The sequence below is a fragment of the Chiloscyllium punctatum genome, chromosome 8 (assembly GCF_047496795.1).
Source record: "Chiloscyllium punctatum isolate Juve2018m chromosome 8, sChiPun1.3, whole genome shotgun sequence".
In the NCBI taxonomy this organism is placed as follows: Eukaryota; Metazoa; Chordata; class Chondrichthyes; order Orectolobiformes; family Hemiscylliidae; genus Chiloscyllium; species Chiloscyllium punctatum.
Window position 1 is genome coordinate 81,154,222 of NC_092746.1, and position 576,716 is coordinate 81,730,937.

Below are 576,716 nucleotides of genomic sequence, written 5' to 3' on the forward strand. Positions count from 1 at the left end.
ATGTAGGAACAGTCCCACTGTAACCACACGACTCCTAAATCAGTGTCATATGGTGGCAAAGACCTTTGAAGTATCAGGCAATCAGACATCCTGCCAGTTAGTAAACGCAGTCAGTGAAACCATCAGGAATGACTCCGAAGTAGCTCTATTGTCACATGTATTCGCACGAGCACAGTGAACAGCTTCCAATTCAACACTTATGGCACCATCTTAGGTACAAAGGTACCTAAGCACAGATACATAAGTACAAATCCTCAGGGAAAGAATTGGAAAATTAGAGAAATAAAAGGTCCAGTAATAAATCAGCAAAACAGAGAAATACGTGTTCAGAATACCAGTTCTTCCAATCCAAACTGCACTGGACTTCGCTTCACGAACAGGAGTGCCAACAGTGCGAGACCGCACTGAGGTTGGGAGTGCGAGACCGCACTGAGGTTGGGAGTGCGAGACCGCACTGAGGTTGGGAGTGCGAGACCGCACTGAGGTTGGAAGTGCGAGACCGCACTGAGGTTGGGAGTGCGAGACCGCACTGAGGTTGGGTGTGCGAGACCGCACTGAGGTTGGAAGTGCGAGACCGCACTGAGGCTGGGAGTGCGAGACCGCACTGAGGCTGGGAGTGCGAGACCGCACTGAGGTTGGGAGTGCGAGACCGCACTGAGGCTGGGAGTGCGAGACCGCACTGAGGTTGGGAGTGCGAGACCGCACTGAGGTTGGGAGTGCGAGACCGCACTGAGGTTGGGAGTGCGAGACCGCAATGAGGTTGGGAGTGCGAGACCGCAATGAGGTTGGCAGTGCGAGACCGCACTTGAGGTTGGGAGTGCGAGACCGCACTGAGGTTGGGAGTGCGAGACCGGACTGAGGCTGGGAGTGCGAGACCGGACTGAAGTTGGGAGTGCGAGACCGCACTGGGGTTGGGAGTGCGAGACCGTACTGGGGTTGGGAGTGCGAGACCGCACTGAGGCTGGGAGTGCGAGACCGTACTGAGGCTGGGAGTGCGAGACCGTACTGAGGTTGGGAGTGCAAGACCGCACTGAGGTTGGGAGTGCGAGACCGCACTGAGGTTGGGAGTGCGAGACCGCACTGAGGCTGGGAGTGCGAGACCGTACTGAAGTTGGGAGTGCGAGACCGCACTGGGGTTGGGAGTGCGAGACCGCACTGGGGTTGGGAGTGCGAGACCGCACTGAGGCTGGGAGTGCGAGACCGTACTGAGGTTGGGAGTGCGAGACCACACTGAGGTTGGGAGTGCGAGACCGCACTGAGGTTGGCAGTGTGAGACCGCACTGAGGTTGGGAGTGCGAGAACCGACTGAGGCCGAGAAAGCGAGATCAGACTGAGGCTGGGTCCATGAGACCACACAGAGGCCGGGGTGTGAGACTGCACTGAGTCCAGAACGGTGTGACGATACTGAGTTCACACTGAGGCTGGGAGTGTGAGATCACACTGAGGTTGGGAGTGTGAGATCACAATGAGGCTGGGAGTGCGAGACCGCACTGAGGCTGGGAGTGCGAGACTGCACTGAGGTTGGGAGTGCGAGACCGCACTGGGGTTGGGAGTGCAAGACCGCACTGAGGTTGGGAGTGCAAGACCGCACTGAGGTTGGGAGTGCGAGACCGTACTGAAGTTGGGAGAGCGAGACCGCACTGAGGTTGGGAGTTCGAGACGGCACTGAGGTTGGGAGTGCGAGACCGCACTGAGGTTGGGAGTGCGAGACCGCACTGAGGTTGGGAGTGCGAGACCGCACTAAGGCTGGGAGTGCGGGACCGCACTGAGGTTGGGAGTGCGAGACCGCACTGAGGTTGGGAGTGCGAGACCGCACTGAGGTTGGGAGTGCGAGACCGCACTGAGGCTGGGAGTGCGAGACCGTACTGAGTTTGGGAGTGCAAGACCGCAATGAGGTTGGGAGTGCGAGATCAGACTGAGGCCGAGAAAGTGAGATCCGACTGAGGCTGGGTATATGAGACCACACAGAGGCCAAGGTATGAGACTGCACTGAGTCCAGAACGGTGAGACGATACTGAGTTCACACTGAGGCTGGGAGTGTGAGATCACACTGAGGCTGGGAGTGTGAGATCACAATGAGGCTGGGAGTGCGAGTCCGCACTGAAGTTGGGAGTGCGAGACCGCACTGAGGTTGGGCGTGCGAGACCGCACTGAGGTTGGGAGTGCGAGACCGCACTGAAGTTGGGAGTGCGAGACTGCACTGAGGCTGGGAGTGCGAGACCGCACTGAGGCTGGGAGTGCTAGACCGCCCTGAGGCTGGGAGTGCGAGACCGCACTGAGGTTGGGAGTGCGAGACCGCACTGAAGTTGGGAGTGCGAGACTGCACTGAGGCTGGGAGTGCGAGACCGCACTGAGGTTGGGAGTGCGAGACTGCACTGAGGTTGGGAGTGCGAGACCGCACTGAGGTTGGGAGTGCGAGACCGCACTGAGGCTGGGAGTGCGAGACCGCACTGAGGCTGGGAGTGCGAGACCGCACTGAGGCTGGGAGTGCGAGACCGCACTGAGGCTGGGAGTGCGAGACCGCACTGAGGCTGGGAGTGCGAGACCGCACTGAGGTTGGGAGAGCGAGACCGCACTGAGGTTGGGAGTTCGAGACCGCACTGAGGCTGGGAGTGCGAGACCGCACTGAGGTTGGGAGTGCGAGACCGCACTGAGGTTGGGAGTGCGAGACCGCACTGAGGTTGGGAGTGCGAGACCGCACTGAGGTTGGGAGTGCGAGACCGCACTGAGGTTGGGAGTGCGAGACCGCACTGAGGCTGGGAGTGCGAGACCGTACTGAGTTTGGGAGTGGAAGACCGCACTGAGGTTGGGAGTGCGAGACCGCCCTGAGGCTGGGAGTGCGAGATCAGACTGAGGCCGAGAAAGTGAGATCCGACTGAGGCTGGGTATATGAGACCACACAGAGGCCAAGGTATGAGACTGCACTGAGTCCAGAACGGTGAGACGATACTGAGTTCACACTGAGGCTGGGAGTGTGAGATCACACTGAGGCTGGGAGTGTGAGATCACACTGAGGCTGGGTGTTCGAGATCACACTGAGGCTGGCACTGCGAGATCACACTGATGCTGGGAGTGTGAGATCACACTGAGGCTGGGAGTTCGAGATCACACTGAGGCTGGCACTGTGAGATCACACTGAGGCTGGGAGTGGGAGATCAGACTGCTGCTGGGAATGCGAGATAACACTGAGGCTGGGAGTGTGAAATTAGACTGAGGCCAGGAGTGTGAGATCACGCTGAGGCCAGCACTGCGAGATAACAGGACGATGAGAGTAGGGAGGACAGGGACAGGATGTAAGGGTCTCAGGAATGTGCTGGCAGACAGCAGGCTGGTTTGAAGTGTGTCTACTTCAACTCTAGAAGTATCCGAAATAAGGTAGGTGAGCTAGCAGCATGGATAGGTACCTGGAACTTCAATGTTGTGGCCATTTCGGAGACATGGATAGAGCAGGGTGAGGAAATGGATGTTGCAGGTTCCAGCGTTTCGAACTTTCATTAAGAACAGGCAAGGCAGTAAAAGAGGGGGAGGGGTGGCTTTGTTATTCAAGGATAGTAGAACAGTGGCTGAAAGAACTTTGGACGCGGACTCATCTACTGAGGTAGTGTGGGCTGTGGTTAGAAACAGTAGAGGAGAGGTCACTCTGCATGGAGTTTTTTATAGGCCTCTGCAGAGTTCCAGGGAGGTGGAACAGAGGATTAGCAAAATTATTCTCGGTCGGAGTGAAAGGAACATGGTGGTCATTATGGGGGACTTTAACTTCCCCAACATTGACTGGAAATGCTATAACTCTAGTATGTCGGATGGATCAGTTGTTGTCCAATGTGTACAGGAAGGTTTCCTGACACAGTATGTCGAAGGGCCAACAAGTGGAGAGGCCACACTGGAACTGGTGCTTGCAGGCCAGGTGTTTGATTTAGTTGTAGGTGAGCACTTTGGATAGAGCGACCATAATTCAGTTACATTTAGTTTAGCGATGGAAAGGGATAGGCACATGCCACAGGTCAAGTGTTAGCGATGGGGCAAGGGCAATTATAATGCGATTAGGCAAAAATTAGGATGCATAGAATGGGATAGCAAAATGTAGAGGATGCAGACAATGGAAATGTGGAGCTGATTTGAGGATTAGATATTGCGCGTCCTTGATAGGTATGTCCCTGCCAGGCAGGGAGGATGTGATAAGGTAAGGGAACCGTGGTTTACTACAGAAATTATATCTCTTGTTAAGCGGAAGAAGGAGGCTTATGTGTCAATGAGACAAGATGGTTCAGATGAGGCGATGGAGAGTTACAGATCAGCTAGGAAGGATTTAAAGAGAGAGTTAAGAAGAGCAAAGAGAGGACACGAGCAGTCTTTAGCAAATAGAATAAAGGAGAACCCTAAAGCTGTCTATCGGTATGTGAGGAATAAAAGGGTGACTAGGGCAGGAATAGGGCCAGTCAAAGACAGAAGTGGAAAATTGAGTGTGGACCCCATGGAGATCGGAGAGGTACTAAATGAACATTTCTCAACAGTTTTTACTCAGGAAAAGGAGAATATTGTAGAGGAAACGAATGAGGTACAAGATATTAGACAAGAAAGGATCACGGTTAGTTATGAACAGGTGTTACCAATTCTAGAAGGAGTGAAAGTAGACAAGTCCCCTGGGTCAGATGGAATTTATCCGAGGATTCTCTGGGAAGCTAGGGAGGAGATAGCAGAGCCTTTGGCTTTGATATTTGAGTCATTGTCTACAGGTTTAGTACCAGAGGACTAGAGAATTGCAAATGTTGTGCCTTTGTTCAAGAAGGGCAGCAGAGATGACCCAGGTAATTATAGACCAGTGAGCCTTACTTCTGTTGTTGGAAAGGTTTTGGAAAGGATTATAAGAGATAAGATTTATAATCATCTAGCAAGCAACAATTTGATTTCAGATAGTCAACATGATTTCGTCAAGGGCAGGCCGTGTCTCACAAAGCTCATTGAATTTTTAGAGAAGGTGACCAAGCATGTAGATGAGGGTAGGGCAGTTGATGTGGTATACATGGACTTCAGTAAAGCCTTTGATAAGGTTCCACATGGTAGGCTGTTGGAGAAAATGCAGAGGCATGGGATTGAGGGTGATTTAGCAGTTTGGATTGGAAACTGGCTTTCTGAAAGAAGGCAGCGAGTAGTGGTTGATGGACAATATTCAGTCCGGTTACTAGTGGTGTGCCATAAGGATCTGTTTTGGGACCACTGCTGTTTGTCATTTTTATAAATGACTTAGATGCAGGCATAGCTGGATGGATTAATAAATTTGCAGATACACTAAAGTCGGTGGAGTAGTTGACAGTTTGGATGAATGTTACAGGTTACAGGGGGACTTGGATAAACTGCAGAATTGGGCTGAGAGGTGGCAAATGGAGTTCAATGCAGCTAAATGTGAGGTGATGCACTTTGGGAAGAATAAAAGGAAGGCAGATACTGGTCAGTGGAAAGATTCTTGGTATTGTGGATGTGCAGAGGGATCTTGGAGTCCATGTACATAGATCCCTGAAAGTTGCCACCCAGGTTGATGTGCTGATAAGAAGGCATACGGTGTGTTAGCTTGCATTCATAGAGGGACTGAGTTCTGGAGCCACAATATCATGCTGCAACTTTCCAAGACGCTCGTGCAGCCACACTTGGAATATTGTGTACAGTTCTGGTCGCCATATTTCGGAAAAGATCTGGAAGCATTGGAAAAGGTGCAGAGGAGATTTACCATGGTGTTGCCTGGTCAGGAGGGAAGGTCTTATTAGGAAAGGCTGAGAGACTTGGGTCTATTCTCATTGGAAAGAAGGAGACTAAGAGGGGAGTTGATAGAGACATACAAGATGATCAGAGGATTAGAGAGGGTAGACAGTGAAAGCCTTTTTCCTAGGATGATGACGTTAGCTTGTATGAGGGGGCATAACTACAAATTGATGGATGATAGATTTAAGACAGATGTCAGAGGCAGGTTCTTTACGCAGAGAGTGGTAAGGGAGCCGAATGCCCAACCTGCCAATGTAGTTAACTCAGCCACATTAGGGAGATTTAGACAATCCTTAGATAAGCACATGATACGATAGTGTAGGGGGACGAGCTGAGAATAGTTCAAAGGTCGGTGCAACATCGAGGCTCGTAGGGCCTGTTGTGTAATGTATTGTTCTATGTTCTATGTTCTATAAACTGAGGAGAGGAGGGCGAGATCACACTGAGGCTGGGAGAGTGAGATCACACTGAGGCTGGCAGTGTGAGATCAGACTGAGGCCAGGGGTGTGAGATCACACTGACGTTGGGATTGGGAGATCACACTGAGGCTGGGAGTGGGAGCTCACTGAGGCTGGGAGTGTGAGATCACTGAGGCTGGGAGTGTGAGATCACACTGAGGCTGGGAGTGGGAGCTCACTGAGGCTGGGAGTGTGAGATCACACTGAGGCTGGGAGTGTGAGATCACACTGAGGCTGGGAGTATGAGATCACACTAAGGCTGGGAGTGTGAGATCACACTGAGGCTGGGAGTGTGAGTTCACACTGAGGCCGGGAGTGTGAGATCACACTGAGGCCGGGACTGTGACATAACACTGAGGCTTGGAGTGCAAGATCACACTGAGGCCGGAAGTGTGAATCACACTGAGGCCGGGACTGTGACATAACACTGAGGCTGGTGTGCAAGATCACACTGAGGCTGGCAGTGCGAGATCACACTGAGGCCAGAAGTGCGAGATCACACTGAGGCTGGATGTGCAAAATCACACTGAGGGCGTGTGTGTGAGATCAGACTGAGGCCGGGAGGGCGAGATCACACTGAGGCTGGATGTGCAAAAGCACACTGAGGGCTGAGGGCGCGTGTGCGAGATAACACTGAGGCTGGGAGTGCGAGATCACACTGAGGCTGGGTATGCGAGATCACACTGAGTCTGGGTGTGCGAGATCACACTGAGGCCGGGGGTGCGAGATCACACTGAGGCTGGATGTGCAAAATCACACTGAGGGCGTGTGTGTGAGATCAGACTGAGGCTGCGAGTGCGAGATCACACTGAGGCTGGGTGTGCGAGATCACACTGAGGCTGGCAGTGCAGGTTCACACTGAGGCTGGGAGTGTGAGATCACACTGAGGTCAGGAGTGTGAGATAACACTGAGGGTGGGTGCGCGAGATCATACTGAGGGCGCGTGTGCAAGATCAGACTGAGGCTGGGAGTGCGAGATCAGACTGAGGCTGGGAGTGTGAGTTCACACTGAGGCCGGGAGTGCGAGATCACACTGAGGCCGCGAGTACGAGATCACACTGAGGCCGGCAGTGCGAGATCACACTGAGGCTGGGAGTGTAAGATCACACTGAGGCCGGGTGTGCGAGATCAGACTGAGGCCGGGACTGTGAGATCACACTGAGGTCGGGAGTGTGAGCTCACACTGAGGCTGGCAGTGTGAGCTCACACTGAGGCTGGCAGTGTGAGCTCACACTGAGGCAGGGAGTGTGAGATCACACTGAGGGTGGGTGTGCCAGGTCAGATTGAGCCCGGGAGTGAGAGATCACACTGAGACTGGGAGAGTGAGATCACCCTGAGGCTGGGTGTGCAAGATCACACTGTGGGCGCGTGATCGAGATCAGATTAAGGCTGGGAGTGTAAGATCACACTGAGGCTGGGAGTGCGAGTTCACAATAAGGCCGGGAGTGTGAGATCACACTGAGGCTGGGAGTGGGAGATCACACTGAGGCTGGGAGTGCGAGATCACACTAAGGCCGGGAGTGTGAGATCACACTGAGGCTGGGAGTGGGAGATCACACTGAGGTTGGGAGTGTGAGATCACACTGAGGCTGGGAGTGCGAGATCACACTGAGGCCGGGAGTGTGAGATCACACTGAGACTGGGTGTGCGAGATCAGACTGAGGCCGGGACTGTGAGATCACACTGAGGTCGGGAGTGTGAGATAACACTGAGGCTGGCAGTGTGAGCTCACACTGAGGCTGAGAGTGTGAGATCACACTGAGGCCGGGAGTGTGAGCTCACACTGAGGCTGAGAGTGTGAGATCACACTGAGGCCGGGAGTGCGAGATCACACTGAGGCCGGGTGTGCGAGATCACACTGAGGCCAGAAGTGCGTGTTCACACTGAGGGTGGATGTGTGAGATCAGACTGAAGCCGGGTGTGCGAGATCAGACTGAGGCAGTGAGTGTGAGATCACACTGAGGCTGGGAATGTGAGATCACACTGAGGTCAGGAGTGTGAGATAACACTGAGGCTGGCAGTGTGAGCTCACACTGAGGCTGAGAGTGTGAGATCACACTGAGGCCGGGTGTGCAAGATCACACTGAGGCCAGAAGTGCGCGTTCACACTGAGTGTGGATGTGTGAGATCAGACTGATGCCGGGTGTGCGAGACCAGACTAAGGCCGGGACTATGGGATCACACTGAGGTCGGGAGTGTGAGATAACACTGAGGCCGGGAGTGTGACATAACACTGAGGCTGGCAGTGTGAGATCAAACTGAGGCTGGGAGTGTGTGTTCACACTGAGGCCGGGACTGTGAGATCACATTGAGGCCAGAAGTGTGAGATCACACTGAGGCTGGCAGTGTGAGATCACACTGAGGGTGGGTGTGCGAGATCAGACTGAGGCAGAGAGTGTGCGATCACGCTGAGGCTGGGAGTGCGAGATCAGACTGAGGCCGGGTGTGCGCGATCACACTGAGGCAGAGAGTGTGAGATCACACTGAGGCTGGGAGTGTGATATCACACTGAGGCCGGAAGTGTGAGATCACACTGAGGCTGGCAGTGTGAGATCACACTGAGGCTGGCAGTGTGAGATCACACTGAGGCCGAGAGTGCGAGATCACACTGTGGCTGGGATTGTGATATCACACTGAGGCTGGGAGTGTGAGATCACACTGATGCTGGGAATGTGAGATCACACTGAGGCTGGGTATGTGAGATCACACTGATGCTGGGAGTGTGAGATCACACTGAGGCCGGGTGTGCGAGATCACACTGAGGCTGGGAGTGCGTGTTCACACTGAGGCCGGGACTGTGAGATCACACTGAGGCTGGCAGTGTGAGCTCAGACTGAGGCAGAGAGTGTGACATCACACTGAGGGCGCGTGTGCGAGATCACACTGATGCTGAGAGTGCAAGATCACATTGAGTCTGGGAGTGTGAGATCACACTGAGGCCGCGAGTGCGAGATCACTCTGAGGCCGGGAGTGTGAGATCACACTGAGGCTGGGAGTGTGAGATCACACTGAGGCCGGGACTGTGAGATCACACTGAGGCCAGGAGTGTGAGATCACACTGAGGCCAGGAGTGTGAGAGCACACTGAGGCGTTTAGTGTGAGATCACACTGAGGCCAGGAGTGTGAGATCACACTGAGGCCAGGAGTGTGAGAGCACACTGAGGCGTTTAGTGTGAGATCACATTGAGGCTGAGATCACACAATGGAAGCTGAAAAGTCTGAAGGAGGATAAATCACCTGGACCAGATTGACTACACCCAGATTTCTGATGGAGATTGTAGAGGTTTGGTGGTGACCTTTCAGGAATTACTAGAGTCAAAGAGGGTCCCACTGGACTGGAAAATGTCTAATTTAAAACCCCTGTTTAAGAAGAGAGGGAGGTGGAAGATAGGAAATTATAGGCTGGTAGATTTTAGAACCCATTATTGAGGGTGAAATTGCAGAGTACTTGGATGTACATGGTAAAACAGATCTGAGTCATCATGACATCATCAAAGGTGGGTCAGGCCTGATAAATCTGTTAGAATTCTTTGAGAAGGTAATGAGCAAGTTTAATCCAGGAGAACCAGTGGACCTGATCTATTTTCTGAAGGCCTTTGACAAGGTGTTGCACTGGTGACTGCTAAATAAGACAAGAGCTCACAATGTTAGGGGCAAGGTACTGGTATGGATAGAGGATCAAAGAGGTATTTTACGGGATGGCAGCTGGTGACCAGTAGAGTTCCAATGGGGTCAGTATGAGGACATAACCATTCACATTATACATTAATGATCTGGTCATAGGAACTGAGGGCATATTTGCTATTTTGCAGATAACACAAAGATAGGTGGAAGGCCATTTAATTTTGAGGAAGTAGGTGGCCTACAGAAGGACTTGAAGAGGAGAGGAGAGTGGGCAAAGAATTGACAAATGGAATACAATCTGGGAAAGTGTGAGATCTGTACTTTGGTAGGAAGAGTAGAGGCAGAGGTGGCAGGTGATGGTATTGTCGCTGGCTTACTAATACCTAGGTTCAAATCCCACCACAGCAGATGATGGACTTTGAATTCAATTTAAAAAATCTCTGGAGTTTAATGATGGCCATGATTCTGGCTCACTAATATCCTTTAGGACAGGAAGGTGGATGGTGTCATCCTTTACCTGTTCTGGCCTATGAACTCCAGACCCACAGCAATGTGGTTTACTCCTAACTGACCACTGGGTCAAAATGACCAATAAATGCTGGTCTAGCCAGCAATGCCCTCATCCTGTGAATTAAAAAAAAATGACTTTTCTAAACAGGGAGAAAGGTTTCAGAAATCTGAAGCAAAAAGGGATCCTCTATCAGGATTCTTTTCAGGTTGATTTGCAACTAGAGTTGGCAGTTGGGAAGGCAAATGCATTGTTAGCATTTATTTCAAGAGGGATAGAACACAAGAGCAGGGATATGCTGCTGAGACTGTGTAAGGCTGTGAAGGCCAAGTCATTGAGCATATTTAACACAAAGACAGATAGTAAAGGCATCAAGGGTTACAGAGCAAAGGCAGGGGAATGGAGTTGAGAAATGTATCAGCCATAACCAAATAGTGGAACAGGGTCAATGGACTGAATGGCCTGATTCGTGTTTTAGGGTCTGGTATCACAAGGAGAACAGCAGAGAATTATAGCTCAAAGGACAGCCCTTCTGTGACCCAGGGTCTACTCTAAGTAGATCAGCTTTCTCAGCATCTCAGAACAGCAGTATCTCATGAGGCACAGTTTGTCACATTAGGTAGTGGCAAACATCTTGCAATCTACTGGAAGAAAACCTGCTGCCAAGTGAACCTGGTGGCGAATGCCTTACCGGTGACTAACTAAATCAGCAGCTCTGCTCCTTCCAGAGGTCACCTGGAGAAGTTTGCAGGATCTTGCTATCAGTGGCACATGACTGGATTTTTTTTTCTTAAAGTAGATTCCCTACAGTATGGAATCAGGCTCTTCGGCCCAATAAGTCCACATTGACTCTCCGAAGAGTAACCCACCCAGACACATTCCCCTACCCTATATTTACCCCTGATTAACGCACGTAACATTATGGGCAATTTAGCATGGCCAATTCACTTGACCTGCACATCTTTGAATTGTGGGAGGAACCTGGAGCACCTGGAGAAACCCACGCAGATACAGGGAGAACGTGCAAACTCCACACAGACAGTCACCTGAGATGGGACTCAAACCTGCGTCTCTGGTGCTGTGAGGCAGCTGTGCTAACCACTGAGCCACCGGGCCGCCCCTGGATAAGGTAGACGATAGATTGTTGGGCACTTGGACTGTCTCAGAACTTTATTTCAGATCAAACCAATCAGAATATGCAATTTCTCAGGAATGAGTTTTGTGCTGATTTCCCAAGGATGCAGATCCACATTGGTTTGAAATGTCATAACATTCAAGGATATGGGCCAAGTGCAGGAAATTGGGATTAGCGTGCCTTTCATGATAATTATGTCGGTACAGACTTGATGGGCCTAATGGTCTTTTCTGCAATGTATGACTCTATGATGGCACAAACATGGCAAAGAGAACAGCTCCAATCACTCAGAAATATTCACCAACCACAACGGCCTGTATCCCATCACAATGTGATTGGTGCAGAACCACATAAAGATCTTTATGCACAAGTGCATAAGATTCCTGGGGAAGCTAACATGGTGCTTTCACCCTGTGGTGGTCCAACATTGCTGATGTCTTCGAATCTAGATATAAATGCATCACAGCAACTGCTCTGTCCATGATCATGAGAAATTACAGAGTTGCGAATGCAGCCCAGTCCACCACAAAAACCAACCCCCCATCTATTGACTCTGCCTATACTTCCCACTGCCTCAGGAAAGTAGCCAACATTATCAAAGACCTCCACCACCCGGTTATACTCTTCCACCCTCTTCTATTGGGCAGAAGATAAAAAACATTGATAACACAAACCAACAGATTTAAGAACAGCTTCTTCCCTGCTGTTATCAGACTTGTGAACAGACTTCTCATAGATTTGAGTTAATCTTTCTCTGCCCTTTCGCTGTAGCTGTAATATTATATCCTGCATTCTGTTCTATTTCCCTGATGTACTTATATTAGATGTCATTTGTCTGGGCAGCCCACAAAACAACACTGTATCTCAGCACATGTGACAATTATAAATCAAATCATATCTTTTCTAGTACACATTGCAGCCTAGGATGCTACAATTATTTCAAGGTTCATTTAGGTTTCATTTCTTGGTCCTTCTAGCACACACACTCAGCAACCATATCGTCTTGCAAGCAACCAATCATTCTTCTCATATTCCCACATTGTTCACTATCAGTTAATATTTTCCTATTCAAGCAATGACTTGGAGGTGCTGGTGTTGGACTGGAGTGTACAAAGTTAAAAATCACACAACACTGTGTTATAGTCCAACAGGTTTACTTGGAAGCATTAGCTTTTGGAGCACCGTTTCTTCATCAGATGGTTGTCCTGACAACCACCTGATGAAAGAATGATTCTCCAAAAGCAAGTGTTTGCAAGTAAACTTGTTGGACTATAACACAGTGCTATGTGATTTTTAAATTTATTCAAACAATGAATGATTTGGATGCGAAAACAAGAGGTATAGTTCGTAAATTAGCTGATGACAACATTGTAGTGGACAGTGAAGAAGGTTACCTCAGAGTACCAACAGGGCCTTGGTCAGGGAGTGGCAGATTAAGTTTAATCTGGATAAATGTGAGGTGCTACATTTTGACAGGGCAAATCAGGGCAGAACTTATGTACTTAATGGTGGGATTCTGGGGAGTGTTGCCAAACAAAGGGACCTTGAAGTGCAGGTTTGTAGTTTCTTGAAATTGGGGTTACAGGTTGAGAGGTTTGTGAAGGAGGCGTTTGATACGCTTGCTATTATTGGTCAGTGCATTGAGTATCGGTGTTGAGAGCTCATGTAGCAGCTGTAGAGGACATTGGTTAGGCCACTTTCAGAATACAGCATTCACTTTTAGTCTCTCTGCTGTAGGAAGGATGTTGCTAAATTTGGAAGGGTTCAGAAAAGACTTATAAGGATGTTGCCAGGATTGGAGGTGCTGAATAGGCTGGGGCTATTTTCCCTAGAGTTTTGGAGGCTGAGGAGTGACGTTATAGAAGTTTACAAAATAATGAGGGGCATGGATAGGGTAAATAGTTAAGGCTCTTACCCCAGGGTGGGTGAGTCCAAAACCAAAAGATAAGAGGGGAAAGAGTTAAAAGGGACCTTAGGGGCAACTTTCTCATGCAGAGGGTAGTGTGTGTATGGAATGAGCTGCTAAGGAAGTGGTGGAGGCTGGTATAATTACAACATTTAAAAGACATCTGGATGGGTAGATGAATAGGAAAGGTTTAGAGAGATATGGGCCAAATGCTGGCAAATGGTATAGATTAACTTAGGATATCTGGTCAGCATGGACAGGTTGGAACAAAGGGTTTGTTTCCATGCTGTACAATTTAATGACTTTATGACCCTATCATATATGAGATCACTTGCAAGTAACATCCAAGAATGGGTAACCAGTACAAACAAATCATTTTTAATGTGCTTTAAGTAAGGAACAGAAGGTTAACAATATAAAACTGTCTAAGCCACTCACACACATGTTTTTGAGCAGTCACTAATCTTTCATCATCCTGTTCCAGTGCTCTATGTAGTGCACCCCCTGCTGCTTTAGTTGAGCGTCTGTTCAGATACCTGTTCTCAATATTGCTCCTGGCCAACGTCTGACAGGTTTTGGATCCTTTTTTTATAATTGTTTGAGAGAATGCAAGTCTTGCTGCTTAGGCCAGCAGTTGTTTCTCATTCCAAATTGCCTTCTGAAACCACTGTAGACCTTGAGGTGTAAGTTTGGGTCGGATGGTGGCACAGTGGTTAGCACTGCTGCCTCACAGTGCCAGAGACCCGGTTTCAATTCCCGATTCAGCTGACTGACTGTGTGGAGTTTGCACATTCCCCCTGTGTCTGCGTGGGTTTCCTCCCACGTTCCAAAGATGTGCAGGCCAGGTGAATTGGCCATGCTAAATTGCCTGTAGTGTTAGGTAATTAGGGGTATGGGTGGGTCGGTGTGGACTTGTTGGGCTGAAGGGCCTGTTTCCACACTGTAAGTAATCTAATCTTTACCCACAGAGCTGTCAGGGAGGCAGTTCAAGGATTTTACCCCAGCAAAGTGAAGGAACAACAACTTTTTCCCAACTCAGAATGGTATGCAGCTTGGAGCGGAACTTGTTAGCTGGGTTCCCATGCATCTGCTGCCTGTGTCGTTTTTTGGTGGAAAAGTTTTGGACAGTCCTATGGAAGAAGACTTTTTATCTTGCAGACAGTGTACATTTCTGTGTGAATGATGAAGAGAGTGCCTTTTGGAGCAAATATCAAGTCAGCTGCTTTGTCCTGGTTGGTGTTGCGCATCTTAAGTGGTGCTGGAGCTGCACCCAGCCAGGCAAGTGAGGAGTATTCCATCACAGTCCTGACTTGTACCTTGTGGATGGTAGAACGACATTAGGGATTAAAGAGGTGAGATATTTGCTGCAGATTTTCCACAGTTATAACCACAGAGTTCATCTTCTGTTCAAACACCAGGATATTAATGGTGGGTGATACAGTGATGGCAATGCCACTGAATGCAAAGGGGGAATGATTCATTTCTCTCTTGTCGGAGATGATCATGCCTGTCATTTCCATGCCACAGATATTACTTTCCACTTATCACCACTGGATGTTGCACAGAACCAGCTGCATATGGATATGGGCAGCTTTAGTATCTGGTAGTCACGGATGGAGTGAACTTACCCTCTCCCTCCAAATTCTCACCTACATCATGAATACATATCCCGAACAATAAGGGACACATCACTGTTTCCTGTCATATGCCATTGACTCCAGCCTCTAGTCACACAGACTGTCATCTATCACCACCCTCTGTCTCCTATCACTAAGCCAATTTTGGATCCATCTTGCTTTCTTTGAGAAGGTGACCAAACAGGTGGATGAGGGTACAGCGGTTGATGTGGCGTATATGGATTTCAGTAAGGCTTTTGATAATGTTCCTCATGGTAGGTTATTGCACAAAATAGTGAGGCATGGGATTGAGGGTGGTTTAGTGGTTTGGATCAGCAGTTGGCTAGCTAAAAGAAGACAGAGGGTGTTGGTTGATGAGAAATGTTCATCCCGGAGTTCAGTTACTAGTAGTGTACCACAAGGATCTGTTTTGGGGCCACGGCAGTTTGTCAGTGGAGTTGAGGATAGTGCCAAAGGATGTTGTAGGTTACAGAGGAACATAGATAAGCTGCAGAGCTGGGCTAAGAGGTGATTCACTTTGGAAGGAGTAACAGGAATGCAGAGTACTGGGTTAATGGTAAGATTCTTGGTAGTGTAGATGAGCAGAGAGATCTCAGTGTCCAGGTACATAGATCCTTGAAAGTTGCCACCCAGGTGATTAAGGTTGTGAAGAAGGCAAACGGTGTGTTTGAGTTTCGGAACCATGAGATCATGCTGCAGCTGTTCAAAACTCTGGTGCAGCCGCATTTGAAGTATTGCATACATTTCTGGTCACCACATTATAAAAAGGATGTGGAAGCTTTGGAAAGGGTTCAGAGGAGATTTATTAGGACGTGCCTGGTATGCAGGGAAGGTCTTATGAGGAAAGGCTGAGGGATTTGAGTCTGTTTTCATTAGAGAGAAGAAGATTGAGAGGTGACTTAATTGAGACATACAAGCTCATCTGAGGGTTAGATAAGTTGGACAGTGAGAGAGTATTTCCTCGGATGGTGATGGCTAGCACAAGGGGACATAGCTTTAAATTGAGAGGCGATAGATATAGGATAGATGTCAGAAGTAGTTTCTTTACTCAGAGAGTTATATGGGCTTAGAATGCACTGCCTGCAACAGTAGTAGACTCGCCAACTTTAAGAGCATTTAAATGGTCATTGGATAGGCATATGAACAAGAATGGAATAGTGAAGGTTAGATGAGCTTCAGATTGGTTCCACAGGTCAACGGAACATCAAAGGCCGAAGGGCCTGTACTACGCTGTAATGTTCTATGTTCTATGTAAGTTACCTTAGATCCCCTCTGCTTTTACCTTCTTTATCAGTCTCCATATGGAAACTGAAATCCAGACAAACTACATCTACATCTACACCTTCATCTACACACCTGATCTCATCCTCAAAAAATTTCAATCAATTTTGTCAGACATGACATCCCTTTGACCAAGCCATACTGACTATTCCTAATCAAATCTTGCCTCTCCAAGTGGAAATTAATTCTCTCCTTCAGAATTTTCTCCAGTAGTTTCCCTACCACTAATGTGAGACTCACTGCTCTGTAACCCTGGTTTATCCCTATAATACTTCTTGAAAGGTTCAGGCTTCGTAGGGCCTGTTGCTCCTCTATCTGACCCTAAAGGAAATATGTCCAACCTGTTATCTGCCCATTTCCTTTCTGCAAGCCTCCCACTGTTCAGCTGTAGATTTTCCCACAAACAGCTGGTCCAAGTCTATTTTGGCCACATCCTGCCTTACTTCAACAGAATCTGCTTTCCCCAAATCCAAAATGCTTTTTTTGCAGACCATCTTTTCCTTGTCAAACTTAAAATGTGCAATATTCTGGTCACCATCACTAAAATGCTCTCTCACTGCCATATCAATCACCCGTCTGGCATTGCACCCCAGAATGAGGTCCAGTGTTGTATTGTCCCTGTTTTGACATTCTATATGTTGATAGAAAATGCTGTCCTGAGTAGATTTCAGAAGTCTACCTATCTACATAATTTACGTAGACTATCCCAGTTAATGCTGGGGAAGTTTAGATCCGAATATAATTACCCTCTTATTAACACACCTCAGAGAACTATCTACATATCTGCTTCTCTATTGCCTGCTGACTGGTTTGAACATTTACGCTTCCAGCAATATTACGTCATAATATTCTGTCATTAAAAAAATCTGCTTCAGTAATATCGTTTCAAGAAGCAAATCCGTCATCCTCACCTGGTCTGGTCTTACTTACATGTAACTCCAGATGTGGAGTAATGGTTGACTTTTAGTTACTCTCTGATTCAGTTGAAATGCAATTAAGAAAGGGCAACAGATACTGCCTTCCTTGTGATGGCCACATCTCTTGAGAGAATGAAATCACATTGGAGTATATTCAATTCCCACATAATTGTCAATCTCACCATGCAACAAACAAAATGCATAATGTAATTTTATACTTTTAATGTATATCATTAATAAAAGAATTATTAATTTATATCCAATATTCACGAACAAACATTTGTATGTGTAAGTAAACCCGTTATAGTGGCACCATCAATGAAGCAATTTCACATATTAATTCTTTGTATAGGTGTGCACAATCTGTGAAATGTGCAGGTTAAATCTCAGTAAACAGTCATTCAGTAATTTTAACATGAGACCAGAATGTCAAGAGATTCTGTTTATCTGGTTCAGGCTTTGTGTAACAAAATGGATTGTCTGTTTTTCAAAATAACTAAATGCCATTAAATGCCACAATCAAAATATTTTCCTCTTCAAGCATGAAATGGTAGGGTATGTTTACTGTCAATTGATAATTTAGTAATTATGCCAAATACAGAAAAAAAAATGAAGTTGAAAAATGGCTAAAATGCAACAGCCTGTTTATCAGAATCAATTATTGGTTTTACTGCCTTTTAAAGTTAAATTAGCACTCTAATTGTAAAACAGGAAAGGTAGAAGATTCTGCAAATTCGTTGTTCAGTGCTGGAATATTCTTCAATATTGTTGTAGCTGACTGATTGCCATTCATAGACTGCTGAATTATTGCTCAAATAGAATAAAACAAGTCTGCCATTTTACTTCTGTTGTGGATAGTTATCTTGTAAACTACTGCACTATAAATGGTGGACAGCACGGTGGCACAGCAGTTAGCACTGCTGCCTCACAGCGCCAGAGACCCGGGTTCAATTCCCGACTGTGTGGATTTTGCACGTTCTCCCCGTGTCTGCGTGGGTTTTTTCTGGGTGCTCTGGTTTCCTCCCACAGTCACAAAGATGTGCAGGTAGGTAAATTGGCCATGCTAAATTGTCCGTAGTGTTAGGTTAGGGGTATGGGTGGGTTGTGCTTTGGCGGGTAGGTGTGGACTTGTTGGGCCGAAGGGCCTGTTTTCCACACTGTAATCTAATCTAATCTAAAATAATTATGTTCCTGACTTCTTTCATTTCAACCGGCACATTGGCGAATTTAGTAAACTCAAATTGTAAGTTTAAATAGAATTCCAGCTTTCCCAGGACATTATTCATTAGGTTTGACCATATTTTCAATATTCCAACAAATATTTCCATTTGTAAAATGCACATTCAACAGTGATGAGTTCATGTCAGCAGAACCACTGCAGTTATAAAATTCATTTTCACTCCAGTGCAATGACTACTTACTTTTACTTCTGCACCATTGCCTGCTTCTGTCACAGTCATAATGAAACGTATTCTGTCTGCACCTCCAGATATGTCTAATTCAACACTCTTCCTGTTCCTCACTTTTCTTCTACCTTCCATAAGGGTCACCTTGTTAATAGCATACTCTCACTGTTTTATATTAACTTCCCATTAGCCTAAGTTACAAAATTTAAAATTTCCTTGAATTTACTCTTTATAATTTCCTCTGATGTTATATTACCTCAGCAGTCCAGTCCTCTGCCTGTGGCTTTTTGCATGACCCCTTTCCCTCATTCCTCCAATGGCAACCTGATCACTTCCTTCATGGCATTTCTTATTGCTCTCTGTGAAGTAATTTGAGGCATCCTTTCAAGTAAAGGCACTATAAATACATGCTGCTGTTAACATTAAAAAGTGCATAAATCACCAATCTTTAATTCCCCAACAGAGGCAACAGCAATTTGGCAGTAGGTTTTATGATCATTATTTATTGCCAATGTCCGAATGCACTCCTGTCTTTGTATTATATTTCATATGGGTTGGAACAGAGACAGAATTGTTCTAGTTTGTATAGGCAACACTATCATAGACTATTTTTTGCACATTTACAACCACACTGCATGCAGTGACTAAAAGAATCCCTTCCAAAAGTCACTGCAACTCCAATAATCCCACTTGAATGTGGACACTTGTTAAACTGAAGATTCAAACATTTTGTGAGTACATTGCTATGTAAGATTGTAATGAGGTCCATCAGGTGGACCTCATAGAATATGAGTTCCCTGATTTGGGCTGTTAATCTGGTCTGATCAGGGAGCTCTGGTTGGCAGAAAAGAAGTGTCAGACTTTCTGCTTACTCTGAGAGCTGGCTCTGAGGGAGCTGGATCTGTCAAGGATTCTCCCTGTGCAAATAATGAGTGACTTAGTGACGGGATACCAGACTCTGTGCAGCTAATTCAGTAAGTGACATGGTGATTTAGAAAATAGCATGTTGGTCTTCTTGAAGCAGATAAGGATTCCAGCTTGTAGGAGGGAGAGGTTGAAGATGTCAGTGAATACCTCCACCAGCTGGACCACACAGGATCTAAGTGCATAGCCGTGGACTCCTTCCAGGCCGTCACTTTTCTCGGGTTGACTTTTTCAGGCTGTTTCTTGAGTAGTCTCTAGGGTAGCTCTCCCAATTTAGGTACAAATCTCCAGAGGATAGGACTTAGCTACGTTAGTGCTAGTTGATACTGGGTGGTGTGTCCTGTTTACTGTCTGTTACCAGACTTTTTATCAATTAGATACAACTGAATGGCTTGCGAGGCATTTTTGGAGGGCATTTAAAGCTCATTGCTGTGCATCTAAAATCACAGGTAGGCCAGACCAGCTGAGAATGGCAGACTTTCCATCCCTAAATGACACTTTTTTAAAACCAAGTTTTCACCACCATTAGACAAGTTTTGTTTTCGATTCTAAATTTATAGTTGAATTCAGTTTTGTGCAATGGCATTCGAACAATGCCCCAGAGCATTAGACTGGATCTCTGGATTAGTCATTGTGTGGCAAAACCAATACCACTTCCCCTTAAGCACTTCTGCACTGTTAATACTTTCTTTACTATATTTATATTGCCTTCAGTTATTTTTTTCCCATTCATTTCTGTTATGCTTTTCAGCCCTATCCTTTATTTTCTGGTCTTCCCGTTCACGTTATCTCTAGTTTACGTTTCTCGCCACTCTAAAGCATTCTGAGATGCTTTGCAGGTGTGGAAGGCTGAGTTCATACAATCATCAACCTGATGTAAACCTATTATGAGCGGATGTGAGGAATTTGGTAACAGCTTCACAAGCTTCTCATTATTCATTTTAATCGATTGGTAACTATAAAAATGAGTGTCCAAACTGCTAATACATGTTTAGGATGGATGGTGCTCGAAACCAGAGGCATGCTATTGTAATAGTCACGCTTATATGTGCAAAAAGTGTTGTGGTTATATTACCAACTTTTCTTGTAGTGACCAAACCTGCAAAAGATTCCATTATATTTTATAATATTTTCAGTCAGCAACTGAAAAAATATTGCATTCACTGAAATTAGAGAAATGACCTATCGCTATTACGAGTGGATTTATTCTATTAACATAATCCTTAAATTTCCATGCACAAATATGTTCAGTTTCTTTAACAGAAAACAACATGAAGGATGTTTATTTTCCAAAGTTCTATTATAGAGTCATAGAATCAGAAAGATGGACAGCCGGAAACAAACCTTTCAGTCGAACTCGTCCATGATGAGCAGATATCCTAAACTAATCTCGTTCCATTTGCCAGCACTTGGCTCATATCCCTCTAAGGAGAAAGTGAGGACTGCAGATGCTGGAGATCAGAGCTTAAAAATATGTTGCTGGAAAAGTGCAGCAGGTCAGGCAGCATCAAAGGAGCAGGAGAATCGACGTTTCGGGCATAAGCCCTTCTTCAGGAATCTTCAGAGTTCCTGAAGAAGGGCTTATGCCCGAAACGTCGATTCTCCTTTTCCTTTGATGCAACTGAAGACAGTTTGATTCCTGATGAAGGGCTTATGTCTGAAATGTCAACTCTCCTGCTCCTTGGATGCTGCCTGACTCGCTGTGCTTTTCCAGCACCAGAGTTTTTGACTCTGATCTTCAGCATCTGCAGTCCTCACTTTCCACAAATACTTAACTGTCAGACGCAAACTCTGGATTAATACTATTATGATCCCAGCTGGTGTTGTTATTGGACAAGTCAGGTCCCAGGTTAAAATCTAGCTTGATATATCTTGGTTCAAACATGGACAAAAGAGCTGAATTCCAGAGGTGAGGTGAGAGTGAAAGCCCTCAGGCTGCATTTGACCAAGTAAAGAGCCCTGGTAAAACTGGAATCAATGGGTAACAGGGGGAAAATACTCTGCTGGTTAGAGTTATACCTGGCACAAAGGAAGATGATTGCGGTTGTGGAGGGTCAGTCATCTCAGCTCAAGGATATCTCTGCAGAAGTCCCTCAGGGTAGTGTCCTAGGCCCAGCAATCTTTAGCTGCTTCATCAATGACCTTGCCTCTGTCATAAGGTCAGAAGTGGGGATGTTTGCCGATCATTGCACAGTGTTCAGCACCATTAGTGACTCCTCAGATACTGAAGCAGTCCGTGCTCAAATGCAACAAGATCTAGACAATACCCAGATCTAGACAATTATTTGCTGACAAGTGGCAAGTAATATTCGTGCCACACAAATGCCAGACAATGACCATCACCAATAAAAGACACTCTAACCATTGCCTCTTGACATTCAACAGTATTACCATTATTGAATCCCCCACTGTCAACATCCTTAGGGTTACCATTGACCAGAAACTCAGCTGGACTCACCACATAAACACAGTGGCTATAAGAGCAGGTCATGCAGCGAGTAACTCACATCCTGACACCCCAAAGTCTATCTACCATCTACAAGGCCCAAGAATGTGATGGAATGCTCCCCACTTGCCTGAACGGGTGCAGCTCCAACAACATTCAAGAAGCTTAACACCATCCAGGACAATGCAACCCGCTTGATTGGCACCATGTTAACAAACATTCAATCCCTCCACCACCAGTGCTCAGTAGCAGCAGTGTGTACTATCTACAAGATGCACTGCAGAAATTCACCAAAGATCATTAGACAGCACTGTCCAAACCCATGACCACTTCCATCTAGAAGGAAAAGGGCAGCAGGTACTTGGAAACATGACCACCTGCACATTTACCTCCACTCTGGCTTGGAAATATACCGCTGTTCCTTCACAGTCATTGAGTCAAAATCCTGGAATTTCCTCACTACTGGTATTGTGGGTCAACCCATATCAAGTGGAATGTAGCTCACCACCAACTCCTAAAGGGCAAATAGGGATGGAGTTTTTTTTAGATTAGATTACTTACAGTGTGGAAACAAGCCCTTCGGCCCAACAAGGTAAAAACAATGACTGCAGACGCTGGAAACCAGATTCTGGATTAGTGGTGCTGGAAGATCACAGCAGTTGAGGCAGCATCCAAGGAGCTTCAAAATTAACATTTCGGGCGAAAGCCCTTCGTCAGGAATAAAGGCAGTGAGAGATAAGCTAGAGGAGGGTGGGGGTATGGAGAAAGTGGTGTAGAGTACAATGGGTGAGTGGGGGAGGGGATGAAGGTGATAGGTCAGGGAGGAGAGGGTGGAGTGGATAGGTGGAAAAGGAGATAGGCAGGTAAGACAAGTCATGGGGACAGTGCTGAACTGGAAGTTTGGAACTAGGGTGTGGTGGGGGAGGGGAAATGAGGCCCAACAAGTCCACACCAACCCACTGAAGCGCACCCACCCAGACCCATTCCCCTACATTTACTCCTTCACCTAACACTACGGGCAATTTAGCATGGCCAATTCACCTAACCTGCACATCTTTGGACTGTGGGAGGAAACCAGAGCACCCGGAGGAAACTCATGCAGACACAGGGAGAATGTGCAAACTCCACACAGTCAGTCGTCTGAGACAGGAATTGAACCCAGGTCTCTGGCACTGTGAGGCAGCAGTGCTAACCGCTGTGCCATCGTGCTGCCCACTATCAATGCTGGCCAGCCAGTGATGCCCAAGTCCCATAAATGAATTTAAAAAAAGCTTTATCTTTCCTTCAATGAGATAGTCTTTCATTGAAACCCAAACATACATTGCTGCATGTTCGGTTTTAACAATAAAACCAAAGCTTATTTATATAAACAAATGATGATAAACTAGATTAAGCCAAACTATTTATATATAATGCAGATTCAAAGATCTTAAAACACATGGTAAAATTGCAATCCTATTAATCCCAATGGCACTACTTAAACAGTATGTAATGTACTAGAACACCAGAGAAAATTCATTCTCTATTCCACATGCAGTGTGACTTAACTGTGGCTTCAATACCTAGTCAGGATAATCTGATCATTCTTCCTTGATTTCTCAGTTAACTGAACGTCAACGTCCTCAGCTTCACGTAACCCCTTTTGAATTTCAACCAAACACTTCTGATCTGGAACTTTTAAACAAAACTCTTTGCACTGAGGTAACAATGCTAAACAATCATTCTTTCTCATGAACAATTTTTTACACATCCATCTTCATTCAAGACTTGAAAAACTGTCCAAACTAAACCTAAAAAAGCTTCCTTTCAAGCTATGGGTATTTTGTCTAAGTTCCCTAAAATCACACAAGAATCTTCCCTATGAAAGTCTCCTGCAGTACACATTTTAAATTTGTTCACTTGTAAGGACTTCCAATGTAAGCAAAACCCCGCTATTCTCCAAGAAATCTCTCTAATACTGTTACAAAAGAAAACATGCCAGCTACAGAAATACTTATAAGCTAATCAAGACACACTTTCAAGCACACAGAAAACTCATGTATGACTGGTTCAAAATTCAAAAATCCAAAATAAATTATATTAAAATATATATGTCACACAGGTCACAACATGGAACAGCTTAAATAAACTACACATAGGCCTTGGTAACTTGAAGCAAATCTAATGGGTCTATCAGTTGCTCTGTCAATCTTTATTTTATGCTTAGTCAGCGTTATGGGCCGGGCCGACCCCTCAAAACATTTTAAGAAGGTAGCCTCAGAACCTAGCTTTTCTCGTTGTTTAAGCAGATGTAAGCTGAGTATTCCAGAAGTGACGCAGCTGGTCAAACCACTCGGTTTTAAACAAAACCAAATTCATTCACACATGAACAAAAAAACGAATTTAGAATAGCATTAACTATTCATCAGGAATGGTGATGACTTTTGCCCAAAAAGTCGATTTTTTCTGCTCCTCGGATGCTGCCTGACCTGCTGTGCTTTTCCAGCACCACTCTAATCTTGACTCTAATCTCCAGCATCTGCAGTATCCACTTCTGCCTCACCAACGTTAAGGGCATTTAAATGGGCATTGGACATACATATGGATAATATTGGAACAGTGTAGGTTAGATGGAAAGCAGATTAATTTCACAGGTCAGCACAACATTGAGGGCCGAAGCGCCTGTGCTGAGCTGTAATGTTTTATTTTCTATGTTCTATGAGTGATCAATATGTCCATTTGAGAAGAATCCACCCATAATTGTCAACTCAAGATACATACAGTTATCCTATTTTGTGAAGTAGTACACATAAAAGGCATTTGTTACAGATGTTACATTTATTACCTATATCCTACTTCCTTGTTTCTGATAGTGGGTGGCACATTGGCACAGTGGTCAGCACTGCTGTCTCACAGCGCCAGAGACCTGGGTTCAATTCCCGCCTCAGCCAATTGTCTGTGTGGAGTTTGCACGTTCTCCCAGTGTCTGCGTGGGTTTCCTCCGGGTGCTCTGGTTTCCTCCCACAGTCCAAAAACGTGCAGGTTAGGTGAATTGGCCACGCTAAATTGCCTGCAGTGTTAGGTGAAGGGGTAACTGTAGGGGAATGGGTCTGGGTGGGTTGCTCTTCAGAGGGTCAGTGTGGACTTGCTGGGTTGAAGGGCCTGTTTCCACACTGTAAGTAATCTAATCTAATATAAGTGATGTAGAAAGCAATTGTATTAAAATATATGTAAGTCACATAGGTTATAGAACAGCGTAAATATACTGCAGGGCTAGGTAAGTTCATTTTTTTTGATTTTATCTGCAAGTTCTTAAATGGGTTATTTATTCTATTCTGAAGTTCATTTTTTTCTGTTGTCAGTTCCTTATCATTATTGCTGTGAATAAAAGTGTTATTTTATCATCATTGTTGGGGCAATTGCTATCAATGTATGTTTACATTTTTGTAATAATTCAATAATTAACTAAACATTTTGTTAAGTTATTAAATTTTAAGAAAAGGATGAAGAAACATTCATTAACCTTCCACCTACCTTTTGGCCAATGGCAAAAACTTTCTAACATGTTAATAGATGACAAAATATTAATAATCCCTGCAACATGTTTAGTCATTGGGTCAACTAGCGTCCTCTTTGTGCAGATGAAATCATATAAATGGATGAATGCTAGGATTTATTACAACATGTGGAAATTACTTGCATTATAAAACGAAAACAAAGGAATGTGATTTTAAACAGTATTCTCAAAATACTGATCTCGACACAGTTTACACTAACTGACTAATCAACAAACATTGGACACTTCTTTTCAATCCACAGCTCCTACTATTTATCATCTAATTACAGTTCTTACCTTGCTGTAGTCATTCAATAACAACCACCCAGAAAAAAGTTGTTCTTTTTTCCCTGAACTATTTTAGTTCATATTTGTTGGACTATACAAAATCAAAGGGCACAGAAGCATGTTTTCGTGTTAATGTCTTACTGCTTTTCCAATTTAGGTGACTTTGTATTGACATTTCTAAATTGGTGTTCTTCAATTATAGCTTGAAATGCCACTGCAAAAGGACAATATTCTATGTTCAATGAGTCCCAATGGCATAATCAAAGCTCAGTACACAAATCTGAATAAACACATAAAATGACTGTGTTCTGTTTATATAGTATTATCTTCTGCCAGTTGTGTCATTACAGACAGTTAAAATTTTGATTTTGAATAGTAAATATTGTATGTGCGTGCTCAATTAAAATAAAAATCTTTTGCATTAAAAGCAGATCAATGTATGGCAAAAAGGTAGATATGATAGTTGTGCTTCAAAATAAAATAATAATGTATTTTGATTTCCATTGGTCACACCATTTTAGTACACAAAAGACAAATATTGAAACCAGGACATGATTATTTACCAAAGTTTGCCCAAGGTCCTTCCCAACATAGCCATTCACAAAGCTAACACACCCATCTGCAAGCTGTGATAAATCAGCTATAATGATATTAAAACTTATATTTATCAGAGTTACTTGATTAGTTGCACCATAGACTGCAAAAGCAATTGGAGAAATAAATCTATCTTATGTTGTTATTGGTCCAGTTTGGACAATTTTGAGTAAATACAGTTAAAAGCACCCTATTCTAACTAAACCTGCCCCAAGCAGGGGAATGTGTATGTTATTTCTCTATGTGGACCATCAGCAAGGTGAGACATGTAATACAAGAGTAATTAACCTGGCCTGCCTGTAAAATCTGACAATGAATGTTATAACAATTGTAACCATCTTATTATCTTATATCATGCAATATAGAAGGAATTCAACGAATAAAGATGTAAGACAACTTTCGTAGCAAATTAATGAGAATGAGAATTAATGTCCTTTATCTTCACATGCATTCAAATGAGTGTAGTGAAAAGTTTGTAATGTCACCTCTTGGCACCATCTTAGGTGCAGGGTGCCTAGGTACAGATATTTTAAGTGTTGTCACAGAATTGAAATAATTTTTTAAAAGTAGATTACAATGGGAATATAAAGTTAAAAGTCCAGAATGAGAATTAAAAAGTGTCTTTAAAGTTTTCAAGATACCGTCCTTTTCCAACATGAGTTCGTGCCTGCTGGGCTTCAAAACACAAGGTCAGTGCAGGTCTCTGTCCAGGACCCACTCCGGGCTCCATCCAGGACCCACTCCGGGCTCCATCCAGGACTGACTCCAGGTTCCATCCAGGACCCGCTCCGGGCTCCATCCAGGACCCACTCCGGGCTCCATCCAGGACCTGCTCCAGGTTCCATCCAGGACCCACTCCAGGTTCTATCCAGGACCCGCTCCGGGCTCCACCCAGGATCCATTACAGGCTCCACCCAGGATCCGCTCCGGGCTGCATCCAGGACCCGCTCCAGGTTCCATCCAGGACCCACTCCAGGTTCCATCCAGGACCCACTCTGGGCTGCATCCAGGACCCGCTCCAGGTTCCATCCAGGACCCACTCCAGGTTCTATCCAGGACCCGCTCCGGGCTGCATCCAGGATCCGCTCCGGGCTGCATCCAGGACCCGCTCCAGGTTCCATCCAGGACCCGCTCCGGGCTGCATCCAGGATCCGCTCCGGGCTGCATCCAGGACCCGCTCCAGGTTCCATCCAGGACCCACTCCGGGCTGCATCCAGGACCTGCTCCAGGTTCCATCCAGGACCCGCTCAAGGTTCCATCCAGGACCCACTCCGGGCTGCATCCCGGACCCGCTCCAGGTTCCATCCAGGAACCACTCCGGGCTGCATCCAGGACCCGCTCCAGGTTCCGTCCAGGACCCGCTCCAGGTTCCAACCAGGACCCACTCCGGGCTGCATCCAGGACCTGCTCCAGGTTCCATCCAGGACCCGCTCCAGGTTCCATCCAGGACCCGCTCCAGGTTCCGTCCAGGACCCGCTCCAGGATCCAACCAGGACCCACTCCAGGCTGCATCCAGGACCTGCTCCAGGTTCCATCCAGGACCTGCTCCAGGTTCCATCCAGGACCCGCTCCAGGTTCCTACCAGGACCCGCTACAGGCTCCATCCAGGACCAGCTCCGGGTTCCGTCCAGGACCTGCACTGGCCTCTCTCCAGGACCTGCTTTGCTCACCACTCTGGGATTCAGCCCATATTCATTCTGTTCTGGGATTCAGCCCACAATCACTCTGTTCCCAACTCCAGGATTCAGCCCACAGTCACTCTGTTCCCAACTCCAGGATTCAGCCCACATTCACTCTGCTCCCAACTCTGGGATTCAGCCCACACTCACTCAGCTCCCAACTCCAGGATTCAGCCCACACTCACTCTGCTCCCAACTCCAGGATTCAGCTCACATTCCCTCTGCTCCCAACTCCGGGATTCAGCTCACACACATTCAGCTCCTTGCTCCAGGATTCAGCCCACATTCACTCTGCTCCCAACTCTGGGATTCAGCCCACACTCACTCAGCTCCCAACTCTAGGATTCAGCTCACACTCACTCTGCTCCCAACTCCGGGATTCAGCCCACACTCACTCAGCTCCCAACCCCAGGATTCAGCCCACACTCACTCTGCTCCCAACTCCAGGATTCAGCCCACACTCACTCTGCTCCCAACTCCAGGATTCAGCTCACATTCATTCTGTTCCCAACTCCGGGATTCAGCCCACATTCATTTTGTTCCCAACTCCGGGATTCAGCCCACATTCACTCTGCTCCCAACTCCAGGATTCAGCCCACACTCACTCAGCTCCCAACTCCAGGATTCAGCCCACACTCACTCTGCTCCCAACTCCAGGATTCAGCCCACACTCACTCTGCTCCCAACTCCAGGATTCAGCCCACACTCACTCTGCTCCCAACTCCAGGATTCAGCCCACAGTCACTCTGCTCCCAACTCCAGGATTCAGCCCACACTCACTCTGCTCCCAACTCCAGGATTCAGCCCACAGTCACTCTGCTCACAACTCCAGGATTCAGCCCACATTTACTCTGCTCCCAACTCCAGGATTCAGCCCACACTCACTCTGCTCCCAACTCCAGGATTCAGCCCACACTCACTCTGTTCCCAACTCCAGGATTCAGCCCACATTCACTCTGCTCCCAACTCTGGGATTCAGCCCACACTCACTCAGCTCCCAACTCCAGGATTCAGCCCACACTCACTCTGCTCCCAACTCCAGGATTCAGCTCACATTCCCTCTGCTCCCAACTCCAGGATTCAGCTCACACACATTCAGCTCCTTGCTCCAGGATTCAGCCCACATTCACTCTGCTCCCAACTCTGGGATTCAGCCCACACTCACTCAGCTCCCAACTCTAGGATTCAGCCCACACTCACTCTGCTCCCAACTCCGGGATTCAGCCCACACTCACTCAGCTCCCAACTCCAGGATTCAGCCCACACTCACTCTGCTCCCAACTCCTGGATTCAGCTCACATTCATTCTGTTCCCAACTCCGGGATTCAGCCCACATTCATTTTGTTCCCAACTCCGGGATTCAGCCCACTTTCACTTTGCTCCCCGTTCCGGGATTCAGCCCACATTCACTCTGCCCCCAACTCCAGGATTCAGCCCACATTCACTCTGCTCCCCACTCCAGACCAAAGGGGTAGCCATGGGCACACGTATGGGCCCCAGCTATGCCTGTCTCTTTGTTGGCTACGTAGAACAGTCGATCTTCCTAATTACACCGGCACCACTCCCCACCTCTCCCTCCGCTACACTGATGACTTCATTGGCGCCACCTCGTGCTCCCGCGAGGAGGTTGAGCAATTCATCAACTTCACCAACACATTTCACCCTGACCTTAAATTTACCTGGACCATCTCTGACACCTCCCTCCCCTTCCTGGACCTCTCCATCTCCATTAATGATGACCGACTTGACACTGACATTTTTTACAAACCCACCGACTCCCACAGCTACCTGGATTACACCTCTTCCCACCCTACCTCTTGCAAAAATGCCATCCCGTATTCCCAATTCCTCCGCCTCCGCCTTATTTGCTCCCAGGAGGACCAGTTCCACCACAGAACACACCAGATGGCCTCCTTCTTTAGAGACCACTATTTCCCTTCCCACGTGGTTAAAGATGCCCTCCAACGCATCTCGTCTACATCCCGCACCTCTGCCCTCAGACCCCACCCCTCCAACCGTAACAAGGACAGAACGCCCCTGGTGTTCACCTTCCACCCTACCAACCTTTGCATAAACCAAATCATCCGACGACATTTCCGCCACCTCCAAACAGACCCCACCACCAGGGATATATTTTCCTCCCCACCCCTTTCTGCCTTCCGCAAAGACCGTTCCCTCCGTGACTACCTGGTCAGGTCCACGCCCCCCTACAACCCACCCTCCCATCCTGGCACTCTCCCCTGCCACCGCAGGAACTATAAAACCTGCGCCCACACCTCCTCCCTCACCTCTATCCAAGGCCCTAAAGGAGTCTTCCACATCCATCAAAGTTTTACTTGCACATCCACTAATATCATTTATTGTATCCGTTGCTCCCGATGCGGTCTCCTCTACATTGGGGAGACTTGGCGCCTCCTAGCAGAGCGCTTTAGGGAACATCTCTGGGACACCCGCACCAATCAACCACACTGCCCCGTGGCCCAACATTTCAACTCCCCCTCCCACTCTGCTGAGGACATGGAGGTCCTGGGCCTCCTTCACCACTGCTCCCTCACCACCAGACACCTGGAGGAAGAACGCCTCATCTTCCGCCTCGGAACACTTCAACCCCAGGGCATCAATGTGGACTTCAACAGTTTCCTCATTTCCCCTTCCCCCACCTCACCCTAGTTCCAAACTTCCAGCTCAGCACTGTCCCCATGACTTGTCCGGACTTGTCCTACCTGCCTATCTCCTTTTCTACCTATCCACTCCACCCTCTCCTCCCTGACCTATCACCTTCATCCCCTCCCCCACTCACCCATTGTACTCTATGCTCCTTTCTCCCCACCCCACCCTCTTGTAGCTTATCTCTCCACGCTTCAGGCACTGCCTTTATTCCTGATGAAGGGCTTTTGCCCGAAACGTCGATTCCAAAGCTCCTTGGATGCTGCCTGAACTGCTGTGCTCTTCCAGCACCACTAATCCCCACTCCGGGATTCAGCCCACACTCACTCTGCTCCCAACTCCAGGATTCAGCCCACATTCACTCTGCTCCCAACTCCAGGATTCAGCCCACACTCACTCTGCTCCCAACTCCAGGATTCAGCCCACACTTACTCTGTTCTGAACTCCCGGATTCAGCCCACATTCACTCTGTTCTGAACTCCAGGATTCAGTCCACATTTACTCTGCTCTCCACTCCGGGACTCAGCCCACATTTACTCTGCTCCCAACTCCAGGATTCAGCCCACACTCACTCTGCTCCCAACTCCAGGATTCAGCCAACACACATTCTGCTTTCCTGAGACTTGGCCTGTGCCTGCTCTGGGACTTGGTTTGCGCTCACTCTGTGCCATACTGCCACTCAGCCCTGACATTCTTCTCGGGCTTTGCCCACACTCACTCTGCTTCTGCTCTGGGACTTGGTCCATACTCACTCTGCTCCCGCACTGGGACTGGCCAATGCACTGGGACTTGGCCCACACTCACTCTGCTCATATTCTGGAACTTGGCCCACACTCGCTCTGCTCACACGCTGGGACTTGACCCACACTCGCTCTGGGACTTAGCCCACACTCGCTCTGCTCACACTCTAGGACTCGGCCCTCATTCGCTCTACTCACACTCTGGAACTTGGCAAACACTTGTTCTGCTCACACTCTGGGACTTGGCCCACACTCACTCTGCTCACACTCTGGGACTCGGCCCACACTTGCTCTGCTCACACTCTGGGACTTTGCCCACACTCGCTCTGCTCACACTCTGGGACTCGGCCCACACTCGCTCTGCTCACACTCTAGGACTTGGCCCTCACTCGCTCTGGGACTTGGCCCACACTCGCTCTGGGACTTGGCCCATACTCGCTCTGCTCACACACTGGGTCTCGGCCCACACTTGCTCTGCTCACACTCTGGGACTTTGCCCACACTCACTCTGCTCACACTCTAGGACTCGGCCCTCACTCGCTCTGTTCACACTCTGGGACTTGGCCCACACTCGTTCTGGGACTTGGCCCACACTCGCTCTGCTGACACTCTGGCACTGGACCCACACTCGCTCTGCTCACGCTCTGGAACTTGGCCCACACTCGTTCTGCTCATACTCTGGGACTTGGCCCACACTCGCTCTGCTCACAATCTGGCACTTGGCCCACACTCACTCTGCTCATGCTCTGGCACTTGGCCCACACTCGCTCTGCTCACGCTCTGGGCCTCGGCCCACACTCGCTCTGTGCTGTTTCCGACTCCGGCCCTGACTTGCTTCTGAAATTTAGCCCATGCTCAATTTGCTCCTGCCCAGGCTCTGGCTGCCACTCGTCTCCCTTCATCTCACTGCTATTCTCCAGGCAGGGTAGGGTAGTTTCAGAAGTTAAAAGTTGGGTTGGGAGGAAGGAAACTGCTGCCTCAACCCACACTCGCTCTGTTCACATTGTGGGCCTCGGCCCACACTCGCTCTGTTCACCCTGTGGGCCTCGGCCCACACTCGCTCTGCTCATTCTCTGAGACTTGGCCCACACTCGCTCTGTTCACATTGTGGGCCGAGGCCCACACTCGCTCTGTTCACCCTGCGGGCCGAGGCCCACACTCGCTCTGCTCATTCTCTGAGACTTGGACCACACTCGCTCTGTTCACACTGTGGGCCTCGGCCCACACTCGCTCTGTTCACACTCTGGGACTTGGCCCACACTCGCTCTGCTCACGCTCTGGGACATGGCCCACACTCGCTCTGTTCACACTCTGGGACTTGGCCCACACTCGCTCTGTTCACACTCTGGGACATGGCCCACACTCGCTCTGCTCACGCTCTGGGACATGGCCCACACTCGCTCTGCTCACGCTCTGGGACATGGCCCACATTCACTCTGTTCATTCTCTGGGTCTTGGCCCACACTCGCTCTGCTCACGCTCTGGGACTGAGCCCACACTCGCTCTGTTCACTCTCTGGGACTTGGCCCACACGCGCTCTGTTCACACTCTGGGTCTTGGCCCACACTCACTCTGCTCACATTCTGGGAGTTGGCCCCCACTCGCTCTGTTCACACTCTGGGACTTGGCCCACACTCGCTCTGTTCACACTGTGGGTCTCAGCCCACACTCGCTCTGTTCACACTCTGGGACTTGGCCCACACTCGCTCTGCTCACACTCTGGGACATGGCCCACACTCGCTCTGTTCACACTCTGGGACTTGGCCCACACTTGCTCTGTTCACACTCTGGGACTTGGCCCACACTCGCTCTGCTCACACTCTGGGACATGGCCCACACTCGCTCTGTTCACACTCTGGGACATGGCCCAAACTCGCTCTGCTCACGCTCTGGGACATGGCCCACACTCGCTCTGTTCACACTGTGGGTCTCAGTCCACACTCGCTCTGTTCACACTCTGGGACTTGGCCCACACTCGCTCTGCTCACGCTCTGGGACTTGGCCCACACTCGCTCTGCTCACGCTCTGGGACATGGCCCACACTCGCTCTGTTCACACTGTGGGTCTCAGTCCACACTCGCTCTGTTCACACTCTGGGACTTGGCCCACACTCGCTCTGCTCACGCTCTGGGACTTGGCCCACACTCGCTCTGTTCACACTCTGGGACTTGGCCCAAACTCGGTCTGCTCACGCTCTGGGACATGGCCCACACTCGCTCTGTTCACACTGTGGGTCTCAGTCCACACTCGCTCTGTTCACACTCTGGGTCTTGGCCTAAACTCGCTCTGCTCACGCTCTGGGACATGGCCCACACTCACTCTGTTCATTCTCTGGATCTTGGCCCACACTCGCTCTGCTCACTTTCTGGGTCTTGGCCCACACTCGCTCTGTTCACACTGTGGGTCTCAGTCCACACTCGCTCTGTTCACACTCTGGGACTTGGCCCACACGCGCTCTGTTCACACTCTGGGTCTTGGCCCAAACTCGGTCTGCTCACGCTCTGGGACATGGCCCACACTCGCTCTGTTCATTCTCTGGGCCATGGCCCACACTCGCTCTGCTCACGCTCTGGGACTGAGCCCACACTCGCTCTGTTCACTCTCTGGGACTTGGCCCACACGCGCTCTGTTCATTCTCTGGGCCATGGCCCACACTCGCTCTGCTCACGCTCTGGGACTGAGCCCACACTCGCTCTGTTCACTCTCTGGGACTTGGCCCACACGCGCTCTGTTCACACTCTGGGTCTTGGCCCACACTCGCTCTGCTCACACTCTGGGACTTGGCCCACACGCGCTCTGTTCACACTCTGGGTCTTGGCCCACACTCGCTCTGCTCACACTCTGGGAGTTGGCCCACACTCGCTCTGTTCACACTCTGGGACTTGGCCCACACTCGCTCTGCTCACACTCTGGGACATGGCCCACACTCGCTCTGTTCACACTCTGGGACTTGGCCCACACTCGCTCTGCTCACACTCTGGGACTTGGCCCACACTCGCTCTGTTCACACTCTGGGACTTGGCCCACACTCGCTCTGCTCACACTCTGGGACTTGGCCCACACTCGCTCTATTCACACTCTGGGACTTGGCCCACACTCGCTCTGCTCATGCTCTGGGCCTCGGCCCACACTCACTCTGCTCACGCTCTGGGCCTCGGCCCACACTCGCTCTGTGCTGTTCCCGACTCCGGCCCTGACTTGCTTCTGGAATTTAGCCCATGCTCAATTTGCTCCTGCCCAGGCTCTGGCTGCCACTCGTCTCCCGTCATCTCACTGCTATTCTCCAGGCAGGATAGGGTAGTTTAAGAAGTTAAAAGTTGGGTTGGGAGGACAGAAACTGCTGCCAAGAGGAAAGAAAGAAAGGAAAGGGAACTGTGTAAGAGCATAGGAGCTCTGACTGGAGCAACTTACTCTGCTGCCAAACCAAGTACCTGGGAAACATAAACGAAAGGCACAGCAGGAGACAATTTGATTAATTGTGTTGGTATCAGGTAAAGAGGAATGGTCTGACTAACCTTATTTCCCATTGATGAACCATAGCCTGTAGCTTACAGCACTCCAAATGTATTTTGCTACATCCAGACCCCAAGCAAGTTTCCCTACTTCATTACAGCTCACCATATTGTTAAGGTCCCAGATAAGGAAGGATGACATGACTCTCTTTCTTCATACATCCACATCTCAGCTTGTTGCCATAAGGGCTGGTTTTAAAAAGGGTCCCTTCCTTTGTGGACACCTTTCTCCTCGACTCAAGTGAAATGTTTTAAAAGGAACCAATTTTACCAGGCTTTCTTGACTTAACAAATAGAGTTTATTAATTACATGTAAGAAGTACTAATGCACACATACTCACAGGGTCAAAATAATGTAGAGTTCAAACAGATAAAAATTAATAAACAGTATATGGATCAGTCTCTGAATTGTTCACAGAGAGTAGATAGTTGAGTGTTATGGCTGTTGCAGTGGAGGTAGTTAGGCATTGATGTTAGTAATCAGTTTCACAATCCCTAGTTTTATTGCTCGGTTGAGATTTTGTAGTTCTGGTTTTCCTTTTCGCTGTGATTGAATTACAGTATTCAGGCTGAGGGACAGTCCATTTGTTGTGCTGTTTACCTTCTGTTAACTTCTGGCCAGCTACCTTCCAGTGCTGAATGTGAGAGAAGTTCTTTACCTACAACACAAAGGTGAACTTTGCAGCTGAAATCACTCAACTTAGGCACACTAGCTTTCGGAGCGCTGCTCCTTCATCAGGTGGTTGTAGAGGCCACAATTGTAAGGCACAGAAGAAGGAGCAGCGCTCCGAAAGCTAGTGTGCTTCCAATTAAACCTGTTGGATTATAACCTCGTGTTGTGTGATTTTTAACTTTGTACAACCCAGTCCAACACCAGCATCTTCAACTCATCAACTTAGGCAGGTATTCATGAGAATGTTCACTCTCACTGGGACACTCAAAGTTGATTTTAAATTGCCTTTTTAACTGTTATGCGTGCATTTTCTTCAAAGGGAAGGACATAAAATTTGTCTGCAGCTTGGGAGATATGGCGGGTGGGGCTGGTGGTGACTTGCTGTGAGGAGAGGGAGGATTGTCAGTTGCTTGTTATCTTTGTAGTCTTAAGAGATCCCAGTCCAGTTCACTTAAAGTTTCTTTGACACTCTTAGGTGTTACATCACATATAATTTTTGCCAGCTCATCACTGAATTTTCACCACCAGTTATTTTGTCTCTGAAGCAGTTTTCTTTCAAAAACAATTGTGGAATTAAGGGTTCTTAAAACCCATTGTAATCCTGTGTTCTGACACAATGTCAGAGCAACAGCCAAGTGTTTCTTTTTACATAAGTGTTTCTGGAACTCTTCCAGTTACTCCCAAACATTCACCAAACTCTATATGTAAAAAAAAAATCATTTCCCTTTTGTCCTTCCATGAATTACTTTAAATATATAACCTTGGGTATAGAATTCTCTATTGAGCAAAGTAGGATTTGCTATCAAGGTAAGGTTTCTAAGCAATTACTATAAGTTAAATGCTTCTCCCTTTTTTATTCATGTATTTAATTGGGAGAAACATTAAAGTTTCTTGGACAAAGTCATGTCCATTATGTTTATCTAACACTATTAAAAATCTAGATTTTGTCCTGTATATTCTCTGTTTTGAATATTTGTTTACGATTCTCAACTTGATCTTCTGTTCAATGTTAAAATTTTCCTTTGGCTCTTTAATGATTATTTTAAATTGAGTATTCTTTATTGTCAGCTTCCCAACTAAAGAAAATATTATTTAGTCTACGAAAATCTTTCACAGCTTTAAATTTATCCACTACATTTCCTCTTAACATTCTCTAATACAAATATGCTGAATAAAATACATCTTTCCTCTTAATGATATCTTCTGATCTTTGGAATCATATTGGTGAATTTATGTATGCCTCATTAAAAATAGTTTTTTTTAATGGCTTTATCTACTTTCGCTTTCAGAAACAATGTTAATCATAAAAATTGAGTGAATGCATGAACAAAAATTTCAACTTAAAAATGAGACACTTCAATAAAATTCAATTTGTATCCATACAAGATGTTTCATTCTTAGTACCTGAATGCAATTGTAATACTCTTAATATTTACAGTTTATATTCTACATCAGGCATACAGATCAAGGCAAATAATTGCAAATTGTAAATTACTGAAATTGCAATAGAATTCAACTTCTTTCTATTCAGCATGCTTCACTCTGAGGTGCTTCAGTACAATTTCAAAATGCTTGATATATGTAATCTATATTTCTTGTTCCTCTCTTTAATTATTTTATTCAAACTATTCCGTCATGCAATGGTACAAAGATGTTGCAGGTGGAAAACAACCCAGACTGTCTGATACCGAGGGAGTAGGGACACTACCACTGTGCTGCAAGAGTCCACAGGTCTTATTGTTTATCTCTATTGGACAGGAGCTTTGCTAGAATGCTAAAGCCTAATGCTCAATTGTCCCTCTATTCGTCCACAGTTATCCACGTTAAATTACATCTGTTATCTCTTAGCCTAGTTGCTTATTATTCTTAATCATTATCTCACTCAAACTCAACACTACAAATCCTGGAGAATTTTGTCTAAGTACAAAGGAAGCTGAAGAATCCAGAGGAACAGCTCTTTTTAAATGACATATTTGCAATTTTGCTGACAATGATTTTACCAAAGCATCAAGAAAATAGCAAGATTTTTCCATATATATTTTGTAGGTTGGCTTTACTGATTTGAAAAGTCAGATTACAAGTTTTGAAGTGGATGCAGTAATTGCATTGCTCCTGAATGATATTAAGACTACAGGATTTCATTTAACAGCATTGCTTCGGCATCGGCACTATCAGAGGAAGTTATGATTGTGACTTTCTTACAGCAATTAAAACTGGAGATGACGGGGAAGCACAGCCTGGGGGAGGAAACCTTATATCTGGAACTTCAATAAATCCTATCTTATTAGATGAAGTCTTCCTTCTAAATATCTTTTGGAGCTCTACTGAAAATTAATTAATTTTCAGCCTAGATCCAATTCAAACTGGAGCAAATCAGAAAACTAACCACGTATCTGAAACATATTGCTCCAACAGGTCACACAGTGTATACTGCCACATGGCTACAGTAGAGGGTGCTCGTCTTGAACGTACAGCTGAAGTGCCTCATTGTGTCGAAGTTGTTCAGAAACGAATATGAAAACATTTTAACTTCTCATTGTTATCAGTTCTCAATCTATTAAGAGCAAGTTGTATTAATACAACATAGTTTAAATATGTAAGGTAGGAAACCAAACTCCCAAATACGTTCGTCATGACCAAAACCCGTTATGATTCGAGGCACATTACACAACTGGAAAGCAGACTGGGAGAATGCAAATTACTGAAATGTCTTAAATTGTTATTAGCGATTTCGCGGTAGACAATCAACACAGTTCACCTGTCAGCAATGGCGTTCATGTTATTATAGACAGTCTGTGTTTAACACTAGCTTGAGATCGTCAAGGGACCGAAAGTAAAAGAGGCAGATGCTGCAGTGAAGGGTGCTCTCTGCAAGTTCTGTTCTGACCCAAATACCGCTTAAGGTGGAAATAGCAGCAATGTCGTGCGCACCTTCCCGAGCTGGGAGGTTGGGCACACAAAGTGCCAGAGACGGCAAGTCGAAAATGAAGCTCTGGGACAATTGGGAGTTTTTTTTATTGCAAAGACATGACGAGCGAGCAACCCAAACAGTAGCAGGAGACCGCCAGTGGCTCTCCATACAGAGGTATGAAAGGGAGTGTAACTGCTTAGGGACACACACACAAACCCAGTAACTGCTCCTTCCAGAGAGGTTAAAGCCTGCAAGTGGAGATAGGGGGACAAACCGCTTGCTGTCTGCGGATGATGGAGCCTGAGCTGCACTCTCTCAGTGTGGAGATTTGGGAGGAAGAACACTTCCGGCGAGAGAGGGAGGCACACAGACGGAGAGGCAGCCTCTGCCTGCCGCGGGTCTCCGGGGGAAGCTGTACCGCAGCTCGGGCTCCCGGCTGCTGACATTTCACACCAGCCCGCCCTGGATTGACTGGCTTGTTCACTCCCTTCCGCAGCTGGGGAGCGGGCGCTTTGTTAAAGGTGTTTCTGTGTGTGTGTGTGTCTCTCTCTCTCTCGAAGTGACTGTGGAAGTGTTGTTGAAAGAGGGAGGGGGGGCCGGGGGGGGGTGAGGGGGTGGGACACTCGGGCTTGGACTCGGCAAATGTAAACTTGTGGCGATCATCATGGCGGGTGTGAGGAAAGCCGGCTGCCTGAATGCTGCCCTGTGCTTCTTTGTAACCCTGGGAAACCTGGTGCACCTCAGCCTCGGGCGAAGCGGCCAGACTCTGGATGCTACTGGTAAGGAGCGCTCACACTCTTTCAAACAAGAAACCATTTAAAACCAGAGAGAGGGGGGAAAGAAACCTCGCGGCTGCACGAACTGTCAAGTTCGAAAGTTTGCTCCTTCGTTTTTCTTGCCATTAAGTTCCTGACAATCTGCAGCCGGGGGTGGGTGGGGGTGAACGAATGGAGCTTTAGGTGGAAGTTTTCCTCCCGTTTGCACTTTTTATATTCAAGGCACTAACAGTTTATATAGCGGGAGGAGGCTTGAATTGCTCTCTTTTCAAATGCAGTCTCTGCTTGCCTTCTTTAAAATAATCTGCGCATCACTTTTTGAGGTGTTGGAGCCGGGCGGGAAGAATTTGCGAGCGAGATTCAGGAAAGTTAAATGTTAAAGCCGTCAGAGTGAGTTCAGCTCAGCGGCTGCACAGTGTGTGTGTGTGTGTGTGTGTGTGTGTCTCTCTCTCTCCCATTTTCCCCTTCACACTGGTGGTGGGGTGAGGGGGAGGTGGTTTAGCACAGAAAGGCTGGCACAACTGCGAAGCTCTGAAGCCTGTTGTTCGAATGCGTGTTTCCAGCGCACACGTTTGCCGGGGTTTTGTCAGGGACCGGGTGAGGAGAAGTCACCGCGAGGAGGCTCCAACCCACATCCCCGCTGCCTAAACCCGTCTACCTCCAGCCAGTGTCAGGCAGAGCTGGGCTCGACAATCTCACTTCCATTACTTTCCAATTCAAAGCTGTCCGATTCTTACTCCTGGCATTTATTATGCTGACGCCCTCTTTCCCCCCCACCCCCTTTTTTTAAATAAAAAAAAGATTTAAGACGCGCTTTGCAGAGAATATGGAAATCTGGTGGTCTACCTGCAGTTTGCTCAGGAAGGAACCGCAGGTCTAACTTGCTTGAGATTCCGAGCAGAGTTTGCAAGTGTTTCAGACAAAGTCAATGGGCCGAGTCCACTGGGAGTTTGAGGATTCGTGTGGAGTTTGACTGTGCAGAAAGGCAGTGGGTCCTGGTAGCTGGGTTGAGGTTAGGGAGGGAGCGAGGTGCGCTCTTGGATTGATATTGAATGTTGATCTGCACTGAGTGCGGCAGCGGGCACTCTCTCTGGCAGACGGACTGGATGGTGTTGCTGCTCAGGATTTGTGTTGCATTACAGTGCTTTCTCTTTACCTGATTTGGAGATGCCGGTGTTGGACTGGGGTGTACAAAGTTAAAAATCACACAACACCAGGTTATAGTCCAACAGGTTTAATTGGAAGCACTAGCTTTCGGAGCGACGCTCCTTCATCAGGTGATCGTGGAAACTATCACTGTATTCTAACAGATGAGAAGGTTTAACAGACAATCAATTTTTCAATGTATAATTTCAGTTACACCACACTGTAAATTTTTGCTATAAATTTTGTTAGGATTGAGCCCTCCACTACCACCTGATGAAGGAGCGTCGCTGGTGTGATTTTTATTTAACTTTTTTACCTGTTATTTTTCACAGCATTTGAACTGTGGGAAAGGCAGACGTCTGTCCATGTGACAGCATCTTAAAGCTAGGCAGTCTCTCAGGGTACCCTGCGGTGATATCATGTATATTTTTCAGACGCTGTCTCGCAAAACTTTCAATGTAAAAGAAAGGAAGGCTTTTCGGCCCTTCGAATATCTAAACAATCAAAAAAAAACCCCAAAGAATCGTGGATGCTGCAAATCAGAAACAAAATCTGAGATTGCTGGAAAAAACTCAGCAGCCTGGCAGCACCTGTGGCGAGAAAGCAGTGTTAACATTTCGGTGCCAGAGACCCTTGCTAAGAACCTAAACTATAGTGTTTTTTTTTGTAAATTTGCCCCTTTTTAATAAACAAAAAAAAGGGTTAAAATGCTTGCCATTGTGCTGCACTTTCACGCTGCCAATACTGACAAGTTTTTGGCTTTAAGTGAAGGGTACACCTTTACATTGAGCTAATCAAACTCTGCAGCGTTTGCCTCTGAGAACAGCAGAAAGCTGGTAATATTGGACCATATCTGTAGGTTGAATATTTTACAAGATGTCTAGGGTGGCTGCTATTGTTCTGGTGTAGACAAGGTCAGAAGTCACATCATACCAGGTTATAGTCCAATAGGTTTATTTGAGATCACAAGCTTTCTGAGGGTTGCTCACATCACCTGGTGAAGGAGCAGTGCTCCGAAAGCTTGTAATTTCAAATAAACCTGTTGGACTATAACCTGGTGTCATATGACTTCTGACTTAATATTTTATAACATTAACAAATCAAATGCCCAAAAATAAACTCTTTAAAATAGTTTAGCATCTGGAAGATCTACCAGAGAAATAAATACTTTGTACCGTCCCAATTGTCTCATTGAGTTGAAAATTAATTGGAGTAGAGCATTCATAATGCAGTTCTTTATTTTTTATTCTTACATAGGATCTGGGCGTTGTTGGCAAGGCCAGGATTTGTTGCCCATCCCTAACTGCTGTTGAGTTGACTGGCTTGCTAACTCATTTCAGAGGGCAGTTAAGAGTCCGCCACATTACTGTGGTCCATTTTTGTTATTCATTCACAAGACATGAACTTCACTGGCTAGGCCTACGTTTATTGCACATGAGGTGGTGGTGGTTGTTAGATGCAACCTTGAATTATTGCAAGTCGACCCATGTTCATAAGGGAATTCTAGAAGTTTGACCCAGCAACACTGGAGAAATGGTGATATATTTCCAAATGAGGATGGTGAATGGCTTGGAGAGAAACTTGCCTGGATGGGTGCAGATTGAACAACACTCCAGAATCTTGACATCATCCAGCATAAAGCAGCCTCCTGGATAGACACCACATCTACAAGCACCCATTCCCTCCACAGTAGCAGTAATGTTGGCTATCGCCAAGACTAACTGCAGAAATTCACCAAAGATCCTTATCAGTACCTTTCAAACCCACAACCACTTCCATTGAGAAGAACAAGGGCAGCAGATACATAGGAGCACAGCAAACTGCAATTTGCAGTCACAACCTTGGATATTGTGGCTCTATCTGCAGCACATGGATTGCAGCAGATCAAGAAGGCAGCTCACCACCACCTTCTCGAGGGAACTAGGGACGGGCAATAATCGCTGGCCAAGCCAGCAGTGCCCACATCCCATGAATGAAAAAAGAACTTGCAGGTGGTGTTCCCACTGTTTGGAGTCACATATAGGCCAGAATACCTAAGGATGGCAGACTTTGCTTTTCTAAAAGAAAATTAGTCAACAACAATCAATAATTATTTTGTTAACTATTTTTGTTCCAAATGTTATTTAAGTTAGATTCCACAGGATGTCATGATAATCCTGAAGAAGGACTCATGCCTGAAACATTGATTCTCCTGCTCCTTGGATGCTGCCTGACCTGCTGTGCTTTTCCAGCAACACATTTTCAGCATAGTAATGATATTTAGAAACATGTCTCTGGAGCATTGCCTGAGTCTCTTGATTACTTGTCTTGCCTTTGCTAATGTCTCTCCATCTTGTACAGAGTTAAAGATCGCATAACACCAGATTATAATCCATCAGGTTTATTTGTGTCCACATAAACCTGTTTGACTATAATCTGCTGCTATGAGATTTTAACTTTGTCCACCCTAGTCTAACACCGGCACCTCCACATCGTGTTGTATAGAGTTAATTGCAATAGAAGGAAGATAACGGATGTTGTACACTTCAAAATTACCAGCAGTTGTTATATTGTCTAAACTGTCTATGTTTGGGTTATGCTTCAGTACTTGTGCTACTAGCTAATCTATTTGATAATAGAGTTTATAATCATAAATGCTTAAGTTAATGGCCAGAAAATAAGAACTTCCACAAATATTGTCTGGAACTGAATTGCTCCATGATGGTATTTTTAATTACAATTACAGACAGACCTTTTGATATGTAAATCACCTGAGCAGGCGATCTTGCTTGGTTGAGTGCTGAGGGGATTGAAATTGTATTTCCCTAATTGTTATAAAGCAATGTGAATAGATATTTGAACCTATCTGTATTATTGGACACAAGTTCAAAGTGTGGTTTTAATAGTGGGTTTGGTAGTCTGGGTTGGTTGTAGCTCAGACTGAGTAATCACTGGCTTTGTAAAATTCTGACATGCATTAAGGTCTTGAAATGGATGTATGCTTTAGAAATAGCAGTGTGTATTGTTGGAGTTTTTAGTTCTTTGAAATGCTGTTACTGAATATTTTCCAGGTATTTGTAAACTGGATAATCATTTGGAAATATTCGGAAAGCTTTTTTAACAAATTAAAATGACCAAGACAGATATCTGACAGCATTTGGGCTCCAGATCCTGCTGCACCCACTTGCTCAGCAGCTAATCTGAAATGTTTGCAACCTCCCTTGAGCTTGTCAGATCTGGAAGGAGGACAATCATTTAGGTTAGAATGTCAACGGTTTGATTGCTGATTTTGAGGCACAAAAATTGCATGCACTGTGAATTGAAAAATATTTATTTCAAATATTAAAGCATTTAATTACAGGATAGCAACATAGCTCGTCATCTTAGTTGCATTTTGGATTAATCTTATTGTAGTCCACAACAACTAGTTGAAGAATTACCATTATTGCTTTAAAAAAATATGAAATCGGGTAGTAACCATGATTCCTCACTTGCTGAGTTGTTTCATTCAACAGTACTAGCTGTATGTAGATGTGAGAAAGTTCATTTAGAAAGAGAAAAGGAAAGTTTAAGTGCTTGATCCAAGTCATCCTTTTATATCTTATAGTATTAACAATGGACCAGGATGTTGAAGTTTGCCTAAACTTCTTTTTAAATTCCCTGTACTTTAAAATTGAAATTAACTATGAAATGACAATCGCAAGTGTAAATAAACAACTAGGCAATATAAGAGAAATGGCAAAATTGTCTCATTGCTTTCTGCATAACCATAATAGTATGAGATGCAAAGATGTTGGATTATAACAATTTTCATGACCGAGGTAGCATAATTATTCAATCAACTTACTTCAAAAGACTCAAAGCGTGCTTCATGAGTTTGATATCTTAATTAGAACAATTTACATTCTTATTCCTGCATTCTGTTGTTTTAATGTAGAAAAATCCCAAGATGTTTGAAGTATCATCAAATTAGATTACTCCTTTAAAATGAGTGCTGCTATTTTGTAACATTGCTTTCTATTTTGTTTAATGTGGTGAAACAGAATTGTAGGTATCTTGTCGCAGTAAAACAAGCCGTCACATTTTGATTTCCTTGGTTGTGATGTATAGTTGGTTAGACATGTGAAATAGTGAATTTTAGTAGCTTAAAGAGGCAAGAGAGACATCAATTCAGTTGGGATAAGCGATATGTGAAAACATAATTAATTTGATTACTGCAAGCTTGGGAGGAGATTGGGAAATATGTATTTTTTAAAAATTGGGTTTATGGGTCATAACAGCTGTAATGTTTTGTCTTGAGCAGAATAGTGGATCAGTGCTCACTTTTAAAACAAAAGCAAATTATTGAAGATGCTGGAGATCTGAAATAAAATCAGAAAGTGCTGGAGAACTCAGCAAGTTTGGAGAAAGAAGCAAATTTAATATTTGAGTCTAATATGATTTCCATCTTTATACTGAACTTAACATTTAAATTTATTTCCCTCTCCACAGATACTTCATACTTACTGAGTTTCTCCAGCACTTTGATTTTTGTTTCAGATCTCCAGCATCTGCAATAATATGCCTTTATATTAATAGTGGGCAAAACTTCGACTGATCCAGCTTGATTAACATAATCTGTCCCTATTAGCAGCAAAGAATTGTTGACCCTATTGGCACCAGGTACTCAACAGCTTCCCAGAATTATTCTGGTGAATCCACTGTGTAACATGACAAAGACTATAAAATGTACTCTTTTACTTTAAATGGTTGTATTCATCTGATTGCTACATAACCCATTTGCATATTCAGTTGTCTTTTCTTGCCACGTTTGATGCTTTGTAGTTGCCCAGGATAGGGAGACTGGGATAAAGACATTTGTGTGGTTTCTTCCTGTATGAATGGAGACTGTGGGCTTAGGTCAGTGCTCTCCATGACGTCACTGGAACAACACTGCATGATATGACTGCAGGTGGTGGGGAAGCTCTTCACAAGATGTTTCTTCCCAGGCTTCATCTACCCAGAATGCTTAAAGAATAATACACAGTAGCCACTGGACATTGACAAGAGACACGTATTTGCTCACAATGGAGGAACATTAGGATTATGTAGAAATTCAGCTGAAGACCCTTTCCTTTAATGAGGGAATTGGAAGCTTCAGCCAATTGGTTTAAATACCTGTGGGAAACTTGGGGAACACTGCAACAGTTGAACTGTGGCATTTGTCAGAGCAATAGACTATTACCCATTTTATCTAGAAGTTAAAGAGTGCATGTAAAGCTTAGTGCAGAAGTGTAATGTGTAGTGTTAATGAATATATCACAACTCACGTTTGTATGTGTTAGAATGTTTGCATAAGCTCCAACTGTGGCAATGATCCTCTGTGATTTTCAATTCAAAAGGGTGTTAGGAATTGTTTATTAGGCATGGTAGTCAGCCTGTCAAATCATTTTCCCTTTCTTTCATCCCCTGCAAAATGTCAAAAGCATTTTTGATCACATAATTTTGGTATCTTGATTTCACACGGATTAAATATTTTTGGATGATTGACAGTTAAATGAATCTGTACTTGGAATTGGAAGAAGTAGTTTTTCAAATAGTGAATTAGGCAAGGAGCCAGAATGCAATAGGTAATATAGGTGTAATATGGGTGTGCAAAATCCTTTTGGAAAGCTTCTCTCCTCATTGGCTTGTTTAAAAGCAGGCAGTATTTGTTATTCTGATAACTGACGTGTTCAAACACTAGCCATGCCAGGGACTGGGCCAGATTTTAGTTCATTCCAAACCTACACATTTTACAGTGTTGAAATTAAGTCCAGCTAACCAATATGCAAATGAATGATTGTATGGCTTTTCCAAAAAGTTGGTTTTTCAATGGTGAATAACAATAGTCTAATAATCTCCTGAATTTTTGGGACAGTTGAATATTGGTTAAAATGATATGAAGGATTTATAAGTGTGCTACTATTTCCGTTGTGGAGACCACATTAGCAGAGATTGATAATCAAGCTTATTCCTCTAATGACTAATGAAATGAGTATGGCCAATTACAGTAGTTAAATTCTACAGCAGATGGGTCTGCAGGAAAATTAATCCATGGTGTGGTAGATAGTATATTGAGTGGAATCGTCTCACTGCTGCTTGCAGAGGTGTTTTGTATTTAGTGACTGCTGCAGCTGACCTGCAATTTATGGGCTGGATTTTATAGTGGGGAGCATTATTTCTGACCAAAAGAGGCCTGGCTTTAAGTCCGACCCCCCCCAGAGATGTGCAATAACATCTCTGAACAGGTTGATTCAGGAGTGTTAGGGCTCTCGTGGTAAAGATTCAGGATTCACCTGCTCCAGAGGTGAATTTTAAAAAGCTTGTCTCATTGAATTAACATGTTGGCAAGTGGGGGTGTGGCATCTTGAAGTGGACAGGAAGTCCCACCTTTGAGATCTGCCAGCCAATCTGTTTGGCTTTCACCCCTAACTGTCCAGAAATGCCAGGACTGTGTGGTGGGCACTGCCTGGACTGTGTAGGCCCACAGCAATCACCAGTGGCAACCAAGCCAATGGAAACTATAAAACCATTAGACTGAGAAGGTGGTGTTGCGTTACTACATACCTTAGGAAGCAGGATTGGGGGCTAGGAAAACATGGATTTTGCTCGGGCAGAAGCAGCGCTGGGGGAGGAGTGACGACATTTTGAGGGGTTGCTTGCATTATGTAAAGGGCACCCTGATGTTACCTCCCCTTCCTCCCATTTGTTTATTAAAAGATAAAATCAGCTTCTGCACTGCAGCCAGCCTACCATTGGCCAGTGTTTTAGATACTGTGGAGCAGGTGGAACATGAATCTGGGTCTACTGGCTCAGAGGTATGTGCACTGTTACTGCACTATCTGAGCCCCCACTGTACTGCATTTTATGGTCGTGGAGGTGGATTTAGGCCTTTAATTGCCTCCTAATTAATTCGCTAAGGGCCTCCAAAAGGCCTCAGGCTAGGCTTGGCAATCTGACATAGTTTACATCAATAGCCAAACAGAAGGCTGGAGGAACACAGCAAACCAGGCAGCATCAGGAGGTGGCAAAGTCGACGTTTCAGTTTGACACTTGTGGATGAAGGGTCATGACCCAAAATGTCGACTTCTCCACCTCCTGATGCTGCCTGGTTTGCTGTGTTCCTCCAGCGTCCTGTTTGTCTACTCTGGATTCCAGCATCTGCGGCATATTTATCTCTGACATAGTTTACAGGATCATCTGCCCAATCTCTCAGGCTGTGGTGGTGGGAGGGCATAAAAAGATTGTAAACAGTCCATGTTATTCTGTACAAAGAGGAAAATCGCTTTTGTTTTTAAACATAAATATGCTTGATGTGTTAGTTATGTGTTGCTTCCATGTGTCTTGGGTGTGGGTCATGTTCTGCAAATTTAAATTTGACCACAAATCTGCTGGAATTGTGATCCCATACAATGTATCCTTGGGTGAAGACCTGTAGTCACTCATCGTAGTTCCCACATCTTGAAGGGCTCCCAAAATATTCACCAATATTACAGATAAAACGGGAAGTCGGGATAAAGCCTGAATCAGCAGGTGCTGGCTGTTTGCTGGTATGTTATGCTGGAGACCACTATTTATGTCCAAACAACGAGTGTCAGCAGGTTTTTTTTTGATTCTGAAGACAGCCTCATATTTCACTGTTCTTCCTCATGCATGCACTTTCTACTCGAAACAAGGAACAAAGTAATAACTGGTGATTGAAACAGTTTTTTTGTTCTAATTATTTCCCCTTTTCAGTCTGAAGTAATACTGACGACAATATCACCACATTGACGGATGCACCAGTTAAAATCTATCAGCTCAGCAAAAACATTACACAATAAAACTGTGACCATAATTGATTGATTCATCTATCAATCATTGGAACAATACCATTTAATGTCATGTGTTTAGAGATTAATCCATTGAGTTTTGAGTTGCAATACTTTGTGATGCATGGTAGCAACATTTAAGGTGCGAGTGTCTGCCAATATCTAAGTTATGAGACTGAATCTTACCAGATTTTGGCAAAGTGTCATTTTCATCAAGTTCTGTGGAGGGTTTTGCTCCCTGAGGCCTAGTGAATTTTCTCACTCCTTCCAGCCATTAACTACTTACGGCACTCCTGTGGCATTCCTTTCAGCTGATGCTAGCTCAATTCAACCACCAGCTGTAGCCAGAGAAACTGGCCGATGCGGTGTTATCCTGGAGTAGACTATTATCCATGACGTGGGCCCCGTCTTTGAATCCTGGACAAATGTTGGCAGTGAAGAGCTGCCCTTCATCAAAGGAGTGGCACAGCAGCCATAAACCAACATGTCTCACAGCACATCGATGACATGGCTGAAACCTCCTTGCACATTCAACTGCAATTTTTCAACATCCATTGTTTCAGTACTAGGCCACACAACTCACCGACCTATCACATCCATTCTTACTACCCTCTCTAAGCCTATACGACTCCTACTACAACTCCTTCCCCAGTGCCCACTATAGCCCAGCATCTTATCTTTGTTAAAAGTGGGACCTTCATACACAGCAAAATCTTCAAATGATGCAAAACATTAACTTTTTAGTTTCAAATGTCCAGAGTGAACAGGAATCTAACAGAATCTGCATTTTTCTCCGAGAATACAAATGAACTGTGTTGTTGAGCAACAAGTATTTTACAGTCAGTGATCACAGCACTGAGCTGTCATCTGCTGGAATTGGGTCTCAATTAAATCCTGTTTAATTTGTAGCACCCGACATATATAGACTCTGTCACGCGTGATATTATGCTGCGACCACTGAACGTGTTCGTCCTCCTCCTTGGAAGACTGCTGCTGAACTCCCAGTTTGGTAGCGTCCATTTCATCCTCTTGTTGCCTGCTCCAGGTTGTGCCGAGCAAAGCGTGCCAGGATTAGGTGGCAATCCCTGTCCAGTCTGGGCTAAAGTATCCTCACCCTTAAACAACAAAAGACTAAGCAGAACCCTCCTCTCCAACTGCCCTATTGTCCTGGGTGAAGAATGGATTGCATTATAACTCCACTTTCCCTCATTCAGGGATTTGTATAGTGGAGTCCTCAGCCATGGTCACAACAGGTGACCCTTGTCTGTGAGGAACCATCTTTGCAAGGCCTCTGGCCCCTCACATGCAGCAAGGATATGAGAATGTCGGAATCATGGCTGCAGCCAGGGTATAAAGCACAAACCTCGAAGAAACTGTAAGCTGTGGATCTCTCAGCCTGATGTGTGTATAGTTGATGTGTCCTGTAGCTGAGGGAAGCCAGCTAAGATACAGATCTTACTGCCTTGGCTGCAGCACTGACCTTGTCACAGGGAAACAAAGTCAATGAGTGTGATCTGGTACAAATGGTCACCGTTGTTAATGAATTTAATTGTGTGATTCCACGGTGGTCCCCGTGACTCCCTGGAAGGAGCCAGTCACATAAAGGTGCAGCTGTCACCTTTGATGCCCACCAGGATAAGATGGCCCAGCCATTCCTTCGGGTCACAGTCCCACTCCAGCAGCACCTCTGTTCTTTGACAGTGTCCAGGGATACCCTCGGTCTATCCTGACACTGTATCTCACTGATCTGGAGGAAATGACATTGAGGACGAAAGACCCTCAGCCGTTTGTGCCTCCATAGCATCCTGAGGGGCTCTGCAGCTGTGAATTTTCATAGTGGGGAGACTGTGTTTACTTTCTGCAGCAGGTTGCTGCTGGCCCTGGGCTTTGTGGTGTATTAGTTCCACCTCTGTCTCCCTGTTACTTTGACCCTCTGAGTCTGCGATTAACATAGTGCTGTGCTATGCAGCAGCTATTCCACCCTCTCTGATGGCTGCCAACGAGCATTGCAAACTGTCTGTCTGGGTTTGAGCTTACACTGCACAGCAAGGTAAGCCTTTAGCCTCTGGCTGAGAGGCCAAGCTGCAAGAAGGAAAGGCAGTGATGCTGTGTGCATCTGGGTATGTATTAAGTGATTGTGCACTGAGACAAAGCAGGCAAGTAGACCTGAGATGCTGCCGTGTCCAATTTGTGAGCTGACTGTCTCTCCCTGCACACAGAGTGTCCTTGCAACAGCTTTTCAATGGTAATTGTTGGTGTGTTTTAAAGGCAAGCAGAAGCATGCTGTAAATGGATTGAAAATACTGTGATGATGTATTGAGATTAGCAGTGTCAAGTGTCTGTGGATGTGGTATGTGTGCGACCACTGCCCACTGAAGCTCCCTTGAGCCCATTGGTGCAGAATTCCAACATGGAGGTCCAGAGGAGCAAAATGTGAGCTGGAGTGGCCAGGTTCTGACTTGCACATTAAAAAGCTTCAGTGTGTCATTTCTATCTGGTGCATGATAGAATAACAGCCTCCATATTAATGAGGTGAGACTAAGTAATAACGAAGGTAATAGCAAGCGATAATCCCTGTTAATAGGCCTCTTGTTGCTCACTAGCAACAATCTCGTCTTGATGTCTAGACTTCTGCTGGAAAGTGTCGGATGCTTGTTGCATCCGATGGTGACTAAGCCAGTGTGAGTTCCACCCGTGATATTTATTAAGAAGTCCTGCTTTCATTCCTTCACTTATAAAGAGAAATAAATAGGAAGTATATTCTCACACTTTGTGCAATGATGTGCATGTGTTTGATTTCATTTTCATAGTTATCCATCAAAGGCCTAGTTAGCCACCTTTTATTAAACTACCACAGCTCACAAACACCTTTTGATTTTAGACTAGGATGTAAATACTGTTTGTTCTGCTTTGACATGCTACGTTTGCAGTTTAAAAATATCTATCACAGAACACTTACATAAGGGTTGCCTACTGATGTTTATCATTATTTCACTTTCGCAACCATACCTTGTAATATCCTGCTTATAATATGAATGCAGCAAAATGCCAATGTAATATCACCCCATCAAACACAAGTACTTTGACAATACACAACAAGTAATGTTTACAATAATGTATTTAATGCAAATATAAAGATTTTTGTCATTAAGCATAGGAGTACAGCACACAAAGGCAGCAAGGTTTTCTGCTTCTGATTTTTGGCAGGAGGTAAATAGCTATTCATCCCATCTTTGTGGGTTGTTATTGTATAGCACCATACAGCTAGAATGGAGGTGGTGTGTTTTCCTTCAGAGGTGCTTGTCTGTTTGTAAGAACATTCACTGGCAAATTCATTTAGTAGCCCATGTGTCTTTCATTCCATCATAAAATTGATCCTGTGCATGAAACAGTGAGGAGGAACAATATCTTGGATACCCCAGCAACCTTTTTCAAACCTTCTGGAAATTGCAGTGCTGGATTGGCAAGACAGTAATGTGATGCTATCCATCGTGTTGCAGTTTATCTTGACATGTGCTGAATGATTTCACATGTAACTGGTATCATTTTGTTTGTCTCTTAATTTTTGCTTTGCTTAAGGTTTAAAAGCTCAATTGTTGGTGAATAGGTTGACTTTCAAGATAACTGGAAATAACAAATGTACACTTTAAGGGGTTTTCTGCAGTTCATTCCCAATTATTTTGTGAGTCGCGTTCCATAATACTTCTCATATTCAGGCCAAATTGAGTGGATAAGTTGTACGCCCTTCTGACCACATTTTCCTGGATTTTCTGTGACCCTTGCCAGTGTTCAAAGGTTGGTGATCTGTGTGACTTCATCCACTTTCCCATGAAAACGTTTAATAACTGTTCTTGTTGATGGGCAATAGAAATAAAATGGCTAATAGCTTCAAGGATTTACTGTAACGATATGGGTTTCAAATTTGTAAGGCTTAAGGGTCTGAACACCTGTGCAATAATCACTGGCTTATTCCGAACAGGTGGGACTTCATAGGTTGATCCAGTACTATTGTTGAGCAGCCTTTTAGATGTCTGGGGATGGTTCATGCTTAAGATTTGACTGCTTCTTTGAGTGTGTCGTCTTAGTTCCTGACATCGAAGATAAAACTGGGAATTTGTTCAGTGGGAGTTGCATTTTTGAACCCAAGGCCTCACGCTTTATATTTGGTAAAAGGGGTGAATCTCGGTTCCCCTTTCTTGTACCAAAAGATTTTCTTTAAGAAATCTATAAAATATGTCATCGGTTGGACCAAAAGCTGCAGATTCAAACTTGTGATTTTGGCATTCCTGACACAAAACATCACCCAAGATCGGAATGGAAACCTAGGTAAGGAGGTCAGCCTGCTGCTGTCTCCTCCACTCTTTGAAGTAGCCTAATTCAGATAAATTCTTGGCCTTTGCCATTTGGCTATTCCCTGCTTCGGCCAGTCACACACATCATTAGGTGATCCTTTCACCCACATTATGCAGTTCGCTTGCGATTTTGTATCTTCCTCTGATTGAAACATCACAAAAAAATTATCATGTGACAATTTCCTGGTGAGAGCAAAAGATAGTGAGTTGAGTTGGTGCTGAAAATGGCTCAGTTTGTTGTTGAAGTTGAGAAGTCTCTTGAACTCAACTAAAACCTGCATCCCCAAATCCAGTTCACTTACTATGGATTGTAGATGTGAAAGATGAAAGTAGAAACAATGAGATATTGGGATGGTAAATGCAATTTTGATACCTTTCTACAAGTTTAAAAATAAATTATAGTACTCCATCTTCTGCTGACCTTGTTGACACAGCGCACATTTATTGCTTAAGGCCCAGTGATAAACGTTGCAGCAGTAGCAGTAATCAATATCTGCATACATTTACCCTTCCCCTTCTAAATCTGAGAGATCCATGCACTAGTTGATGAAAATTAGAAAAATGCATTGAAAGTTTGTTTTTAATGTAGGTCGGTCCCTATATATTATTGCTTCAGTTGTTTACTGTATTGCAATGTTGAAATGTACTACAACATCAGAGAAAACTCTCTTTCGTGCCTGTCCTTTGAAGTTTACCAAGAACATAGTAACTGCAGTGCATTCCATATTTAGCTTCTGTTGAGAAATGTATTCCTTGTTCTCTGCAGTGCAGGAACATAGTGGGATATTAAAATGATGACCTTGCAACATCCTCACCAGCAGTTCCACATTTTCTGTTTTATGCCATTGCCACTTTATTCCCCCCTCGACATCTCAGATATTATTACTCAACCCATTCAAATGTGTTACGAAGCTTTGGAGTAGGGAAGACTTGAATCTGGACCATCTGGCTCAGAGGTAGGGACACCACCACTGTACCACAAGATCTAAAACACCCTCTTTCTTTCTCTTTCAACCCCCCCCCCCCCCCACCCCCAACAAGCCATCAGTCGTTTTATATTTTTATTTCTAGTGTCCTTTCAACTGTACGAAAGTTGATCTTCAAACACAACAGAGACCGTGTTTGAGTGGCTGAATAGCCTCTTTCTGTTGCAATGTTTTGTTTTACAGATACAGATTTTTATAAGCAATGATGTATTTGACATATTGTTGGGGAAGCACAAGGCTGGGCATGGGTGACATAAAACCAATGACCAATAAGGTCTGTAACAGATGAGAGGTTTTTTTTGTGCTTTGTGTCAAAATTCACTGTCAACATCAAAGGCAGTCCTGGAAAATTGATTAATGTATCTTCCATGGAGAAAACATTCAGGTAAATGGAACAGGATGAGTGCAAAAGATGAGGAATATTGCTCATTTTAAGATTAAAGAACAATGTGAGTTGAACTGACTGACTGCTATCTGGCTGCTGCTCTCTGTGCTGAGCTGGGAGCAGATAACAGCACATTTGATATTGTATAGAAAGGAACCATTACCGAACTAAACCGTTACCAAACCATCAGTTGTATCTATTTAGAATGTCACTCTGATGACAACATCTTTGGGAAACCATTTTGTACAGGGGAAATGGGACAACATTTTTTGTCAAGAAGGCATTGTACATAATTAATGCAGAAATATGTGAAGGCGATGGACAGGAAATGACCAGATGACCATAGAACTGTGAGAGGGAGAAAGAGACAGCAGGTCCATTTCATATCTGATGTTGACATTTTCCTAAGAACTGAAAAATAAGAGCTGGATGAGCATGTTAAAAGAGCAAAAAAAAGGTTGAAAGGCAAAAACCCAGACGTCTGATGGGTCAAATATTCCGCCAGGCTTGGGACAGCCCAACCTATGCACTTTTGTGACTCTCAAACCACACAACCGACCCATGATTTCTATTCCCACCAGAATGGGCTTCACTCTACTGTTCACAGGACCTACTGACTCATGCGGGTGGGAGTGGGTGTGTAAAGGGCTGCTGCAGCCCCCAAGCAATGCAGCCTAGCACCCAACAGTCTTTAAAGACTACCTAAACCTCACCAAGCCCCCCACCCTGTCACCACATGAATTCTTTATCGCCACTTATTCAATATGCATGACATACAATCCTCCGATTCTGTGCAATATCAAATGAAAACAAAGTTTTCATTGTCTAATGTGAAAAACACCAACCAGATGAAAAAAGTTATCTGTTCCTCTTTCAGTCAAGTGTACAGTATTTTCTGCTTATAATGTAGTCTCCTATACACTGGGGAGACCAAATGCAGATTGGGTCACACTTTGTGGAACATTTCCATTCAGCCCACAAGCATTATCATCAGTTTCTAGTTGATTTAATACTTCACCTTGTTTTAATGCTAACATTTCTCTCCTATCCTAATACATTGATCCAGTTATGTTCAATGTAAGCTTCAGGAACAGCGCCCAACATTCAGATAGCAATTGTGCAATCTTGTGGAATCAAAATTGACCTTCCCAATTTCAGACCATAAACATTGTCCCCCACTATGTTTCATTTTCTGCCATTTTAGCCTTCCACTCATCGGAACAATTCATAAGGAATAGCAAAGTAAAGGAAAAACCAGTATTTATACTGGAGGAGAGGAGAGTGCAAACTGATTAGCAAGTAGACTCTGATTAATGGAGGTACTTCTGAGGGGAGGCAATGACTGAGTGGCATCATCATGTTTTGGGGACATGAGTCAGAATCCTGTCATGGTAGATTGTGGAATTTTGGATTCAATTTTTAAAAATTCTGGAATTAATGATGACCGTGAAACCATTCTCGATTTGTAGAACAATCCCATCTTGTTTAGGGAAGGAAATCTGTTGTCCTTACCCAGTCTGTCCTACATGTGATTCCAGACCCTTGGCAATGTGGTTAATTCTTAACTGCCCAGGCAGTTAAGGATGGGCAATAAATGCTGGCCTAGCCAGTGATGCCCTCATCCCATGAGTTAATAAAAGGAAAAATGATGTTCCAATGGAGAATTCAACTGTTAATGATGACTGACAGTTGACTACCAGACTTTTTATTCAAATGTTAAACTGGACAATTTGACTCTAATCGGTCAGGGCCTGTGAAATGAACTAGAGGATGGCTGTCACCTATGTTTTGATGTGAAACAAGTGCACTGTGTATATGTATTTTTTCTGTTTGTAAAGAGTGAGGTTGTGTGCATTAATCTATGTAGCTTACAGTACACACATGTACCACTGTGAGCCCAACTGACAATCTTAAATTGGTTGTCAGTGTAATTCTTATGCTCAGGGTTATCCAGAAAATGTTGTCAAATCATGCAATCATATCTAATGTTGGCTGGTGTAAGACTGAGTAAGCGTGGGCTGCCTTGATTCAGTCAGTACCATGGGGAGATGCTGCTTGACAAGGTCCACCATCCTTTTGGATGTACTTACTAACCGAGCCTACTTACTTAGTCTACTTCCCTAGCACTACATTAACACTGAAATCTATATAGCACATTACTCACGGTCTGATAGGCAGAAGTCCTTTTGGCTTGATGGTAGCATCCTGTTATTAGTGAAGCCCACTCTTGTTTCTACTGCACAGCTTCATTATGAAACAGCGAGCTTCACTTGTTGCTTAAACATGTGAAATACCTTCCCCTTCATTTTTGCCTTGTTCCATTCGCACCTTGCTCAAAAACTATTCCAATTCTAATGGAAGGTCACAGTCCCGAAATTGTGTCGACACACACACATCCCATATTTTCCAGCATTTTTGTTTTAGTTTCCAATAGCCAACACCAAAGTTATCTGGTTCTCAATGTGCGCAAGGGTCAATCATTCTTAGATGAATGGACTATGTACTGTGCTGAAATCCATCAGCACTTGAAACTCAGCCAAGTGTACGGAACCTTCAAAGCAGTCCGAGCAAGACTGTTCACACAGAAGGAAAGAGTAGAAGGTGTTCATTTTAGATTTGAACAAAGTGCTTGTCAATCAATTTAAAGCAGGAGGTGGTAAGATGCTTTCCCTATCAGCCAGAGGCATTTGAATCACAGTAGGTAGTAGAGCAGAACATACTGACAGGAAACTTTACAGCATTTCCACTGCACTGTGGTACCATTTCAGTTGGAAAAGCACTGCAGTGCATGAGAATAAAAACACAAGGCTGATCAATGTAGTGGAAATGCTAGTTTTAAAGGACAAATGTTGGTAGGTAAATCATAGGAATGACATTCATGGAACTTTTCATATTAGTTTAAAAATGCTTTAGATTCCCATTCTAGTTGCACAATTGAAAACTGATTAACAGCTAATGATTTCTCTCCAGTATTTCTAGATCATATTAACTATGATTGACCTACATTGGAAAGTGTTTAAATAACTTGAGCCTGCAAATAGCTTTTGATATATTAGCATACAAGTATTTCACATGCTGCAATTTTTTTTAAACAAGCTCTCTTAGTCTGTTTAGTTTAAGCTAAGAGGCATTTTTAAACAAAGCAAGCTGAGGAATGGCAGATTAAATTGTTATGCTAACATTCTTGCTTCCTCCCACCACAGTCTTTGCAGCTGTGGCTCTTTCAAAGCCTTCCACCACTTTTAACAGCTTGCAGTTTCCTGGTCCTAATCTTCTCCTTTTCACTCTGTGTATGTCCAATCCTTCTTTGGCTCCATCACCCACCAGGACAGCCTAAAGATCCCTAGCCTCTTCACTGAATGGAAGCCTAAGTGTCCCCATAAGACTGGATGAACATCTTCTCTTTGACTCCTTTAACTTCCTTGAAATAAAATGTATTGCCGTGGGAGTTTCTCTTAGATCTAGCGAGACCTGCCTAATGTGTGATATGTGGAATAGACTTTGTTCCATTTCACCCATACACCAATTTCTAGTATATGAATAATCCATATGTTATAAATTGAAAAGTCTTCAGACAAGATTGGAAGTCAATTAGATTTTGGTCTTGGAATAGAAGTAACAGATCAGCTCTCGTAGTTTTAGGCAGTCAGAGATGCTAACATTTAAGAACTTTCTTAGTTTCCTGAAAATACTTCATTGAAAGAGAGCTATGCAACTTGTTCAGCAATAAGCTTTCTTCTCGTTTTCTTAGGGGAGACAGAAAGAGATACTTGTTCACGACACATTGTGGAGGTCTTACTGCTACACAGAGATGTCCACTGGAAGTAGAACAACAACTTCAGAAGTGTTATTAAACAACTTTAAGTGCACAGACCCATCCATTATAAACCAAGTTTGTCCAGCAATTAAAATAATAAGCCTAATTGCTAATCTCTCCTAAAAAGCTTTGCTTGTCTCCTTTCCAAAGTTAGTCGATTTTTCAGTAATTAGAATGTGAGTCACATTCTTCCACTTCCAAGAAACATATTTCTGCCTTTAAAACCTTACTCCTTTCATCCAGATTATCCACACGGTTCCATATTCCAGTTTGTCATCCTTATATTGCCAACACTATATTGATTTGTTGTGTATTGTGAGGTTCATGGTGGGTGACCTGCCATGGCCCGTGTTGACAATACTTTCATAATTATCCCCTCTTCAGCTCATCAATGATGCACCTGGCTTCTACCATCCTTGGCTCACGATCATGTTGCTGGTGCCATATTTAAACACCATCACCGCAGCACTTGCCAGGACCCACCCATCAAAATGTACTGTTCAGCTGAGGCTATGGTGCAGAAAGGTGAGGTAGCCTCTCATTTGCTCACAAGGACCACAAGGTACTTATGGTCTGGGTGGTAAAAGGTGGTTCCTCAAGATTGGTCCCCTCCTGGTGCCTATCATGATAAACTTGATGCTCAACACCTGGCTCTCAGGTGCTTACTGAAGCCTGAAAAGTGATCTAGTGCCATGCAATTTTACTGGTCTGTCTCACGGATTGCTGCTGACTTCCTAATGGTGAGAAACACCTGTAATGTAAAGGTTCGAGAACGTGGGATCAGATACTGTGCATGCAATCATATGAAGAAGAATGTATTTATTCAGCAACAGAAAAGTTCAAGGAGTGCAGAGGTAATCAGGTCCACATGTATCTTAAGTATCCAGAGCTGCTTGCCCTATAAGAAGCAAAGTTGTAATGAAAGGAAATCCACACCCAGCTCATTGATGTTGGTGTTGGGCTGCAATTATGTTAAGTCTAGCCCGTTATGCCTGACAATGACAAGCTTTGCTGTGGTCTCTTGGGTGTCCCTCCTGGTCACTGTCCTGATCCTTAACTTTATCCTCATCCTCCGAGCATTGCTGTTGATCCCCTACTGCCTCAAGAGCATGCCCACTTTCTAGAATCCTGCGTGAGCACAGCATGTCTCAATGATACAACACATTGTTTTCTGCGTTAGACCGCAAGGACCTGCCAGAGCATCCCAGGCATCAGCATTCTCCTTCAGGTGCCTTTTATAATCGCTTCCAATCTAGCCCTGATCAAATTGTGGACAGTATTATATCTTAATCTTGTGTCAATCAGCCATGCTTAGAAAGGGTGGCCCTTGTATCTCAGCAGGAGACCGTGACATCTACAGATGCTGGAGATCAGAGTTGAGTGTGTGGTTCTGGAAAAGCACAGCAGGTCAGGCAGCATCTGAGGAGCAGGAAAATCGACATTTCAGGCCGGAGCCCTTCATCAGCCCTCCTTGTTGAAGGGCTCCAACCCGAAACGTCGATTTTCCTGTTCCTCGGATGCTGCCTGACCTGCTGTGCTTTTCCAACACCACGCTCTCTCAACATTTTTTTCTCACAGCAGTCATCCCTGAATGACCCAAGGATTTTGAAAGAAACCAGGAACTGATGTGTAAGAGTCTAAGGATATCTGGCATAGACCTCCATAATTTGGCATTGCTGATCAGAGATAAGTTGAACAGTGACTGAGTGGATGCCTTTTCTATTGATAAACTATGCAGGATGGTAACAGGGCACTGTCAAAGTGTTCTACAGCACCATGCAACTGGGGAGAAGCCAATAGTTGTGGAGAATCCCATGACCTGGGCTGTTGGACTCCCCTCATTGCAGGGGAAGGAAATGATGAGCTGTGCACCGGAAAAAATGTCATCAGTTGCATTTGTGAGGTAAAGAAGCCACACAGGTCCCCAGCTGCTGCTTGGTGTATAGCCTCCAGCTCCAACATGTGAGGCAATGATCTGTGTAGAAAATTGGAAATCGAACAGTAATGGGGTACTCCTGAGCCCTCCAAACAATCCCAATAAGCATTTGCTGTTGTGACACAGCGGCTTTGTTGCCATACCATCATGATACAATCTCATGCCTCCTTAAGGAGCTATGCAAGCTTAACCTGAATTAATGTTGCAGAAGCTTATTCTACACTGTAAAGCCCCCATTTTCTTATTTTTGTATTCTTTTGATTGTAGTTTGAAATGGGAGAAGGACTGTTTTGGAAGGAAATACTGGACGGCATTGCTGCGCTAATTAAAAGCAAGTTACTGTAACTCATTATGAGCGGTGTTGACAGTGCTAATTTATTCAAGCAACAGGGGAAGCTGCTTAATGATGGGCTAGCACCAGGATGTATATCGGAAATTAAATATAGTTGGCAACTGCTTGGTTGGCTTGTTGGTGAAGTTGTGATCAGTTGTGAATGCCAAAGGCAGTCAGCCCAACAAAAATTGAGGTTGGCTCTTGGATAACTGAGCAGCATGTGAGTGTGAATTATACTGGCAGAAGCCTTTGGACTGCTGGAAGAGCAAATTGTGTGTTTCTTTCCCCAGTAAGGTACTGAAAGTCTGAAGAGAGCTAGTTTATTTTACCCACCAGTTGCTGTAGGGGTTTTCAGGAGGTTTTCGGATAGTACGAGTCTACCTAATGAGTCAGAGTTTCTGCAGCAATTTTTGTTTTTGTTTCACATATGTAGTACCCACAGTTCTTTGTTATATTTTGGGAAAGTAGGGACTTCGATACTTTGATAAAATTTTAAACATTTGTGATGACTGGTAAAGGTGGGGTGAGATTTCCAACATCAGGCACTCCTCCATTATGATGTCAACCCCTCCGAAAAAAGCCATCTTGAAAATCACAGACTGTGTCCTTGCATACTTACCTGAAAAGTCCCTAACCGACAATGCATAAGCCTACAGGATTAATCATGGAGCAGTCCGCAAACTAACTTGGCAGGACAGTTCTGACTGACTGGCCGGGTGCCTCCATAGTAGCTTGAATGATGTCCCTCTTATTCCTGGGCTGGTTGCATTTGAACTGCAGTACTGAACGTGGCCCAATCCCAGGACTGCAAAACACACACACACACACACACACACACACACACACACACACACACACACACACACACACACACACACACACAATGCCTGCCTGACCATGGCTAACACCCTCTACCCTTGACTTGACTGAATTGGCAGCAGTCACTGATTTGCCACAGTCCCTGTTGACTCTGGTGTCCTTTGATTTTCAGAGATGGTCATTTGGTTGAAACATGTGCAGTGTGTTTGCCAATAAGTTGGTGGCCACATGCTATAGATGGGACATTGCTATTGCATCTGCTGCCTCACATCCTTCTCTTTTAACTGTTCAATTCCCCCTACAATGACAAACTGCTTGCCTCTTTCTGTGCGTAAAAAGTCATTTAAACAGGCTGGCAGTGCCTGAAGAACTTACATGCAAAAAAGCATTGCAAACCAGAGAGCCTGGCAGCTTCCAAATCACCTCAATTGAGTGAACACTAGGAAAGTTTAAGAGCCATATGAAGCAGTCTCTGTAGATGCATGAGGGGTGTGTGTATCCTGTGCCTAAATTGATCAGGTAGAAGTGAACTGTCACTTTGTTTAATATGCTAGAATTTTGGAAAGTTAAATACTTTTGTAATAGCTTTTAAATGATATTTCATGCTTACAAAAAAGCAATTAGAAAGTACAGTTTTTAAGGGACCTCCATTTTCAAATCCAGGCTTGAATGTTCATGACCTCCTAAGTCCTGGAGGGCTGAAGTTTGTCTGAAAACCATTATGAAAATGTGGTAAGGCTGATAGTTTGGCAAAGCCCATTTGTGTGGGTGCAGGGTGGAAGAGGGGATTGTCCATGGAGTATACAGGGATTGGATGTGGGCCTGAAGAAGCAAGCAGGGAGCTTTTGCTGCTGGGTAACTGCTTAGCTTCGACTTTTATGTCAGGAATTAGTACCTTTGTGCTTCTCAGAAGGAGGGGCAAATTGCCATTGAAATGAGGAGAGATTGGCAAATAGCAGGATACAATTAAGTGAAAATATGGTATTTGCTGCTCATTAGTTTGATTCAGAACATACTGTTTAAACCCAAAAGGGAAAGTTGAACGTTCTTTTCTCGACGAGGATAATCTGATTTTTTTTTCTTCATCCTTTCTGTATTTTCCCACTTCAGTCACCATTGACAATGTCCCTCAAAGCAGTGGATAATGTCTCCCTGAGGTGTTTACTTTTATTGGCTTGTGAGAGTATATTTACATGTGGATGCACGCCTATTTTCTTAACCTCACCGTGATTGAGTCAATTTTTAAAAAGGCAGCAACAAGCTTTTAAAAATTAAGAAGGTAATTTTAATTTGCATACTTGCCCTAGAGCTAAATGAAAACATGACAGCTCTTTCAATCCACTTACCCACAGCATTGTGCAAATACAAAATTGGATGGAGATAAAACATGAATTGTAAGAATGAAATTTAACTCAGTTTTTATAGTGGTGTAGGTCTGATGCTTTGGATGGAGTGAAGGTCTTGAAAGAAGTCTGCCATTGTTGGTGACCTGCCAGGAGGTTGATCTCTTAAGTGAACGAGAATGTGGAATGGAATAGAGAAGAAAATCCCTCTCTCCTTATTTCATTACGTTTTCTTGAAATGTATGCACTGAACTATATACAATCTTCTAACTGCATTCTTACTACTGTTTGTGGTCTAACCCTCCTACGTTTATATACTAGACCTTGACTATTGAAGTATCCCATATGCCGCCTTGATTGAGTTATCTCCTGGTGATGCATAAACATATCCTCCTATTATTTTCCATGTTTTCCAATTCTAATTTGAAATTTACTCCTGAACTTTCTTCCAGTACCATTTTCAGGCAGTGCATTTCAGATCATAACATTCTCAAATATTGTTAAATCTTTGTTAACTTGTTACCAATCAACCTACCACTGGTTTCTTTATAGTTTACTCTATCAATCCCCTCATAACCTTGAGGAATCCTACTTTGTCCCAGCCCGTTTAGTCTCTTTATACAACTGAAGTCCATCATCCCTATTTTCAGTCTAGTCTCATCTGCACCCTCACCCAAAACTTTGATATCCATCCTGAAATATGATGCCCAGAATTTAACACACTCTGGCTAAACCCCAACTGATAACTTGTGAAGGTTTGGCATATTAGATTTGCTTTCTATTCTTTTGTCTGCTTTTGTTTCAATTTATACATAAATCGTTGAAGATGATCGAATTTAAAGCTGTGGTCTCTCTTCTGCACCGTTTTAAAAATTGTATCATTTGGTTCACATTGCCTTATCCCATTCTTTTTACCTCTTCCTCCTATAAAAACAATTGTCAATTTACAGGAATAACAGAAATTGCTGGAGAAACTCAGCAGGTCTGGCAGCATCTTTTGAGAGAACTCTGTACAACCTTCTGTCTAATGTTTATGACCATTCTAATCTACCCTTTTCTGCTCTTAGACAGAAAACCTTGTCCAAAGAAGTACGGTATCTTGTATGTCTTTTTGATGGAGATGATGCTGTAGAGTGAGATGCCATAATTTTAGTATAAGGGGTAGCAGATTTAAAACAGAAATGAGGAGAAATAGTTTCTCTCAAAAGGTCAGTGAATGAGTGGAATTCGCTATCCCAGAGTGTGGCGGATGCTGCGACTTTGAGTAAATCTAAAGAGGAGGCGAACAGATTTTTAATTCGCAATGGGTTGGAAGGTAATAGGGAGCGGGCTGGAAAATGGAGTTGAGACTGAGTTGAGATCAGCTCTGATTATATTAAATGGAGGAGCAGGCTCAAGGGTTTGATTTGCTTACTCCTGCTCCAGTTCAATTGTTCTTAAATCTCCAGCATCTGTTAAGAAAATATTAACAACTTGGTAAAGTTTATTGCGGTGACCAATTTCTCCAGTGGCCTTGTAAGCACATTAAAGAGAAGGTACTATTGAGTTTTTCTGCACCAAGCAAAGAGTTCTTCTGTGTGCATGTGTTAACATCAACTCATGTTTCTCGACCTGGCTTTTGCAATACATTCGAAGGATTTCCACATATTATCAGGGAACAGATCCAAACAGTCTGTTCTCGTTGTTCTAAAAGCTAATGTTAGAGTGCCTCCGCAATAAATCATGTTGCGAATAACTTTAGTAATATCATGGAAGGAAAATGAGTGCTGTTGTCTTGACGATGGTTGTTGTTGTTCATCCAAGAGATGCAGGGTCAGGTGATACCAAGAGCAGGTGGGTTGATTTGGCCTGTATTCGTTGCTGAAGAGAGTTGTGCATTGGAAGCTGCAGCCATATCAGAGTTCATGTCATAACTCTGTGAAGCAATTGTGCTTTGTTTGTTGGAATCAGCACTGATTGCAGCTACTGTACAACTACTTATGAAAGTAAATTCAAAAATCAGTTGCACCAAGGACTATATATATTTGTATTCAACGAGCGACGGACATACCCTTCTGGAAGGTTCATTTAAGTAGAAATAGTGAGAGACAGCTGTCCGGGCAATAAATGTTTTATGATGCTGCTGGTGTTCCCAAGGTTTGACTATGATTGATTGAATCCATGTGGAGGTAGAGGCCCTGTCAGTCAATCTGATACTCACCTCAATCTAAGCAGCTTTTATTCTCTAGATATGCAGATAGTTTGTGATGTCAAGTCAATTCTTCTCCTAGGCAGTGAATAATAAATTCCTGCAGTGGGTATATTATTCTTTCATTGTGAAGTACCTGTGTAAACCCTGCTTATTTGAACACGATGCAGCATTGTCCTTTGGGAACCATGGGCATCAGTTGAAACATTGATTGATAGCACCACCAACCAAACCACAAAGTTTGCTCAATCATAAAAGCAACCAGATCATAGGTATTGGAATAATGTCCCTCCACTCCAAAGGCTGGTGAAGACATGCCATGCAATCCCAAGTTCATTAGCTTCTTATTTTGTGTGTTTCTAATATCATTCTGACACCTAATTCTTGCTATATATTAATAAACATACTGCTTACATGGGCAGTGTTTTGGTAGCTGACATTATGTATTGTTTTGGGCCAGGCTATCGGATGAGTATGGATGAATTTCTGGAAATGGTACACACTGCTGTCACTGTGCCTCATTGGTGAAGGGGGTGGGTACTGAAGGTGGTAGATGTGATGCAATTCAATCAGGGTGTTTTGTCCTGGATGATGTCAGAGCTGAGGTCATCCTAACAAGTGGGGAGTGTTTCACCACGATCCTCACTTGTGTCTGTGGACAGGCTTTTGGGCATCAGAACTGGGTTATTCACTGCAGCCTCTGACCTGCGCTTGTTGTCACAGTATTTACACGGCTTGTCCAGTTCAGTTTCTGATACATGGTTGCCCACAGAATGTAGATAATCAGGAATTCAGTAAAAAGAATGCATGGGTGATTATCTTTTGTTGTGATTTGGAGGTGCCAGTGTTGGACTGGAGTGGACAAAGTTAAAAATCACACTACACCAGATTATAGACCAACAGGTTTATTTGGAAGCACTAGCTTTCAGAGCGCTGCTCCTTCATCAGGTGGTTGTCTTTTGTTGGATATAGTACATATTAATATGAATAGTACTCCCCACTTATCCACCCAGGCCTGAATTCTGTCCAGATCTTGCTGCATTATGGACATGGATGTTTTTCTGTCCCTGAGGAGTTGTGAACAGTGCTTGTGCAAACATCAGGAAGCATTCCCATTTCTGACTTTACGATGGAGGAAGGACTGGATGCTTTCAGTGATAAGGAGAGGATGGATAGGCTGGGACTTTTTACCCTGGATTGTAGTAGGTTTAGGAGTGATTTTATAGAGGTTTATAAAATCATGAGGGGCATAGATAAGGTGAATAACAAAGTTTAAAAATCTCTCAACACCAGGTTATAGTCCAACAGGTTTAATTGGAAGCACTAGCTTTCAAAGCGCTGCTCCTTCATCAGGTGCTCCGAAAGCTAGTGCTTCCAATTAAACCTGTTGGACTATAACCTGGTGTTGTGATTTTTAACTTTGTACATCCCTGTCCAACATCTGCATCTCCAAATTGTGAATAACAAAAGTATTTTTCCTAGGGTTATGGAATCCAAAACAAGACGGCATAGTTTTAAGGTGAGGATGGAAAGATTTAAAAGGGACCTGAGGGGCAGTTTTTCCACATAGAGGGTGGTACTGCTCGAGACAAGTACAAGTGCAACACTTAAAGGACATTTGGTACATGAATAGGAAAGGTTTAGAAGGATATGGGCCAAATGCAGGCAAATGGGAATAGTCTAGTTCTGGAAAACCTGGTTGGCATGGACAATTTGGACACGGTGAAGGTGGTACGCTCTGAAAGCTTGTGATTTTAAAGATACTTGGATTATAACCTGGTGTCATACAATTTCTGTCTTTGGACATTGATATGCAAGAGGACCATCTAAAACCAGTTCCCTTGTATCAGAATGCACCTGGAATGCTGAGAAAGTGGTTGCATCTCAGGCAGTTAGATGCAGACTGGCCAGCTGGATAATTGTTCTTCACAAAGTTGCTTGAGGAATAGGGCAAAATATCAGGAGATAGAAATGCAACGGCCCAGAGTTTGTGTGAAGTCAGGTGGAACATTTGTGCTTTGTTTTATTGTTAGTTTTTTTTTCACAGATTACTGGTTCAACTGCTTTAAGTTTAAGAAAATTGACCGTTAAATGCATCTTTCATGCTGATTTGGTTCAGATGGTGTAATGATATCACTTTTTTTTTGTTTATCTGATATCACTGTGTATTATGTATTGACAGTCAGAAGTGTGATAACAACCCAATAGTGTTAAGCAGATTTACATTGAATGCTGGTTTGTAAAAACAAGGGATGTGTTAAAAGTGTGATTTGACTCTAGTTTTCCAGTTACTGCCTCTGAAACTACCACGTTTGTGTGTGTGTGGGGGCTGGTTGCCACCAGCACTTTAATGATGTTTATTATTATAACCCCATATAACATATGGTGTTCTGTTCAAGTATAATTTAGAAATGCTAACTGAAACTCCAACCAAACCATATTTCAGTTTTGTGCATTCATCAGAGACATAATTTATTTGCTGATGATATTCTTGCTCCAGCTGGATTCAGGATGCAAACTGAATAATGAGCTTTAAAAGTCTGGAACAGAAAGCCTGATCCATACATACTTCACCTCACACAATCCTCTCTCTAGGTTTTTAATGCTGAGTAAGCAGTGCTCAGAGAACAGCGTTAATGTCAACATATTGAGCGGTCAAAACAAGAAAAAAACTTTTTGTTTTAAAAGAAGTCTTTGATCATGTGATAGTTCAATCAATATGACCCAAAGCCAAATGATCACCTGCTTAATTGGGGAATGGCATGATTTCAGAGGAATGGACATGCTTGGCACAATGAAGTTGCAGTTTCCAACTCACTTTGGAATAAGTGCATTGCAACGTACTTCTAACTTTGTTTTCAAATGGGTTTTATCACTCACGTTTGCTACAACTGAGGTAACGTTGACTATCATCAGCCACCAGTAACTCAGCTGGTTGGGTCATCTACGTATTTTCCATTATGTACCTCTTTAATGGTTGAATATCAGAATTTTGATAATATATAAAAGCAATAATGTTTGTATTCACAGAATGAACTGGTTTGCCACCTGAATTAAATATATTGTCTTATTCAAAGCTGGTCCTATTTAATTCAGGTACAAGTATAGTAAAGGAACTCAGTAACCAAATTAGAATTTTTATTATTTATTTGAACATTTGATTTAAGCAAATTAGAAAAAAAAAGAAGCCGTTTGATACTGAGTAGCTGTTTATCTCCATTAGAAATGTCACATCAGTTCAGCCAGCTTTGTATTTGACCAATGCACCTCAGGCGTGTACCCTCATGACTGCATCCAGTATTCACTGCATATAGCAGGGCTTGTTGCATTGCCACTGTTGGCTGCCTGAATACGCCTCTTTAAAGGATTGTTCCAGAATAATTTAATGCTGCTGGATCTTGGATTAAAATAATCACGTTAATTGTAACAGTTTCGATACTGAAAATAATATTCAGCCTTTCAGACTTGTGCAGTTGTTGCAATTTGAGACTTTTAAAAACGTGTTTATTTTCAGAACCTCACTCAAAAACGGGAAACCCAAAGCCCAACGACCTTTTTATCCTCATTTTAATACAGAATGTCAAGATTTTGGCATAGATTTTGCTGTACTTGTAATGACAAGGCTGTCAACACACAGTTATTACAGGGTAAAAACTGACAGTATATTTTGGCATGCATGCATACACAGTTCAGTGAAGCAGCCTAGAGTCTGCAGTTAGAGAGATACGAGTTTTCCACGGATTCTACATTTCAATCTTTGCCAATGGCAACTGAATAGAAATCAGGAATGGTGTGAACTTGCCTAATTACTGTCTTGTTTTAATGTAAAACAATGACAAAGCTAGGTTTTGTATAATCATTTTATACAAAATTATTAGCATAAGCTTTTAATGGTGTAATAAGTGGTGATGACCTTGGGTCAACTCCAGCTGCTCTGGTTTCCTCCCACAGTCCACAAATGTGCAGGCCAGGTGGATTAGTCATGGGAAATGTCACTTTGTGGGGATACAGTAGAGGAGTGGGTCTTAGTGGGATACTTTTTGAAAGGTCAGTATGGACTCGATGGGTCAAATGGCCTACTTCCACTCTGTAGGGATTCTAAAGATTCGGTGATTCTATCTATGACTATAGGGCAACCTTGCTGATTCTTGGGGGTACACAGGGGCAAAGCTTTCCAAAATGGATGTACATTCCTTCAGAAAATAATAAATGTTGACAATTTATTTCATTAATGTTTCACCCTTAATATCATTTGTATTCCACATCTTATTTTTGCTTTGTTTTGTGTTGGTCTAAGTTTTTATACAGGAAATACATGTTATTTCCTGCCTTGCTGTCCACAGTGCACATTCTTCTATCTGCCGTACTCTCAGATGTCATAATTAGAAGGGACCAAAGTGAGTCAGATACCCAAACACTAGAAATCTCTGCTGACCGGCTATAAAATCTACACGCAAACTGAATAGTAAAAACAGTTTATTTGCACTTGCAGTAAAATGCAGGTTTTCTAATTTAAGGTGAGAATCCAAAAGAATAAGTCTTCATGTTTTATTAAAGGGTGCTCTGCTCAAATTGCTAGTTTGGAATTCTGCACTTTCAATGCATTTTATATTCCTAGTTTAAGAATTAAATGAAAAATTATTCTATTTGGATGTGATTGACACGATATTATTACAGATCATTTAAATTATACATCTTTCTCAAGGATAATGAAACATATTACAAAGGACTGCCACAATACTGCAGCCCCTTGAAACTGTGGTTAAATTGTTACCTGGATATTGGAGTGATATTATCTGCTCACCAAAATCAAACAGAATAGGTTTATTCAGGGTTAGAGCTCATTGGTGGATCAAATTCATGTCTCTGGTCTATTTGTTTTGAATGAGTATCTCCTATTAACATTACTCTTTCTTTCCTCCTTTCTCTCATTTTATAATTTGAAATTTTCTCATTTGAAACAATGGGGGATCCCTTTGCGCAATCAATTCATCTACCATGTTATAAAACCTTATTGTGCTAACCATGGGAATGTGAAGAAATTTATTTAACTGTTGGAGGAAAACATTTCTGCTTTGTCCAAGATAATTGTTCCATCACAGGACCCTTTGGGAGAAATGGAACATGCCTCCTATTCGTTTTAAATAGGTGTCCACCAATTTTTAAGTGCCTGCTGTTGACCTCCAATTCTAGATTCTTGCATAAAGAGCATCATGTTTTCCGCATCTACCATGTCAAGAATGCTCAGGATGTTAAATATTTCAATCAAATTGCCTTTTACTCTCGGTAGCTCCAGTGGATATAATCCTAACCTGTCCAATTCTTCCTCATAAGACTATCCACTCATTCGAGGTAAACTTCATCTGAACAGCTTCCAATCCATTTACAGTCTTCCATTAAGTAAGGAAACCAGTACTGTACACCGTACTCCAGAGGTGAAAAGTGAGGACTGCAGTTGCTGGAGATCAGAGTCAAGATTAGAGTGGTGCTGGAAAAGCACAGCAGGTCAGGCAGCATCCAAGGAGCAGGAAAAATCAACATTTCGGGCAAAAGCCTGATGAAGGGCTTTTGCCCGAAACGTCGATTTTTCCTGCTCCTCGGATGCTGCCTGATCTGCTGTGCTTTTCCAGCACCACTCTAATCTTGACTCTGACCCCTAGATGCAGTCTCACCTGTGCTCTGTACAAATGAACCATGTTCAATTGGAAGTGTTGTGTGGGTGACCTATTTCTGCCTCTTGCCAAGGTCCCCTTCCTCTCAAATTCCAAATTTTAGCTGATTCTATTCACGTGACGTATTAAGAAATGGCTGAAGGCGCTGGATACTGCAAAACTGAAGGCACTGGATACTACTGGTCAGGACAGCAATGAGACAATATCGCTGAAGAGTTAGGCCGCAGAACCAGCCATGCCCCGAGCCAAGCCATTCTTCTCCAGCTACAACACAGGCATTTACCTGAAAACGTGGAATTTTCTTTTTAAGATTTTCCTGTCCAATAAGTGAAGGTCAAATTCATTCCAGCCAATTATTGCCCCATTACTACAGTCTTGAACTGAGTCCAAAGGTGTTGTCAGTAGAGCTATCAAGCCAGACTTTAGCACAAATCTAAGGTGCAGAATTTCTGCAGGTATTCTGTAATCAGTATTCTGTAACTTTACAGGAAGATTGTGTAAATGCTGAAGAAACTCTGGAAGTTGTAGTTTATTGTGGTTCTGTTCGCCTAGCTGGGAATTTGTGTTGCAGATGTTTCGTCCCCTGTCTAGGTGACATCCTTAGTGCTTGGGAGCCTCTTGTGAAGTGCTTCTGTGATGTTTCCTCCGGCATTTATAGTGGTTTGTCTCTGCCGCTTCCGGTTGTCAGTTCCAGTTGCAGTTTATGCCTGTTCCCGAGGTATTCTGTGAATCTTTCACTGATGTTGATCAGGAGAAACTGTTGCCTTGTGCTCCCACGAGGAGGTTGAACAGTTCATCCACTTTATCAACACCTTCCACCCCACCCTCAAATTTACCTGGACCGTCTCAGACTCCTCCCTCCCCTTTCTAGACCCCTCCATTTCTATCTCGGGCGACCGAATCAACATGGACATTTTACTATAAACTGACCGACTCCCACAGCTACCTAGACTACACCACCTCCCACCCTGCCCCCTGTAAAAACACCATCCCATATTCCCAATTCCTTAGTCTCCGCCGCATCTGCTCCCAGGAGGACCAGTTCCAATACCGTACAACCCAGATGGCTTCCTTCAAAGACCGCAATTTCCCCCCAGACGTGATCAACGATGCTCTCCACTGCATCTCCTCCACTTCCCGCTCCTCCACCCTTGAGACCCGCCCCTCCAATCACCACCAGGACAGAACCCCACTGGTCCTCACCTACCACCCCACCAACCTCCGTATACATCGTATCATCCGTCGTCATTTCCGCCACCTCCAAACGGACCCCACCATGAGGAATATATTTCCCTCCCCTCCCCTCCCCTCTCCTCCCCTATCAGCGTTCTGAAAAGACCACTCCCTCCGTGACTCCATGTTGATGATCTAATACTATCAGAAGCATTGACAAATGTTAGTAACATATGGCCTGAAAAAGCAGGTCGACATGTTCTGAAATGATAAAAATGGTACAGGAGCTAGTGCCAATATACTATGCATCCTGACCAACATCTACCTCTGCAGGTGGAGCTCCACTGTACAACCTTGAAGAAATCATTTCACAGTTTACAATGAATGGATTAACAATTCTGTCAGTTGGCAGAATCATACTGCAGTGCCAATATTCAAGCTTTTCTTGGCTTCCCAAAATCCTCTACCTGGCAGGTACCAAAGGTTTAAGAGTGGCAGGACTACCAGGATGCATAGACCTCAGTGTCATCACTTTGGCAGAATAGACTAATATAATGCAATTGAATCAGCCAGCAACCTGCAAGATATAACTTTATGATGAGATGTAAATGTGGTATGTGGATGTTTATATCCAACATGCAGTGCAGATTACCAAGCCTACACGAGACACGTACTCCTGTTAAGCTACATGTTGCTGCTCATGACCACAAATTTGAAAATGTTTTTGTAGAATCCCTACAGTATGGAAGCAGGCCATTTAGCCCATTGACTCCACACTGAGCCTCTGAAAAGCATCCCACCCAGAACCACTCTATCACTGTGTTTCCCACAGCTAACCCACCTAGCCTGCACATGCCTGGACACACCAGGGCAATTTACCATGGCCAGTCATCTAACCTGCAGATCTTTGGGCTATGGGAGGAAACCCGCACAAACACAATAAGAACATGCAAATTCCACACACACCGTTGAACCTGGGTCCCTGGCGTTGTGAGGTAGCAGTGCTAACCACTGATCTATCATGACAATCCCAACTTGATCTATTGAACTTTGGCCAGGGCCAATGTGAACAGTTGCCATTAGCAACTACTGAAGATGAACGACTACAAGAGTTACAAAAGAATGACCTGACAGTGTTAAAGCGATACCTGAGAAAATTTGTTTATTTTAGCCATAGAGGTGATAATTCAACAGAAAACTACAACTTCCTCTGATTACCAGAGTTGTTAAATTTACTAACATTATATTGAAGTTTGAAATGTTAGTCTCTTAAACTTTCCTCTACCCTGTTTATATAATAATCAAATTGGTAATACATGCCTGTGTGTGTCTGTTTGCAATTCATTTTTATCTTTTTGGAGTAAGGAGGATGCTCAGGGTCATATTGAGGAGATAAGGCCATAGTATTATTGCTGTAGGATAACATGTGACCTGAGGATGTGACATTCCAATATTTCATCTTACCTCGGTTCACTTGAAACATGACACTCCACTGGAAGCAAGCTCCTCTTTTATAAACTAATAGCTTATTATTAGCCCAGAGGAATATAATGTTTGTACACTAGTTACTTGTAATAAATATCTCCTGTATTTTTAAACATGATAATGTCCATAACCAGTTTCATATGTCAGACAGTCATAGAGCTGTACAGCACAAACAGGTGTCCAACTTTTCTGCGCTGACCAGATATCTAACTTAATCTAGTCCAATTTGCCAGCATTTAGCCCTATCCCTCTGAATCCTTCCTATTCATATACCCATCCAGACACCCTTTTAAATTGCACTAGCATTCACCACTTCTTCTGGCAGCCTATTCCATACATGCGCCACCCTCTGTGAAAACATTGCCCCTTATGTTCCTTCTAAATCTATCGGCTCTCACCTTCAACCTATGCTCTCTAGTTTTGGACTCCCCCAGCCCAGGGAAACGACCTTGGCTCTTCATCCTATATGTCTTGAACTCCACTTTCAAGGAACTGTGACCCTGCACTCCAAGGTCTCTTTGTTCAGCAACACTCCCTAGGACCTTACCATTAAGTGTAAGTCTTGAGAGATATCTGAAGCAACAATGCACATGTTAACAGACCATGTTGGAGGGAAATTTACATCAACCTTAGCGCTCCACTTCCTGTTTTATGACTGTCATGATGCCTTGGGTAAAATTTGTAGCAAGTTTGGATCAATGTACTGGCATTTCCTCCCTCATAGACTTTTGGGGCAATGCACAGCAAGTGGACTGCAGCGGTTCATGTAGGCAGTTCACCACCACCTTCTCAAGGGCAACTGGGGATACACAATAAATTCTGGCCAGCCAGCAATGCCCACATCCCAAAAAATGAATAAAGAAAGAAAAATGAGCAGATTGAAGAAGCCGCATCAGTCCTAAAGTTGTGTAAAGAAGGCTTTGTTTCTGTGATAGGCCCGTGGTATTTTGAATGCCTACACAGTGTCTGCCTCCACTGTCCTACTAGGAAGACAATTCCAGATAGTGATCACTGTAAGAGGATGAATTTCCTAAAATCAGTCTCAAATGTGGCAAATTATCCTGCAGCCACCAGGTAAACTTGGAATATTGCTCATTAAGCCTTTCTGTTTGCTGATATGCTTTGAAAGGTGCTGTAATAGGGTGCATTGAAGCCTTATTTACTGAATACCAGATACAAGGTTTAGCCTGCTTTGCAGATTAAGTTAGAAACTGGAAACACTCATTAGCATATGTAGAGACCTTAATGTTTATTTAAGGTGGCATTCCTGAAAGTGGACTAAATCCAGTCAGTATTAATACGTCAGTCTCCCACAACTGCATCTCCTCCCACTCAGTATCCTGCAAGAGCTCCATCCCCATTCTCCAATTTCCTCTGCTTCTGCCACATCTGCTCAGATGAGGAGACATTCCACTCGTGAGGTTCCCAGATGTCCACCTATTTCGAACAATGTTCTTTTCCTTCCCCCATCATCCAGTCATCCACCACACCCCTTCATTTCCCATTCCACTGCTCTAAACCCGCCTCCGTCAATGTAATAAAGCCAGAATTCCCCCTTGTCCTTACCTACCTCCCCTTCCGTCTCCGCATTCAACCCTAACCACTTCTGCCAACTCCAACTAAACCCCATCACCAAGAACATCTTCCCCTCCCCACCCCTCTCTGCCTTCTGCAAGGATCATTCTCTTCGACAGTCCTTGAATTGCACCACTCTCCCACCAACCCCCCCCCCCCCCCCCCGAAATCCCAGGTACCTTCCCCAGCAACCAGAAAACATGCAAAACCTGCCGGAACACCACCCTCTTCACCTCCATCCAGGGCCCCAAACAGTCCTTCCAGGTGAGACAGAGGTTCACTGCCTCACTTCCAACCTCGTTTACTGCATATGGTGTACTCTACGTCGGGGAGACAAAACGTAAACTTAGGGCACGGTTGGCCGAGCATCTCAGCCGGGCCTGCAGGGGCTGACCAGACCTCCCAGTCGCCACCCATTTTTAATTCCCCTTCCCATTCCCTTTCTGACATGACCATCCCTGGCCTTCTCCATTGCCACAATGATCCAAATCGCAAATTGGAGGAACAACACCTCATTTTCTGCCTGGGCATCCTACAGCCCAGAGGACTTGACGTTGAGTTCTCCGATTTCAAATAACCCCCCTCCCTTCCACTGCTCCCTGCCGCCAGCTGAATTCATTCCTCCCATTGATCAATCAGATCATTCCCTCCACGTGTCATCACCTATCCCACTTCACCATCCTGCCACCGCTACCCCTTTATCTGCAGTTTCCCCTACACCCACCCACGTCCTAAAGAAGGGTTACAACCGAAACATCGAACTCTCCAACGCTGCCTGGCCTGCTGTGTTCTTCCAGCCTCCTGCTAGGCATCGTAAGTCAGGCAGTGTGAATCCTGTGAATTTTTTTTAGATTAGATTCCCTACAGTATGGAAACGGGCCATTCGGCCCACACTGACCCTCTGAAGAGTAACCCACCCAGACCCATTTCCCTCTGACTAACACACCGAACTCTGCAGGCAATTTAGCATAGCCAATTCACCCGACCTGCACATTTTTGGATTGTGGGAGGAAACTGGAGCACCCGGAGGAAACCCACGCAGACACTGGGCAAATGTGCAAACTTCACACAGGCAGTCACCCAAGGCTGGAATTGAACCTGGGTCCCTGGCAGCAGTGCTAACCATTGTGCCACCATGCTGTGACCAGTTCTACTATTGCTTTCCACAAGAAAGCATCACATCTGCCATGATGTTATTAAGTGTCAGAGCAGGATCCAGGGGCTAATTGGCCAGTTCCTCTTTTTTTTATGTTAATGTGCAGATGAGTGCAAACAAGGGCCTTTAAGCTCAGTTGTGCGGGGGAAGCATGAGATTCAGGTAGTCAATACTTGTTCTCCCATTAAAAATAACCATCTTGGACATAATAAAACAGCTAGAATATTGTTGCAATCTATAACGTTTGCTTTTCCGAAGAGCTGTGCCAGGATCTTGTCACTCTGTTACCTCTGTTTTCAGATCTCCTTAGCCTGTAGAGTGAAGTGAGACTTACTGCTAGAATCTTGATGTGCTTCCAAGATATACCACATGAGCAGTCTACAATATTAATGTTGTGACAAAATTGTAATAGTTACTGCTGCATGTAAAATAGAGAACCGTAACATCACTCAAATGAAACAAAGATACTGTAAATGCTTGTAATCAAAAATAAAAGCATATGCTGGAAACACTGTCAGCAGGTGAGGCAAAACCTTGGAAAGAGAAGCAGTTTCAAGAGTAGGGACATCTCATCAGAGCACAGCATTTGTTGTTCCTTCCTATTCTGAACTCTTGAATTCGAGAGCCATGATGATGTAGGTTTGTTCACTCAATTTGCACCAATTGTATGATCCTTTGATCTCTCTACCTATAAACTCTTGTGTCAGTGTGCCCTCTCTCCCTGTACCTGATGAAGGAGCCTCACTCAGAAAGCTTGTGATTTCAAATAAACCTGTCGGACTATAGCCTGGTGTTGTGATTTTTGACTTTGAATTTGGGGGGCATAGCAGAAAGTTATCCCAAGCAAGATCAAGGGGCGAATGAAGCAACTATGGCTGACATGGGAGGTCAGGAACAGAATTAAAACAAAAGAAAAAGCATACGATGTGGTGAAGATTAGTGGGACGACAGAGGATTGGGAAACCTTTAAAATCCAGCAGAGGATAACTAAAATCAATAAAGAAGATTGCAAGAGAATTTTGAGGTATCTAAAATATAATAGAGACACAAGTGTTGACCAGTGGAAATTGAGGCTGAAGAAGTACTAATGGGAAGTAAAGAAATGATGGGCAAACTGAATAAATCCTGTGTATCAGTTTTCACAGCGGAGGTCACCAGTAGCATACCAGAACCTCACGGGTGGGGGCAGACATGATTGTAGTGATTATTACTCGGAAGAAGGTGCTGAATGTGGATATATCACGTAGACTGGATGGATTACATCCCAGAGTTTTGAAAAAGTTAGCAAAGGAGATTTTGGAGGCATGATATTACAGGAATCAGTGGAGTCACAGTGGACTGGAAAATGGCTAAATGACACTTTTGTTTAAGAAGGGAGGGAAGCAGAAGACAGGAAACTATAGGCCAGCTAGCCTGATCTTGGTCGTTTGTAAGATTTTAGAATCCATTATTAAGGATGAAATTATGGAGTACTTCAAATTGCATGTAAAATAGGGATTTAGTCAGCATGGCTACATCAAGGGGAAGTTATGCCTGACAAAACAGTTAGAATTGTTTGAGGAGATAATGAGCAAGTTAGACAAAGGAGAGCTAGTGAATGTGATCTGTTTGGATTTCCAGAAAGCCCTTGATAAGATGCCACATAGGCGGATGCTAAATAAGAGCCCATGGTGTTAGGGGCAAAATATTGGCATGGAGAGATGATTGGTTGACTGGCAGAAGGTAGAGTGTGGGACCACAACTATTTATATATAAATGATCTGGACAAAGGAACTGAGGGCTTTGTTGCTAAGTTTGCAGATGGCACAAAGATAGGTGGAGGGTTAGGCAGTGTTGAGAAAGTGGGGAGATTGAAAAGGACTTGGACAGGCAAGGATAGTGGTCAATGAAGTGGCAGATAGAATGCAACATGGAAAGTGTGAGGTTATGCACTTTGGTTGAAAGAATAGAGGTGTTGACTATTTTCTAAATGGGGAAAGACTTTGGACATCTCAACACAAAATCCTAGTTTAGGTTTCTCTTCAGATTAATGTGTATGTTCAAAGCCAAATACAATGTTAGCATTCATTTTGAGAGGGCTAGAATATAAGAACAAAGATGTACTTCAGTGGCTATATAAAGCTCTGGTCAGACTGCATTTGGAATATTGTGAGCAGTTTTGGGTTGCATCTAAATGATAGAGTTAGGGTTAGTACTGACATTGGAGGGGGTCCAGAGGATGATTCACAAGAGTGATCCCAAGGGCTTGTCCTATGAGGCACAGTTGAGGACTCTGGGTCTCCACTTGACAGAGTTTAGAAGGATGAGAGGGAATCTGATTGAAACTTCTAGAATACTGAGGGGCCTGGATCGAGTGAACATGGAGATGATGTTTTCACTGGTAAGAGAGACTAGGACATGAGGGCACAACCTCAGAGTGAAGGGACGATCCTTTACAACTGAGATGAAAAGGAATTTCTTCAGCCAGAGGGTGTTGAATCTGCAGAACCATTGCTGTGGAGGCTAAGTCAGTATTTGTATTGAAGACTAACATGACTAGGTTATTGATTGGTAAGGGGATCAGGATTACAGGGAGGGGGCAGGAGGATGAGGTTGAGAAACATATCAGCCATGACCAATTGGTGTTGCAGGTTCGATGCGCTGAATGACCTATTATCTTATGGTCTTGATGCAGGCATAAAGCTTAAATGATGATTCCAGTATTAGCTGTTTCATTTTTCATACATTGCTTTCTGTGAAATATGTACATCTATACAGCAATGTCATGACTACTAGGCTGTGTGCATGCCAAAAATAGGCAGGGCTAAGCGATCCGACAATCAATAGGTCAGAATCATTCCCTACAGTCCTGCCAGTTCGAGTCATTAAAGGTGATGGTCAATTAAACAATTAATAAGGAGTTGATTCTCCACAAATAATCCTGTCTTCTGATGAGGGAGCTAAGCACACCAGTGCAAAAGACAAGACCAAGTATCTGTGTCCATCTTCAGTCTGAAGTACCGAGTTGATGTTCCTTCTTAGCATTCACCTGAGGTGCCAACATCACAGGTGTCAGTGATTGCTGGCAAGAAATTGATGGAGGAACTCAGCATTTGTGCAGAGAAAGCTGAGTTAATGTTCTGAACTGAATGTTTTTTAAAACTGAAGAAGGATCAATGGATCGAAAATGTTAACTCTGCTCTCTCTCCACAGATGCTGCTGGACCTGCTGAGTTTCTCCAGCAATTTCTGTTATTGCTTCAGATCTCCAGCATTCACAGTTATTTAACCAATTTGATTCACTACATTTAGCACTGACACTGCAAAGACAGTGGGCCCTGACAATGTTGTGACAATGGAACTGAAGACTTATACTTCAGAATTTTCTGCACCCCCTAACCAAACTGTGCCAGTGCAGCTACAACACTGGCATCTAGCCAATAATGTGGAAAGTTGCCCAGATATGTCCTTTACACAAAAGGTAGGACATAACAAAGTTAAATACTAGGGATGAAGTGAGAGTGACAGCCCTCGACATCAAGGCAGCATTTGACTGAATCTGACCTGAAGGAACACTGATGATATGGAGTCAATGGAAGTTGGGCAAGTCTCTCTGGCAGTTGGAGTCTGATCAAGTGCAAAGGATAGTTGTGATTGTTGAAGGTCAATCATCTTAATTCCAGACATCACTGCAGGACTGTCCTCAGCCCAACCATCTTCAGCTTGTTCATCAATGACCTTCACTCCATTGTAAGGTCAGAATGGGGATGTTCACTGATGATAGCGCAGTGTTCAGCACCATTCATGACTCCTTAAATTCTGAAGCAGTCCATGTCCAAATGCAACACATCATGGGCAATATTCAGGTGTGGGCTTTAAGTGGCAAGTAACATTTGCTTCCTTAAAACGACTTGTTCCTCCACCTATCTTTGTGTCATCTGCAAACATAACAACAATAACTTCATTTCCTTTGTCCTGATCGTTAATGTATAATGTAAATAGTTATGTCCCTAACACTGACCCCAGCAGAATTCCACTAGTCACTGGCCACCATCGCGAAAAAACTGCCTTCTGCCAGTCAACCAATCCCGTAACACCATGGGCTCTTATTTTTAGCAGCCTCCTGTCTGGATCCTTGTCAAAGGCCTTCTGGAAGTCTACGTAGATCACTTCAACTTTCCTTTGTCTAATTTGCTCATTTCCTCCTCAAAGAATTCTAACACATTTGTCAGACATGACCTCCCCTTGACAAAGCCATGCTGACTCAATCCTATTTTATTGTGCACTTCCAAGTAGTCTGCAGTCTCATCCTTAATAATGGACTCTGAAATCTTTCCAGTGGCAGAGGACATGATAACTGGTTTAAAATTTCCCATCCCTCTGCCTTCCTCCTTTCTTAAACGGGTGGTACATTAGCCATTTTCCATTTTAGGGCGGCACGGTGGCATAGTGGTTAGCACTGCTGCCTCACAGCGCCAGAGACCCGGGTTCAATTCCCGCCTCAGGCGACTGACTGTGTGGAGTTTGCACATTCTCCCCGTGTCTGCGTGGGTTTCCTCCGGGTGCTCCGGTTTCCTCCCACAGTCCAAAGATGTGCAGGTCAGGTGAATTGGCCATGCTAAATTGCCCATAGTGTTAGCTAAGGGGTAAATGTAGGGTATGGGTGGGTTGCGCTTCGGCGGGTCGGTGTGGACTTGTTGGACCGAAGAGCCTGTTTCCACACTGTAAGTAATCTAATCTAATCAGTCCTGTGGGACTGTGCCTGACTCCAACGATTCCTAAAAGATCACCGCCAATGTCTCTACAATCTTCTCATCTATCTACTTCAGAACTCTGGGTGTAGTCCATCTGGGTGATTTATTCACCTTCAGACCTTTCAGCTTCTGCAGCACCTTCTCCTTAGTGATGGCCACTGTACTCACCTCTGCCCCTTAACTGTCTTGAAGTTCTGGTATGCTGCTGGTATTTTCCACTGTGAAAACTGATACAAAGTCAAGTCACAGAGTGTGACTTGAGCCTCCAACCTTCAGAGGTGGAGAGTGCTACCAAGTGAGCCAGAGCTGATGTTAACATATAGTCCATTCATTGCCAAATTTTGGACTTTGATTCACGTCTGCGTGCTTTGTTTTTATGGTATATTTCCTATTGTTTTCTTTAGTTTCAGTTGATGATTAGATGTCTGCAGTGCAAAGATTTGTAGTAGGCTGCTGTTGGTCCAAGCATTGGATTTCTTGCATGAATGCAATATACTTGTGATGGGAGACAAAATTGAAATATTTTAATAAAGCTGTCAATCCATTTGAGATAGATTTAGTCTTCAGAACCAGCAATTTTGTAGATGTGTGCTGCCTGTCATTTTGCTGCTAGTGGTTAGTGGAAGAATGAAATGTCTGATAATGCTTTGTAACCTTCTTGCTACTACATCAATGGGCAGAAAACTAACTTGATTCAGGAAATATCTCCAAAACTGGATTGGAAGGAGCCTAAAAACATGGTCACCTTTGCTTTGGTCACCTCATACCTATTGTCAGCTTCTTGCTTGTACTTCTACGCTAAATCCAGTCACCCATGGATCATAGTGACTAAAAATCTGAAAAAATCAGGAGGCAAGGGGAGTTACTTTTAATGGAATGCGCTGACAGTCTCTCTTTAAGTTCTCCATTTATATTTTATCACAGGACAAACTAATGTATTGGATCAGTCACGTGTTGCACCATCAATGTAAGAGTAATTTCCTCATAAGTATCCAAGCTAGTCAAATTTAATGCATAATATGAGTGTATTTGTCCATCCATTTGGGATTGTCCCCGCAGTGACTCTGTCATACCCTGGCCCTACATCGCACTTCTAACGTTTGTTGTGAAATATGCGGTTCATGGATTCATGAGACTTTAGCTTTATGAATTAAAGTATAACTGTAGAAAATGGAATAACTGCAGCTGAAACATGTGCAAGTTTGTTACACTTAAAAAGTTGGAGCCATGATGTATTGAGGTTAACAGCTAGACATGTAGGATCAGAAACAGCAGGTAGTTTTGCTGAACTGGAGACATTACCTGTACTAACGATAGAATTGTTTGTTTTGGCTAGAATAGTTAAAAGCATTCATTGACCTGTGAAAGGATGTGAAACCCATTTTCTTAATTAGATCAAATTAAAAATTGTAAATTTGTGATATTTAATTATGAAGTAAAATTAAGGATAAATTAGAGGAAGCTACATCGTCATAGGTATGGATGGGGTTGAAGAAGCTTCTCTGGTTTCAGTTTATCTGCATGTTTGCTGGGAGAGATGTTAATTGCAGTTCAGAGCTGGGAGAGTGCTAAAGCAGAAGAAGTAGCTCCAGATGTTTGCAAGCTCAAGGCAGGTGGGAGTCAGGATAAGTCCCAAGTGCTGGTGTCTCTCTGTGCTGTGGAAAAATGTTTCGGCAAAAGAAGAAGCCTGTGGATTTATTATTAATTCATTGTAGCTGAAGTAGAGTTGAAGCAAGCTCACAAGCAATATTTGATTGATGCAGCTTAAGGAATGATGAATTTTGGTAAAAGATGAACACGCGCTGGTGATTAGACATTTTGGAGCAGTACTGGGGACGTTGGTCTCAAGAGAAAAGCTTGATCTACCAGGACTTTTGTGCATCATTAAGGCAGACTCAGTTTGAAAGGTTTAAGGTTATTTTAAGAATAAAGAATGGAATCTATTGTGAAGGTTCGGTCACCTATTAATTGCTCAGTGGGATCAGTCTTAACTGCATTGCCATGTAAAATGTCATTGGTGGGGTGGTTAACCACAGTTTGTGAACTTGTATTTAACTCATGTTAATCCTACATATTGGACTATATGGTGCTTTTATTGCACATATGGTATTAAATCATTATTTTACCTTCACTACAATTACTTAACCACTATTGCTTGTGTTTATATGATAAAGATTTTTTGGTGTTTTGTTTTTCTCCTGGAATCCCTTGATTACCTTTACCTTAATTTTTCCCTTGGTTTTTTCATACATTCCGTGGTCTATCAAGCCAGATCATAATAAAAATTTGCCTTGTCCATTATTTTCATGACTAGCTTCATAACATATTACTTTCCCTCTTATCTAATTGCAATGTGCTGGAATTTTTAGACTTGACATTTAATTTTCATCCTTCCACTAATTCAAATGTTTGATCATTTACTAAATTGGCTGCTCTCGAGCACTGGCTATAAACTAATCTCAAAGCTCTCTCATTTTGACACTGAAACAAACTTTAATATATACTGACATGGAGGTCTTCCGAGTACCATTTTATGAAAATGGTTGTAAAAGTTCTAGCCAGGTCTCTCCCCACAATCTCTCCCATTTTTGTATTTTTCTTTTGCTTCCTGTCGAATTTATGTCAACAAAAAAAAACAATTTTCATAATCACTTTCTTAATAAATAGCTTTTTCAAAATTGTAGAACAAAAGGAAATTGAGCAAATACTGTCCTTTATGGATTTAGAACTGTAGAACCTGCATAAAAATGTCTTGTTTTCAAATTGATGACCCAATGTCATTGATGCACCCAGATTGATAGTTAAATGTTAAGTGTCAACAAACCGAGCCAACAAAAAGCAGCAGTAATTCTCCATGAAGTAGTTTGTCATTAATCACAACAGCCTGATTCTCCCACATTGATGGTGTTCTGAGGATTAACGTTTGAAATGAAACAATCTTATTTGAAAGGCTTTGTTGCAGCATTCAGGCTCTTGGAGCAGTCAACTGCAAAACAATCCATTCTCTGCATCATTGCATTTTCTGCTCTGGAAGTTGACGTCACACTGTAGATGTTTGCTATGTGGTCTCACGGTGTCATGTTTGTTTCAGTCCAACTCTGAAAAGAACAAAATTGAAGTGGTTGACACAATTGGACAAAATGGAAGCAAAACTCTTGCATGATCTGCTTTACACATTCCTCTGCATATAAGCAGCATGGCAATGTCCCTGTCATTCAATGGCAATGAAACTCTTAAACCTGCAGAGTTTGGCTTGTCCAAAGCTATGGCTGTAGCAGAGGCTGCTTGTGTGGCTGTTCTTTGTGTAAGCGTCTCTTGAGTGCAGTGTCTGGAGATTATCCAAACATCGATTCAGGAATGATAGATCTGGCTTCCTAATTAGAATGAAGTAGCATTGCCTGGTACAATGCCAATTTATTTTAATGCATTGTGGTGAGAGGTAGAAGTCAGTTTTTTAACAAATTTCTTGAAGAGAGACTGGGGCCACTCTTCACACATAGTGTTGTTCTCCTTCATCTCACTGCCATCTTTATGTCTCCTTGTACCGAATGGTAGATGCAGGTACATTTACAATGTTTAAAAGACATTAGGATGAATATATAAATAAGAAAGGTTTGGAAGAATATGGACCATGCACTGGCAGTTTTGGGATTACTGTCGGCATGGATTAGTTGGACCAGCGGGTCTGATTCTGTGCTGTATGACTCCATGACTCTGTGGATTGTATTGGTTCAGGAAGGCAGCTCACCACCAACTTCTTGAGGACAGTTAGGCATTGATAATAAATTCTGGCTTACCAGTGCCACCCATGAACAATGAACAAGTCAATTTTTAAAACAAAAAGTTGATTTATTAAGTTTCTTCTCTGAGGTTGTCGACTTAGGTCCCTTTGCATGTCTTTCAATTTTATGTGCTAAGTATCCTCCTTTATTCCTCTACCAAATAATGCCACCTCCTATTCCTGGATTTAAATTAATTTGCCAATTACACACCTAATCTGCATAACATGCTCATCAAAAGTCTTTTGAAAGTTCATGTATATTGTATCCATGGCCCTACTATGGCCTAACCTTTGTATTGTTACCTGAAATAATTCAGAGAGTTGATCAAGCATGACCTTCTCATTTTAAATTCTGTGATAACTGTGCTTTCTTATATTTTCACTTTCCAGTTGTTTCTCCATTATATCTTTGAGTGAAGACTCAGTAATGTTTTTAGATTTCCAGCGTTAATCTTAATAATCTATAGTTTCATGGATCGGCTCCATTACTCTTAAGTTCAGCTCGTCATAATTGATTTTTCTTTCAAATAACATGGGTGAATGCAATCTCACCTTTGGCCTGAATGTGAGAACAGCTGAGGAGAAGATGTACTTGACTATGGAAGGTCACCAAGTTAAATGTCTTGGCTTAATTTGATAATGCTGAATTTTAATGCAGCCTAACTACCCTTTGTATGTATACTTTGCCTTTCATTGTGTTGTTCATATACAATGATGTGACTCTGTTTGGCAGTTAGCTTGCTTTGGGTCTGAAGGCTAAACGTGCACACATCAGTCGACTTGCTGTAATATCTGCTTCATAACTCATAATATGCTTTACTGTTTAAAATAAGCTAATCCATGGAGTCAAGATTTTTTTTCTCTCTGCGTTTGCAATGAATGTTCTTTGAGCAAAGGCTCCCAAATCTTTCTGAACAGCAAAATTCAATGGTTTCACATCATCTTAAAAACTGTTGAGTGCAAAGTTCAGTTGCCTTGACCTTCAAATGTGGGGCCATGTTTATGGCATGTCTGTGCTCAGTGGATAAGAAATTTAGTCTGCTTTCCATCCAGGCATTACTGTGGTGTGGAACAGACCAGCCTCACACAACCTTCATTTTTGTGCAGTTTAAGACCTGCAGACTCCAGGAGGAAAGTTATTCTGTAGACTGTGTGTATTCCAAGCAGCTCTCCCCTGACTGCAGCATTTTAAATTGTAACGATGCACCACAATTTCTGGATAATTGATTTTGGTCAGTGACAGAAAGGGAAACACTAGTATGTCTGGAAGGATGGGCTGGCAGGCCCTCAGTGTGATCCTGGGAAGAGAAGAGGGCATATTGCAAGATTAGTGAAATCTATTTGATCAAAGCACCATGGTCCTGGCGTATCACATAAATCTCTGTGTTGAATGTACAATGTTGATCATCTACACCTTGGCACTCAAGGCTCTCTCACAAAATCCTTAACCTTCAAATCACACAAACGCGCACACGCCCACACAAACACCCCCACACACACCTTTCCAAGAATCCTTGCTGCTTGCTCACCTTCACAAACTTCCTCTTGCTTCCAGCTATTAAACTATGACAGCCATCGCCAAACATTACTGACATATGATTATCGATTTACCTGCTCTTTCTTGTATGTGCAAGCCCCCTACAACATGAGGGAAATCTGATCATGATGATCACATCATCTTAGTGACTTGGAGGACATGGAGCTCAGGATCACAGCCAGTTGTACCATAGGACTACAGGCATCCAAAGCAGCAGGGTCCGTACTGGACGAAGTTAAGTTGTGACCTTGTGCACCTTCTCCACTAATTCCTCACCCCTTATCCTTAAAAGTGCCATAAAAGGGACAATGAGAATGGAGTGCTCATAGATGCTGTAATTTTCTGTGCCTTCCCTTACAGCTCCATATATTCAAATGCATTCAGATAGCCACAAACTGTTGGTTTCTCAGCCCTTGAAGGCAGAAATGGAAGGGTGAGAAGGAGGAATATAATCTTTAGGAAGAGGTATCATTACTCAAACTAGCAATTGCAGCTCAGGTTATGGCAAAGCATGTACCTTTTCAGGCGAGTTTCAGGTGGAGATTTGCACACAGTGAATCTCCAGGCATAACTTGAATGCAGCAAGGTTAATAGATGATCAGTTAGCTCCTGTGGAAACCCCCTGGTGGGTGAGGGCAGACTTAGTTTTGCTGTAGAGAAGGTAGACAAAGCCACCAATGGTGCAAACCACAGGAGAACACTATTGATTATGTATAGTCAAGTGTTTAGTCTTCTGTCAGTTCTGAAAGTGTCTAGTCACTGGCTAGGGACACCACACATGGCATTGTACAAGAACGTAGAACCCATCTCTCCACTGTGGAACCAGCAGGCAGCTCCCTGGCAGCACTGTCTGACCTACAATGCAAGAGTCCACCAGTATGTCAATGTCCACTCAGCACAAGCTGCATCTTATCTATGTATCAGTGTTGCAGGGGGAGCTCAGATAGAGTTCATTAATCCCTAATTGCTATCATCTGCAAGTTTACCTCCAAGCCACATGCCAACCTGACTGAGAAATATACGGCTGTCACTGGGTCAAAATCCCAGAACTTCCTCCCTGACTGCACCGCAGATGTATCTATACCATATGAGCTGTCGGGTTCACCATCAACCAGTCAAGGGCAGTGAGTAATAAATGCTTAAATGCTGGCCTGACCCGTGATGTCCATTTTTTTAAAAACAAGTGCCTGTGAAGGGATGGCCAGAGTCAACGCGGGGGTGACCCGTCCTCCAAAAGTGTCTAGAGACCTCCGCACAGGCCTCTGACTGACTCTTAGAACAGATGGTAAGAGTTGGGTAAGTCTGTCAAAGGTCCCGCGCCGCCAATTTGTTCTAATTCCATGAGTGAGTTTTTTTTTAAAAAGCGGCAAATTCTCCAGTAGGGTTCAACTTCAAACTTACCAGTAGATATTGGAAGGAGCAGTAATTTACAAGAGAGAGATGTTTGGAAAATGTTATTGTTTGGAGATGGAGAAAATCCAGGAAGGTGATGTAGACTTCTGGTATTATGATGTCAGATTCAATGACTGTGTATTTTTATTCCATCTTCTTACCAAGGCCTTCAAACCCTTTTTGATAAGTACTTAGAATTTTATGCCTCCTTGCTGGCAGCAGATGGGGAATTGTAAAATGCAGTGCAGAGCCTGCATGCAGCCTATCTGCCTGACCTGAACTAGGGCTGTGAACTGTCAGGTGATCCAGTTAATGGCCACCTCATAGTGCCTCATCCTGGCCCGTTGATCTTTTACTCATGGCAGGCGGAGGCCCACTCCTGGTGGGTATCCAAAGAATTTTTATTGAGCAAGCTGGTGTCAGATAAGAGGGAGTCTCAGTTGTGATACTACAAGCATTTTTTTTAATGTTCACCCATGATATGTGAAATTCTTGGCCTATTCCTGGTTGCCCTTCAGAAGGTGACAGTGAGATACCTTCTTGAACCTGGAGTACAGTCTCCATTGCTCCCCTTCTTCAGGAGCATGCTATAGTAACAACAGTGGTCCCAGTTTGAACTTGGTAGTGTCGGGACTGCAGAGCCTAAGGTGGGTCTTCCTTCTGAGCGGTGGGGAGGAGATCCTATCTCCAGTTCATTAAACACTCCATTTGTGACTATGGACTAACTGGTATTGACCAGCTCACAGTTCCTGCAGGATGGCAATGCCTGGCATCTGAAAAGTCCTGTTATAATGTACAGTTTGACGTCTAAATTTATGAGCTATACCTTTCTTCACATTGAGTTTAGCATGTGAATACAGTAGCATGACTTTCATAACTATAAGTTACAGGAGTTATGGAAAACAGTCATAACTCTAAGTTACAGAAAAGGGAGATTGATGCTGACACATGTCTATCTTTCACACAGGCACTATGTATGTTGCATTAAACCTTTCATTTACTCGCTCCTGTTGTTATTCCCTGAGCAACCATTCCTTAAACAGTTCACTGCATCCTGCTTTTGCTGTTGATGCTTATACTGCATCAGACCGACAGGATCAGAGGGATTTATTCATTTCTTAAATTAACGAAGCAGTATAAATATGCAAATGTTTGAAATTTCAAAACATCAAGCTGTTTAATTCACCCTTCCCCCAACTACTCCTTTCCTTCCTTTTGAGAGTTTTTAACAAATTGAGTTACAATGTAGATGATGTCTGATTAAGTTGCAAAGAAATTATCCAGCTGAAATGTAAATCCACTGCTTGGTGCATTGGGTATAACAGAGGATTTTTTTTCCCACTGTGGTAAACCAATAGGAAGATTAATTCCACATGAAAGGACAGATTAGGTGAGTGTTAATATAAATTGGGCCTCTAACCTCTGAACTTGCAGTCCCTGTAATTGGTCTATGCACGGAAAGGAATGAGATAATGTGCTGGTAATAAATAATCCAGAATATAATTAAGAAGGCAATTTACGTTTTGCAAAATGGTGTTGAGCATGTCTTGCTGACAATAGAATTTTTGCCAATAATGTTTTGGCACATTGGTTGACCAGTTGGGATGGTAATAAATTGAGATAATGTTCAAATCAAGGTAAATATAACATAGCGTAATATTTGCGTCAGTTATCATTTTAGAAGTGAACTGGAGGAAATATTAATTGTGCAGTGCTGCTGCAATACCATGATTCACTGTTTAGTCCAGAGCTCAAGGGGATTCTGCAAGGCACACACTTGCTCGAACTTCCAAGTCTTTGCTGTTTGATTTTCACTGCCTAACTTTGCCTTTGCAATTTCAGAAAGCACTCCTAAAGGAGCCCTATTGCACACATGAGGACCCAGTGAGATGGCTTGCCCAGCTGCAGTTTCCTTAAATTCTATTAGCATATGATTGTTAAGAGTCTAGAACCTATCAGTCAGAATTTTTTCCTGATGCTTGCCCTTTGTGCCTTCTCTTTATAATTGCTTGTGTAAAGTCCCTCAACTTGTTAATGAGCTGCTGAAAGAGAAAGAACATAGAGATTTGAGGGTATAGGCACATGTAAGAGAGCCCCTTAGTTGATAAAGCTGCTGAAACCCAGCATTCCATAGTTTCTTTGGTTAATCACATGAGACATGGAAAATAAAATATGAGAAAATGATAAGCCTAAATAAAACTTTAAAAGGATCTTAAGGTAAAAGAAATTTAGCTCCACAGTAATGCCTTAAGACTTTTCCTTTAGACTTGAAATTATAGATGCATTAGTTTTGCCTGAACTAAGTAGACAGTAGATATGATTCGATTCAGTATTAATTGATCATATATGGGGCCAAGTGTGTCAATGTGATTAGAAATATATACTTGTGTGAAGCAGTCCTGACTGGTTGAGTCAAACAGTATGCTTCATTTTGAGGTATAAATGATTAACTGCATTTGTAATCCAGTAGAAATGAGCGTTAAGCTAAAAGGGAGCAGCGAGCAATAGGATATTTCTTATTTGCCTTGGGGTTTATTAGTTACAAGGTTTCCAGCTTCCGTTCTGTGCCAGCTTGATCGTTTGTAGTTCACAGTTTGTCAGCAAATAAATGGAATGGTTTGCGTGCTATGCAATTGGGTCATTGCGATAAACAGATTATTATTGCATAAAAACTGCCCAGTTGCCCAAACAGTTTTGGAATCAGTCATTAGCTTGCAACTGTTTTGGCCCTGAATGTCTCATTTACCAACAAGTGCTTGGGTCAGCAAGTTACTGTAGGATGTTCTTAATGAAACTTCCTGTAACAAAAACACATCTCTTTATCTACTTATTGCTCATAACCCTGTGAAAATCAGAACAAATACCTCCTTTAAACAGACATTCCTAGTCCACAGACAGTGTCACAAAACATTTCTGACTGACAAGCTCCATATCCTTCACAATCTCATGCTAAAATATTTAAACAAACTTTGCAGGTAGGCAAGACATCTTGCTGGGTTTCCTTGTGTTTAATAAGATTCCATTCGGAATGTTTTCCCAGGCTTTCTGGACAGAAGATATGCTTTTCATGCCATGGATTAAAAACCCCAGCATCAGTTTTTGTGATGCATATGTGATGGTTCAAAAATGAACTTTTTCCTATCGTCAATTAATACTCATTTGGGTAACACTTACTGATGACCATTCCAACTTCAGTGCTGGGGGTGTAAAGTGGATTGGATATAGAAAGTTAGTGCTCAAGTTTGGAGATAATGAAACCTGATAGGTAGTGGTTACAGCACGTAAAGTGATAAAGTTGAAAGTAGTCAGTTTTTGTGATAGAACGCATATTGAGGCAGATGCAAAGCTCATGGCCAGGAGGACACAATGCCTATGAATGGCCTGATACTGCCTGAGATAGGGTGGGCTAGGAGATAAAACCAATGGCAGGGATACAGAATTTCTGATGAGGGTTCATTGACCTGAAACAATAACTCTGCTTCTCTCCACAGGTGCTGACTGACCTGCTGAATATGTCCAGAATATGGTTGTCTGTTATCGTTTAGGTTTTGAACAGCCACAGTATTTTACTTTTGCACAAAATTTCTAGTGAGCAATGAAGAATGATGGCTTTGATGTCTTAGCTCCTACTGATTTTAACAGGGAAATCTGATGTAAAAAATAAATATTATTTTTGTTTTCCAATCCCTGGAAGTGAAACCATAGAGAGGACAGCTGGCAGCAATGAGGGAGTTTGGTCAGAAAGCTGAGAGCAAAAGGAGCTTGAGCAAAGGGGTAATAGTGGGCTAACTGGCCTGCAGCTATTCACTATGGAGGATGCAGTGAAGTGGAGGAGCGAAGACTCTTTAGGGACTGACCAGTCTGGTCCTCTGACCCTGAAGTGCTTCTGCCAAAGTTGAATGGAACAAGTGGAAGTTGGGTTGCTCACAGATTTGTTATATGGCCCCCATCTCGGGTGGTTGCAATTATGTTACATGTTTCCTTGGAGACCCATGATGTTGACAGAGTTCCTAGGATTGGAATTGCTCAAAGCCATGTCAGCCAGTCTCCATGATTGACCCTGTCCCCTTCTCCAACTCCGTTACTGCTTCCTCATGCTGCAGCCAAGTGTTATCTCAACATGTTGGAGCCACAAAGTTTGACTTGCTCAAAACGGGAAATGGGCCAAACAGCACAGGGAAGCAATTTGATGGTGTCAGTGTGTGTGACCAAGAAGTCAACTAAGAGTTAATTGTTGATTGCACAAGTTGTTACAGCCACTGGGAGAAAATATACTGTCCAAAAAAGGAACGTTAATTATAGACATCAGTTATGGGTGAGCTAAATTTTGAGATTGTGTTAGCATCTGTAATTCAGATACGTAACCATTATTATTTATTTGCAATATGTTAAGGATAGTTTTTTCTGCTGCGTGTTGGCTAACACTTATTGCCATAGGTGTCAACTGAAAGCAGCAGATAGAGTCTGGTCAGACGAACAGAGCTTAAGCCCAACATCTCTACTTGTAATACAATGGTGTTATATTTAAAAACTAGGATTAATAACGTACAGGATCGGTTTGGCTCGATGTCAGTTGTGTCTTCTTTCAAGAAGGAATCTGTAAGCAAATGACAAAATAACATATCTATGCTTTGTGGGTGGAGGGATCCTTTTTCCCCCAAGTACTGTGTTCTTGTGCATATAATTTACATTTTCTTTTGAGATACAGAAGTTATTTTCAGAAATATCCATTTGGGTTTCTAGTCTGCTTTTTGACAGAAGGGAGTGTAAAATGGTAAGGCTGTTGCAATATGTTGCTGCTGCTTTGACACTAGTAGTTCATCAATAGCATCATTTCTGGTTTTTCGCTTTCTTAATCCTTTACCACTTATATAGTGATGTTCGACAATATTACTAAAGTTTCTCAATGTCATGCTATACTGACAAACCAGATGAGCTGTGTCACAGTAGTTGAAGCCAATGTAAATATTCCTAACTGTTTTCTCTTCAATGGTCATTCAACGCAGCATGAAATTAAGGAAACTGCCAATAAATTTTAAAAAGTATCAGTCAAACAAAACGTTTAGTGGTGGCAGAATTCTTTGCACTTCATTAACTTAACACATTTTAAAGTGTGGCCCTTTAGCAACAAGTTGTCTGATTTGTGTTTTCACTCATCATTGCTTTTTCAGTTAAATTCCCTATCTAAGAATGCTAACATTATACTTCCAATTAGCTGATCATCAATTAAGCAAAATGAAATGATAAATTGGAAAAGTTTGGGGTCTGTCTTGGATTAGGTGTTCAACTTGATGTAAGAGAACATGACAGAGAATTATGTGAAATGAGATGGCCCCAAGATTGCAAACAAAAAATGGACGTGTCTGAACAGGATTAGAACCAAAGAAACTTGCAGCAATTAACCAAACCCAAGTTGTCACTTTGAAACAGAGTTACATTCATTGATACATTCTCTCTTTTTGTTCTCTTTTAGTAGGCTTCACATTGGCCACTCCCTTATTGGAACTCCCAGTTTCTGCTGTTTCACCGTTTGGAACACAATGACTTTGGTTTTGGTCCAAAATGGATGAGCTCACACTTGCCTACGTTAATGTCCATTTGGCGCAATTCTGCAAATTCATTTAATCTATTGATATTCAAACTGATATGATTCCATCTACGCTGCTTACAATGATTTTTACCTTTATGTTGCCAGCAACCTGTCCCTTTTCTCATATGAATTAAATCATGAATAAATAATCCAGTAGTTGCGCCAAAAATACAGATCCTTCTGGGATGCAACTATTGCTATGATCAAGTCTGGACGGGTGAATGCATTCCTTTCTTTCTGCTCCTGGAGTTGATTACAACAGAGTTTGAACATTTTTTCAAAATTGTATTTTTTCAATTCGATATGTACTTGATTGTAGGTAAAGTTCTATGAAGAGATGAGCCAAACAAATCTCATGAGTTAACAAAATTAGGGAATTAGTTTTATAATAATCTCTTTGAAACTTATTAAAAAGGTAAAAATATGTCCAAAATCTCTCAAATACACGCGTATCCTACCATGCAAAAAAGTAATTTGGAAAGTTGGGGTAATTGGAGTTGAAAAAGAATTAAAGTCCAGAAATGGAAAAAAAATGGTTTCTGAGGTTCCTTTGATGGCCGTTGACATTCTGGTAGGATAGTAGCCAATGTAAACTGGTCATTCATCTGGAGCTGGTCTCTTTTTCTCTTCTTCAGTGTCAGTGCTACAGCACTTGATGTTCCTTTTATTTTTAAATTTTCTGTCTCTATGATGTATTCCACCTGATATAACAAAGACAGAAACTGGGCTGGGAAAATCTCTTGAGAGATGGAACTATTCCATCCTGCAGGCCACATTGTTGTCATTCTCAGCAGTAAGCTGTTGTTCATTTTTCTTGGGCTTTTTTTTTCTGTGTTTCAAACAATGGCAAGTGTGAAATTCTGCAGATGAACTGCCCAGACATGTCTCCTGTTAATTCATGTCAGTGGTCTTATTGGGAGGAATCTTCTGGGGGCCTGAATGTTGTGAACTATGGTGAGAAAACTGGCAGAATCATGTGAGAATTCCAGCCAGACCTATCTCAATGTCAGGCACGACCCGCTGCATCTTTTAAATAAATGCTGAGCATCGTGGTAAAATTCTTGCTACGCAGCGGACAGCTGAGGAAAATTATTGCCCATTTGCAATCTTACTGACTGCATACTTCACCTCACTGACATGCAGATTTCACCACCATGAACAAACTAGGTACCGAAAATTGTCAACATGAAAATTGGAGAAGTTATCGGTGATTTCAGCTCACTGTTGCCTCCAAAGAACCTCCATGTGGTATACAGGGCAGCAAGGTTTCAGAGAATGTTTCATGGGCATTGACCACACACCCTACCGACATTGGTATTCAACATTTACCTGCCTCCAAAAACCTTCATGGCTCATCTCTGATCTTCTTACAAAGTGCTCCTGCACTTGAATGCTGCACTAGAAACTATCATTGTAATACTGCTGCAAGGATACTATGTACCCAGCTCAAGCACTGGTCCAGACCACATTGCCATGCTGTTGGCTCGTTGTCTTTGTAGTCACTCACTTTGAGCCTACCTGGATTCTGACAGGATACCTGTGTGGGATTGGCATTTTGCACTTTGTTCCTCAATCAGAGGTACAAGGTGCAAGTTGCTATTTTGCTACACTATTTAGCATATTTACAAAGTCAGGAAACTTGTCATAGTTATCAACAATCCCCTGTCATGCCAGACTGATAGTCTTGGTCAGAGGTCCTGCCATAGTGAGTCAGGGGCAGTCTGTAGTGCCAGTCCACAGGGTTGAACACAGTTAGTGACTGAGATAGCACTGATCCCAAGTGACAATGTTGGACCAGGCTGGCATGGGCTGGTGTCATGACTTCCCAGCTAGTCTTGTGGGAAAGGATGTCCCACAGCTGCACTACCCCATCCAGTAGACCTCCAGATCCCTGCTAGCAAAACAATGCACCAGTTTTACCTTCTCTGCCATGTCCAGGTCAAATGTCAGGATCTGTGCAACGCAGTTCTGCACAGCCTTTTAACAATGGCATGGATACCAGAGATGCCGGTCCATTGTGGGATAACCTTGTGGTGATGGCAAGATGCTCTGGGTACAGCAAGTGGTAGAGTGGAGCTGGAGTTGAATGAGAGGTGCACCATAGGGGCAGGGAAGGTCACTAATGTAATGAGTTTAGTAAACTGTGATGAGAAAACTCACTGTGCTACACAGAGAGGAATTCCCTCTGATGCCTGATCAAACTGACACTTAGCCAAAAAAGAAGTAAAATTCAATGCATAGAAAGCTGGTGTGTCTTGTAGATCAGGTGACCTTTGCAGCCATTTTGAAGTTGTGTCTTGGCTCTTCAAATACTTTCTCGGATGAATGTATCAGCCATTAAATTTGTCAATGGATGAAAGCTTTATAGTCAACATGTTACACCTTTATGATGCTATCAACATCCAGGGGTTATCAGTGATCATAACCTCGACTTGCCACATAAATACTGCAACACCAAAAATAGTTCAGAGGCTGACAATTTAGTTGTGAATAACACAGTTCCTCACTCCTCAAATCCTAACAAGGCATTATCTGGAGTGCCATCAAATAATCTTTGCCAAACTTATTAAATATGCTAAAAGTATTTGTGTCTTAAAAACATCTGTTGCCACAATATTGTTTCTTCTGTCTCCCATCCGTTCAAGTGATCTCATTTTGCACTCAACATGCTGGAGCTTCATCTAATATTTTCTAGCAGGATCGGCACTCCAATATCCGTGTCCTCTCTCAGGCTGACATCCCTAGTACCTAGGCACTGGTTACAGTCAGTTGGTTGCATTGGACAGGCTATATTGTCCACATGCCTATCACAAGACTTCCACAACAAGATTTCCATACCATGCTTCATCATGGTAGGGTGCACACATCAAGGATATCCTCAAAATCTCCCTATAAAGAGTGGTCAAGAAGGCCTATGGTATGGTTGCCTTCATTGGACGGGTATTGAGTGTAAGAACTGGCAGGTCATGTTAAATTTGGACAAGACATTGGTTCAGCCGCATTTCGAATACTGTGTACATTTCTGGTTGTCACATTACCAAAAGGATGTGGACGCTTTGGAGAGGGTGCAGAGAAGGTTTACGAGGATGTTGCCTGGTATGCAAGATGCTAGCTATGAAGATGAGATTGAGTAGGTTAGGTTTGTTTTCATTAGAAAAAAGGAGATTGAGGGGGGACCTGATGGAGTTTCACAAAATCATGAAGGGTATAGACAGGGTAGATAGAAATAAGCTTTTTCCCAGGTGAAGGATTTAATAACGAGAGGTTAGGCTATCAAGATGAGAGGTGAAAAGTTTAACATAGAACATAGAACATTACAGTGCAGTACAGGCCCTTTGGCCCTCGATGTTGCGCTGACCTGTCATACCAATCTGAAGCCCATCTAACCTACTCTATTCCATGTACAACCATATGCTTGTCCAATGACGACGTAAGTGTACTTAAAGTTGGCGAATCTACTACCGTTGCAGGCAAAGCATTCCATACCCTTAGTACCAATTGAGTAAAGAATCTACCTCTGACATCTGTCCTATATCTATCATCCCACAATTTAAATCTATGCCTCCTCGTGCTCACCGTCACCATACTTGGAAAAAGGCTCTCCCTGTCCGCCCTATCTAACTCTCCGATTATCTTATATGTCTCTATTAAGTCACCTCTCAACCTTCTTCTCTCCAACGAAAACAGCCTCAAGTCCCTCAGCCTTTCTTCGTAAGACCTTCACTCCATACCAGGCAATATCCTAGTAAATCTCCTCTGCACGCTTTCCAAAGCTTCCACATCCTCCTTACAATGCGGTGACCAGAACTGTCCACAATACTCCAAGTGCGGCCGCACCAGAGTTTAAGGGGAACACACGCAACAAGTACTTTATATAGAGGGTGGTGGGTGTCTGGAACGGGTTGCCACCAGAGGTAATAAAGGCATTCATGGTAGATTAATTTAAGATGTGTCTGGACAGAGGTGGTGATCAAAGGGATACAGTTGCTTAGGAATTGGGTGACAGGTTTAGACAGTAGGTTTGGATCAGCTCCTGCTTGGAGGGCCAAAGGGCATGTTCCTGGGCTGTAAATTTTTTTTGTTCTTTGTATCTTTATTAAAAAATGCAACATCCCCACTGACTGGAGGGAATTTGTAGCTCAAAGCCACTCGAACTGGAGAAGAGACGTCTACAAATTTGACAACTGTTTTGAGCATCGCTGATAGGTCCAGATAGAGGACAGATGCAGACAGAGCAAAACGTATTTGGAAACACAAGCGTATCGCCTACCTGTCTCTGCAGACACCACCAGCTCTACCTCTGGCAGGTTTGCTGATCCAGTATCAGATTACTTCGTGGCCCCAGGACCCACGACACCAGAATTGAGGATAAGAAAGAAGGAGGCGGTGACCTGCTATGTATTCTTGTTTGGAATCTGACTACAATGCACTGACTACAATGCACTGACTACAATTATATTACTTTGGATCTACATAATCACAATAAGTAGTTCTTACTCTGTTTTATTGTTCTATTATTTGTAAGTTAGGATGTTTTAAGCATAAGTGTCACAAAGACATTGGGCTGAATCTTCCTGTGTTTTAGCAGTGTGCCAGTTTCGGAAAGTTTTATGGAGGATTTTCTCCTGCAATTCTTTGGGGCTCACCTCATTCATTGTTCATCACACCTCCACAGCACCACTGTGGCACAATCTTGTGCTACCAGCAGCAGTTCTTTACAGCATTCACGTTGGGGCTGCCATATGTAAATCCCAGTTGCACAGCACTTCAAACATGGCCAGCCTGTTCTGAAGTAGCCAACTAAGTCAGCACCATACCTCCAATCAAGAGTAATATGTAGTGATGCCGCAATTAGGTTAATTAACTTCAGTGCTTCACATGAATAAGTGTCACCAGCTTGTCTCTGCTGCCTTGCACTCACTGTAGCTCTTACATCTCACTCACACCCAAGACACATGATCTAGAGGGATGCAATAGCCTACTGGTATTATTGTTGGACTGATGATCCACGCATCCAGGTGATGTTCTGGGGACCCAGTTCGAATCCTGCCATGGCACATGGTGGACTTTGAATTCAATGAATATCTGGAATCTGGAAAGAAACCCATTTTGTGTCTCTCGGAAAGAAACTGCCATCCTTACCTGGTCTGGCCCACATGTGACTCCAGACCCACAGCAATGTGGTGAACTCTTATCTGCCCTCTAAGCAATTGTGGGTGGACAATAAATGCTGCCTAGCCAGCGACGCCCTCATCCCATGCATGAATAAAGACAAAAATGCAGAATCTTTTCTCGATCCCTCATTTCCCCCCAAGTATTAACCAATCATTCCTGTTCCCTCTACTTCCTACTCAGTCACTTGGGGTACCTCACCAACTTCCCTGACTGATGATGGATCACCTCCCTAACTGGTGTAAGGACTACTCTTAGACATTTGCTCATTTGATTGAGCACATACAATGTGTTTGTTGCATTAACTGCTGCCATCTGCTGTGGCTATGACATTGATGCACCATTTTGTCATACAGCAACATGTCCATCCTTTGATTGCTGCTGGGAAGCACGATAAGCTGCTTTTGTGTCTGCATTAAAGGCAAGACAAGAAAGAATTACTGAGAGTCTGTAAGTTCTGATTGAAGCAGCAGTGCGCTAAAGACAAGCCATAGCAGCATTGCTTTGAGTACCCGTTTCGATCCATATGTGTGTTTCTGCATATATATGTCTGAATGCAATGTATCGGTGAACAATTCAGCTCCAACTGTAATGGGCTGAACTGCATTATGACTTAGTCAGATGTGCCATGATGATATTGTTGTTGCTTTGTTGATACCAATCTGTATGGAAGGAGGGGTCAGGTGGTCCCTGACCCTGAACTAAACAGTAGGACCCAGGACCTGCTTTCCAAGGAATGGAGACCTAAAGAAGACTTGGGAGTGGAAGCTGCAAGATAACTGGTGTGACTTTCAAATTGCAAATTGGAACTGTCTAGTTTCTCTGAGAATTTCTTAGGTCAGCACATTGTCGAGCGCACATCCACTAATATCATTTATTGTATCTGTTGCTCCTGATGTGGTCTCCTCTACATTGGGGAGACTGGGCGCCTCCTAGTAGAGCGCTTTAGGGAACATCTCAGAGACACCCGCACCAATCAACCAAACCGCCCCGTGGCCCAACATTTCAACTCCCCCTCCCACTCTGACGAGGACATGGAGGTCCTGGGCCTCCTTCACCGCCGCTCCCTGACCACCAGACGCCTGGAGGAAGAACGCCTCATCTGCCGCCTCGGAATACTTCCACCCCAGGACTTCAATGTGGTCTTCAACAGCTTCCTCATTTCCCCTTCCCCCACCTCATCCTAGTTTCAAACTTCCAGCTCAGCACTGTCTCCTTGACTTGTCCGGACTTGTCCGACCTGCCTATCTCCTTTTCCCCCTATCCACTCCACCCTCTCCTCTTTGACCTATCACCTTCATCTCCTCCCCCACTCACCCATTGTACTCTATGCTACTCTCTCCCCACCCCCACCCTCCTGCAGCTTATCTCTCCACGCTTCAGGCTCACTGCCTTTATTCCTGATGAAGGGCTTTTGCCCGAAACGTCGATTTTGCTGCTCGTTGGATGCTGCCTGAACTGCTGTGCTCTTCCAGCACCACTATCAGTTTTTGCCACATTGTCGAGCTAACCAGAGGTGGTATTATGAAACATAACAACTTTAATTAATTATGTCCTAAGTAACAGTAATGATCATAATTTGACTGGATTTTGCACTCACTTTGATGTTTAGCAGGAAGAATAAAAAAGTAGTCTATTGTTGAAATGGAGACAGGTTGCAGAATTCTGAGGTGCAGAGAAATATATGTGTCCCAGTAGATGAATTATAAACAGAATGCAGGTAAAGCAAGCAATTAGGAAGAAACAGGAAAACAGGGATATTTTGATGCAGATGAATGGGGTAATGATTGTTGAAAGTCAATCATCTCACCTCCAGGGCATCTCTACAGACGTTCCCCAGGGGACTGTCCTAGGCCCAACCATCTTCAACTACTTCATTAATGTCCTTCCCTCCATCATACGGAATATTTGCCGAAGATTGCACAAGGTTCAGCTGTATTCACAACCTCCCCGATACTGAAGCAGTCAGTGTTCAAATGCAACAAGATCTGGACAATATCCAGGCTGGAGCTGACAAATGGCAATAGCAATCCTGCCATGCAAATACCAGGCAATGACCAGCTCTGATAAGAAATAACCTAATCACCACCCTTTGACATTCAATGGTGTTTCTTTCACTGAATTCCCTGCGATCAAAATCCTGGGAGTTACCATTAATCAGTTTGACTTACCACATAAACACAGTGCTTACAAGAGCAGGTCAGAGGCTAGGAATACTGTAGTGAGTAACTCACCTCCTGACTCCCCAAAGCCTATTCACTATCTACAAGGCACGAGTCAGGATGTGATAGAATGCTCCTCACTTTCCTGATTGGAGGTGCCGGTGTTGGACTGGGGTGTACAAAGTTAAAAATCACACAACACCAGGTTATAATCCAACAGGTTTATTTGGAAGCACACTAGCTTTCGGAGCGATGCTCCTTCATCATGTGGTTGTGGAGTATAAGATCATAGGATACAGAATTTATAGTGAACATTTACAGTGTGATTGTAACTGAAATTATATAGTTTCAATTAAGATTAGTTTGTTAAATCTCTCAGCTTTAAGAATGGGCATGTTGGCTTCAGTTCTTTCATATGTACATTCCAGAATTTTCTTAAAGTTCTCAAGTGCTTCCAAATAAACCTGTTGGACTATAACCTGGTGTTGTGTGATTTTTAACTTTGTACCCCACTTTCCTGGATGAGTGCAGTTCCAACAGCAGTCAAGAAGCTTGACACCATCCAAGACAAAGCAGCCGCATCAACAAACATCCACTCCCTTCATCGCTGATGCTCAGCAGCAGGAATATGGACTATCTACAAGATGCGTTGCATAAATTCACCGAAGATCCTTAGTCAGCATCTTCCAAACCCAGAGCTGCTTCCATCTGGAAGGCCAAGAGCAGCAGATATATGGAAACACTACTACCTGCACCAAGTCCTCGTCATCCTGATTTAGAAATATATCGCTGTTCCTTTAATATCACTAGGTCAAAATCCTGGAATTCCTTCCCTGAAGGCATTGTGGGTCAACCTATAGCTGTGGACTGCGTCAATTCAAGAAGACATCTCAGTATCACCCTCACAAGGACAACTATGGACTGGCAATAAGTGCTGGCCAACTAGTGACACCCATGCCTCACAAATGAATAAACAAAAAAGATTTTTAGGTAAGGTAGCGAATAAATCTTGTCATTCAAACCCCTCCACTTCACTATTAGGTTGCTTAAACAAGGCACCTCCATGGAAGAACCCTGCTGCGACTGATCATTTTGGGAAAACTTATCTTAAAAACTGATCTGGCACCTAAATGGACTAAACTACTTAGAAGTCATAGGACCTCACTGACATGAATATCTTCCTCTTAGTGCTACTTTAAATCTTCTAGCTGATTAGGGAAAGAAAATCAATTTAAATATCCTTCCTGCTGCAAATAAACCTTGGAAGCACATCAAACAATTTAATGGGATCTTTCAGCACTTATTGTAAGAATTCCTTCATCATTACTAATTTGCTTAATCAAACAAAATTATTATTTTTGTGCATGCAGATACTTTCCTCGTCTTTTATCTACATTGAAAACATAATCACTCATGTCGAAACATTAAATGCCGCAGGTTCTTTATGTAACACCTCCACAATGTCATTTGTACAGTTTAATATGTTCACCCTCTCTGATGGTCTAATATTTAAGCAACTGGCTTTTTTATGTAGGTAAGTGGTACTGTGCATTCATTCTCCTGAAGTAGCTACTCGTTCTCCCTAGTGAACCTCTTTTGAAAGAATTGAGCTACACTGGGTCAAAGGGGATTGTAAATAATTTGGTTTTGTGGCTTGTACAAACAATTGAGGTAGACAATGTCAGTTTAGCTCCCACTGGACAAGTGATCACAACAAAAGTTTTGTTTTCGAATAAGAGCTGACATAATCTATGGCCACTGGATTAGTGGTGCTGGAAGAGCACAGCAGTTCAGGCAGCATCCAATCTATGGCCATACTAGTCTGAAAACGCCCGATCCCGTCTGATCTCGGAAGCTAAGCAGACTCAGGCCTGGTTAGTACTTGGATGGGAGACCGCCTGGGAATACCAGGTGCAGTAGGCTTTAGTGGGCGGCACGGTGGCACAGTGGTTAGCACTGCTGCCTCACAGCGCCGGAGACCCGGGTTCAATTCCCGCCTCAGGCGACTCTCTGTGTGGAGTTTGCACATTCTCCCCGTGTCTGCGTGGGTTTCCTCCGGGTGCTCCGGTTTCCTCCCACACTCCAAAGATGTGCAGGTCAGGTGAATTGGCCAGGCTAAATTGCCCGTAGTGTTGGGTAAGGGGTAGATGTAGATATTGAGATATCTTGAATAGGGAAGATGTGGAGGAGCTGGTGTTGGACTGGGGTGAGCAAAGTTAAAAATCACACAACACCAGGTTATACTCCAGCAGGTTTCCGAAAGCTAGTGCTTCCAAATAAACCTGTTTGACCATAATCTGGTGTTGTGAGATTTTTAATTTTATCCAAATAGGGAAGCAATGTCATAACACAACCAGTTGAAATTATAGGTCATTGTTGGAGTAACAGAAAACTGTATTTTGTATTTGACCTGGGGCATACTCATTGATTACAAAAAAGAAGGCATTCCTGCCCCTCCCTACCTTTTTACCTCAGCTTCATGGTAATCCCTGCAATGATATTTTACCAAGTCAATGCCTTGTCTCAAGAATTCCATCAAGAGTAGTTTGCTTTTACCAATAGTCAGTGGTGCATCTTTGATTGTTACCACTCATGCAACTTAAACCATTGCACAACACATTTTGCTTATTTTCTTGATTCTTGTTATGGAAGAAAGAGAAGTGACATTTCTGTGACACTTACAATTTCCAATAATTTGTTTATTGCAAGTAAGGTTGTGTTAATTATTTTTATTTTGAGCTCCCTTCAACTGAACATCCAGCAGTATCGTTCCAGGTTTTCCCTTTGCAATCCAGGTGACAGTCTTGTATAATCATTGGACTGTTAATACAGAGAGGTAAAAACAATGACTGCAGATGCTGGAAAGCAAATACTGGATTAGTGGTGCTGGAAGAGCACAGCAGTTCAGGCGCTGCTCATTGGATGCTGCCTGAACTGCTGTGCTCTTCCAGCACCACTAATCCAGTGTTAATACAGAGACCCAAGTAATGTTCTGGCAACCCAGGTTCAAATCCAGCCATGGCAGATGGTGGAATTTGAATACACCTAAAAATCTGGAATTCAGAGTATAATGCTGACCATGAATCCATTGCCAATCGTCAGAAAAACCCATCTGGATCACTAATGCCCTTTAGGGGAGGGAATTGCTTTCTTTATAGTTTAGTCATCATCTTCCAAAACTATGACCACTACCATCTAAAAGGGCAACATTGGTTGAATGAGAACACTATCATCTGCAGGTTCCTCTCCAAATCACTCACCATCCTGACTTGCAAATATATCGCCGTTCCTTCACTGTCGCTGGGTCAAAATCTTAGAACTCCCTCTCTCAAGACATTAAGTCTACCTACCTCCCAAATGAACTGCAGTGATTCATGGCTGTGAATGCAGCCAATAAATGCTGACCCAGACATTGACATCAACATTCCATCAATGACTAAATAAAATCAGGATCAGGCTATATAAAACATTGCATTAATTGCTGTCATATCTTCATATATGGGAAACTACACATCTACACTCAGTAAAATAACTCTTATTGATACAACCTGTTGCTAATAGAGAATACTGTATAGATGATAGGAATATGATAGGAAAATGATAGGAATAATCCTCACTGAGATATTTGGATGCTGCTGAAAACTGCTACAAGGATATGGAAACGTGTTGTAACTATCATCCAAACCCTGAGAATAGCAAATTATTGCCGTGTGTCTTCTTACAAAGAGGATACATTGAAAGTTTTATAAGTCACTATACCATGGCACCTAAATAAATGACAGAAGTCATAAATAATAAGAAAAAGAGTAAAAATTCATTACAGTTCAATTAATGGCTCGTGGATTTGGGGTACACTGGAAAAGCAGGGCTGAGTCAAGATTGCCCTGCCACACCGAGGCAAGACCTCCACACTGGGCAGCTAGAAGACCCGGAGGCCACCTACAAAGTAAGGATTAAACCGTGACACCAAGACGAGACCTCCGTGCTCAGGACTAGACTTTGGGGGCAGATTTTCCTGGTTGTAACAAGTTGGCAAAAAGCTAAGCTCCTTCCTTCCTTCCTTCTGTCAGTGATTGCAGATGATGCAGCCTTCCCAATGGTCTACTGCTGGGTGGCTGGACCACCTCTTGGATTGGCAGTAAACCCCTTTAAGTACACATGATATAATGCTGGTAGGAGCACAGATATTGTTGGTTTAATTTATTCTGAGGTTACCTGGTCCACCTGGTTTCACAAGAACAGCCGGGGTCACTGCTATGCTAGTACCCCTCCTCCTGGGAATTGATTACTTCCAGCATGGAGCCAAAGGACCCCTACGCAAACTGTATTTTTATCTGTAGTTGTCAGCTGCATGTTTTGGAGGCCCAGCCTCCATAATGGTTCAGCTTTCTTACTGGCAAACCCAATCTGGCCTGTATGTTGACAAATGCAGTGTTCCCAATGAACCATTTTGGGTGTGTTTCATGTTAAAATTTCTATATAATTATATAATGTATTGTTATGAGACTGCTCAGTAAATAAGCCAACTGTACTTTACAGTTGAAATGGCAATTTTATTTGTTTTATCTTTGTTATATGTTCTTCTTTGCTTCCACACTTTTTAAGTGGTATGTACCAAAGACAGGTATATGGACTTAGGCCATCGAACAGCTACCAACTCATTGAATGGTGGAACAGGCTCGAGAGGCTGAATGGCTTACTCCTGTTCCCATGTTCCATTCAAAAAGTCATTGTGCCCTGGCCTCAGGAGATAAGACAGGTTTGGAGGCCATGTTCCCAGTTGCATTTTAGCAGGTCTTCAGTACATGTACAAATAGGTTAATTTCCTTTGTTCACTGCTTTCCAGTGATGGATTTGGGTTTGCACAAATGAGTGGGTAAAAGGCCACATGGCACTCTGGGCTGTACTGCCTTGGAAATTCAGGTCATGTGCAGCAACAATGACCCCTAGTGGAGGTAAGTTTATTTTGTTCCCATGGAATATTTAGGTCATGAGAATCCTGTTTCTATGGAGTAGTACACAATCACTGATTGGATACAGCACAGTTTGCAGAAAACAAAAATTACAGTAATAGCTCCAGAGTTATGTAGATACATTTGAGAATTACACTTTTCTTGGAGAAGATTGGAATGAAGGTTTAGTGTGGCGTTTCACCCCTTTTATCTCTGCTGCCTCTCTGTGAAGCAGTTTACCAACTACCAGTCATTGGTTTTCTCCTGATAGCTCTGTGCATTCTTCCTCTTCATATAATGATTCAATTTCCACCGATATGCAAAAATTAAATCTGCCTCACCCACACTCTCACTCTCAGGCACTGCTTTCCAGATCTCAGCTACTCATAGTGTGAAAAAAAACCTCTCCTCATGTCACCTTTGTTCTTTTGTCAATTACCTTAATGCCCTATTTTCTTTCTATCTTACCACCAGTGAGAACAGTTCTTCACTGTCCATTCTATATCGTTTCCTCACAACTTTCTGTACCTCCATTCAACCTTAGTCATCCAGGGGCACCATGAAGGATTATCCTTCTCATTTTCTCCCCTCCCCTCCCTGATCTGTGGTAATCCTCAGGTTAATCCACCACCAATCTAATGAGAGTGGGGTCTATGACAACCTTTTAGAAGTCCACAACACAAAAAATACATTTCAGCCATCATCTGTGCTGTTCAAAAACAAGCGACTATCTATTCCAATTCCATTTTCTCATCCTTGTATACCTTGACATCCCAAATGCCCATCAAATACTTCTTAAATATTATGAGGTTTTCTGTCTCGACCACAGTTACAGGCAGTGACTTCGAGATTCCAACTGCATTTTCCTGATATTCCCTTCATATACTCAAAAATATTTTCCTCACGTCTCCTCTAAACCTCCTGCTTCTTACCTCAAATCTATGACTTTGGTTTCTGATCTCTCCACTAAGGGAAAAGGTTCCTTCCTTTCTACCCCGTCTATGTCTCTCATAATTTGATGCATCTCAATCATGGCTCCTGTTCAGTCTCTTCAGCTCCAAGGAAAACAATCCCAGTTTATCCAGTCTGTCTTCATAACTAAAACTCTCCATCTCAGGCAACATCTGGGTAACTCTGTTCTGCAATCACATCCATCCTACAATATGGATTCCAGAACTACACACAGTACTCTAGTTGTGGCTACAGCATAACCTCCTGCTATTAAATGCTTTGCTAATAAATTCAGGTATTCTGTATGCCTTCTTAGCCACTTTATCTACCTGTCCTGATACCTTAAGAGACTGGTGGACATGTACACCAATATTCCTCTGATCCTTGGTGCTTCCCAGGGTCATCCTGTTCATTACGTATTCCCTTGTCTTGTTTGCATCAACTCACATTTATCCAGATTGAATTCCATTTGCCTGTGATCAGCCCATCTGACCAGATGTCTATATTATCCTATAATGTAAGGCTATCCTCCTCACCTTCTCCAAAAAAAAGTCTTGCTCTCCCTAAAATGTCTATATAACTGAAGTTCCTCAACTCTGTAATTTTGTAATATTTGCACTCTAACACCTTCACATCTCTCCAGTGATGTATCACACAGAACAGGATGCAATATTCAACTTGTGGTTGAAACAGTATTCCTTTCATGGTGAACATAGAGGCAAAGAATGCAAAAGCTATTAACAAAGATAATGATACTGTTTGCTTTATTAACTGATCAAAAGGCATTAGGAGACCTCCTACTGAAGGCCAGCATTGGCCCACTCATCCCCTTTAGCTGATGAATCAATCCTCTTCAATGCTGAACACCAAATGGAAGACATTTGAAGAATGCAAGAGCAAAGAAAGCAATCATGAAAGAGCCCAAAGTCCATCACTTAAAAGGGGTTGAGCAAGATCACTACTGATTGAACTGCCTAAGTCCTGAAGGACAGAGATTTTAGTTTGTGTTTGCATCAGATGGTGAAGGAACCATCTGGTGAAGGATAAAACCTTCTTGATGTTGTCCTCGTCCTCATCTATCCAACTGCAACTGATTCATCTGCCTTTGATGTAATGGCGAGAGTGACTGTTGTACAGTGCAGATTCAGATTCAGTATATCAACATGAGGCACTTTGACCATCGCCAGCAACAGAATTGTGTTCAAGTATAATGTGTAATCTGACAGTCTGACATATCCCCCACTCTACCATTACCATTAAGCCAGGTGATCAATCCTGGTTCAGTGGAGAGTGCATAAGGACATGCCAGGATTAACTAAAAAATGAGATGACAAAGTGGCGAAGGTAAAACACAGGACCTGTGTGCCAAATGAAGGACTGGCAAGTGATGGACAGAGCTAATTGATCCCACAACTAACAGATCAGATCTACGCTCTGCAGTCCTGCCACCTTCAGTCATGAATGGTGGTGGTCACCTAACAAGAGGAGAATGAAGCTGCACAAACAGCAACCCAGTGCATTGGTATGAAAGACAAGGCTGAAGCACTTCCATCTATCTTAAGCCAGAAATGATTGATCATCCATTTCAGCCTTGTTCTGAGGTCCCCAATGTCACAGATTACAGACTTTAACAATTTAGTTCTTTCTACAAGAAATCGCTGAATGAGCTGGTTGCTGCTAGGGGCTGACAACATTTAAGCAATAAATGTGTAATGAAGATGTGTACTTCTGAAGCACCTGCATGCCAACCAAGCTGTTTCAGTATTAGCATCCACTTGGTAAAGTGGAAGGTTGCCTAAGTATATCCTGCTTATAGAAAACAAGAGAAATCCAACTTGCCCAATTAGTCTATGCTCAGCCATCAGAAAAAGATGGAAGGAAAAGTTGGCAGTGCGTTCAAGTGGCAGTTGTTCAGTAATAACCTGCACAGGGATGTTCAGTTTGGATTCCCCCAGGGGCACTCATCTCCTGACTTGCTTGGTCCAAAAGAGCAGAACTCCAAAGGTAAGGTGACAGTGACTGCCCTTGACATCAAGGCCTTATTTGACTAAGTGTGGTTGGAGTCATACCTAACACAAAAGAAGATGGCTGTGGATTTTGGAGGTCAGTCATCTCAACTCCTGGACACCTTTGCAGGGGCTCCTCAGGGTAGTGTCCCAAATCCAGCCATCTTCATCAAAACTTCCCCCCCACCCCCCCTTATTGTGTGGTTAGAAGTGGAGACATTAGCAGATGATTGCCCAAAGTTCAGCACCATTTGCAACAACTCAGATAATGAAACAATTTGTGTCCACATATAGCAAGTCCTGGACTATATCTGGCTTATAACATTTATACTTGCGCAAGTGCCAGGCAATGAGAGAGAATCTAACCACCTCCCTGTAGACTCTGATCAGTGGCATTATTATTGCTGAGTTCCCCCACGATCAGCAGCCCAGTTACCATTGATCTGAAACTGAACTGGGCAACTCATTTAAACAGTCTAGCTTCAGTGACAGGTAAAAGGCTGAGAATTTGGCAATGACTCACTTGCCTCCAATGGGGCAATCTTTTCAGATGAGTGCAAGACAAAAACTTCAACAAAACCGAAACATAGAAGATAGGCCCTATGAGCCTGCTCTGCCATTCAATCTGATCATGGCTGGTTACTCAGTCCCCTGTTCCTGCCTTCATCCCATTCTCTTTGAATCTTTTGTACTAAAAATTATGTCTGTCTCATTCTTGAAAACATTCAATGTTTTGACCTCAACTATAATCTGTGGTAGAGAATTCAACTGGCACACCACTGTTTGGGTGAATAAGTCTCTCCTCATCTCCATCCAGAATGGCCTACCCCGACTGTTAGATTGTGACCCATGGTTCTGGACTCCCCAGTAATCGGGAACCTTCTTCATGCATTTACCGACCAATTAAAATGTGTCTTTTTGTTCGACAGTACTTCAGTTCTGCCTACAACAATTATTGGTTATGTGAGTGTTACAAGTCTTTGATTATAAGTCGGGAATTCTTTATCTGAAAACCTTGGGACCAGCTGTTTTCTAGATACAATAACAATTATACAGGGTAGTTCTATTCAGGTCCTAGGCCTGAACAGACTTAATAGCGAAGTTGTTTTCCAAAAGGCCCAAATTCAAAATGTCCACAGGTCCATTTGGCTCTGCTGTTACGAAAATGTTCAGTTTTTAGGCCTTTTCTGTTTTCAGGCATGAGGATGAAGGATATCTGATCTTTATATCATTAGTTTGTTCAATGCATCTGCCTCTCATTTTCAGATTTGGTTACCATTAAATATAGAACCTCAATCAGCCAGGATCATGCTCCATTTACACTTTCCAAAAAGGTGGAGTTCAGAAGCAAATGCTTCTAAATTTTCTTTGTCAGTATCATAGTGCAGCTGTTGAAGGGTTTGTCATGCTGGGATTTTGACCCTTTGCCTCTCATTTTGTTTGCACTGAAGTGATGGATAGAATGCCCTGTTTCACTCCCTCAAATGCAGTGACACGACAGGGTTTCTCCCCCACTGCATTTGTGCTCCGCCTCTCTGTTCCAATTTAGGTAAGCGCATGTATAATGCATTTATAAATCTACAATTATTGAACTTTTCTCTTCAGTCTTTTGAAATTGCTTGTCTGCAGACAATAGCTGAAGATCAATGAGAAGTGAATATATTGACCTTTATGTTGTATCAACACAAGTGAAGATTATATGTGAGATGATTTAAAAAGAATCTGTTGTGCTGCCAGCTCAGTTATTTGAGCCTAATTGCTTTCTATAATGTAGTCTTGTCAAGATTTCTGTGAATGAACAAAAAACTTACTTTACATCATGTTTCTGCAACTTCAAGATGCCCAAAGTGAAGTATTTTTGAAGTGGTAAAGTTCTAATGCAGGGGATGTGGCTTAGAATGGTACCATGCATGAAAATGTGTTTAATAACCAGACAATCTGTTTCAGTTAAATTAGTTTGTGATAAATACTGGCTAAGAGACCTTAGAGCGCCCCTGCTCTTCGAAATAGTGCCATGGGACTTTTTACATCCAAAGACACTGTGGTGCTCCCTTGGTATTGACTGGAGTGTCAGCCTAGATCTTTTGCTCAAATCTCTGGCCTTTTAAATAGAACTTGAACTTGAGCACATGCTTTTGTCTATTGATTCCATAGACCCACAAAGGATACCTTTGCTTCCTGTTGAGGTAAGATAAGTGTGTATTGAGATGGACCAAATAAGTTTGCATTATGATATAAAAGCATAATGTTGGATGTTGCAAATCTGAAATGAAAAACAGAAAATTCTGGAAATGCTCTGCAGAATGGGCAGGTCTTGTGATGAGAAAGATTGATGGCTTCCTCAGAGAGATAACAAGTTCTGAGTAAGTACAGAGACAAAGGCAGGGAAGACATGAACAAAAGGGAAGTCTGTGTGAGAGTGGAAGGCAGAAGAGGTTGAATGGGGAAAAGAAGAACGTTCATAAAAAAATGAGTGTTAATGAACCAAACGAAGAAATGTTGATCTGGAGGTGATGTAAATGGTTGAAATAATATTGTTGCCAGTGTCTCCTGCCAGAGGAAGACAAAGAATGATTGTGATTTGAAATTGTTGAACTAGTTTTGTCAAAAAACCTCTAAAATTCTAGACCAAAAGATGGGGTGTTGTTCATGGACCTTCCATTCAGTTGAATTAGAGCAGTGTAGACATTTGAAGATAGAATTATCAGTGAGGGAATGGGGCTGGACAATTCAAACAACAAACAACCAGAAGTCAAGGGTCATGTTGAAGAGACATTCCTAAAAGTAATCAAGTCTGCATTTGATCCCTCCAGTGTGAAAAACATTGTGAGCAACAGATACAGCAAAGTCAATTGAAAGAGTAAATCATTGTTTTATCTCAGAGGTATGTTGGGAGACCTGGATGGTCGGAATGCAGGAGATTCAGACTTACATTTTTTTGAATCATTCACAGCATGTGGCATTGCTGGTAAGTGTTATCATTCCCTAGTTGTCCTTCAGCTGAATATGTTGTGAGACTATTTCAGAGAACATTTGGAATCGGCCACATTGTTGTTAATCCGGACTCACATGTAGATCAGACCAGAAAAAGTTGGCAGATTTCCTTCCTTAAAATGCATTAGTGAATCAGATGAGTTTTCAAGATGGTTGATGGTGGTGTTGCAGTCACCAACTTTCATTTCCAGATTTATTCATTAAATTTAACTTGTATCAACTGCTGTGGTGGGATATGAACCCAGGTACCCATTGCATTAGCCTGGGTCCTGTAGATTATTAGTCTGGTACAACTGTACTGGCATCACTTCCCCTCTAACAACATGCTATCCTTATAAATTGCAATTGAAGCCAATTACAAAAAAAGTAGGAACATAAGGAGAGCACATTTAACTTCTCAACCATACTGCACAATTCAATGAGATGATGGCATATGTGTGTCCCAATTATCCATGTCGATCTTGCTCTATGCTCCTTTGTATTTTTTAGTTGAGAAGAATATAAGTGTCTGGGTTAAATTGATAATTGAAGAAATTTCAACATTTTTATCACACTTTTGGAGTGTTCTATATCCTAGAGTATAATCTGCACAGGCAAAACCTGAAAGGAATAATGAAGGATTTATTCAAGCGATCATTGCCCACTCATTATAGGGAAACGTTTCAAATAGATGTTGTATATTGTTACCTTTTTAGTTCTCAGCTGAATCAATAGGTTTCTTTATTTTCCTAATGACTCCTTGCTGGCCTTCACTGTGGTATTATTCAGAGCGTTCTTTGGTCTATGTTAAAATCTTTCCTCTGAGTCAGTACACTAAGCTCCACCACATGAACTATAGTAAAACCGGCACAGCCAGTAGATTTCACAAGAGTGGTAAGATATCTATTTGCAAATTAGTCCCTAGTGACTTGAGCTATAACAGCTACATTAGTGTTGGCATAAATTAGAGGCCAGCTGCTTTCTCACAAGCAGCAAAATACAATCGTGGAGAGTTAACCCAGGTCACTCATACAAGAGTTTGCAATCAATTTGTGTACAGTATCTGTGTAGAGAAACACCTACCTGCCATGCCCATCATTGATGGTGCACAGCCCAAAGAAGTATAGAAGGGGTGAAAATACTAAAAACAAAACATCAAAACAAATCATGTTTTGTCAAATATGAATGAAATTTGTATTTGTGGAGATAATGCCAATGTTACCATAGTTAATATATATGTCTGGCTCACCCAGAGAGTGCAGTACAGAGTCAAACTTCTCATAAATCCCAAGAGTTGGTACAAATTGCTTGAATACATTCCCACTCTCTTATTTTAACTGAAGCATGAAAATTCAGGCAGCCCAGGTTGTGAACGGGTTCTGTTTTGGAGTCTGTTCACAAGTCGATTTGAACACAACCTAGAAGATAATGCAGGACGATGTAAAAGAACTGTTCGTAAGTACAAGAAACATCGTATGTCGGTTCTAAATTACACCCCTGTATGTTCATAAGTTCAAGGGTTTGTAAGTCAGACATTTGTAAATTAGGGACTCCCTGTGAATGAAAAGAGGTGGTTGACTGTAGACATCTATGGATGAAAACATAGTTAATAGTAAGTTTTAGTTTATTATCTTATAACCACAACCTGAGAGAGCATTTCTGTGGTATTTATAATAAACATTTCCAGCTTGCGTGCCACCATTTGATAACAGCATAATCAGCAACTTGCATTCATGAGCATTTTGAGGGTTGCAAAATGTGCAAGGGCACTTCACAGATGTGTACATTGTCATTAAAACAATGGCAGAAATATTAATCAAACGTTGATCAAAGAGGAAGTTAGTTATTTTAATTGGCCTGCTTCCATTTGTTATTTCACAACTCTGGAACAGGAGAGACTTGAACCTGAGCCTCCTGAGTCAGAGGTAGGGGTATCATCACTGTGCCACAAGAGAAAAATTTTAATTAAATTTTTCATAAGCCAGAGGCTTGAACACTGAGCTCCAGAGCTGTGGCCTTGATGGTAAAGGTATTTACACCAATGATTGGTGAAGGAAGTGACAGATGAATATAATCTTCTGGCATACTGGCTGAGATTATCAATTTTGTGCCCGTTGGTGCTAAATAAGGAGCAGTTTGAGCTAGCTTCAAACCTAATTGAAATGTTCCAACCTTACTTCATGAGTGATGACAATGCCCAATACTCTTAGCAGCCTCAAGCTAAATTGGTAGCAAATAAAATATAACATTTTAATTAAGTTAAAATATGTATTTTTTTCAAGTATCTGACATGCAGTTGGTAAGTTATTGCCAAAGCTAGAAAAAATAAGGGACGATGGATCGGAAGAAATCCCACAAATCAGCAAACAGATTCATCCACGTAGTCACTTTTTTTCGATCAGAAAGGCCAATCTATTTTCACTAGAAATCAGAAAATGATATGCTTTTTCTGCCCTTTTCCAAAGCAATCTGACGCCTCTCTCATTTCACTGTATATAATTTATTTCAGTTGTTCTGTAGCTAGTATTTTTGTTCATGTTAACAGAGATAATTTGTCACAGTAGGTCAGATGCAAAGATTGTTATGAAACAATTTGATTATCATGGTAAATATCATTTCTACTGACCTAGATGACTGAGTGTGAAAATAGATAAATAGAGAATACAATGCTTTGGAGAATTCAAAACTTCTCTCTGATCATACAAGATTTTTCTTCAAACTTAATCACACAAGAATGACATCTCTTATGTTTATTGTATGCCAGGCTGGGAGGTCCTTCTGTGACTGAGTGTGATAACGTAAGATTTTCATATCACTGATATCTACAGTTCTGAAGAAGAGTCATATCAAGCTGTCAACATTAACTTGTTTCTCTCTACACAGATGCTGCTGGACCTGCTGAGTTTCTCCAGCATTATTCAGAACTGGGTTCTCTCTCAATCACTTAATAGTATTTGTAGTAGACCTGCCCCCATCATTTCAAAAGTGGTATCATTTCTGTATTCTGTCCTCATGAAATAATGTACTCTGGACTTTCACAATCACCTATGCGGAATAACTTTGTTACAGGATTACGCTGCGCAAAAGGATTAACCAAACAAATACTGTATATAAAAGATTGAGAGAGATCCATTACAGTTCTTCAAAATATTGATATACAATTGAAGTAAACATTTCACATGAACACAGAAAAAAATTAATATTATTAAAAGAGAAAGAAGATAACTGCAAGAAATCAAACTCCTTGAACAAAACTCAATAAAATTACAGCTGATCATGTTATGGTCTTAGTTTTATATTCTGTCTGCCCACACCATTCTTGATACCCTTCTGTACCAAAAAGCAATCCACCAACTCATCTTTGAATAAGCAATCCACCGACTCTGCTTTCTGTGGAAGAGGAAAACAATCCCGAGAGAAAACATACCTTCTCATCTCCATCTTAAAAGGGAGGTCTCTTGTTCTTAAACTTTGTCCCCTGATTCTAGTCAACTCAAGAAAGGGAAACCTTTTCAGGTCCCACACAATCTTCTGTGTTTCAATAGGATCACTTCTCATTCTCCTCAACTCCAATGAGTCCAGCCTGTTAGGCCTTTCTTCGTGAGTCCAGTGGACTTCCTTTGAACTGATTCTGAAGTAAATATATTTTAAATATACCTTGTATTCCTATATTATAAATTATTTTAAAATAAAAGGACCAAAGTTTTACCTAGTTTTCCATTTGTAGTCTTTGCAAGCCCTTCTACAGCTGGTGTACTTTAAATTCTATTTCCTTTGCAATAAGCACCAATATTCCGACTGATTCTTCATCATTGGCTCAATCTGAATACTAACTTTTTGTGATTCATGTGCCAGGGCACTGAGATTCCTCTGCACCTCAGAAATCACTCCAGTGAAATTGTGTATTGCTTTTTACCTCTTGCTACCTAAGTGGACATGTTTGCATTCTCCCACATTGTACTCGATCTGCCAGATTTTCGCTCATTTGCCAATATGCCTTTTCAGACTGGCATATAAATCCAAACATGAAAAAGTCTGGTTTTGAAGCAGCAACAAGCGCGAGGCAAGGAGGCGTCCTGTCGGAGGAGAGTTATTTACGGCACATGAGGAAGGATTGTTTGCGCTAGCATCAGTGTGGTGTTGCCGAGCTGCATTAAAAGTTCAAGAAATGTGAAGCTGAGCCTAGGTTTGGCAATCCTGATTAAATATTTATGACACTGCAGACAGGACGTTGGCTTGCTCGGTCACCCCCCACTCCATGCTCAGTGACATCTTTGGCATCAACTCTGGCTCTGACTTGTTCAATAAGCAGCTTCATGATTGTGTTAAGAAATCAGAGTGTTACTGTTACAATACAGATTCTGGATCAGATTCCCAATCTCATTATGGGCACCGACAGGATACCCCAAACTGGTCAGCTCCCCAGTGAGGAGGATTGAACCACCTCACCTTCTTTATTCATCCACCTCTTTGGTTGTTTTCAATCTGCAAAGTATCTTGTGGGTATCAATCTCTCAGTCCCAAATGTGTTTATGTTTTAAAAGGAGCCAATTTAACAAGGCTTCATTGAGTTATCAAAGAATGAGGTTCTTAATGACTAAATGTGAAAATTAGTATCGCACATTCACACAGATTAAAAATATGGGGTGGTCTAAATCTGTAATAGTGGATAGTGTAAATAGACAAGGTCTTCTTCCTGAGGTGGGGGAATCCAGAACTAGAGAGCATGGTTTTAGGGTGACCGGGGAAAGATTTAAAAGGGACCCAAAGGGCAACCTTTTCACACAGAGGGTGGTGTGTGTATGGAATGAACTGCCAGAAAAAGTTGTGGAGTCTGGTACAACTGCAACATTTAAAAGGCATCTGGGTAGGTATATGAATATGAAGGGTTTAGAGGGAAATGGGCCAGATTAATTTAGGATATCTGGTTGGCGTGGATGAGCTGGACTGAAGGGTCTGTTTTCATGCTGTACATCTCTACAACTCTATGACTCTACAACGTTCTAACTATTCCCACAAAAATCAGCTTTAGTTTTCCCTCCTATCCCTATGATTCTATAAGGTCTTAAGAGAAGAATCAAAAAGTAGCAGAAAATGGATATACCAAAATCTTGCCTGACTTTACAAATGTACGATAAGAACAAGGTTAACATATATATGTATCAGTCTGAATTGATGGTGAAGAATGGCTGGTTAACCATTGTGGATGTTGCAATGAAGTTACCAGTAGCATTGATGTTAATTGTTGAACAGTCTGACAATCCTTAGTTGTGCCGAATGTTTGACATTCTGTAATTCTGATTCCTTTCAATTGTAAACAAATTCCAACATTCAGGGTAGAGAAAGTCTTTTTGTTGTTTGATTTCCCCTTTGTTGAGCTGCTAGCTAGCTGACTTCAAACACTCAGAGTAAGAGGAGGTCTCTACCTGCAACACAGAAAAGACAAGATCATTCTTAGAATGTGTCCTTCACAACATATCAATGCTCAAACCTAAGCTGGTGTACATAAGAATGTTCAGTATCACAAGCGTTTTGTCGTAGAGTTAAAACTGTTTTTTTTAAAACTCTGTCCTTGTGTACTCTTCAAAGGGAAGAGTGCAATATGTATCTGTAGTCTGGGCCGATAATCCATATTGGTAGCTTACTGTTAAGCAGGGGAGTGTCAGCTCTTTCTTATCTCTATGGTCCAATTTGTTCTGATTTACCTCTAGCACCCCCACCCCTTCCACCAACCCTAAACCCCCATCACCCTAGTCAAGGTGAGCAATAAAAATAATGGAAATGATGGCTCCATTGTGTTGTGAGGATAAAGCTGTGGTGGGAAGTTAAAATTGGGCTTATGGCTTGCGTAGATGACCATTCAAAACTCTTGTTCTTCTCAAGGTGTAACCTTAAGCAGTTATCTGGCTGGTCTCTCTGAGCTACCTCAAGACAAAGTCACTTTATAATTGTAATTTCTATTATTAGACGGTATTTCTGTTTGTCTTCTGTTTGCCACTTCAGTACAGGCCAAGACTGGCATTCAGTCCATATATGGGGCCTAAAGCTACTGGTTTTGTTTGAATTTGACTGTTGCTAGTTAGAGTCTAATTGGGTTATAATATGCAGTTGATGGGAAAATTCAATTTGATGCAAAGTATGTAATAAATTACATTTTCATTATCAGTGTAAACAGCATGTTTTACAATCAGTAGGGAGAGTGCTGCTTGCAGAACATGATTCCTCCAACGTCCTGAAGAACTGCTGCACTTTTTCATGTGAGTGTTTTCTGTCACATAATTCACTTCCCATGTGGTTTAAATGAATCAACGCTGCAAAGCTGTAATAAAGAAAACAAGAGTCTTCAATCTCCAAATATTGCACCAAAAGAATAATTGTCTTCTCTATTCTCTCAGTCTTTTCTTTAGTTTATCTTATTGTCTGGTGAAGCTATGTTTTCAAACATATGCTAAACCAATTTTAAACAATGGTTTTATTCTTCATTATCTTGAAAGATTTTGAAAATACTTACACCTGATCTGGTAGATGAAGAAATTGTTCCTCAGAATTTTCTGCTAAAGATGTCTTGATGTAGATTCTTGGTGTTCATTTGTAAAATCAGGCCTTGGAAAGTATCTCAATTTTCTGCCAATTTTTGGTCCTTCTCTTAAAGCCTTATAGGGACAGGAGGGGCGAACTAAAGCCGATTGTGTGGGAACAATTAGAACGTACTAGAAGATTTATCCACTTTCTCATCACAATATGGTCAATTGCAATTTTAAACTAAAGCTGATAAATTTGGAAGAGTTCTTGAGCTCCAAGTAATTTGGGAGACAAATGTTATTTTTCCCTGGTGACTGAGTGGGGTGGCAGTGGTGACTTTCCTTCTATGAAAAAAGCCGTTAGAATCTGGATCCAGGCAGACTCAGATTTTTTTAAAGAATTCTTGAGTTTGGAGGAACAAGAGCTTTTCTCAGGGCCCTATAAGATAACCTTATGCTTCTTGTGCACTGTGCTTGCAGCAATCCCAATTTTCCTCCTTTGAATTCTGACAGGTTCCCACTTGCTGTCTGTGAGTTTCCCAATTCTATCAGCTATCCAGGATGTTTTAACTGGCAAATGACATGCAGATAGATCCCAGCAGTTAAAATGAGCTGATTTTCCTGGCTATACGTTCAAATGGGTGGACTGCTGTTAACGCTGCTTGAAAATCGATTATATTTACACCTTTGAAGAAGCTAAGCAGCCTGTAAAAGTAAATGATAGTAAAAGTTTATTTCAATACATAAGAAACAAACGAGAGGCAAAAGTAGATATTGAGCCACTTCAAATTGATGCAGGAAAGCTAGTGATGGGAAATGAGGAAACAGCTGAAGAATTTAATGAATACTTTGTCTTCATTAAATTCTTCAGTCTTCACAGTGGAAGACATGAGTATTATCCGAACAATTAAGAAAAGTCAAGGGGCAGAGTTGAGTATGGTGGCCATTACAAAGGAGAAAGTACTTGAAAAGCTAAAAGGTCTAAAAACTGATAAATCTCTTTGCCCAGATGAGCTACATCCTAGAATTCTGAGGGAGATCGCTGAAGAAATAACGGAGGCATTGGTTGTAGTCTTTCAAAAGTCACTGGAGTCAGGGAAAGTCCCAGATGATTGGAAAATCGCTGTTGTAACCTCCTTGTTCAAGAAAGGATTAAGACAAAAGATGGAAAATTATAGGCTTATTAGCCTAATCTCAGTTATAGGTAAAATTCCAGAATCCATCGTTAAGGATGAGATTTCTAAATTCTTGGAAGTGCAGGGTCGAATTAGAACAAGTCAGCATGGATTTAGTAAGGGGAGGTCGTGCCTGACAAACCTGTTAGAATTCTTTGAGGAGGTAACAAATAGGTTAGACCAGGGAAACCCAGTGGATGTGGTCTATCTTTGAAAAGGTGCCTCATGGGAGGATGCTGAATAAGGTGAGGACCCACGGTGTTCGAGGTGAGCTACTGGCATGGATTGAGGATTGGCTGTCTGACAGAAGGCAGAGAGTCGGGATAAAAAGTTATTTTTCGAAATGGCAGCTGATGACAAGTGGTGTCCCGCAGGGTTCAATGTTGGGGCCCAGCTGTTCACTTTATATATTAATGATCTGGGTGAAGGGACTGGGGGCATTCTGGCGAAGTTCACTGATGATACAAAGTTAAGTGGACAGGCAGGTAGTTCTGAGGAGGTGGGTAAGCTACAGAAAGATTTAGACAGTTTAGGAGAGTGGTCCAAGAAATGGCTGATGAAATTCAATGTGAGCAAATGCGAGGTCTTGCACTTTGGAAAAAGAACATTGGTATGGACTATTTATTAACGGTTAGAAAATTCATAAAGCCAAAGTACAAAGGGATCTGGGAGCGCTAGTACAGGATTCTCTAAAAGTTGACTTGCAGGTTGAGTCCATGATTAAGAAAGCAAATGTAATGTTGTCATTTACTTCAAGAGGGTTGGAATGTAAAAGCAGTGGATGTGCTACTAAGACTTCATAATGCTCTGGTTAGGCCCCATTTAGAATACTATGACCAGTTTTGAACCCCACACCTCAGGAAGGACATACTGGCACTGGAGCGTGTCCAGCAGAGATTCACACGGATGATCCCTGGAATGATAGGCATAACATACGATGAACGGCTGAGGATCCTGGGATTGTATTTGTTAGAGTTCAGAAGGTTGAGGGGAGATCTAATAGAAACTTACAAGGTAATGCAAGGCTTAGAAAGAGTGGACGCTGGGAAATTGTTTCCATCAGGCGGGGATACTAGGAGTTGTGGGCACAGCCTTAGAATTAGTGGGGGTCAATTTAGAACGGAAATGAGGAGACATTTCTTCAGCCAGAGAGTGGTGGGCCTGTGGAATTCATTGCCACAGAGTACAGTAGAGGCCGCGATATTAAATGTCTTCAAGGCAGAGAATGATAAATTCTTGATCTCACAAGGAATTAAGGACTATGGGGAGAGTGTGGGTAAGTGGAGTTGAAATGCCAATCAGCCATTATTAAATGGCAGGGTGGGCTTGATGGGCCGAATGGCCTTACTTCCACTCCTATTTCTTATGGTCTTCTTACGGTCTTATGGTCTTGTCTGTGCTAGCTTTCTGAAAGAATTATCTCCCTTACCCTTTGCCTTTTGCAGTGATTGCTTTTCAATAATTTTCTACTTTTGTTTGTTTGCTGTCGATGGATTCTGTTTCCATGATTGTTTCCAGAAGGGACTCCATTCCATGTGCTGACAAGCCCCAAGTTCAAAGATTTAACTTAATATCTTAATGCGTATCTTTTAGTGATGATGCTAAGCTTGGATCCTCTGCTTAATGCCTTGTCGAACAATGGAAATAATTTTAACCTATCCAGCCTATCAAGACCTCTCATAATTCCAGTCTATTCTGCTTGATTTCCTTTTCATTCCTTTACAGTCAGCCTTTTTAAAATGGTTTGTATGGGTTTGGTCCTTGGGAATTTGAAGCATTTATGAAAAAAAAACAAGTCATTGAGATAGCTAAATGCCAGCATAACTTTACTACGTGGGAAGGTAGCTGTATACTGTTCCTCACAAAAGACGTTATGAAAATGTCAGTGAAATGAATACCAGGATCTGAACATTTGCTTTTGATACTGGGTAAAAATCCTTTTGAACTATTAGTCAATTATTGATAACAGTTTTATTTTATGAACAAAGGCAAACAATAATGGGATGTTTATGAGGGGACAGGCTTTGCTGTTCTTTTCTTCCCCTTTTAAGCCTTTGAGATAGTTGTGTTAAGTACAAAAGGTCATGCTTTCAGAGTTGGCAGATTTTAAGTCACCACCTACAATTTTCCTGGCAAGTATCATTTGCAGAAAGAGATTGCTGTATTTGATTGTTGATTTTCACAGGAGTCTGAGAGTGCCCATTCTAGCTAAGATTGAATGATAGATTTGAACATTTGCTCTCAAGCGTTTGTTTTGAATTTCAATAGAATCCTTAAAATGTGGAAGAGGCCATTCGGCTGACAAACCCTCCAAAGAGCATCCCACCCAGATCCACCCCCTATCCCTGTAACCCTGCATTTCACAAGGCTGCACATTCTTGGACACTATGGGCAATTTAGCATGGCTAACCCACCTAACCTGCACATTGTTGGACTGTGAGAGGAAACCAGATCACCCAGATGGAAACCATGCAGACGCAGGGAGGATTTTCCACACAGATAGTCACCCGAAGATGGAATCAAACCAGGGGCCCCTGACATTGGCAAGGCCAGTGTTAACCACTGATCCACCATGCCACTTGTGACAACTGCTGACTAATGGGGAATACCATCTCTATCGGTATATCAGTAGTAAAAAAATGACTTGAGTAAGATTAAGACCAATCAAGGATAGTAGTGGGAAGTTGTGCATGGAGTCAGAGGAGATAGGGGAAGCGCTAAGTGAATAGTTTTCGTCAGTATTCACACTGGAAGAAGACAATGTAGTCAAGAAGAATACTGAAATGCAGGCTACTAGACTAGATGGGATTGAGGTTCACAATGCGGAAGTGTTAGCAATACTTGAAAGCGTGAAAAAAGATAAGTCCCCTGGGCTGGATGGGATTTATCCTAGGATTCTCTGAGAAGCCAGGGAGGAGGTTGCAGAATCTTTGGCTTTGATCTTTATGTCGTCATTGTCAGCAGGAATAGTGCCGGAAGACTGGAGGATAGCAAATGTTGTCCCCTTGTTCAAGAAGGGGAGTAGAGACAACCCTGGTAATTATAGACCTGTGAGCCTTACTTCAGTTGTGGGTAAAGTGTTGGAAAAGGTTATAAGAGGTAGGATTTTTAATTATCTAGAAAGGAATAAGTTGATTAGGGATAGTCAACATGGTTTTGTGATGGGTAGATTGTGCCTCAGAAACCTTACTGAGTTCTTTGGGAAGGTGGCCAGATAGGTGGATGAGGGTACAGCGGTTGATGTGGTGTATATGGATTTCAGTAAGGCATTTGATAAGGTTCCCCAAGGTAGGCTATTGCACAACATAGTGATGCATGGGATTGAGGGTGATTTTGCGATTTGGATCAAACATTGGCTCGCTGAAAGAGGACAGAGGGTGGTGGTTGATGGGAAATGTTCATCCTGGAGTTCAGTTACTAGTGGTGTACTGCAAGGATCTGTTTTGGGGCCATGGCTGTTCGTCATTTTTTAAATGACCTGGATGAGGACATAGAGCATGCGTTAGTAAATTTGTGGATGACACTAAGGTCGGTAGAGTTTTGGAAAGTGCCGAAGGATGTTGAGGGTTACAGAGGAACATAGATATGCTGCAGAGCTGTGTTGAGAGGTGGCAAATGGCGTTTAATGCAGCAAAGTGTGAGGTGATTCACTTTGGAAGGAGTAACGGGAATGCAGAGTAGTGGGTTAATGGTAAGATTCTTAGTAGTGAAGATGAGCAGAGAGATCTTGGTGTCCATGTACATGGATCAGTGAAACTTGCCACCTAGGTTGATAGGGTTGTTAAGAAGGCATCCAGTATGATAGCTTTTCTTAGTAGAAGGACTGAGTTTCGGAGGTCATGCAGCAGCCGTACAAAGCTCAGGTGCAACTGCACTTAGAGTATTACATACAGTTCTGGTCACCGCATTATAGGAAGGATGTGGAAGCTTTGGAAAGGATTCAGAGGAGAACATTACTAGAATGTTGACTGGTATGGAGGGAAGGTCTTATGAGAAAAGGCTGAGGGACGTGAGGCTGTTTTTTTTAAAAGAAGGTTGAGAAGTGATTTAATTGAAACATCGAAGATAATCAGAGGGTTAGATCACGTGGACAATGAGAGCCTTTTTCATCAGATGGTGATGGCTAGCATGAGGGGACATCGCTTTAAATTTAGGAGTTATCGATATAGGATAAATGTCAGAGGTAGTTTCTTTATTCAGAGAGTAGTAGGGGCATGGAACAGCCTGCCAGCAACTGTGGTAGACTCGTCAACTTCAAGGGGACTTAAATGGTCATTGGATAGACATATGGATGAAAATGGAATAGTGTCAGTTAGATGGGCTTCAGATTGGTTTCACAGGTTGGCGCAACATCGAGGGGCGAAGGGCCTGTACTGTGCCGTAATGTTCTATGTTCTATGTATTACAAGTATTTTACTTTCATTATATTGGAATGAAGTCATACTCGAATGTCTGATATTGTCAAATTCAATACAGATACTAATTCTCCCTACAAGACCTGAGAGGGGAAGCAAATGTTTTCACTGACTTTAGAATGTTTGGTATGCAGGGTGATAAATCATTAGAAATTATTGCCTATTGCAGCTTTTAAACAGGAGTAAGTGAGGACTGCAGATGCTGGAGATCGGAGTCAAGAGTGTGGCACTGGAAAAGCACAGCAGGTCAGGCAGTATCCAAGGAGCAGGAGAATCGACGTTTCAGGCATAAGTTCTTCGCCATTTAATTCCTGATTAAGGTCTTCTGCCCAAAATGTTGATTCTCCTGCTCCTCGAATGCTGCCTGGCCTGCTGTGCTTTTCCAGCGCCACATTCTTGCATCTTTTAAACACTTTGCCTGTGCTCCCTTCACATTTGAGGGTGGATTTTCTCTCTGTGTAGTTATGTAAAATGAATGATTGCAAATTGACACCCATTGTACATCTCTCAAAGATATTCAAACACATGTTTCCATTGATAACGGATATGTCAGAGGGAGGAAGCAGCTGCAAGTTTCCTGGGTTGGATGGTTGTTGCACCCTGGCTTGATGAGACTGAGGTGCAGACATCAACCAAGGGTATCTGATCAAGGTGAAAGTGAGCACTATTTGTCTTTCAAGAGTCTTGAAGGTTTAAACATTAAGGGGGGAATGTTTAATTTAGTGTAATGCCTGAAACTGTTGATACCCCTTGCTTAGACAGCAGGTCTATTAATGTGGATCATTTGCTATTGCAATTAATGAGTAAAACTCCAAAGTGCCTACATGACTAGGGAATCCATGCAGGTCTGTGTAGCTCAGCTCTTTGCAAATTTTTCCACTGACATCTGTAGCTTGCCAATGCCTTTTTATTGAAGTTACTTGTCCAAATCATCTGCTTCTTCCTTTTTTCCCATTATTATTTATCCATTGTCACTGTCTATAAGACCAACCACTCATTTTGCTGACTCTTTTCTGGTTTAAGTATCTGTAAAATTAAAAGCTATGCCTTCGTTTCATTGACTCATGCAGCACAGAACCGGACCATTTCACTCAATTTGTCCATGTTAACCAGATTTCCTAAACTGAGCTAGTCCCATTTACCTGCATTTGGCCCATACCCCTCTAAACCTTTACTATCTATGTTCCTGTCGAACTGTCTTTCAAATGTCGTAATTGTACTTACCTCCACCACTTCCTCTGGCAGCTTGTTCCATTTATGCACCACCCTGTGGAAAAAGTTGTTCCTCAGGTCCCTTTAAATCTTTCCTCTCTCACCTTAAACCTATGCCCTCTAGCTTTGGACTCTCCTACTCTTGGGGAAAAAAACCTTGGCTATTCACCTTATCAATGGCCCTCATGATTTTAAATTCTCTAATCTGGATCTTCCAACATGATGCAAGCAAACAATTGATGACTAGACTCGTCTAAACTGTTCATTTCACGTAGTGTAGTGAATTTATTGACTCCATCAAGCAAAGTTGAAATCGCTTATCCGTGCTTTAGTTGTTGGTAACATGGGCCTTTTTCAAAAAGCATCGTATCACATGCTTCCTTTTATCTGTCTATGGAGGGTCAGGCTATAGCTTAATCAAAGGCCCTCTTGTAGCACAGTGGTAGTGCTTCTACCCTCTTGACTGGGAGGCCCTGGTTCAAGTCCACCTGTTCTCGAGGTGTGTTAATATCTCTGACCGGGTTGATTAGAAAAATAGGTTCAAAACTCTTACTGTCTGTTGTTATATTTCTAAAAGTTTTCTCTCATACTTATCTTTTGTCTCTTCGTGAATTATTTGGTCATTGTGTGCTGTTTTTGTAGTCTTCTGACCAGTCACATGTCTTAGCACAATCAGTTGTTTCTTTCTCTAGGTTTGATACTCTCTTTAATATTTCTAGTTCACCACAGACAATTGGTACATTCCTTGGAATTTTTCTTACTTGTTAGAATGTATCTGTACTGAAAAATACCCCTTAAATATCTGTCACTGTGTCTCTATTGATCTATCCCTCAACTCAATTTGCCAATTCACTTTAGCCAGCTCAATTTTTATGCCCTCATAATTTCTCTTACTCAAATCTCTTAAAATGTCTTGGACCCACTCCTCTCTTTCCCTGAAACTGAAAGTAAATTTCACTCATATTATGTTTGCTGCTGCTAGAGGTACATTCACAATAACATTTTTTTCCTTATTGCATAGTAACAGGACTAGTATAGTTTGCACTCAGGTTGACTCCAGAATGTGCTGTACTAAGAAACTTTCCCAATATCATTCAGTAATCTCCATATCCAGGCTACCTTTACACATTTACTGGGTATGTAAGTTATCTCCCATGGTTTTCACCATGCCTTTCTGACAACCTCTCATTATTTGTTTCCTTATGTCCCACTCTACCATGTGGTTACTGTTAGGAGTATGTCCCACAAGGGACATACCCTTAACCATTTCTCATTTCTACATCTTATTTTCTAAACCTCGTAATTCCTGTCTATTGTGCTAATACCATCATTAACTAACATAACAACCCTCCATCTGTTTTCTTGGTACAGATTCCATTCACCCTAGTACAGGTGTCAGTGTCACATGGACCAGAATGCAGTTCTCCTATACATCACCTCTCCCTCACTGTCCTTTGAGCCATGCATTCATTCCTCTCTGAGTTTTGCTCTGCTTATTTGGTCTTCTTTCCTTTTCACCAAGTTTTCCCACATTTGTTTTGAATTGTAGAAAAATTCTGCCCTTACAGTCAATCAACTATCATTCCTCCACATGACATTGTATTCTCTGGTTTGACATAACAATCCAGTAATCATTAGCATCAATTGAATGTATGTTCTTCTACAGCAGAGATGATAGTTTAGTGGTAATATTTCTGGATTAATAATCAATTCTCATGATCTTGATATAGGAATTCAAATGCCCACCTGTTAGACTGAAAGACCACTCCCTTTTTCTTTATATTTCTGTGCCAAGGAATGAAATCTGCAGTGTTTATCTGGCCTGGCCTAACTCTTAAATGCTTTCTGAAATAGCCCATCAAGACTCTCAGTTTAAGGTTAATTAAGATTGGCAACAAATGTTGGCCTCATCAGCCATGCTTACATTCCACAAAAACATGACAATAATCTTCATGAGTAATAAAGCATCACACCAATGAACAATCTTTGTTAATGCAAGGTTTGTGAAGGTTTGTAGCTCAGGTTGAGGTTTAGGGTGTAAGTTTGCTCGCTGAGCTGTAGGTTTGATATCCAGATGTTTCATTACCTGGCTAGGTAACATCATCAGTGGCGACCTCCAAGTGAAGCGAAGCTGTTGTCTCCTGCTTTCTATTTATATGTTTGTCCTGGATGGGCTTCCTGAGGTTTGTGGTGATGTCATTTCCTTTCGTTTTCTGAGGGGTTGATAGATGGCATCGAGATCTATGTGTTTGTTTATGGAGTTGTGGTTGGAGTGCCAGGCCTCTAGGGATTCTCTGGCATGTCTTTGCTTAGCCTGTCCCAGGATAGACTGGGACAACACATCTGTCCTATTTCTGGACCAGGGCATTCAGCCTCACTTTGCTATGAGGAAGAAAGCCTGGAATATGTGGCTATCTCTGGAGGTGGAAGAATCAGACACATCCTGTTGACCATACTTTGTGAGCATATTCACACACATGCGCCGAAGACATTTGACTGTAATTAGTTTTTAATTACAATCCCTGTAATGCTGGAATGAGCATGTAAAGAGTTAATAACATTGACATAAAGAGGGATCTGGGTGTACTGATCCTCAGATCCCTGAAAGTGGCAACACCGATGAATAAGGTGGGCAAGATGGCATGCAGCACACTTGCCTTCATCAGCCAGGGCATTAAATATAAAAGTTGGCAAGTTATATTATAGCTGCACCAAACTTTTGTAAGGCCACATTTGCAATATTGCATGCAATTCTGGTTGGTACTCTACCAGAAGGATGTGGATACTTTGGAGAGTGTGCAGAGAAGATTGCCAGGATGTTGCCTGATCTGGAAGGTTTTTGTAATGAGGAGAGGGTCAGATAAACTCAGATTATTTTCACTGGAAAGATGGAGGCTGACTGGGTGACCTGATAGAGGTTATACAAAATTATGAGAGACAAAGATAGGATGGATAACCAGAGGCTTTTTTTCAACTGCAAAACGGTAAGGGTTCAAGGTGAGAGAGGGAACATTTAGGAGAAACATCTGGGGAAATTTTTTTCACAGAGTGGTGGGTGTCTGGAATATGTGGCTACCTCTGGAGATGGAAGCATCAGGCACATCCTGTTGACCACAATTTGCAAGTGTGTTCAAATATTTGTGCAAAAGAGTTTTTGCCTATGGTAAGTTTTTAAGTGGAGGTGGTTGAGGCAGACACATTAGCAATATGTACGGAGTATCTTGATAGACACACGAAAGGGAGGCGAACAGCAGATAGAAGGAGCAGGCAGGAATCAGTGCAGGCTCAGTGGGCCGAAGGGCCTTTTTCCTGTGCTGTATTGTTTTGTATTTTATTATACAATAGCTTTGCAACAGCTGTTTGGGTCTATGTTTGAAATATTAGTCTTTGAAAATAAGTCTTCGTTTACAGCCTCAAATGTCATATGCTATTATTAATGTTAGACTCATTGTTTGTTATAAATTGTATGACCTTGTTGTTTACAAAGTTCTACATAGAGTCGCCCTCTCAGCTGCAAATCAACAGTTTGGCCATTCCGCAGTTGGCAGTGTTTCTGATTGACAGCCGATTCTGAGACTGGGGAAGTAAAGGAGCGTGTCATTAATTGGTTACAATCACCTATTGTTAACAGTTAAATGGGTAGGATCTTCAATTCAGGCCAAATATAGCAGATTTTAAGTTTGTAAAATTGTAAAACAGTTTGCTAGGTTTCATAACTCATCAAAGTTTTAGTTTCATCAAGTCAAGGAAAGAAAAATCAGGAGGATTTTAAAACGAGCTGCTGATTTGTTCTTGTCCAATTCCTACCATCATACACAGTCAAGATGTGTCCCAGAATGATGTTATAAAGCTGCTAGGAAGCAGCCCATGCATGAAACTTACTCTTCACAACCAAGTGGTTGTTTGTACTTTAAAAGTCTAATTTAGTTCAGCCAGGGTAATATTATAAAAAAAAAGAGTTCACAAGCAAGTGGCCTTCTAATGAAGAGTTCATAAAAATTTTAGAAGTAACATGCAGGGATAATGATGCATCACACTATTTGCTGTTCTTTCATCTGTTACACAACAAATCTCTTTAGGTTTAAAGCCTATATCTTCATTCTGCAATCTGTATTGGTAGAGGCTAGAGAATTTAGCTTTGTAGAGTTCATCGTTTCAATGTTACTGACTCACAAAGGTACAATTAAGGAGTAGGTCATTTGGCCCCTCAAGCTTGCTGCACTATTTAACAAGATTGTGGCTGATCTGATTGTTACTTCACCTCCACACTGCATCATTCAACTACAAAATGGTGTCACACGTGTCTGATCGGAGCTGCACTGTCATTTAGGTGAAGCCATTAGCATGACTTTAGGAGGATGTGTTTGAAGAATGTGAAATAGCAAGTTAGCAATATCACTGATGTGATTGTGGCAATGCTATTTTTGATCTCAAGATTCCAGGTAGTGCAATCTCTTCATCTTACACAGCTTAACATTCAATTCAGCAGCAGGAAGGAACTCCCTCAAATGCTATTTAGAGGGATCATCAACTATTTTTGGGACTGTTGGAGATTGGTCATTATTGGCTGCTGGTGAGTTAATAGAATAGTTTGGCAGTTATGGTTATGCTTAAAGCTGATGAACCTGATGGATGTGAGTCATAGTGAAGGTATCTGTTCACAGCACTTGCTCCCATTCACAAGTGCTGCAGTTACCATCCTCCTTGTCTTGTAACATAGCAGAAAGTTCACCAGAGTGTGAAGAACAGCCTACTCAGAGGCAGCAGGAGGGAGGCTAATCTCTCAGTCGGATAACAGATTCCCCTCAGGTCATCAGGATACAATTTTCTTACCTCCGTCTCCACAAGAAATTCACATAGAATCGAATCCCACAGTGTTGAAGCAGGACATGCAACCTATCGAGTCTACACCAACCCTCTGAAGAGTATCCCACCCAGCCCCACCCCCCTACCACTGTAATTCTGCAATTCCCACGACTAATCCAACTAGCCTGCACACCCCTGGACACTATGGGGCAATTCAGCATGGACAATACACCTAATCCTGCACATCTTTGGACTGTGGGAGGAAACCGAAGCATCCAGAGGTAACCCACACAAACACGGGGAGAATGTGCATACTCCATACAGACAGTTGCCACAGCTGGAACCAAATGTGGGGCCCTAACACCGTGATGCAGCAATGCTAACCGCTGAGTCACTATTCTACCCTAGACATAGACAGGCTAATGAAGGGGACAGACACAAAAGGGCATTGTATTGAATTCTGGGTACAACATTGTCAAAAAAAAAGTGAAGCTTTGAGGAAGCGTGTAGAAACCAATTATAAGAATTGTTCCAAGATTGACGGAATTCATTTATTTGGTAGATTAGAGAAGATGGGGCTATTTTTCTTGAAGAAGAGAGGATTGAATGAATTGATAGTGATGCTCAAAATCGTGAAAGGTCTAAACAAAGTAGATGAAGAGAAATTGTTCCCATTAGCAATAGGGTCAAGAAACAGAAGACACAGATTTAACATGATTGATGAGTAAATCAAAGGCAACGTGAGGAACAAGTGGTTATAATATGGAATGCACTGCCTAGAAATAGTGGATTCAAAATGGAATTGGATAAGTACCTGAAGGTAAACAACATACAGAGATATGAGAAAAGGGCAGGGGAATGCAACTGATTAAATTCTGTTGCAGAGATCTGACACTATGTACTGAGGTGCCTCCTGCACTAAATCACTTTGGGATTTTATATAAAGGTTGCAGCAGTGAGGCTGTAAATGTTAGATGTAAATTGTAATTGAAGGAGATTGTTGGTAGCTGAGAGTTGGTACTGTGATACATTGAACAGTGTATCAGACTAATGACAATCCCAGAATAGTTACAGTGAAGAAGGAGGCCATTTGTCCCATCCTGTCAATTTTGGATTTTCAAATGAGCATTTTGCCTTAGTACTATTCTTCTGCCTTTTTTCTGTAACTCTACACATTGTCTCTTTGAATAATTGCCTAACGCCTTCTTGAATTTCTTGACTCAACCTGCTTCCACCACACTTCCAGGCAATGCATTTCAGACCTGAATTACTCATGGTGTGTAAACGTTTTCTATCATATCACATTTGCTTCTTTTACAAATCACTTCAAAAGTGTGTGCCATCTCATTTTTTAATGAGCAGGAACAGTTTCTCCCTATCTGCTATATCTCTGAACAGGTTGATCAAAAATTCCTTTAACTATGTAATTTGCAGTAATTTCAAAGTGTTTAGTTTGAACCTGTCAAACATAAGGCCAGTTACAATTGGAAATATTGAAATTTACAGTTACAGAAATTTAGTTACAGTTTTCTCCCATTGTTGTTGAAATTCTTTAACACTGAATGAGACATACTGGATTAGTGGTGCTGGAAGAGCACAGCAGTTCAGGCAGCATCCAACGAGCAGCGAAATTGACGTTTTGGGCAAAAGCCCTGAATGAGACAGCCTATTTTGAAAATAGAATATATCTAACATAATAATATCACATATAACTAACCTGAAAGCATCAGGTATTAACTCCTGTTGAAGTTAGTTAACTTTTAGTACCATATCCAATGCCAGGCTGCATCCAGTCAAGTCCCATTGTTTGCATCTTCACCAAATGCTGATCCATATATGATATTCTGTGCTGCGTATCACCTGTGGTGGCATTAATGTTCACTTATCCTCTGATGCCATGAAATAGAGCACTACACAAATAGAGGGTTCATTTAACAATATCAGAAGAAAACATGTCTGAGCCTCCAGTTTTTTTGATAGCGGACATAATAGTAAGTGATCTTTGCCCCAGACCAGAACACACCATGTAATCACATCTTACTTAGTGTCATTCGTAAGTCTACTGTACCATCACCTTACAAATGATGAGTGTTTGAATCTTTGGGATTTAATTAATATCAGTCATACTATTCCAGTCCATCTCCTCTATTCCATGATTGCTCTTCCACTGAAATTAACTTTTTCTGCCAAGATTCATTACATTTTCACCAGACTGAACAATTTTGCTTTCCTGCAGAATGGGAGAATCGGATTCCTTATATCTAGCCAGATCTGCAGAGGTAGGTTTTCCTGTCCAGGTAGGATGAACAATATAAAAATTGTTGTTAGTTTCTACTAAATTTTGATAAACATCAAATCTCCTAAAACATCTCTGTTCAAGGAGAGTCTATCAAATCAGTCTGGTGCTCATGAGCAGCACTAAATCTACCGCAGAGTTTGAGTTTTTGGAGTTGTAATTATTAATGTAATTAGGGGAGGTGATGGCGTAGTGGTATTTTAATCATTGGATTACTAATCTGGATACCCTGTAACATTCTGCAAACCCAGGTTTGAATCCCGCCATAGTAGATGGTGGAATTTGAACTCAATGAAAATCTGAAATTAAGTGTCTAGTGATGACCATGTCTATTGTCAGGAAAACCCATCTGGCTCAATAATGTCCTTTGGGGAAAGAAATTGCCATCCTTACCCAGTCTAGCCTACATATGACTTCAGACTCACAGCAATATGATTGACTCTTAGCTGTCCTCTGGGCACTTAGGGATGAGCAATAAATGTTGGCCTAGCCAGCAATTCCCATGTCCTGTCAACCAATAAGAAAAAGGTCCATTAAGATTGTTTTAGGAAACAAAAACAATGTTTGTGAATATCAAAATTTAGGATGGTTGGAACCCACCAAATTGACTGCAGTTATAAACATGTTTGCCATTCATAGTTTCACAATTTGCATGATTTACTGAAAATATTTCCCACGTGAACAGCGGGACTTCAATATATGTGTGAACATTGGTGGTGAATGCCAGCAGGCTTCATAACTGCTGAGATTGTTGGAACAGAGTTGAATCAAAGTCCACTCACACATTTGTAAAGGCCGGCAGAAAGCAATGATGAGAATCTTGGCCGAAGATCCACAACCACAATCCAGAAACACCATGGCAAATAGAAAAACAATTACTGCTGCTTCTGCTTGATATCATCTGCCAATACTGAGTTAGTTGATGGGACCTGGAACATTTCTGTTCAGTGTGTTCAGCTGCTTCCAGGAGAAACTGACTAGGCTATTAGAGAAAGCTTTCAAATATCATGAATTTTCTAATAGGTAATCTCACAGTTTTCCTCAGAGTTTCAGGAGTGTTAGTTTTTTTTTCATAGGATTGATAAATACCACCGCTGAAGGCAGCAGTGAGATAAAAATTGGTGTCGCATCAGTAGCTTAATGTGAAGGGACTAGGTAATTCTGTGCTAATTCGGCCCATTTGGCATAATTTAAAGAGCATTTTTCTCTCTTCAGATATACCTGGCCTTAACACGGACTTAACTTCAGTGTGAAGTGGCATTGTATATCTCTCTCTTTTTGCTTCTCTCTATTTCAATTGTCTTCAGTGCTTGCTTGCCTTTTTAGTCTTTTGGCACTGTGTGACTTCTATGAACAGTTGATGCAAATAAGCATTTGTTGATTAGTCTTCGAACTTTCACATATCTTGACAGCACCTTTCTTCATTCAGACGTGAACTATCTACCAAGTATAAACTTCAGTGCAAGGCAACAGGAAATTGTTTTGCTTTCTATTAGAATAGCGGGAGCTATCAGACAGTAAACATGCAAAGTGAAATAATTACTAATTCTGTGCACGGATGTCCATCAGGATAGTGGAAAGAATCATATTGTTTGCTCTGAAGATAGTCCTCCAGTGCTGGATCTGATTGGCAAGTGTGGAGCAATATCACAGAGCTACCTGTCTGGCTGGTTAATACCCTTTGTCTGTCTAGCTCATTTGGAGTGGAAATCCATCCCAATCTGATCAAGTGCACTGTTGTGACTTGGCTGACTGCCAGTTGTCTGAGAAATTGCTCAAATTGGATTGCTGTCTTGTATTTGTCTTATGTGCATGTATTTGTGTGTCTTTCACTTAGAACAGTGGTTTGACTGACCAGTGGAATCCTGGGGAAACTTTCATTAACATGACAGAGCAGAAATACAGTGATGCGCCTGAAAAATCCGAGGGGAGATGCTACCTCAACTTTTCCTCAGCCCAAACACACCTCAGTCTCCTTTCATGATTCTCCTGCTGTGTTTGATGTTAAAATAAGTATAATTAAAACACATTACTGTTATTCACAGAACAAATGAAATACTGGGAATTAATGTCTGTTGTTAAGTCAATGTAAGTGTCAAGGGAGGTTGAATTTCAACAGTCTCTTGGACTATGTCACTGAGTTTGGGAAGAGATGTGTAAACACCAGACAGTTGGTTTAAATGTTTTATATTTTTCTGATGTTTCTGCAACATTCCCACTGAAAGTACAGTAAATGAGCAGGGGAGGCACATAGAAGATCATATTCAAGATCTTTAGCACAGTTTGGAATTCTGAAGTTTAAATTCCTATTAGCTGTCCCATATGTCAAAAACTGCCTGGTAAATCACATTTATATGTATTGCAAGAAAGGTCGACTGAAGTGTTCCATCAAATTGGCGATTTCAGTGAACACCTATTTATGATAATTATCTGCAGGTAGTAATGAACGAATGTGCATTTTCAAAACACATCACCTAGTGTGATCAATGTTCTATGAACAAAGTGCTTAGACGAGGTCAAAGTTGAATTTCATGATTAGGACAAGTTGGTTTTAACACTCAACAAATTTCGTAAATGTCTACTATTGATTAACATCCTAGCAGATGCCAAATTTAAAGAGCCAATAAGCTATTAATAAAAAAAAGTATCTGAAGGTCAAAATAAAGAGTCATATCATAATACCAGGCCTACTCATGAGTTGTAAACATCTCTTATTAATGAATCCTATTTTATGGATGGACAGACAGTGCCATAAACCATATCTGACTGTGACCCTCATCTCAAAATAGTCTACTTTAAATTCTACTGTGATACACCAATAATGGAAACAGGCCTTGTTCAGGATTTCATGTCCCATGTTTGCATGTATCCGCTCGGATTTCATTTCACCAGGGTCTGAGGAGGACCATAATCTTGACAGTTACATGCCATAAATCTGATTAATGTATCCATTATGGAGGGATGCCATAGAAACTAGGAGTTGGAGTAGACCATTTGGCTCTTTGAGTGCTGTACTGTCACTCAATATGATCATGGTGGATTCTCTGTCTAAATAGCATATTCCTGCTTCTCACAATATCCTTGATGCCTTTAAAACTTCTTTTTTTTTCTATCTCATTCTTGAATATATTCAGTGATTCCATTGTCTTCTGTGGTAGAGATTTCAACAAGTTCACCACCGTTGGAGTGAATAGTGTTTTCCTCACCTAAATCCTAAATGGTCTACTTCATATCCTGTGTCCTTTGGTCCTAGACTCCCAAACCAGGGAAGTCTCTGCATCTAGCCTGTCCAGCCCTGTTAGAATTTTATATGGTTCAATCAGGTCCTCTCTTATCCTTCTAAATTCTAGTGAATAGAGTCAAAACTATCTCTCTACATAGGACAGTATCAACCTAGTGAACCTCCACTGCACACTCTCTGTGGCAAGTATCCTTTCTTCGGTTGAGAGACCAAAACTGCACTCAATACGCCAAGCATGGCTCACCAACGCTCTGTAAGTAAGACTTCTTCTGAACTCAAATTTTGCAATGAAGGTCAATATACCATTTGCTCTCCTAATTGCTTATTGTACCTGCCTTTCATTGCCTGTAGTACAATACACCTTGTTCTACAGGGTGTTCTTAGTAGATGCACATTTGCTAATATATACAATTTAAATAATATTCTTCCTTTCTGTTTTTCACACTAAAGTGTACAACTTCACATTTACCACTTGAATTTATCATCCAAGTATTTTCCCAGTCACTAAACCTGTGTAAATCACCTTGAAGTCTCTTTGTATCCTCCAAACATGTCCGCCCAGTTTTCTGTCATCAGCAACCTTGGAGATGTTGTATTTGGTTCCTTCCCCAGGCCATTGATATGTATCATGAGTAGCTGGGGCTGAAGCTCTGATTCTTTGGAACCTCACCAATCACTGCCTGTCACTCGCAAAAATGTACTCCAATTGATTTGGTGGTTGTGCTGTGACATTGTTACCAGACTAATAATCCAGAGGTTCAGGCTAATGCTGTGGGGCAAGATGGTGAAATTAGAATTTAATTAAGCAATGTAGCCTAATAGCACCTCGGTAACCATTGTTGTAAAAACCTACCCGGTTCCCAGTTGTCCTTCAGAGACAGAAATCTATTGTTATTGTTACCTGGTCTGCATATGACCTTCAGCATTTTGACTTATGCTTAATTCCCTGCTGAAATCATGCAAGCAGTTCAAAGGTCACTTGGGAATGGGCAATAAATGCTTCCCAGCTAATGACGCTCACATCCAAATAATTTTAAAATAAAAATAACTTTCTTATGAATTCCTACTCACTCCCATCATTAAGCTCATTTCGCAAGGAAGTTAACTGTTCTAATTGTAGTCATTAAATTCTTAAAATTCTGATCTGCATATTTCAAGAAGGACCTCATAAGTTTCAGGCAGATATCTCAGAGGGCGCTGGTAGCAGGGTGGTAATGTTATTGGTCTGGTAATCCAGAGGTTCAGGTTAAATCCCAGTATAATAACTGGTGAAAATTAAAATCAACTAATGTAACTGTGCTTAGTCTCAGAGATGGTGGTCATGAAACAATTGTTGTCAAAGCTCACCTCATTCCCTAAGTTTTTTTTTAGATTAGATTCCTTACAGTATGGAAACAGGCCTTTCTGCCCAACATGTCCACACTGACCCTTTGAAGAGTAACCCACCCAGACCCATTCCCCTACCCTATATTTAATCCTGACTAATGCACCTAAGCTATGTGCAATTTAGCCTGACCAACTCACCTGACCTGCACATCTTTGGAATGTGGGAGGAAACCCACACACAACATGAAAACTCCACACAGACAGTCACCCGAGGCAGAGATTGAACCTGGGTCCCTGACACTGTGAAGTAGCAGTGCTAACCACTAAGCCACCGTGCTAATATTCTTTTGGGAAGGAAATCTGCCAACTCCAGATCCACAGCAATGTGACAGACAGATAACTATTTTTTGAAATGATCTCACAAAGCGATTAGTTAAGGGGCACTTGGTAATGGGCCACAAATTGCTGATTTTAGCAACCATGCTCACATCCGATAAAACAATAAAGAAGAAAAATCTGCTTGCCACCTGCTGTGCACATCTGGTTTGGGATGGGAAGGTGCGGGTGAGGTTTAGGGTAGGGAGCAGTTAGCTCAATTGGCTGGATTAGCATGAGTTCAATTCCTGTACCACTGATATCGCCATGAAAGTCCTGCCTTCTCAACCTCAGCCCTCACCTGAGGCATGGTGACCCTCAGGTGAAACTCACCATGTGTTACTGCTTTCAAATGAAAGTGTAGTCTTATGGTCCTCTGGAATTGCTTTGAATTTACCTCAGACCAGAATCAAAGGCAGAGGAATGTGAGTGGAATATCAAGAGGACTAAATCTTTATGCAACTTTTAACTGTGCCTCAGTTTTATTGATGTTCCTCTTTCATGGAGCATCATCCAATTTCAGGGTGTAAAACTGGAGGGTGCTGTTTGTCTTATGGGGTCTTTGAAGATGGCTTTTTTCACTGAATTCACTTGGGCCTGATTGAGTTGTAAGGGCCCAACAGCACCTCTGAGAAAGAAAGATATATAGTCCAGACTGTCAGCTGTGACTAACTCTTCTCTTACCACAGCTCATGGTAGAACAACAAATACCCAACTGCAAATAAAATCAAAGTCAGAAGTCACACGACACCAGGTTATAATTCAACATGTTTATTTAAAATCACAAGCTTTTGTAGTGTAGCACCTTCAAGTGAAGTAAGAAAAAACACACAGAGCCACAGAATTTATGGGCAGAAAGATCAAGGGCAGAGAGATTGGAAGATCATACAAATGGTGTGAGTGAAATTTTGAACAATAAGTCTCTGCAGGTGACCAAGAGTGTTAGATCGTGTGAGTAAAATGTCAACAGCTGAGTAACAAGCGAAGGGATGAACTATAATCCAATTAAATGAGGCAGTGGGATAATTACAAACAATTAAAAATAAGGTTGTGCTGGAGATAAACCAAATGGCTGGAATAGCATGATAGATATGAGAGTCACATGCCAAGGGTCTAACCAAATTAATAAGTAATCCAAAACTATACAAACTAATTAAGGTAGAGAGATCATAACAATTTATCAAGGTGATGGTGTCAAAACAGGGCAGGAAGGAAGAATTTACAGATACAGAGCAGTGTGGTGGGAGCACATGTAGTGTGACATCTTTACAGGTGCGGAATTTGGCTTTCAGTTTCTGCTTGACAGTTCTGCATTGTTGTGTATCTCGAAGGAAGCCTTGAAGGGCACTTACCCGAAGGTTGGAGTCTGAATGCCCTTGACCACTGAAGTGTTTCCTGACTGGGAGGGAGCATGCCTGTCTAGTGATTGTTGATCATCCACTCATCCATTACCATAGCATCTGCATGGTCTCGCCAATGCCTTAGGACATCCTTGCCTGCAGCGTATGAAGTAGACAACATTGGCCAAGTCATATGTATATGTGCCATGTACGTTGAGTGTGGTGTTCCCATGTGTGATGGTAGTATCCATGTTGATGATCTGACATGTTGTGCAGTGGTTGCCATGGCAGGGTTGTGTGGTGTTGTGCTCGACGTCCTGAAGGCTGAGTAGTTTGCTGTGAACAATGGTCTGTTTAAGGTTTGATGATTGTTTGAAGGTGAAAAATGGAGGTGTAGGCATGGCCTTGGTGAGATGCTTATCGTCATCGATGACATGTTGAAGGTTGCGAAGAACGTGGTGTAGTTTCTCCGCTCTAGGGAGGTACTGGATGACCAAGGGTACTCTATCAATTATATTCTGTGTCTGTCTCCTGAGGAGGTCATTGCAGTTTTTTACTGTGACATGTCAGAACTGGGAATCAATGAGCTTATCACCTGCAGAGACCTATTAGTCGACACTCCACTCACACCATTTGTATGATCTTTTGATCTCTCTGCCTGTGTCTGGGTGCTTCCATCTCACTTCACCTGACACAGGGGCTACACTCCGAAAGCTTGTGATTTCAAATAAACCTGATGGACTATAATCTTGTGTCGTGTGACTTCTGAGTTTGTCCATCCCAGTCCAACACCGGGACCTCCTCATCAGAAATAAAATCAAAATACTGCAGATTCTGCAATTCTGAAATAAACTGAAAATGTCAAAGAAACTTGGCAGGTCCAGACGCACGTGTGGAGTGAGAAGTGGAGTTAGCATTTTGAGTCCCCTGTCACTGTTCCTGGGAACCTGTTTGTATAGATACAGTTTTTATTCAAAATTTCAATGTCGAAAGAAAAAATGAGCAGACTGCAGAAATTCCAGGAACTCACCTTGATGTCACCTAGGTGATCAGTGGAAATACAAATGGTGTGGTTTTTAAGTTGGGCAGATAATCAACAAAAGGGAAAGTGAGCACTGCAGATGCTGGAGATCAGAGTTGAGACTGTGGTGCTGGAAAAGCACAGCCGGTCAGGCAGCAGATCTTTCATGGTGAAGGGCTTGTGCTCGAAATGTCAATTCTCTGGCCCCTCAGATGCTGCCTGACCAGCTGTGCTTTTCCAGAGACACACTCTTGACACAGATGATCAATAAGGCCCTCCAACGTATCTCATCCATGCCCTGCACCCCCACCCTCGAACCCCACCTGTCCAACCACAACGAGGAGAGAACCCCCCCCCCCCCCCCCCGCCCGCCCGGTCCTCACCTTCCACCCTACCAACCTCCACATAAATCGTATCATCTGCCGATATTTCCGCTACCTCGAAACGGACCCCACCACCAGAGATATATCTCCCTCCCCATCCCTATCTGCTTTCTGCAAAGACCGTTCCCTCTGCGACTACCTGGTCAGGTTCACGCCCCCTAACAGCCCACCGTCCCGTCCTGGCACCTTCCCCTGCCACTGCAGGAATTGCCAAACCTGCGCCCACACCTCCTCCCTCACCTCCATCCAAGGCACCAAAGGAGCCTTCCACATCCATCAAAGCTTCACCTGCACTTCCACGAATGTCATTTATTGCATCTGTTGCTCTCCATACAATCTCCACTACATTGGGGAGACTGGGCACCTTCTCACAGAGCACTTCAGAGTACATCTCCGGGACATTTGCACCAATCAACCGCACCACCCCATAGCCGAACATTTCAACTCCCCCTCCCACTCTGCTGAACAAATGCAGGTCCTAGGCCTCCTCTACTGCCAATCCCTTGCCACCCAATGCCTGGAGGAAAAACACCTCATCTTTCACCTTCAACCCCATGGCATCAGTGTAGACTTCACCAGTTTCTTCATTTCCCCTCCATCTTACCCCAATTCCAACTTTCCAGTTCAGCACTGCCCTCATGACCTGTCCCACCTGCCACTCTTCCTTCCCACCTATCTGCTCAACCCTCCTCTCTGACCTATCAACTTTACCCCACCTCCATCCAGCTATTGCACTGTCAGCTACCTTCCCCCCCCCCCCCCCCCCCACCCCAGCCCAAATCCCCTCCCATTTATCTCTCCACCCCCGAGGCCCCCGGGGGTTGATGAAGGGCTTTTGCCCGAAACTTAGATTTTCCTGTTCCTCAGATGCTGCCTGACCTGCTGTGCTTTTCCAGCACTATTCTAATCTTGACAGCTAATCAACAAAACCAGTTTTACACCCAGGTTGCTAGTTCATAATCAACCCCTTTGAGTGTAGAAAGATTTGCCTTATAGTATGTACAAGGAAGAGGGGAAAGTGTGACCGTTGTCAGATCAGGTGCAATTTTTTCGATTTTGAGTATCAGTACAAGAGCGCTATTGCAAGTTCTGTTTCTTGGTTCATTTGGTTTAGTATCTATGTTTTAGTTTTCAGAAATAAATTTGAATATTAGAAAATGGGATAAATAGAACTGAAGTACATTGGAGTGATTTTGCTTAAACAAGATCATATTTCTTGAAGAGATTCAGACACCAGAAAGGCACCATGAGAATAGAAGAGATTTCGTTTCAGAATTTAGTGCTGAAGTCTAGAAAATTTATTTGCTTCAAGAAATCAAAGAAGAAATTGTAAAATCAGATGCTAAACTCTAAAGGCCAGATTAAGGGTAGTGCAAATGAGGCTGTGTCACCATAGGGATGGGCACAGTTTAAGGTTCTTTATTTCATTTTCTTTGTATGTCCATAGGAGAAATTAGATGGAATTGCAGCTTGAAACTGGGGGAATACTGAAGCAAAGAAGTGGCTTTACTAAGTCCTGCTATTGGCAAACTCTAGGCAGCTAGGGTGAAGGAAGCCCTTAAGCAATATTTACTTTGTGCAGCTGAAAACATATTGAAGCTAAGATAAACTCCTGGGATTGTGTCAGCTTATTTTAGTTAGTTGTTTGTGAAGGAGCTGGAATTATGCCTGGGAGTAGGTGCTAGAGTGCAAACAGGGGAATCTCATTGAACTTGTGTCTTGGGGAAGAGATTAAACTACCTGGATGTAAGCCATCATTGATGCAGTCCATGATGGAGCAGCAGTTGAGCAAATTTCAAAGTTAGGTCTTTGAAAATGAAGAGTTGAAATCCTTTTAAGGGAGACAATATTTAAGCATGATTTGGTGACCCACAATGTCATTCTGATTTGGCTGTCTACTGAAAAGCTCCAGGGATCTGTTATAATGATATTTGCTTTTTGATTTGCTCTGTGAAGTCTTTGATTGTAAGTTTGTCTGGTAACTCAGATTTAAACCACATTAATTCCAACTATTAGAATACAATAAACTACAATAATAATACAATATGCTCAGACGTTTGAGTATAAGAGTTGGAAAGTCGTGTTAAAGTTGTATAGGACGTTGGTGAGGCCTCTTCTGGAACACTGCATCCAGTTCCAGAACTGGAGAGGGTTCAGAAAAGATTTACTAGGATATAGCTAGGAATGGAGGGTTTGAGTTATAAGGAGAGGCTAGATAGGTTGGGACATTTTTCACTGGAACATAGGAGGTTGAGGGGTGACCTCATGAAGGGTATAGATAAGGCAAATGGCAGGTGTCTTTTCCCTACGTTGGGGGATTTCAAGATTAGGATACATATTTTTAAGGTGAGAAGAGAAAGATTTAAAAATAGTGGTTTGTGTGTGGATTGAATTTCCAGAGGAAATGGTGGATGAGGATAGAGTTCCATGTTTAAAATTTATTTGGAGGGATCAAAGGGACGTGGGCCAAGCCCAGGCAGATGAAACTAGTTTGGTTTGGGATTATGGTGACCTGGACTGGTTAGACCGAAGGGTCTGTTTCCAAGCTCTATGACTCTATAAGTTATATATCAGTTATATATACTTATCTAAGTTTGTATAATAAGACTTGTTTGTTTAATACCATCTTGTGTCTTTACATTCATTCTCATCCAAGATCATAACAGTGGTAAGAATAAGCCTTGGGGAATCCAAAACCTGCAAACAAATCATTTAAAACTAGTAACATATTTGTCTTGAAAATTGTCTTGAAAGTTATAAAACAGAAAATAGGTACACAGATCCTTATGGGGATATTCTAGATTGCATGTTAACTTAAAAAATTAAAATAATTTAATCTATATGGACTTCAGTAAGGTGTTCGACAAGGTTCCTCATGGGAGACTGGTTAGCAAGGTTAGATATCATGGAATACAGGGAGAAGTAGCCAGTTGGATACAGAACTGGCTCAAAGGTAGAAGACAGAGGGTGGTGGTGGTGGAGGGTTGCTTTTCAGATTGGAGGCCTGCAACCAGTGGTGTGCCACAAGGATCAGTGCTGAGTCCCCTACTTTTTGTCATTTATATAAATGATTTGGATGTGAACATAGGGGGTATGGTTAGTAAGATTGCAGAAGATGCCAAAGTTAGAGGTGTAGTGGACAATGAAGAAGGTCACCTCAGAGTACAATGGGATCTTGATCAGATGGGCCAGTGGGCTGAGGAGTGGCAGATGGAGTTTGATTTAGATAAATGTGAGGTGCTGCATTTTGTAAAAGCAAATCAGACCAGGGCATATACGCTTAATGGTACGCTGGGTAGTATTGCTGAGCAAAGAGACTTTGGAGTGCAGGTTCATAGCTCCTTGAAAGTAGAGTCACAGGTAGATAGGATGGTGAAGAATGCATTTGGTATGCTTGCCTTTATTGGTTAGTGCATTAAATATAGGGGTTGGGAGGTCATGTTGCAGCTGTACCTGACTTTGGTTAGGACTTTTGGAATACTGCGTGCAATTCTGGTCTACCTGCTAGACGAAAGATGTTGTGAAACTTGAAAGCATGCAGAAAAGATTTACAAGGATGTTGCCAGGGTTGGAGGATTTGAGCTATAGGGAGAGGCTGAATAGGGGCTATTTCCCTGGACTGTCAGAGGCTGAGCGGAGATCTTATAGACGTTTATAAAATCATGGGCATGGATAGGATGAATAGACAAGGTATTTTCCCTGGAGTTGGGGAGTCCAAAGGTAGAGGGCATATGTTTAAGGCGAAAGGGGAAAGATTTAAAAGGGACCCAAGGGGCAACTTTTTCACACACAGGGTGGTGCATGTATGGAATGAGCTGCCAGAGGAAATGGTAGAAACAATTACAACAGGTAAAAGGCGTGTTTGTTTAATACCATCTTGTGTCTTTACACTCATACTCATCCAAGATCATAACAGTGGTAAGAATAAGCCTTGGAGAATCCAGAATCTGCAAGCAAATCATTTAAAACTAGTAAAATATTTGTCTTGAAAATTAAAAGCAGCAGTTATAAAACAGAAAGTAAGTACACCGATCCTTATGGGGATATTCTAGATTGCATGTTAACTAAACAAAAAATTGAAAGAATTGAATCTATCTGGACTTCAGTAAGGTGTTCGACAAGGTTCCTCATGGGAGACTGGTTGGCAAGGTTAGATCTGATGATGAGAATGTGAATAGGAAAGGTTTAGAGGGATATGGGCCAAATGCTGGCAAACGGAACTGAATTTATTTATGAAATCTAGTCACCATGGATGAGTTGGACTGAAGGGTCTATTTTGGGGCTATACATCTGTACGACTCTATAACTCTATATCTGCGGAAGTTGAAAATCAGAAACAAGACCAAAAAGAACAACTGCTAGAAAAACTTAGCAGGTCCAGCAACATTTGTGGAGAAAAATCAGAGTTAACGTTTTGGGGTTCAGTAACCCTACTCCAGAATAGTCAACTAACTTGTCTGCAATTCATCATGTTTGAGAGATGTGTTTTCTTGAACCTGTCAACTCCTTCTGATTTCAATTATTTGTCTTTACTATTTGTGGACATAAGCAGTTAATCTATAAAATAGATAATTGCTGAGCTCATAAAGATGTTTCTTCTTTCAGTGCACTTTCCTTTCACGACAGCTGGCGATAGACATTTTAGCACAGTTAACACGGTTCTGAATTTACTGTTGACGCTGGGAGAAACAGATTCTCATTGGACAAAAGCTAGAGGGAACATTTGATGGGATGAGGGCATGTTCCTTTGAGAAGATGGTAGTATTTTTCCCTGTCTACTTTGTCCAAAACCCACATGATTTTGAAAACTTATACCAAATCTCCTTTTAATCTGTTATTCTTAAGGAAAACAGTCTGGCCTTCTCCAATCTTCCTTCAAAATTGATGGATCTCATCCCTGGAACCATTCCTGAAAGCTTCTTCTGCATTTTCTTCAATGCATTCATATCCATCCGAAAGTGTGGTACCAATAACTGTATGCAATGCTCCCGCTGAGGTCTAACCAGTGTCTTACTAAGGCTAATCAAAACCTCCCTTCATTTGTAATCTTTTCCCATATTAATGAAACCCAGAATGCTGTACGCTTGATGAGCTGCTCTCTTGAGCTGTCTTCTCACCTTTAATGACTTATGAACACTTACACCTAGGATCCTCTGCATCTGCACACCCTTTGTTACAGTAACCTTTATTTTCTGGTGTTTCTCCATATTCTTTGCACCAAATACATCACCTAATATTTCTCTTTATTAAACTTCAACTGCCACTTATCTGGTCATGCACCCCAACTTGTCCGTGTCCTTTTGAAGTTCTCCCATTAGTGATTCATTAAACAGAGCCATGTGCAGAACTGCACTAATCTTTTACTGGACAACCTTTGGGTTTTCTTTCCATTTGTTTTGCCTATCACTTAATTCTCACTCTTCTTCTCTTGTAGTTTTATCAGTGTCTCCCAATCAGCTAGAATTAGTTTTGAGCCTTTCTAAAGATTTTCAGATCTGTCAAACCTATGTCTCTATGCTGTTTCTTGTCCCTTGTACCAACTTGTTTCTTGCCACCATTAGTAAGCTTCCTGTACAGCAGGTGAAGCAAGCTGTACCAATGAGCTGACCTCAGAATCACTTTGATTTGAGTAAGTTTAGAATCTTCCTCTAACCATTCAAATCTAAAATGTACTTGTAATGGAAAATTCAGCCACAGTCAAACTTTTTCTTAGCCGGCACCTCTGGGACCAGGATTGAGCTGGTTAATCAAAGATTCTGGATAATCGAAGGTAAGTATAACCATAGTAAATCCTGAGCAGCAGTGGGTACTGCAGATGCTGGAAATCAGAGACTAAATTAGAATGGTGCTGGAAAATCACAGCAGGTCAGGTAGCATGCAAAGAGCAGGAAAATTGACGTTTCAGGCAAAAGTCCTTCCTGATGATTTTCCTGCTTCTTGGATGCTGCCTGACCTGCTGTGCTTTTCCAGCACTACACTAACCTAAACATAGTAAATCCTGACCAAGCAAAGCTTCAAGACATCAACATTCCTCAAAAAAATCTGTGTAAAAATATCAACAGAGCTCCTAAAATTAATGTAAAAACATGCAGTGAATAATAGAAGCATAATGCAGGGAGTAGACGCATCACTATTGTACTTTAGTTACAGCATAATTATTTGGGCATCATCGTAGATTGTTATTTTGAGGTATATAATTTTTGTCAGTCTATCAAGAGTGCCGATCGATAAAGTGCCAATTAAAACAAAGTTTGTGATATTTTTATTGTTTGGAGTCCGTCTGAAATTTACGATTCTGATATTTTGTTACCATCAATCTGCCCAATTGACGAGGTGTCCCATTCAGGATTGAACATGTAGTTAAAGGGTGGAGGGGAATCCCCACTTAATATGATCCTCACTTACTGAACAGCCATGTGCCCACAGGTTCATGCATGTCCAGATGGTCACAGCTTCATCATGGTCAGCTCTTATAATTCTGATTGTCCTGGACTTTCACTACTGAGGTTGGTAGATAGTGTTGGGAAATTTTCCAGCTTGCAGCATCCTCTGGGGAAACAATACCCCAAGGAACAGGATAGTTGTTAGGGGAGTGTGTGCATGCTGAAGTTGGGCCTATCACCAGCAGAAACAATTTAGAGGCCACCGCAGGGAGCCAAGGCAGCCCAGCTCACTGTTCTCATGCCTCAGAACCCCAAGCCCCACTCATTTCCATGCCTCATCCATGCCATTTATTGCCTGCAGATGCTCCCACTCATGACCTGTGGCCCTTAAATCTTCCATTCCAAACCATTTAACTATACCCAACCCAATGACCCCCTCAAACCCTCCATGCAAACCCAAACCTTTCTATCCACAACTCATAGCACCTCATACACCAAGGCCAGTCTTTGTATTGGCGCTAATAATCCCCTTGGTCCTTGTGTGGCTGTTCAAGGTTAGTGCCAACTCAAAACAATCCATGCCCCCATCCATCAACTTGCACCCCCCCATGTCACTTACCCATTATCCACTATGGGCAGACCTGAGATGAGGCAAATTCCTGAATTCAGAGAGTTCAGATGGACAAACCTATTCAATATATTTAAAACACATTATGTACTTAATCTCTTATTAAAACAAACAATTCTAACCATAACCTGAATCAAAGAAAACTTATTACTTAATAATGAGAGTCTTATGGTGAGGTGGAAGTGTCCCTACCTCTCAGCATGTAGGTGTGGGGTGAAGTCCTACCTGCCTGAAATCTGTGTCATAACAGTTCTGAACAAGTTGATTAAAAATAATTATAATATTCCTTATCTTTGGGCCAAAAGGCCTCTGTTCAGATCCTACCTGTTCCAGAGTTGTGTCAAAACATACCTAAACAGGTTGTTTAAAAATACCTTATGGTGCTTACCTTGGACATGAAAAGATTGTCTGAACAGATTGATTAGAATACCTATCTCTTAATACCCTCTTAGAAGTGTGAATCAAACTGTGAACTTAAATCCTTTTGCTGTGATAATCAAAAGTTGTGCAGTCTATCATCACTAATAATATAGAACGATAATGATATATCAGCATATCACAAAATCAAACTACAGTCAGTGTTTTATTCTTTAACAAGGCAAGGGATTTAAATAAATTAACAGCTTCACAGATATTATCTATCAATTTTAAGCATTTAGGTTCTATTCTTAAAAGTTGCAGTCACGTAGTAAGGACCTTACCCCAGTGAAAATAGAGTTTGAACTCAGCATGGATTTCAGAGGTCCTACTGAGTTCAGTTTTCCTCCATAATTGAGTCATTTTCCACTCCCCTCACTGTCGAAATGGGACAGAATAGTGACAGGCAATATGCAGAGTCTCCATGAATCCACCATATCTGTACCAAGATCTTGGTCTTTACATCTCAGTATCAACCCTCTTAACTGTTTCATCCCCGGGCAACCACTGGAGTCTCAAAAGCTATTCTAATAGTTGCTCATGCCAATACAGCAAGGCTTTAGAAAAGACTGTCAGATAGGAGCCAGCAACATAAAAGTCTTGTTTTTTTTGGTTCTAATTATATTCTGCTTCTTTTTGAAGCTTTAGAGATAACGTACAAAATCAGCTTGGATATATGGAAATCTGAATAAATTTTGCAAATAGGTGAATGATTAACTGCAGAAGATTTTCAAATAGAGAAAATGTATTTGAATCATTTGGGATTTAATGTTAAGAAATTGCACACTGCCACAATCATCTTACTGTTTATTTAGTGCAGAATCCAGTAAATGGAACAAGAAATGAAACACCAGCAATTATGCAATTTTGATGCTGAATTGTTGTGGCAGGCATCCAAAATCAGTTGTATCCAAGCACTACTTAAAAAAGAAACCTGCTAGATCTCCCAGTAGCAAAGTGGAAAATCAGACTCCTCATTTTGAAACCAAATAGATTAGGGAGATCAAATGTTCAGCCCTCTGTCTTTGAAATTTTATACTGGGAAGGGGATAATCCCAACTCCCTCTCCTGTTCATATACCACTCACACCTGCAGCATTTACAAATTAATTTGATTTATTATTATTGGCACATGTACCTAGGTACAGTGAAAAGTTTTGTTTTGCGTGTGGTTCAGTCAGTTCATACCAAATAAAGTGCATTTGTAACTGATAAGAGTGAAGAATACAATGGTACAGCTGCAGAGAAGGTTCACAGAGAGCGAGATCAACATTAAGTTTAAAATTTGAGAGGTAATGAACCCAGTGGGTGAGAATATAATCATGCCGGGTTTCTGTGGTAGAATTATCTGCTGATAATCACTATTTTCATGCTGACACGTCAAGAATGGTCTCTTCAGCAAAGCAAAGCTAATCCATGAGTCAGTCCCTTCAATTGAGGGAAGGAGGTATCTGACTGCAGATGCTACTTGGCTTCTCTTTGTTCGAAGCATTGAAAAAAGTACATGACGTTCAGCTGAATGCCATTAACGTCCTTGTGGTTCAATGAGTAATTTCCAGTTCTCCTTTTGTTCACACTACAACTAACAGCAACTTTGATTCTATCACTATCAGTTTCTTTTCATATATTCTCATGCAGATATATTTGTGAGGGAAATTGATTCTCTTCTTCGGAAACTGTGTACAGCTACCTAATCACCTTTCTATGCAAGAAAATAATAAACATGTAAACAATAGTTTGGCAAACAAATAAACTTTCAAACACAGTGGTAGCTCTTAAAATTTTCTCCTGCGGGTTTGCTTTGATCCTCTTGAATGTGAGCCAGCTGCAATTCATGTCCTGCAGCAGTTTTCTACTCCAATGTGTCCTCTTGGTAAATTAGAAACTTCATTGGATCCTCCCCAGATCTGATAAATGACTCTGGAATTAGCTCTGAATGCTTGTGGGGAATGCTTAGACTGGGGCTTATCAAGATGGTGCATCCACAAATGTTCACTGTATGACAGATTCTCATCAAGTTTATTTCATTTACTGCATCAACATAAAGCTGACTGTGAACTGTCAGTGAATTTTCCAAAATGGTTTCTGTGTTTACAATCCATCTGATAGCTTAGAAGTGAGGATGAGGAAGCAAAGCGGTTATGATTATAAGCTAATAGCCTTGAAGTTGTGTGTTCATTCTCACCACATTATTAAATTGAACTCAATAACTTTAGTACTTTTGTAGGTTTGTGCCAGAAAAATCCAACAATGAAACTAAGTAAGATTTGTAACAAAAACAAGCTGCTTCATTATTTTCCTGTCTTTCTCAAAAGGTTCCTGCACTACTACCCACATACTTTGAAGAGCACACTATTTGATTAATACTTAGTCCCTTTGCGAATTGCAACTTCCTTAATTGTAAGGGATTGGAAACTAGGGTGGACAATAAATGTGGTCTTTTTAGTTTGTCTACCTCTAAGAGCAAATCTCAGAATATTGCAATTATAAATCACTTCATTACCATCCTGAAGGACAAGGGCAGTGCATATATGGGAGCACACATTCCCCACAGGCCACTCACCTTTCTGACTTGAAAATATATTGCCAGTCCTTCAGGGTTGCTTGGTCCAAATTCTGCAATTCCATCCCTAATAGCTTTTTGGATGTATCTACATCATTGGGACTGCTGCGGTTCAAGAAGGCAATTCATCTCTACTTTCTCAAGCGCAACTAGAGAAGGGCAAAAAATGCTGACCAGCCAGCAACACCCACATACAATGATTTTTTTTTAAATTTAGTTTTGTTGAGTTACAGTGGTTAACGTTTTGGAGTCAAATCCAGCAGCCTTGTGCACAATAAGATGCCATAAACAGATATTAGTTTTATATTAAGGGACAAATATTGGCTTCAGCACTGTCCATTGCATTGTGCCATGGAATGAGTAAGTTTGATTTTTTTTATCAATCTAATTAAATAACTTGTTGCTTTTGGAGTGGAAACAGCAGTTCCTACTTAAATTGCAGTCGTGCTGACTTACTGCACCATGGTATGATGCTACTAACTGTCTTGTCCTTTACTGCTGGCTGCTTTGGTACTTAGGGATCGAATTTAAATCAAGCTGTTGCCTGAACACTGCAGCTGATTGTGATACTGCAGGTGAAGCATGGGGTTTAGCTCATTTGCATGGTGTTGTTTTCAGAGGCGTGCAAAACTCTGAAACGTTCCAAATGGGGGACAGATCAGGTCTGAAGTGCCTGCAACAGCATTATTAATTCCTGTTGATTTTAGTGGTTTCTGATAATTGGACAACTGTTCTGCTTCCTGACAAACACAGCAGCCAGATAGCATGCTTACTAGTTCTTCTTGTGGCCCATTGTAGTTCCCAAATTTGGTGTTTTGGAGGTATTTTCAAAGCCCTGTTTCGAAACCTCAAACAAGAAGGAGCTGTCACTTGTCAGTGGACAGGTGTTTTGGTTCCCTGTAGGTGGAAACCCAAGAACATTGTTTGGGAGATATTTTGACACTACTTCTGCAGAATTACCATTTAATTTAGCAGCTTGCCCCTATTTCAGTCACATGCTTCTCAATTGCTCTGGAGGATACTATCAGAAATGTATGTCAGACACAAAGGGAATGAAAATCTGGGGCACAGGTTTATGTTCCATTTTCTTCGGCCTGACATCTGAGAAGAAGCAGCTTATGAAGGTGGTTAACGGGGACATTTTGTCCCCAAGTCTGTTTTCCATTTCCTACAATGCTGTGGGGTGAACAGGCATATTCAGTTGATCTGAAGGTATTAAGGTACATTTTGTTTCTGAACTACAGCACTGCTGCTTTAGATTCCAAAATTGTTTGGTTCAGAGTTTGCAACACTGAGGCAGATACAGAAGCAGCAATATAAATGGACTCATCTCATTGTGAGAGCATACTATGGGAAATGCAGGTATTCTCAGATTGCCGTAGACAAAACTGTTAGTATTTCAGTTTTCTTATTTCCACCTTTCCGCGAGTCCAGATTACCTTCTGTTGGAAACTTCAGCCAGGATGTAAAATAGTCTGTACATCCCAGATACTAGGAGAACTAGCCATGTTACGTGACTATGAAGAATTCCCCAACAATTTGTTACCTCCTTTATTCTTGGAAATGAAAAATAAGCTTTCCTTTCATATTTGTTGAATAATAAACTGCTGTGAACTCAGCAGAGGAGCATATTTTGGTTCATGTTATTCTTCCCCACTGAAGAAGCCAAATTAGATTGAAAGCTTCTGTGTGCTTTGCTGGCCCTATACATTGTTTATGGAGGACTGCCTATGTTATATATAATGTGTTAGAGAGGTACCAATTTAAAGCTGAGATGAGGAGAAATTTCTTCTCAGTGGGTTGAGAGTCTTTGGAACTCCTTGCCACAGAGAGCTGTCAAGAGAGTCCTTATCTATACTTAAGGCTGAGATAGATAGACTCTTGACCAGCAGTGGAATCAAGGATCACGGGGAAAGGACAAGAAAGTGAATATGAGGAACGTCAGATCAACCATGATGCTATTGAATGATGGAGCAGGCTGGGGGGCGCTGGACAGCCTACTCCAGTTCTTGTTAGTCAATGCATTATATAGTGTGCTTCCTGCAAAAATACACAACTTCTGTAAATAGATGGAAGAAAAGAATACATAGCTTAGCTTTGCCTTTAATTCAAGTGGTGCTCTAAATCTTTAAGTGATTTGTGATAAGTATTTGACTTGACAGTTTGCATACATTTCAGGTTGGATTACACAGGTAGAGCACATCCTGTGTTCTTCAATAGGTATAGCTCTAAGTGTGTATGTGCTTTTATCACAGTGCATGGACATTCTGGCTTAGAAATTACTTCAACAGTTTCATCCAAATGATAAACATCATAAGAAATTCATTTCAACTGCAATTTGTTTCCTGTCGCAGGTTATTACTCATCTCCATTCTGTTTCTGAAACATTCCTTCTGGGTTAGCTGTTTAAAATTGTACTTCAGAAGCTCTTTTAATTAGTTTGCTAAAATAAATCAGAGGAGTGGCAGACGGAGTTGAATTCAGATAAATGTAAGGTGATGCATTTGGAAAGGCAAATTAGGGCAGGACTTCTACACTTAATGGTAAGGTCCTGGGGAGTGTTGCTGAACAAAGAGACCTTGGAATGCAGGTTCATAGCTCCTTGAAAGTGGAGTCGCAGGTGTATAGGATAGTGAAGGCAGCATTTGGTGTGCTTTCCTTCATTGGTCAGAGCATTGAGTATAGAAGCTGGGAGGTCATGTTGCGGCTGTACAGGACATTGGTTATGCCACTTTTGGAATATTATGTGCAATTTTGCTCTCCTTCCTATCAAAACGATGTGAAACTTGAAAGGGTTCAGAAAAAGATTTTCAAGAATGTTATCAGGGTTGAAGGGTTTGAGCTATGGGAAGAGGCTGAATAGGCTGGGGCTGTTTTCGCTGGAGCATCGAAGGCTGAGGGGTGACCTTATAGAGGTTTATAAAATCCATGAGGGTCATGGAGAGGGTAACTAGGCAAAGTCTTTTCCCCAGGGTGGGGGAGCCCAGAACTAGAGGGTATAGGTTTAAGGTAAAAGGGGAAAAAAATTAAAAGCGACCTAAGGGGCAACTTTTTCACGCAGAGGGTGGTGTGTGTATGGAATGTGCTGCCAGCAGAAGTGGTGGAAGCTGACATAATTACGTCACTTAAAAGACATCTGGTTAGGTATATGAATAAGAAGAGTTTGGAGGGATATGGGCCAAATACTGGCAAGTGGAACAAGATTAGTTTAAGGTATCTGGTCGGCATGGATGAGTTGGACCGAAGGGTCTGTTTCAGTGCTGTACATCTCTCTGACTCTATGACGTATAACTGTGGATGCTGGAGATCTGAAACAAACAAAATCAGAAATTGCTGGAGAAACTCTAGATTCTGTCAGCATTTGTGAAGCAAAAATGTTACATTGAACTCTATGACCCTTTTACTTTGCTTAATTGTTTAATAAGTAAATATTGTACATTTAACATGTATTCTTATGAATCTGGAGTGAAAATTTCTGTTTTCATTATTACCAAATTAATTGAGACTAAACTACTTAGTTTAGATCAGATTGATTCCAAGCCATATTTAACCTCAGTTAGAACATATGTGAATGTAGGCACAATTGTAATTGTGAGCAGGCAAGTTCCAAATGTGTACTGAGAACAAAATGCCTATGTAGTCATGATGCTATTTTCTAAATCCAACTAAAAGTTTTTTTTTGAAGATGCTGGATCAGGGGCTAGAAATAAATTGGCTTTTTTCTTAATAGTAATTCATTAATACATGGTGTAAACTTCTATGACTCTGTCAGAAACATTTGGACAGATACATGGATCGGATAGGTATGGAGGGATATGAACCAAAGGCAAGCAAATGGGATGAGACTAATTGTGAAAGCTGGGTGGCATGAGCAAGTTGGGCTGAAGGGCCTCTTTTCATGGTGTAATTTCTTTTCATATTAACCAAGACATTAATTTTTCTCATGAACCAAAATGACGTATTTGTTACACGTATAACCAGGTGAGGAAGGGTGGATGGCTGCTCTCCTTTTAACCACCTCTTCATCGATCCCAAGAGATGGATTTCTTTGTGTTTTTCACACATGGCTACCACAGTGAATATGTAGTCAACTGGATCAAAACAAACGAGTCAATTCCAAGATGTCATTGATTCTATTAACTTTAACCCTGAAAAAAAAATGTGAATACAAATACTGGTAATAAGCTGAAAAAGAGCCGGAAATTGTCTATATATTGCAGTTACAAGTCTTTGAGGTGTTCGATTTTAATCCTGAATCCTAACTGTTTAGCAGTTATCGTGTTTCTTTGGCACTGTTAAAATACAGAGCTCTTGAGGCCTCAGTGAACTCATAGAATCATAGAATCCCTACAGTGTGGAAACAGTCCCTTTGGCCCAACAAGTTCACACCAACCCTCTGAAGAGTAACCCACGCAGACCCATTCCCCTACCCTATTATCCTATATTTACCCCTGACCAATGCACCTAATCTACACATCTCTGAACAATTTACTTTTTCACTAGCTATTAATGTTTGAGGTTGTGAGAAGGATAGGCAGAAAGGATATCGTCTGCAGTTTTAGCTAATAAATCTATTTTTCCATGGTTCTATTTTGTTGCCCCAAGCAGTTGTTCATATCGGTCCATTTTTATATTCCCGAATCTACTCATCGTTTTCCAAACTGGATAATTGACAGGTGAGCCTTTTATTTCTCAGTATGTGAACTTATCACACACATGTCAATTAAACAAGAGGCAACTCCACTTTTCAGCCTTTTCCCCAGAATCCTTGATTCCTTCCTGATTAAAAATTTGTCTGCATCAGCCTTGAATATACTTATTGACCCAGCCTCGACACACCTCTGTGGTAAAGAATTCCACAGATTCGCTAACCTCAGAGAAAAAAAATCTCTCTGTCTTAACTAAGTGACCCCTTATTTTGAGATGACACCCACTGGCCCTAGACTGTCCCGTGTGGGGAAACAACTTCTTCACTGAGGAGTCTTGTATGCTTCAATACGGTTGCCTTTCCTTCCAAATTTCAATGGGCGGCCGCCCAATCTACTCAACCTATCCTTTTCAGCCATGATGTGGAGGGTTCAGTGATGGACTGGAGTGGACAACGTTAAAAATCACACAACACCAGGTTATAGTCCAACAGGTTAACTTAAAAGTGTGAGCTTTCAGAGGGCAGCTCCTTCATCAGCTACCTATGAACTATAACCTGGTGTTGTGTGATTTTTAGCTTTATCCTTATAGGACAACCCCTTCATACCTGATATCAAATTCATGAACCTTCTCTGGACTACCTTCAATGCCAGGGACCCAAAATTGTTCACAGCATTCTCACTGTGGATATGACTAGCACCATAAATAGTTTTGAGTAAGACATCCCTACTTTTATACTCCATTCCCTTTCAAGTAAAGGACAAATTCCATTTGCCTTCCCTATTACCCACTGAATTTGTACGCTAGCTTTTCATGATTCATGGACGATGACTCCTAAATCCTTCTGTTGTGAGATTCTTTGCTGTCTTTCTCCATTTAAATAATAATCAATTCCTCTATTCTTCCTGCAAAGCTGCATAACCTCACATTTCCTCACATTATATACATCTGCTAAGTTTTTGCCCACTCATGTCAGCTGTCTGTTTCCTTCTGTAGGCTCTGTGTCATTCTCATCACTTGCCTTCCCATCTATTTTTACATCATTTGCAAACTTAGCTGTGGTACATTCGCTTTCCTTATCTCAGTCATTAATATGCTTTGTAAACAACTGTGCTTCCAGCAGTGAACCCTGTGGTATTCCATTTGTTAAAAGTTGTCATTCTAAAAATCCCCCTCCCCGTTTATTGCAACCTCTGTTAGCAAAACTTCTATCCATACTAATATACTACATTTAACACTATGCTCTGACATTGGTGTCTCAAAACATACCCTGAAATTCTGGTCAGGTCGTCACAGCAACCAGTTTAGATCAGTATTTGCCCTTTATAGAGGTCACTTTAGTTCATGAAGGTCTCCGGTATTAAAATCAGGTGATGTAAATTGAATATTGCTAGTCCATTTTTACTGCAATCATAACAACCACAATGCTACCAACTGCTTTTCTGTAATGCCTTTCAGCAACATTTTCAGAGGTACTTCCCCCCCCCCCCCCCCCCCCCCCCGCCAAGCAGTATCAAGCATAATTTGACTCCAAGCCATGTAAAACAAAATTCAGGGAGATAGCCCAAAGCTTCATCAAAGAGTAGGTTTCATGGAGCATCATAAAAAAGAAGAGCAATGTAGAGATGCAGAGTTTCAAAGAGAGAGTTGTAGAGACTTGGGTATGACAGCCATTGTGGAGCAGTTCAAAACCAGGGACGTACAAAAGGCTAGCATTGGAAGAGTGCAGACATCTTGGAGGTTGAAGGGGATTCAGAAGATTGCATAGAGACATACAGATAGGAGATCCATATTGGGATTGAAAATGAAGATGATGATTATAAAAAGAAAGGCTGAAATAAGAAACAAGGGTGAACTTTGACTCAATATGGCATGAAGCTGGATTGACCATCAATTCCTTTTAAAACCTAAGTTGTAAAATTAAAGTAATCTCTAATTGGTCTAGAAACCTGAATCATTACACAATATGTTTGATAGATGGCGTTTTTTCCATTAAAGTTATTTTTTACAATTCAACTGTCAATACTCAGCATCTTAACAAAAATAGAGTGAAGAAACATTTTATTATTTGATCAAAATTATCCTTATAAATATTGTCATTAGAACAGGAATACTATTTCCGTGAATTGTCTTAATGATTGAAGATGGCAATTTTGGAGAAATCAGTGATGCTATTGCTGATTTTTATGCTTAGTTCTTTCAAACAGAAGTGAGTATTTCATTGTGGGATTAGAGAGTGATCTATTATTGAAGGCAATGAGCATTCTGCATCAATCAAATGCCCAAAGTCTGGTTAAAGAGCAAGGGCCAGTTCTTAACAGGAAATGATCATTACACCATACAGAGAGGACATGTCACACCAAGTAGTGAGATGTAACAAATACTTCACTGGTCAATCTGCAATGTCACTTGTAAGCAGTAGTCAACCTCATGAGGAATTATGCACATACGATGATTTGTGACGTTCTATTGATGTAACATTGTTAGATGGTTTGCTTAAAAGACAAATACTTTCACTGTTTCCACATGATCCAGGAGATAATTAGTGAGTAAAAGGACTTTAGGATATACTCAGATCAACCATTTGTAACTGGGATCTACTGCACTGCAATATAAACCATACATTCTAATGAAGCTTGGACCATGACAGGTGTCACTCAGGGGAGGGGGTTTAATCATAATAAAATGTAAAATAATCCAACACAGAGGACTCTATGGAGGAAAAGCAAACAGAAAAAGAAAATGCAAGGCCATCTTACTTCCTCCAAATTGTGACCTTTGCTGATTTTCACATTGCACCCCATCTGTAATGCGTGCTTAGCTTGAAATCAAATCTCCAGTGAATTGAAAGGCAGCGATCACTGTTTATAGATCATCTGCCAGTGGCAGCGCAGCAGCCATTAGGGGTCGAGTGGCACGAGCCTGCACCTGCAACAACAATCTTACAGCAAAAGCGGAAGCGAAAAGGACTATTATCCTGTAATAGTCTTCGACAGTCATTTGAAGAGAAAAAGAAGCTAGGGTGCAAAGAGCTACTGCAAGTGTGGAGAACAGCGACAGCTGGCTGGGAGCAGTGTTGTGTTCTTTTACTGGAGAAGCACACAACTACTAAACTTGAAGCAAATGAGAAACAGGTGTTAAAACTTCATTCAGAAAAATGGCATCTGTAAATGATTGCTTGCAATAAAGATGCTGATCGACTATAATTTACCCACATTGCTAATAATTGTCACATCTGAAAGTGACTTCAGCCACAGCTATTAGCCTTTTGCAGGGTGGACTGTCAAAATATCTTTTAATCTCTCACCAGTGTGTTTTTTTTGAGTGCACTAACCCATAGTGACATGCCTTCAGTCAATACACTTCTGATGAGGTATTATTGTTTGATTATTTTTTCACTGTTTGTTCAATTTTGTGTTGGGCAAGAGGAAGGAAAATCAAAATGGAATTAGACTAAGATCTATAATGCTCCTTCCTTTGAATCCTAAAATGAAGTAACCGTCTTAAAATTGTTCAACGGGTGTGTATTCTGAGAAGATAAAGAGAGTGTCTTCATTGCAGTATTGTAGCTGACATTAATATTTGTAACACTGAATCTGCAACAGCGACTTGAGTGGAGAACTAAATAGGTGAGATGTGTTTACTACTGTTTATTGAATGAAGAGCAGCACTTGATCCTGTATAATAATATTCTGAATGTATAAATCTGGAAAAGTTCAGCTTTATTGGTAAAGCAGTTACCACACTGTGTATGTCTTGTTGGCCGAATGAAAGTTGAAGCAAGATCTCACTGAGGTTTTGGGTTAATGTACAACATCCCATGGCACTATATGAAGAAGCAGACAGGCAGGAGGCTGGAAGAACACAGCAAGCCAGGCAGCATCAGGAGCTGAGATGTCGACATTTCGGGTGTAACCCTTCTTCTGGACTGGGAGTGGGTGTGGGGGGAGCTGCGGATAAAGGGGATGGCGGGAGCAGGGTGGTGAGGTGGGATAGGTGAAGACAGGTAGGGGGTATGACCTGGTTGGTCAATGGGAGGAATGAATCTGGTTGGTGGCAGGGATCAGTGGAAGAACATTGACCAACCAGGTCGTACCCTGTACCAGTCTCCACCTATCCCCACTTCACCATCCTGCCCCCGCCACCCCCTTTTTCTGCAGGTCCCCCCACACCCAGTTCCAGTCCTGGTGAAGGGCAACAGCTGAAATATTGACTTTTCCACCATTTGATGCTGCCTGGCTTGCTGTATTCTTCCAGCCTCCTGCCTGTTGTCTTTGGAGTCCAGCATCTGCAGTCTTTTTGTCACTATATGAAGAAGAGCAGGGGAATGATCCTGATGTCAAGAGTGTGGTGCTGAAAAAGCACAGCAGGTCAGGCAGCATCCGAGGAGCAGGAAAATTGATATTTTGGGCAAAAAGCCCTTCATCAGGAATGGTCCTGATGCCCTGTCCAATATTTATCTCTCAACTATAACCTAAAACAAGTGATCTGGCCATTTAAACCTGCTCATCGTGTTCAGACTGATTGCAAATCTCATTGATTTAATATTACTGACTTCACTTCAAAATTAAGTTATTGACTGTGAAGCATTTTGGATCTCTTTAGAGATGTAAACTACTAAACAATTCCATGTACTATCTATGATACTGGTGTGCTGAAGTTAGGAGACATTATAATTGACCTAAATGTCAAGAATCCACGCTGCTTGCACCTGCAAATCTGTGCTGGATGAGTCAGGTCATCACGGCTGGTTCAGGAATTTGGTGCAGGTTCAGCCATGATGTTCCACCATTAACTAACCAGCTGACACCCACTTTTCTGGCTCACAAATGCACAAGGAGCTGCCAACAAATTCTCATTGTGCATGAAACCGGAGCCAAGAGAAAGCTGAAGGAAAGGAAGAAAACAGATGACAAAGAATGGGAAATAAAGCAAGTTGGAGCAGATAAAACATTTTGGAATTCTAAGCATTTACCACACAATTAATGTCTCCTCTAAAATGCTGCACGTTGCCCAGATCATTCTATACTCATGTGTAAAAGTAACAGCCTCACGTGCAAATATTGTTCCTGAGATAAAGTGTGAAAGAAACAGAAAAGAGATCCAACCAATGATGGTAAATAAGAAATTGTAGATGAACAATATAGTCTGCACCCAACAGCTTAGCCTGCTGGCATGAGGCAATGGTTAAGGTATGTGTAAACACGAGAATGAAATGTGTGTATCAGATATGTAGATCACATCTTCATACATGCATCAGAATTTAGAACGAAGCTTTGTTGTCATGTGTACTCAAGTACAGGGATAAGGAGTACAGGGGAAAGTGTACAATGAGACCATTCGCAGTGCCAGTTGAGATACAAAGTAGAAAAGTAGTATAAGATAGAAAAATAAAGTTAAAAATGCAGCACTGCAGTCCTTCTTAAGTGCTTAGCCATGCTGCATTTACACACTGCATAAGTATTCAAACTTCTCCCTGCTGGACTCCATCTCCTCTGCATTGGGCTCACTCTCCACCACGTTCAACACCATCACAGATGCGGGAAGACCTTGGGCTCCTTGCTCTACTGCCACTGTAGATGCTGGAGCACCTCTATTGCTACTGCATTGGGCTTGAACTCCTCTGCGCTGTCTTGCTTTCCCCTGAGCTGGGCCTGATCTCCCTTGTGCTGGGCTCGATCTCCATTGCACTGCACCAAAGTTGAGTTCCTCTACCACTCTCAGTGGAAGGAACCTTGCCTTAAACACAATAGATATATTGAAGCCGCCAATCTCTCCACAGAAGGTAAGTAGATTAAAATAAGAGAAATAAAAATTAAAGAACAGTAATACATTATATTCACACCAAATGTCAACATGAGGAATGTTGAGCCGTGAAATGACCTTACAAAGGATCTAATGTAATTTCAGTTATAGTTGTTCGGGGATGTGGTGATGAGCCTATCTGTAAAACATGTGTAAATGGGATACGTGTGATGGAATGCTGGTTAGCTGGCACCACCAGAAACATGGATTAATAGATTAATGATCACATTTGTTGCTTGTGAGAGCTGCTATATCCACTGGCTGCAAGACTGTCTTATTTGCCTATATCCAACAACTGTTCTTTGAGGGTCTTGTGGTATGGTGATCATCTTCCTGCCTTTATACCAGAAAGTGCAGGTTCAAATCTTACCTGGGTTATGAGAACAGTCAAAATAGGTTGCTGTAAGAAAAATGAAAATGATTGACTTCTACTAGCACTTGGCAAATATGAAGTACTGATGTCATGATAAGGTACTTCATAAATGTCCTGCTATTGGAATGTGATCCTTTGAAATATCTAATCTAGCAAGATGGACACTATTTGGTAAGCGGCATTAAAGCAATACATGGGAAATTTGGCTAGTCAAAGGTTCAGTGGTAATATTTAAGCATCCCTCTTTAATTTAGAAAGTGCTTCATTGAAGCTAAAGCACTTCCTGTTAGCTAATTTTAGTAAAATGTTAGGCAACTAAGTTCAGAGGGTGGGAGCAGATGCAGTGTCTGCATGTGGGGGCTTTCACATTTGAGGAGACAGTGAGGTCTGCAGATGTCGGAGATCTGTGTTGAGAGTGTGTTGCTGGAAAAGCACAGCAGGTCAGGCAGCATCTGAGGAGCAGGAAAATCGACATTTCGGGCCGGAGCCCTTCTTCAGGAATGAAGCTGGGAGCCTCGGGGGTGGGGAGATAAATGGGAGGGGTGGTGGGATTGGGGAGAGGTAGCTGAGAGTGCAATAGGTGGATGGAGGTGGGGGTAAAGGTGATCAGTCGGAAAAGAGGGTGGAGCAGATAGATGGGAAGGAAGATTGGGACGGGTCATGAGGGCAGTGCTGAGTTGGAAGGTTGGAACGGGGGTAAGGTGGGAGGAGAGGAAATGAGAAAACTTGTGAAGTCCCCACCGACTCCTATGGTTACATGGATTATGCCACCTCCCACCCTACCTCCTGAAAGAATGCTTTCCCATATTCCCAATTCCTACGCCTCCGCCGTATCTGCTCCCAGGAGGACCAGTTCCACCACAGAACACACCAGATGGCCTCCTTCTTTAAAGACTGAACTTTCCCCTCCCATGTGGTTGAAGGTGCCCTCCAAGGCATCTCGTCCACATCCTGCACCTCCGCCCTCAAACCCTACCCCTCCTACTGTAACAAGGACAGAAGCCCTAGTTCTCACCTTCCACCCCACCAACCTTCGCATTAACCACATCATCCGTCGACATTTCCACCACCTCCAAACGGACCCCACCACCAGGGATATATTTCCCTCCCCACCGCTATCCGCTTTCCGTAAAGACCATTCCCTCTGTGACTACCGGGTCAGGTCCACAGCCCCCAGCAAGCCACCCACCCCTCCTGGCACCTTCCCCTGCCACCGCAGGAATTGCAAAACCTGCGCCCACATCTCCTTCCTCACTTCTGTCCAAGGCCCCAAAGGAGCCTTCCACATCCATGAAAGTTTCACCTGCACTTCCACACATGTCAGTTATTGTATCCGTTGCTCTCAATGTGGTCTCCTCTACACTGGGGAGACCGGATGCCTTCGCGCAGAGCGCTTTAGAGAACATCTCCAGGACACCCGCACCAACAAACCCCACCGCCCCATGGTTGAAAATTTCAACTCTCCCTCTGACTCTGCCGAGGACATGCAGGTGCTGGGCTGCCTCCATCGCCACTTCCTCACTACCCGACACCTGGAAGAAGAATGCCTTATGTTTCGCCTCAGGACCCTTCAACCCCAGGGCATCAATGTGGACTTCACAAGTTTCCTCATTTTCCCTCCCCCCAGCTTACCCCAGTTCTAACCTTCCAGCTCAGCACTGCCCTCATGAACTGTCCCACCTGTCAATCTTCCTTCCCACCTATCTGCTCCACCCTCCTCTCCGACCTATCACCTTTACCCCCACCTCCATCCACCTATTTCTCTCTCAGCTACCTTCTCCCAGCCCCAGCCCTCTCCCATTTATCTCTTCACCCCTGAGGCTCCCAGCCTCATTCCTGATGAAGGGCTCTGGCCAGAAACATTGGTTTCACATTTGAGGCAACTTCTGCATTTTGCCCTTGAGTAGAAATTAACTTTTTTCTATGTCTTTTCATTAAATCCTCAACTTGCCCTGTAATATCCCACTTCTAATTCTCCTCTCCAAACTGAAAAGCTAGACAGTGCATATTTCAGCATCAAGTTTACACAGTGAACAAATGACTGGTGCTCTATTTACAAGAATGCACCATGAATGCCTGGCAGTGTTGCAAGGCTTCCGGGCAAACCTGAATAAATATATACAAATATATAAATCAGTAAATCCAACAAAGCAACTGGAATGGGCATGCATAATAAGCACGGCTCTGTGAACAAAATACATGCCATTCTAAATGACAAATCTAAATTTTTAGCATTGGACCTGCCACTCAGCACAGCATGACTAAACAGTCTTACTGGAAAGCAAGTTAAAAACAATTTGTCAGCCTTGTGTAAGAGCAATGGGTGCCAGATGACATATCTAATAGGGTTCATCCTCACGAGTCATTGCCTTTGTGTATATAATGGCTGCTCAAAATGCACAAAAGTGATGTTCCTTTGCATCCAAAGTTATCTATGACTGGTTCTGCACAACATGAATAGGAGGACTCCTAAAGATTTTGGAAGACTGTACATGACATGCATATTGGTAGCAATATAGTGCCCATGTGCTCATTTAATATTGCTGGCCTGGTCAACAATGCATCACTGAAGAAGGTCATAGACCTTGAAATAACTCCTGGGAGGCTGGTATCCCATCACCAAGTCACGCTTTATTTACGCATGGAAAGTCCTTGACACTGATCCAGTTTCCTCGGAGCTAGCTCTCTGAGTGAATGGAACCTCTGTCACTCCTGTTGATATCGGCCAATCAGGGCTCCTTGGTTGGACCAGATTAACAGTCTCAATCAGTGACCTCATATTCTACGAGGTGAACCTGGCTGAACTCGTTACAATCACTACAGATCTATTCACTGCACCCTAGATCATAGAGATCTAGACCTGCCTCCATTATGTAAATCAGTATTTATTGAAATGTTAAGTTTTAACAGCAGTGTGAATACACTAGCGAGGGTACACAGGAGATTTACCAGGGTGTTGCCTCAGCTGGAGAATTTCAAATATGAAGAGAGATTGGACAATCTGTGGTTAGCTTCTGTAGATCAGAGGAGACTGGGAGGGGACATGATTGAGATGCATAAAATTATGAGCGACATAGACAGGAAGAAACGTTTCCCCTTGATCGAGGGATCAGTGACTGGGGACATAGATTTAAGGTAAGGGGCAGAATGTGTAGAGGAGATGTGAGGAAAAACATCTTCGCCTGGAGAGTGGTGGGAATCTGGAACTCACTGTCAGAGTGGGAAGGGCAAAAGCCATCATAACATTTGAGAGGTTTTTAGATAGGCACTTGATATGCCAAGCGTACAAAGCTGTGGGGCTAAGTGCTGGAAAATGAGATTAGGATAGTTAGATGGTTGCTTTTGAGCAGCATGCAGTGGGCCTTTTCTGTGCTGTAGGTCTCTAAAATTCTCTATGATTCCATGACTCTGAATAAAATGCATCAAAGCCATTCTGTCTGATAATAGCTAGATTGTTTCACACAGTATAATGCTCAAACTTGTGACAGGCCCTAAGGTGGAGAGTCTTGGTCCAGATAAGGGCAGGCTACTTCAGACTGTCCTGGAAGGGTAAAATATATCAAAAGTGAGAGCAACAGCTGAAGTTAGCTGTTCCACACTGTCACTATCAGTAGCAACACAGTGATGTTTACCATTATCAGGATACTGCCCTCAGGACAAAAATACATTCTGCCTTTGAGACAGAATGAGGCAAACCATCCTGGTAGTATTCTGGGTTGGTTGCCTGACAGACAGCAGTGATGGTACCAGCAGAGGTCACCCAGGGAGAGGTCATACTCCATGCAACCACTGTCACTACTTCAGGCTGACATCCGAGGAATCCTAGTAATCTCTCAGAGAGCAAATTGATGTGACATTCTGCCGTCCCCTTTTTAACATTATTTTTTGCAACCATCATAACTGTATGAGCTTTCATAACTTTAACATGACTTCAGTCTGCACCTTCACAACAGCCTTAAGTGGCTTTTGCTTGTGCTACATTGGAAGTTGAGACATCGGCCATCAGAGGCTTTGTTGGGGCTAGTTCTGCAATTATAGCAGTGAAGCTAACAATCATCAAGATGCAATTATATATCTAAGCTTTATAAAATAAACTTCTTGTCTTTGGTCACAGTCCATAATAGTGCATAATTGATAACAGTGAGAAAGAGTTGATAGTTCAGAGTGAATATATTGTAACAAAGCTCAGTGCAGGTAGAAGAAATCCTCCAAGGCTTGAAACAAATGGACTCCAAGCTCTGTGCAAAGCATTAGACCACATTGGTGCCAGACTCCTGAGTGCTTCTTGGCAGCAGGCATTCTGGCAGACATGCAGAGCCCAAAGCTTTTCATTGGGCCTACCATCAGGCATCGTTTGTGGGATGCCCTATTAAAGGGCTCATCGATATCCTCTGCAGCGGAGGTCATGTACAACCCCATGAGATGGTAACTCATGCTATCCTTGTCTTCTGCACCAGCTACAGGTTGCTTATGCTTGGTGTTCAACACGTGCATATCCTGCCTCTGAAGCTATCTACTAAATTATGCACCGCATCAGTATCTGAACTTGTGGTTACAAGTATGAGAATGAGTGACAGTGCTTTGTCAGCATTGTCACCTTGTTCTTCAGTCTCCTACTTTTCCTTACTTAGCTTCTGTGGCCAGGTTGCAGTACTTTTGTTCTTGAAGGAAGGAAGGCGCAAGGGAAAGGTTATACACCATCTGCAGTTTGTAACTCAGAAGGGTTTGTGTGTTCGGGGGAAATGGGTATGGGAAGGAAGTTTTTTTTAAGATTAGATTCCCTACGGTGTGGAAACAGGCCCTTTGGCCCAACAAGTCCACACTGACCCTCTGAAGAGCAACCCACCCAGACCCATTCCCTTACATTTACCCCTGCACCTAACACTATGGGCAATTTAGCATGGGCAGTTCACCTGACCTTCACATCTTTGGACTGTGGGAGAAAACCGGAGCACCCGGAGGAAACCCACACAGACGTGGGGAGAATGTGCAAACTCCACACAGACAGTTGCCCGAGGTGGGAATTGAACCCAGGTGCTGTGAGGCAGCAGTGCTAACCACTGAGCCACCGTGCCACCCATTTGGGATGAGAATTAAATCATCTTCTGTGGTTTCCGTATTGCCACTGGACAGGGCATCAGAAATGGCCACTCCAGTGATCACCATGCCTTCCATCAGGGTTTAGGCATAACGGCATTCTTGCCCCCAACTGGTATAACATCTGCTGTCTCTGGTTGTGTACCTTGTCCTGCAAGAGAGTGTGTAGCATGTCATTGAGTGTGGTTCAATCTGTTTGGGTGAGACAGCAGACATGTTGGATAGTTGGCAATGTGTGCTACCTGTGAGATGCAGTTTTGGAACTTGCGGAGTAGTTAAGTGCATGAGAATGTACTGAGATATGAAGGATAGGCGTCAGTGGTGTGATGTTTACACATTGTTTATTGGCTATAAATAAGAACTTGTGTAGTTTAACCCTGAAATTAATTCTTCCCTATAAAACAAAACAGAGTTGAGAGGTCAGATGACTTCTGATTTCCTGCCAATACACATGGAACTACAAGATCCCTGAGTTAATCTTTATGTCTCACCGAGTCTTGATAAAGTAATTAAAATGCAAACAACCTTCTGTTCATTTCTTTGAGATGTCATTAAAAATTCAAATGGCCTCGCCTATGATTAATGGCTGCACTTCTTCAACTAATTAAAACGATGGGTTTCACAATACAGTTGCAGACTGTTTGGCTTCAGACTTAACAAATCTAAAATTGTGTGTGAAAATCTTGATTTACCAAGATGTCAAATGATAGGTTCATCAACTTGATTGCCGGTCAGTATTGACCAACTATCAAAAACTACTTTTGAGGACAACAGAAAGAGATGCTGATTCTGATAGGTGGATTTAAAAAGGTACATTTGAAATGGGGAAGACAGATATGCCTATGCTAATGAAGTGAAAAGATCATGACTAAGAAAACACCAGCAGGCAGAGACTTCATACCTGAGCAGACATTTCCAGGAACTCACTACAGGGCTTTGTTCTCCACTGTGAGTGGAGTCAAATAGGAGGCATCTGCTTCTGAAAACAAATCAATGGCGAAATTACGAGAGATTTCATAGAACCGTAGAATCCCTACAGTCTAGAAACTGTAGGCCATTTGGATCATCAAGGCAACACCAATCCTTCAGAGAGCATTCCACCTAGACCCACGCAACTTCCCAATCCCTGTAACCCTGCATTTACCAAGGCTAATCCACTCAACCTACACATCCCTGGGCACAATGGGCAATTTAGCATGGTTAATCAACCTAACCTGCACACTTTGGACTGTGGGAGGAAACCCACGCAGACAGAAGGAGAATGTGCAAACTGTACGGACAGTCACCCAAGGGTGGAACTTCAGTGGACAAGGAGGGGTTACAGGCCTACATCATTTCAAGTCTTCAAGTCTAATGTGAGGTGATTTCATTGCAGCATGAAGAATCCTCGGAGAGTTCAACAGGATAGATACAGGAAGGATGTTGCCCTTGGCTGGGGATTCTAGAATCAGATGACACAAAAAACACCAGCAACTGAGATGCTGAAGATCTGAAAGCAAAACAACTGAAGAAACTCAGCAGGTCTGGCAACATCTATGGAGAGAAAGTAGAGTTAACATTTCAGGTCCAGTGATCCTTCTTCAGAATTGATTATAGCTCAGAAAATGTTAGCATATATATACTAGAGGAGGGGTTGGTGGGGAGAGAAAGTGTACATGATAGATGGAGGATGTGGCCCAGATAGACAGAAAACAGACTTGACTTTTTCTCCCCTGGTCAAGTCCCTTCCCACTTGCATCTGCGATTCTTCTGACAATGAAGAACTTACTTCAGTTTCAGAATTTCCAGTTTGCAGGCTCCAGGCACCTTCTCTTTACCATGGATGTATAATCCCTTTCCACGCCCACCCCCATTCAGGATGGTCTCAGGGCTGTCCACTTCTTCTTGGAGAAAGGGCCTGAACCATCCACTTCCACCACCAGCCTCCTCCCCATGGCTGAGCTTGTCCTAACCTTGAACAACTTCTCCCTTAACTCTTCTCACCTTCTTCAGGTCAAATGGGTAGTTGTGGGTCTCTGCATGGGCCCCAGTTATGCCTGTCCCTTTGTGGGGTCCATAGAACATTCCTTGATCCAGTCCTATTCTGGCCCCCACCTGCAACTCTTTCTCCAATATAGCGATGATATCATTGGTGCTGCTTCTCCTTCTTATCTGGAATTGGAAACATTCACCAATTTCCATGCCGTCTCACCTTCTCCTACCCCATCTCTTATTCCTCCCTTCCCTTCGTAGACAATCCGTTTCCATTTCTGGGGATAGCCTGGCTACCAATATTCACTACAAACCACTGACTCCACAGTAACACTGACGGTACATCCTCACACCCTGCTTCCTTTCAAGATTTTATTCTGTTCTCCCAGTTGCTATGTCTTTGTTGCATCTGTTTGAATGATGACATCTTCAACAAGGAGTCTTCAAAATGTCCACCTTCTCCCTAAACCAAGGATTCCCCAGCACCATGGCTGACTGGGTCCTTAACTATGTCCAACCCATCTCCTGTGCTTCGGCCCTTGCTGTCTCTCTTCCCTCCCACAGCAGATCTCTCTTGTCCTCACCTAGCATCCCACTAGCATCCACAACCAAAGAATCATTAGACGCCATTTCCGCCACCTCCTTCGGGATACCATCACCAGACACGTATTCCCCTCCCCTCACTCGTCAGCCTTCCACAGGGACCTTTCCCATTGGGACACCCTGATCCACTCATCCTTCACTCCCAACAAGCCCCCACAGTCTCACAGCAACTTCCCCTGCAACCGCAGATGGTGTAACATCAATCTGTTTACTTCCTCCCTCCTCACTATCCAAGGTCCCAGACACATTTTCTAGTTAAAACAGTGCTTTACCTGCACTTATAGAGTCATAGAGATGTACAGCATGGAAACAGACCCTTCGGTCCAACCTGTCCACACCGACCAGATATCCCAACCCAATCTAGTCCCACCTGCCAGCACCCAGCCCATATCCCTCCAAGCCCTTCCTATTCATATACCCATCCACCAATCTAGTCTACTGCATTCACTGCTCACAATCTGGACTGTTCTACATGGAGGACATGATTAGATTAGATTAGATTAGATTAGATTGGATTACAGCGTGGAAACAGGCCCTTCAGCCCAACAAGTACACACCGACCCGCCGAAGCGCAACCCACCCATACCCCTAACCTAACACTACGGGCAATTTAGCATGGCCAATGAAGAGCAGACTGATGACCACTTCACAGAACACCTACCTTTAGTATGCAAAAATGAACCTGAGTTTCCAGTTGCCTGCCATTTCAACACACCACCCTGGTCCCTGGTCAAAATCTCCATGCTAAATTGCCCGTAGTGTTAGGTGAAGGGGTAAATGTAAGAGAATGGGTCAGGGTGGGTTGCTCTTCAGAGGGTTGGTGTGGACTTGTTGGGCCGAAGGGCCTGTTTCCACACTGTAAGTAATTGAACATAAATCTAACCTCTGTCTCAGGTTTGCTGCAGTGTTCTAATGCCACTCAGCGTAAGCTGGAAGAACACCACCTCATCTTCCACTTGGGATCCTACAACCTCTGCACTCAATATCGGGTTTAATAATTTTAGGAACTGAGCACCTTTTCCAATCTTCTTATCTCAACCCCCAAACACCAAGACCTATCATCACATGGACAGTAACCACACACAGCCACATGCCAGTCACTAACAGTCCCCATTATCAGCAATTCAATCTCCCAGGTTGACCTTTACCCATTCTTTTGTCTGCTCAACTGGGCTCCATCTCCACCCATCATTCACTCTTTTCCCCCCCCTACTTCCACCCCTCCTTGAGCAAAGATACCAATCTTTTCCAAGCTACTATTTGTTCTGAAGAAGGGTCACTGGATCCAAAAGGTTAACACTTTTGGACGTAGGTTTGCTCGCTGAGCTGAAAGATTCATTTCCAGATGTTACGTTACCTTACTAGGTAACATCTTCAGTGGACCTCATGTGAAGCAATGCTGAAAATTCCTGCTTTCTATTTAAATGTTTGGGTTTCTTTGGGTTGGTGATGTCATTTCCTGTGGTGATGTTATTTCCTATGATGAAGTCACTTCCGGTTCCTTTTCTCAGGGGGTGGTAAATGGGGTCTAACTCGATATGTTTGTTGATAGAGTTCTGGTTGGAATGCCACGCTTTTAGGAATTCCCATGCATGTCTTTGTTTGGCTTGTCCTAGGATGGATGTGCTGCCCCAGTTGAAGTGGTGTCCTTCCTCATCTGTATGTGAGGATACTAGTGAGAGAGGATCATGTCTTTTTGTGGCTAGTTGGTGTTTGTGTATCCTGGACACTGCTTTCTTTCCACAGATGCTGCCAGACCTGCTGAGGTTTTCCAGTAACTTCAGATTTTGTTTCTGATTTCCAGCATCCATGTTATCTGCTTTTTTAATGCATCAAGACAGAGACCAGGTGTGGGATTCTGGTCCTTTTGGGTGGTAGGGTTCAAAGGTGGTTTTGAAGTTGACTGGCTCCGGTTTGTTGCAGGGTATCTTATTGATGATACACGAGTGCAAGTGGCGGGGGACTGAATGCTTCATGTCATGATGAAGTGCCTAAATTCACTGATCTGAATTTTCCTTTGGATGGCAGCAAGGTTCTTGAATATTGCTGAAGCATTTGGTTCTGAAGAAGGTCACTAGATCTGAAATGTTAACTTTGCCTTCTCTCCATGGATGCTGCCAGGCCTGCTGAGATTTTCCAGCAATTTCTGTTTTTGGATTTGAAGCTTCACTCAATCTCGGATTCACCAATGTCACCCGTGTCTAGTAAACAAGCAAAAAGAAACAATGATTTAGAGGTGCCGATGTTGGACTGGGGTGTACAAAGTTAAGGATCACACAACATCAAGTTATTGTTCAACTGGTTTATTTGGAAGCACTAGCTTTCAGAGCGCTGCACCCTCAGGTGTTGTGTTTCAAAAAGAGTAACAAGCTCTCTATCAGCTGCAATTTCAAGATTGCCAATTGACACTAAATAAGGAGTAATCGCTTTCTAGGAATGGATTCCATAACCTGACTCCCTACTATAATCAGAACTCATCAGTCTGTAAAACCAAAAATGTGATTACATGTAACAAGAGATACACTGTTGGTAATGTTATTGTTTTCTCATCACAGTTTCTTGAGGAGCTGTAAAATCGCATTTCATGACATACCTAAATTAGATTGAACAGTGAAACACGTTTTATGCAAGAATACCATGACAGTTCCAGAAGCATCTCAAATGTTTTAAGACAGCTTTACATGAACTGTCGTATCATATCACAGACATTTATTTCAGGTGTATAAAAGTGAATTGTATGGAGAAGTATTAAAGCTGATGCTAAAGTAGAATGATCCTTTGCAGTTCACATTTCCAGGCTGAAAGGGAGAATGCTAATATTGAGCAAAGTTATGTGCCAAGTGGAGCTCCTTGATCAAGAAGACCAATAGAGGACTTAATAGAAATGAAATTTCATTGCCATGCCGTCATGTATTCTGTCTGCAAGATTGTTATCTTTAGAATATTATACTGAGTGCTTAATGCAGTTCATTAGGGAAATGCACATTGAACACAGTTACTATCCAAGTTTCATGAAGCGTTTGAAAAAAATGTCACTAAAATAATATTCACAGGGCACTTCAGAATCAATTACTTTGGAAAGTAATTGGCTCTGTTATATAATTAAATGCATTTTGCATACATGATCACAAACACCGGAGATGAACGAACCATCTGTGCATTCTTATAGCTTGTTAGTGGAAAATGATTACCCAAGACACCAGGAAGAGTTCTCTGCTTTTTTCTCAAATAACATGGTGGGTGTTTTTTGCACGCCTGAATAAGCATGTGGTGCTTCATTTTAATGTTTCATTTGAAAAATTGCACCAAAGAACAATAACTGGGAAACTGAAAAGTATAATTGTAAAATTTAGAAAGAATTGCAAAATTAGAAAAAGTGACCAGAAAATAAAAAGTTGAATTGAATTAGCTTTATTGTCACATGTACTCAATTAATACAGTGTAAAGTTTATAATTCACCACTTATAGCACCATCTTAGATCCAAAAATACCTAGGTACAGCTTCTTTACTACAAGGTCTTAGAAAATAGAGAAATAAATTGTCCAAAATTGCAGAAATTAAAGTCCAGAACAGCGATCTTCCAACCGTACCATGCTGGCACCTTGTGTCCAGTCTGCCCTGGCTTCAGACTGTGCTGGACTTCACCTATAAACCCCAAAACAAAGCTAAATTGATATTCCATTCCCAGGGTATACTGGGGACAAGCACTTTGCAAAGAAGTGAATTCTGTTCTTTATAAAGAGCTTTTATAAGGACAGCTGGATTTATATAAAATCAGGAATTGGATTAAAGATTATTGTTATTTGGTCACAACAAAAACTTGTACAATTGTAGAAATATCCCCTTGTTCCTGTACTCAAATCCCATTGCAAGAAATGCCAATTTGCCATTTGCCTTCTGAATGGATTTCTGTACCTGCATTCTAACCAAATTCCACATCTTTTAAAAAATAGTCTGCTCTTACTCTTATAACCAAACTGAATAATCTCATACTTCCTTTCATTACACTTCAACTGCTATCTTGTTGGCCACTTAGTCAACCTGTTCATATCACACTCAGATTCACAACTTCACAATTTATACATGCTACTTTCATCTAAGTCAGTAATATAGGTTGTAAATAGCTGAGTCCTCTCTACCAATCCATGTAGCACTTCACTAGTCACAGGTTGCCATCCTAACAATTCCTCTTTTATACCTGCCTCTTGTTTCCTGCTAGTTGACCAATCGTTGATATGAGCTATTATCCATTTGTGTAGCACCTCATTGAATGTGTTTTTTGGAAATCCAAATAATCCTTCAACTGGTTCCCCTTTGATTTAATTCTTCAAAAACCATGAAGACATTTGTCCTAACAGGAGTTACCCTTTTGTAAAACTGTGTTGACTTTACTTATAGTGCTATAATTTTGTGAATGTGTTGTTAAAATTTCCTTAAAAATAAATTCCAGCACTTTCTTAACAACTGAAGTCAGGCTAACTGGTCAATGCTTCACTTTTTTCTCTTCCTTTCTTGAATAATCATATTTACTAACTCCTAATCTCCTTGAACAATTCAAGAGTCTGAGGATTTTTGGAAAATAATAGCCAACCCATCCAACAGTGAAGCTTTCTCTTTTAGAATCCTGGGATGTAGGCCAGTTGGGATTAACAAATTTTAGTCCCTTAAATTTCCCTAGTACTTTTTCTTTGTTCATATTAATTTACACAACTTTGCCACTTTTTAAAAATCATTTGTCTGCCCTGTATTTCTTGTGTGAAACCTGGGTCTTTTGCTTTGAAGGTAATAATTGTTTGATGTCTGTACTATTTCCTTGTACCCCATAATATTTTTTCCTGTCTCTGCTTCTAAGCCACTAACATTTACGTGTACTGCTATCCTCCTTTCTCATATATTTGTAAAACGTTTTACAATTTATTTTTATATTTCAATCAACTTTGTGTTCAGTCAATTTTTTTCTCTTATCAACTTTTTGTTGATTTTTTGCTAGTTTCTGAAATGCTTTCAATTCTCAGATTATTTCATGATTTAGAGATGCTGGTGTTGGACTGGGGTGTACAAAGTTAAAAGTTCACACTGTAACCTTTTGCTATAAATTCTGTGTCTTACAATTGTGTACTCCACTACCACCTGATGAAGGAGCGTTGCTCCGAAAGCTAGTGCTTCCAATTGAACCTGTTGGACTATAACCTGGTATTGTGTGATTTTTAACAGATTATTTCATATTCTTTGAAACCTTTTGAAACCTCTCCTTTTGATCTGATATTATCCTTAAGCTTCTGTATAAGTCATGGATAGATCTTTCTGGCCGAGGTTTTGTTTTCAAATGAACCTATTTATGTTGAATATTTGGAATTATTTTGTTAAATCTTTTCCACTGTTTATACATGCCATGCTTTTTAGTTTATTTGCGCAATCATTCTTAACCAGCATCCCCCTACGTAATTGCCTTTGTTTAAGTTAAATTATCACAGTATGTTGCTTTCAAATCAAATATAAACTTCAATTACATAAAACCATGAACTCCCAGTGGATGTTTTACTGCGTCATTATTAATTAACACAGCCTCTTTGTGCAACGTTAAATCTAAAGTAGCTTTATCCATTGTTTTTCTACACTGAATTGTTCCAGGAAGCTGTCACAAAACTTTCAAAAATTCATTTTCTAGCTCACCCTTGTCACTTTGATTTGTCTAGTCTATATGAAAATTACACTCTCCCACAATTATGGTGCTGCCTTTGTTAAATGCTCCAATAATTTCTTGATTCATATTTGTCCAACAGCTTAACAATCAGGATGTGTAGAATCTATTCTCACCAACATTTTCTGTTCTTGCTATTCCTAATCTCAAACCAAACCGAGTTTACTTCATAATCTTCAAAGAGAGTATATTTCCTCACAAATGTCCTTATGTCATCCTTTATTAACAGGACTACCCTATGTCCGTTGCAATTCTGTCTGTCTGTTCAAAATATTTTATGCTATGGAATATTTAGATCCCAACTTTGCTGAGTTGGTAGCCATGTCAGTGTAGTTGTGATGAGATCAAAAACAATCACTATTTTTATTTTCAATATTTTTGTACCATATTTTAATTTGCACTTAAAGTCTTCAAACATTCTCACCAAACAATGTTCCCTGTTGCACCTTGTTGGTTCCTTATCGAATCACAACAACTGGATCCTCCCCCTCCCATTCCAGGATCACCCCAGGCATAAAGATATTTCTTTACTCCTGACCCTGGGCTGGCAGAGAAAATCTTCAGATCTCCTAGCCATGACAACAGGAAACAGAATTCATCCCTGACTATCCTGTTGCCTGTCAGCATCATAAACCTGTGAACAAGGAACAAGAGTACGCCATTTGGTCCTTCCAGCCTGTTCTGCCATTCAATAAGCTCATGACTGCTGTGTTTTTAACTGTAGCTCTCCATTCTGGCATACCCTAGAGAAGCTTTTATCCTCTTAGTTATCAAGAATCTATCTACCTTTGCCTTATAAATGTTTAACGATTCTGCCTTTTGGAGGAAGAGAATTACAAAGACACTTGACCCTCTGAAAGAAAAAAAACTGAACTTTATCTTCTGGTGCGACACCCTGATCTTGAAATTATAACCCCTAATTCAAAATTCTTCGAAAAGATGAATCCTCCTTTCCACATCAACCTGCCCAAGTCCCCTAGGATCTTATATCTTTCAATAATTCACTTTAAACTCTTGTAGGGGATATAGGACGATCCCTGTCTAACCTTTCCTCATAAGGTGATCCACTTATTCCAGGTATTTGTCCAATAAACCTCCAAACTGCTTCCAATGCATTAACATCCAAAGGGAATCTAGAAGTTGTGGTCTGAGTTATCCTATTGGTCCACATGCTGCATCTGATCAGTGCCTTGCTGATGGATTAAACAATGGAATGGTGCTAATCCACTAACTGCAGCAGAACACAATGTGGTTGATGCATTCAGAACATCAGTGAATTTGTAACAGTATAGTAAATGATGATTATTCATGAGAAACCTCTCTGGCTCTGAAAACTTAATTTGACAAATATTTAGAAGGTAATGTTGGTAGTTTAAAACATGGCTTTTTCTTTTACTTTTTTCTATATTTCTCTCTGTCTCTTTCTCTCTGTCTATTTCTGAGTTCTAATTTTCTTCTATACATAATTTACTGCTAGTAACATTCACCCCAGTAACATTTAAGTGTCAGGTCTTGAGCAGTTCTATAAAAATAACATTTAATCTAGTTTTTAAATCCTGGTTATTACACCCTTGTTTGGCATCTGTATATCATGATAAGAATTCCTTAATCTAAAGAGCTTCCCTGTTACAGTAAACTTTTTTATTAACTGGCACCTGTGGGACGTCTGGTTGATCAAATATTCCGGTTGCTCATGAGGAGCGCAAAATCAATATAAAAACGCACACTAAGTAATGGGAATGCAATGTGGGGGCATACTTTATTTACGGCAGGAATTACTGAAATACTAACTCAAATAAAACTTATTGGCAGAGAATGTTTTTGCTCGCACCCTTAACTGACGACTTGGATGTTACAGAGATTGCAATAATACAGTAAACTTCCAGTATTTCAGGTAAATAATATTTGCCGGTTTATCGAGAGTGCCAATTCATAAGGTGCTAGTTAAAATAAAGTTTGACGTACTTGTCCTGATTGTACACACATGCAGATACTGGACTTCAATTGGGGGACCTCAATTTAATGTCCGAACTGAAACACGACACTTCCGACCTTGCAGCACCTGGTACTGCACAGGATTGTCAGCTTTCATGTTTAAATATGCCATGTAGAATTGATGGCGTTTAGTATTTCACTGAACTGTGTGATCACTGGCAACACCATTTGGCTTCAAACAAGTACCAAAAAGAATGAATTACTTTGAAGCATATTGATCCCTGTTTTGTTGGCTAAGGCCTCAGTTTTATGTCACATGTAAAGATATTTTTCACCATAAATAGGTTATTCCAGACCAGCTGTCCATGATGCCGATCTAACAATTTTAAAGTACAAATTTATCCACAGGGTTACTTGGCAACCAGCTCCAGTTTTCAATGTTCCAATTCAGGTTGTAGAACAGTTATCAACTGAGTGATGTTGATACATGCATACTGATAGATAAGAGGAGCTACTTAAGGTCATAATCTAAACTGATCTCCATGAACATTCCTATTAACTGTATCTTCCTGTCTTTACTAAAATTTAGTAGCAGAATGGTTAGAAGTAAATAGTTATTTGATGATGGCGGAAAACACTAATGGACTGGCATCTGGGTTTGTGCTGATCTGAAGATCCTGTTCCTCTAGAAATAGATTAGTGAACATTATTGAGAATTGATGATAATAGCAAATTTTCATTTGAAGTCAGCAACGAGGAATTGATGCAGTATTCAGCACCTTGGAAGTGAGTCATTTATTCCAGTCAGACTTTGCGTCCGTTAATCAAAGGAAGATTTCAATGGATCATTAAACAGTGCAACACATCTATAGAAGGTTTCTGCTTGACAGCATGGGTGTAGCAAGTATTACTGTGTAGACTACAGTAGAGCACAGGTAGCTCTTCTATAATTTGATGGTTGCATTTTTGTGCAACCTGCGTTATAGAAAAAATGCGCTTTAGAAACAGTGCTTAAAGTGTTGGCGATGTAAACATGTTACAGCCAACACATTTGTAAAAGTTTGTGCTTTGGAAACAGTGTCCCTAATTCGTCAATTACATTACAGCCAATTCGCATTAAATGAGCACGTGTTATAATAGAATGACCTGCAGTGGAAAGCTGGAAAGACAGCCTAAGAGTGCTGAAGGACTAAATGGACTTAGTATTCATATGAGGTATTGTCCCAAACCTGGCAGTACCTCAACAGAATACAGGATACAGGAAGAAGTCACAAATGTCCAGAGAACAATGTGGAGATGGGCATGTATCCCAGGTAAGTTCAAAAATAGCGTTAGACTGACATGCAGAAGAGGTTAAAACAGCTGGAAAATAATAATGGAAGGATTGACAGTGAACCTAATGGAGCAAAAACAAAAATTCAAAAAACTCTTGAGGGGACACGGACACAAAATATTGACTCTGTTTTCTCACTACAGATGCTGCCAGATCTGCTGAGTTTCTCAAACATTTCTGTTTTAGTTTCAGAGTTCCACCATCCACAGATATCTTTGGTTTGTTATTTTATAATTAAATGGAGGTTGCCATATATATGATATTAAGTACTAACTAAGCAAATAATTTACAAATGTCAGAACGCCATGATATTTTTAACCCAAACTGACCTAGTCCACTGCAATTAAAACATGAAAAGAATTAATGATCTTGGTTTACAACTGGCATGTCAGGCTCACTGAAAAAAAACAGAAGATTATTGTTGTTCATACATTATAATAGGCAAATCTTAAACAATGCCACACACATTCTGTCAGTCAGTGTATTTCATATTCAAACAAATTCTCTATTAAGAATGGATTATCAACCAATTGGCCATGCAGAGATCCTTTCTCTCCCTCAGTAATTTGCTTTGACTTGACAGACCTTCTGAATGATTCTGTCTTTCTAATAGTGCTGGTTTCTTTCTCTGCCTCCCTGAGCCATAGGTTACTTCATGTTATGACACAGTGTAAACCCATCTGTTAATTTAAACCCAACACACAGAGAAGGTCACCTCATTCTGTAATCTGTTAAATTTTGAGTGGCAAAGAACTATCCTAGAGGTCACTACTTAAAGTAAAAATTGACAATTTTATTCTTTAAGTCCAACAGAGAATATTAAAACCAACAACTACTTACAACTCCTTTCTCTTAAATCTATCTTTTACCTCCCAGTGTACAATACTGGTCTAATAAATACCCTGATTAAGATTTCCAAAAAAAAAGTTCACATTTTAAAACCACTCCGCTTTGTCGCTTCTCCTTTGTAGATTTTCCTCTATAGATTTTTCTCCAGGTCGGCGTTGATGTTCTGCTGCACAAACTTCTTATGGACAGGTACCTTTCCGAGAACTCTTCAGCTAGCAGTCTATACGTGTGGATCTCCTTGGTAGTTCTTCCCCTAACTATTCAAAATATCTGGCTTTATACCCCAAAACATCAGATCACTTCATTGGTTTGATATCATCCCAAACAGTAAAATTCAAATTTGATTGGATTTTAGTATCTGGAGCATAATTTAAATTGATTGGTTGAATTTGAATTTGATTTTGCAACACATCTCCAACTATTTCTTTCATTCCCCTGTTAGATTTTAAAATCTTTCAGAACACTCTTTGCCAGCAGGAAATTTCAGCTCCCTTAAGGGTAGAGTACACGTCTACAACTTCATAGCACCTCGTTATGAGGTTTTGTTCCCCTCTTTTATCCTTGTTGACCTAAAGCACTGAACCATTCCCCTCAGAGGCTTCTTGGAGGCCTCATTTAGATACATGTAAACACATTTCCAGATGCTGTGATGCTACCCACAGAATTCAAAAATGAAACAAGGTCCTTCTTTCATAATCCACACAACAGAGAAGTAAAAATCGGAGCTATACCTGCTTCTATCCACTTTAGAACCCATGTTTTCAAATAGTGACAATAATATATCATAAACCCTCATCACAGCAACTTGCTTCTCTGTGCTTGGAGGCAGATTTTAAAGTAAAGGATTCAGATACCAATGTAGCTCGTTTAAACAAAACAGTATGTGATGTGAGGACTCAGTTTTGACAAGAATCAAAAGTTTGAAGATGGTCACTTGCTTGCAGCTGATTCTGCTGAACTGGCAGAAAATCTCCTGAACACAAGCAGATGTATGCAGCCAGATCTCAGAAGCTAGCCTGGTTCACTGATATAATTATGAGGATGTCAAATTCTGAGGTAAGTAGCTAGTTGAACCATAAGCAAGTCTGAAAGCTTCTACCTTTAGAGTGACCACGCGCCATTCTGATGATCATGAAATAGCTTATCCTTGTGTTAATGAAAATGAAGAGATATAGACCAGTTTCCTTAAATGACCAGATAGTTATAATCGCCACAGCTTTATCAGCACAGTCCTACTTAGGCCATGCCAGTGCTACTGTTTATTCCTGAATCAGTGTGTTGAAGTAGGACATCAGTGACGTTTGTAATTCTGTGATACATTCTAATTGTACTCGATCAGACTGGTGGCAATCGGCTATGACAAAAATAGTTGAGTATCATAATAACTTCTATCAGTTCTTTCTGTTTGATGTTCCTTGGTTGTATTTTAGATCATAGGAATTATCCAATTTAACTATGCGTTCCATTAGTGAAACATGGGGGTCTTAAACGGGAGAGGGTGATCAATATAATGGAGCAGGATGATTCAGGATAGGTAAACTGTTGCTTTTGCAACTATTTCCAATTAAGTAGGAAGAACTGATGACAACCTTCCTGCTGAGAAAACACACTGAGACCAGTAAGTGGCTATTTAATATATTTAATGAATGTTTTACAACTTACTAGGCTTTATATGGTTACTGCTGATATTCAATCAGCTTCAGGTGAATGTAACAGGTGTGCCTCCAGCCTTGTGGGTGGAAGTTAGCCACATTGCCTGAGTACCCTGTGCCCAAAGAAGAGACCCACCAGGGAATCCAGTGAAGATCCTCCTCCTGACGCCTGATGCTGTGCCTGTGCTGGCAACGCTGCTAAGGCTGGAGAGTATTGGATACTGCCAGAATCTGAATGGTCAGAGGCAGAGAGTCTCCTTGCAAGACCCAGAAGGCCAGTTGCTGACTACCCGATTGGAACTTAATACCAACAGAGCTGCCAGCTATTGGCACTGTGGAGTTGGCACTGACTCAGGAGTGGGTGGAAAGCCCATTGTGGTGATCACTAAATTCTACTCATGGTTATCTCACAGTGTGGTTGAAATAGGTATAATTCATTTTCAACTTTTGTCACTTCTTAACAGTGGATATTGTACTGTTTTATTAAGCATACAAGTATTCCTGCAATTTTTTCTATAATTAACTGTACAAGAATATCCACATCATTGCAACAACTATGGGAAAGTCAAACAGCATTTAAAACTTAGAATTCTTCCCTGCCTGATAACTGAACATTCTTATTCTCAAATAAAAGTAACACAGAATAATGTGCACAGAGAGACATGATGCTGGTTTGTTTCCACGAACATTTATTTATTCTGAACACTGAAGGAAAGTTATTGAAAGAGACTTTGGAGGGGGAAGGGTTTGAACTGGATAATCAATACTACAACTTGAAATGTGCTACATTACAGAGAATGTTATTTGTGTCATTTGTTTCTTTTCTGGTGAATTTGACATATTATTTGCATTGATCAGTTAGCTTTATTCTTCTTGTTAAACCACATGCTAATGTGTTCATAACTGCCATGGCACCCAAGCTTTATGTTCAGTTTTGCCCGTGACTAATGCACATTATGTTCCACGATGCCAATATGGAAGTAAAGTTGAAAAAAGTCAAAGCAGGTCATCTTACTAAAATAATCATCTCTTTGAGGAAGAAAAACCATTTTGTAAGACCCCCCAATAGACATAAGCTTTAGAAACAACTCAGAAGAACATGGCAACGACATGAGCTTGTGGAAGAACCTGCAAGTTCTGCCAGTAACCCTGCGGAGCACTTTTAATCAGCAGGTCAGAACAGTGACTCTCAGTGGTAACATTTCATGGTGTTTATACTGTAATAGAAGAGGTCAAGGTGCAAGAACAGAAGTGCAGCAACAGTTGCGTTTGTTTAAAAAAAGGTGAAGAGACATTTTAATCTGTTGTAAAGAAATATGATTTTAAACATCTGATTTAAAAGAACAAATAACAATTCATCCACCATTAAATTTGCACTTGGTCTGCTGACAGTATTGAATTTTAAACTTTTCAGAGATTGATACATTCCTGACCTGCTGGACTATCATAATAACTTAAACTGAACGTTGCATAGTAGTGATGTTTTGAAATGTGTTATCTTATCTCAGACAGCAGGAAATTTGATTCTGAGATTTTTAACATTGTCCAAGAGAGCCAATGCAGACCATAATTATTGCTGACAATTTCTAATTTCCTTAAAAAAGCTGTTTTTTGATGAGACACTAGCCTTCAGAATTCTTTTGCAGCACTTTTAGTGTCCGGTTGATTGCATATTGATATCTGATGCAGCAGGTGGTATAATTTCCTGCATGTTTAATGAAAGTGTCTTGTGGAAATGATGAATGTGTAGAAACTGTCAGTGGAAATCTACATTGTCTGTATTTGTGAGAAGGGCAATGCCCTCTGGCAGCATCATTTCAGGAGGAGTAATGTATATTGGATCACATGGAACCTTGTATGATTTGTACCAAGTCACACCACCTCTCCTATTATTGACAGTCTTCAGTCATTGGATCGGCTTTATCATTATTGTATCTATATTTAATATTATGTTTCTTGTTATATTGATTGTTGTCACATGTACTGAGATAGAGTGAAAAGTTGTTTTGCGTGCTATACAAGCAGATCATACCATACAAAATGCATCAGGGTAGCAGAACAGAGAGCAGAATACAATGGTATAGCCACAGAGAAGTTGAAGAGAGAGGTCTCAACGTTAATGTTTGAGAGTTCTGTTCAAAAGTCTGATCAAGTGGGGAAGAAGCTGTTCTTGAATCTATTCAAATGTGTATTCAAACTTTTATATCTTCTACCTGACGGAAGAGGATGGAAGAGAGTATAACCGGGGTGGGAGCAGTCTTTGATTATGTTAGACTACAAGACGGAGGAGCAGAAATTAGTCCATTCAGCCCATCGAGTCTGCTCCTGGCTGTTAAGTTTCTCAACTCCATTCTTCTGCCTTCTCCAAGTAACCTTTGATCCCCTTAACAATCAAGATCTTATCTATCTCTATCTTAAATACACTGAATGACCTGATTTCCACAGCCTTCAGTGGTAATGAATTCCCTAGATTCACCAGCCTCTGACTGAAGAAGTATCTCCTCATCTCCGTTCTAAAGAGTCTTCCCTTTACTCTAAGACTGTCCCCTCAGGTCCTAGTCTCTCCTGCTAATGGAAACATCTTTCTAACTTACACTCTATCCAGGCCTTTCAGTATTCTGTAATTTTCAATTAGATCCCCCCCCCCCCCCCAATCCTTCTAAACTCTATCCAGTGTCAACCCAGAGTCCTCAAACGTTCCTCATATGTTAAACCTTTTATTCCTGAGGTCATTTTCATGAACCTTCTCTGGACCTACTCCTGGGCCATTACATCCTTCCTGAGATAGGGGACCCATATCTGTTGGTTGCTTTCATCAGGCAGGGGGAAGTATAGATGGATGTCAACTCTTTTTTTTAAGCTTTTATTTAAATTTATTGTCTTTAGGCATATAGCATATGATGTTTGCTCGCTTATATGGGCATTTATTACAGGAAGATTCCAATGGACGGCTATCTTGTATGTTTGCCCAAATCTATGCAAAATGAGGGTTCTGTTTCATTAATGCAGAAGCAATATAGTATGGATGCTGGACAGTTGAAATAAAAAAGAAACTGACTGGTACACTAAGCAGGTTTGGAAGCATCTGTAAAAAAGAGAAACACTGTTAACTTTTTCACAGAATCTCAGAATTGTTAAATTGCAGAAACAAGATGTCCGTGAGTTTTCAGAACTGAGAAGAATAGAAATCGTGCTAATTTGCTCAACAAGTGATGGGGGAAAATTGGGAAGGAAAGGCAAGGTGTATAATAAGGTGGAAGGTAGGAGAGATTAGATAACAGAATGCTTCATGGTGCATGTTGAAGGGAGTGGAAATGGAACAATTAAGTGAAAGGATATGTCAAAGGAGGTGTGAATGGCAAGTTGCTGAATAGCTGCTACCTGAAGGCAAAGCAAAGGAAATAAGAGAAAAGCAAGAGAAGAAATCAAATCAGCAAATAAACAGGAAACTAAGTGGGGTCAGGAGTCTCACTTTTTTCCCCCAAGTTCCCTCGTTTTACGTAATTCCTCGAAAATTATTATATTTCTAAATTTGTCTCGTTCTGATGTAAGGTCATAGTTCTGAAATGTTGCCTAGACATTTAGAAGTTTGTAACAATGGACTGAGGCAGGGATTTGGAGGTTTGGGGGATGAATATTGGTGGAAGGCAAGTAAAGGAGTGCAGAAAGGTAGTGGTGATAGAGTAGGTCAAGTTTTGCACCTTCTCTAGTAAGTACGTCCACATACTGAATCAGAAAATCTTCTTATACACACTTAACAAATTCCTCTCCATTTGAACCCTTCACACTATAGCAGTCCCAGTCAATATTTGGAAAGTTAAAATTCCTGACCATCTCCACACTATTATTCTTACAGATAACTGAGATCTCCTTGCAAATTTGTTTCTGACTATTGGGGGGTCAATTGTAATTCTAATAAGGTGGTCATCCCATTCTTATTTCTCAGTTCCACCCAAATAACTTCCCTGGATGTATTCCCGGGAATATTTTCCCTAAGTATAGCCATAATGCTATTCCTTTTCAAAAATGTCACTCCCCCTCCTCTCTTGCCCTCCTTTCTATCCTTCCTATAGTATTTGTATCCTGGAACATTAAACTGCCAGTCCTGTCCATCCCTGAGCCATGTTTCTGTAATTGCTATGATATCCCAGTTCCATGTTCCGAGCCATGCCCTAAGTTCATCTCCTTCCCTGTTAGGCCTCTTGCATTGAAGTTGGCCAACAAGAATCCAGCAAACATATCTGAATTATGCTGAGATATATCACAGTGCAGACAGAAAATTGTGGGTGGCACGGTGGCTCAGTGGTTAGCACTGCTGCCTCACAGCACCAGGGTCCCAGGTTCAATTCCAGCCTTGGGTGACTGTCTGTGTGGAATTTGCACATTCTCCCTGTGTCTGCATGGGTTTCCTCTGGGTGCTCTGTTTTTTTCCCACAGTCCAAAGATGAATTGATCATACTAAATTGCCCATAGTGTTAGGTGCATTAGTCAGAGGAAAATGGGTCTGGGTGGGTTACCCTTCAGAGGGTCGGTGTGGACTTGTTGGGCCGAATGGCCTGTTTCCACACTGTAGGGAATATAATCTGAGGACAAATTTAGTGTGCATACTAATAACAGTACTGTATCAGCCCTTTCATTCATGTTTTATCCGTCTCCAGCTGTAATAACCACAAAATAAGCTCAGAGTTTATCTCAAAGCATTTTTACCAGCTTTAGTTCAGTATGGATAGGATCGTTTACTAAAATGTGTGTACAGTCAAATATGTAGGAATAGAAATCATGTCCTTGTTGCAGTAGACAAAGTGCTACTGAAATCGTGCTAGTGCCAAGTTCTTAAAAAAATTCTCTCAAAGTGCAAAATGCACAGCAGGTTATTATTGTGTCTAATATTGAGATGGTCCAGCAGATACATTTTTAATGAAAAATGCAAAAGGATATTAAGAGATCCAGCAAGACTGATCAATTCCAAGGAAATAAAGTAAGAAATGTGTTTCTTCCATGAGATGTGACCATCAGTTAATAAGGCCAGCATTTGTTGCCAAACCTAATTGCAAACTCAGTGGCTTTAAGAGTTGATCACATTATCATGGCTGTGGAGTCATATGTAGACTTGATCAAGTAAGGATCACCGAAAGATATTTTTAAAATGAAAATTGATATTAGTTTTGTAGTGATTATTACATTTGCTGCATGTAAATTCATCACCACATTATTAAAACAAAGAATTTAATCAAAATGGACTTCATTGCTTACAAATCACTTTGATACATTCATACTTACATCAGTGTAAGTATTTATACCTCTTTCATAAGCATAGTATTGAATTTTCCACCAAATGTACACCTCAAGAAATATTCAAGATCCCATTCTTTTATCATAATTGAATCTCATTTTCTCTTCCAGTTTCTGACATTCTGCCTAAAAGATACATTAGTTGGCAAAGTCCCTATCTCCTGTGTTCAACATGCATTTATGCTGAATGATTAGTTCTCCAGATTTGAAATTTGTTTTTGTGTTCTCTCGATTAATAGAATATGGAATGTTACCTCACATTTGTTTGTCTGTTTTTATTCTAGGAGTGTTCTACACATTTAGCCCGAGGTTATCTTCAGATATCTTGGTAGATGTCAAAACCAATCATCACCGATGGAAGCGACAGCAACCACCCAAATCGGTGGATACAAACAGAGCTAGTCCGGAGCAGGACTTTGCGGATCCTACTAAAATCTTTGACATTCAACCTGCTGAGGACAATAGCAATGATACAAAAATTGAGGTACGCTTGTTATATTGAAGTGTTATAAGACTACTGCATCGTGCATGTTTTAAGAAATGCTTTAGAATTATTAGCGACAGTTGTCATGGACAGAACTTTATGCATTTTTTTAAATTGGATTAGATTTTTACAGTGTGGAAACATTGCCCATCGGCCAAACAAGTCCACACCGACCCTCTGAAGAGTAACCCACCCAGACCCGACCCCCTCTAATGCACCTAACACTATGGACAATTTAGCAAGGCCAATCCACTTGACCTGCACATCTTTGGATTGTGGGAGGAATTTTCTTGCTGATCATGATCAATATGTTTCGTGTCTGAGATGTGTATGTTTTCTTACCTTTCAGAATGATTGCCCAACTTAAATAATCCCAGCAGTAAGCTGTATGTAGCTTTTAGGGTTAAGCAAGTTATTTTTTTCCCCGCACTTACCTCAGGGATTTAAATATGCAACATGTCACTTACTGAATTATACGCATTGTCATTTGTACAAAACTTAAATACTGATGTGGATAAACAATATAATTATAAAAGTACAGTTGACTCAATCTCTGTTTTGTGGAAGACCTATAGTTTCTTAGAGGAGTTGCTGCTTTGAGTGGGGCAAAGGCCTTGAACTCTGTAATATGTAAGGTAATTTGTAGACAAATTATGATGTGGTTGAGTCCCAGGTGAACGTGAAGTTGGAACAAGTTAGGGAGATTACTTCATCCACATTTTAGGTTTTGTAGTTTCTCACATTGGACAATCAGTTGAACTGCAGCTGATTCATTTGATTTTCTAATGGACTCCAATGCAATTCTTGCTGTAAAGCAGCTTCCTAATGTATTTTAAAAGCAAATGGAAAACATGGTCTTCTTACCAAATGGCCATATCCACTAATTCAAAGTCCTTTTTCCTAATTAGATTTAGTGGTTGGATTGAGTATTCATGGAGTGGGACCATTCGGCGCAGCTACTTTGACGCGAGCGATTTGATGTGATCCATTGAGGCGCAGAACTGTTTTGTAGTTATTCAGTAGTTTGTAGTTATTCAGTACTTTGTAGTTATTATTAAAATAAAATATAACCCATTAAAATGATATTCCATTGAAATTGAAGAAATTCAGGGAAACAGACGCTAGAATACAGACACGTGTAAGAAGATTTGGTGAGAGAAATGACATTGAGTATTTACAAGGGATTGCCCATAATTTTGAATAAGTGTCATATTTCAGATTTTTTGTATTTACCTTATTTCTTTTATTTTTATTTTCTTTTTAACATTTTTACTGAAGAGGGTAAACAGTATTTTTCTTTTTATTGCTTTCATCAATGCTTGTAACTAAGCCTGAAAAGGAATAAATATGAGCTGCGCCAAAACAGTCCTGCGCCTAAATGGGTCTGCGCCACAACGGTCTGTGCCGAACCGGCCGCGCCAAAGTGGCTGCGCTGAGTGGTCCTACATCCGAGTATTCGTCTTCTGTGATGGCAGTCATACCTGAACGGTTTTACGTAGCCGAGGGTTTTGTCTGTGAAAGACCCTTTTCAATTTGAAATTCTCCCTTTCGAATGCTTTTTCAAGAAAAGGCATTGGGTCAGCCTCATTCTGGATTGTCATTTGCTTTCATCCAGAGGAAGGGGAATGCTTCATTCTGCAAATGAAGTCAGGCAATCCTCGACCATGTATATGCAACCTTCTTGTGGTTTTGTTTTAAAACATTAGGGTTAGTTTGAAGTTCAGAATGTACTGGGGCATGACATATTAAATCTTAGAAGAACTAATGCTATCCCTCATTAGCATTTCGGGCACACCCATTGATTTGTTTTGAAGATAGCAGTCTTTTTTTGGACTTACTAATGAAAACTTAGATTTGACATTGTTGATAAAAACTGCCACATATCTTGAGATAGACATTGGACAGCACCCCAAAACACTGCATGATTCTAGTGATGATGATCTGGAACAAAATAGGCCAAGCACTTCTTCAATAATTCCTTGCTTACACGGTTATGTTCCTAAGGAGGCAAGGAACAAGATTTGGCATGACAAAATAAGTGCATTAGGCAGGATTGAAAATGTGTTGCTGGAAAAGCGCAGCAGGTCAGGCAGCATCCAAGGAGCAGGAGAATCGACGTTTCGGGCATGAGCCCTTCTTCAGGAATGAAGTAGGGCTCATGCCTGAAACGTTGATTCTCTTGTTCCTTGGATGCTGCCTGACCTGCTTCGCTTTTCCAGCAACACATTTTCAGCTCTGATCTCCAGCATCTGCAGTCCTCACTTTCTCCTCGCATTAGGCAGGATGCCCATGCTCTGGGAACACTGCGGGAATTCCAGCGCTAATCAGAGAGTGGCTGTGCAGTTGTTCAAGATGATCACGAATGAGGATCCGGGAGCCCCCAAACAAAGATGAGTTGAGTAGGATCACCAGGGCCAGTCAGGGAGACCTCCCAAGCATAGTGATGAGGAGGGGAAGGGTGGACATCAGGTTGCTGGCTTCCTGCGAGTCCCTCCCTTTCCACCGATGCATCCCTCTGCTGGAAGAAGGAAATCCCTCACTGTTAGGCTGCAGGCATTTGTACCAGGATTTATTTGATTGTGTGTCCACATGGTGCCTATCCATCACTGTGACTGAATAGCACCACTGATGGGATGAGACTGCTACGTGGCTTTAAGTGACTCCTTAAAGGTTCAGCTGGCCACTCAGTGAGATGACTGTTCTCGATTCGTTTTAGCCCAAACTTGATCACAAGGAGTTGGACCAGTGATGGACTCCCACCCGAGCCCTGCTACACCATCACCCAGCCTGCTTCTGAGGGGAGCTTTAATTTCTGCCATATATCTCCTCCTGCCTGTTCGGTTAAATTTTAGTTAGACATTTTTTAACTTGTCAAACTGAATAAGATGGTAGTCATCATAGTTTTGACTTTAGGACTTCAACAGACATTATAATTTTATTTCTTTATTCATGGGATGAGGGTATTGCTAGCTAGGCAGCATTTATTGTCGAGAGTGTGGTGCTGGAAAAGCACAGCTGGTCAGGCAGCATCTGAGGAGCAGCAGAATCGATGTTTCAGGCATAAGCCCTTCATCAGGATTATGCCCAAAACATCGATTCTCCTGCTTCTCGGATGCTGCCTGACCAGCTGTGCTTTTCCAGCACCACCACTCTTGACTGTGATCACCAGCATCTGCAGTCCTCACTTTCTCCTAGGCAGCATTTATTGCCCAGAGGGCATTAGGAGTCAACCACGTTGCTGTGGGTCTAGAGTCACACAGAGGCCAGAATGACAGTTTCCTTCCCTAAAGGTGGATTTTTCCAACAATTGACAATGGTTTCATGGCCATCATTATACTCTTAATTCCATTTTTAAAAAATCTGCCATGGTGGGATTTGAACCCACGTCCCCAGCATATTAGCTGTGTTTCTGGATTAACACTTAAGTGATAATACCACTAGACTATTGCCTTTCCTTGATTATCTATTTCTCTTTCAGTTATTCTATCTAAGTAGCTGAGGGAAGTAACATTACTAAGATTATTGCTAGGATTTTGAAAAGATTCCTGCTCCCAAATATAGCTTGTGTATTAGAATCTTGCTCTTGAAATGTCAAACTCGGGTAGAGATTTCTTCATGTGTACTGATGGCTGGTTTCATAGATAGAGATGCAGCAATTAGATGCACTCCAATGCTAGTAATTACCTGATACAAGTCACAGTAACTAGCACAATAGAATGTAAAAGAAATTAATAAGAGAGAATAGGTCATGAAACTCAGTGTACTCCTTGTTACAACCAAACACCAGTTCACTGCAGTTCCAGATGGGGTACCACAAATTATGGATCTAGAATCCTTACAGTGTGGAAACAGGCCCTTCACCCCAACAAGTCCACACCAACCCTGATCCACTCCCCTATTGCTCTACATTTACCTGTACTAATACACCTAACCTACAGGCCCCTGAACACTATGGACAATTTAGCACGGCCAATTCGTCTCTTGGATTGTGGGAGGAAACCAGAGTACCTGTAGGAAACCCATGCAGACATGGGAAGAACGTGCAAACTCCACACAGACTGTCGCCCGTGGCTGGGATCGAACTCGGGTCCCTGGCACTGTGAGGCAACAGTGCTAATCACTGAGCCACCGTGCTTCCCTTAGCAAGGTCCCTTGTGGGGAGAGATTAATTTTAGTCTCCCATCCCTCTTTGTTTGTTGTGGATGCCTTGTGGATATCTTTCTCCCAGAGCCAAATGAGTTTATGTTTCAAAAGGAGTCAATTTAACCAGGCTTTTTTCAATGAACAAAAAGAGTAACTTTATTCATTAGTACATATACAGCATATATTCACATAGATGATAAAGAAGAGGTGATTTCGAAAAAGAGTGGATAGTTAAAGATGTGGCCATTGTGGTGGTTACTGGTAGCATCAATATTGATAGTTGAACAGTTGATTTTGGAGATTCTAGGTTGTGTAAGTTGATTGAAGTTCCTTTGTCTTACTCGGAGAAAGTGAGGACTGCAGATGCTGGAGATCAAAGTCAAAGAGTGTGGTGCTGGCAAAGTACAGCCGGTCAGGCAGCATCCGAGCAGCAGGAGAATTGATGTTTTGGACATAAGCCCTTCCTGATGAAGATGTCATTCTTTTGCTCCTTTGTCTTACTTCATGTTTTAGAAGGTTTACAGCATCCAGAGTACCAGCGAGTCTTTATCTCTAACAAAGAAGTAACTAGAAGATAGTTCTTTGACTTTGAAGGTCACAGGATATGGGAACTCTCAAACCCAAGAGATTAGATTACTTACAGTGTGGAAACAGGCCTTTCAGCCCAACAAGTCCACACCGACCCGCTGAAGCGCAACCCACCCAGACCCATTCCCCTATATTTACCCTTTCACCTAACATGGCAAATTCACCTGACCTGCACATTTTTGGACTGTGAGAGGAAACCGGAGCACCTGGAGGAAACCCACGCAGACACGGGGAGAATGTGCAAACTCCACACAGTCGCTTGAGGCAGGAATTGAACCCGGGTCTCTGGCACTGTGAGGCAGCAGTGCTAACCACTGTGCCACCGTGCCGCCCATATCACATATTAGCATTCAGACACCGTTGTCCCCATCAGTGGAGTTGAAAATGGCTTTTTAACCCTGGTCCTTGCGTATTCTTCAAGGGCAAAAAACACAAACCATGTCTGTCATTTGGGATGTTGTTTGCACCTTGTTACCTTCGTAATCACAAGATATTACAGTCCAGGCAATTTGAAGTTTCTTTCACATCTTCAGGTGTTACATCTGATTGGGTGCAAACAGTAATGTTTACACCTGCAAATATCTTGTCTCTGTAGCAGCCCTCCCTTAAGTATGGCTATTGGAATTAAGGACTAACCATGCCCAGAGTGTTTTGGGATTTCAACCCATTCTCATAACTCGCTTGAAGGTCCATTATTTGACTTGCCAATCTGTCAAATGGACAATGGAGGGGTAGGGAAAGTGATAGAAATTATCTATAGTGGCCTGCATTCTTTGATCACACAAGCAAATGTGAAACTTTTATCCTGTTTTTAACTAACAACACCAGGTTATAATCCAACAGGTTTATTAGGAGGCACTAGCTTTCAAAGCGCTGCTTCTTCATCAGGTGGTTGTGGACCAGAATCATAAGACACAGATTTTATTGCAACAAGATTGCATTGTCATAGAATGTAGTGGAATGGTTTTGTGTGATTTTTAATTTTGTCCACCCCAGTCCACCATATCCTGTCAGTGATAGTCTAGCAGGGTTTCTTGCAGGCATTGCTACTTTCGCTACACTGGATTAGTGGTGCTGGAAGAGCACAGCAGTTCAAGGAGCAGTAAAATCGACATTTTGGGCAAAAGCCCTTCATCAGGATCTGGTTTCCAGCATCTGCAGTCATTGTTTTTACCTCCTTTAGCTACACGTCAGGCGAGTGCCTCCGTTTCTAGGAAATTGAGTCTTCCAGTATATTTAATCTGATTAAAAACATGGCAGCCAAAGGTGAAACTTCAGTTTTTCCTCTGCCTTTTAAAAGCAATCAAGTTAATAATTTGGATTTAATCAATATGACTGAATCTTGATCCACTGTATTGTATTTCACAAGAATTATAGCATTGATGAACCACTTAATCAGCTTTGCTCTCTGTTGATAAGCATCACCCTTTGTAATTTTCTCCTATTTCTCCCTTCTTCTGAAGGTGTTTATCACTTGCTAAGATTCAGTTCTTCTGGCCAGCCTGTTGGGCTTTGTCCACGTGATTATAATGTGTACAGTAAGTGAAAGCAGGTTGTTGATCATCACCAAGCAATCCAGCCAAGCACAATCCTATCCTCATCTGATTTCTACCAATGTGCACTTGGAACAATTTACATTCTGGCTGCTTAGGTCCTCCTCCTTATTAATTGTTCTTTTGATCCCTGTTGCTTCTGTCACCAATATTTTACATTCTCTTAATTTACTGAAGGATGATAAGGTCACAGGGTAAGCAAGGACTGTGGCACTAAACTTTGTTTTCTCAAAGAGTCAGCCCAGACACAGTGGGCTGATTGACCTCCTTTTGTGCTCTGCATTTCTATGACACTCTTTTTCTTTTTAGCTATCTAAAATTCACTGCGTGTTCTCAGTATGTTTTGGTCGAAGGAATCAGTTAGTATATGTGCCAAATGCTTGATATTGATGCATGATAGATAGTGCTAGCATTACATTTCTTCTTAAATTATGCATCCTTATTAAGAGTTAATTACATGACAATGCAAACATTGTTCATTCAGCAATTAAATATTCCTGCTCAGTAAAAATGGTTTTCTGTGTGAATATATATGATTGTAATATTTGTTGACTATCCATTTGTATTTCTGATTTACTCAATTGTGGAGTGCCATAAGGATCGGTGCTGGGCCCTCTACTTTTTGTCATTTACATAAATGATTTGGATGCGAGCAAAAGAGGTACAGTTAGTAAGTTTGCAGATGACACCAAAATTGGAGGTGTAGTGGACAGCAAAGAGGGTTACCTCAGATTACAACAGGATCTGGACCAATGAGCTGAGAAGTGGCAGGTAGAGTTTAATTTAGATAAATGCGAGATGCTGCATTTTGGAAAAGCAAATCTTTGCAGGACTTATACATTTAATGGTAAGGTCCTAGGGAGTGTTGTTGAACAAAGAGACCTTGGAGTGCAGGTTCATAGCTCCTTGAAAGTGGAGTCGCAAGTAGCTAGGATAGTGTAGAAGGCGTTTGATATGCTTTCCTTTATTGGTCAGAGTATTGAGTACAGGTATTGGGAGGTCGTTGCAGCTGTACAGGACATTGGTTAGGCCACTGCTGAAATATTACATGGTCTGATCTCCTCCGTATCGGAAAGATGTTGTGAAACTTGAAAGGGTTCAGAAAAGATTTACAAAGATGTTGCCAGGGTTAGAGAATTTGAGCTACAGGGAGAGGCTGAACAGACTGGGGCTGTTCTCCCTGGAGTGTTGGAGGCTGAGGTTTACAAAAAGTTTTACAAAAACTTATAGAGGTTTACAAAATTATGAGGGGCATGGATAGGGTTAATAGGCAAAGTCTTTTTCCTGGGGTTGGGGAGTCTAGCACTAGAGGGCATAGGTTTAGGGTGAGAGGAGAAAGATATAAAAGAGACCTAAGGGGCAACTTTTTCTACACAGAGGGTGGTAAGTGTATGGAATGAGCTGCCAGAGGAAGCAGTGGAGGCTGGTACAATTGCAACATTTAAGAGGCATTTGGATGGGTATATGAATAGGAAAGGTTTGGAGGGATATGGACCGGGTGCTGGCAGGTGGGACTAGATTGGGTTGGGATATCTGGTCAGCATGGACGTGTTGGACCGAAGGGTCTATTTCCATGCTGTACATCTCTGTGAATCTATCTGCTGAAAATGAGGAACTCTATTTCTCTTCCATCTTGTGTACCAAAGAAATCTTAAGGGCTTTTTTTTAATATGTTGGTGAGATTTACGGAAACTATCATTTGTTTTTGATCAGCAATACTGAAACTAAGAGACAGGCTATAAAAGAAAATAGTTAATATAAACAGAACAGTTTAGCATTCTAACAATGCTCACTACTGGTTTTGGTTTTATTGCTTTACAACAGCTTTAAATAAGATTCATCTTTCAGTGGAATGATTTTAAAGTAGGTTTCATGGTCTTCTCCCCCTTTTCTGCTATTTTTGGGTTTTCTCTGTGAAACGTTGTTTGTAATTAGCATCCATTGAAGACTGATTAAAAGTGTTCTTACAGACTGTCCAACACAACAGAGATTCAACAAAGAATACTCAGAAGTGTGGAGCTGTTTCAGTTTTCCTATGAAATGAACATCAATTACTTTTACACCGGAGGTTTATTGATCCTTGCTTTGTTCTTTATTTATGGTGGCTGACTTATACCAATTTGTAGTCACTGTGTACAGTCAAATATGGTAGTTAAAAATGAATGATCTGTTTATGGAGAAGAATTTTTTCAAGACTGAGTAAACCTGGTCAAAACAATTCTAATTTTTCATTTACAGAATGCAATTTGTCCATAATGGCCAACACTTTCACTGATAATGAAATGATTTTATCTGTCAGCCTTCATTGTACTGTGATACGAGCATTGAGGATTTACAGGGAATAGTACCGAATGAGTTGTAATAAAATTTTAATTACTTATCATAGCAATTCATTATTTCTTAAAAATAACATGTGGAATTGTTTGTAAGGCAGAGCTGATGCTTTTAGTGCAAGAATTTACTTACCTTCTCCTGATTTTGCAGTGTGATAAACTGGAGAAACCTGCTCACCTATCTTGAAAGATTGCTTTCTTACTTATCATCCATCATTTTACCTTTTTGCTACTCTTTAGGGAATTGAGTCTGTTCATGGTGAAGGTGACAAAGTATCTCACAGTGTGTCAAAATAGACACATTCTCCGTGCATTCACTGTACTGTGTCATAAATAAAAAGTGATCTGGCATTTAATGCATATTTTTAACTTCAGCTTTTCAAACATACTCGTAAATTGTGGAATGGTGTATCTAAATAGTAAGATTTCTTATTAGAGAGATATCTGCCAACAGTCCACAGATTAAATGCTGCTGATCAAATTAAAAAGAGGTCTGAGCTGCAGGAGGTCTTTCCAAAGTTAAATAATTACAGTATGAGGGGACCATGTCAAAAGCACCTCGTAACTATTTCAGGCAGATACTTGAAAAATGACCTGACCTCAACAGTGACCCAATCCTGTATTTTTTTCAATATCTAATCCCAATAAATCTGGTTATTCATAAGCTAGCACCAGGTTAAAATCTTGACAAGAAGGGATTGTGCTACCTGGTCTGGTCTATCCCATGTTACATTGTTAACTTGTAGTGCCTAGTGTTATGCAGACATTTTCACTACTTGTATTTTTGAGAACTCATGTCTAATGGATTGTGAGACTTGGTTCATTTGAGGTGCTGAGGAACCACCTGGACCGTTTGTTTTCTGAAGGGTTACTGCAGAGACACTGAGATGCATTTTTTTCTAAAATTCACTTCCAGAAATGTTACATGACTTCAGGTAATTGTTTGGATCTATTGAGAGTCACATGCCGGAGTCTATGGCTGTCAGGTGTGTGACTATTTGATTTTTTTTGGAGTTCAGATGGGATGTAGCCTGTGAAGAGATAAGACACCGCACTCAGCCTTTGCTATCTTCCTGAGAAAAATTCTCTTGAGAGCTTTCTTCCCTAAAAAAAGGCTTCTTGAAGACATCTTCTCAACATCTTGATGGGCCTTCATCTGAAGCCAATCAAACAGACAACATCTATGGCCAGTGACACCTATCTATGTATGCCAGGACACCAGATTGAAAGATATCTGGAACATTTCATCGTTAGTAAAATTCAAAGTGGCTGCGGATGCCTGGAAATCAGAAAGAAAAATAGAAATTGGTGGAAAAACTCAGCAGATTTGGAAGCATCTGTGGAGAGAAAACAGAATAATAGAACTCCTACAGTGTAGAAGCAGGCCCTTCAGCCCAACAAGTCCATACCAACCCTCTGAAGAGTAACCCATACAGGACTATTCCCCTACCCTATATTTACTCCTGACTAATACTTGGCCAATTCACCTAACCTGCACATCTTTGGATTGTGGGAGGAAACCAGAACACCCAGAGGAAACTCACACAGACACAGGAAGAAGGGTAAAGTCCACACAGACAGTCACCTGCAGCTGGAATCAGACCTGGATCCTTGGTGCTGTGAGTCAACGTTTTGGATCCAGTGACTCTTGCTCAGAACTATAAACATTTCATAGTTTATTCTTTCATTTTCCCTAGAATTAACAACAATTTGGGCCAAAGTGTTTTTTGTTGAAGGCTGAATGTCTGCAGTCTAAGTTTCCTATTTCTTTCTTTTGTGTGTTGGTTGAGGTATTTAGAAGGGTAAATATTTAGACATTTCTAATCGACCTTTCCAAACATGACACACAGAGAGAACGCTGGAGAATCTCAGCAGGTTCTGGCAGCATGCGTTGAGAGAGATGACTCTTCCACATGAGTTCTTCATACCAGACTCAAAACATTAACTCAGTTTCTCTCTCCACAGATTCTGCCAGACTTGCTGATTTTCTCCAGCATTCTCAGTGCTTGTTTCAGACTTTAAACATCTGCAGTATTTTGCTTTTATATGTCATGGCTCATCTTTGGAATAAGTGGGATTTTAACTCAGGCCTCATTGGCCCAGACTTAGGGATAGTATCGCTGCACCACAAGAGCCTCAAAAGTAAGTATTTATTTTGAACTGTGCATTAACAAGCTTTCTATCTTTGACAAATAAGTCTTCATCTTATAATAAATAAATCATTTTGTTGTTAATTAAAGAAATCAGGTTGATGGTTCTTTTTGTTCTGAAACTATATTACAAATAAACAATGCAATTGGCCAAATCAGTAACTGGCAAAGCATATGTTGTGTCCAGTGGAGCAGTACAAAGAGAGTGTACTCCTACAGTCTTAGTCATAATATAAAGTTGGTGGCTCACATGGGATAATCCAATGCTGCAAACGTACAATTGGATGAGGTTATTAATAAGCAAAAATGTGCAACGGAAGGATGCCAGAATTCATGTCAATAAGGTGAATCGTATAGAACCAAAATAGTTTTATTAGTTACTACAACTTTTTCAGAGGAAGATGATTTATCGCTTAGTAGCTTTGCAAACATTAACCAAGATTACACTATTAGCGAAGTTGGAGTTAGAATTAAAAGTAGGACTAAGAAAACAGACCTAATTGAGGCAATTTGTAAAATTGTAAGAAGAAAAAGGCAATCCAGATGGTAATTCAGTTGAACTGGCTGGAATTCAGCTCCAGATGTAGCGGCTTGAAATAAGAAAAGTGGCAAAGAAATATGAAAATTTGACCAGGAAATCAGAATTGGAGAGAGAAAACTTGAATTGGAAAGAGGTACACTTCAGAGACAGGAAAAGGTAAATGCAAAATCTTTTAAGTGGCTGGAAATGGAATTACTCGTGGAAAAAAGAGAGGCAAGAGGGAGAAAGTGAGAAAGCACGGGAATACTGACTTAAGAAACTGGGACTGAAAATGACAGAGATTTGGATGAGGAAATATCTGCATCCATTCCCAAGGATCAGTGGGAGCTGTTGAAATTTGTCTGCAAATCCTTCTACATGTTGAGGACATTTTTATTTTGAAAAGATTGCTTAACCGATGAGGTAGCCAAAGCAGAGTTGAACACTAATCAAGCTGGCTGTAAGCAGGCTGCTCACAGCTCACAAAGTTTGCACCATGTTTACTGAGCAGGATTCAGCAGGTTATAAGACAGCAAAAAAGGCTATTCTTGATGTTTTTTGAGTTGTTCCCTAAAGCTGCCAAGCAAAACTTTCAGGATCTTTGTAAGCAGCCTGGATAGGTGAGATAGAATTTGACAGGGTACAGCAAAATTGTTTTGATCTTTGGATACAGACACTTAAGGGAGAGGCCTTTATGAGATCCCTATGGATATAATTCTCCTGTAAGAATCTAACAGTTTACTTCCTCCATTAGCAAGTGTCTACACAGAGAAAAGGAATGTCCAAACCAGCCAAATGGCTGATCATTATGAGTTTGTACACAAATTTAACACTTCTTTTCCATCAGCCCAACCACCGTCAAGAAGGAAAGAAAGTGTGAGAGTGAAAGGAAGTGTGAAAGAAAGTGTGAGAGTGAAAGGATGGCACGTAGCCAGAGATGAGGAGGGATTGCTGGGAATGCCTCACAATTCCCTCCTTGGGCCAGAAAGGAAGGTGCTGGGTTTGGGAGACATGCCCAAAAGCCTTGGGTGTTTCCATTGCCCCAAGGTTGATACCTCTGTGTGGATTGCCAGAAGCTGCATGGTAAACCCTTGGGATTTACCGAGATACATAAGGTCAATGCAGATAAGAGGCCCTGAATGAGAATACAACAGTTGTAGCTCTAACTGTAGCTGCTAAGCCAGTGTAAACATTGATGTGACTACAGGGAACTCTTGTCAAAAGGAAAAGTAGACCCCTATTTCCCAAATGATTCAGGTAGACCTAGGTATACTTAAATATACAGATGCCCAGATGCAGCAGATGCCCAACCACCTTTGTTGGAGAAAGTCAGAACTTTCCCATGAGAGAGTGAATCAAATGCCGGTGTTTCAGTGACCTGCATTGACAAGGAGTATATTTCCACATCCTTGTATTGTATGCACCTGGAATGTGCATATGTCAGGAAGGGTAATTCTGATTGCCGGTAGTTTACCTAAAGACACAGTTGACCTATTACTGGGAAATGATTTAGTTAGAGTGAATGTAACAGCTCTCCAGTAGTTGCAGAAAGATAAAGGGAGGACAAAGTGACAGAGAATTTGTAGCAAAGGATTCCATGAAGATTTCTTCATGTTTATTGCTAATCACAAAGAGTGAATGAAAATGAATAGTAAATGCAGCCTAATTTTTCAAATTTATATTTTGTCTTTGCTTACACTTCTTAATTAAACATATTTAAAATTTGCATTTCATTCTTCCAAGGTGGTAGTATTGTGTAAGCACTTCCATTTTTTTTTTGTGAGGACTCATGTTTGAAGGGCTGTGAAAATTGATTAATTTGAGGCGGTGAGGAGATAGCTGGACTTGTTTTCTTTATTTTTCTATTATTGTGGCCAGCATTTATTGCCCATCCCTAGTTGCCCTCAAGAAAGCGATGGTGAGCTGCCTCTTGAACTGCAGCAGGGAGAGAATTCCAGGATTTTGATCCAGTGGCAGTGAAGGAACAGAGATGTATTTCCAAGTCAGGATGGTGTGTAGCTTGGAGGGAACTTGGAGATGATGGAGTTCCCATGTATCTGTTGCCATTATCCTTCTAGGTGAAAGTGATTGTGCGTCTCAGGATCTTGGTGAATTTCTGCAGTGTGTTTTGAAGACACATTGCTGCGACTGAGCATTGGAGGTGAAGGGAGGAGGTGCTTGTGGATGTGGTGTCAATCAAGTGGGCTGCTTTGTCCTGGATGGCATCAAGTTTCTTGAATGTTGTTGAAGCTGCACCCATCCATGCAAGTGGGGAGTATTCCACCACCAAACTGACTCGTGCCTCGTAGATGGTGGGCAGGCTTTAAATGAGTCAGGAGGTGAGTTACACGTCACAGTGTTCTTAACCTGTGACCTGCTCTTGTAGCCACTGTGTTTATGTGGTGAGTCTAGTTGAGTCTCTGGTCAATGGTTACTGCCCCAGGATGTTGGTAATTGGGGATTCAGAGGTCACTGAAAAAAACAATATTGGACAAATTTGTAAAATACACTGGCAAATGCATAACTACAATGTTAACTGAAATTCTTACTTCTCAGTTTATGGCTGACAGGAGTGTGGCTATTTCGATCTTGTTTGGAGTCCAATTGGAAAGACTCCCAGCTCAGGTTTTGCCACCTTACTAAGGAAAGCTGTGTAGGATCCTGTGTGACAGCTAAAACACTGAAACAGCTATTTTCCCTGGAAAGGCTTCTAGAAGATTTCCTGTCAAAATTCTGAACAAAATGCATCCATCTGTGTCTAGTGACACTTATCTAAATATACCAGGGTGCTAGATTGAAAGCAATCTGGAACATTTCATATCCTTTTCTGAGAATTAGCAACAATTTTGTGCCAAATGTTATTTTTCCAGAAAGTGATTTTTTTTTAAAAAGTATGTTAGGATGCCTGTGTTGAGATAATGAGACGAGTAAATATTTATACTTATTGGCTTTAAATTGTTGTTATTCAATAAAGATACAAAATTGATTAAGTGCAGTTCTTTCATAAATCAACAATTTTAGCTGAGGATAGTTTTACTTTGGACCAATTATAGATAAAATGTAAACTGGCCATGTTTGTACTGGATAAAACAATCAAGTATACGTTGTGACCAGAGGAGTGGTGAGAGACAATGCACTCTTCCCACCTTGGCCGTAATGCTAGGAATATCTGTTGAAGAGGCAATGCAAATTAATTATGACTTCACCAAAATGTGCTCCTGTTGTGAGAACAAAATAAAAAGGTCACCATCTGCTGATTGTTGAATTAGATTCAAACCTACCAACTTCAGTCTCCATTGATTCCATCAGTCTGGTTCTTTACCTACATCTCTTTGATGAAAGCAAGTTGCTGAAATAAATTTTTTTGATAGCTACCGCATCGAATTCCATTGTCTGCTTCATTCCTAACATATGAATCTTGAAGAGTTATTAAGAAATGATAATTCCTCTCCAGCCTGCATTGCTCCATAGATGAGCATTGATTGGAGAGGCGATCACCTGGTGGTATTATCACTGGACTTTTAACCCAGGAACTCAACTAATGTTCTGGGGTCCCACATTTGAATCCCACCATGGAATTTGAATTCAATAAAAATATCTGGAATTAAAAATTGACTGATGACTATGAAACCATTGTCATTTGTCTGAAAAATCCATCTGGTTCTCTAATGCCCTTCAAATGGAAATCTGTCATCCCTACATGGTCTGGCCTACATGTGATTGCAGAACTACAGCAATTGGTTGACTTCACCTACTGTCTGAAATGGCCTAGCAAACCACTCAGTTGTATCAATCACTTTAAAGTCACAACAAAGAAATGAGAACGTGCAGATCACCTGGCATCAACCTAGACACTGGGTAAGACAATGGCAGAAACAGCCCTGTTGATCCTATAAAGCCATCCTTAATAAAGTCTAGGGGCTAGTGCCAAAATTGGGAGAGCTGTCTCACAGATGAGTCAAGCAACAGCCTGACACAGTCATACTCAAATCATCATATCTTATACACAATGTCCCAGACACCACCATCACCATCAAAAAGTGTGGATTATACCTGAAACGTCGACTCTCCTGCTCTGACCTGCTGAGCTTTTCCAGCACCTCACGTTTCGACTCTGATCTCCAGCATCTACAGTCCTCACTTTCTCCTAACCATCATCACCATCATCTCTGGATATAACATGTCCCACCAGCAGGACAAACCCGGCAGCAGTGGCGGCATGTTCGTTTACAGTATGGAGGGATTTGCTCTTGGAGTTCTCAACATTGACTTTAAACCCCATGAAGTCTCATGGATTCAGATTAAACATGAGCAAGGAAACCTTCTGCTAATTTCCGTACACAGTCCTCCCTCAACTAATGAATCAAAGTGGCACAGTAACTCAGTGGTTAGCACTGCTGCCTCACAGCGCCAAGGACCCAGGTTTGATTCCAACCTCGAGCGACTGTCTTTGTGAAGTTTGCACAGTCTCCCTGTGTCTGGGTGGGTTCCTCCATGTGCTGTGGTTTCCTCCCACAGTCCAAAGATGTGCAGGTGAGGTGAATTGGCTTTGCTAAATTGCCCATAGTGTTCAGGGACCTATAGGTTAGGTGCATTAGTCAGAGGTAAAATGTAAAGTAATAGAGGAATGGGTCTGGGTGGGTTACTCTTCAGAGGTTCAGTGTGGACTTGTTGGGCCAGTGGTCTGTTTCCACACTGTAGAGATTCTATGAATTCTACTCCTCCATGTTGAACAGCACCTTAAAGGAAGCATTGAGATAGCAAGGGAACAAGATGTACTCTGGGTGGGGGATTTCAATGTCCACCTCCAAGAGTGGCTCGACAACAGAACTGATCAAGTTGGTTGGGATCTAAAGGACATAGCTGCTAGACTGGGTCAACAGCAGGTGATGAGGGAACCAACACGAGGAAAAACATCCATGACCTCATCTTTACTGATCTGCCAGTTGCAGATGCACCTATCTATGACAATATTGCTAAGAGTGACCATGGCAAGGTCCTTGTGGAGACAAAGTCTTGCCTTCACTTTGCTAAACGATGAGAGTTGCTTGCCTGCTGCCAGGAGAGTTTGAACAACATCATGCAATCATTAATTCCCAAAGAAAGGCACCTACTGGTGAGATGGTCTGTCAATGGAAAGCATCCACCAGCTTTGCATCTTGCTTCTTTTCCACAGTCGGTACAAAGGAATGTGTAACCTGCACCAATTTCCTTGAGCTGACTCTCCTCAGGTACATTGTGCATTGTACTCAGTCAGCTTTCTGCTGATGAGAGCAGCTCTTATTTCAGGTCTGTCAGTCGTGGCATTGTCCACGAGGATACACACACTCCATGGGCTGCCAGCATCTTCATGGTTACAGCTCCCAGTGAATCCATGCTTACTTCTACATCGCTGACCTGTCATTGCAGCCTGGGATAGATCGGTTATGAATTCCAGATGATAGAAAGATAATGTGCATGACTTGCACGTGAACTAGATTATACTGAGGAAGTGTGTGCATCATTAACCTCACTCTGTCATCCTTATTTAGCTCAGTGCAGTGACAAGACAAGTCCGGACAGCTGGACTTAAATCTGACTGCAGTACCTATTCTGGATTTCTTCTGTGTGGTACTGAGCTCTGCACCTTCCACAACATGTTGTTACAGCATCTCCAAGTCCTGATGAAGGGCTTGAGCCCAAAATGTCGATTTTCCCACTCCTCGGACACTGCCTGACCTGCTGTGCTTTTCCATCACCACTCTAATCTTGACTCCAAAGCAAGTGTCAAGCCTGCCTATGAGAAGTGCTACTGCTCTCTTCCACCCTAGCAGAAGCTGAGAGGCGGATTGATTAACAAACTGAGGCACAATCTGTAGTAATGAGTGTCATCAAGAAGAGGTGCACACTGTAGGGTTTGATTGCCAATAAAAAAAACTTCAAATTCTGAGTTATGCATTTAGCAGCTTGTCTATTATTTCATTTCCAGAAAGAAGAACATCTATTTTTCTGTTACATTTAATTAAAATATTTTTGGTGTAATGTCAGTAAAGATAAAATATTTTTCTTCTGAGTGATTAGGTGTAATTAAACCAGTGAAGTCTTCCTACCTGGAGGCTTATATTTCAGGTGAATAACCTCCAACATTACATTCTGTGTCTTCCCAGGAAAAAAACGCAATATTCTGGCATCGTATTAGTATTTGTTATGTGAGAACATCTTTATAGCGATTCAGCCACAAACCAATTGTATATCTATTTCCTCTGTGATGCAATGTACCTCTTGAGCTGCAATTTCATTAAAGTCTGTGACTAAATTCATTTAAGCTAGAGAGACAATATGTTTGTCTTAAAGAAGATAAAGAAATTACATAGAATGTTATGGTACAAAATTTTATATTAAAGTATTATGCACAAGCTTAATGTTAATTTGTTCAACTTTCAGGTATTAGGACTACAATAACCTAGAGAGGGGCTTGCTTTCAGAGACAAATTATTAATGTCACAGTAAAAGACCATTCAGTCCATCATGCCTGTACCTGCTCTCCAAATGAGGATTTCACTGTCCCACAATCCTGCATATGTTTCCATTGAAATAATTGTCCAATTCCCTTTTAACGTTTATTTCTACCTGCCTCCACCATATCTCTGTGCCCGCCCATTTTTGATGTTTTTTATCTGGCAGGAACCAGTTTATCCCTGTCTAGGCTGTCACGATGCTTCAATGATATGTGCCTCAATCAAATCTCCACTCCAACATTCTTTCTCTGAGGATAACAGTCCAAATGTCTTCAATTTCTCTTTAACATGCCTGAAACCATTCTAATGAATCTTTCTATCCAGTACCTTCACATCTTCCAAATGTGTGATCCCTAGAACTGAATACAAAGCTTCAACTGAGGGCAAATTTGTGTCCTAGACAATTTTGAAATGACCTCCTTGTTCTATTACTCTATGCCCCTATGAATAAAAGCTAAGACACTATTAGCTCTATTAACCCCACTCTGGACATGTCCTATCACCTTCGATGACCTATGTCCACATAAGCCCAAGTCCTTCTGCTCCTATGTCCCTTTTTACATTGTTCCTTTGATTTATGTTATCTGTCCATGTTTTTCCAACCAACATGAATTACCTCTCATTTCTCCACATTGAATATCATCAGCTGTCTGTTCAACAATTCCATCAAATTGTCCGTGACCTTTTTATTGATTGATGTATTATTGTCACATGTTATTTTGTTTGCTATACAAGTAGATCACACCATACAAAGTGCATCAAGAACAGAGTGCAGAATAGTGTTACAGCTGCAGAGAAGAAGAGGTCTGTTCAAATGTCTGATAACAGCAGGGAAGAAGATGTTCTTGAATTTATTCTAATCAGTGACAAGCAATCTCCCTGAGGTAACAGTGGCTGAAGGACCTGAACTTAAGGGAATTTCTATTTGCCAGGATTTGGTGTTGGAGAGACTGTTAGGTCTGAAGGTTGATAAGTCTCCGGGACCTGATGGTCTGCATCCCAGGGTACTGAAGGAGGTGGCTCGGGAAATCGTGGATGCGCTGGTGATTATTTTCCAGAGTTCAATAGAATCGGGGTCGGTTCCTGAGGATTGGAGGGCGGCTAATGTTGTGCCACTTTTTAAGAAGGGTGGGCGGGAGAAAGCAGGAAATTATAGACCAGTTAGTCTGACCTCAGTGGTGGGAAAGATGCTGGAGTCTATTATAAAGGATGAAATTACGGCACATCTGGATAATAGTAACAGGATAGGACAGAGTCAGCATGGATTTATGAAGGGGAAATCATGCTTGACTAATCTTCTTGAATTTTTTGAGGATGTACCTCGGAAGATGGACGAGGGAGATCCAGTGGATGTAGTGTACCTGGACTTTCAGAAAGCTTTTGATAAAGTCCCACACAAGAGGTTAGTGAGTAAAATTAGGGCGCATGGGATTGGGGGCAAAGTACTAGATTGGATAGAGAATTGGTTGGCTAATAGGAAACAAAGGGTAGTGATTAACGGCTCCATTTCGGAATGGCAGGCAGTGACCAGTGGGGTACCGCAGGGATCCGTGCTGGGACCGCAGCTTTTTACAACATATGTAAATGATATAGAAGATGGTATCAGCAATAACATTAGCAAATTTGCTGATGACACAAAGCTAGGTGGTAGGGTGAAATGTGATGAGGATGTTAGGGGATTTACAGGGTGACCTGGACAAGTTAGGTGAGTGGGCAGATGCATGGCAGATGCAGTTTAATGTGGATAAATGTCTGGTTCTCCACTTTGGTGGCAAGAACAGGAAGGCAGATTACTACCTCAATGGTATCAAATTAGGTAAAGGGGCTGTTCAGAGAGATCTGGGTGTTCTTGTCCACCAGTCAATGAAGGCAAGCATGCAGGTACAGCAGGTCGTGAAGAAGGCTAATAGCATGCTGGCCTTCATAACAAGAGGGATTGAGTATAGAAGCAAAGAGGTGCTTCTGCAGCTGTACAGGGCCCTGGTGAGACCACACCTGGAGTACTGTGTACAGTTCTGGTCTCCAAATTTGAGGAAAGACATTCTGGCTATTGAGGGAGTGCAGCGTAGGTTCACGAGGTCAATTCCTGGAATGGCAGGATTGCCTTACACTGAAAGACTGAAGCGACTGGGCTTGTATACCCTTGAGTTTAGAAGACTGAGAGGGGATCTGATTGAAACGTATAGGATTATGAAAGGACTGGACACTCTGGCAGGAGGGAACATATTTCCGTTGATGGGGGAATGCCGAACCAGAGGACACAACTTAAAAATACGGGGTAGACCATTTAGGACAGAGATGAGGAGAAACTACTTCACCCAGAGAGTGGTGGCTGTGTGGAATGCTCTGCCCCAGAGGGCAGTGGAGGCCCAGTCTCTGGATTCATTTAAGAAAGAATTGGATAGAGCTCTTAAAGATAGTGGAGTCAAGGGGTATGGAGATAAGGCTGGAACAGGATACTGATTAGGAATGATCAGCCATGATCATATTGAATGGCGGTGCACGCTCGAAGGGCAGAATGGCCTACTCCTGCATCTATTGTCTATTGTCTATTGTCTATTGGTTCCCGGCCTCTGGTGACTCACGGCCTCTGACGACTGCCGACCTTCCAGCCTGGCACAGCGACCTCCTGGTGTGGAATCCTCAGCCCAGCGTGGTGCTCTCGACCCAGCATGGGGCCCTTGGCCCGGCGTGGTGTCCTGAGTGTGACATGATGCCCTCGGCCTGCCATGATACTCTCAGTCTGATGTGGTGTCCTCAGTCTGGCATGGAGCCCTCGGTCGGTGTGTCCTTGGCCCGGCATGGTGTTCTCAGTGTGGCGTGGTGTACTCGGACGGAAGTGGAGCCCTCGGCCAGTGCGGGGCCCTCGGCCCAGTGAGGTTTCCTTGGTCCGGCATGATGACCACAGCCCGGTGTGGCGTCCTCGGCCCGGTGTGGCGTCCTCGGCCCGGTGTGGCGTCTTCGGCCCGGTGTGGAGCCCTCGGCCCGGTGTGGAGCCCTCGGCCTGCTGTGGTGTCCTCAGCCCGGTGTGGTGTCATTGGCCCAGCGTGGTGTCCGCGACCCGGTGTGGAGCCCTCGGCCCATTGTGGAGCCCTCGGCCCAGCGTGATGTCCTTGGCCTGGCTTGGTGTCCTCAGTCTGGCATAGTGTTCTTGGTCCGATGTGACAGTCCGAAGCGATCTCCCAGCCTCATGATTCTCAAGGTGAAACCCAGCATGATGTGGAGGCAGGGGCCAGTGCGGACGGGAGGCTCAGAGCCAGTGTGGTCGGGTTGGAAGACCATGGTTCTGCAATGTTGGGCATTTTATTTCTCTATTCTCTAAGATCTGTGATTAAAGAAGACCTGACATAGATAGGCATTTCTGTGGCTGCGTTCAAAACTCCAGGATGGAGTGTTGCCTCCCTGATGCTAAGGTCAAGGACATCTTTGAGCAGTTACACAGAACTCTTAAGGGTTAGGGGGAGCAGCCAGAAGTCGTTGTGCACAGTGGTACCAACAACACATGTAGAAAAAGCGACGAGGCCCTGCGGAGCGAATATAGGGAGTGAGGAAAAAGGCTGAAAAGCAGGATCTCGAGGTTAGTAATCACTCAGTTATTACCAATGTCACGTATTGGTGAGGCAAGGAATAGGAAGAAAGGACAGATGAATGTATGTCTAAGGTGCTGGTGCAGGGGGCAGGGTTTCAGGTTTTGGATCATTGGGACGTCTCCCGGGGCAGCGGTGATCTGTACAAGAGGGATGGGTTGCACCTAGACTGGAGGGGAACCATTATCCTCAGGGAAGTTCACTAGTGCTACTCAGGAGGGTTTAAACTTGAGTGGCTGGGAGATCGCTTCAGATTGCCACGTCGGACCAGGGACACTTTGCCAGACCGAAGACACCAGAGCAGTAGGCCAGCAAGTGGAGGGATTGAAGGGAAAGTAAACCTTAAGACTAGTAAATCAGAAATAAATGACAGGCAGAGACAAGTGAATGAACATGATGGTACTGATGGGCTGAAGTCTGATTATTTCACCAAAAGGAGGATTATAGATAAGGCAGATGAGCCTAGAGCCTGGACCAGTATATGGGACTATGATGTTGTGGCCATTGAGGGACAGGACTAGCTGCTCAGCGTTCCAGGGTTTTGTTGCTTTAGATGACATAGAGAGGAAGGTAAAAGAGGTGGAAGAGATGCATTACTAATCAGGGAGAATGTCAAATCTGCACTCAGAGAGGATATATTGATGGATTCATCCACTGAGGCAATATGGGTAGGCTCAAAAATAAGATGGGTGTAATCATTGTGATACAATTATACTATAGGGCCCCCAACAGCCATTGAAACATTGAGAAACAAGTACCATATATACTCGAGTAATATGTAAAAGTGGTCCCCCTATTTTTGGCCAAATAATCTGGAATTTTCCATACATCATGTGTAAAAGTTGACTCTAGTTCTTTACAGATAACAGATCAACGTTTATGAGTCAGGACACTGGCCATCACATCTCACTCCAGCTTTCCAATCTGCAGGTTCCACTCCATTCCCAGTCTTCAAGTCCCCTGTCGGTTGTGTTCCGCTCTTGGTTTTCAGAATTACCGTAATTCATTGTTTACTTTTCGCTATTCGTTTAGAGATCAATCGGGTTTCTGCTATGATATGGTATGAATTTTGATGGGCATTAATTTCAGCCCCTCAAAAGTAGCATCCATTTAATCGTCAACCCCATAAATTTAACTTTAAAAAGTAGTCAAAAAAGTTCGAGTTTTACTCGAATATATATGGTATGCTGGCACATTATGGAAAGATGCAATAAAAACTGAACAGTCAAAATGGGTGACTTTAATTTTCCCAATGTTGACTGGGACTGCCTTAGAGCAAGAGCCTTAGATGAGACATAATTCATTAAGTACATCCAAGAGGATTTCTTGGAAACACTGTGGATAGAACAACTTAAGGAAGGTCAAGAGTATGGTGCTGGAGGGCTGAGACCCCTGAAGGGCTTTTGCCCGAAACGTCGACTCTCCTGCATCTCAGATGCTTTCTGACCTGCTGTGCCTTTCCAGCACCACACTCTCGACTCTAATCTCCAGCATTTGTAGTCCTCACTTTCAACTTGAGGAGGGGCCATACCAGACCTTTTCCTGGCCAATGAACCTGGCCAGGTCATAGTCGTAGAGTCATAGAGATGTACAGCACAGAAACAGACCCTTCGGTCCAACTCATCTAAGCCTACCAGATATTCCACTCCCACCTGCCAGCACCTGGCTCATATCCCTCCAAACCCTTCCTATTCATATACCCATCCAGATGCCTTTTAAGTGTTGCAATTGTACCAGCCTCCACCACTTCCTCTGGCAGCTCATTCCACACACGTACCACCCTCTGCATGGAAAAAGTTGCCTCTTCGGTCTCTTTTCCCCTCTTGCTGACCTTTGAGTGGCAGAGCATTTTGGAAACAGTGATCATAACTCCTTAAGTTTTAAGATAGCTATGGACAAGGATAAGTCAGGACTTTATGTGTAGTTACTAAATTGGGGGAGGAGGGGGTTGCAAATTATGTCTGTATTAGGCAGGAGCTTGGGAGTTTACTTAGGAGAAAATGTTAACAGGCGAGTCCACATTTGACATGTGGGAGTTGTTTAATGACCTGCTGGGGAGAGTTTCAGTAAGGAGGATTGACAAGGATGGCAAGGTAAGGGATCCTTGGATAATGAGGGAGGTTGTGAATTTAGTCAAAAGGAAAAAAGAACATATGTAAGGTTTAGGCAGCTAAAATTGGACAGGGCCCATGAGGAATATAAACAGGAAAAGCAGGAAAAAAACTTAAGCAGGGAATTAGGAGAGCAGGTACGACAGGGGCATTTAAGGAATTTTAGGTAAGGACATGAATATGCAAGCAATGGAGGGATATGGACTAAGGGCAGGTAGAACGGATTAGTTTAATTTGGTGTCATGTTTGGCACAACTTCATGGGCCAGAGAACCTGTTCCTTTGCTGTACAGTTCTACCTCTATGTTCTAAGCTGTACCTAAGTACCTTTATACCTAAGATGATGCTGTAAGTGGTGACGTATACACTTTTCACTGTATGTGTGACAACAAGGCTAATTCTAATTCTAATTTGTACGTGTCTGACGGAAGAGGGTGGAAGGGAGTATACCCAGAGTGGTAGGGGCTATTGATTATGTTGCTTGCTTTCCTGCGGCACCATGGAGTCAGTGGCTGGAAGGCTGCTTTGCATGATGGACTGGACAGTGTTCAAAACTCTTTGTAGTTTGTTGTGGTCATGGACAGAGTTGATGCTATATCTCACTATGATGCATCCAAATAAGATGCTTCCTGTGGTGCATCAATAAAACCTGGTAAGAGTGCTTGTGGACATGCTGAATTTTGAGGAAGTGTAGACATTATTGTGCTTTCCCGACTGTCACATCAATGTGGGTGGACCTGAAGCGACTGTTGATAATCATCACTTCCAGAAATGTGGCGCTTTCAACCATTTCCAGCTCAGCACCATTGATGCAGACAGGGGGGTGCCCGCTACACCATTTCCCAAAGTTAATGACTGGCTCCTCTGTTTTGCTGATGTTGATAGAGAGTTTTTGTCTTTACACCATGTCACTAAACATTCAATCTCCTCCCTGTATTCTGTCTTGTCATTCTTTGAGATCTGACCTACAGCAGTGGTGTCATCAGCAAACTTATAAATGGGGTTGGGTGGAATTTGGCCACACAGTCCTGCATGTATATGGAGTATAGTAGGGGTCTGAGTACGCAGCTTTGGCGGGGAGGCGGGGGGGTGGAGTAGGGGTGTGTGTGTGTGTGTGTGTGTGTGTGTGCGCGTGTGTGTGTGTGCGTGTGTGCGCGCACACGCGTGGTGGGGGGAGGGGGGTGTTGGTGCTGGGGATTATAGTGGAGAAGGTGTTGACACATATTCTTACTGATTACAGTCTCTGGGTCAGGAAGTCAAGGATCTAGTTACAGTAGGGGGAGCTGAGACCTAGGTCTCAGAATTTAGAGGTGAGTTTGTTTGGAATTATAGTGTTGAAGGCAGAGCTGAAGTCAATAAGTAGGAACCTGATGTAGGTATCCTTGTTGTCCACATGGTCTAGGGATGAGTGTAAGGCCAGGAAGATGGCGTCTGCTATGCACCTGTTGTGCTGGTAGGCAAATTGCAAAGGATCAAGGCAAGTTGGTAGGCTGGGGTCAATGTGAGCCATGACTAACCTCTCGAAACACTTCATGACTGTGGAGGTCACAGCCACTGGGCAGTAGTCATTAAGGCACGCTGTTTGCTTTTTCTCTGGCACCGGGATGATGGTGGTCTTCGTGAAGCAGGTGAGATTTTAATTCTTAATTAGGAGCAGTTACGGATGTCTGGGGATAATCCCTCCACTTGACCTGATGAAGGAACAGCGTTCTGAAAGCTTGTGATTTCAGATAAACCTTTTGGACTCTAACCTGGTGTCGTGTGACTTCTGACTGTGTCCACTCCAGTCCAACACCGGCACCTCCACATCTGTAAAACAGCATGCAGCAGTCTGTCAAATCCCTTTGGAAGGTGAATCGAACTTTGAGATCGTCCACCTTGTTTTCAATGGCTTGGACATTTGCCAGGAGCACGCTGGGGAGGGAGAGTTGAAACCCCATAGTTTCACTCTCACCCGAATTCCAGCACATATCCCATGTTTCCTGGGTAAGTGGCTGCTCCTGGTTGATCCCGGGTGTCAGTGAGGGAAGTCTGTTGCTCTGAGAGGTGAGGGTGTGATCTGGACGAGATCCTGGCCACCAGTCATGGCCTTGAGCATTCCGGGGAGATCTGTTGGCCGATTCAGTCGGGCCTCCTCGATGTCCGGTCTTGTTCCTGCGCTGCTCAGGTCTCGGTTCTGGGTTTCCATGAGGAGGTTAGGCTTGAGGGAAGCTGGTGTAGGCCCTTAGTTCCCCTGGTCTTGAGATTCCAGCGTTGGTGGTCAAGCTTCAAGCGATCTGAAACCTGAAAATAGATTTAAGAGAACATGGTTAGTAATTCTGATGGAGTTAGAATTGAGTTTTAGAAGAGTAGAATGATTGTAAGATATGTAAGAATAAGATCTGCTTTAGACAGCTTACAAAATGTCCCCACACTCTAGCGCCGTCTTGAAATGATCGTTTTAAAGTTCTTCTGACAATGTTTTCAAATTTAGTATCATGCACACACTTTGAAAATCTAGGTCACACTCCAAGATCTAGGTCATTAATGTATAATTTTTATTTGTGCGTGGGATGTAGGCCTCACTGGCTCGGCCAACATTTATTGCCCAATTCTATTTGTCCTGCTGAAGGTGGTATTGAGATGCCTTTTTAAAATCCTGCTGACTTTGGGGTGTAGGAACATGCTGTTGCAAAGGGTGTTCCAGGATTTTGATGCAGCAACTGTGAGGGAATGGTGATACAGTTTCAAGTCAGGGTAGTGTGTGGCTCAGGGGGCAGCTCTGCAGGTGATGGCATTCCCTTATATCTGCCATTCTAATTCATCTTCATAATATCTATATTAGGAAAAACCAGATTCCCAACACTGACCAGTAGAGAACTTGATTAATACCTTCCTATAACCCTAAAAGCATCCATTAACTTTTACTGTTTCATTTCTGTCACTCAGCCAATTCTGCATCCATGTTTCTAATGCTCCTTTATTCTGGAAGCTCGAACTTGGCTTATCATTCTGTTGTCTGGCACTGTAACATATGTTCTTGTTGGAAACCATGTACTCAGATTCTGTAGAGATGAGAAATAGTGCAGGTAAGAAGTTGCTGTCCATAGGCCCCTAATAATGTAGAATGGGGTATACAGGAAGAAATATTGAGGGCTTGCAAAAAACATTCAGCAGTAATAATGGCTGACTTTAATCTATAAATAGGTCAGATTAATTGATAAAGATCGCATTAATGATGAGCTCAAGGCACGTTTCAGGATGGTTCATCAAAACAGCATATTTTCGAGCCAATCAGACAGCAGGCTATCTGGGAATGTGCAATGAGATTGGATTAATAAAATAGTCAGTAAATATCGTTTGGATACCCAGGATACATCTTTGGAGAATTGAGAGCTGTGAGAATATGGTCCCAGGACACCTTGGGAATGGGAGCACAGGATCCTTTGCGGTGTGGGTGTATGGGATTCTTTGGTGTGGGTCAGATACTCTTTGTTACAGTTAACGGTGGAGAACAGTAGGCATAAACCCTTTGGAGAAAGTGAGGACTGCAGATGCTGGAGATCAGAGACAAGAGGATGGTACTGGAAAAGCACAGCAGGTCAGGCAGCATCTGAGGAGCAGGAGAACTTCAGCAGAGAGTGTTAGATCTTGAGTGAGAGAGAGTCTGGGAAGTTAATAACACGAAATAAGGCAATGGCAGATGTGTTGTGTGCAGAGAATGGAGATAACTGAGTTAGAGTAAATTTGAATGAAGAGATGAAAGAGTTGGAGGAACTTAAAGCCTACACTCATCAGGTTAAAACGTCCTGAGAAAATCATTGAAAGCATTGTTAAAAATCACACAACACCAGGTTATAGTCCAACAGGTTTAATTGGAAGCACTAGCTTTCGGAGCGCTGCTCCTTCATTAGGTTACTGATGGATATAGATAGACAGAGAGGTTTCCCGCCTATTCAGAGGAGAAGGATGAGGTTTCAGAGGAGGATTATTAAATTAATGCCTGGAGTGAGGAACGCCTCAATAGACAGGGCTTGTGTTTACTCAAGTTTCGAAGATTAAGGTGACCTAATTGAAATAAATAAGATCCCAACAAGATGTTTCCCTTTGTGTGAGTCTAGGACTCGAGGGCACCTTTTTAAAACTTAGGAACGACTATTTTTGGACAGAGATGAAGACTTTTTTTTTGCCCTCAGAGGGTTGTGTGATCATGGAACCTTTTCTCAGAAGGTGGTAGCATTGGGGTCACCTTCCCTGAATATAACTGAGTGGACTCTGTTCTGTGCTCACATAGACACCAAAAACACTTAGATAATAGCAAGAAGAAGCTTTTAACAGTGTATCAGCCACTGCCCACAGGCATATGGGTTAAGTGGAGTCTTGAGAAGGTCAAGTGGAGTCCTGGGAAGCCCACAGACAAGACATGGGAACTGCAGGGTAAATTCTATGAGTGATATCAGTTGATCGCCATTTGGATGTCAAATGATGGCTAAATGAGTTGTAATGAAGTGTAAAAAGACTTGAAATGTTAACTCAGCTTTCTCTCTACAAATGCTGGCAGACCTCTTGAGTTTTGCCAGCAATTTCTGTTTTTATTTCAGATCTCCAGCAATCACCGTTCTTTGTTTTATTTTAATGGCTAAATTATGATAATTTGAGTAGGTTTTCTGATAGGCTGGCTTTATCTGAAGTCACTGGAGATGGCAGCATTCTGCAGAGCTGAGTTGTTTCCTAATAGGAACTTAACACCTTTCGTTAGTCACATAGGCATCATTGGCACAATAGCATCAGAAATTAAACCATATTTTAAATTAACTGCGTCCAACTGTGCGGTCCAACATATTCCATGAATACCTTGAATCAATACTTTTTTAATGAATATTTTTATTGAGAAAAAGATTTTGCTATTTTCAACAATAATATAAAATTACTACAAAATAATAGAACAATCTTGCAAAAGAACAACAATAACCGTAAACAAACTACTATTCCACACCACAAACAATCCAGGAGAAAAAAAACTTGACACAAATTACAATTCAAAACATAACTAAATCAAAACAAAAAAAAACTAAGTTAAACTGAGTTGAACCAAGGCAAATTACATTTAATTAAGTTACAACAATCAGCACAGTCCCAGCAAAACTCCCCATCACCGGGAGCATCAGTTGGCATGCCTGTATTTGATCAGAATTCTTCCTCCCGGGCCCCCGGGCTGCCAGACACAACCCTCATGGCTACACAAAGGCCCTAACCAATATAGCCGATAAGTCCCCATCTATATAGTACTAAAAGGGCTGCCAAGTCCTATAAAAAGGTTCCGTTTTCTGGTGCACCATACTCATAAGGAAATCCAGGAGGATATGCTCCATAACTAACCTACACCACCCCGAGAGTGCTGGGGGATTCTCTGACACTCAGCTCATCAGAATGTTGTTCCTCGCACAAAATGAAAGAATACTGAACCATTTCTTCCCATGCACGTCTAAAGAGGGGAGATTCAGCAAACCCAAGAGGAGGGACACCAAATCTACCTTGACCTCAGTCCATAAGACCCCTTCCAAAATCCTCACTATAGAGCTCCAATACCTACGGAGCTTGTGGCTTGACCACAAGCAGTGAGTAAGAGTGCCAACATCTATTTTACATTTGGGGCACATTGGGGACGCTCCTGTTTTAAATTTCACAGGCCGCTCCGGTGCCACCTACACCCTGTGGAGTACCTTCAACTGCATAGCCTGCGTCCTATTGCAAATCGAAATCTTCCTTGCCTTCTCCCAAATATCCTCCTACTCCTCTGGTGAGATCCCCATCCCTAATTCCTGAGCCCAGATTCCACACAGCCGCTTGATGTCCCCCGAGACACTACCTCCAAATAAATGATGGAGGGTGCTTACCGAGAGAGTGCCTGTGGACCGGAGGACTCTCCTCTCCATATCCGACTTATAAGGACTAACCATTAATGTAATCTTTTTCTGTATAAAGCCCCTAATCTGGAAATAACGAAAGAGGTCCCTCCTAGATAGCTCATATTTCTGGCTCAGCTGCTCAAAAGACATCATTACCTCCCCATCAAATAAATCTCCCAAACAGAAAACTCCTCTGGACTCCCAGAGCCTAAAGCCGGAATCCATTGATCCTGGCCAGAATCCTGGTATTCCTACTATGGGAGTAAAAGGGGAATTTATTTTGTAAATTGCCCTCAATTTGTCACATCATTCTCCATGCTTTAACCATGTTAAGGACAATCAGATTTCTACAATGGTTCATAACAGTCCTCATCTTGTCATGAACAACAGATTAATGAGGGGACATTTTGTCTGGGAAGCCTCGATATCGAGCCAAATTGACTGCGGGTCCTGACAAGCCCAATCAGCCAGGAACTTATATAATCGATCGAAGGCCGGGGTGATAAAATGCCTAAATACAGGAGACTTCCCTGTGACCATGTGAAAGGGAATTGGATAGCACCCCCCCAGATCGGGTACTCTAATAAGGCCCCCCCCCACAGGCATGGCCTCCGACTTCATAAAATTGTATTTATACCCTGAGAAAGAACCAAAAAAATTAATCATTTGTATTAAATGGGGCACAGATATTGTTGGGTTAGTTAGAAAGAGAAGAACATCATCTGCATAAAGGGTGGTCTTATACCTTCCTGATCCTACCTCCAGGGCAGTTATATTGGAGTCTTCTGGATAGCATCAATCACTAATGTAAATAGTGACGGTGAGGGGGGCACCCTTGTCGGCTGTCTCTGCCAATACTAAAGTTGTCAGAGCTTATACCATTAGTGAGAACCACTGCTTTAGGATCACTATGTACCTGGCAAAGAACCCTCCGGGACATAAAAGAGGTATGGCCACTCCACCTGGTCAAACACTTTCTCTGCATCCAGGGATATTACCAAGCCTGGAATCGAACGTTGCTGGCATACCTGGATCATAATTAGCATTCTCCTAATATTATGAGAGGATCCGTGGCCCCTAAAAAAAACCTGTCTGGTCCTCCTTCACAATGAAGGGCAAGACCGTCTCCAACCTCAGCGCCAGCAATTTTAACAAAATTTTAAAGTCCATGTTTAATAATGATATAGGCCTGTACAAAGTGCAATCCTCTGGGGCTTTCCCTCTCTTGAGAATAAGAGAAATATTTGCTTCTCTCAGAGAAGATGGAAGGCAGTCCTGACTGTATGAATAATTGTACATATCCAACATTGGCCCAGCTAGCATGTTTATAAACTCTTCATAAAACTCACTCCGAAATCCATTGGGGCCAGGTGCTTTACCGCTCTGGAGCTGCCTCACCGCCTCCTGTATCTCTTGGATTGTCAGAGGAGCAGTGAAAAGAGACGCCTGCTCTGAAGTTACACCTGGGAGGTCCAAGGTCATACAAAAGGACTCCACCTTCACCAATCTGTCCTCTCTGACCAGTATAATCCCAGGGAAGAACTTCCTGAATGCTATATTAATCTTTTTGGGATCACAGGTAATAGTAACAGCTCAATCTCTGATGGCTGTGATAGTTTGGGGGGGGGCGTCTTCTTTCTGGTCAGATACGCCAAATACCTAGCCGGTTTATCACCATACTCGAATAACCTCTGTTTCACAAAGAAAGTATCCCTCTTTGCTAATTGGGTGAATGTAGCATTCTGAGCAGTTCTGAAGGCTTTAACCAACTGCAACTTGGTTACAGACAGTCTGTCAAAGTATGCTAACTCAGCTGCCTTCAGCTGGGCCTTGAACAAACACTGCTGATCTCCCCTCTGCTGCTTCTGAGTCATCAAGTAAGAAATAATCAACCCATTGCATAGGCCTTGGCAGTCTCCCAGAGCACTGATGGGTTATCTGAATTAATGTTCCCAGATTTAAATTTCTACAAAAAAAAGGTGTATAAAGTTGCTATCCTTCAGGAGGAAAGGATACATGTGCCACTGCCACAAGCCTGTCCCATTACTACCAGCCTTGACCTCCATGTACACTGCCACATGATCAGAAATGGCTATGTTCCCGATTCTATAGGTTAGCACCGAATTCAAAAAGGCCAATGGGGCAAAAAAAAAGGTCAATCTTAGTGTACCACTTGTGTGGTGAAGAAAACAAAAGGTGAAGTCCCTACCTTCAGGGTGAAGACATCTCCACATGTGCACCAACCCCAGCTCCCTGTTCAGGTCCATCAGCTACCTGGATTCTGGGGATATGCCTGCGAGACCCCTAGGCATCCTATCCACCTCAGGGTCCATAAGTCGGTTAAATTCTCCCCGTATAATTGTATGACCCACCTCCAAGGGCTGTCAACCTGGAGAGCACATCCGTTAAGAGTTTGAGGGGGTGTGTGGGGGACAATGCACATTCAAGATCCTGTATTCCTCTCCATGTAATAAAGCTTTAAGGATCAAAAACCGCCCATATTTGTCCTTAATTTGGTCTAACAACTGAAATGGTAGATTCTTCTGAATGAGTTATAGTTACTCCTCTACTTTTCGAATTAAAGAATGACAAAAATACCTGGCTGAACCTTCCCTGCTGTAACTTTAAGCACTTCCTATCAGTTACATATGTTTCTTGCAGCAAGGCTACTTCAATCCTTTCCTTTCTAAGGCTTGAAAGTATCATTTTTCTCTTAATCGGTGAATGACACCCCTTGATGCTCCAGGTGCACCTATTAAACAAGCAGTTCGCTGTAGCCATCTGAAGCAGCCTGTGACTCCTGGGAGGAAGAACCCCATTTATAGCGCGCCAAGTAAAAACAATAAACTGTTTGTATAGACTTGAAAATATAACATCAAAAACTACCAAATCAAAACTTCTAACAATTACTACTACAATAAACCAACATACAATACAAATAAAAGGAGGCTTCCCCCTTGCCCACAGGGGGTGGTAATGCTACCTATTAACCCCTCCATAGCACCTTCTAGCTGAAGCTACACCCCAAACCCAGACAAAACAAAGTATATAAAAGTCACACGCATCTTATAACAAAAAAATTGAAAGTAGCCATTCAACCCATCCCATCCGTATTTTGACCCTAGGCAGTCCTGGTTAAAAAAAATGAACCCCCAACCCCCACTCATACTAAAAAAAAGAAATGAAAAGGGAATGAGAGAAAAACAGAGAATAACCGGAGGAGAGGAACTAGGGAGAGGAGAGAGAAAGAGAGGGAAAGAAAAAAAAGGGAAGACCCCCACATATTAAAAAGATAAAACCAGATAAGCCAGCCAGTCTATTTTAAGTTGTCCAGAAGTCCTTTGCCTTTTCCAATGAGTCAAAATTAAATGCAGACCCTCCACGGCTGAATCGTAATCTGGCCAGATATCTTATAGAGTTCTGAATATTCAAGTCCCTCAGCCTCTGCTTTACATCATCAAAGACCTTCCTCTTACAGAAAAGTCTTGAAAGAACAGGTTTCTTGATCCTTTATATATGAGAGCCTGTGGATCCTTCCCCTGTGCTCGAACAGCTTCTAGAACCATTTGCTTGTCTCTATTACACTGGAGTTGCACTAGGACCGGGCGATGGTGTTGGTCTGATCAGGGACTGTGCACTGCAACCCGTTGGGCCCATTCAACCTGCACCCAGAATCTGATCAGCTGCCTCCCTCTTCTCGCTCCAGCAGCCCAATCAGGCGGATATTCTTCTGACGGCCTCGATTTTTGATGTCATCAACCTGTTCGCTTAAGGCTTGTACCTGCTATTCCAGGGCCTGGACCTGGCCCTCAAGATTCCACGGTGGTTTCAGAGGCTGTGGTCCGTTGCTTCTTCTTCACGACATATTGCCCGAGATACTGGATCTCCTGGTCATGCATGGGTCAGATCAGTTCCAGCCTGGCCTGGGTCTCCTCCTTCGCTGAATCGATCTTCTCTCAGAATTTCCCGAACTCCAAGACCAGGCTCTTGAATCATACTTGTGCCCCATTGTTAATCTTAACTACTCTGAGAAACCAAATCCTACTTACTAACGTACATCTCCTCTCTGCAGTTTCTATGTTTGCTTCCTGCAAGCAAACCTGAGGCATAATTCCGGACCAATCGCTATTACTGTAGCTGCTCTTAACCTTAGAAACATTATGGTCTTCCAACTCACTGGGGGAGAAAAACAGTAACAAAAATTATTGCTTGGAAATGAACGTACTGGTCATATGGGAGCTGCACCTTGAGGCATATAAGATGAAACAGACCAGTCTATGTTATTGGTAAGTTTTAATTGGAATTTATTATGAAAGGGACATTATGTTTAAATTCTTCCAAAGATAATACCTCAGAAATTTTTTTCTAAATCTTATTCAACCTTCAAAGCATCTATCTCATATTATCTTTCTAGCAAATTTCACAAAAATCAGTTTCTATTTCTTCCTTAAATTTTTAATTTTTTTCCCAATAAGCTTCCAGCACCAGTTCATAGGCATTGAGAATAGTTCCCACTGTATGGTAGTCATTAGGCTAGATATCTGAAAGAGCCATGTATGTTTCCAATGCCCTGTCCCTGAACATGCTTTGAAATAAAATTGGTCTATTTCTTTCAGCCATTACAGTTTAGGAGCAATTTTCTCAAATGACAAAATAGATTGCAGCAGCCTCCTCACTGAATTCAGACACACAGCAAATATTCCTCATGAAAGGAAAACAAGGAGTTGCATCTAAATCATCATGATATGTTTCCTGTCATCCAATCTTCACAAACTCTTCTTATTTGATCAAATGTTCCTGTTTCTTTTACTCTCTGAAATTCAACTTATTTTGTTTCTTTTACTTATTCTTTAGAATCCAGGTTTTTTTATTCCCATTTCTCGTTTGTTTTGCATTCAGCTATTCTGTTTATCATCCCTTTCTAATTCAAGTTTTATCATTTCTGATGGCCAATTTCAGTTGAATTCTAGGTGACCCATTTTGAATGCTATTGGGATAACCCTTTCTCAAGATTCTTTTTTTTAAAGTGTATGTTTACTCCATTTTTTATTCCCTTTTGGAAATGGTGATCTCAAATCCATTGAAAGAAACTCCTTCTGTGACCAACAATTCCTGTCATGAGAATTTAACCTAAATCTTCAATCCCCATCTCATCCTGCCGTGACAGCACTGAACTAGCACTGATGTTATCTGTGGCCAGTGAAGTGTTAAATATATCCACCAGGGCCCCATCAATATCGTCCCTTGTTTCCAATAACAGCATCAGGTATATTTCATGAGGCTCTGGGGATTTAAACATCTGACACCTCTTCCTTATTCTTCTTAACATGCCTTGTACCTCACGATCCCATCTGAAACCCCCAGGCTTTTGTGGCCTCTCTTTGTCTTTTGAATTTCCTTTATAAACAACCTGCTACACTCCATATGGTGACACATGCTTCCTTTGTTTTCTTAACAAAACTCTCAAAATCCCCTTCCATTGAGGGTTCCATGGACCTGCTGCCCTTGCCCTTCACTCTCAGAGGAACAGGCTGGCTCTGAATTCTCACTGAAGTACATTTAACAGATTCACTTTCCAAATATAGACTTACTTGCAAGTAGCTGCGGCCAGTCTATGTTTGCCAAATCACCTAAAGATATTAAAATCATTACTACAATGATGCTTTCCTTTGTCAATAATGAAATGCCCCCACCTCTCTTACTCCCCTCCTAATTCTGCCACAAACTTTGATATGCTGGAATGTTGAGCTGCCAGCCCTGACCTTCCTTCAGCCAAGTCTCAGTGATTGCAACAATATCATATTCCCATGGGCTGATTAATGCTGTGAAGTCCTCTGCCTTACCTGTCTAGTTCCTTCACATTAAAGATCGTTAGAATTCTATATTTGTTAATGAGGTCCCCCCTCAATCTTCTAAACTCCAATGAATTCAGACACAGTCGAACAAACCTTTCCTTTTACAACAGACCTATTATCCCAGGAGTTATCCTAGTGAACCTTTGTTATACTCCCCCCAAGGGAAACAGCATTCCCTCGAGGCTGCATGGCTGCACACCTCTCCAAAGTTCTGCACATGGCAATTGGTGTCAGCATGCCAATCGCACCATTGACTTCCAATTCCAGAAGGCACTGCTGCACAGTATGAGTTTAAATCCTACTATAATACCTTGAGGCATTCACTTCCATAAACCAACAATGTGTGCCAGAGTATTAGAGTATGGCCATGAGAACTACTGAATTTGTATAAAAATCTAGCTGGTTAACTGATGGTGTTCAACCATAACTAGACTGCTTAACGTGATTAAAAATCCTACGCTATTATTTCATTCAGGACAACTGGTGTTGGACAATGAAGATTGCACTCAGTAACATTACCCACATGGTGAGAAAGAATAAAATATAATTTACATCAGAATACTTTATAGCCACCTCATGTTTCGACTTTCCTAGCAAAATATTTTTACATCAGAAAATAACTCTGCATATTCCAAAATCAAGGCCATTTCTTAAAAGTGAGCATGAGCACATGAGAACAAACTTACATTGCCTTTTCTTCTGTTTAATATGGGAGCGTTTCTTGAAAAGCTAGTCTGATTTCTGTGACAATACTATAATGGAGCAAAAATGATTCCTTATGTTGTGAAAATGCTTCATTAAGTTCCTAATTTGATTAGATCTTGACTTGAGGATTGTATTAAAATGTACAAATTTTTGTGCATTTGAATGAAGTTCTGCAAGTCTATTCGATAGGATTCTCAAATGTATATACACAACAACATATTAATAAATTCACACAAGTTATGCCTTTTTTACGGTAGTTTATAATGTTCACTTACATCTCCACAGAAGTTGGTTAGCTAAGTTGACTAGTTTGTGATGCAAAATGATACCAACAATGTGGGTTCAATTCCCACACCAGTTGAGGTTCCCATGAAGACCCCTCCTTCTCAGCCTCTCCCCTCACCTCAAGTGTAGTGACCCTCAGGTTAAACCACCACCAGTCATCTTGCTGTCTGACGATTGAGCAGCCCCTGGGACTATGGCGGCTTTACCCCTTACTAACTTTCACTGATTAACAGCAAAGTAAGTGCCATTAGCCAGGCATGTGCTACTTGATCCAAGCACAATACCACCTAAGTTCACAGTCCTGTTGCAATTTCTTTCGCCAACACCAATTTATTTGTTTAAATTCTTGCATACAGCATGTGTTACCTTTTTAATGTGAATATATTAAAAATATTCTATCAGAGAGACCCATAAAGCATGTGATATATTGATTTGAGACAACCAAATGCTACATTAGTTAAAGGTATTGGCTGCATTATAGTGATACTGAACTGCTACCAAAATATCAGAAACTTACTCCTTTCCTGCCCCACCAGGTTCTGTGCCTTCTCTGGCAAATGGCAAAGGAGATTACATTAACCAAGATTAAATAAAATGTTACTTCATTATTTCTCTGTTGACTCAACAGGAGATCTCCGCAACACATGGGAGGACTTTCATTTCAGTGCTCTTAATAATCAATAAGCTGTTTTTTTTTAAATGCTTAAGGGCAAGTCTGTTCTGCAAAATAGCTGTGCAGAACTGGAGGTGAGCTGAGGTCATGCAGAATTAAATGGGATTTCTCAGAAGGGCTGTTATAAATTTAAAGGTATTTAAATAACACAGCTATTTGTTAATGACTTTTTGTCACAGCTTATCTAATGGGTTGTCTGCTGAAGCAATACAAATATCTTTGCCACTAAATGTTTGCACAATTTTTAGAAATCATAAATATTAGGAAATCATAACTAAATGATTAACTACCATTTATAACTATTCTGCTGCCTCACCTGCAACAGTAAATAATTGTGCAGCCTGTTCATGGTTTGTTTCCTTAGAAACATCGGAATATTGAAAGCCTCACTGAAATGTTTCCTAAGAAATGTGTTTTCTGCAACGGCTTTGTACTGACTGTGACCTTGCAGGGTGCTTTGTCTATGAAAGTTCTCATTATCAAGCTCACATGATAAAATTTGTCTCTGGTGCAATATCTTGGTTCTCACTCGTTCAGGAGTTCTTTTATTAGCCATCTATTTTACATGACTATTTGGAGTAAAATGGAATTATGGTAGATGCTTGTCTCCATTTCAAATTCAATGTCAAATCTCTCTTGTCCCAATTGGAGCTGCAGGATTACAGCTCATCAGAGAGTGAGCAATGGCACAGAATTCTGCGCCCAGACTACCTTGTCAGATGAAAAGAACTTAATGCAGTGCGTGGAACTGAACTGAACAGATAGAATGGAGAAACACGATCTAAGGGTTCAGCCTTTAGCCTCAGCTTGAGAGTGGCTGATCATCCACTTCCATATCTTTTTCCCACATAGTCCTTGTGTCCCTCTATATCAATGGTATTCATAAATCTGTCAATCTCCATTTTAAAATTACTTAGTGACTGAGTTTTCATTGACCACTGGGGTATAGAACCTCAGAGATTCACAACCATCTGAGTAAAAATATTTCTCCTCATCTTGACCCTTATTTTGTGGCATTTTTTATTTTGAAATTAAGCTCTAAGTTAAAGTTCTGGACTCCCCAACCAGGGGAATGTACTATCTGAATTTGCATGATCTACCTTACTTCGTAGCTGTCAAGGAGGTCATCTCTTATTCTTCAACACTGATGAATACAGGCTCAACTTTCTCACTCTCTTATCATAGGACAGTCCTCCCAGTCTGGGAACCTTTGTTGCACTCTGTCTGCGGCAATAGTATTCTCCTTGCAGAGACTGGAATTACGCAGTAATCCAGCTGAAGAGTAATGAAGAGTCTCCACAATTAAAACAAGATTTTACCACTCTGGTACTCAAACCCTTTTCAATTATGGACAAAATTACCGACATACTCTCTAATTGCTTTGTGTATTATTCAAGATCTTATCATTCTGGCAAGGTGTTGAATCCATGCTCTATCTGCTAGTTCAGATTGATACAAAAGGATGCTATGACACTGCATTCCAAATGCCTCATTCCGTATCATCAAAATAATTGAAATACACCGGTCATTCATCTGACTGGCTGCTTGTGGGAACTTACTCCAAGGTGCTGATGAAAGAAAATATCCTGTACAGTTTCTATCGTGAAGGGCAAACTATTTGAGCACTAGCACCTAAAGGTCTACATCCAAGGGTATTAAAATATGCGGTTACTGAAATAGTGGAGACTTTGGTCAAAATATTCCACTCACTGGATTCGAGCAGATTGAAAATCTGCTGTAATTTGATGCCCCTGTTCAAAAGGAAATGCAGACACAACACGGTAAACTGTAACAAAACTAGAAATTGCTAGAAAATCTCAGCAGGTCTGGCAGCATCTGTGGAGTGAAAGCAGAGTCAACATTTCAGATCTAGTGACACTGCTTCTGGAACTTGTCAACCAGTTAGCATAACATCTGGTTTAAAGAAAATGCTAGAGTCCGTTGTTAAGTAGGAGATAAATGGACACTTGAAACACTTAGAAACACTTGATGTAATCAGAGTCAGCATAGTTTTGTAAAAAGGAAATTGTGTTTGAACAATTTTATAGAGTTCATTGAGGATATAACAAGAAGAGTGAATTAAGGGGAACCTGTCAATGTATTTTAATTTGCAGGAAGCAAACGATATGGCACCACATAAAAGGTTACTGCACAAGACAGGAGCTCATTGTATTGGGGGCATGCATAAGCTCTGATGAAGGATCGTTTAATGTATGGAAGACAGAGTAGGGTTTTATGGGTCTTTTTCAGTTTGAAACGATGAAACTACTGCAGTTCCACAAAGATCAGTCCGAGTGCCTCAACTACTTACTGTCTATATGAATGACTTGGAGAAGGGGACATAGTGTAATCTATCCAGATTTTGTGATAATACAAAAATAGTGAGAGGGCATGTTGTGATGAGGACTCCAGGAATCTGCAAGGGGATTCAGGTAGTTTGGATAAGTGGTTAAAGCCCTGGCTGATAAGAATTTTAATGCAGGTAAATATGAGACCATGGACTTTGGTCAGAAGAATCAAAAGTAGATTATTATTTAAATGGAGGCAAACTCCAAAAGTACAATGCAGAGCAATCTAGGTGTTTATAAATAAGGAAGCCTGTATATGATGTTGGTGAGGCATCACCTGGAGAACTGTGTACAATTTTTGGTCTTTGTATTTAAAAAAAAACTTGAGGGGCATAAATGGGGTAAATAGACAAGGTCTTTTCTATGGGGTGGGAGAGTCCAAAACTAGAGGGTATAGGTTAAAGGTGAGAGGGGAAAGCTATAAAAGGGACCTTAGAGGCAATGTTTTCAAAGAGGATGGTGCATGTATGGAATCAGCTGCCAGAGGTGGAGGCTAGTACAATGACAGCATTTAAAGGGCATCTGGATGGATACGTGAATAAAAAGGGTTTAGAGGGATACGAGTCAAGTGCTGGCACATGGCACTAGATTAATTTAGGATATCTGGTCAGCATGAACGAGTTGGACCAAAGGGTCTGTTTCTGTGCTGAGCATCTCAGAAATTGCAGCAGGTCTGACATTATCCATGAAGAGAAGGCAGAGTTAATATTTCGGATCCAATGATCTTTCTTCAGAGCCTGTTCTGTGCCTTACCGCACTTAGATAGTGGGAACACTGACTCTATGATTGGACAATTCTAAGCTATGCATTGTGCCCTGGCCAGTATGTTTTTAATTGCAAAAATATACTTCATTCATAAAAAAAATCCTAACATACATACGCAGTTAACATTGTGTTTGGCTTTCTCTATACTTACAATTAACCTATAGGCATTTATCTGAGGCATTGGGAGGGTCCAATAACTGAATGGACCCCCATTGTACTTTGGCAGGAAGACCTTATATGTTGGTCTTTCCCCACTGCACGTTGGAGGCAACTGCCCCAAGCTTTAGCATGTCCCTCAGCACGTAGTCCTGGACCTTGGAATGTGCCAGTCTGCAACACCTGGTCGGAGTCAACTCTTTCAACTGGAAGACCAGCAAGTTTCAGGCAGGTCAACAAACATCTGGTGGTCCTCTAGGTGCAATTGATGTTTTCTTTGGTGTACATCTCAGGGAACAGACCATAGAGCACAGAGTCCTGCGTCATGGAGCTGCTCAGGATGACATTCACCAAAAACCACTGCATGCCTCTGTAGATCCCTTTGCGTAGGCACATTCCAAACTGAGATGTGTGACAGTCTCATCCACTGTGCCCTCCCCTGAGACAGCTGCTTCAAGGGCATCATGTGATGGCATAGGGAGTTTGGGCATGCATAAAAAATCTCACAGGTAAGCCATTCCCATGACCATACAAGTGATGTCATGATCCTTGTTGGAAAGTTCTGGTGATGAGCCAAATAACTTTGACAGTCTGTTCAAGGAACCATACCACAGGATCCACCCTCTCCTCAAGGATGCTACATGCTGAGATCTGCCTGATGGAGTTGTGGTCAAAGGTTTCTTTCTTCACAAATTTCTTCACGAGGGACAAGTGAAAAAGGACAGCGCTGACCAGTATTATCCCTCACAGAAAAGAAAAACTGTCTTTTCACTATGCCATTGCTGTTTCTGAGAGTTTGCCGAGTGCAATTTGACCACTGCATTTCCTATGATAGAGATTGTATTCAGAATTCCATCAGCAGCTGTAATGCATTCATGACATTCCATGGTTGTTAAAAGCATTATCTCAATACAGAAGTTTCTTCTTTTTTTCCTTTTGTCTGTGAATCTGTTGAGTTTCTGAATTTATGGTAGGGTATGTGATACAGAAACAAATAATTTACTATTTGACAACAGGAATTAAGTGGTTTTATTTGACCTTCAGCTGATTTAACAGAAAAAGGTTTGCTTGTATTAATGTTATTGCTATTCATTCAAATAGCATGCAAAGGAATATTTACTACTGCACAAGTTTTTGTTATAGCATAATGTTTGTTCAGACCTTTCTCCTGAATGATTGCTCATTGTTAGATTAGATGTCTCTTTTTGGTAATTTCTACAGAGAGCTGATCTTGTCAGCAGCATGCTTGGTTGTGAAACTGTTTCAAATGGATATCAATCACATGTTTACCATTTCCTGAGAAATACCATTGTGTGCTTGCCATGTTGAGTCCATCTGGCTTCCAAACGGTGGCTCTGGTCAGCACTGCAGCCCCATAGCACCAGGGACCAAGGTTCAATTCCAGCCTCGGGCGAATGTCTGTGTGGAGTTTGCACATTCTCCCCGTGTCTGCATGTGTTTCCTCTGGGTGCTCCGGTTTCCTCCCACAGTCCAAAGATATGCAGGTCAGGTGAATTGGCCATGCTAAATTGCCCATAGTGTAGGGTGCATTAGTCAGAAGGAAATGGGTCTGGGTGGGTTACTTTTCAGAGGGTCGGTGTGGACTCGTGGGGCTGAAGGGCCTGTTTCCACACTGTAGGGAATCTAATCTAATCACTGGTCCTCAGGTGGGATTGTTGAGTTTGTTGTGGTTGTCGGTGGGACTTCAGAAATTCTCAAGGTTTTCGGTGAGAAGGGATGAATTGGATTTCCTTTTTTATTCACTGCCTTCATCAGTTGGTTACAACAAGATAATTATATCCTTGCATATACTTTTTTGCCAGACAGAATTGAACCAGGCTTTCATGAACTAACAAAAGTGTGTGTTTACTATATATAAAACATGAGAAAGATAATATCACACGCATACATAAATTATGAATAAGAAGATAATCCAAACAAAAATAAAAAGACATAGAAATCGGTCTCGGAGTCACTTGTGATGACTCGTTAATGGATCATTGATCATTGAGCAGTTGATTTTAAAATACTTAGCTTTTCAGGTTTATTGAAATTCTTCTCTCCTGTTTCACTTTGAACCTGCTTCCAGCATTTAAAGTGAGAAAGTCTGTTATCTGTAATTCAGAGGAGACTATTGTATGGTTCTTCTACTGTTGTTTTCATAACATACCACTGCTCAAACCTAGACTAGTCACACCCAAGCACCTCGGTCGATTGGCATAGATGAGCATCTCAGCCTGTAAGACACAGAGACCAGGGCTGAAACTTCCTGTTAACCTGTCCTTGTGGATTATTGAAAGGAAAATAAAATTGCTGTCATTCCTCCCATCATGTTCACCGTCTGAGAGACACACAGGAGATTATGGTTCAGTTTGTAGCTCAAATTTTCTGATTCAGTATGTGGATGTACCTACTAGAGAAGGTGCAAACCTTGACCTATTCTTGAGAAATAAGGCAGGGCAGGTGACTGAGGTGTCAATGGGTGAGCACTTTGGGGCCAGCGACCGTAATTCTATTAGATTTAAAATAGTGATGGAAAAGGACAGACTAGATCTAAAAGTTGAAGTTCTAAATTGGAGAAAGGCCAATTTTGATGGTATTCGGCAAGAACTTTTGAAAGCTGATCGGGGCAGATTTTCGCAGGTAAAGGGATGGCTGGAAAATGGGAAGCCTTCAGAAATGAGGTAACGAGACTCCAGAGAAAGTGTATTCCTGTTAGGATGAAAGGAAAGCCTGGTAGGTATAGGGAATGCTGGATGACTAAAAAAATTGAGGGTTTGGTTAAGAAAAAGAAGGAAGCATATGTAAGGTATAGACAGGATAGACCGAGTGAATCCTTAGAAGAGTATAAAGGCAGTAGGAGTATACTTAAGAGGGAAATCAGGCTGGCAAAAAGAAGACATGAGATAGCTTTGGCAAATAGAATTAAGGAGAATCCAAAGAGTTTTTACAAATACATTAAGGACAAAAGGGTAACTAGGGAGAGAATACGGCGCCTCAAAGATCAGCAAGGCGGTCTTTGTGTGGAGCCGCAGAAAATGGGGGAGATACTAAATGAGTATTTTGCATCAGTATTTACTGTGGAAAAGGATACGGAAGATATAGAAGGTAGGGAGATAGATGGTGACATCTTGCAAAATGTGGCAAGCTAGAGAAGTGAGTCACAGTTGAGGTGCTGGAAGACTGAAGTTGGCTAATGTGGTGCCACTGTTTAAGAAGACTAGTGAGCCTGACTTCAGTGGTGGGCAAGTTGTTGGAGGGAATCCTGAGGGGCAGGACGTACATGTATTTGGAAAGGCAAGGACTGATTAGGGATAGTCAACATGGCTTCGTGCATGGAAAATCATGTCTCACAAACTTGATTGAGGTTTTTGAAGAAGTAACAAAGAGAATTGATGTGGGCAGAGCGGTAGATGTGATCTATATGGACTTCAGTAAGGTGTTCAACAAGGTTCCCCATGGGAGACTGATTAGCAAGGTTAGATCTCACAGAATACATGGAGAACTAGCCATTTGGATACAGAACTGGCTCAAAGGTAGATGACAGAGGATGGTGGTGGAGGGTTATTTTTCAGACTGGAGGCCAGTGACCAGTGGAGTGCCACAAGGATCGATGCTGGGTCCTCTACTTTTTGTCATTTACATGAACGATTTGGATGCGAACAAAAGAGGTTATTAAGTTTGCAGATGACACCCAAATTGGAGGTGTAGTGGACAGCGAAGAGGGTTACCTCAGATTACAACAAGTTCTGGACCAGAGGGTCCAATGGGCTGAGAAGTGGCAGATGGAGTTTAATTCAGATAAATGTAAGGTGTTGCATTTTGGGAAAGCAAATCTTAGCAGGAATTATATACTTAATGGTAAGGTCCTAGAGAGTGTTGCTGAACAAAGAGACCTTGGAGTGCATGTTCATAGCTGCTTGAAAGTGGAGTCACAGGTAGATAGGATAGTGAAGAAGGCGTTTGGTATGCTTTCTTTTATTGGTCAGAGTATTGAGTACAGGAGTTGGGAGGTCATGTTACGGCTGTACAGGACATTGATTAGGCCACTGTTAGAATATTGCATGTAATTCTGGTCTCCTTCCTATCGGAAAGATGTTGTGAAACTTGAAAGGGTTCAGAAAAGATTTAAAGAATGTTGTCAGGGTTGGAGGGTTTGAGCTATCGAGAGAGGCTGAACAGGCTGGGGCTGTTTTCCCTGGAACGTCGGAGGCTGAGGGGTGACCTTATAGAGGTTTACAAAATCATGAGGGGCATGAATAGGATAAATAGGCAAAGTCTTTTCCCTAGGATTGGAGAGTCCAGAACTGGAGGGCATAGGTTTAGGGTGAGAGGGGAAAGATATAAAAGGGACCTAAGGGGCAACTTTTTCACACAGAGGGTGGTACGTGAATGGAAATGAGCTGCCAGAGGATGTGGTGGAGGCTGGTACAATTGCAACATTTAAGGGTCATTTGGATGGGTATATGAATAGGAAGGGTTTGGAGGGATATGGGCCCGGTGCTGGCAGGTGAGACTAGATTGCGTTGGGATATCTGGTCAGCATGGACGGGTTGGAAGGGTCTGTTTCCATGCTGTACATCTCTATGACTCTCTATCTCCCTTTGGAGTTTCCTTGATGCCTTCACATATGACATTCCAGTGTCTCTACTCCCACAGAGACTGAAAGTAACACTGGCCTGTGTCACCTTTTTTTAAAATACATGCATTGCAATGAAAAGTTGAATCTAAACAGATGTAATCCAATGTTATAACCTTTTTGGAAAGACCACATTTTCAAAAATGTATTTTATTGTTGGACTGTGCACTGGGAAAAATATATACTGTTTTAAACCAAGGAGACTGTGCAACATATGGGCTGTAAGTGTAAGCATCATGCTTACTGGAGCATATTGTGAATTGTATGGAATGTGTCTTGACAGAGTATGAGCAGAATTGGACTGAATGCATGTACTTTCTGAGCAAGGAAGTGAAAAAAAAATTGTGCAAATATGCTGTTTTGAAATCTGTAGTTGTGAGCTCTGAGGAGGTTTAATTTCAAGGGGTACATTGAAAAAGGTAGGCTAATTAAGAACCAGCTAAAACAGAATTCTCATGAACTGTCTCAGCAACATCATTTTTGGATGAGTAAATAGGTAGCAAATTTAGTGCAGATTTCACTAGAGTGCTGAAGTTGAGCATCTGAAGGAGTTCAGTGATGGAACAAGAGAGGTGTTTGGTTGGTTTTGCTAAAACAAGGCAGGTGGTTGGCGAGTATTTCTGGTCTTCAACTTAAATGTAAGGTCTTTAATTTGTATTTACGTCTCCATTTTCTTTTCGGTCTTTTTCTTTAAAATAGCATGTTAGGTATAAGATTGCGACGAGCGCGTCAAAAAAAAGTAAAACATACAATAAAGTGTGGGGAGTGGGGATTCTTCAAGACTGAAGACCAGTGATACACGAGTCATAACGTCTGTCAAATATAATGGAGATGGCAGGGTGGATGATGTGCTGTTGCTACAGTATGTAGTAGCTGCTACAAAGCAAGGCAGTTCACAATGAACATGTCTGTAACGTGTGTTTGCAGGAGGAGCAACTTGGGATCCAAGTTGGGATGTAAAATCCGAATTATAGACATTGCACTGCATCACGGAGCAGGAACACTATCATACTCCTTCTGAAAGGTAATTCAGAGTGAGTCTGTGATCAAGGACAAAAGGGATGATTGTAGGTCAGGACACAGTGGGGCAGCTCTTCAGGAGCCTGTGCTCATGCAGTTATCCAATAGTTACAGGCTTCTTGCTAGCTGTGTGGACAAGAATGGGAACTGCAGGCAGGATTAGCAAACTGACCATGGCATGATGGTACAAGGTAAAAAAAAAGCTACAGATGCCAGAATCCAAAGTAGACAATTAGGAGGCTGGAAGAATACAGCAAGCCAGGAAGGGTTATACCCAAAACTCCGCCTCCTGATGCTGCCTGGCTTGCTGGGTTCTTCCAGCCCCCTGCTCGTCTATCGTGGTCCAGGGAGCCATTCAAGTTGGGGGAGGAAATTGGAATGCATCAATGGTAGCAAACAGTATGATTAGGGAGATGGATATTATTCTCTGCAACCATGAGCGTGAGTCCCGAAGGCTGTGTCACCTAACTTGTGGCTGGGTTAAGGATATCTCCTCAGATCTGGAATGAAATGGAAAGGATCCATTTTTATCATCCACATTGGTGCAGCATTGATGGGACTGGAATGGAGGTTCTGCTGAAAGATTTTGAACCATTAGAAGCTGAACCAAAAATCAAAACCTCCAAGATAATAATCTCAAGATCGCCCCCAATGTTTTTTTTAGGCCGTGCATGTGTGCAGCCACTCCAAGGTTCCACGTACGGCTACCATCATCGGCATGCCAGGATTGATTTCCAGTGCCACGAGTTGCTGCTACACATGGGTCTCAGAGGCCTGTGAAACCGGATAGAAAATGAATGGGTAAGCTGATTACTACAGAGCCACAGGCAAACTGGCATTGGGTAAATGAAATCAAAACATTACATTTGTGGTTTAAACATTGGCGAGAAAAGAATAGATTTCAGTTCATGGGGCACTGCATCAGTACTAGCACAGAAGGCAGTGATTCTGATAAGAGAGACTTCACTTGCACTGTGCTTAGTTCAAGGATTCTGGAGAATTGAACAAATAGTGCTATAGGAGGGTTCAGAAAAGAGAATACATTGGTTTACTAAGCAAAAGGTTACATTAGTAAAGTGATAAAAAGGCAAAGTTAATGGTTCTTTACTTGAGGATGCATTGTATTCACAGCAAAATAAATGAATTAATGGCACATATGCAGATTAATGGGTATGATCTTAAAGACATTGTGGAAACATAGTTACAAGGATATTGTGATGATGATGCTCCTTTAACAAGGTTAAGATGGGGAAAATCAAATTGGCAAACGTAGTAATGGAGAGGAATTCACGAGTATATTTCAGCATAGACAGTTTCCTGGAATATTACATTGTGTATCCAATCAGGGATCGGGCTGTTTTTGACTTGGTGATGTGTAATGAATCAGCTTTAAAAAATTATCTTGTCAGAGTACAAGCATCTGTAGGGAACAATGGTCATATCATAGTAGAATTTGGAAGTCAGTTTGAGGCGTGAGAAAACTGGGTCAGAAACCGCTCTGCAAATCATATATGAATGTAATGACATAGTGATGAGGGCTGAATTGGCTGCAGTGTTCTGGGAAATGGCTTCAGCAGAACATACAGTTGAGGAACAATGGCAGACATGTCTCTCTCTCACTGTCTCTCTTGCTGTCAGCATGGTGGGACCAGAAAGTCTTTAGTAACAGCTGCCTAGTGCCCACTCACCTTTCTCTACAAATTCCCTTATTAAAAAGAAAAATGAAAAACTATTTTCAGAAAGTCTGAAAGGGGAAAATTACAGACACTGCTGAACATTCACTTTTAACTCGAGTTTATCAATCAGTTAAACTGGGAACTTTGTATGGTTTGATTAACTCTCATATTTGTGTAGCCCACCTTGATTTCCAGCACACTACAGTGAGTTGTTACAGTGATCATGCCATTATGTAATGCCCAGCTGCATACCACTGCAGACACTGTAAATGACAAACTACCTCTCAACCGCAGTGCTCGTTCCTGAAAATGTCTCAGAGGAAAGGCAAGCAAACTTCCTGCTTCTAGGACAGAGATCTGAGAGTGCTGGTATAGGGGTGGAGAGGGAAGGGAGGGCAGTCCTATTTTCCTTACTGACTTGCAAAGGAAGTCACAGCAACGGATCCAACCAGCCTGGACAGAAATTGTACCATGAGTCCTTGCTGTATCCTGCATCAAATAGGATGCCCAGCAGTGCCATAGATCTCTTCTACTCTGCAAGGGTGAGTGCTTCCATCTTCTCTCTGCGACCTCACACTTCCAGGGTCAACGCTCACTCTTAATCTGTCACTGCACACAATGCTCACGGAGGGTCATGGAATCTAGCTCTCATGATTGCATCCATCACGTCCACTGGGCTGTCTCTGACCGCACTTTCCCAAACTACCAACTCTTCCACAACATGTGAGTTGACTTAGTTGTAATTCCAAGACTGCTTGAACTTTTTTTTTTACTATTCACTCATGAGATGTGGGCATCACTGGCTGGTCAGTGTATATTGCCCGTCCATGGCGGCAGTGAAGGAATGACGGTATATTTCCAAGTCAAGATGCTGAGTGTCCTGGATGGAATCTTGCAGGTAGTTGTATTCCCATGTATCTGCTGCCCTTGTCCCGCTGGATGGAAATGGTTGTGGGTTTGGCAGATGCTGTCTATGGATTTTTCATGAATTCCTGCAGTGTATCCTGTAAATAGCACACACTACTGAGCATCGGTGGTTGGGGGAGTGGGTAGTCGTGAATGTGGTGTCAATCCAGTCAGCTGGATGGTGTCAAGTTTCTTGAGCATTTTGGAGCTGCACCCATCCAGGCAGGTGGGGAGTATTCCATTGCACTTCTGTCTTGTGTTTAATAGACAATACACAGGAGTTGGGAGGTGAGTTAATCGCCGCAGTATTCCTTTCCTGACCTGCTCTTATAGTCACTTTATTTGTGTGATGAGTCCAGTTGAATTTCTGGTCAATGGTAATCCCCAGGATGTTGATAGTGGGGAGTCAATGATGGAAAACATATGGATGAAAATGGAGTAGTGTAGGTTAGATGGACTTCAGATTGGATCCACAGGTCGGTGCAGCATTGAAGGCTGAAGAGGCTATACTGTGCTGTCATGTTCTATGTTCTATGTAATACTATTAAGTGTCAATGGGCAGCAGTTAGGTTGTCTCTTATTTGAAATGGTCATTGTAGCAATTGTATGAAGTAAATATTACTTGCCACTTGTTGACCCGGGCATTGACATGGTCCAGATCTTATTGCATTTAAATAGGAACTGCTTCAGTATCTGAGGAGTCGTGATGGTGCAATAATTGGTGAAAATCTCCACTCCAGATCTAATGATCGAGGGAAGGTCATTGATGAAGCAGCTGAAGATGGTTTGGCCTAGGACACTACCCTGAGGGACTCCTGCAGAGATGTCCTGGAGCTGAGATGACTGACATCTGGCCACCAAAGCCATTTTCCTAAGTACCAGTATGACTCCAACCAGCAGAAAGCTTGCCCCCAGTCCCTATTGATTCCAGTTTTGCCAGGCTCCTTGATGCCTCATGAGATCGTATGACACCTTGATGTTAAGGACTGTCACTCTCTCCTCACCTCTGGAATTCAGCTCTTTTGTCCATGTTTGAACCAAGGCTGTAATGAGGTCAGCAGCTGAATGGCCCTGGTGGAACCCAAGCTGAGCGTCACTGAGCATGTTATTGCTGAGCAGGTACTGCTTGATAGTACTGATGATGACCCCCTCCATCATTTTGCAGATGATCGAGAGTAGACTGACCAGTAATTGGTCAAGTTGGATTTGTCTAACTTTGTGTATACAGAACATGCTTGGGCAATTTTCCACATTGTCAAGTAGATGCCAGTGTTGTAACTGTACTGGAACAGTTTAGCTCAGGGAACGGCAAGTTCTGGATCACACATCTTCCGTACTTTGCTGTAGTAACATCAGGGCCCATAGCCTTTGCAGCAGCCATACCTCCAACTTCACCTGCTGGACTGACCATGGCTAACTCGCTGCAGTGTAATTAGCTGAGTCCCTTGCCTGACTGTGGCAGTACCCCATGACCATGTGGTCCTGTTCTTTGCCCAAGGCTAAACCAGTTTTCATAAACAGTGAACAGTTTTATTTTGCTTTGGTGTGGATTCAATTGAGTGAAATGTCTTGGGAGGGCATACAGTGGACAAAAATGATCACAGGAATTGCAAATCTTGTGTATCAACCCTTCTCCTCTTGGTCCAAATTCCTGATGCAACATTATTGAATAATCCCTATTTGTCAACTATTCAACCCCTAATAATGAGAACAAAACAGGCAAATCCCCATGTGAATTAGGGAGGGGGAGGGGGGCAATCTGGTAAAATTCACACCCCTTCCTCAACCATATTAGTTGAGTGAAACTAATGCAGGATGTCACATCAATTTACTCAAGTGTAGAACAAGCAAAGAGGATTCAGCATTGCTCCTGGCTTATATCAATTTTAACCACTTACCAATGTAAGCACTATTTATTTACCAAAACTTTGTTTCTGACCTTTCAATTAACTTTCCATGCTTGTTGCTTCATTTCCACAAAGCACAAACCTGAAGTTTTCAACAAAGCCTGATCGGAGGTATCAAATGTGTTTTGAAATTCCATGTAACTGACAACTACTGCATATCAAATTTGTCTTAAATGTAGAGTAAAGCAGTGCAGCATGCAGCTTAAACGACTCACCTGGGGTATCATTTTTTAAATGAATACATTAGGGAAATACTTTTGGGAAATAGGGCAGGACAGGTAACAAAAGTGACAGTGGAGGAGCACTTTGGGACTAGTGACCATAGTTCTATTAATTTTTAAATAGTTATGGAGAGGGACAAATCTGGTCCACAGGTTCATGTTCGAAATTGAGGCAAGGCAGACATTGATGGAATTAGACAGGAGCTTGCAGGGGTAGATTGGAGTGGTTTCTTTCCAGGCAAAGTGACCTCCAGCAAGTGGGAGGCCTTCAAAAGTGAGATAGCTTGAGTTCAAGGTCTTTATGTCCCTGTGAAGGTGAAACTCATGGTTGACAGGAATAGCGAACCCTGGATGACAAGAGATATTGAGGCTTTGGCCAGAAAAAAGGAGGTGGTATGGCTCAGGTACAGGCAGCTGGGATCAAGGGAATCCCTGGAGGTATATGGGGGATACAGGAATTTACTGAAGAAGGAAATCAGGAGGGTGAAAAGAGGCTATGTGATAGCCTTGGCTGAGAAGATCAGGGTGAATCCAAAGAGGTTCTTCAAGTATATTAAAGGCAAAAGAATAACTAGAGAATAGACCTCTCAAGGCCCAAAGTGGACATGTATGTGTAGAACCGTGGGAAAGGCAAGGTCCTCAATGAATATTTCTCTTCTGTGTTTACTGTTAAGAAAGACATGAGGACTTGGGAATTTAGGGAAGTTAATGGTGATATCTTGGGGATAGTCCATATTACAGTAGGGGAGGTGTTGGATGTATTAGAATGTATGAAGGTGGATAAATCTGCTGATCCTGACCAGATATATTCAAGAACACTGCAAGACTCTAGAAAAGACATTGTGGGGGCACTAACTGATATTTTTGCATCATCGTTAGCCACGGGTGAAGTTCCGGAAGACTGGAGGGTAGTGAATGTTTTGCCCTTATTCAAGAAGGGCTGCAAAGAAAAACCTGGGTACTATAGACCAGTAAGCCTAATGGCTGTAGTGGGTACGTTACTTGTGAAGATGCATTTGGAAAGACAGGCTTTGATTGGGAATAGTCAGCCTGGCTTTGTGCGTAGCCTCACAAATTCTTTGGTGAAGTGACCAGGAAGGTTGACAAGGACAGGGCGGTAGACATGGTCTATATGTATTTCAGTAAGGTCTTTGTTAAGGTTCAACATGATCGGCTGCTTTGGAAGAAATCCAGGGGAGCTGGCAATTGGGACACTCAATTGGCTTGATGGTAGGAAGCACTGGGTATAGTGGAAGGATGCTTGTTGGACTGGAAGCCTGTGACCAGTGGAGTGCCTCAAGGGTCGGGGCTGGGCCCATTTCTATTTGTTATCTATATCAATGATTTGGATGAGAATGTACAAGGCATGATTAATAAGTTTGCAGATGACACTTAAATAGGCGGTATCGTAGACAGTGAGGAAAGTTATCAGAAATTGTAGCAGGACCTTGATTAGCTGGGCAAGCGGGCCGAGAAATGGCAAGTGGACTTTAATGTAGATAAGTGTGAGGTCTTACATTTTGGAAAGTCAAATCAAGGTTGGAGTTTCATGGTGAATGGTAGGGCCTTAAGGAGTGTTGTGGAACAGAGGGAACTTGGAGTTCAGATGCACAGTTCTCAGAAAGTGGTGTCACAGGTAGATAGGGTGGTGAAGAAGGCTTTAGGCACACTGGCCTTCATCAGTCAGGGTACTGAGTACAGAAATTGCGAAGTTATGTTGCAGTTGTACAGGATGTTGGTGAGGTCGCACTTGGAATATTGTTTTCTGTTCAGGAAGGATGTTATTAAACTGGAAAGAGTGCAAAAGAAATTTACAAGAATGTTGCCAGGACTCAAGAGTCTGAGTTATAGGGAGAGGATGGACAAGCTCGGGCTTTTTTCTTTAGAGTGGAGGAGACTAAGGGGGGCTTTTCTAGAAGATATAAGATCATGAGAGGCATGGATACAGTGAATGCACTCGGTCTTTTTCCCAGGGTTAGGGGATCAAGGGTTAGAGGGCATCAGTTTAAGGTTAGAGACAAAAGTATAACAGGGAGCCTGAGGGGCAACCTTTTTACACAAAGGGTGGTACACATGTGGAATGAGCTGACAGCAGACGTGGTTGTGGCGGGTACATTAACAAATTTAAAAAGCGTTTGGACAAATACCTGGATAGGACAGGTTGAGAAAGATATGGGCCAAGTGCATGGAAGTGGGATTAGTATTGATGGACATTTTGGTCGGCATGGACTAATTTGGATCAAAGGGCCTGTCTCCATGCCGTAGCACTCTATGACTCTGCTAGATTTAAATTCCTCTTGACAAGAAAAATAGGTCAACAATAACAATACAGTTTCTTAAAAAAAACTGATCAATGACTTTACACTGGCACTTTCACACCTGGAGATTTGTATGTCCTGTGGTGTATGTGCCTTAGTGGTGTCATGGGGGACATTACATTAGGAGCAACGTAGAGTGATGATGTGCATAAACAGAAATAGCATTGTTGTGACAGTAATGTTCAACATTGGAAAAAGGTATCTGTAAAATTCCCAAACTTAAATGAGACAAATATAGGAAATGCAATGGGGTAAGAGATGTAGGATTCCATGCTGTGCAATGTCTTGTATTATTAAAACTCGCCTGTTTGTCTTCTACATATCTGTTGAAGAAAATCCAATATCTAACATATAGGTTGTTCTGCTAAAACGTGTTTTGTTAATGCGAATTCGGTGTAATGCAACTGACAAATTGGGGACGCTGTTTCAAAAGCGCAAGCTCTTAAAATGGATGTTGACTGTAACATGATTACATCACCAACACTAAGTATTATTTCTAAAGTGTTACTTTTCTATTACATGGAGTTGCACAAGGATGCAACTATCATGTTATATAACAACTATCTGTAGATTAAAGTATGCAATTCCAAATGCACAATGCTGCAGTTTGCAAAATTACAAACTGTAATTATAGCATGGAGCGTCAGAGGCTGAGGAGTGACCTTGAGGTTTATAAAATCATGAGGGGAATGGATAGGATAAACAGACAAGGTATTTTCTATGGGGTGGGGGAGTCCAGAATTAGAGGGCTTAGGTTTAGGGTGAGAGGGGAAAGTTATAAAAGAGACCTAAGGGCAACTTTTTCACACAGAGGGTTGTACGGGTATGGAATGATTTGCCAGAGGAGGTGGTGGCGGTTGGTACAATTACAGCATTTAAAAGGCACCTGGATGGGTAAATGAATAGGAAGGGTTGAGAGGTGTATGGGCCAAGTGCTGGCAAATGGGACCATATGAGGTTAAGATATCTGGTCAGCATGAACGAGTTGGATCGAAGGGTCTGTTTCCGTGCTGTACACCTCCATGATTCTGTGACTCTGTGGCTTTCTGTATAAAGTTAAAAATCACACACCAGGTTATACTCCAACAGGTTTCATTGGAAGCACACTAGCTTTTGGAGCGACGCTCCTTCATCAGATGATTCACCTGATGAAGGAGTGTCGCTCCGAAAGCTAGTGTGCTTCCAATTAAACCTGTTGGACTATAACCTGGTGTTGTGTGATTTTTAACTTTGTATGCCCCAGTCCAACACCGGCATCTCCAAATCATGACTGCTTTCTGTATAGACTGAGATGTCATTTAATCTGCACTTAGAGAGCAACCAATCAACTTAATAGAGCAGAGGAAGTGCTTTGATCTGCTCTTGTGGATCCCCATTTAACAGTGTAAGTTGACGTGTTTGTTTTAAGAGTTAACTAAAATAACTCATGCATAATACTATAATCATGAAAAGATTGATTTCCTGATCAAATAAATATGATATAATTGCCTTCAAGTTAGATTATATTTGTTGTACTTTACATCTTTCCAAATTTGTTTTTGATATTATGCATACCAATGAATGGAGATGGGACTGTAAATAAGTAGTAATAATCTCCTGCTTTTTCTACTTTCGAACAGTTGTTTCATTATAAAATGTCCATTATGGAGATTCAGGTTTCAAAATCCAATCCTTAAAAAAAATGCACATCCCATTCTAACCTTGCAAGTTAACACTCAATCTCCAATCACGCTTGCCTCACCAAAGTACTGAAGTAAATTGTCACTTCAAAACTCCGTATATTCCCACAACAGAAAGTTTGAATCTCTCTAATCAGGCTCCTCCCACAACTTGTGGACAACTGTAACCAAAGTCACATAGTTTTAGTTTTTCATAGATGCAAGCTTTTCTGGTGATGCCATTATTTGGTTCCCAATTCTAACTACCCTTGAGAAGATGACGGTGAGCAGCCTTCTTGAATCTTTGTGTTCCATGTGGTGTTAATCCACACAGTGTTGTAAGGCAAGAAGTACAACATTTTGGTCCAGGGACAATGAATAAATGGCAATTTTGTTACAATCCAAGAAGGTGTGAAACTTGTTGGAGAACAAGCAGGTGACTCCTGATCTCATGCAGTCCCATAGCAACAAGCCAAACATGGGCAGGGAAGTCTCCTGCTAATTACCACTGCCCTGCTCTCAGCTGATGAACCAGAATTCCTCCATGTTAAGCACATTGTATTATGGGTAGGGAACTTCAGTGACCACAACCAAGAGTGGCTCAGTAGCAGCATAACTGATTGAGCTCTAAAGGACATAGCTACTAGACTGGGTATATGGTGAGGGAACCAACAGGAGGGCAAAACAGAAAACTGCAGATGCTGAAAAACAGAAACATAAGCAGAAATTGCTGGAGAAACTCAGCAGGTCGAGCAACACTTGTAGAAAGTAAGCAAAGATAATGTTTTGGGTCTGGTGAAGGGAAAAACATACTTGGTTCCATCCTCACCAATCTGCCACATATATATATATATATAATGTATATCTATCCATGACATTATCAATAATAAGTCGTAAAGTCATAGAGGTATACAGCATAGAAACAGGCCCTTCGGCCCAACTCATCCATGCCGACCAGGTTTCAAAAACTGAACGAGTCGCATTTTCCTGCATTTCACTCATATTCCTCCCAGCCTTTTATATCCATTTACCTGTCCAAATGTCTTTTAAATGTTGTAATTGTATCCACCTGCACCACTTCCTCTAGCAGCTCATTCCATATACGCACCACCTTCTGTGTGAAAAAGTTACATTTCAGATCCATTTTAAATCTTTGCCTTCTCACCTTAAACCTATGTCCTCTAGTTGTGGGTTCCCCTAACCTGGGGAAAAGACCTTCGGTATTCATCCTTTCTATGCCTCTCAAGATTTTATAAACTTCTGTAAGGTTACCCTGAGCCTCCTATGCTCCAGGGAAGAGAATCCAAGCATATTCAGCCTCTCCTTATAACTCAAAACTTCCAGTGTCAGTAACATCCTTGTATATCTTTTTTGCACTGTGTCCAGTTTGATAACATCCTTCTTGTGGCAGGATGACCAGAATTGTACACAGAGGCCTTACCAATGTCTTGTACAGTTGTAACATGACATCCCAACTCCTGTACTCAGTGCTCTAACTGATGAACGCAAGCATGCCAAACACTTTGTTCACTACCCTGTCTACTTGTGACACCACTTTCAAGGAACTATGTACCTGTACCCCTAGGTTTCTCCATTTGACAGCAATCCTCATGGCCTTACCAGTAACCGTCTAAGCCCTGATTTGTCTTACCAAACTGAAACACCTCGCATTTAACGGAATTAAACTCTGAATGCCATTCCTGACCCACTTGATCAAGATCTCATTGTACTCTTTGATAACCTTCTTCACTGTCCACTGTACCACTAATTTGGTGTCTTCTGCAAACTTACTCACCATGGCCCTTATATTCTCATCCAACTTGTTTATATAAATGACAAACAATGGTGAACAACAGTATTTCTAAATGCTATTTGTTATCCTTTGTAGTAGACTCCAACAGTTTTGCAACAACGAATATTGGCTAATTGACCTGTAGCAACCTGATTTTTGCCTCATTCCCTTTTTGAGTAAACCTGAATCCATTTTGTCTCTATGAGTACTAAGTCAGGAGTGTGATAGAATATTCCCCACTTGTCTGGATGAGTGCAGCTCCAATAATACTCAAGGTTTAAAACATGCCTTGGAAGTCCAAGATGATAGGAATTGATGCTATCTTCATTAAACTGGTTGAACGGAAGCTGAGACTGTTCTTCCTGCTCCCAAAGTTCCTGCTTCTTGACAGTGATGTGCTCTCTGGAGTGTGTGAGTGACTTGGTAGTGGTAAATATTAATTCAGTATGAAAAAAATGTAATTTTCATGATGACTACAATGTTGGTTACCATAAAACCCCATCTGGTGCACTAATATCCTCTAGGGCAATAAACCTACAATTCTTTCCTAGTATGCTCTGCTTGTGTCTCCAGTAACATGCTTGACTCTTTACTGCCTTCTGAATACTAAATGTTGGCCCGGCAGCAATGCCCACATCATGATATGAATAAAAAAAGTACCTTGTGGGTGGTACACAGCTTTTGGGGACGCAGGAAGTGAGTTACTCACAAACACCAACCCATGTTACTGCTTCTCAACCTCTCTTCAGTCAATAAAAAAAGCTACAGTATATACTTCTGATAATGGATAATTTGAATTATCATAGTATGGGCTGTAATAGTGATTATGGAAAGGATAAAGAAGAGGAAGTTTCTGATGTGTGTTTTTGAAGAATTTCCTTGGTCAATATATTTTGGTTCAATTATGAAGGTAGCATGGCTGGATCTAGTTATTTAATGGAGATGGGTTAAGTGGATCAAGTATCCATCAAGGAACATTTTCAAAGTAATATAAGGTTTGGGTTAGCTAAAAGATTGGACAGGTTTCAGTCTGGAGTTAAAGTTGGGGCATAATTTAGAGTGAAAGTCCAAAAGCCTTCTTGAGATATAAATAATGATGAAAGGGTAGCAACAAAAGGGGTGATGGCAGGGATGGGGGAACGAATTGGTGAACAAAAATAGAATCAACACATAGAAGCAAAAGGTATGGTTGAGGTACTAATTGACTAATTTACATCTGTCTTTTATCAGTAACAGTGCTACCATGGTCATTGTGAAGGAGATGGCTGATTAAGACACCGGATGGATTCAAAATTGATAAATTGAATGTATTTGAAAGGCTGGTTGTATTAAAAGTTATTAACTCACTAAGACTAGATGGGATGCATTTAAGAATGCTGGGGGAGAGTCAAAATTTCAGAGGTCCTGGCCATAATCTTCGAAGCCACCTTAAATACAGAGGCAGGTGGGGTGCTGCCAGAGCATTGGAGAACTGCACATGTTGCCCCTTCTTCACAGAAGATGTTTAAAAATGGTAGTCCCGGCATCTACAGGTCATTGATGGGAAAGCATTGGGAGATGATAATATAAAATAAAATTAACAGTCACTTTGGACTTGTTAATGGCAAATTCTGTTAAATAACCTGATTGGGTTTTTTGATAATGTAACAGAGACAGTTGATGAGAATAATAGGGTTGATATGTTGACTTCTAAAAGCAGTTTAATATGTTGCAATATGATAGACTTGTCAGCAATGTCAAAGCCATGGAATAAAAGTAAAAATAATAGAACAGATACGATACTATCAAAGTGACAGGAAAAGAGAGCTGTGAACTGTTGTTTTTCCACTAAAATGGGATTTCTTTAAGTTCAGTACTAGAACCACTGCTTTTCTTGATATTCAAAAGTGAACTACACTTGGGAGTGAGAGCAAAATGTCAACATTTTGAGACTGTGCTGCATTGTTGGAGGTGATCTTGATTGAGTGAGATGTTAAACCCAGGTTTTATTTGCCTTTTCTCATAGTAATCAAAAGACTGGTGGCACCACTTGAAGGAGAATCATGAATTGACTATCATCATCCATATAAATTAGCTTATCTTTCATCTTGTTTACTTTCTGTAAGATTTGTTTGGCAGTTGTATTTAACTACATCATAAAAGACTGCACTTGACTAATTCTCTGGTAGTAAAGAGTTTTGTGACAACATGAGCACGTGGTGCAGTTCTGTACAAATGCATGGTCTTTCCAAACTGACTTTGCTTTCTGTTCTATGTTGATTCCATGGGGACAGACAATGAACAGGTCAAAACTTGCAAGGTTTTCCTCATTGATCCCATAAGAGTGCTATGTGGGCCAACTTACACAGTCCACATAGCTCAAAGCAGCCCTCCAAATATCTTATTCTCAATGTTTTCTCAGAATCTTATGGTGCAGTGAGTAACCTCCCCGCCTTTGAGTTAGAAACTCCTGGTTCAAAGCCCACGTCAGGAATTGGTAGCCAAGGAAGTGGCTGTCTTAACGTGGCCAGAGAGATTGAAGTGTCAACTTGAAGATCATTCCAGTACAAACCAATAGTAGGTGGTAAGCGTAGGAGCGATTCCTGCTCAGCCACATGGGAAGAAGAAATTAGAAACTCCACAATCACTATATTTATATCCATTTCTCCATGCTACATGATGCACGTAAAAGTGCAATTCTGACTCCTTAGGTGACTGGTTGCCTCAGTTGACTGGACAGCCAATGTGATCAGATTGGTCCCAACAGCGTGAAGTTAGATCCCTGTTTCAGCCAGACCTGCCTCCTTGCCCCAGCCGTTGCGGCCAACATTGCTGTATGGGACAGCCCGACCTTGGGGCAGACAGCTCAAGAAGGAGGCATGTTTTCTGCTCAAGAATCCAGTGTTAAACCTTGAAGCATGTGTCACATCTGGCAATTAGATAACATTGGACTTTCATCTTGTAAAAGTATAATATGTCAACTGTACTCAATTATTTGCAGGAAAACACAGACCACAACTACTATACATCAAGAATGTTTGGACCATCTGATCCAGAAACCAGGGAACTATGGGTTAACATGGATCAAATGGAAAAAGATAAAGTGAAGATTCACGGGATTCTGTCTAACACCCACCGGCAAGCTGCTGTAAGTGTCATCTAACTATTATTATCAATAAAGTACATTTTCCAAACACCTAGAATAATTTAGATGATTGACTTTGAGTACATGATCACATTATTTTAGGAGTAAATACAGTATATGATATATTTCTTCATTAAACCCAAATTTATTTCTTCCATATTATATTCATATGCATTTATCACTAATATACCATTAACATAGAAAGGTGCTTAAATAAAAAAGAAGGAAAATTAAATCAAAGTTAATGCGGGTAACACGAAACAAAAAGTGGGGCTTTTAAAAGTGGATAGAGATGTAGAAAGATGGAAAAATCAGTGAATAAAATTCCCAGCGCATAGTCATGAAAGCATCTGGTTGACAGAGGGAACAACTACACTGTTCAGATTGGAGAAAAACAAAGAACTGTCGATACTGGAAATCAGAATCAAAAACAAAAATTGCTGGAAAAACTCAGCAAATCTGGCAGTGTCTGTGGGGACAAAACAGAATTAATGTTTCAGTTTCTAGAACTGAAGTTCTGAAGAAGGTCCAATGGACCCAAACCGTTAACTCTGCTGCCAGGCCTGCTGAGTTTTTTCAGCTATTTCTGTTTAAAATGAAATATTTTATCAAGAAGTTTTCAATCTTTTTAATAAAGATATTTTAGACTGTTACAATTCTCCCCTAAAAGTTCTAGCAACAGGGTGCTTCTAATTTCTTTAACTAATCATTATTGTGAAATGATATAAATGAATTTTAATGATTTATTTCTCTTAAAACATTATAAGTGCTATTTATTTTGTTGACAAACTAATTTGATTACTTCATGCAGAGGGTAAATTTGTCCTTCCACTTCCCATTTTATGGCCATTTCCTGACAGAGGTTACCGTGGCGACTGGCGGTAAGTCCGTCTTGAATTTTAACTGTATTTTTCTGGTGATAAATGAATAATACAAGCAACAACAACTGATTCACCATTGCCTTCTCACACATTGATCAAATGCCCCTATGATTTGCTGTATTGACATTGATACGGAGGATAATGAGAATGCATTGAGATTGAGAATTTACTTTGGAGCTGAATTTCCTCACGTCTTCTTTTACTGAAGGGCCATGGCCATATCCTCTCCCCTACCTGCAATGTTAGACTGCTGTCCTAGATTCAATCAGGTGTCAGAGGTGGAAAGCAGTCTTTTGATGCATCGGCTACCCAGCTCCATGTAAAACCCTGCTCCTTTTGGCTGTTTTAGTTGTTAATTTTTGCTTTCAGGATGTTGGTTGTCAATGCTTTAATCAATTCTTTAAAAATCTGAATCTGCGTTTCAATATTTTGGTTGACAGTAAATGAACTAATGATATGTCTAGATGATTATATTTTATATCTTTGTATATATTTTATATTGGTGTATAATTTATAGCTTTTACTACCAATTTTATCATTAGTTATTTCTTCATTACTAAATTCTCTGAGAATTTCACAAGATATGAGGCAAGAACTTTCGAAAGCTGATTGGGGGGCAGATGTTTGCAGATAAAGAGACGGCTGGAAAATGGGAAGCCTTCAGGAATGATATAACGAAAATCCAGATAAAGTATATTCCTGTTAGGGTGAAAGGAAAGGCTGGTAGCTATAGGGAATGCTGGATGACTAAAGAAATTGAGGATTTGGTTAAGAAAAAGAAGGAAGCATATGTGAGGTATAGACAAGATAGATCAAGTGAATACTTAGAAGAGTATAAAGGCAGTAGGAGTATACTTAAGAGGGAAATCAGGAGGACAAAAAGAAGACATGAGATAGCTTTGGCAAATAGAATTAAGGAGAATCCAAAGAGATTTTGTAAATAAGTTAAGGACAAAAGTGTAACTAGGGAGAGAATAGGGCCCCTCAAAGATCAGTAAGGTGGCCTTTGTGTGGACCCACAGAAAATGGGGCAGATACTAAATGAGTATTTTGCATCAGTATTTACTGTGGAAGAGGATGTGGAAGATATAGAATGTAGGGAAATAGATGGTTACACCTTGCAAAATGTCCAGATTACAGTGGAGGAAGTGCTGGATGTCTTCAAATGGATAAAGGTGGATAAATCCCCAGGACCTGATCAGGTGTACCCTAGAACTCTGTGGGAAGCTAGAGAAGAGATTGCTGGGCCTCTTGCTGAGATATTTGTATCATCGATAGTCATAGGTGAGGTGCCAGAAGACTAGAGGTTGGCTAATGTGGTGCCACTGTTTAAGAAGGGTGTTAAGGACAAGCCAGGGAACTATAGACCAGTGAGCCTGACGTCAGTGGTGGGCAAGTTGTTGGAGGGAATCCTGAGGGACAGGATGGACATGTATTTGGAAAGGCAAGGACTGATTAGGGATAGTGAACATGGCTTTGTGCTTGGGAAATCATGTCTCACAAATTTGATTGAGTTTTTGGAGGAAGAGGTTTGATGAGGGCAGAGCAATAGATGTGATCAAAATGGACTTCAGTAAGGCGTTCAACAAGATTCCCCATGGAAGACTGGTTAGCAAGGTTAGATCTCTCGGAATACAGGGAGAACTAGCCATTTGGATACAGAACTGGCTCAAAGGTAGAAGACAGAGGGTGGTGGTGGAGCGTTGTTTTTCAGACTGGAGGCCTGTGACCAGTGGAGTGCCACAAGGATCGGTGCTAGGCCCTCTACGTTTTGTCATTTACATAAGTGATTTGGATGTGAGCATAAAAAGTACAGTTAGTAAGTTTGCAGATGACACTAAAATTGGAGGTGTAGTGGACAGCGAAGAGGGTTACCTCAGATTATAACAGGATCTGGACCAGATAGGCCAATGAGCTGAGAAGTGGCAGATGGAATTTAATTCAGATAAATGCGAGGTGCTGCATTTTGGGAAAGCAAATCTTAGCAGGACTTATACACTTAATAGTAAGGTCCCAGGGACTGTTGCTGAACAAAGAGACCTTGGAGTGCAGGTTCATAGCTCCTTGAAAGTGGAGTCACAGGTCGATAGGATAGTGAAGAAAGCATTTGGTATGCTTTCTTTTATCGGTCAGAGTATTGAGTACAGGGAGGAGACCATGTTGCTGCTGTGCAGGACACAGTTGGAATATTGCGTGCAATTCTGGTCTCCTTCCTGTTGGAAAGATGTTGTGAAACTTGAAAGGGTTCAGAAAAGATTTACAAGGATATTGCTAGGGTTGGAGGATTTGAGCTATACGGAGAGGCTGAACAGGCCGGGGCTGTTTTCCCCGGATCGTCAGTGGTTGAGGGGTGACCTTATAGAGGTTTACAAAGTCATTAGGGGCATGAATAGGATAAATAGACAAAGTGTTTTCCCCAGGTTCGAGGAGTCCAGAATGAGAGGGCATAGGTTTAGGGTGAGAGAGGGAAAGATATAAAAGAGACCTAAGGGGCAACTTTTTCACACAGAGCGTGGTGCGTGTATGGAATGAGCTGCCAGAGGAAGTGGTGGAGGCTGGTACAATTGCAACATTTAAAAGGCATTTGGATGGGTATATGAATAGGAAGGGTTTGGAGGGATTTGGGGCAGGTGCTGGCAGATGGGACTAGATTGGGTTGGAATATCTGGTCGGCATGGACGGGTTGGACCGAAGGGTCTGTTTCCATACTGTACATCTCTATGGCTCTATGACTTGGGCACTCTTCTTGTTCTATGATTAGCTTTGAAGACTTTAGAAGTTGATAAGGTATTTAACTTTAGGGGTGAAGGCTGAAGAGAATGAAGTGGACCTTGCAGTTAGTTCTGTAATACCTAATAGACACTCTACAGCCATTGTCAATAGGTAAACATTCATAAGCTGATCAGAGCTTACTTATTTTTCTCTTTTCTGGAAACACTGTGGCAGATTTTCAAACATCTGAAATGCCAGCACTAAGTATGCTTGTAACAGCTGAACCCACAATCTTTAGTTTTTAAATTGGTTTTCTGATCTCTTGAAATATCACAGGTTTCTATTTGCTTTTTTTTCAACATGTGGTGTTAATCTGTTCAGAGTCCCCTGGGTGTTTTATGCATTTTGCAGTTTATTCTATGTTCGTATGGCTATCACATCTTCCTTTATTCTAACGGCTGGTATCTGTTGCTCATATAACCCAAATTCTAAATTAATGGTTCTGGTGGCGAATGTGGTAGTGCACATTTATTGAGTGTAGCTGCAGCAGAAAATTATTGTCAATGCTTGATAAGACAATAAATCTCCTTTTTAATTACTTAGGTGTACATTCTTTATTATTATATATAATTCAATTCAAATAAATAATAGATATGTTTTATCAGGACATTGAAAAGACAGATTATGTTGTGAAACCTGTCATTCATGCAGTCTATAAGCTGCAGTGTATCATTGCACAGTAATTATTATGATGTGAATCCTGTTAATACATTTTCTGGTCTGAGGAGTTATTACAGTGATAAATGATGGTTGTGCAGTTTTTCTTTTAATCAGTAAAACCACTGCCAGTCATAATTTGTGATGAAGTTTTAAACAGATTAAATAAAAGCAGGTTGCAAGCTCACTAATGCAATGTCACTGTCACTGTGATGTCTCTATGAATTGCAGCAGTGGTCAGATTTGAAGGTAAGTGTTGATTGTGGGTAGGAGCTTTGGAATCTGTGCAAATTGGAAGTGGAATTGCACTAGTCCACAGAGAATTGGCAGCAGCTTATTTCACAAAGAAACATACAAGATGGAGTTAACAGGTTATTTAAACATTTTGAGCAGGCTGGTAATTTTTCGTGTCTTAACCCTGCAAATGTTACATCGAGGCTATCAGAACTCAAATGGTTAGAGATTTAAGGTGAAATTGAACCGAAAAAGAATTCTGAACTAAAATGTGTTAAAAATTGATTTATAGGTTGCTACGTTGATGATCCAACATATTTTCTGTTCAGGCTAGGAAACCTGCTGTTTTAAATGTGAAGTATTGATTTATTTTACTTAGCATTTTGTATATTTAAAATCATTTCCTATTCTATACATGCACATATGCTAAATTACGATACATTCCTGAATCTTATTTAAAGATCTATTTAATGTTTACAAACTGAGCAAAGTAGATTTTCTTATCTCCCAGAAATAAAATAGTAGTCATAAAAAGTGCCCTATTTTTAATAAGGCAATTGCCTATACAATAGGGTTTGAGAATTCTGCAATAGTGGATTTATCTAATAGAATGAGGTTGTGATTCCAGCTGTTGGTGATACAGGATACGTCAGATCACAAAGTGAAACATGGCTTGATAACATAAGTTTATTTTTAGTTTGGTTAACACAGTAGTCAGTGACTGAACAAACTATCAACAAGCTCTTTTCACTAAAGAGTACAGTGTATTATGCAAAAGGAAATAAGCAAATCGATATATACACAATTTAGAAAGATCTTAAAATGAACAATGAAAAGAAAAATTCAACCCTTTTCCCAGCAATATCCTTTGCAGTCACTCAAGCCCAAAGAATTATTACTCCTATCTTAATTCCATAATTCCATTCTTAATCAGCAAGGCCGCAAACATTTCCTTTCAGCCCATTCTCAATAGTTTAATCAAATGTAATTCTCTCTGTTACTGTTTCTCCTGGATACTTCACTAAGTTTTCTTAACTAAATTTCAAGAAAAGCCCTGTCTACTTAAACTGCTAAAACAATTTAAGATTTATTTCCAGCTCTGAAAGGCTGGACTACCTCAAGCTCATCAACCCTCCTCCTGATATGAAACGATTCTTTTGAACAGAAACCTGGCTGTGGCCATATTCTTTCTTTTTGTATGTCCTTCAAGTTCATCTTTGTAAATGTTTCATTATTTAACTCCACATGTAACTTCTCTATTCATTTAGCTTAAGATATTTGCTTTCTTTGAAATGATGTTTGAACTCACAGTTCAAAAATGATTCCTGACCTTTGTTAAAAGAAGCAAGCCCCTTTCACAGAACTGAAAACTAAAATTTATTACAACTCAATTTTGAAGTCCAAGTGTCCAGATGATAATACATTAGAAACATTTATCACATATGCAGCAAAAACAAATGACCCTGAGATAGAACCATAGAGATGTACAACATGGAAACAGACCCTTCGGTCCAACTCGTCCATGCCGACCAGATATCCCAATCCAATCTAGCACCTGGCCCATATCCCTCCAAACCCTTCCTAGTCATCTACCCATCAAGATGCCTTTTAAATGTTGCAGGTAAAAACAATGTTATCAGGAATAAAGGCAGTGAGCCTGAAGCGTGGAGAGATAAACTAGAGGAGGGTAGGGGTGGGGAGAAAGTAGCATAGAGTACAATGGGTGAGTGGGAGAGGGGATGAAAGTGATAGGTCAGGGAGGAGAGGGTAGAGTGAGCCTGAAGCATGGAGAGTTTCCTCATTTCCCCTTCCCCCACCTCACCCTAGTTCTAAACTTCCAGCTCAGTAACTGTCCCCATGACTTGTCCGGACTTGTCCTACCTGCCTATCTCCTTTTCCACCTATCCACTCCACCCTCTCCTCCCTGACCTATCACCTTCATCTCCTCCCCCACTCACCCATTGTACTCCATGCTACTTTCTCCCCACCCCCACCCTCCTCTAGCTTATCTCTCCATGCTTCAGGCTCACTGCCTTTATTCCTAATGAAGGGCTTTTGCCCGAAACGTCGATTTCGAAGCTACTTAGATGCTGCCTGAACTGCTGTGCTCTTCCAGCACAACTAATCCAGAATTTTAAATGTTGCAATTGTACCAGCCTCCACCACTTCCTCTGGCAGCTCATTTCATACACGTACCACCCTCTGTGTGAAAAAGTTGCCCCTTAGGTCTCTTTCATATCTTTTCCCTCTCACCCTAAACCTATGCCCTCTAGTTCTGGACTCCCCCACCCCAGGGAAAAGACTTTGTCTATTTATCCTATCCATACCCCTCATGATTTTATAAAGATGATTATGATTGCCAAAATAGAACTGAATTATTAATTGGGAATGTGGTTGAAGCTTATTTTTGGACAGAGATCAGCAGAAATGACACATGTTCCTGTTGCAATGAGAGTGAATGCAATAGTCTCGGTCAGTAGACCATATTCAAACAATAAACATAGCAGGTTGGATGAATATTCTGTGTGTGTTTGATAGTATTTAGTATTCAAGGAGCATTGATGCAGTACATTAAATGCATGAGATAGAGTCCATGTAACAGCAGCTTGAGATGGTCTGTGTCGGGAAACAATTTGATTAATCACTTTTCCTATTTGGTATTTTATACCAATGTTGCTGCCAGGAATAGTGATACTCCAATGAAAATAAATGGGCAGAATTTTATGGAAACCCATTGGCGATTTTGCAAATGAGAGTTCCAAAACATTCCTTGGGTTTGCCCCACCCTTTCTGCCGAACCCCGATCGGCTGCAACTGTGTGAGGGCAAGTGAGACTTAGGGTGAGCCCCCTGCTCTCAGTTGAGGCTCTTAGGTTTGAATGCTGCAGCTGGAGTTCAAGAATGAGGTGAATGCAAAGACATCAACTAGAAAGGTCCTATTTCCACATCAGGCACTCCCACCAAAGGCTGTACTCCCAGGGTGCTCTGTCCCTCCTCTTCCTAGCCTCTCCATCAAGTATCACTGCTCTGACCAAGGGCTGTTAGTGCTGTCTCCAATCCAGAGAATTAAAAAGCTCTGGGGATGCTGTGGTGGAAGGGGATGCATTGACCACCTTCCATTCTGGAGGCACGAGTAAATCTCCATCATTGCCCAAAAGAAATGCTTCTTCAACTTTGTCAGCCTAAAGCTCTTTGGTAAATTTGGCATTGTGCCTCATTTGAGTGGAAGTGGCAAAGTGTAGATTTTAAATTGGGTTGAAAGCAGTGTCAGCGATTGTGTTCCTGCTAATGTTCAGGCATATAATTACAGTGCAAGTCCTGATGAAGTAATTGGAACCAAACCAGCAAATTTAAACAAATACTCACCTGCCTTCTCCCTCAGCCCTTGACTTACAGCATTAACGTGGCCCAGTCGCTATCAACTGTTTGTCAGTTGAGGCCAGGGTGGTGATGATTTGTGAACCCACCTCACCCCCAGTCCCATTACAGTATCTGTGTTTTCCTCTGCTATCAGATCCCACCCTTTTATTTGGAGTTGCCCACCTTCACTCTCATCGTCTTCTCTGCGCACTAGCATAATGTATCCCATCCCCAGGTTCACTTTCCTAATTTCCCCAGACACAGTATAGAGAGTCTCCAATAATTCCCTTGGCCCACCTCACTAGACTGACTATGAGGATGGTTCTGACAGAAGCTCAGACTGATGTGTCCACAGCTCCCAATTAGCAGTGCTCCCAAACTGGTTGAACCTGACCTGTAGATTGACTGTGGAGAATGTTGAAGCATTGTTGATGATCTTTCGGGAATCATTGGAGTCAGGAGTATCCCAGAGGATAAGGCAATGGCTAATTAAATACCCCTACTTCAGAAGAGAGGAAGGCAGAAGATGGCAGAATTATAGGCTGGTTAGCCTGCACTTAGTTGTTATTAAGGATGAGGCTGTGGAGTTCTTGGAAGTGTTCTCTTCTTGAGAATGTAACAAGCAAGTTAGATAAAGGAGAGTCAGTGGGCAAATGTATTTGGATTTCCACAACAGTTTTCACAAGGTGCCACATAGGAAACTGCTAATCAAGACAAGAGCCCATGATGTTAAGGGCAAGGTACTGGTGTGGACAGAGGATTGGCTGTCTGGCAGAAGGCAGAGAATACAGATAAAGGATGCAGCCAGTGACTAGTGGGTTCTGCAGGGGTCAGTGGTGGGACCATAATATTCAAGTCATACATTAATGAACTGGATGAAGGAACTGAGGACATTGTTGCTCAGTTGACAGATGACACAAAGATAGGTGGAGGGCAGGTAATATTGAGGAAATGGTGAGATTGCAGAAGCTGAAAATGTGTTGCTGGAAAAGCACAGCAGGTCAGGCAGCATCCAAGGAGCAGGAGAATCGACGTTTCGGGCATGAGCCCTTCTTCAGGAATGAGGAAAGTGTGTCCAGCAGGCTAAGATAAAAGGTAGGGAGGAGGGACTTGGGGGAGGGGTGTTGGAAATGCGATAGGTGGTAGGAGGTTAAGGTGAGGGTGATAGGCCGGAGTGGGGGTGGGGGGCGGAGAGGTCAGGAAGAAGATTGCAGGTTAGGAAGGTGGTGCTGAGTTTGACAGTTGGAACTGAGATAAGGTGGGGGAGGGGAAATGAGGAAACTGGAGAAATCTGAGTTCATCCTTTGTGGTTGGAGGGTTCCTAGGCAGAAGATGAGGCACTCTTCCTCCAGCCGTCGTGTTGCTATGGTCTGGCGATGGAGGAGTCCAAGGACCTGCATGTCTTGGCAGAGTAGGAGGGGAAGTTGAAGTGTTGAGCCACGGGGTGGTTGGGTTGGTTGGTCCGGGTGTCCCAGAGTTGTTCTCTGAAACGTTCCGCAAGTAGGCAGCCTGTCTCCCCAATATAGAGGAGGCCACATCGGGTGCAGCGGATGCAGTAAATGATGTGTGTGGTTGGAAATGCGATAGGTGGAAGGAGGTTAAGGTGAGGGTGCTAGGCCGGAGTGGGGGTGGTGTTGGAAATGCGATAGGTGGAAGGAGGTTAAGGTGAGGGTGATAGGCCGGAGTGGGGGTCTGAGATTGCAGAAGGACTTGGACAGGCTAGGAGAGTGGGCAAAGAAATTGCGGATGGAATACAATGTGGGAAAGTACAAGGTTTTGCATTTTGGTAGGAAGGAATCTGAAGCATAAAGGGACTTGGGAGCCTTAGCTCAAGATTCTCTTAAGGTTAACATGCAGATTCAATTGGCAGTTAGAAAGGCAGTTGTAATGTTAGAATTCATTTCAAGAGGGCTAGAATACAAGAATAGATATGTACTGCTGAGGCTGCATAAGGGTCAGGTCAGACTACATTTGGAATGTTATAAGCAGCTTTGGGCCCTGTATATAAGGAAGTGTGTGTTTAGATGGGCATTGCAGGCGGTCCAGAGGAGATTTACAAAAATGATCCCGATGATGAACGGCTTGTTATATGAGGAGTGGTTGAGAATTCTGGGTCTATGCTTGATGTGTTTAGAAGGATGAGGAGGTGGGGGGGGATCTAATTGAAACTTACAGAATACCGAGAGGCTTAGGTAGAGTGGACATAGAGGAGTGCTTTTACTAGTAGAAGAGACTAGGATCCAATGGCACAGCCTCAGAGAAGGGATTACTCTTTAAGGTCGAGTTGAAGAGGAATTTCTTCAGTCAGAGGGTACATTAACTGTGGAGCTCATTGCTGCAGAGCACTGTGAGTGTATTTAAGTAAGAGCATGATAAGTTCTTGACCTTATGGACCTTTGCACTGCAAGAGTATTGAACCCTCGACCTTCATCTGACCAAATGCATGACTGACTGTGGCCATCCCCTGGACTTAGATGATGTCCTTGACTAATTGTTGAGGAAACCCTTGACTGACTGTCGTGCCCCTTGATTCTACTAACAACTGCTCCTCTTTGACTTTATTCACTTCGGGCAGAAGGTATAAAAGTTTCAGTACACATATGAACAGATTCAAGCACAGCTTTTCCCCTTCTGTTATCAGACTTTTGAACAGAATAATGTTGATCTCTCTCTCTCTCTCTCTCTCTGTGCACCTTCTCTGTAGCTGTAACACTGTATTCAGCACTCTGTTCTGTTATCCTGATGCACTTTGCGTGGTATGATCTGCTCGTCTCACATGCACAACAAGAGTTTTCGCTGTACCTCCGTACATGTGGCAACCTTAAATTAACCTCAAACACAAACATGGTCATTTAGTTGAAGCACATGCAGAGTGTATTTTCCATGAAAGCTGCTGACGTAATGCTGTGCGTATGACATTGACATCACACATGCTGTCCAGCAACGTGATCACTTCCTTGACTCTTCACTACTGATACCAGTGATAAGCTGGATGTCTTTCTTTCTGTGCTAAAATGCAAAATAGAGCAGAAATGCCTGACCCTGCCAGCTTTTGTTGAAGCATCAGTGCACTAAAAAGCAAGGCATGACATAGATGCTGTGCAAGTCCAAGTAAGTGCAAAGTGAGTGAGTCCTCAGAAAGTAAGCTAAGAGCCCGGAGATTCATCCTTTGCAGATGGGTGTGCCCTGCATACAGAGCAGGAGCGCCCGGCAGGAGTAGGTTGTCTGAGAGCTCCATATTGCAATGGTGCAGTGCTAAAAGGTATTCGGAGTTAGCCTGAAACCAAAATAAAGTAATGAGGCTGAGGTTTTGCCAACGATTTGAACGCAGGGTGGTGGTGATCACTGCCTATGGAGTGTGCAATGAGATGTTTGTAAATGGACCCAAGACAGAGACTCAGAGAAGCAACTGGCGAGCTGCATGCACCAGGTAACTACTCTGACTTCCAAGTCAGGGATTCTGTCTCCATTGCATGATAAAACCCTAAATTGCACATAAAGATGGTGAATTGCAAAATAATGAGAGAAAATCCATGGAAATCAGTGCTTGCCACTTACTTGAAAGATTCTCATCTAGCCATTTAACCTTTAAAAAAAATCAGAGATTTTAATCTTGAAATTGAGGATCAGATTTTCTTCATTTTCACTGTTTTCTCTCTCAATTCTTCTCATTCCCCTTCTCAGTCACAGAATCAGTGCTTATATGAGCAGGAGAGAGGCTGGGAACTATGCAACAAGTGAGCTACCCTCAAAGAAAATTCCCCATCTATAGGTCTTAAGTCAGGAAGGTGATGGCACGCCTACCACCTGCCTGAATAATGAAGCCATAGCAACATTCAGTAAGCTTAACCATCCAAGATAGAGCACTTAGTTTGACTGGTGCCTCTGTCACTGAAAAGGACAATAATCAGCAATGTTGTGAGGACACCATTACTTCCAAATTCCCCTTAAAGTCTCACATGCTTCTGTGGTTCTGCTCAGATATGTTGCTGTTCCTTCAACATTGTTGGATCAATATACATTAACTCCCTATACTACATTGGCTCAAATCAGTAACAATCCATCTTCCCAGAGCAATTAGTCATGGACACAAAAAAACCAGCTTTGCCAGTCTCACCCATGTTATTTTAACACCATATCAAGGAGAAATAAATGCTTCAGGCAAAATATGTGCTTGTCAGGCTATGATAAAATGACACTGCTGACTGCATGGAGAGTTTGAGTTTTTCTCTGGAAAAGTACAAATGTGTTCAAGTACAGAAATGAATAAACGTGTAACGTTATACTTTCAATCTAACTCTCTATGCTTAATTTATAAATTACCTTCAGTTGAAAGTTAATTAAATACATTCCAAATTAGTATACCTGACGATTTTGTAAGATTTTGAAACTTGTCTTTTAGTGAAGTTGAGCCAATAAGGTTGCCAAAGGAAGGACCTAGGTGAGCAGGATTTAATACAGGAAAGTTTGGAATGACAGATGAGTTGGGTTTATGGAGTGTGATTATGGGAAGCTTCCATGGTAAAGTTGGACCTGGAAATGGTGTAAATGTAGTTGAGGGTTGTAATGTTATGGAGGGAGTGAAGTAGACAAGGCGAAGGCTGGTTTAACATAGACATGGCTGTAGATGTTTTATTTTCATACTTATTCTGATATGAACAAGCCCATTAGACAAAACAACAGCAGTGTGGAATTAAGTGATGTGAAAAAGAGTTTTCTCAATATCAACAACGAGAAGCTTATCGATAAAAAACAAGAAAAGAGTCCAAGGTACTTTGCGATTAGTCAGAATGGATAATTTGTGAAGACTGTCTTTGAAGTTGATGACACAGGGCAGGAGAGGCGATAGAGAAATTGAATTATATCTAAACCCATATCACCACATAAACTGAAAAACAGAAAATTAGTGGTCATGTAATGTGATCAGTAAAGAAGGTGTTGTGTATTAATTCAGTACATGTTATGTTTACAATCGACCTATAATTACCATTTCTTAAGTTGTAAGGATACAGGATAACATAGGTCCTACCTTTATAGCAATGGTTTACTTTCACCATTTTTTGGGAAGTTATGTAAGTGTTACTTTGGAGCACTGCTACTCAATCATTCTATGAGGGTTGTGAGCAGATGCCAGTGATGCTAAGGCACCAGTCATAGATTTTACAAATGGATTTGCGTGATAAGAAAACTAGTGTTTCTCACCCGAAAATATTGTGACAATTTTCCCATTGGTTAGTCTCTCAACTTATTCCTTACAAATGGCAGCAAACAAATAATGACAGACTGCAGCTTTGAGATCCTGCCCTGTAATTTGAGGAAAGAATGTAGGTTGCAATTTAAATAGAAACTAGTAATTGGAAGATTTAATGTGCAGCTATATATTAATTCTGTCTTGCTCCACTAAATACTGACAGCTGGCTTTCTTTATTACAATGATGCTTTGATTATTCATTTCACAATGATGGGCCTACCCACTGCCAACTAAAGCTCAATCCCGTAAGTCAATATGAGTGACAGTTATAACTGAGGTTGGAGGGGTACTCTGTTTCATTTTTGAATTCCACTCTTCTACTGGTTACAATGAAAGTTTATATTTAATCAGTTTGGTAATATGGCCTTCTCCAAGGAGATCTCAAATCATCAGGTTCACTATTATGAACAAGTCAACCAGGTTTGTTTATTCAACAGCAAATAACTGATTTATGAATTGACACAAGCTTATTCAAACAAAAATCAAAATATTTTGACAAGCAATTGGATTTTTAAAAAATTAATACATATGCACACACATGCAGAACAACGAAAATATGAAAAATGCAGAATGTTAACTTTAAAGTATTTTGGCAAAGTAATAGTAAGTCATGATTGAAAATAAGCTTGCAGATTGGCTCAACTGGTATTCTATATAGAAAATATTCCATACTCTCATAAGCTACTGGTCCAGGGGAGTATTTCTGGAACACTTGTAATTGGCTGAATTCCTTTCATAGAATCCCTACAGTGTGGAAGCAGACCCAACAAGTCCATATCGACCCTCCGAAGAATATCCCACCCAGACTCATTCTCCTGCCCAATTACTCTACTCTAAATTTTCCCATGACTAATGCATCTGACCTACACATTCCTGAACATTATGGGCAATTTAGCATGGCCAATTCACCTAATCTGCACATCTTTGGACTGTGGGAGGAAACCAGAGCACCCAGAGGAAACCCATGCAGATACGGGGAGAATGTGCAAACTCCACACAGACAGTCACCCATGGGTGGAATCAAACCCGGGTCCCTTGCGCTGAGGCAGCAGATGGTGGGGTTGATCCCAAGGAAATCCTCTTCAGGAACTCTCCCCATATTGTTAAGATGACTTTGAGTGAGATTTTAGCGTTCACATCTTTCTAAGAGATGTTGCAAAGAAAGAGAGAGAGGGTGAGTAAAAGGTTTGTGCTATTCAGTCAAGTCTCATATTCTCTTTCACAAGTTCAGAGATACAATAGCTTTATCCCACTCAGACTTGTGATTTTCTCTCTTAAAGTTCTCCAGACAGAATAACTCCATCCAAGCTCCCTGTTCCTTACAGTTGCCATTACTGTTATTTCTAGTGCTTTGACTTCACAAAGCGCCCTTATTTTAAAAATTCATGATATACTGTAAGGATGCATGTTTTTTTTTAAAAGAATGATATTGGATCCCTTGTCTTTGCAGCACTGAAAGTATGCTGTATTTCAAGGAAAATAAATGACATGACAGAAGCATGAGGCATCAAATGGATTATTTTTTAGCAGATTAATTTGGATCTATTATTGTAGATGGAAAGATAGAAAACTAGAGAAAGGGCCTTTTGTTTTATCGATTCTGCAATATCTATTGTAAGTAAAAATATGCATTTACTCTAGTGGACTGCTCCATTATATTGGTATATGGGCCATGCATTTTATTAGATTTGTTTGGAAAGATTGCAGGACTGTGCAATGTGTTTTCCACTAACACCACCTCATTAAGTGTTGTTGCCTCAGGCATTTAGAAAACTAGTTTCATGCTCAATTCAGAAAAATAAAGCTTTTATTTCAAAGCATTTTGTATCTTCCTGAATTGCCAAAGACGTTCACTGAGCAAAAATGCTGTGTTGCACCGTTTTTGCATCAACGCAAGTGCTAAATCATCATTATCATGAGTACGTTTTTACCCTTTTTTCACAACTAGCAACCTCTTACGCAAGTATTAATAGGACTCAGCAAGCTGTAATAAGAAGGAATCCAGTCTCACTAATGCTAGAGTCCATCTCTACCTCTAAGGAGGAGGTTAATAAACCCTCACAGAACGCACTGGCAAGGCTTAGACTTACACCCTCCCCAGCTCAGGAAGTTCCACCTCAGTTGCTTCGCCTATGGAGCACATCACTGACATGTCTGCAGCTGGTCAAGGAAGGAATGCCCCAGGTCCTTGGCACTTGGGTGAGTGCAGGAGACCAGGCACCTCATCAGACATGCCTTTGACTGAGAGTGGCAGCATTTCCTGACTGATTGTTGTTCTGCTTCGTTCTACTAAGGACTGGTTCCCCATGGCTCTCAAAATTGGCAACTTGGTTGAGGTCAATCCAGTGCATTAAAAAGCAATGCAAGTGACGGAAGTTGGCAGCCTGTAATTTCGGACTGAGGAGTCTATATGCTGAAAAGTATTACAAGCCAGAGAGACTGGCAGCCTCCATGTCAATGCAAAGTGTGTGAACACAAAGAAAGTAGGCTAAGCTTTCGTAGTAAGGTACACAAGATGTATCCTATACAGATTCATGAGATGCATCTGTGTTCATTGCACAAAGTGACCTGGCAGAAGCATGTAAGATATAAATGCCTGTGAAATCCATATCAAAAAGTCCTGAAAAACTGAACTGGTGTGTGAGATGGTGATTAAGCAGCCATGCTGATGTGGTCAGGCTGGAGATTTGGTGACACCCACTCGCATAAAGGAAAGGTGGAAGAGGACAGTGTCTGTGGAGCATGCAGGGAAATAGTGGTAATGGTGGAGCTGGGAATCTAGAGAAGCAAATGGCAAGCTGTGGCATCAGGTCACTGCCCCAGTGTCCAAATTGAGAATTAGCACCAGCCTGTTCCTTGGAGATGGTGAAGAGAATCGGGAGCTGCATAGAAATTAGGTAAAGTTAGCTGTTATTGAGATGGAAATACATAGAAATGAGGTGGTTGCTGCTCATTAGTGAGTTTAGAACTCGCTATCTAAACCCATAAGGGAAAATGGGATTTTTCTTTCTTGAAATTAGGAATGATGATTATATCCATCTCACTGTATTTTCACAATTTCCTCATTCCCCAAGCCACTCAATGCAGCAGAAAATTCCACCCCTTTTCTTTTAAAGCAAATCTACAAGTGCAGTTGTCTGATCGTAACTATTGCCCTAACTGTCCATTCATTTGTCTAGCTAAACACTGAAGAGAGAAACACATTGCTCATTATAGTTATTTGAGAAGATTGAATAGCAGAACCTTGGGTTTCATTAAATTAAAGAAAGGGTTCATTTGGTTGCTGCTCTGTTTTGGATGGAGTAAGAATGTGCAATTGACACCATATGTGCTGTATTTTCTTTTCTCATACTTCTTAGTTCTGCTGTGATATTTCATAAATATGTACTAGATCAACACCGAAAGGTATGTGTTTACATGTAGCTGTAGGCAATATTAGGGTTCAAAAGATTTGACCAACCAGCTAGAAGCAAACTGCAATAATATTTATAATGGGAGGGTATCAGATGAAATGAAAACATTTGTGGTGTTGTTGTAATGCAAAATCTTCGTGCAATTTTCTGTAGAACATTCTTTGTAAATTATTTTTCGGATGGGTATAGCCCACAGCATCCTCCTTATTTTAAAGTAGAGGCATCACAGTAAGGTCTGACAAAGTAGTCTCGCACTTTTGATATTGGATAAGCAGAAGTTGGAAGTTCAATTCCAAGGTTGGAAAACAAAGAAATTGAATTTAATAAGTAGCAGCAGGATGGAATTGCCAGGAAGTTCACCAGATTAAGGAAGGGAATGCATCTCATCTAATGCATCTCATCTATGTATGATTAACAAATTGACTTTGCACACTGTACTCTGAATACCCTCTGCAGTGACACAATAGCCTATCAATACTCTGAATACCCTCTGTAGTGACACAACTAGCCTATCAGTACTCTGCAGTGACACAGCTAACCTATCAGAGCACTGAATACCCTCTGCAGTGATACAACTAGCCTATCAGTCCTCCGAATACCCTGTGCGGTGATACAACTAACCTATCAGAGCTCTGAATACCCTCTGCGGTGAAACAACTAGCCTATTAGAACTCCGAATACCTTCTGCGGTGATACAACTAGCCTATCAGTACTCTGAACACCCTCTGCAGAGACACAATAGCCTATCAGTTGTAAAACAGAACTTAGTGAATTCCCACCAAGATAGCAGGAAGACGAGCACCTTAAGGTAGTCTGTCCAACACTGCTCACGTTCAGAAACAGAAAGATGTAGAATTCCCAAATGTGGCAAATAAGAAAAACACTGCTCCTCGAGTAGAAGAGCACATTAGGAGGATCCAAAACAAGTGGGCCTAACCTTTCCAGTGGGTGGGAACTGGATTGAAGAAATCTTATTTCGCAAAAGGAAATATAATGACATTTCCTACTGAGCAATGGCACAGTTTCCAAACAGGGCCACAGTTTTGCCCTTCCTTTAAAGTTCAGAGAATGATTTCATCCACAGTCTTACCCTCCAGTTACACCCTGTTAGGATTCTATTCCATTCTCTCTTTATCCAGGACATCTATTCCAACAATTAAATTCCGTCAGTAGTGTTTCCAGTACATTTTCTGTTGTCCTCAACCAATAATTATCTAATGTTTGAAGGACATTCCATTACCTGCAATTCTGCTGTCATCCTTCCCCCTACTTCCTAGACCATGATAGGGTCCCCATGTCCTTACCATCTATTACATAAGCCTCCACATTGAATAGATTGTCCTCTCTATTTCCACCATCTCCGATGTGACATCATCCCCAAGTATGTCTTTCCTTTGCGCCTCACCCCCTCTTTTTCACAAATCCAAAAGAACTGTTCTCTCCACCATGGTCTGGTCCATTCTTCAGTCTCTGTCAACACCCACTCCCTCTTCTATGTTATGCTTTCATGGAAGTTATATCTCCTGCCCTTTTGGCTCCTCTCTTCTCACTGTCCAACTCCCTGAACACTTTCAGGCTAATTCTGTGAACCTTTTTCAAAATTGTGTTTGTTGCTCACAATTAGTTGGACTGCAGAATAAAAATGTCGACAGCATTTAGGATGAGGCTGGAACAGGGGTCAGCATTACTATGGAGATAGGAATGGAGACTCTTGGTGATCAATTGAATATGGGCTTTGAAGCTGAGCTCCTTATCAATTAGGTAAAAACAATGACTGCAGATGCTGAAAAATTAGTACACTGATGCTTTCCTGAGCAACCAGATAGGTGGAAAGATGGTAACGGGGAAGCTATATAGGCTTTTCTTTCGCTGTTGGTATAACCGGATGTCTTTGATCTTACCAATATTAAGCTCTGGACTGTTTTCAGTCACGTCTGTAGCTAAGGATATGGTCAACATGATAACTGGTAATGGCATGGAGTATATTGGTAGAAGTGTTCAACAGGTTGAGGTGAGATTTAAAAATTGTCATCAAACAGGCATCAAACTGTTCCAAGTGGGCACTAATTATTTTTTAACCAAAGTTATAAGACCAAGTATTACATATCCTGCATTATTCCTTTGAATGGATTAACACCAACCTATGCAAAACATAGTGTAAGTACCACTTTAACTTTTAGGTCTATGGTCAAAAAATGGGAAAGGTTTTTGCCTTAAACAAAGGTACTATGAAAGAAGATGTTGCAGTTTTGTTTAGATGTATTACTCGAACTCATTATATGCGGTATCTGCAAAGTTTCCTTTTCAAGTCGTGGAGGAGGTTACTAGATTCCTCGGTTCCATGAGTTTTGCCCAATGACAGACGTTTGATTGGTTTTCAAGCAGAGCCAATTGTGTTTGTTCGAGTGCTGAGCATAATAACAACTTCTTGATTGGTTCCTGACTGAGTGTCCACAGCTTTGTGTTTGAATAATACAGTAGAAACATTCAGCCTGTGAAGGAGAAACTTCTCTTTCACTGTCCCTTCATTGAGAAGGCAAACGTAAAGGAAAATTCCAAATAGCTCACTACTTTCTCTCCCTGCAAATTTCCTCCAGAAAAAGGAAAACTGACTGATAGTGAATTCTTGATCTCTGAATGAAAGGATGAGAATCGTTGTATCTAAAACCTTATGTCTTCCTCAGTGAGACAAAAGGAACCATAAGGGAACTGACTGAAGCTTCTCATGTATACCTGTATTCTAGATGAGTGCTAGAACTGTGCTTCAATAGATAATAAGTGCAGGAGTAGGCCATTCAGCCTTTTGAGCCAGCACCACCATTCATTATGATCATGGCTGATCATTCACAATCCTGTTCTTGCCCTATCCCCATAACCCTTGATTCCACTATCTTTAAAAGCTCTATCTATCTCTTTCTTGAAAGTATCCAGAGACTTGGCCTCCACTGCCTTCTGGGGCAGAGCATTCCATAGATCCACCACTCTCTGGGTGAAGAAGTTTCTCCTCAACTCTAAACGGAGTTTACCCCTTATTTTTAAATTGTGTCCTCTGGTTCTGGACTTACCCATCAGCGAAAACATGCTTCCTGCCTCCAGAGTGTCCAATCCTTTAATAGTCTTATACATCTCAATCAGATCCCCACTCATCCTTCTAAACTCAAGTGTGTACAAGCCCAGTTGCTCCAATCTTTCAACATATGATAGTTCCGCCATTCTGAGAATTGACCTTGTGAACCCAATCTACACTCCCTCAATAGGCAGAATGCCCTTCCTCAAATTTGGAGACCAAAACTGCACACAATACTCCAGATGCAGTCTCACTAGGGCCCTATACAGCTACAGAAGGACCTCTTTACTCCTATACTCAGTTCCTCTTGTTATGAAGGCCAGTATGCCATTAGCTTTCTTCACTGCCTGCTGTACCTGCATGCTTGCTTTCATTGACTGATCTGGTCGTACTTCCCCTTTACCTAACTTGACTCCATTTAGATAGTAATTTGCCTTCCTGTTCTTGCCACCAAAATGGATAACCTATCCTGTCCAAATTACTCTGTATTCTCATAACATCCTCCTCACAGTTCACCCTGCCACACAGCTTTGTGTCATCAGCAAATTTGCTAATATTAGTTTTACTGCCTTCATCTATATCATTAATGTCTATTGTGAATAGCTGTGGTCCCAGTACCGAAATTGTGGTACCCCACTGGTCACCGCCTGCCATTCTGAAAGGGACCCGTTTATCACTACTCTTTGCTTCTTGACTTTCAATCCAAGTCAGTATTTTGTCCCCAATACCATGCGCCCTAATTTTGCTCACTAATCCCCTATGTGGGACTTTATCAAAGGCTTTCTGAAAGTCCAGGTACACAACATCCACTGGCTCCCCATTGTCTATCTTCATAGTTGCATCCTCAAAAACTTCCAGAAGATTAGTCAAGCACAATTTCCCCTTCATACATCCATGCTGTCTCTGACCTATCCAGGTCTGGTTACTGCCATCCAGATGAGTCGTAATTTCACTTTTTATAATTGACTCCAGCATCTTTCCCACCACTGATGTCAGGCTAACCATCTATAATTCCTTGTTTTCTCTCTCCCTTCTTTCTTGAAAAGTGAGACAATATTAGCCACCCTCCAATCTGCAGGAATTGATCCTGAATCTATAGAACTTTGGAAAATGATTACCAATGCGTCCACGATTTCTAGCACCACCTCCTTAAGTACTCTGGGATGCAGACCATCAGGTCCCGGGGACTTATCACACCTAATAGCCTATCAACACCATTTCATGCCTAATATAAATTCCCTTCAGTTCATCTATTGCCCTAGGTCCTTCAGCCACTATTACATCTAAGAGGTTGCTTCCCCAGTGAAGACAGATCCAAAGTACCTATTCAACTCTTCTGCCATTTCCTTGTTCCCCATAATAAATTCACCTGTTTCTGTCTTCAAGGGCCCAATTTTATTCTTAACCATTTTTTTCTTTTCACATCCCTAAAAAAGCTTTTACAATCCTCATTTATAGTTTTGGCCAGTTTGCCTTCATTCCTCATTTTTTCTCTGCTTATTGCCTTTTTAGTTATTCTCTGTTGCTCTTTAAAAGTTTCACTGATTTTCTTACTGCTCCTTCCTCACTCACAATAGTTGAATCTTGTCCTCTCTCTTTAAATATCTATTTGTAGTCTTTTTTTGAATGGTTGATTTTCTTTTTCGAAGTTGGTAGAGTTTGACTTCTAAAGAGTTATGAGTTAGAAATTTGTGTTTCATTTCTGTCATTGGTTAAAAACAATCTGTTTGCAATGAATAGCTGTTTTCTTGTTAAATGCATAAACCTGATTTTTTCTAAAAAAAAGCCTGAGTTCATTAGTCAGTTAAATTGGGGACTCGGGAATAACTTGATTGGATCATTTTACATTTGTAAAGACTCTGAGAACCGGGGAGGGGTTTGATATCCACACTTCTATCCCATTGAGTCATGACAGCAGTTAATGTTAGTAAATGTAGTTTCCTAAGGTTTTAATTTTGAGATGGAGTTACGACATACACATTTTTCTAATGTGTCTTGGAGCTGAGTTCTTCTGCTATTGCTCACATTTTCAATAGCCAAGTGATTCTAAGTGTATGTTTCAGATTTCTCCCTTTCCACCAAAGGTGGAATAAAATTACCTCCCAAGCTGAGGACAAAATGGTAGGTCAGGGAAAATTACCACCTGGCGTCAAACTTTGCTCCATTCTGTTATTTCAATTAGTGGGGTCCATACACATCTTCATTGTGGAAGTAATTGTGGCTTTCCTGTCTGAATCAAACAGTGACGTAACACTACAACTTCAAGTCCATCTGTAGGTCAGATCAAGCAATGAAATTAAATTTCTGGCAGAAGTTACTCTGTTTCAGGCAGTAGGGCCTCATGTTGAAGTCAAGGAGCAGGGAGTGGGGGGGGGGGGTGATTAGAGAAAATGTACTCCAGCTGTGGGGCCCACCTATGTCTTTGAAGGATTGCGTTCTGCAGCATGCCTACCCCAATGTATCTGCTTGGTAAGGAATCTAAATGTTGCAATATCTCTTTTGTCATAGGGTTTTTGATGGAGAGAAGAAGGTTGGGAGGTGACTTAATCGAGACGTATAAGATAATCAGAGGATTAGATGGGTTGGACAGTGAGAGCCTTTTTCCTCTGATGGTGAAGGCTAACACGAGGGGACATAGCTTTAAATTGAGGGGTGATAGATTTAGGACAGATATCAGGGTAGTTTCTTTACTCAGAGAGTAGTACAGGCATGGAACGGCTGCTTACGACAGTAGTAGACTCGCCAAATTAAGGGCATTCAAATGAGCATTGGACATACATATGGATATTAGTGGAACGGTGTAGGTTATATGGGCATCAGATTAATTTCACAGGTCGGCACAACACGGAGGACCGAAGGGCCTGCACTGCGTTGTAACTTTCTATGTTCTACAGCAAATTAAAAGCATCAGCCATAAAGCTTGTATTATATATGGAACAGTTTTATCTGAATGCTGGGTGTTAACAGTTGATTTAGAGATCAGAACTTCCAACTGGGGAGCTATGCTCATTAAGAAATTAGGAAATTGCAATTGCATCAACTGCTTATCTGCATTTTGGCAAACAATGAGGCACAATAGGATTGATTTTGAAGAGAGCCACTTACACAGGACGCAGAGGGAAGAAACTCTCTGCCTACTCAACAGAATCACTGGGAGAGTCCAACCAGTTTCAAGGTGAGGCCTTAGGTGAGTTGTGTTGGCAACTTGTTTTCACGTTTAGTAGCTTGCCAATAAGGAAAACAGAAGCATGGCAGTTCTGAGTAGGTGGTTAAGGAGTGATGATTAGTGAGTATTAGTTGGCCTCTTGGACCCATAGGAATCATTTATTTCTTTTCTTGAGTGGTTTTCAGTTTCTTTCTGTTACTAAGCTGTAAAGCATAAAACGGTGAACAACAAAAGCTAGCATTATAATGTCAAGATAAGTGAAATGAACAAAAGAGGTTAAATTACTACTCGCAATACTATTGGTTTTGCTTGACATTTTAATCACACTGGGACTGCACAATGTCTAACATAAAACTACAAACCATGTGCATGACCATGCACTCTCAGTAGGACGTCACTGGGTATTGCACTTCTGTTAAGTAGGCACTAGTGATTCAATAAATTAATCATGAAATTAATTAATAAATTATGAGAAACAAACACCAGTGAATTAAATTTGCAGAGCAGATGGCATGAACAAATGAATGAATTATTATCGAGATAACGGCAAATAAATTACTGAATCAGCATATACCATGTAGATTAATAAATTAATACAAAAGCACACACTGGCAAATATTAGAGAAGTTATCATAGGCAACACCAGCAAACGTTGGAGGAAACAATGGTGTAATATTTCAGTCATTTGACTTGTGATCAAGGTTAATGCTCTTGGGGCATGTGTTTAAATCCTATTATGGAAGATGAGGAAGTTAAATTAATTTAATCATTCTGGAAATATAAATTACTGTAATGGTGACTATTGATCCATTGTCACTTGTTGTAAATAGCTGTTTAGTTCTCTCATGCCCTTTTTGGGAAGGCAGTTGGCTGTTCTTACCTAGTCTGGCCTACATGTGACAGCAATATGGTTCACTGTTAACTGCCCTCTGAAGTAGCCTAGCAAGTCACTCAGTCTGGTAGAAGGAATGCAGCCAGATGAACCATATGGTATTGACCAAGGCATCAGGAGCAACAATGGCAAACACAACTCTGTCAAACCTGCAAAATCCTCCTTTCAAAGGCAGATTGTTAGGAAAGTAGTTAATGGCTAACAGCAAAGATCCATCCCAGTGAGAAAGAAGGATTATGGGAAGGGGTAAACCAACCGCATTTAACTAGAGAAGGTAAGGATAGCATTAAATTGAAATAAACTTTGAGGTTAAATTTGCAAGTAATGTCATGACAGAAAGCAAGAACTTCTTTAAATGAATAAAAATGCAGAGAGAGACCAAAGTGAACATGGGCCCCTTAGAGAGTAGAGCTGGAGAAATATGAAAGGAAAATTAGGAAATGCTAGAGGAGGTAAATAATTACTTTGCATCAGTCTTTACAGTAAAATATATAAAGAGCATTACAAAATTACCAAATAATCGAGAGAAAAAAGGAAGAGAAGACATAAATACAACAGCTAACACTAGAGACTAAGTGCTGGGAAATTAATGGGGCTAAAGGGCACTAAATCGCTTGACACTGATGGACAGCATCCTCGGATATTAAATTAAGTAGCTCCAGAAATGGTAGCAATCGTCCAAGAACCCTTAAATTCTAGAAAAGACTGAGAAGATAGGAAGGCCACCAATGGAACACCTTTATTTAGAAAGGGGGAGAGATTAAAAATGTAAGCAGGTGACTAGAGGCTAATTGGTTTAATAACTGTTATTGGGAAAGTGTGAGTCCGTTATAAAAGATGTATTAGAGAATTGAAGAAATACACAATATGATCAAGTACAGTCAGCATGACTTCATGATGGGGAAATGATCAGAATTCTTTGAGGTAACAAGTGGTACAGATAAATGGGAGGCAGTGATTGTAACAAATTTGGCTTTTCAGAATGCATTTGATAAAGTACAACACATTAGGGTACTTAAGAAGATGAGAGCCCATGGTATTAGGGTTAATATATTAACACAGCTGGAAGACAGAGAGTTGGGAAAGGTTTACCAATCCAAAATGAGTGAAGTACCACAGGAATCATAGAGTCAGACAGATGTACAGCACAGAAACAGACCCTTTAGTACAGTTTGTCCATGCTGACAAAATATCCTAAATTAATCTAGACAAATGCTTGTCTGCATTTGGCCCATTTCCCTCCAAAGCCTCCCTATTCATATGTCCATCCAGATGCCCCTTAAATTTTGTAATTGTACCAGCTACCACTACTTCCTCTAGCAGCTCATTCCAAACACACAACACCCTCTGTGTCAAAAGGTTGTCCCTTAGGTTCTTTTTAAATCTTGCCCCTCTCACCTTAAACATATATGGTCTCTGATTCTGGATTTCCCCACCCCAGGGAAAAGACCTTGGCTATTTACCTTCTCCATACCCCTCATGGTTTTATAAACCTCTATAATGTCACCCTCAGTCTCCGACGTTCCAGGGAAAACAGCCCCAGCCTAATCAGCCTCTCCCTGTAGCTCAAACCTTCCAACTCTGGCAACATCCTTATAGATCTTTTCTGAGCCCTTTCAAGATTCAGAACATTCTCCCTAAAGCAGGGAGACCAGAATTAAGCACAGTATTCCAAAGTGGCCTAACCAATGTCCTGCACTGCCACAACATGACCTCCTAACTCCTTTAGTCAATGCACTGATCAATAAAGACAAGCATACCAAATACCTTCTTCACTATCATGTCTACCTGTGACTCCACTTTCAAGGAACTATGAACCTGCACTCCAAGATCTCTTTGTTCAGCAATACTCCACAGGACCTGACCATTAAGTATATTATTCCTGCCCTGATTTTCCTTTCCAAAATGCAGCACCTCACATTTATCTAAATTAAACTCCATCTGCAACTCCTCAGCCCATTGGCCCATCTTATCAAGATCCCATTGTACTCTGAGGTAACCTTCTTCACTCTCCACTACACCACCAATTTTGGTGTCATCTGCAAACTTACTAACCATACCTCCTATGTTCAAATCCAAATCACTTGTATAAATATTGAAAAGTATAGGACCCAACACCGATCCTTGTGGTGCACCACTGCTTACAGGCCTCTAGTCTGAAAAGCAACACTCCACCACCACCCTCTGTCTCCTACCTTCGAGCCAGTTCCGTATCCAAATGGTTAGTTCTCCCTGAATTCCATGTGACCTAACCTTGTTAACCAATCTACCATGCTGAACCTTGTTGAAGGCCTTACAGAAGTCCATATAGATCACATCCACCGCTGTGCCTTCAGTGCTGGGGAAGTATTATTCACAATATATATTGATAATTTGGACAGGGAAAGTGAATGTTAGATAGCTAAGTTTTTGGATGACAAAAAAATTGGTGGGATGGCAAGTGGTAACACAAGCATTCTACAGAAGAGTATAGACCTGTTAAGTTAATGGGCAAAAAGTTGGCAATTTGAATTTAATGTGGGAAAATGTGAGATTTAGCACTTTACTAGAAGTCACATGACACCAGGTTATAGTCCAACAGTTTTATTTGAAATCAGCAGTTTTCGGAGCATAGCCCCTTTGTCAGGTGAAGTGAGGGAAGCACACAGACATAGAAATTATGGGCCGAGAGATCAAGGGTAGTGAGATCAGAAGATCATACAAATGGTATGAGCGGTGTGTCGCATAATAAGACTCAGCAAGTGACCAAGAGTGTGCATAAAGTGTCAGGAGCTGAATAACGAGTGAAGGGATGACCTATAATCCAATTAAATAAGGCAGAGAAATAATTACAAAAAAATAATGAGGTGGCGCTGGAGACAAACCAAATGACTGGAGTAACATGGAACAAAAACATTGAACCAAGGCAGCCTTCGAGATGCACAACGAAACAACATCACTCAGCAGAAACTGATGGCCAAGTTCCAAACCCATGAAGACAGCCTCAGTTGTGATCTGGGTTCATGTTGCGCTCTATGTGACCCCACCACGCTGTTCTGTATCTGTAAAATCTCCCTAACTGTCCTGTTTTGACACCATCACCTTGATAAATTGTTATGATCTCTCAACCTCAATTAACTTGTATAATTTTAGACTGGCATGTGACACCTTATACCTATTATGCTATTCCAGTCAAATAAAATCAGTAAGGGAATCAAGGGTTATAGGGAAAAGGCAGAAAGGTAGAGTTGACAATTATCAAATCAGCCACAATCTCATTGAAAGTGGAGCAAATACTCTGGACTGATGGCCTACTTTTGCTCATATCTTATGGGCTTATGGTCACCTGGTCAACCTGCAATGCATCAACCCCCCTGTCACCACACACTGGCTCTTTTCATGGCATGCTAAGAGGGTTAACATTTAGTCCCAGCTTCCTTGCTGCCCTGTTTTCTCAGGCAGGACTTCAAAGCTGCATGGCTCACAACTCCATGGTAACATTAGCAATACACCATAAAATTGCTGTTAATTAGCCTTTCAGTTTGCCTTGAATTGTTATCACCCCACTTCCATGTCAGATATTTGCCTTCCATAGTTCTTGCTTTTGAAAATATCATTAAGTGTCATCAAGATATTGGATTTCTGGTCAGATGTGCACAGCTTACATTTTACAGCCTCAACATTCCATCCGAGGATGCTGCCTGACCTGCTGTGCTTTTCCAGCACCGCTCTAATCTTGACTCTAATCTCCAGCATCTGCAGTACCCACTTCTACCTCAGTAAAATTCCAGTCAATGTTTTCACAATTGGGGACAGTTACACCAGTCAACCTCCGTTATATGTGGCTTTAAACCATAGAAATATTTGAAAAACAAAGGCCTTTATCGCAGCTTGACAAAGGTTTCAGTCTTGTGCCTTTTCCTGGGCTGAATGTACAGTGACAGATAGAACTACCTGCTGTGATGGCCAAGCAGTGTATCTCTTTTGACAACATACATTGCAATCAAGAATAATTATATGTGTGGAGACAATCACCATTGTACACAGATATTGGGGATCGTTTTCCTCAGAGTAACCACACATAGCCGTCCCGTATGAGATTTTCAATGTTTTATTTTTGCATAAAGCACAATGAATTATCTACCCAAATATTGTAGAAATTCACATTAATCTGATTTGCTTTTACACATTGACCATGATTTCCTTAGAAGGAAAGTTATTTTCCTTCAAACAACAATGTGACAATGCATTATTGTTAACTTTGAATGTATATCGTGGAGTTATCTGTCCAGCTCAATGACCTTATTTCCAAATCCCACATTCCATGAACAGTTCAGACCATTCTAGATGTCATAAATTGATTCATATTTGTATAAATTACAGCTCACAGGTCATTTCTGCCATATTTTTAATGCAGGATGCAAGCAGCTCAGGAAAAACTGACCATTATCAATTCAGCTCTAAGTGTACTCTGTAGCTCTTAGGTATGAATTTACTGTGTGACATTTTAAAAAAGGATTGCTTACAGTTGCTGTGTTAAAGAAAGCTAAGTTTATTCATAAAGTGTAAATGCTTCTGCATGCCTCTGGTTGAGAAGACTCAGGGCACTCACCACTTCACAGTACCTGGAAATAGACACTCCTTCGGGATGTTGTGAGAACTGTGTAACAGCTGTAAACCAGAAGTGTCGATTGGAGAATCCATCCTAGCCTCCTTCAGTGGGCCCCAGCATCACAGAAGCCAGCTTTCAGCCAATTCAATGTCACTTCGTATGATCTCAAAAAAGTGCTAAATGCAGTGGAAACTGCAAGGAACACTGCACAGTTTTAGCAGAAACAAAGTGCCGTCTTTACACTGAGGGTAAGCTCCATCATGTCATATGGCACAACTACAGTGCCGAATGAGATCTATTTTAAACAGATTTAGCAACTAAGGGGCGGGTTTCCATGTCACTCTGTGGGCTATTAGGAGCGACAGGATTATAGACAGGTACAATCTGCCACCTCATATGTTCATATACCGCCACTCTTATCTTCTCCAATAAGCCACGGAATCAACCCTGGTTCAATGAAGAATATAAGAAGAGATGCCAGGCCCAAAAGCAAAATCAAAAAGTGTGGTGCTGGAAAAGCACAGCCAGTCAGGCAGAATCTGGCTCGAAACATCGACTCCCTTGCTGCTCAGATGATGCCTGACCGGTTGTACTTTTCCAGCACCGCATTTTTGGATTCTGATCTCCAGCATCTGCAGTCTTCACTTTTTCCCAGGCCCAAATCCAAACCTACCTAAAAATGAGATGTCAGCCTAGTGAAGCTAAACAGCATCATCAGCAAGTGAGAGGTAGTGAGAGGTGATTCCACAAAAAAAGGGTCAAATCGAGGTTCTAAAGTCTTGCCAAATCCAGGTGTGAGTGATGCTGGATGATTAAACAACTCACACAAGGAGGAGGCACCACAAAAGTCCCTTTCCTCAATAATGAAGAACCCCAGCACATCAATGCAAAAGACAGGGCTGTAGCATTTCCAACACAGTGGTAGTTAATTCCTCAGGAGACACTGTTGGGACCACAAATATTCACGTTATATATGAACGATCTGGATGAAGGAGGTGATGGCATTGTTTCTAAGTTTGCAGTTGACACAAGGATGGATGGAGGGACAGGTAATGTTGAAGAAACAGGGAGGCTGCACAAGGACTTGGACAGGCTAGGCAAGTGGGCAAAGAGGCAGATGGAATACAATGTAGGAAATCATGAGGTTATGCACTTTGGTCAGAAGAACGGAGGCATAGACGTTTTTTCAAAATGGGGAAAGCTTTCAGAACTCTGCAGCCCAAAGTGACTTGGGAGTCCTAGTTCTGGATTCTCTTAATATTAACAGGCAGATTTAATCAGGAAGCCAAATGTAATGTGTGCATTCGTTTTGAGAAGATGAGAATGCAAGAGCAGAGATGTACTGCCGAGGCTCTAGTCAGACCACATTTGAAATATTGTGAGCAGTTTTGTATCTAAGAAAGGATGTACATTTAAGGAGCAGTTGAGGATTCTGGGTCTGTGCTCGATGGAGTTTAGAAGGAGGAGGGGGATCTGACTGAAACTCTCAAAGTTCTGTGGGGCCCTAATGGAATAGACTTGAGAAGGTGTTTCCATTAGGAGAAACTAAGACCTGAGGGCACAGCCCCAGGATAAAAGGACAACCCTTTAGAACTGATCTGAGGAGGAATTTCTTCAGCCAAAGGGTGGTTAATCTGTCAAACACATTGTTGCAGAAGGCTGTAGAGGCTAACTCATTGAGTGTTTTTAAGAGAGAGATGGCTAGGTTCTTGATTAGTAAAGATATCAAGAGTTATAGAAAGAAGTTAGGATAATGGGGTTGGGGAACATATCAGCCATGATCGAAAACAGAAAAGACCTCATGGGCTGAATGGCCTAATTCTGCTCCTATATCTTCTGGTCTTATCTGAAGCCAGAAATGCTAAGTGGATGACCCATCATGGCCTCCTCCATAGGTCCAAGCCAATTCAATTTCAGGGTTCATGTATCAAAAAAACTTCTGAATGCACTGGACACTGTAAAGACTCCAGGTTCTTACACTATTCTGGCAATTGAACTAAATCAAACTATACTACATATATTATAGATTCTGTACAAACCCAAATCGCTCAGTCTGCCCCATCAGTCTACACACAGTCATCAGCAAAGTGATAGATGGTGTCTTCGACAGTGTTATGAAGTGGCATTTCATTAATAACAATCTGCTTGCTGACGCTCAGTTTGGGTTCTGATAGGGTCACTCAAGTTATTGAATTTTTTATCACTTTGGTCCAAACATGGACAAAAGAGCTGAACTTAGCAGGGTAAACGAGGGTGACTGCCCTTGGCATCATCAAAAAGCTCTCAAAGAGCCTTAGCAATACCGAAGTAAATGGGAATCAGGAGAAACTGTTGGCTGATTGAAGCCAAATGTAGTGAAAAAGGAGACAGTTATGTTTGCTGGAGGTCAATCATCTCCAATCCAGGATATCTCTGAAGGAATTCCTCCAGCAAGTCACCTGGGCCCAACCATTTTCGACTGCTTTACTAATGACCTTCACTTGATCAAAAGGTCAAAGGTGGGGTGTTTGTCGACAATTGCAATATGTTTAGCAGGTATGGGACTCCTCTGATACTGAGAGACAAAAAAAACCTGGTGATACTGGAATCTAAAGTAGTCAGGCAGGATGATGGAAGAACACAGCAAACCAGGCAGCATCAGGAGGTGGAGAATTCGACGTTTCGGGTGTAACTCTTCTTCAGGACTGGGGGTGGGTGTGGGGGCAAGCTGCAGATAAAGGGGAAGGTGGGCAGGGTGGTGAAGTGGGGAGAGGTGAAAACAGGTAAAGGGTACGACCTGGTTGGTCAGTGGGAGGAATGAATCCGGTTGGTGGAAGGGACAGGGAGGGGCTGGGATGGGAGTCGGGAGATGGGAAAAGGAGGTTATTGAAGCAGACAGTTTCCAAATGCACAAAGCATTTGACAATATTCAGGCTCGGTGTGATAACTGGGAAACAACAAAAATGTACCACACAATGGAATGATAAGAAAGAATCCAATCACTTCGCTTTGCAGGGAATTGCTGCTGGGCTGTCAGCTTTTTACAATCTATATCAATCGCATAAATGAGGGGAGGAAAGACATGGTAGCTAAATTCACAGACAATACCATAGGAAGTATGTTGTGAAAGGGCCATTAGAAGAATACAGTTATGTAGGTTGAGTGATTAGATTCCCTACGGTATGGAAACGGGCCCTTCAGCCCAATAAGTCCATACTGACCCTCCAAAGAGTAACCCATGCAGACCCAGCAGGCTATTTAGGAGGTATCATTAAATGTTTTAAAGGTACTGGTGATTAAATTCTCTTGTTGGGCAAGAGAATTGAAGACTTTTGCAGATAGACACGATGTGGCATTCAAATCATAAATAATCAGCTATGATCTGATGGGATCACAATACCACTTCATGGAACCAAATGGTCGCCTTCTGTCCTCATTTGTTTGTTCGTATGTTTGACGTTCAATGGCAATTCTGTCACTGAATCCTCACTTTCATTGAAATGGAACAGGATGAGCCACGCAAGTACTGTGGCTGCAAAAGTAGGCCAGAAGCTTTCTTCAGTGAGTAACTCACTCCCTGTCATTTGAAAATTAGTCCACCATCTACAAGGCAGACATCAGGAATGTGATAGGATACTGTCCGTTTGTCTGGAAGAATGCAGTTTCAAAACAGAAGTGCAATATGTAAAAGGTAAAGTCACCATTGACTTACCAGAGCATAGAACTACACTCTCATTAGAGAGAGAGAACTGGTGGTGATTTATGCTGAGGGTCACCTCACCTCAGACAAGGGGAGAAGTTGAGAAGGAGACTTCTTCAAGGTAATATCAGCAGTGTTGAAACTGACCCACACTGTTGGCATCAGTCTGTATTATAAACCAGCCATCCAGCCAACTGAGCAAATCAATACCATCCAGGGTAAAGCAGGTCATTTGACTGGCATTCCATCTACCAGCTTCAGCATTCACTCCCTTCGCCAGCAAGACACAGTGGCAGCAGTGAGTACTTCTACAAGATGCACCGCAACAGCAGAGGCATTTTAAACAACATCTTCCCAACCTGCAATTTCTACATTGTAAAAGGGCATTGGCAGCAGATGCATAGGAATACCACCACCTGCAATTACCCCTTCAAGCCATAGACCATCATGTCTTGGAAATATATCAGCGTCCCCTCACTGACACAGGACAAGAGGCCTGTAATTCCCTCTGTAATAACATCATGGGTATCCCTACACCATGTGGACTGTAGTGGGTCAGGAAAGAAGCTTACCACCATCTTTATCAAAAGCAATTAGGGAAGGGCCATTAATACCAGCCTAGTCAGTGATGCTCACATCCCCTAAATGAATTAAAATAACCAATTAATATATTAGATAGTACATTTAAAATTATTATCCCACCATTATTCCACAGGCTTGTGCATGCCTTGCCTTGCAGTGGAAGAAAAAAAAGGCACATCAGGAGAGAGGTGAAAAAAAAAGAAAATGCTGGAGAAACTCAGCAGGTCTGGCATCATCTCTGGGAAGAAAGCAGAATTAATGTTTCGAGTCCATTGCCTCTTCATCAGAACTGATACCAGCTCAGAAAAGGTTTTATTTATACTGTAGGTGAAGTTTGAAGAGGGGGGATGGCAGGAGAGATGAGAACGTAGCTGAAGATAGAGCCCAGAGAGAGTGAGATTTGAATGGGGCAGATAAATGATTGGATTGTTGATATTTTCACAGTGTGGTCTACTCAACATTAGGTAACGAAGCGTAGACTGGGCGACTGCTTTGCAGAACACCAACATTCTGTCCACAAAAAGGATCCCAAGCTTCCAGTTGCCTGCCAGTCTCTAGGACTCAACATCGAGTTCAAACTTGAAAGGGTTCGGAAAAGATTTACAAAGATGTTGCCAGGGTCGGAGGATTTCAGCTACAGGGAGAGGCTGAATGGGCTGTTTTCCCTGGAACATCGGAGGCCGAGGGACTGAGGGATGACCTAATAGAAGTTGAATTGATTTGAATTGAATTTATTGTCACAGTGAAAAGCTTTGTCTTGCGAGCAATACAGGCAGATCACAGAGTTAAATGGTATGGATAGTAAATAATAAGTAAACAGCAGCAAAATGTGTGTGTGTGTGTGTGTGTGTGTGTGTGTGTGTGTGTGTGTGTGTGTGCGCGCGCGTGCGTTCAGGCTTCTGGACCTTCCCCCCCTCTCCCTGATGGTAGGGGTTGTAGAAAAACATTGCCAGGGTGGGATGGATCTTTGAGAATGCTGGTGGCCTTGCCTTGACAGCGGGCCTGGTAGGTGGATTCCATAGATGGGAGGTTGGCCTTTGTGATTACTTACCCGGGCTAAGTCCACCACTGTCTGTAACTATCTCCGATCTTGAATGGTACAGTTGCGATACCAGGTAGTGATACGTCCAGACAGAACGCTCTCGATGGCACACCTATAAAGGTTGGCGAGGGTATTCACCGTCATGCCAAATTTCCTCAGCTGCCTGAGGAAGAAGAGACATTGTTGGGCCTTTGTAACCAGTGTGTCCACATGAAGAGTCCAACAAAGCCTGTTGTGGATGATCACTCCCAGGAGCTTGACACTCTCCACTCATTCCACCTCTGTGCTGTTGCTATGTAGGGGGGGGCATGAGTAACATCCCGCCGAAGGTCAATAATGGGTTCCTTGGTTTTGCTGGCATTGAGAACTAGGTTGTTCTCAGTGCACCATTTGTCCAAATCTTCCACCTCCTGTCTGTAGTCTATAAAATCATGAGGGGCATGGATGGGATAAATAGACAAATTCTTTTCCCTGTGGTGGGGTAGTCCAGAACTAGAGAGCATAGGTTTAGTGTGAGAGGGGAAAGATATAGACAATAGACAATAGACAATAGATGCAGGAGTAGGCCATTCAGCCCTTCGAGCCTGCACCGCCATTCAATATGATCATGGCTGATCTTTCCCAATCAGTATCCTGTTCCAGCCTTATCTCCATAACCCTTGACTCCACTATCTTTAAGAGCTCTATCCAATTCTTTCTTAAATGAATCCAGAGACTGGGCCTCCACTGCCCTCTGGGGCAGAGCATTCCACACAGCCACCACTCTCTGGGTGAAGTAGTTTCTCCTCATCTCTGTCCTAAATGGTCTACCCCGTATTTTTAAGTTGTGTCCTCTGGTTCGGCACTCCCCCATCAGCGGAAATATGTTTCCTCCTGCCAGAGTGTCCAATCCTTTCATAATCCTATACGTTTCAATCAGATCCCCTCTCAGTCTTCTAAACTCAAGGGTATACAAGCCCAGTCGCTTCAGTCTTTCCGTGTAAAGCAATCCTGCCATTCCAGGAATTGACCTCGTGAACCTACGCTGCACTCCCTCAATAGCCAGAATGTCTTTCCTCAAATTTGGAGACCAGAACTGCACACAGTACTCCAGGTGTGGTCTCGCCAGGGCCCTGTACAGCTGCAGAAGCACCTCTTTGCTTCTATACTCAATTCCTCTTGTTATGAAGGCCAGCATGCTATTAGCCTTCTTCACGACCTGCTGTACCTGCATGCTTGCCTTCATTGACTGGTGGACAAGAACACCCAGATCTCTCTGAACAGCCCCTTTACCTAATTTGATACCATTGAGGTAGTAATCTGCCTTCCTGTTCTTGCCACCAAAGTGGATAACCAGACATTTATCCACATTAAACTGCATCTGCCATGCATCTGCCCACTCACCTAACTTGTCCAGGTCACCCTGTAATCTCCTAACATCCTCATCACATTTCACCCTACCACCCAGCTTTGTATCATCAGCAAATTTGCTAATGTTATTGCTGATACCATCTTCTATATCATTTACATATATTGTAAAACGCTGTGGTCCCAGCACGGATCCCTGCAGTACCCCACTGGTCACTGCCTGCCATTCCGAAATTGAGCCGTTAATCACTACCCTTTGTTTCCTATTAGCCAACCAATTCTCTATCCAATCTAGTACTTTGCCCCCAATACCGTGCGCCCTAATTTTACTCACTAACCTCTTTTGTGGGACTTTATCAAAAGCTTTCTGAAAGTCCAGGTACACTACATCCACTGGATCTCCCTCGTCCATCTTCCGAGTTACATCCTCAAAAAATTCAAGAAGATTAGTCAAGCATGATTTCCCCTTCATAAATCCATGCTGACTCTGTCCTATCCTGTTACTATTATCCAGATGTGCCGTAATTTCATCCTTTATAATAGACTCCAGCATCTTTCCCATATAAAAGAGAGCTAAGGGGCAACTTTTCATGCAGAGGGTGGTACGTGTACGTAATGAGCTGCCAGAGGAAGTGGTGGAGGATGGTACAATTGCAACATTTAAAAGGCATCTGGATGGGTATATGAATAGGAAGGGTTTGGAGGGATATGGGCCAGATGCTTGCAGGTGGGACTAGATTGGGTTGGGATATCTGTTCGGCATGGATGAGTTGGACTGAAGGGTCTTTTTCCATGCTGTACATCTCTATGACTCTATGACTCCATCCTTCCATCTTTTTTAACCTGCCCACACCCTGGTTTTGTCACCACAGGGGTTGCTTTCAGCACAACCTACCCTTTATCTCCTACTCTCAGCTCTCATTATCACTTATTCAGCTTCTCTTCTCTAAAAACCAAAAGAACTACAGATGCTGTAAATGAGAAACAAAAACAGAAATTTTTGGAAAATCTCAACAGGTTTAGCAGCATCTGTGAAGAGAAATTAGAGTTCATTTTTGGGCCCACTGACCCTTCCTCTGTCTTGGCCTACTCTCAACAGTCCCGTCATTTGCCCATCCCTTTATATCCTGGCTTCTCTCTCTCCCTCTCTCTCTCTCTCTGTCTTCCGCCCCACCGCCCCCATCATTCTGTTTCTGCTTCCACCTCTCCTCCACCCCCAATTCATCTTCTGTTTAACGGCCACTTTTTCCAAGCTGCTATCAGTTCTGATGAACAGTCATACAACAGGGAATTAGATCCTTCAGTCCTAGTGCATGTTGATTATGTTCCCAAACTAAATTAGTCTCACTTGCCTGCATTTGGCCCATATCCCTCCAAAACATTCCTATTTATGTACTTATCCGAATGCTTAGTAAATGTTATAACTGTACCTGCATCCACCCACTTCCTCTGGCACTTAATTCCATACACGAATCACTCTCTGTGTAAAAAAAAAGTTGCCCCTCACATCCTTTTTAAAGCTTTCTCCTCTCACCTTAAACCTATGCTGTCTAGTTTTGAACTCCACACACAGTGGAAAAGACCTTGGTTATTCACCTTATCTATGCATGTCATGATTTTATAAACCTCTATAAGATCATCCCTCAGCCTTCTATGCTCCAGTGAAAAAAAGACCCTGCCTTCCCAGTGTATGATTCAAACTCTCTGTTCCTGGCAAATGGTGGTAAATCTTTTTTGAACTCTCTCTAGTTTAATAATATCCTTCCTATTAACAGAGTCACCAAAACTGCACACAATATTCCAGAAGAGGCCTCAACAATGGCCTGTAAAACCTCAACATGACGTCCCAACTCCTGTATTCAAAGTCACCAAGCTTGAGATGTTAACTGTGTGCTTTCTCCAGACAGATGCTGCCGCACCTGCTGAGTTTCACCAGTGATTTCTGTTATTTTTTTCAAATCTCTATGATCTGCTGTTCTTTATTTCATTTCAGGAGGATGATGATGTAGGACATCTAAGTAGTGTGAGCAAACCTTGAAATTCTACAGGGGATCCCAGTCGCCTTCTGTAACTTCAACCTGTCAATCATTGATTGATTGAAGGTGGTTTTAGTGTGCAGCTTACCAAACTTGACCTTGAAAGCTTCCATTTGTCAGTATATGAGTGAAAATGTTTAACTGCAGAGAGATGACATGAACTGCTGAAAACAGTTACTTACACTGTTTCTCTCGAGATTTCTCCAACCCCTTGCTGAGGTTATTTATTGAGGAGAATTTCAATCCTCTAAGTCAAAAGTGTTATGACAGATTTCAGAGGGGTGAAATGATTCTTTACTTTGAGCCCACCTCCATTGATTACAACAAAGTTTGAATTTTAAAAGGGTGGTGATATTGCCAATTATATCCATTTTGTATACATACACAAAGTATGTTAGAATTTTTATTGCTCAGTGTCAGAAACCAATCTGATAGTTCCTTAAGTAACAAATAAAGAACCAATTTCATAATAAATACAACTACTCAAGCAAAGATGGAAAGCTGTTAAACTGCAAATATATGCAATTACCCTTCTTGCAATTACACACACACCCCTCCAATAATTTTATTACCACTTTCTGTCAATCAATGATTGACTTGCCAAAGTTACATTGGGAAACTGGGATTATTCCTGTAGAATTTCAATGTTTGCTCACACTATTTAAACCTCCTATGACACCATTCTCCTGACTAGTCTTTTGACTTATCCTTCCAAAGCTTTTCTCCAAGCTAAGACAGTCACAAGTCTGTGGAATAATGGCACAGTCAAGCACCCTTAAATGTACTCATTGCTTCTATATTGGTTTATGGATTACTTTATTTTTTTTCTGGGGATATGGATGGCATTGGTGAGGCTTGCACTTACTGCCACCTCTAATTGCCCGAGAAAAGATGGCAATGAGTTGCTTCGTGAAACTGGTCATTTGGACCTCTCTCTGAAAGTATTGAAGACACAGTCAAGCAGCTTGTGTTCTTTGCAAATGCAATATATTTCCTTGCTGAAACCAGTCTCCTTTACCTTGTAAAGCCTTCTTCCCAAAAAATCCAAGATATAAGTAAATGTCCAGTTAATGATATTCTTATAATATTGCTTTCAGTTGTCCTATCTTCGTAACAGGTAACAATTTACGATCAACAGTTTGTTACCTCAGTTATCGTTTAAATAAAATACAGCTTATGTTTTCAGACTAGCAAAAACGACCTGATTATTCAGTGGTAGTTCCACAGATTACAGTTAATTGTCCAGGTGTTGTTACCAGAAATTGCCAGTAGGAATGAACTGTGCGATGAATGATTGTAATGAATGTGAAAACATGAATTCTGCGCTGACATCAAGTATTACCATTTGTTTTTTGGTTTTTAATAAAGGATAAATATTTCAGTTTGAGCTCAGCTTCCACTTAGAATTCATCCTTATCTGAAAATATTTTTCAGTTGATAGTCTCAGTCTCAGTTTCTCCCAATGTGGTTATTTTAAGGTTTTGTTTCTGTTTATACTTATCTTTTTACAATGAACCAATGTAATGAAAAATGGTCCCTGTCATCCACTAAAATATGCAGCTCATCTTTGTGTCCTTTACTTAGATTAAAGGAAGCAGTGGAAAAGGGGTCATTAAAGGATAGTTTCTGCATGGTTCGATAATAAAATTTGTACCTGCCATCAACATTTCTTTTAAATAAGAGCTAATAAACAGAAGGGTTTTATTTTCAACTGCAAGTACATTATAAATAATAAAACAGATTCTTTGTTCAAATTTAGGAATATGTGGTCATTAGATGTAAAATCAATTGTTTGATTTGTAACTAGAAACTTGCAGACTGAAGATAATCAATGTCACAAAAAATTAAGATAATCAAATGAGAATTTATTTGCTGCATCTGAATTGGAATGTCCTCATAAAATGAAAAAGCTATATCCATAAAATTAAGTTGAATAAACAATGATTATTAGTTATCTTTTCTATTTTTCCATTTCTCCAGCAGTTCCTTGACTATATTGAATATACTATGTAAGTGCCCTCTAAGCTCCTTCGCTGTCACTAGGTCAAAGTCCTGGAACACTCTTCCTGACTGCATTTTGGTTGTCCCTACACAACGTGAACTGCAGCAGTTCAAGAGGCAGCTCACCACCACTCTCTCGAGAGTAATTAGTGATGGACAATAAATGCTGGCCTAACCAGTGAAGCCTACATCTCAGGAATAAAGAACAAAATCAAACAAAAGCTATACATAACTGTGAATTGGGGTGTCACCCATTGAGTTATCTCTCCTTACCTCTGACTCTTTGGAGCTTGGTGGTTGTACTAAGTTTCTCAACTTAACTTAAAATCATTAACTTTATTTCTTAAAATGCAGGAGATGGCTTCACGATCCCTAGGAAGGAAGTTCTCTGCATGTTATTCAACTTCTCTTTCACCATAGAAACATAGAAAATAGGAACAGGAGTAGGCTATTTGAGCCCCTTCCACCATGAGTGTGGCAGATCATCAAACTCAGTATCTTGTGCCCATGTTCTCCCCATTTTCTTTGATGCCTTTAGTCCTAAGAACTATATCTAACTCATTCTTGAAAGCATTTAATGTTTTGGTCTCAACTGCTTCCTGTAATAGAGAACTCCACAGGCTCACCACGCTGGGTGAAGTCATTTCTCCTCATCTCATGCTACATATTGACTCCTCGTTCTGGTTCCCTGGTCATCAGGACCATCCTTGCTGCATTTATCCTGTTTAGTCTGATTGGCATTTTCGATATCTATGAGATTTCCCCGACTCACTCATTTAAACTCCAATGAATGGAGTCCGAACCAATCCAGTCTATCTTCATATGTTAGTCTTGGTATTCCAGAAATCAGTCTGGTAAGTCTTCGGTGCACCTCCTCCATAGCAGGATATCCTTTCTCAGATAAGGAGACCAAAATAATATACAGCACTCCAGGTGAAATCTCACCCGGGGCCCTGTACAATTGCACAAGCCATCCTTGCTCCTGTACTCAAATCCTCTCACTATGAAGGCCAACATACTATTTTCCTACTTCACCACCTGCTGCACCTGCATGTCTACTTTCAATGATTGGTGCACAAGGATACCCAGGTCTTGTTGCACCTTCCCCTTTCCCAAACTATCACCCTTCAGATAATAATCTGCCTTGTTTTGTTTCTACCAAAGTGGGTTACTGCATGTTTAAAATCACACTGAAGCATCTCTTCGTCCTCCTCACAACTTATCCTCCCATGCAATGTTGAGTCATCTGCTGACTTAGAGTCATAGAGATGTACAACATGGAAACAGACCCTTTGGTCCAACCCGTCCATGCCGACCAGATATCCCAACCCAATCTAGTCCCACCTGCCAGCACCCGGCCCATATCCCTCCAAGCCCTTCCTATTCATATACCCATCCAAATGCCTCTAAAAATGTTGCAATTGTACCAGTCTCCACCACTTTCTCTGGCAGCTCATTCCATATACGTACTACCCTCTGCGTGAAAATGTTGCCCCTTAGGTCTCTTTTATATCTTTCCCCTCTCACCCTAAACCTATGCCCTCTAGTTCTGGACTCCTTGATCCCAGGGAAAAGACTTTGTCTATTTATCCTATCCATGCCCCTCATAATTTTGTAAACCTCTATAAGGTCACCCCTCAGCCTCCGAAATTCCAGGGAAAACAGCCCCAGCCTGTTCAGCCTCTTCCTGTAGCTCAGATCCTCCAACCCTAGCGACATCCTCATAAATATTTTCTGAACCCTTTCAAGTTTCACAACATCTTTCCAATAGGAAGGAGACCAGAATTGCATGCAATATTTCAACAGTGGCCTAACCAAAGCTGCAACATGACCTCCCAACTCCTGTACTTAATACTCTGACCAATAAAGGAAAGCATACCAAACACCACCTTCACTAACCTATCTACCTGCGACTCCACTTTCAAGAAGCTATGAACCTGCACTCCAAGGTTTTTTTGTTCAGCAACACTCCCTGGGACCTTATCATTAAGTATATAAGTCCTGCTAAGATTTGCTTTCCCAAAATGCAGCACCTCGGATTTATCTGAATTAAACTCCATCTACCACTTCTCAGCCCATTGGCCCATTTGGTCCAGATCCTGTTGTAATCTGAGGTAACCCACTTCGCTGTCCACTACACCTCCAATCTTGGTGTCATATGCAAACTTACTAATTGTACTTCTTATGCTAGCATCCAAATCATTTATGTAAATGACAAAAAGTCGAGGGCCCAGCACCGATCCTTGTGGCACTCCACTGGTCACAGGCCTCCAGTCTGAAAAGCAACCCTCCACCACCACCCTCTGTGTTCTACCTTTGAGCCAGTTCTGTATCCAAATGGCTAGTTCTCCCTGTATTCCATGAGATCTAACCTTGCTAATCAGTCTCCCATGGGGAACCTTGTCAAACGCCTTACTGAAGTCCATTTTGATCTCATCTGCTGCTCTACCCTCATCAATCCCCTTTGTTACTTCCTCAAAAAACTCAATCAAGTTTGTGAGACATGATTTTCCCTGCACAAAGCCATGTTGACTATCCCTAATCAGTCCTTACCTTTCCAAATACATGTACATCCTGTCCCTTAGGATTCCCTCCAACAACTTGCCCACCACCGAGGTCAAGCTCACTGGTCTATAGTTCTCTGGCTTGTCTTTATCGCCCTTCTTACACAGCGGCACCACGTTTACCAACCTCCAGTCTTGGAGATGTTATGTTTAGTTTCCTCATCTGAATCATTAATATATATTGTGATTGCTGGGGTTGGAGGACTGATCACTCTGGTAATCCACTTGTCACTCCTTGTCACTCAAAAGAAAGGGCTGTTTATACTGACTGTTTGTTTCCTGTGTGCCAACTAGTTAATACACTCTCCATGTGCTTTAATTTTATATATCTCATCTCTTACATGTGACCCTCTCAAAAGCCTCCCAAAAGTCCAAGTTTGCTACATCCACTGCCTCCCCCTTATCATCTCTACTAATTACACATTCTAAAAATGCCAATAAATTAGTGAAGCATGAGTTACCTTTTGTAAATCCATCCTAATTCTGATTCTGTGCTGGACAGAAATGAGCAGTTATTTGTTACATCTCAACCATGTGCCCTTTAAATGTTTACTATTGCCACTCAACTGTCATCTCTTTAAGTAACATTCCACAATTTATCACAACCAGCACACCCCTCAGATCATTGCAGTTTTCTTTATTTCGATTCAGAACCCTAGTCTAAGAATCAGTTCAGTCCCTCTCCATCTTAAATGAAGAATTCTATAAGTTTATGGTCACTCTTCCCCAAAGAGCCTCGCACCAGTACACTGTCAATTATTCCTTTCTCATTACACAATACCCTGGCTAGGATGGCCTGTTCTCTAGGTGGTTCATCAACATATTGATCAGAAAACCGTTGTGTACACAGTCCAGGAATTTCTCCTCTATGGTATTGCCCAATCTACATTCACATTAACATCACTCATAATTACAGCTGTACCGTTATTGCTTGCATCTCTAATTTCCTCTCTAATGCCCTCTCCAACATAATCACTTCAATTTGAACATCTGTGTAAAACTGTCGCTATTGTACTCTACACCTTTGTGTTTCAAAATTCCACTCATATAGATACCACTTCCCTGGTACTTTTCTTAGTATCATGCTAATTTCCTCTTTTATCAGCAATACTACCTCACCTCCTTTTCCTCCTCACCTGTCCTTCCTAAAAGCTGAATACTCAAAGATATTCAGTTCCCAACCCTGGTCACCCTGCAGCCACATCTCCATAATCCCAAGTATATCATACCCATCTATATCTATTTATGTAGCAAATTCATCCACTTTATTGTGAATACTCTGTGCATTAAGACACAAGGGCTTAAGGTTTATCTTTATAATATTTTGTCCCATTCACATTTTTTTCTGTGGCCCTGTTTGATTTTTGCTCTTCAATTTTCTGCCTATCATTATGTTTTCATTCACAGAAACTGTGTGTTGCTGACCAGGTCAACAGTTATTACCCATCCTTAATTACCCAGAAGGCAGTTAGAAGACAGCCACACTGCTGTGGGTCTGGAGTCACATGTAAACCAGACCAGGTCAGGCCTGCAGTTTCCTCCCTTGAAGGGCAGAGGTGAAGCAGATGGATTTTTCCAACAGTCAACATTATTTCTTGGTTATCTTTAGACTCTTAATTCCGAACGCTTCTTCAATTCAATTCCATTATCTGCCATGCTGGGATTCGAACCTGGATTCCTGGACATTATCTGAATCTCTGCATTAATAGTCTAACAAGAATACCACTAGGTTATCCTCCTCTTCGTTTTTTTTATTTTTGCCTTTGTTTCTGTCTCTTCCATCTCCCTGTATAGGTTCATGTCCATCTGCCATTTTAGTTTGAACCCTTCGCAATTGCACTCGTAAATACTCCCCTTAAGCGCATCAGTTCCAGTCCTGTCAATAAGATAGAATATTGAGCACCATGGCAAGGACTTTGCAATTATCAGTCATATGGCAATTGATTTAATTAATTTCTAAGCACTTAGCTTTTCAAAAGTTAATTGGAATCCTTCCATACTTTAATAATTGGAGAGAACATTGTCTGCATGTTTAATAGGACAGCTACTGGACAGTGAACTGCCCAGAAAAATTGAACACTTCAGTTAGGGTGAAGTATTTCATTGTAGGATATGCCCAGTTCAGTAGTGATTAATAGATATAAACTGATATTCTAGGTTAAAAGCTTATTTGAGGTAAAAGCATCAGATATGTTTGATATGCCTTTACAGAATCCTTGAAATCTATCCCAGACTAAACAAAATTCTTAAAACTATCCTATGTCTTCATGTGAAATAAATGTGTTTTAGTTCTTATTGCAAGAACCATTTCGGAGGTGTGTTCATGTCTTGGGGATAATGTTAGAATATTATTTAGATTTGTTATCTTTATCCTCAAAAGCAAAACAGGAAAATTCTTTCCAGCCCCAAAGAACTTAGGCCATGGTGAGAACGTTGGGAAAATCGTGTAATATAGCTAATAAGGACCTTAGAATCATAGAAACCCCACAGCGCAGAAAGAGGCTATTTGACTCATCGGGTCTGCACCGAACCTCTGAAGATCCTCCCAACCCGCCCTATCCCCACAATCCTGTATTTACCATGGCTAATCCACTTAACCTACACATCCCTGAATATTATGAGCAATTTAGCATGGCCACTACACCTAACCTGCGCATCTTTGGAGTGTGGGAGGAAACCGGAGCACCCGGGGAAAACCCACGCAGACATGGAGAGAATGTGCAACCTCCGCACAGACAGTTGCCTGAGGCTGGAATAGAACCTGCTTTGAGACATTGAGAACTAAAAAGTCACATTTCCCACCAAATGGTGGAGGAGGGAGATGACATCAGCATCCAGTGCTGAAAGTACAAAGCTGAGGATCTTAATGTTGGGGATTAGAGGCAGTATGCTGGGATGCTGGAGGAGATTGCAAGCAATGCTGAAGAGGGACAGCTCAACTTTTAAGTGAGAGAGATAATAGAGCCTTGAAAGGAAAGGGGTAAGCGAGAGGTGGTGTCATTAACAGTCAGCAGCATCCTGACCTTGATGTGGAGGGTGACAGTGGACTACTGTATCTGCATGGTAAAAACAAGGACTGCAGATGCTGTCCTTGCTCTATTCCTGATGAAGGGCTTTTGCCCAAAATGTCAATTTTCCTGATCCTCGGATGCTGCCTGACCTGCTGTGCTTTTCCAGCACCACTCTAACCTAGCCTCTACTGTATCTGCATGTTGATTAGATAGGCCTAGCACTAGGAGTATAAAGTAGAGAGTGTTATGCACACTGGAAAACAAGCCCCACTATTCCCAGATTCACCACAAAAGTTAAAAGTCTTAAAAAAGTGCACAGTACTGAGTACTTCCACCTAAGGCAAGCAGGAGAAGAGAGCAAGTGGGTGCCATCGGGGTGTGCTGCATAATTAATGAAGTTTGGGATAATAATGCGAGAAAACTCAAAATTGATTTTTATCAGAAAAGGAACATCCTGTTGATGCTTGCATTCATCAGGACAGACCCAAGAATCTCACATTTGAAAAGGAGGAACAATTTATACTGCATGAGTAAGGGTTGCTGATTGGTTGGCTAGTCAACTCTTATTGAGGTGTTACCATGGGTATTGTGGTGGAACTTGCACTTGTTCCTCATTCTCTCAATAAATTCAAACAATGCACTTTTCATGTTCATTTTTCCTATTTATTAATGTGTTGCATCAAGCAAGTAAGTGAGCATCATCATGAGCCAGATTGATAATCTTAAATTGGTTATTAGTTGGGATTGGTCAGTAAATATTGTCCCATTACAATATAGTGGCTACTCCAATTAGTTTGTTGCTCACTGTGCAATGTGCAGATCTAGGTATGGGCTTAAGGCCAGAAAAGTAGCCAGTATATCTCTAATTGTTTTTGAATTGTTAAGGTATAGACAAAAGATTAAGTGGCAGTAAAGCTCGCCATTTCACTCTCCTCCTATACAGTAGCAGCACAAGTGATATTCTCCATTTACAGAGTGCTGCCACGAAGCCATAAAGACGTCCTGCCTGAAACATTAGTAAGTAATGTTCTGTGATCAGTTTCAGTGCATCTGCAATGCCAGGTGCACAGGCTGTATGTCCCCACAATTGGTAGATTGCATTAAACAGCACATCCTTCTGCTGTTCATAATAGACAGAGAACTGACTGTATTCAATCACCCAATGTTTGCAAAACTGAGAGCAGAATGTCCCAATGTTAAGTGTGTTTCCAGCACTCCTATGAATGGGAGCATGTTAATCATGATTCCTGTGCCTAATTACAAACTTAATCCAATTCTTCTCTCACTGACTTTAACCAATATCTTCCCAAAGTACAATCTTTGTATTCACCTGATTTATTGAGGACTGGGTGACATGCACCCTCAACTCTGATACCGAAAGCTAAATAAACCCTAGACTTCATAACAGGATGAACTCTTGATTGGTCTATCAAATGTACTCATGCATGCTGAGCCCTTGCACTCAGAAGCCCACAAAACAGAAGGATGTGCACTTTGGTTCCGAAATATATTGTTACCATGGACAATAAAATCACATTAAAAACTATTGTTGAGACAAGTGAATCTGTCAAACCATGAGTGCAGAAAGTCCTTTGTGAATTTGTGGTGAAGACATTGTGTTTCAATGTAGTTTAATTATTTAAAAAAATGACCAGGAGCCTTCTAATCAACTCAGCAGAAGATTACCTCCACCCCACCCCCCCCCCCCCCCACCCCCGACCCCAACACACATAAAAAAAATTGCTGCATATTGTTGACTCCCAGGGGAGCATGTGTAACAGTCATGAAATTTTTGAAATAAAGTACAGAATAATCAAAACCTACAAAACAACAAAAATTGAAAAAATTAAGTATATAAATGAAGATAAAACATGTCAAATAGAAGCTTTTTAATTTATAAAAATCAGCTTTATATTGCATGTGCATTTTTTATTTAAAAGTCATTCAAATCATTTTGCAGTCATTCTGCAAAAAATGGGAGTTCAGTATCTGTTATATAAATCAAAGGACAAATTGAAATGATGTCCATCCAACGCCTCCATGGCAAAGTGCCATTAACATTACAAAATATCTTGTATTTCTATTGGCAATAATAGAGTGAACACAATTTCACATTCGCTTAATATTGGTACTATTCAACTTCTGGAAGCAAGTGTGGTCAGCTGTTTGCACCTATTCCACAGCCAAATCATCAGAAATTTGTTTGTGATTTATAGGGAAAGGTGACAATTCATCAATGACTGATATTTTCAAATGGAGCCGATTTCAATAGAGTCTCCCTGTTCTTTTGTAATCCTCACACTTTCCAACAAGATACTTGTGCCAGAAGAAAACAGTATATTTAGTGCAGTACTGTCAACTAAAGGATGTCTCCCATCCTAATTAGAGAAGGCTGAAGGCCTTCCTGCCTGTAGCGGAAATCATAAAATTATTCTATTGGTTTGCATCATTCACATTTTGTAACAAAAATCAGATCACCAAGCTGATCAAGTGATCAAATCATTGCTATTTATCTGCTTATTGTTGAGCGTTTAGTGAGGGAAGCATAATCATTGGCTGCAATTTCTAAAATATTGTGGTGTGTGCAAAACACTGTAGTTTGTGGCAAAGCACCGCTCCACAAGTCTTGTGTGAGTATACCCTGTATTGCTACCATGAAGTCGAAAGGATGAATGAATTCTTCTCGTTTCACTCTTGAGGTCGGCTGAAATGGAGTTTGGGAATTTTAGAAACCATTCCCGAGTGTAGACTACTTTCTCCTGATTAACAAGTTGACCAGGGACTGGCCAGTGAAAACGAGTCTGCCCTGGAATATAAACATGTTGAATATGGCATTTTACTGCTTGCTGGGGAAGAAGTCCCTTTCTCAGATCTGCTGAATCACTCGATTGTCCCCAGCTTCCACAATCCCAGTCATACAAGGGATTAGTGGTGCACCATTCCTTGTACTGCAGGCAGACCCAGGAGGAAGACAATCATTGGTCCTGCAGTCGGGTAAGTCAGGAGGATCTTGAATGGGGAGAGTACGCCCATCTTCAGGGGTGAGGCGGGGGGACTGTTTTGAAGTGGGTAGGAAGGAAGTGGAAGTACCCCATTTTCAGAGGATGGCCACAATGGAGAAAGGGTATGCTATATAGATCATGTCCACCTCTTCCTTCCCTTGTTTTAATTATAATTTTGAAAAATTATGAGCTGCGCATTCCTGGCCACCTGCTCACACCAACGGTTTCAAAGCATGAGCAGAGTAATGTTCCAGCCCCTTGAACTTTAACAAGCTTGACTCTGAATTACTTATTTAGATATGGCGGGCAGGCTGCAAATTGAAACTGGAAGTGATATTAAGTTGGAAGGCCTAAAATCTGTGTGGATGGAATTGAGGAACAAAAAAGGGAAAAAGACCTTGATGGGAATTACATACAGTAGTAGTCAGGATATGGGAAGAAAATAAATCAGGAGATAAATATGGTATGTAAGAAATGTAGTATTACAGTAATTATGAAGGATTCCAATATGCAGATGGATTTGGGAAAATAAAGTTGGTAGCAGATCTCAAGAAATCGAATTTATAGAATGTCTATGAAATGATTTTTTTTTTGCAGCCTCTGTTCCCCACTAGGGAGCAGATAGTTCTGGATTTGGTGCAATTAATAAAAACAAGGAGTTAGTTTTATTGTAAAGCTCACTCAAGTAAAGTACAAAACTTATTGATAAGGTAAAATCCATACAAATGTACAAAAATACACAAAAGTGCAAAAACAGAGCAAGTTTAAGATTGGGCAAGGTAGGGTTGCAACAGCGTTAAAAGTCCCATAATTAAAAAGAAGTATGTGATCCGATGTTCCTTTGGTGGTCTTGAAGTTCCAGTGATACTGCTGCCAGTGTAAGCTGATTATTCTTCAGGGGACAGCATCTTTTAAACTGCAGTCCATACTTTTCTTGAGTGGATGCTATTGCCATGAAATTCCCTTTAGTTTTAAATTCTTTTTATCTTGCTGGTGTATGCCAACTTGTTACAGGGTTATGGTCTGAGCTTGAAGGGAAAGAAGTGTGAATGAGTTGCTTTTGCTATTCCAGAGCACTGGTTGCCTTGATGTTACTGCCTGCTGTAACAAACAGACTAGCTTCGAATCTTAGTTCTTCAGTCATGTTTTAATCAAATGATAGCTAGCCGTTGGCAAGCAATGGGGAAAATCCATATTAATGTAAAGGTTTCAAACTCCAGTCGACAAGGCCTTCGAGATGAAAGAGGCAGGGGAGTTTTCAGCATCCTTTTACACGTAGTGGGTTTCAGTAAATTCCCTTTCGCAGTGCACATTTCCACAGGCAGCAAGTCAGTTGCTTATTAACTTCAGGTTTCTCCTTAGACGGCAGGTATGAAGTACTGCAGGGAAAACTGCCCACGCATGCCTCTTGGTGATTCAATTTTAAAGATTTGTGGAAATTTGGCTGTTTTTGTAGATCAGGTGACTTCTGCCACTATTTAAAACAGGCTCAAAAAAAGGTGATTTCTTTCTGATAAAACTTTGGCCAAATATTGACACTGAAAAATTTGCCTCGCTCTGATTCTTGGGTAACACTATCTTTAGAGATAGTTAAACAAGCTCATTGTGCAATTCTCTACAATATTGATGTTTGAGGAGGTATTGGATAATCTAGTGCACGATAATTATTTTTCTGCAGCTATGCAACGGAATAGCTATAATACATTGATTCTCAATTTTGATCAGGATTGGCAATTGCACTTTTTTTGATAACGACTTTATCTGGCTTTCATCAATTGTCTTGCACATTGGTCAATGTCTTTCAGTTGTCTGCTTCCTACGCATAGAAGTGTAATTTATTTCTCTTTACCATGGTGCTCTGTCTTTCCAAATTAAATTTATGTGAGGATGCCATTTGTGTTAACAACACATCCTGGAATTCTGTGCACATCATCATTGGGCAATTAAGTTGAAACCCAGTAAAGCTTTTTCATGCAATTAGCCTGCAGAGTTAAGACAGGTATCAAAACTGATGCAGGAGTGGAAACCTTTGTTGATCTTTTAAATTTCATGGAAAGAAACCCAGCTGTCATTTTTTTTAAAAGCATGCTACAATACTATTGATTCCTGAAGAGGTCACAGCACTAAATTAATTAGGAAAATGCACTTAGTGTGTACTTTACTCCGTATGCAAGAGCTGCAGATAATACTTTTACCTTGGTACTTGAGTTAGTCAGTACTTTTCCAAATCCAAACTACCATGGAGTAGACAACAAACTTGTTGAATTTCTTTCTGCTCAGCTTGTTTGACATCAAATACCATGGACAAAGCAATTAAGTGCACATCTTGGTGAGGGTTTTAGTGCACATGCAACTAACAGTTGCCGGAAAGATAGAGAATGTTCAGATCAGATTGTCAATCAGCCTCCATCACTGAATTGATGCCAGTGATGCCATTTTAAACCACAAAGCTCCAAAGTCCTCTGTTAACCTGCCACAACTCGACACATATGGAGCAACTGGAAGAATTAGGCCCCCACCGACTCCCAACTGCAGCTATTTACAGGAATCTTTAGCATCTTGTTAGTTAGGTTCTGCTTGGTTTATTCAGTAACTATGGTTCAGTAGTATTTGGTGATTGATATTGTTGTCTGTGCAGGTATTTCAAGTTCTAGTCTACAGGGAATAGTGTGGTGGATGCTAAAAGACTTTTCACACTCAAAAGCAGCAATTACTTGTGAAACACAGCAGGTCTGGCAGCACCCATGGGGAGAAAGGAGAGTTAATGTTTTAAGTACAGTCACTCTTCATCAGAAGGCTCATACACAATACTTGACACTTATCTTCAAAATCAGAAACGATGAGGTGCACAAGGTCAGAACTCACATGACAAGAGGTTTATTTGAAATCACAAGCTTTCAGAGCGCTGCTCCTTTGTCAGGTGAAGTGATGAAGGAGCAACACTTTGAAAGCTTGTGATTTCATATAAACTTGTAGAAAAAAAAGGGTCTAAGTTGTCTCCTTGAGATATTTTGAGGGGGTTTGGTCTGGTCCATAACAATTTCCATGGGTATACAATGACAGCATCACAAAGAAACTGTAGCAGTTGATCTGAGGAAAAATCTCAAGTTCAAGGATAAGTTCAGTAGAACCATGGAGTCATAGATTCATACAGCACAGAAACAGACCCTTTGGTTCAATTCGCTTCCATGCCGACCAGACATCCCAGTCTGACTGAGTCACATTTGCCAGTATTTGGCCCATAGACCTCTACATCCTTCTTATACACATACCTATCCACATGCCTGTTAAATGCCAAATTTGTACCCATCTCCACCATTTCATTGCATATACCCACAACCCTCTGCATGAAAATGTTACCCCTCAGGTCCCTTTTAAATCTTCCTCCTCTCACCTTAAACCTATGCCCTCTAGAGTTGGATTCCCTGACCCTAGGAAAGAGACCTTAGCCAATGACCCCATCTATGCCCCTCATGATTTTATCGACCTCTATAGGGCCACCCCACAGCCTCAGTAGGTGGAGGGTTCACCTGCATTGAAAGCACAGAAGTAAGAGAGGCAAAGTGAAATGGGCATTGTCCATTGGGATGTTATTCCAGAGGCTCAGAGAGAGGGATCCAGGCACTGATGGGAATATTTCAACGTCAGGACAAATGTCAGTGTGGGCTTTCTGGAGAAGCGCCCAAACAGACATGCCAATCACCCCATGCACATAAAAGATTGTACAGTTCAAAGCCCCACTATTCACAGATGTCTGATCAGCAGTATCAGTTAAGATTGCAGCTATCCAAGGCAGGCCATCACTGACCTCTGCACTATGCTTCAAGACAGCCTGAGACCTACACAAGTTAGTGGACATCCACTGGCCATGATTCTGAAGGTCACAGCTCTTGACTTCCACTCTGCCAGGTCTTTCGAGAGGTGCATTGAGGTACATGTGGGATCATCTAGCCAACGGTTCATAGTGCCCTAAGGAGCTGACCAATGAAGGCTGGCAATGATGTGTAAAATCACAATGATCCAAGCAACCATGTGGAGAAGTCTGTCAGCTGAATGTCCCTAAGGACAGGGTGTATGTTATTCACTAACCAAGTGGCTATCACATCATTCCTGTTGACCAGCCTTCTTCAACAGAAAAGACTTGCAATGACTCAACATTGAACTGATCTGTGACCACTATGGAAGGATCCTCAAGTCTGTGCACTGTGCTGTTCCTGGTAAACAGACACAAATAATTAAATACCTTTTCTGGCCTCCCGCCTGCCTTAAGGGGCAGCGATTCAGAGACAATGGTCTTCCAGCTCCTCACGTTATAAAGACCCTGTCCAGCTGCAGAGAAGAAGCACAACACCCACTTAGGTTAAGATGAGCCACCATCAAGTGGGCAACGGGGCTCCAGAACATGTGATTCATGTGCCTCGACTAATGTGGTGGAGCCCTTTGATAGCTCCAGCAAGCTCTCATGTATTGCGGTGGTCTGCTGTACACTACAAATTCTCATCGTGCCAAGGGGCGAGAGATTGAACAATGAGCACAGCACTGTTCATGGTGTTTCCCGTGACAGTGGGCATTAGGAGGAGCAAGCTGACTGTGTGCAGTGCAAGCTTGGAGACTTCTTGGGCCACAAACAAAATACAATGAGGTACGTCCAAGGGAAGATTCAGGTCCACAAGTACAAATCTGTTTACACTTTACCCTCTGTCTTTTCAGAAAGATTCTAATAAAGCCTAACCTTTTAATCATCATACCACCCTCCCCTTCATTTTGTAGTTCATCACAAGACCCTCTGAGGATCTGAACAGATGTACCTTGGTCTATCACTTTAAGCCTGTTGAAGGAATAATACTGTCAATGAGGACAGCATTTGTTAGAGTGAGAAACAGCAAGGATGAGTGACAGAAATTTTGAGCTTCACAGCAGAAACAAGACTTCATCTATAAAGTTATGATCACCCATAAACACTAAGTGCTGCTAGAGTTTCTCTTATTTATTTTACAAATGTTCCCATGGGGTGGAATACCTGTTGTTGCAGCTGAGCTGGAGGGAGACTGCTGATCATGCTGTTCTATCAGTGAGATGACTTTGACCATCGTTTGGTTCCCTGAGACTTGGAGGAATCCAGCTGAAGGTTCGCTTCACAAGCGCAAGAGCCTTCTTTGACACTGTGGCTTCATGGAGCTGCAGCATGTACCAGAATCACCCTGAGAGGAGCGCCAGGAGGGGAAGATAGCTGGTCTTTCACCCATGCACACTCGTACTTTCCTACTCCCCTGAGAGGGATGGGGTCTCCAGGAAACGCCACGTATCTCGATCTTCTCTCATCTTGCTCACACTGTGTGGAGCGCACAATCAAGTTGATGACATGCAGGTCATTGTCTATCCCAGACAATCACAAACCAGAGTGATAGAACATGGAGTAGAAGGTGAGGACTGCAGATGCTGGAGATCAGAGTCAATAGTGTGGTGCTGGAAAAACACAGCCGGTCCAAGGTGCAGGAGAATCGACATTTCAGGCATAAGCCCTTCATCAGGAAAGATAGAACCTGGAAACAGGCCCTTCAGTCCAATCAGTCCATGCTAACCAGGTTTCCTAAATTGAACTAACCATTTGCCTGCCTTTGGCCCATATCTCTCTCAATCTTTCCCATCTGTGTAATTATCCAAATGTCTTTTAAATATTGTAATGGTACCCAACATATATAAGTATTAATATATATTTTTATATATTTTATATAATGGACCTTTGTGTCTACCAGTGTGCCAGGTATACTTTTGTGTATCAGCTCATTCTCTCAGCCTCTTGGATGTATGCTCCTACCTCAGCATCAGCATTCACCTGGCCACACTGGTGTCTTGAGCTGAAAATGTGTTGCTGGAAAAGCGCAGCAGGTCAGGCAGCATCCAAGGAGCAGGAGAATCGACGTTTCAGGTATGAGCCCTTCTTCAGGAATGACCTGCTGCGCTTTTCCAGCAACACATTTTCAGCTCTGATCTCCAGCATCTGCAGTCCTCACTTTTTCCACACTGGTGTCTTGCCCACTCCCCCTTTGTGGGGGGGCAACTATGAAGAGGTGTGTGGCCTTCTCTCTTCTTACTGTGAGTACTGTCTCCTCCTGGACTCAAAAGGAGGAATAATTTTAATCATTACGAAGAGACACAGCTCTTATGCTGATGGGCACTCCTGAGGAGTATGATATGGTAGCACCTTCGATCTCAGCATTAGCTGACATTGACCTGAATGCCTGGTTTCTCATCTCGGGACAGCAACTGTACGGTTCCTACACTGGATATTACTGACTTGGCAAGCCACCTCCACTGGACAAGAACATCATCTACTTCCTGCTGTAACTTTTACTCTCACTGCCAAATTCAACCCCTCAGTTGGAGTGGTTATTCTGAGCAAGTACAGAATCCAAACTTACTTCACACTGGTTATGTGCTGCAGGAATTGAAAACAAGGTTAATTTTAAATAAGCAGACATGTGTCTCATTAATTTGATATCTGTGTAGTTTTCGGAGGACTCTGAATGAGTCTCACTGTAGTCACTTGTAATTCAGGAAGTGCATCATCCAAATTGCACGCAGCTATGTCCAAGAAACAACAAAGAACTGATAAACTGTTGATGTTGTTTGAGGTTTAATATTGGCCGATGTGCTCGAGAGCACTTTCCTGATCTTTGAAATAATGCCACAAGTTCTTTTAAATCGACTTGACAATAAACCTAGAATACTGTGAACAGTTTTGGACCCCCTATCTAAAGAAAGATACGCTAGCATCAGAGGCAGTCCAGATAATGACCCAAGGTTGATCCAGGATGGGGAAAGGCTGAGTAGGTTGGGTCTGTACTTAGTATAGTTGAGAAGAATAAGAGGCAACCTTATTGAATTAGATAAGATTCTTAGGGGACTCGATAGCATAGATGTGCAGAGGTTATTATGTCTTATTGAAGAGTCTTGGATGGTACAACGGATGGTCAGGAATCACACCCAGTTAAGACAGAGATAAAGAGGAATTTTGTCTCTTAGAGAATTGTGAATTTGTGGAATTCTTTATGACAGAGGTTTGTCGAGCGTGTGTCACTAAGTATATTCAAGGCTGCGATAGGCTGATTTTTAATCAGTAAGGGAGTCAAAGGTAGTGGGGAAAGGACAGAGCAGACTCAATGGGACTAATGGCCTACTTGCATTCTAATGTCTCCCGGTCTTATGAGTGAAGAAGACTCCAGTTTCACATCTCATATGAAGTGCAATACCACCAACAGCACAACATTGCTGCAGTACTGCACTGAAATGTGGGTCTGGGTTTATGCTCAACTCTCTCCACTGATAACCAAACTTACAATCTTCTAAATGCGACACAAATTTGTTGCTGACTGAGCTGTGAGTGACATTGTGATTGAAGGACTTAACACTTCGTAATAGGTTATCTGCTTATTATCTCACTGCTGTTTGTGTGACAATGTGTATATAACCAGTGTAACTGTTGTGCCAGCCTCAGTTGGCTAGAGTGGAAGGCAGGCCAGATTAAATGATGTAAGGAAAATGGTGTAAAGCAAAGGAATTAGGACAAGTAGAAAACCAAAGACAAGCCTCGTGGAAATATATGTAGCAGAATTATCACGGCCAGCTGCCATTGAACAAACAGGGTTATGGCCTGTTTTTCAGGCTTTCAGGTAAAACATTTATAAAACTAACCAATAATGGACCAGACACTGTATTCAGATGGCTGAAAGAGTCAATCCATTAAGTCCTGTTGTCACAATTCTCAAATGGCCAGTGAGGCCAAAGAAACTAATAACACTCTGACACGCAGCAGCATTAATATAAATGACTCCGAGGAGCTTGCCACCAGTCATTCAAAACAGTGATAACCTGTCCATTAAGGTGGATGATGCTTTGAGGCGACATGTCTTAATGATGTAGCAGAGTGGCAACAGAGAAAGAAAGGTAAGGAAGAAAATTCTGCTCTACCAATCCCACTAGCTCATAGGACTCTCTACCCCATACTCCCAAAGATCTGTGGGTTGAGAATCGGCCTGTTAAGTCCTATGGCAGTTACTGATGGCCCTGAGTGGATATTGTCCACAAATCCAGGGACTGCTGACAATGACAATGTTTTGTTCAATTTACTATAAACTCTCTAGTGGGAAAATGAACTAAAGTCATTCCTTTAGTTCACCTTGAGTTTCTTTGGAATATCCTCGAAGACTGAGCTCAGAATGGCAGTGGGCATGGAATTAGTGTTTTACTGGAGGGAAGGAGTCCAAGAGAGTTCTTTGTGCTGTTTGAAAGGATTATATCCAGGTGGAAGTTCTCATGCACATTGAGTTCTCTTTTCCAGGTACCAATAGATATCAATAATTGGGACAGTCAGTAGTTCATAATGCTACATGCAAAAGTACCTATTTATCTTTGCATTTTAATAAATATTTTTGCATCATTTCTTGAGAAATTACACATCTCGTCCACAAGCTTACTATTCAGTAAGGTGACTTTAGTATAAGTTAGTTGACATATACATACCTGTGAAATCAAATACCTCAGTTCATTCAGAAATACCTATTAAAGTCAACATTCAATAAGGTAGGTGACAATGAACATTTTTCATTCCACTGTTTTGAGATGGTTCACTTCCTGAGTAAACATCTTGAAGCCCAAAGGTTTTAGATGAATTTTATGATCTGGCACCTAAATTACAAACAATAAACTGACTAACTTGTGGCTTATTGGACTCCTTAGCAGTGATATATTGGGTATTTTTGAGTGTTGCTCATATGTTCATTTGTCTTTACAACAATTCATATGAAGTTTAGTTCCAGAGCAGTGACAGTAAATCATTTTGATCACAACTGCCATATATTGGCAAAAATAGAATTAACAAGATATTTTAGGATCATTGATACTGTGAGGCCAAATTTCTATTGATGATTTTTCAGATTTTGCTTTGCAGTTTGTCATCTTGTACAAATGTATATGGCATTAATGTTGTTTAATAAACTGGCTTCCAAACGTCCAATCTGATGAGGTTCTAACCCCTTTAGGCTTTCTTATCCTACTGAAAGTGTTATTTAATTATGCTCCAGACTATATCGCTCACTGTGTACTTTCTGTCTGTATATCTGTTTCTTTCTATCTCTCACTCATTTGCCAACATCACACTGCTTTCCTGACTTCTGTAGCTCCATATAAAGTTTTAACCATAATTGATCCATATTCCCTTGCTGTCTGCACTCTAATTGCCTGACCCTTTGTGTTGACTTTATGACATGACGTAAGGACAAACAAATCAAAATGTGAAAGGTTGTCAGGCCTAAGTTGGAATGTGGATATGAGAGTACAGTAAGATTAAACATGGTCTTTTGAATATTGGAGCAGGATCAATTAATCACCTACTCTTGCTCCTTATTCATATGTTTGAGAGGTTCAAATGTCTTTATTCAACTACAACTTGACATAATACTAGGTGTGCCTGGTTGTTTCTGAGTTCTGTGGATGCAAGCTTTTTTTTAACTTTTTTTTACAAGTGCATCACGTTTGATGATAGTTGGAGAATAAATGATTAAAGGGACATGGGAACAGGATACGTAAATATGCTTTGGAGTGTTTGTATGGAGGTTGAGCAGCAGCACAGACTGATTATGCCAAACATTCTGTTCCTCTGTTGTAATTTTGGTGTATTCATTTGCTTTAAGGTTTTTATTTCTTTGATGGAAAATACAGCTGGTTAATTAGTTGTTCAATTTGCATTACACTATTTACATGATTTAAACTCAGGATTTATAGTTTTGTTGAATATTGGATCTAGTGTCACAGAATATTTTGTCTTGTAGGTTTTATCTATACGGGGGAAGTTGTGCACCGTATGTTAACAGCTACTCAGTACATCGCACCACTGATGGCTAATTTTGACCCGAGTGTGTCTCGGAATTCAACTGTCCGATACTTTGACAATGGTAAGTATTACTTTTATTGAAACATTTTGCAGGATAAAATCCTAAACATAATTATTGTTTCTTCCCTAAAATATGATCAGAAGTTATTAAGAAGGACCTTTGGGTTTAACTTGGATGAATAATTGAACAGGTAATGACAAATTACTGTAATGATGATTTTGAACACTTGTTAAGCCTAAAATAATGGATTAGGTTGAAATCTGCAAATTGTCACTTATGTTTATAGTCGAGTACTCTCTGTGCTAATGCTTTTCATTCTATTTTCCTTAACATATTGCAAAAGAAAAAACAACCAAATAAAGATTTTTTCAAGAGACACTATCATCAGTACATTGTTCTTGATCCAAGCATTTATTTCTGTCATAAGCTCAGGAATGTGCTCTAAGCAGATAATGCAGCAGTATAAATGATCACCTCCTCTCATAATGGAGCACCTTATGCCTACCTTCAGCAAGATTTTGACTATGTTCAATTTGCATTACACTATTTACATGATTTAAACTCAGGATTTATATTTTTGTTGAATATTGGATCTAGTGTCATAGAATATTTTGTCTTGTAGGTTTTATCTATACGGGGGGCAGTTGTGCACCGTATGCTAACAGCTACTCAGTACATCGCACCACTATTCAAGATTGGACTGAGAAGTGACGGGTACCATAGGTGTTATCTAATAACCATGTTACCTGAGAAATGGTCCAACCATCTCTCCTTCCCCTTCAATGGTACCACAACAACAAAACTGTCACATTATGGTTATGTTATGGAACTAGAAATCCAGAGGCCTAGACTGATGACATCCAGGGATTTGAGATAAAGTCCTGTCTTGCCAGCTGGGGAATTTAAATTCAGTTACCAGTCATCTGGTTAGTACCACATTTAAAAGTTGCTGAGGAGAGAAACGTAGAAGCATTATACAGCACAGAAAAGGGCTTTCCCTCTCTTCACACATACCATTCTGCCTCTTTTTACTCTTACGGTCCCATTCTTTCTGTCCTCACAGGTTCTATGCTACTTTTCCTCACATGTTCAATTTTACACATCCCTTCACACATCCCATTCTCCTTCTCAGACACGCCTTATTCTCTGTCTCTTTCTAGGTTAACCTTTCATTTCTCCCATGACTTATTCCACCACTTCTTGCACAGCCCATTTCTCCACTATTCTCACTTCTCCGCTCTGCACTCGTATTTTCACCTCTTCACACTTCCCGTTCTAGCTGCTCTGACAGCCATCCATACTATCAATACTGGCACGGCCCACATCTCGACTGAAAGCTTGAAGGTCCTCGCTTAGATTAAAAATAACCTTAAAAGTCAATTTATCATGTCAAACAGTGAAATAAAGCCCAAATAATCTGATATCACATCCATTATCCATTAACGTAGACAGCTTTAGTGAACTGCCTGATATATGTGCCTAAACAAGAATTAAACCTAGATGCTTCTTTGCCCCAATCCATAAACACAATCAATAACTCAATGTGTATCATGAACCTGCAGGTCCAAAAGCATCTGATGCTCTTTCACGCTACATCCATTAATCAGCTTCATCAGATACTGTTTGTGTTTATCTGGCCAGAATGAATCATGGTGGATTTATGGCCTTGGTGTGAATCTTTTGGCCTTTACTAACTGCTGAATGGGGAGTGCTCCCATGTCCTGCTCAAACCCAGGGCTGACAAGCTGATGCTCTGTGAGCTGCATTAATTTCATTCAAATCAGCATCTCCCCTCCCTTTACAGAATTACCAGCCGCTAGAGTATTTTTCCAATGGTTGACTGATAAATTGGAATACTTTCATTTTCCAAAACTCATTGTATGCTGGGTCTTAGAATCCTTATGTTCAGTTCCACTCACCTTCTCAGACACTTAAAGTAGTTATCATAATCCTACCAGACCATAGGGCGACTCTCTCATTACAGAGAGACAACTGGTGGTGATTTAACCCGAGAGCCATCTCTATTAGGCAGGAGGAAAGGTTGAGTAGACGAGTCCGTTTTTGGTAACCTCAGCCAGTGTTGAAATTGAGCCCACGTTGATGGCATCACACACAAGTTTGTCCAGCCAACTAAACTAACTGACTGATAAGTGTTAAGTAGCATTCGCACAAGTGCCAAACAATGGCCATCTCCCTAACAAAGGGTCTAACCATCTTCTGTTGATGTTCAGTGACATTATCATTGTTGAATTCCCTCATCACCAAATTCCCACACTAAGTACAGAAATACTCTGGCAGCAAGAAGGAAGAGGCTGAGAATTCTGCAGCAAGTACATAGAACAATACAGCACAGTACAGGTCCTTCGGCCCTCGACGTTATGTCAACCTTTTATCCTATTCTAAGTTCAAACTAACCTACATACTCTTCATTTTACTAGCATCCATGTGCCTGTGCAAGAGTTGCTTAAATATCCCTAATGTATCTAACTCTAATACCACTGCTGGCAGTGCATTCCATGCACCCACCACTCTCTGTGTAATGAACTGACCTTTGACATCTCCCCTAAACCTTCCTCCAATCACCTTAAAATTATGCCCCCTCATGATAGACATTTCTGCCATGGGAAAAAGTCTCTGTCTATCCACTATACGTATGCCTCTCAACATCTTGTACACCTCTATCAAGTCACCTCTCATCCGTCTTCACTCCAGTCAAGCTGTAGATCCCTCATAAGACATGCCCTCCAGTCCAGGCAGCATCCTGGTAAATCTCCTCTGTACCCTTTCTAGAACTTCCACGCCCTTCCTACAATGAAGTGACCAGAATTGAACATGAATATTCCCTCCTTTCCACTTTCCGCAAAGACCGTTCCCTCTGTGACTACCTGGTCAGGTCCACGCCCCCCCTACAACCCACCCTCCCGTCCTGGCACTTTCCCCTGCCCCCGTAGAAATTGCAAAACCTGTGCCCACTTCTGCCCCCCCCCCCCCCCCCCCCCCCCCCACCCTCACCACCATCCAAGGTCCCAAAGGAGCCTTCCACATCCATCAATGTTTTAGCTGCGCATCCACCAATGTAATTTATTGTATCCGTTGCTCCCGATGCGGTCTCCTCTACATTGGGGAGACTGGACGCCTTCTCACAGAGCTCTTTAGGGAGCATCTCCAGGACACCCGCACCAATCAATCCCACCACCATGTGGTCAAACATTTCTACTCCCCCTCCCACTCTGCCGAGGACATGGAGGTCCTGGGCCACCTCCACCGCCGCTCCCTCACCACCTGACGCCTGGAGGAAGAACGCCTCATCTTCTGCCTCAGAACACTTCAACCCCGGGGCATCAATGTGGACTTCACCAGTTTCCTCATTTCCCCTCCCCCCTCCTTACCTCCCTTCCCCCTAACCTTCCAGCTCAGCACCATCCCCATGACCTGTCATACCTGCCGAACTCCCTTCCCACCTATCCGCTCCACCCTCCTCTATGACCTATCACCTTCATCCCCACCTCCATCCACCTATTGTACTCTTGGCTACCTTCTCCCCAGCCCCAGCCCCCTCCCATTTATCTCTCCATCCCAGAGGCTCCCTGCCTCATTCCTGATAAAGCGCTTTTGCCCGAAACGTCGATTTTCCTGCTCCTCCTTGGATGTTGCCTGACCTGCTGTGCTTTTCCAGCACCACTCTAATCTAGACTCTGATCTCCAGCATCTGCAGTCCTCACTTTCACCCTGTTGAACTCCATCTGCCAGTTATTAGTCCAGTTCTGCATCCTGTCAATGTCCTGTTGTAACCTACAACAGCCCTCCACACTATCCACAACTCCTCCAACCTTTGTGTAATCAGCAAACTTACTAACCCACCCTTCCACTTCCTCATCCAAGTCATTTATAAAGATCACCAAGCGAAGAGGTCCCAGAACCAATCCATGTGGAGCCACCACTGGTCACCAAGCTCCAGGCTGAATACTTTCCATCTACCACCACCTCCTGTCTACCGTGGGCCAGCCAATTCTGTATCCAGGCAGCCAGATTTCCCTGTACCCCATGTCTCTTTATTTTCTGAATGAGCCTACCATGGGAAACCTTATCAAAAAGCCTTGCCAAAATCCATGTACACCACATACACTGCTCTACCTTCATCAATGTTTTTTGTCACATCCTCAAAGAATTCAGTAAGGCTGGTGAGGCATGATCTGTCCCTCACAAAACCATGCTGACTATCTCTAATCAAACTATGCTTTTCGAAATAATTATAAATCCTGTCTCTCAAAGTCCTCTCCAATAATTTTCCCACCACAGGCATAAGACTGACTGGTCTGTAATTCCCAGGATTATCCCTATTCCCTTTCTTGAACAAGGGAATAACATTTGTCACCCTCCAAGCATCTGGCACTACTCCAGTGGACAGTGAGGATGCAAAGATCATTGCCAAAGGCACCGGAAGCTCTTCCCTTGCTCCCTGTAGTTACCTAGGGTATATCCCGGCTGGCCTGGGGACTTATGTTCTCATGTTTTTCAAAATTTTCCGCACATCCTCCTTCTTAATGTCAACCTGTTCTGGCATATCAGCCTGTTTTACGCTATCCTCAGAAACCTCAAGGTCCCTCTCAGTAGTAAATACTGAAGCAAAGTATTCATTAAGGACGTCCTCTACCTCCTCCGACTCCAGGCACAAGTTCCCTCCACCATTCCTGATCGTCCCCACCCTCAGTCTGGCCATCCTCTTGTTCCTCACATCGGTGTAGAATACCTTAGGGTTTTCCTAAATTCTACCTGCCAAGGCTTTTTCATGCCCCCTTTTAGCTCTCCTTAGTCCATTCTTCAGTTCCTTCCTGGCTACCTTGTAACCCTCTGAAGTCCTGTCTGATCCTTGCTTCCTCAACCTTAGCTGAAAATGTGTTGCTGGAAAAGCGCAGCAAGTCAGGCAGCATCCAAGGAGCAGGAGAATCAGCGTTTCGGGCATGAGCTCTTCTTCAGAAATGAGGAAAGTGTGTCCAGCAGGCTAAGATAAAAGGTAGGGAGTAGGGACTTGGCGGGGGTGCATTGGAAGTTCGATAGGTGGAAGGAGGGTGATAAGGTGAGGGTGATAGGCCGGAGTGAGGGTGGGGGGCGGAGAGGTCAGGAAGAAGATTGCAGGTTAGGAAGGTGGTGCTGAGTCCGAGGGTTGGGACTGAGAGAAGGTGGGGGGAGGGGAAATGAGGAAACTGGAGAAATCTGACTTCATCCCTTGTGGTTGGAGGGTTCCTAGGCGGAAGATGAGGCGCTCTTCCTCCAGCCGTTGTGTTGCTATGGTCTGGTGATGAAGGAGTCCAAGGACCTGCATGTCCTTGGTGGAGTGGGAGGGGGTGTTGAAGTGTTGAGCCACGGGGTGGTTGGGTTGGTTGGTCCGGGTGTCCCAGAGGTGTTCTCTGAAATTTTCCGCAAATAGACGGCTTGTCTCCCCAATGTAGAGGAGGCCACATCGGGTGCAGTGGATGCAGTTAATGATGTGTGTGGAGATGCAGCTGAATTTGTGGTGGATATGGAAGGATCCCTTGGGGCCTTGGAGGGAAGTAAGGGGGGGAGGTGTGGGCGCAAGTTTTGCATTTCTTGCGGTTGCAGGAGAAGGTGCCGGGAGTGGAGGTTGGGTTGGTGGGGGGTGTGGAGAAGAAGTGCTCATGCCCGAAACGTCGATTCTCCTGCTCCTTGGATGCTGCCTGACCTGCTGCGCTTTTCCAGCAACACATTTTCAGCTCTGATCTCCAGCATCTACAGTCCTCACTTCCTTCCTCAACCTTAAGTAAGCTTCCACCTTTCTCTTGACTAGATGCTCCACATCCCTTGTCACCCAATGTTGTTTTAACCTACCATCCCTTCCTTGCCTCAGTGGGACAGGTCCGTCCAGCACTATCAGCAGATGCTTCCTAAACAACCTCCACATTTCTGTTGTGCATTTCCCTGACAACATCTGCTCCCAATTTAAGCACTCCAGTTCCTGCCTAATAGCATTGTAACTCTTCCCCCCCCCCCCCCCCCCAGTTAAATACGTTCATATACCATCTGCACCTATCCCTTCCATGTGTATAGTAAACCATGAGTATGTATACAAATCATGGATTTGTAATCTCTCACTGAAATGCTCTCCCATCGGGAGATCTGACATCTGGCATGGTGGCATGGTTAATTGCCAAGCACCAAATCCAATATGGCCTCCCCTCTAGTTGACCTACCTACATAATGAGTCAGAAATCTTTCTTGGACACACCTGACAAAAACTGCTCCATCCAAACTATTTGAACTAAGGAGGTTCCAATCAATATGAGGGAAGTTGAAGTCACCCATGACAGCAACCCTGTTACTTAGAGTCATAGAGATGTACAGCATGGAAACAGACCCTTCAGTCAAACCCATCCATGCCGACCAGATACCCCAACCCAATCTAGTCCCACCTGCCAGCACCTGGCCCATATCCCTCCAAACCCTTCCTATTCATTTACCCATCCAAATGCCTCTTAAATATTACAATTGTACCAGCCTCCACCACTTCCTCTGGCAGCTCATTCCATACACGTACCACCCTCTGCGTGAAAGAGTCACCCCTTAGGTCTCTTTTATATCTTTCCCCTCTCACCCTAAACCTATGCCCTCGAGTTCTGGACACCCCCACTCGAGGGAAAAGAATTTGTCTATTTATCCTATCCATGCCCCTCATAATTTTGTAAACCTGTATAAGGTCACCCCTCAGGCTCCGATGTTCCAGGGAAAACAGCCCCAGCCTGTTCAGCCTCTACCTATAGCTCAAATCCTCCAACCCTGGCAACATCCTTGTAAATCTTTTCTGAACCCTTTCAAGTTTCACAACACCTTTCTGATAAGAAGGAGACCAGAATTGCACGCAATATTCCAACAGTGGCCTAACCAATGTACTGTACAGCTGCAACATGACTTCCCAACTCTTGTACTCAATACTCTGACCAATAAAGGAAAGCATACCAAACGCCTTCTTCACTATCCTATCTACCTGTGACTCCACTTTCAAGGAGCTATGAACCTGCACTCCAAGGTCTCTTTGTTCAGCAACACTCCCTAGGACCTTACCATTAAGTGTATAAGTCCTGCTAAGATTTGCTTTCCCAAAGTAGCACCTCACATTTATTTGAATTAAACTCCATCTACCACTTTTTGGCCCATTGGCCCATCTGGTCAAGATCCTGTTGTCGACTACATCTACAATTTTGGTGTCACCTGCAAACTTACTAACTGTACCTCTTATGCTCACATCCAAATCATTTATGTAAATGACAAAAAGTAGACGACCCAGCACCGATCCTTGTGGCACTCCACTGGTCACAGGCCTCCAGTCTGAAAAACAATCCTCCACCACCACCCTCTGTCTTCTACCTTTGAGCCAGTTCTGTATCCAAATGGCTAGTTCTCCCTGTATTCCGTGAGATCTAATCTTGCTAATCAGTCTCCCATGGGGAACCTTGTCGAACGCCTTACTGAAGTCCATATAGATCTCATCTACCACTCTGCCCTCATCAAATCTCTTTGTTACTTCTTCAAAAAACTCAATCAAGTTAGTGAGACATGATTTCCCATGCACAAAGCCATGGTGACTATCCCGAATCAGTCCTTGCCTTTCCAAATACATGTACATCCTGTCCCTCAGGAATCCCTCCAACAACTTGCATCTGCCTCCCAATTTGCTCCTCCATGTCTCTGTTGCTTTTGGGAGGCCTGCTGAAAACTCCCGATAAAGTGACCAGTCCTTTTCTGTTTCTGACTTCCACCCATACTGACTCTGTAGGTAGACCCTCCTCGATGACCTCCCTTTCTGCAGTTATGATACTATCCCTGATTAACAATGCCACTCCTCCACCTCTTTAACCACCACCACCACCAACATCACCAGGGCCACCATTCCTTTTGAAACATCTAAATGCTGGATCATCCAACAACCTTTCCTGCCCCTGTGAAAGCCATGTCTCCATAATGGCCACAACATCATAGTCCCAAGTACTGATCCATGCTCTGAGTTTGTCACCCAGAGACTCTCTGCAGGCTGTATCTGGCTCTTCACTACCTACTCCATCATCTGATCCTTTCCTCAGGTTCCGACCCCCACCAATCTAGTTTAAACCCTCCCGAAGACCCCTAGCAAACCTCCCGCCCAGGATATTGGTGCCCCTCCAGTTCAATTGCAACCCGTCCTTCTTGTACAGGTCCCACCTTCCTCAGAAGGTATCTTAATGATCAACATATCTGAAGCCCTCTTTCCTGCACCAACCCTGTAGCCATGTGTTCATCTGCACTCACTCTCTGTTCCTCACCTTACTAGTCTGTGGCACTAATAGCAATCCTGAGATTACCACTCTGCTTGTTCTGCCTTTTAGCTTCCAACCTCACCCCCTATACTCTCTTTTCAGGTCCTCCTCCCTCTTCCTAACTATGTCATTGGTGCCGATATGTACCGTGATTTCTGGCTGCTCTTCCTCCCCCTTAAGAATCCTGTGGACTCAATCCAAGACATCCCAGACCCTGGCACCCGGGAGGCAACATGCCATCCGGGAGTCTCGTTTGCGACCACAGAATCTCCTATCTGTTCCTCTAACCATTGAATCTCCTATCACTATCACTCTCCCATTCTCCCCCCTGCCCTTCTGAGCCACAGAGCCAGACTCAGTGCCAGAGATGTGGCCGCTGAGGCTTTCCCCTGGCTCCAGAAATCCTATCCATCTTGGAAGACATAAGTCAGGAGTGTGATAGAATACTCCCCATTTGTCTGGATGAGTGCCGTTCCAACAACAATCAGGGAGTTTGACAACATCCAGGAGAAAGCAGCCAACTAGATCAGGATCCCATCCACCACTTTAACCATTCACACCCTTCAGCACAGGCACAGTGTGGTTATAGGGAGCATATTGGATACACTGCAGCAACTTAGCACGGCCTCTTTTAAAACACTTGACAAGCCTTTAACTTCTACCACTGAAAAGGGCAAAAACAAGATGCACGTGGGAATACCACTGCCTGAAAGCTTCTCTCCAAATAACTGAACATCCTGACTTGAACTATATCATGGTTGCTTTTCAAATTGAAACTCCCAATAAACAGACTGGTATCCAGGTTCAGGAAACAACCCTTGGCCACCTTTTCAGGGACACTTAGAGATGGACAATAGGTGCACCACGTGCCAGCAATGTCCAAATCCTCAGATTAAAGAAACTCCACAGGGTACAGGAGTTAGTGATTGAAGCACTGACCACGTCAATATTTTAGAGTATTTCAGGGAACTGGTTAAAAGCAGGAGGGAAAGAACATGTGGAAGCAGAGTGGCTGTGTGTGATTAGGATCATTGCTCATATCGAGGACAAACAGAAGCACATACAAATTGGTCTGAAGTACCTGATTCTGCCTTGCAGTTCTTTGGAAGAGGTATTATACCTTCCTTCTCCACAACTTTGTGGTGCTTTGCTACCAGATATTTACTAGCAATTTCCACAGGGACTCTTCACACCATTCACCTCACCTTCAGTGGGCTGTTAGCAGAAACTCTCAGAAATGTTGTAAATGATCATTTTTGCCGCTATCTCTGACAAAGTTATGGCAGGAGAATGGGAAGCCACTGGCAGAGATCTTTCACTGCTTTGAGCTGCAGCTAATTGAATACTATGAATTTACTGACCTCTCCCTCTGTAGTGTGAGAAATGAAAAACTTATACCGTCCGAAATACTGCAAGTGCATAAAATGGTCAACAGATCAGTTGTTTCTCTTGCAAAGCATGCTACCTTGCCAGGCAACAGTACTGCCCAGCGGATTAGCTTGAAGATTCTACATATCCACATGGTTTTGCTTGTACTATCATGCATTTTCTGTATGTGCAGGTACTGCTCTGGTTGTACAGTGGGATAATGTTCGCCTACAAGATAACTATGATTTAGGAAGCTTCACCTTCCAGGCCACCCTGCACAGCGATGGACGGATCGTCTTTGCTTACAAAGAGGTAAGCTTTCCAGCTACTTGACATTCCATAGTAATCATGATATTTCTTTGCAAGTATAAATGTTGATTGTGCTTTAGACAATGTTTTCCAAATGGAGGTTACTTAATTAGCCTCATAACGAGATGGCAAAGCCAGGTCAGTATGGAGAAGCAATTCTTTCATTGATAACCAATCATTTTGAGACAGATTTGAACAAATTATAGTTTTTCTTTTGTTTGGGGTCATTGACCCTGTGGCTTGTATCTTATTTGTCTTCAAGAATGGGGGTGGATGAGCAGGGGCACAAATAATTCTCAGATTGTGCAACCCGTTCTGGCTGTGATGAAATTAAATTTCAAAGATGCTCTATTATTCGCATGGTGAACATTCTTTTGCGATGACATTGGAGGTCTATAAAGGACGTTCCACACTTTATGATATCTGAGGCAGTCATGACAAGGGGTGATAAAGTCAAAATATTAATTTTCTTCTCCATTTTCAAGGCAAGTCCTGGAGGAACAAATTAATAAATAAAAAGCAGGAGACCTGTCCAATGCCTACAAGAAAGAATATCACATCACGCTTGTACATTTTGATATTTTAAATCATTCAATGCAAGATTCCAATGAATTTTTACAAAATAAACTAGCATGTCTTCACCACTTATTCCATTACAAATCTCAAAAAAAAGATAATGTCTATAAATATTTGTCAGAACTGAATATACAGATAGGTTAAAAAAAACTCTTATTACTCGATTTTGGATTGAAGATGGCTAATCTGCTTTCGTAATCGCCATTTGAGACCTATTTTTTCAGCAGTATTTCAATGCATTTATTTCACAGAAAGTAGTTATTTCTAAGTAGAGGAATCAATCATTCCCTCAAAAGTGAAAGCTGAACATAGCTGATTCTGAAGTAGGATGTGATTTATAGGCATGTTATAGTTCAGCATTGTAATATTTTTTCTTTACCAATGGCAGTGTTTTCTGAAAGTAACTGCAATTGAAATACTCAATTAGGTTTATGACTTAAGGTATTTTGCATTGCACTAGGAGTGTTTTATTCCAATGTAATTACCTGTCATCAATAAATAGTGAACCGAATCCTGCAGAAATTAGCTACGCTTTGAAATGCCTGAAGAATTAAAACTATCCAGTTGGAATTTATCCTACTTATATTGATTCTTCTATTCTCCAGATTCCTGTTCCCGTGACAGAGATAAACTCAGCCAATCACCCAGTCAAAGTGGGGCTGTCAGATGCATTTGTAGTCGTCCACAAGATCCAACAGATTCCCAGTAAGTGAAATTGCTTCATTCCAAACTGCACGTACCACAGGAAACATGAGCTGAGAGCTTTCAATCTGTTCTTTAGGAGAAGTTTTCTTCAAACTAAAGTTTTGAGTGTAGCCGATAAAATTCTATATTCAGAATAACAGTTACATTTGAAAATTAACTTTCAAGTTTAGTTTCAGTAATTTGGATAATTGTCAGGTGTACTTTCTGATATCATTATTCTAGCATCATTAAGATTCACTGAGAGCAGAGACAGAATAGGATCAATTATTCATGGAAATGAATAACAATCAGTTAACTTGGAAACAAGAATGATAAACATAGGATGATGCAGCACAGATAGTGCTGAACCAGTCAATCAAAAAAGTGCCAGTAGACATTAATTACTTGGCAGAGTTTGTTTTAAAATTTTCAGCTGCCTTTTTGTACAACCTTCAAGTTATAGTCAGCACACAAATAATCAAAAGTTTATGGGTAAGTTTCCAATGTTCTGAGAAATTATATGTATAGATTCATGGAATTTACAGTGATTAGGTCACTGTGGTTTGTCTGCACTCTTAAATACATTTGGCCTGAGCAGTACCAGTGTCAGCTGTTCCTTAAATATGTGTGTCTTCTTGCTGGTTTTGTTTTAGAAATGTTAAATCAGCCATAGCTCGAGTCAATTACTGTCAAACTGAAATAAAAGATGAGTCACCTCAGTTTATTTGTAGTTTCATTGAAATGCTGAGAGAATCTCAATTGCTTGACCATTGTCTGCTGGTAGTACAACTTACAATTTCTTTTGGCAATTTATTCTGTTTCATCCAATATTAGAATTAGAATTAGGTTCATTGTCACATGCAATCATATGAATGCTTTGAAAAGTTTACAAACTCGCTACGTATAGCGCCATTTACGTACAAAGGAATCGAGGTACAGGACCTGAGAAATAAATTAGAAAAATAAAGAAATAAAAAGGTCAGCATTACAGTCCTTCAAGCAGACTGCACGAATCTCCCCTCCATTCCACACCGGGCCTCACCTCCATTCCACACCATGGCTCACCTCCAGACCACACCATACCTCATCTCTACCCACACCATGCCTCACCTCCAGACCACACCGTGCCTCACCTCGAGACCCACCGTGCCTCACCTCCAGACCACACTATGCCTCACCTCCATTCCACACCATGGCTCACCTCCATTCCACACCATGGCTCACCTCCAGACCACACTGCGCCTCACCACCATTCCACACCGTGCCTCACCTCGAGACCCACTGTGCCTCACCTCCAGACCCACTGTGCCTCACCTCCAGACCACACCGTGCCTCACCTCCAGACCACACCGTGCCTCACCTCAGCACCACACCGTGCCTCACCTCCAGACCACACCGTACCTCACCTCCAGACCACACCGTGCCTCACCTCCAGACCACACCGTGCCTCACCTCCAGACCACACCGTGCCTCACCTCAGCACCACACCGTGCCTCACCTCCAGATCACACCATTCCTCACCACCATTCCACACCGAGCCGAGCCTCCATTCTAAACCGTGCTTCACTTCCAGACCACACCGTGCCTCACCTCCAGACCACACCGTGCCTCACCTCCAGACCACACCGTGCCTCACCTCAGCACCACACCGTGCCTCACCTCCAGATCACACCATTCCTCACCTCCATTCCACCCCGTGCCTCACCTCCATTCCACACCATTCCTCACCTCCAGATGACACCGGGCCTCAAAACCATTTCACACTGGGTCTCACCTCCATTCCACACCGTGCCTCACTTCCATTCCACACCGTGCCTCACTTCCATTCCATACCGTGCCTCACCACAAGAGCACACCATGCATCACCTCCACTCCACACTGTGCCGCACCTCCAGACCACACCGTACCTCACCTCCATTCCACACCGTTCCTCACCTCCATTCCCTACCGTGCCTCACCTCCGTTCCACACCGTTCCTCACCTCCATTCCACACTGTGCCTCACCTCCATTCTAAACCGTGCCTCACCTCCAGACCACACCGTACCTCACCTCCATTTCACACCGTTCCTCACCTCCATTCCCTACCGTGCCTCACCTCCACACCACACCGTACCTCACCTCTAGACCATACTGTGCCTCACGTCCATACCACACCGTACCTCACCTCCAGACCACACCGTGCCTCACCTCCGCACCACACCACAATGTACCTCACCTCCATTCCACACCGTACCTCACCTCCATTCCACACCGTACCTCACCTCCATTCCACACCGTGCCTCACCTCCATTCCATACCATGCCTCACCTCCAGACCACACCATGTCTCACATCCATTCCACACCGTACCTCACCTCCAGACCACACTGTGCCTCACCTCCAGACCACACTGTGCTGCACCTCCATTCCACACCGTGCCTCACCTCCAGACCACACTGTGCTGCACCTCCATTCCACACCGTGCCTCACCTCCACACCACACTGTGCCTCACCTCCATTCCACACCATGCCTCACCTCCAGACCACACCGTACCTCACCTCCACACCACACTGTGCTGCACCTCCATTCCACACCGTGCCTCACCTCCATTCCATACCATGCCTCACCTTCAGACCACACCGTTCCTCACCTCTAGACCACACTGTGCCTCACGTCCATACCACACTGTACCTCACATCCATTCCACACCGTACCTCCCCTCCATTCCACACCGTGCCTCACCTTCAGACCACACCGTTTCTCACCTCTAGACCATACTGTGCCTCACGTCCATACCACACCGTACCTCACCTCCGTTCCACACAGTTCCTCATCTCCACACCACACTGTGCCACACCTCCGTTCCACACCGTTCCTCACCTCCATTCCACACCGTGCCTCACCTCCAGACCACACCGTGCCTCACCTCCATTCCCTACCGTACCTCACCTCCATTCCCTACCGTCCTCACCTCCATTCCACAGTGTGCCTCACCTGCATTCCAAACCGATCCTCACCTGCATTCCAAACCGATCCTCACCTCCATTCTACACCGTGCCTCACCTCCATTTCACACCGTGCCTCACCTCCAGACCACACCGTGCCTCACCTCCAGACCACACCGTGCTTCACCTCAGCACCACACTGTGCCTCACCTCCACACCACACTGTGCTGCACCTCCATTCCACAGCGTCCCTCACTTCCGTTCCACACCGTGCCTCACCTCTAGACCACACTGTGCCTCACGTCCATTCCACACCGTGCCTCACCTCCGCACCACAGCACAATGTTCCTCACCTCCAGACCACACCATACCTCACCTCCATTCCACACCATACCTCACCTCCAGACCACACCATACCTCACCTCCATTCCACACCATACCTCACCTCCATTCCACACCATACCTCACCTCCAGACCACACTGTGCCTCACCTCCATTCTAAACCGTGCCTCACCTCCGTTCCACACAGTTCCTCATCTCCGCACCACACTGTGCCACACCTCCGTTCCACACCGTTCCTCACCTCCATTCCACACCGTTCCTCACCTCCATTCCACACCGTGCCTCACCTCCATTCCACACCGTTCCTCACCTCCATTTCACACTGTACCTCACGTCCAGACCACACCGTACCTCACCTCCATTCCACACCGTACCTCACCTCCGCACCACAGCACAATGTTCCTCACCTCCAGACCACACCATACCTCACCTCCATTCCCTACCGTGCCTCACCTCCAGACCACACTATGCCTCACCTCCATTCCACACCGTACCTCACCTCCATTCCACACCGTACCTCACCTCCATTCCCTACCGTGCCACACCTCCATTCCACACTGTGCATCACCTTCATTCCACACCGTACCTCACCTCCATTCCCTACCGTGCCACACCTCCATTTCACACTGTGCCTCACCTCTAGACCACACTGTGCCTCACGTCCATTCCACACCGTTCCTCACCTCCGCACCACAGCACAATGTTCCTCACCTCCAGACCACACCATACCTCACCTCCATTCCACACTATGCCTCACCTCCATTCCACTCGGTGCCTCACCTTCATTCCACACCATACCTCACCTCCGTTCCACACTGTGCCTCACCTCCATTCTAAACCGTGCCTCACCTCCGTTCCACACAGTTCCTCATCTCCGCACCACACTGTGCCACACCTCCGTTCCACACTGTGCCTCACCTCCGTTCCACACTGTGCCTCACCTCCGTTCCACACTGTGCCTCACCTCCGTTCCACACTGTGCCTCCCCTCCGTTCCACACTGTGCCTCACCTCCATTTCACACCGTGACTCACCTCTAGACCACACCGTGACTCACCTCTAGACCACACCATGTCTCACCTCCAGACCACACTATGCCTCACCTTCATTCCACACCGTACCTCACCTCCGCACCACACCACAATGTACCTCCCCTCCATTCCCTACCGTGCCTCACCTCCAGACCACACCGTGCCTCACCTCCAGACCACACTATGCCTCACCTCCATTCCACTCGGTGCCTCACCTCCATTCCACACCATACCTCACATCAGCACCACACCACTATGTTCCAAACCTCCATTCCCTACCGTGCCTCCCCTCCATTCCACTCCATGCCTCAGCTCCATTCCACACCGTTCCTCATCTCCAGACTACACCGTTCCTCATCTCCAGACCACACTGTGCCTCACAACCATTCCACACCATGCCTCACCTTCATACCACACCGTACCTCCCCTCCGCACCACGCCACAATGTACCTCACCTCCATAACCTACCGTACCTCACCTCCATTCCCTACTGTGCCTCACCTCCAGACCACACTATGCCTCACCTTCATACCACACCGTACCTCACCTTCATTCCACACCGTACCTCACCTCCGCACCACACCACAATGTACCTCACCTCCATTCCCTACCGTACCTCACCTCCAGACCACACTATGCCTCACCTCCATTCCACTCGGTGCCTCACCTGCATTCCAAACCGAGCCTCACCTCCATTCTAAACCGTGCCTCAGCTCCAAACCACACCGTTCCTCACCTCCATTTCACACTGCGACTCACCTCCAGACCACACTGTACCTCACCTCCATTCCCTACCATGCCTCACCTCCATTTCACACCGTGACTCACCTCCATTCCACACTGTGCCTCACCTCTAGACCACACCGTGCCTCACCTCTAGACCACACCGTGCCTCACCTCTAGACCACACTGTGCCTCACATCCATTCCACACTGTACCTCACCTCCGCACCACACCGCAACGTTCCTCACCTCCATTCCCTACCGTACCTCACCTCCATTCCCTACCGTTCCTCACCTCCAGACCACACTATGCCTCACCTCCATTCCCTACCGTGCCTCAGCTCCAGACCACACCATGCCTCACCTCCAGACCACACCATGTCTCACCTCCATTCTACACCGTACCTCACCTCCATTCCACACCTTGCCTCACCTCCATTCCACTCGGTGCCTCACCTCCATTCCACTCGGTGCCTCACCTCCATTCCCTACCGTGCCTCACCTGCATTCCACACTGTGCCTCACCTCCATTCCACACCGTACCTCAACACCATTCTGCTCCGTGCCTTACCTCCATTCCATACCGTTGCTCACCTCCATTCCTCACCCTGCCTCACCTGCATACCACACCGTGCCTCACCTCCTGACCAGACCATGACTCAGCTCCATTCCACACCGTACCTCACCTCCATTCCACACCGTGCCTCACCTCCATTCGAAACCATGCCTCATCTCCCAACCACACTGTGCCTCACCTTCATTCCACACCTTGCCTCACCTCCATTCCACACCGTTCCTCACCTCCAATCCACACCGTGCCTCACCTCCAATCCACACCGTGCCTCACCTCCATTCCACACCGTTCCTCACCTCCAATCCACACCGTGCCTCACCTCCATTCCACACCGTTCCTCACCTCCAATCCACACCGTGCCTCACCTCCATTCCCTACTGTGCCTCACCTCCATTCCACTCCATACCTCACCTCCATTCCACTCCATGCCTCACATCCATTCCACACAGTTCCTCACCTCCAGACCACACTGTGCCTCACCTCCATTCCACTCGGTGCCTCACCTTCATTCCACACCGTACCTCACCTCCGCACCACACCACAATGTTCCTCACCTCCATTCCCTACCGTACCTCACCTCCATTCCCTACCGTGCCTCACCTCCAGACCACACCATGCCTCACCTCCAGACCACACCGTGCCTCACCTCCATTCCCTACCGTACCTCACCTCCATTCCCTACCGTGCCTCACCTCCGTTCCACACCGTGCCTCACCTCCAGACCACACCGTACCTCACCCCCATTCCACACCATACCTCACCTCCGCACCACACCACAATGTTCCTCACCTCCATTCCCTACTGTACCTCACCTCCATTCCCTACTGTACCTCACCTCCATTCCACACGGTGCCTCCCCTCCATTCCACACCGTGCCTCACCTCCAGACCACACCGTACCTCACCCCCATTCCACACCATACCTCACCTCCGCACCACACCACAATGTTCCTCACCTCCATTCCCTACTGTACCTCACCTCCATTCCCTACTGTACCTCACCTCCATTCCCTACTGTACCTCACCTCCATTCCCTACTGTACCTCACCTCCATTCCACACCGTACCTCACCATCATTCCACACCGTGTCCCACCTCCATTCAACCCCATCCCTCACCTCCTTTCCGCACCGGGACTTACCTCCATTCCGCACCTTGCCTCACCTGTATACCACACCGTGCCTCACCTCCAGACCATACCATGCCTCACCTCCACTCCACACCAAGCCTCACCTCCATTCCACACCATACCTCACCTCCAGACCACACCGTGCCACACCTCCATTCCACACCGTACCTCACCTCCAGTCCGCACTATATCCCACCTCCATTCCACACAGTACCTCTCCTCGAGACCACACCGTCTCTCACCTCCATTCCACACCATACCTCACGTCCAGTCCTCACCGTGTCTCGCAGCAGTCCTCACCCTGCCTCGCAACTGTCCTCACGGTGTCTCACACCAGTCCTCACGGTGTCTCACACCAGTCCTCACCATGTCTCGCACCAGTCCTCACCATGCCTCGAGTCGGTCCTCACTGTGTCTCACACCAGTCCTCATCGTGTCTCTCACCAGACCTCACCATGCCTCGCATCGGTCCTCACCGTGCCTCACTCCAGTCCTGACTGTGTCACACACCGGTCCTCACCGTGTCTCACACCAGTTCTCACCATGTCTCACATCAGTCCTCACCGTGTCTCGCATCAGTCCTCACCGTGCCTCGCACCAGTCCTCACTGTCCCTCACACCAGTCCTCACCGTGCCTCGCACCGGTCCTCACCGTGCCTCACACCAGTCCCCACCGTGTCTCCCACCAGTCCTCACCGTGCCTCGCATCTGTCCTCACCGTGCCTCGCACCGGTCCTCACCGTGCCTCGCACCGGTCCTCACCGTGCCTCACACCGGTCCACACCGTGCCTCACACCAGTCCACACCGTGCCTCGCATCGGTCCTCACCGTGCCTCGCATCGGTCCTCACCGTGCCTCGCATCTGTCCTCACCGTGCCTCGCACCGGTCCTCACCGTGCCTCGCACCAGTCCACACCGTGCCTCGCACCGGTCCTCACCGTGCCTCGCACCAGTCCCCACCGTGTCTCCCACCAGTCCTCACCGTGCCTCGCATCGGTCCTCACCGTGCCTCGCATCGGTCCTCACCGTGCCTCGCATCTGTCCTCACCGTGCCTCACACCGGTCCTCACCGTGTCTCACAACAGTCCTCACCATGCCTCGCATCGGTCCTCATCATGCCTCACACCAGTTCACACCGTGTCTCACACCTATCCTCACCATGTCTCACACCAGTCCTCACCGTGTCTCACATCAGTTCACACCGTGTCTCGCACCAGTCCTCACCGTGTCTCGCACCAGTCCTCACCGTGTCTCGCACCTGCCCTCACCGTGTCTCGCACCTGCCCTCACCGTGTCTCACACCAGTCCTCGCCATTAAGTCAGGTTTGGATGGGTTAAGTTATCCGGTATTCTGTTTTCTGAATTTATGTTTCATTCCGTAATTTTGTAAATAAATTTTGTTAGTTTAAAACCTGGCATTTGACCCAGCTAATTTACTTGGGGAATATCCACTATACACCAAACTAAACAAATAGCAAAGTTACAGTCTGTGCTACCTGTTTAAAAATGTTTTGAGGGGTCTGGCCTAGTCCATAACAGTCCCCATAACTAAAAGGTAGAACATTTGTGAACATGATCAACTTTGCATCAGTAATTAATAAGAGAAAAGCAACCATCTCAGAATGAAGTTGGCTTTTTAACATATATTTATTGTCTGGACACTATAATATTTACATACCTTGGTGATCATAGCTAAGGTACTCCGATATTGCTATTATCATGGTTATTATTAGTCCTCCAACTGATTACTTATAGGCACTGCATTTAAGGTGAGTTTTATTTCAGAAGTATTTCCATCAACCTATTTCTGTCAAACAGAAGTGTAAGTTGCACTAATAAAATTCTGCATGAAGTGGATTTCGTAAAATGTATGTAGGTCCACAGCTTTTATCATATATTCAGATTCCTGCAGCCTCTTTGCTTTGAGACCGTCACCTCCCTGTTTTCTCTTGGCCTTCAAATCCTATCTCGAAAGTTTGCAAAAAAAGTCTGAAAACAAAATAGCAGAGCAAAGAGGAAGGTCATTTGGCCCATCAAGTCTGTATCAGCTCATTTGCAGAACAACACAGTTGACCCCAGGCCTTTTGTCCTGGAATTCTTCTTCAACTTAAAGTATTTATCTAGTCCTTTTTAAAGGCTGTGAACAAAGTCAGATCTGGCATGAATCAGGTAAAGCATTAATAATCCCTAACTTGAAACTGTGTAAAAATTGCTTTCCTCGTGCTTCATCTGATTCTTTTGCTTTTGCTGTCTATCGGTAAAACTATAACCCTCTCCTCCAGAATAAATCTGGTAAAGCTTTTCCATTCTGTCTTCAAAAGTTCATGTCCTTCCACAAGAGGAGAGTTCAACTGGGGAAGGCCAGTGTTTTTTTTTAAGACTCACTGGCTTTTATACTTGGCCTCTACTTATGAACCCAGTTTCTATATATTTTAGTAGGGTTTTATCCGCTTATTAGATTGGTTTGGCAACACCCAAATCTCCTCTTTTACCCCATTAAACTTGTGCTATTTTGTAAGTATAACCTCTTCCCATGCATTTGATGCAAGCCCTTTCTGTATTGAATATCACCTTCCCTGTTATTCCCTATGGCAATGTCTTCCTAAAATCCATTACTATTTTTCTCACTATTTGCTGCAAGGATCCTGCATAAATGTTTAAAAGACAGGACATGTCTGATGTACAAGATTGTTTTCCCTTGAAGAGGTGACCAAAGTGTTGGTTGGGGAATTTCTGTCAATTCTATAGTTTTTAAATAATTTCCCTCCAATGGTTAACTAAAGTTGATGCTCAGAGAAGGGCAACTTTTTAAAGGGTTGGGAGAATGGGTGGACAACGGGACCCTGAGAGTATAGATAATGAACAGATAATCAACTCAGCCAGTGGGCCAAGCAATGGCAGGTGGGGTTTAATGTAACTCGATAGAAGGTGTTGAAGTTTAGTAAAACAAACCAGGGCAGGACTTTCACGGTTAATGGGAGGACCTTGGTGAGTGTTGTCGAACAGAGTGCAGATGTATCGCTCACAGGTAGACAGGGTGATGAAGATGTCATTTGGCATGCCTGCCTTCATGAGTCAGAGCATTGACTACAGGAATTAGGGTGTCATTGTTCCGCCTGTACAAGACATTGGTAAAGCCACATTTAGAGCACTGCACACAATTCTGGTCACCCTCCTATAGGAAGGGTGTTATTAAACTGGAAACGGTACAAAAAATATTTACAAGGATGTTACCAAGACTGGGGGATTTGAGTTATAAGGAGAGATTGGATTTATAAAATATAGAGGTTTATAAAATCATAAGGGGCATGGGTAAAGTGAATAGCCAAAGTCTTTTCAACAGAGTGGTGGGGTCCAAAACTAGACGGCATAGGTTTAAGGTGAGAGGGGAAAACTTTAAAAGGAACCTGAGGGATCACTTCTTCGCACAGAGGGTGGTGCATGTACGGAACAAGCTGTCAGAGGACATGGCAGAGATGAGTACAATTGCATTGAAAAGACATTTGGACAGGTACATGGATAGGGAGATTTACAGGGATATGAACCAAATGCAGGCAAATGGGATTAGCTCAGTTTAGGAAAATGGGTCAACGTGGATGAGTTGGGTCGACGGGTCTGTCTCTGTGCTGTATGACTGTATGACACACAATCAGCATGTGACAATGGTGTCCCACATGGATTTGTATTGAGTGTTTAACCATTCATCGTATTTAATTAGTCATTTAGAAATCGATTTTTTTCAAAAGTTCGTCTTTGAGAAAATACCAAAGGCAAATAGTATTACAGTTGAGTAAAGGTAATGACAAAAAACATGAGGGAGGAGCTGGCCGGGGTTGATTGGAAGGAGAGCCCAGCAGGGGAAGATGGTGCAGCAACAATGGCTGGAGTTTCTGTGGTTAATTCAGGAGGCACAGAAGGAATTCATCCCAATGAAGAAGATACATACTAAGGGGCTAACAAGGCAACCATAGCGGATAAGGGAAGTCAGAGGGCAGGATGAAAGAAAAAGCATGTAATGTGCTGAAGATTAGTGGGAAGCCAGTGAATTGGGAACCTTTAAAAACCAGCAGAGGATAACTTTAAAAAAAGGGGAGAGAAGATGAAATAAGACGTTGAATTAGGTAATAATATATAAGAAAATTGCAATTTTTTTTCTTAAGATATCTAAAAGGTAAGAGAGAGACAAGGGTTGACATTGGACTGTTACAGAGTCATAGAATGTACAGACTCTTCGGTCCAACTCGTCCATGCTGACAGGATCTCCTAACCTAATTCAGTCCCATTTGCCAGCACTTGGCCCATATCCTCAAAACCCTTCCTACTCGTCTTTCTCTCCAGTTACCTTTTAAATGTTGTCTTTGTACCAGCCTCCACCACTTCCTCTGGCAGCTCATTCCATACACGCACCGCCCTCTGTGTGAAATGGTTGCCCCTCTGGTCTCTTTTATATCTTTCCCCTCTTCCCCTAAACCTATGCCCTCGAGTTCTGGACTCCCCAACCCCTGGGAAAAAACCTTGTCTATTTACCCTATCCATGCCCCTCATGATTTTGTAAATCTCTAGAAGGTCATCCCTCAGCCTCCAATGCTCCAGGAAAAACAGCCCCAGCCTGTTCAGCCTCTCCCTACAGCTCAAATCCTCAACCCTGGCAACATCCTTGTAAATATTTTCTGAATCCTTTCAAATTTCACAACATCTTTCTGATAGGAAGGAGACCAGAATTGCACGCAATATTCCAACAGTGGCCTAACCAATGTCCTGTACAACTGCAACATGACCTCCCAATTCCTGCACTCATTACTCTGACCAATAAAGGAAAGCATACCAAATGTGTTTTTCGCTGTCCTATCTGTCTGAGATTCTACTTTCAAGGAGCTATGAACCTGCACTCTAAGGTCTCTTTGTTCAGAAACACTCCCCAGGATCTTACCATTAAGTGTTTAAGTCCTGCTCTGATTTGCCTTTCCAAAATGTAGCACCTCACATTTATCTAAGTTGAGCTCTATCTGCCAGTCCTCAGCCCATTGGCCCGTCTGATCAAGATCCCATTGTACTCTGGAGGTATCCTTCTTCGTTGTCCACTATTTTGATGTCACCTGCAAACTTACTAACTATACTTTTTATGTTCACATCCAACTCATTTATATAAGTGATGAAAAGCAGGCCTCCAGTCTGAAAAACAACCCTCCACCACCACCCTCTGTTTACTACATTTGAGCCGGTTCTGTATCCAAATGGCTAGTTCTCCCTGTATTCCATAAGATATAACATTGCTAACCAGTCTTTGATGGAGAACCTTGATGAACACCTTACTGAAGTCCATGTAGACTAGATCCATGGTTTGCCCTCATCAATCCTCTTTGTTACTTCTTCAAAGAACTCTCAATCAAGTTTGCGAGACACAATTTCCCACACACAAAGCCATGTTGACTATCCCTAATCAGTTCTTGCCTTTCCAGATACATGTAAATCCTGTCCCTCAGGATTCCCTCCAACAACTTGCCCACCACTGATGTAAGGCTCACCAGTCGATAGTACCCTGGCTTGTCCTTACCACCTTTCTTAAACAGTGGCACCACGTTTGCCAACCTCCAGTCTTCCGGTACCTTACCTGTGACTATCGATGATACAAATATCTCAGCAAGAGGCCCAGCAATCACTTCCCTAGCTTCCCACAGAATTCTAGGATACACCTAGAATTCTAGGATCAGGTGCTGGGGATTTATCCACTTTTATGCATTTCAAGACATCCAACACTTCCTCCTCTGTAATATGGATATTTTTCAAGATGTCACCATCTATTTTCACATTCTATATCTTCATTGTCCTTCTCCGCAGTAAACACTGATGCAAAATACTCAGTTAGTATCTCGCCCATCTCCTGCTGCTCTACACATGGATTGCCTTGCTGATCTTTGAGGGGCCCTATTCTCTCCCTTTTGTCCCTAATGTGTTTGTAAAAACCCTTTGGATTCTCCTTAACTGTAATTGGCCAAAGCTATCTCATGTCCCCTTTTTGCCCTCCTGATTTCCCTCTTAAGTATACACCTGTTACTTTTATACTCTAAGGATTCAATCGATGTTTGCTGTCTATACCTGTCATATGCTTCGTTCTTTTTCTTAACCAAAGCCTCAATTTCTTTAGTCATCCAGCATTTCCTATACCTACCAGCCTTCCCTTTCACAGTAACAGGAATATACTTTCTCTGGACTCTCTTTATCTCATTTCTGAAGGCTTCCCATTTCCCAGCCGTCCCTTTACCTGCAAACATCTTCCCCCAATCAACTTTTGAAAGTTCTTGCCTAATACCATCAAAATTAGCATTCCTCCAATTTAGAACTTCAACTTTTAGATCCAGTCTATCCTTTTCCATCACTGTTTTAAAGCTCATAGAATTATGGTCGCTGGCCCCAAAGTGCTCCCCCGCTGACATCTGTTGGAAAATGAGGCTGGAGAAGTATTAATGGTGATCAAAGAAATGCCAGAGGAACTGAATAGACACTTTGCTTTACACTTGAAGACACCAGCATCTGCCAGAAACTCAAGAGAATCAGGGACAGAGGTGAGTGTAATGGACATCTCTAAAGCGAAAGTGCTAGGGAAGTGCAAGGTCTGAATGTGGATACATCACTTAGACCTGGATGGACACCTCAGAGTTCTGAAGGATGTAGCTGAGGAGATTGTAGAGGCAATGGTAGTGATCTTTCAGGAATTACTAGGGTCAAGAAGAATCCCAGACTACTGGAAAATAGCTAGTGTAACATCCTGTTTAAGAAGTGAGGGAGGCAGAAGACATGAAATTTTAGGTCATTGGTAACATTTTAAAGTCTATTATTAAGGATGCGATTGCAGAGTACTTGGACATGCATGATAAAATAGGTCTGAGTCAACATTGATTCATCAAGGGGAGGCCATGCCTTACAAATCTGTTAGAAATCTTTGAGGAGGTAATGAGCAGATTAGACAAAGGAGAGACAATAGATGTGACCTATTTGGATTTCCAGAAGGCCTTTGACAAGGTGGTGCACAGGAGGCTGTAAGATAAAGTAAGAGCCCATGATGTTAGGGGCAAAATACTGGCATGGGTAAAGGATTGACTGGCAGTAGGCAGAGAGTGGGGATAACAGGGTCTCTTTCATAATGGCAGTGAATAGAAGTCTTTCTAATAGAACTGTTGGCTCTGGAGTAAATTTTTTCTCATTGTCAGCTTCACCACAAAATGTAGTTTTCAACTTGCTATTCCTGCTGAGATGGACAAACTCAACATTGAATTCTGTTCAGTGCTTCTTAAAATCAAAGGGAAAAATTTAATCAGCTTCTGTTACATTCAGGCTCAAGTGGTTCTATTAGCTTTTGAGGAGGCAAGGTTAGGTTGAGCTTCAACAGTGCCGAACCTCTCCCTGCTGCTGCATATTCCCTGCTCATGTGGCACATTCCCTGCTCAAGTGCCCATTTGTCTATTGGCCCAACTTCACACAGTGCTAGGATCCCATTGCCATGCAGCAGACAGAATGATACATGAGTGACAGAGTTAGAAATGTAGGTGGTTATGTGATATTCTACCATGGCTTCATTCAGGAACTTCACAAAAGTAGTTTGCATACAATGAACTTCTGCAAACAATGCATTAATTTCATATACTTCAAGATGTGACCAATAATTGTTAGATGAATGATAAATTTTCTGAATCCTGAAGCTGATGGATGCGAACAGACGTCCTAATATTACTTTGGATGCTGATAAGGAATCTTCAAAATGTATTCTGAACAGACAGGTAAAGTCTTATAATGTTCCCCCAAACAATGGCATTTCCAATGATGCAGTATACAACATTGTTGAGACCAATTCAAGAATGAGGCTTGAAACCACTGTTGGACATGTGTCTGAAATGGTTCATGCTGGATTGAATAAAGTGTGAACTACTCATTGAGTGATGTCACAGGGACTTGGTTAAAGTTGTAGAAGCACCAGAAGCTAGTGTGGTCCTAACAGTCTCTGTCGAAATGTAGAGCAAATTCGTAAAACCTGTAAATAATGAACTTCCTGTTGTTTACTCAACAAGACTCTTCGGGTTAGGTCAATATCTCCTTCCAGACCATACCACTTCAAACTTGAAGGAACCTACACATAGCACAGTGAGCAGTGATGGCCATCTCTACTTCGAAATGATGCCAACTGAGATAAACTTGACTTTGGGCTAAAACAGAGGGAAAACATGCTGGTGACCCAGAAGGCATCAAGAGAAACTACTGATTTCTGATGACAGCAAGCTCCACCAACCTCATGGCAGCACTCAACACAGAAGGGCTCTATTTTGCTCTCTACAGCTGCTGCCAGACCTGCTAAGTTTCTCCAACTCTTGTGTTTTTGCGACAGAAAAAGACCAATTTATTACAGGTAATCTTACAGAGAAGTGATTTGATCTCTCCCAGCCACTGGGAGGTATTTGGAAGAAGGAAGCCAGGAAGAAACTTACGACTCAGCAAGAACCAACTCAACAGAATTTATGAACAGAGATGAACTATGCATATGTGTGTGTGTGTGTGTGTGTGTGTGTGTGTACACATTATATGCTGATGGTTCATAACTGTTTGTCTGCAACTACAATCTGATTACGTGTGATAAATATTATTTCTTATTAAGTACAGAAACCATGGGCCCATACTCTCTAAGGTAAATTGGGGAATTTAAATACACTATATCAAAATCTTGAACTTTCATGACCGGGCTTGATTTTCAGCACACTACCCCAGTGAGTCACAATAAGTGGTAATCAGACAACGGAAGCATCTACAAATGAATTCAGTTTGCTTCCAACACACCACAGTGAATCACCGTGTACTCCAAATTCAAGTCTGCCATTAGGACTGAGAGGAAGGGAAAATACCCATTTATCCAACCTCCCACCCTCCAAAGAAGAATCCCCAATTACAATAAAGGATATCACATCAAGTAAAAGTAAATCTCCACGGTACATAATTAACAAAGTCAACAAGCTGGTTTCACCAAGAATTCAATCTCTGAGAGAATTGGATGAAGTCCACAAAATTCAAGAAATTGGACTAACATACCAATCTACGTCAGTGCAGATTTGCAGATGGAATGAGAATCAAATTCCATTAACATAAGTTGAAGATATAGTGCACACATATCCACAGAAACAAACCCTAGAAGAGACAAACAATATGCAAAGATCCAAGCTATCACAAAGAAAAAAAAAAGCCTCCTATAACTATCTACACTGCCAGCAGTAAAGAAGAAGCATACATTACTGAAATCCTGCACAAATCAATTATAAAAGGTTAAAAACCATTGTATTCAAGACATAATTATGGCCCTCAGACCACCAGGATGGCAATCCAAATAAATAAATAAATACTAAACTACCATTCTTTCAAATCCAACTTGAACATAAAACCAGAACATGAATTGCTGGAGAGATTCAGCAGGTCTGACAGTATCTGTGAAGGAAACACAGAGTTAATATTTCAGGACTAGTGTCCTTCTTCTGAACTGATTGTAGCTAGGAAAAGGTTGGTATATATGCTGAAGATGGAGTGATAGGGGAATTGAAGACAGAGACCAGAGAGAGAGAGAACAGCAGTTAGGCAGATAAAAGGACAGATGGTGCTGAGCTGAAGAGAAAGAAAAGCTGATAATAGTGACCATTAGTGAAATAACTCCACAGGGGCCAGTATCACCCACCTTTATTTCCGTATGAACAGTCCTTGACTTTAATACTGTCTCATTCAGAGTCGGATACCAAAGTGTCAATATCTCTGACACACCCCTTTTTCTCTGTCAGCCAAGGCTCACTGATCAGACCAGATTAACAGCCCCAATCAGGGAACTCATATTCTATGAGGTCCACCTGGCTGACCTTGTTAGAGTCCCTGCAATTAGGAGGCAGAAATGGGTTGGCTGTGATGAAAGCAATGTATGTCATGACCGGGTCAAGGGTATGGAAGAAGGTATTCAGGTCCTAAAATTATTGAACTTTAAATTAATTATTTTAGAGCCCGCAAACTGTCCTTCATATCTTTTACCACCTGCCACTCCCTGTCTTTGGCATAGATTCCAACTCTTCCCTAGCTACAATTTGTTCTGAAGAAAAGTCACTGGACCCGAAACATTAAGTAGAGTGTATGAATATTGCAAAACTTACATTTGAATCTTTAGCTTTTACTTTTTAACTTCTGTAAATCCTTGTTGATAAAGTATTCATTCACTACATTTTCCAGTCTTATGTGCTATTATACAGGAGCAACCTTCAACATGAGGGGAATGGGCTATGTATGATATTACCTAACTTTATGCTTACTTTGTTGAATTACAGTATAACTGTGCAAGATAAAAGTTAATTCAATTAAGCAGTAAAGTCAAATGAATAACCCTTGGCAACGCTGTGGTAAAGCAATCTAAACAGTGTCTGCACATAGCCGATGGTTGCAACAGGAACATGATGCATTTTATTCAATATATTTTCCTGGCAGCTCTCAAGCCCCGAAGTGAGTCTTGTCAGTTGAAAATAGCGCTACCAATTGATGAGAGGTACTGTGATGATTTGTAATCGTTCTTAATGACATTCTTGACACTTTGAAGAATGATTTATTTACTACCAGTGATTAGAACCGATGTTGTGCTGTTCTTCACAGGTGCCATCAATAATGATTTCACACACAAAAGTGAAAAAGTAAACTCTTAATCATCCTGACCTGTTCTCAATCAGCAGGACCAAACTCTCAATTCATTCGGTGGCAACTTACTACTAAATAGCAGTGTTTCATAGATCAATTCCATTTGCTGAGAATGAGCCAATTATGCCCAGGAAAGTATTATTCTTGATGAAAGATCACAAACCAGAATTTAATGAAGCCCTCTCAAGTGGGAACCATTGCAGTCAAGGCTGTTGAATTGCATGGGTGGAGTGCCCACGGCAGGAAGATGGAAAGGTTGAAGCTAGGCAGTGTCACTCAGAAGTGGTCAACAAACTGATTAAGTCAAATTCTGTATCTCTGAATCAAAGTGTATGCTGCCTTCCAAATGAAGTATATAGAGATCCTGTTTTGGAATCCCATGAGTTAAAAGCTGCTGGTTTTCAGGCAGCACAGCAGACTCTCAGTGAAAATGTTATCTTCCATCCATAACAGTGCACTGTGGGAGTGTGGGGAGAGGAAAGGTAAAGTTCAGTAAAGCAGGAGGGGGAGGTCTGATTAAGAGCAGAGCCTTTCAGGACAGGCTGGAGAGCTGAGGGGCGCCAGCAGGATCAGTCCATTCTTGGCAACCAGTAAGAGAGTGGCAGTGACCAAGACGGGAATTATCCATGCACTGCTGCTCCAGCTGAATGTTAGAGGGATTGTGCACAGGAAGACATGCTGCAGAGCCTCCCATTCCCAGCTGTCCGACAGCAACAGGAGGAAGTTTCCTCGGCAGGAGAGAAGATACTACATTACCAGCTGGAGCAGCAGCAAGGGAGGGGAAAGGGTTCTGTCACTACCAGAATCTTCAGGACTGAATGAACTTCCTTTAAATGTCAAAGAGGCAGCACTGAGAAGGCTCCATCTTTCTGTTTCATCAGGGAGACAGACGCCAATTGTGAACCAGAATGCAGGGTGAGCTATATCCTGTGGGAGTGGATGGCCACTTCATCCCCGTGTGCTTAAACTTACCACTCACTCAACTTCTGTGCCTCCATGCAAAGAGGGGCCCCAGTGACATGGGGAATATCCCAGGTAGTGACACCCACCCACCAACACTGATGGGAGGTGACCAACGTGCTGTTTGAGAGTTGAATCCATCCAAACCTAAACAAATCCCAGGATCCAAGCTGTGAGGCTGCTCGGATTTGAACTCACAGCCATTTAGGCAGGGTAGGATTGATAGTACACATGTGGCATGAAACCTCCATTGAACCAGGCTACATCACTCATCAACAAAAAGAGATTCTATTCTATCAACATTGAAGTAACAAATGACCACAGAAAGTGGATTCTGAAGGTCTGTGTGCAAATTGCAGGCACTAGCTATGAGGCATATGGTTGTTCAACCCGCAGCCACCGCTCCAGGGATGGTGCCTTGTGTCAGACGTTATCCACTCCATTCCTGCTTACTGACACCATGAACCTTCGCAGTGAGGCAGAGGAATAGCACAGTGCAAGACACAGCTCCACTATTGAGCAGGCAGGAGTGCTGCACATGTGAGTCCATTGCCTTAACCATACCAGTTCTGCAGTATGATCCAGTGTGGGTCCCACAGATCATCATTGTCATCTACAGTTCGCACAATTTGGTACAGCAAATGAGAAAAACCTTTAACACAGAGAATGTGGGGCGGGGCGGGGTGGGGGGGGTGGGGGGGGGAGGTGGGCGACAGTACTCTCATTGGATGAGGAGGATGGTGAAGAGGGGACCTTACTAACAAGAGTACCACATGATTTGCTTGTAGCAGGGGTTGGGGTATGCAAGTACACATCAGGGAGGCCTGCAGAAACCCGATTCTTGAAACTTGAAGCTCTTCTGGCATCTGTCCCTCACATGACACACAGCTTCTTTCCACCATCAAGAGCCATCTCATCTGTGTTGGTTTAGCCTCTGATTTCACCACGTTCCATAACACAAAGAGGGCCACATTCCAGCAGGAATCTTCCACACTTCCATTGAAGGATTCATGGGTTCCAGAAGGTATTCTTAAAAAATTGCTTGTTTAATAAAGAATATGAGGGATATCTCAAACACGTCTTAATCAGAAATAAGCAACAATATCTGACGTCAGAGATTTAATTGGCTGTGCTACTGAGGTGCGTCAAAGTGTTTGCTTGTGCTGTGATGAGATCTGTGTGCTGAGCTGGAGGCAAGGTCCTGATATGCTGCAACCCCCAGTGAAGGTAACAGCTGTCCTCTGGTTGTCTAATGGCTGCATGACCCTAGCAATCTGACACACCCTGCACTGGTGTAGAAGCCTCCACTGTGGCCACTTTTGGCAGGAGGCGTAAAGATCACTATCAGACTGGGCAGAGAGATCGTGTCCACCCTCAGACTACCTTGAGTCGAGGCTGCCAGATCTCTGAAGCTGGAGAGATCTCTGCAGGCTTCTCCATCCATGTTAGTCCCCTTCTGCTTTAATGAGGTAGCAATGCACTTGGAAGCACACTGCTCATGTCATGCTTGGCTACTGTTACAGTGAGTTCAAGATCACAGAAAGGCTTTTCAGCCAGGTGTGTGCCCATTGACTGGTTTGCTGAATCTTCCTGTCTGTGAAGGTTGCCATATTTTCATGGAGGAAGCCATGTGTACACATGCCTCAGCAATCCCAAAAACTCATAGCCTGGATGGATGACTCCACCAACCCCTAACACACAAGTCTGCACAATAGTCCAGGTAATTCTGCCAGGTTCTCCCTAAAGGTAAACTAGCTGCCAGGACTTGATGGCCTGCATCCAAGGCTTTTAAAAGACACTCCTACACACACACACACACACACTCCCATACTCACACATGCACCCCCTCACAGACTTAAGACACTCTACAGTCACTATACACACATATACACTCTCTCTCACACTCACAACCCCCAACCCAGACAGACAGACACAAAGACCCTCATGCACACACACATATATTGTGGGGTGAATTTGTACTTGCAGAGTTACATTGTACTTTACTCAAAAACTACACGAATTCATGTAAAACTCTTGTTATCTCACTTTTTAGAATAGAATCAATCTAAACGTCATGGCATAGACAGAGAACACAGGGGCTAACACCTTCAAGATATTGTCTAGCTAACACCAATTGTTACAGTTAAACTGAGAATGCAACTTTTTAAAAAAAGGTTTTGTGATTTGCACATGAAAGAAGTGAAACTATCATGGTATTCAAACAGATGAAAGACTCAACTGACAATCAAGGTATTTTTCAATGTATACTTTCAGTTACATCACACTGTAAATTCTTGCTATAAATTCTATACCTTACAATTGTGTCCTCCGCTATCACCTGGTGAAGGAGCGACACTCCAAAAGCGAGTGTGCTTCCAATTAAACCTGTTGGACTATAACCTGGTGTTATGAGATTTTTAACTAAAAATCGACAGCTATTCATTTGTTGTAGGGAGACAATACCTTCCCAATTTTCGCTGAGACAAATTCATTTTTAATGTTTGGTTCCTTTCGTTTAACTTTGTTTTCTGTTACTTCTGCTCTCACTGTCAGTGCAATGCCTGAATGGTTTGTGTGTAAGTATCAAAGTTGGAAGAACTAATTAAAGCACGTTGCTTCCAGACAACATAATTCTATATTTATGAGGCGCCAGCAACGTTATACTCTGTCAGAATGCAAAAACACACTAGTGATCTGCTGCTGGAAATATTGAGCAGTCAGGCAGCATCTATAAATGGAAATCAGAATGTAATGGTGACAATGTCGACCTAAATAGTGTACCTTGAACAGATTGGCAGTGCCACACACAATGGAAAGACCCAGCCAATTGTAATGTGAGCAGGAATCATGTGACGAGGCAGGAAATCAGGGTGGCAATCTCCGTGGTATCTGCTGGCTGTGCTGGTGCTGGCATCACTCTTAAACAACAACTTAGTCTAGTTTTTAAATACCCTTTCACTGCTTGTCTGATAACAGCACAGTGAAGGACGGAAAGTTCCTCAACTTAACCCTACGGGTGTCTCTGTGTGGATCCGCCTTCCAAATTCAAAACTAGCCTCCAGCACCTGCAGAAACACTGAACGTTTTAAGAAACAAAATCCAGAGTGAGAAGACGACAGGAGGAGATTTGACCTAGGAATTCAAAATCATGAGATTTCTGGACAGAATAATTGGAAAGAAATTGGTCCACTAATTAAAGGATCAAAAATAAGAGAGCAGTTTTAATATAATTGGCAAAAAAAAAACAAAATTGATATGAGAAAAGCTTTTTTACACAGCAAGTAGTTAAGTCTGGGAATATGGTGGAGGTTTGTTCAATTGAGCCATTCGAAAGGGAATTAGACTACAATTTAAAACAAAACACCATACAGGGTTGTGGAAAAAAAGGCAAGAGAATGGTACGAAGTGAAGTGTGAATTCAGAGAGTCAACCCAGACACAGTGGACCAAATAGTCTCTTTCTGCAAAGTAACAATTCTGTGATTCAACAAAATGAGCCAACTTTATGTTATATTATGGTAGATTAAAGGAAGCAGCAATATTGTCAATGAGACTAATCATCACTTATGTAGCAGTGATGAAATCCGGACACTAGTCTGCTACATGAATGTGTACATTAGTGATAAAATGAACCAACACTTGGTTACAAACATATGTGAAATAATTAAGTAAGAAGGTAGAATTTAGGTTTTCAATACGATATATTTGAGAAAATCAGTATATCTGGTGGATTCCATAATGATAATTGCAGTTTTTTTCTCCTAATTTTCTATTTGATGTGATCATGGACGACTGGATAACAGGAATACAATAACAATAGCAACTTCCATTTAACTATTGATGAAAACATTTTTCTCAATGCTTTTCATCTTGCATTCATCAGGACATTCATAAAGGTGCCAATGGAAGGGGAAATAACATTTTGTACTGTATGAGATAGAGTGCTGATCAGTAGAGACATTGCCATGGAAAATGTACCAGATGGATGATAACTGACAGTTAACTGCCAAGTTTTACGTTTATGTCAGGCAGGTTGAGTTCAGTTGATCAAGGTATTATCCAAAGGGATAAATGACTGTTACCTATTTTGTTTAGTTGAAACTAATTACATTTATGTTTATGTATTTATATTTAATATACTCTCATATAACGCATTTAATATAATGGCCCAGATATTCCTTCAGGAAGTTAGTTGTTGCTGAAGCTTGGCCGATGTCCCAGTGGTTTGAGGTGGGCCTCATAACCATAGGCATTGCTCTTATGCCCCCCTTCCTGACCTTTCAACCTCATTATCTTCCCATTAACCTCTTATATCTCTGCATGCCCCTTCATATTTCACATGCCATCCTATGCCCCATCAATGCAATTGCATATCCCCAGGTCTCCATGCCCCCCTCATATTCCCATATTCCTCCATTTCTCCTCATGCCCCCATTCTGCCTCCATGTCACCATGTATCCTCATAGTAACTCACCCAGTATCCATTATAGACAATCCATGATCAATTTAAAAATGGTATTAAAAGAATAAGCTTCTAACAATCTAATAACACTGTTACATTCAGACAATTCATAACAAAAAAACTCTATAAAACCATTCAGAAATGTTGATTCCCTTAAGTGATCAATCTATTATTTAAAATATCCCTAATCCATTTACTTCAAAGGCAGATAACCCTTTATTGGCTTTTTTAATAGCTGTCAGTCAAAATGTAAATATCTCTCCACCATCCTGTCCCACTTTTACTCACCACCCCAAGTGGTGGGTAGGCAGCAGATGATCCACATACAGGATGTTATGACCTCCCCCACCTTCAAACAGCATAGGGCTTGCAATCTAGCCTTCGGTTACTTTAAAAGAAAACTTTGGGTGGGATTGGCGAGCATATCCTGCATTGGGGAAGAAACTGCTTCCAGGTTCTATTCTTGCAGAAAAGGATTGTTATTAATAATGGTTGTCTTTGAAAATCAGCTGCTAATGGTTATTTTTTGGGCTCTACTGTTAAGTTCATTGCTCATCACCACCTGTATTAGATTAGATTAGATTCCTTACAGTGTAGGAACAGGCCCTTCAGCCCAACAAGTCCACACCAACCCTCCGAAGAGTAACCCACCCAGACCCATTTCCTTCTGTCTAATGCACCTAACACTATGGGACAATTTAGAACAGCCAATCCACCTGACCTACACATCTTTGGATTGTGGGAGGAAACCGGAGCACCCGGAGGAAACCCACGCAGACAGGGGGAGAATGTGCAAACTCCACACAGAGAGTCGCCCAAGGCTGGAATCGAGCCTGGGTCCCTGGCGCTGTGAGGCAACAGTGCTAACCACTGAGCCACCCTGACACCCCTATTTTAGATGCACCGGAGCCATGGATGACAGAAAGAATTGCATAAATATTATAAATTTGAATGAAAAGGCAAGATTATAATATAATCTATGTGCAATGGTGGAATAGACCATAGAGGAATTCTTCAAAAGTGTGTTTCCCTCCTGATAGACCTACCTGTAATTTAATTGAGATCTTGAATTGCCAAGACATTACATGACTGCGATACAGTAATGAACAATGTGAGTCATGATGCTTAATTGTAATATGATCAAATGGGACAAGCTTGTTGAGCCAGCTGCTATATTTTTCTTCATCAGTTTTCTACAAAGATAGGTGACTAAAATGAGTAACCATTGATTAGTGTAATAAATAACAGCACATCAATACTTGATCAAAGCAAAGATTAGGTTAGATTTTTCATCTGGATCAGAGGTCAGGAAATAAAATTGCACTGTAATATATGATATATTCTCAAGCTGCTACTATTATATTTTGCAAAACTAATGGTTACTTTGAAGATACATAAACAGAGGCAACTTCCGTGCTGCTTCAAAGAGGAGTTTGAAGGATGACCTGTTATTAGTTGCTTTTGGCAGCAAAGTCAAAGAGCTCTTGTAATCTGTAGATATTGACTAGGAAACAACCACCCAAGAGAATGAAATGCCACCTATCTAATTAATAATGTTTCCACAGTTTGCATTTTGATTCTACAACTTTTAATTGAAAAATAAATTAAATATAACCAATGTATTCTGCTCAATATATGGAAGAGAGACTACTGAGTTTTGGGAAAAATAGAAAATTGGCTGGAAAGGATTAGTACAAAAAACCTTTGAAATTCATATGTAAGAATTGCAAGCTCCTCAAATCCAGCTGATAGATGAACTATTCTTACTCTGATGCCTGACAAAAATACATAATCTTGAGGTTCTAAAGTCAGACTACTTTATAAAGAAAGATTTTTTTTAGAAAAGCTAGAGTATTTATGTCAAAATATGTGATAAATAAATAACTTTTTCCAATTAATTTCATAAATAGTGTAATCAATTTGGTTAAGATTGCTGTTGAAAGACTGCTGTTTGGTTGAGATTGAAAACACAAGATTTCAATCAAGTTTAAAACAAAATAATGTTTACTGTACAAAATCAAACATAAAATTCAATAAATACTACCTTAGATAACCACCTCTAATCTAAAAACCAAAATCAACATTAACATGAATTAATAGTGCAAGATAGCAGACGATGACTATCCCTCCTAGATCATCTTAACGCCTTCTATGCTCGCTTTGAGCAGAATTTCGGCGGAGAGGTAACACCTATTCCCACAAATCCTGACGAGCCTATCCCAACAGTCACTGTATCAGAGATCAGATCAGTTTTCCTTCATATGAATCCAAAAAAAGTGATGGGACCAGGCGGAGTACCAGGCCGTGCACTCAGAGCATGCACAGATCAACTGGCAGAGGTCTTCTCGGGCATCTTCAACCTCTCCCTCCAACAGGCCGCTGTCCCTGCCGTTTCAAGAGGACCAACATTATCCCTGTGCCAAAGAAAACTCATGCAGTGTGTCTCAAAGACTACCACCCAGTAGCCTTAACTTCAGTGGTCATGAAGTACTTTGAAGGGCTGGTCATGGCATTAATCAACTCCAGCCTCTCCACTACTCTTGACCCACACCAATTTGCCTATCAGACCAACAGATCCACGTCAGATGCCATCACTTGCCCTTCAGTCCTCCCTAGAACACCTTGACACCAAGAACAGCTACATAGGAATCCTATTCATTGACTACAGTTCAACCTTCAACACTATTACCCCCTCGAGACTGATTAGTAAACTTAGTGATCTCGGACTAAACCGCACTCTCTATAACTGGATCCTCAGTTTCCTGACCCACAGGCCACAATCAGTGAAGATTGGGGACAATATTTCATCCTCACTAATACTCAACACTGAAGCCCCCAGGGGTGCGTACTTAGCCCCTTACTGTACTCACTGTATACCCATGACTGTGTCACCAAATACCAGACTAATGACATTTACAAGTTCGCTGATGACACCACCATTGTCAGTTGAATCTCAGATGGCAACGAAACAGACTACAGACGGGAGGTGGTAGACCTGGAAAAATGGTGCACTGAGAACAGCCTAGCTCTCAATGCCAGCAAAACCAAGGAATTCATTATTGACTTTCGGTGGGATGATGTTACTCATTCCCCCCTACACATTAACAGCACAGAGGTGGAGCGAGTGGAGAGTGTCAAGCTCCTAGGAGTGGTCATCCACAACAATCTTCCTTGGACTCTTCATGTGGACACACTGGTTACAAAGGCTCAACAATGTCTATTTTTCTTCGACAGCTGAGGAAATTAGGCATGACGGTGAATACCCTTGCCAACCTTTATGGGTGCGCCATTGAGAGCATTCTGTCTGGATGTATCACTACCTGGAATGGCAACTGTACCATTCAAGATCGGAGACAGTTACAGCGAGTGGTGAACTCATCCCAGACAATCACAAAGGCCAGCCTCCCATCTATAGAATCCATCTCCCAGGCCCGCTGTCAAGGAAAGGCCACCAGCATTCTCAAAGATCCATCTCACCCTGGTGATGTCTTTCTACAACCTGTCCCATCGAGGAGAATGTATAGAAGCTTGAACACATGCACCAGACAGTTTTGTAACAGTTTCTAACCTACTGTTGTTAGAATACTGAATGGACTCTCAAACTCTTAACATTCGCCTGTACCTATGCTTTTGTTTTTACCACTGTTTAACTATTATTTACTTATCTATGCTACTTAACTATGTGATCTCGCAAGTCAAAGCTTTTTACTGTGCCTCAGTACATGTGACAATAAATAAATTCAATTCAAAATTCAATTCAATAACAGACAATTTGCAGTTGATTATGCATTAAATGGCAAGTAGGACAGACTTTATGAAATGGCTCAGCAGTCCACTCGTCATTTATCATCAATCTCAGTCACATCTTTTAGAACTTTGTCTTCTTCATGAAAAAACATCAGCTCCTTTTATTCCAGGGTTTCATATGATCTTAAGCCAAGAGCAGTGCATCACCAACATGAGTTCTATGGATATGTTCAGTTTCCCACCAAAAGTGACACAAGTCTGCAGAACTAGCTGAACTTTGCTTATACTGGTCTGGATAACATTGATCTATCAGTGTATTCTTGAAATACCAGAAACAGTTGCAGAAAGTATATCTTTGCTTATCCTTAGTTTCTGCATCTAATCTCTGCTTTTTTCTGAATCTACCATCTATTAATGAGTTTTGAGAGTTCTTTGTTTTGTATGATTTGACCACGTTCAGACCTCCCAGAATTTATGGTTTCCAATCTCAGTTTCAGTTTTGTCAGAAACTGGGGTGTTAATTTCATTCCTCATTCTCCAGATTTCCCTCTTCAGTCTCGCATTCCAAGATGTGACTCAAAAATGTATGCTTTGAAGCTACAGATGTCATCACAAGGGAATATTTAGATATAAAGTATTGTACTAACATTGTGCTGAATGGGATATTTTGAACAGACCTTGTAACATGAAACTGGACATCCACAAGGCGCTCTGAGCTATTAGCATGATCAGAATGGTAATGATTAACAGTCTGAAACCTCATGGCCTGGGATATCACCTGCACTACCATTACCTCAAGTTGGGAAATCAGCCATGGTTCAATGAAGTGTGGGAGGACATGCCAGGAGCAACACCAGGCATATCTAAAAATATGGTGTCAACCTTTTGAAGCTACAACCACAGTACTGGTAATATATTAAACTTTGGAAGAAGCATATATAAAACAGAGCTAAAACATCCCCCGGTGAAAAGACCAAACCTAAGATAAGCCATCCAGACACATCCCATCATGATTAAACAACTAGATGGAAGAAAAAGCTCTACAAGTATTCTCTTAGGCCAGAAGAACCAAGTGGATGATAATCCATCTTGGCCTCCTCTGAAAGCCCCCAACATCAGAATTGCCAGTCTGTATCTTTTAGTTACAGGGAGATGGAAAAGTTTAATTTGTCTGCATCTGCAGCAGTCTTGCTATTCACTGCAGTCAAAACTCACCGTAAACCTGAAGAAAATGAGTTTGTATTTCCAGTAACAGTTTATCTGTATGCTATGACCTTAAATTAATGTCTCTTACCAGCTCATGGAAACACTGGGAAAAAGATGATTAAAGCAAAACATTGACTGCAGAAACGTCATACCGATCATTTCACAATGGTACCTGGGAAAAAAGACCACTGAACTGTCTTTCCAGTCCCTCCTCTCCATTCATAATCTATTTTACCCTGTGTGTTTGTCTGTCTGTGTGAATTTAAGAAGGAATTTATAAGGGGACTGGAGTTTTAATTAGGAGTGTTATACGGTCTATAACTGTTTCCCTACCTAGAGTCTAATTACTTGTAACAAACAGTCATTCTTATTTAGTATAGAAACTTGGTTCATGCTTTCCCTCAACTTGAGTATGAAACTCAGGTTAATTTGAAAACTATGTGTAATTTTTTAAATCTATGACTTTGTTATGATTCTGGAAAAAGAAGGGCTTGATTCCTAGTTCAATACAGCAGTGAGTCTGAACAACACCATAAAAACATTAAGGTTTAAGTGGAATTCATGTTTGAAAAGGTGATGTAGCAATACCTACCTAAAGGATGGGAAATATAGGCTGGCCTTACCAATGGTATATTTCCCAAAATTAATTTTAAAAATGACACTGATCAAAAATTGCCAGGGGCTTTTCTTGGTTTCTTAGTTAATATTTCCCCCTCATTCAACCTGCATCATTGAAACAGATCAATAGTTCACTTATTACATGTTTCTGGGGTATTCCGATGAGCAACTTAACTATTGTATTTCTCCATGTTGCAATAGAAAATACATCTTGTTCTTGTAAAAATGTTATTTGTAAAGTTCTTATTTTAACACCATTCATGTATGTTAGGCATGCCTATATATCTAGGGATGACTGCAGTCATGGTGACTTTAGCCTGAATATTAGCAGACCTTTGTAGTTTTGTTGTTTATTTTATCTTTGATGTTAATATTTATTTTTTTGTGTGAATAATGACCCGTTAAGCTGCTTTTCATTCAATGAAAGAACACAATGTTTTGATTAATGTAGTCCTGCCCATGAGATGGAAGGCGTCAAAGAAGAAATCATGTATTTTGCAGCTACTTTTAATTCTTCAACAGCAATTATCTGCTTGGAACATTTGGGGGATTTTAGTTCTGTAAAATTGATGTATGCTTGAGAATCATAACATGCTATCCAAGCATTTAAACATAACAGTGGAAGGTATTATATTCCTGAACTACTAACAGCTTAAGTGTAAAAAGATATAAAGATCATTATTGTAAAATAAAACTGCAAACACATCAATGCAGAACTATAAAAGCAAAATGCTGCAGGTCCTAGAAATCTGAAAGGTACCCAGAAAATGCTAGAGAAACACAGCAGATCTGGCAGCCACTCTGCTGAGAGTCGCAAAGTTAAGTTTCAAATTGCAAGAGTCTTTGGATTTGAAAAGTTAAATCTGCTTCTCTTTCACAGATGCTGCAGGATCTGTTAAGTTTCCCCAGCATTTTCTGGGTTTATTCATTATCAATGCAGAGCTATAATCTTTTCAATATTACATTCTGTATTACAGATGTTCGCAGGAGAACAATTTATGAATACCACCGAGTTGAATTACAGGTGGCAAAAGTCACCAACATGTCGGCTGTTGAAATCATCCCTCTCGCCAGTGAGTATTAATTTGTCAATCCTACCTTCATTCAACTTCCAGCAATGTAAAATTTTGTGTGTTTCAAGCATATATTGGAGGAATGCACCAAAGTGGATGTGTCAAGTTAGTTTCTATTTGTTCTTGCAACACTGCAAGGTGATATATATTGCTCCTCTGTAGTTGCCCTGAGGTGATGGTCGTGGGCTTTCATCTTGAACACTGCTGTTCTTGTCTTCATACCATTGGCATGATTACATTAAATAATGATTTACAGGATTTTGACCAGTGCTGAGGAAGGAACATTACATATTCATATGAAGATTTTGTGTGTAACTTCAAAGGGAAGCTAAAAACAATGGTAGAAATCTTGGGACTGAGGGGTTTTATTAAAATAAGGTTGGTGAAATGCTGGAATGTATCCCATACACAACATACACTGTGTGAATTTAATGGAAGTGGCAGGCATCTTGCTGAACTGCTGGAGAGCCTGCTGGCCTGTTTCTGGGATATGAAGATGTCAAAGAAAGTTCAGAGCAGTTTTGCCAAGGATGTGAGGTATCAATTACCTGAAGAGAATACAAAAATGAAGACAGTTGGAACCTAGAAGTTTAAAAAGTAATCTAATTAAGATTTCCAAAATGATGAAAGATTTTGTTGTATAGGGAAAAGATACTAACCTCTGATGAGTGGTTATTATTTAAATTTCATAGATTCAAGAGCATTGGTAAAAGATCTAGAGCAGTGACAAGGAGACTTATTTTTTCACTCAGAGTTATTGGGATCTGGAACACTCTAAAAGGCATTGTATATTCCAAAATTTGGATGTGTGTATATATCGGGAGGAATTGTGGGGATACTAGCATTAAGTATTGTGGACCGATGAGCTCATCTGTGCTGCTACCTTTTTTAATTCTGTGAGATATGAACGGCAGTACCAAACCCAGAGAAAAGAAATCCACAACAAATTTCTAGAAGAATCAGTCTTATGCAAGTGCTTGCTGCTATTTCCTGTTTGTGTTCTTATGGTAAATCCCCAAACAGCTACAGTAAAATAGGAACATAGGAACAGCAGGAGACCATCCAGCCCCTTGACCCTGCTCTGCCATTCAGTAAGATCATGGCTAATCTATGGCCTAACTGCATATGCCTACCTTGGGTCCATATCCCTTGAGTTGAGAGTACGTTGCTGGAAAAGCCCAGCAGGTCAGGCAGCATCTGAGGAGCAGGAGAATTGATGTTTCGGGCATAAGCCCTTCATCAGGAAGAGCTTATGCCTGAAACATCGATTTTAATGCACCTCAGATGCTGCCTGACCTGCTGCGCTTTTCCAGCAACACACTCTTGACTCTGATCTCCAACATCTGCAGTCCTCACTTTCTCCGTGTCCCTTGATACCTTCGCTTAATAAAAATTTGTCTGATTCAGATTTAAATTTAACAATTGAATTAGCATTGACCACAGTTTAAGGAAGAGAGTTCCAAACCTCCCCTAGTCCTTGCGTGTGGAAGGGCTTTCTAACATCTCTCCTGACTGGCCTGTCCTAATTCTTAGACTTTGCCTCCTAGTTCTAGAATCTTTAACTGGTGGAACTAGTTTATCTTTATCTGCTAGTTTATCGCTATCTACTCCGTCTTATCTCATTAACATCCTGAAAACCTCAATTCAATCAGCTCTTAACCTTGTTCAGTTTAGGAGGTGGGAGATAGCTGAGCTCCCATTAATGGCACTGCAGATAGTTATGGTGGCAGGAAGATTGTCAAACTCTGAAAACCCCAGTCATCTCCAGCCCTGCCCCCACCCATCCCCCCCCCCCCCCCCCAACCCCAAATCATGTGACCAATTACTCATTACATCCATTTGAAGGGACAGGAGCTTATAAACTTAATCCATTTCTTTGGAGAAAAAGATTGTCCTAACTTCACTTCTAAGCTACCTACTTTTGAGATTTTAAGATGAAGATTTTGAAGGATTTTAAGATCAAGTCCTCTTCCCGAATCCCCGTTGACTTACTGGACTTGAGCAAACACAAGCTAAGTTTAGATAACTCATCCTCAGAATGTTATCCTTTCGGACCTGGAGTACTTCACGCTCAGCTAATGCAAAGTGGCTCAAGTTGTGAGCTGAAAAAAATATTAGGAACAGCTGATCCTTTGAGGTCAAAATTCCTTTCATAGTTATCCCTGGTGCGTCCGATTAATAATCCTCATCATGGCGTAACAGGAAAGCTTTAATTGTTCGGTCATTTAAGCCATATTTTAACCTTTGGAAAAACTTCAAGTGGCTGTTCAGTTCCAGGATTTTGACATGCTGCACTTTTGGCCTGATCTTCTTTCTATCTTTCTGTTACTCCCAGCTTGTCTCCAGTACAAAAGCTGCTCTTCCTGTATCAATGCACTGATTGGCTTCAACTGCACATGGTGTGACAAGCTCCAGAGGTAAGCCAGCTGTTCTGAGTGAACACTGCCAAAAGCAGATAATAATTGTTTTACTAAATGCTGCTGAAGTTCAATAAATAGAAGCTATTGTAATTATTATCTGTGGATTAACTTTTTCTGAAATAGATATTACTTTTGAGGTATTGTTACCTGTCCTGATCAGATATATAAATTGTCTTGTTGCAACAGTAAAGTTGGACCTTGAGTTTATTAAATAACACAGAAAATGCGCCTTTCAGAATGGAGTTAAAAGCAGCAGCAGGATACCATGGCAGGTAGATGAGGGACAGAGTTCTTCAGAAAAGAGATAAGTCTTTCCAACATTTTATAGTTTAGAGTTAAAGGTGGTTTTTGCAGCTGGGCTACTCCTCTAACAATGGTTTGCAGCTGCTGCAACAGCCAGAGAGATAAGGAGAGCTTGTAAACCTGTCTGAAAGGCTGGCTGTCTTGCCTGCTGCTGGGAGACTGCTTCCAGCACTCCCCATACTGAGAGGGGCACTTACACGGACATCCCTCTGTGTTCCACAGGCATGACATCCCAATCTCAAAATTTAGATTGCACAAGTCCATTGGATGAATTTACTGGTCATTCTGGGTAGGGTAGGTGATGGCTATTATTATTATTCATCCAAAAATCCAGGGAATGGACCTTGGTTCAAAGCTCACCATGGCGAATGATGGAATTTGAATTCAGTAATATTCTGGAAATAAGACCTTCATGATCACCATGAAACCAATGCTGATTGTTAGGAAAAATCCATCTGCTCCCTTCGGAAAGGAAATTAGCACCCTTTCCTGGTCTGGCCTGCATTTAACTCCAGACCCACAGCAATATGCTTGACTCTTGACTGCCTCTTGGCAACTGGGGATGGGAAAAAAAGTACTGTTCGAGCCAGTGAAGTCCATATCCCATGTAAGAATTCAAACAAATTCACCATGGATCAACTTTAGTTTTAATTAAATTTTTGGAGTTGTTGCATTGAGTTTCTGAATTTGTCAGAATGTTGCTGTAATCTCCCGGGAAATGCAGAATGTTTGTGCATGGTGACTGCAGATGAAGTGAATCTAGGACTGCAAAGTAATAACTAAATGGAGCAAATTGTAAAGCTATGCTTAACATTCTGTCCAGCAGCCCAACATCGTTCTCTGTCGAGTCTCTCATCTGAGTCTGCTGCTGCAGGACCCATCTGTGGCTTGATTTTCCCTTAACCTGACACATACACCACACATACTCCATGACCTACCTATAAAGCTTGGCAATTTTTTCACTGGAGCATAGAGGTTGAAGGGCAACTTTATAGAATTTATAAAATCATTAGGGATATAGATAAGGTGAATGGCAGGAGTCTGTTTCCCTAAGTGGGGGGAGTTCAAAACCATGGCATAAGTTTTTGAGGTGAGAGGAGAAAGATTTAAATAATACACGAGGGGCAATTTTTTTTACACAGTGAGAGATTCGTTCACGGAATGAATTTCCAGAGGAATTGGTGGATGCAAGTACAGTTACAACATTTAAAAGACCTTTAGATAAGTACATGAAGAAGAAATGTTTGGGGGGATAGAGGTCAAATACATGCAGGTGGGTGTAATTTTCTTTGGGAACACTGTCAACATGGACTGGTTGGACTGAAGGGTCTGTTTCTGTGCTGTATGACTCTATGACTCATCACATATGAAGCTCCATTCTGAAACAGCATTAAAGTTACATACAGTGCCGGTATTAAAGATGGTAGCTGTTAATGTTACATCAAATGGCCATTTCATCAATGCTCTATAGTTGTTCTGTCTGGTCCTCCTTGGACAGCTGTGGCTGGGCACAGGGGAAGGAGTTAGGGTAGCCAGTAAGGGACACTGTAGTGACACCATCTGTAGCCTGCTCATCATGTCAGATAGCAAGGTGAAGGTGAGCTGGAGTTAAGAAGGAGCATATACAGTCATCCTGAATGTACGTAGCAGCACTGGATGCTATGGCTCCATCGGAGCTGGTCCCACTATGCAGGGAAATATGCCCTCCATAAGGCTCAGAAGGTACAGCTGTTCTTGTCCTGTGATTGTTCTGGCCTTTTCCTAGTAGCAATAGAACATCATGTCCTGCAAGAGGGAATGTCACTCATTGTGTTGCACTGGAATGGGATGATGGGTGTGCCACAGCTGAATATCTGGAAGTATGTGAAAGCTCTGGGGGCTGGGTGCAAGGCTGGCAATATTGCAGTGTCCATATGATGGTGAAGTAGAGTATTAGGTTTTGAGAATCAAGTAATTAGGGTGTGGTGAATTAAGAATATGATGGGACAAGATGTTGCAAATTGTGATTGACTTCAGTTTTCCCACTGCTGATGGCCTGCAGAGCCTCATGAACAGCATATTTTGAGTTGCTAGACCTGTTCTAAATTTAACTGATAAAGTATGTTGGTTCTATCACACATCACGCTGGAAAGCATTCTCATTGTGAGAAGGGGACTTAGTTTCCATGAGGACTGAGCAGTAGATAATTACTGTTATGGACTGATAATTAGTGAGAATGAGATCTCTTCACCTCCTGTTATAGACTCAGCCGAGCAGTTATGTCCTTTAGGACTCAGTCAGTAATGGTGTTCCTGAGTCACCCTCGGTGATGGGTATTGAAAAATACATTGTGTGTCTTTGGCACCCTCAGTGCATCTTCGAATTGATGCTCAACATGAAAGAATACTGATCATCTGAAGGCTGAGGAAGGGAAGCTGGTGGTTCAGTAGGTGACAGTCAGCAGGAGCATCCTTCCCCCATATTTGACCCAATTCTTCAGCTTCATACGGTTCAGCGCCAATGTTAGAGACTCCCAAGGCAACCCTCTGCCAAACTATTAGCACTGTGCCACCATCTGTAGCAGGCCTGTCCTCTGTCGCATGACTAGCCTACAAACATGATCTCCCAAGCTTCTAGATATTGGTAAGTGGGACTTTGCAAGACCAACCAAGCTAAGTATGCTGTTGGTATTCCCAGTGCTGGAGGATTGGATTTTATTTATTTTGCCTTTTCTGTGGCAGGTTTATATAATTGAATGAGTTACTAGGCATTTTCCCAGGTAACTTAGGAGATGACAACCTCAGTGCAGTGCATCTGGAGCCACGTGTAGGTTCAATTAGGTAAAGATGGCAGATTTCTTTCCCAAAAGGATATTAGTGACCTGTGGATTTTTAAAACAATCAAAAAATGGTTTGTTGGTCACTATTACTGAAACCAACTTTTAATTCCAAATTCATTCTTTTATTTCAAATTCTAAGCTGCTCTGATGGGATTTGAAACCATGTCCCCATAGCATTTACTCAGGCCTCTGGATTGCTGAGAGGCTGCCTTGTCCAGTAACTACTACCAGGTTTGCACTCCCAGCTACAGGCAATTGCCCTTTCTAACCACCTGCTTCCAATTTCTTCTGAAGATGATCCTCAGAGGTCTTGGGGCTCTTGTGGTACAGTGGTAGTGCCTCGATCTTTGGGCCAGGCAACTTGGGTTTAAGTCCAACCTGCTCCAGAGATGTGGCATAACATATCTTAATAGATTGATTCAAAGATGTCTACAATGTCCATTCTTTAAAAGCCTATTGTGGTGTAGTGGCAATGTGCCATGCTCTGAGCCAGGAGGCCCAAGTTCAATTCCAGAGATATGTTATAAGATCTCTGAGCAGGTTAACTAAAAAAAATCCTCAAATGCTGTTTGGAGCCCTATAGAATGACAGTGTGTCTCCTGCTATTCCTTTCTATCATTTAGATCTTCAGTACAACATCCCTGATACTGGTTTCTGTTGTCCTTGTTTGCAATTGCAGGCATAGTATTTAGCTGACATCCTGTATAACTCAATATAGGGATAGGCTACCTTTAAGCTGGCTGTACCATGTTACACATACTAGTGCTCAACTCCCTGTTGAGCATTGAGGAAACCAGCAGGAGGAGTGGCTTGACTAAGTTCTGAAGTCAGACCAATGAGGTGGCAGCACTGAATTTGTATGCTGCCTACCTCACCTGCAGTCGACACAGACAATTTTGAATCATGACTCTCACACCCAGAAAATGGTACAGTAGCCACACAAAATTGCACCCAAGAAATAAAATGACTTAAGCCCAGATGCCATTATGCATCATTTTATTTTGTAGGTATTGCTGGCATTGCATATCACTGTTACGAGCAGGTAGCTGGAGCTTCTTTTTCGGAATGTCACCTGGTCATAAGTGGGGTCCCGCATGATTCAGTATTGGGGTCGCAGCTGTTCACTTTATATATTTAATGATCTGGATGAAGAGAAGGAGGCATTCTGGCGAAGTTCTCCAATGATATGAAGTTAGGCAGACAGGCAGGTAGTACTGAGGAGGTGGGGAGGCTTCTGAAAGGTTTAGACAGTTTAGGAGAGTGGTCCAGGAAATGGCTAATGAAATTCAACGTGAGCAAATGTGAGGTCTTGCACTTTGGAAATGGAGAGAACATTTTTTTAAACGGAGAGAAAATTCATGAAACCCCAAAGTACAAAGGGATCTGGGAGTGCAGTCCAAGATTCTCTCAAGGTTGATTTGCAGGTTGAGTCCGTGATTAAGAAAGCAAATGTAACGTTGTCATTTATTTCAAGAGGATTGGAATATAAAAGCAGTGGTGTGCTTCTGAGACTTTATAAAGCTCTAGTTAGGCCCCATTTAGAATACTGTGTCCAATTTTGGGCCCCACATCTCAGGAAGGACATACTGGCATTGGAGTGTGTCCAGCAGAGATTCACACGGATGATCCCTGGAATGGTCGACCTAACATATGATGATTGGCTGAGGATCCTGGGATTGTATTCGTTAGAGTTTAGAAGGTTGAGGGGAGATCTAATAGAAACTTTTAAGATAATGCACGGCTTAGAAAGGGTGGATGGTGGGAAATTGTTTCCGTTAGGCAGGAAGACTAGGACCCGTGAGCATAGCCTTAAAATTAGAGGGGGTCAATTTAGAACAGAAATGAGGAGACATTTCTTCAGCCAGAGAGTGGTGGGCCTGTGGAATTCATTGCCACAGAGTGTAATGGAGACCAGACACTGGGTGTCTTCAAGGCAGAGATTGATAAATTCTTGATCTCGCAAAGGAATTAAGGGCTACGGGGAGAGTGCGGGTAAGTGGAATTGAACCACACATCAGCCATAATTAAATGGCAAAGTGGACTCGATGGGCAGAATGGCCTTGCTTCCATTCCTATGTCTTATGGTCTTATGCAGGGTTACAAGGATGGGTCTGGGTGGGATGCTTGTCAGAGGGTTGGTGTGAACTCGATGGGCCAAATAGCCTGCTACTGCATTGTAGATATCTCTGATTCTATGATTCTATAAAATGATCAAACTGTTAATTCCTTATTCGCATAATTCACATAATAAAGAACAAAATTCATAACCGTGATGGTTCTAACAAATGGATACATCTCATTAAAATATGCAAATAGGTTTGTTAATTCCTTATTCGCATAACAGAATTGCTAAAATTGATCAAACTGTTGTCAAAGTAACATATTGCTGAATTTAAGCTAGAAACCAGTGTCCCATAAAATTATTGCACACAGTTCTTCACAAATGAATACGTTTTAATCACTTTCTTAAAAAGGTGTGTATGATAGCACAGTTTGCTAACATAGTTTCCTTTGTAAATCAAGTAAGTACAGCTTCAGGCAAGAAACAGTAAAATCAGAACAAGATGTAGTCTCATCATGACCTCAGTTAGATTAATCTGATCACTCAACATTAAAAACAAGAGATAAAGGAGCACTGCACTGACATCGGGACACAAATAACAAGAACAGATGGCAAGTTTGGTGGGGAATCAAGTTAACATGCAAAATCCATTCATTAAATATTAGAAGAAATTGAAAAACTTTTTTTAAGCAAACATTGGAAGAAAATCTATTTTATATGTAACTTATATTGTTCAAAAACATTCCGTGATAACCTTGCCTTTACTATATTAAGGCTATTTCTTGTTATACAAAGTTACAAGGCAAGGCTCTTCGCATAGCATTTCTACCTAACGGACATGTGACTCAGAAGATTGAGTGCTGAGACCTCTGTATGCAGTTTGTATTTCCCAATTTTCAAGATCTTAATTTTATTAACTAGAGAATTAGACCTTTTGATTTTCTGATCCGTTCTTCGATCAATCAAGATTCTAGGCTTGAGTGGGAAATATTGCTTAATTTAGCCCCATGGCCATGTTAATGGGTGTTGCACAAAACAGTTCTATACCGACCCATTGTCTCAGCATGCTCCTGCCCCACTGAACTCATCTCTACCTACCTCGACACTGTCCTATCCCCCCCCTAGTCCAGGAACTCCCCACACACGTTCGAGACACCACCCACGCCGTCCACCTCCTCCAAGACTTCCGTTTCCCTGGCCCCCAAGGCCTCATCTTCACCATGGATATCGAATCCCTCTACACCTCCATCCGCCATGACCAGGGCCTCCAAGCCCTCCATTTTTTCCTCTCCAGACGTCCCCAACAGTACCCTTCCACCGACACACTCATTCGTTTGGCCGAACTGGTCCTCACCCTTAACAATTTCTCCTTTGAATCCTCCCACTTCCTCCAGACCAAAGGGGTAGCCATGGGCACACGTATGGGCCCCAGCTATGCCTGTCTCTTTGTTGGCTACGTAGACCAGTTGATCTTCCATAATTACACCGGCACCACTCCCCACCTCTTCCTCCGCTACATTGATGATTGCATTGGTGCCACCACGTGCTCCCGCGAGGAGGTTGAGCAATTCATCAACTTCACCAACACATTCCACCCCTGACCTTAAATTTACCTGGACCATCTCTGACACCTCCCTCCCCTTCCTGGACCTCTCCATCTCCATTAATGATGACCGACTTGACACTGACAGTTTTTACAAACCCACCGACTCCCACAGCTACCTGGATTACACCTCTTCCCACCATACCTCTTGCAAAAATGCCATCCAGTATTCCCAATTCCTCCGGCTCCGCCGGATCTGCTCCCAGGAGGACCAGTTTCACCACAGAACACACCAGATGGCCTCCTTCTTTAGAGACCGCAATTTCCCTTCCCACGTGGTTAAAGATGCCCTCCAATGCATCTCGTCTACATCCTGCATCTCCGCCCTCAGACCCCACCCCTCCAACCGTAACAAGGAAAGAACGCCCCTGGTGCTCACCTTCCACCCTACCAACCTTCGCATAAACCAAATCATCCGCCGACATTTCCGCCACCTCCAAACAGACCCCACTACCAGGGATATATTTCCCTCCCCACCCCTTTCCGCCTTCCGCAAAGACCGTTCCCTCCGCGACTACCTGGTCAGGTCCACACCCCCAAACAACCCACCCTCCAATCCTGGCACTTGCCCCTGCCACCGCAGGAACTGTAAAACCTGTGTCCACACCTTCTCCCTCACCTCTATCCAAGGGCCTAAAGGAGCCTTCCACATCCATCAAAGTTTTACTTGCACATCATTTATTGTATCCGTTGCTCCCAATGCGGTCTCCTCTACATTGGGGAGATTGGGCACCTCCTAGCAGAGCGCTTTAGGGAACATCTCCGGGACACCCGCACCAATCAACCACACCGCCCCGTGGCCTAACATTTCAACTCCCCCTCCCACTCTGCTGAGGACATGGAGGTCCTGGGCCTCCTTCACCACCGCTCCCTCACCACCAGACGTCTGGAGGAAGAAAGCCTCATCTTCCACCTCGGAACACTTCAACCCCAGGGCATCAATGTGGACTTCAACAATTTCCTCATTTCCCCTTCCCCCACCTCACCCTAGTTCTAAACTTCCAGCTCAGTAACTGTCCCCATGACTTGTTCGGACTTGTCCTACCTGCCTCTCTTCTTTTCCACCTATCCACTCCACCCTCTCCTCCTTGACCTATCACCTTCATCCCCTCCCCCACTCACCCATTGTACTCCATACTACTTTCTCCCCACACCACCCCCCCACCCCCCCCCCCCCCACCTTCCTCTAGCTTATCTCTCCACGCTTCAGGCTCGCTGCCTTTATTCCTGATGAAGGGCTTTTGCCCGAAACGTCAATTTCGAAACTACTTGGATGCTGCCTGAACTGCTGTGTTCTTCCAGCACCACTAATCCAGTTCTATAATCTGGGACATTTTATGACAAGCTTGCTGAAATATCCTTAGATTGTGGCGCTTTTACTCCAGAGGGAATTTGAAATAATTGAAGCCTTTTACCAAGCCCCAGATGCATCCTACAATCATCATTCCTTCCGTCATTTACTGCAGACAGCTGTCACAGGTCTACCTGCCTTTTGTACTGTCGAATGCAGATACATTTTCTCTCTTTTTTCCATTGCTCATCTGTGTGATCTCAAATGTGATTGGGTTCTCAGCTATTTCCATTCCTCCAGTCAGACCTCTCATCCTGCATCCTCACAGTCACTTGTAACATAACCAAAGACCCAACCTCAGCCATTTCCTTTTTCCTCTTTAATTCCTGTTCCTTGGCAATTTTGTCTGCAGGTAGAAGGTCAGCTTCTACAAAAATACCAGTGATACTTTATTTGATAGTGCTACCCATCTGGCTTGCTGACTTGAAATTAAAATCACCGTTGTGACAGCACCATCGTAGCAAGGACTTCAGTGCTGTCAGAGGCTTCACCACCTTCTCAAGGCAGCTTGGGATGAGTAATGAATAATTAATCTTTCTAGAATTATTCGCATATCTAGGACAGGTAAATGCTATAATTCACTTCAAACGTTCGTAAGATCAAAGTCACCATCTCAACTCCCATCAACATCCTTGTATCTTAAATGTCTATTGCACCACTTCTAATGCAGAGTTAGACAGCTTCATAATTTTGATGTTCCCTTTAACTGTGAGCTGTTCTCAAACATAACCTCCAACCTTTTGATAAAATCACTTGCATCTACCTCCTTCGCAACTAATCTTTGACTCAGTTGCCAATAAAAATCTCATCTGTTCAACTTCAGCATTTTAAGACTTGATTTCTTCAGTATGTTTGGTACTGAGCTCCCTGGCTTCACCCTACACCTCAAATATATCGGATTGATCACAGAAACATTGATATTCTCTCATTGTTCTACTGGATAAGGAAAGATTTTCATCCATGTTATAGAGTCATAGAGATGTACAGCACAGAAAATGACCCTTCTGTCCAATCCGCCCATTCCAACCAGATATTCCAACCCAACCTATTCCTACCTGCCAGCATCTGGCCCATATCCCTCCAAACCCTTCCTATTCATATACCCATCCAAATGCCTCTTAAATGTTGCAATTGTACTAGCCTCCACCACTTCCTCTGGCAGCTCATTCCATACACGTGTACCACCTTCTGTGTGAAAAAATTGCCCCTTAGGTCTCTTTTATATCTTTCCCCTCTCATCCTAAACCTACACCCTCTAGTCCTGGACTCCCTGACCCCAGGGAAAAGACTTTGCCTGTTTATCCTATCCATGCCCCTCATAATTTTGTAAACCTCTATAAGGTCACCCCTCAGCCTCCGACGCTCCAGGGAAAACAGCCCCAGCCTGTTCAGCCTCTCTCTATAGGTCAAATCCTCCAACCCTGACAACATGCTTGTAAATCGTTTCTGAACCCTTTCAAGTTTCCCAACATCTTTCCGATAGGAAGGAGACCAGAATTGCACACAATATTCCAACAGTGGCCTAACCAATGCCCTGTACAGCCTCAACATGACCTCCCAACTCCTGTACTCAATACTGTGACCAATAAAGGAAAGCATACCAAACGCCGCCTTCACTATCCTATCTACCTGTGACTCCACTTTCAAGGAGCTATGAACCTGTACTCCAAGGTCTCTTTGTTCAGCAACACTCCCAAGGACCTTACCATTAAGTGTATAAGTCCTGCTAAGATTTGCAATCACTAAATGAATTAAACTTATTGGCTCATCTGATCAAGATCCCATTGTAATCTGAGGTAACCTTCTTCACTGTCCATTGCACCTCCAATTTTTATGTCATCTGCAAACTTACTAACTATACCTCTTCTGCTCATATCCAAGTCATTTATTTAAATGACAAAAAGTAGTGGACCCAGCACCGATCCTTGTGGCACTCCACTGGTCACAGGTCTCCAGTCTGAAAAACAACCCTCCACCACCACCCTCTGTCTTCAACCTTTGAGCCAGTTCTATATCCAAATGGCTAGTTCTCCCTGTATTCTGTGAGATCTAACCTTGCTCACCATGTCTTCAAATGATCTCGACAATATAATCATAGAATCCTTACAGTGTGAAAGCAGGCCATTTGGCCCAACAGTTCACACCAACCCTCTGAAGAGTAACCCACACAGACTCATTCCCCTACCCCATTACTCTACATTTCCCCTGACTAATGCAACTAACCTACAAGTCCCTGAACTCTCTGGGCAATTTCAAATGGCAAGTTCACCTAACCTGCAAAACTTTGGATTGTTCTTCAACCTACACACCAACCAACACTCTGCATGAGAAGGAAAAGCCATCACTCACCAGAAATTTTTTGTCAAAATTCACTGTCTCACACATTTAAAAATCTTATCAGAACATACTTCTTTGACTATGGTTTTCATCACACTTCTCCCTCTGCATCCTCATGCCTCTCAAATTTCCTGTGCAATAGCTGCTGCAGCCACCAAAAATGCACTCTGAAATATTTTTAAAAATGAATTATAATAATTATTTTTTATTTATGAATGAAATATGGGCATTGCTGGCTAACCCAGCATTTATTGCCCATTACAATTGCCTTTGAGAAGGTAATGGTGAGCTGCTTTCTTGAAGCACTGCAGGGCTGCAGCTACACTCAGTACTATTGTGGGAAGGGTTCCAGGATTTGGATCCAGTAACAATGATGAAACTCTGATATACTTCCAAGTCAAGATGGTCTTTGGCTTCGGTGGGAATCTGTGTATGGTGATGTGTCCATCCATCTGCTGCCCTTGCCCTTCTTGGAATTTATACATCATCTCTTTAAATGGCACCAATTTATTCTTAGACTTACACTGCTGGTAAGACTATTCAGAGGTCTAGATTTGTAACTCATGATTTTTATTTGTCAGTCTCAACTACAATGCAATGTTATAGTTATGGATGTATGCTGTGCCTTCAGCAGGTTATGTCCATATGTTTCTCAATTCTCCATGAATCTGAGCTTGTTAAAATATTTATCTTCCGTTTTTATTCCTTATATCAGTCATAGCAAAGCAAAGTGGCACACTTTCCAGCACCTCTGCCTCGAGCCAAAGGGATCAGCTGAAGGGAGATTGAAGGCAGATCAAGCAAAAGCAACACAGGTTCTTGCAGAGATAGAACCAGAAATTTCAGAAGTGGAGCAGGGCTATTACACTGAAATATTAATTGTTTCCCTCTCCCCAGATGATGTCTGATCTGTTAATCATTTCCAGAGTTTCCTCTAATTTCAACTTTTCAAAATTTCTTCATAGAATGTGTGCATTCCTGGCTGGCTAACATTTATGCCCCATCTCTACTTGCCTTTGAGAGGTGGTGATGAGCTATCTTCTTGAACTGTTGCAGTCTGCTTGCTATAGCTAGACCCACAATGCTGCTTGAGGCGGAATCTAAGATTTTAACCCAAGAATAGTGAAGGAGTTGCAATTATACTTCCAAGTTGGTATGGTGAGTCGCTTGGAGGAGAACTTGCAAATGTATATGCTGCCCTTGTTCTTCTAGATGGTAGTGATCCTGGATTTGGAAGGTGCTGTCTCATGAGCCTCAGTGTTTTCTGCAGTGTATTCTTGTGGATGGTACACAGCAGCAATATTTTGGTTTTGATTAAGTTCTAACAAAGCGTGTTAATTAGTTAAAGTCATGGAATATTGCCCAGACTCTTCGGAATTTCACTTGCGAGTGGTTGGGAGAGAGACAGCAAAATATAGGTCCAGATATTTCAGTTCCCAAATCCATCACTGGAGGCAAACACTCACTGATTGCCGGCGCACTTTCATTGACCATTCTAACTCCTGTCAATGACTACTTACGCACCAAGAAAAGTTGAAATTGTTCACATGACCCAAACTACAGTTATCAGCTCATACCAGCTGCTCTTGATGCCTTTCTCATCGGTGACATGAGTTTGGGTCTAAGTTTCATATTTCAGTGTAAGCATTTTCCGTGGAAATGCCAGTAGAGAAATTTTATTACTTCCATATTTTTATGTTGCCAGTAATACTGCCAACTGGCATTATAAGGGGAATGCTATCACAGAATTTCCGTTTAACACTTTGCGAAACATAACTTGCTGGCTACAACTCATCCCAGAACTCAGTCTGTGGTGGGATTGCAGTTTCTATGAGATTTTATCTCAGTATAGCCTCTTTAGGTTAAATTCAATTTTATAAGGGTCTGAGTGATGTGAGCTGTGCGAGGTTTGTGGTAGAATTGGTCGACAACTCCATCAGGCTCATCTCGATGTCAGCAGCATCTTGCTCCATTGTTCATGCTTTTCACAAGTGCCATGGTGATTTTCTCGCTAGACAGTGGCAAGTTGCCAAGTAAGGGGGATTATCGTTTATGCAGTGCCCTGTTGACCGTCCAATGGCCTCACCAATATTCAGCTTCCTATCATACCAAACAAGCAACTCAACATGGAAAACTGAGCAGGTTTCTGGAGCTTTCAGCTCAATGCTTGCTGCCAATGACCTCCATATTGGATACTGGGCACAAACATCTTGCGGCATGATCCATAGATACTGGCCACATGCACAGACATTGGCATCAAAGATGTGCTATCCTATAAGAATCCTCATGGCACTCCTTTGATCCATTGTAATTTAGCGCTGCATCAGAAACTATCATCACAATGCAGCAGCAAGAACACCAGTCAACGGCTAGTTCCAGCTTGTGGATTGGAGTAGGCCCAGATCCCTTGGCTTTTCACTCACTCTCACCGTGCAACTCACTCTGGACCTAGCTAGAGGCGCACAGCGTTTCTGCCTTTAACTGACTTGCCCTGTCTTCTTGCTATCTGCCCATTATCCAGAGATAAGAGACACATGTTAATACTGACTATCCTTGCTGTTTGATGCAAACACAATGGGAAGAACTGGATGTAGGTTTGCTCACTGAGCTGCAAGTTTTGTTTTCAGATGTTTTGTCACCATACTAGGTAACATCATCAGTGAGCCTCTAGCTGAAGCACTAGTGGTATGGCCCACTTTCTATTTATGTGTTTAGGCTTCCTTGGGTTGGTGACACAATTTCCTGTGGTGATGCCATTTCTTGTTCTTTTTCTGAGAGAGTGGTAAATGGGATCCAAATCAATGTGTTTGTTGATAGAGTTCCAGTTAAAATGCCGTGCTTCTAAGAATTCTCGTGCATCTCTCTGTTTGGCTTGTCCTAAGCTGGATGTGTTGTCCCAGTCGAAGTACTGCCCTTCCTCATCTTTATGTAAGGATACTAATGAGAGTGGTTATGTCTTTTTGCAACTAGTTGGTGTTCATGTATCCTGATGGCTAGTTTTCTGCCTGTTTGTCCAATGTAGTGTTTGTTACAGTTCTTGCAAGGTATTTTGTAAATGACATTAGTTTTGCTTCTTGTCTGCATAGGGTGTTTCAAGTTCATTAGCTGCTGTTTTAGTGTGTTGGTGGGTTTGTGGACTACCATGATGCCAAGTGGTTGGAATGGTCTGGCAGTCATTCCCAAGATGTTTTTGATGTAAGGGAGAGTGGCCAGAGTTTCTGGACATGTTTTGACTGCTTGTTTGGGTTTGTTGCTGAGTAACCGGCGGACTGTGTTCATTGGGTACCCGTTCCTTTTGAATACACCATATGGGTGATTTTCCCCTGTTGCTCTGTGCTGCAGTGTGTGGTGGCTCATTGAAATAATGTTCTGTTGCAGCTTTGTTTGTGCGTGTTAGGATGATTGCTTCTGTAGTTTAGTATTTGGTCAGTATGTTTTTTTTCCTGTAGATGCTGGCTTGAAGTTCCCCATTGGCTGTTCGCTCTACTGTGACATCTAGGAATGGCAGTTTGTTGTTGTTTTCCTCCTCTTTAATGAATCTTATGCCAGTAAGGGTATTGTTGATAGTCTTGAAGGTTTTCTCTAATTTGTTTCGTTTATTGATGACAAAGGTTTCATCCATGTAGCGGACCCAGAGTTTGGGTTGGATGGTTGGCAAAGCTGTTTGTATTACTGTCTCTGCTAAGAACCCCGATATTGGAGATCCCATGGATGTTCCGTTGGTTTGTCTGTAGGTTTTGTTATTGAAGGTGAAGTGGGTGGTAAGGCATAGGTCCACTAACTTGATGACATTGTCCTTGCTAATGAAGTTGGTGGTATTGGTGTATGTGTCTTTGGTTTTTCTGTTAGTGTAGTCAATGTTTCCTTGGCCAGGTTGATGTTGATGGATGTGAACACGGTTGTTATGTTATTATTTCATCCCCTTCTATCTTGGTGTCTTTGGTCTTCAGGAATTCTTGGATGGAGTGGCGGGAGTGTTCTACTATGTGTTTTAGTCTTTGGTGTCGCTCCTTGGCCAATCTGTAAGTTGATGTTCCAGGTAGCGAGACTATGGGGCTGAGGGGGGCTCCTGGTTTATGAATTTTGGGTAATCCATAGAAGTGTGGTATGTTGGATCCATCTGGTTTCATCTTTTGGAAGTCAGTCTTATTTATTTCTCCAGATTTTTGAAGTTTATTTGAGTAGGGTTGTGATTCAGTTCTCTAGTTATGGGGTTGGGTCTATCGCCACTTGTTGGTAAATGTTGGCATCTGCAAGTAGTGCTTTCGCTTTTTCAATGTAGTCTCTTTGATTTAAAATGACTGTCAAGCTTCCTCTGTCTGCAGGTAGGATAACAATGTTTTTATCTTTTTTTAGTCTTTCCTTTCTTGAGTATTGAGAGTGCTTCCTGCCTTTTTTCTGCTTAATGTTGGTGCGATTGTCTGTCTGATCCTTTGCTGAGTTTCTTCTCTGAGTCGGCTGTCTTTCAGTGTTGTTTCTAATGCTGCTAAGAAATCTTTCTTGTCCACATCCTGGAAGTTGTAATTTAATCCTCTTACTATGACAGCTTTTTAAGCATCTATTAAGGGTCAAGTCAGAAAGTTTTTTATCCATGTTTCTGTGTTGTATTTTGTGTAAGTTTGTCTAGTTTTTGTTTTCAGTTTTCTGTGTTTGTCACTGTCTAATGTCTATGGCTTTTTGTACTGTGTCTTTCCATTCATGGTCTGTTGCATTAGTGAGTAAAGATTTTTGGTGTGAAATTTCCTGGTTGTATTTACGAAGTCTGTTGTGGGCATATTAATCATTTCTCTCCCAAATCAAGACACCTCGGAAATGATTGTCAGACTACTCTGACCTCTTGGCATCATGGTGCCCACAAACCCACCAACACACTAAAACAGCAGCTAATGAATTTGAAAGACCCAATACAGAAAACAAGTAAAACTCATGTCATTTACAAAATACCTTGCAAGAACTGTAACAAACATTACATTGGACAAACAGGCAGCAAACTAGCCACCAGGATACATGAACATCAACTAGCCACAAAAAGACATGACCCTCTCTCACTAGTATCCTTACATACAGATGAAGAAGGATACCACTTTGACTGGGATAACACATCCATCCTCGGACAAGCCAAACAGAGACATGCATGAGAATTCCTAGAAGCATGGTATTTTAACTGGAACTCTATCAGCAAACACATTGACTTGGATCCCATTTACCACTCCCTGAGAAAAAGAACAGGAAATGACATCATCACAGGAAATCGTGTCACCACAGGAAATAGTATCAACAACCCAAGGGAACCTAAGCACATAAATAGAAAACTAGCCATGCCACCAGTGCTTCATCTGGAGACTCACTGATGATGTTACCTAGTATGGTGACAAAACATCTGAAAATGAACCTTCCAGCTTAGTGAGCAAACCTACATCTGGAACCTCAACCTAAGCTACAAATCTTCTCAAAACTCGCTAACAATGGGAGGAAGCTTGTCATGTTTGTCAGCGGACTTCAAACAAGTCAACATGGTTAACCTTTGTTCAGACAGCCCCAGCGCAGTAAATCAGGGGCAGCCTCTGATACTAGTCTAGAGGCTTGGAAACAGTCAGAGCCAGAACCCTCTCCACATAATGGATGAAGAGCAAAATGTCAGACAGCCCAGTGACTCGTCTTGACCCTTTTTGTTCTATTGTGGGCTCCTTTTGTTATTGTATCCTTTTATGAGGAAGGATGTTCTGGCCATTGAGAGAGTGCAGTGAAGGTTTACCAGACTGATTCCTGGGATGACCTCTGACAAAAGACTGGATCAGTTAATACTAAGTCCAATTAAATGAGGTTAATCATCAGAGCTCAGAAGAATGAACAGGGAATCTTGTTGAAACAAAACCAGACAGATAGACACAGGAATGATGTTCCCAATAACCAGGGAGTCCACAACTAGGAGGCACAATCTAATGATATGATATAGGCTATTTAAAGACTGTGATCGGAGAAATTTCTTCACCCAGACAGTGGCAATCCTTTGGAAGTCTCTGCTATGCAAAAAGGATGAAGGCCAAGACAATGAATGCTTTCAAGACTGAGTTAGATAAAGAACTTAGGACGAAGGGGATCAAAGGGTAAGTGAAAGTGGGAACAGGATACTGAGATGGATGATCAGCCATGATGATATTAAATGGCAAAACAGGCTAAAAGGGCTAAATGCTTCATTCCTGCTCCTATTTTCTATGTTCTATTGGTAGATTGGGTATGGGCTAGTCCACTGCTGTACAAATTGGCTGTATGCCCTCTTTGTCTACTTAACTGTATTTATTTCGTTTTCCTTTTATATATGGGAATGTTTTTAGTATTTTTCTTGATTTATTTATGGAATATGGGGTTTACTGATTAGGCCTGTGTTTGCTGACTATCCCTAATTACCCATATGGCTGTAAAGATTTCGACACATTGCTATGTATCTGGAGTTTCATGTTGGTCAGTTCAAATAAGGAAGGCAGATTTCCTTCCATTAAGAGCTTCAGTAAACCATATGGGTTTTTATGACAATCAACAGTGGTTATCCAGTCACGATTGGGCTAGCCTTTTATTCCAGAGTTGCAAGTTTAGCCATTTGTCTTGGTGCAGTTCAAACCCAGGTCCCAAGGACATTAGCTAGGGTTCTGAATTAGAAGTTCTGGTAAAACCTGTTCTCCCATTCAGTAAGATTATGGCTGATCATCTAACTCAGTACCATGCTCCCAGTTTTTACTCATGCCCTTTGATCCCTTTAGCCCTAAGAACTATATCTAACTTGGTCTGGAAGCAATCAGTGTTTTGGCTTCAACCACGGAGCGGCACGGTAGCTCAGTGGTTAGCACTGCTGCCTCACAGCGCCAGGGTCCCAGGTTTGTTTACAGCCTTGGACGATTGTGTGGGAGTTTGCACATTCTCTTTGTGTCTGCTTGGGTTTCTTCCAGGTGCTCTGGTTTCCTCCCACAGTCCAAAGGTCAAGTGAATTGGCCAGGCTAAATTGCTCATAGTGTTAGGTGCATTAGCCAGAGGGAAATGGGTCTGTGTGGGTTACTCTTCGGAGGGTCGGTGTGGACTGGTTGGGCCAAAGGGCCTGAATTCTCACTGTAGAGAATCTAATCCAATCTAAACTTTCCCATGGCAGAGAATGCCAAAGGATCATCACTCTCTGGGTGAAGAAATTTCACCTCATCTCAGTCCTAACTGTTCTAAACCCTATCCTTAAAAGGATCTGAATCACTCATCTAGCAACACTACATCACTGCCTCTCACTGACACTGCGGCAGAGCAATTAAAACATAATTATTCCTTACAAATAGGACATTGAGGGACAGAGGAAAAGGAGCAATTTCAGAGATGTGATGGTGAGGGAAATTTTGGGATTTGTGAAAAAGGTATGAGATTTTAAAGACGAGGATTCTGAAAAGATCTCACATTTGGATGGGATGTAAGATTGGAGATGATGATTTATCTGTTGTGTATGATATTGGTAATCTTGACAATTTATATGTGATCATATCACGAATCTTAGAAGCATAGAGATGCTGGGAGAGAAAATAGGGCTATTTATATGGATTTCACTTGCATATTTTTGTTGGGATGGAAAGGAAAGTTTAAAGTCAATCCATTTAGAATTAAAATTAATTGAATTGAATGATTTATTGTCACTTGTGTTTACAGTGAAAAATACAGTAAAATATAGTGAAAAGCTTCAACTGGCCACACAATCTGCCGCCATTTTGAACAGTTTAAGAATAAAAAGACATGGGAGAATAAAAAGATGTGATTGAAAGGGAGATTCTTTGAATCTATCTTTGTTCCACTGCCTCCACCATGAATCCTGTACCCTGCACTCGCTCACCAATGGCACCCGAATTGCCACCTCTCCTTGCTGCCATCTGATCCAGACTCACCAGTGTACGAGCTACCACTGTTCAGGTGCCATCTCTTTGCCGCTAGTCCCACCTCACTGACACTGCTGCTGCGGCCGGGTTTCGTGCTGAACCCTACTCACCTCATAACCAGGAGGCTCTGACTCCAGGCCTACCACAACCAGGAGCAGCCACTGCCATCTCATTAATAACCAAGCCTACTGTGACCGCTACCAGGAGTCCTTGGCTCTGCTGGTCCCTCGATGAAGCTAGGAGTCCCCACTCTGGCTATACCATATTTCTGCGGCTTTAACCACTGCCTTGCCAACACCGGAGTCCTCTCTCTGGGCCTATTGCAACCAGGAATCCCTGGCTTCACTGCCAGGCCAGACCTCTGCCACTGCCTCACCCTCCTCCGAGGTGTCACCTTCTTCGATAGGAAGAAAATTATGAAAACAAGGAAAGAAAAAAGTTGAAAGGGTAAGGAAGAAAGCGGCTGTCTGGCTAAGCCTGAATGCTGCCCTCCTTGCCAGCACCGCCATCTTCCCTGTCAGGCATGTTTGTTCCAGAAACCAAATTAGATTTCATTGTCACATGTCATCAAGTAGGGGAATACAGGAGTACAGTGAAAAGTGTACAAAGTCGCCATTCTCTGGCACCATCTTGGTTACAAAAATCAGAATTCTAAAAAATAACAGAAAAAGTGCTTAAAAAACCAAAATGTAGGAAAATGTCCACATCTTAAAGTCTAAAGTCTTACCTCCGTAAAGGTGTTTGGACTGCTCAGCCACCAATGCAGGTGTCTGGGCCTAGTTACAGCCTGGAGTTTAGGTCAGTATCAACCACAGGGAGAAGCCACATTCTTGTTTCCACTGACGATGCCACCACCACCCCCAAATGCTGGAAGGAGCCGTGTCGTTGCTGCTACCATCACTCTCTTTGCCACCTGCCCTGATCACCGAGAACAGCCCGGGACCCCGGTGCCTCTGATCCCACCGCCATGTCAGACCACCAGAAGGCTGCCGCTCTTACTGCTGTGTTGATGCTGCCCAATTGCTACAATAGGCTTTAAAGAAAAGAGAAACGAAGGGAAGAGCAAAAGTAAAAAGAAGAAAAGGGGGGAAAAGAAAGAAAGCAGACGGGAGTATTGAGTACTAGAGATGCCAGATCATGTTCCAGTTGGATAAGACTTTGGTTCAGCCACACTTGGAGTACTGCGTATAGTTCTGGTTGCCACATTACCAGAAGGATCTGGATTCTTTAGAGAGGGTGCAGAGGAGGTTCACCAGGATGTTGCTTGATATGGAGGGCACTAGCTGTGAAAAGAAGTTGAGTAGATTAGGATTATTTTCATTGGAAAGAAGGAGGTTGAGTGGGGACCTGATTGAGGCCTACAATATCATGAGAGGTATGGACAGGGTGGATAGCAAGAAGCTTTTTCCTAGGGTGAGTGGTGGACTCAATTACTCGGGGTCAAGAGTTCAAAGTGAGAGAGGAAAAGTTTAGGGGAGGTATGTGTGGAAAGTTCTTCACACAGAGGGTAGTGGGTGTCTGGAATGTCAGCAGAGGTGGTAGGGACAGGAATAATAGCATCATTTAAGATATATCTAGACAGATACATGAATGGGCAGAGAGCAAATAGAAAATAGGTGGCAGGTTTAGATGGAGGATTTGGATCAGCTGAGGCTTGGACGGCCAAAGGGCCTGTTCCTGTGCTGTAAAGTTCTTTGTTCTAGGTTCTTTGAGTGGACAAACCCTGGGCTCAGCTGTGCTAGCCTGCCCCCAACTTGTTGGTGCTTTCATTCACGGACCCATCTAACAACTTTATCAAATTATTAAAGCCAAATTCCACTTTAGTTTATAACATGACAAGGTTGTTCATCATAGCATCTCTCTAACATCTTTTAGCATGCTTTAAATGTGGCCTGATTCTGACCTGGACTGAAGTTATGTTTTATGGCCTTGATGTTTACGCCCCAGTGGGAGTGGAGGTGTGAACAAAACCTCACTGCCAGTCAATGTACTGTTTCCAGCATCACCCTGCTCCCAAGATATTTTCCTGAGACAGGATATCTGGCAGGAGAGGAGGGAATAGCACCAACAGGTCTACCACCCTCAGCCAGCTCAGCACTCTTCCAGGGCCCATTGTCAGAGGTGACCTGGAATTTTCCAGTCTGCCTTCAAACCTCAGCTCTTTGGGAGAAAGACCCATCTACCCGGAGAATGCCTTTCGGTGACAGGCAAGCATTGAAGCCCTCCCCACCTGCCTGGCTTCAGCAGCAGGTTACCCTGTGCAAGAATCCCTCCTCCACACTGCCGGCCCTGTTACTGAGCACATTTTTGTTTTCAATTTGAAAATGTTGGGAAGTGGTGCATTAACAACATTGTGTGCTCTCCCTCTCTCTCTCTTTCTCTCTCTCTCTCTCTCTCTCTTTCTTTTTAACCTGAAAGTTGCCTGCTTGGTCTTTGATATTGGAGGGCATTCTATCAGCTTTGAGGACCAGTCTGCCTTCCATAACTGGATTCCAAGCTTGCTCTTTGCTCAACAATTTGGGGAAGATCACAACCAAGGTGATTGTTGCACATGTTACAGACATTTTTCCCCCATTTGAGCTTACAGCCTGGTTCCCAAGTCTTGTGTAGAAATTCCTGTTCTAGATGGGGTAAAGCCCAAGTGATGTAACATGGCCTTGCAAAAGCAAATCTCATCCTACACTTTGTGGAATCAGCTGGTCCTGGGAAGTCTTTCTGGAAAACAGAACACAGCTGTGTGGCTGCAAAACAAACAGAAACTCTTCCTTAAGTAAAATGGATACCCCAAACTGAAAAAGATAACTTGATCAAACTCTTTATTTTACAGGCACTGATTTCCTTGTAACAGACTAAAGGACAAGAGGCTTTGAACAGTTAAAGTTTTCGAAGTAGTGGTTAAATAGAATACTGTGAAGGCTAACATGTTTCATGAAGCAGAAAATTATTCACACCATGCATTGAAGTCCAATGCAGATTGCTTTGAGTACAAAACAATATCTTTTCAAAATAAAAGGAGAATGAAACACAAAAGGCATTTGCATATAGTAATTTAGCATTTTCTATGAACAACGATTCCAATCTGAAGACTACTAGAAAAATGCACGGCCATTTTTTTTAAACAAAGTTATTCTTCAAACTGGGCACAGGTTTGCAGTGTATTACAATTAGTTTGGTTGAACAGTTTCTAGACATCATGTGAAATAGATTTTGCAACTGAACTGACCTAATTTACCAGTACATGACCAAGTTTTGAAGAAAAGCATTATATACCAGTAAGGGGTGAATTTCCAAGGGGTTTCTCCTGATTGATCACTGCAATGTGAATGAAAGATTCCCAGAAACTTTAAAGAAAGCAGTAGCAATATCTTTTGGGTCATTATTCTGTGTTTGCAATAGGTGGTCTCCTGAAGTAGCAAATACGCTGGATGAGTTCTGCAGAAATTCATTTTATATCATTCTTGAAATTCTTTTATAATAATCGGGAAGATTTATTTGACAATTAAATTGGTTTGTAGCATAGTTCACAATACATTTTATTGACCATGAGTCTCTGATACTATCTCCATTGCTGATATTGATTTCAAAAGCACATTCAGGAGTTGAGTGATGCACTTGAATAGTTACTGCCTGTAACCACTGAGAAACACTGGCCATATTCACATAATTTTCCTTTATCTGCCATTAATAGTATTGTTAAAATAGTGAATGAATTGCTTGTACAATGAACTGGGATTACTAACTTCGTATCTTTTCACCCCTGGAACAGCATTGCAAATTCACTGCAACCTAATCAGTGAAAATAGCTTTGTTATGCTAACTATGAGACGGTTACGTACAGTAGGGTCACGACAATATCAGCTTTGTCTCTAATTGACAAACATGCGCAGAACAATACAACCCATGTTTTGACATAAAATTAACATTCCTTTTCAGAAAAACACTCTCAGAAGTACATTTTGGAGTAATCCAGAAAGAGCTTTATTCTCTCTTTAGAGGTTGCAATTTGTCTGCACAAGTAACAGAAAATGCTGCACACTTTATTGGTATCCCATTTAAAGCACATCTCATAAAATTGGGCTGAATGAAAAATTGGCTGCTACTTCAATCTGAGTCCATCCCCCGAATTGCCAAATGTGGCTGCACATGCTCTGGGAGAAATTATCAGAAGCAAAATCAGAGAAAGCTATGGTGTGGGGCATTGGAATTAATGCATTAGGGACCATGAGTTCAAAACTTAAGCAGTGAAGACTGATAATGCCTAGGATAGCAATTTCTGTATCGAAAAATTATAACTCAACAATTTATTTAATCTGAACTTCTTCAGGTTGCAGTAAGCGACTAGATAAAGTTTTTTTGGGGATTTTACACCCTAAGTTAGAAGCTAATAAGACCTGCATTTAAAATATCTTCAATAACAGGCTGTAAGCACCCATGACTGGGAAAGACATAAGTATTTTGCTATTTCAACAAAGTTGACACCATCACAAACCTATTAATATAAACGTACTGGTTTGCAATTTCAGCATTGTTTTAGGATGTGGTGAAAACACTAGTTAGTTGCTAAGTTTAAACGCATCAATTGTCACTTGGTTACAGTTGTTTCAAATCCCAGGGACTACCTAGAACACTCAAAATATCTCACTGCTGAAGGAAGTCATCACAATCCTGTGGTTCTGTGCTGTCTGGGTAAAGGAGGATCCCAGACACATCTCCCAGCTCCAGCTGCCCAGGATCATTATTTCAAACTCCAAAGCTGATCTGCTGTAACCAATCAGAGCTGCAGGACTACAGTGTCGCACTTAGAACTCTTGTGGCACAGTGGTAGTATCTCATGGTAGGACCAGGAAGCCTAGGCTCAAATGCCTACAAAAATATATCTCTGAAGAGGTTGACTAGGAAGTACCTGCAATGTTGCACTTGCCACATAAAGCAGCTGTGTCCAGTGACAAGGTGGAGTGTTGGAACATTCAATTGCACAAACACAGAGGGTGAAAGCCCCTCACACACTGACTACCACCTGCCTTAAAGAGTCTCAAATGAAACAAACACAGAACAAGGGTGAAAATTCTACCTTGGCTAACTCTGGTCTGTACGTCTGCAGTGTTGACCACTAATGTTGCGGTTTAAAATCTTCTGGAATGTATTTTTTGGTCACCTGGAGATTAATGCTACAACTGGAAAACTCTCAAATTTTCTCGAATGAATGACTTGGACCAATTACACGGCCCTATCCCCACCTAAATGTGATCTGGGATTGCTTGTTCTGTACACTGGCTGCCAGAAATCAAGCATCTTCAATATTCCATCTCAGTGTTTATGTGTGAATTATTCAATAAAAACCTATGAGCAAATGTTAGCTGAAAGATGGCTTATTAATTGTTCTCTAACCTGTTATCAAAATGGAAATGTGAAATTAATTTTGCTTCAATTTTTCTAAAAATGCAGATGTTCCAGTGGTTTTGATCGTCATCGGCAGGATTGGGTTGATAACAGCTGTCCCGATGAGGTACATTAGTGCATTGTCTGAAAAAAAGTTCAAATGTATAATAAAACAGCATTAAAATTGTAATAGAATTCCATCACATTCTCCACTTCATTAAACCGTGTTCATGAAAACCATTGGTTGTAACATTACTAACTACTTTAATGGCATTGGAGCAAAAGGATGAATGATTTTCAGTCTTAAAATGAGCTTTATGTAATCTTATCAGACAGTTATGAACATCAAGGTATTATGATAAATGTTGCATCCTGGCAGTGTCTCCAGTAGTACTTTCATAGACTTAATAATACTACCTACTGCTTCTCTGTGAGAAGTTGTTTCTCTAGAGTAATTGCTTTCCTCATTTTGCTGGAGCTGAACTACTTTTCTGTCTGCTACAGTCTAAAGATAAGATATGTGACATCAAGCCTGGCGAAGTGACTCAAGCTGCTTCATCTACAACGGGTGTTACAACAACAGCTACAAAACCTAGAATCTCAAGCACTACATCCACAACCGTTTTCACATTTGCTGTTCCTACTTCCAGCTTAACCACTGAAGGTACGGTAAAAGCGAATGAGCTCTCCATAACTCATCCATGAGCCTGGCAGCATTACATACTTTGATGGTTAGAAGTCTGTGTAAAACCTAAACTTCTTTTTAGTATCTCAGATGTACTATATAGTTGATACTTTGATTTGAATGTATTTTGGCATGTGAGAAGTGAGTCAAAATTAAAATTAATTTTTTGCAAAGCAATGAAAGGATGTGCAATCAAAATACTTCCACTTCACCCAGCCTGAAGCAAAATGCCGAAAGAGATCAATAGCCTTTTTAATCTGCTTCGTGTTGACAAAAGGATCAGTTGTCCCAGTAGATCTTATGACACATTCAGAAGCTAGATTTGGATCACTACTTAGTTGTACTTACCTATTCCACAGACCCATATTTTTAGAAAGGGACATAGTGTCAACATTACAGTTCTGCTAGCTTTCTGAAGCTGACACTTATTTCTTGATTTTGAACAATAATTATAAACTCTTCCATTCTGTCTATGAAGTATCTTAATCCTATTTCTGAGGGGCTGTTCCACTTGTCAAGTAACCTGAGGAGAATATTTCTTCTTCACAGTTTCAGCCCACTTAAAGCTTGTAATTCTTTGTACATTTTTACAGATTCATAGGACTGTAACTATAACACTGATTGCTGTAATGAAGGATAGTGTTATCTTATTGTTTTTGCCAAAGTCGTCGTATGATGAAAAGGGCAATATAAAAATAATTGGCAGCATTTCAATAAGGGAGATATGTATTGGTTAACATTATTAGCAATCCTAATTTGAATCAAATATATTTAAAAATTGAATTATGTAATATGAGTTTCCCAAGTTGTGTATCTTGATAGGTGATAGCATAAAATGTGAATGTTTCGCTGCTTGTAACATGACATTCTAAGCTGCAAGTCATTATCTCCATGGACTTATAAAGTTCTCAGTATCATCGGTGACAACATGTATTCTTACACCCTCATGTTTTTTTTAATGTGCAAGATGAAGCACATGTCTCCTCATTTTTCAACATGCTATTAAAATACAATTATGTGCAGAGATCAGCTAATGGTGCTTTTAAATAGCTGAATGTTTAACTTTGGAGCCAGCAAGAGGGAGGCAGTAGAGCAGGGCTAATGATATGGTGGACAAAGTCTGTATTTAGATTGAAAGACCATTTAACCCCATTCTCTCCCATCATGCTGCCAGTAGGAATATCATCTGCTGCATTGAGCCTTCATGCTGCTGCTGCTGTTTTCCTTGGGGATCCAATTCCACTGCACATTGTAGGCATGGATTCCTGATGTCATGAATGAGTCAGAGTGGTAAATCAGGTGGTGATTTAAATCTGAGAATTGGAGATGTATGATGAGAAGATTACTTCCTTGAACCAATGGCAGAGGGCAGTGACAGGACAGTATTTAAGATGGCAACCATGAATAGACAAACAAGATCAGACCTTTTATTGCAAACAGCACTTATCTTTCATATCATTTATAGTTCTGATTGAATAACCAAGTCAGGACTGTTTTATTTGCTGTTTTTAATCCCACAGCAGCATGGTGGCTCAGTGGTTGACACTGCTGCATCACAGCACCAAGAACCCGGGTTCAATTCCAGCCTTGGGCGACAATCAGATGTGTGTGCAAATGCAATACTGTTACAAATTGTTCATTTAGAGTTGCAGAAATTAGTGCTGAAAATTCTCCCCAAATCACTTGCAAATGGAGTTTTAAACTCCTAATTGGCCATATCTCCAGTTAGCACAATGTATCTGCAGCTGTCAATTTACTTTCTCAGAGCCCTTTGCATTTTGATGATGGTTTCCCCAGCATATGTTTTACTCTCTCCAATACTACTCATTCAAGTCCACAAGTTCAAGGAGCATTGTCGATTGACTTACTCAGCATCAGTTGTGCCTTGACCGGGGGTGGGTCGGGGGGGTGGGGAGAGAGAGAGATCCAAGATGGCAGCGACCCAGCAAGTCTGAGTCTATAGTGCTCCTCCCAAGACTTGGGTAAAGTGGGTCACCCACCCCACCACACTCACCAAATCATTTAAAATAGCTATTTAATTTAATTAGTTGTTTAATATTAAATTTAAATAATCTAATCTTCAGTAAAAATGACCAAAGGGAAGGGAGCCCGCAGCTCTCAGCAAGCAGGACCCCCTCCCCCACCCTCTCCAGCTGCAGCAGAGGCGTCCACAGCCGCCCCAGGGGACTTACCTACGGTGGCGAGCCTTGTGGAAATCATCTCCAAACTGGATGTGAAGATCGACGCTTTTATCGAGGAGTCCCAAAATCGATGGGACTCGCTCTCGGCTGCGCTGTAAAAGCACGACTGAGACATTAAAGAAATCGAGCGCCGAGTCGGAGGGGCGGAGCTAAATGCCGCGACCTCCGAAACTATAGTGCAATCGGCCGTGGATCGGGTCCGGACTCTCGAACAGTGAGTCCGGATCTTAGAGATATAGATGACCTCGATAATCAAGGTCGTCAAAAAAATATTCATTTGCTGGGCCTTCCCGAACGGGAAGAGGAAGGCCAGCTTACAGCATTCCTGGAGCAATGGCTGCCACAGCTTTTAAATCTGGAAGCTGGATCAGGCCAGGTAAGGGTAGAATGGGCCTACCAGGTCGCAATACGTGGGCCCGGCTCGAACCAGCGCCCACGCCCGGTCCTGTTCCGGCTGCAGTGCTATAGGGAGAGGCAGATACTCCGAGAAGCTTCTAGAAATCTTGGAAAAGACCCCCAAGCTATGATCTATAAAGGATCCAAGATCATGTTATTCCAGGACTTTTCCCCAGCTCTGGTCTGAAAGAGGAAGGCATTCGACGAGGCGAAGAAGCGTTTAAGGGACTTAAATATTCAGTACTCCTTACACTACCCAGCGACGCTATGCTTTAACCATAAAGGATCCGTGCATAACTTCGGATCACCAGAAAAGGCTAAGGAATTCTTGGACTCTCTTAGATAAACTGTAAGAGATAATGGATGTTGGTTTGCCTTTCCCCCCACTTTGGTTTATATCCCCCCCATTTTTTTTTCTTTTTTTCTTACCTTACTGTTTAATATTATCATGGGGGGTGGGGAGAGGGATTTGATTTTCTCCCCCTCCACCTTGGGGTTGTTTTCTTTTCTTATTTTATGTATATATGTGGGTATGTATGTATATGTGTATATATATAGCTAGGGGGTTTGGTTAATGTTGGTGGGGGGAGGTGGTTATCTTATTCTATTTTACCTCTGTCTTTAGGAGCGGGGTTGTTTCTCCCTTGTTATTTTGTATTATTATATTTAATTATTATTTGTTGAGATTGTAATTTTATTGTTATATATTTATATATGGTATTAACATTGCCAAATATATCCAGGTGTTGGTATGGGTGGGGGTAGGGTGCTCACTGTTAACTCTAGCTTTGTATTATATCTGAATTCTCCTCATTTTATTGAGGAGCGCCTGGGTCAAGGGTGGGGCATTGGTTGGGAGAGGATATGATGTACTTCTGGAGAGGAAGTGACACCCCCTGGGAACAAGGGGGAAAATCTCCACTTAGGTACGTTTTATATTTTTTTATTTAGAAATAGTATTTTATTATACTGTTGTGAGTGTATTAGAGAGCCTTTATTTTTGTAAATCTCATATGCTCTATGCTCTATGCTCGGGATGTTCTGGATAGGGTTTCCCCTCCCGAGGGGTCTCGGATTTGCCCAGATGATTATGGTTGATCAGTCGGTTAAGTGGTGCACCTGGAATGTCAAGGGGAGTAATTCGCCAGTCAAAAGGAAGAAAATATTATCAAATCTCAAGAAAGAAAGAGTTGATATAGCTCTCCTACAGGAGACACACCTGTCGGATAAAGAACACTTGAAATTACGACAGGGTGGATTTGATCAGGCCTTTTTTTCTTCTTTTAGCTCAAAAAGCAGGGGAGTTGTTATTCTTGTTCAGAAGAATTTCCCTTTCAAAATCCTAAATCAGATAAAAGACGAATCTGGACGATATATTTTGATCAAAGCCCTCATAAAAGGAGAGGAATATGGGATTTTAAATTTGTACTGCCCCCCGGCACACCCCTTTAAATTTATAACGGAAGCCTTTTCAAAATTGATGGCTTTTGGTGCCCATCATACAATTATAGGGGGAGACTTTAATTGTATTATGGATCCGGAAATAGATAGGATTCTCAAGAGTACTGTAGGAGTATCTCCCAGATCTAGACAATTGGTGGATCTGAACAAAGAATTAGGATTAGTAGATGTATGGAGATGTCTTCATCCACAGGGCAGATTTTTCTTTTTATTCCAATCCACATAAATGCCATACCAGAATTGATATGTTTTTGCCCCCTCGATTTTTAAAAATTCCATATCATCCTGTAAAATAGGTAGTATAGCAATTTCCAATCACGCTGCTGTATATATGGAAACTAAGGCGAGGAACAATGGGACATCCCCTCAGCATTGGCGTATGGACCACTTCCTACTGAAAGATAGTAAATTTGTAAAGTACTTCTCTCAAGAATTTAAAACTTTTTTAGAAATTAATTTAGATACAGCTAGCAACCCATCAATGATGTGGGAGACCATCAAAGCTTACACGCGAGGTTTGATCATCTCCTACTCAGTGACCCAGAAAACATTAAAGGGAGAACAACAGCGTCTGCTCGAAGCTCGCTTAAAAGCAGCTGAAACAGCATACACTGATAGACCTTCAATTATCAAATTGCAAAGGATTACGGCCCTTAGGACAGCTCTAAACACTACACTGACTCAAATGGCTAAGAGGGAAATATTATTTGCAAAACAAAGATTATATGAATATGGCGACAAACCGGGTAGATACTTAGCATTTCTTGCAAAGAAAAAAAGGCCCCTCAGACTATCACATCTATCAAGGAAATTACGGGTATTTTGACTCATGATCATAAAAAGATTAATGCGATCTTTAGAGAATTTTATTCTGAGTTATATAAATTGCAGGATTATGAAGATAGGCCTAGGAGGATGCAGTCATTTTTTAAAAATTTGACCTTTCCGGGCCTTACTCTGGAACAGGTATCAGTCCTAAATGCTCCTCTAACAGTCCAAGAAATACTTGATGCAATTAGGCAACTTCAGAGCAGTAAGGCGCGGGGCCCAGCTGGTTTTCAAGCTGAATTCTATAAAGAATTTACAGGAATATTGGCTGGTCCACTTATGGACATGTATAACTATGCATATAGTCAGGGCTGTCTCCCGCCTTCGCTGAAAGAGGCAAATATCTCTCTTAACCTTAAAAAAGGAAAGGACCCAGAAGATTGTACGTCATACAGACCAATATCCTTGCTAAATGTAGATTTTAAAATCCTTTCTAAAACGTTAGCACTGAGACTAGAAAGGGTACTGCCACATCTTATAAAGGAGGATCAGACGGGGTTTATTAAGGGCCGTAGATCATCCAGTAATATTAGAAGGGTTTTGAATATGACTCAAGCCTGTCATCAGGGAAAGATACCAGGAATAGTAGTTTCATTAGACGCGGAAAAAGCATTCGATAGGGTTGAATGGTCATATTTGTTTTGCACATTGGAAAGGTATGGCGTTGGAAAGGTGTTTACTAAATGGGTCTCAACATTGTATAGTGATCCCAAAGCAGTTGTGGTTACCAATGGATTAGGTTCGGATAGCTTCAGTGTGGGTAAGGGCTGCCGTCAGGGATGTCCTCTCTCGCCATTGTTATTTACGCTAATAATTGAACCACTAGCAGAAGCTATATGGGCTGGTCCTAATATAATGGCCCCGAGGATTGGTACAGGTAAACATAAAATTACCCTTTATGCAGATGATGTTCTTTTATTCCTCAGTAATCCTCTGATGTCCGTACATCGCCTGATCCAAGTTATTAATACATTTAGCACATTCTCAGGCTATAAAATTAATTTTTCAAAATCGGAGGCTATGCCAATGGGTGGCCTTGCTATAATGCCCCACTTAGTGGACGGATCCCTTTTTCCCTTTCGTTGGTCCCTGGTGGGCTTCTTATATTTAGGTATTTTTATTACTCCAGTATTTGGTCAGTTATACAAGGCTAATTTTGTGCATTTACTGGAAAGGATAAGGCAGGACCTCCAGCGATGGGGAGACCTTCCAATTTCCTGGCTGGGTAGAATAGCACTAATTAAAATGAATGTCCTGCCCTGTCTCCGATATCCTATGAGAATGCTTCCGGTGATGCTGCTGAGGATGGCACTATGTAAATTATATGGCTGGTTGGGTTCCTTTATCTGGAATCATAGACGGCCCCTCATTAAGCTGAAGAAGCTACAGCTTCCACAGACAAGGGGAGGACTGGACTTCCCAGATTTTAGGAAATATCAGTTAAGTTCCCTATTAAGTTACATAGCTGATTGGGTCTTGTCTGATCCACAATCAATCTGATTGGACATCGAGGCTTCTCAAGTAAAATACCAACTTATTAACCTTTTATTTTCAGACAAGAGGAAAATCATTACAGATCACTGTAAAAACCCTATAATACAGATCACTGTAAAAACCCTACAATTAACGCTTGGAATATAATGCGGCAAAATGAGGGTAATTCACATAAAACATCCCCCTATGCACCGATAGTGGGAGCATGGGGATTCCAACCGGGGTTTACAGATGCCACTTTTAAACTCTGGAGATCCAGGGGTATCTCATGTCTAGGGGACCTATTTAAAGATGGGGTCCTGATGTCTTTTGAACAGCTGCGTCAGAAATTCGGATTACCTAATGGAGACCTCTTTCGATACTTCCAAATGCGAGATTATATACAGAAGAAGACTACGTTATTAGATAGTCTTTATAAATCAGATAGAGAATGTAGTGTCCTACGACCAGTGGGGGTATCCTCCGTCAGTACTATTTATCATTTACTACACGATGAAGTATCGGGAGATATGGACGATCTGCTTAAAACATGGGATCAGGATTTGGGACTAGAAATCTCTATAGAAACGTGGAATGATATTTGGGAAAACGCTAGAAGAATTACTATCTGTAACAGAACCCAGGCTATCCAGCTGAAGATACTTCATAGGGCCCATATAGCACCGGTTCGATTGGCAAAATTTAAGGCAGGAGCATCTCCAATGTGTCCCAAATGTAAAATAGAGGTGGGCACTCTTGTACATTGCCTATGGACCTGTCATAAGATCCGTAGATATTGGACTAAAGTAGCAAGTACCCTGACAGAAATTTTAGGAACGGAAATTAAAGTGGACCCTGTTTCTCTCCTTTTGGGCTTTTCGAACTTTCCCTCCCTGGACATGTACGGAAAGAGACTATTTTCTATTCTCTCTTTCTGTGCAAGGAAAAATATTTTGGTGAACTGGGTGGCTGAGGGCCCCCCTGGACTTTCAAATTGGCACAGATTAATTATGGAATGTATTCCCCTTGACTTCCTTACAAATATGGTGCACCGAAAGACCGAATTATTTTATAAAATATGGCAGCCCTTCTTGAATTATATGAATACAGATATTTCGGCTATCCTAACAAGGGCTTTTATTTAATTGAGATTACAAACCTAGCTGGTCCGGGGCCCCTTAGGGGAGGAATCCCGCACGAATACGGGTTTTATTACATTTGATGTTAACACATTCCGAGCATGTAAGAGACTTAAATATACACACTGGTTAGTTGTAGGTTAGATTAGTAGAAAGTTGAGTTTTTCTTTATCGTTTTTTTTTCTTTTGTTAAATTTTGGCTATTGTATATTTGATTTAATTGTATATCAATGTTTGTATTTGAGAGTTTTGTTTATTTTTGTAAACTTGTAAAAATGTTAAATTTCTAATAAAAATATCTATATAAAAGAAAAAGTTGTGCCTTGACCACATCAAGGCATCACTTATCTTTGTCAAACTCATGCAACAGCCTTGCCTCCAACAAATTGAATGAGGAACTTTAGGCCTCTTGGTCACTGAGACCATACATTCACTTGCTTCTCCCCCTTCACATTGTGCACAAAGTCAAATCTCCCTCCTAGGCTCCCTGTTTTCTCACTCTAATCCTGCGTCTTTTTATATTTGATCTCCTATCTGCCTTCATGTCTCCTGAAACTTCATTCTATCCTTAAGACTCAATGCCCTGTCCTCTTGCCCCCAACCCTATCAAACTACTGACCATTTCACTTCCCCCCCTGTAAACCCTACCCTCCATTCCAATATTATGCTGTCCTTTTCAAAACCACAATATCATATTCTTCTCACTACTTCCACCTTCCAGTAAAGCACACTCTATCCTCAAACTACCCCACACTGCTTACCCTCTCCACAATGCTTCATTTTATCATGACCTCCCAAATCCTTGTGTTGTGGGTAAATCACCACAAGTTACCCTTAATTCAGCTACGTTTTAAGAAATCTCACAGACAATCAAATACTGAAACAATAATTTAAACTTTATTAAGACATCTCAAGTAAGCAAGTATAAATCTGTTATCTCCAATTTAGCAATTACCAGATGAATGGTGAAATCTCGCCAGGATTTCAACCGACAATAATCTGTCTCTGGAAATGTCCAGCGTTCGGTCCTTCTGCAGTGCTGTTCTTTGAAGTTCTGCTGTTGAGGTGTCTGGAGTTAGATTCTTACACAATTTTCTCTCTTTCAAGTTTGCAGTATGACAATATTGACATCCTTTAGATTCTTTCATCCCCAATTTCCAGAGAATTCAAGTCTGAAGCTTGCCTTCTTATCAAAAATAGTTCCTCTGTCCCTTGTTACATTCATGGTTAGCTGTCTGCTAATTGCTTTTCCTGTAATTCAATGGTGCAATACCTTAGCAGGGATGACAGTGGAGGAACATTGGCAGATATTTCTGGGTATAAATGCAGAAGATGCAGGATCAGTTCATTCCAAAAAGGAAGAAAGATCCTATGAGGAGACATGGGTGGCTGTGCCTGACAAGGGAAGTTAAGAAACATATAAAGTTAAAAGAGAAAAAGTATAACATAGCAAAGATGAGTGGGAAAACGGAGGACTGGGAAGCTTTTAAAGAACAACTTTGAAGGAAATACGCAGAGAAAAAATGAGGTACGAAGGTAAACTGGCCAAAAATATAAAGGAGGATAGTAAAAGCTTTTTTAGATATGTGAAAGGGAAAAAAATGGTTAAGACTAAAATTAGGCCCTTGAAGACAGAAACAGAGGAATATATTACAGGGAACAAAGAAATGGCAGAAGAGTTGAATTGGTACTTCAGCTCTGTGTTCACTGGGGAAGACACAAGCAATCTCCCAGAGGTAACAGTGGCTGAAGGACCTGAACTGAAGGGAATTTATATTTGCCAGGAATTGGTGTTGGAGAGACTGTTAGGTCTGAAGGCTGATAACTCCCTGGGGCCTGATGGTCTACATCCCAGGGTACTGAGGGAGGTGGCTCTAGAAATCGTGGATGCGTTGGTGATTATTTTCCAGAGTTCGATAGATTCCAGATCAGTTCCTGCGGATTGGAGGGTGGCTAATGTTGTACCACTTTTTAAGAAAGGAGCGAGAGAGAAAGCAGGAAATTATAGACCAGTTAGTCTGACCTCAGTGGTGGGAAAGATGCTGGAGTCAATTATAAAAGGATGAAATTACGACACATCTGGATAGCAGTAACAGGATAGGTCAGAGTCAGCTTGGATTTATGAAGGGGAAATCATGCTTGATTAATCTTCTGGAATTTTTTTGAGGATGTAACTCTGAAGACAAACAAGGGAGATCCAGTGGATGTAGTGTACCTGGACTTTCAGAAAGCCTTTGATAAAGTCCCAAAAGTCCCACATAGGAGGTTAGTGAGCAAATTTAGGGCGCATGGTACTGACTTGGATTGAAAATTGGTTGGCTGACGGGAAACAAAGAGTAGTGATAAACGGCTCCCTTTTGGAATGGCAGGCAGTGACCAGTGGGGTATTGCAGGGATCAGTGCTGGGACCGCAGCTTTTTACAATCTATACTAATGATATAGAAGATGGTATTAATAGTAACATTTAGCAAATTTGCTGATGATACAAAGCTGGGTGGCAGGGTGAAATGTGAGGAGGATGTTAGGAGATTACAGGGTGACCTGGACAGGTTATGTGAGTGGACAGATGCATGGCAGATGCAGTTTAATGTGGATAAATCTATGGTTACCCACTTTGGTGGCAAGAACAGGAAGGCAGATTACTACCTAAATGGAGTCAAGTTAGGTAAAAGGGCAGTACAAAGAGATCTGGGTGTTCTTGTACACCAGTCAATGAAGGCAAGCATGCAGGTACAGCAGGTGGTGAAGAAGGCTAATAGCATGCTGGCCTTCATAACAAGAGGGATTGAGTATAGAAGCAAAGAGGTTCTTCTGCAGCTGTACAGGGCCCTCGTGAGACCACACCTGGAATATTGTGTGCAGTTCTGGTCTCCAAATTTGAGGAAAGACATTCTGGCTATTGAGGGAGTGCAGCGTAGGTTCACAAGGTCAATTCCTGGAATGGCGGGACTATCTTATGTTGAAAGATTGGAGCAACTGGGCTTGTATACCCTTGAGTTTAGAAGAGTGAGAGGATATCTGATTGAGACGTATAAGATTATTAAAGGATTGGACACTCTGGAGGCAGGAAACATGTTTCCGCTGATGGGTGAGTCCCAAACGAGAGGACACAGCTTAAAAATAAGTGGTAGGCCATTTAGGACAGAGATGAGGAGAAACTTCTACACCCAGAGAGTGGTGGGTGTGTGGAATGCTCTGCCCCAGAAGGCAGTGGAGGCCCAGTCTCTGGTTTGGTTTAAGAAAGAGTTGGATAGAGCTCTCAAGGATAGTGGAATCAAGGGTTATGGAGATAAGGCAGGAACAGGATACTGATTAAGGATGATCAGTCATGATCATATTGATGATGATATTGAATGGTGGTGCAGGCTCGAAGGGCAGAATGGCCTACTCCTGCACCTTAGATTAGATCAGATTACATTACAGTGTGGAAACAGGCCCTTCGGCCCAACAAGCCCAACAAGACCCACCGAAGCACAACCCATCCATACCCCTACATTTACCCCTTACCTAACACTACAGGCAATTTAGCATGGCCAATTCACCTGACTGCACAACTTTGGACTGTGGGAGGAAACCAGAGCACCGGGAGGAAACCCACACAGACACGGGGGAATGTGCAAACTCCACACAGTCAGTCGCCTGAGGCGGGAATTGAACCCGGGTCTCAGGCACTGTGAGGCAGCAGTGCTAACCACTGTGCCGCCCACCTATTGTCTATTGTCTATAATTCACCCCTTAACTTCAGGATATTATTCCTGCAGGCAGGTCTAATTGCCTATTTGTTATGATGCAGCAGATTATCAAATAAGTGTTATTTCCTCTCTCCAAGAAACAGTTTGTTTTTGTTATTTCTGTAGCTCCTTCTTCACAGAGATGTTTAATTCTCATGTTGTTGTAATTCATTTTATCAAAGTTTTTCGTTGTCTCTTTCATCTCAAGAAACAGTTTATTCCAGAAAAGGAATTCTTGCTGATTGTTTCAATCCATGTGTAACAGTTTATCTTTGTTGACTTTTTCCAGTCCATGAACGGTTATTAAAATTATGTCGTGCCCATTGTCACACTTGTCCAGTTTTTCTGGAGGTCATTCTTTTCCATCTTTTCACTCCAGTGCCCTTATCACTGCACTGAAGCAACCCTATCAAATTACAAATGACATCTTCGGTAACTGCAATGACATTATCTCTTTTCATTCACCTTGACCTCTGTGAAGCCACTGATAAGTCCATTATCTCTCCTTTTTCCAGTTCAGTAGCACTGCTCCAGCTTTATTCAATTTTTCCATGTTCAATCATGGCCAAAATATTCCCAGTAATGGCTTCGCTTTCTATCCTTACACCATTAACAGGACTTCCCTCATCTGTATATTATACTGTGGTAATATTTACGCTAACAACAACCGCTCCATGCTTTAATTCTGCACCAACTCTCTCACCAGTGCTTCATTGGCACAGTGGTTCTTTAACATCTAGACTCATAGCCACAATTTCACCTCATCAAATATTGAAATTACTGATGTTCTTGTTTCCAGCTTCCCTCAATAGCTCCATATCTTTGCTGCTAATTTATTCCCTTCCCAACAATTATCCCAGACTGAACCAGGGCTGTGCAATCTGAGCATTCTCTCCTACTTCCCTCTCCACGTCAAAAAACACCTACTTCAGTTCCTTCACTTCCCATTCCAAAACCAGGTGTCTCCTAAGGATCTCTCCTAGGCCCTCTCCTTTTTTCGCATCTACCTACCGCTTGGCAAATATCATCTACAAACAGAGAATCAAATGTGATACAAGGCTCTCCACATGCAGCCCTACTTCATCACCTTTCTTGACTCCCCCTTGCTGAACTATCACATTGCTTGTCCGATATTCACATTCAGTACTCGCTGAGCAGAAATATCTACAGGTAAAGTATTGGTAAAACAAATAATTTTTTGGTCCCTGATACAGACTCCTTTCCCTAGCTACTGACTCTCCTCTCTCTTGCGCCTATCTGAGACTGAAGCCAGGTAGCTTGCACCTTCTTGTTCTGTTTGACTTTGAAATGAGCTTCTGAATACATATCTGTCTCATCACAACAACCAACCATTTCTACCTCAGAGGCTTTGCCTCTGTCTCAGCTCACCTGCTGCTGAAACCCTTAGACATGCCTAAAACATTTCTAAGTTTGACTATGTTAATAAGGTCCTGGTCAGCTTCATACAATCAACTTCCATAAACCTCGTCCAAAACATTGCTAGTACATCTCATCTCACGCCATCTCCTCTTCACCACCTATCGTTCCCATGTTTCTGGTCAAGAAGCACTTTGCTTTTAAAATTCTTACCTTGTTTGCAAATCCTTCCATTACTTTTCCCCTCTTTGCAATGATATTATGCTTCCTTATAATCTCCTTAAACCCCACAACTCTCCAAGATAATTTCAGCCTGTCAAGTATCCTGGATTTATAATTGTTCTGCCATTGCTGGTGGTGCCTTTAGCTGCCTAAACCCTAACTTTTTAAATTCCCTCAATCAACTTTTCACCTCTTTTCCATTCAGACACACTTTAAAGCCTGTCTCTTTGACTAAGCTTAAGGCCAGAGTGCTCCTGTGAATTGACTTGAGATATTTTATGCTCAAGGCACCAAGTAAATGTATATTGCTGATGCAGGTTGCTACCTATGCATACTTCTACCTTTACTTTCTATCTGTGTTATCTCCTAAACCAGCCATACACTTATGAAGCTCTCCATTTCCTTGATATTTTCCTAGCCCATCATGGATTGCTATGTACTTCGTTTCCAATACTGTATTCTCTTGAATTTCGTCCTTACACCAACAACCCAACCTCACTTAGCTCTCTTCCTTTCAAACCTTCTCAAACACTCTCTATCCTAGCTACTGGAAACCTACCCAAGCATTGCTAAAGCTCACATAGTATTTTCTTCCTTATGCTTTTGTGAAGCACCTTCAGACAATCCATTATGTCGAAGGATCAATATCAATACTATTAGTGGAAAAATTTCTTTCAATTGCTGCTATGTTATTGTGGCTTCTGCAGCAGAAATTACCTTCTTTAATTCTATTTTTTTTTCTATTTTTCCCTGCATTCATATGTATTCTTCATTCTCTGTCAAATAATTTCCCATCCTTTGCCACAATAACCAATTCTTGTAAAGTATTCTTTGCTTTATTAACAATCTGTATGAAAACATTTCTTGTAGTTTGGTTACTTTATCATGTCTGAGTGGTGAATGACTGGAGATAAACCTTCCCTTTCAATTTGCCATTAATTGTGAAACAAAATTGAGTTTTGAAAATTTCTCATAAGGTGCATGAAATGATGTGTTATTGCTTGAAAATACTTAGTCATACCCTGAGGCAGCACTGTGGAGTTCCAGTTTGTGTCCTGCTGTTAGATATTCTGTAATGTAAGGTTTGTACTTGCAACCTGTCACTAACTCATATTTTAAATGTCTTGCAGATGATACAAAGATTGCAATGCATCTGAGGGACAGTGGAGGTAAATGTTGACTTACATAATAATGTAAATTCAATTGTTTTCATTTAAACAATTCAAAGCATCCTGTGCCACTTAGCCAAGAACTTAATATGAATTTGAAGATAGGCATATTTAATCTTGTTTTTTTATATATTTGCTTTATGAGGTATTTAGCCTCATTTCATAAGGTTTGCACCTTATCTCCATTAAAACTGGATTCAGACTGAATGTGAAATCCATACATCAGGGCACACAGTTTGGCAAATTGTATCTCAATGACGCACTTTCTATCCAGTATGTAAATGTCAAAATGGATTTATTTTATTTTTTGATAAACTATGTTTAGTTATAATATCCACAACAATTGGATAAAAATAGTTTCCTTTGCTGGTAAGAATTTTGAGCAGAGAAAATTATTTTTGTGGATATCTGATTGTACAAGTAGTGCTCAGAATAATGAACAGAATGTCTCTGGGCTCACAGAATGACAATGTGGATTGCATATTCTTTAATTCACTTAAGAATAATAGAGATGCCACAAGTGGAGAAGCAAGCTTTCACAAAAGCATATTTCTCCAGAGTATGCACTTTTTAAATCTAATTACATACCACACTTTTTTTTTAACTTCTGTGTCCTTGTGTTCTAAGTACAAATAATGATTCTCTCCTCTATAAACAATTTGTAATTGTAGTACATTTGACCTTTTGTATCCTACAATCCTGTGGATTTACAGAATTGATTTAGTCGACATATTAATAATGCAGAGAGGTCAAACTATGAAACAAGAAGAGTAAGAGCCCCATCTGTAGCAAAGAGAGATCTAGAGATTTGGAGTGAATCGCAAGATATTTGTATGAGAAACTGGGCAGAATGAAGTGAGAGAGAGCCCCAACATCTGCTACCAAAACTGGTGGCACCCCTGCTAACCTCAGTCCAGCAGTAGTGAAGGAATGAAGTACTTAATTGGTAGCAGGAACACTGCTGTTGCGGCTCCCAACTTCATTGAGGGCAGTTAAAAGTGCATTTCCCCGTGTAGTTTGGAAATCCTGCCCCTGAGATGGCATCATGGCTGGTTGTCATATCTTTGGAGGGGAATGGATTGGACCTAACAGTGAGACCTTGTTGTCATCTTGGGCGATGTGGTGAGAAATAATGTGCAACTGTTGTTATCAAGTTTTGCAGCTGGAATTCAAAGGACTGCATCAGTTATTAGGCAGAAAATGTGAAAAATGCTGGCAGAGATGGGAAATGTCCTTTGATTGGACATTTAAATGGATCAAATTAATTCAAGACAGAAAGCCTTTCTGCCACCTTTCCAGCTATTTACAAATGACATGACAGCGGGAAGGTGCCAGGCGCCATACTTGCACTCTTTTGCCAGCCTTCCCATTTCCGACCCTATCCTCACATGGCCAGCAAAGTTCAGTCTGAAATAAAGGCTTCAAATGATACTGAGGTATGACATAATTAAATAAATGCCTTAATGCTTCATATAAACCAGCAGAGGTGGGTATTTAATCAGAAAGTATTGAACCATTTGTGTACTGTAATATCCTTCACTGCTACTTTCAGGCTACAGTGCCAAATGATTGTAATAAACTCAATGAATGCAGTGTTAAAACAGCATCTCAGGTCACTGTCTGTCTGCCTCTATGGATCCTCCATATGTGAGGTCCTTTTGCCATATGGTCCTGTTCTCTTGGTTTTCGTTATTCTTTAAACCTCCTGCTTTGATCTGTATGATGTGTTTGTTACTTAAATCATTTATCTGAATCAGATGTGAATTTCCTCTGATATGATGAAAGTTGAACCATCATAGGGCATTGCAATTTTGATGCTTATTTCTCTAAATTCAAAAGCAAATTCTTTCATTCAAAGTGATGTTTTGATGCTGTATGGAGAAAACAACCTCAACTTTGTCACAATTTGATTTTTTTTTTAAATTCAATCTTGGTGTTCATATCCTTTGACCATTTCGAACAAACATCTCACAGGTACTCTGACTATCATCCTGTTTTATTTATTTTGGTTAGCTTTTGAAGTGTCTTCATTTTCATAGTAGATGCAGACAACGTCACTTGGGAAACTAAATTGGAAGTGCTTAACAGCTGTTGGAAGATACCAGCCTTTACTCAAAGGTCATGCTGTTGGTTTTGACCCAAAGTATGGTTTCAAACCAGATTTCAGAAACTTAAACAAATAAACTGAGGGAATGTTGCACAGTTTAAATAGCTACAGAGTAGCTATTTGTTTACAGTTTTGGGAAGAAAATGGAAGTGAATATCAGGAGAGGTATAGAACTGGTGGCTATTCTGAAACTTTACACTATTGCTATTAGCAAAAATAACCCAGGCATGTGAAACTATTCTTTGAGCTTTACACTTGCATTAAGCCTGATACTGGCAGCAGAAGCATGATATACAATATAGCTCATGACCTAGAATTTGCCCGATTTACATTATGGAAAGAAACATAAATCACTGGATCCAAAGGAAAATTATGCAAATAGTAAAAATATTCAGCAGGTTTGGCAGCAACAGAGGAGAAAGTAATAGAATTATGGTTTCCTATCTGATTATTGCAACTTTGTAGGATTGTTCAAGGGCGCAGTTATTGATAAGGGAGGAATATGATTTTCTTTGAGTGGGGACCTAACTGGCTTCAGGTGTGCAGGGAAGATGAATACCTAGACTGTCCAATGTCATCACTTTGAGGCTCAAGCTGCTTAAATTCCTGGGTGTCTTTTGTACCCACTTCTGAACGAAAGACACGGTGCAGCTTCTTGGTTAAAATACCAGGCTGAGAGACCATCTGTCCCAGCATGCCAATGTGAAGGTCAGGTTCAGGCAGGAGAGAGATCAGAGTCACTTTTCAAGTGTGAAGGGAGAGAGGAAGAGTCAGCAGAGGCCAAGAATATACCAGACCAAAGGCTCAGATACTAGTTGAGTTTTGCATGTAATATCACTTCATTGAGGGAGTTACTTTCTGACCCATTAGTGCCGTTATATTTATGCTACACGACTCCAACCAGGTTTGGCATTGGGTACAGCAGCAATGCTTAACATAAAAAAAGCATCTAGTTTAACATCCCATCGTAGTTATTGAGTGATTATAAAGCAATTGCTTTGTACCTATTAAATTTGAAAATATATTGCTCTCAGTCTAACCGTCCTACTACTGCCAAATGTAGACCATAATCTTCACATTGAATACAACCTTCAAGCTAATGCAAAAATATTCTGAGTCCCTCTGTCGTAACTGAGGTTCTGATTGGAAGAATTGATGTTAACTTGATGATTAATTATGAGTGATTTTCAACAATATTTTCCTGAGTTATTGATACGCTTCTGAATTATGCTCAGTAAATATTCATAGCCTTGAGTCATTTCAGATTAGTTTTACTGTCAATACATTAAAATTGGTTTGGCACCCGTGGAGGCAAACATTTGGATAATACAATTGTTCAGGTTTTTTTTAATGGAGAAAATAAGGCCAGAAGGCAGTGGAAAAAATAACTACAGTTTCCATGTGATGTCAATTCTGTTGGTAATGGCAAAAATGACATTCCATTGAAAAATTTAGATTAGATTAGATTACTTACAGTGTGGAAACAAGCCCTTCGGCCCAACAAGTCCACACCGACTCTCCGAAGAGCAACCCACCCAGACCCATTCCCCTACATTTATTCCCTCACCTAACACTACGGGCAATTTAGCATGGCCAATTCACCTAACCTGCACATTTTTGGGCTGTGGGAGGAAACCCGCACAGACACGGGGAGAATGTACAAACTCCACATAGATAGTTGCCTGAGGCGGGAATTGAACCCGGGTCTCTGGCACTGTGAGGCATCAGTGTGAACCACTGTGCCACCGTGCAGCCCAGAATTTGATGCACTTCTGGTTGGCCTCCCATTTTTCCACTTTCCATATGCATGAACTCATTCAAACACCTACCGACATCCCAACTCATATCTAGACACAATAACCCATCACCCCGTACTTCCTGATCTGCACTGGCTCACAGTTCAGTAATCCCTTGATTTTAAAATGATCATCCTCCTTCCATGCCAGTACCAATCCATATAAATTTGGAACCTGTTCCGGCCCTACAACTCTCAAGATCTTTGCACTTCTCTAAATCTGACCTCTTGCATAACTCCTGTTTTAACAATCCCACCACTGACTCTCAGTGGCCTAAGCTGTAGAATTAACTCCGGAAGATCTGCCCCCCCCCCCCCCCCCCCACCCATTCCACCTCTCCTTTATCTTTAAAACCCTCTTTAAAATTACCTTCCCAAACAACAATTTTTGAGTGTTCTGCCCTAAAATCTCTTTATCCAACTGTTACATTTTGTTAATGATGCTCCTGTGAAGAATCTTCAGATGATTTAATTCATTAATGCTATTATATAAACACAAGATGACATCATTAATGAAAGAGTTTGCCTGCAACAGATCAAATACCTTGAAGCTTTCTGATAAATGCTGGCCTAGTCAGTAGTGCTCATATCCTGCAAACAACTGAATAAAAAGGAATCTCCTTGATAATTAGGCATTGATGTTTGACAAGGTCAGAGAACAACACTATGAGGTCACTTTATCATGTTTTTTTTCTAAATGTAGTTCTATCAAGGCACAATAGTATTAAAGATTTCTTTTTTTTCTGATAAATACAATGGATATTGAAGTTAGTTGCCCAGAGAGAAGACCAGCTCCAAAGGTGCATAGATCATCTATTGAATTTATTTGTCATATTCATCCTCACCAGAAGTGTCAAGGAAACTGTATTCTGGGACAGTTTGTGTCTCAGCCTATGGTCCGACTCAACAGCACTCCATTGGAAGCAGTCAGCAAATTCTTGAACTAAACTCAATAATTTGGAACTCTGGTGTTCATTACGTATTTGTGCCATCATGTAGAAAGATAAAATCACCAACAAATCAGTCCTTTCTAGAGCCAACTTGTCAAGCATGCTAGCACTAATCAGGCAAAGGAAGATTCCCTATCTTGGGTATGTGCACATGATGGAAGGTGACCAGATCCCTGAAGCTGTGATGTGTGCTGTGCTATGCCAAGATGCTATTAGAGCACCAAAAGCTCCAGTTGATGGATCCTGTCAAAAGAGACCCTCAGCATCAATCATGATAGACTGACAATCAATGCAAGGTAAGTTTGCAGATGACACCAAAATTGGAGGTGTAGTGAACAGCAAAGAAGATTACCTCAGGGTACAACAGGATCTTCATCAGATGGACCAGTGGGCCGAGGAGTGGCAGAAGGAGTTTAATTTAGATAAGTGTGAGGTGCTACATTTTGAAAAAGCAAATCAGGGCAGGACTCATACATTTAATGGTAAGATTCTGGGGAATATTGTTGTACAAAGAGACCTTAAAGTGCAAGTTTATAGTTTCTTGAAAGTAGAGTCACAGGTAGATAGGATAGTGAGGAAAGCATTTGGTATGCTTTCCTTTATTGGTCAGTGCATTGCATATAGGAGTTGGGATGTCATTTGGAACTGTACAGGACATTGGTTAAGCCACTTTTGGAATATTGAGTACAGTTCTAGTCTCCCTACTCTTGGAAACTTTAAAGGGTTCAGGAAAGATCTATAAGGATGTTGCCAGGGTTGAAGGGCTTGAGTTATAGGGATAGGCTGAATAGGCCAGGGCAATTTTCCAAAGAGTGCTGGAGGCTAAGGGGTGACCTTTATAGAGGTTTATAAAATCATGAGGAGCATGGTTAGGGTGAATAGCCAAGGTCCTTTCCCTGGGGTAGGAAATTCCATAACTAAAGGGCATAACTTTAAGATGAGAGGAGAAAGATTTAAAAGGGACCTAAGGGGAACTTTTCCATGCAGAGGGTAGTGCGTGTATGGAATGAGCTTCCAGTGGGACTGGTAGAGGCTGGTAGAATAACAGCATTTAAAAGGCATTTGGATGGGTATATAAATAGGAAAGGTTTAGAGGGATGTGGGGCCAAATGCTGGCAAATGGGACTAGATTAATTTAGGATATCTGGTTACCATGGACGATTTGGACCGAAGGGTCTGTTTCAATGCTGTACAATTCTTCAACTCAAAGTGGCAACAGCAATTCCAGTGGGCAGGAATTGCCACCACCATGACATGTGACTTCTGGTGCTCCAAAACAGACAGTTGTCTTTTGAACAGAGAAGCAGGAGGAATCCTTCTGCATCAGTGACAAAGGACAACCTCATGTGTGGGACTTGTGACTGACCTTGCCTTTCCAGAATTAGGTATCAAACAAAGTGCGGCTAATGATCTTATCAGGCCCCATCAAGGTTCTGAGGCTGTATTTCACCACCTCTCGCAGATAGGAGGCAACCAATCACCACATGGGTATTAAATTGGCTTTTTGTCAGGAAACAAGGAGCAGACTGGAGAAAGAAATATAGCAGGATCTCCCTCAGGATCAAACCTTTTGTTATGTGTATAATACTAGATGGAGGTAAAGGAGATACAGTTTCAAAATTTGCTGATGGTTCAAAACTTGGAATTTTAAAGAGATCATGTGGGACTTCAAAAGACCAAAACTAGTTTATTGGAATGGACAGAAAAGTGGCAGGTGAAATTTTATGCAGACAAGTGGGAAGTGATTTATTTTGGTAGGTATAACAAGTACAGCAATATTAAATGAGGGGGACAACCCAAAAGGAGGTTCAGGAGCAGAGGGCCGTGGGGTTGTCTGTGCACAAAACATTGAAGGTGACAGGACAGGTTAAGAAAGGGGCTAATAAAGTTTGCAGTTAAATTGTAAACATTGTTCCAATTCATCAGAAATGAGGCTTTAATGTAGTACCACAAAATAAAATTCTGTGTGGGCCCAAGAAAGTTAAGTCCACAATTAAAGTAAAGAGGGGTTCAAGGGTGTAGACTGTCCCTTAAGCGATACAGCTGTGAAAGCAAGCATACTAATTCCTTGCTTGAAAGGTTGGCTGTAGTATCAGGCAGATCTGTTTTCTTATTTCTGTTATGTTTCATTGCCACTTTTGAAAGCATCTGCGGTGGGCCACAACAGTAGACATTGGTTTCCTTTGACATGGGCTCATTGTGCTTGTACCAACCCTTTGAAAGAGCTATCCATCCAGTCGTACTGTTTCCCATCGCCCTGACATTTTTCCTTTACAGGTGTAAATTCAGTCCCTTCTCAAAAATTACAAATGAATTGAACCATTTTTCAGGCAGTACATTTCAAATTGAGATGGATTAAAAGTCTCTTCTCATCGTCTCTCTGCTTCTTGCTTTATTTATTTTCTCTGTCTACTTTTAGCTAATGTTGCAAATACATTTTCTTTCATGGCTGATATGCTGTGTTTTAAGTCTTGTGGAATACAAATAAATTTTTGGATACATTTTGCATTCTCAATTTCCATTTGGATCTGGAACACTTAACCTCTCTGAGACCATCAATCTTTACATGTCAGCTCCAGTTTGGGAGGATGTTTGAGCATTTAAGACTTCTAAAGCCTATGAAAGTTTATAAATAATATGTGTGTACAATCTTAGCAGAAAGCCAGCCCAATCCAGGTGGATGAAGTGAGTCCCTATTAAAGATGTGGTTCAAGAAACAATAGTTGTTAGATTTTTAGCTATTATTGCTACACTTCCACTTACAATTATTTTATTCTTGCCCTTTTCTGCTTGCAATGTGTAAATCATTGAGATAAATTCAATAGCAGTCATACTCTCTTGTGGCCTTATTAAGATAACCTTGTTTCTTCATTATTGACAGGCTCAAGCTTTACACTATTTTAGTAAGTGGTGGCTATGACTGCATCAGGACACATTAATCCTTTCATTTAAGCATTTATGCATCTTCTGTGGAGCACCATAAAGCCGTTTTAAAGGAAATGATAATCAAAGTTAAAATTGGCAAAGTAAATTTATGGAATTGATTTTGCCTGCATCCCTACCATTTTCTGAGTAATGTCGAATGACGTTTAGAAATATTATCCTGTACTTTATTTAAAGAGCTGAAATTAGACTGCACCACCCCTTGTGTGCATGGGCTATGATTCATGATCTGCCCATGCCAGTTTTGGTAAAGGCATGCACTATGCAAGTTTGGTATGACTGCTTCATTTACATGGGTGTAGCTTAAGGCAGTCAGTCTCTGTACAAGTGAAGCCACATTGAACAATGCTGACTACAAATCCTACAGTTCTGAACAAGGAAAATGTAACTTCAGGACAACAGAAGATCCTAGGTTCAAGGATGTGGTGCTGGAAGCCTCAGTGTTGGAGGTAGCTTCGAGGAAAGGTGTCAGGAGGGGTGCAACAGACCCATAATGGCAATTCTCGGAGGGATCGGAAGCAAAAAGTCAAGGAGGCTATTTCCAGGCATCTTGACATAATGATCTGGCAGCAGTGTCAAAAGGCACCTCATGGCCTCACGTGGGTTGTCAAAGTCATTGAATGTATTTTCGCTTAATGTCTCTTATTCATGGCTCCAGCGAGCTGATGGCCTTGAGCTCAATGTAGCTCAAGGCCATCACTCACCTATCAGCAATCTCTCGCACTGGGAACTCATGGACCGTGTTCAGATATTCACCCCACCCTTATTGCTAGCTTCATTGTCACTCTTTCCTGCCTACATTTATTTCCAGTTTTTCAGCTCTGGCACAAACAAAGACATGGTAACTGGAATCAATGAGAACATGCATCAACACTTTTATCAAATTTTGAGACAACCACAACCAGCAGTTGGAGCCACCCCCGATTGCCATTAACAGTAGCGTATCTGTATCAGTGTATGATTATTGATCAAGAGTTTTGCTTACTTTGGCTGTATTTATCACAGTGGGATATTCTCCATTCTCCTGGATATCAACCCAAGTGCAAGTACTTTATTCCTGATGAAGGGCTTTTGCCCGAAACGTCGATTTCGAAGCTCCTTGGATGCTGCCTGAACTGCTGTGCTCTTCCAGCACCACTAATCCAGAATCTGGTTTCCAGTATCTGCAGTCATTGTTTTTACCTCTGTATCCACATCCAAGCAATCATCTTCTGTGTCAACTGCACCATGTGCTTGTTTATGTGACCTTTGGAACCATAAAGGCCACTTCTTCTTTCTCCAATACTATCTCTGATTGCCTGAGAACCGTCTTCAAGCAATTAGAACGTAGAACAGTACAGCATAGAAACAGGCCTTTCAGCCCATCGTGTCTGTACCAACCTTAATGCCATTCTAAAGTAATCCCATGGTCTGGACCCCTCTGTTCCCTGCCTGTTCATGTGCCTGCCTAAGTGTCTCTTAAAGGTTGTTATTGTATCTGCTCCTCTCATCTTCCTTGGCAGCATATTCTACCTTAATGCTTTTCAAGATACCCAACATCTCCTCCATCTTAACATCTTAATAATATCACCATACCTCTTCCTAATCTTACCATCATCCATGTCCTTCTGGTTGGTGAATACTGATGTAAAGCACTCATTAAGGACCTCACACATTCCTCTGGATTTATGCATAAATTCCCTCCTTTGATTTCGAGTGGACCTACCCTTTCCCTAGCTACCCTCTTGCTCCCAACAGATGTATAAAATTCTCGGAATTCTCCTTAATCCTCCTTGTCAATGACATTTTGTGGCCCCTTTTAACCCTCCTAATTCCTTGTTTACGTACTTTCCTGCTTCCTTTATATTCCTCACTGGCCTTGACCGATTTCAGTTTCCTAAACTTTGCATATGCTTCCCTTTTCATTTTGACTGAACTTTCAATACATTATATCATCCAGGATTCCCAAATCTTGCCATCATTATGCTTCATCCTCACAGGAACATGCTGGTTCTGATCTCTAATTAACTGGCCTTTAAAAGAATCCCATGTGTCAAATGTGGATTCACCTTCAAACAGCCCCCCCTCCCAATCTAATTTCTTCAGTCCCTGCCTAATACTATTGTAATTAGCCTTCCCCCAATTTAGCCTTTTCACCTGTTGACCACTTCTTTCCTTATCCATAACTATCCTAAAACATACATAAATATGATTCTTGTTCCCAAAATACTCCTCCACTGAAACATCGATCAGCTGGCCAGACTCATTGCTCCGAATGACCTCCATGTTGCTCAAGACCAAGCTATAACTCATGCACTTTGTCCACAGGCACAAAGTACATTCACCCCTCAACCACATACATTGACATCTGCCAGTACTTTGTGACCATCCTGCCACTTCTTCAATGCACTGTTGGTTTGCTCAGGAAGGGCATTGTAGGGCACACCAGCAGAGGTCACAGGGAGATTATCAGAATCTGCAAAACATGAGAGATAAGACATCACAGCCAGTTGTTAGAAGTAGTGTACAATGTTTGAAAGTGACAGCACAGGAAATTTGAAGTGGAATGAAGAGTGGCACTTGCTCGCTTGCCATTCCCCCGCTCCCTAGAGACAGCACAACCTGGGGTGATGGTCTCAGAATAACTGACAGGGCCTGATATTGCAGTGTCCTCTACAGGATCTCCAGAACCAGCCCATATGCCAGGACCACCTGTGGGAGAATCACAGTATCATCCTTCCCTTCTCCAATATATATTTCACCGTACTCTCTCACTGAGTAGAGCAGCTTCAGAATGCCAGGTGCACAATGCTGTTTTAAATCTAGTGCGGGCACAAGGGATGCTGGTCTCAATCCACTGAGTGGTGAATTGTTCCAGAAACAACTTGTGGTAAGATGAAGCAGAAGTCGGATGCAAGAAATGCCATGAGGCAGAGTAGGTCCTTAAGGAGGCAAGTTTGGTAAGATAAAGCAGGGGAATTCACTTGGCTTCCAACAAGCTCAGTTGGACTTAGGGCTGAATCTTATGTCTTTTTGCCTATCTGTTTTTATATTTTTCACTAACTTTCTCTTGTGCTCTAATTTGTCCATGTTCTTTTGTTTTAATCTATCTTCTCCAATCCTATCCTAATGTGTACAGTCCATAGCTGGATTGACTCTGTGTGCGTTCTTGAATGAATATTAAAGATAATGACTTTTTGGCATGTTCTGATTTTCAACAAATAATTCTATGCATTCTGTCATTTCTTGGCTGACTGGCAGAGAAGGTTAGGACTGGGTAACCCATGACCCTCCGCTAGCTTGCTCAAACAACTTATTAGTTCTTACTAACCTACAGTCATTACAGGAAAAGTTACCACCCAGGCTTCTAAACAGCTGTGGCTCAGTTGATAGCACACTTGCTCTGAGTCAGAAGGTAGCGAGGTCAAGTTCCACTGCAGGGCTTGAGCGCTCTAGTGTAGTAATGATGGAGTATTGTATTATCAGGACACTGCATGAAATTTTAAAACAATGCCCTGTCTTGCACTGTCAAATTGAAATAAGAAATCCCATGGTACTAATTCAGAGAAGGTCTGGGTGGGTTGCTCTTCGGAGAGTCAGTGTGGACTTGTTGGGCCGAAGGGCCTGTTTCCACACTGTAAGTAATCTAAAAAGTAGTCTTATGTTCTGTTCAGTCTTATCCCTGATCAACTTCCCAACAAGGCACTATCTAGTTAACATAATATGCTGTTTTATGGGGATGGTATTCACATGATTGGCTGCACTGACTCCTACGTTTCAACAATAATGACACTTCAGAAGTACTGTATTGACTATAAAGCACTATGAGACATCTGTCAGTTATGAAATATGTGATATAAATCCATGTCTTTCTTCCTTTCTTGTTCAGGTCTTAATAACTTACAGACAGCAATAAATAGACTGTAATCACTGGCTATGTATGTGCAGCAGAAAGATATTGCTGAGGCATTTAGAAATTGCCTCCAGCAGTCAGTTCTTGTGAGCTGACAATACTTTAAAATTCATTTCTTTTTTCAGTTCCAGGATACTGCAACCAAGCCCAGCCTTTCTTGGTGCTTGAGATACTCTTGTATTTTGCATGGCAGCCTTATATTATTAGTGATTCTCACATTAACTGCCACTTCCCAGAGTTATTAAATTGCTTTCTGTAGACCCCTGCACACTGACTGAAATGTGATTTATTTTGGAAAATTTTAGACCTGACACTGATGCACAGGCACTTCTTGAACTGGTAATCACCGCTTTCATTTTAATGGATTTAATTATAATCTTTGAGATATGATTTGTCTATCTCACATATTATTTGGTGTCATTTTACTCCATTTAATTTCTTTGGAATTTATTTTCGGAATGTGGAAATTGCTGGCCTCTCCAGTATCTGTTGCTGATTCATAGTTGGTTTAAAGCCTTCTTTAACCACTGCAATTCATACGGTGAATGTGCTGCCAAGGAGGTAGTTCTAAGACTTGAATGTTAAATTTTGTTCTTACTATTCCTCCTAAAGGTTTGATACAACTGAATGACAGGGCACTTTGTCCTTTAGGGAAGGAATCTGCTATCCTTACCTGGTCTGGCCTACATGTGACTCCAGATCCACAGCAACATGGTTGACTTTTAACTGCGCTCTGGACAATTAGGGATGGGCAATAAATGCTAGCTTGGCCAGTGACACCCACATCCTGCGAATGAATAAAACAAAGTAACTGCCTTAATAATCTGGAATTACATGTCTCCCATTCTATCAGCTGCTGCTGTCCTTGAACCATCACCTGGTAGACTGGAACTGCCAATAAACCCCGTAGCCCCGCCAGTTAAAGTTACGAGGTTCTCGTAAGCTGTGCTGATGAGAGTGAAGACTGCAGGAAGGATGAGCAAACTGACCATGACATCTTTGTGTAGAGAGACATTCAAGTGAGAGGAGAAAATAGGAATGTAGTTGTGATATGGGATTCAAGGGATGCTGTTCTTTGCAGCCATGAGCGGCTGTCCTGAAGGCTGTGTTGCTTGACCAGTACTGGGTTTAAGACCATCTTCTCAGGGTTACAGAAGAACTTGGAGCTGTAGGGGAGGGATTCAGTTGTCATCATCCACGTTGGTATCAACAACATTGATAGGAGTTGAAATATTTTGAACAGTTAGTAGCTATATCAAAAAGTAGAACCTTGAAGATAAAAACCTCTGGATTACTACATGAACCACAGATGAACAGGCTCATGGTAAATAAAGTTAATAAATAAAATTCATTGCTCAAAGATTGGTGAGGGTGGAATGGGTTTCTGCTCATGGGGTACTGGCATCAGGGTAAAAAGGAGCTAGCCTGGCTCCCTTGGATAACAGGACTTTAAGGCCGATGGGCTGAGGAGTGACACATGGAGTTTAGATAAATGTGAGGTGCAGCATTTTGGAAAGGCAAATCAGGGCAGGACTTATACACTTAATGGTAGGGTCATGGGGGGTCTGCAAGGAGCAGTTGGAAGGAGGCAGAACAGCAGCACAGAGTGAGTATAAAACTCACTGAGCTTGGACAATGGTCAGAGGGAGGGAGGTACAGCACTAACACAGAGTGAGAATAAAACTCACAGCTTGGGGAGTGAGTATAAAGCTCAGGGCACATTGTAGCTGTGAAAAATACAGGAGTGACATCACAGCAAAGCTGTGACCTGATTGGCTGGTAAGGAATCTGCAATAAGTTTGAAAAAGAACAGAGCAGAGAAATATTAGAAATTAATTAACTCATGAGTTTATATAAAATAATAAAGTAACTAAGTAGAGATGGCTGGGCAGGTGATGTGCTGTAGCTATATGGTGTGGGAGCTGGCCGATCCCATTATGAACTGCAGTGATCACATTAGCAGCGAGCGTTGGCTGTTGGAGGAATTCCGGCTCAGAGTTTATGATCTGGAATCTGAGCTTCAAACACTGCAGCACATTCGGGACGGAGTGAGTTACCTGGATGCTTTGTTTCAGGAGGCAGTCACACCTGATAGGTTAAATACTTCAAATTCAGTTAGTGATCAGGGACAGCAGGGTGTGACTGCAAGTGAGGCAGGTCGACGGATCCTGATTTAAGGAAGAGCGGAGCCTCAGCTCTTGACCATATCCAACAGGTATGAGGTACTTGCTCCCTTTGGGAATGAGGAAGAGGACTGTAGGGAGGATGAGCCAGCTGACCACAGCACCATGGTGCAGAAGGCCATTCAAGAGGGGGACCAAAAAGACAAGAGGTAGTCGTAGGGGATTCTATAATTAGGGGAATGGATAGTATCCTTTATAAGCCGGATCGGGAGTCCCGCATGGTGTGTTGCCTGCCCAGTGCCAGGGTGCAGGACATCTCTGACTGGCTTGAATCGATATTGGAGTGGTAGAGGGAGGATCCAGTTGTTGTGGTCCACATTGAGACTAACAACATGGGCAAGGCTAGGAAGGAGAACCTGTTTGGGGTTTATCAAGCCCTAGGAACGAAATTAATGAACAGGTCCTCAAGGGTCATAATCTCTGGATTACGTGCAAATTGGATTAGGGATAAGAAAATTCTGGAAGTAAACACATGATGAAGAGGATGGTGTAGGAAAGAGGGGTGTCATTTCCTGGGGCATTGGCATCAATTTTGGAGCAGGAGGGATCTGTACTAATGAGACAGGCTCCCCTGAACCAATCTGGAACCAGTGTTCTAGTGAAAAGGATAAATAGGGTGGTCACTCGGACTTTAAACTAGTGAGTCGGGGGGGAGGGAAAGTGAAAACAACAGGAAGTGTGATGGTAAATAAAAAGATAAGCAGCAAGTTGGCATGTGTGCAGGAGGGTTTAACTACATGGCAGAATGTGAAAGAAGTAGAAAAGAAGAAGAACTCATGAGATATTGTTATTGGAGATGTTGGAATTCATAACAAGGGTACGAAAACTAACATAAGGGCACTTTACCTGAGTGCTCATAGCATTCATAACGAGGTTAACAGCACAGATCATCACAAATGAATATGGTTCAGTATCCGTTGGGGACCTATGTTTACAGGATGGTTACAACTGGGAGTTAAATATCCAGAAGTATCAGACTATTTGGATGGACAGACAAGGAGGGAAGGGAGGTGACAAAGCTCTGATATTTAAGGACGACATCAGGGCAGTGGTGAGAGGTGATATAGGTTCTATGGAGAATAAGGTTGAATCCATTTGGGTGGAAGCTAGAAATCCTTAGAAAAAAAGTCACTGATAGGAATAGTCTATAGGTCACCAAATAATACCATCACTTTGGGGTGGGCAATTATCATAGGAGATTTTAATCCACATGTTGATTGGTTGAGCCAGGTCAGCCTTGAGGAGGAGTTCATAGAATATATCCGCAATAGTTTTCTTGAATGGTATATAGTGGAACCGACGAGGGAGCAAGCTCTCCTTGATCTGGTCCTATGTAACGAAACTGGAATAATTAATGACCTCATAGTTGGGCATCCTTTTGGAAGGAACGATCACAATATGGGTGAATTTAGAATACAGATAGAGGTGTGGAGATAAAATCCATTACAGGGTCCTGTTCTTAAACAAGGAAGACTATAAAAGGATGAGTGAGGAGTTGGCTAAAGTAGACTAGAAGCAAAGACTTTATGGTGGGGCAGTTGATGAACAGTGGAGGACTTTCAAAGCAATTTTTCAAATTGCTCAGCAAAAGTATATACCAGTGAAAAGGAACAACTGTCAGAAAAGTGGTAATCTCCCATCGGTGTCTAAAGAAATAAGGGAGGTTAGCAAACTGAAAAAGAAAGGATACAAAGTGGTCAAGACCAGTGGGAAACTAGAAGAATGGGAAAGCTTTAAAGGTCAACAGAAAGCTCCAAAAAGAGCGAAAAAGAAAAGTAAGATAGGATGATGAGAAAAAAAAACTAGCTCAGGTTATAAAGTCAGATAGCAAAAGTTTCTATAAATATATAAAACAAAATGGAGCAGTTAAACTACACATTAGTCCTTTAGAGGATGAGAAGGGGGATTTAGTAATGTGATATGAGGAAATGGCTGAGGCATTTCCTCATATTTTGTGTCGGTCTTCACAGTGAAGGATACGAGTAACATGCCAGTAATTGACAAAGAGTCAAAGGTAGGTGAGGACCTGGAAACAATTGTTATTATGGAAGAGGTAGTGTTGGGCAAGCTAATGGAGTTAAGGATAGAGAGTCTCCTGGCCCTGATGGAATCCATCCCTGAGTACCAGAAGAGATGGTGGGAGAAATAGCAAACTGACATTTGGTAATTCTCCAAAATTCACTGGACTCTGGGGCATGTCCAGCAGATTGAAAAACAGCAAATGTGAGGGCATTGTTTAGAAAGGGTGGTGGACAGAAGATGTGGAATTAAAGACCAGTTAACTTAACTTCTATAGTGGAGAAAATGCTTCATTCCATTATCAAGGAAGAAATAGCAAGGCATCTCAGTAGAGATGGTCCCATTGGGCAGACGCAGCATGCGTTCATGAAGGGCAGTTTATGCTTAACTAATCTACTGGAATTCTAGGAAGCTATTACGAACAGGTGGACAATGGGGACACCATAGATATGGTGTACCTAGATTTCCAAAAGACATTCAACAAGGTGCTGCACAAGGCTGCTGCATAAGACAAAGATGCATAGTGTTATGGGCAATGTAATAGCATGAATAGAGGATTGGTAACCAACAGGAAGCAATGAGTGGGAATTAGTGCTATTCTGGTTGGCAATCAGTGACAAGTGGTGTGCCTCAGGGATCAGTGTTGGGACTGCAATTATTCCCAATTTACATAGTTGATTTGGAGTAGGAGACCACGTGTAGTGTGTCAAAGTTTGTGAATGACACTAAGATGAGTAGTAGAGCAAAGTGTGCAGAGGACTGTGAAACTTTGCAAAGGGACATAGATAGTTTAAGTGAGAGGGCAAAGGTCTGGTAGATGGAGTACAATGTTAATAAATGTGAAGTCATCCATTTCAGTGGGAATAACAGTAAAAATGACTATTACTTGAATGGTAACAAATTGCAACATGCTGTTGCACAGAGGGACCTGGGTGACCTTGAGCATGAATCACAGAAGGTTGGTCTGCAGGTGCAACAGATAATTAGAAGGCAAATGGAATTTCATCCTCCTTTGCTAAAAGGATTGAGTTTAAAAGCAGGGAGGCTATGCTGCAGCTGTACAGGGTGCTGGTGAGACCACACCTGGAGTACTGTGTGCAGGTTTGGTCTCCTTATTTGAGAAAGGATGTACTGACACTGGGAGGGTCCAGAGGAGGTTCACTCGGTTGATTCTGGAGTTGAGGGGGTTGGCTTATGAGGAGAGGCTGAGTAGACTGGAATTATGTTCATTGGAGTTTAGAAAAAATGAGTGGAGATCTTATGGAAGCATATACAATTATGAAGGGAATAGATAAGACAGAAGTAAAGAGGATGCTTTCACTAGCAAGTGAGACTAGGACAAGAGGACATAATCCCAGAATTAGAGGGAGCAGGGTTAGGACTGAATTGAGAAGGAACTTCTTCACCCAGAGGGTTGTGAATCTATGGAATTCCCTGCCCAGTGAAGCGGTTGAGGCTTCCTCAATAAATGTTTTTTTTAAAGCTAAGTTAATAGTTTTTTGAACAGTAAAGGAATTAAGAGTTATGGTGAGAGGCAGGTAAGTGGAGCTGAGGCCACAGAAAGATCAGCCATGATCTTATTGATTGATGGAGCGGGCTCGAAAGGTCAGATAGCCTACCCCTGTTCCTTGTTCTTATGTTCTTGTGAGTGTTGCTGAACAAAGAGACCTTGTAGTGCAATTTCATACTTCTTTGAAAGTAGAGTCACAGGTAGACAGGATAGTAAAGAAGGTGTTTAGTCTGCTTGCCTTTATTGGTCAGTGCATTGAATTTAGGAGTTGAGATGTCATGTTGTAGCTATACAGGACGTTGGTTAAACCACTCTTGGAATACTGTGTTCTGTACTAGTCTCCCTGCTTTAAGAAGGATGTTGTGAAGTTTGAAAAGGTTCAGAAAAGATCTACGAAGTTGTTGCTAGGGTTGGAGGGTTTGAGCTATAGGGAGAGGTTGAGCTGTTTTCCTTGCAGTATCGGAGGCTGAGCGGTTGCCTTATAGAGGTTTAAAAAGTCGTAAGGGGCATGGATAAGGTGACTAGCCAAGATCTTTTGCCCAGGGTTGGAGAGTGCAAAACTAGAGGACATAGGTTTAAGATGAGAAGGGAAAGATATAAAAGGGACCTAAGGGGCAGAAGGTGGTCTTTGTATGGAATGAGCTGTAAGAGGAAGTGGTGAAGGCTGGTACAATTACAACTTGGGTTTATAGGTAGGACGAGACTAGAGGGATATGGGCCAAATGCTGGCAAATGGGGCTAGACTAATTTAGACTATCTGCTTGGCATGGATGAGTTTCCATGCTGCACAGCTCTATGATTCTAATCCTTAAATTCTGAAAAGGTTCCAGAAGCTTAGAAAACCACTAATGTCATACCATTTGTCAAGCATTGCATTTGGTAAAATTTTAAAAAGGCAGGAGTTCCACAGTTAAAAATGGGGCCTTGGGTAATGCTGGAAAACAGAGCGACTTAGGGGTTCAGGTACATCATTTTTTGAAGTTTGCGGAACATGTAGGGGGATTTTTTTTTACATAAGAGAGTGGCTGGGTGTAAAATGAAGTTCCAGAGGAAGTGGTGGATGCAGGCACAATTACAATGTTAAAAAGACATTTGGATAAGTACATGAATAAGAAAGGTTTGGAGGGATATGGGCCAAACACAGACACAGGGGACTAGTTTAGTTTGGGATTATGGTCAGCATGGACTGGTTGGACTGAAGGTTTCCATGCTGTATGACACTATGACTCTATTATTTAAAAAGGGAAGGAAACAAAACAGAGGGAGCTGTAGATCAGTTGGATTAACATCTGTTATTAGGAAATTGTTATCGATTATAAAGGATAAAATAGAACATTTAGAAATGCATAATGACTTGGAGGAAAGTGAATGTACTATCATCAAGTTTGTGGATGACACAAAAATAGGTGGGAAAGCAAGTCAAGGACATGACACACAGGGGGATACGGACATGGACTTTAAGCAAATGTTTAATGTGAAGGTATGCACTTTGGCAGGAAGGATAGAGGAACTGATTATTACTTGAATGGAGAAAGACTACAGAAAACCACAACACACAAGAATGTGGGGTCTTTGTCTATGCATCTTTAAGAAGCAAGTATACAAGTTCATCAGGCAATAGGGAAAGCAAATGGAGCATTGACCTTTATTATAAAGGGAATCAAGTACAAAAAATAGTAAGGTCTTGCTAAAACAAGGCAACGCTTTAATCAGATCTGAACTGGAATAGTGCAAACAGTTTTGGGTCTCTTATCTGAGGAAAGATACGCTGGCATTGGAGGCAGTTCAGAGAAGGTTCACTCAGTTGATCCTGAGTATGGAGAGACTGTTTTATGAGGAGACTGTAGGGCCTCTACTCATTGGAGTTAGAAGAACAAGCGACAACCTTCTTGAAATGCACAATATTCTTCGGGACTTGACTGGGTCAATGCAGAGAGGTTGTTTTTCACTGGTGAGATGGTCTTTGACCAGTGGGCATAATTTCAGGATAAGGGGTTTCTCTTATAAGACAGAGATGAGGATGAATTCCTTCTCTCAGACCATAGTGAATTTATTTAATTCCTTCCTGTAGAGGCTGGGTGATAGACACACTTTTAATCAGTAAGGGATTCAGCATTTTTGGGGAAAAGAAAGTGAAGTCATTTTGTATCTTAAAAATTGCTGTTTCTAAGACATCAATCCTGGTTTCTATGTGGCCCATCTATAATATTGCATCTTTTTGAAATGATTATTTCTCCTTTTTTTTCTTCTAAAGTTTATTCTTATTCTGTTGAAGCTGTTTTAAATCTGCAGCATCTCAATGCTATTTGTAACCTGCTGTCTTCCGGATTGAATTCTTCAATTAGACCGTTGTTGTTTAAGTTCTGTTGTCTTATGATTTCTTCAAATTTATACACTCTAAATTATACCAATATTGCATTATTTTCTTTGCTTACAAGCATTTGCATTTTGTATCATGGCAATTCTTCATGAAATGCTTCTAATAAAGTTTGAAATTCAGTGAACTAGTAGAATTATATTGAGTTACGACTTTCAAGCTTCTAAACATATTGGATAGCAATATCTCTGTGCTACTTATTTGACTTTGTAATGTTTCTGAAAGAGTTCATGTTGGATTTGCATTAGCTCCACCCAGTTTGATTATTTAACTCAGTCTTTGGTTGGAGAATCAGTGAGTCTTGATGTTATGTCTGGCTTCTGATAGTTTTAATTATGCCTAACTAGTTAATGTAAATTGTACATAGTGCTATCATGCAAGAAAGTTGCTTGTCTTCTCTTGTTAAGACTCTTCAGTGGTTTATTCTCAACCACTGATAATTAGATAGCCCCTTAGACTTAGCAGAGAAAAGGGGGTATAGATAACTGCAAATTGCCTCAACGACAAGCTACCAGTAGTTGGTACCTAGAACCCAATATGACATTATGAACAATAGTGGGTACCTCTGCTTAAATACTTATAGTAACAACAGTTGAGAGAATCCATTAAACTTAGAAGAAAAATGACATGATGGGTCACAAATATCTATTTGGACTTCTCTGCATATTTGGGTTCTGGGTGCACACTATCACTTGTATCCAACCTTTTGTATACTCTTGTGGATGGTTTGATCTTTGATGATGCCCCTTAACTTCAGTCGAACAGTGCATGAAGGTCATGTTCCACCTGCTCGAAACTTTTTTACTGTCTCTTTCAGAATGAAGTTGATGGAACAAGCTTTGCACAGGCCAAGTCATCTGCTTGTGATATAGCAACAACCTGTTGTTTATAACTGATGTTGTACAGTGTCCTAAACCCAACCATCTTCAGCTGCTTTATTATTGAGAGATCCAACATGGGGAGGGGCAGGAGAGGATTGCTACTAAAAGCCATGTCCTTGTCCTTTTTTCAAAAGCATATGTTCCCAGCCCCATCCCTTCCACAGCATTCACCTCTCCCCAGAACTCCATGGCCAATCTATACTGCAGGCCAGAGTGTAGTACTGAAACTGGCCACCACTCCCAATATGACCTAGCCGTTACTAGAAAGGCCCTGACCTCTGGTTGGTCAGCTGCTCTCAGGGGTGAGATTTGATTTGATTTCATTTATTCTTGTCCTGTTTGCCATGACATGGTGAAAGGTATTGTAGTGCATGCTATCCAGGCAAATCACATCTTACCTAAGTGCATCAGGGTAATAGAACAGAATGTAGAATACAGTGTAACAGCTACAGAGAAGATGCAGAGAAAGATCAACTTTAACATATGAGAGGTCCGTTCAAAAGTCTGATAATAACAAGGAATAACCTATTCCTATGTGTTTTCAAATGTTTGTGTCTTCTGCCCAATGGAAGAGGGTGGAAAAGAAATAACTGGGGTGGGAGGGTCTTTGATTATGCTGGCTGTTTTCCCAAGGCAGTGGGAAGTGTAGATGGAGTCAGTGGAAGGATGGTAGCCACAGTGCATTTGTGATTTACTAAAGCCCACTGTGTTCCTTTGGATACAAGGGACCATTGACTGCACATGTGGCACTCAGTGCTCTATGGCATCATCAAGCCAGATTGCTTAACAGGAAGGGATTTCACTTCTTCCATGTCCAGCTCTCAGGTTCTGCCAATGTTCACTTCCCATCATTGTCTCCAGTGCTGGCTTGTGGGTGACCAAATATACCATCAGAAAACCTGGCTAATCATCTCAGTCTGTTGCTGAACAGAGCTGCATGCCCATGCATCCACAAGGGACATCATTTTACAGTCAATAGATCCTCTGAAGATGCACTCCCCTTGCCTGAACCCCTCAACAGGAGCACTGCAGTATTTGCGAGGCAGTGTCTGAAGCATTCTGACTGTTTGCTGCATCCTGCACAACATAGTTCACTGATAGGGTGAGAAACTCAAGGAGATGTACCAGCCACTGTCTCCTCAGATGAGGAAGGAAGAGAGTCTGATGAAGATGTTGGAAGAGGAATGAAACAAGGCAGATGTACCCAAAAAGAATCTGACAGCAGTAAGATTTGTGAGAAAATGACTTTGTATTAACATATCAGAACTATGAACTGATTGCAGCACAGCAATGTTCCTGCCCTCAAGAGAATCTTTGCTTTAGACCTTTAAGGTGTTAATCTACTTTGTTATAATTACCACACTATATCATAGAATCCCTACAGTGTCAAAACTCGCAATTTGGCCCAATGAGTCCATACTGATTGTCCGAAGAGTATCCCACCCAGACTCATTCTCCTACCCTATAAACCCTACATATCTCATGACAAATGCACCTAACCTACACATCCCTGAATACCATGGCCAATTTAGCATCACCAATTCACTTATCCTGCACATCTTTGGATTGTGGGAGGAAACCCACATAGACACAGAGAGAGAATGTGTAAACTCCACACAGACAGTTGTCCAAGGCTGGAATCGAACCTGGGTCCCTAGTGCTTTGAGGCAGCAGTGTTAACCACTGAGCCACCATGCCATCCACAGATTACTTTAAGTCAATTTATTCCCTTGTCAACAATAACCCTCTGTTCATTTTTCTAGAATCTCAGTATAGAGTCATGCAGGATTATAGGGAGGTGCATTTTTAAGACACAATCTTGAGCTTGCAAGAGGCATTGGCTATTACAGCTTTATAGAGGGGCTAACCTATGCAAATTGACTTCTGAAGTATAAAGATTAAACTTAAATTTCTGCTTTCCAAAAGTTATGTTGCTTTTATAGGAAAGGAGTGAGTAAGAGTCTTAATGCTCTGTTTGTAAGAAACACAGAAACTAAGGGTAGGGCATTCGGTCCTTCAAGCTTGTTCCCAATTCAGTGTGATCATGACTAATCATCCAGCTCAGCAACTATTCTCATTTTCTCACCATGATCTTTGATCCAAGGTGAGTGGTTAAGGAGTCCATTGATATTCAGAAGCCTTAATAGATTTAAGCGGTCAATACCCATGCAGCCAAGTTTAATCCATGTAGCATGGGCATCACTGGTTGGCCAGCATTTATTCCCCCTCCCTAGTTTCCCTTAGGAATGTGCTGCTGAGCTGCCTTCTTAAAATGTTGCAGTCCATCTGCCATAGGAAGAACCACAAAGCCATTAGGGAGGGAGACCAGGATTTTGACCAATCAACACTGAAGAAAGGATGATATGTTTCCAAGTCAGGATGGTGAGTGACTTGGAGGAAAACGTGTAGTTTGGGATGTTCCCATATATCTGCTGACCTTTTCCTTCTAGATGTTAGTGGTTATGGGTTTGGAAGGTTCTGCTGAAGGAGCCTTTATGAATTTTTACATTGCATCTTGTGATGGTGCACGCTGTTCAGAGTGTGAATCATTGAAAAGAGTGTGAATCATTGAGTAACCAGTGGTATTATTCCTGATGGCGGAGAGCGAATCTTTCATCCATTTGCAGAGTTGGCTCTTTTGAGCAGCCAATAGGTGCTGAACTGCACAGTCACCTCTGCCCAGGCTGCCTTCAGAAGTTGGTGTGGTCTATCGTTGAGATCTGTATGGAAAAGAAATTCCTTTCCTTCTTTCAGGAGATCCTCAAGGGACGCGACACTGAAATGTAGGGCTATTTATAGCCTGGTCTCTGATTTCTCCAGAGATAGTTAGGGCAGATGAGTAGAGATTGAGTGATGCTGCTGGGGTGCAGAAAGTGAAGAGTTGTCTGGCTGCCTTTTAAATAATGGCCTGGATGCTGGATCTCAAAGAATCCCAATTGGGTACAGGACTTCCTGCCCACCTGACCATAACATTTAGGGTTTGACCCAGGTATGTATATGTAATGAGCTTGGAAGCAGGGGGAAACCACACTTTTTTACGCTCCTCTCTATCCTTCCTGGAAAAACTAACCAGGAATGTTGGTTGCCATGCCTACCTTTTTTTAAGCCTTGTTTCATGAATAACTTATGTGCTTTATTCTCTCAACTTCTTGCCTTGCGATAAATGCCACTAATCACTAAAAACCTCTCTTGTTTATTTTTATTTTAGGCTTTCTTATTTCTGCATTCTGTCCTCATTTTAAGAATTTACAACTTTCCATTTTCTATTTTGTTTCTCACCTTTCTGAATCTGCTCTCAGGTTCTCATTCCCCTGCCCATTTGACTTAAATCCTTCTAACAAACGGCTCCAACAAGATATGGTTTCCCGTTATGGTGAAACCTGCCTGGCTTGAACACATCCCATTTACACCAGAATGACTCTCGATGCCCAAAGAAATATATCCCTCCTTGCTGCACCTCCATTATTCACCTCTTTCTATTTCTTCCTATTGATGGCTTTAGTACTGTAATGGACCACAAGCTCTAGCCTTTCACTCCCCCAGCTGCTCGGTGACATCCTTGACCTTGACACTAGTGAGACAACATTCTGTCCTGTGACCACAGAAATGACTTTGCACCTCATCCTGCCTTCCCAATCACCCATCCTACAGATGAACATTCAGTGTTTATGGAGTCGGCCCTATCTAAACTGTTTAAAAGAACCATTGCCTTCACAAATATTCTGAACTGAGTACAATTAAAAGGTTAAGAACCCTTGTATTATTCATATGGCGCTCCTTGACCGTCTGGCAATCACCCATACCGTCTCTGTCTACACAATCCTACTCTGTGGGTGACCATCTCCAGAAACATGCTATCCAAGTAGCTCTTTAATTTCATGCTTTGTACTGATGTCAGCTGCTTTCAAGGTCCAATTCCAGAGCTCAGGCAGATCAGTGGGCCAACACTTACTGCACATGTTGTTGTCTGGGAAATTAGAAATTCCTAAATGGTGTATAAGTGTGCTTGACAGAACTGAGATGCTCTGCTACATGTCATTTAATTAACTCAGCAGCTAAACTTACCGGAAATAATGCTAAAACTCGATTACTTAATTTAATTACTACTTAGTTTAATTCTAGGTTGGTCATCGTAACCCTGCCACTCTTCTCAATGAAGTGACATCCTCCTCCTCCACAGTTACTATCATGTAATGACCTAAAATTTCCTCAATGTTTAACTGACTGCTTCAGCCACGGTCTTTTCCCTGGAATAGGAGCATCCAAAACTAGGGGACATAGGTTTAAGGTGAGAGAAGAAAGATTTAAATGGGACAGAAGGGGCAACTTTTTCACACAGAGGGTGGTGTATGTATGGAATGAGCTGCCAGAGGAAGTGGTGGAGGCTGGTACAATTACAACATTTAAAAGACATCTGGATGGGTATACGAATAGGAAGGGTTTAGAGGGATATGGGCCAAATGCTGGCAAATGGGACTAGATTAAATTAGGATATCTGGTTGGCATGGATGAGTTCGGCTGAAGGGTCTGTTTCTGTTCTGTACATCTCTATGACTCTATGACATGGGCTTTTCCTGTGGTACTATACTCTGTGCCAATTCTGCTGTTGTTGCTGTGGTCAAATTAGAATTGAGAAAATCATTCTGAAATGTAGTAAATGAAATAATAAGTAACATGGGAAAGTTGATAACCTAATTCTTTAGCAAAATATAGTAAATTATAATAAAAACATAAATTGTACTGGGATATCATAGCAATTACAGAAACATGGCTCAGGGATGGGCAGGGCTGGCAGCTTAATGTTCCAGGATACAAATGCTACAGGAAGGATAGAAAGGGAGGCAAGAGAGGAGGGGGAGTGGCATTTTTGATAAGGAATAGCATTACAGCTGTGTTGAGGGAGGATATTCCTGGAAATACATCCAGGGAAGTTATTTGGGTGGAACTGAGAAATAAGAAAGGGATGATCACCTTATTGGGATTGTATTATAGACCCCCTAATAGTCAGAGGGAAATTGAGAAACAAACTTGTAAGGAGATCTCAGTTATCTGTAAGAATAATAGGGTAGTTATGGTAGGGGATTTTAACTTTCCAAACATAAACTGGGACTGCAATAGTGTTAAGGAATTTGTTAAGTGTGTTCAAGAAAATTTTCTGATTCAGTATGTGGATGGTGTAAAACTTGAACTACATTTGGGAAATAAGGCAGGGCAGGTGACTGAGGTGTCAGTGGGGCAGCACTTTGGGACCAGCGACCATAATTCTATTCGGTTTAAAATAGTGATGGGAAAGGATAGACCAGATCTAAAAGTTGAAGTTCTAAATTGGAGAAAGGCCAATTTTGACGGTATTAAGCAAGAACTTTCGAAAGCCGATTGGGGGCAGATGTTCGAAGGTAAAGGGACAGCTGGAAAATGGAAGCCTTCAGAAATGAGATAATGAGAATCCAGAGAAAGTATATTCCTGTCAGGGTGAAAGGAAAGGCTGGTAGGTATCGGGAATGCTAGATGACTAAAGAAATCGAGGGTTTGGTTAAGAAAAAGAAGGAAGCATATGTAAGGTATAGACAGGATCGATCGATTGAATCCTTAGAAGTGTATAAAGACAGTAGAAGTATAAATAAGAGGGAAATCAGGAGGTCAAAAAGGGGACATGAGATAGCTTTGGCAAATAGAATTAAGGAGAATCCAAAGGGTTTTTACAAATATATTAAGGACAAAAGGGTAACTAGGGAGAGAATAGGGCCCCTCTAAGATCAGCAAGGCGGCCTTTGTGTGGAGCCGCAAAAATGGGGGAGATATGAAACAAGTATTTTGAATTAGTATTTACTCTGGAAAAGGATGTGGAAGATATAGAATGTAGGGAAATAGATGATGACACCTTGCAAAATGCCCTTTTAACAGAGGAGGAAGTGCTGGATGTCTTGAAACGCATAAAGGTGGAATAAATCCCCAGGACCTGATCAGGTGTACCCTAGAACTCTGTGGGAAGCTAGGGAAGTGATTACTGGGCCTCTTGCTGAGATATTTGTATCATCGATAGTCAAAGGTATGGTGCCAGAAGACTGGAGGTTGGCTAACGTGGCTAACTGTTTAAGAAGGGTGGTAAGGACAAGCCAGGGAACTATAGACCAGTGAGCCTGACATCGGTGGTGGGCAAGTTGTTGGAGGGATTTCTGAGGGATAGGATGTACATGTATTTGCAAAGGCAAGGACTGATTAGGGATTGTCAACATGGCCTTGTGCATGGAAAATCATGTCTCACAAACTTGATTGAGTTTTTTGAAGAAGTAACAAAGAGGATTTATGAGGGCAGAGTAGTCGATGTGATCTATATGGAATTCAGTAAGGTGTTCGACAAGGTTCCCCATGGGAGATTGATTAGCAAGGTTATATCTCACGGAATACAGGGAGAACTAGCCAGTTGGATACAGAACTGGCTCAAAGGTAGACGACAGAGGATGCTGGTGGAGGGTTGTTTTTCAGACTGGAGGCTTGTGACCAGTGGAGTGCCACAAGGATCGGTGCTGGGTCCACTACTTTTTGTCATTTACGTAAATGATTTGGATGTGAGCATAAGAGGTACAGTTAGTAAGTTTGCAGATGACACCAAAATTGGAGGTGTAGTGGACAGCGAAGCGGGTTACCTCAGATTACAACAGGATCTTGACCAGATGGGCCAATGGGCTGAGAAGTGGCAGATGAAGTTTAATTCAGATAAATGCATTTTGGGAAAGCAAATCTTAGCAGGACTTATACTCCTTAATGGTAAGGTCCTAGAGAGTGTTGCTGAACAAAGAGACCTTGGAGTGCAGATTCATAGCTCCTTGAAAGTGGAGTCGCAGGTAGATAGGATAGTGAAGAAGTTGTTTGGTATGCTTTCTTTATTGGTCAGAGTATTGAGTACAGGAGTTGGGAGGTCATGTTGTGGCTGTACAGGACATTGGTTCATCTACTGTTGGAATATTGCGTGCAATTCTGGTCTCCTTCCTATCGGAAAGATGTTGTGAAACTTGAAAGGGTTCAGAAAAGATGTACAAGGATGTTGCCAGGGTTGGAGGATTTGAGCTATAGGTAGAGGCTGAACAGGCTGGGGTTGTTTTCCCTGGAGCGTCAGAGGCTGAGGGGTGACCTTATAGAGGTTTACAAAATTATGAGGGGCATGGATAGGGAGACAAAGTATTTTCCCTGGGGTGGGGGACTCCAGAACTAGAGGGCATGGGTTTAGGATGAGAGGGGAAAGATATAAAAGAGACCTAAGCGGCATCTTTTTCACACAGAGGGTGGTACGTATATGGAATGAGCTGCCAGAGGAAGTGCTGGAGGCTGGTACAATTGCAACATTTAAGAGGAATTTAGATGGGTATATGAATAGGAAGGGTTTGGAGGGATATGGGCCGGGTGCTGGAAGTTGGGACTAAATTGGGTTGGGATATCGGGTTGGCATGGACAAGTTAGACCGAAGGGTCTGTTTCCATGCTGTACATCTCTATGACTCTATAAGCTCAGGAGATCTGGCAGCATCTGAGAGAGAAAGAGATCATGTTCCTAGCCCATTATGGCTGTTCAGAACTGCCAATGTTCAACTGACTACTAGATAGTGAATTGCTAAAAGTCACCTCGACCGTACAATGTCTGTTGTGGATTGGTAGCATTAGCTTCACTAAATTGCTTGTTGTATTAACAATAATCCTCTTGGCTTTGACAATACTTGCATTTAAAGCAGGTTCTGCAGAATGCCTATCAGACATATTCTTAAATTCTGGACAAATATATCCTTCTCAATTAAATATGTTTTCCATCAAATACAAATGAAGCCTCAGTTCCCTTCAACTGAATTGTCTTTTTAAAAGCTTGTGCTGTTGTTTCTCAATGTCGCATTGACATTCTAACAGAAAACTATCTAAGATTATTGATCCAACTGAAGCAGATATTTTGTCGGAGATGGCAGTGGAAATGTTAGTGGCGTCATTGATTACGGTTTTCATTTGTAAACTCACATGTTCTAATTATTCCCTGCCATTAGAGTGAGCCAGCAATTTGATATGAATAAGCTATCATTGTATTGAATGACTGATATACCCTTAGGACATTGCAACACCGTAAAAACCATTTCATTCTGATGTAAAAAGAGGATTAATAAACCAGTAGGAAGTTATGTTTTGATAATTGATTGTATCTGAAAAAAAAATCCCTTTTTCTCTCATTTTTGTTGTCTTTGTTTTATTTCTATACAAGATATTTCCCCCATTTAATTTTCAGTGAAAATCAGAAAATGTATTCCCAATTAGTCCTAAGATTTGGCTCTTTTGTTTTAATGCCTTCAGTGACAATGCATTGATTACAAGGTTTTGAAGTCTCTTAAGTAGCAAACAAGTTAGAGACTACAAAAACAACTACAGCCAGCGCTTATATATACTATTGTTAATAAAAACTGAGAGAACTGTGGATGCTGTAAATTAGAAACGAAAACTGAAGTTGCTAGAAAAGCTCCATCAGGTCTGGCATCAATGTTTGGGGTCTGATGAGGAAGGAAGTGTCACTGCACCTGAAACGTTCACTTTGATTTCTCCCCACAGATGCTACCAGACCTGCTGAGCTTTTCCGGAACTTTTATATAGTTTCCTCAGGTTGAAAAATGGCCTTAGATTCTTCACGGTAGAAGAGGGGACAAAAACAGGGGGCCACTCACTCTAGTTCTGCAAGTTGACAAGCTTCTGGCTGCATTCCACTTATATATGTATTCGAAATGGGAAGGGGCATTCACATCTACGCCCTCCACCTCCTCCAAGGCTTCGGTTTCCCCGGCCCCCAACGCCTCATCTTCACCATGGATATCCAATCCCTCTACACCTCCATCCGCCATGACCAGGGCCTCCAAGCCCTCCATTTCTTCCTCTCCCGACGTCCCCAACAGTACCCTTCCACCGACACACTCATTCGTTTGGCCGAACTGGTCCTCACCCTTAAGAATTTCTCCTTCGAATCCTCCCACTTCCTCCAGACCAAAGGGGTAGCCATGGGCACCCATATGGGCCCCAGCTATGCCCGTCTCTTTGTTGGCTACGTAGAACAGTCCATCTTCCGTAGTTACACCGGCACCACTCCCCACCTCTTCCTCCGCTACATTGATGACTGCATTGGCGCCACCTCGTGCTCCCGCGAAGAGATGACGCAATTCATCAACTTCACCAACACATTTCACCCTGACCTTAAATTTACCTGGACCATCTCTGACACCTCCCTCCCCTTCCTGGACCTCTCCATCTCCATTAATGACAACTGACTTGACACCGACATTTTTTACAAACCCACCGACTCCCACAGCTACCTGGATTACACCTCTTCCCACCCTACCTCCTGCAAGAATGCCATCCCATATTCCCAATTCCTCCACCTCCACCGTATCTGCTCCCAGGAGGACCAGTTCCACCACAGAACACACCAGATGACCACCTCCTTTAGAGACCGCAATTTCCCTTCCCACGTGGTTAAAGATGCCCTCCAACGCATCTAGTCTACATCCCGCACCTCCGCCCTCAGACCCCACCCCTCCAACTGTAACAAGGACAGAATGCCCCTGGTGCTCACCTTACACCCTACCAACTTTCACATAAACCAAATCATCTGCCGACATTTCCGCCACCTCCAAACAGACCCCACCACCAGGGATATATTTCTCTCCCCACCCCTTTCCGCCCTCCACAAAGACTGCTCCCTCCGTGACTACCTGGTCAGGTCCACGCCCCCCCCTACAGCCCGCCCTCCCATCCTGGCACCTTTCCCTGCCATAGCAGGAATTGAAAAACTGGTGCCCACACCACCTCCCTCACCTCCATCCAAGGCCCTAAAGGAGTCTTCCACATCCATCAAGGTCCAAGGGGAAGGTGTAGTGGATAGGTGGGAAGGGAGATTGGCAGATAGGACAGGTCATGAGGACAGTGCTGAGCTAGAAGGATGGAACTGGGGTAAGGTGGGGGGAGGGGAAATGAGGAAACTGTTGAAGTCCGCATTGATGCCCTGGGGTTGAAGTGTTCCGAGGCGGAAGATGATGCGTTCTTCCTCCAGGCGTCGGGTGGTGAGGGAGCAGTGGTGGAGGAGGCCCAGGACCTGTCCTTGGCACAGTGGGAGGGGGAGTTGAAATGTTGGGCCACGGGGCGGTGGGGTTGATTGGTGCAGGTGTTCCAGAGATGTTCCCTAAAGCGTTCTGCGAGGAGGCGTCCAGTCTCCCCAATGTAGAGGAGACCGTATCAGGAGCAACGGATACAATAAATAACATTGGTGGATGTGCAGGTGAAATAAATCCCCAGGACCTGATCAGGTGTACCCTAGAACTCTGCGGGAAGCTAGAGACGTGATTGCTGGGCCTCTTGCTGAGATATTTGTACCATCGATAGTCACAGGTGAGGTGCTGGAAGACTGGAGGTTGGCTAACATGGTGCCACTCTAAAAAGGGTAGTAAGGACAAGCCAGAGAACTACAGACCAATGAGCCTGACTTCAGTGGTGGGCAAGTTGTTGGAGGGAATCCTGAGGGACAGGATGTACATGTTGGAAAGGCAAGGACTGATTAGGGATAGTCAACATGGCTTTGTGTGTGGGAAATCACGTCTCTCAAACTTGATTGAGTTTTTTGAAGAAGTAACAAAGAGGATTGATGAGGGCATAGAGGTAGATATGACCTATATGGACTTCAGTAAGGCATTCGACAAGGTTCCCGGGGACACTGATTAGCAAGGTTAGATCTCATGGAATACAGGGAGAACTAGCCATTTGGATACAGAACTGGCTCAAAGGATCGGTGCTGGGTCGTCTACTTTTTGGTATTTACATAAATGATTTGGATGCGAGCATAAGAGGTACAGTTAGTAAGTTTGCAGATGACACCAAAATTGGAGGTGTAGTGGACAGCAAAGAGGGTTACCTCAGATTACAACAGAATCTCGAACAGATGGGCCAATGGGCAGAGAAGTGGCAGATGAAGTTTAAATCAGATAAATACGAGGTGCTGCATTTTGGGAAAGCAAATCTTAGCAGGACTTCTACACTTAATGGTAAGGTCCTAGGAAGTGTTGCTGAACAAAGAGACCTTGGAGTCCACTTTCAAGGAGCTATGAACCTGGAATCGCAGGTAGTTAGGATAATGAAGAAGGCGATTGGTATGCTTTCTTTATTGGTCAGAGTATTGAGTACAGGAGTTGGGAGGTCATGTTGTGGCTGTACAGGGCATTGGTTAGGCCACTGTTGGAATATTGCATGCGAGTCTGGTGTCCTTCCTATCGGAAAGATGTTGTGAAACTTGAAAAGGTTCAGAAAAGATTTACAAAGATGTTGCCCGGGTTGGAGGATTTGAGCTATAGGTAGAGGCTGAACAGGCTGGGGTTGTTTTCCCTGAAGCATCAGAGGCTGAGGGGTGACCTTATAGAGGTTTACAAAATTATGAGGGGCATGGATAGGATAAATAGAGAAAGTCTTTTCCCTGGGGTCAGGGAGGCCAGAACTAGAGGGCATAGCTTTAGGGTGAGAGGGGAAAGATATAAAAGGGACCTACGGGGCAACTTTTATACACAGAGGCTGGTACGTGTATGGAATGAGCTGCCAGAGGAAGTGGTGGAGGCTGGTAAATTTGCAACATTTAAGAGGCATTTGGATGGGTATATGAATAGGAAGGGTTTGGAGGAATATGGGCCGGGTGCTGGCAGGTGGGACTAGATTGAGTTGGGATATCTGGTCGGCATGGACGGGTTGGACCAAAGGGTCTGTTTCCATGCTGTACATCTCTCAGACTCTATGACTTGAATCCAGAGGTTCTGGTTCAGAGGCAGGGAATACTACCCACATTAACAAAAACTTGCATCTTTCCATTCTTTACCTCCTCTCATATCAAGGTGGTTGAATTGGAAATTTAGCTCGGGAAGACTGTTCCGTTTGGAAGATGCTTCTTCAGTTTCAGTCCCAAAGCACCCATGCTTGTTAAGATCTCAATTCCTGATGTATTTCTATCACTGCTGATGTTTGATTAAATATTCTCGTGTGTAGTTATATTTGTTCAATTAGCTGTAATTGTGACAGGAAGGTTTTTCCTCTGGTATATTTCAGGCACTGTACATAATGCTTTACTTCCAGACCCCTGGATAGGCCACATGCTCTTAAAAAGAGGGCTGAAGCCTAAAATCAGTCAATAAGCTTGGCAAAGCTTGTTCAAGTAATCTTCAGTCCCAAGTTCCATACTTATTAACAACAGCTGGTTCTACACTGGAAATGTGAAAGATAATTTATCACTTTCACAAAAAATGACATTCACTATTGACGTGCCTGATAGTTTTTTAGTGAAGTTAGACTGTTGTTTTCCCTATGGAAAAACCCATGTAACTGTTTTAGTCCAGTTTTTAAAATGCAGACTTCGTGCTTACATTCAATAATGTCTTGTGTTTACATATTGCTTTTAATGTAGAAAATGCTCCAAAACGTATGCCCACTCAGGCACTGAGGTTAGGAACAATGCTCAGAGAAGGGTTTGTGCTGACCAAGGTTTGCAGATCAGAAACAATGCCTTCACTCTCAGTAGTGTTCAACTTATAGAAATATATACATATATGTACAGTTATGTATGAAGAATGGAGCAGTACAATGCAATGAATTGTATTAAAACATGATGAATAATCCTGTACCTTTCTGGCTACTTGGAATTCAAGTGGACGTTTCTTTAATATGAATGTAGATGTTAACAGCTGCTTTATATTAGTGCAATACAATTTGAGTCAGGTTTGAATTCAAACATACCAGGTAGAAAACGAGGGCAGTTGGCCCTTTGAGCTTTCTTTGCCATTCAATAAGATCATGATAGATCTGATTTTAATCTCAACTCTTGCATTCAGTGCCTTTAGAGGAAAGGAATTCCAAAAGTACACAACCCTCTGACAGAGAAAAATGTTTCCTCATCTGTCTTAAATGGGTGACCCATTATTTTTAATTGCTGATGCCTCATTTTTAAACCAGTTCTAGATTCTCTCACATGAGATACTTCATAGAAATAGTGGCAGGAGTAGGCCATTCATTCAGATCATGGCTGACCCAATCATAGAACATAGAACAAACAGCACAGAACAGGCCCTTCGGCCCATGATGTTGTGCCGAACATTTGTCCTAGCTTAAGCACCTATCCATGTACCTATCCAATTGCCACTTAAAAGTCACCAATGATTCTGACTCTGCCACTCCCACAGGCAGCGCATTCCATGCTCCCACCACTCTCTGGGTAAAGAACCTAACCCTGACATCCCCCCTATACCTTCCACCCTTCACCTTAAATTTATGTTCCCTTATAACACTCTGTTGTACCCGGGGAAAAAGTCTCTGACTGTCTACTCTATCTATTCCCCTGATCATCTTATAAACCTCAATCAAGTCACCCCTCATCCTTCGCCATTCCAATGAGAAAAGGCCTAGCACTCTCAACCTATCCTCGTATGACCTATTCTCCATTCCAGGCAACATCCTGGTAAATTTCCTCTGCACCCTTTCCAAAGCTTCCACATCTTTCCTAAAATGAGGCGACCAGAACTGTACACAGTACTCCAAATGTGGCCTTACCAAGGTCCTGTACAGCTGCAACATCACCTCATGACTCTTGAATTCAATCCCTCTGTTAATGAACGCTAATGCACCATAGGCCTTCTTACAAGCTCTATCCACCTGAGTGGCAACTTTCAAAGATCTATGAACATAGACCCCAAGATCCCTCTGTTTCTCCACCTTACTAAGAACCCTACCATTAACCCTGTATTCCGCATTCTTATTTGTCCTTCCAAAATGGACAACCTCACACTTGACAGGGTTGAACTCCATCTGCCACTCCTCAGCCCAGCTCTGCATCATATCTAAGCCCCTTTGCAAACGACAAATGCCCTTCTCACTGTCCACAACTCCACCTATCTTCGTATCGTCTGCAAATTTACTGACTCACCCTTCAATTCCCTCTTCCAAGTCATTAATAAAAATTACAAACAGCAGAGGACCCAGAACTGATCCCTGCGGAACTCCAGTTCGAACTGGGCTCCAGGCTGAATATTTACCATCTACCACCACTCTCTGACTTCGACCAGTTAGCCAGTTCTCTATCCAACTGGCCAAACTTCCCACTATCCCATGCCTCCTGACTTTCCGCATAAGCCTACCATGGGGAACCTTATCAAATGACTTACTAAAATCCATGTACACTACATCCACTGCTCTATCCTGATCCACATGCTTGGTCACCTCCTCAAAGAATTCAATAAGACTTGTAAGGCAAGACGTACCCCTCACAAATCCGTGCTGGCTGTCCCTAATTAAGCAGTGTCTTTCCAGATACTCACAAATCCTATCCCTCAGTACCCTTTCCATTACTTTGCCTACCACCGAAGTAAGACTAAATGGCCTGTAATTCCCGGGGTTATCCCTTTTTCCTTTTTTGAACAGGGGCACAACATTCGCCACTCGCCAGTCCCTTGGTACCACCCCCATTGACAGTGAAGACGAAAAGATCATTGCCAACCGTTCTGCAATTTTCTCTCTTGCTTCCCACATAATCCTAGGATATAGCCCGTCAGGCCCGGGGGACTTGTCTATCCTCAAGTTTTTCAAAATGCCCAACACATCTTCCTTCCTAACAAGTATCTCCTCTAGCTTACCAGTCCATTTCATACTCTCCTCTTCAACAGTACAGTCCCTCTCATTTGTAAATACTGAAGAAAAGTACTCATTCAAGACCTCTCCTATCTCTTCCGACTCAATACACAGTCTCCCACTACTGTCCTTGATCGGACCTACCCTCGTTCTCGTCATTCTCATGTTTCTCACATACACATAAAAGGCCTTGGGGTTATCCTTGATGCTACCCACCAAAGATTTTTCATGCCCTCTCTTAGCTCTCCTAATCCCTTTCTTCAGCTCCCTCCTGGCTATCCTGTATCCCTCCAACGCTCTGCCTGAACCTTATTTCCTCAACCTTATGTAAGCTTCCTTCTTCCTCCTTACAAGACATTCAACCTCGCTCGTCAACCAAGGTTCCCTCACATGACCATCTCTTTCCTGCCTGACAGGTACATACATATCAAGGACACGTTGTATCTGTTCCTTGAAAAAGTTCCACATTTCAACGACATCCTTCCCTGACAGCCTATGCTCCCAATTAATGCTCCTCAGATCCTGTCTTGCAGCATCGTATTTGCCCTTCCCCCAATTGTAAAACCTGCCCTGTTGCACACACCTATCTCTCTCCATAACCAAGGTGAAAGTCACAGAATTGTGGTCACCATCACCAAAATGCTCACCCGCTAACAAGCCCATCACTTGTCCTGGTTCGTTACCAAGTAAAATGTTCTGCTCCTGTGCTCCTCCTAATTGCATTATCCCCATAGTCCTTAATTCTCCTCCCACGCAAAAACCTTTTTGAAATCCACCCATTCAAGTCCCCTCAGGATTTTATATGTTTCAGTTAAGGTACCTCTAACTCTTCATAACTCTGGAGGATACAGGTCTAGCCTGTCTCGCATTGTTAGGAAATCTGTTCATTCCAGATATTAGTCTAGTATATGTGTGGCAACATAACCCTGGAAAGTTTAATATGACATTATAATTCTGAACTGTATAAAATGATAGTATAACTCTGGAATCAGTTTTCATAGATTCCCCTTGGACTCTTAGTTCATAGTTTAACCCCAACTGCATGACTAACTGCTGTATTTTTAAAGATTACATCTCAGTGTTATTAATATAAGAAGAAAGTCCCATCTGCAGGTTCTAACATTAAATGCAAGCTTTTGAAGTTAGTCTCCCCTGTGCACTTCAGAACAAATGCAGCTTATGTTACTGGCTTCAGTGTGACATGGAGTGATGCAGTTATCAGTATGATTCCAGATGGCTGATTACATTTAATACTCTGCAGCTACCTGTCTGAGACTGCCATTTAGGCAGCTGTAAATGTAACAGAGGTTGTGCTTTTATATCCTGTGTGAAAGATACTGTGTGAAAGATTCAAGAACTGCAGCTGTAAATGATTAGTGAAGTTCTTTCGTACTATGTAATAAACTATAAGATTAGTGAGATCATAATTTTTTCACATTATGTTATAATGTATGAAGCTCTTTCCATTTTAGTAACTGAAAGGAAGCTTAGTAATCAAAGCAATGACAGGAGTTTAGTTCAAACAGCATGTAGTAGAATTTGATTTTATTAAAACATATAAGATCCTGGGAGATCAGGGTGGGTGCTTTGGATGGACCAGAATTAGGGGCATAATTTAAAATTAAGTGGTCTCCCATTTTAACAAAGATGAGGATAATTGGTTTATTGCCCCAGAAAGCAGTGGATACAAGGACATTAAGATTTTATAAGACAAAGGTACATAGATACCCCGTAACCTTTGATTCCCTTGACAATCAAGAACTTATCGATCTCTGTTTTAAATATACTCCGCAGCATTCTGTGGCAGTGAATTCCACAGATTCACCGCTCTCTGGCTAAAGAAGTTTCTCCATATCTCACTTCTAAAGGGTCTACCCTTTCTTCTAAGGTTGTGCCTTAGTCTCTCTTGCCAATGAAAACATCTTCCCAATGTCCACTCTGTCCAGGCCGTTCAGTATCCTGTAAGTTTCAATAAATCCCCCCGCATCCTTCTGAACTCCATCGAGTATAGTTCCAAACCTTCTTCATATGTTAAGCCTTTCATTCCTGAGATTGTTTTCATGAAACTCCTCTGGATCTGCTCCAGCGTCAATACATCCTTCCTGAGATATGGGGCCCAAAATTGTACACAATACTCTAAATGTGGTCTGACCAGGCCCTTATAAAGCCTCTGTAGTACATCCCTGTTTTTATATTCCAGTCCTGTCGAGGTGAATGACAACATTGTATTTGTCTTCCTAACCACTAACTCAACCTGAAAGTTTCCCTTAAGAAAAACCTGGACTAGGACTCCCGAGTCCCTTTGCCCTTCAGAATCAGACAATGCCTCTATTCTTCTGAACAAAGTGCAACATCTCACACTTTCCAATTTTGTATTCAGCTGCCACTTCTTTGCCCACTCTCCTAATCTGTCTAAATCTTTCTGTAGCCTCTCTGCCTCCTCAATATTACCTGCCCTTCCACCTATCTATGTCTTTTGAGTGTTGTAATTGTACCAGCCTCCACCACTTCCTTGTGGCAACTCATTCCATACCTGTACCACCCTCTGTGTGAAAACATTGCCCTCAGGTCCCTTTTAAATCTTTCCACTTGCGCTTTAAATCTATGCCCTCTGGTTTTGGACTCCCCTACCCTGGTTAAAAAAAAACCTTGGCTATTCACTCTATCCATGCCCCTCATGATTTTATAAACCTCCATAAGGTCACCCCTCACCCTCCGACTCTCTATGGAAAACAGCCCCACCCTATTCAGCCTCTCCTACAGCTCAAACCCTCCAACCCCAGCAACATCCTTGTAAATCTTTTCTGCATCCTTTCAAGTTTAACAATATCTTTCCTATAGCAGGCAGACCAGAATTGAATGCAGTATTTCAAACATGGCCGAGCAATGTTCTGTACCACCACAATATGACATCCCAACTCCTGTACTCAATGCATTGCCCAGTAAAGACAGCCATACCAAATGCCTTCTTTGTTACCCTGTCAACCTGTGACTCCACTTTCAAAGAACAATAAGCCTGCACCCCAAGATACCTTTGTTTGGCAACAAGCCCCAGGACCTCGCCATTAAGTGTATAAGTCCTGCCCTGATTTGCTTTTCCAAAATGCAGCACCTGACATTTATTTAAATTAACCTCCATCTGCCATTCTTTGATCCATCTGATCAAGGTCCCATTGTACTCTGAGGTAACCTTCTTCACTGTGCACTACATCACCAATTTTGGTATCACCTGAAAACTTATTAACAATGCCTTCTATGTTCACATCAAAATCATTTATATAATCAATGAAAAGCAGTGGACCCAGCACCAATCCAAGCGGCACACCACTGGTCACAAACCTCCAGTGTCAGAACCAATGTTCCACCGCCATCTCCTGCCTCCTATCTTCAAGAGAATTTTGTCTCCAAATTGCGGTTCTCCCTCCATTCCATGTGATCTAACCTTGTTAAGCAGTTGACCATGCAGAACCTTGCCAAAGGTCTTGCTGACGTCCATCTAGACAATGTGCACCACTCTGCCTTTATCAATTTTCTTTGTCACTTCTTCAAAAACTCAGTTAAATTGGTGGGACACAATTTCAAATGCAAAAAGCCATGTTGACTATTTCCAACCAGTCCTTGCCTTGCCAAACACATTTAAATCCTGTCCCTCTGAATCCCCTCTAATAACTTAACCACCACTGATATTAGTCTATACTTGTCTGGCTTTTCCTTACCACCTTTCTTAAATAATGGCATCAAATCATCAACCCTTCAGTCTTCCAGCACCTCACCCAAAGCTATTGATGATACAGTCAGTTCTGCTATAACATGGTAGTTAAGTTCCCCTGCAATGCCGTGTTATAAGAAAATTGCATTAATAGCAGCACCATTGAAACTAATGGGATCAGAATTGCATTACTAATACACCCTTTAAAAGTTCGCACTTTGGAAACGTTCCCAATTCGTCAGTCATGTTATAGCAAATTCGCATTAACGAAATGCACATTATAGCAGAATGACCTGTACAAGTACCTCAGCAAGGGGCCCAGCAATCACTTCCCTAGCTTCCCACAAACATCTGGCATACACATGATCAGGTCTCAGGGATTTATCTACCTTTATGCATTCTAAGATGTCCAGCACCACCTCCTCTGTAATATGAATACTTTTCAAGAGATGCCTATCCATTTCTCCAAGTCCTGAGCTTCCATATCCTCCTCCATAGTAAGTACTGTCCTGATATACTCATTTAGTATCTCAGCCCTTGGCTCCACACATAAATGGTCTGCTAATTTTTAAGCGGCCTTATTCTCTCCCTAATTTTTAAGCCCCAGAGGATTCAGAAGAGATTTACCAGAATGTTGCAAAAAATGGAGGCTTTGAATTATAAGGAGAAGCTGGATAGGCTGGGACATTTTCACTGGAGCGTCAAGGCTACACGTGCTATCGTAAGGACAGACTGACGGGCAGAGGGGGTGGGGTGGCCATGTTGGTAAGGGATGATATTCAGTCCCTTGCGCGGGGGGACCTAGGATCAGGGGATGTAGAGTCAGTGTGGATAGGGCTGAGAAATACTAAGGATAAAAAGACCCTATTGGGAGTTATCTACAGGCCCCCAACAGTAGTCTGGATGTTGGATGTAAGTTAAATCAGGAGCTGAAATTGGCCTCTCGCAAAGATTTTACTACAGTTGTTATGGGGGATTTCAACGTGCAGGTATTGGACCTCAAGAAAAAGACTTTGTGGAGTGCCTCAGAGATGGATTCTTAGAACAGCTGGTGCTGGAGCCGACCAGGGAGAAGGCAATTCTGGATCTGGTATTGTGCAACGAACCAGAATTGGTCAGGGACCTCGAAGTGAAGACGCCATTGGGAAGTAGTGACCATAATACAATAAGCTTCAATCTGCAATTTGAGAGGGAGAGGGTACAATCAGATGTGACAATATTTCTGTTGAATAAAGGGAACTATGGAGCTATGAGGGAGGAGCTGGCCAAAGTTCAATGGTGCAATACCTTAGCAGGGATGACAGTGGAGGAACAATGGCGGATATTTCTGTATATAATGCAGAAGATGCAGGATCAGTTCATTCCAAAAAGGAAGAAAAATCCTAGGAGGAGGCATGGGTGGCCATGGCTGACGAGGGAAGTTAAGAAACATATAAAGTTAAAAGAGAAAAAGTATAACATAGCAAAGATAAGTGGGAAAACGGAGGACTGGGAAGCTTTTAAAGAACAACAGAGGATTACTAAGAAGGAAATACACAGAGGAAAAATGGGGTACGAAGGTAAACTGGCCAATAATATAAAGGAGGATAGTAAAAATTTTTTTAGGTATGTGAAAGACTAAAAAATGGTTAAGACTAAAATTAGGCCCTTGAAGACAGAAACAGGTGAATATATTACGGGGAACAAAGAAATGGCAGAAGAATTGAATTGGTACTTCAGATCTGTGTTCACTGGGGAAGACACAAGCGATCTCCCTGAGGTAACAGTGACTGAAGGACCTGAACTTAAGGGAATTTATATTTGCCAGGAATTGGTGTTGGAGAGACTGTTAGGTCTGAAGGTTGGTAAGTCCCTGGGGCCTGATGGTCTACATCCCAGGGTACTGAAGGAGGTGGCTCGAGAAATCGTGGATGCGTTGGTAATTATTTTCCAGAGTTTGATAGATTCGGGATCAGTTCCTGCAGATTGGAGGGTGGCTAATGTTGTACCACGTTTTAAGAAAGGAGCGAGAGAGAAAGCAGGAAATTATAGACTAGTTAGTCTGATCTCAGTGGTGTGAAAGATGCTGGAGTCTATTATAAAGGATGAAATTACGACACACCTGGATAGTAATAATAGGATAGGTCAGAGTCAGCATGGATTTATGAAGGGGAAATCATGCTTGACTAATCTTCTGGAATTTTTTGAGGATGTAACTCTGAAGATGGATGAGGGAGATCCAGTAGATGTAGTGTACCTGGACTTTCAGAAAGCTTTTGATAAAGTCCCACATAGGAGGTTAGTGAGCAAACTGAGGACGCATGGTATTGGGGGCAAAGTACTAACCTGGATTGAATGTTGATTGGCTGAAAGGAAACAAAGAGTAGTGATAAAAGGCTCCATTTCGGAATGGCAGGCAGTGACCAGTGGGGTACCGCAGGGATCAGTGCTGGGACCGCAGCTTTTTACAATATATGTTAATGATATAGAAGATGGTATTAGCAATAACATTAGCAAATTTGCTGGTGATACTAAGCTGGGTGGCAGGGTGAAATCTGATGAGGATGTTAGGAGATTACAGGGTGATCTGAAAAGTTAGGTGAGTGGTCAGATGCATGGCAGATGCAGTTTAATGTGGATAAATATATGGTTATCCACTTTGGTGGCAAGAACAGGAAGGCAGATTACTACCTCAATGGAATCAATTTAGGTAAAGGGGCAGTACAAAGAGATCTGGGTGTTCTTGTACACCAGTCAATGAAGGTAAGCATGCAGGTACAGCAGGTAGTGAAGAAGGCTAATAGCATGCTGGCCTTCATAACAAGAGGGATTGAGTATAGAAGCAAAGAGGTTCTTCTGCAGCTGTACAAGGCCCTGGTGAGACCACACCTGGAGTACTGTGTGCAGTTCTGGTCTCCAGATTTGAGGAAAGACATTCTGGCTATTGAGGGAGTGCAGCGTAGGTTCACGAGGTCAATTCCTGGAATGGCGGGACTACCTTACACTGAAAGACTGAAGCGACTGGGCTTGTATACCCTTGAGATTAGAAGACTGAGAGGGGATCTGATTGAGACATATAAGATTATTAAAGGATTGGACACTCTGGAGGCAGGAAACATGTTTCCGCTGATGGGTGAGTGCCAAACCAGAGGACACAGCTTAAAAATACTGGGTAGACCATTTAGGACAGAGATGAGGAGAAACTTCTTCACCCAGAGAGTGGTGAGTGTGTAGAATGCTCTGCCCTAGAGGGCAGTGGAGGCCCAGTCTCTGGATTCATTTAAGAAAGAGTTGGTAGAGCTCTCAAGGATAGTGGAATCAAGGGTTATGGAGATAAGGCAGGAACAGGATACTGATTGAGGATGATCAGCAATGATCATAATGAATGGTGGTGCAGGCTCGAAGGGCAGAATGGCCTACTCCTGCACCTATTGTCTATTTTCTATTGTCGCAGGCTGAGGTGACCCTATTGAAGTTTATAAAATCATGAGGGGCATAGATAAGGTGAATGACGAGGGTCTTTTCCCTCAGCTGAGGGAATTCAAAACTGGGGACATATTTTTGAGGTGAGAGGAGAAAGACTTAAAAAAGACATGAAGAGCAATATTTTTACACAGAGAGGTATGTGTGTGGAATGAACTTCCCAAAGAAGTAGTGGATGCGGGTTAGTTACAACATTTAAAAGACATTTGGATGAGTACATAAATAAGAAAGATTTGGAGAGAAATGGGCCAAGTGCAGGCAAGTGGGACTAGTTTTGTTTGGGATTATGATTGCTCCAAAGGGTATGTTTCCATGCTGTGTGAGGTTATAACTCTAGTTTCAGTGATTGTGACCATGAAACTATCATTGTTTGTAAAAACATTTCTGACTCCATGTTCTCCGTTAGATCCGATTAGATTCCCTATAGTGTGGAAACAGGCCCTTCAGCCCAACAAGTCCACTCTGACCCCCCCGAAGACCCTCCATAACCCCCCTCTGACTAATGCACTTAACACTATGGGCAATTTAGCATGGCCAATTCACCTGGCCTGCACCTTTTTGGATTGTGAGAGGAAACCAGAGCACCCGGAGGAAACCCATGCAGAAATAGGGACAATGTGCAAACTCCACACAGACAGTGGCCCAAGGCTGGGACCCTAGTGCTGTGAGGCAGCAGTGCTAGCCACTGTGCTGCCCCTTAGTTTAGATTCCCTACAGTGTGGAAACAGGCCCCTTGGCCCAACAAGTTCACACCGACCCTTCGAAAAGTAACCCACCCAGACCCAATTCCCTTTGACTAATGGGAAATTTCGCATGGCCAATTCACCTGACCTGCACATTTTTTCGATTATGGGAAGGGATGCTCAAGGGCACATAAGGATGGGCAACAAATGCTGACCTTGTCCGCAATGCCCATAACCCATGAAAGAATGAAAGGACAAGGCCATATAAAAGTGACACTGTGGTGTGTATAGATTATAATTCTATACATAACACTCACAACCTGCCTGCTAATTGGTTGTTTACTCTGATTCACAATTTGATTTATCTTCACTATAAGCCAGCTTAACTGTGGCTTGCAAAGTGTTGTTTCCCCAGAATTGTGTTTGCCGAATGATGCATTTTGCTTTTAATTGGTCTTATTGTTGTGACCATTTGACAATTGGTGTAATTAATGTCGCTGTTTTTAGCTATATAAAAAGGAAAATATCTCAGGGTATCATGAACACCAATCGGCCAATAACTGATGCTTTAATTTAGGTTAAAGAATAGAGTGAAAAAAAAAATCAGCGGTGCAAAATTAATCAGCCAAAATGCCAAGGTACAACTGCAGTTAATTACACCAGAAAATAGATTAATATTGTTTTCCAGCACACAAATAATTGGCACAGCAGTTCCATAGCAGAAATTAGGCAGCTGTTTATACAAAACATCCACGCAAAATTTTAAAAATCTCTGCAAGTCAAACTCATTGTGTTTCATACAATTCATATAATAAATCTCATATTATAATTTAAATTAGAATATTAATGACGAATCCTTCAGTAAATAGATATGTTTCAATAATGGTTGTCAGCCGTCCCTCAATTGTGGGATGATTTCTACTCAGGGCCGTGAGTTTCTCTCATCATCTTCATATAACTGTGATCTTTGAGCACAGAGGCAGTGTGTCCCATAGGGTAGTGGAATCCAGAGGGCAGGATTTGTTTCCTTTTCTTACCTGCTCTGTCTTTACTCTGGCTCAGCATTAAGATGTAACTGAAAGCATGAGGCTGCTTGATAGAGAAGATAGTTGCTATTCTGAATGATTGACAGCAAGCTCCTCCCACTTATTAATGCCATTGCTGTTCCACTTCATGGAGAGTTTCAGAGTGTCTTTAAAGCATCTCCTTTGGTTCCCTCCAAAGCACTGGTTATTTGAGAGTTATGAAAGCAGGAGCTGGCTGGAAAGACAACTTTCGGCCCTCTGGACAATCCATTCCATCAATGAGATTTTGCCTAAATGTTTATAGAGGTGCCTTCAAGAGGGACACTTTGTTCCAATGTCAAAAAAAAAATGAGCCGGAGGGCTCTGTGTCTCAATGCGAGGAGCATTTATAAAAAGGTGGATGAATTAACTGTACAGACAGTTATTAATGGATATGATGTAATTGGGATCATGGAGACCTGGATCTAGGGTGACCAAGGATGGGAACTCAACATCCAGCGTTATTCAATTTTCAGGAAAGACAGATGGAGAGGAAAGGGAGGTGGGGTGGCATTGCTGGTTAAGGAGAGGATTAACACAATACTAAGGGAGGGCGTTAGCCTGGACGATGTGGAATCTGTTTCAGTGCAGTTGTAGAACACCAAAGGTAAAAAGGCGTTAGTGGGAGTTATGTATAGATCACCAAACAGTAGTTGTGACGTTGGGGATTGGATCAACCAGGAAATTAGAGATGCATGCAGTAAGGGTACAGCAGTTATTATGAGTGACTTCAATCTACATATTGATTGGACTAACCAAACTGGTAGCATTGCGATGGAGGAGGATTTCCTGGAATGTATGAGAGATGGTTTCCTCGAACAAAATGTCAAGGAACCAAATGGAGAGCAGGCCATCCTTGACAAGGCATTGTGTAACGAGAGAGGGTTAATTGGCAACATTGTGCTGTGAGTTCCTTTAGGGAAGATTGACCATAATATGGTAGAATGCTTCATCAAGATGGAGAATGACACAGTTAAATCTGTAACTAGGGTCCTGACCTTAAAGAAAGCTAACGTTGATAATATGAGGGCATGCATTAGCTAGGATAAACTGGCCGAGGATCCTTAAGGGGTTAATGGTGGATAGGCAATGGCAGACATTTAAAGAACACATGGATGAATTTGAACAATTCTACATCCCTGTCTGGCATCAGCGTAAAACATGGTTCAACCATGGCTAACAAGGGAAATCAGGGATGGTATTAAGGCCAAAGGGGAGGCATATAAATTGGCCAGAAAAATCAGTAAACCTGAGGATTAGGAGAAATTTAAAATTCAGTACAGGACGACCAAGGTTTGAATGTGAAAGGGGAAAATAGAATGTGAAAGTAAACTTGCAGAAAACATAAAAACTGACTGCAAAAGCTTCTATGGATATGTGAAGACAAACGTAGGTCCCTTGAGTTAGAATCAGGTGAATTCATAATGGACTACAAAGAGATGGCAGACCAGTTGAACAAATAGTTTGGATCTGTCTTCACTGAAGAGGACACAAATAACCTTCTGGAAATGTTAGGGAACAGAGGGTCAAGCATGAAGGAGGAACTGAAGGAAATCCTTGTTGGTCAGGAAATGGTATTGGGGAAATTGATGGGATTAAAACCCAGCAAGTACCCAGGACCTGATGCTATGCATCTCAGAATACTTAAGGAAGTGGCCTGAGCCATAATGGATGCATTGATGATCATTTGCCAGCATTCTATCAACTCTGGAAGAGTTCCAATGGACTGGATGGTAGGTAATGTAACCCTACTTTTAAAAAAGCAGGAAAAGAGAAAACAAGGAATTTATAGGTTGGTTAGCCTGACATCAGTGGTGGGGAAAATGCTGGAATCAATCATTAAGGATGTAATAACTGAGCATTTGGAAAGCGGTAACAGAGTCAGTCCAGGTCAACATAGATTCACTACAGGGAAATCATGCTTGACAAATCTTCTGAAATTTTTTGAGGATGTAACCAGTAGAGCGGACAGGATCAGTCGGCAGATGGTGTATATCTGGACTTTAAAAAGGCTTTTGACAAGGTTCCACAGAAGGGAGTAGTAAGGAAAATTAAAGCTCATGATATCGGAGGTAATGTATTAATTTAGATAGAGAATTGGTTGGCAGGCAGTGATGAGTGGGGTGCCGCAGAGTTCAGTACTAGAACCCCAGCTGTTCACAATGTACATTAACAATTTAGTTGAACGAATTGAAGGCCATATCTCCAAATTTGCAGATGACACTAAGCTGGGAGGCAATGTGTACTGTGAAGTGGATGCTGAGAGGCTGCAGGGTGACTTGGACAGACTGGCTGAGTGGGTAAACACTTGGCAAATGCAATATAATGTGGATAAATGTGAGGAAAGCTTCTGGCATGGTGATCATCACAGTGAGAGGATTTGAATATCAGAGTAAAGATGTCTTGCTGCAGTTATACAGGGCCTTGGTGAGGCCACATCTTGAATATTGTGTGCAGTTTTGGTCTCCTCAGTTTTGGCAGCATGGTGGCTCAGTGGTTAGCACTGCTGCCTTACAGCACCAGGGTCTCAGGTTCGATCCCAACCTCAGGCAACTGTCTGTGTGGAGTTTGCACATTCTCCCCGTGTCTGCATGGGTTTCCTCCGAGTGCTCCAGTTTCCTCTCACAATCCAAAAATGTGCAGGTTAGGTGAATTGGCCATGCTAAATTGCCCATAGTGTACGATGCATTAGGTGGAGGGAAAAGGGGTTTGGATGGGTTACTCTTTGGAGAGTCGTTGTGGATTTGTTGGGCCAAAGGGCCTGTTTCCACACTGTAGGGAATCTAACCTAATCTAATCTGAGGAAGGGCATTCTTGCTATTGAGAGAGCCCAGTGAAAGTACACCACACTGATTCCCAGGATGGCAGGACTAACATATGAGGAAAGACTGGATCGACTGGGCTTGGACTCGCTGGAATTTAGAAGAATAAAAGGGGATCTCATAGAAACATATAATAATGGGACTGGACAGGCTAAATGTGGGAAGAATGTTCCCAATGTTGTGGAAGTCCAGAACTAGGTGTCACAGTTTAAGAATAAGGCATAGGCCATTCAGGATTGAGATGAGGAAGAATTTCTTGACTCAGAAAGTTGTGAACCTGTGGAATTCTCTCCCACAGGAAGCCATTGGAGCCAGTTCATTAGATATATTCATGAGGGAGCTGGCCGTGGTCCTTAAAGGAATCAAGCATTGCGGAGAGAAAACAGGAGTGAAATCCTAAAATTGGATGATCAGCCATGACCGTACTGAATGATGGTGCGGGCATAATGGCTTACTCCTGCATCTATTTTCTATGTTACAATGTTGCATTGAATCCAGAGGTAATGACAGACGTATTGCTGGCTAAATTTCCCTAGTGTTCTTACGTGCTTCCGATATACAGTCCAGGTGTCACTGCAGTACAGAGGTATGTTGAGGACTACAGTTCTGTACAGCAGAACTTCTGTGGTCCTTGGTGCCATTTACTGCCATTGTTACTAAGTAGCTAATCTGGTGTTGGATCTCCTCCTCGATGATGATCTGCTAAGAGAGCTAGCTGCCAAAGTATGGGGAGCATGCAACATATTCTAGAGTCACTCCTTCAGCATATGTGCGAGTTGAAATATTTGGCTGACTATTTGGGTGTGAATAGATGCAAGAGTTTTACTTTGACATTAAATGGCAGAATTAAAGAGATCAGGAATCCCTTGCAGAGTCGGAAACAGCCCTGCAGTTGCTTGCATACAGTACGTTAGATATATTTATTGCAGTCAGTTTTGTGATGGCATGAGGTCTATTGAAGTCAGTTTTCTATCTGAATGGTATTTAACTCTGACACCAGAGAGCAGTTGATCTTCTATCAGGTTGATTGTAAATAACATAGGGGCTATCACATAGCCCTTGCTTGATTCGGCTCTGGATTTTGATGATGTCTGTTTGAATGCAACCGTCTTAAAGGAATAAGATCCATTAGTTCATTATATTTAAAGCCACCTGGCCTTTCTGAGTATGTTACATGTATGGACAGTGTGGAAATTAGTCACTAGCTCTAGCTCACTCGTTTTTAGCTACATGGACTCCATTGGAAGTGTTGAAATGTTATTTGTACAGGACACCTTGATTGAAATAAAATATTATTATAGTTAGAATTATTTAGTGCAGGGGAAGTCGAGTTAAATCATTTGGTTTTACTGAGAGAATCCCTTGTCCAATGCCTAGAATAAAAGCTCCTCTAACAAAAATTAAAGTAAACAATTTCCTCTTCCCACATTTAAGATACTCAAATTGTGCTTCAAATTTAAAAACTCCCAAAGCATTATTCTCTTGGCTCAACACACTGAATTAATTTTGGTGTTTTCCATGTTGTTGACTTGCAGAACACCATCACACACCACTCGAAGTGTTATTCTTCATACTGTGTAGCAATATATTTCAGAGATGAGATTAGATTAGATTAGATTCCCCACAGTACGGTAACAGGCCATTCGGCACAACAGATCTACACCAACCCTCCGAAGAGCAACCCACCCAGACCCATTCCCCCATCCCATATTTACCCCTGACTAATGCACCTAACACTACGGGCAATTTAGTATGGCCAATACACCTGACCTGCACATCTTTGGATTGAAATATACAAAATATTGATTCTGATTTTGTCTAAAGGAGAAAAAATCTTGACTTGTCTTAATATTCTGAACAATTTTCAATATGGGAAACATTGCTGTAGAGGCATTTTGAATCTAATATTAGAAATTAGGGAATAAATTTCAGAGCCAAATCTCCACCACTCAATCTCTTCTGGAATTGTACCAAACTCCAAAGTTGGTTGTATTACCCAAGTGCTGTGGGACATATTTAAATATTAACATAACAGTCCTCTGTCTGTGAAGGATAATTAAATTCAACTCCACACAGGCAAGTATCTAGTTACTTCCAGATCTATTTTCGACTGTTGTGGTTTAATAATGATAAACAGGCAACATATGGGAACTTCAATACTACCTCCATGTCTGGGCTTCAGTATATTGTTGGTGTTACTCAGGGTGCTGATGGAGCAAGTGCATGTTTTGGTGTGGAGGTGGCACGGTGGCTCAGTGATTAGCACTTCAACCGCATAGTGCCAAAAACCCAGATTTGATTCCAGCCTCAGGCGACTGTCTATGTGGCGTTTGCAAATTCTGCTCATGTCTGCGTTGGTTTCCTCCAGATGCTGCGGTTTCCTCCCCTCATCCAAAGATCTGTGCGTTAGGTGGATTGGCCATGTTAAATTGCATGTAGTTTTCAGGGATGTGTAGACTTGGTGGATTAGCCATGGGGATTGCAGGGTTAAAGAGATTGGTGGGGAGGCAGGGTGGGTTGAATGGAATGCTCTTCAGAGGGTCAATGTGGAATTCTATGATCCAACGTACAGAGGATCACAACTACCAGCAGAAAAGCATGAAGGAGAAGAGGGTACAGGAACCCATACACCAAATAGATCTTAGGCAGTTAATTATCCCACATCAACCTCAGGGCGAAGTAATGCAGCTGCTGACTCTGTTTCACTAGGAAGGTGTTTGCATCTTTGTTACATGTTTCAGCACCAGTTCATGCATGATGCTGACTGAGGCTATAAATGACTAAATTACACCAAGTGCTTCTGGTCCAAGATGGCAGCAGAGTAGGACATTCCAGTCAGAGCTCCTTTGCTTCACCCATTCTTTCTCTTTCTCTCTCTCCTTTCCAAACTTCTAACTTTAAACTCACTCAGAGGGGAATGAAAGAGTGACCCACAGACCAGAGGTCATCACAGAGACAAATCTCAGACCACACCAGCATGGGGAGGTTAGTCCCGGAAACGAATCCCAGGCCGGATGCCGGCACAGGGAGGTGAGTCCCAGAGGCCATCACGGGGAGGTGATTCCCGGAGACAGGTCCCAAACCGGAGGCTAGCATGGAGAGGTGATTCCTGGAGACGGGTCCAAGACCAGAGGCCAGCATGGGAAGGTGATTCCCGGAGACAAGTCCCAGACCAGAGGCTGGCAGGGGGAGGTGATTCGCGGAGACGGCTCCCAGACCAGAGGCTGGCACGGGGAGGTGATTCCCGGAGATGGGTCCCATACTGGAGTCCAGCAGCAGGAGGTGATTCCCAGAGACGGGTCCCAGACCAGAGGCTGGCACGGGTGGTGCTTGCCGGAGATGAGTCCCAGACCGATAGCTGTCGCAAGGAAGTAATTCCTGGAGATGAGTCCCAGACCGGAGGCCAGCATAGGGCGGTGAGTCCCAGACCGGAGGCTGTAACAGGAAGGTGATTCCCGGAGACGGGTCCCAGACTGGAGGCTATAGCGGGGAGGTGATTCCTGGCCTGGTGGCCACCATGAAGGGACAAGGCCTCAAGGTTTGAGTTTTGAAGCCCAGCGTAGTCAGGAGATTTGGCCCAGTGCAGTCTGGAGGCTAGGTGCTAGCATGAACTTGGGTGAAAAGGACTGTATTTCGGGAATGTTTTTTTTACTTTTTATTCTTATGTTGGACTTTTATTTATTATTCTTTCAATTTTGTCCCAAATACTTAAGTATTGTACCTGAGAATCTTGTACCTAAGATGGCGCCATAAGTGGTGACATTGCAAACTTTTCGCTGCACTCGTTCAAGTGCACATGACAGGAAAGCTAATTCCAATTCTAATACTTTGAAAATTCAAATTGATCTGAGACATTCCAGGCTTCAATGGGTGTCACAAATTACATCATCAAGTAGGTCGTCGATGCCTTCTTCAAAAAGCAAAACCACTTTATCACCTTTCCATTAGTTGTGACCCAACCAGAGAAAGAGCTCCGAGTGTTACTGGAATCATGTTTCACACAGATTTTTCTGCATGTTCCATCTGAAGATCCCAAGCAACGCAGTAGAAAGAAAGACTTTCACTCCTTCTCTCTGCCATTGATTTGTGACCACAGGCATTGGATCATCTAGGTCTGTGGAAGTCATAATACATTTGTCTTAACTACAACCTTTTATCCATCCTGGATTCCACCATCCAGCACTATCGTGACTGGATGCTGGGTGACAAAGGATGTGCCTTTCATGCGAACTAGTTCAGGAATTTGAGAAACCTGAGCACTGACACTAAGAAGCACTATAATGAAAACCACTCTGTTAGACTAGCACTGGCCTTCTAAAACAAGTTACAATACATACACAAATCAGAACTTGTCTTTCAATACAGCCACAAGAGGATCTCCAGAAATTTTATTAAAATAAGACAAAGAATATGGATGGTGGAGATCTGAAACTAAAACAGAATATTGCTGGTGAAACTCAGCAGGTCTCGTAGCATCTGTGGGAAGAAAACAGAGTTAGCATTCAAGTCCAGTGAAGGGGTGCTGAGTTTCACCAATAATTTCTGTTTTTGTTCCAGAGATTTCATGGTTTGCTACATCATCAGAATCCTGCAAAGGCTGTCACAATGAGAGGGGGTTGAATGACCAACAAACCGAGAACTAACAGAAACGCAATGAAACACGATGTTGCAAGTTGTAAGAGCACTAGGACAAAAAAAAGCATCGCAATTTGAATTTTTTCACAATTGATAGGCACTGCTGTGTGAATAGTATGTTAATGAGCACTGCCAGACAGATTATGCATTAGCCAGGGATTAGGCAAAAGTGAGGACTGCAGATGCTGGAGATCAGAGTCAAGAATAGAGTGGTGCTGGAAAAGCACAGCAGGTCAGGCAGCATCCGAGGAGCAGGAAAATTGACATTTCGGGCAGGAGCCCTTCATAAGGAATTCCCGATGAAAGGCTCCTGCCCGAAATGTCGATTTTCCTGCTCCTTGGATGCTGCCTGACCTGCTGTGCTTTTCCAGCACCACTGTGATCTTGACATTAGCCAGGGATTACCAATATAAACACAAGTGCACCTACAAATTTTGGTAAAGCAAATCTTATTTTTTTTAAACATGCCAGCTGATGAAGAACATGACTACACCCATCAGCTTGATTTATTTTGGCACCAATCTTCTCAGAATTTTCAAACTTTAACCCATCCCCCCCTTGAAGACTCTGTGAATTTAATATAGTTCAAAGTTGCTGAAGCGTGCAAAGTTTCACAACCTGAAGATAATTTCTGTTACTGTTAAACAGTAATATATGTTGCACTGATGGAATTATATTGCAGTGCACATAATGAAAAAGATCTCTACTCTCCTCCACATAATGCTTTCACCAGAACAATTTAAATCACATCTGACACTTCTAATAATTCAGCACTCCCTGAATACTGTACTCATGAATTAAACTAGATTACGAGCTCAAATCACGAATAGATATCAAATCTACAGTATTCTGAAGTGATATTGCTATCAGCTGAACCAAACACCCAAACTTTCAAGAAATTGTCCAATGCACGTAGCTCTTCAACGTGAATAGCTGAAATTAGTCGTTGGTCTACAGAAGATGTATGATTTATAAATGAAAGTCAACATGTAGTGAAGCATATGAAATAGGTCATTGTAGATATTTGCCTGAACCTTCCTCAGTAATGGCAACATTTGAAAATATTTAAAAGATGGCTTGGTGCCAGGCTTTAATGAAGCCTTTGGTTAAATTGATGGTGCCATAAAAAATGATTTCCTCTTGTAAATAATGTTACAATTTTTTACTCCATTTGCTTCATGCTAATGTTCAGAACTGTAATTCAGGGTAGCTGTTAATGTTATCTAGATAGTTGAAGCAGCCAGAATTACCTGAAATTCAAATATAACTCCCGTTTGATCAAATTTAAGCTGTACAGATGAAATATCACAGATGTTATCAGTCCTATTTTACATAAATGGCAATCCACAGGGAAACTGTGTGTCAAACCTGTCAGACCTCATTAACAATTACACTGAAGTAGTTTGTAGGTTTATGACTTGAGGGCAGTGGAATTCCAGAACGTGTAATCTCTAAATTTACCTGAAGAACACCGTAGTCACTATTTTAGTGGAGGTTGTAGAAATGATGTATTTTTCCTCTTGCTATTTTTCCAGCTTCCCCAGCTGACAGCACTGCAGAGAAGAAAGGTGACTCAGTCCACACTGGCCTGATCGTGGGGATACTCCTGGTCATCATCATCGTTGTAGCAGGAGTACTCGTGACGTTTTACATGTACCATCACCCAACATCAGCAGCAAGTCTCTTCTTCCTTGAGGTATTTCCCAATGATAGCATGCAAAATTTACTGAAATCCTATACAAGCAAATTCATGAGTTGAAGAAGCTGTAGCCAACCGTTTTCACTTAAGACATTGACATGCTTGAGCAAAGCTTGAAGGAAAACTCTTTGAATTTCTGGGTGAGAAGAAACAACACAAAATGAATATTTAAACTGATTGTCCTTACCAGCATCCTTCCTAACAGCTCTTCAAATCATGGTTAACAAAGAGAGCAGGTAACTGGAGGTTGTACTTGAGAGTGTGTTGCTGGAAAAGCACAGCCGGTCAGGCAGCATCCGAGGAGCAGGAAAATCGACATTTCAGGCCAGAGCTCTTCATCAGGAATAAGGAGGAGCCTCATCCCTGAGGAAGGGCTCCAGCCCAAAACATTGATTTTCCTGCTCCTCAGATGGTTCCTGACCTGCTGTGCTTTTCCAGCAATACATTCTCAACTCTGATCTCAGCATCTGCAGACCTCACTGTCTCCTAGCTAGAGGCTGTAGTCTATCTTGGCTTCCTTGATTTCTAATTAGTTAATTGCAGTAATGCAACAGTGCAAATGATAAAAACTATCTTGAAGTGAGTGAGCTGCAGCAGTGATGTATTTGACTAATTTTCTTCCTTACCAAAATGAAGAAAGAAAACCACACTGCATATGCATTTTTAAAGAAATTTTTTTTGTTACTAGATAATGTTCCAATTTAATGGATTAAGTGGCCAGATTTTCCTGACTCAAATAATGCATAACGAGCAACATCTTTAAAGACTTCATTTTAGAATTTAAAGGGTAGCTATTTCTCAACTCCAGGCAGAAGGAACACAGAGCCAGGATCGGCCATTTTGGGCATTTAGAGCCAGTAACTCATAGGAGTGAACAGTGCCAGGGGGAATCATGGCCTAATCTTGCAAATGTAGTCACAGCAATTAGGAACTCCTAGATGGCAATGGAAATCAATTACCGGCAGGTCATGAGTTAATGCTAATGGTCCTAGTATGTGCCTTTATGAGGGATTTGATCTGACCTGGTCCTATTGAAGAGGGATGATGTCAAGCTGGTGCTGAGGTGTCTGCTCTGTGGAAAGCAGGGTAAATAGCTTTGGGCTTTTTAAATAAGCAAAAGCAGCGTGAGTGGGTGGAATCAGGTTCCCACAGGCCCAGGGTTTCAGTTTTGTTTTCAGTTGTTGAGGTTGGGTATTTGGAGATACAACTCTTTCTCAGCTGCTGCAAAAAGCTTGAGTTGTGTTTCTGCTGCTGGATTCATTTTGTCAGTGTTCCTTTCTCCAAGGCTGGAGAAGATTGGAATGAGGGAATCTGTTTTGTTGAATTTGTCTTTGCCAACAGTGTGTTTATGAGATGCTGCTATACTGGAATAGTTGATGAGTAGCAAAATAATTTTGTTAAGTATTTTAATAGAAGTAAAGTTTTTTTGTTTGTGCTTTAACTATGATGTAAGAATAAGTGTGTTTTGCTTATAGCCTAATGGTGCGACAAATCGAATCACATCTGGGAAATTAACACCTTACATTTCCCTTTAAAGAAGATAAAGGTTAGGGTCTAGGCTATCTCCTTGATAAATTTTTAGGGGGTTTGGTCTGCTCCATAACAAAAGAGCTGGGGAAAGTAATAGAGACTGATTGCTTGTATTTCCCATCCAACCCTTACTCTCTTCAGAGAATAAGACAAAATGCTGATAACTCCTATTCCTGCAATGCGGTATCATTGAAAAGCATGTACTTACAGCACAGAGGTCCACACCCACTGATAACCACGAACTGGAAATCTCTGGGCAGAAGGGTTTCCTTAAGAAGGATGGTACCATGTTGTTTCATATGTATTAGGCTCTCTCAAATGAACCTTGAAATATGAAATAGAGCTGAGCAGTGTAAACAAACACGGCCTGCCACACTAGGAACAATCCTGTCGTTTTAGATTGCATATGTCATAATAGATGCAATCAACAAGCTGAAAGCATTGTTGCCAGTGTCCCAGTGTGCAGTTGCCTTTGTAAATATGAATAGGTAAGGCTTCTGTAAATTATTTTCAAATTAGAAACATTTAACTGTTCAGTCAGCTGGGATTAAACTGGTATGAAAATGTAAGTGTCGGCAATTCAGGAGTGGCTTCAGATAGACAAACATCTGCTCTTTAAATGACCCCCTACATATATTTCAAAGAAAACAGATGGAAAAACTAAAGAGACAAAACTATTTCATGTTAAATGGTTGGAAGATTGGCCTGCAGAGGCCTGCTGACTTTCTTCAGCATCATTTAATAACAGGGTCTTACATACACAATGGAACAAGTCAACTTGCTACAAACACTTCCCTCTGAAAGATGGATGCCAAATGGCAAAAAATGAACATGAAAAACATTTAAAAATCATAATCATTTCTATTCATGGGGACAATGTTCAAAGATAAAGCGAAATGGACTTGAAACACTACTTTAAGATTCAAAACATGAAGTATGTTTTCTACTGACCACTTTGATTTATATAAGACACCCATAAGAACTTTAGGATTCAGAGCAAGTTTTAAATAACTATTTTAGTGAACTTTTACACAGAGATTAGAAAACATGCAGGACAATTTAGTTATCCAGTTTTATCAGTCAACGTACTGGGTGTTCTTCTCCTTGCTCCAAGTTGAAAAAAAGTACTGTTGTCTATAGAAGGGATTTAACACCACTTGAGTGATGAAAAAATGGGTTACAATCGTATAGGACTTTCTTACCCTCTTCCCACAAGCCATGATTATAATCTGCTCCTCTTTATCAGGCAAGCAAAAGAGAAATTGGTGGATCCTTCGCTTTAGATGCAGGTCAGGCTCTGTCATTGATTCAGTTGGGCCAACTCCAATTTTAATATCCAATTCTGGCTTTCTCACTATCACTTACCACAGGGAGACGCTTGGGTCAGAAGAATCCCAATCTGAAATGTCTGTTGTTGCTTTCTTTGTGGGGAAAGAAAGGGAGAGGATCTCACAAGGAACATTGAGGAAACCCTTGGTCAGGCTGTTTTGAATCAAATCATGAGTCCCTCCCAAAATCCCTTCCTCACAATTTACTTGACCATTATTTCATTCCCTGATGGTGGCCTACTGCCACCTATGTCAACCTGCTGCCTCTTCCCTCCTTCTTTAAAAGGAGACTGTGTTAAAAATCACACAACACCAGGTTATAGTCCAACAGGTTTATTTGGAAGCACTAGCTTTTGGAGCGTCAGGTAGCTGATGAAGGAGCAGTGCTCCAAAAGCTAGTCCTTCCAAATAAACCTGTTGGACTATAACCTGGTGTTGTGCGATTTTTACCATTGTCCACCAGAGTCCAACACCGGCATTTCCACATCATTAAAAGGAGACTGCCAATCCTCTGACCAATCTTAATCATTACTGGGTTTCATGCTGACAAAGACAGACCAGCTTTGTGTCCACCCACACCTTCCCTGAGCGATAATGTTTTTGTGTGTTACTGTAGTAAGAGTCTATTTGTGACAGGAGCAAATGTTTCCCCTTGTGTGGCATTCTAAATGAAGGATCATTGTTTTGGACTAAGGGTTGGCAAACTTAAGACTGAGTTGGGGAGGAATTATTTCTCTCAACGGTGGAATTGGTGGAATTCACTACCCAGAATATGGTGGACACTGGGCCACTGAATAAATTTAGGGAGGAGAAAGAATGATTTTTAATTAGTAACAGATTAAATTGGGAGCACGCATTAAAGTAGGGTTGAGGCCATGATGTGATCAGTCACAATAGCTATTAAATAGCAGGACAGGCTTGAGGGACTGAACTCCTCTCCTAATTCTTTTGTTCATATTACAGAAGATAGTGAGGCCTATATGAAGGATTGATTGGTGTTTTAGGAGTATAAATTTGGCAACAATGCAGATAAAGTCTGCAGTTCTGTGCCTGTATATCAAGGAGTAATACAATATGCAGGTTTAATAAAATTCAAAGGTTATATTTTTACCCAAAGTGCTCATCAAGATTACAGAATTAGATGCATCACAATCAATCCTCGATGACCACCAGCACCAACCCCCCCCCCCCCGTTTCCCACGGCCCCTTCACCCCCTCCCTGCTCACCATCCAAGGGCATAAACAGTCTTTCCAGGTGAAGTAGCATTTCATCTGCACCTCCTCCATTCTTACGTATTGTATTTGCTGCACCCAATGTGGCCTACTCTATATTGGAGAAACCAAACGCAGACTGGGTGACCATTTTGCAGAACACCTCCAGGCCAGGTGCAAGCATGACCCTGACCTTCTTGTAGCCAGCCATTTTAACACAGCACCCTGCTCGCATGCTCACATGTCTGTCCTCAGCATGCTACAATGCTCCAGTAAATCACAGCACAAATTGGAGAAACAACCTCTCATCTTCAGACTAGACAGTTTACAATCTTCTGGACTTAATAATGTGTTCAACACCTTCAAATTGTGAAACCTATCCTATTTCTTCCCTTTCCTTTAGCATTACTTGTTACATTCTCTGTCACCATGTCCTCTTTCCACCACCACCACCCCCCCCCCCCCACCCCACCCCAGTAGGACAATCTCTTCTTTCCAGTTTGGCAGTTAGATGCACCATTGTTCTGCCATTCCCACATTCCAATTCTTTAATCTGCATTTTCTACCCCAGCACTCCACTCCTCCCCTCACACTATAGCATAAATGCTGCCCCCTCAACACTTAGATTAGATTAGATTACTTACAGTGTGGAAACAGGCCCTTCGGCCCAACAAGTCCACACCGACCCGCCGAAGCGCAACCCACCCATACCCCTACATCTACCCCTTACCTAACACTATGGAACTATGGACAATTTAGCATGGCCAATTCACCATTTTTGGACTGTAGGAGGAAACCGGAGCACCCGGAGGAAACTCACGCAGACACGGGGAGAACGTGCAAACTCCACACAGTCAGTCGCCTGAGGCGGGAATTGAACCCAGGTCTCTGGCGCTGTGAGGCAGCAGTGCTAACCACTGTGCCACCGTGCCGTCAACTTTGATGAAACGTCATCCAGACTCAAAATGTTGGCTTGCTCTCACTCTATATTGAAGCTGCCTGTGATTTCCAGCATTTTCTGTTTTCAAACTCCACCCTTCAATTCTCTTGCTTTTTCATAACAGAGGAGTACAGGAAATAGGTGCAGCAGTAGACCATATGTCTTATCAATTCTGCTCAATCTTTCAATGTGAGGATGGCTAAGCTTCAGCCTCACTTTCACTTTGCCATGTACTCCACACTAGCTTTGATTTCCTGAGAAATCATTTCCTTTGGCTACAAATTGACTCCAATTATACTGCTTTAAGATGCACTCAGGTCTTGTAAAAATTGGCCTGGATTTTATACATAGCAGAGAAGTGAGGGTATTCATCACTAACCTTGAAGGGAGCTGCCTTTAAAAATCCAGCGATGGCTATGGTGTGAACTTGCCTTTTCCTGATGCTGATCTAATTTTGTTGATAAGTTAAGGGGATCACTATGTGTCTGGCAACAATGATATTAAGAAGGGTAATGTCAATGACATTGATGTATTCTGGCAGATGGTAAATCAGGAAGTCGAATGTACTAATCATCCTTCACTTTTAATTGAATTTTAATAGATACCATAACACATAAATGGGAGATACACATGGTATTATAATAGCAAAAATTTCATAAACTGATACTTTTTAAAAAAAATTTAATAGTAGTTTTTCAGGTCTGAAATTATGAAATTAATGTGTCATTAAAACTCAAGTTCCATATTATCTAACATACTGCAATTTTCCCAAGACTTTTTAACAGTGAAACTAACAGCATTTTTCCCAAAGGTCTGCTGTTCTCCTTATTAAACACAATATACGCAGGGTTTGCTGTGCTCTCTTCTATATAACATAGCACAGTACAGGCCTTTTGGGCCTTTTTATTTGCTGAATTCAGTGATTTCAAATTTATTGCAAACTGGGGGAGGTCCAACTCTATGAAGAAACAGAGAATTATTTCAGGTTCTTCTGGAATTATCCACTTCTGACTAACTGGCTTGTCAGTTTCTGGGGAGTAATGACTGATAGCATCTCTATTGTAATTTCCACTAAGTCCAGGTCATTATGATTACACAGCTTGTGTTTGAAAGGCAAAAAAGGGAACTGAGTCTCCATCTGGGACATTACAATAAATTTAAATGTAAACATGTGCCATAGCCTTAAAAGATATTCTGCCCACCTTTTTGAACCAATCAAATCAATTTTTGTTTTTATTAAGAAGAGAAATTATTTTAAAATAGATAATACTTTAGTACAAAAGAAAACTAATATTTATCCCAATGAATTCTTTCACAAGGAAACTATACTCTTAGTACTAATATTTATTTACTATTTATTTCATTTTCAGCTTTGCCCACAGTCCTGCCTCATGTCTTCCTAAGTAATTCTACCATTGTATGAAATGCCCTAACCTACAAGGTTACAGGCCAAGAGCTGAAACATGGAGATTGGCTGGATAGCTTTTTTTTTGGTCAGCACAGACATAAGGAGACAAATGGCCTCCTTCTGAACCATGCATTTCTCTGATTTCATAAGCAGCACAAGTTGTATACAGCTGACACTGACTTTCTTTGTGATATGGATATTGCTAGCAGGATCAGCTTATGTTGCCCTTCCCTAATTGTCCCTTGAACTAAATGGCTCTCAAGAGCATTTCAAAAAGCAGTTAAGAGTCACCTTCATTGTTGAACATAGGTCAGACCAGGTAAGGATTACAGATTTCCTTCTCTAAAGAGCATAAGTGAACCAGAAGGGTTTATATGACAGTTGAAACAAGGTCTATATTAGGCTAGTTTTTAATTGAAGATTTTTTATTGAATTCATGCTTTGCGATCTGCTGTGGTCAGATTTGAATGCTTGGCCCCCGAGCATTAGACTGGAGTTCTTGGATTGCTAGTCTAGTAACATTTACCACCTCCCTGCCAACTGTATACTTTGTATCCTCCTATTATAGTCAAGTAAATCCTTTCATGACAGACTTTGGAAGCCTAGCCAAAATTGTGGATACAACAATTCTTATCTTTCAAGATGTGTGTCTGTGTATTATTGTTAGCCAGAAAAAGTCAACCATGAGAGAAATTAAACATGCCTTTTCCATTGTTTACCAATCATTTCAACTGATCTATTTGAAGTAATCATGTCATAGTGGGTGAAAGGTATTCAGCCTGACAGTTAGATCTGATTCACCAAGAATCTATGACATAATTACTTGGGAAGCAAAGAAGAGTAGGGTTTTAGTCCAGACATTCTGGTCTGTGGATACCAAAGAAGATCTGGGATTCTTATATCCTCAGTGGGATGAAGCTTCATGATACATGGGGTCTAAAGTGAACAGAACCATTAATAGATTTAAGTTTGATTTGTGTTTCTATACTATGTTGCTTAAGAAGGTGAAAAAACATATATTTAATTTAATTTAGATCTTGAGTTCTGAGAGTTATGTTGGGTTGTATGGAGTTTGTTTCCAGGCATACAAATGAGGCTTTTAACAATCTCCAAAGTAAGTCACTTAATGGCTTAGAAAACAAGTGAAGAAGAAGGAAAAGATTTGTGGGGTTGCCAAACAACTAGGTGTCATATGACACATGGAGACAAATACAGAGTTTTCTTTAAGAAAGAGCAAACCATCCAGAGAGTGATTGAGTGTGCAAATCTCTTTTTAACAGAAGTAATTACTCAATGTGGAAAAGGCCTTGATCATTAGTATCACAGTCACATATGTAAAGGAGTAAGTGAGCTATGTAACCAGTTTGTTTCAGAGTCTTATTGAGAGACATTACTTAAAGAAAGTAGAAATGCATGTATGCAGAAGTTTGTCAGGAAGAAATCCTCTGGGCCAATAAACAAGGAACTTTAAATTGGAAACTGTAATTGTGGTAGGAGTACCTGGGAAATTATTTTTGATGATAAAAGGGTTGAACCTTTATTTCCAGTATTTCAAATAAGATTGTTTTAAATCATATCCAACCTCACACCCAGTCCTGTTTTATCACACAAAATCCATTTTCACCCATTCTCAAGCCTGTTATCACATTGCATGATTTGCTTTCAGCACAGGCTACCCATTCTCTGCCTCCTTCAGCTCTCATTATCACTTATTCAGCTTCTCTTCTAACTTGGCCTGCCATACATATTCTCTAATTTACCTGTGCCTTTAATATATCCCTCACTGTCTGGGTCTGTCTCCACCTATCCACTCACCTTCCCCTCTCCCAAATCCTACCTTGTCTTCAGCGGAAATGTCAGTTTTTTCCAAGCCACTGTCAGTTCTGATGAAGAGAAACTGGACTTAAAACGGTTCTGCTTTCCTCCCATGCAGGGTGCTAGACCTGCTGAGTTTCACCAGCAATTTCTGTTTTTGTTTCAGCATCCGAAGCTCTTTGTTTTATTTTACTTGTTTTAATTAGTGCTTGTCCAACTATTCTTGCAGTATAGTTTTTTTTGCCTTTTGTATGTGAGAAATTATGATGTTCTTTTGCTCAGTGCACATCGGCAATCTCATAATCTTTCAAGATGTGCGTCTGTGATCAGGGTATTATTAGCCTAAAAAAAAAGTCAACAACGAGAGAAATTAAAATGTGCCTTTTCCATTGTTTACCAATCATTTCCACTGAAGAGCAGAAGTAGCTATTCAGCCCATTGCATCTGCTTCACCATTTAATAAGAAATGACTGATCTGATACTCTTCAACTCCACTTTCCTGCGTTTTCCCCATAACCCTTGATTCAGTTGTGGATTTTTTTTTAAAACTCATTCATGGAATGTGATGTCACTGGCTGGACCACCATTTATTTCAATTCTGTAATTCTAAGAGAGCTGGTTTCATCTGACCCTCCTGCACATTACCTTTCATGCAATAGCCCTTTGCCAGCATCTGATCTTATGGCTTCATTCCACAGTTAATAATACCTTTGATCTCCGCTTTATTGATAATAATATGAGCCCCCGGGGGAAAAAAAAATCCAGCAAGTTCTTCCTAATCATTCTCGTCATTTCCTGGATATGAAATGTAGACATGAACAGGGCAGCGCTTGTAGGACCAGCTTTGGTTCAATATATTCCACACCCTTCGTATTTTAATTCTTATAGAAATATATTTTTATTCTGGATATTGGAGCATGGTTAGTGTCCATATAGTTGTAGTCTAGATTAGAGTGGTGCTGGAAAAGCGAAGCAGGTCAGGCAGCATCTGAAGAGCAGGAAAATCGACATTTCGGGCTAAAACCCTTCACCAGGAATGGAGGCCGTATCCCTGTATGGCAGTGGAATGAGGGGACGGAACTTGAATAAAGGGGGAAAAAAGCAAAGAGGCATGCAGTGTAAAAATATTTTGACCATGGATCTCAATCTAATACCTGTGTTCTAACTCAGCCTGGATTTGCAAGCAGCTACCAAAGTTTAGTCAATAGAAAGTAATGAATGTGATGTGCTTTGTGAATGGGTTGCCATTCAACATCATCTTTGTTTATATTCTATCCAAGGGCCTGTAAGTTTCCCATTCTGTTCCTATTCTGTTTTTCAGCACCAGAGCAAGCTTAAAAAGATGGCCTCAATGACACAGCACTAAAATATCCTCTAGGCTTAGGCATTAAATATCAGCTTTGCATTGAAACATTAGCAACTGGTGAAGTAACTCCAGATTGCTTCTAAACAAGGTCACCGACAAGATCCATTCAGATTCTTTTGTTTCTACTTCAGCTTTGTTTACAGTTTGGCCATTTAACTCACTTGCCCTTATTCAACTAAGATGCTAAGAACTTCCATTTGAAATTGTTTGCATTTCGCCACACTATCCTTATTAATTAATTTCTGTTCAATTCTAGCGCCGCCCCAGTAGATGGCCTGCAATGAAGTTCAGGCGTGGCTCTGGTCATCCTGCCTATGCCGAAGTGGAGCCAGTTGGGCAGGAAAAGGAAGGCTTTATTGTGTCCGAACAGTGCTGAAACTGAGCGATAAAAGTAGTGCACCAGGTGTGGGATTTATGCTTTGAAGTGAATAAAGAAGCAAGCTCAAACGCACTGTCCATGAAATACCCACTTCTGGATCAGCTCAAAATAAGAAAGATACACGTTTTCATCTACGAGATCAGCACTCCATAATCTTCCTTAGTAGCCCTGCAGATTTCACCAATGTTTCAGAAAGAATTGACCATCCCTTTTGGATAATCGTTGTGGAATTGAATGAACATTAGTGACGCATACAAGCCACAAAAGTGAAAAACCAGGTTCATTCCATCTTTACTGGTTTAAGTAAACCTCAGCAAGAGTGGAAAAGAAAATACATCAATTTTCCATGTTTCCCTGGTTAAAAATACAGGAAAATTGCTTACAGCATGCTTTTAGCTGATCATCAATCAGATAATGCAATGAATAGATTCACTCTCTTCAACATTTATTTTGATTCTTTAAAAGTGTATACGTTAAAAACTCACTGACGTCAGTTGGGGGAAATGTAGTTAATGTGTACATTTTCTTAATGAGAATATTTTCTAATTCATCTGATGTTTTGAGTGTATATAAATCATTATGGATGGATTTCTTTACTGTAGATGAGCTATAATATGATGAAATGTCATTTTCAATTGTCAAAATTCAGTTGCGTAAGGCTTGGAGGCAACTGAAGACAAATTGATATGTCCTTTTAAAAATCAAAAGTTTGCAAATGTTCAAATCTAACTTTTTTGATAAATTTCATTAGTTTCCCTCAGTGACGTCTGACAGTCCTGATGTAAATCTTTTAAGTTAATAAGGAAATCTCCAAATTATTGTGCACAAGATTCCATTGGTTTCAAATTACTGAGAGATTAATGCCATTTGTGTTGCAAATTGTGCAATTTGTTATCTTTTGGCTTGAAAGGTAGTGAGATTACAAAGGTTTAAATATTCCCGTACTAGAAACCAAATTTTGGGAGTATTTGCAGATTCAATTAGATCTGTTGTGTAGTGGACACATTGGTTAAATAGATGAATATATTTTGTTTCTTGATAGCTTACACAAGACAGGTTCTTGTGTCTCCAGATTGTGATGAAATGTTATAGTGTATTTTTACCATCCAGAAGAGGCATGTAACATGTATTATCACAGACATAAAATGGGTTGTAAAGTAGTAATTAAGACTGAGTACTGTTTAACAATAGGAAGTAACTTAATGGAGAGCAAAGAACACGCACTTTTAACTGTCTTCACTGAAATTAATTGTTTTCTTTTGAGTTTTCTTTGTGCTGTGAAACCAGGCTGTTTGTGAATTCAGGTAAGTATTATTCTTCAATAAAATCCTGTGAAATAAATCTTCCAGTCTTAGACGTAAAGGCACTTGCTATTATTATTAAGTATTGAAAATGGCAGATTCAGGTCTAATTACAGATTATTGACTTCTTTCCATTTGCCAACAATGCAATCAATGAGCACTGCAGATTGGTAATCTTATAGTTCGGTCGATGGTGTCAGAGATTTCACTCACTGTGAGTTCGACCTCGCTGGGAGTGGATTTTGATTTCAATGAGTATTCTACATAAGGTTATCAATTAGAGTTAAGATAGCTCATTCAGTTGGGTTTGATCCGGAACTATCTTGAAAAACAATTTGAAATATTTCACTAAACATTATCCCAATGTATCTGATAAATATTTAAACTCATTTGAAGGTAACGGTAACTTTGTTTTAAATGTCGCCGAGCAAAAACCAGCTCTTTCAGTGGAAAAAGGGTATAGTTGCATTGTTGACTGAATGAAGTGGACTTAATGATCCTGATGTGATTCTAATTTCATTTCAATGTTTGCTAAGACCACAAGAAACAGAAATAGGAGTAGTCTTCTTGCTCCCTCAAGCCTGCTGTGCCATTCAGTGACATCATGGCTGAACCCACATTCCTCACATCCACTTTCCTGCCCTTTCCCCCGAACCTTTGATTGTCTTGCTGATCAAGAATGAGCCTTAACTATGTGGTACCTCTTGTAAATGTTCAAGTAATGTCACCAGCTGCAAACACCAGTGTGCAAATATGTTGCTCCATAATGAGAAGGTTCCCAAAAGACTCTCTCATTCTCATCAGCCAAGAATTGATTTGAATTTTCTTAAACATGCAGTAACCTTGTCAATTCAGTATCAATAGTTGTTCCCAAATCTTACTGATCACTTCACATATCAGGCAGTGATCCAGCTTCAAATGCAATATACTGAACTGTCTAACAGATATTATGCCAACAGCTTCGCTGTACCCCTGTATAGTAAGAACATACTTCCACAGATAGGGAGACCAAAACCACGCAGAATATTCCAGGCGCCCTCACCAAAGCCCTGCATAATTGCAGCAAGATATCCTTGTTCCTGTGCTCGAATCCTCTCATTCTACAGTTTGCCTTTTTTACTCTCTGCGACACCTGCGCACTTCTTTTCAGTGGCTGTTGCACAAGAGCACACCGGTCTCATTGAAGATTCCCCTCTGTCAATGTTCTGCTATTCACATAGTCATTTGCCTTCATATTTTTGCTGCCAAAGTGGATAACATCATATCTATCCATATTATACTGCATCTGCTATGTATTTGTTCACCCACTCAGCCTGTCCAAATCACACTGCAACATCGCTGCATCCTCCTCACAGCTCACCCTCCCACCCCAGTTTTGCATCATCTGCAACTTTTGAAATATTACATCTCATTCCCTTATCTAAATCATTAACATATATTGTGAGTAGCTCGGTTCCTTGTTCTATATGCCATTCAGGAAAAGATCCACTTATTCGTACTCTTTGTTTCCTGTCTGCTAACCAATTTTCTCCCCATCACATTGCACTACCCCCAATCTCAGGCACTTCAATTTTACTTATTATTCTCTGATGTGATAATTTGTCAAAAGCCTTCTGAAAGTCCAAATCAACCACATCCAATGGTTCCCCATAATCAAATCTGCCAGTTACATTTAGATGGTTTAGATTACTTACAGTGTGGAAACAGGCCTTTCAGCCCGACAAGTCCACACCAACCCGCCAAAGCGCAACTTACCCAGACCCATTTCCCTACATTTATCCCTTCACCTAACACTACGGGCAATTTAGCATGGCCAATTCACCTAACCTGCACATTTTTGGACTGTGGGAGGAAACCGGAGCACCCGGAGGAAACCCACGCAAACACGGGGAGAATGTGCAAACTCCACGCAGTCAGTCGTCTGTGGTGGGAATTGAACCTGGGTCTCTGGCACTGTGAGGCAACAGTGCTAACGACTGTGTCACCGTGTCGCCCATACATCTTTGAAGTATTCCTGTAGATTTGTCAAATATGATTTCCCTTCTGTATGCACATGCTGTCTGTGTCTGATCCTACCACTGTTTTCCAAGTGCTCTAGCATCTTCCCTGTTACCAACAATCTTTTTAATCTACATTTTCTCAACTGTGGTACAGTACGGTATTGATGCCCAATACCGTACAAAATTCAGTTCGATAATATCTGAAAATAAGATTCATGTCATTCTACAACACTTTGGAATAAGGAGTTACACAGCAATTTAACAGAAGGATCAAGTCTAGGCTTAGACGAACAAAATCTATCTTTGACCTGACTCAGTTTTCTGAAGCAATCCCTTGAACCAAATATTCATGACAATAGTTGACGGTAGTGAATTGCAGCAATTCAGGAAGGCAACTCATCATCACCTTCTGAATTAGGGATGGGTGACAAGCGCTGGCCTTACCACTGGATCTCACATTCCCAAAATAAACACAATTTTCATAAAACTAAATTTCTAATTTTTCCTTCACTCTATTTCAAATAGAATGTTTTAGCAATGCTTGGATCATCAAGAGTTTAGCCTGTTCTGCCATTCAGTGATCTGAATTTCATTTCCATTTCTCTGTCTTTGAACCCTTGCCTAATTAAAAATATATTAAGTTTGAAAATTTCATTTAAGATAGCATTGACAATCTTTGAACTGAATTCAAGATTTTCATTATGTTTTTCCGGGTTAAGACAAATTACTAGATTTTCCTAAATAGATATTTTAACTTTAAGATAATTTTCTGCTTTCCTACAAGATCATTTCTTTGCATATACCACATTGCACCCGTTTATCATTTTAAAGACTTCCTCCTCAAACCTCTAAATTCAAAGAAATTCAAATCAAGATTATTAAGACTGTCTTCTAAATGTAATCCGTTAATATGTGGTAACACGACTCAGTGTGGTATCAAGGAACCCGAGCAATATTGAAATCAATGGGACTCAAGGGGAAAACTGCAATAGTTACAGCTGTTGAATACCAATCATTTCCATCCCAGGACATTGATGTAGGAACTCCTCAAAGATAGTCATCTTCATCTACTTTTTCAATGCCTTTCCCTCTATAAGAAACTCAGAAGTGGGGATTTTCACTGATGATTGCACAATGTTCACAACTTCTCAAATACTGATACCCTTATGCAGCAGGACCTGGGCAGTATTCAGGCTTGACCTGGCAGGTGGCAAGTAATATTAACTCCACACAAGTGCCAGGCAATGACCATCTTCAACAAGAGACAATCAAACCATCTCTCCTCAATATTCAACACTGAATTCCCCACCATCAATGTGCTGGGATTCAACATTGACCAGAAACTGAACTGGGCCAGTCTTGTAAACAGTGTGTTCACAAGAGCAGTTCAGAGGCTTGGAATTCTGCAGTGAATAATTAACCTCCTGATTCCCCAATACCTGTCCACATCTATAGGGCACATATCAGGTTTGTGATGGAATACTCCCCATTTGGATGGATATGTGCAAAGCCAACAACACACAAGATGAAAACCATTCAGGAAAAGTTAATTCTCTTGATTGGTACCCCATCCACATTGAACACACTGTTTGGCCACTACTGATGCGCAATGACAGCAGTGTGTACAATCTGTAAGGTGCACTGCAACCTCTTTCCAATACTCCTTTGACAGTCCTTTCAAAGTGGTGATCTCGATCACCTAGAAAAACAAAAGCAGTAGCTATGATAAACTACCACCTACAATTCCCCCTCCAGGCTTTTCCACATCCTGACTGGAACTAAATTGCCATTCCTTCACTGTTGTTTTGTGAAATCCTGGAGTACATTCCTAAACAGCACTGAAACTCTCCCTACACCACATGGACATAAAATTGTTCAAAAGGCCAATTAGAAATCGGCAATAAATACTGGCCTCCTCAGGAGCACTAAAATCCCTTGGATGAATATAAAAGAAATTCAGGTGCATCGGCATTGTATTGTTTCAAAAGACAACCTGTAATTCCAGGGAGTAGATGCTCTGAATTGAATGCAGGTGAAAAAATGTTAAAAACCTCAGAACCAAACTACTCTGGAGAGTTTCATAAAGTGACTACCCATAACATGAATCAATTTTTCTTTTATAGATACTACTAGAATTTCGGGATTTTATAGTTTCTTACAGTGCAAAATTTAATCAGGACAAAACTGAATATATTTCATTTGAAACTGTAAGGAAATAAGAACATGACAAATCAGTGTGGGAGTGATCCTGTCAAGGCTGCTTCACCAAACATTAGCTGATCTTTTGCCTCAAGTGCACTCTGTTATCTGTTCCTTATACCCTTTGATTGCCTGAGAGCCCAGAAATTTTGTGTGATCCAGGCGCATCTCAATGATCTTCGTTTCAGAATTGCAACTCCTTTCCCTAGTGCTGCTCCTCCCAGAACTATTGAACAGAGTCGGCCGTTCAGGCTTAGAATTCTTGGTTTTGCCATTCAAACAGATTAGAATGCCAGTATTTCCCTTTCTGCCAACTCCCAATTAACATTTCCACCAACACTCATGGCGCCTTCTCCTGCAAGAACAATATGTAATGTATGGGGTGGATTTTACAAATTACCCATGCCCTCAAACAAGAAAGTCTGTTGAGATAATGCCAACATAAACCTAGCTACCAAGCTGCAGGGTGGCAACCTTCATTGGATTAGCATGATTTCTACCCCATTCTGGGAGGACGGCACCACCTAGAGAGCTGCCAGCTAATCAGATTGACTGGCAGATCTGTAGTCTCTGCAGTACAAGAATCGTGTAGTGACCATTGCCAAGATGGCAGGCACTCAACAAGGATGAAGAAATCATGCATCGCAGACATTAGGAATTTTAAGGTTTTTGTCTACACAGCAGGTGTCAGCAGGTGGGGGATGGTCAGGTTTTAGTTGCAAGGACAGTGGAATAAAGGGGATTATAATCTCCAGGGATTGATCTTTGAATGGCAGAGGGAACCACCAAAGAGTGATGTGCCCTTCCTGCTTTTCAACAGCCCTCACTGTGAAAGCTGCTGGGCTACACACCTTGCCTTTGTGATCCTCTGCCACATGTAATATAGCAATATATATCCATTAATATGTCCATGATCCCGTGTGCTGCTGACATATTGCTTGCCAACCGTGATATGGGAGACATTGGTGGACAAACTACCCCCCTATGTTTTTTTTATAAACGCCCTTTCAATATAGTGGCAGAGTACTGTAAAATTCACCCCATATCAAAAGCTATTGTTATTTCTCATACACAGCTTTTAGACAACGACACATCTATCAATTATAGCACATCACTAGGTTTAAGATAGAAATTATCTAGGAAAATATCTCTACCTGTCCAAATTCCAATCATTTTACTGCATTGCAATGGAAAATCAGCTGACCAAGTCTTTTTTGCTTCACCTGTTCATTCTGTCATCTAGATCATTATAAATATCAAGAAATACTAACAAAAGAGGAAAGAATTTAATGAAAAATGCACCAAAACATATCAAAACATATTTTTGACTCATATTGCCTGTTCTAATCGAAGTTTCCTTTGGCTGCCATTAGCCGTATTTACTAGATCTACAATCTGGCTTATTGTTTATTAATAATCATTTTACAATTGCATGTGAATTAAACTGTTTGCACAATAGTAGAAGTGAAGTGTTTTTTATGAATGGACTAATTCTAATTGACCTGAACCTGCAAGCTCAATACCATTGTGCCAAGATTTGCACTAAGTGTGAAAAAAAGTGCTAGAATTAAACTACCCAATATTAAACATACAGGGGCATAGGTTGATGGGGAAAGTTCATGCAGTAACTTAAATTGAAAGGTTTAATGGATTTCTGTGCGAATAAATGGAAGCAAGCTAGTCACTTAAACATTATTCTGTAATACCGTATTGTATCTTACTTAACTTCTGACCTTGTTATATTCAAGTCCAAAAGTAAAATCCTCTTAGTTTGAATGTATTAAGTGCTTCAAATTGGCATAAATGTGTTCAAGTGCATCATTTTCAATGTTTGACACAGAAGCATTTCAGTATTGGATAGTTTACTAAGGATTTTTTTTCTATAAGATTATTTTTGTATATGCTTGCTCATTTGACACAGTATAATAACATGCATATGAATTGTAAAGCAAAAGGTTAAACAAACAGTATATTTTGTGCTGGCCTAATGTTGAATGCATATGATTATCTTGCTAAGTGCAGTGACCTGCTCACAAAGTTTGTATTATCACTAATGCAAATTTGGTGAAATTTTGGAACCTCACCAGAACAATTTTTTTTAACATAAATTGGGATTTAATTTTAGAACAAGAGAAGTGAATATGCTACACCTTTTAAATGTGATCATGATAAAGATGAAGAAATTCCCTGTAGATTTTCACTGCCAAAAAAAAATTACAATCAATGTGGGTCAACAGAAGTATATACTGTATGTTATGGGATTTTTCAACTAGATTTAAGGAGGAAATGTTCTAGTCTCTGTAAGTCACATCCTAGTACCTCACAACTGGCAATGTGTGGAAAGGATGGAATCGGGAATGGTGTTTGGGAGTGGGTGTATGGTATCCAATAGAATTAGCATGCTAGCTAATTTTACTAACTTCAGAGACTTGAGATCTTCTACAGTTGCTCTTGGCAGAGTGATGTTTGATATGAGCGTGTCATACTTAAATTAGGACAGTCAAGATAAATTCACTCTCTGAAACAAAATCAGCACAGACACCAGTATGACACACTTTGGTTTGAATAAATGAGATAGTTGAACCCAAAAATAGATCTGTTAGAGCTTTACTTCATTTCCATATAACTCAAAGGATATAACATGCATAGATTGTTTTCTACAATAAACTGTCATTTCTATAATTTTGACCTGTGTCGGCTCCATTTTTAATGTTACTATATATAGTCACTAATTAGTAATCCATGTTCACCACATAGCAGTTCTTTTCATAAATTATGCAAACTTTAACAAGCAATGAAATGAGTCAAAAGACTGGAAACTATGGTTATTAAATGGCAGTGGAGGAGAAATCTGTGTCACAACTGTTCTGGTGTCAGAATATGGATGGATATTGATTTATTGGCTTAGGCAATGCCATTGACCACAAGCTGCATAGTATTCTCCATTGAGATAATTGAGAATAGCTACACCACAAGGGATCACCACTGGTTTCCACATCAGCACTGAAAGTAGCCTTGTGCGAATGAATTCTGCAATATACATATTTTACATACTCAATATGCACTTGCATTTTCCAAAAGGCTAAGTATGTCTATAATTTAAAGTGAGCCTGATTAACTCAGTGTGATTAGAGGGTCAGTTTGCACAATGAGGCAAATTAACATGCATCCAGTTTGAAGTTCATTATAAAATAGGGAAATTAAGTGTTTGATGGAGATTTGAAGTAACTTTACTCTTGGCTGTAAATGATGACACCAATGTAGCGAGCCTGAAGATAATGGCATGCTGCCACATACCTATTTGCAGTACCAAGTCTGGTTCTGATCACCTTACATTTTTTTTTCTCTAATCAATCCACTTCGTGATATTATCACACACCTCTGGAGCAAGTGGGATTTGAACCCACGACCCGTAGTTCAGAGGTAGGGACACCACTGCTGCAGCACAAGGACCCATGATCACATTATTCAAATGCATATTTTATACAAGACAGATGCAGTCAGTGTTGTGATGAGTTATGAGGCAAGCACATCAAACAACCTGACAAACCAAAGCAACCAATCAGATATTTAGGTTTATTTCCCTCCCCCGCCAAAGCCTCCTCACTGAAATAATTTAGCTTGATGACATAGTCATTTAATATATCTGGAATGATCTAAAGAGATAAGTTGTTTATTCTGTTATTCTCTCTATAGTGAAAATAGCCACAGAAGTATTTTGGGATGGTACATGACAAAATTAATGTTCTGGATTTAGACCAATTTAGAAACGAAATACTTTCCGAAGCATAAATAGTAGAGCAAATCGCAGGGATTTGTCAAGGCTATGGTATTTTCGCTGAACTAGTAATCTAGACATCCAGGCAAACACACTTGCAAAGGAATAATCTGCTAAGTGATGCCAAGATTGGGTTCCACCAGGGCCATTCAGCTTCTGATCTTGTTACAGCCTTCATCCAAACGTGGACAAAAGAGCTGAATCCTACATGCAAGGGTGAGAATGACTGCCCTTGACATCAAGACTGCAGTTGACTGAGTGAGGCATCAAAGAGCTCCAGCCAGATTGGAATTAGGAGCAATACAGTCCACTGGTTGGAGTCATACCTGTCAGAAAGGAAGATGGGTGTGGTTATTGGAGGCTCTTCATCGCAGCCGCAGGATATCACTGCAATGTATTGTCCTATCAATGGCCTTTTCTTTCCTTTTTCCTGCTTGATTAGCACCACATTTACCAACATTCATTTCTGCTACTACTGGCGCCACATAGTGTACCAGCCACAGAATGTTTGAAACAAGGTTGGAGCTGAGTGAACCCAAACTGAGTGCCAGTGAGTAGATTATTACAAAGCAAGTGCTGCTTGGTAGAATTGTTGGTAACACCTTCCATCACCTTACAGATAATCAAGAGTAAATTGATGGGCCAGTAACATTTGTTGTGTTTGCAGGATATACCTGTGCAACTTTCACAGAGCTAGATGCCAGTGATGGAACTGTACTGGAAGAGTTTGGCTAGGGGAGTAGCAAGTTCTGAAGAACAGGTCCTCAGTAATATTGCTGGAATGTTTTCAGGGCCCATAGCCTTTGCAGTGATGACTATGTGCAGTCGTTTCTTCATAACACGTTGAGTGAATCGAATTGGTGCAAGATCTGTGTTGCTGGCGACAATTACAGTAGGTTGAGATGGATCGTCTTTTGGCACTTCTAGCTGAAGATAGTTGCAAGTTTTTCAGCTGTATCTTTTGCACTGCTCTGCTTGGCTCCACACCATTGATGATGGGGACATTTATTCAGCTGCCTCTTCCAGTGGGCTATTTAATTGTTCCCCATCATTCAAAATGAGATGCAGCAGGACTGGAAAATTTAGATCTGATCCAGTGATTCTGGAAGTGCTTGGCCCTATCAATTGCTGTTGACACTGTTTGGCTCCAAGTAGTCCTGTTTGTCTTATCACCAGGTTGACACCTTTTTTTAAGTATACCTTGTGCTGCTATTTCCATGCCCTCCTGCACTTTCCATTGAACCACGATTGATCCCTGGTTTAATGCTAATGTTAGAGTGAGAGATATGCCAGAACACAAGGTTGCAGATTGTACAATTCTGCTTCTGCTGATGGCCCACATATGGATGACCATTTTTGACTTGCGAGATTTGTTCAAAGCCTGTCCTATCTGTGGAGTGTCACACCACATGGTGTCAGGTATTATCAAAATAAAGACAGGACATAGAGTCCATAAAATCTGTTACTGGAACTACCATGGATGGATGGATCTGTGGTGAGCAAATTGATGAGGATGAAGCCGTGTATATATTTCCCTCTTGTTGGTTTCCCCCATTACCTGCTGCAGAACAGGTCTAGCAGTTATGTCCTTTCTAGCCTGACTAGCTCAATCAACAGTGCTGCTGCTGAGCCACTTTTAATGGTAGACCTTGAAGACTCCATCCAAGATACATTCTGTGTCCATGTCATGGTCAGTGCTTCCTCCAAGTGTTACTCAATATGGAGGAGTACTTATTGATTAGGGTGGAGTACATGATAATTAGCAGTAAGTTACCTTCTCTGCATTTGATCTGATGCCATGAGACTTCATGGGGTCTGGTGTCAAACTTTAGGATTCCTATGGCAATTGTTTTCCAGATGTATCCCACTATTGGGCAGAGCATACACCAGGATGGTGATGTTTATGACTGAGTCATTGTAAGATATGGGTATGAGTATGACTATATCAGGCTATTGCTTGACTAGTTTTTGAGAAAGCTCTAGATTAGAGTGGTGCTGGAAAAGCACAGGAGGTCAGGCAGCATCCGAGGAGCCCTTCATCAGAGGGCTTTTGCCCGCAACATCGATTTTCCTGATCCTCGGATGCTGCCTGACCTGCTGTGCCTTGCCAGCACCACTCTAATCTAGACTCCAATTTCCAGCATCTGCAGTCCTCACCTTTGCCCTGTGAGACAGCTCTCCCAATTTTGGCACTAGCCTCTAGATGTTAGTGAGGAGGACTTTGCAGGGTCAGCAGAATTATGTTTGTTGTTGTCGTCATTTCTAGTGCCTAGGTCAGTGCCAGTTTGATCAAAGAACAAAGAACAATATAGCACAGCAACATGTCCCCCGGCCCTCCAAGCCTGCACCAACACACTTTGCACTTCCATACTAAAACTGTCTTCACTTACAGGATCTGTATCCCTCTATTCCTTTCCTGTTCATGTATTCATCCAGGTGCTTCTTGAATGCTGCTATTGTGTCTGCTTCCACCACCTCATCTGGCAACGTGTTCCAGGCATGTACCACCCTTTGTGTGAAAAACGTGCCTCACACATCTCTGTTAAACATCACCCATCGTGCCTTGTACTAGTGTCCCTTAGTAATTGACCCCTCCACCCTGGGAAAAAGCCTCATACATTCCACTCGATCCATGCCATTCACAATCTTATAAAGTTCTATCAGGTTGCCCCACAACCTCCTGCATTCCAGTGAAAACAAACCCAGTGTATCCAACCTTTCATCGTTGTTAAAATCCCCCATATCAGGCAACATCCTGGTAAACCTTTTCTGTACCCTCTCTAAAGTATCCACATCCTTCTGAAAGTGTAGTGACCAGAATTATACATATTATTCCAAAAATGGCCTAACTAATGTTCTATAAAACTGCAGCATAACTTGTCCATCCTTATATTCAATGCCCTTTCCATAGGCCTTTTTATTACCTTATCTATCTGCGCTCTCTTCATATCAATACTCATAAAGGTTCTGCTATTCACTGTATAATTTCCACCTGTACTTGTTCTTCCAAAATGCATCATCTCACATTTGTCCGGATTAACCTCCATCTACCATTTTTCTGCCCATTGCTCCAACTGACCTATATCCTGCTGCATCCTCTGACAATCCTCCTCATTACCCACAAATTGATCAATCTTTGTTTTGTCTGCAAAATTAAACCAGCCACATTTTTCTCCAAATCATTTATGTGAGTTGGTTTCATTCATTATTTTCAGATTTTTAGAGTTTGATATGACTGAATGCGAGAACAGTTAAAAGTCAACTATATTGCTGTGGGTCTGGAGTCAGCTTGCAGACCAGACAAGGACAGCAGACTATCTTATTACATTCAAATTCCACCATGTACTGTGGTGGGATTTGAACTGTGGTATGCAGAACATGAACTTGTGCTCTGCATTGCTACAGTGACAACATCACCACTCCATTGCCATCCCTGCACTTGGAGTTAAGTCACTGTTTCTTCACAGTTGCTGGGTCACAGTCTTGGCACTCCCTCCCTTAATGCATTCTGGGTGTTCGTACCTGACATGGTTTTCAGCATTTCTGAAAGGCATCGCCGCTCTACCTTCTGAATGACAATAGCCTAGCCAATGACATCCATACCCAAAAACTGAATTTTTAAAATGTAACATTAAAAACAGTTTGTAACTGTTAATTAATAAGGATGCAATGCATCACAATTAATTTCAAGGTGATGGTCTTCAGATTTTCCGTCCAAGGTTGGATCTGCATAAACATTACATTTGAAATAAAGCAAAATGCTAGCCTAGTGGTTCATGTGACATGTTTAGTTAAATTAATTTTAAATGAGTACAAAAAATTGCCATATTTACATAATCCATGAATTTTAATCCAAAAGATTATTTTAACATTGTGCATCAATTGGCTATAAAACACACAAAGACCTTTCGAATCACATTTATGTTGAGAGAGGCCTCAGTATTGATATGCAGTCATCATTCAAATATCCCTGAGTGTGAGAAATATCACCTTATTCAATCATCACGTGGAAGCATAAAAACTGCCGTGGAACATTTATCAATTTTTAATTTAACCTTTCCAGTGAATTACATTTAAATTAAAAATCACCAGACATCAGCTTAAAAAAACAAAACTGTTCTAAAAATTAATCTGTCTCATAACCAGAGCTATATTTGCCCTCGGGATTTTAACAGTTGGTGTTCAATTGAGTTTTTCCAAGGTCATTGAATCATAACATGAATGAAAAGAAGCAAAGAACTGTGGATGCTGGAAATCAAAGACAAAAACAGAAATTGCTGGAAACACTCAGCAGGTCTGGCAATATCTGTGGAGAGAAACAGAGTTCATGTTTTGGGTTCAGTGACCCTACTTCAGGACAGAACCTTTTTTTTAGAATGTTCTGTTCTGATGTGATGTGGGTTGTTGCAGGATTTGTGGCTGAATTGCATGAACATTCAGCTGAGACCTATCACAACATCAGGAGCATCTCACATCATCTTTCCTGCATCTGCCAGACATGGAGGTGAGTTTCTCAACAGGAAGCAGCAAGTAGCCTGTTAAGGGAGGGTTATTTAGTGTTAATGACCTTCTTGTTCTGAACAATAGTCATATCAGACGGGAAACATTAATTCTGCTTCAGTCTCCTCGGATTATGCCAGATCTGCTGAGCTTCTCCAGCATTTTTCATGATACCAGACCTTGTTAGCTCGGGGTCAGTGCCGCTTCCATAATCCAGAGGGATGCCCAACATTGCAGGAAGAAGATGAATAACCTTTTCTGTGCTGCCAGGGTAAGTTCTACACTCTTCCTTCTACTACCTGACACTCACTCTACCTCTGCTATTGCGCACACCTTCCACCAATGCTCGTGATCTACTCTCACTATTGCATGCAATATTTTTCCTCACTCATGTTCACCCTCCCCAGTTCCCCACATTACTAACCCTGCATGTCCTCTGTGCTGCCCACTCACCCACTGGAGACACCTCACCACCTTTCCTCACCAGCACTAACAGCTTTGCCACCCACTTTCATCTCACTCAATCCCTCCCTTTCCCTCGTTCCAAGAGAAAATGTCCCATATTGTCCCAACAATGTGGTTGACTCTTAACTGCCCTCTGGGCAATTAGGGATGGGCACTGAATGCTACCTGGCTAGCGATGCTCTCATCCCATGGATAAATAAAGAGGAAAAACAATAGGCAGAAGAAGCATAGGTAGAATAGCCAACATTGGGCTCCCCCCCAAGTAGGGAATCCTGAGCCTTTCAGGAGAAGACCGGACTTATCCTACAGGGATCCCAAGACATCCGTGTGCCACTAACTGAGCAAATGTCATTCTTCATACCAGGGCACCTCTCACATTAACCTGACCGTTAGTGTCATTCATTGCATGCCACTTTGAAGGAGGCCATTCAGCCCATCATGTCTACACAAGTCAACAAAGATCTAATTGCACTGATCCCATTTTCTAGCTCTTGGCCCATGGGATTGGGCACTATGGCAATGCAAAGGCAGTTTATTTAAATACAGCTTAAGCATTACAAGAGCTTATGATACAACTATCATTTCAGGCAATGAGTTCCAGATTCCCAACATGCTCTGGGTAAAATAGTTTCTTCTTCAATCTCTTTTTATCCCTCTACTTAAGGAAAAAGTGCATTCCTATCTACATGTATCTATGTCCCTCATAATCATACACACCTCTATCAGGTCCCCTCCCAAACTTCGCTGATCCAAGGAAAACAACCCCATCTTTGCTCATAACCCAGACCCTCCAGCTCAAACAACATCCTGGTAAGTTTCCCTCTCTGGTACAACCACATGCATAATATTATGTGGTGACCAGAACTACTTGCAGTGCTCATGTTGTGACATAACCCGAGTTTTATACAGTTCTAGCAAAGCTTGCTCATGTATTCTGTATCTTGGTTAATAAAGGCAAGTTTCCCACATGGCTTCTTAACCACCTTACCTACCTGTCCTGCTACCTACAGGGATCTGTGGATTTGTGCATCAATGTCGGTCTGATCTTTACTGATTTCCAGAGTCCTATATGTAGTGTAATCCCTTGCCTTGTTTGCCCTTCCCGGGTGTAACACCTCTCACTTTTCCAGGTTAATTTGTATTTTCCATTGCTTTGCCCATCTGACCAGTTTTTTAAATAAAGTGGTGACCCTGCAGTTTAAGGCCACCCTCACTATTTACCTTTCCACTTTTCAATACGAGCTTCTCAGAAGCTGACAATTGATCAGTCCCTGGGATCCTGGTAAATTTAGTGCTTGGCATCCTCTTCAAAGGGTGTTCCTTCCATCCTTATGCCAGCTTTTTTGCCAACGCTGAAATCCCTCGCTGTCGCACAGATATTCCCAGAGTTAGCACGTTATGTGACTTCTGGTTTGAAACCAGTTTTGTATTTCATTCTTGTTGTAGAATTTCTATTGAAGGTCGCATTGTGTGGAAGTGTCTTAAATGTAAGGCCCGTAAGGTATCTAAGCATGTATTTGGTGTCAGGATAACTGGGTCATTTTGTATGCTGAGTTGACTTACACACTGCAATCTCCTGTACATTTCTTTCCTTTCTCCCTTGTGCAATTATTTAGTTTCTCCTTACAGGCATCCATGCCATTCACTTCAACCATCCCTTCCAATAGTAAGTTCCATATTCGGGGGAAAGAATGCCATTTCAAGAATAGTATAAAGTTGGTCTGTATTCTTCTGGTTTTAAAAAATCTAATCAAAGTTCTTTTAAAATGCTCGTATAAATTCAGAGGAACTATTGTCTCTGGTAGGGGATTCCAGAATCTTGAAAATAGCACAATTCCATTAAGAAATTAAATCAGGAAGCACCCTTGCATTTGAAGGGTAGTGAAAATCTAAGCTTATCTCCCTCTATCTCCTAAAAGGCTGGGTCAATATCAATTTTCAGAGCTGAGATCAATAAGCTATGGTAGGTAAGGCCATTTCTCATTAATTGAAATGGGCACGTCCCCAGTAATGTTCAGCTATTGAACAGTGACTGCCGCAAAATTCTGTAAGTTATTACTAGGTTCCCTGATGGTTTATATAATCTTTTCATTCTTCTTTTCAAACTATTTTGAAGAAGTTCAAGTAAAACATTTTATACTTTATTTCTCCTTTATGGTCCTCCACTATAACAAACGTGCCTCTGTAGAATCTGCTACATTGACAAATTTGGAAAACATTCTCTCTTTGTTCTTCTGGTTTCACTGGGAGAGGTGCAGATTGTGAGTCTTCCTGAAGAAAGCATCAATCACCTTTCATCATGCCATGAACCTTCTGCATGACTAATGTGACAAAGGCCGATGATGTTGCCTGGGAGTAGCTGGTAACAAAGAGATTCAAGGCAATGGGCAGAGACAGTGATATCCTTCTGGTGGAATTTGAATGTAGATCCTCCAGCCTGCCATTATATCTCTGTCCACTAATATCAATGAAGTACAGCGTTCTGTAACATTGTTTTTCAGGAAAGATTAAGTTAGGCCTCTTGGCTTATAAATTCTGGTGAGTGGATTTCTGAGTATAATGGACAAACATTGTCTTGATGGTTCAATGTAAGATCCTCCAGTCCAGTCTTTTTGATCTTCACATTCCGCTCATCTTTGCAAATTAGAAGGAGAGGAATTCCTATTGGCAACAGAACAGAAATTGCTGGAGAAAGCCAGTCAGTCTTGCAGGATCTGTGAAGAGAAACATTAACTCTGCTTTCTCGGCATAGATGGTGCCAGACCTGCTGAGCTTTTCCAGCAATTTCTGTTTTTGTTTCTGATTTCCAGCATTTGCAGTTCTTTTGGGTTTTTATTTAGATTGGCAAACCCATTTGCAAAATGTTTACAGAGGTGACTAAAATCAGTGGCAGAGCTCGTAATAAAATCTTGAAAATATATAGCAGTTCCAGAGACTAACACTATTTGAATAAAACAAACCTTCAGTTGCAAAGGTCAAAATATCTTCCTCACTGCAATATCCACCACAACGGCAGCTTGGGGAGATGGTCCAGATGGTTTAGTCACACTGTCGTACCACCATTGAAATGCAAATTGATGTGTTTTTAAAGAGGAAGACTTTTGTTTTGTTGGAGGGCAATTCTGATGCAATATCAGATGGGAATTTGGGGCGTGATCCAATTGTACAATGACAACAACTTCTCCCTCAACATCGGCAAAACAAAACCACTAATCTTTGAGTTCAGAAGGAAAGGAGAAGACGACAGCCCCGACTACATCAACAGAGCAGAGGTTGAGAGCATCAACTTCCTAGGAGTGTCGATAACTAGATGTGACGATCAAGAAGGCACAACAATGCCTCTTTTTCCTCAGGTGACTCAGGAAATTCAGCATGTCCATATAGACCCTCACCAACTTGATAGATGCACCATGGAAAGCATATGTCTGGGTGCATAATGGCCTGGTGCAGCATCTGCTCTGCCCAGGATCATAGGAAACTACAGAAAGTTGTGTGCACAGCCCAGACCATCATGGAAGCCAACCTCCCATCCATGGACTTCATTTACACCTTTTGTTGCCGTGGAAAGGCTGCCAACATCATCAAAGACCCATCGTACCCCTGTAATGCTCTCCTACAACTTCTTCCATCAGGCAGAAGATATGGAAGCTTAAACACACACTAGTAGGTTCAGGAGCAGCTTCTTCCCAACCATTATTAAACTCATGAATGGACTCTTTAACTTCAAATAATGCGGATCTTGTTAATGTTGACTTTGCTTCGCGCACCTCCTGGACAGTGTAATCTGTGTGCCTGACTCTGTCCAAGCATCCTATGATCTGTATGTCCTTGCTTACTATGATCTGCTCACAAAGAAAACTTTTCACCGTACTTAGGTACACGTAACAATAAATCAAGTCAAATTTATTGCCAAATTCTGTTCTAAACAAGAAGTTGGTACATGGTGTAAATCAGGCCCAAATTCTTTAATCACATATTTATATATCAGATAATTTACTGCTCTTAAGCAATTGATATTATGCATGACACAGAATACCATAATTGAAATTGGTAATCATTGAGTTATATCAATATAAACTTCATTCTCCAGTAAATCTGTCAAAACTGCAGATCTTTGATCATAATTTCATGGCCTATCACATTTAATTATGAAACTTGAGATTTAAGGTCACAAACAGGTTTTATCAACAGTATCACTAAGATATCTTTTGCAGAACACTTGATGCAATTTATCAGTGGCTACAGACAGGACATGGACTCTGATATTCGATTGTTCATACTTTTGTGTAGGTGGATAATTTTCAGTAAAGCAGTGAGTTCTGAGGCATCATCATATAGGAAATAGAAAGCCAGAAAGCACAAATCATTTGGATGGTATTTAGCTGTCAATAATGGGAACATCCTGTGTGGGAGATTTTTAAATGCACCTCTTCATAGTGGCATTCTGCACTATTGACATACAAATGATTAAATGCAGTGAGCTGTATCTGTCACATGGATTTTCTGTTCACTTTGAATCCAAATTTGGTGTCTCATTGCTGCTGGTACAGCCACTGCATCATTTCTCAGTTAGCATATGAACTGTCTGTGTAGCCTGGAAATAGCAAATCTGTCAACACCCAGAGAGTGCTAGAAAATCTGGTACAACACCAAGAAGCATTGGGCATTTGTTTACCAATCCTTACCAATCAATAAAGTTAACATATTGGTATTCGGAGGCCACCGATATGTACCTGCAATGGGCTCTGCTTTCCCACATTTCATAGAAGTGTGGCAGTAAAAACATGAGATGGGAATTCATCAATGGCACACCATTCCTGTTGGCAGAATCTGAAATGTTCACATTTGGAGCAGGTGTCCACGTGATTTGTATAGAAATGTAAAGCACCAACAGCGGGCACTTAAAATGCTGGCAATAATGTGGGGGTGAACTTCCACTGGAGGATCCTGCCGTCAGCTGACTGTTTGGTAGGTTTGAATGAATCAGAAAGGAATCATCCAGACAAACAGGGAGGCTTGGACTCAAGGATATATCAAATAAATGGAGAGAGACAGCAGAGTGCTGCAGTACAGAGGGAGCTGTCTGTCCTTATCCATAAATCACAAAACATCAGCATGTAGGTACAGCACGGAAGTAGGAAGGTGAAGGAAATCAAGTGTAAATGTAGAGAAGTGTTACTACAGATTGTACAGCACCTTAGCCAGACTCCATCTGGAGCATTGTGTGCAAGTGTCATCTCATAATGAGAAGTTTACTTGTATTAGAATTTGCTCATACAGGGCTTATGAGGTTGATTCCTGGGATGAAGAGGTTCAGCAGTTTTGGAATTTGGAATCATGATCAATGATCTGACTGAAACATATCGATTCTGAAGGACGTTTGACTGGGTGGATACTGAGCAGATGTTTCCCCCTCTGGAAGAATCGAGGACTGTTTAAAAATAAAGGTCTTTCACTTAAGTATTCTAGTTGGCTCTGGGACCTTCGAAGTTTTCCAGCATGTTAGTGAATGAAGGGGTCAGTAAACATATAGTTAAGTGATGTGATGGTTGGTGAGTAAATGGTTAAAGTGGGAGATGTAAGTGGTTAAGAAGATGGCAGTATTGTCAGGTGGCAGCTAGGCAGAGTGGAAGAGTGACAGATTGATAGGGTGGAAGCTGGGTAGGATAGGAGATAAGTAGTATTCTGAGTGGTGGGGGGGGGGGTAGTGTGACAGAATGGCAGGCGTGTGCGGTGGAAGGTTGAAAGATGGCTAATTGGGGTCACCAAATGAGCTGGTGGAGGATTGGACAAGTAATTTGGGAGCTAGCCTTTTGGAATTGGGAGAGCTTGCCACATTGGGAGCTGTGGTCAGGGGTGTTGGATAGTGAGGCTGGTCAGGTTGGGCTGTGGGAATGGGGAAGCGCAGTGTCAGAGGTGTGGTTGAGGGAGTCAGAGTTGAGTTGGGTAGTGGGAGTTAGGTAGATCAGGTCAGGGAGGAGTAAATGGTCATGGGGGGCATGAGTGTGATTCAGGGATAGGGTGTCAGTTGTACAGGCGAAAGTGAGGACTGCAGATGCTGGAAGTTAGAGAAAAGAGTGAGGTGCTGGAAAAGCACAGCAGGTCGGGCAGCATCCGAGGAGCAGGAGAATCGATGTTTCGCGCAAAAGCCAGTTGTACAGCTCTCAGGAGCCAGTCCAGGAATTTTCTATCTCTCCCAGGTGACTATTTAACTAAATAGATCGGAATTATCAAACATTTCTGTTATGGACAAGACCAGACCCCGTCAAAATATATTAAGAAGGTAGCCTAGACTCCTAACCTTTTCTTAATTTGAAGGTAAGTGTCAGATGCTGTGTTCCTGACAAAATGTACCTGGCCAAACTACTCGATGTTAAGCAAAACACAATTTATTTAAACACTATAATTAAAATTAAAGAAAGAAATTAGAATAACAACTCTATTGGAAAACTTAACAGAACAATAGATACGGTAACTATTACAAATTAATTGTTCCAATATAGTAAGATCCCATAAACACACCCTTGGCAAAAGACAAATTCAGAAAACAGATTTTGTCTCACATGCAATCCAGCAGTCTAGGAAAAGAACTCCCAGCTTTTGGCTGTGTCAAGAGAGGGAAAAATGTCTTTTACTTCTTCAAGACCCCAATAGCAACTGCTGCTAAAAACTAAAATCTAAAAATCTGTGAGTGGGAGCTTGACCACACCCAAGCAGGCTGCATCTAATGTTCGAGCCTTAAAAAAAATACCCAAGGCTTCACAAGTTGCTTATTTTCTCATAGGCTACTCAGTTCCTATCCACAATCTCTCTCTTTTAAAAAAAAACTATAACCAAATAACCTCTTAACGCATCATCACAAGCTACCCCTTCAGCAATTATTCCATGGCTGATAATCCCAGAAGTTTATTGTCATCCTCGGGTCAAATCTGGACCTGGTCTCCCATGGTCCTGTGTCTTGGCTGTTGCAGTCTCCACCAGCTTCTCAAGCTTGACTGTGATGTCCTCCCCTCAATTTGCTCCCGTCAGATCAAAACAATGTACAAACAGGTACCTGCCCTGTGGAGTTCCTCTGGATTTCTGCCTGTTCCACTGCTTATCAAAGCTTCAGCAATTGCACCTTACAAACTGCAATATTAACCTAGAAGGACAAGAGCAGCTGATACATGGTAAACCCATCCACAAATTCTCCCCACACCCCACCACCACTCCCCAACCAAGACTCTCACTATCCCGATTTGAAACTATATCACTGTTCCTTCACTTTCACTAAGTCAAAGTACTGGAACTCCCTCTCCAGCAGCAGCATTGTAGCTGTCCCTACATCAAAACTGCAGCAGGTTCAAGAGACAGTTCACCACCACTGTCTCCAGGGCAATTAGAGACAGGCAATAAATGCTGGCCAGGCAGCAACACCCACATCCCACGAATGAATAAAGGAAAAAATCCTATCCTTTTACTTTTATCATTATTCCTTTAGGTTATTTATTTTCTCCACCCTATCATAGTCTTCCTTTTTTGTTCTTTTCATTTCCTTGCCCATCACGACTCCCTTCTCCTCCCCTCCTCACCCCCCCCCCCATCCTTGTCATTTTGTTTGCTTATGTGCTTAGAACGAAAGGAGACTGTCTTCCTGTCTTCCTCTCCTGTCTTTCTTAATTCCATTTGCCTTTTAAAAATAGTTTTGTAATCCTCCAAACCCTGACTGTGAAACCAAAACCCAAATGACCCACAGCTATTTCTTTAGGGTTAAATCAAAGTTCTGTAGTGTTTCTTGCTGCATTGAAAACTTGGGAAATTGTTCACAACGCACGCTCACTGTCTCTCTCTCTCTCACACACACACACACGAGAAAGGACAAGAGAGAAGTTCCAAATTACTTAAAATTAAAGATATCTGAAGTAGTTCATGCGAGTTAGAGAGATTAGTATGATGTTACCCAGGTGAAGTTCTTTGTGCACAAGACACATTTTCTTTGGAGTTCAGACTCAGTTGAATTGCTGATGAAGGTTAAGAAGGTTAAGGGATTACCATGATTAAAGCCTTCAAGATATTAACAGGAAAAGACAGGGTAGGTAAAGATAAACTATTTCCACTGGTTGGTGGTTCTCAAATTAGGGGCATAGTCTGAGAATTGGGACCCGATTGTTCAGGAGAGAGGTTAGGAAGCAAAGGTATTAAGGGCTATGGGCCAAAGGCAGGTATATGGAGTTAGGCTGCAGATCAGCCATAATCTCATTGAATGGCAGAACAGAAACGAGGTGCTGGGTGGCCTCCTCCTGTTCCTATGTTCCAGTATCCGTAAGGTGTAGTAGGTTCTGGAGACGAGACAAATTTCTTCCGAGAAAGCAAACTTCTGTGGGATATTGAGATCAGAGCTTAGTCTGGAGCTACTTCCTCTCAGATGTCATCTCCTGTGGTATACTATAGCATAAATGCTGTCCCCTCCACACTTCACTTCAGCTCTGATGAAGAGTCATCTAGACTCAAAACATTAGTTTGCACACTTTCCATGAATGCTGTCTGACCCACTGTGATCTCCAGTTTTCATTGTTTTCAGTACAGATTCCAGCATCTGTAGTAATTTGCTCCTGCTGGTTGTCCTGGTAATTGCTGGGAATTTTCAAGTTTTCAAATTCCAGCAAGAGTCCATTTAAGAAAAGTCTAACCAATAGATGTTGTTTTTTCCAGCATTGCCCTTATGAACTGTTCCACTTGAATAGCTTCCAGATCTAATAGAGTCAACAACATGAAGCATTAACTCACTTTCTCTCTCTGCAGATGCTGCTTGACCTGCAGAGTTTCCAATATTTTCTTGTATTTTGAATACTGTCATTTTCATGAACGGCTGAAAAAAAGGGGCATTTTGTCACCTTAATGAAATTCAAAATCTTTGTGAGGCAGTTTTCAATTATCGGTTCATCCACATCCAATACCAGGTCACCTCCACTGAGAAAAAGGATTTTGAAATGATTCTGCTTCCATTCCATTTAGTTGCTCAGTGTCAAGGTGAAATTGAATTTGTTGCTTTATCATCAGATTAGTACAGGCAGCAGATTGCAAAGATTTGCATGTTTTATGCATCAGTATAATGAAAGATACCCAAATTTATTCAAACACCCACTTTTTGCTGGTATTACATGGCACTATTTATAGAAGCACAGGAAAATTATTCTGGTATCCTCTTGACTAGCATTTCTCCTTCAACTCAAACAGATTATCTGGTCTATTGTTACCTCTTGTGAGATCTTGCTGCGTGCCCATTGCCTGTCTCATTTCCTTACATTGCAACAGTGATTACATTAATTGTAAAGCATTTTGCAATGTCCTAAGGTTATAAAAGCTGATATATAATTGCAAGTCCTTTTCTTTTGCTCTGACTTGTCATCCCAGTCTGATTCTGCACCAACAAAGAAATGTTTTATGGATGAAATTAAACTTGGTTCTAATACTCAATACACTTAAAGTACCTCATTAAAAGGAGTTTACATTTTCCAGGAAGTAAATAATATTATGCAATAGTAAAGCTGACTTTTGGCAAGGGAAATAAGTTATGAAAATAATTCCCACTCATTGACATGTCCAATAAAACTGAAGGCTGCCTTTGATTATATCTTTCTAAAGAATATAATTTATTCTGAGCATGCTATTTTATTTACACATTGATAGTATTAACCATTTTGTCACACATAGCTTATAGCCACAAAGGTTCTGGTGATATTTACTTCATATTCAGACTACATTTTGACAGTAAAACAAGAGTAATGCTTTTGATTGCTGCTGTTAGTTTCCAAAAGGTCACAGTATACATTAGTCTCACTACATAACAAATGCATTGCGAGCAGTTCTAAAGCAGTAGAACAGTTTATAAAGTAAAGAAAATTAGAATATTACACTATAACAGGTACAATAATCCCAACCACTTCCAATTTTACGGACAGGTACTTATTATACGGAACGTTCTGCAAATAATTGCTCAGAAGTATTAACTCGATTATTCGTACAATTTAACTCTTGGCCTTAAACTAGTTTTGGCTGTTTTAAAAATGATTCTGTCAGTCAGTCTCCTGCAAGGAGGGATTTACAATTAAAATTTCCTCCGGTCATTTTAAGGTGGTTCATAGATAGCAGTTGTGGTACATCACCATCAGAGAATGATGGGGAATCAAGTGACATCATCCATTATAAGGAGGAGAGCAAGCATCGCTACTCGGGAGTAATTTAATTAATTCCACACTAAACAAAACTGACAGTAGGAAATTGATTAAGTAGAAAGAAAAATAAGTCTCAAAGGATCTGACAGGTGTACATTGGTGAGATAAAAGTCAGCTGCATGTTTTGATAAAATGGCTCAGTAGAAATTAATTTTCAGGCACAAAGGGTTGCAATTTGTGAAATATCCAGGCCTGTTTAAATTGGGGTGGGTGACATGCAAAATTCATTCAAAGTTCCTGGTCCAGTCAGACTAGTCAAGACTGGGAGCCAGTGCACCAGGCACCTGGAGGTCTTTCCTCTTTCCAGCAATGGCCAATGGAATTTAAATTTGCAGGAATCATGTGGCATACATCTGTATTGGTTCCTAGCTCTGGACCAGAAGGCCAAGGCCAATTCCAGAGATGTATCATTAAGTATATGAACAGATTTATTAAAACTATCTATGGCTGTGGTCAGGTTACCTTTTAATTGTACTTCCCCTTCCACTTTGGTGGCCGGGCTGCTGAAATCAATTTTAAAGATTTAAGAAGTTGGAAAGAAGCCATCTGAAAATGGAATAATAGAGTCATAGAGTCATATAGATGTACAGCATGGAAACAAACCCTTCAGTGTAACCAGTCCATGCCGATCAGATATCCCAACCCAATTTGGTCCCACCTGCCAGCACCCAGTCCATATCCCTCCAAACCCTTGCTATTCATATACACATTCAAATGCCTCTTAAATGTTGCAATTGTACCAGCCTCCACCACATCCTCTGGCAGCTCATTCCATACACGTACCACCCTCTGCGTGAAAAGTTGCCCCTTGGGTCTCTTTTATATCTTTGCCCTCTTACCCTAAACCTATGCCGTCTGGTTCTGGACTCTCCAACCCCAGGGAAAAGACTTTGTCTATTTATCCTATCCATGTCCCTCATAATTTTGTAAACCTCTATAAGGTCACCCCTCAGCCTCCGACGCTCCAGGGAAAACAGCCCCAGCCTGTTCAGCCTCTCCCTATAGCTCAAATCCTCCAACCCTGGCAACATCCTTGTAAATCTTTTCTGAACCCTTTCAAGTTTCACAACATCTTTCCGATAGGAAGGAGACCAAAATTACATGCAATATTCCAACAGCGGCCTCTCCCCTCTCTGAAGCTGCTGCTTCATCTGGGCTACAGGGCCCCCTGTTGGCTGGATGCAGAGTCCTGTCTGTTCATGAATTGGTCCTTCGTGGCAAACCCAGTGCCACATAACTGTCCCCAACACTGTGTCGGGTTTGACCCCGATGTCGGGGTCCGTACACAAGAGCAAAATGCCTCCTCATCAATCCGAACAAGCAGCTACAGCAGAGTTCGCTCTTCTGAAAACCAGCCAATTAAAACTAATAAACAGAGTGTAGATTTTGAATGCCACTTATACTGAAGTAAATTTGTTCAATAGAACAGTAGGATAGACCAAAAAGCAGTTTGGCACTGAGTGATGAGGCCTTCAAGTGGAGGAGGCAGCAGGAAATGGGGAGTATATAAACACTGAGATACAAATTGCAACATAGACAATAAGTTTAAAACAAGGCTGATGTGGGAAGAACTAGTCAATTTCTTTTTGCACACACTCAATGTACACTGGACGAGGGAGGAGAAAGAGAAGCAGAAGGGTAGGTGATGAATATTAATACAATTGACATTAACATGCCATGAACAAACTCGCAGATGAGCAAGGTCTCTTAAGTGGAGTCCTTGTGCAGAAGTTAACAAGGCAACTGTTCCCGAGGGAGTACAAAGTGAACAGACAATGCATGATAAGATTAACTGTGACTGCATCTTATGTAAGTAATGCTAAAAAGATTGCAGCAGGTCAGATAGGGTTTACAATCTGGTAGCAATGCTACACTAACAATGTCACTTTAGGCTGTAATTTCTTAGAAACAGAGCTTGAAAGGTGATGGTAATTGACCTTCACTGTGTGAAATGTAAAGAGAGTGGAAAGTATGTTGCATGTGTACACTGCATCTTGAACACTGCAGACTCTTCTTAAGACAAAGCTGAACTGTTTGCTCATTCATTTTAAGGTTATGTCTCTTACTGACATTTGCTTCTCGTCACTAACTACCCCTGAGAACATTGTGACAATCCACCTTTTAAATCCCTGCAATTTTTGTAATGTAGGTACACCCCTAGGAATACTTAGGGGGCGGTCCCAGAATGTTGATCCTATTGAACTGAGAAACTTCAGATTGATAGGAAGCCCATTGCAGTGACAGATCTCCCCCCTCCAACAAGAAGTGGGCATCATTGACATACAGACTATGGAAAATATGAGATGGAATAGCAGGAAAGCTACAGGTATTGCTTTACCATTTTGCATCTGTTATAATTATTATTGAGTGAAAATTGTCGCCTGGAATGCATAGGATTTGGTAGCAGCATTCAGCTTTCCAATGTCTGTCTGCTACTGCAGGAATGATCAAAACAGAGTGTCAAAAGAGCTTAAGAATTCAATGTCAATCCCCCAACATTCTCCAGCATAGAGCCTGAAGCCTGCATTGCCAGAGGTAGTGGCCTCTGTCTAGATGACCAATGAGGACCTGGGAGATTTTACACTCAATATGAATAAAAGTCATGAATGGACTTCCACAAATGTCATTTATTGGATCAGTTGCTCCCGATGTCGTCTCCTTTACATTGGGGAGACTGGATGCCTTCTCACAGAATGCTTTAGGGAACATCTATGGGACACCCACACCAATCAACTCCACCGCCCTGTGGCTGAACATTTCAACTCCCCCTCCCACTCCGCTGAGGACATGCAGGTCCTGGGCCTCCTCCATCTCCACTCCCTTACCTACCAATGCCTGGAGGAAGAACACTTCATCTTTCGCCTCGGAACACTTCAACCTCAGGACATCTATGTGGACATCACCAATTTCCTCATTTAACCTCCCCTCAGCTTATCCCAGTTCCAACCTTCTGGCTCAGCCCCACCCTCATAACCTGTCCTATCTGCCAATCTTCCTTCCCACCTATCTGTTCCACCCTCCTCTCCGACCTATCACCTTCATCCCCACCTCCATTGCACCCTTAGCTACCTTCTCCCCAGCCCCAATCCCTTGCCATTTATCTCTCCACCCCGGAGGCTCCCAGCCTAATTCCTGATGAAGGGCTCCTGCCCAAAACATTGACTTTCCTGCTCCTCAGATGCTGCCTGGCCTGCTGTGCTTTTCCAGCACCACTCTAATCCTGAACCTCAATGCAGCTGGGCTACAAGAGGAATCATTAATTGCAGTTTGTTAGTTTTGTTGGTATATATGTGACTGCTTTGAATAATTTGAGGACCATAAGACTATTTGAGCATAAGAAATAGAAACAGGAGTAGAACACTTGGCTTGTCAAGCCTGCTCCACCATTCAGTGGGATCATGGCTCATTGAAATTCCTCACATCGACTTTCCTGCATTTTCCCTGTTACAACTGATTTCCTTACAGATCAAGACCTATCTGCCTCAGCCTCATACATACACAAGGACTCTGCCCCAGAGCTCTGTGTGGCAAGGAATTCAAAGACGTAGCTATGTATGATGATCCCACATAGAACAATGAGGAGATGCTGAGCGAGGCTGAGCAGTGGGGAAAAGTGGCACTGACCTAGATTGGACTTGTAAGATGGTATGTGGCTCAGCTGTGTGGCTTGGTGCTTACCTGGGATAGATGCAGAAATGTGTACTTGCATATTCAATGAAATGCCAGCCAAGACACCTAAGTGCCCTGCCAAGCAGTAATTCCAGACTACTAATACTTGACTGGATGCATGGCTGGAGTTCAAAACTACCACTGGCACAAGGACAGTGCCAAGAACATTCACTGAAGGTGAAGAAGAGACGAAGACAATTGAGGAAACATCTTGGGGCATGTTACAGAGTTAATTATGGCAGTTTTAGATTACTTACAGTGTGGAAACAAGCCCTTTGGCCCAACAAGTCCACACCGACCCTCTGAAGAGCAACCCACCCAGATACATTCCCCTACATTTGCCCCTTAACCTAACACTATGGGCAATTTAGCATGGCCAATTCACCTAACCTGCACATCTTTAGACTGTGGGAGGAAACCGGAGCACCCGGAGGAAACCCACGCAGACACGGGGAGAATGTGCAAACTCCACACAGACAGTTGCCCGAGGCGGGATTTGAACCTGGGTCTCTAATGCTGTAAGAAAACTCACTAGATCTCATGAGGGAAACCCTTCCTGAAACTTACCAAAAATGTCCTGTAAGATTCAGCCTGTACGTATTCAGAGTTGCAGAGGATTGGAGATGTTGCTCCACAGGATCAATGCTGAGACCACTGCTGTTCACAATTTATGCTTTGGGGATTATGGGTATGTGGTACTAGTGCTACACTATTAATTCTGAGATCCAGGCTATTCTCTGGGAACCTAGATAGAATTTGAGTCCAATTTTTTTTAAATCTGGAATTAACAATCTAATGATAAATTGTCGGGAATAGCCCATCTGATTCATTAATGCCTTTCAAAAGAAGAAACTGCCATCCTTACCTGGTTTGGCATCCATATGGTTAACTCTTAGCTGTGGGCAATAAGTGTTGGCCTATCAACAATGACAATATCCCATGAATTAAAAAAAATCACTAGGCTGAATTTTGCCATATTTTAGCTAAATAGTTTAATGCGGAGTTACATGGAGTCGTTTTGTCTGTCAGCCCTGATGCCTTCTCTCACACAATTATCCCTTGCTCACCTCATTGATTATGCACCCCATCTCCATGGTGATGCTCTCTCACAACTTTGCAGGCATTATATTTAAATTCCAGCCGTGCCACTGTTTCAAACATCAGTGCAGTGCCCATGGTTTGGAGAAACATGCAGCAATGCCATAAGAAGGTTAATAACCTTCTTGCATTCCATAAAGGTAAGTAACATCTACTATTTGTTACCTCACACTCACTAATTCAGCCTTGTGCCCAATGCTCATGAACCCTTATCATCTACTACCCTCAACATTGCATCGAGGGTCGAAGAGATTTTGATCTCTTAGATTTTCAGGCAGCACGCAGCTTGTTTGCCACTATATGGCTCTGCCATATTTGGCTTAGCATCATTTTCAGCCCCTCAATTGATCATTGCTGGGAAACATAACAAGTTCCTGTGAGTGTACAAGTTCTGAATGTAATGGCATGACACGTTAGAGATGCTGTGAGCATCCAAACACCTGCAAATGAGTGAGCTTTAAGAAAACAAGTTTAGAGCCTTTGGCTCACCCTGTTCCAATGCATGTTCCAATGAATGCCTGACTATGTGCACAAAGCAGTCTGGTAGCAACATTGCAGCAGTGCTAGTAGCAGCAATTAGGGAGCGTCAATGGCCTAGTGGTATTATTGATACACTATTCATCCAGAGTCCCAGATAAAATTTGGGGACTATATGGAACTGCAGACCCACAGCAGTGTGATTGATTATTCACTGCCATCTGCGCAATTAAAGATAGACAAGAAATGCTAGCCCAGCCAGTAATGCCCACATCCCTTGAATGAATAAAACAAATATGAGGTGTCAGTGGACTTCAATGTCCAGTGTAGAAGTGCTGCACTGGGCTCACTAAGTGAGTCGGTGATGTGCCATAATGATCTGTGGAGGCTGGCCAGATGGTGCAGGCAGATGCTGCCCATGGAATATGGCCTGACATTCCCTGAGAGAACTAAAACTATTCTCAGTATTCCAGTTATGATCAGATTCATGCTTTGAACAGTTTTAGCAAGACTCCCCTATTTTTACACTCCATTCCTTTTGAAATGAAGACCAAATCCACTTATCTTTCCTATTACCTGCTGAACTTGAACTTGCTAACTCTTTGTGATTCATGTATAAAGATTCCCAAATCTTTCTATCCTACAGCTTTCCGCAGACTCTCTCTATTTAAATCATATCCAGCTCCTCTATTTGTACTGCTAAAGTGTATAACCTAACTTTTCCCGCATTATATTGCACCTGCCAAGTTTTTGCCTGGAATGGGATGATTGAGTGCAGCCGTTTGGGTGCCAGCATTTTGGCACAGCTGATTTGACGCTAGCCCATTTGGCAACAGACGTTTTGGCGCTAGGAAAAAGATGTTGATTGATTCATCATCATTCAAAGGTAGAACTTTAAAAAGTTTTAAAACTAACTTTATTGAAAAATAAAAACATTAAATCTGTTAATCACTAAAAACTGTAACATAGCTTTATTTAGTTCATTTCATAATTAGAACTTCAAAAAGTTTTAAAACTGTAATTTTATTGAAAAATAAAAACATTAAATATGGTAATCACTAAAAACATTAAATCTGTTAATCACTAAAAACTGTAACGTAGCTTTATTTAGTTCATTTAGTAATTATGAGCAAGGTTCCTCAAGTACTTGATAACATCCATGTTTTCAAATCTAAGAACAGTTTCATGTAGTCTTCTATCTGCATCTCTATACTTTTTTAGTTTCTGTGGTGGTTCATGCCCAGCTAGTAACCCTTCATAATATGCATCTCTACCTTTCTGTACTTTACGCAGATCATCTATTAATTTCCATAAGGGGAGATGCTGCATGCTAAATTCCTATTGTAATCGACTGCCTCCGTATGATTGTTTGTGTGGTCTTCCCTGTTTAATGTTCTCTGATGAAGGTTCCAAATATCATGGAGAACTAGAGGAGTTCGTCTTCCATTTCCTCGTCTGTTCTGATGACCAACATATGTATCTTCAAACCAGTTGAGTAAATCTTGAAGTTCTTGCAGCAGTTCGGTTGCTAGAGCATCCAGATATTCATCGATCTTGTTCAAAGGTACAAAGGCAAGGACAATAATCATTTTAGATTTTTAACCCAAAGTCAGGATCAGTGTTATACAAGCTAGTGGACCCCAATCTAGCTAAATGTTTTTTGCATATTTTGAGCTAAATGAAAAAAACATCCTTTTATTTGAACATCAGGGAATATGTCCTTCATAGCACTGTGCGCAGCTTGTTCAAAATCGCAGACGCTTGAAGTGGGTTTCAAATTGGGTTCCATTTCTTTCAATATCATATGGATAAAACAATTTTAAAAATATAAAAGGATGGCAAAAGACCAAAATACTTGTGGCAGCGCACCCGCAGTTAACTCAATTGAGGCTAAGGACTAACTGTAACCTGAGCAAACAGCTAAATGAGGAGAGAGCTAGTTTTCCTGTTTCCAAATATGTACTAGCTCACATTATACAAAGGAATACAAAGGTAGTGCAAACAGTAACATACCTATTGGTCTTTTCGAGGCTGCATGCTCAACTACTATATACAAAAACACTTAGTACAAAAATGCATGCAATTATATGTTCATATGTACAAGTAATGTATTTATGTTGAAATTAAATTTATCTACACCGTTCAATAAACATGCGTGGTTATTCAACATAACGGATGGTTATAAGACAGATATATTATAATTTTGTTACACTAAAGCTGTCCATACAGACAGATTTACAAATAAAGAAATGTTCTTAGCGCCAAAACATCCGTCGCCAAATGGGCTGGTGCCAAATAGGTTTGGCACCCAAATGACCCTTGCCAAAACGCCGACGCTCAAACAGCTGTGCCAAAATGTACCAAGTCCGTTTTTGCCAACTCAACATATCTATGTCCTTCTGTAGACTTTTTGTATCATTCTTATTACTTGACCTCTCACCTATTTTTGGGTCATCTACTAACATGACAATAAAACATTCACTCGGTTATCCAAGTCATGAGGATATATTGTAAATAATTGTGGCCCCAATGTTGTCCCCTTTGACAAACCCTTATTTACAGGTTGCCATCATGAAAATACCCATTTTATCCCAACTCTCTGTTTTCTATTTGTTAACTAATTCTCTACCCTTGCTAATATATCACCTCCAACATCATGGGTTCTTATCTTATTAATGAGCCTAACATGTGGTACCTTTTAAATGCCTACTGAAAATCCACATAAATTAGGCCCACTGATTGTCTTTTGTCTAGCCTGCTTCTTGTCCCCTCAAAATTCTAACAAATTTGTCAGGCATGATTTGCCTGTCATGAAACCATGTTGACTCTTTTTGATTATATTTCGTGCTTCTAAATGCTCTGCAATTATATCTTTTATAATAGACACTAAAATTTTCCCAATTTCAGATGTCAAGCTAATTGGCTTATAGTTACCTGGTTTTGCTTCACTCCTTTTCAAATAGGAATTTAAACTGGGAGATCCTCTTGTGGCTACTGGAGGCTATCCGTATAAAATAGTTACCAAGGAATCCGAATGGAAATTCAGAAGAAATATCTTTAACCACAATTGTGAGATTGTGGAATTCGCTACCACGGGAAATGATCGATACAGATAGTACCGATGCATTTTAAGAAGTAGAATGTGAGGCTGAAGGGTGATTATAGATAATGCTGATTATAGATAATGTGGTTATAGAATATAAAATTAGGGAAGATGGAGTAAGGTTCATTTGGAGCATAAACACTAGCATGGATGATTTGGGCTGAATGGCCTAGTTCTATGTGGTTTATCATATGCAATCCTCAACCTTCAGCCAACAAGTACTAAGTACCATTACTTAAGGCAACATAGAAGTACAAATGTTCAGAGGGAATGGAAATGAAGTTCAACCAGTTATTAAGGAATACTAAAACAATTCTACCCACAATGTTAACATAGCATGAAAATGATTGCAGTAGAATGTACTTTGTGAAATATATATCTTATTTGTGCACCTAATTATTTTCATTTTGGAATTCAGCAATTTATAAATCAATCTTTTATGAATAGATACATATGAAAAGTTCATTGCCTAAATTACTAAATAAAATGATACTGAAATTTGAGTTGCCAGCCGGTAATACAATTGTAAAATATTAGAATTTAACTGTAGTATAGGATTGAATAGAATTAGAGTTCAAGTTTGAGCCTTCAGTAACAATAAATATAAAACTTAGTTTATCAGTGAAAGGCAATTTTAGACTGAACTACCAAGCTCCTCATTATCAAATTTTCAAAACCGTTCTTTTTGGAATCTGTGCTGAGCATGATGTATAGCTTTTTTTCAAGTTTATTCATGAAACCTGAATCAGTTATTTTAGATCAGATGAAATAAAGCCTCTTGATCTAGACTTGCCAATGCCTGATGAAATGGATTTATTTGTCTTTCCTTATTTACTCAGTACATGACAAAATCATTGAATTCCAATGCACAGGAAATGCATATTGTTCACACCTTCCTTTATAAATGCTTGGATGAAGTAATTATTCACGTTATCGATGACTTCAAGCTCTTTCATGATTGTCACTTATTTTCTGATTATTCCCTTCCTGTTATACTGCTGGGGATTAGTTTTACCAGTTCTTTAAATTCACTTGTGGGATGTGGGCATCATTGGACGGGCAGCATTTATTGTCTGCCCCTAGTTGCTCTTGAGAAGCTGGGGGTGAGCTGCCTTCTTGAACTGCTGCAGACCACATGCTGTAGTTTGACCCACAATGCCTTGAGGAAGGAAGTTCCAAGATTTTGAACCTATGACAGTAAAGAAATGGCAAAATATTTCCAAGTCAGGATAGTGAGAGCCTTGGAGGGGAGCTTGCAGGTAGTGGTCTTTCCATGTGTCTCCTGTCCTTGTCCTTCTAGATGTTAGTGTTTGTGGGTTTTGAAAGTGCTGTCTATCGATCTTTGGTGAATTTCTGCAGTGCGCTGTTGCTACTGTGAGTCTTTGGGTGGAGGAAATGGCTGTTCATAGATCTAGTGCCAATCGAGTTGGCCGCTTTGTCCTGGATGTTGGTTCTGAAGGTTCTTGAGTGTTGTTGGAGTTGCACTGATCTAGGCATGTGGGGAGTATTCCACCATACTTCTGACTCGTGCCTTGTAGATGGTGGACAGGCTTTGGTGAATCAGGAGGTGAGTTACTCACTGCTGTATTCCAAGCCTCTAATCTGCCCTTGTAGCCACTGTGTTTATGTAGCAAGTCCAGTTGAATTTCTGGTCAATAGTAATTCCCAGGATATTGATGGTGGGGGAATTCAGTGATAGTAACACCATTGAATGTCAAGGGGTAGTGGTTAGATTGTCTCTTATTGGAGGTGGTCATTGCCTGGCAGTTGTGTGATACAAATATTACTTGCCACTTGTCAGCCCAAGCCTGAACATTGCCCAGACCTTGTTACATTTGTACATGGACTGCTTTAGTTTCTGAGGAATTGTGAATGGTGTTAACATTGTCCAATCATCAGTAAATAACCCCAGTTCTGTCTATTTGATGGAGGGTAGGTCTTGGATGAAGCAGCTGAAGATGGTTTGGGCCTAGGACACTACCTTGAGGAACACCTGCAGAGATGTCCTGAAGCTGAGATGACTGACCTCCATCAACTACAACCATCCTCCTATGTCCCAGGTATGACTTCAACCAGTGTAGAATTTGCCCCCGATACCAAATGATGCCAGATTTTTAGGGCTCCTCGATACCACACTTGCTCAAAGGCAGCCTTGGTGTCACCCTCACTTCACCTCTGGAATTCTTCCATTCATGTTTGAATCAAGGCAGTAATCAGGTCAGGAGATGAGTGGCCCTGGCAGAGCCCAAAATGGGTATCACTGAGCAGGTTATTGCTGAGCAGGTGCTGCTTGATAGTACTGTTGATGACACCTTCCATCACTTTAATGATAAGTGAGAGTAAACGGATAGGGACAGTAGTAGGTTGTATTTGTCCTACTTTAAATGTACAGGGTATACCTGGACCATTGTTCACATTGCGAGTGTTGTAACTACACTGGAAGAGCTTGGATAGGGGACCAGCAAGTTCTGGAGAACAAGTCTTCAGTACTATTGTCAGAATATTGAGAGAGCCCGTAACCTTTGCAACATCCAATGCCTCCAACAATTTTTTAATATTACATGGAGTGAATCAAATCATCTGAAGACTGGTATCTGTAATGCTGGGGACCACTGGAGGAGGTTGAGATGGATCATCCCCTCAACCCTTCTGATTGAAGATTGTTGCAAATGCTTCAGCCTTATCTTGTGTACTAATGTGTTGAGCTCTTCCATCATTGAGGATGGGGATATTTGTGAAGCCTCTTCCTGTAGTGAGTTGTTTAATTGTGCACCATCATTCAAAACCAGATGTGGCAAAACTGCAGTGCTTAGATATGATCCAATGGTTGGGAGATCGTTTAGCTCTATCAGTTGCTGCTTATGCTGCTTGACACACAAGTAGTTCTGTTTGGTAGCTTCACCAGATTGACACCACATTTTCGGATATGCCCAGTGCTGTTCCTGGCATGCCCTCCTGCATTTTCCATTGAACTAGGGTTGATCCCCTGGCTTGATGGTAATGGTTGTGTAGAGGATATGCCACACCATGAGGTTACAGATTGTACTAGTGTACAATTCTGCAGCTGTTGGTGGCCTACAGCACCTCATGAATGCTCAGTCTTGAATTGCTAGATCTGTTCAAAGTCTATCCCATTTAACATGATGATAATGCCACACAACACAATGGAGGGTATTCTCAATGGGAAGGCAAAACTTCATCTCAACAGGACTGTATGGCAGTCACTCTTACCGCCACCGTCATGGATAGTTGCATCTGCAGCTGGTAGATTGGTAAGGATGAGGTCGAGTATGTTCTTCTCTCTTATTTGTTCCCATCGCCTGCTGCAGACACAGTCTAGCAGCTCTGTCCTTTAGGACCTGACCAGCTCGATCAGTAGTCCTGCTGCTGCGCCATCCTTGGTGGAGTACATTTTGCACCTTTGACACCCTCAGTGTTTCTTCCAAGTATTGGTCATCATGGAGGAGCACTGATTCATCAGCCAAAAAAGGATATTACTTGGTAAAGACAGGAGGTTTCCTTGCCCATGTTTATCCTGAAGCCATAAGATTTCATGGCATCCAGAGTCAATGTTGAGGACTCCCAGGGCAATGCCCCTCTCACTCTATGCCACTGTGCCCCACCTATGCTGGGTCTGTCCTGCTGACGGGACAGGACATAACCAGGGATGGTGATGGTGGTTTTCAGGACATTGTCTGTAAGGTATGATCCCATGAGTATGATTATATCAGGCTGTTGCTTGACTAGTCAGTGAGTTAACTCTCCCAAATTTGGCACTAGCCCCCAGATGTTAGTGAGGAAGACTTTACAGGATCCATACGGCTGTTTCTGCCATTGTCTTTTCCTTTGCTTCAGTCGATACCAGGTGATCCATCCAGTTTCATTTCTTTGTTGAGTTTTTGTAGCAACTGATACAATTGAGTAGCGTGCTAGGCTTTTACAGAGGGCAATGAGAGTCAACCACATTGTGTGGGTCTGAAGCCAACCAAATGAGGGTGGCAGATTTCCTTCCCTGAAGGACTTTAATGAACCAGATGGGTTTTTCCTACAACAGCAATGGTTTCATAGTCATCAATAGATTTTAATTCCAGATTTTTTTTGTTGATTTCAAATTCAACCATCTGTAATGGTGGAATTGCCCAAAACAGTAGCTGAGTTTCTGGATTAATAGTCTAGCGATAACACGACAAGGCCATCACCTCCCCAAACACATAATCTCACGTATTTTTTCATGTCTCTCCTTCTTTCTTGTAATCCTTTTAATGTAGCTCTGGATCTTCTATATTCATATTGATGGATCATTACTCATTCTCTCTGCATCATTTTCACAGGCATTTTCTTGCTATCTAATTTTCACAATTTGTTCATGAATCAATTTCAGTCATTTTTTTAAAGATCTGCAATGGTTGGCTTTGACAATACATTTTTCTTGCAAGCTCAGCATTATGTCTTTAAAGGTATTTCACTTATCAGTGACTGAGCTGAGACTTTTTTTAGTTTGTTGTCTCATTAAATCCAATTCAAACCATTTTGAAGTCATGCACTCGGCTACTCGCTTCTGCTTTGTCCCCATTACTGCAATATTAATGAATATCAGATTAAGATGAGCTTTGCTTCTCCTTGCTTCCTTGATGCTCCATTTGCTTGCAGAGGTCTCTGGATGAAGTGTTCTTGACTGTTGAGAAGTAGTGTGGAGCGAAATGGAGACATAATTGTAAGAATTGTAGGATAGTCTGAAATCATCCTCAGAGGGGTGGCAGGTTGGCTCAATGGTTAGCACTGCTGCCTCACAGCGCCAGGAACCCGGGTTCGCTTCCAGCCTTGGGTAACTGTCTGTGTGGAGATTGCACATTCTCCCCGTGTCTGTTTGGGTTTGTTCTGGTTTCCTCCCACAGTCCAAGGATGTGTATGTCAGGTGAATTGGCCATGCTAAATCGCCCATAGTGTTAGGTGCATTAGTCAGAGGGAGATGGGTCTGGGTGGGTTACTCTTTGAAGGGTCAGTGTGGACTTGTAGGGCCAAGGGGCCTGTTTCCACACTGTAGGGGATCTAATCTGCCCCCAAGTCATGGGAAGAGGGTGCATTTTCTCCTTTTCCTTAGTGCAGAGACTTTCAGCCAAAGTGAATAAAACAGAATCCCAGCAACTCGAGGTTTTCCCCTGAATATTCTACTCCAATATCTCCCATTTGTAGACAATGTGCCTGCATTCAAACTTCTCATCCCCTCACAAATCTGTGCATTGAAAAGTAAAAAAGGATTTGGAGTGTGAAATTGGTCTCAGACAACAACATAAATATGTCCTTTAATACAGATTTAATTGGAGTCAGTGAAAACAAAACCAGAGACGTTATTGCTTGTTCTGGGATACTGTGCAAAACTATGAGCATCTTCAAATATTTACTTCATTTTTGTCATCTAAATTTTGAAAAATGTTAGGGGAATCTGTGAAGCAATATTCTGGCTGCCAGGTTATCATCCAAATTGTAAAGAAAAGAATCTATCCTTACCCTAGTTAGTAGACATGTGGATAAGAAAGTGTTCATCCCGCCTTACATCAAAGTTCCTAAATATGACTTTAATCTCAAAGTTTTTTTTAAAAAATGATTGATTCATGAGATATGAGCACTACTGTCTAGGCCATCCACAGTTGCCCCTGAGAAGATAGTGATGATTTTTTTCTTGCATTGCTGCAGCCCACAGAGTTGTAAGGAAGGGAGTTTCAGATAGAACATAGAACATAGAACATAGAACAATACAGCACAGAACAGGCCCTTCGGCCCACGATGTTGTGCCGAACTTCTAACCTAGATTAAGCACCCATCCATGTACCTATCCAAATGCCGCTTAAAGGTCGCCAATGATTCTGACTCTACCACTCCCACGGGCAGCGCATTCCATGCCCCCACCACTCTCTGGGTAAAGAACCCACCCCTGACATCTCCCCTATACCTTCCACCCTTCACCTTAAATTTATGTCCCCTTGTAACACTCTGTTGTACCCGGGGAAAAAGTTTCTGACTGTCTACTCTATCTATTCCTCTGATCATCTTATAAACCTCTATCAAGTCACCCCTCATCCTTCGCCGTTCCAACGAGAAAAGGCCGAGAACTCTCAGCCTATCCTCGTACGACCTACTCTCCATTCCAGGCAACATCCTGGTAAATCTTCTCTGCACCCTCTCCAAAGCTTCCACATCTTTCCTAAAGTGAGGCGACCAGAACTGCACACAGTACTCCAACTGTGGCCTAACCAAAGTCCTGTACAGCTGCAACATCACTTCACGACTCTTGAATTCAATCCCTCTGCTAATGAACGATAATACTCCATAGGCCTTCTTACAAACTCTATCCACCTGAGTGGCAACCTTCAAAGATCTATGTACATAGACCCCAAGATCCCTCTGTTCCTCCACCTGACTAAGAACCCTACCATTAACCCTGTATTCCGCATTCTTATTTGTTCTTCCAAAATGGACAACCTCACACTTGGCAGGGTTGAACTCCATCTGCCACTCCTCAGCCCAGCTCTGCATCATATCTAAGTCCCTTTGCAAACGACAAATGCCCTCCTCACTGTCCACAACTCCACCTATCTTCGTATCATCTGCAAATTTACTGACCCACCCTTCGACTCCCTCATCTAAGTCATTAATAAAAATTACAAACAGCAGAGGACCCAGAACTGAACCCTGCGGAACTCCACTTGTAACTGGGCTCCAGGCTGAATATTACCACCACTCTCTGCCTTCGACTGGTTAGCCAGTTTTCTATCCAATTGGCCAAATTTCCCTCTATCCCATGCCTCCTGACTTTCCGCATAAGCCTACCATGGGGAACCTTATCAAATGCCTTACTAAAATCCATGTACACTACATCCACTGCTCTACCCTCATCCACATGCTTGGTCACCTCCTCGAAGAAATCAATAAGACTTGTAAGGCAAGACCTACCCTTCACAAATCCGTGCTGGCTGTCCCTAATCAAGCAGTGTCTTTCCAGATATTCGTAAATCCTATCCCTCAGTACCCTTTCCATTACTTTGCCTACCACAGAAGTAAGACTAACTGGCCTGTAATTCCCGGGGTTATCCCTATTCCCTTTTTTGAACAGGGGCACAACATTCGCTACTCTCCAGTCCCCTGGTACCACCCCCGTTGCCAGTGAAGACGAGAAGATCATTGCCAACGGTACTGCAATTTCCTCTCTTGCTTCCCACATAATCCTATGATATATCCCGTCAGGCCCGGGGGACTGGTCTATCCTCAAGTTGTTCAAAATGTCCAACACATCTTCCTTCCTAACAGGTATCTCTTCTAGCTTAACAGTCCGTTTCACACTCTCCTCTTCAACAATACGGTCCCTCTCGTTCGTAAATACTGAAGAGAAGTACTTGTTCAAGACCTCTCCTATCTCTTCCGACTCAATACACAGTCTCCCACTACTGTCCTTGATCGGACCTACCCTCGTTCTCGTCATTCTCAGGTTTCTCACATACGCATAAAATGCCTTGGGGTTATCCTTGATCCTATCCGCCAAGGATTTTTCATGCCCTCTCTTAGCTCTCCTAATCCCTTTCTTCAGGTCCCTTCTGGCTATCCTGTATCCCTCCACTGCTCTGTCTGAACCCTGTTTCCTCAACCTTATGTAAGCCTCCTTCTTCCTCTTTACTAGACATTCAACCTCCCTCGTCAACCAAGGCTCCCTCACACGACCATTTCTTTCCTGCCTGATAGGTACATACATATCTAGGACACGTCGTATCTGCTCCTTGAATAAGTTCCACATTTCCACCACATCCTTCCCTGACAGCCTATGCTCCCAACGTATGCTCCTCAAATCCTGTCTTACAGCATCGTAATTTCCCTTCCCCCAATTGTAAAATCTACCTTGTTGTGCGCACCTATCTCTCTCCATAACCAAGGTGAAAGTCACAGAATTGTAGTCACCATCACCAAAATGTTCACCCACTAACAAGCCCACCACTTGTTCCGGTTCATTACCGAGTACCAAATCCAATATGGCCTCCCCTCTGGTTGGACACTCTACATACTGCGTTAGAAAAGCTTCCTGGACACACTGCACAAACACCGCTCCATCCAATCTACTTGATCTAAAGAGCTTCCAATCAATTTTTGGGAAGTTGAAGTCGCCCATGACTACGACCCTGTGGCATCTGCACCTTTCCAAAATCTGTTTCCCAATCTGTTTCTCCACATCTCTGCTGCTACTGGGGGGCCTATAATAAACACCCAACAAGGTGACTGCACCTTTCCTATTTCTGACTTCAGCCCATACTACCTCCAGAGGCAGATCCCCCTCAAACTTCCTTTCTGCAGCCGTTATACCATTTCTAATTAGCAATGCCACCCCCCCCCCCCTCCTTTTTTACCACCCTCCCTAATCTTACTGAAACATCTGTAACCAGGAACCTCCAACAGCCATTCCTGTCCCTCATCTATCCATGTTTCCGTGATGGCCACAACATCGTAGTCCCAGGTACCGATCCACGCCTTAAGTTCACCCACCTTATTTCTATTACTCCTTGCGTTGAAGTATACGCACTTGAGCCCATCTCTGTGTCCGCAAGTAGTCCCTGTCAGTGCTACCTTCTCCACAGCCTCCCTACAGTCTTGGGCATCCTGACACACAGCTAGCTTACTTGCTGGACTACAAGTCCGGATCCCATCCCCCTGCCAAATTAGTTTAAACCCCCCCGAAGAGTGCTAGCAAACCTACCCCCCAGGATATTGGTGCCCTTCTGGTTCAGGTGCACCCCGTCCTGTTTATACAGGTCCCACCTTCCCCAGAATGCAGTCCAATTGTCCAAATATCTGAAGCCCTCCCTCCTACACCATCCTTGCAGCCACGTGTTCAACTGCACTCTCTCCCTATTCTTTGCCTCACTGTCACGTGGCACCGGCAACAACCCAGAGATGACAACTCTGTCTGTCCTAGCTTTTAGCTTCCAGCCTAACTCCTTGAGCTCTTGAATGACCTCCCCACCCCTCTTCCTACCTATGTCGTTGGTGCCAATGTGTACCACGACTTCTGGCTGCACACCCTCCCCCTTAAGGATTCTGAAGACACGGTCCGAGACGTCTCTGACCCTAGCACCCAGGAGGCAACAAACCATCCGAGAGTCTCGCCCATGTCCACAGAACCGCCTGTCCGTCCTTCTAACTAGAGAGTCCCCTATAACTAGCGCTCTCCTCCTCTCCCCATTTCCCTTCTGAGTCTCAGAGCCACACACCCCTTCACTGCAGCTTACACCTGCAAGGCTGTCCCCCCCAACAGTTTCCAAAGCTGTATACTTATGTTTTAGGGGAACGACCACAGGGGAACCCTGCACTGCCTGCTTCTTCCCCTTCCCACCTTTAACTGTTACCCAGCTAACTCTGTTCTCCGGCGTAACTATGTCCCTGTAGCTTCTATCAATCACCCTCTCAGCCTCTCGAATAATCCTCAGTTCATCCAGCTCCAGTTCCAGTTCCCTAACTCGTTCGGTGAGGATCAGGATCTGACTGCATTTCCTGCAGACGAAGTCGGCAGGAGTATCGGTGGTCACCCCTACCTCAAACATCCTGCAGGAGGAACATTCCACCGCCTGCGCTGCCATGACTGTACACTTTGTTCCAAAAACAAGAACACTGAGTCAATAACACTGAGTCACTTACCTGTGGACTTTAAAGTTAGGTTAGAGGAGGAGGGTGGAAGGGAGGCCCTACGAAAGTAGGACCTGGGGTCTAGAACACACCCACTCAAATACTAATCACTTACCTTCCCGCCCAGCTATGCGCTCCAACCTCACTTCCGCTGCCCGCTACAGGTAAGTAATTTTGAAACAAACTGTCTTACCTTAGCTGTAGTCTCCCGGGTTCGCTTTTCCTCGGCCGCTGCTCCCACTCAAATGACTGTTGGTGATTAAAGGGTGAGTATTTATACTCACGGTTCTCCTTCCCGGCTGCCCCTCTGTTTGCCGTCACTTCCTCTGCTGCTCCCGCTCTTTTTGTGAAGAGAGAGAAAAAAAAACACCGCTGCCCCCTACAGGTAAGTAATTTTGAAACAAACTGTCTTACCTTAGCTGTAGTCTCCCGGGTTCGCTTTTCCTCGGCCGCTGCTCCCACTCAAAAAAAAAAGATCTTGAACCAGTGACAGTGGAGGAGTAGCAATATGATCCCATGACAGGGAAACTGGCAGATGCTGTAAAAACTAATCTAAAATTTGCTTGAGTAGCTGAAATGAAAAGAATTGGAAAGAAATATGACACGTAAAGGTGACCTAATGATTAGAAATGCTTGAATGAATTAATGTGTCTGAAAGAATGTGTGTGTAGATTAAGTGTTGTAACTCAGCAGTAATGGACTGAAATGTCACAGTAACTCTCAAAGGCTGGAGTCTTGTTTTAAAATAAACCAAGACATCAGATGTGATAATGTACACCAAATTGTGATATGTAAATAATATCCACTTGTTTGGATGACGTAAAAGTGGCAACAACTGAGCAAGCTAAAGCTGAGGTTGACGAACCTTTAATGCAAGAGATAAGCTTCTATCAATTTTTCCTCCATCTGCCCCATCTCAGCCAAGCTTCTTTCAACCTCATCAACCATTATCTGATGCCTGTGCTCTGCAATCAATAACTATGTCAGTGATTTAATATGAGGTTCAAGTAGTTATAGAGTCTTAGAGATGTACAGCATGGAAACAGACCCTTCGATCCAACCCATCCATGCCAACCAGATATCCCAACCCAATCTAATCCCACCTGCCAGCACCCAGTCCATATCCCTCCAAACCCTTTCTATTCATATACCCATACAAATGCCTTTTAAATGTTGCAATTGTACCAGCCTCCAGCACTTCCTCTGGCAGCTCATTCCATACACGTACCACCCTCTGCGTGAAAATGTTGCCCCTTAGGTCTCTTTTATATCTTTCCCCTCTCACCCTAAACCTATGCCCTCTAGTTTTGGACTCCCCGACCCCAGAGAAAAGACTTTGCCTATTTATCCTATCCATGCCCCTCATAATTTTGTAAACCTCTATAAGGTCTCCCCTCAGCCTCCAACACCCCAGGGAAAGTCAGCCCAGCCTGTTCAGCCTCTCCATGTAGCTCAGATCCTCCAACCCTGGCAACATCCTTGTAAATCTTTTCTGAACCCTTTCAAGTTTCACAACATCTTTCCGATAGGAAGGAGACCAGAATTGCACGCAATATTCCATCAGTGACCTAACCAATGTCCTGTACAGCTGCAACATGACTTCCCAACTCCTGTACTCAACACTCTGACCAATAAAGGAAAACATACCAACGCCTTCTTCACTATCCTATCTACCTGCGACTCCACTTTCAAGGAGCTATGAATCTGCACTCTAAGGTTTCTTTGTTCAGTAACACTCCCTAGGACCTTACCATTAAGTGTATAAGTCCTGCTAGAAGAGACAATGGGCAGCTGTATGAAAATTGAGATTGCAGAACAGATGCTACATTGCATATTTCCCAAGTCACATCACCCTCATCTTGGCCATTGTAATATCTTGCAGCTAGCTAGGATTTTACAAGGCACCTGAACGGCAACAATAACTATCTCAAGAAGGGTACAAAATATCTGGCGGTCCAACACTTTTGAGGAGAAGAAGGTTCTTGCATAGTGGAGAAAGTACAGTTCACTTTTGTCACTATCTGTAATGTTAAAATTGAAAGGTTTTCTCCTACTGTACGCAACAAATATTATATGTATGGAACAATTCTTGTAAATACGAAGAGTTTGACAGACATATTGAGAAACAAAGTAGATTTAGGTTAAGATTTATTGTCACATGTACATAAAAATACAGTGAATAGTTTTTTATGTGCTATACAGAAAGTGTTGCCATGCGCCGGCGCCATCTTGAAACACGAAATATAATGCAAGATTTTACTGCAGTAGAGTTCATCTTTCTCTCTTCTTGTTGTTCCTCCTCCACAGCTCCTCTAGTTGCAGCTTGACATATAATAGTGTATGAGATGAATGTACATTTACTGTACCAGGCATAATTTTCAATTTGAAATGTTTAGTCAGATCTATGAGAAAGTTGAATTTTTAAAGAATACAGTGAGTGAACTCTACATTGTGAGGCAGGAACGTCAATCATATCATCTGCTTGGTCAGATTTGACACGCATACAATCTGACAAACATTGGATAACCAGTACTCGAGTAAACACAATCTGATATCACATACTATGACAAAATGTGCACACTGCCAAGCACTAACAGATTTGCTGTCTTTGCCACTGCAGAATTGGGCCAAAATACAACGTTCAATACCTGGCTAAAGGATGGTTTGTTTTTTTTAAGCGTTCATTACAAAGAACACATTTACACTGAGACAGCATCCAGGCATGATAATACTGAAAATTAGGCATTGAACCCCAGAAATCCAATCTCAGAATTTGTCGTCATATTAACTGCTGTGGCACATTTAATGAATTTGTTATCATGAATAGAGAGAGACTGCATTCCATTTTTACATTAGTGGGGAGATAAACTGAAATCATACCATTAATCCTATGGGACAAAGTGCATGGTAGCCATCTGAAGTACATCTACTGGCTTGAAATAGCACAGAATTTAGAATTGTGGGCCTTCATCCGCTCAGCCACACACAGAAAGCAGTGCAACATCACATATATGAGCACTGTGGGTCTGGAGGGAATGCTGTTTGGAAGGGCAGTCTGACTAGATGGGATGAATGGCCCGCTTCCATGTTGTAGGAATTCTACAATTCTATGACTGAGTCACATTCCAGTGCATCCTCCCTAGATCACAAATTACATGTCATTGGTAAATTAGAACCAATGGCAACCAAGGTCTGTTCAGTATCTCAGGCACAGAGTAATTTCTCATATAAATGATTGGTTCTTGACATGTGTGATATAGCTCCAGGAAGACACCAGCTGCTCTGGTTAGAGGGCAGCGAAACCAAATAGCACTTTTCCACTGTTTCCAATTGATGCTGCCTTCTGGGGCGTACTAATCCATCTACATTTTTGAGTAGATCTCTTACAGTGTTTTCTAATGCAAGCATTAGCCAAGACTCATATTTAATTAAACAATATTTAAACTGCATAAACTCAGAAAAAATTGCACCAACTTTTCAAACTTGGAAACTTTGCCATTCTTTCAGTGTCACTGGGTAAAACTCCCTCTAACAGCCTCATGGGTTTACCTAGCACATGGATTTAAGTAGATCAAAAGGCAGCTCATCACCACTTTCTTGAACCAATTACATCTTTTAAGGATTCTATAATTCTATGATTTAAAATAATTGACAAAAAAACTAGAGAGAAGTATGGAGAGACTTCTTCACACAAGGTGTTATTAAAGTCTGTTCTTCATGTGTGCTTATTAAAGCAGGAGCATTGTCTGAGTAAAGGAGCTCTTAAATTTCTCTTGGAAGAAACTTTTCAATTAATTGGCAGGATATTTTTAATGCCTTGTTTTTGTTAAATATTTGCTCTTTTTTATTAATAATCCTTCATTGTTGTAGTGATACATGATTAAAGAAGGGAGATGAGCATGTCATATTGCACTCAGCAGACCTTAGCACACCTCCCAGCCAATGACAATTGTCTCCAAAACCCAGAGGCGAGCAGACTGGAAATTTACTGTCTGAAACAAGGACATCAGCAGCAACCTTGTAACATAGGCAAAACCTAGCCAGTGCTGGTCAAGATCATTACTGCCACCATTAAACAATCCTGCTCATTCGTGGGCAGTACTGCAATGCTTTAGCTACAAAGGTAGGCCAATACTCTGTCTTTCTTCCCACTCAGGACAATGACATGTATGTCCAATCTCACAACATTGCTACAGTATGTAAACACAGGATAATTTTTTTAAAAACTCTGTTTGTGCCAAATGTAAAGAGAAACTTTGATTGAATATTTTTATAAGGCATGTGGCTCTAATGGAAGAGCCATAGAACAAAGTGATTAGATATGTTCTAATCAACCTTTGCAGAGATGTTCTTACATACCTCTGAAGCAGGCAGCACTTGAGCTCAACCTTCTGATCCAGATTCAGAGTCATTACTACTGTAACACGAGAGCACTTTAGAACAAAATGATTAAATTCAATGATATAATAGTTATCAATACTTGTTCAGTTATCAGCAGGGTTAATTGTTTTACAACTATTTCCATGTAAAAACAGAATGCTCTTTGTCATGTTAGTGAGGGCAGCAACAAACAGATGAGTATGGAGTTAGAATGAGAAGAATAGTATATAACTTCCTACTGTGTAGATGCATAACATCCTTCTGGGCAGGGAGATGTACCTTGTCTCTTTGAAAAGGATGGTCTCTTTTGAAGTTGAGGGTAGAGGGGTGTGTGCAGTGGAGTGGGAGTGAAGAGAGAAATAGACAAGGCCACTTAATGCATTGGAGGCATTACATTCTCCAAAAGTATCATTGGCTTAAGATCCCAACATCAGCCCAACCACTTTCCAATTTCATACGGGCAATTCAGAGGCAAGTGAGGAACCTTAATGCAGTGGTTGAGACATTTAACCATTTTAATTGATTATTCGATTCTGTTTTAGGCAAGAGTTCTGAGATTACTAGTGAGCAGACAGATTTCGCGAGTTGTCAGAGATATTAGTACACAAACAAATGGTTTTTTTCTAATTCATTCACAGGATGTGGACAACATTTATTGCCCATCCCAGTGCCACCAAGAAGGTGGTGGCGAGCTACCTTTTGAATGCTTTTAGTTGGAGTTCCAGGACTTTAACCTAGAGACACTGAAAGTATGGCAAAGTATTTCCAAGTCAGGAAGTGAGTTACTCGCTGCGGTATTCTTAGCTGCTGACCTGCTCTTACTAACAACAGTACTTACATGGCTCATCCAGTTGTTTCAGATCAGTGGTAACCCACAGGATGTTGTTAGTAGGGGAATCTGAGTGGAGTTTGCACATTCTCCCTGTGTCTGCCTGGGTTTCCTCCGGGTGCTCCAGTTTCCTCCCACAGTCCAAAGATGTGCAGGTTAGGTGAATCGGCCATGCTAAATTGCCCATAGTGTTAGGTACATTAGTCAGAGGGAAATGGTTCTGGGTGGGTTACTCTTCGGAGGGTCTGTGTGAACTTGTTTGTCCAAAGGGCCTGTTTCCACACTATAAGGAATCTAATCTAATCTAATCAAATTCTGTGATGATAATGCCTCTGAATATTAAGGGGTGATGGTCAGGTTCTTTCTTGTTGGAAATTGTCATTGATTATGATTTGTGTTGTGCAAATGTTCCTTGCCAATGCAACTGACAGACTAAGAAGCCTTTGAATATTGAACATGAAGAGCTGTAGATGTGGCAAGAGGGGAGGTGCTGCTCACATCACTTCTCCTTGGAGAGTGCTTTAAATGTTCCACGTATGATTGTCATTTTCTACAACATTACTTCATCTGCTTTGCACTTCTCTCACCTCATACTTCATTTCCCTGCTGCCAGTCTTCATCATGGTATAGAAGCACCTTATGCATTTATACCTCCATTGAGGAGAAGCACCAGCACTAGCTGCCTTCCCTCAAACATTTATTGCTCACCAGGTGGAGGGACTGGACACAAGCATCCAGCACCAAGGATACAAAGCTACTAATCCAGGGCAGAAGATCAGTGCACTCAACATGTTTAACCACCATTACCGTAGGTGGCTCAGACCTTTGCAACAAATTGTTGCTGTCATCTGCAGCTCCCCCAGAACAAGCACGTCTTTTTCCCCCAGAGGTGCAGCCTTGCCAATAGGAGGTAAGACGCTTGTCTTTGGAGGGCCACCTGCATCCTTTTCTGTCCTCACTTGATTCTCTGGCTCACCCGTTGTTGGTAATTTTATCTATTCATTCTTACGATATAGAAACTTAGCATTTTTATCACTGGTAACCTTATAATTTATTGCCCATTCCAGTTAGATCTTGAAAAGGTGGTGATGAGTTATTTTCTCAAATCGCTGCAGGTTTTAAAACTTCATGTCCTATTGAGCCATTGTAACTCATGTAAAGGAGCCAATAATTGGAAATCCTTCTTTGATAATTCCAGCATATCACCTTTCCCACCTTCCCTGCTTGGCAGTGCTGGAAGTGGAATGTTAATGCCATGCCATAGCTAAATGTATTACGAGAATTAAATGCCCACAGCATAAGGCTCAACATGCCACAAACACAATGCCAACTTCATCTCAGCATCTCAACCCGTCGTCGGGAAATTAGCATTCTGCATTCTGCCAAATGCAATCATCCCACAATCCACATTGCCCATTATTGCAGGCTCCATAACCCTCACACTATTTCTTCAGCAGCCATCAACTGAAAGTCCCACCTGGAAGGTCCACATATATAAACTCCTAAAATGTCGTGGACATGTACAAATAAAATCATAAAAAATTACAGGCTGCCTACCCTCATTTCTCATGGACTAGATGAACCAACTTCTCTCTCAGTGTTGGCAAAACTAAAGAATTGATTATTGACTTCAGAAAGAAAAAGGAGAACACACCCCCAACTACATCAACTGAGGTTGTGAGGATGGTGAGTGCCAAGTTCCTCAGAATGGCAACAACCAACAGCTTCGCCTAGATTTCCCACATAGATGTGACAGTCAAGCAGGCACATCGATGCCTCTTTTGCCTCAGGCAGCTCAGGAAATTTGACATGTCCATAAGGTCCCTCACCAACATTTACAGGTGCACCATTGGAAGCATTGGCGGCACAGCGGTTCAGTGGTTAGCACTGCTGCCTCACAGCGCCAGGGACCCAGGTTCGATTCCTGCCTCAGGCAACTGTCTGTGTGGAGTTTGCACTTTCTCCCACAATCTAAACATGTGCTGATCAGGTGAATTGGCCAAGCTACATTGCCCATAGTGTTAGGTGCATTTGCCAGGGGTAAATATGGGGTGGGGGAATAGGTCTATGTGGCTTACTCTTTGGAGGGTCAGTGTTGGACTGAAGTGCCTGTTTCTATACTGTAGAGAATTTAACCTAAAAAAAACTGTCTGGTGCACAACAGCCTGGTATGGCAACTCCTCTGCCCACGACCATGAGAAACCACAGAAGGTAGTGTGTACAGCCCAGGCCATCATGGAAGCCACCCTTCCGTCCATTGACTTCAGTTACACAGCTTGCTGCTGCAGAAAGGCTGCCAACATTATCAAAGACCCATGAGACCCAGGCAACGATCTCCTAAACGTCTTCCGTCAGGCAGAAGATACAGAACTTTGAACATGCCCACCAGCAGGCTCAGGAACAGTTTCTTCTTGGCCGTTATTAGACTGATTAATGTATCCTCTAAATTCAAATAATGTTAATCTTGCTAACATTGATCTTGCCTAGCTCATGCCCTTGCGACATAACCTACATGCCTCTGTCTAAGGTTTTTTTCACCCTATGATCTGTACTTCCTTACTATGATATACCTGCATTGCTTACTTCAGTATATGTGACAATCAATCAATCAATCAATCAATAAAGTGGGACAAGAGATATACTACAGCAGAAGATTGTTGTGTTTAGAACCACACCTGAGGAAGGATATATTTGCCGAGGAGGGAGAATGTCATAGATCTGACAGAATTTGACCTAGTCTCCAAAGGTTAAATTGAGAGGAGAGATACATAGAAGCTTAATGGGTGTATTGATCAAAGTTTTATACATATATAAGGCCATAGTATTGATAAAGAGAAACTATTTCCACTCATTTGGAAATATTGATCAGAAACATACAGCCTGAAGGGTCCAGCTTGGCCTTTCAGCAGTTAAGTTAGGAAACATTTATTCATACAAAGGGAGATGAAACTATCTTCCACAAATAATGACTGGTGTTAGATCAATAATTAATTTCAGGAATTGTGACAGTAAGGCAGATATGAGCTGCGATTACAGATCAGCCATGATTCACATGGAACGGCAGGACAGACTTGAGGGGGGAAATGTTTTAATGCTATTGCTATAAATGTCCTTATGAAATCTCATGTCATCATACTTTCTGACTTTAATAACAACTGTGTGAAGAAATCTCTCCTTATTTCTCTCTAATTCTTTTGCCAATTATTTTAAATCGTAGAAACCCTACAGTGTGGAAGCAGTCCATTCGGCCCATAAAATTTATACTGACCCTCTGAAGAGCATCCCACCCAGACCAACCCAGACCCACCCTTCTAACCTATCCCAGTAATCCTACATTTCCCATGGCTAATCCACCTAGCCTGCACATTTCTGTATACTATGGGCAATTTAGCACAGTCAATCAACCCAACCTGCACATCTTAGGACTGTGGGAGGAAACTGGAGCACCCAGAGGAAACCCTCAGGGGCAGGTGGAGAACGTGCAAACTTCACACAGACAGACAACCAAGGGTTTGAGTGTTGGGACCTTTGATTACCAAACTATTTTAAACTGTTAATCCCACTTACTTTATATGGATATCTTTATCAGATCTCACCTTAATTTTCTCAATTATAAGCAGAACAATGTTAGCTTCTCTAACCTTTCCACATAATTGAAGTCTTTTGTCACTGTTTTCAGACTGGTAAACCTCTTCTCTAGCAGTATTTCTCTGTGAAAGGCAGTGCCAGAGTTATACACACTACGTTCTGGTTTTAATACCGCTATTTACAAAGCCAAATCACCCATGTACTTTATTCAGTGTCTTCTCAATCTGGCCAGCTATCAACAAAGATTTGTGAATTTGCCAGGAGACTGTACCTTTGGCATTTTCAGAATGGTAACAGTTAGAATATACTGCCTTGTCTGTGCTGTTAATCCCAAACTACATTATTGCACAAAGCTTCAAGTCACATTTGCCTTGTGAGTTCCAGTCTGTTTATCTCCTGCTGAAATCTGGTACTATCAGACTCACTGTTCATTCTGTTACCAAACCTTTTTAATCATCCTTCGTGAGCTGAAAAGTGCAGATGATGTCGGGACACATCGGGACATCTGATGTTGGGGAATTTATGAATGGTGCTGTTTGAGAGTGGGGATGCAATGTGTTATTACTCAAACAAGTCATCATTGGTTGTCCCTTGGTTTATGCATGATGTCTATGCAGGGTCATGTGTTTCTGCTATGGATCTTTCTGTGCCTTAACAAGCTGATTTTCAACCCACTTACATGGGGACAGGATACCATGAGGTATTGGATGCAAGAAATGGATTTGTTTCCATTTCTTTCTGTTCTTGCTGCCACTTTGCCTCATCATTAGGGGATTTAGACTCAAGCCATTAAACAGCTTGACGGACAGGTTGTTGCCATTTGAATGATTAGTAGGAATTCCATCACAGTCGCTAATGTCAATGTAACCACACTTCAGGGAGAGCTTCAGAGGGTCTTTATAGTGTTTTCTTTGTCCTCCTTTGAATTGCTGTCCATTTGACAGTTAAAAAAAACAACACCTGGGAAGGGAGATATTTCTCCATCATTTGGACACTGTGTCCAGTAGGAGAAAGTGAGGCTTGCAGATGCAGATGCAGAAGATCAGAGTCAAGAGTGTAGTGCTGAAAAAGAACAGCAAGTGAAGCAGCATCCGAGAAGCAGGAGAATAAACATTTTGGGCATACGCCCTTCATCAGGAATGAGGCTTGTAGGCCAGGGGGCACTGAAATTTATCTCTCAGACCCCTGGCCCACAAGCTACCTTTCTGATGAAGGGCTTATGCCCAAAACGTCAATTTTCCTGCTCCTCAGATGCTGCCTGACCGGCTGTACTTTTCTAGCACCAGACTCTCGACACTGTGTACAGTCCACTGTAGTTGGTTTGGTAGAAACTTTAACTGAATGCTTGAAGAATTGGCTTTAGGAAAGCCACTAGTGTTTGATCAATAGTCCTTCATTCAATCCAGAGGACTGCAGCAGAGGTGTTGCTACTGAAATATTTCGAGGACCCTTATGTGTCACAGATGCACAGTCCAGGACTCACTGCAATACAAGAATGTGGTGCTGACAACTGCTCTATACAGTCAGACTTTTATTGACTTGTCGAGATCTTTCTTTTCAAATACATACTAACCATAATTTGTAGAAGGAAGCTGGTCAAGAGTTGAATTCTTTCTCTATGGGCCATTACTAGCTGCAATGTGAAAAGATGGAGAAATGAAGAAGTTTAATTGCTCTCGGTGGTCGCGTCATTGATTCTTTTACTGAACAATAGCTAGATGATAGCTAAATGCTTTTTGAATTCAAAATCTTCACCATATCTCTACACAGCCTGTTGAATGCAGAGCTTTAGCATGTTCTTCCCTTTTTCTGAGCAGGAATAACTACTCCATTGCATTACCTTTTGAAGGAGCAGAGCAGTCTCCACATGCCTGGATGATAGAATATAAGATTCAAAGCTCGGGAAGCTTATATGGCATGTTGAGACTTTTCCACCATTCAATCTGGTGATGACTGAACTTGACAGCTCTTGATCCCCAGGCCAAAAGACTTTCTAATTCAGTCTTAATTTTATTGAAGAACTGAACATCTGAAATCAAAGGATTCACAACTTTTACAAATATCATTCTTAACTGAGTCCGAGAAGATTGGCCTCTTATTCTGAAATTGTGCTAGATTCTAAACAACATTGTTCTGAACCATGACTCAGGAGCTGCCCTGTGAAGCCCTGTCATAATTTTGAATGTTTCAATTATATTGCTTCTCATTTTTCGAAACACCAGAGAATTTACCTTCAACTTAATCAGTTTTTCATCATAGGACAACCCACTCATAAGAAATAACAAGAGGAAGAAGACACTGGTAGGAAAACTGTACAGGCCCCGCAATAGTAGCTACATTGTAGGACAAGGAAAGAAAAACAGAAGATAATGAGATAATAAGGACAACGTACATTAATCATGGATGACTTTAATCCTAATGTAGATTGGTTAAAACAAATTGGCCGAGATAGTCATGAGGAAGAGTTCATAATTCAATTTACACAGTGTATTCAGGACAGTTTCCTGGAATAACATATTGTGGATCCAATTAGGGATCAGGCAACTTTTAAATCTGGCAACATGTAATGAGGTAGACTTAATAAATTATCTCAGAGTAAAAGATCCCTGAGGAAACAATGACCATAACATAGTGGAATCTGGCATTCAATTTGAGAATGAGCAACCTAAATGTGGCTAAACCTAAGTAAGCACAATTACAAAGGAATGGAGGTGGAGTTTGAGTAAATGGACTATGAAAGACTTTTAGCAAGTAAAAAGCAGTTAAGGAAAAATGGAAGGCCGGTAAAGGTATTTATTCATGCTGACATGAAGAATATTTCCAGTAAAAAAGATAGATTTTAACAAGGGAATAAACCAACAATCATTAACCAAGGAAGCTAAGGGTAACATTAAATTTAAAGAAAAAATATACAAGTATGACAAATATTAATGGTAAGCCAATGGATTCTAAAAGCCATCAAACAAGGATCAAAATATATTAAGGCTGGAGAATTAAATTTCAAGATTAAACGAGCAAGTAATATCAAACAGATTTATTAAGGAATGGAGGAAACCTCACGGAAGGAATATAATAAAGGAAAATATGAGATTGTGCATTTTGTCAAGAAGGTAAACCTGCTGGACTATAGGCTATTCTCTCATTTGACAGAGACAACTGGTTTTGAATAAACTTAGGGTCACCTCACCTCAGGCAAGAGGAGAAGTTCTGTGGAGAGTCCTTCATAGTCACCACAGTCAGTAAAGGAATTGGGTCAATGCTGTTGGTATCACTCTACATGGTAAATCAGCTGTCTAACCAACTGAGCAAATCAATCCTCAGCAGGAAGAACAGAGGAGCTGGCTATTATCAAAATAGAGAAAGACCTTGGAAAGCTACATGACAGAGGCATTTGGGTCTCCTTTCTGCATGAATCATAAAAAAGTTCACCTATGGGTTCAGTATGTAATAAGGAAGGCAAATGAAATGTTAGCCTTTATTCCAAACGGATTGGTGTACAAAAATGGGGACGCCTTGTTAAAGCTTTAAAAGGTACAAGCTAAACCACAGCTAGAATACTCTACATAGTTTTGATTTTCTTAACTAAGGAAGAATATACCAACATTGGAGGCAATACAGGAAATGTTCATGAGATTGATATCAGGCAAAGAAGGATTTTCTTAAGAGGAACGCTGAATAGTTGCACCTTTACTCATAACAATATAGAAGAACTTTAAGAAGATTTGTAGCTCAGGTTGAGGTTCTGAATGTAGATTTGCTCGCTGAGCTGGAAGGTTCATTTTCAGGAGTTTCGTCACCATACTAAGTAACATCATCAGTGAGCCTCTGGATGAAGCACTAGTGGTATAGCCCACTTTCTATTTATGTGTTTAGGTTTCCTTGGGTTGGTGATGTCATTTCCTGTGGTGACATCATTTCTTGGGGGTGGTAAGTAGGATCCAAGTCAATGTGTTGTTGTTGATAGAGTTCTGGTTGGAATGCCATGCTTTGAGAAATTCTCGTGTGTGTCTCTGGTTAGCTTGTCCTAAGATGAATGTGTTGTCCCAGTCAAAGTGGTGTCCTTCCTCATCTGTACAAAAGGACACTAGTCAGAGTGGGTCTTATCTTTTTGTGGCTAATTGATGTTCATGTATCCTGGTGGCTAGTTTTCTGTCTGTTTGTCCAATGTAGTGTGTGTCACAGTTCTTGCAAGGTATTTTGTAAATGACGTTAATTTTGCTTGTTGTTTGTATCGGGTCTTTCAAGTTCATTAGCTTCTGTTTTAGTGTGTTGGTGGGTTTGTGAGCTACAATGATGCCAAGAGGTCTGAGTAGTCTGGCAATCATTTCCAAGATGTCTTTGATGTAAGGGAAAGTGGCTATGATTTCTGGACATGTTTTGTCTGCTTGTTGGGGTTTGAAGCTGAGAAATCAGTGGACTGTGTTCATTAGGTACCCGTTCTTTTTTATTACGAAGAGCAGAGGAAAATCCCCTATACAGTGTATTCAAAATGAATGTCAATATTTTTACAATCCAATAACCATGTAATAAAAACCCACAAACCAACATTCCTTTTGCATTTGCAATTGCTTCTTGTGCAGCCTACATCACAATAATCATTATTTCAGGTCTTCGTTAAAATCTATTTTTCTTTTGTCATGTCCACAAGGCATGAAGAGAGACCATAACATTTTTAACAATTATATTTTCTGGTTTAAATTTTAAAATGATCTTTGCAGACTAAAACATGACCAACACCAATCAAGTGAATTAAATCAACTTCAATTTCTAGAAAGTTCCAATCAAATACTTCCAAGGCAGAGCTCAAATATTGTTCTGGAATCTTATGCTCTTGCATTGTGGAGGCCTTTCTGTCAATTGCTAGAAAGGAATTGTAGATTCTGTAATAAAATAAAGCAAAGAACGATGGATGATGGAGATCTGAAGTGCACAAAACAGAAATTGATAGAGATATTGACAAGGTCTAGCAGCATCTATAGAGAGAAAACACAGTTAATGTTTCAACCTATCTTCAGAACTGGTAGATGTTGCATCTCCTGGAAAATACTGAGATTTAAAAAATCAACATTCATTATGTCTGAAGTGGCGTGAAGGAACTAACATCTGTCTCACAGAGCAAGCAGTAGATTTTTACTCAGGATATGGTAGCATTACTTTGTTAAACTTGTGGAGATCGTAACAGTACTATTTATCTTTTAAAATCAATAGTGCGAAATTGAAACTAACATCCAATGGGCCTTTTGCATGGCCAAAGGTCTTCTGGTCTTTGCAAAAGGTTTTGTTATTTTTTTTGAGCCAATGTTTCAATCTGAAAAAATCTATTCGATTGTTAACATCCAAGTTAAATGACGAGACGCCAGGCTTATCTATGCCTGCTTCTAATCAAAATCCCATTTGAAACCAAAGACTGGATATTGCAAGCTCCCACTGAATATGTTTTCAGGCAAAGAAAGGAATGAAAGATAGGGTGGATGCCCACCCCACCACCTTTCCACTCACTCCCAAGCTTACTCTCATTATATTTATGAGGGGCTAAGGGGTTGGCAGAATTGGCAGCCTACCCACCAATTATACCTATATTTAGAAAAGGGTCAATTGAGTGCTGGCCTTTGAACAACATGGAGCCTGTTCTCAGCCAACAGCTAGCTGAAGTTGCCAGGCACTCTAATTTCCATGTTTTTTGCCCATGGAGAATGCTACAATGGAAAGCTGAACATTAGCGTTAGTGCAGTTAATAAGATTATTAGAAAACAATAATTGTTCTATATAGGGAACTCGTTACTGCCTCGTGAGAATCTTGCCTTGTTATTCAGGCCCCAATAAAATTCCACTCCAGGTCTCTGGCTGTTCCCTGGATGTGCTGCTGCTGTGGGATGTGAGAGACTGAGGTGAAATACTGTTTCTCATGGACAGGAGAAAGAGACTGGGCTCACAAACTGAGCAACAATGGATGGAAATGACTCAGGAGGTAAATAGTAAGAGTGTAGACCCTTGAAACTGAACACTGTCCCTTCTGTGAAGTTACTGGAGAAATTCCTGTTGGTTCTTTTTCCACCACTTTTTAGTATATTTGCATTTAACCAGTTGCCAGGTCTAATCTGAGGAGAGGAAAAGTGATAGCCCAAGGTGCCAACCTTCACACTCTGACATTCCCAGTATTTTCCTACACAGAACTTGTCAGGTGTTACAACTCCACACATTCATTCCTCCTGCCACCCGTTCCTCAGCACAAATCAATATTTTGCATTTGTGCCAACATGGATGCACTTTGCCCCTAATTTATGATAAAAGTTTACATGAGTGTAAATTATTATACTCAAAGGTTCATAAACTTTGATTGACATGGAAATAGTGGTGATGATACTGAGCAATGGAGCTCTGGAAAGCAATGATAATGGAGAGTTGGAGCCTTGGTTAGATATTTCACATTTTGTCAAACTACATTCCTACATCTCAATAGTGACTATATTTCTAATTACTTCATTGGTTGCAAAGTGCTTTGAGATCTCCCAAAGTTGTGAAGAGTACTATATCAGTTGCATGTTTGTTCCTTGATTGTTTTGTGATGCACCAAGAAATTTTGATTTTGTCCTTTAGGGAAAGAAATCTGCTGTTCTTACTTGGTCTGGTCTACATGTGTTTCCAGATCAACAGCAATATGATTGACATTTAGCTGCCCTCTGGACAATGTATGATGGGAATTAAATGCTGGCCTAGCCATGCATGCCACGAACAAGTAAGAGCTGAAAATGTGTTGCTGGAAATGAAACATTTTCAGCTCTGATCTCCAGCATCTGCAGTCCTCACTTTCTCCATGAACAAGTAAGAACCAAGCACACTGTGAAAGATGGTCTGTACAGGGAAAGCCAGAATTTATGCACTCAGCTCTCTTTTCAGCTGAATTATCTTTGCCAACAGCTCAGGTACCCATGTAATTAGTCAGGAAATAAGTGAGGGGGAAAATCAGGTTAAGCATTCAACATATTATCCCTTTGATTCACTACCTTGCTCTCTCAGTCAGATTTCTGTCTGAGGCCTACTGCATTGCTCCAGTGAACGCTGTACACATGAGGAACATTTTCCTCCCCGTTAGGCATTGAACCAATTTCTAGACTCAACATTGAGCTCAAAAGTTTCAGATCAGATCACATCACACATTTTGGTTTGTCTTGTTGACATGTGCCAGTCTAAATCTTGTTTATAATATTTTTCCATTTTGAACAGCGGTATAGGGTCATACAGCATGGAAACAGAGCCTTGGGTCCAACTCACCCGTGCCGACCAGACATCCAAATCTGACCTAGTTCCATTTGCGAGCATTTGGCCCTTATACCTCTAAATCCTTCCTATTCATTTACCCTTTCAGATGCTTTTTACATGTTATAATTGTGCCAGCCCCCACCACTTCTGCTGGCAGCTCATTCCATACATGCACCACTCTCTGCATGGCAAAGTTAATTTTAAGTCCTTTTTAAATCTGTCCCATCTCACCTTAAACTTATGCCCCCTAGTTTTTAACTCCCTGACTCTGGGAAAAAGGCATTTGGCTGTTCACCGTATTATGTTCTGCCATTCATACTCACTCTGAATAAATGTTTTGTTTCTTTTGCTACTCCTTTTGTTTTTGTTTTATAACATTGTTATTGTTCGTCCACTCCCAGTCCCTGCTCTCAAACCCAGAGTTTTCCTTTTGTTTTCCTTTCACTCTCCACAACATGCAGTCCATCACATTTCTACCTGCCTTCAGTTCAGAAGAAAACTGATATTTGAATCAAAATGTTAATTCTTCCTCTTGCTCCACAGATCTGCCAATCTCGATTACCAGCATTTATTGCTTTCAAGCACCTGTGATATTTTAATTTTCTAAAAATCAGAAAGATATCTGAAAAGAAAACATGTTGAAGAGAAACAGAATGCAAATCCTTGATTTTCTGTACTGGAATTATTCACTGAAGAGACATTAAATTGAGCCCTGTGTGTATCACATAAATAGCTTGACAAACTTTGATAACTTGTATGATTTGAGAATTCAAAGTGTAGAAAACGTCAAGGTTAAACACCTGTCTGTAAAAATGCAAGCTAATGAAGGTTAATTGGAGGGTGGCACTCAAAAATTTATCTTCAATTTGTTCTACTATATATAGCCAGCCACCTGTTTTACCATCCACCACTACTTATATATGAATGGATAAGTTTATGTCTTGTATTTTTAAAAAGAATACTCAAAGTTTTCAGTAAATCAATTAAAGTTATTTTGCAATGATATGGGGTAAACTCTCCTGCTTAATTTAAAACCAGCAACACAGAAAAGATTTATCCCTTGCAGTAATCTGTAAAATTTTGTGTGGCCAAGAACTACGTAAAGCAAACATTAACAACTTTATTTCTTAAAGTATAACAGAGAATAATTAACTAACCACTTTTTACAATGTCTTTCTTTAACCTATCTTTTACCTTCCCTTCTATAATACTAGTCAGATAAAACTCCCAATTAAGATTTACATAACAACACTTCTTACCTCAAAACCAGGCAGCTGTAAGTTCTTGTCTTCAGATCTTCCTATGGCTTCTTTTCTTCTTGTTAGAAATTTCTGCATCACAGGTTACTGATTGAAAAGGTACTTTTAAGAGAGATGTTTTTTCAAGCAGTCTGGTACATGCTAGGTCTGGGCAGTTCTCCTCTCAACTGTTCAATTTCCCCCCAGTCTTATACCGCAGAGCATTGGATTGTGTCACTTTTAAGATTGTGAATATACTCAATTCAAACTTGATTGGAAATTGGTATTTTTTTCGGGGTACAATTTAAACTGATTGGCCAAATTCGAATTTGTTTCTGTCTCCAGGCAGCAAGCTAATCGAGTTGTTTGACCAAGTGTTACATTGTTACCTTCTTGAGAACACTTGGTGCTGTGTCCAGTAGTTCTACTGCTTTTACTTCTCTTAAAGGTACACCCACATCTTCTTAACATTGTGACTGAGCCAACAACTTAGTGCATGATTTTCAAGTGAAGTGCATTGGCTTTGTTGAAAATAGAATTTGATAAACATAACATAACTAAAACCCCACCTACTCTGTATAAATTCAAATAGTTTTAATCTATATATATATATTAAAGTGCTTCATTAGATTTGTATTTTGTTAGATTATTCACTTCAACATGTTTGTACATTGTCTCAGATAAGCTCTATGACACTAACATTTTATTTAGTTTTATCGTTAGCAGAGAGATTTTGTGGAAACAATTTGACATTTAGTGCTTTATATTTTTAAAAAACAAAATACAGTTCAATTTACAATTGGATTAGCAGGGTTCTTTAGTACCTTCTGTACAGGCTGAGATCCTACTTGACAAAGAGTGAGAACAGATGTGAGAGGTGCTCCTGTCATTACAATCCACTACTTCAGTAATTAACAGTGGAGTCACATGTAATCACAATAAGTTAGTTGACACCAGTCACCCATGTAAAAATTACTCACGACATCAAAGTGATTCACACTGCACATCTCTTATCAAGAGGAGGACAGGCATCACATCAGAACTAATTTAATACCCCCCAAAACAGACTGAGTTTTTAGATTAAAGGGAGCAAGATAAATCTCAATCTGACAGATATATATTGCTGAGGTAAATGCAAGTTTCACACCTTGGTGAAATAAGTTAGTGCTAACCACCTAAATTCTGTAACTTAAAAAAAAATTGCAACTTCTAACATCACCATCTTAAGGTAATTGCAATTAAAATCAAGCCTAAACGTTGACACAAATTGCTCATACGGATATTTTCTACTGTCCAGAATAATAAACAAAGTATGTATTAATTTAAATATCACATCACAAAATATCCTCTTTTGTTAACAAGTATTATCAACCTTTGGTTGGTGTAATATTTTATGCTTCCCAGACGTTTTATGGATTGATACCTTGTCAGTTTGATATAAAGACCATGTGTAGTAGTAAGTGATGTGATACTCTGGATATTCATGTCTAACATGTACATATTATACTGGAATGAAGTAACATCCTTCTTTCCTTTAACTGAAAATGGCCTAGAAATCCCTGTGGGGGGATGGTCATTTTTACAGGGGAGATGGAATTGCATTGACAGGGCCATGTGGAAATTCTAACACTACAGAAATTGCCCAGGATCTTGACATTTCCTTGGGCCAAATGCTAAGCTTCAGAAACTGTCCAGAAAAGTCATAGGTGGCGATTTTGGAGGGTTCCATTTTCAATTAAGCTTAATAGCTACCCAGGAGAACTAGAGGACTAAAATCTACTGTAGTTTCTGGGTATCTGTTGAACCGAGCACTGGACAGATCACTGGCACCCATCCAGCTCCCGAACACTGGTGTCCCTGATCGTGACGCTTCCCACCCACTGACCTGAAGCACCCTGAACCCAATGGACACAACAAGCTGCTTACAACCCAACCTGACCCCACTGTACATGACAACAGGCCTGAAACTCACCCCAACACAAACCCTCAGTGTATCTGAAGCAATCACCCAAGTGACACCCTGTCGTCCCTCACATACTGGACATATTAATCCTGTACTCCCTCACCCATTTGAAGCATTTACTCCTTCATTGACCTGCTCTTGCATTCTGCTACTGCTTTCTTTCCAGGTGGAAGATGACTGGTTGCCCCTGTAGCTTTCTGCCATCCTTAAGTTCCCAATCTCCAACCTTTAATTGTCCACTGTGGGGTGTGGTATTGGGCTCACATTGGTTTTGATAAGGTGTTGCCAGCAATTCTGCTGTCTGGTCTTAAATGCTAAATCAACAAATGGTTAGACAGCCCCTGGCGGAGCACTGTAACAAAAATAATATTAAAGGATTAATGGAAGCTTATGAGAATCAATGGAAACTTATAAAACCAAAATAACAGTTTCCGTGGTGATAATGTACCCGGTTCCTGTTGCGCCCACTGGCCTCTATCATGCTGATGGGCACTGCATCGTATATTGTCAGCAGTTTTGGTTCCCGTTTCTAAAGAAGGACGTGTTGTCATTGAGGGGGTCCAGAGAAGGATCACAAGAATGGTCCCAAGGTTGAAGGACATGTCAAATGAGGAGCGGTTGAAGAGTCTAGGTTTGTACTCCATGGATTTAGAAGAATAAGGAAAGAATCTGATTGAAACTTACAGAATACTGAGAGGCCTGGTTAGAGAGTTTCCACATCTTCCTTGGTGTGTTTCAATTAGTAGGAGAGACTAGGACCTGAGGGCACAGCCCACAAAGTGTAGAAATGAGATAAGGGAGAATTTAAGCCAGAGATAGATGGGTTCTTGATTAATAAGGGCATCAAAGATTATAAGAAGGAGGGAAGGGAATGGGATTGAGAAGCATCAGCAAGGACCAGTATCAATGGGCTGAATGGTCTAATTCTACTCCTACATCTTATGATTTTATGTTACATCACAATGGACACTTGAGAGCAAATATAAACATAAAAGAAGGATGGACAGGCATTATGAGTGCCTCCTTGACCCGCTAACTGGATTTATTAATGACTACCTTGGCCAAACCCAGGAGCAACCGATCCACCCCTCCCTGCATGGGAAATTTTGTGAGATAGACTATTGGTAATTCTTAACAGAAAGAGGCACTTTCTTTCTATCACAAGAGGTGGTTGGTTGACTGATAGCACTAGGTACAACTTACATTGACTAGTTAGACTTTTAGACTTAAGACTATCAAGAACTAGAGATGACACTTATGATTCCATCAAGAGCGCAAGCAAGACTGTCTGATTCAGGACTCAAAGCCTCTATGACATTATCAAACTGAGTAAAGCCCTGTGCAACTTCAAAATTAAATCTTTGTGAACCATTATCTTATACAACACATGGCAAATCACAAACAGTGATTGCTTTCTGAACAGCGTGGGCTTCCATAGCCAATTTTAGAGTGATGGCAGGGTTCAGATGTTCAGAGGGAAAATCTTGCATGCAATTACTTCACCCTGAATTTACATATTACAGAACAAAGTTTGAAAAGCTGTTTATCTTATCAACTGTAATGTATTAGATTTCTGAAATGTTGACATATTATGTGATGAAAGGTGTATGATTTATATATAAAACAGCATTCAAAATTCAAAATAATTGCATTGAAAGGCTGGTTGCTTTTCTGGAAGGTTTTTTTTAAAAACCGCTATTCAGACAGCCCCTCCGACAGAGTGATCTAATTGAGTGTGTCAGACTGCAGGCATCCCTGGAAAATAAATGGAAAATTATGTATAATGGGGTAGTTTATGACAGGTAAAGTTAATATTGAAGGCTATTAGCTTGTTTGCAGTTTGGAATAATCAAGGTTTGACTTTTAGTTTAGAAAACCCAGAGACTAAAAGATATTAAGGTAGTTTGGTATAGACCTGACTGGAATCAGGAACAAGAATCCTCTCTCTCCTGGAAAGGATGTTTTATTTTGAAGCAGTTAAGCATATATGTTACCTCAGCAGAAATAAAATAGTCATGCAACTTTAGACCAGGAACATTTAGTTGGAAATCTACAGGTTTTTGGAAGCTGTGCAATCTAAGCTGTCGTGTTGTGAGTTTTCACGTAAGACTTCACAGTTCATAGGACAAGAAGTGGAAAAAAAATAAGATAAATGAAACTAAAGTATTGATGCAGAGGTGTAATTTTTGTGGATCTGAATTGCTGTAAAGTCATGATTTTGGGGAATAGGTTGAAACCTTGTTTTTGTGTTGAGTTTTAAGATTTTTCTGTGTTCCATATATCAACAGCATGCTTTTGTTTATATCTTGGTTTTGTCTTTTGTACACTGAACTCCTGTTCTATTGTTAAAGGAAGTCAGCAGCCTTGTGGAACTATGTTTTAGTGAATGACCTCCATGTTAAGTAAAATCAAGTCAGATTTCATTCTGGGATTTAATTTTTCCATCAGTTAGGGTCATAATAACTGTTTCTGGAAGTTTCTAGAAAAGGCCAGATACAGCTAACTGAGAAAGTAGGAAAAGCTGGAACTGGTGGTTGTCTATCTTGAGACATTGCATTCATCTTTGAAACGTTGGTTATATATTAGTTCGCATTTTATTTTTCTTTGGTGTAACTTACCATTCCACTGGAGAATGAATTATTCATTCCCATTAAATAAGTATAATTAGCAAATAAATGAAGCAAGACTGAAATTGGATATTGACTCTGGTCACGGTTATGGAACAGCCCAAACCAAACCCCCTCAAAATAAGATGATAGCCTTGACCCTAACACTTATCTTATTTAAAAGAGAGATTTAGGTGCTACATTCCAGATATGTTTCAATTGGTCAAACTAGTAGACTTTAAGCAAAACACACTTTGTAATTTAACTGTGTTGTCAGAATAAGCAAAAAAATGAATTGGCATAACTTTAACCTTACCTTTAACAATTCACCTATTACAGATATTAACACTAACACTTTATCTCCACTAATTGGCATAACTTTAAGTCCCAGCCTATCCAGCCACTCCTTATACTCAAACACTCCAGTCCCAGTAGCATCTTTTAAATCTTCCCTACGTCTACAACATGCATAATCAGTTTAGTATTTCTCAGCTTATTCCCACACACCTCTCTATGTGATTGTAATAACTCTTTCCTCTGGAAGTAACTCAATAATTTATTCAATTTACTTTGAGGAATGGCTTCTTTGTTCTGTGTTGTAAACAGTAACTATTCTCCTTTTGCTTTCCTTCCTTATCAAAATGCCATTTGAGTATATTCACATGACACACTCTGTGAGCTTTCCTTCTATCTGGCACTCTTATAAATAATTCACCTTAGTCAATTTGCTTTCACTTTGATAAGGCCCACTAAATCTTGCCTTTAAGGGTTCACCTATCACTAACACTTTTTGTCACTAACCAGCAAATTTTTGATCTGTTGTCTTCATGCTGTGCTGCTCTTAAATGTGTCTAGTCAACTCCTCCACTCTATTTAATCTCCCCCTCAAATTTGATCGATAGTGTAAATATGTAGTCTCTGAACTCACCAATTTCTCCTTAATTAATTTCAGTGGTCCTCTCACCACCCAAAAACTAATTCAAATGGACAGAATTTAGTTGATTCATTGGGTGAAAAAAGTACAAGTGTAATTCCTTTATTCTAATCCTCTAGATAGTCTTGACTATAAACCTTCAGCATAGTCTTTAAAGTTTGATTCTAATCTCCGTGCGATTCTGGAAAATAAGCAGTGGATTTCAATGGTTTAATTCCTAAGATAGCTTTAATTTCCTTGAATAACTTTGATATACAAATTTGATCCTTGATCTAATTGTTTTTCTGAAAGGTAGTTTGTACGTAGTAAAAACAAATTGAGTAACTCTTCTACTGTCCTTTTAGCTGTAATGCTGCATAATGGATTGGCCTCTGAAAATGTACTAGACACATCAATTATGGTCAGCAAATACTGATTCCACAGTTTTGTTCACAGGGGAGGTTCTATGCAATTAATTAAGACTCTTGTAAAAGGTATCTCACGTGCTGGAAGTGGCATTAATGGTGCTGGTTTTATCACTGCCTGAGATTTTCCTATTATACAGCATGTGTGAGACATGTCTGGCAAAAGTCAACAATGCCTCTATGCAGTCCAGGCCAATAAAAATGTTTTTGCATTTTGGTTTGAACTTTCCTTATTCCCAAATGGCTTCTTACTGGTAACTCATGCTACCTGCAACACCTCTTTTGTTTCACCCACCAGTAAGACAACTTGATGAACTTCTGTCCATTTTTCATCTGTCTGAATAAGTGACAGTCTCCATTTCCACATAAAGGCTTCATTTTAAGATAGAAATTTTCTGGGATACATCCTGATTCTTCTATGTATGCTTTTCCATGCAACTGCTTTAGTTTTTCAACTTTCTGTTGTAATTCAGCTAATTTCCTTGAACTAAAAGTATCCACTTTGTCCTCTATCTGTTCTCTTTCCTCTCTTTCCTCTCAACCATTACACCAAAGATAGCTTCTGATTATTGAACTTCAACTTCCCTATCTTTACTTCCTGATTTCTCCTCCTGTTTCAACCTGTGGCTTTGTGACCTTGTTACCACACAGTCAGGAGAAAAATTCCAGGATGTGCTTCCTGTAACACCTCTGTTGTCTGATTTTCCACCGGCTTTTCAAGCAAAGTAGGCATCACTGTCACCTGTGATCCAGCTAGATCATGACCGAGGATAAACTGTACTTCTGTAACTGAGAGTTTCTCTATTACTCCTACCACCACTTCACCACTTTTCACAAGACTCTCCAACCTCATGTTATATAATGGAACACCACTGTTCTCACTATGAATTCCATATATTACCACCCTTTCTAGTAATGCCCCTTCCGAATTACATGTCTCCTCACCTTTCACCATCAAAGTACAAAAGCAAAAGAACAATGATTAGATTTGATTAGATTCCCTACAGTGTGGAAACAGGCCCTTCGGCCCAACCAAACCACACCAACCCTCCAAAGAGTAACCCACCCAGGCCCATTTCCCTCTGACTAATGCACCTAGCACTATGGGCATTTTAGTTTGGCCAATTCACCTGACTCGCACACCTTTGGACTGGAGAAGTACAGCACAGGAACCGGCCCTTCGGCCCTCCCAGCCTGTGCTGATCATCACATCCTAACTGAACTAAAAAACAAAGCTTCTGCCCTTATTCGATCCAAATCCCTCTATTCTCTCTGTATTAATGTAACCATCCAGATCCCCACCAGGCTTTTGGCTATGATGGGTTTGCTCTTCATCACTGTCCTCAGCACTACTCCCATCCTTTACCTCTACCTCCGGCATTTTAAGTCAACTTTCATATTTTTGTTCCAACTTGCATAGTTCAAAGTTCTCTCTTTCTCCCTTTCTTCTGTGAGAGCTATTCTTACTTTTGCTTTTCTTTCTGCTTTCAATTGTATGTCAGTTAGAGACAAAAGAACTGCAGATGCAGGAATCCAAAATAAACAGGCAGGAGGCTGGTAGAATGCAACAGGCCAGGCAGCATCAGGAGGTGGAGAAGTTGACATTGGTGGCAGGGAGCATAGGCAGTGAGGGGGAGGGGCTGGAAGGCGAGTTAGAGGATGGGGAGAGAGGTTATTTGAAATTGGAGAACTCAATGTTGAGTCCTCCGGGCTGTAGGCTACCCAGGTGGAAGATGAGGTGTTGTTCTTCCAATTTGCAGTGTGGTTTGTTTTGGCAATGGAGGAGCCCAAGGATGGTCATGTTGGAAAGGGAGTGGGAAGGGGAATTGAACTGGGCAGTGACTGGAAAGTCTGGTCGGCCCCTGTGGGCCCAGCTGAGATGCTTGGCGAACCGTTCCCAAAGTTTACATTCGGTCTCCCCATTGTAGAGAAAACCACATCGGGAGCATCTGATAAAGTAAACTAGGTTGGAAGAGAGGCAGATGAACTTCTGCCTCACCAGGAAGGACTGTTTGGGGCCCGGATGGAGGTGAGGGGGGTGGTGTACCGGCAGTTTTGCATCTTTTCCGGTTGCAATAGAAGGTACCTGGGGTTTCGGGGTGGGGGGGGAGCAGGCGGGGGGGGGGGGGGGGGGGGAGGGCTGTTGTGGGGAAAGTGGCACAAATCAAGGACTATCAAAGGGAACAGTCCTTGCAGAAGGCAGAGAGGGATGGGGAGGGGAAGATGTTCTTGGTGATGGGGTCTAGTTGGATTTGGCGGAAGCATTTAAGGTTGATGAATTGGATGGGAAGACTGGTGGAGTGGTGGGTGAGGTCAAGGTCTTTGAGTCCAATGATCCTAAACCCAACCTGGAAGTAGAGATTTTCCTCTTCACAAGAGCCTCCAGTTTGTTATGAACCAGAACAAAACTCCCTCAAAACATATCAAGGAGATAGCTTCAACCTTAACTTTTATCATATTTAGAGGCAATTATAAGGCACTGCATTCCAGATGTGATTCAATTGGTCAAACTGCTATTCTTTAAGCAAACCACACTTTATTCTTATACCAGAGTTAAAAAGCAAACAAAAAAAATCGGGATAATTTTAATTCTATCAAAATATTTCACAAAATAACATATATTTTTAATTACTACTCATCAATTGTTCTAATACAGCAGCATCCAATAACACACCTTTGCCAAAGGCAGATAGATCAAAACAGATGTCCCTCACTTGTGATTGCCTCCAGAACAGGAGAAAGGAAAAACCGAAAGAATGAAGAGAGCAGCAGAGAGAGAACTCAAGCTTTTGCAGCAGCAGCGAGAGAGCTGTATCTAGCAGCTTCAACAGCAAAATCCCAATTTCAACAACAGAAAGCAAAAGTGAGATCCCTAGGTCAGTGTGAGCCTGTATCCACCCAGTCATGATTCTTTTATCTGATTTTATTTAAAAAACAAAGCTATTTACTCTACTTTCCATGGAGTAGATACCTCGTCACCAGATTTACAACGGCCTTCTATCAGAGAACCAGGACAGAACAAATCCCTCTTAAAGGCACATATTGTCAAATCACACCAATATAAAATAGGTAAATGGTTTGTGTAAAAGGATCTTATAATCTGTGTTTTAATACTTTGCTTTCTAATTTACTGCAGCATTTGCGAAAATAAAATCATTGAGGTAAATATATGTTTTGTGTAAATAAAAACTGAAAGAACTGCAGTTGCTGTCTAACCCATCCCTCACACTTCGGCCCTCACCTGCTCTTTTCCCACCTGCAACAGTGATAGGGTCACACTTGTCCTCACCTACCATCTAACCAGCATCCACATCCACATGATCATTAACCACCATTTCCGCCACCTCCATCCAAGATGCCACCATCAAACACACATTCCCCTCCCCTCCTTTGTCTGCCTTCCACAGGGAACATTCCCTCCGGTACACTTGGTGCACTCTTCCTTCACTCCCAACACCTTCCCCACCAGTCTCTTCCCCAACCCCCACAGCCCCATGACACCTTCCCTTGCAACCTCAGAAGGTGTAACACTTGCCCATTTACCTCCTCCCTCCTCAGTATCTAAGGACTCAAACATATCTTTCAGGTGAAGCAGCGCTTTGCCTGCACGTCACACAATCTAGTCTATAGCATTTGCTGCTCACAATGTGTCTCCTCTACAATAGGGAAACAAAGCTTTGCAGAACACCTACATTTGGCCGCAAAAAAGACCCTGAGATTCCAGTTGTCTGCCACTTCAATATACCACCCTGTTCCCTGGCTAACATCTCTGTCTCAAATACAAACCAAAAGGACTGCAAATGACATAAATCAGAAACAAAAACAGAATTTGCTGGAAAAGCTCAGCAGGTCTGGCAGCATCTGTGAAGAGAAATCAAAGTTTACATTTCGTATCCAGTGGGCTCTGAGGAGGGGTCATTGGACCTGAAATGGTCACTTTGATTTCTCTTCACAGATGCTGCCAGACCTGCTGAACTTTTCCAGCAAATTCTGTTTTTGTTTCTGATTTATATCATTTTCAGTCCTTTTGGTTTGTTTGTTTTTGTCTCTGTCTCAGGCTTGTTACAGTGCTCCAATGAAGTTCAGCATAAGCTGGAAGAACAGCACCTCATTTTTTGCTTGGGGACCCTGCAACCTTCTGGATTCTATTAAGTTCAACAACTTTAGGGCTTGAGCTCTCCCATGTCCTTACCCCAACCCCCACACATCAGGCCTTGTTATCACATAGTCTGCCATTACACACAACCTATTGTTAGCCACTAACAGTTCTCATTAATCATTATTCACCCTCCCAGCCACATTGTTATCCATTATTTTGTCTATCCAAGTGTTCTCCTCTTTTGGGGCTCTGTCCCGATCTATCATTTACTCCTTACCCCCTCCCCCACCTTATCTTCTGCACATAAACTGACATTTTCCTAGCTACCATCAGTTCTGACAAAGGGTCACTCAACCCAAAATGTCAACGTTGGTTTCTCTCCACTGATACTGCTGAGCGTTTCCAGCTATTTCTGTTTGTGTTTCTGATACATTTCTGTCTATTGGTTTATCGATTTGAAATTTACTGATAGGTAAATGGTTAAAGACATGATTCAGACAGAAAATAGCTGGGCACTTTTTGAAACATATTAGGTTAGACACAGAAAGATTTTCTGAATAGCACTAACAATTGAAGGTATTGTTATATTAGTTGTTTAAATAGCTCATGTTTTTATTTTGTGATTGCTGAATCTAGGATGTTCCTACCTCAGCTCAATGGTAGTACTGTCACCATTGAAGGTTTTGGTTTCGAGTTTAAACTCTCACTGCCCGAACCACTCCTTCCAAAGACCTGAGCACATAGGCTAGGCTGACACATCAGAGTTGCTCTGTCAGAGGTACTAGCTTTAAGGGGAGCATTAAACATGTCTGCCCCACAGCACTATTTGATGAACAGCAAGGGAGTTATCTCAGTGTCCTTGAGAACATTGATCCCTCAACCAAAGCCTAAAACAAATGAGCCTGGCAATTTACTTCATTGATGTTTGTTGGAGCCTTCTGTGTGAAATTTAATTGCCAGCCATGATTATGTCTAGAAATACATGTGACAGAACATGGTATATTCTGAAAACTGATAGTATCAATGATTCTTTGTTAATCCTTGGAGCCCTCTATTGGTGGCTAAATATGAGATAGAAAATGACAAACTCTGGTTCAGATGGGATATGGATCTTTTTACCGGAGTGGTCAAGGGTGCTTAAGATGGTACATAAGTACCCTCAGTTATGTTGAGTGCCTTGAATGTTGTTGGCGTTAAACCTTTTCATGCAAATGGAACGTATTCTATCAAAGCCGTGACTGTGCCTTGTAGATAGTAGACAGGCACTGAGGAGTTGGAAGTTGAGTTACTCTGCATCTGACTTGCTCTTGTAGCCATTGTATTTATATTGTTAGTCCACCTCAGTTTCTGGTCAATGTTAGTGGTGGGGGTATCAGCAATGGTAATGCTACTGCATGAGGCCAACAAACACAAGTTGCTCCAGTGCCTGCTGAATTTCAAATTGTGCTGAACATTATGCAATCATCAGCAACCATCCCCATCTTTACAGAATTTACACTTTTACCTCATGTGGTGTTGACCTATCAGCAATGAAGACCGGTGATAAATCTGTGAATTGGTATTTGCAGACAGATTTCACAATGTCATCAAATCGCTTCCGGTATTTGTTGTCTGCCTATGATAGAGGATTTAATTGCTTTCTGATTCAGTCAAGTGTCTTGTATCTCTCTGAACATTGAACAATCCTGAAGATGTTTTGTTAAGTATTATATTGGAATAGCGATGAAGTGTCATTGCAGTAAATTCTGTAGAGACAATGTTTCTCCTCCAATGGTTTCGGAATTACCTCATCGATTTGATTGAACCAAACTTTGATGCTTATTAGAGCTAGAGTCAAGAACCTTGAGAGTCGTGAAGAACATTATATCCCTGAGGGTTGCCCTGTCATCCTCAGTGAGTGCCCATTTAAACTGTACACATGCAATTCTTGAATTTCTCTGAAGTGAGATTCTTTCATGCGCATCTGTTTGAGTGTTGAGATATTGAGACATTTGTGGTCTTTGTTTTCTTGCATGCCAAAATGATATATTTCGTTGCTTATTTTGGAATGATAAGGCTGTGGTCAGTCCATCAGTCAGCGTTGTACATTGCTTTCATTCCATACTCATCCTGTGTGTCCCCGCCTGGTAGTGACTGTATAGATGTCAATGTACAGAACTAGGCTGCATCCGAGATGCTTCTTTACAATTAGGGAAGTGAAAAAAATTGTGTTGTTGATTAAAATCTCAAACTCTATACACATCTTCAACCAGCAAAGACCATTATTATTACAATTGCAACCTCATTTTTTTTCTGATAAACCCTTTGCACATCTGGTGATCTGCGTCAACTCTTGCATTGAAATCGCCAAGTATGATAAGCTTGTCAGTGCTAAGGAATAGCATAATGTTGAAAGAGATCAGATAAGAAAAAGCAGGAGGAGGTCAAAAAAGGGTCATCATTGAAGATTACCTGAGGGCCATGAATTTATGAACACTTGACATAATGTAGCACCAGAGACCCAGGACATAGAATATTTTGACAAAAAACTGTAAGGCAGGATTAAGGAGTAGTTATTTTAAATAATCACACAGACAGGTGCTACAGGTGGTATGGTGGATTAGTGGTTAGCACTGCTGTCTCACAGCACCAGGGACCTGGGTTGAAATCCACCCTTGGGCAACTGTCTGTGTGGAGATTGCACATTTTCACTGTCTCTGTGTGGATTTCCTCCAGGTATTCTGGTGGCTCAGTCATGGGAAATGAAGGGATGGGGTAAGGAGGTGGGTCTGGTTGGAATGTCCCGCTTCAGAAACCTAGTGTGGATTCAATGGGCCAAATGGCTTTATTCCATGCTATAGGGATTGTATGATTCTCACCTTGTTTAGCTTGCATTCCAGGTCTGAAGAAAGTGAGGACTGCAGATGAAGGAGATCAGAGTCGAGAGTGTGGTGCTGGAAAAGCACAGCAGGTCAGGCAGCAGCCAAGGAGCAGGAGAATTGACATTTCAGGCAAGAGCCCTTCATCTGGAATGAGGCTTATGAGTGGAGGAGGTGGAGAGATAAAGGGGAGGAGGGAGGGAGATGGGGAACGGCGGGGAGGGGTTGGGGGGCAGGTAGCTGAGAGTGCGATAGGTAGATGGAGGTGAGTTGAAGGTGTTAGGTCGGAGAGGAGGGTGGAGCGGATACATGGGAAGTACCTGTCCATCATCCTCATTCCTGATGAAGGGCTCTTGCCCGAAACATTGATTGTCAAGCTCCTTGGATGCTGCCTGACCTGCTGTGCTTCTCCAGCACCACACTCTCAATACTGAAGCAAGTACCTGCCATATTCTCTGTCACAAACACCTAACAAATAAAACTCATCTCAACCAAGGGGAGACTTGGGAATCTGATGTGTCCTATTTGACAAATAATAGCTGTTCTGTCAATATGTGGAAAATATTTAGCTGAAGCTGGACCCCCCCCCCCCAAAAAAAAAGTCATGAACTCTGGTGTTTTTCATCCTGCACACCTTCTCTTCAGGGGCCTGCTTTTAATTTTTTTACTATTTAAGCAAAAGTTTTTTGTTGCAAGATTTAAATGCATTATTTTAATACTCATTAATGTTATGTCCTATCATATTTTTTAGTCGAATTTCTCACTTAGTCAATTCATTCCTTATCTATAGTTTGAGTTGTTCAGAGTTGAGATCCTAATTTTAAATTTGAGCAATTCCTATCATTAACTGATCATGATTCCCTGGATCACCTTTACCAGATTTGTAAGTAGCCTTTTCTTATTCCACAAACATTAGATCCAAATTAGAATATTCTCCATTTGGTTCCTCCATGGACAGATATAAAACAACTATTTTCTGCATATTTGTGAAAATTGTCCTCCAAATTACTGCTGCAATGTTTTTCCCCAGTACACAAGAAAATTAAAATTTTATAAGATTATTCTATCATCGTCTTATATACACTTCTCATTTCCTGATTTAAACAGTTGTATACCATAACTACAGTTAAGGGGCTGGTAAATCAGTCCTACTTGCATCTTCTTTATTTCTTAGCTTCACCAAGATTGATAAGGCACCTTGATTTTTCTCCACAGCCTTTATTCCATTATTTGTTTTCAGGACTACCTTTCCATACCCACCCCCAAACAACTTTTTCTATTTTGCTTAACTTTTCTAGAAATATCCTGGAACTCTGAGTTCCTGACTTTGCTCAATCTGTCATCATCACGGCTCTATATTAATGGGTAGAGCTTCCATGAGAAACAATATTTCCTGTTGATCACTCACAGTTGGCAGCACACTCTTGTGTCTGCAAGCCACAGAAAGGTATATCCACCACCAGATCTGATTCTGCTGGTAGAAATCATTTACTGAATCATCTGGAGTATGTTAAGAATTAAACCGGAAACCAATTGAAGATCATCAGCTATGTCCACAGTGTGATGCATTAATGCATGTTAAAAGTTACATACAAAAATACTCTAGATCTTATATTATGTAGGTAAAAGGAATTTGTACATACATTGTATCTCTTCTTTTCACACAAAGGTGTCTTGGAGACATCCAAACTCTGCTGAATCCCCTATGACAATGTCCTAGCCAATCGATATCTATCTGCCTAGGCACGTGAAATTGAGATTGACAGTTAATATTCATGCCAATGACAACCCAACCAACCTGCACACTCTTCTCATTCTGCATAAAATGGTCACCCTCTTTGTTTTTCCAATCATGTTTCTGACAACCTTCTGCTGATGAATACAAGGCAAAAAGCTTCAACTTCCAGTTTTTGCTATGCTTAAGTTCTATACTACCAAGCATTTATTTGAAATAAATGAGTTTACAACTTTGACAAAATAGGGGCAGCACGGCGGCTCAGTAGTTAGCACTGCTGCCTCACAGCGCCAGGCACCCGGGTTCGATTCCCGCCTCGGGCGACTGTCTGTGTAGAGTTTGGACATTCTCCCCGTCTCTGTGTGGGTTTCCTCCCACCATCCAAAGGTGTGCAGATTAGGTGAATTGGCCATGCCTAGTTGCCCATCGTGTTCACAGATGTGGAGGTTATATGGATTAGTCAGGGTTAAATAAAGGGTGGGGGAATGTTTCTGGTGGGTTACTCTTCAGAGGGTTGGTGTGGACTTGTTGGGCCGGAGACCCTGTTTCCACACTATAGGGATTCTTAAAAAAAAGTGATTACAACATGAAAGCAATCAATCAATAAATACCACACAGCAGAATTTCAACTTGATACCTTCTGGTTTGGTAAATTCAGGGAATAGTAAGGTTCCTTTTTCCCATGCTCAAGTGTGTGGCTAGATATTCCTGGACAGCAAATGAGTCATGGTCCCAAAAAAAAGCCATCTGATTAATTATATAAAATGGTGAAGAATCAAATCATTATAAATATTTCATTAACATCAGGTTCAAAGCCTCCCTGCTATTCTAAGTGCATCAGACCACTGTCAAAACATGGATGCTTGACAACAATTCTCAACAATGTATGTTAAGGCATATCGCTATAATAGAAAGTATACCTTTAAGTGTTCATGCCTTTAGACAATAGACAATAGACAATAGGTGCAGGAGTAGGCCATTCAGCCCTTCGAGCCTGCACCGCCATTCAATATGATCATGGCTGATCATTCCTAATCAGTATCGTCTTCCTGCCTTATCTCCATAACCCTTGATTCCACTATCTTTGAGAGCTCTATCCAAGTCTTTCTTAAATGAATCCAGAGACTGGGCCTCCACTGCCTTCTGGGGCAGAGCATTCCACACAGCCACCACTCTCTGGGTGAAGAAGTTTCTCCTCATCTCTGTCCTAAATGGTATTTTTAAGCTGTGTCCTCTGGTTTGGCACTCACCCATCAGCAGAAACATGTTTCCTGCCTCCAGAGTGTCCAATCCTTTAATAATCTTATATGTCTCAATCAGATCCCCTCTCAGTCTTCTAAACTCAAGGGTATACAAGCTCAGTTGCTTCAGTCTTTCAGTGTAAGGTAATCCCGCCATTCCAGGAATTGACCTCGTGAACCTACGCTGCACTCCCTCAATAGCCAGAATGTCTTTCCTCAAATTTGGAGACCAGAACCAGTACTCCAGGTGTGGTCTCACCGGGGCCCTGTACAGCTGCAGAAGCACCTCTTTGCTTCTGTACTCAATTCCTCTTGTTATGAAGGCCAGCATGCTATTAGCCTTCATCACTACCTGCTGTACCTGCATGCTTACCTTCATTGACTGGTGTGCAAGAACAGCCAGATCTCTCTGTACTGCCCCTTTACCTAAATTGATTCCATTGAGGTAGTAATCTGCCTTCCTGTTCTTGCCACCAAAGTGGATAAACATACATTTATCCACATTAAACTGCATCTGCCATGCATCTGACCACTCACCTAACTTGTCCAGGTCACCCTGTAATCTCCTAACATCCTCATCACATTTCATCCTGCCACCCAGCTTTGTATCATCAGCAAATTTGCTAATGTTATTGCTGATACCATCTTCTATATCATTAGCATATATTGTAAAAAGCTGCGGTCCCAGTACTAATCCTGCGGTACCCCACTGGTCATTGCCTGCCATTCCGAAATGGAGCTGTTTATCACTACCCTTTGTTTCCTATCAGCCAACCAATTTTCAATCCAATCTAGTACTTTGCCCCCAATACCATGCACCCTAATTTTACTCACTAACCTTCTGTGTGGGACTTTATCAAAAGCTTTCTGAAAGTCCAGGTACACTACATCTACTGGATCTCCCTCGTCCATCCTCAGAGTTACATCCTCAAAAAATTCAAGAAGATTAGTCAAGCATGATTTCCCCTTCATAAATCCATGCTGACTCTGTCCTATCCTGTAACTACTATCCAGATGTGTCATAATTTCATCCTTTATAATAGACTCCAGCATCTTTCCCATCACTGAGGTCAGACTAACTGGCCTTTGAATCATCATGGTATCATTATGTTATTCAGTTACACTGAGTTAGGAAAAACAGCCATGATCAAAAGTTACAGACTGCCTGCTGGCTCACTCTTAGAAAAAAACTTTAAAAGCTTTAAAGTTAAAAATATAACACCCAAAAGATACAATCTCAATCAGCTGTCTCCCTTTCAAATTTTGTATAAGACCAATTAAATGAATTACAGGAAGAGCTAAGAAAAGTGGCATGAACATCTATAATTAAAGGCAAATTACATGTAGACTTTATAATCATGGAACTCCCTTGATGTTTGTAAAGTCTTATTCAGTGGATAGCATTTGCTGGTCACCTCTGTATCATCATTGCCTCCTGGGAGATACAAAGACTTTGCAAGATGAATTGTTTTGATTGTTACTTATATTACAGATAAAACAAAAGCTAAGGAACCATTGAGTAATTTTCTGATTCAGTATGTGGACGTACCTATTAGAGAAGTTGCAAAACTTAACCTATTGTTGGGATATAAGGCAGGACAGATGACTGAAGTGTCAGTGGGGGAGCACTTTGGGGGCCAGTGACCATAATTCTATTAGTTTTAAAATAGTGATGGAAAAGGATAGACCAGATGAAAAAGTTAAAGTTCTAAATTGGAGGAAGGCCAATTTTGATTGCATTTCAAAAGTCGATTGCAGGCGGATGTAAAGGTAAAGGGATGGCTGGAAAATGGGAAGCCTTCAAAACTGAGTTAAGAAAACAGTATGATCCTGTTAGGGTGAAGGGCAAGGCTGGTAGGTACAGGGAATGCTGGATGACTAGAGAAATTGAGGTTTTGGTCAAATCTAAGAAGGAAGCATACGTCAAGTAAAGACAGCAGAGATCAAGTGAATTCCTAGAAGAGTATTAAGGCAGTAGGAGTAAACTTAAGAGGAAAATCAGGAGGACAAAAAGGGGACAGAAGATAGCTTTGGCAAATACAGTCAAGGAGATTCCAAAGGGATTCTACAAATATATTAAGGGCAAAATCTGAAACTTCAAAGAGTTCAGAAAAGATTTATAAGAATGTTGCCAGGGTTGAAGGATTTGACCTATAGGGAGAGGCTGAACAGGCTGGGGCTGTTGTCCCTGCAGTGTCAGAGGCTGAGGGATGACCTCATAGAGGTTTATAAAATCATGTGAGGCATGGATAGGATGAATAGATACAGTCTTTTCCCTGGGCGGGGCAAGTCCAAAGCTAGAGTGCATAGGTTTAGGGTAGGTGGGGGAAGATTGAAAAGGGACCTAAGGGGAAACTTTTTCACACAGAGGGGGTGCATGTATGGAATGAGCAGCCAGAGGAAGTGGTAGAAGCCAGTATAATTACAACATTTAAAAGGCATCTGGATAGGTATATGAATAGAATGAGCTTAGAGGGATATGGGCCAAGTGCTGGCAAATAGGACTATCTGGTCAGCATGGACAAGTCGGATCGAAGGGTCTATTTCAATGCTGTACAGCTCTATGTCTCTATAATAATGTCAGAGTTATACTTTGATATATTTAAATGACAGATTTTCATTACTCTTCTCTGTGGAGGGCTGGAAACTATCGGTAACATGGAATGGGATGGTTGAATTAATTACATTGGCAGTTCTAAGATTAAAATCATCAACTGCTCATGGAACATCTGTTGAATCTCGATCTGTTCTAAAAGTGAGTGTCTGGCCAGTTTGTGGAACTAATTCACCATCTGTGAATTCCTTGGCAATGTGTTGCTTTACTGGCTATTGCCATTGACAATGGGAAGGCCTTCCCATTTTAGAATTTCATTGCTGATTAAAGGTATATTTTGCATAATGTTTCTGTCCCTAATGCAATTGAACGCATTCTTTAAGTAATGCCATAAACAATTGCATATTACAGTCAGTGAACTTGGTTCCGAATAGCTTCTGTCATAAAGAAGCACCACACAGGCTCATTTGCAAGTCCTAGTGTGGTGTGGACTGCACAAAAAGCAATCACAAAACCATTAAGATCCATAAACAACAGCCCAGAAAAAGATGTAAGCTGTCACAGAACTGCTTGTGCTCCAATTCCATTGCTGTGACTTTGTCAGACATGCAGATGAAATCCTATGTTTACACATTATTAAGGTTTATGCCATATAGTTAGTAAAATTGCAGCAGATGAGGGCGAAAACTACTCCACGGAACTTCACTGCCAATATTTAAGGTTCACAGGATCATGGGGATCATTATAGAACTCACACTGCAGACATTAGGCTGGATTCTCTAGGAATTCGGATGCAGAAGGTTAATGGATTGACCAAAGGCATGCATCCTTTAAATGAATAGATCTGGCAATTAGTACTTGGCAATTTCTAATCATTTCATTGAATCATGGTCTATGTGTTGCCTGTGTGGATCAAGCGTAGTGTGGGAAGTTAATTCATTAGCTGGCCAGAGTAACTGATGCAGCAGTCACCCTTAAAGAATTTCTGCTGCAGCAGTGGTTGAGAATTTCTTTTAGTCAATCCATGGGATGAGGGCATCGCTGACTAAGCCATCATTTTATTGCCCATTCCTAATTGTACAGAAGGAGTTAAAAGTCAACCACATTGCTGTGGGTCTGGAGTCACTTGTCAGCCAGAGCAGGTAAGAAAGACAGTTTCCCTCATAAGTTAGTGAACTAGATGGGGTTTTCCTGACAACTGATTCATAGTCATCATTAGACTTCTTAATTCAAGATTGGTATTGAATTCAAATTCCACAACCTGTAGTGGGATTTGAACCCGGGCCTCCAGAACAATACCTGGCTCGCTGGATTGTCAATCCTGACATCATAAAGCTAAGAGGAGTAATGGCCTAATGGTGTTATCGCTGGATTAACAGGGCCACCACTCCTCTTAACTTTGTGACATCAGGAATCCTTCCTCACCAAACCCACAAATGAATTTCCTTTCAGTGAAACAGTTTGTCTCCAAAGCACTAGGAGGCTGAAAGGGAGCGACCCTGAAGGAGTTTGTCAGGAAAACTGAGTGAGGTGTGTGGAATGGATGTTTTATTTTTTCCTTTTATCACTCTATGCTGGAAGTACACTACATTCCATAATGCATATTCTGTATTTAGATTGATAAATGATGTAATAAACAGGCAGCAGAAGTATGCCTTGCCCTCACTTCATTAAAGGGAGAAAGTGAGGACTGCAGATGCTGGAGGTCAGAGCTTAAAAATGTGTTGCTGGAAAAGCGCAGCAGGTCAGGCAGCATCAAAGGAGCAGGAGAATCAACGTTTCAGGCATAAGCCCTTCTTCCTGAAGAAGGGCTTATTCCTGAAACGTCGATTCTCTTGCTCCTTTGATGCTGCCTGAACTGCTGCACTTTTCCAGCAACACATTTTTAAGGTCACTTCATTACAGACATGAACACCAAAACTACAGACAGATAATAGATTGCAGGGATTGGGCTACAAATGGGGGAGAATTGAATAGAACTGGTGATCAGCCTTGATGTAATTTAAAGGCGGAGAAGGCTGAAGGCATGACCAACTAGGTAATGTTCCAAGTTCACGGAATGGATACTTGAGACTGATGATCCAAATTGCAGAGAGCTTCAGGATTCAAACACTTCATTACACATGTCCAACAAAATAACATAAAGCCTTCAGGGAAAGGACTCAATGTCAGAAATGCATGATCAAGAGGAAGAGCAGGATGGATTTTCACATAGTTTTAAGTGGACGTAGATATGTCCTGAGTATAAAGATATTCAACGTATAACTTTTAACAGTAAATTACAAAAACCTTATGTTGGAGAGATAATGCAAGCTCAGAAGATTTGTGCTAAATGTTGAGTGCCCCCAACAAGTGTTAATGGTACACTGCATTTCAAATTGATTGGTGCAAGCAGTGAAGTTGGCATCTGTTCCCCACTGAAATGCAGGAAGAAAATTGTAAGTGGTATGGTTGAAGTGCAAAGAAGAAAGAATTGATTTGTAGTATCTTAAAATTATTCACAATATTCCAAAAAAGAGATAAAAATAGCTGAATGATGTTATCAGGTGAAAGTGAGTACTGCAGATGCTAGAGATTAGAGTCAAGAGTGTGGTGCTGGAAAAGCACAGCAGGACAGGCAGCATCTGAGGAACAGAAACAGAAGGACTTTTGCCCGAAACACGATTTTCCTGCTCCTTGGATGCTGCCTGAGCTGCTGTGCTATTCCAGCATCACACTCTTGACTCTGAGTGATGTTATCAGACAATGGGCTAATGCTGAAATCAAGACCATTTCAACAACTCATCCAAATACATTCATGTCACCACCTCATTGAGGTATTCATAGTTAAATGGCACGGTGGAGAAGGAAATAAAATTGCAGAGAATTTTCCATCAAAAGTATCAAAAATTTTGAATCCACATTTAACTAGAGTAAGTTATAGAGTCAAGAGTCATACAACATGGAAATAGGCCGTTCGGCCCAAGTCATCTATGCCATCCAAGTTTGCTAAATGGAACTGGTCCTATTTGCCTGTGTTTGGACCATATCCCTCTAAATCTTTCCTATCTATGTACTTGTCCAAATGTCTCTTAAATGTTGTAATTGTACCCAATGCTATTACTTCCTCTGGCAGCTCATTCCGTAAATGCACCACCCTCTGTATGAAAACGTTGCCCCTCAGGTCCCTTTTAAATCTTTCCCCTCTCACCTTAAACCTATGCCCTCTAGTTTTGAACTCCCCTATCGTGAGGAAATAACCTTGACTATGCCCCTCATGATTTTATAAAATTTTGTAAGGTCAGCCTCCTACATTCCAAGGAATAAAGTTCCAGTCCATCAGCTTCTCCTTATAACTAACACCCTTCAGTCTCGGTAACACCACCTCTTCTGCACCCTTTTCAGTGTTTTAACATCCTTCGCATAGGAGGACAACCAGAGCTGCATGCAGTACTTCAAATGTGGCCTTACCAATGTCTTATACAGTTGTAACATGGCATCCTAACCCTTGTACTCAGTGTCTGACCGATGAAAGCAAGTGTGCCAAATGCCTTTTTCACCACCCTGTCTACCTGTGAATCCACTTTCAAGGAACAATGTACCTACATGCCGAGGTAAATCTCTGCAACAAAATTCCTCAGGAACCTACCATTAATCATATAGGTCATGCCCTGGTTTACCTTACCAAAATGCTACATCTCTCAGTTTCCTAAGCAATCTGTCTAAACTGGCAGTTTTTTAAAAAATTCACTCACAGATGTGGGGTTTGCTGGCCATTTATTTTGTGTCCTAACTGCCCAGAGGGTTAAGAATCAATCACATTGTTATGACTCTAGAATCATTTGTAGATCATACCAGTAAGGCTGGTGACAGATCGTTTTATGCAATTTAATGAAAATGGCAGATTAGCAAGAAAATGTTGCAATTTACCTTCACCAAGATCAGTTAATTCAGCAACTGGAAATTGAACAAGGGGCCCTTAATCAATATGTATAGGATATTTTGTTGAATATGTTCTTTTGACTACAAATAGGACTTCGTTTCATATCAGGTTAACCCTGCCCCTTCAGAATATATCTGAAGTGAATTTATGATGGGCTGTTTCTTTGCGGGATTGCCACACCATGGCACTTTGCAAAATGAGGTTTTAGACCAGACCAAAATACTCTCATTGGAAATTTATTTAAGCATTAGTTGTAGATGCCAAACGATGATGATAACAGCTGGCATGGTTTCCCATCTGGTTAGAATGGGCTGAACTCTCTGTTATGTTCACCCAAGGAGAATGGATGATAATAAAACCTCCATGTGCAATGGAGCTCATAAAGTGAACGTTTGTTTTTCATTTATTTTCACTTTGAGTACAATTTTTATTTTTGTTTCTCTTTATCACATTTATTTTAATATTTAACTGCTATTAGTAAAGCAGGTTCAAAAAGAGCTGTTATGCTTTATGTTAGCAATATCCTTGAGCTCTGCATCACTGTACAACTTCATCAATGGATTTTGTGTCACTACAAACTAAAGTATGTTTTTACTTGGGCAATAAATCCAGGTAAATGTAATGAGTACCAACAGTTACAAGAAGTGGCTTGACTGTAACTCACAGGGATATTATCACCCCACCATGCAATCTCCATGACCATGGAAGTTAAAGAAAAGCATAAGCATTTGTATAGTGCCTTCTACACCTGAGGACATTCCAAAATATTTTACATGCAAATAAGTACATTTAAAATGTGATCATGGAACTGTAAATTTTCTATTACAAATGCTACCAAATACTCTGCATCAAGTACAGGTGTTTTTGAAACTTAGAAAGTGATTAGGTAAACAAATACAGCACCACTCTAAGGATAAAAACAAGAAGAGCTGGTGAAACTCAGACACCCACATTCCCCTTTTTATACGCATCATTTACATATATTTTACTTATTTTCTTTAACACCATTAGCTGTGGGCACCCTCACAATTTGTTCCTCTTGCACCTTCTTCCCTCTGTCAATAGCACAAGACCCATCATTTTCCAGCCCTTTTCGGTTCTAAAAAAGGAATCCTTCCACATACGCAAAATTAACTGTTCCCCCTCTACAGAGGTTGCCAGACCTGCTGAATTTTATTTCTGACTTCCAGCATCTGAAAACTTTGCTTTTATTTACCCGAATAATACCAGGACTCGGAGAATTACATTACAAGGAGTGATTATTGTCAGGATAGTGGTTAAAGTATGGACTACCAGTTTTCAGTTTCCATCAACTTATCTTAATTGAATTGAATTTATTGTCATGTGTACGGAGGCAGTGAAAAGCTTTGTCTTGTGAGCAATACAGTCAGATCACAGAGTTAAGTAGCATAGATAGTAAATAATAAGTAAACAGCGGCAAAAACAAAAACACAGGTACAGGTGAATGTTAAGAGTTTGTGAGTCCATTCAGTATTCTAACAGCAATAGGGTAGAAACTGTTGCGAAACCGGTTGGTGCACGTGTTCAGGCTTCTGTACCTTCTCCCCGATGGTAGAGGTTGTAGAAAAACATCACCAGGGTGGAATGGATCTTTGAGAATGCTGGCGGCCTTTCCTTGACAGCGGGTCTGGTAGATGGATTCTATAGATGGGAGGCTGGCCTTTGTGATTGTCCTGGCCGAGTTCACCACTCTCTGTAATTGTCTCTGATCTTGAATGGTACAGTTGCTATACCAGGTAGTGATACATCCAGACAGAATGCTCGTGATGGCGCACCTATAAAAGTTGGCAAGGGTATTCACCGTCATGCCAAATTTCCTCAGCTGCCTGAGGTAGAAGAAATGTTGTTGGGCCTTTGTAACCAGTGCGACCACATGAAGAGTCCAAGAAAGCTTGTTGTGGATGACCGCTCCCAGAGCTTGTCACTCTCCACTCGTTCCATCTCTGTGCTGTTGTTGTGTAGGGGGGGGCATGAGTAACATCCTGCTGAAAGTCAATAATGAGTTCCTTGGTTTTGCTGGCATTGAGAGGTTTGTTCTCAGTGTACCATTTTTCCAGGTTTTCCACCTCCCATCTTAGTCTGTTTCATCGTCATCTGAGATTCGACCAACTACGGTGGTGTCATCAGCGAACTTGTAAATGGCATTAGATTGGTCTTTGGTGACACAGTCATGGGTATACAGTGAGTACAGTAGGGGACTGAGTACACACCCCTGGGGGGCTCCAGTGTTGAGTGTTAGTGATGATTAAATATTGTCCCTAATCTTCACTGATTGTGGCCTATGGTTCAGGAAACTAAGGATCTAGTGCAGGGAGCGGAGCTTAGTCCGAGATCACTAAGTTTAGTAATCAGTCTCAAGGGGATAATAGTGTTGAAGGCTGAACTGTAGTCAGTTGGATTCTTATGTAGCTGTTTTTGGTGTCAGGTTTTAGGGAAGAATGAAGGGCAAATGATATGGCATCTGACATGGATCTGTTGGTCTGATTGGTAAATTGGAGTGGGTCAAAAGTAATGGGGAGGCTGGAGTTGATTAATGCCATGACCAGCCTTTCAAAGCACTTCATGATCACTGAAGTTAGGGCTACTGGGTGGTAGTCATTGAGACATGCTGCAAGAGCCTTCTCAGGCACAGGGATAATGTTGGCCCTCTTGAAACAGGCAGGGAAAGTGGCCTGCTGCAGTGAGAGGGTGAAGATGTCTGAGAAGACCTCTGCCAGTTGAGCTGCATGTGCTATGAGTACTAGTACCAGTACTCTGTCTTGTCCCATCGCTCTCCTTAGATTCACACGAAGGAAAACTGATCTGATCTCCGATGCCGTGATTGTTGAGATAGGTTTGTCAGGACTTGTTGGAATAGGTGTTACCTCTCTGCCAAAATTCTGCTTAAAGCAAGCATAGAAGGCGTTGAGGCAATCTGGGAGGGATATGTCATTGTCTGCTATCTTACACTGTCTCTTTTTAGAACCTGTGATGTCATTAAGTCCTTGCCATAGTCACCGGGTGTCTGTCTGGGTTTCTAGTTTGGATCAGTATTGGTCTTTGGCTGTCTTAGTGGCTCTGCAAAAGGTCATACTTGGATTCCTTTTATTTGAGTGGGTCTCCTGATCTGAAGGTCTCACGCCTGGTTTTTAGCAGGTTCTATCTGTCCTGATTCATCCAGGGTTTCCTGTTGGGGAACACCTGGATTGACTTCCTCAGTCTACAGTCCTCCACACACTTGCTGATAAAGTCTGTGACGGTGGTGGCGTACTCATCCAAGGTATCTGCGGACTGTTTGAACATGGCCCAATCAGCCGATTCTAGACAGCACCAGAGTTAATCCTCTGCCTCCTTCTCCAACACTGGACCTATATCTGCGAGGGCGTCTCCTGCCGGAGCTTTTGCCTGGAAGCCAGGAGAAGAAAGTTCCCGAAATGAGGGCGGGGTATGGAGCGGTAGGCATCCTTCACAGTGGTGTAGCAGTGGTCTAAAATGTTCAGTCCCTGGTGGGTCAGGTAATGTTCTGGTGGTACTTGGGCAACACCTTCCTTAGATTGGCTTGACTGAAGTCGCCAGCCACAATAAACAGGGGCTCAGGGTGTTCCATCTCCAGGGTGTTTGTGGTGGAGTGCAGCACATCCAGAGTTTCCTCAACCTTTGGTTCTGGTGGTATGTACACAGCAGTTAGCATAGCTGTGGTAAATTCCCATGAAGGGGCGGCATTTGATGATGAGGAGTTCAAAGTTTGGGGAACAATGGATCCACAAGGTTGCAATGTCCATGCACCACAAGTTGTTGATTAAAAAGCAAACCCCTCCACCCTTTGTCTTACCCAACGACGCCTGCGTGGTCCATACGATGGAAAGAAAAACCATCAGCCTGAAGTGTGCAGTCGGGAATGGATGGCTTGAGCCAGGTCTCTGTGAAGGAGAGTGCACAGCAGTCCCTCAGTTCATGCTGGAAGCTGAGTTGTGATCTGAGTCCGTCCATCTTGTTCTCCAGAGATTGTACATTTGCTAGGAATAAGCTTGGAAGGGGGAGTTCTTGAAACTGATAGTCTCAGTCTTACAAGCAGGCCAGCATGCTTACCCGGCTTCCTCGCAGGTTTCTTCCATTTGAGTGGTCTGATGGAATGGATTCTGACTGCTTCCAGTTAAGTGATCCTTCCTGGGACCCTGTGGTGCAGGTGGGTTGCAGTTTAGTGTATTTTTGCAGAGGGTCTGCTTAGGACCCAGTGTAGCAGGTAATTTACTGTCTGGTTATTTTACCGAAGGGAGTTTGCTTAGGACCCAGTGGAGAAGTTCCTGGTCTCAGTTGCTGCCGATTTGCTGCTCCAGGTCCAGGTTCAGGTCCAGCCACGTTTTGGCAGAGGTGTTTGGGCTGCTCTCCAGGTACGTTCTGATCAATTTCATGTCAGGCAGGTGTCTTATGGGGCTGGGAGGGTTTCGTGTCAGTTCTCCTCCTTGGGACAGGTCTCTCGGGTCCTTCCATTTTCCAATGGGCCCCAAGCCTGGGGCTTGCGGAGACTGCATCTGGCTGGCCTGGCCTGGCCTTCTTCTGGGGTGGTTGGATGGGTCGTGGGAACCATGTGGTCTGCTGCCTTCATTCTGTAGGGTGGCTTTAAGGATTGGAGGAGCTTCAAACTTGAGTTTAGATAAAACAGAATTACTAGTAATTTTTAAAGCATGCTATTAGGTTTAAAGATTGTAGGAAATAGGAAATTTGGATCTGCATGCAAGAGCTCGCAAGGAGTCAACCATATCTGGCGCCATCTTGCTCTAGTTAAGGCCTGAAAACTACATAAACTAAAATGGTTGGTACAGGTGTCAAGAAACTTAGATCCCTCATTTTTAGTTTACACTTGTATGATTGTTATACATATTAGGCATGAATGGTTGCGTGTAACTATGTAGCTTGAAAAGACGATTAAACCAGACTTGATAATACATAAGTAATCCATGTTTTAATAGCAGTTTGACAGTGTAAGGAAAAGAGAGAAAGAAAAATAGATTGATAAAAGCAAGGGCTAGCAAATTCTCTACCTCTCTGGTTCCTTCTGATCATCTCAAGCACCAGCACTGGTGATAAATCAAACCATAGAAATATACATAAAATGAGAACTCAAGTATTCTATGAATTTTGCCACTGCTGAGGATATAAGCACTGCATTGACAAGTAAGAATCATGGAATACAAGGGAGGGTAGGGGAGTGTTTGACTGGTGATGGCATCCTGCTGGAGGTTGGTAGAAATGGTGGCTAATGATCTTCTGGATATTAGAGCCAGTAGGATGGTAGGTGAGAACAAGGGGGACTCTATCACTGTTGTATTAGCAAAGAAAGTGGGTGTTTCCATATCCACGGTTAGCCTGGCCACAAATATCCACTACAAACTAATTGTCTCCCACAATTACCTTGACTATACATTGTCATACTCTGCTTCCTGTAAAAACTCCATTCCATTCTCCGTCCATCACTGTCGCATCTGTTCTGATGATGCAAACTTCAACTAGGGGCCTCCGAAATGGCCACCTTCTTTCTCAACCGAGGATTCCCCAACATTGTTGGTGACAGGGCCCTCAGCCAGGTCCAATCCATGTCCCACACTTCGGCCTTCAGCCCCTCTCTTCCCTCCCCAACAGCGATATGGTCCCCCTTTTCCTCATTTGCCATTCCAGAACTATAGAATCTCAACCAATCTGTAAAAGGATTGCAAAATTTACTGTTCAACTATTCATGTCAACGCTATCAGAAACCACTGTAACAGCTTCAATGTTTAACAACATGCTCTGTGCGAGCAGTTCAAAGAATAATTTGTTTCCCTGCTGTTTCTGTCTTTGTTTTGTTTGGATCCACCTCTTTTTTTCTCATTTGTGTTGCATTACTATTTCTTCTTGCATTTAGAAATGATTAAGTCAGTCCTTTGTGAATTTAAGAATTCTTGTTAAACTGGCTGCTTTTAACATATAAATTCATTTGTTTTGGGAGAAGGGTATCCAACAGTGGCGGGGGAGGAGGCAGAGGGGGGTAGGTGGGAGCCTTTTGTAAATTAGTCTTGTTATGAGCAACCAAGGGAATGGGTAATAAAGAAGTGGAGCCAGTTCATCGCCTCTCACATGGGACCTTAACAGTTCAGAGTATTCCATCTGGAACTGGTGGGAATTGTAGAACCTCATCTTGGTCTACATCATCAACTAAACAACATTGTTCTTAATTTCAACTCTAACAACTGAAGCAGTTTAAGAGTTTTTTGAAAATGGTATATTCTTTATCTACCTATTATATAAGACATCCTTCTCTTTTTAAAGTGTGTGCCTGTGGTGTGTTGGATGCTGTGTTTATTATTTAACTCTAAGTTCATAGGTACTAAACTTCCTCTCACTTTCACTCAAGCCAACTTTATAATTGGCACTTAACTACATGACTACATTTTATTTGAAACATGATATAGCTTTGTACTATAAAAAATAAAAACATTTGTTGCAACTGGGAAGGTATAAAAAGAGGAGAGTTGATTCAACTTGTCATGACATTACACAAACCAAAACTGAGGCCCCTAGAATTTTAAAGATTAAGGCGTGATTTATTCTTAACTTGTCAAGACATTAAAGGAGATTTATCAGGTTTATCATCATCACCAAACTTGGATGTGTCCTGTCCCACTGGCAGAGGTGGTGGCAGAGAGTTGCCCTGGGAGTCCTCAACATTGACTCCAGATCCCATGAAGTCTCATAGCTTCAGGTTAACCATTGACAAGGAAACCTCCTGCTGTTTGCTATGTACTGCCCTCCCTTGACTGCAAATCAGTTCTTCTCTATGTTGAACAACACTGAAGTGGCAAGGGAACAAGTTGCACTCTTGATGGGGGATTTCAATGTCCACCACCAAGAGTGGCTTGGCAGCAGTACTACTGATCAAGCTGGTCAGGTCCTAAAGGACATAGCTGCTAGACTAGGACTGCAGCAGGTGGTGAGGGAACCAACAAGAGGGAAAAACATACAAGACCTCATCTTTAATCTGCCAGCTGTGGTTGCATCTGTCCATGGCAGTATCAGTTCACAGTCCCGCCATTCTGGTGTGAACATCCTCTATTGTGTCGTGTGACATTATCCCTGTGCTAAACGGAACAGACTTCAAATAGATCCAGCATCTCAAGTCTGGGCATCCATGAGGTGCTATGGGTCATCAATAGCATCACATTCTGTAACTTCATGGCCCAACATATCCCCCATTCAACCATTACCATCAAGCCAGGAGATCCACCCTGGTTCAATGGATAGTGTGATGCTGGAAAAGCACAGCCAAGTCAGGCAGCATCTGAGGTGCAGAAGAGTCAATGTTTTGAGCATAAGCTCTTTATCAATATCTGCAGTCCTCACTTTCTCCCTCTCAATGGATCTGCAGGATCAGCACTAGATATACCTAAAAATGAGCTATTTAACTTGGTGAAGCTACCAAACAATACTACTTGTGTGCCAAACAGCATAAGCAGCAAGTGGTAGACAGGGCTAAGCAATCTCACAACCAAAGGAATAGATCTAAGCTCTGCAGTTCTGCCATATCCAGTCGAGAATGGTGGTAAGCAGCTTACTGGAGGAGGAAACTCCACAAATAACTCCATGCTCAGTGATAAGCAATACAAAAGACAAGGCTGAAGCATTCAGGCAGAATTGCCGAGCGGATGATCCATCTCGGCCTCCTTCAGGAGTCCTCTGCATTACAGATACCAGCCTTTGACCAATTTGATTCACTCAATGTCATATCAATAAACGGTCGGAGACACAAATGGATACTGCAAAGCCTATAGGCCCTGACAACACTTCGGGAATCATACTGGGGACTTCCGATCCAAAATCTGCTGCTCTCCTATCCAAGCTGTTTGAGTATGGCTATAACACTGGCTTCTACCCAACATTGTAGAAGTTTGCTCAGGTATGTCCTGTTCACAAAGAGCAGGACAAATCCAACCTGGCCAACTACTATTCCATCAGTCTATTTTGACCATCAGTAAAGTGATGGAAGGTCATCAATAGTATTATTAAGCATCACATGCTCAGTGGTACCCAGTTTGGGTTCCACCAGGGCCACTCAGCTACTGACCTCATTACAGCCTTGGTTCAAACATGGACAAAAGAGCTGAATTCGAGAGGGGGGGTGGGTGGTGATAGTGAAAGCTGTTGATAAAATATTGCATTTAACAGAATGTGATATCAAGGAACTCCAGGAAACTGGAATCAATGGGTATCAGGAGTAAACTCTCTGCTGGTTGGAATCATACCTGACACTTAGGAAGATGGTTTTTGATGTGGGAAGTCAGTAAGCTCAGCTCCAGGACATGTCTGCAGGAATTCCTCAGGGTCGTGTCTGAAGTCCTTCATCTTCAGTTGCTTCATCAATGACCTTCCCTCAAACAAGTGGGGTTGTTTGCTGATAGTTGCACAATGTTCAGTACCACTCATGACTCCTCAGATAGTGAAGCAGTCCATGTTCAAATACAACAAGATCTGGACAATATCCAGGCTTAGGCTGACAAGTGGCTCGTAACAATCACGTCACATACATGCCCAGCCATGACCATCCCCAGTAAGGGATATTCGGACCATTGCCCGTTGACACTCAATGGTGTTACCATCACTGAATTCCCCACTATCAACATACTTGGCGTTACTATTGATCAGAAACTCAAATGTTTCACCACATCAACATGGTAGCTACAGCAGCAGGTCAGAGATTAGGTATACTGCAGCAAGTAACTTACCTCCTGACTCCCCAAAGCTTGTCCACCATCTTCAAGACACAAATCATGAGTGTAATGGAATATTTCCCACTTGCCTGGATGGGTGCAGCTCCACCAACATTCAAGAAGTTTGACACCATCCAGAGCAAAGCAGCATGCTGATTGGCACCACATCCCCAAACATCCATTCTCTCCATCACTGATGCTCAGTAGCAGCACAATGTACTATCTGCAAGAGGCACTGCAGAAAATCATCAAAGATCCTTAGGCAACACCTTACAAACCCATGACCGCTTCCATCTATAAGGATAGGGGCAGCAGATATATGGAAACACCATCACCCTCAAGTTCCCTTTAAGTAGAAGATAATCAGAGGGTTAGATAGTGTGGACAGTGAAAGCCTTCTTCCTCAGATGGTAAAGGCTAACACAAGGGGACGTAGTTTTAAATTGAGGGACGATTGATTTAGGGCAGATATTAGGTATAGTTTCTTCACTCAGAGAGTAGTAGGGATGTGGAACAGCCTGCCTGCAACAGTAGTAGACTTGACAATGTTAAGGGCATTTAAATGGGCATTGGACATACATATAGATAATAATGGAATGGTGTAGGTTAGATGGGCATCAGATTAATTTCACTGGTCGATGCAACATCGAGGGTTGACTTTCTATGTTCTGTGTTGTCTAAGCCACTCAGCATCCTGACTTGGAAATATATTGCCATTCATTTGCTAGGTCAAAATCCTGAAACTCCTTCCCTCATGGCATTGTGGGTCAACCTACAGTACATGGAATGCAGTAGTTCAAGAAGGCAACTTCTCAAGGGTAGCTAGGGATGGGCAAAAAGTGCCATCCAGCCAGTGACACCCATATCCCACGAGTGAATAAAAAGAAAAGATTAATAGAGTGAAACTACTTGGCTAATCTTGCCTAAGAAATAAAGTCAAGTAATTCAGGAGTACGTTTAAGAAACATTTCTCCCTGCAGAAGACAGTAGATGTTTGGAATTCTCTTCCACAAATGACAGTTGATGTCTGATCAATTGTTAATTTTAAATCCAAGATGAATAGTTACCTGTTAACCAAACACACGAGAGAATTATGATAAAGATGGGAATACGGGCTAATGCTACTGATCAGGCATGAATGGTAGAACAGCCTGAAAGGGCTAACATTCATGGAGGAAGTGAGGCCTGCAGATGCTGGAGATCAGAGCTGAAAAATGTGTTGCTGGAGAAGCGCAGCAGGTCAGGCAGCATCAAAGGAACAGGAGAATCGATGTTTCGGGCATAAGCCGAAACAATCAGGGAGCAGAGTGCCGCAGTGGGAGCGTGCTGGGCCCATAACCCAGAGGTCGATGGATCGAAACAATCAAGAAGGGCTTACGCCCGAAACGTCGATTCTCCTGCTCCTTTGATGCTGCCTGACCTGATGCGCTTCTCCAGCAACACATTCTTCTACTCTCATTCATGTGTTCCTCAAAGCATTTATTATATTGCCAGCTCTGGCGAGATGTTTTTCTGGAGATTTCATGAAGTGACCAACCAGCATTCTCGATCAAACAACTATCTCCCCATCTCCAAACATTTTATTGCAGATAAACAAAGCTTAAAGAAAATAATGAAAACATCTCTCTTTTGGATTATTTACCGCACTATCCAGGAGATTATTTTTTAATTCCTGTGAGGCGCAGCATACCTCTGGCAGTTTGGTATTCCTCCCCATTCTTGTTACAAGATGAAATGAATCCACAGACCATGTACACATCAGCAAACGGGCTTCATTATTGTACCTGGCCCACGTGTACTGTTGGGATATCAGCAACCAACCAGCACTGTTGTTTCAGTGATACACCAAGTCACAACCAACATTTCCACTAACTCCTGCTTTCTGTGCTCAACATGATCCCTTAGGACTGCCTCTTTTTAAATTCGTTCACAGAATGAGGGCACTGTTGGCCAGGTCAACATTTATTGCCCATTCCACATTGTCCAGGGGCCATTAAAGAGTCAAGTGCACTGCTGTGGGTCTGGAGTCACGTGTAGGCCAGACCAGGTAAGGTTGTCCTTCCCAAAAGGACATTCATGAACCAGATGGGTTTTTTTCTAACAATTGATTCATGATCATCATTAGACTCTTAATTCCACCGTCTGCCATGGTGGGATTTGAACCCAGGTCCCCAGGACATTACCTGGGTCTAACAGCCCAGCAATAATGCCACGAGGCCAATGTTTCCCGTGTAACCAATAGAAATGGATCTTAAAGGAATCTTGCTTGTGCAGGGCCTGTTTGTTCCCTATTATAGTCTGTTCCCCTGGTTGCTGCGTGGTTGACAACCTGTGCAGCATAGAAGATGCCTTGATCACCCATGTTAAGAAACACATGATAAATGCTTTGATCAGTTTATGATTTTCATTTCCATTCCCACCAAACAACATTAACGTGGTATTACTGGCTGACGTAACCATAATGTGTAAGCAATTATTGAAGCAATTATGTGGCTTTCAAGCAGCAGGTTCCTGCTGTTCTTCTGCTACCACCGCTTGGTCCTCCAGCCTCTGCTCTGTGTGCAATGGGCCACCCACTAAAGTTTATACACTGCCTTCTTCAGGATTTGGAAACCATGCTGTCATGCTATAGAGGCAAACAAATGAAGGGAACTCATCTTACGGACAGTATCACAAAATTACCCAACGATTGAAACATTAATTTAAGTGGAAAGCATGGAGATACACCCATTCCTGACCAATCTATAAATTTCTGCCCCTTTCACAGCTAAAAGGAAAAACTTACCTGTTCCTTTGTGATTCAGTTTGTGGTGTAACATTGAGGTTATATTTGAGATATAATAGGAATCCAATGAAAAGGGAAATGTACCGAATCCTAATTAGCTGTGAATTCCAATTAAAACACTGTTAATAGCGTAATAACTGTGAGAATGCAAAGCCAAACATTTACCCACAAATGAATACTATAAAATTCATCTTCCAACAAGAAAAACCAATATTATCAGTAAATTATTGTAGGCTTGAATACAAGGAAATACTGGAACAGCTGTTTTTTTATGTTGCCAAAGTGTTAAGTTGTTTTGGAGGATTTCTTGCCACGAAACCAAGCAATATCTTTCTTGTATCTGATCAAACCCACATCATTAACTATCTACCCCATCATGATGGCATTGCTGTCCCCTATTCTAGCTCTAACTTACCATGAACTGTTCGCAGGATAACTCACCACTCACCAATAGCCGCCAACAGACAGCAACACTGTCACTTGTGCCATCTTGAAAAGGCCACTGCACACCTGGACAAGTGTTGGGAATTGGGTCTTGCCCCTCACTGACGGTAATGGCACAACTGCCACAACAACGTACTGCTCAGGATACAGAGCCAGCATCCCTCACACATACAACCACACATTGTCTCACCCTACCCATTGTTTAACTACCAGGCTATACCGTTTACCTGTCTGTAGCTACAACCCAACAAAACACCCTTTCATAGTCACCTTTACAGTGTCTCCAATGCCCATTGTAGTCCATCAATGCAGCGTTAGATATCGCATAGAGGCAAGTAATTGGACAATTCAAAACCAAAGCTTTTATTTCCAGCCATCAAATGGAACACAGACAGACAAAATGAATAAAGGCTGCAGTTCACCTCCACAATGCAAACAAAATGCTGACATCATGAGCAACAACTGTTTAACACTCCATTGGTCTGCTGCACCCAGCTCTCATCAACTGTAACTCGGTGTCAATCAGGCCCAGTCTAGTTTACCGTGTCCAACCCAGCTGAGCTCTGCCACAGACATCAAGTGATTCCATCCCCAATGCCTTCCTTCTCCTCACTGAAAAACTGCTCCTGTTCCTCCAGTTCCTCAGTATCTATCCCAAGGCCTCATTGCCTGAACTAATTGTGCACATCACAGCACACCAGGATTTATAGCACTCAGTCTGAACTATACTGAAGACTGTTCACTACCAAGGGCCTCTCCTATTATAACCCAACTTGGCCTCAGAAGCTATATCTCCCTCCTCCCATCACAACCCCTGTCCCCACCAAAACAGAAGCCTCTGCTTCCCCTACCACCAAACTTGCTGAATATGGAAGTGAATCACATTCATTGATTTCCCCCTTATCAATTCTGATTAGGCATTCCTTTAGCACTGTATAAATGGTGAAGTAATGGTTCAAATGAAAAACTCTGGTAATCAGAAAACACTGGGAGAAAGTGAGGACTGCCGATGCTGGAGTACCAGAGTTGAAAAATGTGGTGCTGGAAAAACACAGCATCCGAGGAGCAGGAGAATCGACGTTTCAGGCATAAGCCCTTCTTCAGGAATGAGGCTGGTGAGCCAAGCGGGCTGAGATAAAAGGTAGGGGGGAGGGAATTTGGGGGAGGGGCGCTGGTAATATGATAGGTGGAAGGAGGTGAGGATGAGGGTGATAGGCCAGAGAGGAGGTGGGGGCGGAGAGGTCAGGAAGAAGATTGCAGGTCAAGAGGGCGGTGCTGAATCTGGGGGTTGGGACTGAGATAAGGTGGGGGGAGGGGAGATGAGGAAGCTGGAGAAATCTACATTCATCCCGTGTGGTTGGAGGGTTCCTAGGCAGAAGATGAGGCGCTCTTCCTCCAGGCGTCGTGTGGCCAGGGTCTGGTGATGGAGGGGGCCAAGGACCTGCATGTCATTGGCGGAGTGGGAGGGGGAGCTAAAGTGTTCAGCCACGGGGCGGTTGGGTTGGTTGGTGCGGGTGTCCCAGAGGTGTTCCCCGAAACGTTCCGCAAGGCGGCCTGTCTCCCCAATGTAGAGGAGACCACATTGGGTGCAGCGGATGCAGTAAATGATGTGTGTGGAGGTGCAGGTGAATTTGTGACGGATATAGAAGGATCCATTGGGGGCCTTGGAAGGAGGTGAGGGGGGAGCTGTGGGCACAAGTTTTGCACTTCTTGCGGTTACAGGTGAAGGTGCCGGGAGTGGAGGTTGGGTTGGTGGGGGGGTGTGGACCTGACCAGGGAGTTATGGAGGGAGTGGTCTCTCCTGAACCAGAAAACACTTCAATAATGGAATTGGATATAACCCATCTGTTGGTGCATTTGCCAAGATTGTTTCAATACCCCACACCTCAGGTGACAGAGTAAAAGTAGTGCATAGATAGTTCCAAACTTTTGGGTATTTTTCTTGCCAAATAAACATGTTTTTTTTCAAGCCTGCAGCTGCATTTCCTAGTGCCTGAGTGCCAACAATTAAATAAATGTTCCAGATATGCTTCTCCAATCTAAAGAATAAATGTCTTCTTTATTTTTCCTGCACCATTTGTGCCTAATTGCTGCCAAGAAAATTCTTCTGTGCAGATGTGAAATGTTCTAGAAATGTCTGGAAATATGGATGCATACTCAGCTGTGCAAAATAGTGCTTTCTTTGACACTGATGAGGAGAAACTTTGGGAATGCAGGAGCCTCCATAAGCAGAACACATTGTAAAGAGTGTGCTATATATACAGGTACTGCAAGCACGTTATATTTTTGTTCAGCCCTCAATTTCACATCATATTTCATGCATTTCATCCATATTAATGGAGAAAAGGACAGCAAGCACCATAAGTTTACTAGTCAACATGTTTGCCGATTCAATCCATAGCTAGTTGGCTAGTGAAGTTTCCAACACTTCTATACATCTAAAGTGCGATATTGATATCCGAGACAATCAGTTGCCAGACTGTCAGGTTCAGACTATAGCTAATAGTACTGTGTGAAGCTAAACTATTCTGGCACAATCCAAACTATGCATCAGTGAGCAGGTTTATTAGGAAATACTACTTGATAACACAGTTCATAACTCCTTCCCTCACTTTAAGTGACTGGAAGTGGGCTGATAGGACATGCATAGCCAGGTTGGATTTGTCTTGTTATTCATGGATAGGACACACCTAGAACATAGAACATAGAACATTACAGCACAGTACAGGCCCTGTGGATCCAATCTGATGCCCATCTATCCTACACTATTCCATTATCATCTATATATTTATCCAATGACCATTTAAATGCTTTTAAAGTTGGCGAGTCTACTACTTTTGCAAGCAGTATGTTCCACGCCCCTACTATTCTCTGAGTAAAGAAACTACCTCTGATACCTGTCCTATATGTATCACCCCTCACAATAAAGCTATATCCCCTCATGCTAGCCATCACAATCCAAGGAAAAAGGCTCTCACTGTCCACCCGATCTAACCCTCTGATTATCTCGTACATCGCAGTTAAATCACTTTCAACCTTCTTCTCTCTAACGAAAACAGCCTCAAGTCCCTCAGTCTTTCCTCATAAGATCTTCCCTCCATACCAGGCAACATCCTGATAAATCTCCTCTAAACCCTTTCCAAAGTTTCCACATTCTTCCTGTAATGACCAGAACTGCATGCAATACTCCAAGTATGTCTGCAGCAGAGTTTTGTACAGCTGCAGCATCTAGGTCATTTATAAAAGTGGCAATAACTGTGGCCCCAAAACAGATCCTTGCGGTACACCACTAGTAACTGAACTCCAGGATGAACATTACCCATTAACCACCAACCTCTATCTTCTTTCAGCTAGCCAATTCCTGATCCAAAGCACTAAAATCACCCTCAATCCCATGCCTCCATATTTTGTGCAATAGCCTCCCATGAGGAACCTTAGCAAAAGCCATACTGAAATCCATATACACCGCATCAATTGCTTTATCCTCATCCAGCTGTTTGGTCACCTTCTCAAAGAACTCAATAAGGTTTGTGAGGCATGATATTCACTTCACAAAACCATGTTGGCCATTCCTAATCAACGTTTTCCTTTCCAGATGATTACAAATTCTAACTCTTATAATCTTTTCCAAAACCTTACCCACAACCGAAGAACGTCTCACTGGTCTATATACTGTTTCACTTTATCAGCTATAAGCCAGTGTTGTAGCAGTTCTGGAACAGCCTAGTTAATCCTGGAGTGTACCTTTTCTGCACTGTTGACAGTTCCAGTTCAGGCTGACAGTTTTATGCTGTACCCAGTGCACTGAGCCATTTTGTGATGTCATACAGAATGATTCAACTATAAAATAGTGTTTTTCAATAACTTTTTCTGGCTGAATCTTCTCCATCAATTACATGATTACTTCACTTTACATAGCTGAGGGGTCCAAGGTTAGTAGTAAAGAATCAACCATACTACTGTCCTTATCTGGTCTAGAGTTACATGTAGGTCAGACCAGGTAAGGACAACGTTTTCCTTCCTTAATGGAAATTAGTGAAGCAGATGGGTTATTCCCAACAATCAGCAATGGATTATTCATGATCATCAATAAACTCTTAATTGCAGATTTTCCTTTTTAAAAATTGAATTCAAATTTCACAATGTTGAAATTGAACCTGGGTTTGTGGACTAGTAATCCAGTGATAATAACCGCTGGACCATCACATCCCCCTGACAAATGGCAGACAGGAACAAGAGGCTGTTGTAGGAGTTGGTGGATTGCTAACAGTTACAAAGTCAAGGCATGCATCCAAGTTCATCTCCAACAAAGGAAACCCTCTGGGAAAACCAGCAGTTCAAATAGACTGGTGTATGAGGAGAAATTGATTAGGTTAGAATTGTTTTTGCTGGAGTTCAGATGAATGAGGGGGAAATCTCACAGAGACTTATAAAATTCGAACAGGATTGCCAGGGTACATGAAGGGAGGGTGTTCCTAATGGTGGGTGTGTCCAGAACCAGGGGTTAGAATCTGAGGATTCAGAGTGGACCCAAAGAGTGGTGAGCCAAAACATTGAATGTATTCAGTAGGTAGCTTGATATAGCACTTGGGGCGAATGGGATTTAAGGTCATGGGGAGAAAGCAGGATCAGTTGGACGATCAGTCATGATCATGATGAATGGCAGAGCAGGCTTGAAGGGCCGAATGGTCTCCACCTGTTCCTACCTTCTATGTTTCTATGTTTCCACCAACAGATTTAGTTTTCCAATTTAGAGGCACCAAGTTTAGCATTTAGGAGAATAGTCATGAATTCACTGGAATAGTAAAGTCGAGAGCCAATAAAAATTATCAGCAGCTGATGAACTGTGATGGAGCAAAGACAGGTGATGCAATGGGGGTGGAAAAATTGAGTCTTATCAATGGCATGAAATATGAGGTCAACAGCTGACCTTGCTTCAAATAGGCCATTAAGTTTGTGAAAAGACTGGCATAATTTCTGTCTGTTGACATGAACAGGGATGGAATCAGTATCCAGGAAATGGAATGAATCAGTAACCAAGAAATGGAATTTGGAGTAGGGAGTCACAACGGTGCCTTAAGTCTTTCCAATTAAATTGAGATGAAGCTTAATAGAAACTTAAACCCATTGAATATCAGGCAGCTATCAGTGGCTGAATGGAAGTTTGGAAAGAATATTAAATCCGTAATGATGCATTCTCTGCTTTTCATAGGCTGATTTCTTTTTGGGTGGCCTAAGGTGAGCAAAAGTAGGATTGGAAATAAAGGATAGTTGGGAGTTAAACCAGATTAATAAACTTCACTTATTTGAAGTAAATTACAGTGAGATTCCCAGATTTAGGATTTTATTAGTGTCATACTCTGACGTGCAGTGCTGACAACTGACTTGTCTTTTGTTTGTGGGCGACAGTCCCCAGTTATTTATTTTTGTTTGTTTACTCAAAATGATTGGTGTCAAAGCGATTTCAAGGAAAACTGGGCAGAAAGCCCACATAATCTATGTTGGAGCAAACTTTGAAAAATGTCATTCGAAACTAGTGAGATTGTAATAGCTACCTGTCAGACTGGAGGCTATCAGGCAGGTGTATCTGAGAGCATCACATCCAGGTATCCAAAGCCAAATTCTTTTTTTAGTAACTTGATGTCATTGTGTAATGATTTCTTATCCCAGTGGAAGAAAATAAATCTTTTTGACAGGGATGAAAAAAGTTAAACAGGCCATCAATCACTCTGACAAGGGGTCCCTGGATTCAAAATGGTAACTCTATTTCTCTCTCTATAAAGGCTACTGGCACTGCTGAGTTTCTCCAGCACTTTCTGTTTTTGCATCGATTATAACAGTTGGTTATAATTACTTCGTGTATCTGTATAACAATCCTATAATACTTCCTGAAACCATTTATTTTGATTTATTTATGTCTGTATAAACAGTTTTGTCCTAAAATTTAAAATAATTGTCACATTTCCAAGATAAACTGTTTCTTTTAAATTGTAAGGCAGAGTTACAATAGGTTCCAAAAATGTCAGAAAGTAGCAGGCAGAATATTCTCATTTTCAGCTGAAATATTATGCCAAGTGGCGCCCGGTTTGCCATAGCTCCGAGCAACTTTTCTCTCACAATCTTCTGCTCTTCACCTAATTCATTAATCCACAGAGATCGTTGGCAGCATTCTCAGGGAATAACACGGCCCCATGCCAGAAAATATTTTTGCTGCCAGAACATTCTAACGTTCACAATACTGATGTTGCACTTAAACCCCAGCTATACACCACTTCGGGTACCGCAAGCCAGGAAATGCCCCTCACAATGCTGCGACTGATCCATTAAATTCAAAGCCTGTTCCAGAGGAATGGAAAGCTTGCTCCATACTTCGCAGACTGGATGTTCAGGGGGTCTAAGTGGACATGGGTCAGGAGGTGGGTTTGGGCTCACATTGCAGCCTGAGTCAGTGCTGTCTCCTGGGTGAAGCAGGACTCTCTCAGTGGTGCGGGAAGAAGATCAATAATCTTTTGTGTTCTGCAAGGGTATGTGCCATCATCTTCTCTACTATCTCACACTCACAGGACCACCAAACCCTGCAATTCTGGAAATAAGCTCTTAATAATGGATAGTATTAAATGAGAAAGAGTGCTGAACAGATTTATTAGAATGCTACCTAGTTGAAGGTTTGAGTTATAAGGAGAGGGTGGATAGGCTGGGACTTTTTACTCTGGAGGGTAGGAGACTGAGGGGTGATCTTATAGCGATCTATAAAATCATGAGAGACATAGATAAGATGGATAGGCAACCGCTTTTCCTCATGGTAGGGAAATCTAAAACTAGAAGACATAGGTTTAAGGTGAGAGGGGAGAGATACAAAAGGATCCAGAGGGGCAATTCCTTTACTCAGAAATTGGTGATTGCCTGGAATGGGCTGCCATAGGTAGTGATGGAATTGAGTAAAACTTCTTAATTTAAGGCAGGAACATGGAAGTTGTAGGAATGGAAGGATATGGACCAAACACAGGCAAATGGGACCAGTTTAATTATGAAAACCACGCAGTATGGGCAAGTTGGGCTGAAGGACCTATTTCCACGCTGTAGACCTCTATGACTCCATGACTCTCCCAAGGCTTACGGACCTACAACTCTCAATATTGCATGCATCATGGGTGTCATAGAGTCACAAAGATGTACAGCATAGAAACAGATCCTTCAGGCCAACTCATCCATATCAAAAATATATCCTAAATTAATCTAGAACCATTTTCCAGCCCTCTAAACCCTTCTTGTTCCTGTACCTATCCAGGTGCCTTTTAAATGTTGTAATTGTACCAGCGTCCACCACTTCCTCTGGCAGCACATTCCATACACTCACCTACCTCCCACCTTTGAAATGTTGCCCCTTCGGTCCCTTTTGAATCTTTCCCCTCTCATCCTAAACCAATGGACTCACCCAACCCAGGAAAAAAACCTTGTCTACGTCCCCTGTCCATGCCCCTCATGAATTTATAAACCTCTATAAGTTCACCCCTCATCCTCCAAAGCTGCAAGGAAAACAGCCCCAGCTTATTCAGCCTCTGTCTGCAGCTCAAACCCTCCAACCTGGCAACATCCTTGTAAACCTTTTCTGAACCTTTCAAGTTTCACAACATCCTTCCTATCGTGTCACCTTCCTCATTTTCCTCAACTATTATAATTCTTTAACAATACCAGAAATTGCTGGGAAAACCCAGCGGGTCTGGCAGCATCTGTGGATAGAAAGCAGAGATAATGCTTCAAGTCCAGTGACCCTTCTTCAGCTGTTCTTGTTTCTGATTTTCAGCATTTGCAGTTCTATCGATTTTTCTTTGTCTATAACCTTTACTCGTCTTCACACTAAAAAGCAACACAAACCCCAGATGCAAGCAGCATTTACCCCAGCATTAAAGACACTAGGCACTGAGAAGCCAATGTGAGATGTACAGAGGCTGGCAGCCTCTAACTAAGTGCAAAGTGAGTCAGCACTGTGAATGTACCATGGGCCAGAAAATGGATGCCTGTGGAGCTGCATGTATGCCCCTGCACACAAAGTGACCCAGCAGAAGCATGCAAGTCATAGGTGTTCCTGAAATACAAGGTAAGCTGTCTAAGGCCTGAAGTGGTGGGTGTGTTTGTTCTAGGTAGACAATGATTTGGTGAGTCAAATGTTCTGACAATGAGAAGTTAAATGATTAATGGGTGGAAGAGGATGGTCACCATGAAGCATCCAGACACATTTTTTGTGAAGAGCTGTTTATATGTTGGCCAGGGAAAATATCCAGCGAGTTGCAGCCACCAGGTACCTGCTGTGATTTATAGTCCAGGAAATTTTACTGTTTAACTACTTTATGAAGGACAGCAGAATTGGAAAAGGTACATATATGAAGCAAGTTGGTTCTCTTTCAAGACGCTAGTGGATGGAAATAAAGTAGTCACCTCTCAATGGCAAGATTATGAGATTATCATTTAAAACTTAAAAGGAAAATCATCAATACAAATAAAAAAAAGAACTTGAATAACAACTCTATTTGAAAACTTAGCACAATATTAGGTTATTTAACTACTAAACAGCAACTGTTCCAATATAGTAACATTCCATAAACACATGCAACGTTTCTCCAAACCAGGAGGAATCAACATCAAGAGAAAATTGTAGCAGAGAGAGAGAGACTGCATGAGTTTTGCTGTAATAGTGAGAGATGTATGGCAACTTCAAAACCCCAGCAACTACCGAAAGCTAAACTAAAACCTTGGTTCTGAGGGAGCTTGACTCCACCCGTTCATTGGAGTCTTCTCTTGTTCCAACATTTTTTAAAAAACCCAGGTTTCACAAACTATTTACTTAATTGGCTTTCAACAAAAAGGACAAAATACATCTCTTAAAGCACCGTATTGTCACACTATGTTACAAGCATGAAATCTCTGTTACTTATGATACTAACCATCGTTTCCTACTGCTCTAGGCTTTCATCTTTCTGTGTTATGTGGTCTGTTTACTTTAGAGTTACTATTATTTCTGGATGATGTCAGGTTTTTTTCAGCTGTTCATGAGCTTTTCCATATTTTAAAAATGGGTCTGCCTAAAGGTATTTGCATAAATTTATATTGTAATTGGGACTATCGCTTTGTGCAAGAGCATTTTGTGCATCCAGAATTTCTTCCCCAAGAAAATGATAAATTATATAAATTAATGGAGAAATCAGTTTTGTAGTTTATTTGCTGAATGATTTATCTCCACTTGCTTCCTCAACTGACACAACAAATCAGAGACATTCATCCTCAAATAATTATTATCAAAGAGAAAGTTTGTTGGCGAGACAGTCCTTTCTGTTTCGAGTTCAAATGTAAATGTTTTTAACTTCTGGAGCAGGAAGGTATGAGAGGTTTTGTAATAATTGAGGAACTGACAAGTCAGGCTTGGCAGAATGTTAATAGTATCTAAGAATTGAATGACCAAGATAAATACATTAACCTTGTCATGAAATAAATTAGGTTTGTCTTTAGCATTCTTAAAGTTATTTAGAATATTTAAATGTTTAATGAAGAACCTTTTTGCAAACACATTATTGGACAATCTCTGCTGTATTGTTTTATGGAATTTCAAAACTCAGAGGAGCTTATCAAGAATCCTCATTACACTTTGATGGACCTGCATTAAATCCACATAGGCCAAATGCAAATTGATTCTCTGTCAGTCAAAGAGCTTGTACTGCTTTGATTTAATTATCCACGGGAGTAGAGTGGCATAAGCATAAGGTTCGTTGGAACATTATGACCATAATAATATTCTATATACAGTTTGTAGCAATGAAAAAAGTTACATTTTGACAAGTTCCTTAGTGAGATTTCTTTGAAACATGAATTTATTAAGCAAGTACTTTACATGATGTTTCCACAGGCAGCCGACTGCTGGCAGGCTCTTTATAGAACTACAGATGGACACACAGATGGACTGGCCATTGTGTTAATATAAGCCACATTAAGAAGAAACACTGTATATTTAATATTTAATATGCAATTATAACACATGTCATTAGTAACCTATCAACAGTGTAATTATACCTGTGATTCCAATATCTGACTTATGCCTTCAGTGTGTCGTGCAAAATTAGGCACATTTAGATAATCGTTCTTTGTCATTGATAGTTTAATTGACCAAATTCTAAATAGATGTAACATTTTTATTCATAAACATTGAAATAGAAATACCCTTGTTAAAATAAATCCTAATGCTGTTGCTGCTGTTGCTACAACGCATCATGTGTCCTCTTTAGGTTAAGAATCATTGTCAAATCTAGTACTGCGAAAGTCAGAGCCATATTCATATATAAGCGTTCTGAATTTCTTTGCCTGGTCCAGTTACATAGAGTACAGCACACAGGATTATGTTCCACATTCAGTCAAGAGTGTAGGAAAAGGCTAGCTGGGGCAGATCCAAGTTTTGGAATCTCATCTTGAGGAAGCCTAACATCTGATCCATGAGGTTCTTGTTAAAGAATGGGTTGTATTGAATCTATGAGGTAAAAACAATGACTGCAGATGCTGGAAACCAGATTCTGGATTAGTGGTGCTGGAAGAGCACAGCAGTTCAGGCAGCATCCAAATAGCTTCGAAATCGAAGCTATTTGGATGCTGCCTGAACTGCTGTGCTCTTCCAGCACCATGTATTGAATCTATGATTAGCCTCAGTCAGGGAGTTGCATTGTAGAGACATCAGTCATGGTTGGAAGGGGTAGTCCTCACCTTCAATGAACTTGTTAGGCATCCAGCTGTTGAGATGCAGCATGAACCTGAGAGTTCTCAGTGTTACCATAATACCTGGCACAGACCACTAAGGTGTGATACTGATGATCACAGCTGCCTTCTGCAATGATAGAACTCCTTTTTATTGAAGAAGTCAGCTGAGTTAAGATATGGCTCTCTTGACATGACATGTGCCCTGCATTTGGGTGAAGCCAACAATGGAGAACGGTGAGGGTGAACGGTCAGTGGTCACGGTACATGTTAGTATCAATGACATAAGTTAAGAAAAAGGGATGAAGTCCTACAAGAAGAATATTGGGAGTTTCAAGTAAATTGAAAAGCAGAAGCTCAAAGGTAGTAATGTTAGGATTGCAACCAGTGCCACATTTTAGCATGAGTAAGCATAAAAGGACATACCAGATGAAAATGTCATTGGAGAGACTGTATAAGAGGGAGGGACATAGATTCCTGGAAGATGGGAGCTGTTTCTCGAGAAAGTGAGATCAGTGCAAGCAGCATAGATTACATCTGGGCAGGGCCAAGACCAATGTCAATGGTGGGGCGGGGGAGTTGAGGAGGGGGGAGATGTTGGCTGGTGCTGTTGAGAAGGGTTTAATAGGATAGCAAGGGGACGGGTACCTGATCAGGGAGACAGATGATGGAGAAACAAGGATAGAAATGAAAGACAGAAATGTAAGAAGCAAAAGTGGAAGGCAGTAAAAAAGACAATTTATATAAACAATTTGGATGAGAATATAGAAGGCACAGTTAGCAACTTTGCAGATGACACCAAAATTGGTGGCATAGTGGACAGTAAAGAAGGTTATCTAAGATTACAAAGAGATCTTGATCATTTGGGTGAATGGGCTGAGGAGTGACAGATGGAAATTAATTTGGATAAATGTGAGATATTGCATTTTGGTAAAACTAACAAAGGCAGGACTTATACAATTAATGGCAGAACCCTGGTTAGTGTTGTAGAACAGAGAGATCCACGGGCTTTGGTACATAATTCTTTGAAATTTGCACCACAGGTAGGAAGGATGGTTACAAAGGGTTCAGCACACTTGCATTCATTGCTCAGACCTTTGATTATTAGAGTTGGGATGTCATGTTGAAATTATACAGGATGCTGGTGTGGCCTCTTCTAGAGTGCTGTGTGCAGTTCTGGTCACCCTGTTATAGGAATTGGAGAGAGTTCAGCAGAGTTTTACCAGGACATTGCAAGGAATAGAGGGTTTGAGTGATAGAAGTAGGCTGGATAGGCTGGGACTTTTTTCACTAGAGAGTATGAGGTTGAGGGGTGACCTTACAGAGATTTATAAAGTCATGAGGGGCATAGATAAGGTGAATAACAAGGGTCTTTTCCCTAGGGTAGAGGGAGTTCTAAACTAGGAGGCATATTTTTAAGGTGAGAGAAGACAGTTTTAAAAAAGACACATGGGGCAGTTTGTTTTTACGCAGAAAGTGGTTTGTGTGTGGAATGAACTGCCAGAGGAAGTGATGGATGCAGCTATATTTACAACATTGAAAAGACCTTTGGACAGGCACATAGATAGGAAATGTTTGGAGGGGTATGGGCCAAACAGAGGCAAGTGGGACTAGTTTGGGAACGTGGTCAGTGTGGAGTAGTTGGAATGAAGGGTTTATTTCTGTTCTGTATGACTATGAATCTGTGAGGGTGAAAAACAAATGGTGCCACAGTTCAACATAAAGCTGTTAAAACATAACAATGTTAAAAAGACAAGCCTATAGCCTTTGTATCTTATTGTGTAGAGGGCTTGCAATAAGGTAAATGAGTTGGCAGAGCAAATACATATACACAATCATAACATAGATGTAATTACAGAAACATGGCTGCAGGGTTACCAAGAATGGAGACTGAACGTCCAGGAATATTTATTAATTAGGAAGGAGAGAACAATAGGGAAAGGAGGTCGGGTAGCCTTGGTGGTAAAGGAGGAAGTCAGTGCAATAGTGAAGAGCGATATTAGCTTGGAAAACCATGGTGTGGAATCTGTATAGGTAGAAATAAGGAACATCAAGAGACAGAAAATGTTGGTGGATCTTGTCTATAGGCCCCAAACAGTTCTAGAAATGTAAAGGAAGATATTAAATAAGAGCTGTTTGGAGTAAGGGTACAACTGTAATCATAAATCACTTCAATTTAGAAAAGGTTTAGACAAACCAAGCTAGCAATTGTATTGAGGAGCAGGATTTCCTGGAATGTACAGGATGCAAGGTGTTGCATTTTGGTACGATGAACAAGGGCAGGACTTACAGAGTGAGTTTTAGGAGCCTGGGGAGTGTTGTAGAACAAAGAGCCCTAAGCGTTCAGGTACATAATTAACTGGGAGTTGCATCACAGGTAGATGGAGTGGTAAAGAAGGTGATTGGCACGCTTGCCTTTATTGCTCAGACCATTGTGTATTGGAGTAGAGACATCATGTTGCTGTTATACAGGATGTTGGTGAGGCCACTTCAGGAGTACTATGTACAGTTCTGGTTGCCCTGCTGTAGGAAGGATATTAATACATTGGAGAGGTCCCTCATAAGGGGTTAGTGGGCAAAATTAAAGCACATGGAATGGAATAGTATGTTGGCATGGATCAGGAAACAGGAAGGGGCAATAAATGTGTCATTTTCTAAGTAGCAAACAGTGTCTACTGGGGTTCTGCAAGAATTAGAATCCCTACAGTGTGGAAACAGGCCCTTCAGCCCAACAAGTCCACACCGACCCTCCAAAGAGTAACCCACATAGACCTATTCCCTTACCTTATTATCCAATATTTACCCCTGACTAAAGTACCTAACCTACACATCCCTGAACACGGAGTAGTTTAGCATGGCCAATTCACCTCACCTGAACATCTTTGGACTGTGGGAGGAAACCCACACAGGCATGGGGAGAATGTGCAAACTTCAAGCAGACAGTCACCCGAGGCTGGAATCGAACCCAGGTCCCTGGCGTTATGAGGCAGCAGTGCTAACCTTTGAGCTACCATGCCGCCCTAAGGAACAGCACCTTGGCACAACTATTCATGATATATATAAATGATTAGATGAGATAACCAAATGCAACCTGTCTAACTGTACTAATAGTACAAAACCAGGGTAGAGCTGTGAGTTGTGAGGAGGATACAAGGAGATCACTAGATGGTTTATACAACTAAGTGAATAGGCAATACCTGGCAGGTGCAACACAACATAGCAAAATGAGAAGTTACACACTTTGGTGTGAAAAACAGAAATGAAGCTTTTTTTAAAAAAATAGTTACTGGGAAGTATGGGAATACAAAGGGATCTGGGCATTCTTGTAGATCAGTCAATGAAAGTAGACAGGCAGATACAGCAAACAATTAGCAAAGCTAATGGTATACTGGCACTCATTGTAAGAGGATTTCCGTACAGAGGTCTTACTGTAATTATACAGAGCCTTGTTGAGACAACACCAAATATTGAGTGCAGTTTCAATCTCCCTACCTAAATAGCAGTACTTGTCAAAGAGGGAGGCCAGTCAAGATTCACTAGGCTGATATCATGGATGGCACAACAATGCCCCCTCTTCTGCCTCAGGCAGCTCAGGAAATTCAACATATTCACCATTGACGGCATTTTGTCTGGGTGCACAAAGGCCTGGTATGGCAACTGTTCTGCTCAGGATCATGAGAAACTACAAAAGCCAACCTCCCATCCATGGACTCCATTTACACAGCTTGCTGCTGTGATAAGGCTGTCAACATCATCAAAGACCCAATCCCCCCACCACCTGTTCTCCTCCATCAGACAGGAGATACAGAAGTCTGAACACATGCACCAGTAGGTTCAGGAACAGCTTCTTCCTAGCCATTATTAGACTGATGAATGGTCTCTCTCGCTTCAAATAAAGCTGATATTACTAATGTTGATCTCGCCTAGCACACACACAGTGTAATGTAACCTGTATGCCTATGTCTAAATCTTTTTCCAACCTCTGATCTGTATATCTTTGCTTACTATGATCTGCCCATACTGCTCACAAACAAAGCTTTTCACTCTACTTTGGTACACGTGACAATCAATCAATCAAGGTTTATTGTATGAGGAGAGATTAGTTTGGATCTGTAATCAATCGAGTTTAGAAAGATGAGTCGGGGTCTGACTGAAAAGTCTCAAATATTGTTGAACAGGGTTGGACAAATTAAATGCATAGAGGATATTTTCCTTCATGGAGGAGTCTAAAAATAGGGGACACAGTATCAGGAGATGAAGTAGATAATTTAGGACCAAGATGAGGAAAGTGTTTTTCACTCAAAATGTTTTTCGCTCACCTGTAGAATTCCGTATCACAGAAGGCTGTAAAGGCCAAGTCAAAGCAAATATTCAAGGAAGAGCTAAATAGGTGATTAGACTTTAGAGGCACAAAGGGCACAAAGGAAAGAAAGTAGGAATATGGTATTGAGAGAGAGGACTAGCCATGATCATTTTGAATGGCAGAGCAGGGTCAAAGGACTAAAGGCCTACTTCAGCTGCTAGTTTCTATGCTTTTTGTGGTGGAAAAGTCTACTGCCTGGCTTGTAGCACTGACTTTGTGATGGGGAAGTGAGATGAAGATGTGTGAATTATTTGCCATGGAGACTGCTGTGTGCGATTGACATAGCACAGTGGCACACAGCAACGTGTCCTCCCTCCTGACAGTTCCTTTGTTGGCAAACATGACAAGCTGTCTCACTTTCAGTTTGTCTAAACAAGAAGGCAATACAAGAGTGTGATGAGCTTGTAAACTCTGAATGAGGTGGCAAAGCTGAGAGAGTGATGCAGTGAACATAATACCATATGACATAGAAGCCCCTTTGAAGTAAGCCATTCAGCCCATCAAGTCTTCTCCACCATTCACTGAGATCTTGGATGTTTTGAAAACGCTCAACTCCACTTTTTCAGCTGCTCCCCATAACCCTTGATTCCCTTTCTGTTTAAAAATCTATCTCAGCCTTGGATATGCTTAATGAAGTTGACTCAGCAGCTAGCAAAACGTACAGACACAAAGTCAGGCATTATGATATTCCCATGTGCATTCTGCCTTTCTCCTTCCTGTTAGAAATAATGGGTTTGGAGGGTGCTGTTACAGAGCCGTGGTAAGTTATTGCAAGTGTACCTTGTAGGTGGCACACACTGCTATCACTGCACATCAGTTGTGGAAGGGCTGCATGATAATGATGTTAGGTGTATTTCTAGGTGATCCTGGATGATGTTAACCTTCTTGAATTTGGTTGGAACTGCATTCAGGGAGAAAGTGAGGACTGCAGATGCTGGAGATCAGAGCTGAAAATGTGTTGCTGGAAAAGCACGGCAGGTCAGGCAGCATCCAAGGAGCAGGAGAATCGACGTTTCGGGCATAAGCCTGACCTGGAACTGCATTCATCCAGTCAACTGGTGGTTATTCTGTTGGATTCCTGATTTCTGTTGGATTCCTGATTCCAGTCTTGTTGATGGTGGGTGTGCAGGAGGTGAATTTCCAGTCTCTGACCTGTTCTTATCAACCACGTATTTATGTGGCTGGCCCAATTCAGTTTCTGGTAAGTGGTAACCACTCAGGATGTCGATAGTGGTAGATCCATTAATGACAATTCCATTAAACGTCATCAAGGGGCAATGATTAGAATCTCTCACGTTCAAGCGGGTCATTGCATGGGCTGAGGAGTGGAGTTTAATTTAGGCAAATGCAAGGTGCTGCATTTTGTAAAGGCAAATCAGGGCAGAACTTATACACTTAATGGTAAGGTCCTGTGAAGTGTTATTGAACAAAGAGACCTTGGAGTGCAGGGTCATAGTTCCTTGAAAGTGGAGTCCCAGGTAGACAGGATAGTGAAGAAGGCATTTGATATGCTTGCCTTTATTGGTCAGTGCATTGAATATAGGAGATTGGAAATCATTTTGTGGTGTACAGGACATTGGTTAGGCCACTATTGGAATACTGCATTCAATTCTGGCTCCTGCTATAGGAAGGATATTGTGAAACTTGGAAAGGTTTAGAAAAGGTTTACAAGGATGTTGCTAGGGTTGGAGGGTTGAGCTACTGGGAGAAGCTGAACAGACTGGGGTTATTTCCCTTGGAGCGTCAGGGCTGAGGGGTGACCTTATAGAGGTTTATAAGATCATGAGGGGCATGGATAGGGTGAATAGACAAGGTCTTTTCCACACAGTGGGTGTGTCCAGAACTAGAAGACATCAGTTTAAGGTGAGAGGGAAAAGATTTAAAAGGGACCTAAGGAGCAATGTTTTCACACAGCGGGTGGTGCATGTATGGAATGAGCTAACAGACAAAGTAGTGGAGGCTCGTCCAATATAATATTTAAAAGGCATCCGGATGGGTATATAAATAGGAAGGGTTTAGAAGGATATGGGCCAAATGCTAGTAAATGGGACTAGATTAATTTATCTGGTCGGCATGGATGAGTTCAACCAAAAGGTCTGTTTCCATGCTGTACAGCTCTATGACTCTATGTGGCATGCAAATTTTATTTGCCATTTTATCAGCCAACACTTCAACGTTGTCCAAGTCTTTCTGCTTCAGTCATTCTTCTATCAGTTTATTAAAATGCAGAAAAAATTGGCTCCAAGTGCAATGTAGCTCATTGAGTCAGTTGTCCTTGGAAGTCATGACTGTCATGAAATGATGAATGAAAATAATAATCCAAATTTGGCACTGAGATTCTCACCAATTTTGCCATTTCCCAGAGTGTTGTAAGAGCTGAGAGACATAACACAATACCCACTACGGTAATCACATTTTTGGTAGAACAGAAATATAAAGGGAACTCCTGTCTGAAACATGTAAGAACAATTACTTCCAATGTTCATTCAAGATTTATTCTGAAATTCGCTGAAAGATAAGTACAGGATCCTACTTTTACAGAATGGAAGAGTTTTAGGAGGATAACTTACATGAATCTTTTAGAACGTATAATAGAAGTTTCTCAATGTAATGTTGGGTGGGGTTTGGGGAGAAATTTTGCTACTTTTAGTTGCCATTGATGTCAGTTCCTTTTGCAAGTGACCCCACGACAAGACCTTAAAGTCTTTATAGCGCAAATCGTCCACTCTCAATTTTCAACAACATCAAATCTGAGGCAACAATTTAAGTAGTTAAACAAGAAAATGCTGGAGAACCTGAACAGGTCTGGCAGCATCTGTAGAGAGGGAGAAACAGAGTTAGTGCTTCAAGTTCATTATGAGTCTTGTCCCCAGATGCTGCAAGATATGTTGCATTTTTTCAGCATTTTCTTTTTATTTTCAGATCTCTAGCATCTGCAGTATTTTGTTTTAATTCAATTCAAAAATTTAGCCAGAATCAACAGGTTGAAGTTGTCTCACATGAAACACTCTATGAAACAGCAGGAATATCAAATTCCATTGCATGCAATTACTGATCTTTATTGATTGATATACTGTTAAATTGATGATGGAATCAGAATCTACTCATATTACCATAAACTAACTGATGGTAGTTATGGCAAGTCATTTTTGATGATCTAGCTGCATGCTCCAATCTCACGTTAATTTCACATTAGGATTTTAGTCATCAATAGTAATTATAATCACACCAATGAAAATGAGCATTAATGAGAAATTAATTAAAGGCTGTCCTTAAATTTGAGATCTTTAGACTTAAATAATGTGATTTCATTTTGCATAGCAACAAAAAGATATAGATACCAACTACCTTCATTTCACTTTGGTATTCTAGAAAGCAGAATTCAAATTAATTGGTTTTCACATTATTACTGTTACAGTGGATTGTTTTCCAACAGAGGGAAGTATTGGGATCCCTTCATTACTCAGTTCATTTTTAAAGTTATAGTGAACATATTTGTTGCAATTAATCATTGCTGTCGTAATCTACGCACAATGTAAATTGCCTTAGACTACGAATTTGATTATAAGTAAGGACACAATTGAAAAGTTAGATTTCTATTGTTCAAATCAAAGGGCCTTGGGATCATTAGATGCTCACCCCTCCATTTAGTCATCCTCAGATGCAGCTCCATGCTAAGGTATTATTTTGATAAGTTATCTTTTTAGCTGTTCCCCAGTTGTTCTCTTTATGACCACTGGTTAGATTACTTTTCCATTTTGTATTTTTTTTCCTGTGTTCAGGGAAAAAAAAATCCCTCCTGAATCCGAAAACAGACACTGGGTTCCTTGTTATTCCAAATAGTAAAAGTCGATTTTGTCATACTGATGGTTCACCCCTGACTGTTGATATTGAACTATACATAGTGTGTTCATTGAATTTCAATTTGAGATATCAAATGGAGATTGTTAGGATTTTACTGATCAAAGATAGTCATCGCCTTGTGCTATTTAGCAATAGTGTGCTTGATACTCATCAGCCCAAGCCCAGATCTTGTTCACATTTTTCAGCATGTAGTCATTGATGTATTCTCAGAAAACAGTGAACAAAGCTGGACATTGTGAATACAGCTACATCTGACATCATTAGCACAAAGTGGTGAAACATCTGAAGGCAGTTGGTCCTAGAATATTGCCTTTACAAACTGGGCTCTTGTGAAACATTGACAGTGTCCCTTCCTCTGAGCCAGGAGGCCCAGGTTCAAGTCCCACCTGCTCAGGTGGTATGTCATAACCTCTCTGAATAGATTGATATACACAATGTCTGTCATAAGGAACTGGGCTCTTGTGGTGCAGTGGCAGTGTCCTGCAAATCCTACTTGTGCCAGAGCTACATACTAATATCTCTGCCCTATGGAGCTCCTACAGCAGTGTTGTGGCCTGAAAACCCTTGAATAGCTGCAACACTTGTGCCAGAAATTATTCCAGTCATTGTAGTGTTTTCATCTGATCCCCATTGACTTCAGTTTTACAGGTGTCCTTGGTTCCACCTTTTCTTAAGCTTTGATGTCAACAGCCATTATTCAAAATTCTTGTTTTGTGCCTGTAGGAGTGAAATCCCCCTACTGGGGACAAAGACTCAGGAGGCAGGCAGGGTTCAGGCACATGGCAGTCTTTGTTCTTATCTAGCAATCACCCATCCATTGCAGGGAGAGGGGCAAGAATCTTCCCCACATCAGCCTCGATGTGAGAATGTAATTGTTCCCATAATCTTGGCACAAATCGGAAGAAAGATCAAATTTACTCTGATTTTCACAGCGAGTTACTGCATTTTTAGACATTTTGTGTTACAATAATTACATGCAATGTAGTCACTGTGTCCTTCCCTCATTCTTTCCATCTAATCCTGTGAAACACCTTATCGATGATGGGCACTCCTGTAGACAGCACAGGATACCATGATCTCATGGTGTTTAACAAACATTGTAACCTCTAGGCTTTGGGATCTTTCTATGCATCCTATTAATTCACATTACTAGCCATACTCCTTCAGACATGTTCCAGATATGCTTATTTTTAAGGACTGCTTGACTTCTGTTATTCATAGCGTATTTCATATGCTATCTCTATCAAATTCTGTTACTCCTCACATTTTGCCACTGTCCCAATTATAGACGACAAAACAAAAGACAGTTGGTTCTACCTGACTGCTATAAGATTTGTAATATTAATTTCTATTATAAAGTTAGTTACGTGCAAAGTTATACAGCCACTTCTATTGTTAGCACTCTTCAGCTAATGAGTAAAGTTTCCCCAGACTAATTAACTTTCAGCTCTATGTTTGAATGTTTTCCCCTGACGCTTCTATTATACTTTGGTTAGATATGTCTAATTATAATTATATTGAAATCTATCTCTGTGATTATCTGAAGAATCTTTAACTCGAATCTCTTAATATTGTGCATAACTTCAAAGAAACAATCGATTACTACAAAATAACTTTAGCTCTTGTTTTCACAGCTGGCACAATAAGTTAGGTTGACTGTCTTATGGACTGAGATTTATGTCCCTAGTTCTAATTGGCGCTGTTCACCTAATGGGACAACATCCTTTCATTAGTGAGGCTGGAATCAGTCACTTATCATAGTTTAATGAACTTGTGTCTATCCTTAGACATCCTTTTATTGAACTATTTCTGGTGGCTGTTTGTGCAGAACCCTCCTTTGGCCTTGGAGTAACCTCTGTTCAAAGTACCATTGTGTTTCACTTAAATGCTGGAGTAGGCATTTTAATTCTGTTTGTCCCTTGTCGGCCATTTTGTGTCTTTCAAATATGGGCAGTCCTTACAGTCTCCATAATTGGATCAAAGCTAAAGTTCTAACAGAGAGATATTCTGTTCCCTTATTTGCCTTAGTGCTTCCTCCAAAGGATGTTCAATTGGCTAATTAGCGGAGGGAAGATTTAAAACTCCCACATGCATGTTTGCTCAGAAACCACGAAAATTTGGTGGATCTAAAGTTAATAGAAGACTGTCAGATCCACTCCTCCCTACAGTACACAATTGTGCCATCACCCCTGGCAACAGTGTTCTGCACTTGGCACAGAACACACTCAAGGTTAATGATGGAGGAGTCTAGGTTGTTGTTGCATAGATACAAATTTGAGGATATGAATATCTCAAACAGTTGTTTGAATAATTTATAGGATAAATCCCCTAATTTTAACAGTAGTCTACATATTTTATTGCAGAGGAGTTTCCTGGAGTGATTGTATCTTTTTTTATGCTCCGATTCAATGCCTAAGTGATTCTCAGTGCTGAGATTTGACTTTTCATTGAGGAAAAATGAGATTGAAGGGACTGCAAGCCCTTAATGTAGAACATAGAGCATAGAAAAGTACAGCACAGAACAGGCCCTTTGGCCCATGGTGTTGTGCCAAGGATTGTTCCTAATTTAAAATAAAATAGCCTAACCTACACATTCCTCAACTCACTGCTATCCATGTGCATGTTCAGTAGTCACTTAAATGTCCCTAATGACTCTGCTTCCACCCCCACCGCTAACAACGCATTCCATGCATTCACAACTCTCTGCATAAAGAACCTTCCTCTGATGTCTCCTGTACATCTTCCTCCTAATATAAATCCATGACCCTTCGTGCCAGTCAATTCTGCCCTGGGGAAAAGACTCTAGCTATTGACTATCCATGTCTCTCAATACCTTGTATATCTCGATCAGGTCACCTCTCTTCCTCCTTCTCTCCAAAGAGAAAGGTCCAAGCTTAGTCAACCTTTCTTCATAAACAAGCCCTCCAGTCCAGGCAACATCTCGTAAACCTTCTTTGCATCCTCTCCAAAGTCTCTGTATCTTTCCTATAGTGGGGCAACCAGAACTGGACACAATATTCCAAGTGTGGTCTCACCAGGGACGTGTAGAACAACAGCAAAACCTCACGGCTCTTAAACTCAATCCCCCTGTTAATGAAAGCCAAAACACCATATGCTTTCTTAACAACCCTATCCACTTGGGTGGCAACTTTGAGGGATCTATGTACTTGCACACCCAGATCCATCTTTTCCTCCACACTGCCAAGAATCCTGTCTTTAATCCTATATTCTGCATTTGGTTGTGACCTTTCAAAAAGGAACACTTCACATTTATCCAGGTTGAACTCCATCTGCCATTTCTCAGCCCAGTTCTTCATCCTGTCTATGTCACGTTGCAGTCTGCAATAGCCCTCTATACTATCAACGACACCTCCAACCTTTGTATCATCTGCAAAGTTACGAACTGACCCTTCAATATCCTCATCCAAGATATTTATAAAAACCACAAAGAGCAGAGGCCCAAGAACAGAGCCCTGTAGCACACCACTCACCACAGACCTCCAGGTAGAATACCTTCCATCTACGACCACTCTCTGCCTTCTGTCATGAATTCTGAAACCAGATAGCCAAATCTCCCTGTATCCCATACCTCCTGACTTTATGAATGAGCTTACAATACACCACATCCATTGCTTGATCTTCATCGACCTGTCATGTCACCTCCTCAAAGAACTCAAAAAGATTTGTGAGGCATGACCTGCCCCTCATAAAGCCATGCTGATTGCCTTTAATCATATTATGCTTTTCCAAATAGTCATAAATCCTATCCCTCCAAGTTCTTTCCAAAACCTTGCTGACCAGAAATGTAAGACTGACTGGTCTGTAATTGCCAGGGATTTCCCTATTCCCCTTTTCAAAAATAGGAACAACATTCGCCTGCCTCCAATCCTCTGGTAGAACTCCCGTGGAGAGTGAGGAGGCAAAGATCTTCGCCAGCGGCTTAGCAACCTCCTTTCTCACTTCCCGGAACAACCTAGGATAAATCTGGTCTGGCCCTGGGAACTAATCAATCTTAATGTTTGCTAAATTTGCCAGCACATCAATTTCATCAATCTTGATCTTTTTAAGCCTGTTTCCCAGCTCCTCAAAGTTCTCATTCAAACAAGATCCCTTTCTTTAGTGAAAACCAAAGCACAAAACTCATTTAGGGCTTCCCCTATCTACTTAAACCCCACGCTCAATCTCCCTACACTATCCCTAACCAGCCCTACCCTCTCCCTGATCATTCTCTTATTCCTCACATATGAGTAAAATGCCTTTGTGTTCTCCCTAATTCTTCCTGCCAAGCCTTTTTTGTCATCCCCTCCTCACTCTCCTCAGTCCATTTCTGAGGTCCCTTCTAGTAAGCCTGTAGTCCTCCAAATCTGTGCTAGATCCTTGCTTCCTCCACCTTACACAAGCTGCCTTCTTCCTTTTGACAAGAAGCTCCTCTGTTCTCATCATCCAAGGCTCCTTAATCTTATCCCTTCTTGTCTGTCTCAGAGGAACAAATTAATGCATCACTCACAACAACTGCTCCTCAAACAGTCACCACATGTCTGTTGTGCCCTTTCTGTAGAACAATGGCTCCCAATCTGTACTTCACAACTCCTGTCTGATAGCATCATAATTTCCTTTTCCCCAATTAAATATCTTCCCTTGATAACTGCTCCTTTCCCTCTCCAAGGCTATGGTAAATGTGATACGGTCACCAAAGTGTTCTCCCACCACAAGAGAACACTTGTTGTGGTCACGGTCACCAAAATGTCCTCCCACCGCGAGATCTGACACCTGTCCTGGCTCATTGAGAGCACCAAATCCAAAATGGCCTCTCCCCTTGTCAGTCTGTCCACATAGTGAGTAGGGGAACCCTCCTGAATACACCTGACAAAAACGGCTCCATCCAAACCATCTGCACTAAGGAGGTTCCAGTCAAAGAGACCATAAAGTGGATGTAAGAGTGCATTTGTTTGCAAAAAATATTATTCTAAGGAAGCTATTGGCTTTAGCTCATTCAAGCAAAAATATGGGTTGTAAAAGAAATATAATATTTTCAACACTTCATAATTCTAATGAAATTCTACAAAGTAACCTGCAAAAATTTGGAACTTTACTGAATCGTGCAAAGGTGATTAAATAATTTTGGTTAACAGCTTTATAAATACTTCAACTTTTCTCTATTTTTCTCACTGGAACCCTTAACTATTCAGGTCTCCATTTCCCACAGAAAAAAAGGAAGAAAATAGGGAAGAAAAAGGAGGCATATGATGCCTACCAGAATAATAATAGCAATAGAAATAAAAGTTAAAAAACACATAATACCAGGTTATAATCCAACAGGTTTAATTGGAAGCATTAGTTTTCGGAGCCCTGTGCCTTCATCTTGTGGTGACAACCACCAGATGCAGGAGCAGCGCTCCATAAACTAGTGTGCTTCCAATTAAACCTGTTGGATTATAACCTGGTGTTGTGTGTTTTTTAACTTAGTATACCCCAGTCCAACACCGGCATCTCCAAATCAATAGAAATCAGGAAGAGTATCTCAAACGTGGGAGAGAGGCCAAGGCTGGAGTAGGGAAGAATAAGAGGAAGCATAAGGAAAACATGGCAGACTGCACTAAAATAAATAGTAAGAAGTTCTTCAGAAATATTAACAGTAAAAGACAAGTGAAGGATAGAGTGGGGCCCATAATGAACAAGCAGGGTAAACTGCTCACTGAAGCAAATGGTATGGTCGAGATACTAAATGAATATTTGCTTCTATCTTTACAAACTATAAGATGGTGACAATGGCCCAATTGCAAATGGAGACATTGAGCAACTGAGCAGTGTAGTGATAGATAAAAAAAGAGTGCAGAAGTCATCAGCCAAGGATCATGGCTGATTCAAGGAGCCTTGGATCATGAGGTAGGATGCATCCTAGATTGCAGAGAGAGGTAAGGGAGATAATTGCAGAGCTGTTGACAGAAATTTTCCAGGCCTTCTTTGATAAGTTGCTACAGACATTGGATGAGGGTAGTGCTGTGGTCATATATCAAAGAGTCATAGAGACATAGAGATGTACAGCATGGAAACAGACCCTTCGGTCCAACCCATCCATACTGACCAGATATCCCAACCTAATCTAGTCCCACCTGCCAGCACCTGGCCCATATCCCTCCAAACCTTTCCTATTCATATACCCAGCCAAATGCCTCTTAAATGTTGCAATTTTACTAGCCTCCACCACATCCTCTGGCAGCTCATTCCATACACGTACCACCCTCTGTGTGAAAACGTTGCCCCGTAGGTCTCTTTTATAGCTTTCCTCTCTCATCTTAAACCTATGCTCTCTAGTTCTGGACTCCCCCATCCCAGGGAAAAGACTTTGCCTATTTATCCTATCCATGCCCCTCATAATTTTGTAAACCTCTATAAGGTCACCCCTCAGCCTCCGACCCTCCAGGGAAAACAGCCCCAGCCTGTTCAGCCTCTCCCTATAGCTCAAATCCTCCAACCCTGGCAACATCCTTGTAAATCTTTTCTGAACCCTTTCAAGTTCCACAATATCTTTCTGATAGGAGGGAGACCAGAATTGCACGCAATATTCCAACAGTGACCTAACCTATGTCCTGTACAGCCACAACATAACCTCCCAAAACACTTGAACTCAAATGTCTGACCAATAAAGGAAAGCATACCAAATGCCTTCTTCACTATCCTATCTACCTGTGACTCCACTTTCAAGGAACTACAAATCTCTAAGGTCTCTTTGTTCAGCAACACTCCCTAGGACCTTACCATTAAGTATATAAGTCCTGCTAAGATTTGCTTTCCCAAAATGCAACACCTTGCATTTATCTGAATTAAACTTCATCTGCCAATTCTCAACCCATTGGCCCATCTGGTCAAGATCCTGTTGTAATCTGAGGTAACCCTCATCGCTGTCTACTACACCTCCAAGTTTGGTGTCATCTGCAAACTTACTAACTGTACCTCTTATGCTCACATCCAAATCATTTATGTAAATGACAAAAAGTAGAGGACTCAATACCGATCCTTGTGGCACTCCACTGGTCACAGGCCTCCAGTCTGAAAAACAACCCTCCACCACCACCCTCTGTCTTCTACCTTTGAGCCAGTTCTGTATCCAAATGGCTAGTTCTCCCTCTATTCCGTGAGATCTAACCTTGCTAATCAGTCTCCCATGGGGAACCTTGTTGAACACCTTACTGAAGTCCATATAGATCAATCTACTACTCTGCCCTCATCAATCCTCTTTGTTACTTCCTCAAAAACCTCAATCAAGTTTGTGAGACATGATTTCCCATGCACAAAGCCATGTTGACTTACCCTAATCAGTCTGTGCTTTTCCAAATACATGTACATCCTGTCCCTCAGGATTCCCTCCAACAACTTGCCCACCACCGACTCTGGCTCACTGCTCCATAGTTCCCTGGCTTGTCTTTACCGCCCTTCTTAAACAGTGGCACCGCATTTGCCAACCTCCAGTCTTCCGGCACCTCACCTGTGACTATTGATGACACAAATATTTCAGCAAGAGGCCCCAGAAATCACTTCTCTAGCTTCCCACAGAGTTCTCGGGTACACCTGATCAGGTCCTGGGGATTTATCCACCTTTAACTGTCTCAAGACATCCAGCACTTCCTCCACAGTAATATGAACATTCTGTAAGATGTCACCATCTATTTCCTTACAGTCTATATCTTCCATAACCTTTTCCAAAGTAAATACCGATGCAAAATACTCATTTAGTATCTCCCCATTTTCTGCAGCGCCACACAAAGGCTGCCTTGCTGATCTTTGAGCGGCCCTATTCTCTCCCTAGTTACCCTTTTGTCCTTAATGTATTTGTAAAAACTCTTTGGATTCTCCTTAACTCTATTTGCCAAAGCTATCTCATCTCCCATTTTTGCCCTCCTGACTTCCCTCTTAAGTATACTCCTATTTCCTTTATACTCTTTGAAGGAATCACTCAATCTATCCTTACATATGCTTCCTTCTTTTTCTTAACCAAATCCTCAATTTCTTTAGTCATCCAGCATTCCCTATACCTACCAGCCTTCCCTTTCACCCTGACAGGAATATACTTTCTCTGGATTCTCATTATCTCATTTTTGAAGGTTTCCCATTTTCCAGCCATCCCTTTACCTGTGAACATCTGCCCCCAGTCAGCTGTCGAAAGTTCTTGCCTAATACCCTCAAAATCGGCCTTTCTCCAATTTAGAACTTCAACTTTTAGATTTGATCTATCCTTTTCCATCATTATTTTAAATTTAATAGAATTATGGTCGCTGGCCCCAAAGTGCTCCCCCACAGTCACCTCAGTCACCTGCCCTGCCTTATTTCCCAAAAGTAGGTCAAGTTTTGCACCTTCTCTTGTAGGTATATCTACATACAGAATCAGAAAATGTTCTTGTACACACTTTAATAAATTCCTCTTCATCTAAACCCTTAACACTATGGCAGTCCCAGTCTATATTTGGAAAGTTAAAATCCTCTACCATAACCACTCTATTATTCTTAACAGATAGCTGAGATCTCCTTACAAGTTTGTTTCTCAATTTCCCTCTGACTATTAGGGGGGTCTATAATACAATCCCAATAAGGTTATCATCCCTTTCTTATTTCTCAGTTCCACCCAAATAGCTTCCCTGGATGTATTTCCAGGAATATCCTCCCTTAGCACAGCTGTAATGCTACCCCATATTAAAAATGCCACTCCCCCCCCTTCTCTCTTGCCTCCCATTCTATCCTTTCTGTAGCATTTGTATCCTGGAACATTAAGCTGCCAGTCCTGTCCATCCCTGAGCCATATTTCTGTAATTGCTATGTTATCCCAGTCCTATGTTCCTAACCATGCCCTGAGTTCATCTGCCTTCCCAGTTAGGCCCCTTGCATTGAAATAAATGCAGTTTAATTTATTAGTCCTACCTTATCCCTGCCTGCCTGACTGATGGACTCTATTCTGTTCTCAACTGTACCAGTCTCAGATTGATCTCTTTCTTCACTATCTCCCTGGGTCCCACCCTCCCTATCTCCCTGGGTCCCACCCTCCCCCTCCCCCCACTTTACGAGTTTAAATCCTCCCGAGCAGCTCTAGCAAATTGTCCTGCCAGTATATTATTCACCTTCCAATTTAGGTGCAATTCATCCTTCTGGTACAGGTCACTTCTACCCCAAAAGAGATTCCAATGATCCAAAAATATGAATCCTTCTCCCATACACCAGCTCCTCAGCCATGCATTCATCTGCTCTATCCTCCTATTCCTGCCCTCACTAGCTCGTAGCACCGGGAGTAATTCAGATATTACTACCCTTGAGGACCTCCATTTTAAATTTCTGCCTGACTCCCTGTAATCTCCCTTCAGAATCTCAACCTTTTACCTTCCAATGTCGTTGGTTCCAATGTGGACAATGACCTCCTGCTGGCCCCTCTCCCGTGTGAGAACATTCTGCACCTTCTCTGAGACATCCTTGATCCTGGCACCAGGGAAACAACACACCATTCTGCTTTTTTCACTGCTGGCCACAGTCTGTCTGTACCTCGGCTAGAGAATCCCCTAACAGAATTGATATCCTGGAACCCGACATACTCCCTCATTGCATTAGAGCCAGTGTCAATACCAGAAACTTGGCTGTTTGTGCTACATTCCCCTGAGAATCCATCACCCCCTACATTTCCTAAAACAGCATACCTGGTTGAAATAGGTCTATCCACAAATGATTCCTGCACTAGCTGCCTACCTCTCTTACCTTTCCTGGAGTTAACCCATCTATGTGACTGGATCTGAGACTTTCCCCCTTCCTATGACTACCATCCATCACATACTGTTGCTATTCCAAATTCCTCATTGCTTCTGACTGTCTCTCCAACCGATCCATTCATTCCGATAAGATTCGCAGCCAACAGCATTTATGGCAGATATAATCTGCAGTAACCGTTAAACTCTTTTTAAACTCCCGTATCTGACAAGAAGTACATATCACTCTAATAAAGGTCATCTTTGCTCCTTCACAATCTACAGACCCAGAAATTAACACTCTTTTATTCCTCTACAAACTCTGCCCCAGGTAAAATTATAATAGCTATGGCTTATATTTTAAGTTTAATCAAGAGACATAACTCCAAAAACATATTATCAAGAACCCACTCACTACTGCAGATTCTCTGTTGGTTACACTTAAAACAACGATTAACTTATCTGATTCTGTGCTGTGAACTTCATCCAACAGTTCCTCCAAGGTCAGTTGTGAATTTCACTGTTTGTTAATTTCCCCAGCTGCACTCCGATGTCCAGCAATACATGAATTCAAACAGCAAAGGCAGTAACTGTGCAGGTTTTTCTTTTTCTTTTTCTCTCTCTCTCTCTCTCTCCTGCACTGTCCTCACCATGTGCTTCCTTTGTCTGTTCTTCTCCCTTTTAAAAGTGTTGTTGTTTTGACTTTTTTTTCTAAAACGATGCAACAGCATATAAAACAGTAATTACTGCTCCTGGAATTCAAGGAAATCATCTCCAACACCTAAAATACCTCAAAAAAAGGAGCAGCTCTTACATCCAGAAATTTTTCACGTCCTCCATCTTGGATTACCCAGAATCCATAAAATCTATTTGGACTTTCAGAAAGCATTTGATATGGTGCCACATGGCAGCTTGGTTAGCAAATTAGAAATGTTTGGATTGATGGGTCCTTGACAAGATGGGAGACTGAGGGTCAACATAGATGAGCATTCCTCAGACTGGAGATGATTTGAAACTGATGTTCCCCAAGGACCATTGTTGGAATCCTTGCCTTTTTTTGGTTTTATATAAATGATTTGGAGGTGGGTGTTGAGGGCAAAATCTCTAAATTGGCAGATGATACTAAACTAACAAGAATAATGAATTATGAGGAATATGCTGAATGACTTCAGAAAGACATTGTCAAGTTGGCCAAATGGGTAGATGAATTTCAATGCAGACAAATGTGAAGTAATGCATTTTGGTAGAAGAAACATGGAGAGATAATACATGCCTCAATGCCACAACTTTGAGGGGAATACAGGAGTAGAGGAATCTCAGGGTTCATCTGAAGGTGGCCAGGCAAGTTGAAACACTTAATTAGAAGGCTAATTGGGTTTAGAAATAGAGACATAGAGTATAAAAGCAATTAAGTGGTTTTATATCTCAACAATTCATTGGTCAGGTCACATTTGAAATATTGTGCTCAGTTCTGGGCACCTTGTTTAGGAAGGATGTTAAAGCCCTGGAGAGAATGCAAAGAATATTCACTAGAACGGTACAAGGAATGAGATATTTTAGAGACAAGGGAAGATCAGAGAAATTTAGGTTATTGTCCTTGGAGAAGAGAATGTCATTTATATAAATGATTGAATGTGAAAATAAGAGATATAGTTAGTATGTTTGCAGGTGACACCAAAATTGGTGGTGTAGTGGACAACGAGAAAGGTTATCTCAGATTACAACGGGATCTTGATCAGATGGGCCAATGGGCTGAGGAGTGGCAGATGGAGTTTAATTTAGATAAATGTATGGTTTTGCATTTTGTGAAAGCAAATCTTAGCAGGACTTATACACTTAATGGTAAGGTCCTAGGGAGTGTTGCTGAACAAAGAGACCTTAGAGTGCAGATTCATAGCTCCTTGAAAAATGGGTAAAAACAATGACTGCAGATGCTGGAAACCAGATTCTGGATTAGTGGTGCTGGAAGAGCACAGCAGTTCAGGCAGCATCCGAGGAGCAGCAAAATCGATGTTTCGGGCAAAAGCCCTTCATCAGGAATAAAGGCAGAGAGCCTGAAGCGTGGAGAGATAAGCTAGGGGAGGGTGGGGGTGGGGAGAAAGTAGCATGGAGTACAATAGGTGAGTGGGGGAGGGGATGAAGGTGATAGGTCAGGGAGGAGGGTGGAGTAGATAAGTGGAAAAGAAGATAGGCAGGTAGGACAAGTCATGGGGACAGTGCTGAGCTGGAAGTTTGGAACTAGGGTGAGGTGGGGCAAGGGGAAATGAGGAAACTGTTGAAGTCCACATTGATGCCCTGGGGTTGAAGTGTTCCGAGGCGGAAGATGAGGCATTCTTCCTCCAGGCATCTGGTGGTGAGGGAGCGACAGTGAAGGAGGCCCAGGACCTCCATGTCCTCGGCAGAGTGGGAGGGGGAGTTGAAATGTTGGGCCACAAGGTGGTGTGGTTGATTGGTGCGGGTGTCCCGGAGATGTTCCCTAAAGTGTTCTGCTATGAGGTGTCCAGTCTCCCCAATGTAGAGGAGACCGCATCGGGAGCAACAGATACAATAAATTATATTGGTGGATGTGCAGGTAAAACTTTGATGGATGTGGAAGGCTCCTTTAGGACCTTGGATGGAGGTGAGGGAGGAGGTGTGGGCGCAGGTTTTGCAGTTCCTGCGGTGGCAGGGGAAAGTGCCAGGGTGGGAGGGTGGGTTGTAGGGGGCATGGACCTGACCAGGTAGTCAGAAAATATGGAACGCTTCACGAATGTGCATGTCATCCTTGCATAGGGGCCACCACCTGGAGGAAGAACGCCTCATCTTCCGCCTCGGAACACTTCAACCCCAGGGCATCAATGTGGACTTCAACAGTTTCCTCATTTCCCCTTGCCCCACCTCACCCTAGTTCCAAACTTCCAGCTCAGCACTGTCCCCATGACTTGTCCTACCTGCCTATCTTCTTTTCCACCTATCCACTCCACCCTCTCCTCCTTGACCTATCACCTTCATCCCCTCCCCCACTCACCTATTGTACTCCATGCTACTTTCTCCCCACCCCCACCCTCCCCTAGCTTATCTCTCCATGCTTCAGGCTCACTGCCTTTATTCCTGATGAAGGGCTTTTGCCTGAAACGTCGATTTTACTGCTCCTCGGATGCTGCCTGAACTGCTGTTCTCTTCCAGCACCACTAATCCAAAAACCTTGAAAAATGGGTCACAGGTAGATAGGATAGTGAAGAAGGAGTTCGGTATGCTTTCCTTTATTGGTCAGAATATTGAGTACAGGAGTTGGAAGGTCATGTTGCGGCTTTATAGGATGTTGGTTTGGCCACTGTTGGAATATTGTGTGCAGTTCTGGTCTCCTTCCTATTGGAAGGATGTTGTGAAACTTGAAAGGGTTCAGAAAAGATTTACAAGGATGTTGCCAGGGTTGGAGGACTTGAGCTACAGGAAGAGGTTGAAAAGGCTGGGGCTATTTTCCGGAACGTCGGAGGCTAAAGGATGACCTTATGAGGTTTATAAAATTGTGAAGGGCATGGATAGGGTAAATAGACAGTCTTTTCCCTGAGTTGAGAGTGTGGTGCTGGAAAAGTACAGCAGGTCAGGCAGAATCCGAGGAGCAGGAGAATTGACATTTCGGGCAAAAGCCCTTCATCTTGATGAAAGACTTATGCCTGAAACATCAATTCTCCTGCACCTCAGATGCTGCCTGACCTGTTTTTCCAGCATCACATTCTCGACTCTGATCTCCAGCACCTGCAGTCCTCACTTTCTACAAGATCTTTTCCCTGGAGTGCACGAGTCCAGAACTAGAGCACATAGGTTTAGGGTGAGAGGGGAAAGATATAAAAGAGACCTAAGGGGAAACTTTTTCACGCAGAGGGTGGTGCATGTATGGAATGAGAAGTGGTAAGGGCTGGTACAATTGCAATATTTTAAAAGGGATCTGGATCGTTATATGAACAGGAAGGGTTTGGAGGGATAGGGGCTAGGTGCTGGCAGATGGGACTAGACTGGGTTAGGGTATCTGATCGGCATAGACGAGTTGGACTGAAGGATCTGTTTCCATGCTGTACATCTCTATGACTCTATAAGCTTAAGAGGTGACCTTAGAGGGGTGTTCAAAATTATGAACAATTTTGACAGGATAAAGAAGGATAATTTGTTTCCCAAAGTTGGATGACAGTAACTAAGGATCACAATTCCAAGATTGTCAGCAAGAGAGCTGGGAGAGAGATGAGACGAAACCTATTTACTCAGAGAGTTGTTAGGATTTGGAATGTGCTCCCTGAGAGAGTGGTAGAGGTAGATTCCATAGGAGGTTTTGAAAGAGCGTTGGATATATGTTTATGGTGATCGATTTAGCGGGTTATTGAGGTAGGGCTTGAGAATGGAACTAGCTGAGTAGCTCTTTCTAGCGCCATCACAGACCTTCTGGGCTGAATGGCCTCTTTCTATACCGTAAAATTCAGTGATTCTATATATGTTCACAAAGATTACCAAGATTTGTTCAGATCTTGGTAATACCCAGAGATGATTGAGACTTCAACTCACGTTGTGCTCAAATCCCCGTATCAGCAAAGTAAAGGTCTTGCTCTATCAATTCTCAAATTGTACAGCTATCAGAATGTGCAAAGCACCCACAGCATTTGCCCTTTCTGTGCCTTAACCAGTCTGCTGTGTAGTGATTGTGATCAAGGTCATCACTGTACCCATTACTTTATTGCATCTGCTGTATGTGCTGATTCTGGAGCAGAGGTTTTAGTGATCTATACTGAGTCCTGCAAACAAAACCATTAACATTCAGAAAGACCACACATTGATTAATAATAATGCATTCCCAGAGAATTGAAATGTTCACCTTTAAGAGATGACTGCTCATGATAAACCTTGTGATTTTTTTTCCCCTCCTTCATGAACTGAAGTAGACTCCAAGGGAAATTTCGGGAAAGCTTGTATGCTTTTAAGAAATGAAAATATTTCTAAAGATATATAGAATAATAAATCCCTCTTGATTGTTGTTTCATTCTTCTACAATGTGCTTTTCTTTTCATATTTTACCTTACAACTCACAGCAGCAGCTCAGATGCAGCAATATATCTTTGCGACCGTGTAAAATTTCAAACTGACAATTAGCTTTGGGGATCATGCTGGCATATGCTAAGTATTTTATTGCTTTAACATCAGCTTGTGTAGCCAACAGCAAAGGCATACTGCAGCTTGCGGACAGTATAGGTAATGCCCATTGGGAATACGTGTACAATCTTTTAAGCTGTGCTTAGCAAAATTGTATTTCAAGAAATAGATTAATCAGACTCTGCTTACGATAAAGTAACAGTGAAAAAGGAAGAGGCCAAAAAGAAAGAAGATAGTCTTGTAGAAGTAACTAAATAACTCACCAGGAGTGCTGTAGTGAAACTGTCTCACCTTTTCCTCAGTTAACTGCACAAGCTTAAATCTGGACACAAGAATCTGTGATCTCTCTTTATAAGACTTTGCTGTCTCAAATTATCAAGGAGAAGTGTAAAATTCCATTCCACTACCATAAATTGATCATTCCATGTCACTTTAACTTCATTATAGCTGTCATTCTTGATATTTCCTGTGAAGTATAATGATGCATGAAGGCGAAGGGTGCATTAAGTACTCCTGATTCATTTAACATGACTCACAAGATAGATTTACATTGATGGATCCAGTTTCAGGTGATTGATTTATGATGGATGGGCCAAACTTAGTTCTGAGGAAAATGGAAATATTTTGTTAAACTGGCACTCCATTTTCAAGCTGACATTCAACAGCTAAGATATTTTGTTATTTGTCAAGCAATAAAATAAATGCATGCCAAATTTCTCTGACTGTGATTCCAAACATCACATGTCATTTTAACAAGAGCATCTTACTGCTACAGTGATGAGAGTTGAATTTCACCAGAAATCAACAAAGTGTCAATTTTGATGAATTTCATTGAAGTTTCTTTACATTTCAAGTAGCAAAAAATTTAGTCAATGAGTGATCACTGCCACCAGTTCACATCAATTGGAGCCAGGCACCAATTATGTCCTGTCTGATTTGTTGTTCCTGACCCATACAGAAAGTAATGCACCTCCCATTCAATGTTTTCATCTCTCCTTGTCAGAAAATTGCTGCTGCATCTTTAGCAGCCATTCATTTTGCCTGCTCCTGTCGTGCAGAGCACAGTATACAAGGATTATGTGGCACAGTCTGAACTGTATTGTAAAACAACCCACCCACAACCAATCCACTTAACCAAGCATCGGAATCTTATCTTTAACAGATATACCAATTGCTCGATGATATAGCTGGTCAAAAAAATGAGCAGCACTGTACTTATGCTTGGTCTCGGTCAAGAGTTCTATAGTAGAATCATCAGCTATAGTTGTACAGCATAGCCCTTATTCCCCAATAACCATCTTTGTAAAGCGTCCAGCCCTTGATTGTTGAGCATCCTTCACTATACAGTGAAATATGGAGATTCCAACAACAAAGGACATTGAATTCCTCTACATAGGCCTTTGACATAAGGTCCTTATTCTGATGAATGCAGCACAAGCCATTTTGCTCAAATGCAATGTAAGTACAGTATGACTATTGAAACCTTTTCATTCCCTCAGCCATGCTCACATCACCCAAAATGGCAGCATTGGACATGTAAGAGCATGTTGATGAATGCTTATAATTACAAGGTGAGAGGAAATCTGCCTTGTGCTGCATATGAGATCTTGGTTTATCTTTGTCAATTATGACCCCCAGGTACCACTTTCAAAGTCACGTGTGATTGCTTCTGACTCAAAATGATGATTATCTTCGATCTGCAATGACTAATCCCATGGTCAAGATTGCTTGCAACCAGGATTTATATCCCCACACTGTTGAACACTGCAAGCATTTCACATGGAGGGTGCTATGAGTACAGATGATTTCAATCTGTACTGTGAAAGTATCTGATTAATGTGATTGCTGCTTGAAGGGGCTCACACCATTCACAGGTTGAGCCAACATGCTCACACAAAAAGAAAGTACTTGTTCTGCCCACTCTGTATGGTCGCAGCTATTTTCCATTTCCTGTGCACACTGACTTTTTACATGAGTACAGAATGCAGGTCACAGTTGGCTCGGCCTGGTAATCAAGGACTCTCGCCTCTGAACCTCAGTGTTTCTCTCTTCCTGGCAATCCCTGTTGAGCCATCCATACTGAGCTTCCACATATTCCCACATGCCACTAAATTATATCTTCATCTCCCAGCATTACCTCCTGAAGCCTGGCCCTACAGCATAGCCATGTCAATCATCATGCTGCACTGACCCATTGTCCAGTTCAGGCTGGTTGTGGCTATTGATGATCCCCCTCCACAGTGACCCATGCCTTCTAATTCAAAATTGTCTCATCCCGTTATATATTGAGTGACCCTCTCTGTATCCAGTATGTTGCCTCCAATCCCCAGCATTGACTTCCCCATTTCTCTACCACAGCAATGGCCTGCTGAGTGAAGGCTGTCTCCCTTGACCTGATTGAACACTATTCTT

General features: G+C 42.0%; 1 protein-coding gene and 1 non-coding gene across 2 annotated transcripts; both read left to right on the forward strand.

The window, feature by feature from the left end:
- Positions 1 to 39,223: 39,223 nt before the first annotated feature.
- Positions 39,224 to 454,637, forward strand: LOC140480696 (plexin domain-containing protein 2-like). The gene is made up of 14 exons (XM_072575933.1): positions 39,224 to 39,374; positions 184,442 to 184,641; positions 243,915 to 244,061; positions 244,870 to 244,939; positions 301,436 to 301,558; positions 311,366 to 311,484; positions 312,663 to 312,762; positions 342,129 to 342,224; positions 344,560 to 344,641; positions 368,465 to 368,525; positions 368,903 to 369,062; positions 383,042 to 383,080; positions 436,314 to 436,474; positions 446,333 to 454,637. Exons 1-14 carry the CDS (start codon positions 39,260 to 39,262, stop codon positions 446,450 to 446,452), a joined length of 1,593 nt encoding a protein of 530 aa, XP_072432034.1. The 5' UTR covers positions 39,224 to 39,259; the 3' UTR covers positions 446,453 to 454,637.
- On the forward strand, positions 101,720 to 101,838 carry LOC140480946 (5S ribosomal RNA). The gene has a single exon (XR_011961428.1). It is a non-coding gene; the product is annotated as a 5S ribosomal RNA (ribosomal RNA).
- Positions 454,638 to 576,716: the final 122,079 nt, after the last annotated feature.

Bases quoted from the DNA above. Each gene is read 5' to 3' on its own strand.
- LOC140480696 (XM_072575933.1), top strand. From the start codon at position 39,260: ATGGCGGGTGTGAGGAAAGCCGGCTGCCTGAATGCTGCCCTGTGCTTC. The intron at 244,062-244,869 runs GTAAGTGTCATC...TACTTCATGCAG, and splicing joins ACACCCACCGGCAAGCTGCT to AGGGTAAATTTGTCCTTCCA. The intron at 312,763-342,128 runs GTAAGTGAAATT...TCTGTATTACAG, and splicing joins CAAGATCCAACAGATTCCCA to ATGTTCGCAGGAGAACAATT.